The sequence below is a fragment of the Panthera onca genome, chromosome C2, assembly GCF_046562875.1.
Source record: "Panthera onca isolate mPanOnc1 chromosome C2, mPanOnc1 haplotype 2, whole genome shotgun sequence".
Taxonomy (NCBI): domain Eukaryota; kingdom Metazoa; phylum Chordata; class Mammalia; order Carnivora; family Felidae; genus Panthera; species Panthera onca.
In genome coordinates, this window is record NC_138347.1 from 148,401,534 (window position 1) to 148,972,676 (window position 571,143).

The following is a 571,143-nucleotide window of genomic DNA, read 5'->3' on the forward strand; positions in this document are numbered from 1 at the left end:
AGGCAAGGAGAGAATCATGAAAGCAGCAAGGAAAAATAAGTCCCTAACCTACAAGGGAAAACATATCAGGTTTGCAGCAGACCTATCCACAGAAATCGACAGGCCAGAAAGGAGTGGCAGGATATATTCAATGTGCTGAATCAGAAAAATATGCAGCCAAGAATTCTTATCCAGAAAGGCTGTCATTCAAAATAGAAGGAGAGATAAAAAGTTTCCCAGACAAACAAAAATTAAAGGAGTTTGTGACCACTAAACCAGCCCTGCAAGAAATTTTAAGGGGGACTTTCTGAGGGAAGAAAAGATGAAAAAGTATGTATATATAGAGAGAAATAAATAAATAAATAAATACCAAAAGCAACAAAGATTAGAAAGGACCAGAGAACATCACCAGAAACTCCAACTCTGCAAACATCATAATGGCAATAAATTCATATCTTTCAGTAGTCACTCTAAACGTCAATGAACTCAATGCTCCAATCAAAGGACATAGGGTAACAGAATGGATAAGAAAACAAGATCCATCTATATGCTGTTTACAAGAGACCCACTTTAGACCTAAAGACACCTTCAGATTGAAAATAAGGGGATGGAGAACCATCTATCATGCTAATAATGGTCAAAAAAGAACGCCGGAGTAGCCATACTTATATCAGACAATCTAGACTTTAAAATAAAGACTGTATCAAGAGATGCAGAAGGGCATTATTTCATAATCAAGGGGTCTATCCACCAAGAAGACCCAACAATTGTACACATTTATGTGCCAAATGTGGAAGCACCCATATATATAAATCAGTTAATCACAAACATAAAGAAACTCATCGATAGTAATACCATAATAGTAGGAGACTTCAACACCCCACTCACAGCAATGAACAGCTCGTCTAATCAAAAAATCAACAAGGAAACAATGGCTTTGAATGACACACTGGACCAGATGGACTTAACAGATATATTCAGAACATTTCATCCTAAAGCAGCAGAATAAGTCTCCAGTGCACACGGAACGTTCTCCAAAATAGACCATATACTGGGACACAAATCAGCCCTAAGTAAGTACAAAAACGAGATCATACCGTACATATTTTCAGACCACAATGCTATGAAACTCAAAATCAACCGCAAGAAAAAATTTAGAAAAGTAACAAATACTTGGAGACTGAAGAACATCCTACTAAAGAATGAATGGGCTAACCAAGAAGTTAGAGAGGAAATTAAAAAGTATATGGAAGTCAATGAAAATGATAACACCACAACCCAAAACCTCTGGGACGCAGCAAAGGCGGTCATAAGAGGAAACTATATAGCAATCCAGGCCTTCCTAAAGAAGGAAGAAAGATCTCAGATACACAACCTAACCTTATGCCTTAAGGAGCTGGAAAAAGAACAGCAAACAAAACCGAAAGCCAGCAGAAGACAGGAAATAACAAAGATTAGAGCAGAAATTAATGCTATTGAAACGAAAAAAACAGTAGAACAGATCAATGAAACCAGAAGCTTGTTCTTTGAAAGAATTAACAAAATTGATAAACCACTAGCCAGTTTGATCAAAAAGAAAAAGGAAAGGACCCAAATAAATAAAATCAAGAATGCAAGAGGAGAGATCACAACCAACACAGCAGAAATAAAAACAATAATAAGAGAATATTATGAGCAATTATATGCCAATAAAATGGGCAATCTGGAAGCAATGGCCAAATTCCTAGAAACATATACACTACCAAAACTGAAACAGGAAGAAATAGAAAATTTGAACAGACCCATAATCAGTAAGGAAATCAAATTAGTAATCAAAAATCTGCCCAAAAACAAGAGTCCAGGGCCAGATGGCTTTCCAGGGGAATTCTACCAAGCATTTAAGGAAGCGTTAACACCTATTCTCTTAAAGGTGTTCCAAAAAATAGAAATGGAAGGAACACTTCCAAACTCTTTCTATGAAGCCAGCATTACCTTGATTCCAAAACCAGAGACCCCACTAAAAAGGAGAACTATAGACCAATTTCCCTGATGAACATGGATGCAAAAATCCTCAATAAGTTATTAGCCAACCAGATCCAACAATACATTAAAAAAATTATTCATCACGACCAAGTGGGATTTATACCTGGGATGCAGGGCTGGTTCAATATCTGCAAAACAATTAACGTGATTCATCACATCAATAAAATAAAGGACAAGAACCATATGATCCTCTCAATAGATGCAGAAAAAGCATTTGACAAAATACAGCATCCTTTCTTGATAAAAACCCCCAAGAAAGTAGGGATAGAAGAAGCATACCTCGAGATCATAAAAGCCATATATGAATGACCCAACGCTAATATCATTCCTCAATTGGGAAAAACTGAGAGCTTTCCCCCTGAGGTCAGGAACAAGACAGGGATGTCCACTCTCGCCACTGTTATTCAACATAGTATTGAAGTCTTAGCCTCTGCAATTAGACAACACAAAGAAATAAAAGGCCAGGAGGAGGTCAAACTTTTACTCTTCGCAGATGACATGATACTCTATATGGAAAACCCAAAAGATTCCACCAAAAAACTGCTAGAATTGACTCATGAATTCAGCAAAGTTGCAGGATATAAAATCAACATACAGAAATCGGTTGCATTCCTATACACCAACAATGAAGCGACAGAAAGAGAAATCGAGGAATAGATCCTATTTACAGTTGCACAAAAAGCCATAAAATACCTAGGAATAAATCTAACCAAAGAGGTAAAAAATCTATACACTGAAAACTATAGAAAGCTTATGAAAGAAATTGAACAAGACACAAAAAAATGGAAAAAGATTCCATGCTTCTGCATAGGAAGAACAAATATTGTTAAAAATGTTGATACTACCCAAAGCAATCTACATATTCAATGCAATCCCTATCAAAATAATACCAGCATTCTTCACAGAGCTAGAACAAATAATCCTAAAATTTTTATGGAACCAGAAAAGACCCCGAATAGCCAAAGTGATCTTGAAAAAGAAAACCAAAGCAGGAGACATCACAATCCCAGACTTCAAACTATACTACAAAGCTGTAATCATCAAGACAGTATGGCACTGGCACAAGAACACATCAATGGAACAGAATAGAGAACCCAGAAATGGATCCACAAGCGTATGGCCAACTAATCTTTGACAAAGCAGGAAAGAATACCCAATGGAATAAAGACAGTCTCTTCAGCAAGGGGTGCTGGGAAAACTGGACAGTGACACGCAGAGGAATGAACCTGGACCACTTTCTTACACCATACACAAAAACAAACTCAAAATGGATGAAAGACTTCTATGTAAGACAGGAAGCCATCAAAATCCTCAAGGAGAATGCAGGCAAAAACCTCTTTGATCTTGGCCACAGCAACTTCTTACTCAACACATCTCTGGAGGCAAGGGAAGCAAAAGCAAAAATGAACTACTGGGACCTCATCAAAATAAAAACCTTCTGCACAGCGAAGGAAACAATCAGCAAAACTAAAAGGCAACTGATGGAATGGGAGAAGATATTTGCAAATGACATATAAGATAAAGCGTTAGTATCCAAAATTTACAAAGAACTTATCAAACTCAACACCCAAAAAACAAATAATCCAGTGAAGAAATGGGCAAAAGACATGAATAGAACTTCTCCAAAGAAGACATCCAGATGGCCAACCGACACATGAAAAAATGCTCACCATCTCTCATCATCAGGGAAATACAAATCAAAACCACAATGAAATACCACCTCACACCTGTCAGAATGGCTAACATGAACAACTCAGGCAACAACAGATGTTGGCGAGGATGTGGAGAAAGAGGGTCTCTTTTGCATTGTTGGTGGCAATGCAAGCTGGTGCAGCCACTCTGGAAAACAGTATGGAGGTTCCTAAAAAAACTAAAAACAGAAGTACCCTACGACCCAGCAATTGCACTACTAGGCATTTATCCAAGGGATACAAGTGTGCTGTTTCGAAGGGACACATGCACCCCCATGTTTATAGCAGCACTATCAACAATAGCCAAAGTATGAAAAGAGCCCAAATGTCCATCGATGGATGAATGGATAAAGAAAATGTGGTATATGTATATATATATACAATGGAGTATTACTCAGCAATCAAAAAGAATGAAATCTTGCCATTTGCAACTACGTGGATGGAACTGGAGGGTATTATGCTAAGTGAAATTAGTCAGTCAGAGAAAGACAAAAATCATATAACTTTGCTCATATGAGGACTTTAAGAGATAGAACAGATGAACATAAGGGAAGGGAAACAAAAATAATATAAACACAGGGAGGGGGACAAAACAGAAGAGACTGATAAATATGGAGAACAAACTGAGGGTTATGGGAGGGGTTGTGGGAGGGGGGATGGGATAAATGGGTAAGGGGCATTAAGGAATCTACTCCTGAAATCGTTGTTGCAGTATATGCTAATTATTTTGGATATAAATTTTAAAAATTTTAAAATAAAATTAAAAAAAATCCATATTCTTGGGGTGCCTGGGGGGCTCAGTTGGTTGAGCCTCCAACTTCGGCTCAGGTCATGATCTCATAGTTCATGAGTTGGAATCCCGCATCAGGCTCTGTGCTGACAGCTCAGAGCCTGGAGCCTGCTTCAGATTCTGTGTCTCCCCCTCTCTCTCTGCCCCTTCTCTGCTCACACTCTGTCTTTCTCTCTCTCAAAAATAAGTAAACATTAAAAAAATTGTTTTAAATCCATATTCTTGCATCCATCAGCGTGAAGGGACTTCACTTCTCTTGTCTCCTGTGCCTCTCTCCATGAAGTGACTTCTCTCATCGGTTGGACAATACCAGATGTTGCACAGGTTACTCTACCTTTGGCCCCTATACCCACATGCCCTAGCAGGCCCCACTCCCCAAATAAGCATCCCCTGAACAGTGCTAACCAGAACCACAGGTGGGCCCAGAGGTGGGCCAGGGAGGACAGGAGGGCCCGTGAAGCAAAGAGGAGGAGGTGAGGGGCAGGAGGGGAAGAACTCCTTCAGGGTGATGATAAGTAATCCATCCTCCCCACTGGAGAGGCCTTGGGGCAGGGTAGGGGCAGGATCCAGGGGACGAAAGGCCAGGGTCCCTGGAAAGGCAGATTGGAGAGGAAGTCTGGAGCAGAAGAGGAGAGGAAGCCTGGAGAGGAAGCTCCTGGCCCTCAGGTGGCCCAGGAGTGGGGACTGCGGGAAGTGTCTTGTCTGAGCTGGTGGGTGAGCCTCTGGGGTTCAGTGGGGACCGCCCACTCCTCTGAAAGCCCTGGTCCACGGAAAGCCCGGCTTGCAGCGTTCACAGAGATCTCGCCTCCCACATCTCCTTGTGCTGCACCCCCGCCGACTCAGCTCTGACCCCCTCTTGCCCACAGCACTGCCCTCACACTTCCTGTATCCCCGTGACAGGGACCTTGCTTACCGACAGAAAGCCAGGACACCCGCTCTGATGGCCAAATGGCATACATGCAGCCACCACAATGCAGCACACACACTGATTCCTTCCAAATTCTATATTCTGTGTGGGAAATCTCACTAAGATTTCTTGAATGAGTGAATGAATGACAGTAGGAAGGAAGGAAGGAAGGATGCTATAGTGGTGGGGGCAGGGGTTCTGGCGTTAAATGAGCCTGGGTTCAAATCCCAGCCCTACTAGTTACCTGCTCTGTGACCTGGGGCAAATGACTCAAGGTCTCTGAGCCTCAGTTTTCTGTTCTGTCAAATGGGAGCAATAATGCCTACCTTATGGAGTTATTTCGAGGCTTTGTGATGAGGAACACAGTACAGCTCCTCTGCACGGTGCAGACCACCATCCGTATTCACTTCATGCCAGGTAGCGCTCCCCAGGTTCATGGGCAGACGCTGCCACCTCCATCTGTCTGGCCGCGGGCAATGTACTCCCTCCCCAGCTGAGGCTCTTGATCTGTAGAGCAAGGATCATACAGCTGGGAGTGTAAGGCATTCATGAAATCCTCTGTATAAAGCCCCTTAGCACCATGCCTTGTGGGTAACAAATTAGTTACTACGGGTCTGGAACCCCACAACCAAACCCTGGAGGTCAGATGTCATTCAGAATCCTGAATTTTTCAGATATAGAAACATAGTATGTTGCCTGTACCGTGTATTATGCAATATTCTCCGCAGGGTCTGAGGTTACACCCAATAACAACACACTGGTATTTCTGCAAGGCAACACAATGTATGAATATCCACGCTGACCGGGACAGGAGTTCTGGCACCGAACGTATGAAAAGGCTTTTGATTTTCAGAGCTGGGGGATGGTTGGCATTGCATCTAGAGAGCCGTGAACCTGTTATTGTCACCAGCCTCTCCATCGTTTTCCTTGAAACAGACCCTTTAGGATGAAGTACAAAGAAACAGTCGGGCCTGGGGTGAGGCCAGTCAGGCAGCATGGTGGCTGGTGATTGTGGTGGCCTCACCAGACCCTTCAGCTGTCCTCAAAGCCTCTTAAGGTTGATGGGAAGGTCCTAATTCTCCATCCCCAGCTGTTTGCTTTGCTTGGCACATCCTTCTCATTCCAGAAGCAATAGCTGGGGGAGGCTTAGGGCCAGCAGCGCGTGCTGAGGCTGAGAAGGACAGAAAGTGGATGAAGTTTCAAGTTTGCAGAAAAGACACAGTTTGTAGACGGAGAAGACTTTAACAAGCAAAGAGCAATGGGCAGGGAGCCAGATGCACGCGACTGTGCTTGGCTGGGGTCGGACTTTGCTCCTCCACATTCCACAGAATTGGCCCTGCCTCATCATCCGCTCCGAATCCAAAGGGATTCGAGGAAGAGAAGCTCTCGGAGCCACTGGGCAGGGTGGTGGGAGTGCCCTTTAGTGGTGGTCCTGGGCTCAATACACGCTAGCACAACTCCGGCCTGAGTTTGAATTCTGACCCTTCCATCTATGAGCTGGGTGCCCTTGGACAAGTTACCAAACCCCTCTGTGCCTCATCTGTACAACGGAGATGATAATAATCACACCTAATCGGTAAATGGAGCTAATAATCACACCTACCCGTCGAGTCGTGGCGAGGTTAGGTGTGCCTTGATCCACATAAACCACTGTCACGGCGACTGGTACGTAGTCATCACTCAGTAAACGTTACCAGTTACTCTAGCAGGTGCTCAATAAACACTTGTCAGTTGCTAGCCATTAAGTGGCCAAGGCCAGATCTGAACCCAGAGCTCCTGCATTCAAGTCCAGGCCTCTGAAAATCAAAATAAAAAAAAAATTAAGGGTGTTAAGGGTGCATATATTTAACAAGACTTTCTGAGGTGGAAGCTAGGGACTGAAGGGGTATGTGTTGAGGAACAGCACGTCGAGAGGCCTGTGCCCCCCGAGCTGGAGCCATTCTCAGCTGAGGATGGCCCAGGGGCATGGGGCCCAACCCTGGAGTTCTGTGGACTTGGGCAGAGCTGGGCTTGGAGGCTTCCCCCGCCCCCTACCATTCCGGAAGGAGGAAGAGGCCAGTGCTGAGGGGAGGGCTAGGGACAGTGTCTTGCCGAGTGGGCTAAGCTCAGAGAGCTGGGCCCTGTCCTCCGGTGCCAGGGGTGATTGACATGCACTGAGTGAGCTGGGAGGGACCACACAGTGTCTGCTTATGCATCCACTGATCTGTGCTGAGCAGACCTGTTCACATCAGGACACAAAAGTGCTTGCTGGAAGCTTGGGGCCTTGCTTACTGACAAGATTCTGAAGATTCTGGCTTGGTGTTTTCAGCCAGAAACTTCACACACACGTGTGCACACACACACACACACACACACACACAGGCACTCACACGTCCACTCTACATATGCGTGTGGGATGCACAATTTTACAGTATCTGGAGCGGTTCATAGAATGTTCTTGAAAATATTTATTGGTGCAAGGGAGTAAACAGCCAGAGCTGAAAAGACAGAAAGGACTGTGGTAAGATTGAACACCCAACACCCACAACCACCTTCACCATCCCAAGCAGGTGACACATTCTGTGACATTCTGGCTTTTCCCATTTGTCTTCAAGTTGGGGGGAGCCCAAGAGAATGTGGCCAGCAGCGTGGATGCTCATCCACTCGAGTGGTGTTGTGATGCACCCCGCCAGTGAGGCAGGAGCTCTGCCTGGGCAATGCACAAGCTCACGAGTCCTCATCCTGGAAGAGTGTCAGGTTGTGCTTCCAGATGTGTTCCAGCAGCACCTGTCCTCGCCGCTCCAGGGTCTGGAGAACCTGCGTCAGTCCCAGTCTCCCGCCTTGGCTTTGCCAGAACACTGGGTCCATCTGCAGTGACTTGAGCAGCATATTCTGTAGACACCCTGATGCAAGAACCTTCACGACAGACTCAGGAAACCTGGAGGTCAGGTCCCCCGAGCCCCATAACAGAAAGGAAAAGCAAAAGTGATCTCAGAAAATTTCCATGACAGGTGAAGCCAGATGGCCAGAAATCGCACAGCTGGCAAACCCTGGCAAAGTCATCCTGCAAAGTCCCAGGGCCCACCTGCTGTCTCGTTATCAGGGAACCCTCCCGTCTACCTGCTGTGACAGCAGGCAGGGGATAGAGCTTTAGGATGGATCCCACCCCACAGAGAAGCTGGGGGAGTCACCTCTGCTATCCCAGGAGAAATGCCTCCTGCTGTGCTTGGCAAATGCCAGAAAGAGTTCTAAGAAGGCTGAGCTACCTGTCATGAGTGGGCAGGAAAGGTAGGCTGCCCAGGCTAGCTCCTCCTCTGGGGCAAGGGAAGGGCTGGCCTCCCCAGGCCCTAGCAGGCTGCCAGTGTTCCGCTGGGCCAGGAGGCCCTCTGGCTATTAGGGGTGGGGGTACTGCACCAGAAGTTGAAGGGCCTGCTGGCTGTGTCCCCTCAGCTTTCCCAGGGCTCCCCACCCCCTCCTGAGGCTCAGATCCAATAGCCTTTGTCTAAAAGACTGCAGACTTCACAGGAGCCATGATTTAAGGCTCCCCAGTCTACAGCAGGGCCATCAAGCCTCAGTCTCTGAACCCCTGTCCCACCCCGCTGACCCTCACCCATCTATGCCCTCCAGCAGCCGAAAGTTCAGCTTGTCCTCAGGGTGTTGAAGGTTGCCGGCGTTATCGATGTAGACCAGATGGGATGGGTCACTGCTCCGGACCTCAGGGAAGAAGATGGGCAGAGACAGAGGTGGGTAAGGTTGCAGCCTAGCTGGCACCCTTGGGCTCTGTCAGGGTTGAGGGGCTCAGAAGGGGGGGACCCTGAGCTGACAGTCCCACAGTCCACCCTGCTACCTCATGGCCCCCACACGCTGAGCAGTCATCTTGCCATCTCAGTGAACCCTCCCAGCAACCTTAGAAGGGGACGGCTAGCGTTAGCTCTATCTTACAGAGTCAGGGGCACAAAGAAGTAATTTGCACACAGTCACACAGCTGAGAAGCACACACCTGTTTTGGTGGCTGAAGGCGTGAGGCGTGTGGGTGAGAACCGGCAGGTGCAGAGATGGCCTACCCAGTGGGGTTGTGGCTTCAGGGCACATCGCATACGTGCATGCTCACACACGCTCACGCGTCCTGAGCGCCTGCACATTCCCCTGAGCATCACCAAGAACACACAACGCCTTCCATTCCCAGGCAGCATACTCTAGCCCCACAGCAGAAGAGTTTAGGGACTCCTAAACGCTTTTCAAAACTAAAACCGGCCAAAGGGAATTCTTTAACACTTCAAAAACATGGCGTGGCATGTCTTCCACTCCCTACTCCCACCCCTGTGCACACACCCCATTCCTATATATTCTCCAGGATTCCATGGTGTTTTCCCATAATCCTCTCCATTAACCTAGGCTTAACATATGAACTTTTGCCTCCAGGATCCTAGCTTTTCCTCTTCTCTGTCTCTTCTCCCTCCTCACCCCTCTCCACACATCAGGGATCATCTATTTCTTAAAGCCCAATGACTCTTCCCTCCGAAAACTGCTGTCCTAAGGGATATGTGAAATGGCTACCCCCAGGGGTAACTGATGGATATAAAAGCCTTATCTCTCCCAGAGATAACTGCCTTTTACCAGGGAACAGGAGAGAGAGCTCTGAGGGCAGGAGATGGAGAATTCCTACCACCCAGCAGCTTCACGAGACAGCCCTGGCCTCCTGGCTGGTGTGGCCTGCCTGAAGGTAGCCCAGGGCACCGTGCTGACAGCTACTCTCTCCAAAAGCAACTGGCCAAAGTAAGGCATCGTGGATATTCAGCTCACTGGGTGGGGAGAAGGCGGAGGAGCCCTTCCAGAGGGCGGCCCCTCGCTCCTTGGACAGAAGAGACTGCTCTGCCATGGCAGTCCTGTCTCTGATGGCCTCTGCACATCGCTTCCCACCCTGGGCTCTACTTTTAACAGGAGGCAGCGCAGTGTTCCTCTGGCGAGCACCGGCCTGTGAGCTGTTGGGCCCTAGGAGGGAGCCCTGTCACTGCCGCTGACCAGCCATGCGGCCGTGGAAACGCCCTTCCCCGGTCCAGGCCGCAGTTTCCACAGCTGCTGGCACAATGTGGGTGGCTGACTAGACACACAGCCCTCACACCTGCTTCTGGGAGCCCTAGGGGTTCCCTGTGGACTCTCAAGGGGACAGTGGAGTTGATGAAAACCCAGCCCCCACACCATCCCCACCTCAACCACATTTGCAAAGCCCCACTTGGGTCAGTTTTCCATACTGTGGCCTCTTGGAAACACAATTCAAACAAAGGCTTCTGCTAAAAAGAATAGGATTGGGAACCCCCAGTGTCACATGATCTCTGAAACTCATGAACTGAAGGGGGAGACACGAAAACCCGAGTCTGGGTGACAAGGGGACGTACCAGGATGTGGACCAGTCGCAGCTCGCCCGGGTTCCGGCATTTCTCCCGGAGCCCCTCTTCCACGCAGGGGTCTGACGGCTCGGGCTCAAAGCCGCAGCAGTAGCGGTCCAGGCGGTCATGGACCTATGAGGACATCCAGCCTCTGAGGGGGTGTGGCTCGATGCCTGCCTCCACCGGGCCCGGCACTCGGGCCACCTGACCCCTGGGGCCTCACGCTGGGGACAGTCCTCAGTGGCTGTCGGTGCTGGTCAGCTCGTGGCTGGCCTCCAGCTAGGGAGGGAGCTTCTGGTCTGCTCCTCCAGCCAGCTCGTCCTGCTGGCCGTGGGCCTGTCTGCTCACGCCTCAGCCCCGCACGGATTTCCACTGATCCCCACTGCCGAATCTGTGTCGCTGCCCCAAACTCTGGCCTAAGGCCACTGGGCCTCCCAGTGCTGACCATCTGTCAACCAGGGGAAATTCACACACAACTCCACTTTTTCTTTACACGGCAAATGCGACAGCAGGGATTCCTCCCTTCTTTGGAGGTAAAAGCTCAGGCCCTTGTTAGGCCTGAGTCAAAGTCAGGGAAGGAGGAAGGCATTCCCCTTACAGGCTCCTTTTACACTGGAGGCCTCAAGGGGGAATCCTCAGGCATGGTGTGGGGACAGTTCTGAGGAGTTCTGCCTCCCAGCCCCTCCAGACACACATGGAGACACACATGACATTTTAGAGTGTCATAGAATTCGCACAATAATACATCCCACGCACCTGCTTCCAGTAGCTTTCTTCAGAACGAAGGAGTTACAGCCTGCAAGTCAGGAATTAAACAGAAACACGGATACAGCCCAGCCCTGACCTACGTGAGGATGTTATCTACTGTGTGCGTCCAATGCGAGGGGGTCCAGAAGGGAGAAGGCATCAAAACAGAAGTGGCAGAGTCCTCAGGATGGAAGGGCTGGTCTTGCTGTAGGGAGAAAGACAGGAAAGGGATAGGTGGAAGCAGGAGGTGTGTGGAAAAGGTTGGGATGTGCCAGGAAGTGGATTCCAAACAGGGTGAGGTTGGGGGCAGCAGGGGGCGTCACACGGGTCGGGGTCGGCGAGCTGGAGGAGATGCGCCCCTTTTCCTGCCGGGAAGGAAATTTGGTTGGATACAATACCTTGATGAGTGCTAACAACAGAAGGTGAGGTCTCCATAGGACTTGCTGTGCTTGGAACAAGAGGAAAAATCCATTTGTTGCTGCGGAAGGGGGAGGAGAGAGAGGAGGGGAAGAGAGAAGTGAAGCAGGGAGCAGCAGGAGGCTGAGGGTGTGAGATGTGCCCTCCGTGCGAGGTATGTGAAACACGATCAGCTGCCTGGGATTTGTCTAAATCCTGGGAAGGTTACCAGATCCTCCCGGGTTGTGGGACCTGGGGTTTGAGTCCTTGTAAATCCCCAGGTGGTGTCAGGGTCGCAGGAGAGGGAGGGCCCAGGGACCCCTGGGCTCTACCAATCAGGATGGTGACTCACACGGGTGCTAACTCTCAGGATGCAAAGGTAATCTGGTTCCTGAAAGAGCCTTGTGTGCGGCATGGAGACTCAGGCCCCCTTCTGCAGAATGGCTAGACTAATTTAGAAAGCCTGGCAACACCACTGGAGAGGAAAGGTGCCAGCCTGGGAATCTAGAAATCAGCTCCAGGTAACATACTCTGCTTGGGGCAACTGTCCAGACCAAGGCAACAGAAGGGATAGACTCAGCGTGGAGGTGAGTGAAAGTCAGGGCAAGGGAAGCAGAAAGCCAGATGGCACCACGCTGGTGAGGGGCCCCACAGAAAGAGAGGGCCTCCTCCCTCCCTCAGTCCCCGGAAGCCTTCTGTGATTCCTCTCTAGCACACGGTTCAGCTCTGGCAGGATCAGGGCACCTCCCTCCCTGCAGTGGTGATGATGCAGAACAGCCACAGACTTACAGCAAAGGCAGCAGTGGTTTTAGTCTGATAAAGCAACGATGGTGTCTCTCCCTCAGAGATGATGATGATGTGGTGTAATAAGAAATGTATTTGGTCTCTGTGCCCTGATCCTAGCACAGAGCTCCTAAAACCTTTGGAGTTTCCTGAGTGATTTATAATGAGCCCCTTTGAGCACACCTGAGTTTGTGCTAATGAGATGACTCAGGGGAGCCCCAGATAGCTTCAGAATGGGGGTTGGTCACCAGAAGACAAGTGAACAGAGGATAGGACCTTTAGCCCCACCTCTAACCTCCAGGAAGGATAGGAGAGCTAGAGATCGGGTGATAAACACTTGAACAACGAGATTTGGAGCACTTCCTGGTCGGTGAGCACATTCGTGTCAGGAGGGTGGCACACCCCAGCTCCATCGGGACATAAGCTCCTGTGCTTGGGACCCTTCTGGGCCTCACCCCACATACCTCTTCATCTGGCTGTTCATTTGTATCCTTTAAAATAAACCAGTAAATGTAAGTAAAGTGTTTTTCCAAGCTCTGTGAGCCATTCTAGCAAATGATCAAACCTGAGGAGGGAGTCATGAGAACCCTTGGTTTGTAGCCAGTTGGTCAGAAGTGTGGGTAGCCCAGGACTTCTGACTGGCGTCTGAACTGGAACAGTCTTGTAGGACTGAACCCTTTAACTTGTGGGATATGACACTTACTCCAGGCAGATAGAGTCAGAATGGAATTGTGGGACACCCAGTGGGCGGTGGAGAACTGGTGTCCAAACGAAACATCACCGGGGAGCCTGGATGGCTCAGTCGGTTGGGCATCTGACTCTTGGTTTTGGCTCAGGTCATGATCTCACAGTCCGTGGGAGTCCGTGTTGCGCCTTGTACTGATGGCGCGGAGCCTGCTTGGGATTCTCTCTCTCTCTGTCCCTCCCCAGCTCTCTGTCTCTAAACAAACAAACATAAAAAAATAATAAAGTAACCTATTAAAAGCCAAAACACTCAGACGACCACTGCCACTGTCACTGCCACCCACCTCTAGCTCATTCACTCCTCACTGCAGCTTTGCAAGGGAGACACCGTTATCCCACTTTACACAGGGGGACGCTGACCCCAGACACAGCAAGGCCATAAATGTAAAAGTAATATAGATGGGACTTGAACCAGGTTCTGCCTGGCTTGAAGCCCAGCCCTCTGTGTTATCCTGCCCTGCCTCCCTGAAGATCAGGAAGAGTGAGCCAGTTATAGAGGTCAAATGAGGTCTCCATCATTACTTTTCATGGGATTAATTAATTTGGTCTTACCCTTGCTAGAGAACAGCTTTCAAAACTATGAAGCAGGAAGAGGAAGAACGAGGAGACACAGAGCCCACCATCCTCCATGACAACAACTGAGGCAGCAGCAGGCATGGTGGTGTTTGGATGGCCCGTGTCTCTCTTCTGTGGTTCGCTGCTCAGCCAACCAGAGCCAGCACCGCCATCCTGCGTCCCTCTGCCCATGGCAGCCGCCCCTCCCCATAAATGGGGGTAAGTGGGACAATGTCACCTCCAGGATGTAGCACTCGTCGAAGCCACCTCCCAGGCCACCCAGCCCAGCCCAGTGCCGGCCAGTAAAAGGTCCTGTGTGCGGACCTCTGATTATTTCCATATCCCTTTGTAGGAAAATTCACATATATTCTGAAGAAATACAAAATTGATCTCTTTCGACACAAACAAGAAAATAACTATGGTTCGGTAAGCCTCACAAAACCAGATGTCCAGAAACGGGAGTGTTAAACAGTCCCAACCTCTGTCCCAAAACATTGTCTGTTTTGCAATAGTTCAAGATGGAGAAGTTGCATGTCAGACCTAGACCATCGCCCCCAACAGGTTGAGGTCAATTCTGTGAGGCCAGGTTAGGTAGGATTTCCAGGGCCGGCGGGCCAAAGACACCCACAGGCACTACTGAAAGAGACAAGTTTAGCCTAGAGACCAACGCACAAAGCCCTGGTCCAGCTTGGCCAGGGTGAAAACAACCCCCACCCTGTTCGTGAAGTGAGCACATTAACAAGACCCCTGACATGGACCATCACTGCTTTGGCTGCCTGGGCTTTGGATAACAGCAGCCACAAGTAACAGAAACACCTGATTCAAAACGCCTTCAACCGTAAGGCAAGTTAGGATCATCTGTGGCAACAAGTCCCAAGATAGGGCAGGCTGGAGACTTAGCAGCAACTTATTGACATAGTAAGGACTCGGGTTTCTTTCTGCTCTCCACTCACCACCCCCAATATTAACAGCCCAGCATAGTCTTTGGAAGCCTGCAGGTGGCCACTGTGGGTATGTGTTTCCTTGTACGTGTCCAGAGAGAACGAAGAGGGTGGGGGAGAGGACGAATGAGAGCAACAGAGACAGAGAGACAGAGGGGAAATGAACCTCTCCTCCAGCAACCTTCCCTTCAGCCTGACTGGACCAAATCAGGTAACACGCTCACTCCCAGACCAGTGGTGGTCAGTGGAAGATGGTGACGCACTGATGCCCAAGCCCAGGACTGGGTGGGAGGTGAATCACGACAGGGCTCTGTGTGGAAATCTTTAGCTGCAGTGTCCTCACTCCAGCTGTGAGTGAAAGTGTTGATCGGGACAGGGCCGAGGAAGGAGCCCTACAGCTAGCCACCAGAGACCTCTCCGCCTTCCAACTGGTTTTAAACCCACTTGAAGCTTGTATCATGCCCTCTCCTCCACTATGCCCTAGCTATTCGACCTGAGGTAGTTATTTAACCTCGAAACCCCTGAGTTTTCTCGTCAACAAAATGGGGCGGGGATACTCCCATGGGACTGCCCTGAGGCTCACGTAGGGTAACGATACATGTAAAGCAGGGGGTGGTTGTTGTGGAAGAACCTTCTGTTGTGTCTGCCCTGGGAGTGGCAGGCCCAAAGACCCCCAGGAATCTCAGGGGTTCCCCTACCCACACACACACACCAGGAAGCCCCAGCCTCACCCAGTGGCACAGGTCAGAGACCCAGAGTTTGAAATAAAGTGCTAACGATAGGGTAGCCACTCTCGTCTTATGGGCAGGCCTAGTTTCCAGAGTGTGGACATGTCTGTGAGACAGACACCCACCTGCTTGCTTCTCTTTGGCTGGGAGAGTAAATGCCAGGGCAGTGCTGGCAAGACCGAAACATAGTAGGTGCTCTGGATTTCATAACATGCCTGAGGCACAGCCTACCAAACCCCCTTCCTCCTGGCAAACCCTCTCCGACCCCATCTCCAGGCCATTCTGTGCAGATTTTGATGTGTGGCAGTGTATGTTTCCAGAGGAAGCCATGAAGGAATATTGGCCCATACAACATTCCTGGCTTCTCAAACTCTATACTCATTAGAATGTTTAACAGCAAGGGCCTGGTCAGGCCCAGTCGCCAGTTTGACTATTTTGCCACACTGTCTGGTTCTTTTTTTCCACTGAAGAGAAATTCAGTTTAAACAGCAGCAGGCTGGCAGCCACACAAGGCCAAGATTAAGTTCCATTTCCCACATTCCCTCAGGATTTGATTCTTTTTCCCTCTTTTGAAATAATGAGGAGTTCCCAAGAAACAAGGACGAACCTTTGCAGTTGGGTTTTTCTGACCAGCCTAGCAGTGTCACCCAATCATGACGTGGATTGAAGCTTTTGTTCACTTTTACTTGAGCAGTTGTAAAGCCCTTACTTTGTGGCAGGCGCCACTCAGAGCTTGACATGTCACAACTCATTTAGTCCCTCCCACTAGCCAAGAGGTAGATGCCATTATCATCCCCATTTCAAAGATGTGGAAACTGAGTCACAGAGGCTGGGTAACATGCCTAAGACCCCCTAGCAAGGACGTGGTGGTGCTTAGGCTCAGACCGAGCAGTCTGGCTCTGACCAGTGAGTGGGACTGTGTGGCACCAGAGATCCCAAGTCCCTTGATGGCAAAGGTGAAGACATGATTCAGTCCGATCCCCAGCACCCAGCACTTGCTTAGCACAACCGGAGATTTAGTTGAGGTTTTTTTTGAGTGAAAGAATGAGTGAATGAAGTGCCTGGCTGACTGACAGCATGGGACCGTGATGACTTAAAGCCTGCCTATCACACCCTGCCTCCCCGCCCAAGATGCCAACACCAGAAGTTTTCAGGGGGAGGCCTGGCTCTGTGGCCCCTGAACAGGACAAACGGGTGGGACAAGACATGCAGTCTGCCAAGGAGGGACACCAGGTCCAGCTGTGGGAGAGGGCGGGTCTGGGGGGGAGCCAGCATAGGGTATGAAGGGTGGCCAGAGTCCTGTAATGACCTATCAAGCTCCTGAGCCAAGACAGTTTCCTCAGCCAGTGCCTGATCTGGGTCTAATGGAGTCCAGAAGAGCCACCTGCTGTCCTGATGGCCCACGCCCCCTGTTCATGGACCTTCTCCCAAGCTGGGAGTAGTCACAGGCCTGGGTCCTTCCGGGTGGAAAGGGTGGCTCTTGCCTGGGCAGGCTCGCTGCCTGGGGCTCCGACCGCCACAGGATGGCAGCATCTCTCTCCGAGGAGGCCAGTGGTCTGGTCCCACCCTGCCCGGCTGGCTGGTTAGAGAAGTCTTGAGGTTTCTTCAGGGAGGTCGGAGTGGGAGAGGAGTGGGTTAATGGGCACTGCTCCCACTTTTCTCTAAGGACTCACCTTGCAGGTGCTCTCCACGTGTCCTGACAAAGAGCAATCTTCCTGGAGGCTCCGGGGAGGAACATCTGGACGCCACATCTGCCCCAAGCCCGAGGCCAGAAGTTGCAGCACCAGCTTAAGATGCAGGTCAATAGACTGGCTGATGGGCTTTGAGGAGATGCACTGAGGAGAACTAGATCTTATCTAAAAAGACATCAGTGCAAAAAACCACAGCCATCAAAAGATAAATCCACTTACAGCAAATAACGTTTCCAACTGAGAAAGCTAGGAGGAGTCACTGTCAGAACACCTTACACAGAAACCCTCACATAATACGTCAGAAGGGAAATAGTGATCTCTTCCACGGATACTTCAGAGGCATTTCATAAAATTTTGCATCCTTTCCTGACAATAAAAATTCATGTTTTAAAATGTTTATTTACTTTTGAGAGAGAGACAGAGACAGAGCATGATCAGGGGAGGGGCAGAAAGAGAGGGAGACACAGAATTCGAAGCAGTCTCCAGGCTCCGAGCTGTCAGCACAGAGCCCGATGCAGGGCTGGAACCCACGAACTGCGAGATCATGACCTGAGCCGAAGTCGGACGTTCAACTGACTGAGCCACCCAGGCGCCCCTAGAAATTCTTTTTTTTTTTTAATTTTTTTTTTAACGTTTATTATCTTTGAGAGACAGAGAGAGACAGAGCATGAGCGGGGAAGGGGCAGAGAGAGGGAGACAGAATCCGAAGCAGGCTCCAGGCTCCCAGCTGTCAGCACAGAGCCCGACGTGGGGCTCAAACCCATGAACTGAGAGATCATGACCTGAGCCGATGTCGGACGCTCAACCGACTGAGCCACCCAGGCACCCCTAGAAATTCTTAATAAAGCAAGAATAATGAATAGTTCCTCATCATATCTTTAGTGGAAAACTAGGATTATGTTTAATGGTGAAACCCTAGAAGGGGTCCCAGATCTGTAGCAACAACTCATGTCCATCATTCCATGAATATTCACCATTGCCCTGGAAGCACCAGCAAATGTAATGAGGTAAGAGGTAATGAGAAGACAAAGTGCATTCATTACAGATGAAACGCGGGTATACTTGGAAAAGCCAGCGGAGAAGCTGAGCAACCATTAGAAGCAATACAAAGTTAGCGTGTGGCCACTAACCAAACTAATACACAGAAATAATAGCCTTCATGCAGACCTGGGCTCCTGGCCAGAACGTATGATGGAAAAAAAGATCCTATTTTCAAATGGCCACAAGAAGATGAAATGCCCAGGAATAACCCCACATGAGAGTAAAGGAAACATGCAGATGCTTCTGAGGAACATGAATAAATGGAGAGACATATCTGCTGGGGAACGTCATTGAACGTCTGCCTGTTGACTCAAGAGCTGGACCTGGGCACGCACAGGCTCCTTGTCCCCTCCCCTGTCTTTGGAATGTGGGTTCCACTTGCCTCTCCTGCTCCCAGAGGCTGCTCCAGGGACATTGCCTTGAGATGGTGACGTGGTGATGAGAACATCTGCACAGTATACATGACGGAACTCAGGTAAGGCCTCTTTATGAACTTTTAAGATTCAGCAGGTGGACACCGGGATCCACTGTCTTGTTGTTGCCCAAGACAAGCCTTGTCTGTAAGGTCTCTTTGTTTATTAAACCTGCCACCTACCAACCTGGAGTGGCCTGCCTCTTTCTTTGGTCTCTCAGTGCCTTCCACATAGAGGGGCTAGTTTCAGATTCCTGAAACCCGGGAAGGTCCAAAGTGGGTTGCGAACCAACAGTATCCAATTCTTGGCTAGAATGACTCTATATTTTAATATAGATGTAATTTCCCTCTACATTAGTCCACACAAATATAATTTGATCCCAATAAAATCCCAAAAGGACTTGGGAAGGAGGAGTAACAAGCGGACTCTAAATTTCATACGACAGTAGATACCCTGCAAGGATATCAGGAGAATTCTAAGAAAGAGAAATGAGGAAGAGCAATCCCTACTGGTTATCCACACAAAATATAGAGCCCAGCAATTAGAACTGTGATTTTGGCATATAAATGGACAGAACCTTTAGTAGAACAGAACAGAGTCCAGAAATAGACCTACATACATATGGAAATTGGCTATATGGCAAAGGCAACATTTCAGGTTGGGGGGGAAAGGTTGATTATTCGACAAATGTGCTGAGACATTTGGGTTGCTATCTGAAAAAAAAAAAATCGTTGTTTGGCATCTTATCTCTTACTCCAAAATAACTTCCAGATGGATCAAAGAGAGATGAAAACACATGGAAGACTGAAGTTAAAAATAACCCTGAAGTGAGGATGGCCTTTTAAAGCATATACTGACCTAGAAATCACAAAAGAAAAGCTTGATAATTTTAACAACATACATTTTTTAAATTTCTGCACAGCAGACTCTAAATAAAGCTTATGACAACTGAACCTGAGAGAAATGTTACAATATAACAAAAACAAAAGGCTAAATGCCTTCCTCAAGAAAAAGCTCTTGAAATCATTAAGAAAAAGACCAACAATCCAAAAGAAAATGGGGCAAAGAATATGAACAGACAATTAAAGAAAAAACAAGTTAAAAAAATCTGGACAGAGACAGGACTAGGGTGAGGCTGAAGAAACGGAGGGAGGTGCTCGCTGTCCAAGTCACGCAGCACTGGCCCTACACCCAAAATGTCTGTGCCTTGGGCTCATAAATTCATTTTCCACTGCTGCATTACAAACTACCAGGGGCTTAGTGGCTTCGAAGAACCCATTATTATGTCACAGTTCCTGTGGGTCAGGAGTCCATCACATTTTTGCCGGGTTCTCTGCTCAGGTTCTCACCAGGCTGAACTCCAGGTGTCGGCCAGGGGCCATGTCACGTTGTAGCTCAAGGCCATCTCCTAAGCTCCTTCAGGTTGTTGGCAGAAACCATTCTTTGTGGTCGTAGCACTAGGTCCCAGGGATCTCAGGGTCCTCCTAGAGGCCTCCCCTTCCACCAGACAGTTCATAGCATGGCTGTGTACTTTCGGAAATTCTCTAGATGCTTCATCTCCTTTGAAAGGCTCCCCTGATTAGGTCAGACCCACCCAGGATAATGTTCCTTTTGATCAACTCAAGGATAAATGATTGGCAACCTGGTCGTTGGAGTGCTATTCCATCATATTCACAGGTCTCACCCATACTCAAGGAGAGGGGTTAATGCCAGTGGAGTGGGGAGCCTTGGGGACCAATGTAGAATTCTGCCCCTCATACCTCACCCTGATGGAGGTCCTGCTTTTAATATATGTAAGGATCCTCAATGTCACCCTTTACACACCTTCATCCAGGCAGGTGTTTCAGTCCTCCATAGTTGGCTGTGCCATCTGTGAAATGGGGAGGAACATAGCTCCCATCTGTTGGGTCTGTTGTAGGATTTCAATGAACTCATGGGTGTGGTTTGCAGTAGACATTGCCACACAGGTGTAGGCATTTCATAAATGGTAGGTACTATGATATGTCACATCTCTGGTTGGAAGCCTGAACGGTCGGCAGTGATCACAGTTCTGGGATCCTCTCTAACTGACAGAATACCTCATGTCCCAGGAGACTAAGCCAGAGGGGTACACATGAATTGAAGACATAGATTTGGACTCAAAATAAAGAATGCACACAGGATCACAAATAAATGAAAACAGGCTCCTTGGGAAGGAAATGGACCAATAAATATTGAAGAGACTCAATAAATATTTTTTTAGAGCCAGTTCAGTACAGCAAAGAGGGCAAGAACATGCACTCTGTGGCCAGACTGCCCTGGATGAAACAGGTTGTGACTGTGGGCAAGCTCCTTAGCTCTTCTAAACCTCAGTTTCCCCGTCTGTAGAATGAAGCTAAGAATATTTTCTGCCTCTAAGGGCTGTTATGCATGAACACATGCCAAGTGCTGGAACAGTGGTCGAGGACATCAGGCAACGTTACACATTGTCATCTGTTCTGGGAGTGCAAGTTCATTAACAGCCAGAAGGCAAGATCATGGCAAATGTTGTTTTCTACCTCTGTGGTTCTATTCTGGACCCTATAAGAAATGTAGAAAGCTTTGGGCTTCCTTTCCGTCTAAAGGAAGAAGTGGTACTTGAGGAAGAAAAACACAGCAGCACCCAGACTGGAAATCATACAGAGATCTTGGGAGTTCACTCATCACTAATTCATTCATTCATTCGTTCATAGTGCTTATCTATGACCTTGGCTCTGTGCTAGATGCTGATGTGGTGGTGAACAAAACACAGACATATGGTAAATACATGAACAAATAAATAAAATATTTACAAACTGTGCTGGGAATCAGAAAGGGAATCGACAGGATGCCATGAAAGAGAAAGAGAATAATAAGGGGTGGTCAGGAGAGTTGAAACCTGGGGAGGAAGAGTCAGAAGCAAGTCCAAGCAAGAAGCCCTGCACCAGAAGGAGCTGGGTGTGTTTAGAAACTGACCAAGGCTCAGTGCCAAGAGATGCGGCTGGGGACAGATGCTAGGGTCCTTGAAGAACATGGGCCCTTGAAGAACCCGATACCGAGGGCATTGAGAGGCCTTACCTTATTTTAATGGGGAAGTGTGACACAATCTGATTTATGATTGTAAAAGAAGCATGCTTTCTGTGTCTGAACGGTTCTTTATGAACTTCAGAGCTCACCTTCCAAATTCCAGCTGCTGTATAGCTTTGTCTGGGGGCTTTCTCCAGATTCTAGGGAATCCGTATCTCCAGAAGCAGCCTTCAACCAAAGATTGATGGGATATTTGGCTATAAATGCCTTGAGTCCCTCACCTCTTGGTGGGCTAATTCTGAACATGTATTTCATACCATTTCTCAGAAATTTTCTGTGGAACTAAGCCCTCCCTAGTCACTCACAGTGGTGACCTACTTTATATCATGCCCTTTTTTGATTGTCTGTCCTCCCATGTCACTTCCCATCTCCCTATGGGTGTTTCTTGAGATCGTCTCCCAGATAAACTACTGCACTGGAATCCTAGACTCGGGGTCTGCCTGGGGGAGGTTTTCTGTAAGGAGACTGGATTGGAGGGGACATAAGTGAAGGGAGGGAGACAAATCAGGGAGCTGTTGTGTTAGTCCATGTAAGAAAAGATGATGGCCTGGGCCAGGACGGTGGCAGGCAAGGCTTTCTCGGATATCAATTCTTGGGGACGTGAAGACCCTTCATAAGCAGAAGTTGCAGAAAGACTTTTATGAGCCAACATCACCAACTCTCAGTCTGTCTGAGTTTTCCACAACTCGCCCACCATCTAGCCAATCACACGCCCTCTCAGAGGAAGCACAGTGTGAGACGGAGGCCCTTTAAAAAAGAAAAAAAAGAAATGTGCCCAACAACCCAGCACTTCCTACCCTGACTCTGGCCACTGAGTAGAAGGCTCTTTTAGGTCCCAGGCACAACTCCTCTCAGGTTGAATTTGACTTACAGTGAATGTGATGGTCATTAGCTTTTCCTGACCATGCTTGGCTGTTCCATCATCACTGTCCCAGGAGGAGAAGGACTTTCTACCTTTTACCAGACTGAATGCAACTCTGGCTGCAGGTGGCCCCTGACATTAAGCAGAGTTTTGTGAGCCCCACCCACCAAACACACATACACACTCTCCCACCCACTTTGTCCACCTGAGTAGAAGCAGCTTCTCACTGATCTATTCAGAAGTGGTGGGCTCTCTCTTAGTCCTACTTCTTCCTATGACACAGCCCGGGGTGCAGTGGAGGGTACCTACTATTAGTACTGTATCTTTCCTAGAGAGACCAGCTTATAAACTGAGAGCATCCTCCTGGTCATACTGGCCTCCAAAACATGTTCTTGATTTATTCATTAGGAGTAGCAGATGCTGTTAGTATCCCACCCCTACCCCCTGGCACTCACTATTCCTGTACATATCGATGGCTTTCTACGGAAAGTGCCGTGGCTCTCTGCCTTAGCCCCTTTCTGGCTGAAGGATCCTGTTTGTCTGGCCAGCACATGAGCCAGGCTGCTAGTGCCCCTAGGAGGTCAATGCCCTTAGGAGCAGTCTCAACCTCTGACAGTTGGGAGCTAGGGGGTAAATAGCCCAGCTTTGGCCCTTGAGTGAGACAACTCTGGTGCACGTTCTACACACTCGCTCAAAGTTCTCCACAGGATTGAGCCCCACTTGCCTACAGCAGTGTTTGGGCATCATATGGAGTATATGAGGGTGTATGATTCATGTGAATGGTATGCATGTGTGGGTGGCTATGGAATATGTGGGGACATGAGGTTCATTTGTAAGTGTACAATGTATGCGTTTGGGGTATGTGTAACTGATTTCATTTTTGCCCAACAAATATTTGCTCCTCTTTCCCTTCCAGTCTGGGCAGATTGTACTTCCCTTCCCCGACATTGACTTGCTTTGACCAACGGAATACTAGAGGAAGTGACGTTAGTGGAGGCCTTAAATGTGCTTTTGCAATTTGGTTGAACTCTAGGGTTTCTTTGATTTCCCAGGAGAAGGGTTTGCCCCAGGGAACTGGTGCCCCTTCAGCCGGCGCTCCAGAATGAGACACCAAGGGCAGACGTGAATCCACCCCCCACAGCTTACAGCTAAGCTCAGTTGAGCCCAACTGACCCACAGACCCTGGAGAAAGAATTAAAGAGCTGGTATTTTAAGCCATTGATTTTAGAGAAGTTTGTTAGCATTATTTCAGCAATCACTAACTAATGCAAGGTTTTAGATGGGATTTGCAACGCACAGGGCATGATTTGTGGGGAGTATAAAGAATGTGTAGGGGCGCCTGGGTGGCGCAGTCGGTTAAGCGTCCGACTTCAGCCAGGTCACAATCTCGCGGTCCGTGAGTTCGAGCCCCGCGTCAGGCTCTGGGCTGATGGCTCGGAGCCTGGAGCCTGTTTCCGATTCTGTGTCTCCCTCTCTCTCTGCCCCTCCCCCGTTCATGCTCTGTCTCTCTCTGTCCCAAAAATAAATAAAAAACGTTGAAAAAAAAAATTAAAAAAAAAAAAAAAAAAAAAAAAGAATGTGTATGTGTGCAGTGCTTGTGTATTTTGTGTCTGGGTAGATGGTATGTTGTGATACACAGACACAAAAAAGCAAGGGTTTATATTAGATAAAACAAAACAAACAAGCAAACATACCACAGAGTGGACTGTACATGGAGTTTGTGCTCAGTCCCCAGTCAGGAGGCACCTCAGGTTCCTGTGCTGGGAAACCCACATCCTGAAACCTCGCCTCCCTCTGACTTGCCAGTGGCTTCTAGGAAGGCAGCGTCAGCCAGACAGGGGTGTTTGACTTGACTGGTGTTCAGCAAACCAAGGAAGAGGTGGCACAAGGCCAGCCAGGTAGCGTCAGACCACACACCCAACCAGCGTGTGCCTTGGCTGCCAAGACTTCTGTCCCTACAACAGGACCTGGCAGCTGAGGAAGGGTCCCACACCGCAACTCCAGGAGATGGACAGAGGGGCTCTGTGTGGAGCAGAAGACTGCTGCGTGCACTTCGGCTGGGGCTCTGCGAGGAGGCGCCTCCAGTCTCACAGCTCCAAGGCATCCCTGCAAGGGTCCCCTCTTCCTGCCTCATTCGTGGCCAGCTGAATAGTGACTCTGTGATTAAGAAGGTGAGCTCTGGAGGCAGACCATTAGGCAACCATTAGGCTTTGTGTCAACTTCAGCAGCCATGACCTCGGGCAAGTAATTTAACCTCTCGGACCTTAATTTCTCAACTTTAAATAGGAATAAATGTATATCACTTGTAAGGCTGCTATGAGGATTGGATGAGTTAATTCCTATAAAGTGTTGGGGACAGTGCCTGCTTATAATTGTGCATGTGCCACCCTCCGGGCACCGTATTACATGAACCATCTTGCATGCAGAAACCACACAAGGTCAGTGTTATTGTCTGACATGGGCCAGGCTCTCCCAGAGACAGACCTCAAGACAAGGATTCAAGCGATAGCCGTTTTTTGTGTGTGTGAGCTAATCCAGAAACATAAGCAGGGAGCAGAGAAGTAAGACAGAGAGGGTGAACAATGACCACTGCAGGGAACTCTGAGACACTTATAACACACACTGAAGAGCCATCCCAGCCAGGGAGCCAGGGCTTTCTTTATACACTGGCTCCCATCAGTCTAGGCTGCTCCTAGAAGTAGCATGACCAGTCTTCCCTGTTTGCCCCAGGCTATAAGTCCTACGTCTGAGAAATACCTCCTTCCCAACCTGGATGGTTGACCACACTATCTGGACAGCGTTAGTTCCCCAGCACCCAGCCTGTCACATGTCACCCAGAGCAAGCCCACAGATGCAGGTGCTGGCAATTAGAAGCTACCACACATTATAATGATCAGGTCCAAGGGAGTGAGGTCAGGACATCCAGTCCCATTTTAGATGTAAGAAAAGTGATGTCTAAGAGGCAAAGTAATCTGCTCAGTGTCATACAGCAGGAAGGGGTCTGGGAGTGAGGGGTTCAAGCCCAGGTCTATTCATCAGCCCATACTGATCACTGAGCTCCACACTCCTCTTTCCACAAAGCTTAGAGACACAGACTGGAGGAGCCTGAAGTACCTCAGGAGACCAGTTAGCTCGCTGACTGGAAACAAATATCCACTGACTGACAGGTAGCATTCACGGTTCTGGGGAAGGGGCAGGAGGTGGATGTCAGAAAATAAGGAGGTAGGGCCTATGGCCAAAAGGAGAGCATGGCATGACTACTCAGCTCAGGCTGATTACTGCCATATGGGAAGGGAGGCCCAATGTTACTAAACCATCCAATGTTTCAAAGGAAGCTGGATTTTTATGGGAAATCTCCAAAGTATTACATGTTGTCTAAGAATTTTCTGAAAACATATTGTGGACCAACCCTGTGTGGACCAAATACAGCATGACATCCCCTGGCTGCCTGAATCCTGTCCTGTGGCTCATCCACTCACCCCAGTAGGTGAATCTAGGGCTCATGTTGGTGTCTTTTTTCAATAGGCATCGCTACAGAAACGGGGGCTGGCTCAGTCTGCATCTAGAACACATATTCACCCATTTTGAGCTTTTTGTCTTTCCTTTTTGTCTTTATATCCTTCTGGACACATTTCCACACGTATGTCTCAGTTGACATCCAGTGCACAGGCCCCAGAATAGCCATGCTGTTTACAGTTAGTAAATAGCCAATGCCTGCAGTCCCCCAGTTAACTCCTGTGTCCTGACTGCCCAGTCCTTCCCTAGAATCCCCAGAAACTCCAGGGTTAACTTCCGGCAGAGGAAGGACCTCAGTTGACCTTGTGGCTGGAGTCCTTTCTCATTTTTCAGTGCCCAAGTATCATCCCTTTATCTTTCTATGTCTCTCCCTCTCCCCATTACTTCCTTTCTTTTTTAAACTCGGCAACCGTCTTCAATCCTAGTTGATTCAAGGATATGACGTTATCAACAGCGATGTGCAGATAAATGTTTAACAACCAGCTCTTGGAAGTAGTGGGGAGTCCATATTTGTAGCATTTGCTGACTCCCATGGTGTAAATACTCCCACCCTGGCCAATTTCAAGCTACCAACATGACTGAATGTGGAGTTGACAGGAGATGTGCAGTAGCTCACCATCGTACGATATTTACTATATAAATGCAAATAACCTAAAAAGCATAGGTTGTAGTAAAATACAGTGAAATCATTAGGAATTAATGGGTTCTGAGCATTTATTACCTTTTTTTCAACAGTAACTTATCATATTGTTAGTTGATGGAATTTAATGTTTAATAATGCCTGTGTTTCTCAACCAGGTCACAAAATTCCTGAAAATTTTAGCAATCAGCTCTTGTAAGCCCACATGAGCTGGTTCCAGCATACCACTGGATGAATAAATGCAAAAGCAGAAAAATAACGAAAACAGGTGCGTGGTGGTCAAAACACAAAGATTGGAGGGGGAGTCACCAACCATCGTCAAGCGGGCAACTCCAGTGTCTCAGTTCATCCCCAGTCCCCTGCTTCTGCTGCTCTCCAGCCTCACCATGCCCAGCCCCACCTACCTGCAGCAGGAAGTCGAAGAGTGCCAGGCGTGCCCACTCAGCGTGGTGGACGCCCAGGCAGGGGGCCTGGCTTGGCCAGCTGCAGCCGCGTGCCAACAAGGCCTGGTACTGGAGCCAGCCCAAGGACAGAGAGTTCTGGTCATCGTCTGGGTCACCCAGGTGCTGCACATCGGGCGCCCACCAGATGACCGGCCTCGTGCTGCCATCTGTGTATCGGTAGGGCAGCAGGGAGCTCCGGAAGTTCCGGGCCACAGCAGGTAGGCTCCGGTGCAGCCCCAGCACACGGTCCACGTGGAAGGCCAGGACCTCCAGCAGGTCCCCAGGCCTCTTGATCAGGCCGCAGAGCCCCTGGGAGCAGAGATGGCTGAGCCCAGAAGACATGTCCCGAGAGGCACCCGCATTGGAGAAGCCAACCTGCAGCACCTGCCCATGGCCAGGCACCCTGGCTTTGCCCACCACCTCCCCCTGGGCCAACAGCCGGAGCATTTGCACATCATGCTCTGTGAGCCACGGGGGAGCCTGCCCACTGGTCCTCAAGCCGGTCAACAGACCAGGGGTCTCAGCCTCACACCAGACAGATCCTTGCAGCTCCCCAACAGAGCCAGGCCACCGACGAGCCCCTGCAGATGGTGTGGGATGCCCTGTTTGTCGCCCACCAGTCAATCCTGGAAGATTCCTGCCTTCTGCTGGGTGGGACCGGAGGGTCGGTCCAGCGGTAGCTTTCCAAGCCTGTAAAGCCGTCATGCCATGTCCTGTGAGGGGGCCAACCAGGGTGCCAGTTTCATTCTGTGCCTCTCTGATGAGACCATCATGCCAGGGGGGACCCAAGTCTTTGGCTCCTGGACTCCTAACTTCATCCTCCCCCAGGAGCACAATACGCCGGGTACTGAGTCTCAAATCTCCTAGAGGTGCCAAAGTAATGTCCCTTCTGACCCTCCCTGGACGCCTGCTGTCCCCTCCCAGGGACTTCCTGCTTCTGTCCACTGGCCCTCTGTGGCCTTGCTCCCCAGCACACATGGGGCTAGACAAGGCCCAGCCTCTCCAGAGCCCTAGGTCTCTTGCCCGCTGCCTCCAGCCGGAGCTCAGAGCCTGCCGGCTGTGGGGGCCAAGGGCACCCGTTACCTCCTGGGGCTCCATGGGACCAGGCTCTGGGCCAGTAGCAGGATGCTGTGGGGGGAAGCGAGTGACAGCCACTGCAGACAGAGTCATCAAGAGGCAGAATGCCATCACCAGCCGCCTTTTGCCACGCAGCTTTCTCCAGAGCCAAGATGCCTGGGGGACAGGATAGAAAAAGAGAGTCTGAGACCTGGGAAAACATCCGGCCCAACCCACAAAACAATAGGAGCAGTGAATGAACATCTTGGGGGCACAAAGAGGGCAGAGATGGTGGAGTACACCTAGCTGTCTTCGAGGCAGGAATGGGCAACCACAGCCAAGTGCAGTCCTGCTTCAAAGCTGAGCTCTTGCCTTGCCTTCCCCCGGGCGGCCTTTGCTGATGGCTGCAGGCCGCCTTGGGCTCCTCCCCCTTGAATAAAGGGCCGCTATGACACTAAGAACCAAGCACCATAAGCGTCTTTTTTTCACATCTGTCCCTCACCACTGAGTGCTTGGACCCTCTCTCTTCATCTCCATGTGAATCCTAGGACCCACTCCGTAAACCTCTAATCGTCTCCCACAAGCAAGCTTTTCCCTTTTCCCTTTTTAGGGCACAGACTGCCCCACTACAGGCGCCATTGCCCAGCCTCTCCTGCAGCCAGGTGTAACCATGTGACTAAGTCCTTGCCTAGGCACTTCTGCCTGCACCACCTGCTCAAAAGGAAGTCGGATGCCCTGGCCTTTCTTGGCACACCGACGTGGTAGCAACTGCTCCACATGTGCGGGCACGGACACACTCTGGGCAGTGATTTTTTTTCCAGTTTATCTACTTATTTTCATGGTGGGGGCAGGGGAAGAAGAGAGAGAGAGGGAGAGAGAATCCGAAGCAGGCTCTGCACTGTCAGCATGAAGCCTGATGCGGGGCTCAAACTCATGGGATGTGAGATCATGACCTGAACTGAAATCTAGAGTTGGATGCTTAACCGACTGAGTCACCCAGGCACCCCTGGGACAGTGATTTTTAAACACATTGTTCCTGGACCAGTGGCATCAGTATCCCTGGGAAGTTGTCAGAAAAGGAAGTTCTCAGGCCCCACCCCTCTTCTCCAGACTCCAAGGTACCTATACTGCTGTGAGCCAGCAGGTAGGTCTATGTCCCAGGACCATGCAGCCCCAAGGCTGAACACCCTGCTTGAGGCACGACAGGGTGGGGACCAGGAGGCTTAATCGCAGTGGGGAAATCAGATGAAAGCAGGTTTCTGATTTCTCTCCACTCCAGTCAAGGGACACAGGGCAGGGAGACAAAGCCTAGAGAAGATCTTCCTCATAAATGTGGGCTATCAAAACCTGGAGTCCATCTGGAATCTCTCTCCTCTTCAGGGTCTACCATAGGCTAAAGGTTGAGGAGGGGACTTTGTGTGCTCTGTATCTCCCCACCCCCACATATGTACACATATATACACAGACACATACATGCATCCATACACACACACTTCCACCAAAATAGCACTGTGTTCTTTCACCAGGTAGGTTTGGTCCATTTATGTTACTTGATATGCTGTGCATGTTTAGTCTTTGTTTTGTCATAAATGTTTATGGCATATTTTTGTACTTCTAATTTGGAATTCTTTCAGTAGGTTTTCAGTTACCTTTACTTTTGTTTTGTGGTATACACCTTGATGATCGTTTGCCCTTAATCATCTACCTCTTTGAACAGTAGCTCTGAATCCCTACTATGAACAATCATAAAATTAGTACCTGCCCTCTCCTCTGTCCCCTACCACTCTGTTGTTATTCAATATTAATCACTTGCATTATCTATTTTGATGTTTGTCTTTGTACAATGTAATTTCTTACATTTCTACTACGTCTGGTAGCTTTAAATGATATCCCTTGGTTCTCAGCTGTTATTAATGAACAGCATGTTTTTTTCTTTCTGCCATCTTTTCTTGGATTCCCCCTTCCAAATTTGTATATTTGTATTATTTTTAAATTGTTAGAATATAAAACTTGTACCTTCTATCCCACTAGTCCAATACTCATATGTGTTCAGGTCTTAGCTCTTCAGTGAAATACATTCTTTGCATGCTCATTTCTCCTTTGCCCTAGTTTTTCATTATTTCTCGGTTAGCTGAGGCCAAAACTCCACAATTTTCTTAAGCAGTGTGCATGTGAACAAAATTCTCTGAGTTCCTTCATGTTCAAAATTGTTTTTCTATAGCATTCATACCTGAAAGAAATCTTGACTAGAAATAAAATATTTTGTCACAGTTTCTCTGAATGGCTTGTGGGTCCTGCTCCACTGAATAGATGGATGTTATACCCTGCCTAGTTGCCATAAGAATTTTCTTTTTCTCTACATTTTTTCCAGCTTTACTGAAGTATAATTAACAAATAAAACTGTATATATTTAAAGTGTATACTTTGATATACATATACATTATGAAATGATCACCACAGCCAAGTTATTTAGCACACCTGTCACCTCACATAGTTACCTTTGTGTGCGTGTGTTGAGAATGCTTAAGATCTACTCTCCACAAATCTGAAGTGTACAATATGGTATTCTTTTTTTTTTTTTTTTTTTTTTTAAATTTTTTTTTTTTCAACCTTTTTTATTTATTTTTGGGACAGAGAGAGACAGAGCATGAACGGGGGAGGGGCAGAGAGAGGGAGACACAGAATCGGAAACAGGTTCCAGGCTCCGAGCCATCAGCCCAGAGCCTGACGCGGGGCTCGAACTCACGGACCGCGAGATCGTGACCTGGCTGAAGTCGGACGCTTAACCGACTGCGCCACCCAGGCGCCCCTACAATATGGTATTCTTAACTACAGTCACCTGCTGTACATTAGGTCCTCAGAACTCAGCCACCTTATAACTGAAAGTCTCTATATTCTTTGACCAACATCTCCCCATTTCCTCCCTCTCCCAGCCCTGGCAACCATCATTCCACTCTGTTTCTATGAGTTTGACATTTTATTTTTAGGTTCCACATACAAATACCATATAGTATTTGTCTTTCTCTGTCTGGTCTATTTCACTTAGCATAATGCTCATGGTCCACCCATGTTGTCACAAATGGCAGGATTTCCTTCTTTTTTTATGGCTGAATAATATTGTGTTGTGTGTGTGTGTATGTGTGTGTGGTGTGTGTGTGTATATATATATATATATATATATATATATATGTAATATATAATATATAAAATATATAAACATAATATATATTATATATATTTTTTTCTTTATCCGTTCATCTGTCAGTGGACACTTAGGTTGTTTCCTTATCTTGATTATTCTGAATAATGCTGCAATGCGCATAGAAGTGGAGATATCTCTTCAAGACACTGATTTCATTTCCTTCAGATATATACACACAAGTGAGATGCCTGGATTGTCTGATAGTTCCATTTTTTTTTTTTTTGGCTTTTTGAGGAGCCTCCATTCTGTTCTCCACAGTGGTTGCACCAATTTACAATCCCATCACCAGTGCAGAAGGGTTCCCTCTTCTCCACATCCTCCCAGCATTTGTTATCTCTTGTCTTTTTGACAAGAGCCATTCTGACAGGTGTGAGGTGATCTTTTGTTTTCTTTGAGGTCCAATGATGTAACTAGAATATATCTTGGTGTTGACTTTCCTGGGTCCGTTTTTCTTGGTGTGATACACTTTGTTAGAAAAGGTAGATTTAAATAGTTTTTTTCATCAAAGTTTTCTTAGACTAAGTTTGAAGTATGATTTCCATTCCACTATTTTATTTTTATTTTTTTTTCCAGGCTCTTTAATTACATATATGTTGGATCTCCGTTGTCTGTCTTGTGGATCCTTCCATCTTTTCTCTCTAATCCTTTCTAACTATTTTCATTTCAGTTTGTTCATGTTTCTCATGTCTATATTCTGTCTGGCTTATTATGTTTTCTCCTCGGGTACTTTCTCTTTTTTTTTTAAATGTTTTTATTTATTTTTGAAGGAGAGAGAGAGAGAGAGAGAGAGAGAGACAGAGCACGAGCAGGGGAGGAGCAGAGAGAGAGGGAGACACAGAATCCGAAGCAGGCTCCAGGCTCCGAGCTGTCAGCACAGAGCCTGATGCGGGGCTCGAACTCACGTACCACGAGACCATGACCTGAGCCGAAGTCGGACGCCCAACCGACTGAGCCACCCAGGTGCCCCTTCCATGAGTACTTTCTAATTTCTACTTAATTCCAGTTAATTTCTAGTTTTCCCCATTTCTTCCCAGATCATATTTCACCTCTTCCTGCTATCTTACCATTTTTTTCTTGAGTTCTTGCATTTCTCTTTTGTAGTGTTCCTTCAGAGAGGATTTTTTTTTCATTGAGCTTTACAAATTCATAGTGAAGCAATTGCTCGAAATTTTCACCTGTTTCAGGGTAACTGACCTTCATCTGTTCATAAACTTTGCTGTTCATTGTTTCCTTTTTTCCTTACAGTGTCTCCGTATGGATGCCAAACTCTTCTTAGAAGTTGGATGAGTCCATCGAAAGAGGTTCCTATAGACGGGCCTGAGGTGAATCTGAAATCGCGGCCAGGCTGCTTCCTGCAAATCAGCCTTGTGAGCATGGTTCTTCATGTGTCCTCTCCTCTGCCTCTCTCATCTTAATGGTCCAGGTGGAACTGCTGGGCAACCACAGTCACCCTCATCTTCACAGCCTCTTTTGCAGACAAGACGAGATAGAGACCTTGCTTCGCAGCTATATTTGTATCGGTGCTTTCTGGGATCTGCCACCCCTGGGCTCTCTCCTCCCGTCTCTCACGTCTCCCAACACCGCTCTGCATGAAATTGACCGCTTTTTTACACAGCTCCCAAGGATTCTGGTGTCTCCTGAGTTAGCCTTAAAAGGAATTTTCATTTTGTCTTCCATTCTCTTTGTTGCTTTCAAATGGTTTCCAGGAGACAGTGGCAAGTATGCAGTTTATGCAGCCACGTTCATAGTAACAGGCCTTGGTGGCACATTTTTAAGAAGAAAGGAACATGCCCTAACAGAATGCAGTGACTAGGGCAGGCCACAGAACAACCAACTTTTTCCAATGTCTATGGTCAGGAGCCACAGTACCCAGACAGCTCTGGGAAGTCCAAGAGTTTTGCTCCCTCTGTACATTTTCACAAGATCTATTCACTAGCTTTGTGGAAACTGAATGCCTCCTGCAGGTATGCTGACCACTTAGCACCCCCAAGACACCACCCTTAAAGAGTGCCGTGGAACAGGAAGAGAGGTGGCCCACCTCTCACATATTTCTAGGAGTCAGAGAGAGGGGAAGGGATCACTAGGTCAACCAGAAGTTCTCTGCTTTATATAATTTACTCACCATCTCCCCCACCTCTAAACATGTCCCTCCTTCAGTTTCCAACCTGCTGAAAGGTAGCACCATCCACCCAGATATCCAAGCCAGAAATGTGGCCCTGATCTCCACTCCACCCTTGCCTCTGCCTCCTATATCCAAGTCCTGCAAATGTTCCCTCCTAAACATCTCTTGAATCAGTTCAGTTCTCAATGGCCACTCTGTCTCCCTAGGCCCAGACACCCTCTTCTTTGCTAGGATACTTAATTGGTCTCTCCCTCCAGCTCTGCTCCTCTGCAATCCACTCTCCACACCCTGGGTCACATCCTTCAAAGCCTCTTTGGAGAAGGTCTAAGTGCCTGGAGTGGTCGAGCCACACTGAATGTCTTTCATTTCCTAGACAGTGCCAGACCCTCTCTATCTACACTTTACCCATGCTGTTCCATTGCCTGGAACACTCCTCTCCCTCCATTCTCATTATTTAGGTCTCAGTTCAGACACTACCTCCCTGGGAAGCCTTCCACAGAGGCCTCTCAATGGGCTGGATGCCTTAGCTATGTGCTCCCATAATATGCTGCTCCTCCCTGAGCACACCCTTTCATTCTTTACTATATTTGATCATTTAAAGTCTACTGATCCACACAAGTGAGACATTGGCTCATGTGCTGTTGTGTCTTGGGACTATCACAGTGCCTGCCACACAGGAAGCTCTGTATGAAATGGGCCCTCAGACAAGAGGGGTTTTTAGAGAGGGACAAACACCGTTCCCTGGCCTAGGGCACTGCATGCCTGCTGGTGAGAAGGGCTCCTCCAGTTCTGGGGTTCTTCCCTGCTTGGGGCTCCAGGAGCTTTCTCTCTATGGAAGATGCTTTTGTGCCCCATGTTATGGTCCTCTTGGCCGACTGATGACTGATTGCAGCTGCCCCCTACAGTGGACAATCCCCTTGCACACTGCCAGCTTCCCACCTCAAGTGCCTGATTCACTCTCGATGTTCTTGCCTGCTCTCAGGGAGGCACAGGGGAAGTTAAGGCCTTTGGTGACAACCCTCAGCCCAAATGGGACAAAAGTCAGTGGATAAATGCTCAGTCTCCATCATTCAGAGGGACAATTCTGAGAGGCATTCTACGTGGTTCCACAGGATGTCTCCAGTGGAAATGAGCCTTTTTTCCATAAAACAAATGATTCTTGTCACCCCCTAAGATGTCTTTATCTGATAATCCTTTTGACGTGAGATTCTAAATTTTGTCCTGATTAGATATATTTTAATTTGGTCTTTATTACTATTTAAAAGACACACACACACACACACACACACACACACACACAATACATGCATAAATAAACACTGTGAAAAACCCAAGTAATATTAAGACAATCAAACAAAATGTGAACATCTTTTCACCTCCCCAGAGGGGAGCCGCAGTCAACAATCTGGATGTACCATCTTCCCAGGTCTGTTTCTTTTCTTTGCATCGAAACGTGCACATATGTCACGGTGTATTAACTTCCTGTGACTGCCATAATCAACATCCACAGACTTGACGGCTTCAAACACAGAAATGTGTTCAGTATCAGTTTCACGAAGCTGAAATCCAGGTGCCAGCAGAGCCATGCTCCCTGTGGAGGCTCTAGGGGAGAACTCGTCCAGCTTCTGGAGGCCGCTGGCATTCTTCAGCCTGACTGATGCGCCATCACTCTGATTTGTGGCCATTGTGCTCCTCCTTTTCTGTGTGTATCAGATCTCTCTTTGCCTCCCTCTTAAAAGAACACATGTGATGTCACTGGGGGCCTGCTTGGATAATAGGCTCCAGGATAGGCTCCCCATCTCAAGATGCTTAATTGAGATATGCAGAGAGTCTTTTTTTCCAAATAAGGTAACAGTCACAGGTTCCAGGGATTAAGATATGGATGTCTTTTGGGAGATTATTTTTTCGTCCACCATATGTGATAATTATTTTGAGCATAAAAGAGAAGACCGTTCCACAACTTGCCTGTTGACATAACAATATGTCCTGAAGCTTTTTCTGTATCTGTCTATATAGAGTTACTTAACTTGCTGCATAATAGTTCACAGGGAGAAGATGCCATAATTTCTTTAATCGTTCCTCCACAGGGAGAATATTTAGATCATTCCCAATTTTTGTTAGAGCCAAACAGTGCTGCACCGACCACACAGGACATACAGCTCTGGGGAAACTATGAGGATTTCTATAGAGGAGACACCAAGAAATGGAGCCATTGGGTCCCACTTCTTACTGATACTAACTTTTCATTGTGTATCAGTTATTATCTCCTTTAATCCTCATGCAGATGAGGGACATGGGAATCATTTCATTCCTAATTTACAGCTGAGAAAACAGAAAGATCCAGAGTGCTAACATTTGCCCAGGGTCCCACAATTGGCAAGAATACCAATATTTTTAATTAAAACTAAAGAGAGAAATGGGCAGAGAAAAAAGTCTGTTTGGGTTTTTTTTCTCTTCTAAAAAGAAAAATATGTTTTCATGTTGGATTCATAATCTGTATTCTTAAACTTTTGGATGCCGCTAGAGAAAAATAAATCATCTTTTAAAAAATGTTTGAAGAAGGCAGACTGTTTTGATCCTCTTTTCGGCCTTACTTGGCTTCCGACAACCTGGGGAAAGTTGGCAATTGTGCGGTTGTGCACAGAGAAAGTTCAAAACGGCCATGAGCAGATGTCCCCACAGGGCCACCCAAGTAAAGCTTTGGGAAAAGAAAAGCAGCTTTGATCAAACTGAAAAAACTTTCTCTGAAGAGAAATATCCAGCTGAATAACAAAGAGTACGGTAGAGAAGGGGAAGGGGAATGAAGCAAGATATACTAGAAAGTCTGCTGATGGGACCCAACCGACGGATGCCCTTGCTACATACTTGCCAGCTGAGCCCGCCCCCAAGCTCCCCATCCAAAACACACACACACCATCTTTTCTGTTCTGCAGTGATGCTGGCGGCCTGGAAGGAGGAATGGTGTGACCTTCACTGTCTATTTCTACAGCTGCTCTATTTCTCCTCCCCTCCGCAAACCTCCATTCCTCACTCTTTATTCCTTGGAGAAGATGCCCGCTGGCCTGGCAGTCATGTCCACTCACAGTTGCAGAGGAAGAGGACTGAAAAAAGGGGGTAGCTAAACAGGAGGATTTGGGGAAAACACAGCTGAGTTCTAAATCAGTTTCTGCCCTTTTGAGCTGTGTGACAATGGGCAAGTTATACAACCTCTCTGCCCTGTTTCCTCAGTCACAAAATGTCAGAGAATGAGATAATTCCTCTCTCCAAGGATGGCCATGAGAAAGAAATGAGTCAAAATATGTAAAGGGCTTTGGTACATTTATTTTTATTTATTTATTTTTTTAACGTTTATTTATTATTGAGAGACAGAGAGAGACACAGCATGAGAGTGGGAGGGGTAGAGAGAGGGGGAGACACAGAATCTGAAGCAGGCTGCAGGCTCCAGCTGTCAGCACAGAGCCCGACGTGGGGCTCGAACTCTCAAACCATGAGATCATGACCTGAGCTGAAGTCGGACACTTAACTGACAGCCACACAGGCGCCCCTGGTACATTTATTTTTTTAATTTATTTTTAAAAAATGTTTATTTATTTATTTTTAAGAGAGAGAGAACACAAGCGGGAAAGGGCAGAGAGAGAGGGAGACATAGAATCTGAAGTAGGCTCTAGGCTCTGAGCTGTCAGCGCAGAGCCTGACGTGGGGCTCAAACCTATGAACGGTGAGATCATGACCTGAGTTGAAGTCAGATGCTCAACCAACTGAGCCACCCAGGTGCCCCAGCTTAGTACATTTAAATGAGTAGTGGGATCAATGTTTCTCCCTCCACTCTCTGAACACCCTTTACCTTTCTGGGATCTGAAAAATATACCCATCCCTTTTCCTGCACTTGGCATATTGTAATGTCAGAGTAAAAAATGGGATATTTGGGAGCACAGTTCAAGGCAGAGGCTGAAAGAAAAACTCTTTCATCATAAAACTACAAATGTAAGTTAAGAGGAGACCACCTTGGCAATGGGAAAGGTCTTGTCCATCCAAAGATATCAAGGATGGAACAGGAAGGAATTGCTTGGCTTAAAAACACGTTGGAAGGGGCACCTGGGTGACTCAGTCAGTTAAGCGTCCAACTTCGGCTAAGGTCATGATCTCACAGTTCATGGGTTCGAGCCCCACATCAGGCTCTGTGCTGACAGCTCAGAGCCTGGACCCTGCTTTGGATTCTGTGTCTCCCTCTCTCTCTGCTCCTCCCCCACTCACTCTCTGTCTCTCTCTCTCTCAAAAATAAATAAACATTAAAAAAAAAAAAAAACATGTTGGAAGGTGAGGAGAGAAAGGGTAGGAGCCAGAAAGGAAATATGTGGAGGGACTAAAAGGAAAAGACTGAGATTTTGACAAGAGTGGGGTTTGGGTTCCACAGCAACTGTGGGAAGGAAAGCCAGGAGAGTAGAAAAGAGCCCAGGCCACTGAAAGCCAGGAGAGTAGAAAAGAACCCAGGCCACAGGAAAGTGCTGTGCTGGGGACAGGAGCCACTCCCAAACTCCCTATCACTGCCTCCATAGAGGGTGGAAGATAGCCCTTCAACAGGAAAGGCAGTGATATTGGTGATATTTCTTCACTATTCTTCCTTCCTCCTCACCTTGCCATGGTTTCACTGAAAAGAGAATATACCTCCCCACCCACTGTCTTTGACTTTGGCCACATGACTTGCTTTGCCAGTGGAATATTAGTGGACATCACATATGCCACATCCTAATAGATGCTTCGAATGTGCTTGTGTGGTTTGACCTTCCTCCTTGCAAACTTGTCCTCCAGTATGAGAGGCATAGGCCCCAGATGAACCCCATCCCCCGCCTGGAGCTAAACCAGCCATACCCACTGGGCCTAAACTACACATAGACCTTGAACCAAGCTGTAGGTGTATATCGTAAGCCATTGAGATTGTAAGGTTGTTCACAATGCAGAATTATCACAGCAAAACTTAACTAATACAGATTTTTTGGTGGTTTCTGTTGGGCTCCATGTGTGCCCCTGGTCAGATAACAGCAAGGCAGTTTAGTAATGAAGCGCAGTGCCTTTCCCTTGACTAATAAGGGCGTAGTGCTGTCACTACAGATGGACTCAGGCTGTGATGAAGATAACGACAGTACACCCTGGTCACAAACACATCCCAGGAACAAGTTTATTCCATAAGATGGACAGATGGCATTGAGGGAGCCTTCTGTGAAATGGAAACCGGAGAGACCTTTTGAGAAGGACTTTTTTGAAGAATTCCAGTACAAACTGGCGGCCTTTGCACAGAGTCAATTTCAGAAACAAGGACACTAGAGGAAAGGACTCAATTACGGTTTGTACTGTAACAGCCAGCAGGAGACTTTTTCTCATTTCTAAAGGGTCACAGAGAAAGGAATGTTCTACTTTGAGAAAATCCTGTCAGGATTTACTTTTGGGCCCTAGCCCTCTCTACCCCAGACCACTTCCCAGAATTCCCTGCTCTGAACCCTGACGTCCCCCTGTGCTTAACAACTGTGATTCCCACCGGCTGCTGCACGGGAACCAACTGACAGAGACAGAGGCAAAGCCATCTTTTCTCAACTCCCAGATGTCAGAAAAGGACGACAAAACCCTGGTCCTCCACTCAACTGCCACGGGTGATGGAATAACATGCTGAGCAGGAGAGGTGGAGAGAAGACAGAGGTCACAGGTTCCTCTCTCCATCAAAACAGATAAAATTACAAAGTATTTGTAAAGTGTTTCTTGGTGGGAGAACAGGCAGAGGGAAGCCATGTGATTGTGTGTGTGTGTGTGTGTGTGTGTGTGTGCATGTGCGTGTGTATGCACACGCACCCATGCGCACGTTTAATAAAACTCATGTTTGGCCCTGGTTCCGGAATCATTATTAAAGGTGTGAAAGACCCCTCCATCCTGCCCCCCGACCTCTGCTCTCTTCTAAATGAAACGATCCCTACTGGCTGATCACTGATTCATCATCACTCAGGCTCTGAGTTAAGACTGGCAGAGATTTTGAATTTGGAGTTTCTGTTCCATTTTTTAAAGAACAGTTGAATAATTTTCATAACAAAACCATGAGTAGAGTGAAAGGGAATACATAAGCATATTTTCAGAGGGCCGCATTAAAACCACATGTCAGTCCTGTGAGTCATACTGCATGCTAGACCTGGTCAAATTCTGCTTTCCTTGGCTGAACCCAGAGTCAGGCTCCAGGCGGGGGAAATTGATCTGGCATAAGCCTCCAGGGGCAAAGGCGACAGGCACAGCCCATTAGAACTTCTAGGCACACAGCGTCCCTCTCCCAGTAAGATCTGCTAGGTCCTGGGGGCCTGGAGCTCTTTGTACCACTGTGGGCAGAAGCCCAGGTTGCCTGTCTCCTAAGCCACCACCTAGCCAGGCCCCCTTGCTCAGCCTCATTGGAGAGTTGTGATTTTCCTTCCACATCAGCAACTTCAAGGCAAGAAAGCACTTTTGCCCCTGTAATTTTTGGCCCAGCCAATTTCCAGGAAAAAGAAAAAAAAAAAAGCAACGATGACTAACATTTATTCAGTGTTCACTGTGTGCCTGGGCCTTTGTGAGGAACTTTACTTCTCTTAACTCATTTAATCTGTATGCCAGTCTTATAAGATAGGTATTAGTATTACTGTCCCATTTTACAGGTGAGGAAAACAAGGCATAGAGAATCAGGGTGACCCAAAGGTCACAGTGCCAGCAAGGACAGCACCAGGACATGAACCCAGGCAGTCTGGCTCCAGAGCCCCTGACCTAATCACTGTGCCACCCTGGGAAGAGGCTGCCACCTAAAGCCTCTGCTCCAGCCCGGATCGTAAAAGACTGCCTTTGGGTCCCTGGGGCAGGCCCTGCGTTCGAAGGAGGCTCACCCCTTTGAGACTGCTCAGTTCATCTGTGAAATAAGGCTTGTGTGAGATCAAGGGTAGAGTGCAGCCTTTTCGCAATGGGGAAAATTGAGGGAAAATAAAAACATTTCCAGGCTACGTTTACTTTTCTTTCAAAGTGAAAATAACTTTATCTCATGTCCTACTTCATTAAATAAAAGAATATCAGTGAGAGAATGCCACCATTCAACCCACTCAGATCTGTGCATACTTGAGAGGGAACATCAGAAGCAGTTCTCTAATAATTTCTTATTCTCAGGGCACCTGGGTGGCTCAGTTGGCTAAGTATCTGACTCATGATTTCGGCTCAGGTCATGATCCCAGGGTCATGGAATCGAGCCCTGAGTCGAGCTCTGTGCTGAGGGTGGAGTCTGCTTGGGATTCTCTCTTTCTCTCCCTCTACCCCTGCTTGGCACTCTTTCTCTCTCTCTAAAATAAATGTAAAAATAATAAAAAATTTGTTTTCCTTAAATTAGGTCTATGGCTTAATCTCAAAACCAGACAGGTTCTAAGCCTCCTGCTCCTTCCAGAACCAGGTGGTGCCCACGTTTCTTCCAGCTCAAGCTTTCTTAGGAGTGTAGCTAAGAATACACTTGCGGCGAGCATAAGGGATAGACTTGTTGAGGCACAATGGTGTGCACCTGAAACTAACATAACATTGTATGTCAGCTATATCTCAAGTAAAAAAATAAAAGACTATAGCCAGGAAATTGAGCATATCTGACTTGAGAGGTGAATACAGCAGATTCGATTAATAATAGCCACTCCCCACAGTGTATGTACTAATGTGATGATTTTTACAATTATAGAAATTGTACAGAACGGTAGAGAAAGATTTAGAGAAGGACCTTGCTCAAGGTCACAAAGCCGGTCAGTGGCAGACAGGATTTGAATTTTTCCCAAAACCCACGTACTTTTTCACTCTACCACACAATGATGAAGGAAGCCCTGGGAGATAGAGGTGAGTTTAGGGAGGGGATAAGCATGGCAAAGGAACCTGGGATTTTGTGCCCCTTTCAACAACGCCCTTTGGCTTCACACAGTCTTTATTTGCAGCAGTTCGGTGGATGTGAAGTCCAATAAGCCAGCTTAGTCTTGTAAATGGTGGTCTACACAGTGGGTTCTTAAGGACGGAGAAAAGTCCTTCTTAAAAATGAAAATCTCTTTTTATCTCCTCCCACCCTTCCTTAACCTGCCCAGGTAAATGCTCTCCTTGGCACCTTTGAAGAAAAGCATTTTGAACAGGTAAAGGCACCATAGATATTTGACCTTGGGGGGTTTATGGCTGAGATGGGGACTGAAGGTTACTTGGAGGTGACTTGAAGTTCTTGTGAGGCTCGGATTTAAATCTAGTTCGCCCCAGGCAAGTGATTCCATGAATGTCTGGCCAGTTCTGCTGCTTAGCTTCCATAACATAACTTCAGGGATGCAATCCCTTGTGATGTGACAGAAACCTCCTGGTTGCACGAATAACAACAGCTTGTGCTTGGGATGGGAATGAAGACCAAATAAGTTGCAACAAGTGATGGTTCTCAGCTAGGAAAAGAACTGAAACGGAGAAGGGCCCCAGAAAACACAACTTACAAAAAAAGTAAAGAGAAGAATGTTAAATTTAGAAATGGCACACATTAGTCCTCGGTGAAGATATGCTAAGCACTAAAAGACCATCTTGGCAAGCCCAGGAAAAAAGGCCTCCGTCACTCATTCTTTCACCCCCAAACACCTCAAGGCCTGCCAAAACTTCTGCCAGCCATAAGGCCGGTAGGAAAACAACAGATTCAGAATCCAGGCTCCCAGAAGTCAAGTAAATTACGGGACCAAAGCAACAGCTGCCTAGTAGATCCTCAAGAATGAATGAAGGAAGGAAGGAATGAATGAATGAATGAATGAATTGCATATATTCAAAAGAGTCACTAACACAGTGGTGGGATTCAATGTACACTAGGGGGGAAATTACCTCCTTTGGACCAGTAGTCTCAAAACCTTTTGATGATAAACACTTACTAGTAAACATTTTGAGCACATCCCTCTAATACTTCCCACATTAGTTTACCCAATATTTACAAACTGTAAGCAGGTAGTGCTAAATGAATATGTTCATTGTAAAACATGAACAAGAACTGAAAAATTAGAAAAGGATCAGGTAAAACAAATGTAAACAGAAGTTTTAATATTTTTTATACTGTAATCCAGTGAATTATCTAGTGTATCCCTGAGGCGCATAAGCCCCGCCCTGGAGACCTCTAATGTAGAAATAGTCTGTTTCTTCATACAAAAAATGACTCTGGCAAGGAATAATCTGAGTTTGACTACGTTTATCTGTTATTTTTCAAAAATGCATACTTACCCCCCAGTGTACTGAAGGTGATTTGAAGGGGATATGGGACCAAATAAAATAAATATTTTCTTGTGTAAATCAGGCGAATCACCAAGATTGAGGTCAACAATCTAGAGACTCTTGTCAGAAATAAATGAATCAGAGAACAGGTACATTTGAATGAGAAAATCAGAGTCTAATGAACACCTATAGTCCTCAAATGTTCAGAAATGAAAATCAGGGGAAACAAGGTCAGGAAACAAGAGATTGGGAATTGCTGGTTTTGACTATTAAGAATATGAGAACTGGGGCGGTTAAGCATCTGACTCTTGATTTCAGTTCAGGTCATGATCTCACCATAGTGAGTTCCAGCCCTGTGTTAGGCTCCACACTGAACATGGAGACTGCTTAACATTCTCTCTCTCTCCCTCTCCCTCGGCCCCACTTCCCCGCTCACGTACTCTTGTCCTCTCTCTCAAAACGAAAATAATGGAAGAACTGAAGAATGAGATTCTGCTATGAGCCAGTGTTTATTCAATTCAGCACTGTCTAATAAGAATATAATGCTAACTGCATATGGAATTTTAAATTTTCTAGTAGCCACATTTTAAAAAGGGGAGGGACACCTGGGTAGCTCAGGCAGTTAAGCCTCCGACTTCATCTCAGGTCATGATCTTCTGGCTGGGCTCATGAGTTTGAGCCCCGCGTCGGGCTCTGTGCTGACACCTCAGAGCCTGGGGCCTGCTTTGGATTCTGTGTCTCCCTCTCTCTGCCCCTGTCCTACTTGCTCTGTCTCTCTCTCTCTCTCTCTCTCTCTCAAAAATAAACATTAAAAAAAATTTTTTTAATAACTAAATAAAAAGGGGAAAGAGCCAGGTGATATTGACTTTAATAATATTTTTTACTTAGCCAAATACATCCACAATATTATCATTTCAACATTGTATCAATATAAAATTGAGATGTTTTACATTTTTCGTAATACGTCTTTGAAACCCAATGTGTATTTCACACATACTGCACATCACAGTTCAGACCAGCCACATTTCAATATGTGTCTGGTGGCTACAATCCTGAACAGCACAGATCTGAACTGAGGCATAGATCCTTGGAACCCCAGGAGTCTACAGTGTTAGAGAAATGCTACACTAAAGGATAAACAGCACCGTATCACTTAGATCAACACAACTGTAAATCCAAACACAAAGGCAAGCATACAATTTGTAATAGGGTGGCATTCCAATTTCCAGGAAAGTTAGGTTCTAATAGAGCAAATTAGGCAAAAATTAAGTCTTGATCAAAATTACCCTTGAAAATCCCTTAAGAAGGAAACTAATACACATCGGTTTTTCCTTCAACATTAGAACAGATGTTGAGTGTTTTGTCTCGAGTTGGGAAATTCTTGTATCACACTCAGCCTTGAGACACACACCAGACCATCTACAGGGGATTCTGGGAGAGGAAAGTTTGAACACAGACCTACCTCGTTCCATTAACATTTGGAAGGAGATTAGCAATAATTAACGCCAGATTTCTAATCAGCAAAGTTTCTAGTAGTAAAAAGAATCCAAAACAGAAAGGAAGGTGTGTGTAACATGAAAAAAACAGGACAGGGAGCTGCATCGAGAGCGGCAGGAAACAACTCAGGTGGGAGAGAGGGTGGCTGAGGGGAGAGGCAGCAGGCCTGATCCCTGCAGCTTCCAGGGTAAGAGGACCCAAGGTGCGGAAGCCTCCCCAGCTCTCAGAAATTCTTTCTCCAAAGCAAGTTTGACTGCCCTCTCTTCGTCACACAAAATTTAAAGCACATGTATGATTGCCCCAAAGGTCCCCAGTGTCCATGGTCTAATTACACCCCCAGAGGCCCACCTGTTCCCACCTTCGCCCCTACCTTCCTCACCTTCTCTAATTTCTCACTGAGGCTCTTGGAAAAAGTAGGTGTTCCTGGAAGTCAGTAGCTATCCACCACCACCAACCCCTCGCCTCCTGCAACTTGAATCTCAGTTCTTCTCTTGTGAAAGGGATCGGGTCGATCAATGTTTCCCCATCTGCAGCTTTGTGTTCATAAATAAATAAACAACCACTGTATCCCTGCCCATATACTTGCTAAGGGCTATGTGAGCCCTCTGAGCGCAGAGCAGTATTTCGTAACATCTGGCTCCTTTTCCTCTGTTCTGGCCTCCTGCCCTGGTCTGGTGGGGCCAAACCCATTTCGGGCTTGATGTGATGTGACCGCACGCTGTTTGGATTGAGTTGCATCCAGTGTTAGAAGGAATGATCTCTTATCCTGGACTGTGTATCCCCACCAAGTTCCACCAAGAAGAGACACTGGAAAGGTTCTGCTCCTCTCCTGTGTCATGAAGTACAACTTCTCTCTGCATCTGACCCAGGACAGGCTTTCTGGACTGGTCCCACAATGCCAGAGTTCTGGTCAGACAGAGTTCTGTCAACGTGAATATCCAGTGCTGGGCGTTCCCAATACTGGGGCATCTGGAATGGTGTATCTGGCGGGCAGGGGAGGGGCAGAGGTGGAAAGGGGGATGAAGAGCCAAGGAGAGAGCTCTCCCAGGCAGGAAAATGTAGGCTAAACTCCATTTGTCTCCTGTGACAGGCATCTACTGGGTACCTCTACTGGTGCCCCGTGGTGCTGTGGGGTCCAAAAGAATGGAAATTTCCCTGTCTTCAAAAAAAAGTAATATTCAGTTCAGGAAATGGGTCCAGAAGAAGACTTTAAAAAGTAAAACTATGAAACCAAGAGAAAGTAGTCTTCAGTGTCCTCTATGCCCCATTTTGCCTCCCAATACAACTAAAACTAAATTGTCTATAACCCCAGACATCTGTTGGATGATTATACAGTTAATCTCATGAGAGTAGCACTGTAAAACAACAAATGTTAAGAAGGGCAGTGTTTACCAAGTATTAATGTGTTTTTCCTATTTGCATTCCTGAGGACCTGTGTGAAGCTTATCCACTTACCTGGGAGTGTCAGAGCTAGCAGGAAAGCCTCCCTAGCTCTCAGAAATTCATTGTGTTACAGAAGAGATGCAAATGGTCGGACCAAAGTTCACTTTCTGACATGCAAAATAGAATTATGTGGAAATTCATGCACTTGTATGCATAGCTTCTGTCTTGAGAGATTTCCTAGGCTCCTTCACCTCCCTCTTTAGCATCAAAGGCCAAACCTGGAGAATCTAGTTGATTTGGCCCAGGGGCCACCAGTTTGAAACCCCTGGATTATACAAGCTCTAAATTATTTCCACTTCTGAGATTCTGCAGCTCCCTGTATTTCCACAGACCCGAAAAGGAACTTAATTAAAGAGCTATAATCCTAACTCTGGAAGTAGTAGAACACAGCATTTATTTGTTAAATAACGAGTAACTATTGATTTGCCTTGTTTTGGTAGATGGGAGTGGGAAAACATCTGAAGGTCACATTGGTCTCACTTGACCCTCAGGAGCACACAGCCCTAGCCCGACCGCGCAGGACTGGGCCAGTTGATGACAGAGAGTAACTCACGGTCCTCAAAGTGGAGGTTGGATGACTACTGTGGTAAACGTGGTAATGGCCTCCTAAGATATCCAGGACCTAATCCCTTGAAACTGCAGAGTTTGTGTTGAAAGGGGGACTTTGAAGAAAAAGAAAGAAAGAAAAAGGGGCTTTGCAGGTGTGATTGAATTAAGGATCCTGAGATGGAGAGATTATCCTGGATTACTTGGTGGGCCCTAAATAGAACGGCAAGTGTCTTTACAAGAGGGAGGCAGACGTAGATCTCACTACAGAAAAGAAGGCAATGTGATGAGTGAAGCAGATAGGAGTGATGCTATCTGAAGGTAGGGGAAGGGGCCACAAGCCAAAAAATGCAGTGGCTAAGCGAAGCTGGAAACGGCTTCTCCCCTAAAGCCTCCAGAAGGAAGCAGCCCCATCGACACCTTGACTTGAGCCCAGTGACACTGATTTCAGACTTCTGACCAGAACTGTAAGAGAACAAATGGACGCTGTGTTAAGCCGCCAAGTTTGTGGTAATTTGAGACAGGAGCAAGAGGAAATTAATACAACCTCCACACTGTCTGCTGTAGAGATTGGCCATATGGCCTCCCTTAAGATGTCTTCCCACTGCAGAAGTCCCTGGGCAGCCCAGTTCTAAGAAGGCCATGTCCAGCATGCCCACCTTGGGAATCTGTCTCTGTCAGGGTAGGCAGTTGGTGGAGGCAGCCTAGAAGACTCAAAGGACCACCTCCTACCCTACCCCAGATGGAACAGCAGGGAGGTGGCCTTGGCCCTGACAGCTGGTCCAGGTCAGGGGCTCCTGACCACCTTCACCCTGGGGTTGGCTGCAGGTGGGGGGCACTGGCCCGTGGAGAAGCATTAGTGTGCACCAGCTCCGTCCAGAATGCAGAGTAGATGTCAGCAGGGTGGCACAGTGATTTGAAAATGCAACAACAGGCACATTGCCTCCAAAATTGGCCTCATTCCTGGGAAACTAACCCAAGCTCAAGAAGGGGGGAATGGCCATATTAAAATGAGGGGGGAGTTCAATAGACTGTCACCTTGTGGGCTGAAATCCATGTAGTGTCTGGGTCACTATCAGATTTTGTTTTTAAGGAAAGGAAAGGAATAAAAGAGAAAAGAGAGAAAGAAAACATGAGTTAATGTATCTCACAGGGATAAGTATCATTTCAAAAAACCTATGAGTTACACGTATACACACATGTGGAGTCGCAATGCAAAATATATTGCTAAGCACATCAGTAAAAGAAAAGTCTGAAAGCCAATGCGTTCAATGACATAGTTGTGGCAGTCAGGACCCGGTAAGAAACCACAGGTTTTTCCCTGAGTTCATGTCCTAAGAAAGCTGACAATGACGGTAGAGTCCCCCTCCCGAAAATCTGGGCATCATCAATGGCCACAGAGACCAAATCAGGGCCAGTCATGGCCAGAGAGCTGGTATCAGGTGAATTTGCACCAGAAACCCCCAGGTTGGCAAAAAAGTCATGGGGAGGGGGTGGTGAACCAGTAGAGAGGAAGAGCCATCAGTAGGAGTCACCCTACAGAGCCATGCATATCACATTAGCCCTCAGGCCCAGCTGGGGGAGAAGGCCAGGGTGTCCTAGCTCTTCACTTGTTTCTACAACAGTAGAGACAATGGCACCTATCTCCCAGGATTGACGAGGGTGTTTAATGAGCTAATGTGTCTAAAACTCATAAAGAAATCATAGGGACACAGCAACAGTTCAAAAGATGGTAGCTGCCATTATTATTATCCTGTGAAGAATGGACCACGTCAAAGGACAGACTGGGCTGAAGAACTCCCTACAGGTCCAACCTCTAGATGCCATGCAGCAGCCATTACCTCTCTCAGGAGGACTGGTTTCAGAACCATGCCTGTCCTGCTGGCACTGCCCCTCCTCCCCCTCCCCTCCCCTCCCCCTCCCCTCTCCCATCCCCACCTCTTCTCCTACAGCCTCTTCTCATTCTGGGGTTCGGGTCCCCAGGATGGTCCACAGCTGGTCCTTCATCCAACCAACTCCTGAAATTTTGAGTCTTCCAGGCATTCCTTCTACAGAACTGTGCTCACAGCCAGCGCCCTCCCACAGAGATGAACAACCAGGAGATGACCAGGACCACTTAAAGGACTTCAGAAGTGATCAGTAACAGCACAGCAGTTCAGCACAGAGGCTCCGTTATCCCAGCAATACTGCCTACTTGCTGTGTGACCCTGGGCAAGTTACTCACCTTCTTTGCTTCTTACCAGGTCCTGACTGCCACAGCTATGTCATTTACCCGCTGGCTTTCAAACTTTCTTTTTACCAATATGCACAGAAATACATTTGACAGCGTGACCCAAAGTGTGTGTGTGTGTGTGTGTGTATAACTGAAATAAAATCTTCATGAAATGACACCCTTAAGCAATGGAATGACTCATGTTTTCTTTCTCCCTTCTCTTTCCTTCTCTTCCTTTCCCTTCTCTTAAAAAATAATCTGGTAGTGACCCACTAATATGGAACTTGCCATTTTCTCACCTGTAAAATGGGGGAAATAGACATACCTACCTATAGTGGGTGCTATCCGTGCCTTGCCCATATCCCCTCCCACAAGCGGCTTTGACTCTCTGCCTTCAGGCTTGCTTTGGATGCTGGAATATGCCCGCCAGGAAGTTAATACCCCCCAGGATCAGCCGTCAACCCATGACAGACAGGAACTGGTGGGTAAAGTTCCCATCTGCTTCAGTTGTCAGGTAGGACGACTCTGAGGCCTGTTCTACATAGTCCCCCTGAAGTCCCCAGCAGGAACAAGCTCCAGCCCACAGCGGTAACCTGCTCCTTCCAGCACCCTGCATCAGCTGCCTCCTGGTCTCACTCTCCATTCCCCACCCCCTCAGCCTCACCTGCTGCTGTCTTATACTGCCGTCTTCCAGATAAATTACTCACATTGGAATCCTTGTCTCAAGGTCTGCTTTGGGGAGAAGCCAACCTAAGACACAGCCTTATAGGGCAGTTAGGCAAATTCAATGAGACAAATGTCAAATGCATACAAGGATTTCAGGCTCCTAGTAGATGCTCAATAAATGTCAGCTGGGAGGAGGGGGAGGAGTTTTCCCTGGGCAGTGTCACGTGAGGTTCAGCTAGAGAGGGAAGAGTCTGTGCGGTGAGGGTCAGAGCAGCCCATGGACGACAAGCCCGAGGGAGTGTATTTTTGGAAAACAATGTTGTTGCTCAATCTGAAACACTTCTGTGGGTCACACACAAAACTACATTCCTGTGACCCTCTCACAGGCGGTTGCAGTTGTCATCTAAGGTATCGATCTTAGAGGGCGGAGGCTGGACAAGAAGGAAAACTTCTGTGCCTCCTGCCCCAAGCAAAGAACCCTGGCTCACGGAGCTGCCCATCACAGGGGCCCTCAGCCCTGCCCCTGAGGGAACAGGATTCTAGCCCAAGTTCTAACCTCAGCTCTGACTCACTGCTCAGCATATGAAGGAAGCATGCAATGTGCGGTTCTACATAGGGTTGTAACACATGCAGCCGCCAGGTCTCTGCTCCAGGGACAGAGTGACCTATCTGTCATCGGAAAGACAAACAGTCTCTCAGGGTTTGTGCACATTCTCCAGGGACTCCACAAGTCCTCAGGCTCGGTACGGATGGCCCCAGACCACAGGCATAGGCTAAGAAAGGGACTGAGCAGCCCACATCCAAATGGTCCCCGAGACCCGCACTCAGCCCCTAACCGCAGGACCAGCCCCCAGAACAAATGTGCCCACCACAACCTTTCTCGAGTCCCCAAGCTGTTTGACAAGTGTCCTCTGTGGGCCCAGAGGGAGGCAACTGTTTACCAGGCTGGCCTGCCATCACCAGTCCGTTAGTAACACATGGGCTTGGAGCCAGACTGCCTGGATTTTGATTCCAGCTCCACTGTGTCATTGCTGTCACCTTGGGCCTCAAGTTCCTCATCTGTATAATGGCAATAAGAAGAGTACCTCCTTTGTAAGGTGGACTATTCATTAGCTCATTTAGCAGAACCTCCTGAGCCAAGTACTCCTCCAGGCAGAAGAGACAGGCCGTGAAGAAAACAGACAAAAGTCACTACCCTTATGATGGTGACATTCTGGTGGGAAAAGAATGTGACTTCGTAAAAATAAAAACACTCCACTGAGCACCACAAGAGTTATATGAGCTGTTGTAGGCAAAGCATTCAAAACAAAGCCTGACATAAGCTATGTTCGATCAGTGTTAACATTCTTACTATTACTAGTCTCATAATTTTCTAGCAACACCCATGGGGTTACCTCCATGGTAGGGCTTCTGGAATCTGCACGGAGAATGCATGCCCTATAGGTTGGGGTGTAAAGCCTCTGCCCACTCCTGAGTTGAGAGGGAGTTAAGCATAGTCCTTTACCTCTCCCTCCCTGCTCGCCCTTGTTCTGCTGTCTCTACATTGATTATACGATGGGGCCTTTGCAGTCCTGCTGGCCCCAGGAGTCCTCTCTGTATCCATAACTGAATTACCATTTTGTTCCAGCTCACAAGAGCACCAGTGTGGGAAACACCGCAGGCCAGATGGAATTTTGGAGACCCTGTCATTTGTTAGAAATTTTCTCTGGCTGCCCTTGTATTAACTGCCATATATTTTGCTCTCAGGCCCAGGAGTGGAGCTGGGGTGGGAAAGGAGTAGGGATTTCTTTCTTTTTTTTTTTTTTTGAATGTTTATTTTTGAGAGCAAGAGAGACAGAGTGTGAGTGGGTGAGGGGCAGAGACAGAGGGAGACACAGAATCCGAAGCAGATTCCAGGCTCTGAGCTGGCAGCACAGAGCTCGATGCTGGGCTCGAACCCACAGACCGTGAGATCATGACCTGAGCCGAAGTTGGACGCTTAACTGACTGAGCCATCCAGACGCCCCGGGAGTTCTTGCTTAAAAATATACATCAATCTGTGTCTCCCTCTCTCTCTGCCCCTCCCCCGTTCATGCTCTGTCTCTCTCTGTCCCAAAAATAAATAAAAAACGTTGAAAAAAAAAATTAAAAAAAAATATATATATATATACATCAAGTTTTTCTTAGGCCATCCCATTCCAGCCTTCAAGAGTATTCTACTCCCTGGCTGCTCAGAGGACAGGACACAACCTCAAAGAAGGGGCAGAGGTGGGGGGTGGGGGGGAGTCGGTCTTTCAGACACACTTCTCCCCTCTCTGGCCAAACCCATGACGACAGGGGAAACTGAGCCCACAAAGACACTAAGGGAAGACTCCACCTCACTCTTGTCTTAAAGCCAACCCAGTTGTAGCAGGTCAAATGGACGTCTTCAGGATAAGGCATAGAGGAGACTCTGTAAACTGGGACCATGGGCCAAATCTGGCCTACAGATGGGTTTTGCCTGGCCTGAAGTATTTTTACTAAATTCAAACCAATGTTTAAAAACCAGGATATTTCACATAAAAAATCCAGATTTGGGGCTTCCCTTGAAAAGAGGAAGTTCCGGCCACAGCTTGGGCCCATGTTCTCGCACAGATGGAGAAGAGTACGGCTCGCTTTCAACAACATGCTCTCTATAGTTCGTTGCAGGCCCCGCCATTCCCTATTGTCTCCTAACACCGAGGAGGAAAGACCTTTGCCTTTGGGATCTCACTAGCTTTATTGTCTTTCATAGAAGATAAACACTTGTTTGACCGTGGCTCAATAAAACTTGAGAAAACAAAACAGATTGATTTTTTTTCCACTATACCCAGCTTACTTCATTCACTGTGCCAGCAGCCTGGGTTTTATCTGCATATCAGTTTATACTTATTGGTTCAGAGCTGTACCACTCAATATAAGAGCCATTGATCACATGTGACTGTTTACATTTAAATTAATTAAAATTTGAAATCTTCATTCCTGGTCACACTAGTCACATTTCAGGTACTCGATAGCCACCGTGGGTAGTGGCTCCCATGACGGGCAGCACAGAATAGAGGATTTTCATCACCTCCAGAATTTATATTGGACAGCTCTGGAAAGACTTAAATGTGATATATGGGAGGCTACCACCCAACTAAAACACTTGCTGAGCACGTCCTCTGCATCCACACTGGGTGCTGCAGGAGAGCTGCTGTCTTTCCGGGGTTCACAAACTAGGCAGAAAGCCATAGGCAGGGGCAAGAGACAACAGGAAGTGCCCAGGGGTGCCTCAAGGACCCTCTCAGTGCTCCAGAACAGGAGCAAGTCTCACGATCCAAAGAAACACTCTGCTTGCCCATTGCACGTGCTCTTGGTCCAGAAACAGGGATTCCCTGTGTCCTCGTGGAGAGATGCTGCTTAGATGTCGGGGGCTCGGCCCCCCATGTTTTGGAGGCTCCTCAAGCTAAACACACAGAGAGAGTCGAGTTGGGCTTAAGAGCTCCCCCTCAGTGTCTGGGCTCCTTCGCTCAGCACTGGCCTCCCTTATCCCCAACACCCTGCTCTAACACACCTGTGTCTCCTGCCCCCATGCACCATTCCCCAAGGCGGTCCTGCTCCCAGGCCTTCCCAAATCCGCACCCAGCCCACCCTCAGGGCTCTCCTATATTTGAAGACGATATACCTGGGACTCAGATTCTCAGCACAACACTCTCCACAACGAACTAATTTCCAAGGATATTTCCTTTTAACAGAAAATTTCCAAAGACCAGGTATCAAGGTGAAACATCTAAATTGTGAAAATTTTCAGGCTAATCGATTGGAAACAGTGTCGCATCGGTGGTTGGAGGGCCCGCCGTGAAGTCCTTCCTATTGGTAACTGTGTGACCTGGCCATTACTCAGCATCAGTGTTCTCTAAATTACTGTATTACCGATCTCTAAAATGGGTTTAATGACACCAGCCTTAACAGTTGAAGGATTAAGGATTCAATGAGATAATCTATAAGAAAGCCACAAAGCCCAGTGCAAATATATGTTGTTATTAGTACTGAGAGGAAATTATATTTCGACACCCAGGAGAGTGCCTAGTACACACAAGAAGTTTGTTGAAAATTATTTTTTTTTTTTTTAACGTTTATTTATTTTTGAGACAGAGACAGAGCATGAACGGGGGAGGGGCAGAGAGAGAGGGAGACACAGAATCTGAAACAGGCTCCAGGCTCTGAGCGGTCAGCACAGAGCCCGACGCGGGGCTCGAACTCGCATACCGCGAGGTCGTGACCTGAGCCGAAGTCGGACGCTTAACCGACTGAGCCACCCAGGCGCCCCTGAAAATTATTTTTTAAGTGATCCTGGAGTAGAGGCTGAGGGAAGATACTTTTAGGCAAAGGGGGCCGTTAGCACACTGCCAAGATCAGATCACACAGATGAATGCCTACACAGAAGCAGGAGTTCTGAATCTTTTTAGCACCAAAGATGCTTCTAGTCACCTAGTGAAGCCATGGATCCTTCTCAGGATGCTTCCTTTAAATGTACAAAATAAAAGACATAGGGTTCCAAAGGCAATCAATTATATTGAATACATTGTATTGAATATACTATATGCTGAAATAAAGTTAGGACAGTCACCTAAAAAATAAATGTATGGTATAATAATACACGTTCTTCTTTATCAATACATTAAATAACATATCTACCAGCACATCTCGTAACAAGTGCACTTTCAAAGCAGTCAGGAGAAAAGAATATGCTTCAAAGTCCGTGTCTCCACTGTCATGACATAAAATATCCGTGATTCCTCCTGGTGACAAGGTCGCATGTCCTGCTAACACTATTCTGGTTCGTGCCTACATTCCTTATTAAAGAAACACTGCATTTCAGTTAGGGGTTTCCTTAGTAAAAGTAAAGATGTAACTTTTCTTCAGTCAGGTGTAGGGCTCCCCTGAATTCTATGTATGGACTCCAGGTCAAGAACCCTCGAACGCCGTACCCTTTTACTTCTACCACTTGATTCCATCTTTCTCTAGTTCACCACTGTAGGGATGGCTGATATAATGGAATCCCCTTTATAGCATATACCCCCCCCCCCATTCTAGAACCCTTTATGCATTGGAGCTAGGGTCCAAGGCTACTCCCCACTCCTATTCCCCTTGAGGCACTGAGGGATCCTACTAACAGTTGTAGAGGCTCAGGCCTCTGCAGCCCTGTCTGTTGTCTAGGGACACAGCTCTCATTAATTGCACACTTGGTATATGCTGATGACCATGATATGAAATGCTTTTTCCTCATTATAGTGTCAAACACACAATCTCACAAGGGGATGGTATTATGTTCATGGGGAAACTGAGGCTGAGGTTAAAGGTCCAGTGACTTGCCCAAGGTAGTAAGCAAGGTTTGAATTTAATTCTGATTACAAATCACCTCTTGAGGATACAAAAATACAGATTTAAAGGGATACTTGCACCCCGATGTTTATAGCAGCATTATCAAGAGCCAAGCTATGGAGAGAGCCCAAATGTCCATCGTCTGATGAATGGATAAAGATGTGGTATATATAAATACAATGTAATTACTCAGCCATCAACAAGAATGAAATCTTGCCATTTGCAACAACATGGATGGAACTAGAGCATATTGTGCAAAGTGAAATAAGTCAGAGAAAGACAAATACCATATGATTTCTCTCATACATGAAATTTAAGAAACTCAACAGATGGACATATGGAAAGGGGGAAGAAAAGAGAAAGGGAAACAAACCTTGAGAGATATATTTTTTTTGAGAAACAGAGGGCACAAGTGAGAGAGGGGCAGAGAGAGAGAGAGGGAGAGAGAGAGAGATCGAGAACCCCACAAGGGGCAGAGAGAGAGAAGCAGAGCTCACCTGAAGCGGGGCTCAAGCTCACCAGGGGGACTCAAACTCACGAACCATGAAATCATGACCTGAGCGGACATCAGATGCTTAACTGACTGAGCCACCCAGGCATCCCAACCATGAGGCTTAACAATAGAGAACAAACTGAGGATTGGTGGAGGGAGGTGGGTGGGGCGTGGGCTAGATGGGGGATGGGTATTAGGAGGGCACTTGTGATGAGCACTGGGCGTTGCACATAAGTGATGGATCACTGACTTCTACTCCTGAAACCAATATTGCAGTGTATGTTAACCAACTAGAATTTAAATAAAAATCTGAGGGGGAGAAGCACCCTTTGAACCCTTCATGCTTTAAAACCGGATCAAGTAAGGTATTGCGACCATTACAGTTTAAACCCATCCACCCTGGGAGTGAGCGCCACTGCAAGGGGAGTGAGTGCATGTGAACAAAGGGCCAGCAGCCTTTCCCCCCTCTCAGTGAAGTGACTAAACAGAGTGGCATTGCCCAGTCAGCCATCGGCACCCCCCACCCCAAAGGGAAATGATGGGATTTTAACTAGAGTTTCAAGAGAGAATGTTCTGGGGGAAAAAAAGGAATACAATAGCGCCTTTGTAGTTGCAACAGGATCTCTAGAGTGCCAGGCGAAGCGAGGGTAGTAGGGGGAGGAGGGCGAGACAGAACTCGGTGATTGACTGCATGAGCTGACTGGGCCCGGGGCCCTGCAGACAGTGGCTGGTGCACAGGGAGGCCGGCAGGGAGTGCTCAGACTGTCTAGGAGGCCACCCCTGCCGCCAGCCAGTCCCTGAGCCGGGGTCCAGTTCCCCCAGGAGGTACACACTGAGCCTCTGTATGGACAGACAACAGAGCCACTCTGTCCTAGAGAAAGAAGCGTGTGTGCCCTGCCCACCTTCCTCAGAGCACAGGGATGGATGCCCAAATGGCCCATTCACTAGCCATCCCAGCCTCGAGCCCTCACACTGCCTACAGCCTCCACCTCCAGTGCGTCCAGAATCCCAGACAACACAACCCAGAGCCCCACCCCAGCCTGGGCACAGCTTGAGACTTTTGCTCCTCCCTACCTGACCTCCCTCCCCTGCTTCCTTCCATCTGGGTGGTCATCGGTTATCGCGTTTTCCCTGGGGCTGGAATTCGCTCATCTCCTTTGGGGAAAAGAGTGACCACGCTCGGTGCCATGCTTTTTGAAATTATGACCCTCTGATATTGACTATATTTGATTTGGCTATATTTGGGTCTTCTCTTCCCACCTCAAGCATGGCACCAAGCATTTAAAAGTACTAAAGCGATCTTAAAAAGTTTTTAAATTATTGCCCTCAGTTTACAGTCCGGATGGGAAGATGGCCATAGACAACACTGTCCGCCTAAGTACTTAGCTGGATTGTAGAAATTAATGAAGGAGGTATATGCTGCTCGTTTATGTATATGAAGGAGTAGATTCACATGGACAATCTCTTTCCAGGAAATGTGGAAAATGAGATATAAGAGACAGAATGTCTTGACAATTCACCAGTGCCTGATGCATTGGGAATGAATGCCCAGCACTGGTGCAAAACCAGTCTGGACGGAGGCAAGGCCAGCCACTGGATCAGCCGGGTTTGCTCTGCTGTTAACGCCCCCGCCCCCGCCTCCCACAGCAGGAGCACGGGGCTGATACCTGGCATGTGAAGCACGGAGAGAGACGGTGTCAGTGAGACTTCGTCGTCGGCCAGGACAGCGGAAAACATCACTGCTCTGCCAGAGGGCAACACACTGCTGAAAGCAGCCCAAGACACTGTGCCCGCTACAGCCCCAGAGCCCTGCGTCCCCTGAGCGCCAGGATCACAGGCTGTGAGGAACTCTTGCCTGCTCCCCCATGGGGCCAGTTCTTTTTGTCTCTGAGCCTCAGTCCCCTCATCTCACATCCACACGTCTCTGGCGTTGACACTTCTCTTTTTCTCTCCCTTTCTCTCTTCTAGTCCTCTCCCCTCTGATGTCTTCCACCAGTTCTCTGGCTGATAACATTTCTGAAAGAATCCCTATCTGACTTGGCTTTTATACATGGAGCCATGAACCTGTTGCCCGAGCCAAAATGAAAGCATTTGAATTCTCCAGATGGCTCTCTGGAAGAGGCTCTTTGCTCATTGCAAGCAAACACCCTCGAAAGCCAAACAAAAACTGCCCACAAGTAAACAGCATGTGACATAGCCCCTTCCTGCGGCCACTTAGTAGAAACCCAAAGTCAAGCCCGTGGCAGGAGGGGAAGTTGGGGACGGAGAGATGAAGGAGCCACACACTGGCCGGCAGGGAGCACTGGGGACCACAGGCAAGGTGGTGGGGACAACAGAGCCAACACCATACTCATTTATTCTTGCGACTGCCCCTACCCTACTTTGATGATTATAAGGGCAGAACCAATTTAGAAGGTTAAGGGAGAAAAGTCAAACACTTCACTGTGGGTCTTAAGAATATAACATAGTAATCTGTTTTCTAGAATTAAAATGATTGGCATCATTTTTAAGTCAGTTACTTCTACATCATGATTACTTCTGAGTGTGACTAAAGGGCACCATCAGATAAATAAAAATGAAAATGAAGAGAGAGGAAGATGGCAGATAAGAGGCCTGTATACCTACATGCCTGGACAAGAAACAAGTCACTCCTGACCTGCCCAGGCTCCCTATCTGAGGTTACCAAGGACTAGCGGTTCTCCAGCCCAAATATATCCCTCTCACCTGTTCCCTCCCGGCCAGTCACAGGGTCCATCCTCCCTCATGTCTTTCCAGATCACCTTCCTTTCCCAGACACTCCCCTCCACTCCCTGTAGCCTCCCCTCCCTCTGAAACTGCTCTCTAAAATGCAAACCCATCTCACCTCTCCATGCTCAAAATCTCTTCCATTGGCCTCGCTGCCCTCCGCTGCCCTCCGCTGCCCTCGGGATAATTAACACAAATCCACCCATGCCCAAGAGCCAAACTCTGTCTCCAGCCCTATTTCCAGGAGGTTCCCCCTAACTCACTTTCAGCCAACTTTTGACAGCTCACTTTTGCCTCCAGAGCTTTGCACATGCTGTTCCTTCTGCTAGACTGCCTTCCCTTCTTGTTGTTCTGTTATGTTAAGGTACAGTACAACTAAAATCTTTGTGGACAGTTCTAGGAGTTTTCACACACATGTATAGAACCACCACCACAATCAGGAGACAACAGTTCCGTCGCTCCAAAGGCCTTCCTCGTGCCCTGCCTTTGGAGTCACAGCCTCTCCATCCCCAGCCCCTGGCAGCCATCACCTGTTCTCTACCATCTGTGGCTTCATGTCACCCAGAATGTCAGATAAATGGAATCACACAGTAGGTAACCTTTTGAGATGGGTTTCTTCTGCGCAGCAAGTGCCTTTGAGACTCATCCCGTTGTGTGTCGCAGTAGATTGCTGTCTTTACTGCACAGTATGGCTGGATCTCACCCTGTTGGTCCAACCTACAGTTGAGGACATTTGGTTTGCTTCTAGTTCGGGGAAATTATGTACAAAGCTAGTGTACGCATTTGGATCCAGGTGTTTGTGTAGACATATGTTTTTCATTCCTCTGGGGTAAATACGCAGGAAGAGGATTGCTGGGTTCTGTGGGAAGTGCGTATGTAACTGTACAGGGAACTGACAAGCTGTTTTCCGGTGTGGTTCTATCACCGTACATATCCACCTTTAACGTGTGAGCATTCCAGTTACGGCGCATCCTGGCCAGCACTTGAAATTGTTAGGGCGTTTTGCTGTTTAGCTATTCTAATAGATAATCGTGGCTTCTCTTTTCTTCAGCCATCCTTAGACCCTCCCCCTGCCTCCCCACTCCTCAGAAGCGCCCTTCTCTGCCTCCGCATCAGAGCATTTAGCTCACAGGACAGAAACATTTCTTTGTGCCTCCCTCTGCCCTGAACTTACCACCTGCTGTGCCCCACATATACACCCACATGGGCACGCACACACAGACGGCATCACCAGACCACATACTCCCCAGGGACAGGGTCTCTGTCACTCATCTTTGGATTTTCTGCCCTAGCACTATGTCTGGCTTACAGCGGGTATTTTCTGAATGGATGGATGAACGGCACGGCAGCAAAGAGAGAGGGAGAACACAGATACACTCGTAACAGAAGACTGTGAATTCCTCTTTCATGGCCTCCTAGATGTGCCACTTGAGAATTCCAAAGCCACTGGGACAGACTCAAGCCCTGCCTAGAAGAGGCACATGTTCACTGAGAACCAGTCAAGGCCTAGAGAACAGTGTAAGGCTTCTGCTGTTTCCTCACCCTCCACTTCCCCTTCTCCCTCCCTTTCACTCTTAACACCCAGTCACCACTGAATTCACCAGCTGCTGTCATAAGGCACCTTCCAGCTTCCACTCGGTGAGGAGTTCCAGGGCCACCTGGCTGGGCCCCCCGGGGAATACAGCCATATCCCAGGCCACCTCAAAGAATAGGGTCTGTATCTGTAGGTGTGTGTTGGGGGTGGGGGTCCACACAGAGAAGAAGGGCAGCCGGCGGCTCACCCACAAACCACTGTTTTATCCTCACTCTCGGGCCAGATGGCCCTTCAGAGGCAGACTTGTGTAGGCCCATCCAGACAACAGGGGGAGGGGACCCCAAGCTCCCCAGATGGAAACACATCCACAATCACATCAAAAAGGGATCCAAGCAAAGACGGCCCAGGTTTCTCACAGCACCTGGGCCTTGAGGAACCCTGATGCACTCTGTTTCTACACTGGTACCCTGGGTGGGAGGGAGGGCTGGGCCTCCCAAGTCTGTTCTGAGGGGGCTGTCGCCATCTTTGAAGCCTGTTTGAAGCACATTTCCTTCTCTGGCCCTTGAAACAACTAAGGAACTCATCTCTTTGTGAAGCTTATTCCCCACCCCCACTCCCAACCCACTGCTTTGTGAACCAGCCTCTTCTTCAGCTAATTAGGGCCAGTGGATTATTTACAACCCTCTGCTCCCTGGCCAGTCCTGTGCAGAGCCTGGCTCATCTATGCAGCAGGTTACGGGGGTGCCCACAAGAGAAAGGGTATCAAATTCCCCATGGGCTCCAAGGGCTGGAATGTCACTGTTCCCAGTTCTGATTCCAAAATGAGTTTCGCCTGTTTTCTTCAGGTGAGCCTGAGAAACTTGGGCCAGGTGATTGCCTGGAGCACCCCAGCATTAGACCTCAGGGGCCTGTGGCTGAGTGGGGACCGCATGCTCATCCAGTGTTCAGCAAGGAGGCCCAGGGCACGCAAACTGGGCAAACATCTCCTGAAGGCTGGGTATTTCCTGCCTGGTGAGAAGAAAGATTTAAAGGAGCAAGAGAACTGCTTTAGAATAGAATCTGTCTGCATATGATCCATAGTTACAGAAGTGTCCCAGTAGCCCCTCTTTGACTAGTCGTGCACGAAAATGCATCAGCAACTTCCTTACCATTTGTTTTATTTAGGTTCTGACAAAAAGAAAACTATTTTGTGGGTCTTCTGTGAGGCCCTCATTCTTAAAGCACCTTTGGGGCATCAAGCGTTTTACTTTTGTTGATTCCATTTGCTCCTTGTAACAATCCATTATTTTTTTTTAATTTTTTTAACATTTGTTCATTTTTTTTGATAGACAGCGAGTGGAGGAGGGGCAGAGAGAGGGAGACACAGAATCCAAAGCAGGCTCCACGCCCTGAGCTGTCAGCACAGAGCCCGACACGGGGCTCGAACTCACGGACAGCGAGATCATGACCTGAGCCGAAGTCGGACGCTTAACCGACTGAGCCACCCAGGCGCCCCTGTAACAGTCTGTTATTATAAGCCCATGCTACAGAGGGGCCTGCAGCTCAGAGTACTGGAGTGCTTACCCAGGGCCGTGTGGTAGCCTAGTCTGGCACAAACCTCATTCTGATTTTAAACCCTGTGTCCTTTCCTTTGCCACTCCAAGCTGCACCAAATGCCTCAAGTACATGAAGAAGCTATGGAGGACTAGGAGAACTGGGCTCTAACAGAGCTCTGAGTAACCCTGGGAAGGTCATATCCCTTCTCTGATCTCAGCTCCTTCACCTAGAGATTCCCTTCTAAGTCTTAACCATCAGCGATTTTAGCTCTTGGTTCCTTTGAGGAGAACTGACCCATGTGTGAGTTCTCCTGGGACCCTCTTCCCTCCATGGCTACCTGTCTGATGACATAACGCAGTGTAGAGTGAAGACAGACAAGAGGAAATGCCTCCCACACCCACACTCTGGGCCCTTGAAGGTAACTGCAGTAAGATCTTTTCTAAAGAGGCTAAAATAATTTGTTCTTGTGAGCTTGTCTGATTTCCACTTAGCCAGGCACTCAGATCCCCAAGTCCACGGATAATCAGAAGCTGGCCACGCACCACTGAAAACAGCTCCAAAGTGGGAAAAACTTAAAGTCCACAAGCAGAGAGATGATTATCAAAATCACCGTGGTGCTGAGTATTGAAAGTATGGTTATGAGTATTTTTTGGAGATGCAGACATGGAATGTGTTTTGACAAAAAGTGGAGTAAAACAAATCAAACTAAAAAACTGCATGTTTGGTATAATCTCATCTCTTTAAAATAATACTCAGGGGCGCCTGGGTCGCTCAGTTGGTTAAGTATCCAACTTCAGCTCCCGTCATGATCTCAGTGAGTTTGAGCCCCAAGTCCGGCTCTGTGCTGACAGCTCAGAGCCTGCAACCTGCTTTGGATTCTGTGTCTCCGTGTCTCTGTCCACCCCCCCACCACACACACACACCCACACCCCCACCACTCATGCTCTCTTTCTGAAAAATAAATAAACATTTAAAAAATAATAATAATAATCAGAGTAGGAAATATGCCAAAATGATACATGGTTACCTATAGAAATTGGCAGTATGGGCATATATATGATCAGGAAGAAAACAGTTTATTTTTATTTTTTTAATTAAAAATTGTATTTAATGTTTATTTATTTTTGAGAGAGAGAAAGACAGAGCATGAGCAGGAGAGGGGCAGAGAGAGAGGGAGACATAGAACCTGAAGCAGGCTCCAGGCTTCCAGCTATCAGCACAGAGCCCGACGTGGGGCTCAAACTCATGAACCACAAGATCATGCCCTGAGCCAAAGTCGGATGCTTAACTGATTGAGCCACCCAAGCACCCCAGGAAGAAAACATTTTTTAAAGTTGGCAATAATAATCTTAACTTCTTCTATCAATATTTTTCATCCGAGTTCTGAGTCGTGGCACACACCAAGTCACCTGCCATCATTGTAAGGAAAGATAGCAAGTGTCTCCCAATCTTAGACCCACACCCCTTCGGGATGATCAAAAAATACCCTCACAAGTCCTGCAGCTCAGTGTTCACTTTGGCAAAAAGACATCTAAGGACACCAGACTTTCAGCTTTATATTTCTAACCCGGAGTTTCTCGTTTGATGTGCCTTGGATCAGTAATATGACAGTGTTAAGGAATTACTGGATAAAGGCTACCATATTCAAACACGTTGGGGAAGTTCACATCTCGGTTTTAATGACTTACGAGAGGTTTCTCTGTGGAACGATCCTGCAAGAGGGACATATTAGATGTATCATTTGCAGATGAAGTTCACCGACACCTTCTATTTTAGGACTATCTCAAGGGATGGCAGCTCTACAGATTCAGGGATATCTGGGGAAGTGCAGTTCCTATTCCCTCAGCCTTCTAGCCCTGTGCTTTTCAGTCTTGGCTGCACACTAGGGTCACCTGGGCAGCCTTAAAAACAAATCCGTTGGTCTGGGTCTGGTCTGGATTTGGTCTGGGGAGCAGTATGAGCCAGGGCTGAGAACCACTTCTCCCTAGCACCATCATAATTGTACATGCTGAGAAGTCAACATCAGATTGGGATCCAACCTCAAAATGATTCACGTACCATCTACTTTTGAAGCTAAATGGAACTTCAAAGGACATCTACTTCAATCTCTCATTTTACAGAAGAAGAAACTGAAGTTCCCAAAGGATCAGTCCCCCACCTCCTCCAGTGCTTGTTCTGGTCAGTGACGGGCTGTACCTTGGGCCCCCAGCCTCTGGACCACAGGACCCTTCATTCAGAGGTTGAAGCAAAAGAAACCTTCAGATCTCCAAGACCATTTTGCTGCCAGAAGTTGCTTATCAGGCCACCCCCTCTCTCTGGCAGGTGGACCCTGACTCAAATTAAATTCAGACGCAAGTCCTCTTCCTAATTAAGGATGAGAAGCCAGGAGACTATAGGCTCGCAAGGATAGGAAGCCCACACGGGCAGTGGAGCAAACATTGATGCATCCTTAGGCTGCTAGAGCAGACAGCAGGTACTTTCTCTCTCTGCTCACCTCACCTCCATCGCAAACAGCCTGAATGCTGTCATACACACCTTTAAAATCAAGAGACTCCTGCAGACCTGTAACAACCCTCTGAGTTGATGGCTTTGGCCCCTACCCTCTTCTGGCAATACTTTTGCCCCTGAACATGGAATTTTGCGGTAAAAAAATCTCCATACTTTTCAGTTTCACATCCTGTACCTCTGACTACACCCCCATTTCTCGTTTTAAGTTTATTTATTTTGAGAGATAGAGAGTGCACACACGTGAGCTGGGGAGGAGAAGAGAGAGAGGGAGAGAGAGAGAATCCCAAGCGGGCTCCACTATCAGTGCAGACCCCAATGGTGGGATTCGAACTTACGAACCATGAGCTCATGACCTGAGCTGAAATCAAGAGTCAGATGCTTAACCAACTGAGCCACCCAGGTGCCCCAACTCCCCCCTTTCAACCTTAAGATTCCATTATTTCTCTCTCTTTAGCAGCTTGAGAAAGAAACCTATGAGCATTGGAGAGAGTGTAGCCTCCTATTGACCAGCTCTTGGCCTCTGGTCCCCACAACTCCAGGACACCTTTGCATCCAGGGGGCTGTTCCCTCAGAGACCCTCCATCCTACAGAAGAATCTCTAGGCGCCCTTCTAAACACCAGGCCCACAGCTAAGCTCCCTGAGAAGTATCTCCAGTGAGCTCTAATCTGACCTCTGTGTGCTTACGAGCGGGAAGAGGGAGTGAGTCATAGCAGACAGAAGAGCCCTGTGGGTTCCTTCAGAGTTCAAACTCATTCTGGTGTCTGATACCCTCCCCCCCTAGGCAGGTTGGGTGGGGGCTGCAGGTCGCTTCTACCTGGAAGCAGAGCTAAGCAGCAGCCGGTCCTGAGGGAAGCCCCTTTCCTAAGGCTGCACAAGTAGCGTGGGTCTCACGCTCAAAGGGTCTATCTTTTCCGCCTGTTGGTGTCTGTGAGTTTTATCAGTGGAAAGGTAACGGTTCACAAGTTCTTCAACTTCCTGAACAACATCCCAGATCAACCAGCACTCCCACACCTGCCCTGCGGTCCAGGAGATGGCGCCAGGAACTGGACCCTTACCAGGCCCAATCTATTTCTGCGTGGATTAAGGTTCAGCCAGGGTGTACGGGTCCATAATGAAAGCTCCCTTATTACGGGCATCCCGCCTAGGGAAGCAGCAAAGCTAATTGCCCAGCTTCTCGCCGCCCTCCCCACCGCCGCACCCCCCCCCCCCTTCGCCCCCTTCGCTTCCTCCTAGGTGCAGAAATAAGAGCCGTTGCAGCCCCTAAGCCACCTTCCGGAACAATTCCAGCTCCGGGAGGCCACGCAGGCTCCACGCACCCAGAGCTGTGCGCACTGTCCGCGGCAACCTGCCTGGGTGCCCACCCCATCCGCCCACCCGAGGGTCCCCTCTTGAGATTCCTACCATGGCCCCCGCAGTGGCTGGACCCGCTTCTGGGAGCTCTCAGCTGGCTCTCCGGCTCATCCCACCGCCCCGGGGTCGCCACTTGCTCCGTGACTCTCCAGGCTTCCCTAGACGCGGGTTTCCCGGATGGGACGTCCACAGCTTCCCAGCAGCCAAGTGGCCCCGCGACTCCTGGGTGCGCAGCGCGCTCGGGGATGCCCTGCAGGTGGGGTTGTTAGAGGAGCTCCGGGAGAATGCACGCGGAGTCTGCGTGTCATCTGAGGATCTGAGGTTCTGCAGGAGCCGTTCCACAGCCGGGAGCCTCCGCGTTCAACTAGGGGCGTTTGCAGAGTTTGCGAAGTCCCTGCTGTGCGTCCCGGCCCAGCCTCCCCACTTCCCCGAAAGCTAGGGAGGGGGAGCTCCTTTCACAATAAAAGCCCTGACCCGGGCTCTGGCAGCCACAGCTGCCTCGAGCAGGGGCCCAGGTGCTAGGAAGGATTGGGTCCCGCCCGCCCCGCGCTGATCTGAGGCAAGGCGCGCGGAGCAGGGTCTGGCAAGTCGCCTCGATTCCTCCTCCGAGGTGTGAGGGTGCTCCTCGAGCCCGGGCAGTCATGGGAGGGAGGAGGGAAGGAGCGGGGAAAGGGGAGGACGGAGCCGGCCCATCGAGGGTCGCCAAAACTATGCTCTTCCTTGCAAAGCCAAGGGAAGATCAGTCTTTTCACTGGCGTCTCCTAACCTTATTTGGGCTCAGCCCCAAGGGCGTTTTGGAAGGAAATATGGTAGGAAAATCCTTTTATCACTTTGGACGTTTGTCACAATGAACATTTTTCCCCCTTGAGAACTAATCAGTGTTTAAGTCGCTGGAAGTAAGTGGCTGATACCGATCCCTCTGCTATGGATGCATAGAGTGTTTGTGTCCCCTGGGCCACAATCGAAGCAGGACCTAAGGGTCTGGCTAGGCTTGGAGTCCATAGTCCTGGAATTGGGGGGGGGGGGGGGGCGGTCCCTCTGTTAACAGCTGAGTGACATTTAACAGCTGAGTCACCGTTAACTGGTGCCTGGATGTCTTTGAGACCTCTGTCCCTACATAGTCCAACATTTGGATCTCAGAATTCTTAAGAGGGAAGAGTCAGCAGCAGGGTGCACTGACAGAATCTGGGAACCAGCTGGAAAAATTACCCTCTGAGATGGAAACTAACAAGAATCATCACTAGATGGTCTGAAACCAGCTTCCCAGGAGTCACCTGCCATGCTTTGAGGTTGTCACTGATGACAGTGCTTCTAAAGGAGGACAAATATTCAGAGGGTTTCCTTAAATTGTGTATGATGGTCAGGAGACTAATGGAAGGGAAAGGATTTCTTCAGTCCTTTTTATGTTCTGGATGCTTTCCACAGATTATTTCATTTCATCGTTACAAACAGTCCTAAGAGAGAAGATTTATCATCACCATTTTACAAGTGAGGAAACAGGATTAGGGAGCTGAAGTGACTTTCCTGAAGCCAGATAGCGAGTAAGTCGTTTTTCACAAACCAAAAAGCCTATTCCTTAGAGCATGAGAGGAAGAGGAAGAAATTGATAAACCAGGAACAGGAGGCAGGATGCAGTGCTAAAAACTGCAGCATTCTGGGGATTAGGGTGTAAGGGGAGCACAGAAGAACCTGAGCCCTGGATGAGGACAGTGAGGGGGGAGGAAGCAGACCCTGCAGACTGTCTCATGCAGACTGCTGAGGAAATAATGTGGTCTTTTGAGTCTCCTTTTCTGACTGCAGTGTACATTCTAGGGGCGCCTGGGTGGCTCAGTCGGTTTCAACTCAGGTCATGACCTCATGGTTCGTGAGTTCAAGCCCTGCGTCAGGCTCTGCACTGTCAGTACAGAGCCTGCTTGGGATTCTCTCTTGCTCCCTCTCTCTCTGCCCCTCCCCCATGTGCTCTCTTTCTCTCTCTCTCAAAATAAATAAACATTAAAAAGAAAAAGACGTAGATTCTTGGCTGTGACTCTTTACACACATTTATGTATAAATGTCATTAAAACCAAGTTTTATAAAACATTATTACATGTGATGTCCTCTGATGTTTTCTATTCTATCCCATTTTAATTATTTGTAACAGTGGGCTCAAATAATTATGTTAATTTCAATAGTATCCACTAATAAGTACCGTATGAAAAACACTACACTAGGGAGTGGAGCAGACATATTCCTTTAAATTAACGTTTTCAAAGGGTTTTGTGGTATTCTTCAGAATTTATCTGTTATGTATCAAAAGAATTTAAGAGGGAGGGATTCTGTTGGCCAAGTTTGAGAACACTGAGCACAGCTAAACAGACTCTCTCTTTTTGGCAGTAGGACTTGTCAGAGCCTTTAATGCGACTACTATGCATTGAGATTTTCAGAGAAAAGAGGAAAGTGCCCAGTTTTTTCCAGATTTACTGGATGCTAAACTCTTTTTCTGTGGATTCATGGGACACACTTGGGCATAACGGTTCTAGGACCTGGCCTAGCCAGGTGAACTGTCAACATAAGAACAGAGAGTCAAAATCCTGCATTCTGAAGGCAGACTCCCAAGTTCGGCCTTATTTTGTTCACCTGATACTCTGCTCAGCTAAGGAGGCGCCCAGATGGTGAATGTAGGAACTCCATTTGTAAATGAACAACTGCCACTTTTGTAACCCAGACTGAATGGAAGCAGTCAGTAGTCCAGGAAGACCCACAGCCGGGTAAGCAGATAAAACTGAGTTCTGGCCCTGCTGAACTGAGGTCACACCTGGATCTGCAGTGACTCCAGGGGCCCTTCACAGAATCCTGCCTAGAAAAAGCACCTCCCTTTCTTTATTAACTCCTAGTTCCTTCCAGCTCTGAAGTGCTGTAATTCAGACCACTGGTCCACAGTACCTTAGATGTGATCATTTACTTCCGGGATAACGTGCTCCTGCATAGGGCCATGCCCATGGCTGTGATTCTGTGACCCAACATGTCTACATGCTGACAGTCTCTGACATGCACGTTTTTGTTCCCTGTCCCCCCTGCTTCCTCACTCTCCATGCATTATTCGCCGCACACTCTGTGATTGGTGTTAATGTCAAGAACAAGTAAGAGGTACCACTGCATTAGAAAACTGTCTGGCTGTCTACTTACACTGCATATACATGAGCCCTGTGACCCAGCAAATCCTAGACCTTTACCCAACAGAAATGCCTACACATGTGCATCAAAAGCCATGTAAAGGAAAGTTCACAGCAGCATTATTTGCAATGGTCCCAAACAAGAAACAACCCAAATATCCATTAACAGTAGAAACAATATGTAGATTGTGGTGTATTCACACAACAGAGTGCTTTATAGCAATGGCAATTGGTGAACAACAGTCACACACAAACATTCTGTGGAGGGAAAGAAGCCAGCCAGGAAAACAGGCCTACGTAGGCGTTCATTTACATGAAATACACAGACAGGCAATGTTGATATCTGCTGTTAGAAGTCAGGTGACTGGTTACCTAGGGGAAAGTCAGGACTGGGAAGGAGATATGAAGAGGGCCTTTGTGGTGTTGCTAGTGTTTTTTGTTTGTCAATCTGGCTACTAATTTTGGTATCAATTACAAATGAAAATAAATCAAGCTGTAGTACTTAAGATATGTGCATCTTTCTGTATGCACATGAAACAAAAATTAGCACATACTGTCTCTAGCCTCAAAGGACTCACAATCTATCCTAGGAGGCTCCAAACTTTTAATATTATTCATTTCAGTAGCAATAAGTTTTTGAATATATCCCCCAATATGTGCATTACCTACCTACAAGTTACTTAAGTGTACCACTTTGTTTTCTACCTATTATTAAATGTGCGACAACAAAAACAACAACAAAATTTTGAAAGGGTAAGGTTAATATAGCAGAAGTAGAAATCTAAATGTTTCTTTTCACACCTTAAGGGGTCTTTCTATAACATGAATGGGCTGCTCACGTCTCATTCTGAAAACCAGTGGCCAGCCTGATGGGAAAGGACAACAGGTGAATATTTCAGTGCAAGAAAAGGTAAATAGGAGAAGCTATGGAAACTGCAAAGAAGTAAGCCTTCCACCTTCTCCCCCACCTGAGGGGGACTTCCCAGACCTAAGGCCTGCGCTTGGGGACAGGGCTTTCCTGTAGAGCTGCCGGAAGTACAGACAGCATCTCATACCTTGAACTTGAGACTTAAATCAGACTCAGCCTTCTGGGCTTTGAAGATTTGATGACAGCAAAAAATAAATAAATAAATAAATATAAAAGGGTCATTTTAAAGTTCTGAACCAAACTTAGTTTTGTGGGAGGTGGAGATTTATAACTCTGGGTCTAACTATTCTTTTCTGCCAGGAAAACAGGACTTCCCTTAAACTCCACACCCCTCAATCTCAAACACACACACACACACACACACACACACACACACACACACGCTACCCATACATATGTACCAATGGAACTCCTAGTCATGAAGCGCTCTCTGTGAAAGGGTAGCTTTGGCCAATGAGATGTTAAGTAGAAGTGCCATCACTTCTGGCTGGAAGCTATAAAAGCCAGGGCATGACTGGCCATGTTCCTTCTCTTATGCAGTGACTGAAAAGTTTGTGTCAAGGTGGAGCCCCGTCAGCCTGGGTCTCTGGGTGACTATGACAAGCAGAGCCTCCACAAGACCTCGCTGGATATGAGAGTGAGTGAGAAATAAACTTATGCGTTTAACCATTAGACCCACTAAGAGGCAAAAATTGTTGCTATAGTATAACTTAATCCGTCCTGGTCACATGAATAAAATGACTTTGGAGAAGAGTTGCTTGAGAGAACCGTAAATCAGGTTTTGTCTCTCCTCTGCTCAAAACCTCCAGAGACTTACATCTCCCTCAGAGTACAAAAATCCCAGGTCCTACAGGAGCCTGGCAAGTCCTTCCACACTCTGCTTGTCTATCATCACCACCTGCACTCTCTCACTGCCTGTGCCCCAGGAGACACCCTCCTCATTATTGTTTCTAGCATTCTCCAGGCCCTATGCCACCTTATGATCTTTGCACTTGCTCTTCCCTCTGACCAAAATGCCCTGTATTTGCTCCTTCATCTCCTTCAGGTCTTTGCTCATGTAACCTCCTCAGCGAAGCCTTCCCTGGCTGCTGTATTTAAGACTACACATGTTGATCCCCCTTGGGTTTTATCTTGTAATTTTTTTTTCTGAGATAGACAACTTGTTGAGTGCTATGTTGAGAGTTTTTCAATGTAGATAACCAATACACCCCTCCTTTCTAGAAGCAGCACTCCATATATTACTTTCTTTCAGAATGCAAGCTGCCTGGCAGTTGGCCCTTCCCAGGGTGCTGGTAGGGCCTCTGGTTACACAGTGGATCTTGCAAGCAGGAAACATTCAGCTGAGATAGGTTGGTGCTGGTGGGGAATATTTTTACTATTTCTACTAGAGGGCTCTTCCTGCTTCATCAGGAGTGAGTCTATCTTTACCCTCACCAGTTCTAAGGAGTCAGATTTCCAGTTTGCTCTAATGATGTTTTACGGTCCTTATAAATTTGTAACCCAGGCAGCTGCCCAAGGGGTACACTCTTTACTACGGTTCCATGTCTAGCTCCATTCCAGACTTACTAAATCAGAGTTTCCAATGCTTGAGAATCTGTATTTTTTTTTTAAATTCTAAAGCACACTCAGGGCTGAGAACTGCTAAGCTAAGCAATTCTTCTTCCTTGGTTCTCACATCCAAATGGAGAACCTCTCCCTCTCTCTCTCTCTTTTCTCTCTCTCTCTCGAGACACATGTCTGAAGAAGGCTCCAGGCTCTGAGCTGTCAGAGCAGAGCCTGACATGGGGCTCGAACTCACAAGCTGTGAGATCATGACCTGACCTGAAGTCGGAGGCTTCACCACCTTGCGCCACCCAGGTGCCCCCCCAAATGGCCATTCTAAATGACTATGGAATCTCCTTCTGTCCATTCTCACTACCATTTCTTTGGCTCAAACTTTTGTCTCATTCACAATACTCCTGGAGAGACCTCAGAACTAGTGTCCCAGGCTCTGCTTTTACTCCCTCCCATCTATCCTGCACATCACAGCTGAAATGCGGACTTGCCACTGGCTTATTCCCCTGTAATTCTCAGGATTAAATGCAAATTCCTCAGCATGGCTTTCAAAGTCCTTCAAGGTCTGACTCATAATTACTTCTTCAGGGCGCTTACATTTCTAAATCTTCTTAAGTGGTTTTCTCCATCTAAAAGCCTTTTCTCGATACACTCTTATTTCTAACTAACCCTCTCACCCATTCACTTCCACCCTGAATCTTCTCTATCCTGAAGACATGGAACAGCAGGTTCCCTGAGATTACTCTATTGCAAATATGATCTTGTTAGTGTCTCTCATGGACCCTGAACTCCCTAGAGGAAGGGACCATTCTGGGTCTTCATCCTCCATTTGCCTAGCAGCAAGTAGTTACTCAGCAAATGCTTCTGAGTAAAAGAATAAGACAGAAGACTGGGGTTCAATGCTGAATCTACTGCTCACAAAGCATAGGTACTCGGGAGAGCAACTTCTCTCCCACAGGCTTCAAAGTTCCTCATCTGACAAATCAGAACCCTTAACCCTGTCCAGTCCACCTCCTTGGGTTCCTGCAACCATGTAACATGTTCATATAAATTACATCATCAAAACAAGGCCTGTCTTGGGGCGCCTGGGTGGCTCAGTCGGTTGAGCGTCTGACTTTGGCTCAGGTCATGATCTCACCCGGTCTGTGGGATCGAGCCCTGCGTTGGGCTCTGTGCTGGCAGCTCAGAGCCTGAAGCCTGCTTCAGACATGTGTCTCCCTCTCTCTCTGCCCCTCCCCTGCTCATGTTCTGTCTCTCTCTCTCTCTCTCTCTCTGTCAAAAATAAATAAACATTAAAAAAAATAAAAAATAAGAAAATAAAACAAGGCCTGTCTCATATTAAACTTTGAAAAATATTTGTTTAATTCACGAATGAGTGAGAAACTTCTCTCGCAGCAGAGAATTCCAACATCCAATTTACCTTCTCTCTTTTCTTTTCATTCATGGAAACCCTATATTTTAGGGGGGCAGCAGTGTACTCAGCCCCCCAAAATTATGTTTCACTACCTCCTTTGCAAAAAGGGATAGCCAATGAGAAATAAATGGAAGTCATTGAGTGGGGCCCACAGAAAGCTTTTAAAGGAGGTGGGATCCCTTAGGTTACAGCAAATGTTAATTCTCCTTCCTTCTGCTGTGAGCTGAGCACGTATTTTTGCTCCACTGTTGTTAGGCTTGGCCATGGACTCATTTCAACCACTACAATGTAAGCAAACAGAGGTACTGTATATACTATGCAGTATCACATGGCTTTCATTCTGGTGATTCACCATGTAAAGAAGAAGCCTTGGGTAGCCACTAGACTCCAGTCTGAGCCCGAAAGCAAGACATGTGGGATAGAACTAAGCTCAGCTCACTGCCTGGAGCCAAGCCCATTCAACCCACAGGCATGAGAATAAATGCTTATGGTTGGAAGTCACTGAGTTTTGGAGAGCTTTGTTACGAAGCATTATTGTGGCAAAAGTTGAGTGATATAGGTAGGATGGCTAAGCTTTTAGAGAGCCAACCCAGGACAAAAGCGTTGTCAGGCCAAAAAAAGGTATGTTACACCCCCCAAATCCCATAGTAATATGATAGATAACAAATAATTATGTATGTATGTGTTATTACTTCAACATAAAACTATGGAAATCGGTGTTTGTTAAAAATTATGTACTATCTACTTTTGTTTCATAAATGCTATTTTGTTCTGGCATTTACTTAATGTCAGAATATGTCCCTTTTGCATATAACAACACGAAGAGACACCTCTACTTACACAGCCAAAGTCAACTCCTGTCAACAAGCTCTTATAATCAAGAGAGAATTGCTACTGTGTGAAGTTCTTTTAGAATCTGCAGTCAATGTCTTTAACATGGTGAAGAATTTCTTTGCCAAACTCAGGCAGAATAAAAATCTTGGCACTCTGGGCTCGGACAGAGCATCTGTGATGCCTGGCGACACAGCTGGCTTTGTTGCTTTGGTGAAGAAACATGCTCCTCATCTCAACCTGCAGCCGTGTCACCTGGTGACTCTGCCAGCCATCCTGAAAAGATTGTGTCTATTTCTACAAAGTGTTGTCAACCTCCTGAAAGCCAGGACTGCCACACTATTTCAAGAGGTTTTGTCAAGAAATGGGAGCTAAGAGTAAGTTCATGGCTGCAAAAGACGTTAACTAGCTTTCCAGAGGACCTGTCTGAAACATTTGGTTGACTTTCAAATGAAAGTTCTTCCCAAAGAAAACAAAACACTGATTCAAAAAGAGATATATATACATATATATATGTATGTATATATGTATATATATATATGTGTATATATGTGTATATGTATGTATATATGTATATATATGTGTGTATATGTGTATATATATATATATATACGTATATACATATATATATACGTATATATATATATATACACACCCCTATGTTTCCTGCAGCATTATTTATGATAGCCAAGATATGGAAGCAACCCAAGTGTCTATCTGTAGATGAAGGGATAAATAAGATGTGATGTATATACAAACAATGGAATATTACTCTGCCATACAAAAGAATGTAATCTCACCATTTGCAACAACATGGATGAACCTAGACAGTATTATGCTAAGTGAAATAAGTCAGACTAAGAAAGGCAAATATCATATTAGTTCACTCATATGTAGAATTTAAGAAACAACACGAAGAAAAAGGAGACACAAAAACAGACTCTTATGGGTGTCTGGGTGGCTCAGTTGGTTAAGCCTCCAACTCTTGATTTCGGCTCAGGTCCTAATTTCATGGTTCATGGGATCAAGCCCCACATCAGGCTCTGCCTATTCTCAGACTCTTCCTATTCTCTCTCTCCTTCTTTCTTTGCCCCTTCTCCACTCGCTTTTTTTTCCCTCTGTCTCTTTTTCTCAAAATAAATACATAAACTTAAAAAAAAACCCTCTTAAATACAGAGAAGAAACTGGTGGTTTGTTAAAGGGGAGTTGGGTGGAGAATGGGTAAAACAGATAAAGGGGATTAAGAATATACTTATTGCAGCACACCTAGGTGGGTCAGTTGGTTAAGCGTCCAACTTTGGCTCAGGTCATGATCTCATGGTCTGTGAGTTCGAGCCCCGCATCAGGTTCTTGCTGACAGCTCAGAGCTTGGAGTCTGCTTTGGATTCTGTGTCTCCCTCTCTCTCTGCCCCTCCCCCACTCTCTCTCTCTCTGTCTCTCCCAAAATTAAATAAACATTAAAAATTTTATAAAATAAAAATAAAAATTACTGCTCCAGAAAGCAGTAACTATGGGAAAGCCATTTACATTTATTATAAAAGCAAATATGAAATGATGCCTTCCCTCTCTATCCCATAGTCTTTGTGAGAAATGAGAGGAAATAATTTACATAAGACATATTCTTTTTTTTTAATTTTTTAATGTTTTATTTATTTTTAAGACAGAGAGAGACAGAGCATGAGTGGGGATGGGGCAGAGAGAGAGAGGGAGACACAGAATCTGAAACAGGCTCCAAGCTGTCAGCGCAGAGCCCAACGCGGGGCTCGAACTCACAAACTGTGAGATCGTGACCTGAGCCGAAGTCAGACGCTCAATCGACTGAGCCACCCAGGCACCCCTATGTAAGACATATTCTTTAAGCTTATAAGTATTTAGGTAGCCAAGGATCCATACTTAGTTTACTGTTATGAGTAAATGAACAGTGTTAATAATCATATTTATTTAAAAAATTTTTTAATTCCAGCATAATTAACACAGGCGTTATATTAGTTTTAGGTGTACAGTACAGTGACTCAACAATTCTATACATTACTCAGTGCTCATCAGGATAAGTATACTTTTAATTCCTTTCACCTATTTCACCTATCCCCTCACCCACCTCCCCTCTGGTAACCATGTTTGTTCCCTATAATTAAGAGTCTGTTTTTTCGTTTGTCTCTTTCTTTTCTTTAGAAAATATTTGCAAATGATATATCTGATAAGGGGTTAATATCCAAAAAGCATAAAGAACTTATACAACTACACACACACACACACACACACACACACACACACACACACACACTCCAATTTAAAAATGGGCAGAAGACATGAATGGACATTTCTCCAAAGAAGACATATAGATGGCAACAGACAGATGAAAAGATGCTCAACAACACCTATCATCAGGGTAATGTAAATCATAACCACAATGAGATATTACCTCACACATGTCAGAATGACTAAAATAAAAAACACAAGAGAACAAGTGTTGGTGAGTATGTAAAGCAAAAGGAACCCTCTTGCACTGTTGGTGGGAATGCAAACTGGTGCAGCCACTGTGGAAAACAGTATGAAGGTTCCTCAAAAAACTAAAAATAGAATTATGACATGACCTAGTAATTCCACTACTGGTTATCTACCCAAAGAATATGAAAACACTAATTTGAAAAGATATATGCATCCCTAGGTTTATTGCAGTATTATTTACAATAGCCAAGATATGCAAGCAACCAAAGTGTCTGTCCACAGATGAACAGATAAAGAAGATGTGGTATATATATCCAATGGAGTATTACTCAGTCATAAAAAAGAATGTAATCTCACCATTTGCAACAACATGGCTGGACCTAGAGGATATATGCTAACTGAAATAACTTCAATCAGAGAAAGACAAATACCATATGATTGCATTCATATGTGGAATTTAAGAAACAAAACAAAGAAAAAATAATTGTATTTTTCTCTGGAATTCTAACTCTAGTTTTCACTCATAAAACAGTCATAGTACAACCAAGCAGAACATAATCACACTTAAAGGTTAATTCCCTGGACTAACCTAAAGAGTGAAGAACACCAGTATCTTGTTTTTGTACTTATTTATCTAGTGTTCCAAGTGCATGCAACAAGGTAAGTATTGATTATTTCAGTGAATATTAAGGTTTATGATCTTCTCACCATTACACACTTTAGAGACAATGTAATAAAGAGTGTCATTCCATTAATGATGTTTGATTTGCTGATAGCTTTCAAACATGGGGACAGCCCCATCCCTCCCTCTTCTCTTATTGATCCGCAGCTGGACAGGCCTATAAGAAACCCTGCAGGCTCTCTTCCAGATGACAGTGAGAAGTTCAAACTATGCAAGCCCCTGAGGCATAGTAGGACCCCTCACCCCAACTCTACTCCCCACACAAAAAAGAGTATCCAAATGGCCAATAAGCAGATGAAAATGGTATTCAGCCTCATTAGACATTAGGGAAATATAAATTAAAACCACTAAGCTACCTCTGTACTGACACCAGATAGTTACTATTTAAAAAAAAACTAAGTAAAGGGAGAAGGTAGAGAAACAAAGACTCTCAGACATTGCTGGAAGCAATATAAATCATTACAACTATTTTGTAAACTTTTGGCAGTATCTGCTAAAGCTAAACATATGTCCAACTTATGAAGCAACAATTCCACCAATATAGTAATTAATTAGTTAATACAAATTTATATAAATGTAGATAGATAGATAGATAGATAGATAGATAGATAGATAGATAGATGAGCAAATAGTTCAGCCAAAGGCATGTAACATAATGTTCGTAGTAGGTTTATTCACAATAGCACCAAATCTGAAACCACCTAAATATCCATCAACCGGTGGTATAGTCAGTTAATTGAATAGTACTCAGCAATTTTAAAAGCCTCTGTTAACTTCTTACTTGACATGTCTCTGGAGGCAAAGAAAACAAAAGCAAAAATGAACTACCAGGACCTCATGAAGATAAAAATCTGCACAGCGAAGGAAACAATCAGCAAAACTAAAAGGCAACTGATAGAATGGGAGAAGATATTTGCAAATGACATATAAGATAAAGGGTTAGTATCCAAAATATATAAAGAACTTATCAAACTCAACACCCAAAAAACAAATAATCCAGTGAAGAAATGGGCAAAAGACATGAATAGACACTTTTCCAAAGAAGACATCTAGATGGCTAACAGACACGTGAAAAGATGCTCAACAGCACTCAACATCAGGAAAATACAAGTCAAAACCACAATGGGATACCACCTCACACCTGTCAGAATGGCTAAAATTAACAACGCAGACAACAGATGCTGGCGAGGATGCAAAGAAAGAGGAACCCTCTTGTACTGCTGGTGGGAATGCAAACTGGTGCAGCCACTCTGGAAAACAGTATGGAGGTTCCTCAAAAAATTAAAAATATAACTACCCTATGATGCAGCGATTGCACTACTAGGAATTTATCCAGAGAATACAGGAGTGCTGATTCAAAGTGGCACATACATCCCCAATGTACACAGCAGCACTATCAACAACAGGAAAATTGTGGAAAGAGCCCAAATGTCATTCCACTGATGAATGGATAAAGAAGATGTAAGATATATATATATCTGGCTACTGTATAAATGCCATATATGTCCTTTATATGTATATGTATAATGGAATATTACTCAAAAAGGATGGAATCTTGCCATTTGCAACAACGTAGATGGAACTAGAGGTTATTAAGCTAAGCGAAATAAGTCAATCAGAGAAAGATAAATATATGATTTCACTCATATGGGGAACTTAAGAAACAAAACAGATAAACATAGGGAAAGGGTATCAAAAATAAGATAGAAACAGAGAGGGAGACAAACCATAAGAGACTTTCAAATACAGAGAACAAACAGGGTTGCTGCAGAGTGTTGGGGGGAGGGATGGGCTAAATGGACAATGGATATTAAGGAGGGCACTTGTTGAGATGAGCACTGGATGTTATATGTAAGTGATGAATCACTAAATTCTATTCCTGAAATCATTATTACACTACATGTTAACTAACTTGGATTTAAATTTAAAAAGTAAAATTAAAAAAGTAAAAAACAATTAATAAAAAATAAAAGCCTCTGCTATACACAACATGGATAAGCCTCACAGACTAAATGTGGTGAGGGCATTTAAACATTAAAAAGTACATATTAAATGATTTTATTTGTATGTAGAACAGATGACACTAACTTATAATGATAGCAGTAATTAGCATAATTAACCCTTGGGAGGAGGTTGATCAGTAAGAGCCACAAGGAAGCCTTATACCATCTCGATCTGGGTGGTGGGCACAATCCATCTCACTGCCTCCACTGAAGACTACCTTGCTATTCTCAAACCTCCTTTTTCTCACTTAGCAATATATTGTGAGCATTTCCATGTAAATAAAAGTAGCTTTTATCTATTTTAAGTTGCTGTCACCTTTTTTTTTTATTAAACATACTTTTAGGAATCTTATCTCCTTAAGTTAATTATAAATGTTACAGGTGTGGGAGCTTCATCTTGCAAATCACATGAAGAAAAGAGAAGTTGGAGCTGTACAGATAGTCAAACCTAGGTTTAAAACTGAATTTTATCACTTATGGCTGTGTTACCTTGTACAAATAATGTACCCATTCAGCCTCGGTTTCCTCATCTTTAAAATGGGGATAATGTGCACCTTATGAAGTCTGTTACAAAGTCTTAGACAGTGAATGGAAGGAACTTAACCCTAACAGGTGCTCATTGAATGACAGCATTCTTCTCTTCCACACTTGCCAAGGGCTCATAGAGCCCTCAATAATGACTGATTATTGAGTCATTATTGAGTCATATAATGTATATGAGGATTCTCTTTACCTTGCTCTTGTACCCAAATAGAAGTATAGAGGATGAATGAAGAGCAGCATCAACTCAACATGCGTCCTAATGCCAATCACTGCTTATCAAGCTCAGGAGATTGTTTGGCTGACCACATCATTTAAGATCTGAAGATGAATTCTGAGAACTCATAGCAATGGATATCCTGAATTGCTCTTACCAGTCATGGACATCAATCCCCTCAGAATAAATTAAAAGGAGCCAATGCACTGAGCTTCAAGGATGGCAGGCAGGATTGGACAAAGGCTAGTCCCTGAACCAAGAGTAAGAGAGAAATATTTTAAATAATGAGGGTTTGAAGAACTCAAATAGTTTTACTGTGTGATCAATATTCCATGGGGAAAGCTATTATGTCTTGAGTCAGCCTTGGGTTTTTTCTAGCTACTGTAAAATGTCCTGGCTTCACAAGGGTGGAGACAGAACTAAGACAAATTCAGGGCAATGAGTACAGTTGATGTCACAATCTGTTCCTCCCTCAGAAGATCTGTGCCTTTAGGGCCTCCTACCTTCCTAACAGGCTCTAACTCAACAACCCCTTGCCATAGGCATCTCACAAACCTTACCCTGAACAAGCCCATCCCACTGTTTTTTACCACCAGCTGATCTTTCTGTGGGATTCATGAAACTATATTTCCTACCAGAGTCCTTGCTTTACCCCATATACGGTTGCCTATCTTCTTATGGTTTTCCTGAGCAACATGAGGACAGATGCCATGACTAACTTATTCACAGTTGTACTCTTGGCATCAATTGTGATGCATGGTACAGAGAATGAGCTTAATAAATGTTTGCTGAGTGAACCAATGCTAAAGTGATTGAATTGTCCAATATATACCATATCTACTAAGTACAGAAATCACTTCACTCGCTCATTTCTTAATTCAATGTTTATTAAGCATCTGCTATGTGCCAAGATCTGTGTGAGGGGCCAGGGTGACAAAGTTGACTAGAACACAGTCCTCTGCCCACAAGGATCTCCAGATGAGAGAGAGAATGTGTGTGGAAGTGAATAATATGATGATAGCTATCAGGAAGAAGTGACCAGGCTGCTCTTGCCACCCAGAGGAGGAAGAATTAAACCTTCCTGACTAGATGAGCTAAAGCATCTAGGACTTGTGGCCAGTGGAGTGTTTCAGGATGAGTAAAATTTCTCCAAGTGGGCAATAGGGGAAGGGGAGGTATTCTAGTCAAAGGGAACTAAATGTTGTGCATCTGGTTGGATTTGGACTTTGCAGAGCAGAAAACTGGGTTTGAATTGGATTTGAAGGACACAAAAGGCCCATCTGCATATGGGTAGCATTTGGAGGCATGGCAGGAAGTGATAGGGAAAAGAATTTAAAACTCTCTCCAAAAAAGTAATAATTTTTTTCTTGGCAACTGGGAATATTTGAAAACATTGTCAAAATAACATCTTCTTTTCTTCCTCCCTGGCAGTCTTTTGGCAGCTAAGCCTTCCTGATCCTCCCTCTGTTTCTCTGTTTCCTCTATTTTCTAACCAACTTGCAACTTTCCCTTTCACAGTCTCAGAATCCCTGCAAGGGTCAATAGGAAAGTATTGCTGCCCCAAGTTAAGAGGAAAACACACACACACACACACACACACACACACACACACACACACACACACCTGGACTACAGAGGCATGGGGTCTATCCACCCATCCACACATTAATAATGCCTGTCCAGACCCATGAGGTGCTATACACATCTGGAGATATAGTCTCAAAGTTTACTAAGCAAACAAGAGAAGACGGACGAATCCAGAAGCACAGTATGAAATTTTAAAATATACCTCTCAATAACTGGCAAAACAGACAAATATTAGTCAAGGTATAAAATATTTGAAGAATACAAAAACAAAGTTGGCCTAATGGCTCTATGTATAATACTGCAACCACTAATTACAAAATAGATATTCTTTTAAAGTCTGGAATATTTCCCAAAATTGAGTATCCATTGTGCAGTACCAACATATTTCAAAGGACTGAAATCAAACAGAATATATTCTTTGACAACTACTCAACCAAGCTAGCAATCCTCATGTATTCAGAAATTAAGGAATATACTTTTATGTAATTCACAGGTCAAAGAATATATCACAATATAAATTAGAAAAATATTTTGGGGTGACTGGGTGGCTCAGTCGGTTAAGCATCCAACTTCAGCTCAGGTCATGATCTCACGGTTCATGAGTCCGAGCCCTGTGTCAGGCTCTGTGCTGACAGCTCAGAGCTTAGAGCCTGCTTCAGATTCTGTCTCTCTCTCTCTCTCTCTTTCTGCCCCTCCCCCACTCATACTCTGCCTCTGTCTCTCTCAAAAATAAATAAACATTAAAAAACAAACAAAAAAAAGAAAAATATTTTGAACTTAATAAAGATGAAGATAATAAATTTGAAAATGTAGATAAAGAACTGGGAAACTTAGAGCATAAATTCATATACTAGAAAATAAAAGGGTAGAAAGTCCAAGCAGTCAAAAAATTAAAAAAAAAAAGAAGACAAATAACAAAGTGTAGAGGAAGAAAATAGTAAAAATGACAGTAGAAATTAATGAAATATAAAACGAACATACAATAAAGAGTATTAAAGTGAAAAGCTGGTCTTTTGAAAAGACTAATAAAATTGATCAACTTCTAATGAGACTGATAAAAAAATGAGAAGTCACAAATAACCCACATTATGAATAAAAAAGATATCAGTACAGATTATGTAATCATTAAAAAGAAAATAAGAGGATATTATGAACAATTTTATGCCAGCAAATTTGGAATTTTAACAGGAAAAGGGAAGTTTTCAGAAAACTAAAACCTAAGCAAAATGAAAACAAATAAAAAGAAAATCTGAAATAGTCCTACTAAATAGGCTTAATTTGTAATTATGATCTTCCTACAAAGAAATCTCCAGACCCAGACGCCTTTAGTAAGTATTCTACCAAATAGATATGGAAACAAGCAATGTTAATCACACATAAAATCTTGTAGAGAATAGAAGGAAAAGGTTTATTCCAACTCATTGTGTGCGGCTATCATAATCTTGGCAAGAAAACCTGATGAGGACTCTACAAGAGAAAAAATTTACAATCTCGTTTCATTCATAAACATGGATGCTAAAATCCTATATAAAATACTAGTAAATCAGGGGCACCTAGGTGGCTCAGTTGGTTGAGCAACAACTCTTGATTTCGGCTCAGGACATGATCTCACCATTCATGGGATCAAGCCCTGCAAGGAGCTCTGTACTGATAGCACGAAGCATGCTTGGGATTGTCTATCCCTCTCTGTCCTCCCCAGCTCACACACTCTCTCTCTCAAAATAAATAAATTAAAAATTTTTTTAAATACTAGTAAATCAAATATAGCAATATGTAAAAAGAGGGAATGAAGGCTAATATATCATGACAAAAATGAGTTTATTTCAAAAATTTTTTTAATATTTATTTATTTTTGAGAGAGACAGAGTGCATGAAGGGAAGGGTCACTTAGAGAGAGAGAGACACAGAATCCAAAGCAGGCTCCACGCCCTGAGCTGTCAGCACAGAGCCTGATGCAGGGCTCAAACTCACAAACCATGAAACCCTGACCTGAACCAAAGTTGGAGGATTAAACAAATGAGCCACCCAGGTACCCCAAAAATGAGTTTATTTCAGAATGCAAAGTTGATTTAACATAACACATCAATCAATGTAATTAGCACATTAACAGATTAAAGGAGAAAATTCACGACCATCTCAGACTTAGAAACAGCATCTGATAAAATTCAACCTTCTTCTATTTCTTAATTATAAATTATGAAAAACTTGGGGCACCTGGATGGCTCAGTTGGTCAAGCGTCCAACTTCGGCTCAGGTCATGATCTCGTGGTTTGTGAGTTCAAGCCCCACGTCGGGCTCTGTGCTGACAGCTCAGAGACTGGAGCCTGCTTCGGATTCTGTGTCTCCTTCTCTCTCTGCCCCTCCCCCACCTGTGCTCTGTCTCTGTCTATCAAAAATAAATAAATGTATTAAAAAATTAAAAAAAAAAAGAAAAACTTGCCAAAATCAGAAACAAAGATATCTTATACAAAATTATAAATTACAAATATAAATCTACAAATATTTAAAGATCATACTTAATGATGAAATTATTACGATTGGGAATGAGGCAAGAATGCCCACTATAATATTACTGCTATTTAATATGGTACCAGAAGTTAGAACTGAGACTGTTGGGACATAATCAAGTGTACCAAACATGCATCACAAGAGGCCCAGAAGAGAGAAAGGGGCAGAAAAAATATTTGAAGAAATAATGGCTGAAAACTATCTAAGTCTGATGAAAGACATGATCATACACAACCAAAAATCACAAAGAACTACAAGCAGGATAAATTCAAAGAGATCTACAATGAGACACATTACAGTCAAATCATTGAAACCTAAAGACAAAGAGACAATTCTAAAAGCAGCAAGACAGAAGTGATTCATCACACACAGGGGATCTTCACTAAGATTAACAATTGATTTCTCCTCAGAAATATTGGAGGTCAAAGGCAGTGGGAATTCTTGGTTGAACGTTTTTTTTTTTTTTTTAAACCTATATCTTGCAAAACTATCCTTCAAGAATGAAGGAGAAATTAAGACATTTCCAGATAAACAAAAGGTGAGGGAGTTCATTACTCGTAGACCTGCCCTACCAGATTTGCTAAAGGGAGTCCTACAGGCTGAAATGAAAGGACAGCAGACAGTAACTTGAAGCCACAGAAGAAATAAAGAACACTAGTAGAGAACTACGTAGGTAAATATAAAAGCAGTATTGTACTTTTCATTTATAATTCTTTCCTATATAATTTTTAAAAATGCATAAAAATAATTATAAATTTATGTTAAAAGGACACACATGTATAAAGATGTAACCTGTGAAAATAACAATATAAAGGGAGAGAAATGGAGATGTACAGGAGCAGAGCATTTGTAATATATTGAAATTGAGTTGGTATTATTCAAACAAGATTGTTAGATTTAATTATTTTTATTTTTATTATATTTATTTATTTTTTTAGAGAGACAGAGCAAGAAAAAGTAGGGGGAGAGGGGCAGAGGGAGACAGAGAGAACCTAAATAGGGTCCATGCTCAGTGTGAAGCTTAATGTGGGACTCAATCCTACAACACTGGGATCATGAACTGAGCCAAAATCAAGAGTTGGACATTCAACCAACTGAGCTACCCAGGTATGCCTTAACCAGATTGTTATAAGTTCAAGCTGTTAAGTGCAATCCCCTAGGTGACCAATAATATAATAAATAAAAAAATATAAAAGAAAAGAAATAAGGGAATCAAAATAATATATACAAATACATACAAAAAGGCAGCAATGAAGAAATTGAGAAACAACAAAACATATGACACATAGAAAACAAATAGCAAACTAGCAGAAGTAAACCCTTCCTTATTTGTTAGGGGAGATCATTGAGGGGACTTGACTGCCAGTTGACTTGTGAGCCGAACCCCAATGATCAGAAGCTCCCCATCTGCCCATCCTTGGAATGTGCAATAAAAACAGAAAGAAAAATGGAAAACTCACAAATATGTGGAAGTTAAACAATATACACAAACAACCAACATGTCAAAGAAATCACAAGGGAAATAAGAAACTATCGTGAGACAAATGAAAATGAAAACACAATACATCAAAACTTAGGGGTTATAGCAAAAGCCAGGAAAAAAAGAGACTCAAATTTCTAACATCAGAAATGAAGGAGAATCATTAAAAACAAATAAGACATTTAGAAAATAGACATAAGGCTTGAAGAAACACTTCTCCAAAGGAGATATACAAACGGTCGATAAGCACATAAACAGATGCTTGATATTATTAGTCATTAGGGAAATATGAGTCAAAACCACCATGAGATACCACTTCACACGTATTAGGGTGGCTGTTACAAAAAAAAAAAAAAAAGTAAGTGTTTGCCAGGATGTAGAGAAATGATAACCTGCATACATTTCTGGTAGGAATGTAAAATAGTGCAGCTGCTGTGGAATATAGTTTGGCACCTCTCAAAAAGTTAGAATTGCCCTACAACATAGCAATTCTACTCCTAGGTATACACCTAAAGAATTGAAAACAGGGATCCAAATGGATACTTGTACACAAAGGTTCATAGCAGTATTATTCACAATAGCTAAAAGGTAAAAACAACCCAAGTCCCTTCAACAAACAATGAATGAATATATAAAATGTGGTATATACATGCAATGGAATATTATTCAGCCATAAAAACACAATGACCTTCTGATATACCACAACATGGACGAACTTAGAAAACACTATGCTAAGTGACTCACTCTCTAAAGTAGCCCTTCTTCATAGCACTCCCTTTATAACATATTCACAGTTCATTTAAGAGCATATCTTTACTGAAGTATAACAATCTGGGAGATACAAATTACACAGTTCAAATAAAACACAATAACACAATCTTAATCAGCACAGGTCTTATGCAAGAAGAGCTCTTAATGGCTCCAACCATCCCTCTGAAAATTTTACACTACAGCCCAGCTTCTAACTCCTGACCCTCTTGTCCAGTCACTACTTCTTTTCCCAAGGCTTCATAGCATCATAAGAAAACCACAGACCAATATTTCTTAATATAAATGCAAAAACCCTCCAAAAAATGCCAGCAACATATAAGGATTGTATATTACTACCAATCACAATAAGCAAGGAATGCAAGGTTGATTCATCATACAAAAATCAATCAATGCTATATATCACATTAATAGAATAAGGGACAAAAAAACACATGATCACCTATACTAAAGATATAGCAAGAGAAATGAGTGCATGTGTCCACGAAAAGACATATACAAGAACGTTCACTGCATTCTTACTCACAGATTGTTAGTCAAAATCTGGAGACAATCAAAATGTCCAGCTACACTAGAATGAGTAAATAAAATGTAGTATGATCATATAATGAAAACTATTCAGTAAGAGACAAGAACCAAATGCTGCTATATCTGAACAGGGGTGAAATTCAGATATAATGTTGAACAAAAGAAGGCAGATACAAAAGAGTACCTGTTGAATGACTCTGTTTATATGAAGTTCAAGAACAAATGAAACTAATCTAGGGTGACAGAGGTCAGAATAATGGTCAACTTCAGGGTGGGGCATGAAGTAGTCTTTTGAGATACCAATAATATTCTATGTCTTAATATGAGTGATGGTAAGACAAGTATATGTATTTCTAAAAAGTGAGCTATACAGTTCATATTTGTGCCATAAACAAGTTATACCTCAGTGGGAAAGTAAATTTATATATTTTATAAATGCATATATAAAAGTATGTTACATATATTTTTATATATGCATGTATATTTACATATGTAGGTATGTATATATGTATATAACGTACATATGTATATAACTTATATACATGTATATTATATGTATGTTTGTATACGCATACATGAAAGTATACATGCATATATAAATATACATATGTATATATACACGCATATGTGCAGAGGCAGAGGAAACCCCGCTTATCTGGAGCCTGGCTAGTAAGAACACTGCCATCCCCATCTTGGGGAAAAGTCAGTCTCAGGAGTGAAGGTAAAGAAAGAAGCGTTAGTAACAGTAACTCTACTGACCATAACTCCTGTACACAACATCTGACCCACCCCGTTTGAGGCAACCTGAACAATTACTATTCATCAATTACTGCCTTGTATCAGTGGCAATTCTCATCTCACAGTGATAAGACAGCAGGCATAGAGGGAAACACAGAAAAGAAACAGAAATTATCCCAAGAATGTGGACTGAGAAAACTATAATTTTGCTAATCCAGAGAAGACATTGTAGGAAAGAGGACAGAAAAGGAAATTAGGGTAGTCAGCGGATAGAATGTAATGGGCTGAAAAGAAAGCTGGAGCTCCAGTTAAGATCCCTAGAACCCACACAGTACAGTTAGTAATGAGTCATGTACAAGGAATCCATCAAACACCAGAAGACCTCAGGATCTGTTTTTCCCCTTATGTTCTTTAAAATATTAGACAGTTTTGGAGCGCCTGGGTGCCTCAGTCAGTTAAGGGTCCGACTTCAGCTCAGGTCATGATCTCATGGTTCATGGGTTCAAACCCCACATCGGGCTCTGTGCTGACAGCTCAGAGCCTGGAGCCTGCTTTGGATTCTGTGTCTCCCTCTCTCTCTGCTCCACCCCCACTCATGCTCTGTCTCTCTCTCTCTCTCAAAAATAAACATTAAAAAAATTAATAAAATAAAATATTAATTTTATTACATAAGTGATAAGTCAAAACAGAGTTTGAAAATAGCTTATTAGGAATAACTTTATGTCTCCTCACTACTATTTTTTCCTCTAAATAGACTGATTATAAGATCTTCATTCAATTTTATAAGTGTTGGGGGAAGGTGGTGAGAAAAACAACTTCTTCCATCAACTTCATGGCCTATCTCAAATACTCCAAGTTCTAAATATTATAAGAGAAGCAAAGCAATTTCATTCTAAAGTCGTTCCAACTGCATTTCTGGGTCAGTTAACAGTTCATTAAGAAGTAAGCCTTCTGCCATTCAATAGAGTGAATTAGCAAGGTTTACACATTAATGGTAACACCTGAAATACAAATAGCTGCCATCAGGTCAGAAATATTTAACAAGCATAAAAGTGCATGCCCTTGTAGGCAGACCTTAAAAACAACTTGCATTTCAACTCCATATTTGCTGTAAGTCTCAGGATACTACAATAACATCAGACAAAACACTTTATATATTCAGTACACTGCTCCTTCCTCCACTGACCCTTCTTAGTGAATCCAGAAAGCCATCCAGGAAAGTGGAAGCTGAGGCTCTCAGAGAAACAGAGCTGTCAGGAGACACTAAAAACCATGTTTTGGCAGGGGCACCTGGGTGGCTTAGTTGGTTAAGTGTCTGCCTTCGGCTCAGGTCAGAATCTCACAGCTCGTGGGTTTGAGCCCCGCATGGGGCTCTGTGCTGACAGCTCAGAGCCTGGAGCCTGCTTCGGATTCTGTGTCTCCTGCTCTCTCTCTCTCTCTCTCTCTCTCTGCCCCTCCCCTGCTCATATTGTCTCTCTCTGCCTCTCAAAAATGAATAAATAAAATAAATAAATTAAATAATAAATTTTATTATTTATTTATAAAAAATAATATATATATTATTTATTTTTATAATAATTTATAATTTATATTTATTATATATAATATATATTATATATATAATATATAATAAATATAATATATATATTTATATATATTTTATATATAATATAAATAATAAATATATAAATATATTATATATATTATATATATAAATTATATATAATTTATATTTATAATTTATATTTTATAAATTATAAAAAAATTATTTATAAAAAAATAATAAATGAATAAAAAATAAATAAATAAAATTTAAAAAGGGGGGGGAACCACATTTTGGCAATTACAGGGATTACAGTAAGGAAAGAGTAGTTATAAGTGCAGAACGTAAAAGAAAACACAATGCAAACACACACAAATAATGCTGGTAAATTTAAATTCATGGATGGTTTCTGTCCAAGGGTAATGAAAAGCAGTGACTCATACTGAGTAAATGGGTACCCCTGATAGTTGTGTGTTCTAGCTCTCTTAAATCGTACTGTCATCGTATCTTTGTAATAAATGTCCCTTATAGTGGATACTTAATAATATTGACATATTAAACAAAAGGACTGAAGCAGAAAGGCCTGATCTGCACAGTTGACAATCTGTGAAAAGCAAATCCTCTGAAAGTACAACAGCAGCAGAGACCACCCTACGGAACACTCCTTCCTACTTGCCCATGAGAAAAACCAAAACTGTGGACTTGAAGCATAGATAACAAGCTTGGGTTGAGAACAAATCATAAACCAACACACTTCACTAAGGACAGGAACAAAATGTTTAATCTCATTGTTAGGAACCCTAACAATTAGGTTATGACAATGAGTGAAAAGCTAAGAGAATGTAATGAGAAAGTATTTGTAGTGACAAAGGATGTGACACAGGTCAAGAAATCTCTCCATATCTTCAATGTTGTATATATGAAATTATACCTGAAACACTGGACACCCATTAGGTGCTAAGCAGATATGACTCATCACGAGATTTTTAGATTGAACATTCATATGGGCCAATGCAAGTCCAGGGCTCCACATTTTCTAATCGGTGGACTAAGTAAGTAGCCTTCACCCTGGGGGTAAAAAGACTCAACCATTTCATTATTCTCAAAACTTTGCTCTACGGACAATAATAAGCTTCCAGATGGGGGTTACACCAGGCAAGGCAAGTAAAGTAAGTGACCACAGAACTATTTCCTGGGACCACCCAGAAAGCGAGAAAGAGCATTAAGATGTACACAGGCCAAGGGGTAAGACTGAGATCTCCACAGCTGGAGCAAGAGGGGGCTGGAGTGACCGTGAAGTCATGTTCTCTATTGATAGGGTGTCCTGGAGTGAAGACATTTAAAACTTTTTGAGGACCTCAGGGTCAACACTCGAATTTGTGTCAGTACTCAAATCTGAACAGGCCGGGGGCGCCTGGGTGGCGCAGTCGGTTAAGCGTCCGACTTCAGCCAGGTCACGATCTCGCGGTCCGTGAGTTCGAGCCCCGCGTCAGGCTCTGGGCTGATGGCTCGGAGCCTGGAGCCTGTTTCCGATTCTGTGTCTCCCTCTCTCTCTGCCCCTCCCCCGTTCATGCTCTGTCTCTCTCTGTCCCAAAAATAAATAAAAAACGTTGAAAAAAAAAAAAAAAAATCTGAACAGGCCGCAAGCTGTCCTGGGGACGAGAAACCAGCGGGAAGACCCCAAGATCAGCCCAAGGGGTTGGGGGAGGACCCCAGTAGCAGCAGTAGTCGCGCAGATTTCCTGCAGAATCCTTTCTGTCCTCCTCAGGACAAGCCGGACCCGCTCCCGCTCATCGTGGGTTTTGGGCGGCCTCTACGGCTTTCCAGGAACAGGTTTGGGACACAACCACTGTCCTCACAGACCAAATGCTCACACGTTAAAAAAAAAAAAAAAAAAAAAAAAAAAAAGGCTGCACAGGAAGTACGTCATCACACTGAAGTCACACTGCCAACCCACACTCCAGTAAAGTTGGAGGAACCCGTATCTCGGTAGCCCTCCCTTTTAGTTCCCGTGAGACACTCCCAAGAAAAAGGAGGTGGGGCAAGGTATAGTTCCAGCCTCCTTCATGGCCTCGAGGTCTGAATCCAGGGCCCTGCAACCGACCTTCTTCCACTGACCTCCTCTGAAAGGAGGTGGAGCCTATGGCTAAAGCAAGAAGCGGGGTACTCATTCCATTGGCTATCATGTGAAGGGGTGGGGCCTAGCCAGGCCAATGAGCAGTGGAGTCTGCTTAGGTCATCCTTCCCCTTGGCAGCAGGAGACTGTTCCCTGCCCAGATAGGCCAAGCCCTTGCCTGGCAGACTTCCCACCTAGAGGTGAGCCTCTCTAGACCCTGGAACAGCAGTCCCGCTGGAGAAGGATCAGAGGCTCTCAGGCCAAGGGCTGGTCTGGACAGGGTGGGAACCTCAGAACAGAGGAGCCTCCAACATGTTTGCTGAATGAATGAAAGTCGATCTTATTGTATATCCAGAAGACAGGATGTCAAGAAGGCAGTGTTTTTCGGTCCTGCACAGTAGGGAGAGCCACCACAAATAAGTGAGGGAGGGTCAGGAACAGGAAGAAGTAAGTCTAGGCCCCAACTAGGAGCCTAGACTCAATCCTGCGTACCTTTCTTAGACTATCTTGATTGGTTCAGCGAGCTTTATTTGTCCACCACTGCTGGTTGTCCAGTTCCTACCATCCCCACATGTGACTCAAAGTTTACAATTCTTTTATCTCACACTCATGCTCAACCATTGTCTCCCACGAAACCACCACACTGCCAAAAAGGCTGGCTCCAGAGGAACATCCAGCTCTCACCCATAGCCTACTGAAGACAACACTTGCCCAGGATTCGTGAGAACCTTGTGTGGAACCCAGATCACATCCTTTTAAGGTAATTTAATCTCAAGTCCTCAATGGTTTGCATAACCCCAGACCTTTATAAGAGTTCCTCTGATCACTCCCAAAAGACCTTTAAATGAGGGGAAAGGTCAGGATTTCACTCCCTACTCAGAATAAACTGAATCATCACAAGGTACATGGCTGGGTAGATATGCTACGCAAAGGGGCATGTGGGTGGCTCAGTCAGTTAAACCTCTGAATCTTGATTTCAACTCAGATCATGATCTCTCACAATTCCTGGAATCCAGTCACCTTGGGCTCCGTGCTCACAGCACAGAGCCTGCTTGGGATTTCCTCTCTCCCTCTCTCTCTCTGCCCCTCCCCTACTTGCATGCTCAAGCACATGTGCTCTCTCAACATAAATACTTAAAAAAAAAAAAAAAAAAAAAAAAAAGGATATGCCAAGGCAAAATCAAAAGAACCTATTCCATAGTGGTTAGTTTAAGATTCATTTTAGAACAGCAATTTAGTTTCGGCAAAACATCACTGTCCCTAATATTAAATAAATGCAATTTGAATACTAATTTGAATGTTCAGTTGTAATTGTCTAATAGCCTATAAACATGAGGAATTTATATCAAGTTTTAAGAACACACATATCTAAATGCTTTTACATATTTTGCAAATTCTTACCCATCCAATTACTTTAAATACAAGCATATTTTTAGCCATATAGAGATTACCTGCTTTGCATAACCCATGAAACTGCACCTAACATCTGGTAGCCATAGATAAGACAAACTCTATGTCTATAAAAGATCCCAAACCATTGCTTCCCTTCAAAGCTCTCCAACCCAGAGACTCCCACCTTGCTGCTGAGTGACATTGCCTAGACAGGTAAGCCTCCTTTCTAATCTGTCCCCAATTCCCTTACCTGCTGGGTGGTCCCCTTCTGTTAGGGACTTCCCCTCTTTGGCAATCCCAGCGTGGAGCTATCCAGTAAAGCCTGTTGAACAATACTGCCATCTCCTGGTCTTCTTGTCTTTTTCTTTCTTTTTGCTTTGCTTTGCTTTGTCTTTTTCTTGACCAGCCTTGAAATCCTTGAACTCACCACAGTATTGAACAATATAGATCTTTTTGCCTCTTCAGTTCTCTAATACTATTTATTTAATACCAGCTACATCATTACCAATGACATTGCAGCATCATGCCACCCACAAATATTGGCTTCTAATGATATCGTCAAAGTTTGTTACAATGACTGCAAATGTAAGTTTTACAAAGAATATGGAGGAAAATGTGAATTGTAACACAGTTTCTGGCCATGTTAAATCTACCATTTAGAATGTTATAGCATAATCAGTAAATAACATGTTTTACAACCACGACTTCTCTTTTTTGTTGTTGTTGTTCATTTATTTTTGAGAGAGAGATAGAGAGTGCCAGTGGGGTAAGGGCAGAGAGAGGGAGGGAGAGAATTCCAAGCAGAGAGTGCAGAGCTTGATGCAGGGCTCAAACTCACAAACTGTGACATCATGACCTGAGCCAAAATCAGGAGTCAGCTGCTTAGCTGACTGAGCCACCTAGGCACCTCCAACCATGACTTCTCTTGAACTGCTTGTCTTAGTCTATTTGGGCTGCTATAACAAAATACCACAGACTGGGTAATTATAAACAAATCTATTTCCCATTGTCTGGAGGCTGGGAAGTCCAAGATCAAGGGACCAAAATGATTAAATTCTGGTGAGACCCTCTTCCTGGTTCATAGGGTCTCCTCACCGTGTCCTCAACTGGTGGAAGGGGGCTGAGGCGGTCTGTGGGTTCTCTTTTATAAGAACACTAATCCCAGAGAGTTCATCAGAACTCTACCCTCATGCTTAAGCACCTCCCAAAGGCCACCCTCCTAATACTATCACATTGGTATTAGGATTCCAACATTTGAATTTTGAGGGGGACACAACCATTCAGACTACAGCGACTACTGTAATCACTGCATTCTTAGAATGTGTTGTCTTTCAGCGTTGATCACACCTCTCCCTTCCACACACCCCACCAGTGGGGAAGATAACAACGGGCCCATGAACAGAGTGAGAAGAACAGTTCAATTTACCTAAAAAATGTCCATCCCCGTCCAGGATGCTTAAGGCAGACCCAGGACAGCATAGCATCACTGCATCAGTAAAGATGAGAGAGGACGTCTATCCAAAAGCCTGTTGAAAGCCTTCAGAGGAGACAGATGTGGCTACCCCCAGGTGGTGCCAGAGCCTGTGGAGGGGGGACAGTGACCACCCTAGATGCCAGCAAAGGGGGTGTCACAAGACAAAGCACATTTGCTAGACCTCCATTGTCCTTGGGTATTGTAGACATAGGCAGCACTGCAGTAGGAACACAGATGAACAAGGCCCACATGCAGCTCATACCCAAGGATTAGCAGCGGACCTACGGTAGCCCAGAGCCCTGGAGTCAACCTGTGAGTGACATGAGTTGCTGTCAACACCCAAAATCACTGTCACCATCATTCTGATGGCCCAGCCTCATGTGATCTTGCGAAAGAAAAACCATGTCAGCCACCCTCCTGAAACTGCGGCCCAGCCACGAGACCCTGGAACAACCTTATAGGTGTGTACCTGGTCAACTCCACACACTGGGTAAAAGGTCAGAGAGTACCAGGGCTTACACAGGTCACAATCTGTTCTTGGACCCAGCCACCCTCAGGCAGCAGTAGATGACTTAGAAAATGTAAAGGAAGTCCAAAGCGCAAGAACCGCTGCATGCCCTGGGGTGGGATCCTGTTTTCCTTTGTCTAATGGGGGTACTGGACATATATTTAAGTGAATGGCCAGAGAGTCACACGTACCGTTTCGTCACGATGGCCAGAATGTTTGGTCACAACATACCTACAGGAGAAATCAGGAAATTTGATAATTTCTAGAGGAGTAAAGAGAATGGAGACCAGGAGTCTGTACCATGATCATTGTAAGAAAGAATGGAAGATAGACTAGAAAACTGAGTATTTAGCTCCTCCGTACTCTATGGTGAAAGAATGCAACAGAGAAAGGTGCTGGGAATAGCCAGAATAGCCCTTCTGGCACTGCAGTGCCTATTAGGAAAGAGTATCCCCTAAACAGATATAATCTCATGGATGTGGACAGGACAAGGGGAACTAGGGCAGATTTCAACTCCCCAGTTGAAGGCCAGTTACTCTTGCCATGACACAACTATCACAACCATACAGGGCAGACCTGAAAATGGCTCTGAGGTCAGCCAACCAGTAACGTCACACACTCCCATCCCTTGTCAACAATTTGGTGCTCTTTCCATACATTCCCCCTTATTAATACAGTATATTCAAAACATATAGAGGGTCTGATCTCCACCTCCTCCACACAATGAGAAAGGCTCTAACTCTCTGTGCCACTAGGCAAATACTCCAGGGAGAAAGTCTGGGTGAATAGGATGTTCATGTTTTATGCCTCCTCTTTCCCCAAAATCGTCACATTGCACTAGTTGCTACTGAGTATCTGCAAACAGCTGGTTAGTGTTTTGTTTTGGTTTGGTTTTAAGTGTGGTCCACTTTGAAAAAAATCAAGAAATCCACCTCTTCTCAAGAGGCTGAAAACTGAAGAGGATGGCTGTACCCTTACAACAAAAAATAGCTGGATAATCCGAAAATTTCCCTTGAATACATCAGAGAGTTGAAGCCTCAGGGCAAACAATTTACCTAAAATCTAAGGAAAGAAAGTTACATTGATATCACCATTCTTATGTGGATGACATCTGTCTTTTGAAAGATCTTAAGTTCTTTTTAAAAATATTTAAAATTCATGGGGCACCTGGGTGGCTCAGTCGGTTGAGCGTCTGACTTCAGCCCAGGTCATGATCTCACGGTCCGTGAGTTCGAGCCCCGCGTCAGGCTCTGTGCTGACCGCTCAGAGCCTGGAGCCTGTTTCAGATTCTGTGTCTCCCTCTCTCTCTGCCCCTCCCCTGTTCATGTTCTGTCTCTCTCTGTCTCAAAAATAAATAAACGTTTAAAAAATTTAAAAAATATATCTAAAATTCAGCAGATAAAATGGTACCTGGTATTAATTGACACCATAAGAAATATAATTGGTAATCTAACATGAAAACACACACAATCTCACAATTAAAGAAATATTTTTAAAAACATACCCTGGAGCGCCTGGATGGTCCAGTCGGTTAAGCCTCCAACTTCAGCTCAGGTCGTGGTCTCACGGTTCGTGGGTTTGAGCCCTGCATCCGGCTCTGTACTGACAGCTCAGAGCCTGGAGCTTGTTTCCAATTCTGTGTCTCCCTTTCTGCCCCTTCCCTGCTTGTGCTCTGTCTCTCTCTGTCTCCTAAAAATAAATAAACGTCAAAAAAAAAATACCCTGAGATTCCATTTTACGCTTATTAAATTAACCATCTCTAAAATAATTATAATACCCACTGTTGGTTGCAAGCAAAAGCTAACTTGCCAAACTGCTGGAAACAGAACAAATGGGTATGAACTAGCCATTGGTATGGCTATGTTATGATGTTTTCTAAACAAAAATCTTCATACTCCTGGATTCATAGTCTCATTCCTAAAAATTCCTCCCAGGTATATAATACAAAAGAAGGAAAAGAGCTACAATCACCAAGCTGATTATAGCAATATTAATATTAACAGCTAACAAGAATTATCCTAAATGTCCATCAAATAATTTCAAATAACAAGAAGTTACTACCTATAGTGTGTCAGACACTGTGATGGATGTCTTGAATTAAAAAAACAAAAACAAAAAACAAAAAAAAACTAAGACAAAGTCACTGCCCAAAAATTCAATTTAACATTTGATGAGGGGAACAGATAATAAAGATACATCTACTCGCTGACAAATAATAATCATGAAAATCATATGGAAATGGGGGAGAGGGAAGTTGTCCAATATAACAGTCATTAAAATATTAACATTTTGTTATGACTAAGATTATAAAAATTATGTTTATATATGGGACAAGGACTAAAAGTGGACATATAAATATGAAAGTATGATCTCTTGAGAAAGTGAGATTGCAGGAATATTTTGTCTTTATTACTTGTGCAATTCTGTGATAATATTTCCCATTGGTATTTAAGAAAATTCATACTATGTGAACAGTCTCTGAAGGCTAAGTCACATGTCATAGATAAGTAAATCTGAAAGGCAAACACTCATTCAAAGACACACATCAATGGTAAATATTAGTGTAACTTTTAGTGAGTCTAGATGGCCTCTTTTTCCTTCTTTGCGTATATGCCTGGTGATCATTAACTACTTCTTTGTGCATTAAATCCTAATCACACATACTCATTAATGTGCATTTCAATCTCCAATAAGGATCTCTACCCCAGGTTTGTCCCTAGTGACTCTCTCAATGTGAATACAATGTGCTCAGGGCCATAATGGTGCCATCTGTGTACCTGTTCACTGGCTATAGATTACCCATGCCCTAGAGGGTTCTTTCCTGCTTGCCCAGCAAATATAAACTAGCTCTGGCCTGAGCAAATCAGAACTCTTCTGCCATCCAGAGGACTACAGCTATACTTTCCCCAACAAGGTTTGAACCTCAGCCTTGGAAAGAAACCTCCTTTCCAAGTTTGTCCTTCCTTTGGTGTCTCCATCAGCCCTATGATACCATATAGAGCTCTCTTCCACCTTATAGGCTACTTTTTCATCATATTTTGATAATTCTTTTTATTAAACTTCCCTTGTTTAAATCACTGTTGGTTTCTGTCTCCTAATTGGACACAGACTGGTACAATCCTCACTGGTCATTCCATTCATTCATCCCTTTGAGGAACATTACAACTTCCTGAACTGTTCTGCTCTAGAAAAGCTTACAACAGCAGAGTTGGAAATGATATTGAGTCAACTGGAGGGAAAAGAAAAGATAAAAGTATAAAACAACAATAACAAAAACTCAGCATATGAATTTGAAATAGAATAAGTCTTTCTTTAAGAAAACAGAGATGAGGGAGGCTGTAGTTTCAAAAGGTCCTAAGGCTAGCTAGGATCAAAGAAAGGGGAAGAGGTGGGCAGAGGGTACCTGGGGGAGCAGAAAAAGCAAAGGCCCAGAGGTAGTAACTGAAATAGTACGTATTGCAGACAGAGAGCAGAGAGGAATGGCTGGAGCACAGTGAGCATTCTGGGGAGGGGCAAGAAGTATTTGGATTGGGATGATCAGGCCAAAAAGAGGAGGACCTGCTAACTTGCACTTGGGGATACACAGACCAACAATTATATTTAAAAATTTCTCTCCAGAGGCACTTGGGTGGCTCAGTCGTTTAAGCGTCTGACTTTGGCTCAGGTCATGATCTCACAGTTCGTGAGTTCAAAGTCCCACAGCGGGTGAGCCCGGGCCCCACTTCAGGTGAGCATGAGCCCTGATTCTCTCTCTCGCTCTCTCTCTTCTATCCCTCCCTCTCTGCCCCTTGCTCAATTGTGCCCTCTCTCAATAAAAAAATAAAAAATAAAAAATAAAAAATAAATAAATAAATAAATAAATAAATCCCCTCCAGGATGAATTCTCCAATGGTAAATAAAATTTGAGTTCCAAATGAAGATTTCCCACATTCCTTACCTTCATTGTGTTTTTCTCCAACATGGAGCCTCTGGGCCTGCTTCATCCTGAACTATTATTGAAGCCTTCCCACACTCGGTGCACTCATGGGGTTTTGTCTAAGGGTGGATCCACTGATGTTGATTTGAGCTGACTTTGCTTGAAGGCTTTGCTGTAATCCTTGCATTGATAAGTTTTCTCTGGTGCTGGAGGAGATGTGAGTTCTGAGTGAAGCCTTTTCCACACTGCTTGCAAGTTAGAATCTCTCCCCAGCATGCAGTACTTGGTGGTGAATGAGCTCTGAGTTCAAATTAAAATCTTTACCACATCATTACATGCATAGGATTTTTTCCAGTGCATGTCTCAGATGTAGAACAGAGGTAATTGTCTTTTCTTTTCTATTTATTTATTGTTTGTTTGTTTGTTTGTTTGTTTGGAGAGTGAGAGAGACGCAGGGTCAGGGGACGGACAGAGGGAAAGAGAAAATCCCAAGCAGGCTCCGCACTGTCAGCGCTGACAGAACCCGATGTGGGGCTCAATCTAACGAACCCTGAGATCGTGACCTGAGCCAAAACCAAGAGTCAGACACTTAACCGACTGAACCACCCACGCGGCCCTAGAACAGAGGTGATTTTCTGACTGAAGGTCTTGCCTCAGTCCCTGCATCTGAGGGGCTTCCCTCGGGTGTGGACTTGCTGGTGCTGAAGCTAAACGCTTCACTCTTTACACTCAGAGGGCTTCTCCCATTGTGGATTCTCTGGTGTGCAGTGCGGTGGGAGCTGCAGCTAAGAGCCTTGCCATATTCTCTGCACGTGGAGGGCCACTCTCCTGTTGCGGGTCCTCCCAGGGGTTACCCTGCTGGTGAACATGGATGGATGCAGTTCTGCCTTCAGACCCAGTTGCAGAGAAGTGCCTGAACAGAAGTAGGGTTGAAGGCGACAGCTTTGCCCCGATCCTTACTCATAGGACTTTTCTCCAGGGTGGATTCTCAGTGCTGCAAAAAGTCAGAACTGCAATGGAGATGTTTGTTACACATAACACTTATAGGAGATCTCTTCACCTGGAAATTAAAGATGTGTTACGTGATAAGAACTGATTTTTTTTTATGATTTCTTATGTGGATGACATCTATTTTCCATAGGAATTTTCTCATTATTTACTCCCTTCTTTGCTGAATCTCTCTTATTTTTCTTCATTCCACCCCCCATGAGATTTCCTGAATGTCTATCTTGTCCTGATTCATAGGCGACTTAAAAACTAGGTCCCTGAAAAGGTTGCTTAGATGTTCTTCTAAAAGAAGGCCAAAAGCTCAAATTCAGCTATTTCACAACCTGACTAAAAAAAAAAGAAAAAAGTAAACATCACCTCTTAGCAATGTTAGAGAGGGAACCAGGTCATCAAGGATATGATTGTGTCCTATAAATACACAGCTTTTGTATATTTACAAACTGGTTTCACAGAACATAGAGGGTAAAGAAAGACAAGGAAAAGTCCTAGGATTAAAAAAGGAAGGGGCCTTAGTCTGATCCTATGGTCAGAGACACAAAGGAGACAAGAGGGTAGCATTGCTGAGCACAGAAATCTCATATCGAAATGACCTGAGAAGGCTAAAACAGAATGGAAACGTGAAGAAGCTATTACATTGGGCAGGCTGCTGGGGAGGGGGGTACAAATTGAATGCATTAGTAAGGAGATTGACAATTAATAAAAAAGAAAAAAAAGATAAAATTAAGTGAGATTCCTATTATTTAACCAAATATCAAACAAAAAATAAATAAAATAACTTGGATATTCCAAGTTAGGGGTACAGGAACAATGTGTAAACTCAGTGCTATCAGGAAGCTTGCATGTTATCTGGAAACATAATGTGCAAAATTAGAGAAAACCACATTGGGCCAGGAGAACACAGATCAAACCTGCTAGCTACACCAACTAAATAATGGTAATTGTAAGGTAGCAACATTTTGCCATCACAGTTTAGCTCTAGGACATAACAAAATACCACAGACTGGGTGATGTAACAAAAATGTGTTTTCTTATAGTTCTGGAGGCTGGAAGTCCAAGATCAAGGTGTTGGCAGGTTGGATTCCTCTAAGGCCCCTCCTTGGCTTGCAGACAGCCAGCCTCCCATTGCCTCTTCACGTGGTTGTCTCTCTGTACATGTGCACTCCTGGTATGTGTGTCCTAATCTCCTCTTCTTAGAAGGACATCCCTAAGATTAGATTAGGGCCACTCTAACAACCTCATTTTAACTTAATTATATCTTTAAAGACCTCGTCCAAATACAGTCAAATTCTGAGGTACTAGGGGGTTAGGGCTTCAACATAGAAATTTGGGGAAGAATAGATCAACCCACCTCCCATATTCTGAAGCCATCCCACTTTTAAGCAATGTTTCCTTACTGTCTTCCTATTTACACACTCCAGGCATGTTCTCTCCTGCCTCAGGCCCTTAGTGTTTGCTCTCCCCTGTCTGAAATGCTCTGCTCCTCAATACCAGCACATCTCACTCCCTATTTTACTCTGGTCTCTTGCTCAATTGTCCCCTTATTGGAGTCTGTTCCTGATAAGTCTTATCTATCCCTTTTTATACCTTTTCCTGTTTTATTGTTCTTTGTAGCATTTATCATTACTTGGCATAATCATGTATATATTGTGGGTTTTATCCTATGGTTAAAATGTACTCTGGATTAAAAAAAAATCAGGAATGGCAAGGAGACAACTGCATTTGAAGGAAGCTTATTACTTACAATTCCTGAAAAGATGGGGGCATGTCCTACCACACAAGGAAGTACCAAGGTCAGTCAAGACAAGGAGTGAGCAGAAAACAGGCAAAAGCCTTTATTACTATATTGGGGAGAAGCTGTCAGGTGGGGATGGTCTGCTGGGCAGGAAGCAAAACACAGAAGTTGGGTCTGTAGTTGGAGCATTTGTAATATGATTTCTGTACACCCATGAAAGTGAGACAACAGGGGAAATGTAAACAACTTTGGCTATTACTTTGGCCTTGTGATGGATGGATGCCAAACATTACAAAATCTATACATGTTGGTTAAAGTACTCCCACATTGGGGTGCCTGGGTGGCTCAGTTGGTTAAATGGTTAAGCATCCGACTCTTGGTTTTGGCTCAGGTTATGATCTCATGTTCATGAGACTGAGCCCATGTTGGGCTCCGTGTTGAGTGTGGAGCCTGCTTAGGATTCTCTCCCTGCCCCTCCCCACCCCCACCAAAATAAAATAAAATAAAAATACTCCCACATTTTTGGTGTTATGCCAATATATTTAAATGTTGCCTAATAGAATAATAGAATAGAATAAGGGAATGAGTTTCCATAACTTCCTTCAAGTACAGTTGACCATTGAACAACAGGGATTTGAACTTCAAGGGAACATTGATACATGGATTTTTTTTTATATAAATACAGTAAAGTATTGCAAATATATCTTTTCTTCCTTATGATTTTCTTAATAACGTTCTCTTTTCTCTAGCTTACAACTCTGGGACCATGGCCCTGAGACCATGACATGAGCTGAAATCGAGAGTCGGACGCTCAACTAACTGAGCCACCCAGGTGCCCTTGTAACAAGTTTTTAAAGGCTCAAAGAAATGATCAACAAACTTCCAAATGAGATTGGCCTATACAAGATTTTTCATAACAGCAGCACTATTCGCATTTGGTGACAGCTAATCTTTGTTGTGGGGGAATGCCTGTGCGTTGTCGTATATTTAGTAGCCTGCCTCTAACACAAGATGCCAGGAGCAGCCCTCTCATCAACCGTAACAACAAAAAATGTCTCTAAACATTGGCAAATTGTCTGGGAAAAGGAAACAAAGTCAGCTCCCGATGAGAACTACTGATCAATACAGATATATCCCTCCTTCCTTGAAAGAGCAAAACATTGTTCAAAGAAACAAAAAACCCACATGGTTAAACACTAGAAGCAGAGAAATATGGCTATAGTTGAGATCTAAGTTGGAGACTGATGCGGGAATAGAATAAAACCATCAATTAAAGCAAATCAGTAATATAGTTCTGAATATTCACCTAAGGAATTTGGATTTTGTTTTTTAGGCAACAGAAAGTGATTACAGGAGTTTTAGAAAGTGATACAATTAGATTTTCATTTTAAGAACAGCTTCTTGATATTAGAGACAGGATTGAAAAGACAATAGCTATCACAAACTCTGAGATGGTCATTAGGTGAAATAAAGCCAAGGAGGCAGAAGGGAATGAATGGATCATGCCTACCTCTCACGTATGCTTTGAGTTGATTTTCAGTTTCCATATTAACATTGCCATGGGTGGCTTCCCTCAGGTGTGTCTGTTATCTTTTCAGAATACTTTCACTTTATACATCATGGGTTTTTTTGGTCTTTTGTGTTATCTGTTACCAGTTCCCAGCATATTCCACTCCCCTCCTTCTCTATTTCCTCTTCACGCAGACTCTCGCATTTTCCAAAGGAACATCACAGAATCTGACCTGCCACCCCCAGGGCACACATATCAGAGGAGCTTAGTCCCATTTGACTGAGTACCCTTTGAGTCTCCCAGGAAAATAGTAAAATAAACTTGGGGCCTAGTGGTCAGATCCCATGCATTCAGAATTACTATGTTCTCAAAGAGAATGGGGCAGAGTCAAAAGCCTGTGTCAACTTCTCCATAGGGTGCCTTTGGTGGGCAGGAAACACATCTGAAAGGAAGAGCAGCCTATAGTATAGGACATATAGTCGAGGATACAGGCAACAATTGATTGTCTGATAGACAAATCTACATTGTCTTTCTCATTTCTTCTTGTATTATCAACAAAATAAAATGTTATATACTTGAAAATTAGCAACAATTGATTGATAGACAAATCTACATTTTCTTTCTCATTTCTTCTTATATTATTGACAAAATAAAATGTTATATACTTGAAAATTAGCAACAATTGATTGATCAACAAATCTACATTTTCTTTCTCATTTCTTCTTATATTACCAACAAAATAAAATGTTATATACTTGAAAATTAGCAACAATTGATTGATAGACAAATCTACATTGTCTTTCTCATTTCTTCTTATATTACCGACAAAATAAAATGTTATATACTTGAAAATTAGTAACTTTTTATCAACTTTAGTGTGTACAACGTACTAGAGATCAGAATGGAGCTCACTTCTCATTCAGGCCAAGCACACTTGAGTTCAGCCTGGACTAGGTATGCTGGAAATGGGAGTGGAGGCTGAAAAATGCAACGCCTGTATCACTTACACCAGGGAAGTAGTTCTTCTCTTGGGGAAAAAGAAAGTTCAAAGCAAGTCTTTTTGTTTTCTTTTTGCTAAGGTAAGGAAGTAACTTTTCACTTACCTCTCAATCATTCAGCAGAGAGATGACTTTCAATTTCAGAGAATATGCTGTAGGAGACTCTACCTCTCCCTAAGTTTTGGAACACTGTTCAATAAAACAAAGCCTTTGTGGATATGAAAAATATCTGGTCATTTCACAAGAATCTGACGTAAAATATAGGGGACATAGCAAACCCGAATTTCATATACAGCAGGGGAGGGGAGGCTAGAAAATATGTCAGAGACAGGAAGTTATCCACTAGGGAATCTGGAAATGAAAGTATTCTATTCAAATTTGGAAGGTATGCTAAGGTATGACCAAACATTGGTGGTGGTCTGGTGGTGTTCATGAAATTAAGTTTAGGGTATGAGAGGTACCTATTTAGCCATGCAAACTCCAAGTAACTGAGATGAGATACAAATGAACAGCTTGTGTGACTACTGAGGAAGAGAAAATGCGACACTAGGTGCTGTACAAGAAACCGGTGCTTTCAAATACAAGCCTGTATCAGTAGGACGAAGTTGCGAATGACCGAGAACTCAAATCCAACTAGTTTAACAAAAGATGTTTATTGGCTCACATGACTGAAAATTCCAGAGGTGAGTCTATTTCAGGTAAGGCTTGGGCTAATGGCTCAAATGTCACCAGGGACCCAGTTTTTCTCTGCTTTGCCACTCTTTCCTTTGGTATTGACTTCATCCTCAGGCTCCGCGTGCTAACACCAGGAAGCTCCAGACTACCTCCCTCTTAACAGAATAAAAGTGTTGTTGCAGTTCAAGGCCTCATATCTTCCTATATACCATCCACAGGAGGACAGAATATCTCCTTTGGTTGCTCTCGAAGAAAAGCCTCTTTCAGAAGGCCAGGTAAATATCTCCTCAGATCTCATTGGCTCTGTGGCCAAAGTAATAGGGTAAGTTGATGCACCTAGGCTAACCGGGATCCACTTATGAAGTTGGGGGTGGACCCAAACCAGGTGGCTGAGAAAGGATGCTTTCCCAAAGAATATTTGGGTTACTGTTCCCAGACAGAAGAATGGATGCTGGGAACCAACAAAGAGATGAATAGTACAGAGCCCTGATTTGGCCGTGACAAAGACATGCTCAGAATTGCAACCACTGGTTTGCAACAGAGTTGCTTCTGAGACAACTCTGTAGCTACCTCAGAGTTGGAAAACAGGGGGGATTTAATTATTCATTCCCCCAAGAGATTCTGGGCAGGCCAGTTAATTTTCACTATGTGAATGACTCTATACACTGTTTTTATATTTCCTTACTTTCCAATCCTATGTTGGAAAATTTGGAAGATAAAAACTTGCCATAATCAATTCTTGATTTTAATATATTGCTAGTTGGGATTTATCAGAAAGTATCTTATATTTCTAATTTTTTCCTTTAGATTTCTCCAAAATTTAGGAAGTAAGTACTAATCATTCCTCTTCTGACCTCAAGGTGTGTGGAAAGTATTATTACAAATTGGAAAAGCTTCCATGTTATGATTTCTTCATCCCACATTACAGTCTTTGATATAGGCTCAGGACTTCCAAGTGCCTGTCTCTGGGTCTCTGGTAAGGAAAAGACTAGTTAGGAATTTTTTTGACAGGGGCCATCCATTTCTACGTGCTACTTCTTAATCCCTCCGACGTTTGTGTCTTTGCCATATGTGGGCAATTCTTTGTGACACTCCTAAAATTTGTCTTCCCATCCCACCACTCTGCCTACAAACATTTCCATCTTTGAGGGAGAGTTCCTAGGGCTGATCAACTTCCATGGTGCTCCTCCAGAAGTCCAAACTGTTTCTTCTCTTCCAGGTTCCATTTCTGTGGTTTCTGCTTCCTATTTGTTATCTGTCTCTCTCCCATTTTAAGATACTGACGTCATCTAGGATACACATCATCTTCACTCTGGGAGCTTATTAACATTTAGGATTTTAACGATTACCTCCTTTTAGCACTGGTCCAAGCATTCGACCTTATTTCAACTGCTGCCTGTGTAATGTGTCCACTGGTGATATTGCCAGCCTCCCACTGACCTTTTTTAGCCTCTCTTCCAGGCACTTCCTCCTGTCCAACTCCCTAAATATTGAATCAGTGTTTCATAGGACTCTATCCTGGGTCTTCATATTTTGCTATATTCTCTGGAGGCAGTACTGTCCAACACAACTTTTTGAAATGATGGAAATGTTCTATGTCAACATTATCCAATATGGTAGTCAACTCCCACATAGTTATTGTGTGCTTCAAATCTGGCCAGTCTGATAAGAACCTAAAACTTACAATTAATTTAAATACCTACATTTGGCCAGTGGCTGCTGTGTTGGATAATGCAGCTCCAGGAGATTTCCTTCATTTCTTCCCACAGTTTAAAATACCTTTTGCTCATTTGATGACTCCCAAATGCAAAGCTCTAGATATCACTAACCCAGAGCTCAAGCCCATATATACAACCACCACCTGGAATTTCTACTTGTGTATCTCACACATATCTGAAATGTCAATCCAAAACAGACTTCTCGATTTCTCCCTCCCCAAACCTATTCCCATTCCAGTCTTATTCATTCCAGTAAATGGTGTGCTATCTAACTCAGCTGCTCAAACCAGAAACCAATCCCTAATTCCTGTTACTCCTATATCCAATCCTTTAACAGGTCACTGATTTTTTTTCCAAACTGTATCTTAAATATATTTTCTCTCCATTTCTACAACCACCACCCACTCCAAGCCACTATCATCTCCAACCTGGACTGCTAGCAGTCTCCAATATGATCTCTCCTTTCACTTTTGTCCCTTAACAAGCCATTTTCTACACAGCAGCCAGGGATCATCTCAAAATGTGAATCAAACATGTCATTCCTCCACTGAATGTCCTCTAATAGCTTTTCACTTGGGATGGAATTGAATGATCTGAGCCACCTATGTCTACAAACCTAACTTGTGCCCCTCATACCCTTGATCATTATGCTATACCTAAAACCTTTTGGTGTCTTGAACATGCCAAACCCTTCACACATCAGAGTCTGCAGAGCTGTTCCTCTGCCTGCTGTTCTTCCCCCATTCTTCATATATGTGCCTTTTTCTCATTCTGAGATGTTTAATGTTACCTCTTAGGAGAGGTAGGCCTTCCCTGACTATTCATATAGAGGGTTCCTGTCATTCTCTCTCTCTCTGTACCATTCATTTCCTTTATAACACTTAGCAATTTTTAATAAATTACTTGAATTTTTTTTGTTTGGTCTCTCTCGTTAATGTTCCAGAAAGGCAGGAAACCAATCTGACTTACCATTGTTTATACAGCATGAAGCATAGTGCTTTACATGCAAGCAGGTACTCAGTGATTATTTGCTTAATAAACTTCCCCCAAATGCCTGTCCACATCACTCATTTCCATTTCCTGGTTCTGTTTAGTACAAAAGTTTTCCTACTTAGTAGAGGCACCCTACCTAGACTATGCTAGGCCAAGTTCTCCTTACTACTTCAGCAATCAGGGGCTCTAGAATTAATGTTTGTAATTTTCAGGAACCAGAAGTTTAGTCCAAGCCAGCCTCTGGCTTCTCTTCCTTGCTCCTTAGTCAACAATTATATTACCTGGCTAGGAGCTTCTAAAGCAGAATGCCTAATTAGCAGAGAGGCAAACTGCAATCTGAAAATGGCTCTACAGGTGAAGTCTGGAATGTACGTTTCATCTGTTTTGGCCAGCGCTCTTCTCTGAATAGGGCCTTTGTTTCTCTAACCCTTGAAGGTGGTCAATAGCATTCTCTAATAATATAGCTTACTCTGGGATGTGGGCTATCATGGTGATGAGAAGGGATAGGCTGGAAGGGGATTTGGGATAGTAGAGCAATCAGAGAGGTTATAGCTATAATTTTTATGGAAACAAAAATCTCCCACTTGGTTTACATTTTCCTAGTCCCAGATTCCTATCTTATAACACAAGGGCAGTCAGGTCTCCCACAAATGCATAACCCAGACTACTCTCAGTTACTTTGCTTAAGTCATCTTGGTGATCTCAAAGTAGACCACAACTTCTGAGGAAGAGAAAGTTCTGGAGTTGGCAATGTAACTGCACTATCATCTACATCAAATGGTTTTCAGTGAGGTAGACTTTTGAAAGCAGTATTAATAAGTACTTGTATATAGAAAGAATATGCCCAGGAAGACACACAGCCAGTAACAGTGATGGTCTCTAAGGAGGTAGACTGGGAGACAGGAGTGACAAGATTTACTTTTCAATGAACACCTTTTTGAACTATTTCAACTTTTTTTTTATCATAAGCATGTTATATCTAGTAAAAAATAAGTTAAGTTTCAGAATTTGAAAAACATAAAAGAAATAGTGTTGGTCCTCAAAGAGCCATTTAGCTGGACTAACACACATGAGACGTTAGAAAAATATAAGACAGGGGCGCCTGGGTGGCTCAGTCGGTTAAGCGGCCGACTTCGGCTCAGGTCATGATCTCACAGTTCATGGGTTCGAGCCCCACATCAGGCTCTGTGCTGACAGCTCAGAGCCTGGAGCCTGTTTCAGATTCTATGTCTCCCTCGCTCTGACCCTCCCCCGTTCATGCTCTGTCTCTCTCTGTCTCAAAAATAAATAAACGTTAAAAAAAAATTAAAAAAAAGAAAAATATAAGACAGCACATAGTTAAATACCAATTTGGACAGTACTGACTACAAGTAGAAGAGGAACAGGGGTCTGTTCAGTTAAAGGAGCTGGGTCTTAAATGAGGAAGGGAAATTTGTAGCCCAGGGAAACTTGAGCAAATAGAAATGAACAGAAGCAGAAATGTGTACAAATAAAGAACAGAAAACTCTGGAGTCAGATAGGCCTGATTCCAATCTCTATTCTGTAACATATTAGCTGAGTAACCTTGAATGAGTTTTACAACTTCTTTCAACCTCAGACTTCTCATTAGTAAAATGAGGATAAGTACCTACCTTAACAGGATTAAGGAAAACAAAAGAATGTATGTAAAGTGGTTAGCAAGTGCCTGACAGAGCAGATGCTCAACTAAAAGTTGCCTAGCATGAACATGGTTGAACAGTGGGACCATCTTGCTAGAGTACAGGGTATCTGTTCAGAAGGGGCAAGATAATACTATTAGAGTTATAACAAACTGTGGACAGTCACTCGTTTTGTCTCTGGGGCTGCTGTAGCATAAGAATTATAAACAAGCATCACCCTTATGCCTTCTCTAATGTTCAAGAAGGTGAGAGGTGTGATAATTACAGGGTTTCTCTCTAGCATGGCGCCTCTGGTGCTTAATCAAAACAGAATTCTGACTGAAGGCCTTCCCACAGTCATTACATTTATAGGGCCTTTCCCCAGTATGGATTCTCTGATGTCGGATAAGGTGTGCCTTGCAAATGAAGCTTTTCCCACAGTCAGTACATTCATGGGGCTTCTCCCCCGTGTGAACCCTCTGGTGCTGAGCAAGATCTGAGTTCCACATGAAACCTTTTCCACAGTCCTTACATTCATAAGGCTTCTCGCCAGTGTGGATTCTCTGATGTCGAAGCAGGGCTGGGTTCCGAGTAAAGCTTTTCCCACATTCCTTACATGTATATGGTTTTTCCCCAGTATGGATTCGCTGATGTTGTGTAAGGCTTGTGTTCTGACTAAAGCCCTTCCCACATTCCTTACATTCAAAGGGCTTCTCTCCAGTATGTATTCTCTGGTGCCGAATCAGGTTTGACTTCCAAACAAAGGCTTTAGCACATTCTTGACACACATAGGGTTTCACCCCAGTGTGAATTCTCTGATGTGCAAGGCAATGTGATCTAAAACTGAAAGTCTTCCCACATTCCTTACAACCATAGATCTTCTCTCCATTATGAACTCTCTGATGTTGGTCAAAGTCTTCAGTTTGATCAAAACACTTGCCACATTCTTCACATATACAGAATACCTGCTCACTGAGAATCTTCTCATGTATAACAAGGTGAGTATTAACATCAGTATTCTCTGAACCATCTTCTCCTGAGATCATCTCATCTTTGACAATCACTTCTATAACATCATTTGCAGCGTTCTCCACACTCTTCCCATTGGAGTAGTTGCGCCACCTCCCTAACCTGCTTTTTCCCTCCTCACAGGTTTTCCCAAACCAGAATTCCTGGGAACCACACCACCGGGGTCCACTTGATAGCACTATGTGGTCTTTTGCCTCCTCAAAACCTTCCTCCTTCAGAATAAAATCTTCTTTCTCACTCTTCAACACACCCTCTGAAAGAAGAAATCAAAGCTGCAAATGTCATCATTACCCATAATGGGGCAAATAGCATCACCAAGTGGTACTCGTACGTCCATTGCACTTCAAGTGTTACCTCATGTCCCAGTGGCCCTGTCCTAGATGAAAATGGCACCACAGGGCGAACACACTGAAAGGGACCAAAGTTTATGCTACAGAAAGGCAGAAACTAGACAAGGTCCCTGAGGGCTATGATTCCCAAGCACCAGACCAAGCACAGAGGGAGCTCTCCAGGAATAGTTTAATTGAATCTAAGGGAGACAAGTAAGAATTTCTTCTAGGTAGTCCAGTTTATAACATGAGAAACAACATGTTCGGAAATAAAGAATCCTTTGTGGTATACCTGGGGAACCTGAACTTGTCACACACAGTGGGGAGCAATAAGGAGAATCTTCCTCATACTTGTCAACACTAAAAGGAAATGTGGTCTTTTCATTCAATCCAGTCACCAGGTCCACCATGAAAAGGGATTCCCCAAACTACTTTATACACAACTGGGCAAAGACTGCCTCCTCTTTGTTCCCATAGTGTTTTATCCACACTTCTGTTTCAGTATCACACCTTAAAAACTAACAGAATGAATAAAACACAGCATTTTCTTTTAAAATACTGGTTGGCCATAGCGGCCAGTAGGCCATCTGTTCAGTTACAGCCTACGTTCCAACACACCCGAATTTAATTATAATTGATGATGACCAAATGAAAGCTGGAAGCTTAAAGTTTAACTTTTCTCTTATAGTTGACTTGGGGATTTTTAGAGGGTCTTTTATTTATTTATTTATTTATTCATTCATTCATTCATTTATTTATTTATTTATTTAATTTTAGTATATGAAATTTATTGTCAAATTAGTTTCCATGCAACACCCAGTGCTCATCCCAAAAGATGAGAGGGTCTTTTATTTAGAACGTACGTGGTAAAATGGAATTTTAACATTTTACAAAGGAAAGACAGAGGAAAACATGTGCCTGGGAGAAAAGTGTTCATTCCCCTCACTTACCAGTACAGAGTAGGCTTGGACCCTCTCCTTGCAGTTTCAGGTTCAACGGCTCTTCCACCTGTTCAAGATGGGAGATCGCAGCAGGCTTCAGAAATGGATATCCTGCCCGGGTCAAGATATAAATGAGGCTAGCTCAGTGAGAGGAGTGGGGCCCATGAAGAAAGGAGCAGAGATGGAAGTGGTAAGGGAGAATGAAGGTGGGTGGAGAGATCGGTACACAGATGACCTGAAACTGGAGGAGGTTAACAATATAAAGGACAGAAAACAGACCTTCAGGGAAGATGCGATTCCATCAGTTCCCTAAAACATGAAAACGCATCACTCATTTTTAAGTGTCAAGAAAAAATAGGGGACTAAGTTTTCTTCTTCACCTCCCCTAGGAGGTGAACTCCAGTTCACATGGAATAGAATTAGGAAAGGATTGAACTGCAAAGAACTATTCCTGAGGCTATGTTGGGAAGCCTCTAAGCTTAGCTTCCTTCCCGTCTGTCCATCTATTGCCTTCTCTTTCTACAAAGGATCAATGATGGATCTCTCCATGGCATCCACTAGAAATGGCCTCACAGACTTCACTCAGCCATTTCCAGAAGTCACTTCTTATTCTAATGACAGACACCTCAATTGCAAAGGTCCACTCTAATAAACTCTTCTTCAGGCTTAGCTAAGATTGGTCTCTTCATAACTCCCATCCAATGCCTTCTAAGAAACAGATCAATTTTTCATCCTCCAAATGACAATCTTTTATATTGCTGAAGCCAAGGACTGTGTGTCCCCTGAGTATTCTTTTCTTTAAGACACAAATGGACTTTGCATAGGGACATGTCCTCAAAGGAAGTTTGCTGCAGGTCAGGGAGTCAGGGTTTTACTCAAGGAATGACTTAGCTGTTGGTTTTCTGCCTAAAGCAAAGACGAGAAATTCCTTTGGGTGGTGGGAGAGTAAGCACTGAGATCCTGAGAGAGTGCAGAGGACAGTGTAGTTGTCTCTCTACATCCATTCTACCAGCACCACCAACCCCTACCCCTACCCTGCCCATTATGGAGAGCCCTGCCTTTTGGGGGAGAGCGATCCCAACTCCAGTTCCTAGTGTACCCCTTACTGGTCTAAGACAAGCAGGTTAGCCCGCCCTACTCACTACACGAGAGACGGTTTCAGAAATTGGCAGTCTAGGCCAAGACAATCAGTGCATGCTATTTCCCTGGCCATAGTGATTGGTTTAGAGCTGGCATAAGACTTAAGATGGTACATCCCAAAGGCCTGAGGAAGGCCTGCCCTATTTCTCTCCCTAGGTACGAAGAAGCAGAGCCTTGGTTACAACTACCAATCACCTTACAGCCACGAGAGGAGCCAGGCTGTAGGCAAAGCCAGCAGATAAGGAGACAAGAAAGAGCAGAGACTGAAACTGATCAAGCTGTAGCTGCACTCTATCTATGAACTTCCTACTTACATGAAATAGCAAATTCCTTTTTTGTTCAAGCCAGTTTGACCTGGGTTGTTACTTATAATCAAGGATATCCTAAGACTCTGGAAAGACAGCCAGACACAGCAAGGAACTGTGAGAACAAGGAAGTTGAGGGCACAGCTCAAGTTCCACTGTGCCCACAGAAGAGCTCCTGTGGGAAGAAGATGGAATGGTGCGAGGGAGGCAATAAGGGGCATAGCTGTCACCAGCAAATTAGAACAGGAAAGCCCTATGTTCCTAAAGGAATGCCAGGGCTTTGCCCACCAGAAATCCCTGAATTGGAAGTATATGGCTCAGAATTATTGAGACTTCTTGATTTCTAATGATAAAGATGACCATGATAGCCCAAAGGGCAGTCAGAATCTTCTTCTGGAAGATGATAAGCAGGCTGAGAAAGTAGAAAGGCCACCTCAGAGTGTAAACAGAAAAGTCAGGGAGTACAGATAAATGGTGGCCATGATAAGAACAGTGGAAATGAGGAAGAGGCAAAAGAGGTAAATGAAAAGGAGCCAGGGTGAACAGACTCAAGAAGAGGGAAAACCATGGGGACACAGGAAAAAAGGGGCAGGGGGGAGGGGAGGAATCCTACTGGTGTCTATAGCACTAGGTTAAGAGAACACATACCTACTACACTGTAAAGATCAAGACAAGGGAACTGGTCAGATAACTGGCACATGTACCCTCACTCACCTGTGGAGACGCCCCTCGGGCACTCTCCATCCAGAGCTCCCTGAGGAGCCTTGCACCAGGGCGCTTCCCCTCGCTCCAGCTGGGAAATCAGAGCCGGTTTGGGAAATGGAAATGCTGGTTGAGGGGGAGGAAATGGGACAGGCAGGTGAGTGGGGTGACATAGAGCAATCCCAAGGCTCCTCCCAGGCTTTGTCTTCAGGGGCAGGAAGGGAAAGAAGGGAATTAACCAGGGAAAGTGAAAAAAGAAAGTCCAGGGGAAGGACCAGGAGACCCAGGGCAGCAGGGCCAGGAGGCTGACAAAGGTCAGGAATTAGACCCAGAGGTGCTCAACAACAGTTTGAGTGAGCGAACGGATGATTCCACTCGTTGAGAGATTGAGCTTTTTTGTTCTCTCCCTCTCTTAGAGCTCTCAAGTTCAGACATCTGCATCAGGATGCTTGGTATTGGGCTGGGTCTCCCAAACTAAGCGGGTGGGAAACTGAGGGTTTGGTGGGACACCAGGAATCTGCTCTCTTCCTACTGTACCCATTAGCACAGGAGTTGAGAATTAGCTCCCACCCTGGGGCAAGAAAGGCTGATGTGAGGCCCAAATTTACACCAGGACTTCCCACTTGTTAGCAACCGCTGAGGCTGGCTCATTAAGAATTCAAGAGGCTGAAGTTGCCACTCAGGTGAGGCTTATCAAAGACTCCAGAGCTTCTGAGGAAGGAGGAGCCGGGGAACTCTGGAGGGCAGAAGCAGAGTCCAAAAGGAAAGACCCTTACCCAGGGAAGCCACAACCCCATAATTCTCCAGCATCACGTCCCTGTACAGGACCCTCTGAGCAGGGGCCAGGCCGATCCATTCGTTCTCAGAGAAGTAGACGGCCACATCCTCGAAGGTCACTGACTCCTGAAACAACATGTGTTTAAATGCCCTCGGACAATTCCAGACCCAGGCCTACAGTAGGGTAGATGAGGCACCAAGTGGTACTGGAGGGGATGCCCATTGAGTTTCTGCATTCTGAATGTCTAAGGGAACTCTCAGCGGATCTGCGTCTCCTACTTACAAAGATATGAGGGATCAGTCATCAATTTCTCACATCCCTTCATCTTAACTTCACCACATCACCTTTTTCATGAGTCTCTGCAAGCTTCCCCTTTCCATCTTGTGCCCAGAACAACTATGTGTGCCCTAGGTGCCATCCTTTCTCCACAATGTACCCTCCTCCAGAGGTCACCAACCCTTCATAACAAGTACAATCACCATTTACCCATTTGAGCCCATGCCAAGAACTTTACATATATTACTTTGTATGCCTCACAGCCTATGAGGAGGGTATCAGATTCACTTTATAGAAGAGGAAACCGAGGCTCAGAGTTACAGAACTGAGACAGAAGTCAGGCCTGTCTGACTCTCTGGCTCTTACTTACTGTACCACACTGCCTTCTATCCTCACTCCTGCCACCCCTGCTGCCCCTGTGTGAGATTCTTTCTCTTCTCTTCCTTCCTGTCATTGCCACTAGCCAAAGAGGCAGCTAAGGGCACCTGAGAACACTCAGGTTGCTCTGGAGGCTGGACTTCAAAACGCAGATCCAAACTGACTTTGCTCCCTGCACTCTGCCCCTCCAACACACTCTCTAAAACACCCCACCCTACTCTTTCTTCCCCACTTCCCAGTCTTAATGTCCCCTTTTCCTGTATCTCTGGGAGGCCCAACCTTCTGCACCTTCTCTCTCACTTTCCTCCATAAGAAACACAAACAGTGCTAATGGAGAGCCATCAAGACTTACTTATAATTCCCAGCCACTGCCTCATTTAGGATCTCAATCTCCATACTATGGAGGGGCTGACTCTGTTCCATTTCACATCAGTCCTTGCCCTACAAAGTCCCCACAGAGACTTACCCGACACTCCAGGGCTCAGACTGGGGGGCCGGATCACCCTCACCTACCTCAAAATGTCCAAATCCTCCGCACGCGGACCATTCCATTCACTATTCAGAGACCCAGTTTACCTGCCAAAGATCATCTCCTGCACCACCACCCTCATCCCCTATCCTGTCACCATCCTGTTACGAATCCAAACCCTTTCCTTGCCCAAATTGCACCTGCAATCTGTGCCATTGCACCTGCAGCCCCCCTCCCCCCTGCCTGGAGATCCAGTTCCTCCCTCCAGCGCCAGCAACCTCATATTCATCTCAAGACCCACCTCAAACATAACCAGCTCTCTTAACACCAGTGATATGGAAATTCTGGACATTCGTCGCTGCGCACAGCACTCTGTGAACCACCTCCTCCCCAGCACTTGGCTCATGCCTGTGCAGCCGCACGTGTGTTTCCCCGGCTGGCGCAAGTCTGGGGGATGTCGAATTCATTCTGCTCCCTGCCTGTTCCTCCGGACCCTCCACTCTGGGCTGTACCCCGATTTCCCGGCCGCCGCACTGCCCCCTCCGCCCCTTCTCTGGACCTAGAGCACCGGGCAGAGCCGAGCCAGCTTCGTAGCGCCGGCCCCGCACTCACCGGGCGCGCCCGGGCCGGCGCGCGCAGTCCCGGTAGCAGCTCGAGTGGAGGGCCGAAGGGGGCCCCGCCCGCCAGGGCCGCGGCCGCCATGGCCAGGGCCGCCCTCCCGGGAAGCGAGCGCGCGCCAGGCCTTACTGGGGGCTGCCCGGGGTCGGGAAGGGACGCTCCGGACCGGGGCGGGTCTGATACAGCGGCCCAGGAGTCGGGCGCGCAAGCCCCAGGCTCCACGCCCCGGCCAGTCCCACGCTCAGCTCCCCACGCTCCGAGAGGTGGAGGCTGCTGCACTCTTGCCACTCTGGCTTCTCTAGGACGGTGGAGGGCGCCACGTCTCTGTGGTCCTCCCTTCTGGCCCCGCAAAGAAACAGGGAGGGCAGAGCGAGTGCAGCTCTCCCACTGACACCGACTGCCTCAGGGCGCTGCTGTGGCAATGCGGGGAAGCGGGCGTGGGGGGGAGGCTTTCTCTGGGAATCCTTTCCCAGCCCTCTTCTTCCCACTGACCACTCTTCTTCGGTATTGCACTGCACCCTTGTAGGACGGATGCTAATATGAAGCAGCAAATACTTCACATAGCCGCATCCCTTTACTGGGTTCTACATTCCCAGAGAGCAACTAACGTCCTTGATCAACTTTGTGCCTCGAATATTCACCCAATGTCTAGCAACTCTTATGGCCCAGCTTCTTTAAGTGCCAAGGAATATCTGTCGAATAAAGGAATGAATAAATGTTGAAACAATTTTTCAGTTGAAGAAAGTAAGGCCCAAAGAGAGGAGATGGCTTATCTAACATCACATAGCATGTCGGGAAAGTTAAACCTTTAAATGAAATTGTGGAAATAAAAGACCACCAACATGAGAACAAGCAAAGGCTGTTTATTCAGAGCTTGCTCTAAGCAAGGGAGTCAACCACCATCACTTGCATTTGGTAGGCTCTAAGTCAGGCAGAGAAGTGAGAAAGCTTTATAGTTGGGGGTGGGGGGGCGGGCAGGGAAGAGACTTCAGGTATGCTCTGATTGGAGATTGTTGGCCTGGGGGGCTAACCAGAAGCAAAGCATCTTATGTGATTGGTTGGGAGAGGATATTAATCAAATTCTGGCCACGTGGGGCTGACTGCTACAGGGTTTATTTTGGCTTCCCGAACTATTTGCCACAGATACTAGTGTGACTTCCCAGACTGGTAACTACAGATAATGGGTTGGCTTCCTGGACTGGTTGTTACAGACTGCGGGTCAGAGTTATATTTTTCTATATGGTCTGTCCATTTTCCATTTGTACATGTAGTCTCTTGGGATGAACAAATTAGGAAGATGTCTGCTTCACAGAAATTCCAGCCTAGAGGCTCATATTCCTTTTAGGTCCCCAGGTACTGAAAGCTTACAGATACCATACTTGTGAAAAATCACAGAACAAAGGAGACCTCAGATGAGCTCCAAGGTATGTTTATTTGTTTCTAAGAGGATCCAGAAGAAGCTCACAAATGGACACTAGTGAATAGTCCACAAGCACTGAGAAGGAAGCAGTGAGCCTTACCCTAGGACAGATCACTAGGAAAGATGAGCACACAACAAATGCTCCCATGATTTTCTTCGGGAAAAATGGAGAAAACTGCACTGAGTGCGAAACAATTATGGGAGTTTTGGCTCAGAACAAGGAGCCCTCAGATACCTGATTATTAAGTCATGGTCTTAAGGAAGACCATAAGGAAGGTCTCTTATGGCTCTGACCAGTGTTTTGATTCAAAACTAAAGAGGAGAGGGATAGTCTATCATATTTACCCATATATTTTTACTGTTTCTATTGTTCTTCCTGTTAAACACACAGCAGCAGGCAAGGTCAAGGCCATGTCCTAAGTGACTCAGCCAGTAGATACAATAAGCCACTTTCAGATTCATACAATGTATTACTTACACAAACAGCAAAAGGAAGAAAGAGTACCCAAGCATGCCGGTCTCCAGCTCCTTGTCCCATACACCAAACACAATGACACCAAAACAAAAGGGGGCTCAATGACTGCAACATCCGTGGTAAGGAGCCAATTTTAGACTATAGCTAAGCAGTCACAGTATGCAGTTACATCCAGAAAGCCTCATGCCTCTTCAGAATCTTAGAGGCAATGAGAAATTGTCTCATGACAGCCTCCCATAAGAGATAGGGAAGGGAGTGGGAGATGGGCTTGAAGGCCAATAAAGCTCCTCTCATCCTCTCATGTTCTATAAGGATCACAAGGTGATCTGCCATGGCTCAGAGTAGCTGTAGTTCAAGGCTTTGCCTGCATGGACTATATAGATATGTGAAAACTTGCCAGGGCACGACGGTGGAGCCATTCCCCTACAACTAGACCTCTCAACTTTTACACATAAAGATTCTCAGGAACATGAGCCACCATGTAAGTCATCAGATGCTCTAATTAGCTGTAATGCTAAAGGCCTGGATCAAATACATTCCATTTGTCTTAGGCAACATTAGACGAAAGTGACCGTGACAGTGATACACAGTAGTAGAGCCAGGCCCACTAGAGAATGGACCATAGTCAGGCTCCTCATGCAGAGCCAAGCCAGCTAAATGTGTCATTATTCTAAGTGAGGGAAGAGATACTGGCAGTGGCACATACCCCACCTAAACTGGCCAGAAAACAATCCAGGTAGTACCATCTCCATTACCACTCATGCTAGAGAATTTAGAACAATCAGTAGTCTGTGAAAAATGTACAAAAAGTCCAACAATAACAGGATAAGGCTAAAGGGAGGCATTTCAATATCCAGAAAGTTCATCTTATTCTGTTGTTTCTTGCCGAGAGTATTTCTTTCTGGAGTCAGTGGCTGTTGGGAGGATTCTGAGAGTTTTTAAATTAGGATTGTTTGTTGGTCAGTAGTCAAATTGAGGGTGGTGATGGTGGAAGCTTGGGTTAAGTTAGTAAGATATCCTACAGACAAAAGCTAAGAGATTAATGGTCCCTCCCTCTGCCCCTGATTTCCCAGGGTCTAATTCTTACCAACCAGGGTTGTCTCTCTCCTTACACGGCCATATGACCATTATGACTAGTCTCTGCAACAATCACTGCACCTTTCCCCCAATTCTCTCCATATCTAACCCACACCATATGCTTAGACTCATCCCTAGTTAGCTCAGAAGTTCCTTTCTTTTATAATTTAGAACATTCTAGAATATCTCCCACCCCCTGACATGTGGGCCATGCCAAAACACCTTAGTAGTTTTCACCTTATAATTCATGATCATTATGATCATTATCTATAATTGTCCAAATCCAGCAAGCATGGGTGGGGTGAGGGGATACACTAAGTTCCAGTCTCCAAGTCCCCAGCTCTTTTTTCCTACTTTCAAATTCTAGTAGTCCAGTTTTCCAGGGATAGACATAGGAAGGAAAAAATAGAGTTATATGGGTTATTATGTGGTTTGGGTTTCCTGCAGCCAGTTAGGGCTTTCTTCCACTCTTGAACCTCATAATTAGGGACATTATGCTTGAATGGGAGGTACTCTTTTAGGTAACTATCACATTTGGAACCCTAACAGATTATCTTAATTTGTACACCACTAAAAGCTTAGGCTTGATTGTCCAACTATCTTTTTCAGTTTTTCAGAGTTCACTCTCTCTTTTAACAGCACCTGCTTCTTGGGGATGATAAAGGTCATGAAAGGTCCAGCTAATGTCCCAGGGAGTTGTCCACTGTTGTACTTTTATCTATAAAAGTACCACTATTATCTTATTGGGAGTGTTTGGGGAAGCTAAATATGGAACATAGGTCATCTAAGAATCTTTGAATGGTATTGTCCACATATGCCTTGTGGAAAATGGTAGTGCCATACCCTGAAAGGATGTCTACTATAGTCTATGCCCAGCAGTATTCTTCATATGAAGGTAGGGAATCCATTCAGTCTATTTGCCAGGACTTGCCAGGTCCAGTACCCCCACTTATGTGCTTCAGAGTTTTGTTTCCTATTCAACTGTGTGGCTGGCAGTCCAGCCATATTTGTCAAGCTTCTTCTTCTTCTTCTTTTTTTTTTTCCCTCCGAGAGAGAGGGAGAGAGAGAGAATGAGAATGGAGGATAGGGACAGAGGGTGAAAGAGAGAGAATATTAAGCAGGCTCCTGATTCCTGCTTTTACGGTTTCTTTTCTGTTTGTAGAACTTCCTTTAGCCATCACTTTAGGGTAGGTGTGCCAGTGACAATTCTCTTAATTTTCCTTCATTTGAGAATATGCTGATTTTACCTTCCATTCTAAAGGATATTTTTACTGGCATAGAATTCTGAATTAACAGTTCTTTTCTTTCATCAGTTACCTGATAAACTTTGCGCCACTTGCAAATGATTTTCACGGTTTCTGGTAAGAAATCCAAGGTCATCTGAGTTGTTTCTCTATATGTGATATGCTGTTTCTCTCTAGCTGCTTTCAAAACATTTTCCTTGTCTTTAGATTTTTGAAGTTTGATTACATTGTGTCTGGACTTGAATTTCTTTGGGTGTATCCTGTTAGGGGTTTGTACAGCTAATTTTGATGAAATCCAATTTACCTATTTTTTCTTTTGTTGCCTGTGCTTCTGATGTCATCTACATGAAACTGTTGCCAAATCCAATGTCATAAGGATTTTCTTCAATGTTTTCTTCTAAGAGTTTCATGGTTTTAGATCTTGTTTAGGTCTTTGATACACTTTTATTTTTGTATGTGGTGTAATTTCATTCTTTTGCATGTAATATCCAGTTTTCCCAGCACCACTTGTTGAAATGGTGTCCTTTCCCCCTTTGTCTTGGCATCCTTTTGGAAAATCAATTAACCATACACATGAGGGTTTATTTCTGGACTCTATTCTATTCTATTGGTCTATATGTCTGTTCTTATACTGGTACAACAGTGGGTTTTCTTTTTTTACTATAGTTTTGTAGTTTTTCAAAGTCAGGCAAAGTGGATCCTCCAATTTGGTTCTTTTTCAAGATTATTTTGGCTATTTAGAGCCCCTTGCAATACCACATGAATTTGAGGATCAGCTTTTCCATTTCTGCAAAAAAAAAAAAAAAAATGCTATTGGAATCTACAGATCATGTTGTGTTGAATCTATAGATCACTCTGTGTAGTGTTGACTTCTTAACAATGTTATGCCTTCCTCTCCATGAACATGGAATGTCTTTCCATCTTAATTTACAGAGTGCAATTTCTTTCAGCAATGTTTTGTATTTTCAGTATACAAGTCTTTCACCAACTTGGCTAGATTTTTTTCCCTCAGTATTTAATTCTTTTATATGGTATTATAAATGGAACTGTGTTCTTAATTTCCTTTTTCAATTGTTCACTGCTGGTTCATAGAAACACAGCTGATTTTTGTGTTGATCTTGCACCCTGTAACTTTGCTGAATTTATTAATGCTAGTAGTTCTCTTGTAAATTCTTTGGAATTTTCTATAGATAGGTCATGTCATCTGTAAATAGATATAGTTTTTGCTCTCCTTTTCCAATTTGGCTCTTTTTTTATTTTTCTTATCTAATAGCTCTGGCTAGAACTTCCACTATACTGTTGAATAGCAGCAGTGAAAGCGGGTCTCCTTGTCTTGCACCTTCTGATTTTAAAGGGAAATTCTTCAGTCTTTCACCACTGAGTATGATAACAGCTATGGGTTTTTCATAAATAATCTTTATCATATTGAGGAACTTTTCCTCTATTTTTAGTCTTCTAAAATATTTTATCATAAAAGGATGTTCAATTTTATCAATGAATTTTCTGCATTGAGATGATCATGTAGGGTTTTTTTTTCATTCTATTAATATGTTGTATTATATCGATGTTGTGTTCAACCACCCTTTTATTTCTGATATAGACCCCACTTGCTTATGGTGAATCATCCTTTTAATATGCTATTGTATTTGATCTGCTAATATTTTGTTTTGAGGATTTTTGCATCTATGTTCATAAGGGATACTGGCCTGAAATTTTCTTTCATGTGATGTTCTTATCTGATTTTGGAATCATGGTACTACTGGCTTCCCAGAGTAAGTTATAAGGTGTTCTCTCTTAAATTTTTTGTAAAGGTTTGAGGATTGGTGTTAATTCTTCTTTAAGTGTTTGGTAGAGGGGCACCTGGCTGGCTCAGCTGGAGGAGCAACTTGATCTTGGGGTTGTGGATTTGAGCCCCACATAGAGATTACAAAAAAAAAAGCTTAAAAAACAATAAATGTTTGATAGCGTTCACCAGTGAAGCCATCTGGTTTAGGGCTTGTTTTTGTTGGGATGCTTTTAATTAGTGATTTAATCTCTTTACTTGTTATAGGTCTGTTGAGATTTTCTATTTCTTCTTGAGTCGGTTTAGGTTATTTGTATTTCAAGGAATTTGTCCATTTCTTCTAGGTTATCTAATTTGTTGATGTACAATTATTGATAGTGTTGACATAAAATTATTAAAATGCCCTTTTATAACCCTTTCTATCTCTGTAAGGTCAGTAGCTATGTCTCCACTTCCATTTCTGATTTTCATTATGTGTATCTTCTCTCCTTCTTTTCTTAGTGAATCTAGCTAAAGTTTTTTCAATTTTGTTGAACTTTTCAAATAACCACTTTTGGTTTCACTGATTTTCTCTGTTCTCTATTTATCTCTGCTCTAATCTTTATGCTTTCTTTCTGCTAGCTTTGGGTTTAGCTTGTTCTTCTTTTCTAATTCCTTACTGTGTAAACTTAGGTTATTGACTTGAGATATTCTTTTTTAACGTAAGCATTTATAACTATAATTTTACCTCTGAACACTGCTTTCATTATATACCATGATTTTTGGCATGTTGGCTTTAATTTTCATTCATCACAAGGTATTTTGTAATTTCTCTTATGATTTATTCTTTCAAGAAGAAAGCTTTAGGAAGCTTGCATGTGGATTCTTTCAGACTTCTTGTGTATCTTTTTCCCTTATGATCTGGCTATGTATCCTTAGTACACCACTGTAATAAATCTTGGAGTACAACCATATGCCAAGTCCCATTAGTTCTTCTCGGGACTCTCTGAATGTTAGGGTGGTCTTGGAGCTTCCCCATAGGTTGATGAGGATTAGATTGCTTAATACATGTAAAGCATCTAGCATCTTGGCTCATGGTAAATTCTCAAAATAAGAATAGTGATGGTTATAGTCACAATGGGGATGACCAGTACAGAGACATGAACAGGATAGGTGCTCAAGGTCAATCAATCCAATTCCCATCCTATCCCTCCATCTTCTCCCACTATATTCCCTCATCTAAGTCTCTTAGCAAATGCACAGCCCAATATCTTTATAATGGCATCTCACTGCTGGCAAGTACCTCAAGTTTAGCTTCCTGTTTTACACAGCATAATAGCAAGGCCCAGAGAGGTAAACTGAAATGTCCTGGGTCATGTCATGAGTTGGTGACAAAGTTGTAACAAGAACCCAAGTTTGCCCTTTAAGTCCTACATTGACTTCACTGACACTTGGTATATGTGATACAGACTAGGAGTAAAATAATTAACCTGGGGCCAGGCTGTCAAGAACCCAGCTGCTGTCAGGGTATTTCCTTCTCTTCCTAGAAAAATAAGAAACCTTGAAACCTAGGAATTAAGAGAAGCCATAAACAAGTTCAGCCCCAAATCAAATGAGACTACTATTTGATCTAAAGGCAGAGTGAAACAATTTCCCCCCTGCATCTCCATTTCAACAGTACTGTTGTTGACTTCTGGGGGTGAGGTAGTGAGCAGGAGGCAGGAGGCACCGAGGGAGCAGTGAATACCATCAAGCATTGGAACAAAGGGCAAACAAGAGGCAGAGAATAGCCAGTACAGCTGCACTAAATAAAGAACACCCCAAAGAGAATCCCAATATACAAACCACAGCAGGTGAACGCAACCCTCCAATGGGTGCACGATTGCTCAAAATTCTGGGCCGTATATGGAACGAAAAGACATGAGACCAGACTGGACCAGAGACCCTCTCGAGCGCTGTCTAGAGGTCTCAAACCACAGCCCACCACCCCTGCCCACCACAGAATGGGCAAACGAGGTGTGCAAGAAAGGAGCACAAAAAAATGTTGAAGGACAGCCGAAACAATGCTCCTGCCAGGGGCCCGGGGTGAGAAGTCTCAGGAATACGGACCCACGTGGCGGCTACGCTCAGCGAGCTCGTCGGTGGCAGTGAAGGAGGCAGCCCTTGTCCGCACGCCTTCCCCCAGCCCCACGCCCTTACTGACCAGCTCCGCAGACGAACTGACAGCCACACAGCACCTCTACGTGAAGCCCAGCCGACTGACGGATACAGAGCGCCTCCGCGCGGAGGACTGCCCACACACCACCTTACAGACTCCGTCGCAGAGACTGCCAGGGCGGAAGTGCGTCACCGCCCCTCCCGCGCTTGGGCCCGCGCCCGCTCTAGCACGCCCGGAGGCCATCTCTGCGTGTCGTTGGTCCTTCCAGGGCTCTGAGTTCACCTGTGTAACTCTCTGTCCCACCCTCCTGCGGAGCTGCGACCCTATTTGGGAATGGTGAGGCGTGCCGCTGGGCTCCTGGGGCTTGCTCTGGGTAGCTGGCCCCCGGCCACTCGGGAGGGTTGTGAGGGCAGCCGCATAGGCCGATTTCGCTGGGGCCGGCTAGCCTCTGCCCTTGGCAAAGCCGGTGATCGCTGCCCTCCATCAGACCGCCCTTCGGTGGCTATAGGTGGACTGAACCAGCTGGCGTGAGAGGAGTTGAGTGCAGCGCGATAGGTTAAAGCCCAAATTCGCGCTGAGCCTGCCCAGCCTGCACGGTGCTGAAAACTCCTCGGCTTCCACTGAGCCCTCCAGCCACATTGGCCCCGAATGTGTGTGCACCCCGTTCCTTGGAACGGCGCTGCTACAGTACGTTGGGCGGCACACCCCAAAAGCTCTCAGACCTTCACCTGTAGCACCACCACCATACAACACGCATTGACCAGACTTTGCCTTCCTCCAGGCCTCCATTTAATTACCACCTAATCAGTGTGGCCTTCCTGACTCCCCACCCCACTTTCCGCTCTGCTCCTCTCATTTGCTGCCTTTAACACAATTGTAATTACATACTTCTCTGGGCAATGATTTAATATATTTTTCCCTTCCTTAGACAGGTACTAAAGGTATTTGGCGACCGCTCCGTGCAGGGAGACCACCGGATGGATGATACACTCTGCCAGCACCAAATACCTCATGGGGGATGGCTTGAGGACAGGATCTCAACAAAACCATGCTGGACAGACTGTCCTTGGTTATACTGGGGCCCACAGGCCAGAGTCTGGATGCTGGTTGCTTCCACTTCTGCTACAATGTGTTGTTCAAGGCCGGCTACCTGAGCTTCTTTGGCCGTACAAAGAACCAGGAGCAGGACCTGCTACAGGCAGAGGAGTTATTTGTCCAGTTCCGCAAGTTTGATCTCTTGTTCCCCAGGTCTGTTTATTCCTTGCTGGGGCCCTGGGAGGGGCTAGAAGTGGCCCGGCTCCAGCGGCTCTTCCACAGGATGCTCTCTGTGAACCACCACCTGGAGAAGAATGGCATAAGCAACTGGATCTCCTAATGCTTCAGTGTCTGAGGGAGCAGCAGGGGCCACATCTGTCTCATTCGAAGTTGGTTATAGCAGAATTTCTGGCAGTAGGTGCCAAGTAAATATCTGTTGAATGGATATATGGGACTGTTCCAAGGAGGGAGGGAATGAAATGAATCAAGGTAAGAATGAATGTAACATGGTACTGCCATCCATTAAAAACTGGGGAACAATGTTTAGCTTTTGCATGTTGGCCCATAGACAATTTCTGACTGCAGATTCAGGCTGGGGAGAGTGGATGATTCTGAGTACTTGCTGTGGTTTCCCTAAGCAATCAGAGAGGACTTCATGGAGGCAGAGTGTGGACATTTCCAGCTCCCTGCAGAGGGGAATGGCACAAGGCAAAGGGAACTCAAGAGGTCATGTGGAAGTCAGAGGAGACAAAGTCCCTGTTTGCCAATCAATTAGGAAGTTAAAGAGTAACTTTACAGTTACTCAGTGCAGAGCCCAGGACAGGGCTCAAACTCGTGAACCATGAGATCATGACCTGAGCCGAAATCAACAGTCGGACACTTAACTGACTGAGCCACTGAGACACCCCTAAATGTGAAACTTAATAAATGAGTGTTGAATTTATGCTGAGTGAGGTAGTAAACTAATGAATAAATGAATCCTTGAAAAAATACAGGTGTGAATGGTCAGTAAATTGTGGGGATGGGGTGGGATCCATGAGAGCTTTGTAGATACCATTCTGGGGCTGGGTCTGAAAAGATTACAGCAAAGCCTAAAGCTGGTGAGGAGAGGCTTCTTGGGCTTCCTTCTGGTCCCACCCCCTCCTTCCACACGACGAGGTTGCAGCAAGTGCTAAATCTAGGAGAACATTTTGCTCCTAGGTACTGTCTTGCCAGGGATTTTTGGTATAACTTACTGCCACAGGGCAAGGTCCAGGTCCACCCCCAGCTTGTCAAGGCCTCTCAAAAGCTCTCTGGCACTTAGAGAACAGTGTGTCCAGAGCTCAACCTGGAAGAGCATAGCCATGGTGCTCTGGGGTCTGGTGCTGGGAACCCTGCTGGTGGCCATGGTGGGGTGCCTGTGGCTGCTGGGGCTGTTCCGGCAGCGCAGACCCCAGGAGCCCCCTCTGGATAAGGGCTTCATACCCTGGCTGGGCCATGCCATGGCTTTCCGGAAGAATATGTTTGAATTCCTGAAGTATATGCAGGCCAAGCATGGAGATGTGTTCACAGTGCAGCTAGGGGGCCAGTACTTCACCTTTGTCATGGACCCGCTCTCCTTTGGCTCCATCCTCAAGGATGCACAGAGAAAACTCGACTTTGTGAAATATGCAGAAAAACTGGTGTTAAAGGTGTTTGGCTACCGCTCCATGCAGGGAGACCACCGGATGATACACTCTGCCAGCACCAAATACCTCATGGGGGATGGCTTGGAGGATCTCAACAAAACCATGCTGGACAGCCTGTCCTTGGTTATACTGGGGCCCACGGGCCAGAGTCTGGATGCTGGTTGCTGGCACGAAGACGGCCTCTTCCACTTCTGCTACAATGTGTTGTTCAAGGCCGGCTACCTGAGCTTATTTGGCCGTACGAAGAACCAGGAGCAGGACCTGCTACAGGCAGAGGAGTTATTTGTCCAGTTCCGCAAGTTTGATCTCTTGTTCCCCAGGTTTGTTTATTCCTTGCTGGGGCCCTGGGAGTGGCTAGAAGTGGCCCGGCTCCAGCGGCTCTTCCACAGGATGCTCTCCGTGAACCACCACCTGGAGAAGAATGGCATAAGCAACTGGATCTCCTACATGCTTCAGTGTCTGAGGGAGCAGGGAACGGCCCCAGCCATGCAAGACAAGTTCAACTTCATGATGCTCTGGGCCTCTCAGGGGAACACGGGGCCTAATTCTTTCTGGGCCCTTTTGTTCCTCCTAAAGCACCCGGAAGCCATGCGTGCTGTGAGGGAGGAGGCTGCCCAAGTCCTAGGGGAGGCCCAGCTGAAGGCTAGGCAATCCTTTGGCGTTGAGATCAGCGCCCTGCACCACACGCCAGTGCTGGACAGCGTGATGGAGGAGACGCTGAGGCTGGGGACCGCACCCACCCTCCTCAGAGTGGTGCACGGTGACCATACGCTGAAGATGGCCAGTGGACAGGAGTACCTGCTCCGCAGTGGAGACATCGTGGCCCTCTTCCCTTATCTTTCAGTGCACATGGATCCTGACATCCACCCGGAACCCACGGCCTTCAAATACGATCGCTTCCTCAACCCCAACGGTAGTCGCAAAGTGGACTTCTACAAGTCAGGCAAGAAGATCCACCACTATACCATGCCGTGGGGCTCGGGTGTCTCCATCTGCCCTGGGAGGTTCTTGGCCCTCAGTGAGATGAAGCTTTTTGTCCTGCTCATGGTCACATACTTTGACCTGGAACTGGTGGATCCTGATACGCCTGTGCCACCTGTGGACCCCTGGCGCTGGGGCTTTGGCACCACACAGCCGAGCCGTGAGGTGCGGTTCCGCTACCGCCTGCGTCCTGCCCAGTGAGCTCCGCCAAGGGCGCCGCGGGCCTGCCCAGGGAGGCTCCCTTAGGGTCTTGGCCTCCTCTCACCCCTCTGAAGCCCCACCCTCGCCTCCGGTTCTGTGATACCTCCTACCGGTGTCCTGGTCGCCTTCCTTGCTCTCTGGTTTTCCTCTAGCCACCTGATGGGCTTATCTTTCTCTCTTGAAACACCGTCTCTCACCGTGGGTTCCGCAGAACCTTCCTCTCATATGAAGTCCAGGGGAAGGGGGGGAAATCTGGGGGAAACTTAGTTGGGGGAATGATGGCATAGCTTGACGAGTCTTGCCGTACAGAAACCAGTCATCATGAGTAACACAGTGTCCTGCAAATGTTAACCTCCACCCTCCCACCTCACTGTATTATCTTCCTCAATGCTTACTCCACATCCTGTGGAATTCAGGTTCGTCAAAAGCAATACGAGGCAAGCCACATGTGTAATTTTTAATTTCCTAGTTGATACATTTTTTTTTAAAAGGTAAAAAGAAACAGGTGAAGTTAATGTTTATAATATACTTAACGTAGCCCAATAGATCAAAAATATTAGCATTTCAATATGTCAGTATAAGAACATTAGTAAAAATATGTATTTTTTAGTAACATTGGGACAAACTATATATATAAAACATTAGTAAAAAAAAATATATATATATATCTTTTTTTAAATTTCTTTTTGTGTGTGTGTTGCCTTCAAAATCTGGTACGTACTTTTTACCCTTACAGTGTATCTCACTTCAGACTAGCCACATTCTAGTGCTCACCAACCACATGTGGCTAGTGGCTCCTGAATTAGATAGAGCAGATCTGGAGAAACGCTTCCTTTCACATAGGAGTTATTCAAGGCCCCCCCCCCCTCAGTGCCCTTGTCTCCCCTCCACACTCCCACCTCAGGGTGGTCTCAACCCCTCCTGTGGTCTCCACAACCACAGGTGAGTTCAGGGCTCTCTCCTACTACCAGACCCTCAATCTCCCCGCTGGGGTCCCACAGCACCTCTGACTCAGTGTGGCCCACACAGAACTCAGCATCTGTCTCCCCACCTCTGTCCTGAACCACCTCCTTCTCCGGATTACGCCGCCTGCCTCTGCTCAGGACACCACCACCCACCCCATCCCCCAGGACAGATCTGGGAGAAACCTGATCTCCTCCCCACTCTCACCCACATACAATCAGGCCCCAGTTCTGTCAGTTCAACCCTCTGTCGTGCCTCCGAAACTGTCCTCTTTTCCCCAGCCCCACTGCCATTCCTATGACTCAGCACTCTGCACACCAGGCCTGCCTGGCCCTCTGTGCACCCAGCTGCCAGAGACCTTTCGCCAGACCTTTTGCCTGTCACACTTTCACTTTTCTGGTTCCCCGTCGCCTCCGTGCACCTAACATTTAAATTTTGCCACAGTTGATCCCAAATGTTCAATCCAGTGCAATTCAGCCTTGCCAACTTTCTCCAGTGGAACTGTCTGGAAAGTACAGTTGCTTGCTTTTTACTGCCAACCTGGAGGCCTTCCTGGATCTCACCCATTCCAGTCTCTGGCCAGAAATGGGCTTCCTCCCCTGAGGCTCCCCTGACACAGCTTGTGTCCCAGCACATCTGTTACTTGTTGTTGCTCTCTGTTTCCTGCTTTCCTCCTCCTGCCCCCTCCCCCGGACTGCAGCCCACAGGGCTTGGTATCTTATTACTTCATCCCTGACCCCCAATTCCCTAAATGGAGATTAAATGATAGAAAATTGGCTCAGTCTCAGCTACTTTACTTCATGTCCTCAAATCATTTCCTTCCCCTCCCTGGCCTCACTCAGCTTCCTGGCATGTGAAATGGAGACAGTCCCATTGCCAGGCCTGCCTACCAGGGCTGGGAGTGCTGCTACCAGAGCCACAGCTGGCTGATGGCAGGGCCTGGCTGCGGCTGGGGCTGGGACAGGAGGAGCAGTGACTGGGAGCTGGCGTAGGGTCCTGGAGAAGGGAGGCCGGGCAGCAGAGACCCCCCTGCAAGGATGCCTAGTGGGGCTTCTCTCCACTCACCTCTCCCAAATCTGTGACTGGCCTCTTGCATTTTTTTGAGGCTGGCTGTTCTGCCCTGAGTTTTGCCAAGATAACAGGCTATTAGAGTAACTCAGGCAAGGGCTGGGGCTGGGGCTGGGGCTGGAGGCAGGAGTCTGTCCCCACTAGCTATGTGACTGTGGGCCAGAGTCTGCCTTCCTCTGGGTCTAACTGCCCCCAAATGACAACCTCTGTCTAGAGCCTGACAGAGCTCTGACTGCCTTGGAGAAGCCAGGATATCCTAACCTATCCCACAAGGGGCCAGGAGCACAAGAAGAGACACACAGGGAGAACAGGGGAGGGAGAAGGGGACTGAGAGGCTAGAAACCACCATGGATAGCTTATCAATGACCTCCCCACACAGCCAGGCCCTGTGCCAGAGCAGGTATTGGGATACAGGCAAAGATGCAGGGCCTTCACACACCTCCTGGGCACTGCTCAGGTGCCACACACCCTCATTTTCCCTATACCCAAAGAAATCGAGACCAAGGGCCTGGCCTGTCAACAGGCTGGGGGGCAGGACTGAGGGCCCAAATCCATTAAGTCAAGACCAAGAGGTCTCAACTGAGAGTGATCTCCCAGGAACTGCATGTTTGAGGGTATACCTGGGACCAAGGGAAGCCTCAGTGGGTCAGAGGTGTGGGGTGACTACAAGTATACCGTCCCACAGCCCATAACAACAGGCCTCCCAGGAAGCAGTGAGCACCCAGGATTATAGTGTGCATGTAGGGGCCAATGCCCAGCTGCGGGCACAGGAGGGGCCCATGGCACCTGTAGTCCTACGCCCCTTGCATGGGGACTGGACACACTCTCTGCAAGGACCACCCTTCCTTCCCTAGCAAGGACCCTGAGGCAGTAGGAAGATTGAGACCCCCAAGGATACATCTAATCACTACCTGTCCTGACACAACAGTCCTGACCCCCAAATCCTCATTTCTGCACCAAATTTTTTTCTCCCTCAAAGAAAAGCCCACTATGTGTATTCTCTAAGGATAGCCTATCACAAAGTAAGATCAGAGATGGCATGCCAAAGGTGGAACTGCAGGTACCTGGGAAAGAAAAATATTTTTTCCATAAGCAGTAATAGCTGTAAACCCTCAAACCACATTTCACAGGGTAGAGGCAGAGCCATGCCTGTCCCTCTCCCTGGGTCAGCCAGGGGAAGAGTCCATCTTGCCGCAGAGTCTGAGGGCCAAGAGAATCCTGGGAGCTTTCCTGGAAAGGCGTGAGCAGTGTAGCCAGCGAACTAGGCCTTTGGGTGGGCAGACGGAGAGCAGCAGGAGGAACCGAGGTGCGGACTGGGAAGTAAGGTCAGGATGAAGAGGTCTCTGTCCTGGCCTGGGCTGTGAGAGCCCAGCTCCAACTTGCTTCCTGACCAGTGCCTTCTGTGCTGTAGTCAGAGCCCTCGCTATGGTCAGCTGCAGTGCATGGCAACTAGGACAGTGAGAGGGATCGAGGGGTCACTGGTGGCCACCCTTTCCCCTGCCCCTTGGGCACCGGCTTCAGGGCACTTCTTATATACCTGTTGTTTGCAGAGAGCACATACCCACACTTACACAGCTAGAGAAAGACACATAGGAACACACAGACACAAGGCCCAGAGGACACAGTGACACATTCATGTCAGATCCACATAGCTATATGTACTATGTAGAGCCCACACAGCAACACAGACATGTGCACATAGACTACACGTACACACATCTGCCAGTGCTGGGGATAAGCCCTGCTAGGTGTCCCTTGGCTGGCATACCTTATCCCATCTCATCTATGCATCATGGATACGATGTCAGAGACACTCTGGGTACCTAGACCCAGTTGGTACAGCTCAGGCTGTATCTCACCAGTCAGGCTGCTATGTGGGCAGGACTGAGGTCCCTTGTGCACCAGATTTCAGGAGCTCCAAAATAGAACCCCACTCCCCCACATCCTCAAACAAATCACCACCTTCAGATACAGAGCTTCATTTCCCAGGGCACCAATGGAGCTCAGAGTCCTTCCTGACAGTGGGACTCTGGGGCCTTAGGAGAGACAGCTAAAGAACAAGGATGAGGAGACAGCTGGCTGAAAAAATGATCCCTGTTACACAAGAAAGTGGGCAAGCACAAAACATAGAGGTGGGAATGTGTAAGAGACAAGGGGTACCTGGTGTCCAGGAAGTGAAAAGGAATGACGGACTATAAAGGTAAGATGGCGTATGGGATTCTACGTGTGAAAGCTCCAGCCCTGAAGCCAGACAAAAAATTTAGACTTGATTGTGCAGGCCCCAGGGACCCTTGAAGGCTCCAGAGAGGGGCATGGGAAGCACAAGAAGGAAGAGCCTCCTGGACTGCCATGTTCACCTGGCATCCCACCTGCTGACTCTCATGTTCCTGGGAAGTTCCCCAGGTGGGGCACTTCCAGGCCCTCCGGCTTGCCAGACCCTTGGCAGTGCCATCAAAGCTGTGACATTAAACGATACTGCAACAATATTTTCCCAGCTGAGCTACAGGGAAGAGGGCACACTGGTGGGTGGCAAGCCTTGGACTACTCTGAGGAAGACGGCAGTGATGGCTGAGGGTGGGTGATCATGCTGGCTGCTGGGAGCAGATCAGATGACAGGACATAACATGATGATAAGAAGCACAGAGGTCAGTTAGGACACTACTGTAGCGATTCATGCAAGAGAGTATGATTTCCTGGAAGGCAATAAAGAAAGTGAAAGGAAGAGGCAGGAGTAAGTAAATGCTGCTGATGGTTGAGAACTGAGAACTGACCACTGGGTTTGACAACATGGTCCATGAGGCCCTTGAAGAGAGGACTTTGGGCGGATGCCCAACTGAGCTGGGTCCCATCCACTCTCACCAGACTGTGGTATGGCCACTCAGGCTTCATTTTCTCCCGTGTCGTTCATGTCGGGGGAGTGCTCAGCCTGCCTCTCCCCAAGGTCATTCATGCCAGTCATTTCTTCTTGGGCAGTGAGCGTGCTACTCTCGGAACAGCTGGACAGTGGGGCCTGTGCAGGGCGAGGTGCCTGGTTGTGCCGGAGCACAGTGATGAGGAAAGCCTTCAGGTGCCCGCGGAAGTGGCGGCTGGAGAAGGCATAGAGAATGGGAGTGAAGCAGCAGTGAAGGAAGGCAATGCTCTCTGTCACCTGCAGGGCATAGTCCAAGTGCTGGCTAACCTTGCAGTCCCCAAAGACTTGCAGGTCCAGCAGTGAGTGCAGAAACAAGGTGAGGTTGTATGGGAACCACAGCACAAAGAAGGCCACCACAAGGGCTACGACTATCTTCAGAGCCCGGCCCTGGCCTGGGGGCCTCAGCCTGACCAGCACAGAGCCAATGCGGGAGTAGAAGAAGATCATGACAAGGAGTGGAAGGAGAAACCCCAGGAGGTTCTGCTGGAAACGGAGAAAGAGCTTCCAGATGGTTCCATGTCCTCCGAAATCTGCATAGCAGTTCCACACGCCTGTGGGGTTTTCATGTGTCTGCACAAAGACCATGTCAGGGATGGAGACGGCCAGGGCCACGGTCCATACCATGGCAGCCAGGAGCAGACTTTTGGCCCGGGTCCTCAGTCTGTGGTGGGGCTGAGTGTGGACGATCTCCAGGTACTTGTCCAGGCTCATGCAGCTAATGAAGAAGATGCCACTGTAGAAGTTGATGGTATAGAGGGTGCTCACCATCTTGCATAAGAAACTCCCAAAGACCCAATGCCAGGCCACAGAGATGCCCCAGAAAGGCAGTGTCACCACAAACAGGAGGTTGGAGATGGCCAGGTTCAGCAGATAGACCTCAGTCATCCGCCTGCGAGGCATGTACCGGAGCAAGACCACTAGAAGAAAGAGGTTTCCGCCCAAACCCAGCACAAAGATCAGGCTGTAGAAGACTGGCAGGAAGATCCTGCTAAAGGACATCACCTCATCCTTCCGGCAGAGCATGAAGGCCACACTGTCCAGGTAGTACTCGTAGTCATAGAAGGAGCTGCTGTTCTCAGAACTGGCAACCTCAGTGGTAGGCGGCAGAGGGGAGGCGGTGGAGGCCATGTCAGGAGGACACGCCCAGTTCTGGAGCTCTGTGGACCAGACAGAGTACAGTGGGAGAGGAATAAGATGAAACCAGGCACTCTCTACCTCTCTCCAAACCCGCTTTTACTGCTGCTCTGGGAGGCCCAGCAGACTCTTCACATTGACCTCAGTACCTGTAGGTCAGCGAGGAAGAGCACAAGTGTGGGGAACCTGAGCCTACCACTTTAGCCATGCCACCCTGGGTGGGTAGCTTAACCTCAGATGTTCTCACAGGACTCACTTATTTCATTATGGCTTCTCCTCTTTATTTTCCCCTTCATCATTTAAAAGAACTGATACGACCCAGTAATTGCACTACTAGCTATTTATCCAAGGGATACAGGTGTGCTGTTTTGAAGGGGCACATGCACCCCAATGTTTACAGCAGTGCTATCGACAATAGCCAAAGTATGGAAAGAGCCCAACTGTCCATCGACAGATAAAGAAGATGTGATGTATACACACAACGCAATATTACTTGGTGATCAAAAAGAATGAAATCTTGCCATCTGCAATTATGTGGACGGAACTAGAGTATATTATGCTAAGTGAAATTAGAGAAAGACAAATATATGACTTCACTCATAGGTGGAATTTAAGTTACAAAATTGATGAACATAAGGGAAGGGAAGCAAAAACAATATAAAATAGGGAGGGGACAAAACATAAGAGACTTTTAAATACAGAGAACAAACAGTGGGTTGCGAGAGGTGTTGTGGGTGGGGGATGGGATAAATGGGTGATGGGCATTAAGGAAGACACACTGTATTCTACTCCTGAAATCATTATTACACTATATGCTAACTAACTTGGATGTAAATTTAAAAAATAATAAAAATTTTTAAAAAGAACTGATAATATCTTTCAGATTTTTCTTTATTACTTAGAGAATACCAATTCACCTATGTACTGTATCACCATACTTTTCCTCATGTGTGGCTTGTGGTTGTTTTCTTTTTTTTTTAAACAAATGCTTGTCTTCAGTAGGATTTGTTTTATCCATAAATGTCTAGTGTGCCCAGTCTGGCTTTTAATTTTTTTGACCTCTGTCGCCTAAGGATTTCCATTGCTTTTGTTATTTTTAAAATATTTTAAAATATTAAAAATATTTTATTACAAATATTTAGTTTTATATCAATATTTTTATTTATAAGTATTCAATATTTTTAACATATTTTATCCAGTATATCTAGGTTTGTAGCAGAAAGGTGTGAGCCATCATGTTGAGAGGCTCAGAGCCTACTAAACCTTTCCATTCCTCAGTTTCCCCATCTGTAAAATGATAATGATAATAATAATAGTGCCTACTTCATGGGGTTCTTGTGAGGCTTAAAAATTATCATTCACTTCAGAGCATGTCACACTCCATGAAGAGTGCCCAGAACATAGTAGGCCCTCAGTAAATGTTAGCTTAAAATGTTGCTTTGTTGAGAACAGAGTCCATCATCTTTCCGCCAGCCTCTTCTCTCCTGCGTCTACCTAACTGAACGGCACCACTGACTCAGTCACCTAAGACTGAAACATAGGAGACGTCCCAGATTCCTTCCTCACTCCCTCACCACCATCCTGTGAGTCTCTACCTCCTTACTGCTTTTTGAAAATGTCCAACATTTCTAAGACTCATAAAAATACATACATGATATTCTTTTAATAGAATTAAAACAAATGAAACAGAAATACTTTGCAGGAGTTCAAAAAGATGAATGCGAAAGCTTGGGAATGATAGGGACAACATTCAAGATGGTGGCTGCCTGGGCAGAAGCCCAAAGCATGGGATGAGGGCAGGTCAGTGCAGTGGTTTCCCCTCAGAGCAGTGGTTTCCCAGGTTTTAACTGTATTATTAAAAATAATTTTGGGGGTGCCTGGGTGGTTCAGTCGGTTGAGCGACTGACTACAGCTCAGGTCACGATCTCACGGTTTGTGGGTTCGAGCCCCGCGTCAGGCTCTGTACTGACAGCTCAGAACCTGGAGCCTGCTTCAGATTCTGTGTCTCCCTCTCTCTCTGCCCCTCCCCCACTCATGCTCTGTCTCTCTCTGTCTCAGAAATAAATAAACATTAAAAGAAATTTTAAAAAATAATAATAATAATTTTTAAGGGGTGCCTGGTGACTCAGTTGGTTGAGCTCAGGGCACAATCCCAGGGTCATGGGCTCTGAGCTGGGTGTGGACTGCTTAAGATCCTCTCTCTCTCTCTCTCTCTCTCTCTTTCTCTCTCTCTCTCTCTCTCTCCCCCCCCCCCCGCCTCTCCCCTTCTCATATGTGCATACTCTCTCTCTCTCAAAAAAAATAGAATATATAAAAATAATTTTTAAGAGAGACCTTCACATGAACCAGTGATAAGAATTATGCTCAATTCTGTTGTGTGTTCCAGGAGAGAGACTTCAGGTTCAACACATTAGACTGTTCACCAGTGAAGAAGAGGGTTTTGAAGGAGAGAGGTAGGAGATAAAAAAGAATACATGACTCTGGCAGCAATCATGCATGGCCTCCAGAGTGGGGCCTAGAGGCTGGTGACAATGGTTCATAAACCAAGAAATACAAATCAAGCCCACTTTATACCTTTGTGTTTTATTTTTTATTCTTTGATTAAAGCGAGGTGGAACTTTTTAATGTGTTCAGTGCCAGTTTGTATTTCTTTTGTGAATAATTTATTGTTTTAATGGGTGGGATTCTCATTTCATAAGAGGTTTTATATGGTAAGGATTTAGCTTTTTACATATATATGGCAAAAATTTTCCCCAGTCCTTCCTGGAAGTTTTGTCTATTTTTTTTTCCAGGTAGAATTCTGCAGGAAATATTGACTCAGGCCCTCAGCTGACTCTTCTAAGTATCCGCAACATTGGGACCTCACAGCTGATGGAAATATACAATGCTGCTGAGGCAGAACTTCTCCCAGGGAGTCCCTGAAGTCCTCCTACTCATTGAGCCTCTGCACCACCCTTGGGCTCCTGTGAAATGGAATCTGGGCCAGATATTGGGAAAATCACACACATGTCCTGTCCCCATCCAGGAGCTCAGCCTGGGCAGCTTTATATAGGGCTGGGCTCCTGACTGGCCAGAAACTTCACCCTGTGCCTTACTTTCCTGGTTCTCCACTCCCCTCCTGTGCATCTAGGGCCTCCGGTCCCTGAGCCCCTCCCTTTCCTGGGCAGCAGTAAGGACGCCCCTAGCACATGGCTGGTGTCAGGAGTCCATGAGCTGCTGTGGTGGGAGGAGGGAGTACTCTTCTGCGCTTGGGACTGATTAGGGATTATTTTTTTAAATATTTATTTTTATTTTGGGAAGAGTGCAAGTGGGGAAAGGGCAGAGAGAGGGGAACAGAGGATCAGAAGCAGGCTCTGTGCTGACAGGTTGACAGTAGTAAGCCCAGTGTGGAAATTGAACTCACAAACTGTGAGATCATGACCTGAGCTGAAGTCAGACGCTCAACCACTGAGCAACCCAGGTGCCCCTTAGGGATGATTAATCAGAAGTTGTTGATAATTAAATATCGGCTCTTCTGGTCTAGCATTACTGACGTTGATCGTGACCTGGCTTCTCAAAGTCCCTGCTTTAATAAACAACCAAGTCAGATGACTGCTTTGATCAAAGCCAGAGGTCAGGGTCAGCAGGCTCCAGGCTGGCCCAGGCCACCTTTACAAGGCTCCTTCCAACTGAAACACTGTTCCCTTCCCTCTCAGGGCCTCTGGCCTCCTGATCTTTCACTCTGGGAATCTTTCCAGGTCTTCTTGACCTCTGGGAATCTTTCCAGGTCTTCTTGACCTCTGGGACCACCAGCCCCTCCCATAACTCTCACCAATAATGTTAACAACAATGACAGCATCAGGGAACACCCCCATGTGCCTGTGATAATTGGTCAGGCACCTTCACAGCCACTATGACCGGCCTGTAAGGCAAATCAGGAAGGAACTGTCAGTCCCATTTAATCCAGGAGGGGATTACTTTTCCACAATCACATAGCTGAGCTGTATATGAATCCCAGGTTTTAGACACTGGAAACAGTGCCTTGACCCTGGTGCCATCCCATCCCCGTCCTCTGTTTTGCCCTATCCAACAGTCACCAAAAGGGGCCACTTGAGAAATGTGTGATTTGGTCTCAGGAGATTCTGACTGCCCAGGATACTGCCCTCAGTGGCTGGTCTAGCCTCTGTAGACTTCACTATTAATACCCCCAAGGCTTTACTGAACCTCCTTGTGAAACATAGCCTCCCTATGGTCAATGGAATAATGGCCTCTCAATGATACCCACATCCTAATCCCTAAAACCTGTGAATATGTTACCTGATATGTCAAAAGGGACTTTACAGATGTGATTAAGGCAGGCCCAATGTAATCACAAGGGTCATTATAAGAGGGACATAAAAGTGTCCAAATCAGAGAGTGAGGGTGGAAACAGGTCAGAGAGATGCAGTTATAAGACAAAGAATGCAGGCAGCCTCTAGAAACTGGTAGAAGCAAGGAACAGATTCTTGCTGAGCCTCCAGAAGAAACGTAGCCCTGCTGACCCATTTTAGACTTCTGACCTCTAGAACTTTGAGATAATAAATGTGTGTTGTTTTAAGCCACTGAATTTGAGGCGATTTGATACAGTGACAATAGGTAATACACTTCCTGTGACCCTCTCTTTTCCCATCAGTTTCTCAGACTGAGGGAGTGAGTGAGCATCGCATCCACCTCCTTCAACTCACAGGTGGGGAACTTGAGACTCAAAGAAGGGGAACAACTTATACAAAGCATACAGTGAGTGATCAGTGGCCACACTGAAACATGACCACCATGTTCCTGACTGCCCTTCAGGTCTCTGTTAACTGACCCCTACCTGTCCCTCTGGACTCACTTGATTTTTTTCTTTTTTTCTTTTCACTTTTCCTTATTGTACGAATTCATTTGGTGTATCCAGCAATACCTTGAGAGGATTAAATGAGGGTATCAGTTATTCACATCTAGTATGAATTAGCAGTGTGAATTTCTGCAGTGGAACTTTTGGGGGAATCTAGGAACTACCTAGAGAGGGAGGATTTAAAGAGGAGGGACAAGGGCGAGGTGAGCAGAGCTTCCCGTACACTGAGGACAAGGGCACAAAGGCAAACTACGCCTTGTCTCTGGAGCAGTAACATCAACCTCTTTGTGACTTCCTGAGGCTGCTGGCCTGGACTAGCACCAGCTTTGACTCAGAAAGAATGTTTGGCTGGAGAATAATGTCTTCTCCTGAGGATCAAGGGCTCACCTCCCAAGGCCTCTCAGAGAAGTCATAGTTGAGGCAACAAGAGAGAGGATATTGCCATGTCCATCTAGACAAGAAGGCAGCCATGTTAGTTGAGCTCCTTCCATGAGCTGAATACTCAGATGCAATTTTCTCTTTTAATCCTTACCATAGTTCTGGGAAGCAGTACTGTTAGGATTCCCATTTTCCAGATGAGAAAACTGAGGTTTGGAATGGTGGAGTCCAACTGCCCACAGCTTCAGATCAGCAAATGATGGACCCCAGGTTGGATGGCCCCCACAGTACAAGGTAGAACGGGTGACACTTTCCCTCTAGCTCTCCTTTCAACACGGACCAAACCTGAATTTGAAGGATGGGCCTTTGGTAGGGGGACTTCTGACCTTAGCAACCAGTGGCAGAGAAGATTCAAAGTCATTAATGTGCTGAGGCAGCTCCCACAGGCTCATGAGAGCCAGTTATACAACATCTGGGAGGCATCCAACAAACAACCATGAAATTGACCAATTCTTCATTTGGGGATGAGTTGGTAGCTTGAAATTAGTCATGGTGGGAATATGTACACCACGACAAATGCTACGAATTGGAGCTTCCTCTCCTTGCACGTGGCCTCCACCACTACCACTACCACTGAGAACTGGTTATGAAACCTTTACTGGCATACCCCTGATCAGGACCCCATGAAGCCTGACCTAATCCTGCCCATTTCACTATGTCCCTGTCTGTGTCTCCCATCACTTTTTCCCCTCCACCTGCCACATCACCCCATGGCTGCCCTCCTCTCCAGCCAAGAACCCTTGGAGACAGGGCCACCCTGTCCCCTCTCACGTGCCCACGGCACAGCCATGCTGAGTGTGCTGCCCACAGTGCAGCTGTGACTAGCAAACAAATAAACAAAGTCAAATGTGACCCCAAAAAGGCCACACTAGCTTTCAAAATGTAAAACCAAAAATAACATCTGAAATCACTTCTAGCGAACAAAAATTATGCTGGCTTCCTTACAATTTGGAAATCATATCCTTTAAAATGCAACCTAAATTCTTCATTCCCAGAAGCCTGCCCGGGCCACTAGCCTGGTGTAACCCTTGCCCCAGCCCCCAAGCACTCACAGAAGGTCACTCCTCAGCCTTGGTACCTACCTCCTTGAGTACAGTTCCCTTTAGAGAATCGCTCGCCTCCTCTGCTAGACTGGGGACACCCAGGGGTTGGAACTCACCAGTACAGGGCTGGCACTTAGAGGCAGTCAACAAATGACCGTGGACCTCATCAGTACTGTCACCTCTTTTCATCCCTTCTTTTCTCGCCTCATTTGTCCCTTGCCTGGTTTCCTGCCTTCCCTTACTGGTGCCCTGAACACAGCAGAGGCAAGACCCTCCTTCTGTGGGTCATTTTCCCAGCCTGGACCAGCCCTGCCACAGTGGCCTTGGGAGCCCCTGGCCATGCGGCATGTCCAGCCCACTGCTTGCACTCCAGCCATGTTCAAGTGCTATCTCCAGCTGGCACAGCCTCCCTAGACCAGTGTCACAGGATGTGCCCTCTGGCTACCCCCAGCTTCCTCCCTCAGGAGCTCCCCTAACTGCTCTGGGAGGACTGGGATGGAGACAGAGTCCGAAGGCCTGGACTCTACCCTGGCTCAGCTTGGAGTGAGCCCTCTGTGCCTCTAACTATGGTTTTCCCATTCTGCATTCCTGGCCTACCTGTGGCTGGAAAAGTTGAGGCAAGGGGCTATGAAATGACTCACTCTCTGACCACAGGGTCTGGCTGCAGAAAGCGCTCTGGCCTTAGGTTACAGGTAGAAGAAAACTTGCCTTTGGGGGAACTGGTAACAGTGATGGGATCACTCCAGGTTCCTCCTCCATTTGGGAAAACGCCAGATATTAACCTCTACTGTGTAATGACAATTACAACAATAGTAACACATACCCACCACTTACAGAGCACTTACCTTGGGCCAGGCTCTATTCTCAGAACTTGGCACGCATCCATTCATTTCATCCTCGCAATACCACTCAGAGGCAGGTACTATTATTATCTCAATTTTACATGTAAGGAAACATAGCCACAGAGAGGCTAAGGCACTTGCCCAAGGCCACACAGTTAGTTAGTAGCAGAGCTGGGATCTGAATCCAAGCTGAGTCTGGGCTAGCTCATTAAAAGACAGGGGTGAAGGATGGGGACTAGAGATGAAGAAGTGACAGGAGACCAGACTGCCATTGCTCAGGGTGCCTGAATGGAAGACTGGCTGGGGGGTTGATGGTACATGAATGAAAAACAGGCAAAGAACCAAGAGCCACACAAGGAGGACACGAGGAAAAATGTCTAGTGCCTCAGGAATGGCACACAGGAAGAGAAATCATGAATAACCTATGGCGGGCGGGGGGGGGGGGGAGGGGGTTGGGAAACTGGGACTCTGCTTCACCGCGTCATTTGGGATGCCCTTGGACTTAAACTTCAGGCCCTGCCAGCCCTAACATAAAGTCAAGGCTTCCATTCTGGAACCCGTGACTTGCACAAGCCTGTCTTCTCACCCATAAAATAAATAGCGCTTACAGCAAAGAATGTCGCTATGAGTAAATCTCATGCCATCTTTTTTTTTTTTAATGTGTATTTGTTTTTGAGAGGGAGAGAGAGAAGAGCTCAAGCAGTGGAGGGGCAGAGAGAGAGACGGAGACACAGAATCTGAAACAGGCTCCAGGCTCTGAGCTGTCAGCACAGAGCCCAACGTGGGGCTCGAACCCCAGAGCGGGGAGATCATGACCTGAGCTGAAATCGGATGCTTAGCGGACTGAGCTACCCAGGCGTCCCTCGTGCCTTCTTTATAACAGCTAACACCACAGAGCCTTGATGGTGTGCTGGGTGCTGGGGCAAGGAGCTGTACATGTATTAACTTATTTAATTCTCACATTTACCTTACAGAAGTTAAATATTATCATCAGCCCTATTTTCTAGCTGAAAACACTGAGACACAGAGAGATTAGGGAACTGGTCCAATGTCACCTGGCAAGGGAGTAGTAGTAGGTCCAGGAACTGAAATCCAGAGTCCATGCTCTAGAACGCTAAGTTATACTGCCTCTCAAAGAAAATAACAGGCCAGTTGTAGACTCCCTCCTCCAAACTTTCTACGTATTCATGTCCTCACTGCTCACAACAACCTTAGGAGATAAGCACTAATGTTATCTCCATTTTGTAAATGAGGAACTGAGGCTCAGAGAGGGGGAGTTACTTGCCCAAGGATACTCAGCAAGTGTGCTGCAGAGTCAGAAATTGAGTCCCTGCAGTTGGCTCCAGGGCCAGAGCCCTGGACCACACACTGGGAGCTCCACTGCTGTGAGCTCTCGCCTCAGACTCACGGGAAAGGACAGATGCCCTCTTCATGGTCCACTGTGGAAAGCACTGCATTTAAATTCATTGTGATGCACAAAACACTGTGAAAACAATAGTAACCGGTCCTGACGTGTACACGGGGCCCCTTACTTCTCCAGGCGCCTTTATATCCTGGCCCTCCAAGTCCTCCTGGCTCCCTTGTTACAGGCAGCATGTGTCACCTCCCCGGTTTCACAGAAAGCCCAGAGCCACACTCACTACAAGTTAGGCAGAGCTGACCTTAGAGCTCTGAATCTCCGAGCAGTGGACCATTACATGCTCTCCTTCTCTCTTTACTTTTCTAACATGTATTTTTCCTGCTTACAAAAATCATACATGCTCAATGTAAAATGTGGAAATGTAAGAGAAAAATAGAAAAGAGGCTAGCTGCCTCCAGGAATAGTCTCTGGGAATATTTTGGTAAATCTTGTCTGTTTTCATGCCCATGGCTCCAACCGCTGCACTAAACCTCCCCGGATTTGTGGGGAGCCTGGCTGCAAAAGAGTGGCCTTGTCCGGTCCCCTGCAGGGCGTGAGTGCCTTTGAAGTCTCCTGATAGACTCCCCGGCTCCTGGGCCCTGGGATCTGTGAGACCCTCCTGTTCCCCATGCTCCCTGGGACCCCACATGACTCAATGTTTCCTGGCTCTTATCAGGGAATGGGGATGTTGGTGACATTGAGAAACTCACAGGACAACCCCTCCTCCCAGAGCTTACTTCAGTTAATAAAAACTCAGCAAGTTTAGAGCCCTACTCTTTAAAGAGCTGCTGTTGCAGAAGAAGGTATGATTTTCACATGTTTCCCAAATCATTTTTGCATTTCTTTCCTTAGTCTCTCTCACTGTTGCTTGCATTTATATTTCGGCATCATTCTTGGTTCAAAATGAAACACAATCACCACCTCCACTGCCCCCAGGGAGGGTGGTATACTCAGCATGGTGCAGCATGGAATAGACAGAAGAGATTGGTCTACTTCTTAATGGCTGAGTAACCCCGGGCAAATTACTTAGCCTCTCTGAGCCTTAGTTTTCTCACCTGTAAAATATCTCCTTCCTGAAGGTTTTATAATAATTAGGTGAGTGCCTGACATAGAATTATTGGTTCCCTTCCAGGCCCCAAAATGACTCTTAGCTTAGCTTAAGAGGGATAAGAGGATATTCTGAGACTATCTGGGGCAGGAGGGGGCTCAGAACTTGGGTGAGGGGTAACAAGAGAGAGCAAGGGGGCATAAGGAAAGAGTGTTGACATGCAAAGAATAACCTCAGCCCTTGGAGGGGGCCCTTAAAGACCTCCTCATCTGTCTCAGCTGGGGAACCAGAGACCCAGAGACAAAAGGGAATCCCTGAGACCACACAGCCATGTCTGACACCAACTTTCAGGGCCTTACAGAATCCACAAAGCAGATTCTCAGAGCTGGAGCCAAAGAGGGAAGGAACCAGCAAACTGCCGTACTCCCTAGTGCTGAGGCACTTGTTCCGAGAGTTGTCCCAGAGAGAAAGCTCCACACTGACCTGTTAGCACTTCCCTCTCCCCACACCTGTGGCCACTCTCCAAGTCCCTGGATGCAGTCTCTCCCCTCTCCCCTGGGTAGAGTCCACCCCATTCCAGCAGTGGCCATAACCTACCAGAGCCAGACCAACTTGCCTGGGGATGTCCAACCTTATCCAGGAGAGCAGCAGCACCCGGGTCCTTCTTCCTCAGGGAAGTGTAGAGGGAGTGTGAATCTCCTCTCTGGACAGTGCCCTGCACACATCCTGTTCTGAGGCTGGAACAAAGCATCCCCTTTGGGCCTGCCCCTGCCCCGCCTCAGCTGCAGAGCCATAAGCTATTTCCCCTCATTTGAAATGAGTCAAGCTCAAATGACCGCCCCCCCGAAGGAGCAACTCCCCCCACCCAAAGACAGTCTAATGTCTTTGGAAAACATGTGTCTCCAGCCACACTTCTCTGGACCATTTCCCCAGCAGGGGAGCCAAGCAGATGATGAACAGCCGCAGTTCAGAACTCCAGGCCTTTGCTAGGCAGCTTTCCCCAACCTCCAGCTGCATTGATTTCAGACACCTCTCCAGTACCATCATACCCCATCCTGCCCCTCATCTCCTCTGGCCTTAACTCCCAGCAAGCCCTGCTGCATCTGCCCCCCCAAAGCGTCAGCAATATTTTCATTTCCTAGACTTTCCAAACCATCTTCCCTCTCCACCCCCACTCTTCTCCCTCTGCCTACTTACTTGTCTGCTCTCCTACTGGGTCAGGAACTCCCAGGCAGGGACTATACCGAACCCACCAGCCTAAGCCTAGGGCCAGAAAAGAGCAGAAACTGAATGAATATGTGTGTGTGACATTCTGCCACCATATGCTTGCCAAGATGAAGGTACCTCTTTTCTGGGACAGTACCTGTGGCCCAGGGATGATGTCTAGCCACCCTTACCTCCAACCCCCTGCAGCCTGATACACAGCAGGTGCTTGGTGAATGTCTGTTGTCTCTACTTGAATTAAGCAGTAACAGAATAATGCCAGGTGGTCACAGGCACTGGCATTGGGGTCAACACACTGCCCGGCTTGAATCTGGCTCTGTGTGTACCTGCTATGTGATCTAGAGATGGTGTCTTCACCTCTCTGAGCCTTGCCATTCAGATCTGTATTGGGGGTGGGGATGCTGCCTCCCTCAGACAGTAATGATGAGAACTGAATGTCCCCAGAGAGGTGGACATGGCCTTAAACATTTGCCTTTCCCTGGGGTCCACGGGCCACCTAGAGTGGAGGCCAGGCCATGATGGGTTCTCACTCCAACAGAAGGGAGCAGAGGACTTTTCAAGCGGGGGGTCTCCAAGTGTCTCCAGGCTAAGTGCTGGTTACCAATAGGACAATTAGGAGTAGGGAGATGCCCAACAGAAGCCACAGAGCCCTGGTTCCATCCCAGGGATGGATAACCTTTTAAGACTGGCTTGTTTTCATTCCGTATAATTCTCTTGAGAGAATTAGGACAGCTAAGTTCTAGAACCTAGGCTCCTTCCTCATCCTCCCCTTCTCCCAACTTTTTATTTTAAAATAATTTTTCGATTTGCAAACTTAGCGCACAAAATTCTTATATGCCTGTCAGCCAGCTTCCTCTAATGTTAACCACAGAACCATAGTATAATGATCCAAAGCAAGAAACTAACATTGACACAATACTATTCACTAATCTACAGACCTTATTCAAATGTCACCAACTGTCTCACTAATGTCATTTCTCTGGTCCAAGATCCGAAGCAGACTCCCACATTGCTTTTGGTTGTTATGGCTCCTTAGTATCCCCATTTCTAGGGTAGTTCCTCAGTCTTGCTTTGTCTTTCATGACCTTGATAGTTTTGAAGAGAACCGTAGAACATCCCTAACTTTTGGTTTGATGCTTCTTCAAGGGTAAATTATGGCTATGTATTTTAGGCAGGAACACCACAGAAGTGATGTTGTGTCCTTCTCAGTGCATTATACCAGATATGCATGATTTCAATATGTCTCATTACTGGCAACATTAACTGTAATCACCCGGTAAGATAGTGTCTGCAGGGTTTCCACTGTGAAACTACTACTTATTCTTTTGTAATTAAGAAGCATCTTGTAGGGAGGTACTTTGAGACTATGCAAATACCCTTTCTTATCAACTTTTGCCCGCTAATATTAACATTCATTGATGACGCTTTCTGACAATTATTACTGTGTTGTTTCCCAAATGGTGATTTTCTATCTCTATCATTCTGTGTGTGTGTGTGTGTGTGTGTCTGTGTGTGTGTGTGTGCTAGTAAAGTTTATTTATATCACATTTTATCATGTCAGTCACACTGAAGTCCTGGAGATTTGTATGTGCATACAGAATCCAGGACATTCTTGGGAGAATTTTTTTTTTTTTTTTCGAAAACAAAAACAAAACAAGATGCAATTAATGTGACAGTTGGGTAGATTAGTGACCATCATGCTCCTTTGGGGTCTCATCTGGGATTTTATTTTATTTTTTAATGTTTCACTTAGGTTTGAGAGAGAGAGAGTACAAGTGGTGTAGAGGCAAAGAGAGAGGGAGACACAGAACCCAAAACAGGCTCCAGGCTCTGAGCTGTCAGCACAGAGCCCAAAGCGGGGCTCGAACTCAGGAACCACGAGATCATGACCTGAGCTGAAGTCAGACACTGAACCAACTAAGCCATCCAGGTGCCCCTCATTTGGGATTTTAGAGTGAACTGTATCCAAAGGCTGCCAGTGGCAACTCAAGAGAGAGCCATAGGTCCTTACTTTTCACCATAAACTCCTTATTTAACTCTTCAATAGTCAAAAGAAGATTTGGATCTTCCAGTGGGTCTTCATCCTGCCTTTCTGCCAGAGCTGTGATTTCCTTACACACGACCAGAGTTTCAGCTCGGTGTCCAGAGGTCCCATGCACTTCCATCTGCTGCATAACCAGAAAGGGAGTAACCTCTGTGCTATTGCTCAAACCAGTTGCCCGAGTGGTAACCCTGGCAGGTCTGGAACACTGGCTTCACCCTTTGCCAGTACGAGTGATAATTACTTTTGCTGAGCTATGCCAAAACTTGCAAAACTCTCCTGCCCAGCCATTTACCCAGAAACTTTACAAAATGAGGCCAGTTTGAATTTCTGCATTAAAAATTCCAGCTCAGGGGCTAAGACCTCTCACCCTCTCACAACTTCCATCGTTCTTTTTACATTTATTAATTGGATTTTGCTGTAAGAAAGACTTGGCCTTTCTCTCTATTTATTTATATATATCAGTATGGACTCATGAGTATTAATTTTATTCCATTATTATCATTGGTTTTGCTGTTCAAATCACCTCAATTTTTTTTTGAGAGAGAGAGAGAGAGAGCATGAGCTGAGGGAGAAGGACAGAGGAAGAGAAAGAGAATCTTAAGCAGGCTCCACACTAAGTGAGAAGCCCAACGCGGGGTTCAATCCCACGACCCTGGGATCATGACCTGAGCTGAAATCAAGAGTCAGATGCTTAACCTACTGAGCCACCCAGGCACCCCTCTCATCCTCTTTTGAAATACCTCAGCCCATCTGCTTCCTGTTGAGTTGAATTTCCACCCATAGCACCTCAAACACCTATGCTCTGGTATGCAGGGCAGGTTGTGAGGGTTCAGAGCCCTTGCATGGGTAGCCAGGTTTCCCTGGAATTCACTGAGGCATCTTCCGAGCAAGGGCTGGGTCCTCCTGGAATGGGCAGGTTCCAGCTAGAGGAAGTCAGTCATGGTTCTGGGGGCAGGGAATTCCAGGAAGGTCTGAGCCTGGCTAGGTAGACTCTCCCGGAATTCATCCTGCCCTCCATAGACCCACCCCAATCCTGGCCCAGTAGCAGCACCGGCCCACCGCTTGTCCTGCGCTTTTCCTTCTTGACCCCCTCTTCTCTGCCCAGGGATTGTTGCTGAGAAGTGCAGGTGGCAGACAGCTGGGCAGCACTTGCCCAAATTCTCTCCTGCAGAGACAGTGCTCTCCTCCTGGGGTTTAGTTACTAGCTGTTCTCCACCAGCCCCAAAGCAGCCAAAGCAGAGACAGCACCAGTCAAGGACAAAGGGGACATCCCCATATCAAAGTGGGCTGGGGGGAAGAAGTCTCTGAACTCATCTTCTTTGCTCTCTTCAAGAAGTGCAACAATTATCTGCCCTGGGAAGAGTGTGGACCCAGCCCCTGATGACAGGCAGCTGGGATGCACAGGGCATCTCCTACAGGATACAGTGCTGCTTCAACTTCAGAATGGAGACCTTAAAATTCATACTGTCCTGACACACTCCTAAGACACAATTTTAACACACTGGACACATTTACCATTACAGCAAAAAGTGGCATCACATTTTCAAGACATCTGCTTCTATTGCCAGCCAAGGACCAACTGTGAACCTGTGGACATTTTGCCTGCAGCCTGACCCTTCCTGTCCTCTGCCAGCCAACTCTAAGCCCATCTCCTTCCCAGAAGCTTCCTCAAGTCTCTCCAGGCCTCTCCAAACATCCCTAATGCCCTGCTCTGAGCTTCCTGAGTCTGTAAGGGAAATATTGTTCAAGGACAAATCTGTCTCCCTACCAGACCACAAATTCCTCACAGTCAGAGTGGTTCATCTGCACACAGAGTACCTGGTGCTACCCTCACAGAGCAGAAGCTAGACAGCCGGGCAGTTGATTTGCTGACATAACCCAACCAGCACTGGACAAGCTGACGTTTTGACGGACAAGCCCCAATTTGGCCCTGCCTCATCCTCTGCCTCACTCTCGATCTCTTTCTCTCCATTTCTCTGTCTTCCCTGGGCAAACTTCACCCCATTCCGGGCTAAGCCCGTGACAGGGTCAGTCGGACCCTCTCTAGGGTCTTGAAGTTGGAACTCCTAAACAAACTTGCCCCCAAGTTTAGAAGTTCTGGTAAAGCCCATGTTTACTTACTTTGATTAGATGTCAGGCCAGACCAACTTCTTCCTATCATGCTCCATTGACGGCACAACAGGAAGGAAATTTTACTCATCTCACCTCTTCCATTTCCTCTTTCTGTGCTGCCCCCACCGGCTGATCCCTTCCAGCCACCCAGACATGTCTCTCCTTTTGTACATCTGCCCAGCCTGTCATGTTCAGGGCTCTAGGAGGGGGCTGCTTTCAGCTTGGAGGGGGGGGGGGGGGGCATGTGTAACCTTTGTACCACTTACCAGTCCCTTGCTACAAGCTTATTTGTTTGAAATCAATGTATTTGTTCACTTATCAAAATGTCTTCAACCACATATTACATGTTAGCTTTAATATAGCGCTTACGTTACGGCTCAGAGAACCTTGCCCAGAAACACACGGTTGACGAGAAACCACCAGGGTTTTCTGGCTCCCATATCAGTGCTCTCTTGCCTACAATGTACGTGAATATTCTGTTTGATTTTTTTCTCCTTCCTGCTCTCCAACCGTTCCAACTCAGATCTAGTTAGCTGTTCCAGGACAGAAGTTATTTGTCACCCATCTGAGGATCCCTCGCACCATAGTCTGGCCAATGGGATGGACACACCGCAAACACTCAATAAAAGTTTACTGAGGGAACGCATGCTTCTATGTAGAAAGCCTCCCCAAGAATTACCTACTCTTCTCTAAGGCTGGTACTAATGTTTTTTGTACACAGACTCCAGTCCCTGAGGCTTCTTCTGTCTATAGAGGAAGGTCCACACACTGTGAATGGTTGGTTTATATATTGTCTTTTTAAACCTATAGGTTCTTTCTCCACCTCCATCTTTTTGCTTTTCCTCAAAACTTATTGAGGAAACTGGTTGTTCGTCCTGTATGTCAGGTTTCCCATGGTCTAGACTGTGCTGATTGCATCCTTGTGGTGGTGTTGAACGTTTCTCTGCTCTCTTGTTTTCCTGTAAATTGGAAGCTAGAGATCTGATCAGATTCAGCTCTTATACTTCACAGGTGGTGCTATTCATCCATCGGGAGGCATGTGCTGTGTGGTTGTCACTCTTCTTGTGAGCTGAGCAGCCACTGATGCTCAATGCCAATGCCCATTCATTCTTTAGCAGTTGCACAATGGTGGCTGGTTTACCCCTGACGACTTATGGTCTCCTCCTGCAGACTCTGATGCACCCCTGACCTTTCTGTAGCATCATTCTCCTAAACGGCTTCTTAGCTACTGACATTCCTTGGTACTTAGATATAGCACGAGCTTCCTCCAAAACACCCCAGTTAGGGGTCTACTCTTGGAGGACAGAGGTTCAGTGGTCATCACAATGTGTGCCCTGACTCCTCCAACCAAAAGAGGTGAAGTCAAGTGTAGATCAGTGCCAGCTGAGGTCGCCGAATGAAATGGGCTTGCACCTAGCAGGAGGTTGCCTCTGCTAAAACTCCCAGCAGCTTGTGCTATCACAGTCACTTCTAGCTCTGAGTCTTTGCATCCTTGAATGCTCTAGCCCACTCACAGCTCCCTTCTCCCAGCTGTTCCCTGCCCCTGAAGATACAGGTATGGGACTTGGCCCTGAGACTCTGTCTCCTCAGAATCACTCACCACCCCATCGTGAGCATAACAGATGTTCCTTAAGTTTGGGGCCATGGTTGGGTTTAAATTTGTTGTGTGCCTGGGCCCCTCTCTTTCTTCCGGGCCCTTCTCATTCCGACTCTCCTTTCCACAGACACACTCCCCTCATTACAGTGAAGATCAGCTCGGTGACTCACTGTGGTGACAGAGACCACCTGCCTCAGGTTTCCCCCAGCAGCACAGAAGATGTGAGGCTCTGAAATAGCTCCTTCTGTGGTTCCCATTCCAACCCAGTCCCTATGGAGAGAAGGAAATGTGGAGATACATAGTCCTCTTCTCCTTTAGAACTACACTTTTGTGCCAATGGATCCCTGGGATAGTGTAACAAAGCCTTGGACTCTCTCTCAGAATAATGTTTTTAAAAACATAAAGCAAAATATGTTAAAAACCAATTATATGCCTCAGAACTTGAAACAATCCAGTTGTCCTTGTTGGGAAAATGATTAAATAAATTCCATGCCTACCATGGAACACTACTCAAGACCAAACAGATTAGAACAGATTAGTGGATGCCAGGGCTCAAGGAAGGAAGAGCATGGCAATTGTTTGACTATGAAAGAATGGCATGAGGGGCCCTCATGGTGACAGAACTGTTCTCACGGTCACACAAATCTACATGAGATAAAACTGCATGGAACTAAATGCACACATGTGCACACACACCACACACTAGTGCACAGGAAACTGGCCAGACTTGAATAAAGTAGGGGGATTTTATCAATATCAATTTCCCAGACACGACATTGTACTATAGTTTTGCGAGATGTTACAAGGGGAGAAACTGGATGAAACAGGAGCTCTTGGAATTATTTCTTAAATTCATGTCTATAATTTAGATAATTTTATTTTAAAATAAAAAGTTAAAAAAATTCTGGAATATAATTGTTAAAATATTTTCATTTTTTATTCATTTACAAAAAAAGTTTTTTAATGTTTATTCATTTTTGAGAGAGAGAGAGAGACAGAGTGCAAGCGGGGGTGGGGCAGAAAGAGAGCGACACACAGACTCCAAAGCAGGCTCCAGGCTCTGAGCTGTCAGCACAGAGCCCGATGCAGGGCTTGAACCCATGAACCATGAGATCATGATCTGAGGTGAAGTCAGATGCTAAACGGACTGAGCCATTCAGGCATCCCATGTTAAAATATTTTTTAAACACATTTATGATACAAGAATACAGGGGCTTGAGGAAATCAAGCTTCCCTTTCTATCCTATATCAATCTAAAAAATTACTCCCCAGGCCAGGGAGAAGATAAGAGGTCTGAGAGAAGCAAGTCAATGTAGACATTAGAGAGATTCTGTGCTCTGCCTCCCAGCCAGAGTCCTGGGGTTTATGGGGTCCAGAGGCAGAGGGACACGGTAATGGTGAATCCAAGATGAGCAGAGCTACAGGCAGCCCCCATCCCACACCCTCACCTGGCACAGAAGCAGTTGAATGACATATTCAGTGCCCTGCCGGGGCTGAAGGTGCCAGCGGATCAGATTGAGTGTGGATGGGAGGGACTGGTGACCAACAGGAAGGCAGGAAATGACATCTAAGTGAAGACCCCCATGGGCAGATGCCACCAAAGACCAGATGGCACAGTGTTGAACCTTGGCACTGACTGAATCTCATAGAAGTGATGAGGTTCTGGGAAATGGGTGACCCTCACAGTAACTGAGGCTTACTTTTCAATATCCTGTGGATTAGGGTCTCAAAACAGAAAATAAGTTATTATAGAAAACTATGACTGTGTTTTCTTATACACTCGAGTATGTGGCCAAGAGCCAATGGCACTTTGAAAATCCATGGGAATAGCTTCTACAGCAGACACTTTGGTGATTCTCCTATCCTGTGGCCTCACCCGCAGTGGACACTTTGGTGGTCCTCCTATCCCCTGGCCTCACTCTGGCCTCACCTGCTCAATATACACTGCTGATTTCCCACTGGCAGTGCCCACACTACTTCCTCTGAGGGCTTGCTCTGTCTAACGAAGCCTGTTTTGCCCCTGCCCAGCTATATGGTCCCCCCCTCCCCTCAAGACTCCTTAACAAATGACTGGGGTGAGTTGGTACAAAACTACCCCACCAACCTTGCCCCTGAGATGTGTGTTGTATACTACCCTGAGTTTCTCCAGGTTGCAGCTACCCACAGGGTAACAGAGGTAACATAATCTTTATTGGCGTCCTTCCCTCCCCTGCCTCACTTCCCTACTCTCCTGCCTGTGTCCCCTAAATAAACTACTACTTGAACCACATGACCTTGCCAATCGCCGATCTTCTTGGACTTATTAAAACGGCAATTTCATATAGACCAAACTAAAATGTACACTCAACCCTTTGTCTTAGGGTCTGCCAACACAGTTATCTACGTACTCTATCCAAGGATTGCTCCCTCAAATCGCCACCCAGCCACCCTTAGGGAGATCAATGGGAGACAGCGCTAAGCCAAATCGGGGGGCTGAACCCCTTGAGATCTATAGAGGACCCTCTGCCTCCTCTGGTTCCCCAGGATGGCAGGTCCTAGAAGACGTGGGGCAGAACAACACAGAGGCTGCTTCAGGATGAACACATCCTCCACCCAGATATTGTACATTGGAGTGGGAAGTGTGGCCACAAAATGAGGAAACCATAAGAGATAAATGCTGTAACTGGAAATGTGATGGAATGTTTGGAAGCAAAAGACCTGGGTGTGAGCTGAAAATCTGGAAAGAGGAACAACAGGCTGAGATCAGGAAGGTGACAGACATTGAAAAGCTCCAGGGGCCTATTTGGCCTGGTCCCAGTCCTCCCTCCTGGAGAACTCAATCCTTCCAAAATAGAGGGCTCTGGATATAGAGAGAGGCTCAAGGGTTATAGAGAGAGGCTTGGGTTAAGGCAAGGCTGTTTCCACAGAGCAGATGCTTTCCCCTGTAACCCACTGGAGGAAATGTATTTTGCCTGGCGGTCCACAGCATAAGCATCACAAAATAATAATTACCCTAACTACCCACAACATGCTTTGATATTTTCTACTCTGTTCTATTTCATATTTTCTAAATGCTGGACGTGGTCCCTTAACTGATTTCACAACCCGCTTCTGGGTGGTGACCTACGGTTTGAAATGCTGCCCTTGAGTGTATCCAGAAATAAAAGGGTGTGGACCAGGATTGCTGAGCCTTTCCTAAATACCGTGTATTTACGTCAGCCCCTGGTCCCATTCAGGGCTGCAGGGACTGCTGGGCTGAACCAGAAGAACCTCTCAAATTCTGTAAAATGAAAGTGATTCCTATCTCCTAATCCAGTGATTCGAAACAGGATTGCTACCACTTTCACATTTTTCCCACCTTTCAAAAAAATTGTAATGTTTTATTTATTTTGAGAGAGAGGGAGAGGGAGTGTGTGTGAGTGGGGGGGGAGCAGAGAGAGAGAGAGAGAGAGAGAGACAGAGAGAGAGAGAGACAGAGAGAGAGAGAGAGAGAGAGAGAGAGAGAGAGAGAGAGAGAAATCCAAAGCAGGCTCTGCACTGATAGCAGAGAGCCCGATGCGGGGCTCCAACTCACAAACCACAAGATCATGACCTGAGCCAAAGTCAGACAGCCACTTAATCCACTGAACCACCCAGGTGCCCCCTGCCTTTCACATTTTTTGCCACATCCCCGTACCACCTGTACTACGTATTATTGTATGAATATTCTCTCTAAATCAACTCATCACCTTTTTGAAACTTAAATGCTCATACCAGCTCTGTCTCATGGAATACTTTTGATAAAATCAAAGCTTTGATGCTATTCCCTAATGCAAAATAAAACCAAAACACAATTATGAAAATAAAACATGCCTTCTGTGTTCTACCTTATATCATTCAGCCAGTGGCCCTCCCTGGTCTGCTCCTTTCACAAGAAAACAATCTAGGCTCTGCATAGCTCAAGCTGTCCCTGTTCCCAGAAAGGGATCCCATTGGGATCCCCAATGGACCCAGCCTAGTATGCAGGAGATCCAGGTACTTAGATAAGAACACGATTACATCCTTATTTTCACTGACCTCTGATGGAAATTCAACATTTCCTTCAAACAGAATGTGATACATGGCTTGTCACCAGTGAAGTCACTGATAGTTTTATTCACATCACCAGTGTAGCAGACATTTCAAAATATTTACACTCATCACTTTCTGAAAATTGCTTTCAGACCCACTTTGTATTTAAGACATCAATAAAGAAACACATAGATAGCACATGCTATGCCACAAAAATATTGTGGTATATGTGTTTTAATAAGATCACCAGTTCTTGGCAATTTCAATAGGATCGCTAATCTTATGTATTTTTTCCCTCCCCCATTCCCCCTTATGTATTTTATTTTATGATTTTTAAAACAGTATTCTGAGATGGGTCCATAGGCTGCACAGACTTCCAGAGGGAGCCATGGAACAGAAGAGGTTAAGACACTACATAGAGAATCACGGTTTAGGGCTGGGTTTGGAGCTAGACAGACCTGAGTTGAAATCTTAATTCTGCTATTTACATAAGCCAAACTACCTGGGCCTCAGTTCCCTCACTTCTAGAATGGGGATCACTAGATTAGCATATACCTGAGTAAAGCTGAAGTCCAAACCCAGCCCAGACTGCCTCATGGGGCAGATAAAGCCTGGATGGAGATAGGAGGGCTGGGGTAGGGTCCACCTTTCCCTGGGCTTCCTAACTTTCCCTTCAGGGAAGTCATTTGTCCCCCCTCAGCCTGGCTGAGCCCAGATTTCGGTAGCAGGACAGAAATACTGATTTCAGGTCCTACTGACATGCTCTATCCCATTTATGAGCCCAGAATCTTCACCCCACTCCCAAAATTGACTGACACTATGAGGCGTCCAAGAGAGGCCTGTCATGTCCTGCTTTTAAGCATTGACATGCATATCCACATTTGGCCACTGGATGGAGCCAGTTCACATTCTTAATCCTTCAGCCCAAAGGGCCAAGCCAGACCTCGTCCCTCAGAGCTGAGAACATTCCCTCATCCTGCTCCGCTTTTATTTTTTTTCCAAATTGAGCCTGACATTCAAAAAAGCACCCACTTTGTGCTCCTTTCCAGTAACCTACTACTCTAAGAATGGTGGTGACCATCCTGACTTTTAACATAGGTTAACTTTTCCTGCTCTTACCCTTTATTTAAATGCAGTCATAAAGAATATATTAGAAAATGAAGATGACACAAATGGAAGGATATTCCATGCTCATGATTGGAAGAATTAATATTGTTAAAAAGTCCATACTGCACAAAGCAATCTACAGATTTAATATGATTCCCTATCAAAATACCAATAGCATTTTTCACAGAAACTAGAACAAATAATACTAAAATTTGTATGGAACCACAAAAGATCCTGAATAGCCAAAGCAATCTTGAGAAAGCAGAACAAAGCTGAAGGTATCATGATTCCAGATTTCAAGATATACTACAAAGCTACAGTAATCAAAACAGTCTGGCACTGGTACAAAAATAGACACATAGAAAAATAGACAGAATAGAGAGTCCAGAAATAAACCCACAATTAGATGGCTGATTAATCTATGAGAAAGGAGGCAAGAATATACAATGGGGAAAAGACAGTCTCTTCAATAAATGGTCTTGGGAAAACTGGCCAGCTACGTGCAAAAGAATGAAGCTGGACCACTTTCTAACACTAGTCACAAAAATAAACTCAAAATGGAGTAAAGACCTAAATGTGAGACCTGAGACCATAAAAATCCTAGAAGAGAACATAGGCAGTAATTTCTCTGACATTGGCTATCAATAGACACATTTTTCTAGATATGCCTCCTGAGGCAAGGGAAACAAAAACAAAAATAAACTATTGGGAGTACATCAAAATAAAACACTTTGCACAGCAAAGGAAACCATCAACAAAACAAAAAGGCAACCTACTGAATGGCATAAGATATTGCAGATGATAGATCTGATAAAGGGTTAATATCTAAAATATATATTTAAAAAAAAAGTATACAACTTAACACCAAAACAAACAATCCAGTTAAAAAAACAGGTAGAAGACTTGAATAGATATTTTTCCAAAGAAGACATCCAGACAGACAACAGACACTTGACAAGATGCTCAATATCACTCAACATCAGGGCAATGCAAATCAAAACCACAAAGAGGTATCACCCCACACCTGTCAGAATGGCTAACATAAAAAAGACAAGAAATAACAAGTGTTATAAGGATGTGGAGAAAAAGGACCCCTCATGCACTGTTGATGGGAATGTAAATTGGTGCAGCCACTGTGAAAAAGCAGTATGGAGATTCTTAAAAAAAAACTAAAAATAGAAATACCACATGATCCAATAATTCCACTACTGGGTATTTACTCAAAGAAAATGAAAACACTAATTTGAAAAGACACGTGCACTACTATGCACTATGTTTACCGCAGCATTATTTACCATAGACAAAATATGGAAGCACCCTAAGTGTCTACTGATAGATGACTGGATAAGGAAGATGTGGTGTGTGTGTGCATGTAAGTATATACACATACCCATGTTTATGTATGTATACACACAATGAAATATTACGTAGCCATAAAAGAGGATGAGATCTTGCCATTTGTGTCAACATGGATGGACCTAGGGTATTGTGCTAAGTGAAAGCAGTCAGACTGAGAAAGACAAATATCATATGATTTCATTCATATGTGGAATCTAGAAAACAAAACAAATGAATACATAAACAAAAAGCAGAATTAGACCTATAAATACAGAGAACTGATGGTTGCCGGAAAGAAGGGGGATGGGAGATGGGCAAAATGGGTGAGGAGGATGGGGAGATACAGGTTTCCGGTTATGGACTGAATAAGTCGCAGGAGTAAGAGGTACAGCATAGAGAATACAGTCAATGATATTGTAATAACATTGTATGGTGACAGATGGTAGCTATACTTGTGGTGAGCATAGCATAATGTATGGAATCACTATGAATCACTATGTTATACACACGAAAATAGTGAAACATTATGTCAACTACACTCAAATTTTAAAAAATAATAATAAAATAATATATTCTTTTGCATTGGTTCCTTTTATTAAACATTGTAAGATTACAGGAAATAGAGGTTCATTTATTCTTACTGCCCTGTAAGTTCCAGTGGGTGACTATGCAATAATTTATCTGTCCATTTATCTGGTGGCTGGGCATTTGAATAGTTTCTACTTTGGGGTTTGCTTTGTGGTTGCTCCGTGGAGGGTGGTATCCACCCATCCAAAATTGGCTCGGAGCTGGAGATGGTGATTCAATACACTCACCGAGAGGGTCTGAAAGATTCATTCTCACATAGTGAGGCTTTCGGGGCAAGCATGGCCAACACTCAAGCCAGTTTGTTTGGCTGGAGCAGAAGGGGCAAGTGGCTTGGGTTTTTATAGTGACTGGAGGTGGAGGAGGTCCAAAATGAGGACTCCCTCTTCCACAGGCTGGGGTTTGTGTGGCTTGGATTCCCATACACACCAAGGAAACCCGGGTTTTCTTAGCAGCATGTCCAGGTGTGCGACAGGACCGAAAAAGGGAGTGATGCGGCTTGAGGGCTGTCAGCGGTCAAACATCAAAAATGGAGTCAGACTAGGGGTGCCTGGGTGGCTCAGTCGGTTGAGCGTCTGGCTCTTGATTTCGGCTCAGGTCATGATCTTGGGCTTCACACTGATGGCACACGGAGCCTGCTTGGAGTTCTCTCTCCCCTCTCTCTCTGCGCCTCCCCCCCCCCCCAAAAAAAAGTGTGCTCTCGCTCTCTCTCTTTCTGTCAAAATAAATATAGACTTAAAAAAATTTTTTTAAATGGAGTCAGACCCTTTATTACAGGGTTATTACAAGTAGTACTGCTATGGACATTGTAGTATAAGACTACTGGTAAACATATTACACATTTCTATTGGGTCTCTAGATAGCAGTGCAATGGCTGGGGTATATGCTTGACTTTGGTAATCACAGCCAAACAGTTTTTCAAAGTGACTGCACCAAATTACATTCTTTCTAACAACACTTATGGATGTACTAGTTTGTTTATCACTCCACAGCTGAAGGACATTTGGTTTGTTTCCATTTTTTGTAATTACAAATAAAGCTTCTATCAACACTATTGTACAGGTTTTTGTGTGAATATAGGTTTTCATTTCACTTGGGTAAATACTAGGAAAGGAATGGCTGGGTTGTATGGTACGTGCATGTTTAAGAAACCGGGCATTCTGTTTTCCAAAGGTACCTGTACCATTTTGAATTTCCACCAGCAAAATATGAGAGTTTCAATTGGTCTTCATCCTTTTAAGGACTTGGTATGGTCAGTCTTTACTTTTAGCCATTCCAGTAAATGTGAAGTAGTATTTCACTGTGGTTTTAATTTGCATTTCCTTAAGAACATACTTTCATATGCTTACTTACCACCCATTTATCCTCTTTGGTGAAGTGTCTTTTCAAACCTTTTGCCCATTAAAAAAAAATTGGGCTGTCTTCTTACTCTTTGGTATATAGGGCTCTTTATAGATTATGGATACAAGTCCTTTATCAAGTATATGATTTGCAAATATTTTCTTCTAGTTTCCATTGTCTTAATAGTATCCTTTGAAGAGCAGAAGTTCTTAATTTTTGTGACGTCCAAAGAATTTATTTTTTTCTTTTATGTTGTGTGCTTTTTGTGTCTTATCTAAGAAATTTTTGCTTGCCTTAAAGTCACAAAGATTTTCTCTTATGTTTTCTTCCAGAAATTTTGTAATTTTTGGTTTTACACTTAGGCCTATGGTTGATAAACCTATATTAGCAAAGTTCAGAATGCTGTTTACAAGAGGGTTCTGATAATGTACATTTTGAAAGAGGTCAGAGTTTACATCCAGTAAAACCTTTAAGATATATAAGGAGGGTCATAGTTTCTGTGCATGGAGTCAGATGCTAACAATTTATGCTAATTCAGAGTTGATCTTTCAGAATAAATGACATGAAGTTCTGGAGTTGATGGGACCTTTTTTTTGCATCCTCCCTTTGATAGGAGTACATCCACAGTGTATATTTAGTAGGCTATACAGATGTATTTTAACACTATATATAATTTCACATAGTCTTGGCTTTGTTCCTCTGTTCTTCAGAGGCTCATTTGTTTGGTCTTTCAAGAATTAACAGTTGGGAATGAGGCTTACTTAATGTAACATGACAAGCAAACCCTAAGTAGTATAAAAAATACATAAGAGTTCATCTTACAATCAGCATAATTTGTAATAACTTTTTAAAAGTTTGTTTGTTTGTTTATTTACAGAGAGAGAGAGAACAAGGGAGAGGGAGAGAGAGAGGGAGAGAGAGAGAATCCCAAGCAGTCTCCATGCTGCCAGCAGAGTCTCCCACATGGGGCTCAATCTCACAAACTGTGAGATCATGACCTAAGCTGAAATCAAGAGTCAGACGTTCAACCAACTAAGCCACCCAGGCACCCCCAGTAATTAATCACTTTTAATAATTGTCCACCAATGTCCAGGATCTACCCGAACCAACTAATGCACTATTCCTCTCTTATAAAGTAAAGAAACTGGAATACTTCTTCAATTGTAAGGTTATATTTTTCTATCTTCCTTGAATCACAGTTAAAATTCCTGAGCTATTTTAGTCTTCCTTTACAGAGGTAAGAGACAACTCCTTGGTTTGTAGAGCCCCAGTGGCATCCCTAGTTGCATTAGGCCTTTTTCTAGAATCCCCACAGGTTTTACAATGGGTCTAATTCAAAAATCCCAGTTCCAAGGATTAGAGCTAGAAAAAGGATATAAAACCAAATGTCCCTAAAGATGAGGAGCTCTTTATATTCCAAAGCAGCTCACTCACACACACACACACACACACACACACACACACACACACACAATGTCAGGGAGGATCCATGTCTTAGGTAATCTTTAGGTGGCAGAATTTTTATAGTATCTAGCACATTGCATCCCTAGGTGGAATATGCAGCCAAGAACTTTATAGACAACGTTAAGGTCTGTTGTGTACCAACTACTCAGTGGCCATGAATTACCACTGCCAAAGACATTTGAAGGAGAGAGCTATGATGGAAAGGGGCAGGGAAGATGGACCTTCTTGATATGCAGCAGTAAACTATGGTGGTAAGCAAGATGAGGACTTAAGAATCCTGGTTTAGCCCAGTCTCCCATCTCATACACTAGACCTGAGGTTATTTACCTGGTATCTCCATACACCCTACAAAAATTTCTTTGTGGTCTTCACTTAGTCCATCTTGAATGCCACACGGTAATTCCTTTTTTTTTTTTTTTCTAGGATAAAGTTGCCATGAATCGTATCCAGACTTACCTTATTTGCTACAAATTTTGATGTAGTTGTGGCTTGTCACTCTTGTATCCTCAAGGATGGTCTAGAGCCCCATAGAGTCATGGGAATGGTCAAGAGAATGTCATAAGACTACTGCCATCTGGGTTCTTTCTTAAAATTCCTTTTCATATCCTGCTAGAACATATGTGCTGTATGATGTCCAGGGTGACCTGGGCTGCAAAGGAACCCAGGATATAAGTGAGTACTTGACAATAAGGAGGCAACAGACAAGAAGGAAAGCTCTCAAGGTTGGAGTGCCACTATTGGAATACAAGATAGATAATAATATTGACATGGACTGAGTCCCAAGATCTGGTGGATTGTAGAACTGCAGCATTAGAGTTCATCTTGATCCTTAGTAGAGCCTCAGGACACATAAAGCCTGCTTGCTGAAAAGTTTTATATAGTTTTGCTTAGTGCCATAGTTTTGCTTCTGTCTCACCAGTGATTTGGAGGTTGGAAGGGATGTGTGGTTTGTAATTTAGGCACATGTTGGACAACTTGTCCCATAAAATGAGACATCAGTCTGAGTTTAGATAGGAGTCTATCTTTTTCCAGGAAGGAATGCATTTTCGGAGTTCTTCTGACTGTGGTAGCATCTGCCTTCCAGTAGGGGTCGCCTCAAGGCTACCCAAAGAATAAGCATAACAGCTCCGGCCCTGTGGATGCTCCTAATGCTGGGACCATCTCTTCTAAGGTGCTTTCCCACATTACAGTGGCAGAAGAAAGGCAGTGCACACAATGAAAAATCAATATATGGCAAAACCCAGGTGCATACCTAGCATTTTTCATTCTATCATGCTCCTTCATTCAATTGTGTGTTAAGATGCTGGCTGGCTCTGATGAGCAGGGAGGGACTTAGAGATCGTTAAGTCCATAAGTCGCCCATCTTGGTGGAAGCTATAAATACATAGGACAGGCTAGCAACCTGTTAGTGTCCGGGCAGCTTTTCTATATTGCAGCCCCATTTTGTAGGCTCTGTGGTCATTCTAACATTGGAAAGTGACAAGGGGCTAGGGACTGGAAGAGCGTGCTTATAAATGTATTCACATAGTGGACTGCTTCATCTCCAGCATTTCCCTTTACATACTTCAAGTGCTTTAACGTATAATAAGCAAAACTTTCTGGGTAGAAATTCATACTCGTAAATCCAATACCCTAGGTGTATAAATATTAGGAATCCAAAGGTATCTTAGATATTTCAAAATATTAAGAATAATTTAATAAGGTTTCATCTTAAAATAAAAAATCTGTATTGCTCAAACATTCCAAATTAGTTACAAAGCTACCAGTCCAAACCCATCCTCCTGTGACAGACCTATAAAACATCAAATATGCAGGGGCACCTGGGTGGCTCAGTCGGTGAAGCGTCTGCCTCTTGATTTCGGCCCAGGTCATGATCTCGAGGTTCGTGTGATCAAGCCCTGCATCAGGCTCTGTGCTGACAGTACACAGTCTGCTTGGGATTTTTCTCTCTCCCTCTCTCTCTGCCCTTCCCCTGTTCTCTCTTTCTCTGCTTCTCTCAAAATAAATAAAAACTTTTTTTCTTTTGTTTTAATGCTTATTTAGTTTTTTGAAAGATAGAGTGTGAGTGGGGAAGAGGCAGAGAGAGAGGGAGACACAGAATCTGAAGCAGGCTCCAGGTTCTGAGCTGTCAGCGCAGAGCCTGATGCAGGGCTTGAACCCATGAACTGTGAGACCTGAGCCGAAGTTGGACGCTTGGCCACTGAGCCAAGCAGGTGCCCCTAAATAAAAACATTAAAAAAAAAAAAAAAAACCATCAAATATGCAAAGCAGCTTTTTAAAAAAGTTTTATTTATTTGTTTTTGAGAAAGAGAGAGTACACACAGAAGTGGGGGAAGGGCAGAGAGAGAGAGGAGAGGGAGAGAATCCTAAGTAGGCTCTGCACTGTCAGCTCAGAGCCTGATGCCCAGGTTAGAACATATGAACCTTGAGATCATGACCTGTGCCGAAGTCAGACCCTTAACCAACTGAACCACCCAGGTGCCCCAAAGCCACTTTCTTAACACAAAAAAATATTAATACTAATGGTATCTTCTCTTTTATATTTCTATGATTTATTCTAAGGTTAGAAGATGTTTACCCACCTAAAGAAAGCAATTAGCATACCAGTGAACCGAAGCTATTTATTAGCAGATACTTGGGCTGCAAGGTTAAGAATCTTATTTGAGACCCCATCAGCAACCCTAAACTCTATATGTGATTATGTTAATGACTTCATAATGTCATGGGGTAATAACTGGGTGAAAAGATATGATATCTGGGATTTGCTTTAAAATACTGCAGGAAAAAAAAAAAAAGAAAATATATACCTAAATATGTAAATAGAGAGGTGATCACTTAGCCCACTTCCCCTGCTCAAGTTTTTCTCCCTAAGAAGTCTGTAGCTCCTAGTCAAGTTGATTACTTGAGTTTTTTTCTTTTTAATGTATTTATTTTTGAAACAGAGCATTTTGAAACAGGGCAAGAGGGAGACACAGAATCCGAAGCAGGCTCCAGGCTCTGAGCTGTCAGCACAGAGCCTGACACGAGGCTCGAACCTACCAACCATGAGATCATGACCTGAGCCAAAGTCGGACGTTTAACCGACTGAGCCACCCAGGCGCCCCTTGAGTTTTGAAATCTTAAGATATATAAATGTACATATGTTAAGATATGTAAATATCTTTCCATTAAAAAGTAAAGATATGTAGATGTATCTAGAGATACATCTACATAAACCTTAAACTTGAGGTTCCACAGTAATGTCTTTTGAATTTAATTTTAAGACACAAAGACCTGATGAAATTGTGTTCTGTCATATTCATACAATGTAACTCCTAAGGATCTTTAAAATTAGATCCAACTGGATTTTGGATAATTAACATGGCTTCCCCTGACTCAAGGTCAAGTCAAGAACTTACAGTTTCATTCTACTAAGTATGCTTTGAGTCAGAAAATGTCTCCAAACTGCTATTTTTAACAGTTTCTGTAATCTTCATGCTACCAATAAGTGGGTTCAGATCAACAGGATTAACAGGAGTAACAAACTCCACAGTAATGCCCAACAGTGTTCCCAACCTAGATTCTTAATTCTGTAATTGCACTTCCTTTTCTTTTATACTGAAATTCTTGATTCCTAAAGTAATACACATCATCACTACTACATTTATTTGTATCTAACACAAAAAATGGTTTAAAATACAATATTAATAGGTTCAATAAAGCTATAGAATAAAGTCCAATATTTTTCATGCAGTTCCTTTTTTCTTAACTGTGTCCCAAAAAGTCACAACTTAAAGTCGCTCCCGTGACCTCACATGGTGGTCAACCCATATTCAAGAGCTGCACTGTCCAAAAGAGTGGCCACTAGCCATATGTGGCTATTGAGCATTTGAAGGGTGACTAGTCTAGGGTGCCTCAGTGGCTTAGCCAATTAAGCATTCGACTTCAGCTCAGGTCATAATCTCATGGTTCACAAGTTCAAGCCCAGTGTCCAGCTCTGTGCAGACGCCTCAGACTCTGGAGCCTGTTTCAGATTCAGTGTCTCCCTCTCTCTCTGCCCCTCCCCGCTCATGCTCCCTCCCTCTCTCTCTCTCTCTCTCTCTCTCAAAAATAAATAAACATTGAAATGTGACTAGTCTACACTGAGAAGTTTTACAGCATAAAGCACATAACAGGTTTCAAATACTTGGTACATATAAAAGAATGTAAATATCAACAATTTAATGTTAATTATAATTTAATAATGATTATTATCTTGATAATATTTTCACTACTTTGGATTAAATTAAATATATTGGGTTTTTTAAATTTTTTAAATTTTTTTTATGTTTATTTATTTTTGAAAGACACAGAGACACAGAGTGTGAGCAGGAAACAGGCAGAGAGACAGGGAGACACAGAATCTGAAGCAGGCTCCAGGCTCTGAGCTGTCAGCACAGAGCCCAATGCGGGGCTCAAACTCATGAGCCGTGAGATCATGACCTGAGCTAAAGTCAGCCACCCAACTGACTGAGCCACCCAGGCGCCCCTAAATTAAATATATTGTTAAAATTAATTTTACCTGTTTTTCTCTTTTCTTTAATGTGACCATAGAAAATTTTAAATTACATTTGAGGCCTACCATCTATTTCTACTGCACAGCACTGGTCTAGAGTCAGTCATACATGTTGTGTGTGTGGCAATGGAATTTCTTAATCTGATGGACAGATTGGGGAGGGTTTTTTTTTTTTTTTTCCAATTTGAAAGAACTGGATATCTAACATCTTAAAAGATGGAGACTTTCTGCTATTCTGGGTGCTGATGCTACTCAAGGAAAAGGGAGAATCACTCTCTTATTCCAGAAATCTCAGTCTCCAAAATTTTGTTAGAGTTCATTTCACTACCATTAAACCATACAATGATTTAATAACAATTCTAAATATAAAATTCATAGATATGACTTCCAGCTGAATAAAACTCATTCTGACTCATTTTGTATAGTTTCTAGTAATATTAGAACCGATGTATTTTCACATGTTCAATGGATTTTGAATTTATCAAAACCTTGACCTACTAGGGTACCGTCATTTACCAGTAATTGCATTTTCAGCATCAAGGCCAATGAAAGGACATTCGGGAGATAGCAATCACAGTATTTTGAGCAGGGACAGTTTAATATAAAGAATTATTAACTACTTAAAGGGAGCTAACTACTATGAGGGAATAAAAGAGAACTCTAAAGAATACCCTAAGGCAGAGGGAGGGTAACCAAAAGAACCTACTTGGACAGGGTGGGGAGGGGGGAAGCAGGGGCGGGTGGAGCCTCTCCCTAAGGCTGGGACACTGACCTCACTGGAGAGGGTGTGACTGCAGTCACAAGTCATCAGATGACACAGTAGTACACTAGATCGCCCTAGCCAGAGCTGGTACACAGTAGCTGAGGCAGGAAACTGTGGGCATTGGCTGGCAAGCAGGACTCCCCCACAGCTGGGGTACTAGTAAGCAGAAGCCAGAAGGAAGAAACCACTTGCTTATGTAGATGAAATTGGCCTTCCAGCACTCTCTACTGATAAAGCTCAACATTGAGCTGTAAGGAAGAAATGTTCTAGTATCCCAAGCAAAGCAATGAAGGATAGATCTGAAATAAGGAGGTATTAAGTGATAACTGGCACACCTCCTCTAAACGTAGGAGGGCTTGATCTTTTGCTATCAGGGGCTTTGTGCAAGTATATAAAAGACCTTCCAGAAAAGAATTTTTAGAAATATCCTTAATGAGATGTTATAACTTCTAGGTGGCAATTAAGGATTTAGGCTTTTACTTTTTAAGCCTCCTTTTCTCACAGATCTCTGACCCAATCTGGTCATGATGAGAGTTTCCTTTTTTTTTTTTTTTTTTTTTTCCTTAAACATTTCAAGATATTATGGTTCCAGGATCAATCTTGGAAGTTTTGGGTCATCTCTTGTACACTAATCCCTAATTATACATATGAGGAACCAAAGTCTTTGAAATTAATGGATTTGGGGGCACCTGGGTGGCTCAGTAGATTGAGTGTCCAACTTTGGTTCAGGTCATGATCTCATGGTTCATTAGTTCAAGCCCTGAATCAGGCTCTGCACTGGCAGTGCACAGCCAGCTTGGATTCTCTCTCTCTTCTCTCTCTGCCCCTCCTCCACTCGTGCTTTCTATCTCTCAAAATACATAAAACTTTTTTTTAATGTTTATTTATTTTTGAGAGAGAGACAGAGAGAGACAGAGTGTGAGCTGGGGAAGGGGCAAAGAGAGGGAGACACAGAATCCGAAGGAGGCTCCAGGCTCTGAGCTGTCAGTACAAAGCCTGACACGGGGCTCAAACTGCCAGACTGGGAGGTCATCACCTAAGCCAAAGTCAGACACTCAACCAACTGAGCCACCCAGGCACCCCTCAAAATATATAAACTTAAAAAAAAATTAAAGTAACTGATTTGGGGGAAGTTGGAGTTGCCTTCCTGACCCAGACAGGAGCATCTACAGAACACTTACCTATCTAGCCTGAGGAGAAATAGGTACACTTGATTTTGAGGAGTCTGAGGAGTCTGAGACCTGAAAGGTACAACAGAGGCCAGACAGATAGTCAAACAGATACACAGCCAGCTTTAGTTTATGATGCTTACCTGAAACAACAAAGCCTTTCTGAAAAGCCCAGGGTAGGAGTTTAGATGCAGCCTCTCCAGGAGTGGAGGGCTCCCACAGGCCCAGAAGAGAACACAAAAGTAAGAAATTAAGGGGTCTCATTAGCAGGCACTTGCTTCATCCTGCATTACACTTCTGCTCCTCTTGGAGTCTGTGTTGTTCTATACTTCATTGACTAGGCCAAATTTTGGGAGAAGGGGGTACAGAAAAGATTTAAAAGCAAGATGTTTTCGCTTATAGGGACTGTACTGCAAAAGGAAGGAGGGGAGTGCTCATCAGCAGGAGAGATGAGGACTTCCAATTCTTTACATAGGCAAATTGCACACTCCCTTTGATACTGGATTCAACCTAAGGACCCTCCAAGGTTTTTTTGTGCTCACTGGAGGAAGAGAGGCCTTGGGACATTCAGGCAGGAAAGACGACATTCATCAGGGGAGAGAAATATGGATCTTGTTGTAAGATAACAAACTTTTAGAAGTTTAATACAGAGAACAAACAGGTGGTTGCCAGAGGGAGGTGGGGGGGGTTGGTGAAATAGGTGAAGGGGGGTTAACAGTACACTTAATGTGATGAGCACCGAGAAATGTATAGAATTGTTGAATCATTATATTGTACATCTGAAACTAATGTAACATGGTATGTTAGTTATACTTAATAAAAAATTTATTTTAAAAAAGCTACTTAAAAGGGGGGATATTGAAAACAAAAATTTGAAAAGAAATCCCAAAAGAAAAATATTAGAGATTGATGAAAGCATCACAGAGTTCATTAGTTCAGAGTTTACACTTTAGAAATTGTAACCTGAAACTGGATTTTTCTCTTGAGGATAGGGTCATGGAAGGTGAGACTCTGCTCCCAAACTCCTCCTTAGTCTCTATATGTTCCATGGGGCACTTCACAGTTGAGGGATAACCTCTTCAAGTTTCTGCCATGTCTTGTGTCCTTTTTGCCTCTCAGTTGGAACAATGGGGAAAAGACTCAAAGAGGAAAGCCGCATGGTGGAGGACAGAGCGCAAGAGGCTGGTAGTCAAGAGGCGGTCCACTCTCAGCTCTGAAAACAATGTGCTATAGGAATTAGGGCAAATCTCTTCTCCAATCTGGGTCTCAGGAGCCCTATCTATAAAATTAGAGCTGCTCCAGCTCCAGAGCCTTATCAGAAAAATCGAAGAGCTGACAGAGCAAGGATTTGGGGAAAAGGTGAAAAGAATGAGCAGCAGAAGCAAAAGCCCTTGACCTAGTCTCCAGTATTAGCCAGAAGTCAACTGGGGAAGGTGACTCACTCTGGCTCACCTAGAATTGCCCATAATTCCTGGTCCACCACACCCATTTTCCCTCCTTACCTCCTTGGGAAGAGAATTTCTGATAAGTCATAGGTGGACTGCCTTAGTCATCAATTCAGTAGGGGTGATTGCCTGGAGCACAGTCATGTGGATGATTTATTTGCTTCTAGTGAACTAATCTTGTTTGAAAGTTGTAAGAGTCCAGACACACCTAGGTGGACACAGGGGTAGCAGTTTTCCTGTCCCTTGCCTCTACCAAAGCCCAGGTGTGCAACTTTCTGGGTACTTTGCATTGATCAAATCATGTATCTTACACATTCCAACCTCGATGGCCATTTCGCTGACCTTATCTCTTCTTTTTCACCCTGCTCACATCTGTTACCCACCAGGAGACCTGCTCTGTCCCTTCTCTAATTCTCCAACATCAGATGGCTTAGTGTTCCCCTCTCCCTCGGTGGCTGTAAATCAACATGACCATGATGATGGTGATAAAGACACCACACATTTTGTCTACTATTATATACAACCGTGGGCCAGCCCTTGTATTATTCCCTTGTTTTATTTAACTGGCACCACCACAATTGCAGGTATTGTACTTCATATTATAATTTTATTTCCTATTATAAATCTATTTTGAGAAGTTACTAGAGAAGGGTTTTACATTCTGGCTTGAAAACCTTCTTTATCACACTGCATTCCTGATGAGAAATATCTGATTAGCTCCAAAATTATCAGCCTTTATCCTGAATTAGAATAAAATGTCTAACTGGTATATGGAATGAATTCACCTCTCTAAATCTCATACCCTCAGACCTTCCCAGAACATTCACATACACATGGGCTCTGGAAGGATAACTGTCCGCAATAAAATAATTCATTTTGGTCCCCCCAGAAGTGACCCTCTCAGGATGAATTTGATCGGACATTCCTTAGCTAACGTCAGCATGTGAGTATCCATTGACTTACCTCACTGGAATTCAACCTTTTGACTAGAGCTATTTTCCTTTCCTTGCTGACTTTACACACATTTTTTTCAGGCCTGTAGTTTCTTTCAAGGCAAAGATTGAAAGATGCATACATCTAGGCTAAAAAGCAATCTGATTTTCTCTCACTGCCCAAAGTTGGCAAACAACATCATCAAATCCTAAGTGGAGAGTGTTGGGGCTTCTCCCTGTGGGTGAGAGTGTCCAAGTGGAGGCTAGATAACCAGCTGCCAGAGGATTCTACAGTGACTAACAGCTGGAAATCAGGATTCCAACCTTGAAACTCTCTATGGACTCTTTCCCAGGTATGGAGAGAGACAAAGCAGACAAGCCCAAACTCCTAAGGCCCTTGTCTTGGCACCTGGTCAGATCCTGTGATCACGGTTTCTCATGTAGATAAACTGTCATCTTAACTAAGCTACAAGTTCCCCAGAGGCAGAGTATACTGTGTTTCTTCTGCTCTAGTCTCTACAGTACGCGGCCTAGAGCTCAACATTTAAGGGGGGTTCAATAGCCACCAAATTCTTTTATCCTTTCAATAAGAATGCTTTGAAGTTACCATGAGAAGTAAGTTTTCAGGGTGGGGCCAAGATGGTGGAAGAGCACGGAAGTTTTTTCTGTGTCTCACGTCCATGAAATACAGCCAGATCAACATTAAACCATCCTGCACACCTAGAAAACTGATCTGAGGATTAACACAACAATCTGCACAACCTGAAATATAGAACTCAGCAGGTACACAGTGCAGAGAGGTGAACCAGGGGAGAGAGAAGCCTTGGAGGGCAGGGAGCTGTTTTTGCTTGCAAAGAGAGGACAGAGGTGGGGGAGAGTATGGAAAAAGCACCCCCCCCCCAAAAGCACCTGGAAAGAAAGTGGAAAAGTGGAAACAGCTACAGGAACTAAACAAAAAAGGGAGAAAGAAGAAAGGAGAGGGTTTAAATTCCATTAAGACTCTATAAACAGGGGGACCACAGAGTCAAACTCCACAGCTAGATACCTGGTAGTGCTCTGATGGCAAGGGCAAATCCTCAAGAGCAGAGAGTAAGGTCCGGGGGTCCTTGAGAGAGGTGGTTCCCCTGCTGGGAGGACATTTGGTAGAGGCTGTGCAGCCTCCCCACAGCCAAAGGTCCCAGCAGACCCCAGAGAACAACCACATTCACTGGTACTGGAACAAGGACATTAAGGGGGATGCCTGGTGCCAGATGTGTGTTGTGACTTACCATAATCCCTGAAATGCTGCTGCAACACAACTGCGTGAACTTTTTCTGGGGCGGGCTTGCATCAGACCTCAGTCTCTGTGCATCGGCAACAGCAAGGTCCAGCGAACGTTCCTGGGTGTGGCCAGCACTCAGCCATTGCTCGGTGAGACCCTCCATCAGAAGGTCTAAGTGAGTCAAAGCCGCAGTCCCTCAGAAGTGAGAGGTTGGGAAACACCACCGCATCTAAGATAAGACCCAGGAGGGAGGTGCTGCCTCACAACCTGACGGCTTGGTCACAGACAGTATAAAAGCAGCAAGTGGACAGAAACCGGAGACAAAGGATGGGTGCAAGATTGCTGATCAGGGAGAACAGAGTTCCAATACTAGAGACTGGATAGCTGGATTACGCCATTTTCACCCCTCTCACGCACGCGCATACACACCTACAAGCGCCACAACAATCTACCCCAGTAAGCTAAGGAGCGCCATCTCGTGGAGAACAGAGCCATTACACTAAGCCCCACCCAAGTGGACCAACCTCACACTTCAGGAACACCACAAGTCTCTCCACCTCCTTAGTTTACGAACTATAAAATGCTTCGGAGTTTGACTTCTAGGGGAAAATGATGTAATTTCACTTGTATTTCAGTCTGTTTGCAGGTCCATCTATTCAATTTTTTTTCTTTTTCTTGAATACAGAAAGAGAAAAAATTTATTTTTATTTTCAATTTTTATTAAAAATATTTTTACTTAATTTTTTTCTACTATATTTTTTACTTTTTTGTAAATTTTTCAAATTCTATTTTACTTCTATCATTTCATTCTATTTCATTGCATTCATTTTTTTCTAATTTTCAACGTTTTCATTTTTTTTCCTTTCCCCTTTTTTCTTTAATCTATTAAGCTCCTTTCAACAACCAGACCAAAATGTACCTATGATCTAGCATAATTTATTTGATATGTTTTGATTTGTGTTGTTTTTAATTTTATAATTTTATTTTTTTTTTTAGCTTGTTAGTTCCTTTTCTTCCTTCAAAATGATGAAACAAAGGAATTCACCCCAAAAGAAAGAGCAGGAAGAAATGACAGCCAGGGACTTAATCAACACAGATACAAGCAAGATGTCTGAACCAGAATTTAGAATCATGATAATAAGAATACTAGCTGGGGCTGAAAATAGATTAGAATCCCTTTATGCAGAGATAAAAGAAGTAAAACTAGTCAAGATGAAATAAAAAATGATATAACTGAGCTGCAATCTTGAATGGATGTCACGGTGGCAAGAATGGATGAGGCAGACCAGCGAATCAGCAATATAGAGGACAAACTTATGGAGAATAGGACAGAAAAAAGAGGAAGACTAAGGCAAAAGAGCACAATTTAAGAATTAGAGAAATCAGCGACTCATTAAAAAGAACAACATCATGGGGCGCCTGGGTGGTTCAGTCGGTTAAGCGTCCGACTTCAGCCCGGGTCACGATCTCGCAGTCCGTGAGTTCGAGCCCCGCGTCGGGCTCTGGGCTGATGGCTCAGAGCCTGGAGCCTGCTTCCAATTCTGTGTCTCCCTCTCTCTCTCTGCCCCTCCCCCGTTCATGCTCTGTCTCTCCCTGTCTCAAAAATAAATAAATGTTAAAAAAAAAAAAAATTTAAAAAAAAAGAACAACATCAGAATCATAGGGGTCCCAGAAGATGAAGAGAAAGAGAAAGGGGTAGAAGAGTTATGTGAGCAAATCATAGTAGAAAACTTCCCCAACCTGGGGAAAGACATAGACATCAAACTCCAGGAAGCACAGAAGACTCCCATTAGATTCTACAAAAACTGACCATCAACAAGGCATATCATAGTCAAATTCACAAAATACTCAGGCAAGGAAAGAATCAAGAAAGCAGCAAGAGAAAAAAAGTCCTTACCTACAATGCAAGACAGATCAGGTTTGCAGCAGACCTATCCACAGAAACTTGGCAGGCCAGAAAGGAGTGGCAGGATATATTCAATGTACTGAATCGGAAAAAATATGCAGCCAAGAATTCTTGATCCAGCAAGGCTGTCAATTCAAAATAGGAGAGATTAAAAATTTCCCAGACAAAAAAATTAAAGGAGTTTGTGACCACTAAACCAGCCCTGCAAGAAATTTTAAGGGGGACTCTCTGAGGGAAGAAAAGACAAAAACAAACAAACAAACAAACAAACAACCCAAAAGCAACAAGGACGAGGAAGGACCAAAGAACACCACCAGAAACTCCAACTCTACAAGCAACATAATGGCAATAAATTCATATCCTTCAGTACTCACTCTACACATCAATAGACTAAATGCTCCAATCAAAAAACATAGGGCAACAGAATGGATAAGAAAACAAGATCCATCTATATGCTGTTTACAAGAGACCCACTTAACACCTAAAGACACCTTCAGATTGAAAGTAAGGGGATGGAGAACCATCTATCATGCTAATGGTCGACAAAAGAAAGCCGGAGTAGCCACACTTATATCAGACAATCTAGACTTTAAAATAAAGACTGTAACAAGAGATGAAGAAGGCTATTATATCATAATTAAGGGGTCTATCCACCAAGGAGACCTAACAATTGTAAACATTTATGTTCCAAATGTGCAAACACCCAAATATATAAATCAATTAATCACAAACATAAAGAAACTCATTGATAATAATACCATCATTGTAGGGGACTTCAACACCCCACTTACAGAAATGGACAGATCATCTAAACAGAAAATCAATAAGGAAACAATGGCTTTGAATGACACACTGGACCAAATGGACTTAACAGATATATTCAGAACATTTCATCCTAAAGCAGTGGAATACACATTCTTCTCCAGTGCACATGGAATGTTCTCCAGAATACATCATATACTGGGACAAAAATCAGCCCTCAACAAGTACAAAAAGATCAAGATCATACCGTGCATATTTCCAGACCACAAGGCTATGAAACTCAAAATCAACCACAAGAAAAAATTTGGAAAGATAACAAATACTTGGAGACTAAAGAACATCCTACTAAAGAATGAATGGGCTAACCAAGAGTTAAAGAGGAAGTTAAAAAACACATGGAAGCCAATAAAAATGATAACGCCACAGCCCCAAACTTCTGGGATGCAGCAAAGGCAGTCATAAGAGGGAAATATATAGCAATCCAGGCCTTCCTAAAGAAGGAAGAAAGGTCTCAGATACACAACCTAACCTTATGCGTTAAAGAGCTGGAAAAAGAACAGCAAATAAGATCCAAAACCAGCAGAAGACAGAAAATAATAAAGATCAGAGCAGAAATCGTGCTACTGAAACAAAAAAAAAAGTAGAACAGATCAATGAAACCAGAAGCTGGTTCTTTGAAAGAATTAACAAAATTGATAAACCACTAGCCAGTTTGATCAAAAAGAAAAAGGAAGGGACCCAAACAAATAAAATCAAGAATGAAAGAGGAGAGATCACAACCAACACAGCAGAAATACAAACAATAATAAGAGAATATTATGAGCAATTATACACCAATAGAATAGGTAATCTGGAAGAAATGGACAAATTCCTAGAAACATATGAACAACCAAAACTGAAACGGGAAGAAATAGAAAATTTGAACAGACCCATAACCAGTAAAGAAATTGAATTAGTAATCAAAAATCTCCCAAAAAACAAGAGTCCATGGCCAGATGACTTTCCAGGGGAATTCTACCAAACATTTAAAGAAGAGTTAACATGTATTCTCTTGAAGCTGTTCCAAAAAATAAAAATGGAAGGAGAACTTTCAAACTCTTTCTATGAAGCCAGCATTACCTTGATTCCAAAACCAGACAAAGACCCCACTAAAAAGGAGAACTATAGACAAATTTCCCTAAGGAACATGGATGCAAAAATCCTCAACAAGATGTTAGCCAACTGGATCCAACAATACATTAAAAAAATTATTCACCACGCCAAGTGGGATTTATACCTGGGATGCAGAGCTGGTTCAATACCTGCAAATCAATCAGTGTGATACATCACATTAATAAAAGGAAGGACAAGAACCTGAGAGGACATGATCCTCTCAATAGATGCAGAGAAAGTATTTGACAAAATACAGCATCCTTTCTTGATAAAAACCCTCAAGAAAGTAGGGATAGAAGGTTCATACCTCGAGATCATAAAAGCCATATATGAAAGACCCAACGCTAATCTCATCCTCAATGGGGAAAAGCTGAGAGCTTTCCCCCTGAGGTCAGAAACAAGACAGAGATGTCCACTCTCACTACCGTTATTCAACATAGTATTGGAAGTCTTAGCCTCAGCAATCAGACAACACAAAGAAATAAAAGGCATCCAAATCGGCCAGGAGGAGGTCAAGCTTTCACTCTTCTCAGATGACATGATACTCTATATGGAAAACCCAAAAGATTCCACCAAAAAAACCTGCTAGAACTGATCCATGAATTCAGCAAAGTCGCAGGATATAAAATCAATGCACACAAATCAGTTGCATTCCTATACACCAATAATGAAGCAACAGAAAGAGAAATCAAGGAATCAATCCCACTTATAATTGCACAAAAACCATAAAATACCTAGGAATAAATCTAACCAAAGAGGTGAAAAATCTATACACTGACAACTATAGAAAGCTTATGAAAGAAATTGAAGAAGACACACACACACACACACACACACACACACACACACACACAAATGGAAAAAGATTCCATGCTCCTGGATAGGAAGAACAAATATTGTTAAAATGTTGATACTACCCAAAGCAATCTACATATTCAATGCAATCCCTATCAAAATAACACCAGCATTCTTCACAGAGCTAGAACAAACAATCCTGAAATTCGTATGGAACCAGAAAAGACCCCAAATAGCCAAAGCAATCTTGAAAAAGAAAACCAAAGCTGGAGGCATCAAGATCCCGAACTTCAAGCTGTATTACAAAGCTGCAATCATCAAGACAGTATGGTACTGGCACAAAAACACTCAGATCTGTTGCAGGGAGTATGGCCAGAGTCGCAAAAGATGAGTCCACAAACAAAGTGCAGTTAAGTGAAGGTCCTCATACTTGAGTGGGAATGAGGCCCCAACTCCAGAATGAAGCTTCTTTTTATTAGGATAATTGCTAAAGACTATGTGCATAAAATCAGCTAAGCAAGTGTGTTAATCAATCTAATGGTTTAGCTTTTCAAGGTTGAATTTCAAGTTAATTGGGTTCTATAACACTAGGAAGGGTCAGGTGTGAAGGAGGATCTGGCTCTGGACAATGTTAATGGGTCTAGGTGTTCCTTAGGAGCCACAGCCACGTTCAGCTGTGTAAACATGTCCTAAGGCCTTGCATCTTCTCCAGCCCTTCCAATTTGAAGTCTTTTCCTTTGATGCTTCTCTGCTGTATCTCCCACACAGATCAGTGGAGCAGCATAGAGAACCCAGAAATGGACCCACAAACGTATGGCTAACTAATCTTTGACAAAGCAGGAAAGAATATCCAATGGAATAAAGACAGTTTCTTCAGCAAGTGGTGCTGGGAAAACTGGACAGTGACATGCAGAAAAATATAATTGGACCACTTTCTTACACCATACACAAAAATAAACTCAAAATGGATGAAAGCCCTAAATGTAAGACAGGAAGCCATCAAAATACTCGAGAAGAGAGCAGGCAAAAACCTCTTTGACCTTGGCCACAGCAACTTCTTACTAAACACGTCTCCAGAGGCAAGGGAAACAAAAGCAAAAATGAACTATTGGGACCTCATCAAAATAAAACTTCTGCACAGCCAAGGAAACAATCAGCAAAACTAAAAGACAACGGACGGAATGGGAGAAGATACTTGCAACAGACGTATCAGTTAAAGGGTTAGTATCCAAAATCTATAAGGAACTTATCAAACTCAACACCCCAAAACAAATAATCCAGTGAAGAAATGGGTAAGTATCTCCAAGGAAGACAGCCAGATGGCCAACCAACACATGAAAAAAGTCTCAACATAACTCATCATCAGGGAAATACAAGTTAAAACCACAATGAGATATCACCTCACACCTGTCAGAATGGCTAAAATTAACAATTCAGACAACAACAGATGTTGGTGAGGATGCAGAGAAAGAGGATCTCTTTTGTACTGCTGGTGGGAATGCTAGCTAGTGCAGCCACTCTGGGAAACAGTATGGAGGTTCCTCAAAAAATTAAAAATAGAACTATCCTACGACTTAGCAATTGCACTACTAAGTATTTACCCAAGGAATACAGGTATGCTGTTTCAGAGGGGCACCCGCACCCCAATGTTTATAGCAGCACTATCAACAATAGCCAAAGTATGGAAAGAGCCCAATGTCTATCGATGGATGAGTGGATAAAGAAGATGTGGTATATATATATACAATGGAGTATACTCGGCAATCAAAAAGAATGAAATCTTGCTATTTGCAACTATGTGGCTGGAATTAGGGGGTATTATGTTAAACGAAATTAGTCAGTCAGAGAAAGACAAATATATGACTTCACTCAGATGAGGGCTTTAAGATACAAAACACATGAACGTAAGTGATGGGAAGCAAAAATAATATTAAAACAGGGAAAGGGCAAAACATAAGAGACTCTTAAATGTGGAGAACAAACAGAGGGTTACTGGAGGGGTTGTGAGAGGGGGGATGGGCTAAATGGCTAAGGGGCATTAAGGAATCTACTCCTGAAATCAATGTTGCACTATATGCTAACTAACTTGGATGTAAATTTTAAAAAATCAAGAAAAAAAAAAAGAAAAACATCAATCAACTACTGATACCACCTGGTGCTAACCAGGTGATGGATTTTCCTCCCCTGGAAGAGATGAAAAGTTATTTTCAAAGACTTTTTTTCAAGGATATTTTTATGATTTATTGCTTCCGTTTTTTTAGAAGAAAAAAATTTAATTCTTGAAAAAAAAAAAGTTAAGTTTTCAGGGATGTGGAGATAAGAGTTAAGACATGGTCCCTGCACAAAAGAAACCCGTAACATCCGAGTACAGAAAGACTGACTTTTGATGGAATTTATAATACCGTTATGGTGTTGGTCTATCCATATACCACAGTTATGAGTGATGGAAGTTCAAACAAGGAAACTGTATGTTTTAAGTGGTGACCGACTTAAGAAGGCCTGACCGACAAGATCCTTTGGACCTGGAACTCAAAGGATGACCAGTGTTTTATCAGGTGAAAAGTGAGTAACTAGAAACTCAGATAAGTAGAACACTCCACTCAATGACAACAGAATTCACATTCTTCTCAAGTGCCCATGGAGCGTTCTAACATGGACAGACCATGTTAGGCCATACAACAAGCCTCAAGAAATGGAAAAGAAACAAGGTATAGTCCCATCGAGAAACAACTATTAGCTGTCTATCTTGCACTGCACACAGGGAAGGACTGACTGCTGAACTGCCTGTGGTGATACAAATCTCTCTGCCAATAGGAGGATGGATTTAGGACACGTTCCACAAACCTAAGAGTGCCTGTGCCCAGGTAAGCACCTTCCAGAAATGGCACACTTACTTACTGCAGAGGAGCACTTCAATACCAGCCTGCTGTCTCATGAACTGCACTCATTACTAGGGCTGGTCACTTATGTCAATCCAGCCCAACTTCCAGAAGTTGCTGCCATTATGTGTCCCCTCCGCTAAGTAAAGAAAAGGGTAGGCTTGCCTTCAGAGGACACAGGGTATACTGATGGCAGTTGCCAGGGAAACCTGCCGATTTGGCATTCCTCTGCCATCCAACTAGACCCAATGTACTTTGTTTTAAAGTAGGAACTAGACAAAATAGTCACTGGGCAGAGTTGAGGGCATTATGGATTGTGTTGGTGCATGAACCCATGCTCACCAATTTGGCTACTGACAGCTGGGCAGCATGAAAAGGGTTGACAACGTGGGTCCCGCAAAGGCACAAAGGAAGCTGGGCTGTGTGAAATAGAGCCTTGTGGGGAGCAGACCTATGGAAAGATAACTGGGGTGTACGCACTAAACCTGATGCAGCTGTCCAAGTATGGCACGTGTCCACTCACTCCCCACCCACACTGCCAGGCGAGCATGGAGCAGGTGCACTAGCCTGGGCAGGGGCCTTCTGCTGGAGGAAACATGGACTCCATGTGATGCAGTAGAATAGGTCCACTGTAAACCAGGATGCAGAGGTCCCGGAAGTATTTGGGAAATAGTAAAAAGATTGCATTTGCCTTTAAAATATTCTGACCCACGGCTGCTGACAAGGACTGTGCCCAGTGCCACCTCAGGCAAGGGCTATTGGGCCACACCCCAAGGCATACTGGACAGACTGCATGCCCTGTTTCTCACTGGCCAATAGATTACATAGGCCCTTTGTATCAGTCTGGAGGATGTTCTGCTGTTCTACCAAAATATCAAATGGCCAATGCACACATGAAAAGAAACTCAACGTTATTAGCCATCAGGGAAATGCAAATCAAAACCACAATGAGATACCACTTCATATCCACTGGGATAGTTATAATAAAAAGACGGACAATAACACTTTTGTAAAGATGTGGAGAAACTGGAACCCTCATACATTGCTTCTGGAATGTAAAATGATGCAGCTACTTTAGAAAACAATTTGGCAGTTCCTTAAAAAGTTAAACATAGAGTTACCATATGATCCACCAAGGCGTATATACCCCTAAAATTGAAATCATTAGGTCTCGAGAAAAAAAAACATGATTTGTTAAATAAATAAAACTTTATTCATAACAGCCAAAAAGCAGAAACAATCCAAATGTCCATCAATTGATGAATGGCTAAACAAAAATGTGAAATATCCATGCAGCGGAGTATTATCTAGCCATCAAAAATTAATGAAACACATATACATGCTACATGTATGAACCTTGAAAACATTATGCTCAGTGAAAGAAACCAGATACAAAGGTCCATGTCACATGATTCCATTTTTATGAAATGTCCAGAACAGGCAAGTCTATAGAGAAAGAAGGTAGATTGATAGTCACTGGAGGCTTCTGGGGTAGAGAGGGCAAGGGGGAGTGATAGTTAAAGGATGCCAGGGGCACCTGGGTGGCTCAGTCAGCTAAGCATTGGCTCCGGCTCAGGTCATGATCTCATGGTTTGTGAGTTCGAGCCCTGCGTCGGGCTCTGTGCTGACAGCTCTGAGCCTGGAGTCTGCTTTGGACTCTGTGTCTCCCTCTCTCTACCCCTCCCTGAGCTGTGTCTCTCTCTTTCTCCCCCCTTAAAAATAAATGAATAAACATTAAAAAAAAAAAAAAACCACTAAACTGTAAACTTTAAAGGGGTGAATTTTACCGTATATGAATTATATCTCAAGGTTTTAAAACTCAAATAAGTCATGGAGTTAGAATAAGTGTGATATACTTAGTATAGAACAAAGTGGGACTAATCATCTTTATTTGATTGTTTGCTGCAATAATGTTAAGAAAGAAAAGCAGAGCACAAAATTCAATAGATTTCAGTAATTCCTTCTGCAAAAGTTTATGGAGCTCTTACCATCCTATGTTAAGAGCTGCTTCAGAGTGCACAGAGTGTACAAAGTTGACTGGTCCTCAGCTCCTGTCCAAGAAGTTAATGGAGAGGCTTAGAAGAGGACACGGTGGACTGATGACAGCCCAAGCAGGGTTGCTTCTGCTTGTCTACCCAAGCACAGGGCATGTCAAGCGGGCCACCAGGCTTCCAGTTCTGGTTGCTACAGACAGGCCTTCCTGGAAAGGGAATGACTGGTGAGATGAAGGCTAACAAGCCACCCAGCAGAGAGACACTAGAATAAATTATAGAACAAAATCACAGCTCGATCTCCCAGACAAGAGAGTGGTTGTGCACCCTTCCATCTGGGGCCCCTGACTAAGGAGAGGGAAGGATTGGGCCAGATTTCTCTGGCTCCCAACCTAATCTCAGGGCAAGTTCTTCTAGGCAAGGAGGCTGGGAAGGTGATGTATTAAGGAGCCGGAAAACATGAGTCATCGTGCAATAGGTTATATCAGAGATTAAGAAAATGAGGGGAAGGCGAATAACTTTTAAAAGGTACAACCTGGGTGGGAGATGGTCCCACTTCAGCAAAGTGATGAAGGGTAGAGGCACAGTCTAGATGGTGTGAGGCTGATGGAATAATGGGGCCTAGCTTGGTACCAAGTGAAGGAGAGGAGACAGCATCACACACAGAGTGAGCATCATGGCTGACTCAGGTCATAGGAACAGCAATGTGGAAGAGACATGGCCAGGACCACAGGGAGGGGATGAGACCAAAAAGTCTGGGATATAGTGGATACAGCAGGAAGATTCTAGCTTTCCTAATGGAGCAACAGCTATTCTGGTTACCTTTTTTATCATTAGCTGCGCCTCCCGACTCCTTTCCTCTATCAATTTGTGAGACCTGGGGACCTGTGGTTACACAGAATACAAAGCAAAATGCTGGAAATGACCCAAGACAATAAAAGTGCTGGGGAGTGGCGCCTGGGTGGCTCTTGCCGGTTAAGCATCGTACTCTTGATTTCAGTTCAGGTCATGGGCTCACAGTTCATGGGTCTGAGCCCCGCACTGAGTTCTGCGCTGGCAGTTTGGAGCCTGCCTGAGGTTTTCTCTCTCCTCTCTCTCTGCAACTCCCCCTCCCTCTCTCTCTCAAAATAAGTAACTAATCTTACAAAAAAAAGTGCTGGGGAGAGTGTGTTTCAAAAGAGAAAGTAGCATTAGTGTGGAGATCAGGAAAGATTTTACTCACAAAGGTAGTAGCATATGAATTTGAAAGGATGTGAAAGATTTAAAAAACTGTTTCCTGATGACAATAATACTAGTTTGAGAAAGACACAAAAACACAAAGAAAAAATGAAAATCACAAATTATTCTACTACTCAGATAAAACAACCATTAACATTTGAGGGGTATATCTTTCCTCATTTAATGTTATATACATCTATATATCTATTTATATCTGTCTATAAATATCTACATCTATATGGGTATATAGATATAAAAGTACATGTGTTGTGAATATATCATATATGTACATAGAATATATACACACATTTTTATATTTCAAAAAACCCTTGTGATTGATAAGGATTCTGAAAGGGAAACAGAAGAGGAGACAGAGAATAAGCATAGGGAGGGCAAAAAAATGCACTGAACAGCAAGAAAGCATTGCAGAAACAACATGAGCTAAACAGGACTGGGTTCAAATCCTGCCTCTGCCTCAATGGAAACCCATGAAAATTACTTAATTATGTTGATCCCCAGGTTCCTCACGTATAAAATGGGGATAATAATATTTACATGATAGAGCTGCTTTAATGATCAGAGACGTGGATATGTCAAGTGTATGGCAATGTGCCTAGAGAATGGTAGGCAGTGAGCATATGTGTTGGTGTAGCACAGGCTGTTTGGGTAGCTGCATGTGGTTCTGCTTCCTTCTGGTGTAAAATACTTGCAGGTAAGGGGGAGGCCAGAGACAACTCACTCACTGTAGCCCATGGATCTCAAGGATTCCAGATCCCACTGACTGTAAGAACAAATTCACCAGAAGTGGCAATAGATCTTTTAAAACTGTTTAACCGCACCCCCCGCCCCCGCAATTTCTAGAAAAATCACAACCTGTGTAGTACACTTAACACTCAGCCATCTCACTGCAAGGGATTTCCTTCTTATCAGCCATACTGCATTAGGCAACAGGCCAAGGTTACTAGGTCAGTTTTTTAACGGTTATTTTAATATTCTTCATGCTTGAAAAATTCTTTTGACCCTCATAAGCCAAAGTAGCAGAAGGACTATGATGGCTAGAATCTGACTGCTGATTCACTGAGTGAACTTGGGTCAGGTAGATAATCTATTTCTCCTGAAACAGGGCAGGCAAGTTACTGTCCCTGAGCAAAAGCATCAGCATATAGGGACAGTGACTCAGGGCCACCAATTTGAGTGAAGTATCTGCATAATCCATTTTTCTCCAAAGCTATAAAAGTAATTGCCCACCCATCTCTGGCGAAGGAGACTATTATCCTTTCTTCACTGTGATTTGGATCTAATTTAGATATCAGCTATATTTATGAGCCCTCGATTCATTAAGCCATGGAGACAGATGGTACCTTGTAATCAGGATAAGGGCAAAATGACTTGGAGAGCCTGGAGATCAGTCAACACAAACCTATTTGCAGTGCCATTGAGGATGGCAGTATCTCCCAGAAGAGGTACCTCATTCTCAGGGAATGAGCAGACTGTAAAAATGGCCCTAAATCATTGCTGAGAGATATAGAGTAAGGGGAGGAAGAGAAGCAATCACCATCCAAAGCAGTGGGGGAGAAGGGAGGAGGGTTCTGAAAGGGCGACTGTGTAAACGGTGGGTGATCAAGAGAATTAAGAGGCTACAGGAGTCCACAGCCCCCACCTGGATATTGCAGCCCCAGTAGCTGAAATGCAACCTGCGTTACTGAACTGAGGAACTGACCTCTGCAGAGAGACAACAGTGAGTCATTCAGCCAGTATCTACTGGAGGCTTATGTGCAGGACACCACTAGGTTAGCATTGTGGGTGGTACAAAGATACACGTAACAGAGGCTCTCCTGCCAGGGTGCTTGTAACCCAATGTTCACATGTGACCACAGTACTCAACATCATATCGAGTGCCAGGAAGCAGCTAGGGAGCCCACGCAGAAAATTATGTTTATCCCTCCTGGTGGAAAGAGTTGTTTGCCTGGGATAAACAGAAAGCTTTTGCTTCCAGTGATCAATTCTGTTTTTGTATAACCTATTAACATACCTGTGCAAATACAGATCATAAAAATAAGTCAATCTTTTTAGTTATATAGATTATATAAGATTGTAAGTTTTCTAACTTAAAAAATCAAGATATAAAACCGAATATTCTCTACTGAAGGGCATATTTAACAACAAACTATACGGAATATAAAATTATATAAATTTTTTGAAATGTTTATTTATTTATTTTGAGAGAGTGCAAGCACGAGCAAGCAGGGGAGAATCTGAAGAATCACAGAATCTGAAGCAGGCTGCCCCTCCCCCACTCACACTCCAGAGCCTGGAGCCTGCTTTGGGTTCTGTCTCTCTGCCCCTCCCCCCTCTAAAAAATAAATATACATTAAAAATTTTTTTTAAAAAGTTTTCCTGTATAAATAATCCTCTTAACATCACTGCATACAGGAGTCAGGCAAATCTGGGCCAGTTTGGTCAGAGCAGAATACCATGAGAGCAAAGGCAGAGTGCCATCCCTGCCTTAGATCTCCCCACAGAGCTTCATAGGGCTGGCCCCTCGTCGTTCAGTCCTCTGCTCAGATGTCATGGGCTGGATGTGGAGAAAGGAGGAAGTTGTGTCAGGGATTTACCCAGGTTTCATATTTGGTTAATGGGATGCATAGCCTTTCCACCAGCCAAGTCAGGGAATTTAGGAGAAAGTGCAGGCTTATTGGGAGGGGAGTGTCCACAGCAGGGGGAAGGAGGGGAAAGAGATGATTAATCCATTTCACTTATGGACATGTTGTAGAATCTGTGGAATACTGAGGTAGAGATGTCCAACACACAACTGAGTGTAGGGTTCTACAGCTCAGGTAAGAAGTATGGCAGAGAGAGAAGAGAGCATCAGTATACAGACGACAGTAAAAAACCATGAGGGTACATGAGATGATCCCAAGAGGAAAAAAGAGAGTAGATGTTCTTCACTATTGTAGTCTCAGTAGTGACAGTAATAGAGACCTGTGGGTTGAGCAAAGAGTGATATGGAAATAACACACATATTTTTTTTCCTCCTAAACCTGGGAGAGAGAAAATAGAAAAATAACTACAGGAAGGATGAAGGAGCTAGGAAGGGACTTTTTCTATAAGTAGAAGAGTCTTGGGTAGGAAAAGCCCATAACAAGAGAGAGCAAACAAAATTACAGAGAGAGCAAACAATTGATAGATGAGGTGGCAAGAAATGATGGAATCCAGTACAGGAATTGGTGTTCAGTGGGAGGAAGGCACTCAAGACCAGAAGAAATGACTGAGGTGGATGCAGGTAAGTCCAGATGTGGGAGCAAAGGAAGAGGTAAGAGAAGTTCTCAGTGCTCTCAGTGAAAAGGGTTAGTGGGGATATCAGGGGAATGGAAGGTGAGGCTGAGCAAAGATAAATGAAAAGTGTGACTTAATGGCACAGTTCAGGACATTTAGAGGTCTAGAGAAGAAAAGTGATTTAAGGTTGCATTGCTGGCTAGTGCTTAGGAATATGGCAGCAGGAGGAAGGGGACTGAATTAGAGAGGGGAACTATCATGTACGGAGTGTCTGATATATCCTAAGCACTGTTCTTGGTAAATAGGGTTATTTAGATCTAAATAGGGTTATTTAGATCATACAATGCATCCCTCTAAGGAACTTACTAATATCCCCATTTTGTTGATGAAACGTTGAGGTTCCAACAGGCTAAATGACTTGTTTGAGGTCATAATGGTAATAAGCATTCAAGGCAGCATTCAAACCCGTGTCTCTCAACTACATGCATGTAGCAGTCCTGGGGACACAGGCCAGTCCCCCTTCCACTCCACCACATTTTCCCCCCTTGGTACTTCTTAAGAAGAATGTTGCTTCCCAAAATAAAATAAAATAAAATAAAATAAAATAAAATAAAATAAAAAGGGGGGGGGGGTGCCTGGGTGGCTCAGTTGGTTAAGCGTCCGACTTCGGCTCAGGTCATGATCTCGCTGTCCGTGAGTTCGAGCCCCGCATTAGGCTCTGTGCTGACAGCTCAGAGCCTGGAGCCTGTTTCAGATTCTGTGTCTCCCTCTTTCTCTCTCCTCCCTCTCTCCTGCTCTGTCTCTCTCTTCTCAAAAATAAACGTTAAAAAAAAAAATTAAAAGAAGAATGTTGCTGCCCAGAATAATAATAATACCTAGTGCATTGGTGGAAAAATTAATTCAAGACTAAAATGTTTCAAGTATAATATTTTTGTTCACCACAGAAAATATCACTATCTAAACACACAAATCCTACTGCCATACTCGTTACTAATAGAAAAATATTTTACATAGTTGAGTGAAACCAATGATATAAAAGTAGGAGACATTGACTTCCCCCCATGTGGAGAGTTTTGAGATTGCATTTTAGAACTACTCTTCCTAAAGGGCAGAGTGATGGACTAGGTACCTCAGACTTAATGTTCTGGCATATATAACTTGTGAAAAAGAGAAACTATCATACCTGAGCAGAACATGGTGGCCTGATACGATTAGCAGCTGCTCCTTCTGGGAGGAAAAATAGCATTTCTTATAAAACACTTGATAGACTTAAATAAGCAGTCCAGGCAGGGGCCCAATTACCTTTTGCCACAGAATCTTGGTTTATTTAAAAGCTCCTACCTAGTTTTAAACAAAACTTTTGGGGCACTGGGTTGCTCAGTCAGTTAAGCCTCTGACTTTAGCTCAGGCCATGATCTCATGGCTCCTGGGTTCAAGCCCTGCATCGGGCTCCATGCTGACAGCATGGAGCTGGCTTGGGATCCTCTCTCTGCCTCTCCCCCACTCTCTACCAAAATAAATAAATAAATAAACTTTAAAATGTTATTAATGTGCCTGGGAAGTTTACTTTTGTTTAAAACAAACACTTTAAGTACTATTCCATGAATCTACAAAATGTAAAATGTACAGAGCTGTGGCATATTGAGTAGCCCTGCAGGGCAGTCCTCTAACATGGGTTTTAAGATGGTCTGGGTCCCTGACGATTCTGCCTGGGAACTGCTTTGTAAGAACTATCGTTGCTTCAAAATAGTGGTTCTTGTCAAGGAGGTAGAGGGATGAGGCCACTGCATGTGGCAGCCTTCCATATCCTTAAGACCACAGATACGGCTTCAATACAAATAATATAATGAGCTAAACACTGAATTGGTTTTAACTTTCTGATATTCCCTTTCTAACCATTCTACTACACTATCATCTACCTCAAATATATTCTAACTATTCTGGTCAACATCCTACTCCCAAACCTTCAAGGGCCACCTGATAGAATACTGTGCAACTTCTTTAATTAGCATTTAAAGTCCTTCCCAATGTAGCTTAAGCCTACTTCCCATCATTCTGACTCTGCTTTAGTCACAAATTTTGCCATTTCCCCATTCACTGTCCATGCGAGAGCTACAATCCCATAGTCTACTGCTATTCCTCTGCCCACTGTTTTCTCTTTCTGGAATAGTCTCCCCATTTATTTACAAGCTAGTCATTCTTCAAAGCTTACTCACTCAAACCCCAGTCCCAAGAAGCCTTCTCTGAAACTGCTCGCTCACTGTATCTACCTGAGGCTGTGTTGAAACCACTTACCATAGACTGTTTTTAGTGTTTTTCTGTATCTTTTCATTCTACCTAATCAGACTGTAAATCATCTCAGGGAAAGAACTAAGTCTTTAACTTCTAAATCCAGTACAATACCCAACAAAATATACACACCAAGAAATATAATTGCTGAAGGTGACTTTGAATTCTGGTTTTAAAATTTCTGTAGCTATTACCAATTTTCTCAAAATTTTAGAAAAAATTCCATAAAGATCACAAAGTAGTTTTAAGAATATAAAAAAGAGTAGTGTAGCTTTAAACTGGGTCTCAGCTTAAATAGACGTGAGTTTAGAAGCGCATTTCTCCTACAGTAGATACGACTGATCGTGTGTAAACCTCTACTTAGAACATAAGTTACAAAGGCTCTCCAAAGGGCAGAAATTAGCAAATTAGGCAGACACTTCTTGTGCTGTCTTTCCTTCTATAAATTACAAGTAGGTCAGTTTAATGCATGAGAACCCAAATAATTTTTTAAAGTCTTCTGCATCAATTATACTTCTAAATGACAGAGTAAGGAGAATAATACATGATGTACATTTGCTATCAATTAGGTCTGCATGATGAAAGACGTAATGGTTTTTCAGCTGTCACTGCTGTTTTCTTGTAACACAACACGGAAAGAAGTATAACAGAATAACCTCCATTAAAAAATCTTCTGCATTGATTATTTCAGATATTTATCATTATCATTTACCAAGATCTGGCTTCTATATACCAATCAGAAAGAGAGAATTTCTCATACAACTAGGGCAGGGTCTGCCTCTTTCCACACAATGCACACAGCACAGGAACTTTTAAAGTAAGAGTGCACACTTCTCATGCCAGGCACTGTGCTAACACTCTACCTACATTTTCCTCATTAACCGCACCACTGTTACCCCCATTTCACAGATGAAGAAAGTGAAGTTTTGAGAAGTAAAACCCAAGGTCAAGACTACTTTGTGGCTAGCCTGAGGCTGGCACTCAAGTCTCCCACATCCCAAATCTCACTCTCTGGAAATGTGCAAATGAAGCTAACATTCCTTTGATTTGTACAAATCCCCTTCAGGAATGAATACGCTCAGCTCCCTGCTGCTATTAGCCTTTGTATTTCCAGAATCACGGGGCTTAACGACTTCGGGTTTACCTTCATATTCAAGTCCCTCGGGCTCTTTTGTCATTTTAATTATCCTAAATAAGTCTCTGGTTATTCCCCCTTATTTTTGAAGCCCCACAATTACTGCATCACTTATGTCTTCATTTAACATCACTGGGCTCCTACTGAGCTGAGCTCCAAGGCTGTTCCAGGAAATATGGGCGTGAACCAGACCAAGTAGGTGCCTTCAAGTAGCTGAAAGCCATACCATAATAAAACCAAGGTATGACGTTTTCAATTCAGCATATATAACACGAATGTTTCCTACGTGTGTCTTAACTCAATCATGAGACAAAAAGAGTTTCAGAATCCGGAGCTCACGGCACTTGGTTCCTACCTGTGTGATACAACATTGGCAACCTGTCTCACTTCACGGCAACATTAAGAGATTCTAATTTAGTCACAGATATATTCCCTACGGCACAGTTGACGCTTTGCATCAGCTCGCCAGATGCTGGTTATCTATCATACGAACAAACTAGAGGCTCCCTCCCTGGAAGTTCACTGTCACCTCAAGACACTGCCTTCCTCAGAGAAACCTCCCCTGTTCTGGGTCAGACCACCGCTCTAGTGACCCCATGCTTGCAACTAATGGCTGCCCCCCACCAGAGTGCAAGCCCCAAGGGCTCCACGAGAGGCTCCACAGCACGCGTTCGTGGCAGCAGATAACCACTAGACGAGCGGAAAGGATCGAGCGCTCCGTCGCCCCGCCGCCGTCGGCGCCCGTGAAAGCCGGAACGTCCTCCCCCGAGCCTCCCAAGAACTGGCTGCGACCGAAACCCCTCATGCCCGTCCCCGCCAGGCCCGCGCTCGGGATACAGCCTTCGCGGAGTTAGCCGCCGCCGCACGAGGGAAAAAACGCGAGAGAAAACTGAGGTCCCGCCAGCCTAAGAGCCAGGGACGCTGGAGTCCTCGCGTGAACTTCGCACGGCGAACTCTCACCCCTGACGTTATCCCTACGCGAGAGCCGGGGACCCTGAGCCACAGCCGGCGCGCGTCACCCCCAGCCAATCCGGGACCTGCCCCACCCACCGCGCACGCGCACGCCCCTACCGGGACCCTCGCTTGCCGGCCGCTGGTTTCTGATTGGTTAGGATCAGGTGTGGGCGGGACAAAGAGAAGCCGGCTTTACAGCGGGCGTGGGCGAGAGCCTGAAACCGGTTGGAGCTTGACAACCGACTGAAGTTTAAGAGTTCCAGTCATTGCAGGCAAGTGAAGCTTGAGAGAGTCTTGGGAGCGGAGGACTGCTGAACGTGGGGAGGGAAGAAGTGGTGCAGCGCTTGGCTGGGCCGAGAACGCCTTGGGAGTGTTGGGGGCCGCGGGGCTGGGAGGAAGGGGCGATGCCCAGGTTGAACGGGACGAGGTGTACTTGGAGGGTCTCAGGACCGACCTCGTGGTTCAGGGGAAGTTGGGGGTCCCGAGACAAAGCCTGACGGCCTGCCGGGTGAGGGGATACGGAGCCAACGAGAGGATGAAACCAAAGCTTGTGGAGTGAATCGTGGCCGAGAGGGAAGACTCGGGGAGAGGCAGTAGTGAGAGACCCATGGAAAGGCCTGGGGCCGACCTCAGGGAGCCGGTAGCTGGAGCAGGGAGCCTTCTGGAGAGTGGGCCCGCGAGGTGGTGAGGAGGGACTGGGAGGGCGAGCGCTCCGGCCCGCAGAGTCCCGACAAGGTCACGGGAAGAGACAGGGGAGGAGGTTCTAAAGGTTGAGAGCGTAAAACCACACGACCTTACCCTTCTTTACGACCCCGTGTTTCCTCCCACCGTTGGCGATCCTCTCTTACCCTAGGGAGGTAAGAAGGCCTCAGGCCCTGTATAAACATCTGTGAAGGCATTTAAATTTCTTCCTGAAAGTTAAGCCTGCCGGTTAGAGATTAGAAAACAGCGCGGGTTTAGAATTGGGAGCCGCTGAAATGATTCGGCGGTGTTAGTCTCCTTTCTCTTGTTAGTACCGGTGTGGGCAGCAGCTGTTTCCCTGTATGGGGTAATCCCCACCGCAAGAATCTGTGCTTCGGGAAGTACCCAGGCACTTTCGAGTATGACCGGTTTAGTGAAGTGGTACCAGGCCCTAGCAGGACAAACATGTTTGAGTCTTGTATACCAGGGAATCTCTTACTTCCTTGTGCCCCACAATCGCTTGAAGAGGGCTTCTTAAAATGCAGATTCCTTGGGCCCTGCCCCTGACTCAATAAATCAGAATCTCCAGGGTGGGACCTTTGCAGCCATTTTAAATGAGCTGACAGGTGATCGATGAAAAATCAAAATTTGAAGCCCTTGTTAATAGTTCCTGTGACCAAATGACGGGCTGTGAAGATCCTTCAGTCTGTTACATCATCTCCCTGATGTCTTTTCTAGGTTCCCATGCATTTGGAAAGGTCTTTGGTAGTATCTTAGTAAGTTTAGACAGTAGTGTTTTCGAACTGACTTTGACTATCTGGTCATCAATGGCTCTTTTTGTACCTGTTCAGCTTTTTTGACAGATCTGGGTTCATTGCTATGGGCAGATGAGAAAATTAAAATAAAGGAAAATCTAGAAGTGGTGCTAGTGAAAAAAAAAATCTATTCAAAGCACAGTTCAAATTGTTGGAAGAGTCAAGTCACTGGGGAAGGAAGTTCCATTTAATTTTATGCATGACTTGCATATTTTTACAATTCAAAGAAAGAAATGCAAGCTTTTGTTAGGGAATGGATTTTAATATTTTTCAGATTATATTACCAGCATCATAAGATTGATGCTTTGTCAATATATTGTCAATCAGAAGAACTCTGGACTGTGTATCAGGAGATCTGGGTTCTAATTTTACCCTGCCAGAGATGTATTCTTGGTGTTGAGCAGTTCATATAACCCTTCATAACCCTTCTTCTGTCTGTAAAGCTAGGCTTTTGGCATGGATTAATCATCTCGGTGGTTATTCTCAAATTATATCACCCATAGTTATTGATCCTGATACTTTAAAAGTTAGCCATTTTCAATTTATGTGCTGTAAATCATAAATATTTGGGAAACTTTCAGATGAAAATTAGGAAGAGAATTATCAAAATCTTACATGCAAGGAGTGTTATGAATATGTAGTATATTAGAATGTATAAGATGATCTAAAAATGTAATATGAAGTATAGTACAATAAATCTGGTATAAGTGTTGAGTTTTTAATATTCCTCTTTATTTTATCCTCAGATGTGCACACAAGGTGTTCTTGATCAAAGACAGGTTATTAGTCACTTAAAGCAAATAGTGACCAAATTATTCCCCCATACCCGTATTCTTACCCTAGGGATTACTTTCTGAAAACCAGATCAAATGTCCTACCTGTCTATGACCTTCCATCATAGGTGAGGAATGGAGATCAATGGATTTTCTTCTTTTATGTACAGGAGAGAGACTGCCATCCCCTCTCTCCTGAAAGAGGGAGACAGAAAACTTTTGCTCCATTGACCTGTTGAACAATTATAGTGATCCAGGTGTGAGAGATTAGAAGAAAGATTACTGACTTTCTTGCTTTTAGAGATAATTCCCAAATGACTTCTTAGTTTAGGAATAAATAAGGCAAATGGAAAAAAATGAATGTATCTGCAAAAGAAGATGCTAGTTTTTAAAAGTGGATTGTGTTATAGAATAGTTTTATAGAATAGGTTCCTGTGGTTGCAAGGAACCGAGCCCCACTCATGTTATCATTTCTTTAATATAAGAATTAAATAAGCACCTGGGTACATACAGTTTGGCGTTTTTCTTACTGACCAATTAAACTCTACAAATGTGTATAATTGTTACTGCTTTCACTAAATATTCCTAAATAAAATATACCCGAGAATAACTTTAATTGTTGCAGTATATTATTTTTAAATTTATTCAACAAATATTTTGTGGTATGCTTACTATGTGCAAGTGTGTGAGGCAGTGAAGATAGATATAAGCAGGGCAGGACTTCAAGGATTCTAGCAAGAGAAGCAGATACTTCCGAGAAAGTTTTTATAGAGAAAGCATGAGGTCCTATAGGACTGCATAACCGAAGCAATTATCATAAACTCGGAAAGTCGAAGACTTCCAGTGGCCATCAGTTAAGATAAGAACCCGAGGGGAGCCTGGGTGGCTCGGTTGAGCATCTGATTCTTGATTTCAGCTCAGGTTGTGATCTCATGTTTTGTGGAACTGAGCCCCCACATCGGCTCTGCATTGACAGCATGGAGCCTGCTTGGGATTCTCTCTCTGTCCCTCCCTGGCTCATTCTTTCTCTCTCTCAAAATAAATAAACTTTTTTTTTTTAAAGATTAGAACTCGAAAAATGGGAGGAGTTAGCTAGGAAAAATATCTGAAGGAGATGGAAAGGAAGGAAAAGTGTTAGAGAAATCAGCTTGTGCAGAGACACTGAGGTATAGAGAACATCTTTAAGAAATTTAATATGGTTATAATGTGGGATTCCGTTGGCAAGAAAGGTGGAAGGAAGATCTGTGATGAGCTGTTAGGCCTTTCAGAAGCTTTTAGTTAGTTTTGAAAGCAACAAATAAGCGTATACTGGACTAAAATATAATGTTTAATCTCTCCATCTAGTCCATTTATGTAGTTTCTTGAAGGCCAGTTTCAAATATTTCTCTGAAAGTTCCCAAACCTACTTTATTTAAAAGATACCACACTCTAAATTCATTTCTCATTGTCTCTGTTATGCTCTTGGCAAGTAATCATGCTCTTTCGTGTCCCTTAAAAAAAAAAAATCTAATTTTTAACCATTAATTATTTCAATGTTTGTTTTAACTCTTCACATATACAGTGAGCGTCCTGAACTTAGAGCTTGTTGAACCTTGTATATAATAAAAGCTCAGTAAGTAGGGATTTATTCAATTAGCAGGTGATGGAGTACAAAAAAAGAAGAGAAAGTCTAGTTCTAATCTGAGTTTCCTCCTATTTAGCAGTGTGATGCTGCACAACTCTAGATTAAGGTTTTCTTCTCTGTCAGATGACAGAATTGGACTCTTCCCAATGGGGATGAGGGTTTAGAAAGATGATTTCACTTTTCAAACTAAGCACTACGCCCCCCTCTAGAGTTGGATTTTCTTTGAGGGTCTTACCTACTCTTTACACCCCCTGGAATAGCAAAGTGTTGAGTGAGCGTTATTATTGAAGGGAGTATGGTGCACTTGAAAAACCCAGAAATGAAGGTGAGATGTTATATGGGTAGTGGGATGGGCAGTTGACTTTTGACTTTACTGTAAATGACACTAATCAGAGACTTGCATACTATGTTTGACTCCCTTATTTTATCTTGGGTAAAGTTTACAGGCAATTTAAATCAGTTCAGTGAAGAAGGAAGTATATACTGTGACTAAGGTGAAACTGAATTTGTTACTTTCTCATTGTGATGAAACGCCTATTAAATAGCTTCCTGTGTAAAGGGATATGACTGAAAAAGGGAGAATGGAGTCTTTGGTCTCTGTGGTAATGGAAGTGAATCTTTTTTTTCCTGCCCCCCTCCCCTATCCATATAATGATCAGGTTAGTATCTTGCCTTTTTTGGTACCACTTACAGGGGTAATATAAAAGAAGGTAGAAATTTTTAAGAGGGAGGCCCAGGAAATGTAAGGTATGGAAAGGGAAGTAGAACTGAAGCTTAGGAGATATTCATTCATTAAGAAGATGAATTAAGGGGGTCCTGGGTGGCTCATTCCATTAGTCATCAGACTCTTGGTTTCAGCTCAGGTTATGATCTCACAGTTTGTGAGTTCGAGCCCTGCATTGGGCCCTGCACTGACAACATGGAGCCTGCTTGGGATTCTCTCTCCTTCAGTCTCTGCCCCTCCTCGCTTGCTCACTCTCTCAAAATAAATAAACATTAAAAAAAAGATGAATTAAGAACAGCCCTGGGGGCCATTCAGTTTTTGGCCACTGCAGTTATTCATTTGCTGCAGTGATGGTAGAAATGATAACCCTAAGTAGAAAACTAAAAGGCTATATTATGTTCAATTGAACATAAATTATGCTTAAAAAGAGGCATTTCTAGCAGTTGTATTTAAAATAAAAGCTTTGTCCTAAAACAAAAAACAAAAACAAAAAATAAAATAAAAGCTTTGTCCTTAATAATGAGCTAAAGTAGAAATTTTGGTTATTCAGACTGTCATTTTTTCCCAAAACAGCCACCATCAATAATAGAGATTACTGTAATAGGTTGGAAACTATTCAGAGGTGAGAACTGAACCAGGTAGCATGTTGGAGTCAGTAAGTCAGTCTCAGTTGAAAGCAGTGAAAATTACACTTAGAAGTGCTTAGTAGGGTATTCACCATGTTTTGAAGAAGCAGTAAGGAGTATTGGTTTGGTTTGAGTGAAGTTGTTAAGTTGAAGATGATTAAGGGTGAAAATAGCCAGAAAATTAATAGCTACTATTTTAATTGACAAAAGTTATTTCAGTTTAAAAAAAGTTTTCACTGTTATCAGTGACGTGGTGCTAAAAAGGAATTGGTTGTGTTGGATAAACATCAAAACAGTAGGTGGGAATAACTACAGCCCTCCCTAAAGGTAGCTATGAGTTAAAAATACAGTTAGTTTCTAAAAAATCCTTCTTAAACTTCATGTGGATACACACTAGGTTTTTATGTGGAAACTAAGTATTTTAAGTACATCCAGCCATTCAGTGTTCTAGATCCTTTTAATTGCAGAACCTCTGGAAACTCTCTTTCAGATTCTTCAGTCACTATGTCAACCGGCACAGATGTTTCTCTTTCTTCATATGATGAAGATCAGGGATCTAAACTTATCCGAAAAGCTAGGGAGGCACCGTTTGTTCCCATCGGTAAGCTTGTGATGTTCTAATAATCAGTCTGTTGTAAGCTTTAGCGCAGTAGAAATGTGGTCAGTTCATCAAGCATATCCTGAAAGCATTTATTTTCATATATTTTTTCATATGTTGTTGAAATACGTAAGACTGGCCTGATAGAACTCTCTATAAAAAGTTCTTCTGTGTGTATTCAGACTTCTTTTATTGACTCTTTCTTATTTCAACGACTGTTTTGGGGGACCTGAAGATCACCCTCAGTCCAGTGATTTGCTAGAAAGACTCACAAGACTCAAAAAAACCTCTTATACTCACAGTTATGATTTATTACAGTCTCTGCTATATTAACTGATTCCCTTCAGGAAGGGAAATAGGACTGAAAGTAAAAGTTCCCTTGACACTCTTAAAGCATCTACTGGCTCCACAGCCCACATTTTGAAGATGATCTTAACTGTCTGAATCTGCTACTATTTTGCTGCCAATTAAGGAGTTTTGGTTTTGAGGGGGGAAAATTAAAAACTCAATTTGTATGTTAATTAATGATCTCATAAAGCATCCTTATAAAAATAGTCAAAAGTACATTGATTGACAGTAAAGTCATTTTGGTTCCCTGCCCCCTTGCATGACATGCTTGTGACGATTGGTTTTACAGGAATGGCAGGGTTTGCGGCAATCGTTGCGTATGGACTATATAAATTGAAGAGCAGGGGAAATACTAAAATGTCTGTTCATCTGATCCACATGCGCGTGGCAGCCCAAGGCTTTGTTGTGGGAGCAATGACTCTTGGTAGGTTCCTACAGGAAATTTTCAAGTTTGTAATTCCCATTAATAGATTTCTTTGTAAATAAAACAAGGCAGCTTGTAGCTGACTTTGAAGTAGTTTGTAAATGTCACTTATATTTATTTTCACATAAAAATTGGATTAATAAAAATAGTTCCAGTAGTGACCTATTTTTACTGTCTGTAATATATCTTACTAATATTTTAAAGAAAGAAAAGGTAATTCTGTGCATCACGGAAGTTATAATTTCACTGAGGAGTCTAGATATGTATATAGGTTGCCAGTAAGATCCATTATCTGGGAGAGACATATGATTGCTATTTCACTGAATTTTTGACAGTGGGAAAGATTTTTATTAATATAAGTATTACATTCTTTTATTGGCTTTACTTGATGTTACGTAGCAAGAGTGACTCCTTTTAAAGTTGTAAGATAAACACTGATTGTTCTTTAAAACAAGTATTTCAATAGTCCGAGCTACCTGGGAAACTATATAAAAGAATTTTAGAAGTGTAAATAGTTTAAGAAGGCAGGAGTGTAAGCAGTTTAGGGTCTTGTTCCCCTTGTAAATATCGCATGGTAGCAGGATGCTACTTTTAGCTATTTTATGAACTGTTTTCAATTTTCTTAATGTCACGGGAAATATTTAAATGCTTAACTAGCATTCTTTTTCTTTAGGTATGGGCTATTCCATGTATAAGGAATTCTGGGCAAAACCTAAACCTTAGAAGACGAGCAGCTGTCTTGGTTTTGTTGGTGGTGCTTGCTCCAGACATCTCATGTTGAATTTATATGTTTATGTTGAAAATAAATGGTTTGAATGGGTCAGACAATAACATGGTAATTTAAATATTGTTTTCCTTTCTTGCAGGCTCAATTTGCCTGGTAACCAAATTACTAATGACTAGTTAGCTAGGTCATTCCGGAGAGTCAAATTAGCACAAAAGAAACATGTCACTTTTAAATGTACTTGTTAGTGGTAAAACATGCATTTTCTTAAAGCCTTCTGATGAAATGAGTTGTAAAGAGAACTTGGCAATCCTGAAGTCCTCCCAGTTGCAGATTATCACATGCTTTTGATGTTATGTAGGAATCCTGTTTAACTTTTTTCTGCCTGTTTTGCAGACTGGTTGAGTACTTCAGTTTTTAGGGCTGGTTGGCTCTTAGACCCCTTTCAGAGCAGCGCATGGAATATGCTTCCCCACAACTGAACATGTGTGTGTGTGTGTGTTTAAACCAAACCTAAAAAGCTGATAACAGCTGCTTAGAAGTAGTATTTATTTCAGCATCATATGTAAACATGAGAATAATGTATGGGTCCCAGTTTAGCTTTTTTTATAATTGCAGAATTATATTTATGCTGTTGTATTAGAATAATTTTTAAATGTCATCTTGAAATAGAAATGTGTGTTTTAAGTACTAATTCTAAGGTAAATGAAAAATACTTTTTAAATGTATGAAATTGATTTTTCTTTGTAAGAATCATAAATGTAACAAATTACCTATAATCGAAGTGATTAGTGGTTTATCAGCAAGGTGGTTTGGTCAGACATTATACACAAACTTTGGTATACTTTAGAATGCTTTATTGCACTTGTGGAATTTTCTTGTCTAACCTGAATTTACATTCCATGGTGATAACATGGTAAATGTAGTGTTATTAAAGTAAGTGAACACATCAGTCGTCTTGTATTTCTTTCAGTTTGGAAACAATAAATCATTCCTCAAAGTAACACAAGGATCAAGTTCCAAGAAAAGAGAGAATGTCTTATACCTTTGGTAGGAACTGTGGTTAAAAAATATTTACTAAATAGGAATAATGGTTAACATTTATTGAACATTTATTATGTGCTACACACTGCTCTAAGTGCTTTTCATGTATAATGTCATTTAGATTTCCTAACAACCCTAAGAGTTAGGAACTATGATTCTTATTTAACAGGAGGAGACTGAGGCATGAACAGTATAAATATCCAACCCAGGGTCCCATAGCTAGAGAGGATTGTTGGTTTGGGACTAGAACCTGGGCAGTTAAGTGGTGGGTGCCAACAGGTATTACAAAAGTTGGCCTTTGTGAAATCAATGCTGGAGTGGCAGCAGTTATCGTAAATTAATAAAATTAGACAAGAGGTTATAGCATGGTCTTGACTCACCACTGACTGTATAACCTGGATCAAATCTTTTTTGAGTTGTCTCAATCTCAGGTATAAAATAAGAAGTTGAACTAGTTAATGTATATAGTTTTATGTAGCTTATAGGTCATTATATGAGTCTGTGAAAAAGTGCTTTAAAAATAAAAGCTATTACTAGGAACTATTTTCTCAGGTTCCAGTAGACCTTAGATCCTGGTAGGCAATCCTAACAATTGTTTCATGAAGGATAAGCCTTCTGTAGAAGAACACATTTGGAAACAATTTTCAGAAAATTATTGTTCTAATAGATGAGTACATTATTGATTCTGTTAAGCTAAATGCTAACTTGAGAGAAGTTGATCCAGACCAATGCCAGAGGATAGGGCAAATGAGTGAAGTGTGAAATGGTACTGAGCATTATCTAATTGGGTGGGGTTGCTCATCCAAGGAAGAGAGTGATACATTAGCTGGATAAATAGGTTGGCATCAAATAATGGAAGTCCTTAACAGTCGCTAAAATGCATGTGGTATTATGTGTTATTGAATCAGTCCTGGATTCATGGTTCTGCCACCTACTAGCCAAGTAGCCATGGTTTCCTCATCCGTAAAATGGGGACAAGATCAGTGGCCTAGGATTTTTGCGAAGGTTAAATGCAGTGGTGACTAGCATAGCACCTGATGCATCGATATTCCATAAATGACTGCTATTACCTTGTTACTATGATAAGCTTGGGAATGCAGCAGGACAGGAGATTCATGGGCCCTGCCCTCAATTTATAGTCTAGCAGGGAAGGCTGCCATTAAGTGATTACAAAAAGCATGATGAATGCTAGGTATAGGTTGCAGCAGTAACATCGAGCTTGGGGGACCTAACCTGGGGTTGGAGTCAGAAAAAGTATCCTTGAGGAATCAATGTTTTACCTAAAAGAGATGGTATGTTGATTTTTCACTGAGATTCCTTGGCTTAATGTTGCAGGTTACTGGAGAGCTGATGAGTGATTGTTTCCGTGTCTCCTCTAGTCTCTTTGAGGGCACGATGACCTAAAGTACCTGGCATTAGTGCCTGGCTTATATAGGTATTCAGTAAATGTTGAACTAATTGGGATAAGTAGGTTTTGGTTTTATTACATTCATGATCCTGCTGTCCCCTGGAGTTGATCTATTTCTAATGAGCAACAGTGACATCTGGTGGTAAGAGTTGGGACTTACATCTTCAAGGTACACTGATTCTGTATGATAGAGTCAGGATTTTGGAGTAGGGGATTGGTCATGCTGGGCAAACCTCTTGCCTCACAGATGAGTAAATGCTACTTGGAGAGTTTCAGGAGCTTGAAATACAGGCTCTATCCCCATGTAAACCTACAGCCCATTGTAACATACCTACTAGGCCAGAACAAAGCTGAATAAACATAAGGTATTTTAAAGTTCTCTTGTGTCAAATAGAACTGTCAGTTATTTATATACTTGATCCTATTTGAAATAAATAATTTGTTTTTAGCAAGACAAAAGTTAGAAAAGTTTTCTCTAAATTCAGCAGTGATATGATAAATGGTTCTGGGTTAGAGATCAGTGTCCATTTGGTCCCCTCAGAGGAACCCAGGAACAGGTCCTCTCTGTAGTATTCTGAGCTTTTTCTAATGGTGTTTGGTCTTTTTCCTGTCCCCAGTGTAACTCTGAAGTGTCACGGACTAAAATTTTACCATGTGAGGAGGAAATGCCATCGTGCCTTTCAGCTAGAGTGAGGAAAGCTAGAGGCCTTGCATGCCTATCACCTAAACTCAGCCCACACACAGCCATACTCGCGGTCTTCCCCACTGGTGCCCCTTCCTGGCTCACCCATTGCTGTCAGTGATACCCTCCACCTCCCCCTATAACACTCTGGGCTCAAACTCTTAAAAATGTCTTCCCTTCCTCCTGTTCTATCACTATTAAAGCACTCACCAAATCCTGCCAATTTTTCATAAGCAGAGTCTCCCGTCACTCAGATTTGTCCTTTTTCTCCTGTTGTACCACTTTAAACCTAGGCCCTTCAGCTCCTGTTCTGCTACCTCGTCCAGCAGCGCTGAAGCCCTGTGCTCACCACCGCCCCCAACACCTTTGCTCATGCTTTACCTGTTTCCTGAATGTTCCCTTTCCGCAGTCCCAGGCAGTTCAAGTGCACACCATGAAGACCTAACCCAAATTCTATTTTGGGAAAGCTTCTCTGAACTCTCTAGGCCACGGTGGACTTTCCTTTCTCTCACATCTTGCCATGACGAGTTGAAAACACAATGCATGCTCCACTATAATAATACTTTTGTGTACTGCTTTGCGGTGTATTAAATGCTTCAATAGTCTTCTATTAGTTCTTCACAAAAATGCAGAAGTATGTATTATCCTGACTTTACCAACATAGGAAAGGAAAGCTGTAATTTACCCAAGGCCATACAACTAAAAAGTGACAGAACATGACCCAGAACTCAAGAGCCTGGTCACATGGAGAAACTGCATGATGGAAGGGAAGGCAGGTATATAAAGGAATAACTGTTCAATAAATAATTGTTCTTATCTTCATTTCCACTTTCCACCACACACATATACACATTCATTACCCACCTAGGTCTGAGGTCCATTTCCCCCACCAATATTCCGTAGCTGCTTCTTCCTCAGGTTTCTTCATATATGAAAATTCTCAGTATTTGTTTTGGCCTTTATGAGAAGAAAGATGAAGAAATCCCCCCATATAAATGGTCTTTACTGTGAAGGTGGTAAATTAAAAACTAGTAAGTACACAAGGCATTGGGGACCTAAGCAATAGGAAAAAAACGATAATTACTGAGACCAGGTGACTCATTCAAGTGTTTATGAAAGACCATGATATGAGCTAAGAGTGAAATTGAGAAATGTGGGGTAAAATATAAAAATATATTACCAATACATTGTGTTGAAGGCTTGGAGGAGAGCAGGGTAGATCTCATCCATCAGAGAGATCCCTTGGAAGCAAGGACTACTGAATCTTGGCAGAACATTGAGTTTCCTAATAAAATCAGCATATGATGGGTGAGATCACCATACATACAAACACTAAGACTTGAATAGCCAAAATGGTGTTATGCTAAAACAAAAGTGTACTAGGGGGAGTCTATGAGAGGCTGGTAGCCAACAAAGGAAGCCCAAATCCATGGTGAGTTGAAGAGACAGCACCTTCCAGCCAGAAGGATCTTGAACCTGGAGAAAATGAACAATTTTTATGGGGGGGGGGGGGGAGGCTCCTGATTGTGATGAGTGTTAAAAATATCTCAAGGTAGTTTGCTTCTGGTTGCTTTGAATCCATGCTCACAATATCTTTCTGATGACTCGTTTGGTTTCGTGGGTGTCTGATTCTGGGAAGGGAGGGGCCCTGGATATGGGTCACAATTCCCCAACGTAAACTAGTGGCTTAGTGTTCTGGTTTATATGTCAGTCACTTAATACCATGACTGCTGTTAAGTCCAACCCCAAGAGACATTTATGGTATAATGACCAAATCAGATTTTGGATCTGCAAAGCTGAAGTCCATAATTGGAGAAGTCTGAAATGCATAGAGCCTAATGGAGCCTTAGTTTTAAGCTGCAGCAAAGCTTGCTTCCATTTTGAGGCAAAAACAGCTAAATATGTAATAACACACCTGAAGAGTATTTCACAGTTTACAAAGAACATTCATGACCTATTTGATTATCATGGTAATAAACGGTACTATTGTAATTATTTTATAAAGTTTATTTATTTTGAGAGAGCACAGGCAGAGAGGGAGAAAGAGAGAATCCCAAGCAGGCTCCACGTCAACGCGGAGCTGGACTCGGGACTCAAAACCATGAACCATGAGATCATGACCTGAGCCAAAATTAAGAGGCAGCTGCTTAGCCACTCAGGTGCCCCAGTACTGTTGTTATTTCAAGAAGAAAGTTGATGTTTGTGACTTGACTCATGTCAGAGAGTTAGAAACCCAGGTACTTCTGATATTCAATTCAACTTTGCTTCTCATAGTAAGAAGAGGATCACTGCCTGCTTATGCTATATTTACTGATTTGTGGGAGCAAGCATATAATTTCAGTGCAGGAAAATCTATTTGGTGGCCTTATGATTATCTTTTAAAAAATAAATAAGCATAGATAAAGGTCCTACTTTATAGTTGGAGCTATATGGAACTGTGGGAAGGACCTAATTTTTAGGGATTAGAAAAAAGAGTGGTTAGACCCACAGAAATCTGTGCAACTGATTTTTTTTTTTTTTAATTTGTTGTAACATGGGAATGCAAGCTGGTGCAGCCACTCTGGAAAACAGTATGGAGGTTCCTCAAAAAACTAAAAATAGAACTATTCTATGACCCAGCAATTGTACTACTAGGCTTTTATCCATGGGATACATACAGGTGGGCTGTTTGGAAGGGACACATGCACCCCATGTTTATAGCAGCACTATCAACAATAGCCAAAGTATGGAAAGAGCCCAAATGTCCATCAATGGATGAATGGATAAAGAAAATGTGGTATATATATACACAGTGAAATATTACTCGGCCATCAAAAAGAATGAAATCTTGCCATTTGCAACTACGTGGATGGAACTGGAGGGTATTATGCTAAGTGAAATTAGGCAGTCAGAGAAAGACAAAAACCATATGACTTCACTCATATGAGGACTTTAAGAGACAAAACAGATGAACATAAGGGAAGGGAAACAAAAATAATATAAACACAGGGAGGGGGACAAAACAGAAGAGACTCCTAAATATGGAGAACAAACTGAGGGTTACTGGAGGGGTTGTGGGAGGGGGGAGGGGCTAAATGGGTAAGGGGCATTAAGGAATCTACTCCTGGAATCATTGTTTCACTGTATGCTAATTTGGATGTAAATTTTAAAAAATAAAAAATAAAATGAAAAAAGTAAAAAACAATTTGTTGTAACATATACATAACAAAATTTACCATTTTAACAATTTTTAAGTATACAACTCATGGACACTAAGTACACCTAACAATGCTGTGCAGCTATTACCACCATCTGCCTTCAGAACCTTCTCATCATCCCAAACAGAAACTTAATACCCTTCAATAACTCTCATTTCCCTCTTCCCCTCCCCCCTGCCAACATCTCTTCTACTTTCTGTCTCTATGAATTTGCCTATTCTAGGTACCTAAAATAAATGGAATTCTACAATATTTGTTCTTTTATGCCTGGTCCATTTCATGTTAGCATAATGTTCTCAAGGTTCATCCATACTGTAGCAAGTGTCAGAATTTCTTTCCTTTTTATGTCTGAATAATATTCCACTGTATGGATAGACCACATTTTGTTTATCCATTCATCTGTTGATGGACATTTGGGTTGTTTCCACCTTTGGGTTATTCTGAATAGTGCTGCTATGAACATGGGTGTACAAATATCTGTTTGAGTCCCTGCTTTCATATTTTGGGTATATATCCAGAAGTGAAATTCCTGGATTATTTAACTTCTTGAAGAACTGACAAACTTTTCTATAGAGGCCGCACCATTTTATATTCCTTAGCCAAACTGTACATGAAAAATTCATATACAAAACTGTACATGAATGTTTGTATCAGCTTTATTTGTAATGTCCCCAAACTGGAAACAGCCTAGAAGTCTTTCAGTGGGTGAATGGTTAAACTGACATATCCATACCGTAGAAAGCTACTCAGAATAAAAAGGAACAAAGTATTGATACACAAAACAACTTGGATGAATTTCCAAAGAATTATTCTGGGTAAAAAAGTCAGTCCCCAAAAGTTAGATACTGTGTATTTATATAACATTTTTGAAATGACAACATTTTAGAAAAGACAGATCAGTGGTTACCAGGGTTTAGGGACTGGAAGGTGGGAAAGGGATGTGAGTGTGGTTAGAAAAGCCCAAGAGAGGGATCCTTGCAGTGAATGAAGGTTCAATATCCTGACTGTGGTGGTGGATATGCAAACTACCACCAATGTGTAAAATCGAATAGAAGAAAATACACCAGAAACATGAATACAAATAAAACGTGAAAAGATAGATGGATTATATCCTGTCAATATTCTTCTGGTTGATGTTGCAAAAGGTGGTCTGGTGCCACATGTCCATGCAGGTCTCTGAGGGTGAATGCCTCATGGGGGGAGAAAAAGCAAGAAAAGCAACTATGACATGTCTGATGATTTTCAAATTATAAAGGCCTGAATAAATATTTAGAAAGCATCCTTGAATCTTATTTCATATAAATTTGCCTCCCACTTGCATATAGTCCTGAATATAGTAGCGACTTATATTGGGCAGTGACTTAAAAAAAAACAAAAACAAGTGTTTTTCCACGATGAAAATAGACCATGTTCATTATTTTTAACATGCCCAAAGGTGCAAAAATAAAAACAGCATTGTAATTTCACCACCCAAAAATAACCATTTTTAAAAAATATTTCTATATATTCCTCCCAGACTTGTTTGTGTTTGAAAAAAACACAAGTTTATTTAGCAATTACTATTCTGCGTCCCGCTTTTTTCACTACCACAATACAATTTTCCCCCACATTTTTTTCTTTTTTAATGTTTATTTATTTTTGAAAGAGAGAACCAGAGTGTGAGCGGAGAGGGGCAGAGAGAGTGAGAGACACAAAATCCGAAGACACAGGCTCCAGGCTCCCCAAACTGTTAGCACAGAGCCTGATGCGGGGCTGGAAGTCACCAACTGTGAGATCATGACCTGAACCTAAGTCAGACGCTTAACCGACTGGGCCACCCAAGTGCCCCTCCCCAGCATTTTCCAAAGACATTGTGAACGTGTCAAATTTCGTGGTGGGCCATTCACTTTTCAACTCTCCTGCAGGGCTGTGTATCTCTGCGTAGAATGCTTGGCCCACGAAACTTTTAAAACCTACCTTCCAGAATCGGACGACTGAGCCAACTTTAAAGTCTCAGGCACAGGAAGCCTCTTCCCACCCAGCCCACCGCTCTTTTCCCCAAACTGCTTCAACCCGCCCCACCTACGCTTTTCTTCACTTTTCCAGCTCCGGGCGCCCGCTCGGCCTCCGTAGACACGTGGTGACGTCACTCATAGAGCGTTTCTGGTTTCCCTGGTGACGGTTGTCGGGGCAGCGCGTGCAGGCGTCCAGAAGAGACCGAGCCGCTGCGGCCCTAAAAGTGAGGAGCGCAGTGACCGCTGTAAGTGTGGGGAAGGACGGAAGTCCCAGGCAGAAGCCGGGGGAGCCCACAGCCATTGGGGGGTCCGGACCCGCGCCGGAGCGCACGCGCTCGCCCGGGCGCCCTGACCTGCCCCTGGCCTGACCCTCCCTGCACGCGTGGCGGGCGAGGTCTCGCCCCACTTCATTCTGTGAGTCTCCACATACAGCCCTCTTCCCTCTCCAGGCAGACACGTAGTTCCCATGCAGTACAGGGGTTAGTGAGGTTCGGAGGGTGGGTCACCTGCCCGCAGTCACACAGCAGGTGGCATGGTCAGAAGTCCGGCCCAGGTCCGTCTGACCAGCGCACTGTCCTGGTATCTGCTACGGAGCCCTGCCGCACGAGTACCGAGAGGCGGAATGGGAACTACGCGACTTGGTGGCATCCACTTCCAGCATATTCCCGAGTCAGGGCCAGGCCCCCCCACACACACACGGGGGCCGAGCCGACGAGAGAGTCCCCTCAGAGCGGGACTCCCACCCGGGGAACCAGACATTTGCACCCCACCCCACCTCAAACCGATCCCTGCATTGATGCTACCTGAGACAGTCGGTGTCCCAATCTCTTGGGCTTCTCCTCTCCACCCCCAGGACCCTAGGCTGTTGCTAGGAATACACTAGGCTAACATAATAAAGGCGGGGTGGGGGGGTGGGGGGCGAGACGGAGTCTGGTAGGGCCAGAGGAGGCTCATGCCTGGAAGGGGCCTCAGCCCTTCGTCACTGGTCTCTGTCCTCTGGGATCTTTGCTTTGCTACAGAAAGTAGAGTAATGGGTGGGTGCCACTCTCCCCAGCCCTTGGCTCCCAGTCTTTCCTGAGCCAGACTTCCTTCCATGTAGACTTAGCCCTAACTTAAAAACAAAAACAAAAACTAATTAATAGGCTTTATTTCGTAGAGCAGTTTTAGATTTGCAGAAACACTGAACAGAAAATACAGAGAGTTCCTATATACTCCTCCTCCCTTTCCCCACTATTAACATCTTGCATTGGTGTTGCATATTAGTTGTTACCACTGATAAAGCTATCTGTTATTATTAAGTTAAAAAGTCCATGGTTTACATTAATGGGTTGTGTGTGTGTGTGTGTGTGTTGTACAGTTCTATGGATTTTGCCAAATGCATAATATCATGTATCCACCATTAAAGTATCCTACAGAAAAGTTTCACTCCCCCGAAAACCCCTTGTACTCCACTGTTCATCCCTCCTCCCCTCTCCCCAACCCCTGGCAACCACTGATCTTTTTACTTCTCTACAGTTTTGCCTTTTTTAGAATGTCATACAGTTGGAATCATACAGAATGTAGCCTTTCCACACTGGCTTCTTCACTTAGCAATATGCATTTAATTTTCCTTCATGTTTTTTTCATGGCTTGATAACTCATTTCTTTTCATCCCTAAATAGCATTGCCTTGTATAGTTGTACCAGTTTGTTTATTCACATATTGAAGGATATCTTGGTTGCTCTTTATTTTAGGTAATTACGCATAAAGCTACTATAAATATTCACTTACAGGTTTTCGTGTAGACACAAGTTTTCAAATCATTTGGGTAAATAATGATTGTTGGATCATTTGGTACGACATGGTTGGCTTTGCAAGAAACTGCCAAACTGTCTTCCAAAATAGCTGTACCATTTTGTGTTCCCACCAGCAATGCATAAGATTTTCTGCTGCTTCATATCCTTACCAACATTTACTGTTGTCAGTGTTTTGGATTTTAGCCATTCTAATAGATGTGTAGTATCACATTGTTGTTTTAATTTGCAATTCCCTAATGACATATGATACTGATCATCTTTTCATATGCTTATTTGCCATCTATATATCTTCTTTGGTGAAATGTATGTTCAGATCTTTTGCTCCCTTTTTGATTGGGTTGTCATATTGTTGAATTCAAGAGTTCTTTTGTATATTTTGGATACAGTCCCTTATCAGATATGTGTTCTGCAGTCAAAGTTTTTCTTCCAGACTGTGGCTTGTCTTTTCATTCTCTTAACAGCGTCTTTTGCAGAGCAGAAGTTTTTAATTTTTTTTTTTCAGAAGTTTTTAATTTTAATGAAGTCCAACTTATCAGTTTTTTTCTTTCATGGATCGTGCTTTTGGTATCGTATCTTAGAACTCATTGCCAAACCCAAGACCATCTAGATTTTTTTCCTATATGATCTTCTAGTGGTTTTTTAGTTTTACATTTACATTTTACATTTAGGTCTATGACCCATTTTGATGTAATTTTGTGCAAGGTGTAAGGTCTGTGTCTAGATTTATTTTGTTGCACATGATGTCCAGTGGTTCCAACGCCATTTTTTAAAAAGGCTTTTTTCTTTCTTGAATTTCCTTTGCTTCATTTCAAAGATCAGTTGAATCTATTTGTCTGGGTCTATTTCTGGGCTCTCTACGTTCTGTTCCATTGATCTATTTGTGTGTTCTTTCCCCAATACCACACTGTTTTAATTTCTATAGCTTTATAGGAAGTCTTAAAGTTGGGTAGCATTAGTCCTCCAGTTTTGTTCTTCTCCTTCAATATTGTGTTGGCTATTCTAGGCCTTTTCATATAAACTTTAGAGTCACTTTGTTAGTATCCACAAATTAGCTTGCTGGGGTTTTGATTGGGACCTATAGTTGCAACTACAGATCAAGTTGGGAAGAATTGACATTATTAACAGTATTGAGTCTTCCTGTCCATGAACATGGAATATTTATTTAGTTCTTCTTTGATTTCTTTTCATCAGAGTTTTCTAGTTTTCCTCATACAGATTTTTCTTTTCTTTTTTTTTTTTTTTGTTAAAAAAATTTTTTTAACGTTTATTTATTTTTGAGACAGAGAGAGACAGAGCATGAACAGGGGAGGGGCAGAGAGAGAGAGGGAGATACAGAATCTGAAACAGGCTCCAGGCTCTGAGCTGTCAGCACAGAGCCCGACGCGGGGCTCGAACTCACGGACCGTGAGATCATGACCTGGGCTAAAGTCGGACGCATAACCGACCAAGCCACCCAGGCACCCCCAGATTTTTTACATATACTTATATACATATATTTTTTATATACATACATTTATGTACATCTACATATTTACATATACGTGTTAGATGTATACTCAAGTAGCTCCATGGTTTAATGTGAATGTAGATGGTGTTGCATTTAAATTTCAATTTCTAGTTGCTCTTTGCTGGTAGGTAGAAAAACAATCGACTGTTGTATATTAACCTCTGTCCCATGACCTTGCTGTAATTGCTTATTGGTTCCAGGATTTTGTTTTTGTTGTTGATTCTCTGAGATTTTCTACATAACCAATCATGTCATCTGAGAAGAAGACAGTTTTATTTTTTTCTTTCCAATCTTTAATTGTTACTTTTCCTCTTCCGTTGTCAGAAACAGGAGCAGATTTCCCTCTGTTTTTCGTAGTGAGAATCTGGTAGGGTTCCTGGAGATAAAAATCACAAAACTATGAGGGCTGAACCCCGAGGAGTTTTAAAACTGCAACCTAAGCCACACAGGGTCGTCAGCAATTCATCAGTTAGAGATTAGTGTTTCTACCCATATTGACTCTAGCTGCAGGCTTCTGCTCCAGTAAACTGTGATTCTCTGTATTCACCTGACTCTCCAATATTCAGGGCAGTACTTTGCCCTGTGACCTCAATTGTCTAAGGATTCTAAGTTCCACTGATTTCCAGTTGTTGATTTTTAGTTTAGATCTTTTTCTTATCGTGAGGATAGGAATGATAACTTCTAAAACTCTTTACATGTCAGAAGTTTCTGCTCAGCTTTAACTTTTGAAACCCTCCGCACCTTTGCTTCTACTACTCAAGTCCAGAGCAAGTAGCAAGACGACTGGTCATGCCCTCAAAGCACCACATGTAGAAGGCACAAATGTTATTAAGATGGATTTTAAAGAAATGCTTTCTAAACATTTGCTACAATTACATGCGAGTAGCATATTCACAGATACAGCAGCTGGTTACCAAAGATGGTTGGACTAAGGGAGGTCAGATTCATTCATTTGTTCCAGAAATATTTACTGAGTACCTACTGTGTGCTAAATACCGTTACAGGTCTGCAGTACAGTAATGAACAAAATAGATTAAAATGTACACTCTTAGCTTACAAGCTAGTTGGAGAACATAGGTGATAAGTAGGTAAAATGTTCTGTATATCAGATGGTGAGAAGTGTGATGGAGAAAAATAAATCTGGGCAGGGGAGAGGGAGTTCAAGGGGCGGAAGCAAGGGAAGAGAATGCATTATTAGGTAGGGTGGTCAGGGAAGGTCTCCCTGAAAACATCCCCTTTGAGTAGACACCTGTCTACTTGTCTGGCAATGAGGGAGGAAAAGTAACCATTACAGGTTGAAAAGGAAGAAATAAAACTGTCTTGTTCTCAGATGACCTGATTGTCTATGTAGATAATCCCAAAGAATCAACAAAAACAACAAAAATCCTGGAACTAAATGTAAATATCCTGGGAAGAACATTTCAGCAGAGGAACAGCCAGCGTGGAAGTCTGTGAGTTTGATGCATTCTTGATAATGAAAGATGGTTTGCAAGAGGAACCAGATTACACTGGGCCCTGTTTTTATGCTGAGGTGAGCATGGTCCGACTTACCTACTAACAGGGTTTCTCTGGCTGATGTGTTGAGAAAAGACCATGGGGTGGAGGGCAAGGGCAGATGTATGGACATGAATTAGGAGGCTACAGTAAGGATCAAGAGGTGGGAAGTGTTCAGATTCTGGGTATATTCTGAATGTAGACAAAGAGAATTTGCTGATGGATTACCTATGCAGGGGGAGTAGAGGGCACTGATCATTAGAGGCACTGCCATTTTTCATTTTGCCACAGAGCCTTCACACATGCTGTGCCTCTGTCCCAAATGCTCTTCCTCTACTTAACTCCTACTCGTACTTCCGGTCGCAGCTCACTTCCTTGGGATTGCTCTCCTGGATTCCCCCAGGCTACATCAAACTCTCTGATAGAGACTATCAGCACTATGTATCTCCTTCAGAACATCACCATTATCATTTTATGCTTTTTTATGTGATCATTTGATCAATGTCTGTCTCCTCCACCAGACTAGAAACTCCATGAGGAGAGAGCTATTCATATGCCAATAAACATTTGCCGAATGATCTTCTGACCCACATCCTACACGAGCAAAGGAAATCAAGTTGAGTGTCTTTAGTGCTGTTTGCTCTAAAGCCGAAATTGCTGCTGTGGTTCCTTTATTCATTCATGGCATAAATGTTCATTTAGCACCCACTGCATACCCATGCTGGCTTGTGCTGCAGAGACAAGATTCGGAGATGAACATGACAGTTTCTATACCATGAGGGTAGGTGGAAGGTGACAGAAAGTCTTCCAGTCTTTCATCTGGACCCCCCCCCCCCCCCAAATATAAACGGCAGGCATATCTTTGTTCCTGCTTTTAATATACACCAACCACACTGTCATGAAGTAGTCAGGAATCAGGCAGGGCCAACGGGTGTTTTGAAAAACTTAGCTTTAGCATTACTTCTTTTGTTTTTCAAAAGTAAAAGTTTTCCTTTCTGTTTCCTGGGAATCAGCATCCCCTGCTTAGATCCATGTTGTTGGCCAAGGGTCTACCTTGATTTGCAATTAAATTGTTTAGGAAGGGAAAGAAGAATGTGGTCGGGGCCCATCTCAGAAGGTTCCTGGCATCCACCCTTCAGTTGCCCCTGTCTGCAGCTTCCTGCCACCCCAGCCTCCGCCCTGATCAGTCCACCCTGCCTCTTCTTCAGACTCACCCATCTGTTCCCCTCTCTGCCTAGTAATATCTGCTCACCTCTTATCTGCTCCCAGCATCTTTTCTTCCTCCATCTTCCCCTTCTCTCTCCCACCTCCTACCTAGCCTCCTGCTCACCCTTTCCCCATAGTGCTTTGTCCACACCCCAGTCTTGGCCACCTGAGGCCCCAGGTCAGGCTGCCCTTCCGAGCCCCAGGCCCACCCAGCATCTCCATGTGGAAAGCCTAGGGAGTCTCAAACTCAGCAGTGCCTGGCACTGGGCTTGCCAGCAGCTTGGAAAACTCCTCTGCCTGGAATAACCATCTCCCCAGCCACTCAAACCCAAACCTTCTAGACTCCCCTCTCCTTCTCTCCTGCACACTTGCCTCACATTTCTTCCATTTCGGCATCATTCCCGTTCCCCATTCTCCATCCCCACTGCCGCAGCCTTGATTTAGGACCACTTTCCTTCCCGGAAGCATCCTCCCAACTAGGCCCCTTTGTCTCCAGCTTCACAAAATGCAAGTGCGATCCTGTGTGCATCCTCTAAACATCCCCATCATCTTCAGGTTGAAGTTCAGGCTCCTTAGGTGAGCCAGATAAGACCTTCTTTCCAGTCCCTCCCCAAACCTCTGCGCTGCCCTCTGTCCGTCCTGAGCCTTTCTCGGTTCCCCACACTCATCACATTCTCTCTGCAAATGCTCTTCTTTTGACAGGACAGCCCTCTGCCCCCCACCCCTGGCGCCCTCTTCTTCCACTGGAGCCAGATTCTTTAGCACTCAACTTCAGGCTGACTCAGTGCCTCCCTCTCCTGCAGGTTTTCCCAGCCTCTCAGAGCACCTGCCCCCCTTATTCTCAGGCCTCACTCATCATTAGACTCACCTGGGACACTTTAAAAATAGATGCAAAAAAATAAATAAAATTTAAAATATAAATAAAAATAGACAGATGCCCAGGCCACAGCCCAGACCAACGACATCCAAATCCCTGACAGAGCAGATGCTAATGCCCTGGCGGCTGATGTAGACCAAAGGTGCCCCGTCGGTGCAGACGTGCTGTCTGTCTCCCACAGACTTGACTGGGTTGAGGACACCCCATCTCATATGATGAGAAAGATGATAATAGATAAACTGTCAGGAGTGGTCACATGCCAGGCACTGTAATACACACTTTCCATTCATTCTCTCATTTAATCCCCACAGCCACCCTGTGAAGTATATAACGATTATCATCCCATGAGATCATGACCTGAGCCGAAGTCGGATGCTCAACCAACTGAGCCACCCAGGCGCCCCTACAAGTTATTCTTTATTCATTTATTTACTCATTCATTTTTTAAGTTTTTTTATATAAAAAAATTGAAGTAGGGGCACCTGGGTGGCTCAGGTTAAACGTCTGACTTTGGCTCAGGTCATGGTCACATGGTTCATGGGTTTAAGCCCTGCATTGGGCTCTGTGCTGACAGCTCAGAGCCTGGAGCCTGCTTCGGATTCTGTGTTTCCCTCTCTCTCTGCCCCGCCCTTGCTTGTGCTCTGTCTCTCAAAAATAAATAAACATTAAAAAAAATTTTTTTTTAATTGAAGTAGAGTTTACACACAATGTTTCAATAGTTTCAGGTGTACAATATAGTGATTCCACATCTCTATGTTATGCTGTACTCACCACAATGAGGGTAGCCACCGTCTGTCACCTACAGCAATGTTGCAGTACCATTGACTATATTCTCTATGCTGTGCCTTTCATCCTGTGACGTATTCATTCTATAACTAGAAGCCGGTAACTCCCACTCCCGTTCCCCCATTTTACCCGTCTCCCACCCCCTCCTCTTTGGCAACTACCAGTTTGCTCTCTGTATCATTCATCCATTTTTTTTCTTTCGTCTTTGAGCACCTGCTATATTCAGTGACAATTCTAAAATATTAATTGAAGGCCCATTCTGGGAAAGATGCTGAAAATTAGGAAATAAGACCTAAGATCCCTGCCCTTAAGAGTCCTCTTAGTAAAAGGAATAGAAACAAAGCCATAGATAATTATAATACATTAAGGTAAATTTAGTGATCAAGGGATGCCCAAGGGATTCTAGGAGTCTACAGAGTGTCCCCAGGGGAATCTTCAAGCTAAACAGGAGTTTTGGGGAAGGAGGAGAGGCGAGGAGGGAAGAACCTGGGGAGGAAGGCATCCCAGGAAGGTAGAGTGGCTGAAACAAGCCTGTGAGATGCCTCCAGGCTTGAGCACTGGGAGGAGTTACAAAACCAAACATCTGCAAGGACTGATGGGAAATGAAAGTGAGTGAATCCAGCAGGTGTGAGAGAAAGAACAGCATTTACAAGCAACGATACCAGACAGCCGATGTGGATGTGCCGGCTGCAGCATCTGGGAGTGGTAGGGATGGTGTTGAGTGGAAAGAGCATAGCCTGCCCGGAGGGAACTCCTTCTGCTAAGAAGCTGCTGTCCATGTAAGGCTAGGGACCCAGCACGGCCAAACCTGTAAACTTGTCAAAAAGAAGCTGGAAATCTGGATTTACTTGAAATCTACAGATGTTTGAATGTTTTTTATTTTTTTTTTAACGTTTATTTATTTTTGAGACAGAGAGAGACAGAGCATGAATGGGGGAGGGTCAGAGAGAGAGGGAGACACAGAATCTGAAACAGGCTCCAGGCTCTGAGTGGTCAGCACAGAGGGCTCGAACTCACGGACCGCGAGATCATGACCTGAGCCGAAGTCGGACGCTTAACCGACTGAGCCACCCAGGCGCCCCTACAGGTGTTTGAATGTTGACAACAAATTCAAATCCTCACGGAGCATTCTGAGCAAGTTAAAGAAAAATGTGGGGTGGATGCAGCTCTCAGACCAGCCAGAGTGCCCTCCATGAGTCCTGGCCGGGTCTTGGAAAGGCAGGAGCCACTCAGATCTGGTTTAAAAAGATCCCAAATGATCAGGTGCAGTATAGGTTAGAAGTACCCAGACAAGGCCCAGGGAAGGTGGGAGGCAGGCAGCCAGAGAGATGGGGAGGCACCAGGGGAATATTGGGGTGAGCGGGCAGGAGATAAGGTGCAGAGGAGGTGACCTTGTGATGTGAAGGAATGGCTGTGGAGGCTAGAGGGAGCTATGTCATGGGGCTGGGTCACTGTGGGCCCAGTAGCCCGAGAAGGCTTTCTGCTAATGGGTCACAAGAATCACTGTGAGGGCCTGGGAGCCTCTGTATGTGGGGCAAGAGAAGGAGGAAGGGATTCCCCAAGACAGACCACCAGAAAGGGAGAAAAAATAGTATTTTGTTCCTACCACGCATAGCTGACAAAGTACCTTCATGCACCACCACCCAATTTGCATTTGCCCCTTACAGCACATCTATGGTCTCCTTCTCATCTCCTGCTTACTGAAGAGGGATTGAGGCCCAAAGAGGTCTAGAAACTTTCTTTCTTTTTTTTTTAATGTTTATTTATTTTTGAGACAGAGAGAGACAGAGCATGAATGGGGGGAGGGTCAGAGAGAGAGGGAGGCACAGAATCCGAAGCAGGCTCCAGGCTCTGAGCTGTCAGCACAGAGCCCGACACGGGGCTCGAACTCATGGACCATGATCATGACCTGAGCCGAAGTCAGACGCTTAACCAACTGAGCCACCCAGGTGCCCCTAGAAACTTTCTAACTCACACAGCTGGGATAGAGCAAGTTCACCCTGAAACTCAGGTGCTGTCTCAGCTTGGGCCAAGCTACTTGTACGGTAGCCCAGACCAGCAGTGTCCAACATCCAGGCTGTACCCTGACCAATGACATCAGGATCCCTGGGTGGGGGACCCAGGCACCAGTATCTTAAAAGCTCCGGGTGTTTTCAGTGTGTAGCAGGGGTGGGAACCGCTGTTTTATATGCTAGTCACAGCCTCCAAGTTGCTTTTCCAAGTTGCTGTTGACCCAGAATGATTATTAATAGCTCTTCCTTTCACTCTCCAAGGTGACCCAATTTGGAAAATGAAGTATATGATGGTCCCTTATAATCTACAAAAAATAGGGAATCACAGGATAAACTTAGTTTTAAACTCTCCAGTTATATTTTCAAATAATAGGCTCAATAGGGTTTTCTTGAATCTCTAGGCACTTTTTCAGGTGAAATTCCCCTAAATTGCGTTGGCAAACTAAGGCGCACAGTCCAAATCCAGCTCACTGCCTATTTTTGTAATAAAGTTTTATTGGAACACAGCCACACCCACTCATTTCTGTCTTGTCTATTGCTGCTTTCCATTACAACAGCAGAATACTTGTAACAGAAACCATATGGCCCACAAAGCCTAAAATATTTACTATCTGGCCCTTTACAGAAAAAGTCTGATTTTCCCGTTTATATAACATTGAGTCTGATTGTTAAGTTACATTATATCCCTAGGTGTCCCAAAAGATGGGATGGGGAATTGAGTGACTATGGTCAGCTGTGCAGTCAGCCGTGCCTGTGTGACTGAGTCCCCCGTAAAAACACTTTTGCTTGTCTGCTTGTTTAATGAAGTCTGAGCAGAGGCTTATCTATGGCTGTCACACATTCAGCAGAGGTGTCCAGGGGTTCCTGTAGTTTGAGGGTCCCCAAGACTATCCTGAGCTTCCACGATTTGATAGAAGCACTCACAGAACTCAGCAAAGCTGGTATACAGTTAATTCTGATGAAAGAGCACAGATTAAAATCAGCAAAGGAAAAAGGCACATTGGGCAGAGTCCAGGAGACACAAGGCACAAGCTTCCAGTTGTCCTCTCCCAGTGGCATCTCGGGAACAGTGCTTGCTTCTCCCAGCCACAATGCATGATAACATGCATGGAGCATTGCGAGCCAGGGAAACTCACCCAAGCATTGGGGTCCAGGGTTTTACTGGGGGTCAGTCACACACGCATGGCTGACTGCATACATGACTGACCTTAGTCATTCAATTTCCCACCCTTCCAGAGGTAAAGCTGATAGGGCATGGCACAAGGTCTCCATCATAAAATCACATTGTTAGCATAGACCATCTTGAGTGGCCCAAGCGCAGGTAAAGAAAGGCTTTATTGTCAGGCAGGATATACCTAAGACTTAGAGGTTACCTCCTTCAGAGCAGGTCAAGGGCCAAACCTTCCTTTGGAATGTGCAGGGTGTGGACAACCCAGACTTGCTGAGTTAATTCCTCTAACAGGGCAGAGTGATATAGTTATAGTTATAGTTATAGTTATAGTTATAGTTATAGTTATAGTTATAGTTATAGTTATAGTTATATAGTTCCTCTAACAGGGCAGAACGATATAGTTATAGTTATAGTTATAGTTATAGTTATAGTTATAGTTATAGTTATAGTTATAGTTATAGTTATAGTTATATAGTTCCTCTAACAGGGCAGAGCTACCTAGTGAGGAATTCCAAGGTAACACCAGCTCCTCTTTTGCTGTGACAGGCTCAAAGGCCATACCGTGGGCTCAGTTCTCAGCACATCCCAACCACCTGGGCAGCACTAACACAGCCCCATGCCTGGTCTCCACCCCAGACTAGTTAGATCGAATCCTACAGGCCTGGGGCCTGGACATCAGTACTTTTGGATTGTATCCCTGCAGATTCAATATTAAAACAGCTTTAAGAAGCTCTGGGTGTAGGCTCTGGGACCACCCCTGAGGACAGGGTAGGGATAAGTACAGTGGAAAGGTGTTGCTGGAGCAGCTGGGGGTGGCCAGGCAGGGGGCACGTTCTTCCTGGGGGCTCAGGAAAGGATGTGGTGTTTGTGCTGGGCCTGGGAGAACCAGCAAGGTTTAAGTCTAGGGGAGAAGGACATATAGGGACAGAGCAGCAAGGTGAGACTAGAACTGGCCTTAAGAAGGGGAAAGTTGGCTGGAAGAAGAGACAGAGGCTTAATCCCCCAACACCTTTAATGCCTTTGGACTTGGATTTGCAGCTAATGGGCACCTGCTGAAGTTCTCTGGTGCAGGAGTGTGTCAGACTAAGAGCTGTGCTAAGAGCCAGCCAATGCAGGGTAGACTACAAGTAGGAAAAAGGAGAGGGCAGCCAGGGCAGTAAGGACCTGCTTGAACAGTCCTAGGACAGAACCATCTGCCATTTGTTCATCAAATACTCATTTCCTGCCTGCTACACACCAGGCCCTGTTCTAGGCACTGAGGATCCAACAGTGAACATCAGATAGTGCTTGCCATTGTAGGACTGGCAGAGAGGGAGAGAAGCAATCAATAAACATGCAGTGTGTCAGGCGAAGCTAAGTGCTGTGGAGAAAGATACAACAGGGTAAGGGGTGTGGGGAGTGAGAATAAGAAAGTTTTCCACAATGGAATGGTGTAGAGACCTCTCTGATAAAGTGACATTTGAAAGAAGTGAGTAAAGTGGATGTCTGGGGGGAGAGCATTCTAGGGAGAGGGAATGGCAAGTACAAATGCCCTGAGGTGGTCGTGAGCATAATGAGAGTGGGGCTGGAAATACACGGACATTTATGTAAAGACATTTATGGAGGATCAACGAGATTTATCACTACTTGGATGGTGGGTGGATGATGTGACTTCAGTTTGGTTTCAGGCAGGGGTGCTTAGCACCAGACATGAGGAGGCCGTTTAAAAATTCCAGTGTCCGTGCTCTGTTATTCTGTTTACCTGAAGTTCAAAAGTAGACAAAAATACCCAGAATGTATGAGGAACTCTGACCTCTCAATAATAAGCAGACAACGTGATTTAAAAATGGGCAAAAAATATCAATAGACATGTCACAAAAGAAGATATGAAAATGGCCAGTAAGCACAGGAAAAGATGCTCGATATAATTTGATATCAGGGCAATGCAAATTAAAACCACATTGAGATGCTACTTCATAGTCACTAGAGAGACTAAAATTTAGACTGACCATACTAAGTGCTGGCAAGGATATGGAGCAACTGGAACTCTCAAACACTGCCGGTGGGAATGTAAAATGTTACAGCCACTCTAGAAAACAATTTAGCAGTTTCTTATAAAGCTAACATAAATTTACCATATAAGCTGGCATTTCCACTTCTATATATTTGCCCAAGGGAAATAAAAACATATGCTCACACAAAGACTTTCTTGTATATGAATGTTTGTAACAGTTTTTTTTTTTTAATTTTTTTTTTCAACGTTTTTTATTTATTTTTGGGACAGAGAGAGACAGAGCATGAACGGGGGAGGGTCAGAGAGAGAGGGAGACACAGAATCGGAAACAGGCTCCAGGCTCCGAGCCATCAGCCCAGAGCCTGACGCGGGGCTCGAACTCACGGACCGCGAGATCATCGCGGGGCTCGAACTCACGGACCGCGAGATCGTGACCTGGCTGAAGTCGGACGCTTAACCGACTGCGCCACCCAGGCGCCCCAACAGTTTTTATTCATAATAGCTGAAAATGGAAACAGCTCAGGTGTCCAATAACAGGTGAATATATGAACAAACTGTGGTATATCTATGTGATGGGATACTTACCCAACAATAAGCAGGAATGAACTAATGATGCATGCAACAATATTAATAAATCTCCAAAAGGTACTGCTAAGCACACACACACACACACACACACACACACACAAGAACAAAACAAAACAAAAACAAACCACAAAGGCTACCTACTGTATGATTGCAGTTATATGAAATTCTAGGAAAGACAAAATGTAAGGGATCAAAAGCAGATTAGAGTTTGCCTGGGACTGGGACTGGCAGGGAGTTTGTCTGCAGAGGGGCACAAAGGAACCTTTCTGGTGTGATAGAAATGTTCTACAGTGCTGCTGCTGGTGGCTGACACACGTATATGTGTTTGTCAAGACTCATTTGCACACATAAAATGGCATATTTTATTGTCAATGACTTATACTTTGGTAGAATTTAAAGATTAAAAAGAAAACATAAAACTCATCTTCAATGGCAGAGGTCGGAACAGTGGTTTCTTGGGGGGAATGACTGCCTGGAGAGGGCACAAGATAGTCTGCTTGGGGACAGGAAGTACTTATACCTTGATCCAGGTGGTCACCCCAGGGATGTATACTTACGTAATGGTCCATTGAGCTGTACATTCAGGATTTATGTACTTTACCATGTGTAAATTATACTTAGAATTTAAAAAATATGATGTCTGAACCCCGCTCCTGGAAATTGGGATTTAATTGGTTCAAGGATGTGTCCAAGCTTTGTTGTATTTTAGAAGCCCTTAGGAGATTCTAATATCCAGCCAGTGTGGAGAGCCATTGCTTTTAGAGACAGGAAGGAGAGCAGTGTTGAGTCTGAGCGATGGGGAGCAGGCTGGTGGCACATTCAGGGCAGGGGGAGGATGTTCAGCTCAGCCTTGGCTTTCAGGGGATTTGAGGTGAGGCTGGGTCTTCCAGGCTTCCATAGGGATACACACGAGGCTAAGCAGGGTACTGCAGACTTGGAGGCTGTAGACAGAGCTGACTGTGTGCTGAGTACTCTTGGGAAATGTGTGCTTGTTGGGGTTTGCTTCTGCGCAGGCTTCTTTTCCTACTCCTAGGGCAAGATGGCAGCAGATGAAGGTGCACGGGACACCTTGCGGCTCCAGTTCAAGGCCATGCAGGAGATGCAGCACAAAAGGTTGCAGAAGCAGATGGAGAAACAGAGGGAAAAGGAACTGAGCCTCGAAAGCAAAGTTGATGACCAAAAAGAGCCCTTGGAGATCTCGGATGGCCTCAGCCTTCTCCAAGCTGGGGAGCAAAACTCAAAAAACAGCTTCGAGCAGAGGTAAATGCAAACTTGAACCCTCCCAGGAGCACTGGAGGGAGGTAGGGAAGGTGGGCGAGAAATGATTACAGACAACTAGACAATCAGGTTGACTAGATGTGTGTGTATAAGTTGGGCCACAGAGGTTTTGACACAGAGGTTGTTACTGAAGATTTGCCTCTGATAGATCTGTGCTCCCGTGGATATAAGTTGGTATGAAATGTGTATAAAAATTGTTCAAAGTCAGATTGAAAATTTGAAACTCATCAGGGTTTATTCACTTGGATTTTCTTATTCCGTCTCTCTTTCATGAAAACCGTGTTTGGGTTTCTGAGGAGGTGGTTGGCTAACTCTGATGGTTCATAAGTGATGATTGCTGCAAATTCTCATCTGAGATCGTTCTCCTATGCCAATTCCCTTTCCTGACACATAACAACCATAAACATACCTGTCCTAAGAAAGCTCTTGGTGGGTTCCTTGGTTTTTCACAGTTGGTGAAAAGGTTGAAAGTAGTCTGGAATCTTCTCATTTTGTTTTAAATTCAGTGCATGTTGATTTATACTGGTTGTCAAAGCAGAAGTCTATATTGATACAAAATTCTCTGATAGTCAAAAAACAAAAACAAAAACAAAAAAACCAAAACCACACAATAGTTGTTGAGTTGTCTCTTTGCTTCTGGTTTGGCCCAGAATCTATCTTACCCATCCTCAGATGGGTACTTTTTATGGTTTCTCAACTTTCAAATGTTCCACTAAAAAATCTTAATAGGGAAAAACATACAGGTTGTGCAATAATTGGAAAAGTTCCTGTGGCTCCAAGATATTAGCTCTAAGTTAACCCCAGACCTATGTTTCCACATGATCTTTTCCCAAATTGGAGAAACTGGAGTTGGTGGAGGCCTGAGCCACTGGTGGAATAACAGCAGTAATGATTATATCAGCTGTTAACTAATAATAACCGTTCCCTATAACGTCTATAACTTACTCACTTCCCACACAACTGTCCCTAGGGAGCCTGTTCTGTGCCTCACGGTAGAAATGATCACAGACCCATCAATCATGTGGTTCTCGTGTTTTAAAGTGCTGGAGAGAACCTTGCAAGACAACTCATGATGAACAAAACCAACCACCTGCTCTGATTTCTGTCAGGTTTACCTGAAACCTAGAGACCTAGGCTCAACTTAAGGCTTAGACAATTCCTATGTGGTCTTCTAATATGTATGTGTATGTGTATATACACATGCAGTTAAGACTATCAGTGTCTTGGGGCACCTGGGTGGCTCAGTCGGTTAAGCATCTGACTTTGGCTCAGGTCATGATCTCGCGGTTCATGGGCCCAAGCCCTGCCTCGGGCTTGCTGCTCTCAGTGCTAAGCTCGCTTTGGATCCTCTGTCTCCCTCTCTCTCTACCCTTCCCCTGCATTTCACACATTTTTATATATATTGCTACTGCAGTCAGTCTGTTCTAAATGCTTCATGGTACATGCTATGATTTCTTCTCAACCTATAAATAATTTAGAAATGTGTCTTTCTTAAAAAAATATTTTTTTTTGAGAGAGAGAGAGAGAGAGAATGTGAGTGAGGGAAGAGCAGAGAGAGAGGGGGACGGAGGATCTGGAGTGGGCTCTGTGCTGATACCGGTAAGCCCGATGTGAGGTTCAGACTCACAAACCATGAGATCATGACCTGAGCCAAAGTGAGACACTCAACTGACTTGAGTCACCCAGGTTCCCCAGGCGTGTGGTTTGTTGTTGTTTTTTTTAGTCCCAAACGTATGATGGGTTTGGGGGTTTGTTTTTTATTTTATTTTTTTGCTGTCTTTTTAGTATTGATTTCTAATTTTAGTCAATTGCCATTAAACAAAAAGGTCTGTATGATGTCCATTATGTGGAATTTGCTAAGATTGCCTTTGTGGCCTATAAGATGATACATTTTTATCCATGTTCCATGGATGCTTGAACGAGTATGAATTCTTGGAGAGAGGCAGTCAGTTATATAGCCCTTTCTTAAATCCATAGTAAACAATGTAATTCAAACCTTTTTTCTCTTTTCATGTGTGTGCACGTGTGTGTGAGTATGTGTGCATAGTCACTCGGTTTTGAGAACAGTGTGTTAAAATCTGCTCATTGACATTTTCCATTTTGTACAGACGAGTTCTTTTCACCACCTAGTGCCCAACCAGGTACAACAAGCCTGGGCAGTGGAGGCCTGACTCCTGCCCATCGGTCCCTATAATTCTGCCTTTGCCCTTGTAGGATGCTTGAAGAGGAGATCACACACCTTCGAGAGCAGCTCAGGGAGACAGTGGATGAAAATGGGCGATTGTATAAGCTGCTGAAGGAAAGGGACTTTGAAATCAAACATCTCAAAAAGAAAATAGAAGAGGACAGATTTGCCTTCACAGGTAGCTCAACCATTGCTGTGGCAGTGCCTGCCCTGATCTCCAGGTAGCTGGCCGAGCTGCCATGGAGCCCCCTGGGCAGGGCAAAGAGCAGGTTCCAGAGCACACGTGCTCAAGAGAAAGTGCCAAGGGTCAACCATGGTCAAGTTCATGCAGATGAGTCCTGGAAATGAAGGAGAGGTAGAGGAAGAGAGCAGGCCAAGGAGGCCAGTGAGCCAGGAAATGGGAGCACAGGAGCAGCAGGGATAGTCGGCAGGCATTCTGGGCAGTGTTGGTGACCTGGCTAGGACTCATGACAGGGGTTCTCCGTGGATTCTTGCTGCACGTTTGTCGGGCCAGCACGGTCCGTTTTATCTTGGTGCTCTGGCTCAGCCATTGTGTTGTGGATGTGAAAAAACCCCAGTGGAAGCAGGCATTCACTCTACAGCACTTGCTGCTCCAGAAAAGTGGATGAGACAGGGAAGTTAGCTGTTCTGAGGGAATTTCCTGGGACCTAGTAGGGTCTAGAGTGGGCCTTGGCCCTTTCGGTCTGGGCTGGACCTTGGCTGTGTTGGTAGGGACATTGGCCATATGGGTCTGGGCATGACGTTAGTTCTGAGGGTGTGACTGGACATTGGCTCTGTGGTTATGAGCTAGACCTTGGCCCTGCAGATCTGGTGGGGACCTTGGCCCTGATTGTCCTCTGTTCCATGTATACCCGTTGAGCAACTCCCAGGTAGCTGACTAAACCAGAAGGTCAGTGTGACCAACCGCAGATAACAATGGGCCTCACCCGGCATCTGCCAGAGTGTCCCTCCCTGCCTTTTGAGAGCCAGTGTATTTAAGGGTAGGTACATGCAGAGGACCAGTAGTGAATTAACAGCCAATGGGAATTCGGTGTCCTAAAGGCCCTTGGTCACTATTGTGCCTCACTCCATTCTTTGGCCTTTTCTGTCTAAAACAAAAAACAACACTGAAGGGAAGGACTTGTATTGTGAGGAATAGAAAAACACACCCAGCCTGGCTGAGGTTCAGATGTGAAGGGGCAGCTTGCCCTTTGGCAGGGCCATAGAGAAGCTGATGAGTTCCAGGGGGGAAGCAGGAGACGCTTCCCCTCCCCAGGAGCCTGTGGACACAGGGGTGATTCCCTCTCGCCCAGCCTGCCCCGTGCCGTCTCTTTGCTGTCTCTGCCAGCTTGCCCAAGGCCTCGTCTGACTGCCAGCCCCATCTCTTCCTCAGGACTTCTTAAATCCAGTCCATGTTGTGCAGTCACCGTTTCTGATTTCCAGTGTCAAATTTTGAAGAGAAAGGTCTGACTGGCCCAGCATGTGTGCTTAGACCAGGCCTCAAGGGACAGTCTGCTGACAGCCGACAGACTGGTTTTCCTTTGGCTGGATTTTTAGTGATTGCTTTAATTCTGTTTTTTTGTTTTTTTTTTTTTTTTTAAGTTTATTTGAGAGAGAGAGAGAGAGAGAGAGGGAGAGACAGAACATGAGCAGGGGAGGGGCAGAGAGAGAGGGAGACACAGAATCCGAAGCAGGCTCCAGGCTCTGAGCTGTCAGCACAGAGCCCGACGCGGGGCTCGAACTCACAAACTGTGAGACCATGACCTGAGCTGAAGTCGAATGCATAACTGACTGAGCCACCTAGGCTCCCCAATTCTGTTGTTTTTTTTTAACTATACTTCTTTGCATAATTTTTTAGTGATTGCTCGGGCAATCACAAAATACATAACTTGTCACAGTCTACTTAGAATTAATATTTTACTAGTTCAAGTGGAACAAAGAAACTACCACCATATGGGTCCCTTTACCCTCCCCCATAATAGTGCAACTTTTATATGTATTATATCTCTATATATTGAAAATCCCAACAGATAATGTTATAATATTTGCTCTCAATCATTACACATATCTTACAGAGCCTAAGGAGACAAAAATAATCTATTATATTTACCCAGACATTTAGTATTTCTGTCCTTGCTCATTCACTGCTGCTCCCTTATCATGGGATTGCAGCTTCAAGAGTGGGGCTTGGGGGGCGCCTGGGTGGCTCAGTCGGTTGGGCGTCCGGCTTCAGCTCAGGTCATGATCTCACAATCCGTGAGTTCGAGCCCCGCGTCGGGCTCTGTGCTGACAGCACAGAGCCTGGAGCCTGCTTCAGATTCTGTGTCTCCCTCTCTCTCTGCCCCTCCCCTGCTCATGCTCTGCCTCTCTCTGTCTCAAAAATAAATAAAAAACATTAAAAATAGATTTAAAAAAAAAAAAAAAGAGTGGGGCTTGGGAAAGAATAGAAAGAAAAAAAAAAAACAACAGAGGATTTTTCTTGTTTTCTCTGAGTGCCCCTTCCTGCCCCTTAGACCACAAAGGGCTTCTCTTGGACCTCTTCATGACATCTACTTCCAGGATTTATGCTGCTTTTGAGTCCTGGAAGGAAAGCATAACACAGAAAACTCACTGCTGGACCATGTGTCCTTCCATGTCTGGTTTCCATCCCTGTTCTGAGCCCTTTCTCCTGAAGTGTCCCTAGCCTCTGCAGCAGGTAGGAGGAGGCCAGGGGCAGCTGCAGGCCTGGGCTGAGTCAGTTTGAAAACCATCAAGCACCCTTGTATACCTTCCACCAGTTGTCACTCTCAGTCCGTTCTAAGGCACGTGACAGTCGTGTTAAAAAAACAGGCCTAAGAAGGTGTCCCTGCTGGTTACCCACTGCTGGAATGTCGGAAGCATTCAGAGAACTTGCAGACCATCTGACCAGACCTGCGTTGCGCACGTGGACAGGGGACTGTGAGGCTACCCCGTCAGTCAGGAGCTGGGCTGGGCTAGCTCCCATTGCCTGCCATCTGCACGGCCCCATACAGTTCAGATTCCCACATTCACACCCTGCCAGCAGCTTCCTGCCCTTGCCCACTGTGTTCTAGCTACTCCGTCCTGCTCGATGGGCTTCAGATTCTCCAAACATATTCCTGCCCCTGGACCTTTGCACTTGCTGTGCCCTTTTCTTAGAATACCCTTCCTAGTTGGGAACACTCTTCTTGATGGCTTGATCCCTCACTTTTCATTCATCCAGGTCTCTGTTCACACGTATCTCCACAGACAGCCCTTCCTTCCTGACCACTCCGTCTAAAATAGCGTCACCCCCATCCCTCTCATCCCCTTGCCCAGCTTCATAGCAGGCAGTCCTCCCAGGCACTGGAATGCATATTTATTTGTTTTTTATTATCTGTCTCCCCTGCTGGAATGTAAACTCCATAAGTCTGTTTTATTCACTGTTGAATCCCTAGTACCGAGAGTGCCCAACCCTTGGTGAAACTCAATAAATATTTATTAAATGGGTGCATGCCTCTGTGTTGGTTAGGTGTCACCACAAAGCTTTGTGTCAGAAACAACCACATAATCTTGGCGGCATTCGGCAGTAAGCATGTATTGAGCTCAAACATCTGGGGTTAATTGGGGCTCAGCAGATCTAGGTCGGGCTTGACCAGGGTGGGTTAGCTTTATTCCACGTGTCTCTCTTCCTCGTCCTGGGCCCAGCCAGCTGGCCTGGATGTGTTCTTGTGGAGATGGCACGAGTGAAAAAGGGGGGGCTTTAACTGCACAAGTGCTTTTCAAGCCTCTTCCTGTGCCTTATCTGCTAACAACCCATGGCCAAACAAGTCATTGGCTGAGCCCAGAGTCAGGCAGGCATAGGGGTCGAGGGGGGCACACAAGATTTGCCGGAAGGCACAGAGCACAGGGTGTGGGTGTGTAACCGTGTCACTGAGGAGGGCATGGAGAATTGGGGCAATAAACTGATATCCCATAGAATTAAAACTCTGCTTCCGGATTTTGTAATTTCCTGAATGGCTGCCTTTCTACTCATCGGAGTGGGGTTTCAGGGTGCCTACGTGTGCAGTCACTCCCCCGAGCCTCTGCCCTTTCATGAGGGTTTCAGCTTTTCAAACCCCAGGGCTGTTGGTAGTGTGACATGAGTTTGATGTGTGGGCCTGTGTTTTTAATTGACCTCCCAGTTTTCCTTCACTTTAGGGACAGCCGGTCTGGCCGGGGATGTGATCGCCACCAAAATCGTCGAGCTGTCCAAAAAGAACCGGGCGCTGATGGCAGAGTCAGAGGGTGCGAAAACCAGAGCGAAGCAGCTGAACAATCGCATCCGGGAGCTGGAGCGGGAAGTGAGGGGCCTTGGTCACTGCCGCCTCTGGAGGGGACTCCCAGCACCCTGGGCCACTCCTCCAGAGAGGGAGCCACACTTAGATGCTTTGGGTCCCTCTGAAGGGCTTGTGGGTCAGTGTTCGCTAAGAGTTCCTCAGTCTTTGTCACGTCCTGAGAGGGGAAAGTGTGTCAGGAAGCAAGGGGGGCACAGGGCACGGGGAGGCAGGCGGCATGGCGTTTAGGACGCCGACCCGGAGCCTGACCACCTAGAGGTGAATCTTAGCTCCAAAGCTGCCTTACTTTGTGACACTGAGCAGGCTATAAACTCACTGTGTCACATGACAGTAATAAGAGTACTCACCCTAAGGTTTTCTGAAGATTAAGTGTAAAATGCTTTGACCAGTGCCTGGCGGGTAGCAAGTACTAGATAAATGTCTGTTAAATGAATTAACAGGGAACCTTGTGCCAGGGCACTCTACCAGCTGGTCTCACTCTTGCCCATCTTCCTCTTTCTGCTGCCGCCTGCCCTCCCACAGCTAGTCACAGACCCCTCCAGTCTTGCAAGGACACAGCCCAAGCACTTCATGGTCCCTTAGGAGCTGGAATGGAATCCATATGCTAGAGAAAACCTACGTAGCTTCCTTATGTGGCTGAAGAAGCTGGAGCTTAAAGAGGTTAGGGGGCTTTCTCAAGTCATACAGCACGTGGTGGTGCTGCATCGCAAATCCAGTTCTGTTGCCCCCCGAAATTCTCCTCAGTTGTTGTGGTAGGCATTGAATGAGAGCTTCTTTATTCTATAACAATTTGTTTGAGATCCAGCTCAGGTTCTGTGCCAGGCCCTGTGGGGGGAGCAAAATAGGCATGGGCCTTGCCTCCTCAGAGACAGACCCAGCACCGAGGGCCTCGTAGAGGAGTAGGTACACACAGTGAGTCCATGGAGGGTAGGAAGGGGCCGCACTGGGAGAGGGGGGATGGGCCCCCATGCAGAGGGCCCAGCAGATACCAAGACTCTGAGTGGGGAAGAAAGTCTGGGAGGAAACCCATGTGGCCAAGAGTGAAGCAAGATGAGGTCAGAGACCACACCCCAGCCTTGCCAGACAAAGTCTGGTGTTCGTGTGAACAACTGGGAAAGCATTAAAGGGTTAGTTGACTGTATGCAGTGCTGGGCTTGGCTACAGGCCATGAGCCCACGTGGCAGGTTTCTTTGCGTCTCTGACCCTATCTCCTCATCAGTCACATTAAATCCATAGTCCCTTTATGGTACACCTCCCAGACTGTGGACAGAACTCTGGGATACAGACCACGGCTGCAGTATTATTATGTGTTAAGCTGTTAGTGAATCCTGGTGCTACTCTAGTGTGTGGTTGGGCAGTGGGGCCGACAATCGATTAAACCCTCTCTCATCGCAGCAGTTTGTAGAGGAGAGTTCTTCCATTAATGGCCCTAAAGTGAGCTGAAAGGTGAACCACACACCCGTGGCGGCACCGGGGCACTGCACTCAGGCATGGCAGTTGCCAAGCAGAATCCAATATTAAGTGCGAGATTTACTTTTCAGCTGCAGGCGGCCCAGGCCGGGCTACCAGCCAAGGCGGCCACCGACGTGGGAGCCAAGGCGCCGAGGGCTCAGATGGGAGACAGAGCCTTGGTATGAGTTCTCTTCTGTGCTGGGGAGTCTGGGAGGCGGCCGTGGGCCTGGGTCTCCCGTCCTCTGTGTGAGTATAGGCGCCTGTGTCCAGGGTCCACCTCCATTGCTGAGCCAGTGCCCACCATCGTGGCATCCTCAGAGCAGCCATCAGGGAGTGAAGTCCGTGGCTTGAGGCCAAGAATGCCCCAGTGGAGGCCAGGTCTAATTCTGATTCAGTCCCTAGAGAGAAAGAACAGGAGGGGCCTGAAGACCCTGGAACCCTAGAATCTGGGGACCAGCAACGAAGGCCTTGTCCAGCTGGCCTCCCACTCTCAGCCCAGCTGTGTCCTCTACAGCATTCTCACTGGGGAGACATCCAGCCTCTATCTTACCCCAGGGACAGGGAGCTCACTAGTGCCCAGCCCTGTGTGTTGGTGGGGGGGACGTTTCATATTGTGAGAAGTCTTCCCTTTGTACAAAGTAAAAGTGACTATTGGGAATGGCGGCTTGTCCCTCAGATTCCATTTTGCTCAACCAGTGTGTAGGGCATGAAACCCAAGAAACGGAAATTGCAGGCCCATGAAAGGAAGGCAGTCTGACCCTGTGGGTTACCAGGGGGGAGCATGGAGCCCAAGGCAGATAATAAATAGCATCAGAGTCTCAAGAACAACCCAGGAGGCCTCTCCAGGGGTTTTTCTTGGGAAGCCAGACCAGTTGGAGATACAGGGAGCCAAGCCTTAGGACTCCCTGTTCAGTGTTCCTTTTCTAGTCTCACCTCCCTTTTGCCTACAATGCGGAGTAAAGCCACCTCATGCCTTTCTTGAGGAGAATTAAGCCCTCAGTGTATAGTGATAGGGCCCTAGGTTCCAGGAGTAGAACCTAGTAGAGTGAAGTCTTGTATAAACCTGTCTCATTGGTGGGAGGGCTCTGCCCTTGGCAGGGGCTGTGCTTATAGGGCCTTTCCTGGCCCCAAGGGACACTGTTCAGCTGCTCCTGCTTTATCCAGAACACTGAGCACTTCCATGTCCCTGACTAGTCTGCCACTGATGAAGGACTGCTTGATCGGTCACTCGTTGAGCCCTGTGACACAGGGAATCAAAGATACGGCCTCTGTCCACAGGGGAGCCCAAGAGGGGAGATGAGCAGCCATATTGAAGGAAGGAGGGGGACAGGGCCTTCAGAAAGAGTCCCAGGAGCTCAGAGTTCACAAAGAGAACACACCATGCGAGGCAGCTAGGAGGTGGGCTGGAGGAAAGTTCCCGAGGTGGGCCTTGCTGGAGAAGGAGGATAGAGGAGGGCCCTCCAGCAGGAGCTGTGCAATCCGAGGCTGAGAGTCTGAGAACCTGTTCTGTTTGCTAGCTGGGTGTCGGCTGGACAACGTCTGGCTGCAGCCCACAGCCCGAGAGGGGAAAGGGGAATGTCAGCCAAACAAGGCTAGCGTGGGGTCACCCATGGAGGGAGGCCTCGACTGGCAGCTGGAGCAGGAATTTCAGCTTCGCTCCGTGGCCGAGGGGAGCCTTGCGGGCTTCTGATACAAGAGTGGGTGGTGGGCCGCAAGCCTCAGCTCAGCAGTAGCCTGTGCTTTCCAGGGTACCTCTGATCAGAGAGACGACAAAAGCAACACCCCCCTCACTGGACTGTTTGGGGCAGCCCCCGCCTGAACCACACTCCAGAGGCCTGCGTGCTCACTCCTCATTCTGGCCCCCGTGTGCCAAAGCACATTCCAGAGTGGAGCTGAATGCCTTGTCTCCACTTGGCACAGTCAGCATGGGGCTTCAAGGGGCTGTGCCGTGAGCAACATTGGCATTGTCTGTGCCCCTCAGACTACATTTCAGTTATTCCCTCAAAGAAAATAGCCCAGGGAATGGGAGGCTTATACCCATACTCAAGTCCCCCACAAAGCCTGTGGAATTTCACTCTGGGCTGAAGTAGCTCTGAAATGGCAGGGGGCGGGGGTGCAGCTGTCCAGGAGGAGAGGGCTGGGGGGCTTGGCAGAGCAGAGGGGTGAAGGCTGTTATGCATGCGGGCCCAGCCCTCACTAGGACACTATCTAGCCCTCAGCCCCCTTTGCCAGCTGCCCCCTCAAGCCAGGCTAGGCCCCCAGCCCTCACACTGCTCTCTGTCAGAATCTGCCCCAGAAAGCATCCTTTACGTGCATTATCCTATCGACACTCATGGCACCCTGGAGGCTGGTGTTGTTTAGCCCTATTTTACAGATGAGGAAATCAGGCTTGGGGAGGGGTGTCTGTCATTGCCTGGGCTCTAGATCTGGGTCCAGGATGTGTACTCTTTCCATGCTCTGAGCAGGGTCACAGCCATCACGTGGGACACTCATAAATAGAGCTCCTGCACCACCACCAGGGCCAGTGGGGGTCATGGCACCCAAGACCTGACAGGCAGGGGTCACTTGCCAGCCTGGGGCAGATGTAAAACAGCACACGAGCAGGGAGAAAACAAGCACCCAATAGCAGTGAGAAGGGATGGCAAGTAGCCAGACAGGGGGAAGGACACACACACACACACACACACACACACACACACACACAGTTTTTTTAAAGATACGTTTGCGTTCTGTGTAAGTTCCCGGTTTATTCTCTGTTCACATTTGTTACTCTGTTTAGCCTCATGGTGGAGCTGCGAAGAAGCAGGACAAAGAAGTATTTTTATACCCATTCCGCAAACGAGGAAACCAGATGAGGCCAGACTTCTCGGGCTGTGTGTCCAATTCCTGTTTCCTTCACCAGTGGTTTTCACCTGGGCTGTCCAGAAGCTCTGGGGTCCAGGGAACTTCCCAGACCCAACCTGTGTGGCTCTGCCTTCCATGCTAGTGTTCACAGGAGATTTTGTGTGTGGCTGCTGAGGAAAGATCAGAAGTCCACTGCAGCCCCCGCCCTGCTTCCCAGAAGTCCAGCTCACCTGGTCTTTGGGGCAAGAGCAGATGGTCTTGGCATCACTGCCCGATGGGACTTCCAGCCCACTGGTGATGCGTGGGCGCCAGAAACAGCTTCAAGTGGGAGAATCAGCTAGTGCAGGGGAGGGACCAGGCTGCTTCTAAGCTGACTTGTGTCAAACCCAGTCGGCTTTGTGCCCTTGAGCAAGTTACTCCCCCTCTCTGGGCCTCATTTTCACTACTTATGGAAGGGGTTTGGATGGGCTGACCATGGAATCCCTTTAATGCCAAACTTTTTTGAGTCTCAGAAACTTATACTGAAGACAGAGAAATGGGCAGCACATTTTTTTAATAATTTTTTTTAATGTTTGTTTTTGAGAGAGAGAGAGAGAGAGAGAGAGAGAGAGAGAGAGAGAGAGAGAAATAGTGCAAGCCGGGAAGGGGCAGAGAGAGAGAGAGGGAGACAGAATCTGAAGCAGGCTCTAGGCTCTGAGCTGTCAGCACAGAGCCTGAGGCAGGGCCCGAACCCACAAACCGCGAGATCATGACCTGGGCCAAAGTGGGCACTCAACCGACTGAGCCACCCAGGTGCCCCTGGACAACACATTTGAGAAAAATTTACATCCAAATGGTTTAAATCAAACATTACTAAAAAAAATAAATAAAATACATTGCTGAGAGTTCCAGCAGGCAGTTTTCATGGTTGCTGCAGTTCTGCAAGCCACAGAAATGGAGTCTTTGGGGGTCAAACTGGGTCCTTATTTGTTTAGTGAGTTCATTGCCAGGAAAGGGAGCCCCAGGCCCAAGCTGATGGTTCCGGGGGAAGGAGGCCCCGAGTTAGGATGGTCACCGTCCCCCTGCCAAGTTGAGGTTGCCTTCTGTGCATGAACTAGTCCCCTCTTTATTCTGAGTGGAGACGGTTTCGCTGCAATGCCAGTCTTCGGAGCACAGCAGAGAGTGCCCACACCTAGGGGGTGTCTGGGAGGTGTGCGGCCTGCGGGCTTCCTCCAGGGGCTCCCCCCTCCTGTGGTCACCGCCTGTGTCCGTGGACGTGCAGTACTCTGAGCAAAGGGCTTGGTGCCCTGAGTTGGGTTGCCAGGATCCACGTCCACGCTCCACCTTCCCCAACCGGGTCTCCCCGGCCACTTCAGCATCCTCTGCCTGTGCACCTGACAATAGAAGCTGCCTCACAGGGGTGCGCGGGGATTACGTGAGTTGCTCCACGTTGAGCACCCTGCGCGGTGCCTGGCACACACCTGGCTGAATGGAGGCTGTGATTATTGCTACTGTTAGGCAACAAGTGACTACTCTCTCCTCTGTCCTTCCCAACTAGCCGGAGACCCCAGAGGTGAAGGTCTTGCAGGACAGGCTGGCAGCCACAAACCTGAAGATGAGTGAACTCCGCAACCAGATCCAGTCTGTGAAGCAAGAGCTCCGGATGGCCCAGAAGGTATTTCAGAGCCAGCAGTCAGGTCTTCCTGTATGGCTGGGATTGGGAAGAGCATGGCCAGGACAATGGGTTCCATTCAGGGGCAGCAAGTGCTTGGCCCCATGAGCATCATGCTGCTTGCTCTGGGTCAGGTTCCAGGTCCAGTAACTTCCTTCTGTCGGCCCTTGATATTGACCATTGGTGAGTGGGGTTGCTGGCTGCCTGAGGGGCCCTCGTGGTGCCCTCGTGGTGCTCTCCCTGCCCTGGACAGAGAAGGACAGTGCCTTCTACCCAGGGAAAGTGCTACAGACTTTCCTTATGCTACGTGCACCCTAGTAGATCCTGGGTCTCTCCTTAATAAGCCACCTTGGACTTGGAAGCCTGCCAAGACTTGCCTCCTGCCCTCTGCTGTCTGTGATATTAGAATATGAATAGGTTGTTTGTGTATTAAAGGCCCCTTTCAAAGAAAAATACTCAGACTTGGGATGCAGGCCCAGCTGGTTCATTATTTATTTTTATTTACATAGTGAATTCTCTGGCATTTGTCTTCTCTGCTGGAACCACTCAGACTAGCCAAGATTTCCAAAACAGTGTTCTATTGTGGAAACAAACGCCGGAGACCGGGTGCGCTAGATTGGGTTCCCGTGACAGGCTTCAGAGGGGCTCTGGGCACCAGCTGGAGTGTTTTGTGTCCACCTCAAAGCCTTGAGGTAGGGCCTGCACACCACCGTTCAACAGCTACAATGTTGGGCCCTTCTGGAACCAAACACCCCCAACTGACGTTCGGTAGCCCTCCTCCTTGCTGTGCTCAGACACGGCCCCTCGTCGGTGGCTTCTTACAGACGTCAAGGCCCTGTGGCCATGTACTTCCTGTATCTATGCAGAATGATCTCAGTTCTCAGTGACAGGTGAACAAATTGAGGAAGCAGATTTTGGTCAACTTTGCAGTTCACTCATCCCAGAATATGTCAAGAGCAGAGAGGGCCGCCTCTGGGCATTGTTGGCAGTCCCTTGTCGGCTGTAAGCATCGCCAGGAAATGCTGGGGCCGGTGGGATTCCTGCTTTCCCAGGGACAGTGGCTCTGAGAACATGGCCAGCTGGCCCGCGAGGCAGGAGGAAGGTGTGTAGGCGGGGGCCAGGCCCTCTGGGAGCCCCATGCACCCTTGCACTGCTCTTTAGTAGGAAGGTGTGTAGGCTGGGGCCAGGCCCTCTGGGAGCCCCATGCACCCTTGCACTGCTCCTTAGTAGGAAGGTGTGTAGGCGGGGGCCAGGCCCTCTGGGAGCCCCATGCACCCTTGCACTGCTCCTTAGTAGGAAGGTGTGTAGGCTGGGGCCAGGCCCTCTGGGAGCCCCGTGCACCCTGCACTGCTTCTTAGTAGGGCAGCAGTATTAGGGCTCTTGTGGGGCCCTCTCTCTTGGCCTCACTCGAAGGGCCTGCCTTTTTCAGGTTTTGACCAGTGAGGTTGGGGAAGATGTGAATGTCCAGCAGCTCCTGTCCTCTCCTGGGACCTGGAGGGGTCGGGCTCAACAAATTCTCGTTCTGCAAAGCAAGGTGAGTGCGCTTCCTCTGGGCCCGAACAGAGGGCTCAAAATGCCCCAGAAAGGCTGACGCTGACCCACATTAGAGGCACAGAACCCTAAAAAGGCCTTGAGGCACTACAGAGCATGCTTGCAGGGCTGCGTCGTCTTCCATTCTCCCCCACCAGCCTGATTTTAATTTGTTATTTAACGAACAGGCATTTATATAACACTTACCATGTGCCAGGCACTGGCGCTTAACAAATGCCAAAACCTTTGATTTATTTTACCCTAGGCATATTTTCTTCCCTAGTTCATGTAAATTTGCGTGACTGTTATCCTTGCAGGCTTTTTCCAGTTTTGTCCAGATGCTTGAGGACTTTTGAAAGTTTCAGTTACCCAGTAAAGACTTAGCCTTACCCCCCTCTTTATGTTCTAAATATTTTGGAGGCTAAGAGCTGTGGCTCCAGAGCCAGGCTGGCTTGGCTTCAAATCCCAGCTCTTGAGTCACCAGCTGTAATGGCCTTGGGCAAGTTCATTCTTGTCTCTGTGCCTTGGTTTCCTCATCTGTATCCTGTGGATAAGGATAGGAGCCACCCCACAGGCTTGTTGGGAGGACTGAATGAGTCTATATGTGTAAAATGACCAACACAGTGCCTGGCATGGAAGAAACACTGCACAAAGGTTAGCTGTGGCTATTTTCCTTTTTTGCCTTCAAACCAAAAAACACAGGAGTAGGTGTATAACTTCCACTATTTGCCAAGCACATGGCCTGCATCCCCAGGGACTTTCAAGTTCACAGTTCCTGGGTGGCTTTTGTCCTCAGGGCCTCATGGGGATCCTTGAAGCCAATACGAAGGTGGGGAAAGTCTCCAAAACACTGTAATTAATGACCAATGTGTGGCCTTGGGGTTCAAAAGACCCCAGTTTGAGTCTGCCTTCAGTTGCTGGTCTATAGGTTCAGTGACCTTGGGTAAATCACTTCGTCGCTCTGGACCTCTGTCTCCTCACCTGTAAAACGGACGGTGTTGTGGATTAAGTGAAATAACATTTGTAAAGCACCCAGCACAGTGCCTGGCCGTAATAAGCACTCAGCACGTTTGTCGTTACCATTGTTAAGCTGCATAAATAAACGATTAAAAGTTTCATACTGTGTTCTCTAATGCTTAACTGGAATTACCACACATTGCCACACGAGGGCGCTGATGTGTGCTTTCAAAAGCATGCTGTGGAATCCTAGTCAGTTTTGCCCCAGCATAGGTTTACCCAACTGTGTTCCATCATTTATGTATCAACGTGGTTAGAAGGACCCTAGGCATTATTCACTTCAACTCCAGTGCAACAAAGCCACCATTCTGTGGGGTGACCTCTACCTGCCACTGGCCAAGAGCCTATGAGTGCTGGACTGTGAGCTGTGGCCCACCCGGGCCAACTTGGGGTTTCTCGATGTTGCCTAATCCTAAAAATCACCCATAGCAGGTGATTAAAATGCAGGTCCCCAGGTCCTTCCCCTGGAGTTCTGACTTGTTGGTCTGGAGTAGGCCCTAAGATTTGTCATTCTAAGGAGCATCTTGGGGGTTCCCAGGCTCAGACAAGTTCAGGATACTGAATCCTTATAACTTTATACGGGGTGTACCCTTGGGCCCATTTCACAGATGAGGGACGTGAGATTCAGAGAAGTTAAGCAAGCTGTGTACATTCACACAGTTAGTGAGGATCTGAGCTGGTCTCTCAGCTTTTAAACGCCGTCCTCCCTCTGCAACATCTCCTGCAAGTGGCCAGGAACCCGTGGCCTCCCAAGTCTTGGGTGACCTGTCTGTTAGAGAGTTCTTTCTTGTACTGATATCCTCCAACCTCTCTCTCCAAGGTTCCTGGAGCCACTCAGCTGCTTCTTGGTCTCAAATAGCCTCTAAGGGATGGAGTGATTTTTCTCATTGTCCAACTAAATCCCCCTCGCGTCCTCCCCTGTTTTGCTCAAGATGCCGCCTCAGGTTCCTCCCCCACCTCAGTGCCCCTCATATGGAGTTTCTGCGTCCATCAGACCCTCCCCTAGTGGGATTTCCTGTTGCACCGCAGGACAGCCCCTGAGTGGTTGAGTCTGTGGGTGCAGACCCACCGTGGAATGACTAGTTTACCGCTCTCAGGTTCGTGAGCTTGAGAAGCAGTTGGGACAGACCCGGAGCCAGTCTGCAGGAACATCCAGTGATGAGCCGTCTGTCTATCCAGACCCAAGGAAGCTGTCTGCACAGGAGAAAAACCTGCTGAGGATCCGCAGCCTGGAAAGGGAAAAACAGGAGGGCTGGGAGGTAATGATGTCCAGGGAGGAGGTTAGTCGGGCACGTGGCACCGGGAGAACATGGCCACCTCTGCAGGGCTCTGAGGCCCATGCGTTCATGAGTTCTGAGTCACCCCTTACAGGCAGGAGACACCTGGGGTTGGGGGCACCTTAGTGCATGTTCCTCACATCCTGTCAATCCAGCTTGACACCCTCAGCCCATTTCATGAGCTTTAGGTGGCCCCATCCTGGCTGTTCTGGACCTGAAATTGTCACTGTAAAACGAGAGGAGAATGTCACGGCCCAGAGTGACGACCCAGTGACAGCATCAGGTGGGGCTCGGCGGAGGAGAGCTCCAAGCTGTGGGGAGGTGGGCAAGCTGGGACCAGCACCACACACATCTCACTGGCTGTGCTGGGAGTGGCAGAAGCCAAACTCTGTCAGGCTTATGAGACAAAGAATGTATTGGTCCATGTAGATGAACAGTCTAGAGGTGGTCTAGCTTCAGGCACAGATGGATCCGGGGATCTGGGGACTTGGTCTTAACACCACTTTTTCCAGACAAGCTTCATTCTCTCCTGTGGGGACTCCTGGTAGTCCTAGTTTCTATCTTCCAGCCCATCCCCCACAAACAAAGGGCTTCTCCTCCCCAGTAGTTCCAACAAAGTCCCAGAATTAAATGTCGCTCGGCTAGCTTAGGCCATGTCCCCATCCCCGAGCCAGTCACGGCAGTTATGGTACGGGATGCTTTGACCGGCCAGCTTCAGATAGATCCCCTCCCCTGGGTCTGAGAGATGAGTCAGCCTCTCAAAAGTGGGCGTGAAAGTGGCGAGCGGGGCTTTCTCAAAGTAAGTAGAGGAAGAAGCAGGTGCTGGGAGGCTGGGCAGGCCCGCTCCTCGGCACTGGCCACGGGCTTCTTAACAGTGAGGCCTTACCTTTCCATCAGGAGACTTCCATTTATGAGTGCCAACTCTGGGCTAGGCCCTGTGCTAGGAACGTTGTGACCATCGCTACGTCATACCCCCAGCGTCCTAGATCATCAGGTGTGAGGAGGGAACAGTGGGACTGGAGAAGCAGGCAGGGCCAGGTCCTCCCGGACCTTGTGTGCCGGCGGGGGGGTTAGGCTTTCGTCTTGAAGGAGGTGGAAAACCACCAGAGGGTTTTAAGTTGTGGAGGGACGCTGTGCATTTGGGGAAGGTCACGTGGTCAGGTAATAGGGGGCTAGGTTGGAGGAGGTATGGGAGGCAGAAGCAGTCATCCACTTGAGACATGACTGAGGACCTGAGCAAAGGCAGTAAGACTATAGCCAAAGGCCAGACACCTGCAATATTTGAGGGTCGACTTCACAGGGCTCAGTGGCGGGATGGGGGGTGGGAAGCAGAAGGGTCGTGAAGGACTTCCAGTGAATGTCACAGGTGGGTAGAGGAGACAGGGAGGAGATTCAAGGGAGATGGGGAGCTGAGATTTGAAAATGTTGGGTGGGAGGTACACCTAGCTCAGACTTACACATTCACCCAGAGCAGAGTATGTTGTAGTTGTTGAACCAATCACAAACCACGATGCGGGTAGAAGGAATCTGTTCCCCGTGTGCACTTCCTCTGCCAGATGCCCGCTAGAGGTGAGGCAGCAGAGCAACAGGTGAACAGTGGCTGCCTCCTTGCAAAGATCTGAGGCCCATCATCTCCTACTATTTGTCATTTCTGTAAATCACGTCCACAGGGATCTGAAAACACCTTCCCAGTGATAATTAACTCTCAAGACCAAAGCAGATTATGCCACCTAATGCCCAAACCCTCCTCAGTGTCGCAATCTCGGCTCCTGATGGTTTATCTAATCTGGACTCTGTCCCCTCACTCGCTGTGCTCTAGTCACACATGTTCTGCCCCGGGGCCTTTGCTCTTACCCTCATTTCCTCTAGTCTCTGCTCAGACGCCACCTTTTCAGAGAGGCCTTCCTGGACCATGCCATTGTCTCCCCGCCCCCCACCTCTTCCCTTCCCCACTTTTCAATAAGCACTCCGTCACCATTTGACATCTGTCTCCCCAGCTAGGATGTTAGCTCCTTCGGGAGAAAGACTTTGTTTTGTTCTCTGCTGTATCCCCAGCACCTATAGTAATGTTAAATACATAGTAGGCCTGCAGGGAATGTTTGAGAGGGGAGGGGAGGGGAGGGGAGGGGGGAGGGGAGGGAGGGGGGGAAACTCCAAAGGTGTGGGCAGCACTTGAGTTGTCACTTTGTAGCTCATGCGAGTGGGGCGCGGTCCGGGCTGACGGGCGGACGCACACGGACCAGTGGGGCAATGCAGTGGGGCGACACCTACTCATCCAGCTCTCGGTGGGGTGAAGCCACTTCAGTCTGAACCCTGGGCTTGGTGCTGTTCACTAAAGCATGGCTTTTCTCTTTCCTCAGCTCAAGCAGGGAGTGAGAGGCGGGGGCAGCCAGGCTCTCTGGAAGACACAGCCAGAGCTGGCGAGTGTTTCCTCTCCTGTCTGACCCAGGCAGAGCCAGGGCAGCTGCCGGGACACCTGTGTTCTCGGGCTGACGGAGGAGTGCCGTCACCCATTAGCGACATCTGTCACGCACCAGGGCGAGGGCAGGAGGCTCTGGGCCCACCTGACACCCCCGAGAGGCGAGGGCTGGGGGCCAGGGCACCGGCTCTGGGCCTCACCTGTGAGCGAGAGCCAGGGACCAGATGTGGCCGAGGTCCCATTCAGCCCCACTGCCCACGACTGTACTTCCTGATTACAGAAACTTGTGGGGGAGCGGGATGGCCTCCAGAGAGAGCTTGAAGAACTGAAAAAGAAGTTTGAGGGCATGAGGTCCCGGAACAAGGTGCTATCAAGCGAAGTGAAGACGCTGAGGAGTCAGATGGGGACCCTGGTGGAGAAGGGCAGGCATGACGATGAGCTCATCGACGCCCTCATGGTACGGCCCAGCCTCTCGGCCCCGGCGAGAGCCGGGCCAGGTCCCTCAAACACGGCCCCCACCCTGCCCAGAAACCCATGACCCAGCCGCAGCCAGAGTGAGCCCTCTCTTGCCCCAGAATGCCACCTGCGTAACCCGGAAGCCCATCGCCCCCACGTGGGTCCCAGCCCCAAAGCCACGCCCCGGGGACAGGAGCAGCAGAGGCTGCCCGAGCATGTGGACAGGTCGTTTTGCGTGGTGCTGGTGCGGACTGTGGTGTCTGAGCCGGCCCCAGCCGCTGGAGCTGTGGAGCCCAAAGAAGGAGACATGGACAGGGAGGAAGGAGATGGCATGTTACACCCTGGGTGGTTTTTTCAACGAGGAACGGGAGGGGCAACTGAGCGGGGGGCCAAGAAACTCTTATCCATGTGGCAGCATAGAGCCCCTCCCCTTCTGGGCACCCGGGGTGCACGTGGTTCATAATGGTGGGCCGCCAAGTCAGCCCCTAGGGTCGTAGATTATAATCCCATTTCCCACACGGGGAAACTAAGATTCCAGTTAGCAAAGTCTTCCAGGACTATACCCCTGAGTGCAAACCAGGTTGGTCTGACCATAAAGCCTTCCTTGATTAGCAAGGCCGCACTGCTTTCCTGACTCTAACCTGGTCTTTTCTCTCTGGGACAGAGGCACCCAGAGATTTTGGTCTCTTGGCTCTCAAGTTGTGCCCCAGGCCCCTGAGGTGGTCATGCCTGGCTTGGCCGGGGTGCGTGGGGGCACAGGTGCTGCTTAGGCACCACCCTCGTCCATAATAACTTCACCAGGTGGGGTGGTAGGTGGAGCACGGAAGACCTGAGCTCTAGGCCCGCATCTATGGACACTTTGCTGTGTGACCCTGGGTCAGTTGCACCCCCTCTCTGAGCCTCAGCTCCCAGTTTTAAAATAAGGTGTAGAGCTGGATGTCCTCTGAGGTCCCTGTGTGCCACCATATGTTACTGCAGATGGCATGAGGAAAGCTGCAGACAAGCCCAGCCCTGCCGTTCAGGGCAGTGTGCCCTTGGGCTCTCTGGGCCTCGGTTTCCTCCACTCTGAGTTGAGGACAGCGGCCCTTTTCCCCATTCCCCACCACTGACCTGTCCTTTCTGATGGTCTTCGGGTGAAGCCCCCACCCTAGTAGTCTCCTGGGAGCCTCTGCAGGGGACAGGGCCTTGGTCAGGTGTTGAGGGATCCCTGGCGAGGGGTGCAGGTACCACCTTCAAGGTCATCTCCCAGCAGGGGGATAGGGTTTCTTTTTACCCAAGTATCTCCCACACTGGCTGAGGGGCCACCCTCCGAGCTGCTTTCTGTTGTCCTGAGAGCCCCTTGGATGTCCTTGGCCCAATCTCAGAGAAGGAAGTTGAGGACAGGAAAAGGCCATGGTTCCCACCTGCCTGGTTGAGCCCCGCTGAAGGCAGCCAAGGAAGGTGCCTTTCCTTCTTCTCAAGGGAACAGGGAGCATCCCACTACCAGGTTCCTGCAGGAGCAGGGAATGGGTGAGGGGGGCGGTCTTCCCTGCCCGCCTTGCCCAGGGGTCATGGCTAACCCCGTCTGTCATCTTCCCTCCTGCTTGGCCCCCCCAGGACCAGCTGAAGCAGCTGCAGGAGATCCTGGGCAGCCTGAGTCTACAGGAGGAAAAGACACGGGCATCCCAGCTCCGCCTGGACCAGCAGCTCAACAGTGAGGCTCAGCGGAGCAGCAGCCTCGTTGCCCAGCTGCGGGCCATGGTGGCCGAGAGGGAGGCCAAGGTGCAGCAGCTGGAGCTGGAGATTGGGCAACTGGGCGTGCAGGTGAGTAGGGCGCTGGCCTGCCTCGGCCCGCCATCCATTTCCAAGCCCCGGCAAGTCCATCCACCATCCAGAGAAAGCTCAGCAACTGCCACTTTCCACCTGCCTTTCCTCAGGCCTCGCCATGCCCTACCTGGCTCCACTTTGGCCCTCTGCTTCCCTCTGGCTTCCCACCCATTCTCACACACTTTTCCTCTCCTTCCTCTGATGGTCTCCCTTCTCTGCCTAAAACCTGTCTGGGGCTCCGCGTCGCCCTTGGCCTCACTCGATCCTCCAAGGTCCAGGCTCCTGCCAGCTCTCCCTCCCCCTCCCCACCTGTGGCCTTCACCCTCATGATCCAGGATGGCAGCTACAGTGCCAGGCTTTACATTCCCATTCCAGGCAGCAGGATGGCAGAAAGGAAGCCACTCTCCATCCAACTTGCGAGGCCCCACGTGATAAGCTATTGCTGCTACCCTCCTCCTGCATCTTCTCTTTTTTAAAAAAAATTTTTTAATGTTTATTTATTTTTGAGAGAGAGAAAGAGAGACACAGAGGATGAGCAGGGGAGGGGCAGAGAGAGGGAGACACAGAATCCAAAGCACGTTCCAGACTCTGAGCTGTCAGCACAGAGCCTGACGTGGGGCTCGAACTCACGGGCCGTGAGATCATGACCTGAGCCGAAGTCTGACGCTTAACAGACTGAGCCACCCAGGCACCCCCTGAATCTTCTCTTCACCCTTCCCTTCCCCCACACTCTGGCCATGTGGCCACCGTTTAGCTCCTTACGTGGCCCTGCTTTGTCCCCATTCCAGGCTTGTGCACATGCCTGAAGCATATGCCTTCCCTTTCCTCCCCCACTACCACTGCCTGTTCAGTGGTCCCCGGCCTTTAGGCCCTACCCAGTCATGAGCTTCTCCAGGGAGCCCCAAGGCCCACATTCTGTGTTCCATGCCCTTCCTGGGCACTCTCCTAACTCCCCGGGCACCCCCAGGCCAAACCTTTATCACCCTGTGATCATCTTCCTGTTTCCCCCTCTAAACTCCTCCTGAGGGGGCACACACCATGGTACCTCCTTGTCTGGCACAAGACTGAGCCCCCAGTGTGCTTGCCTAATGAGGGGGTTCCTTAGAGTTGCACCTTGGTGGATGCCTTGCTGGCACAGCCTGGGCTGCTAGGGGTCAGGCACCGTGGAACCGGGGACTGTCTGTGACTCCTTCCTGTGGTGGTGGTGCTCAGAGGAGAGGGGAATTGGTGGCCTCTGGGGAAAAGGATTCCATGACGGGCACACAAGTCTCCCCGTGGCAGAGAAGCCTCACAGCCAGGGTGACTGGGACAGCCAAAGGCATGTCACAGAGCAGCCCTGCCTTTCGTTCCCAGGGATCCAGGTCCAATCAAAAGTGTGGGAGCCCACGAGCCCCTCAGCCCCAGCCTCAGTGTGGTGTTGCCTGGGCTTGGTGGTTTGTCTCACAGCCGTCCATCCACAGAGGCCAGGGTGGCCTGGGACCTCAGAAGTGGCTGTGGTAGAAAATGTTGCAGCCCCTGAGGGTGAAGGCAGGGAGCCCAGGGTTGACCAAGGCCTAGGGACAGAGTATGTGTGGCCGTGAGTGGGGGCATTGCCTTTCAGTCCTCACCCCGCTTCCCAGTGGGAAGTGAAGTCTCAAGGAGCATGTGGGAACATTCCAGTATTTTCACTCCACCACTGTCCCGGCTCCAGGCACACAACAGAGAACCAATTCTTACCTCAGAGGTCATCGGCTAATTGGGGGCCACAAGAGAAGTTGGTGCACACATCTCAGGATGGGCAGGGCTGGGGGATGTGCCAGGTTGTCTGGGACTCACCCCAACTATCCACCCCTGATGGCCTGACCTCCTGCTGGGGGTCCTCCAGTGCTCCTTCTTCTGGGCTCACCAGCTATCCAGAAGCCCGAGGTGCCAGGGGGAAAGGGGGCCCGGGAAGCCCAGCCTCCCTCCAAGACTTCTGGCCCTTGCTATGGCCCTGCCACCCTCTATGGCCCCAGGTGTCTGGAAAGTCCAAGCGTCTCCAGCTGACAAAGGCAGCCAGCCTCAGGTCACACGTGGCATTCACCCTGTGTGGGTGGGGCTGCTCAGAGAGGTGGGCCCACTCAAAGACGTCAGCCTCTGATCTGGCCTGAATCAAAGGCCACGCACTTCCCTTTGGGACCTGAATGTAGAACAGCTTCCTGGCCCGGTCACCACCTCGCTCCATGTAGCTCCCTTTCTGAAGAGAGGCATTATTAGATGTCATTATCATGCAACGAGTGCCTTCGCCAAACAGCCTCCCTTTTCTCTCCTGAAAAGAAGCCTCTTTCATATCCCCTAAAAGCCCCGAACTCAAGCCAAGGCCCCCTCCTGCCTTCTCCAGGCTTCTGAGCCAAAGCGCTGAGCGTCGAACCCATGTCTGTTCCTTGCAGTATCTTCGGAATAAAGGAGTGGGCGAGGGGTCCGGTGGGCCTGAGGTCAACCCTGCCTACACTAAGTTCCTGGAGGACCCGGGCCAGACCAAGTCCCCGGCCTCAGCAGGTGATCACGTTGGCAGGCTTGGATCTTCTCGGTAAGAAAAAAAAAGTGGGATAGAGGGGTTGGTAAGTGAATATTAATTATTCAGAAAAAAGGCTGCCTCTGCTGGGAAGCCACGGGTGCAGTTCTGAGATGACTGTGCCATCCGTTGTCCTTCCAATCTGTGGGCCTCTCCTATTCCATTAGCCCTGCGTCTGCAGGGAGGAGCCGGTTAGGCTCCAGGTATTATTCCTGCAAGAACATCTGGTTGCAGCTCCCTGTAATATCCTCTCTGAGCTGGCCTTGAAACGCACCTGCTTCTAGGATTCTCAAACAGACCTGTGTTGGATTGCTCAAGGCTATGATGTCTCCTGGTTCTGTCTCGTCTTGAGCAAGCAAGAGTTCTGGAAAGAAGGGCAGCAAATCCACAGGACTGCCCCGCCAGGCTTGCTGTGAGGACCAGCACCAGTCACCTCCTCGGGCTCCCCAGATCCCGGCCGGCCCCTGCTCTCCTCCCAGGTGGGGCCCAGCCAGCCTTCCCATGGTGATGAGCCCCTTTTGCCTTCACACAGCTCGGTGACCAGCCTGGGACACACGCTGGTGGAATCTGCTCTCACGTGGCCTTCTCTGCCCAGTCCTCATGGGGCCTCAGCCAGGTATGAACTCAGGATCTCAGAGCCCTCACAGTCCTTCCCATCCTTGATTGGTCGGCCAGTTCTGCCATCCCATTATAAGGAGGGGAAACTGAGGCCATGCCAAGTCAAAGGACTCTTCCAAGTTTATATAAGGACATGGAGGGTCAGGGAGGCCCAGTGCCTTAACCAAAGTGGTAGAGCAGGTGGCTTCAGAACTTGAGTCTTGGCCTCTGGCTTGCAGTTCAGTGTCCCTTCCTGCTACCACAGAGTTAACACAAGGACTTCCAGGGCCTGGAGCCCAGCTCCTCTCCTTGTCTTCTCTTCCCCACTGAGACTCAGTCTCTAGGGCGAGAATTTCATGTCATACGGGTTACCACTTTAAGTCACTGATATCCCCTCAGCTCTCTGGCCCTTCTTTGTTGTTAGAATCAAGCCTTGTACTTAAATGGCTCCTTTGTTTTCCTGCCAGCTCACAGACAAATGGTAGCTTTGTCCTGCCTCTGAGCCCTGTCGTGAGCCCTGCCCACTGTCCACTGGAGCCATGCTCCTGGCGTCAGCCCCCGTCTCCGCCCCTTAAGCAGGTCAGCTCGGGTTCCGGGCCAGGCCTCTGAGTGGCCCTAGTCCACATTTGACTTGCTCTATGGCTCCGGGCTTTCCTCCTCTCTGAGATGCTATTTCCTAAGTAGAGCCTGAGACACTTCTAGCCTGACTTTTGGCAGTACAAGGGACCATGGGCCAAGGCCAGCCCTGCAGCGGCCCCACCCATCAGCCTGGGGTCACAAGGGCACTTGGGGGAGAGTGGGCTACTCTGAGTGACAAGATGACTACTTCCAAGTGTGGGAGGCCTCCTGGGGCCACAGGGAGCATGGACAGGCTCCGTCTCTCTGAGGTTTTAGTCACAGTAGTGGGAGTGGGAAGAGGGACAAGATGGCCCTCAAGATCCCTTCCAGGCCTGTGTGGCCGTCACCTTTGCACTCCACAGGGAAGCAGGAGCAGATGTGCTCCTCAGCTGTCCAGACTGCTGACTCTCAAACTTATTTCTTGCACATTACACAAATATTTACTGAACTCAGCCACGTGCAGGCCCTACCCTCATGGAGCACACAGACCTCTTCCCACAGTGACAGGACGAGGAACGTGTCTATCGGGGCTGGCGTGGTGACCGTGATGGGGTATCTGGGAGGAGGGCAGGGGGGACGGGTCAGGCCCCTTTCTCCTGCAGCTCCCTCCTACACACACCCCCTCACAAGAAAATCATGGAGGTGGCTGTGACCAGAGCTTTCTGGACTGCAGTGTGCACGCAGATCAGCTGGGCATTTGCCAGGTTAGATGCAGGTTTTGACTTGGCAGGTCTGGATCCACAGGCACTGATTCAGCGACTATATAGTTTGAGCAGCAAAGCCTTAAAGTATATTTGGGAGTCAGAACATGGAGGAGTCTGCAGTCCTCAGGGCCCATCTCATCCAAGCCCCTCAGCTTTCAGAGGGAGGACCCAGGCCCAGACAGGGTAAGAGACCTGCCCGAGATCACAGGACAAGTTAGCCCCTGGGCCCGCACCCCCCAGCCCAGCTCTCCATGTGTCCTGCGTTGCTAGAAAAGCAAACGGAGGATCACCAGGGCCTCGGGGGGAAAGATGAGAGCAAAGCAGAGAGCAGCTTGGGACTCACAAGTGGGCTCTGGGGAGTTCAGCTGCGGGCAGAGTTCACCTTCCATCTGGGCTCCAGCCAGCAGGTGAGGGGCTAGTAGGCAGGCCCAGTGGCCAGGAGGGGAGCAGTGACGGGCTAGATCAGCACTGAAGCAAACTGACCAAGTCACAAAGTGGGCTGGGCTTGAGGCCAAGCCAGGAGATGCAGGAGGGCCGGGACAGGCTGATAGGGAGACGGAGGCTGGGCATGGTGGCCAGACCACTGGCCACACAGGTGCCCAGGACACCCCAGGCCCTCAAGGGCCAAATTCCATAGCAGCCAGCCTAATTCCAGGCCCCTCCAGGGACTGGATGGACAGAGATACTGATGCAGCTCTAGCCTTAGTGAGATCTGGCTGTGCAGCCAGCTAAGTGAGGTCTAGAGACTTCAGCAGGTACAGGAATAGTGGGCTGAGAAGAAGCTGGAGGAGGAAGACCATCAGGGGCAGGATGGATGGGGTTGGCTTCCTTCTCTGTGGCTATCTCTGAGAATCCCTGAATGTTCTTCCAGTCCCTCCTACCATCAGAGGTAAGTGTATGTCTTCAGATAGCCCCTCAAATGACTTCTGCCCTCTGTACTCACCCTGGTCCCCAGGTTCTCGGACTCCCCAGAACAAAAGGGCTGGCAGGCACAAGTGACAGAGTTCAAGGCCCTCTGGCAGGCTGCTGAGGTGGAGCGCGACCGGCTCACCGAGTTTGTCACTGTCCTACAGAAACGGTAACACATGGCACCCAGGGACATGCTGTCATGGGCCTATGTGGATGGGGGTGTGGACGGCCTGACACAAGGGCATCTTTCTTAGACAGGGGCCAGGCCTCATCTATGACTGGACCCACCTTCCTTGAGAGTTTAGCTCCCACAATGTTGGTCTAGGGCACTCCCAGTCATCACTTGTGTGCTCAACTAAATGCTTCACAGCTTTGGGGCCCTATTGTCATTCTTGTAGTTTGTCCTGTCCTACATGTATCCAATGGGACTGCTATATGCATGTGGACATGTGTTGGGAGTCTCAGGGGAGAGGCTCTCTGGAGTAGGTAAATCAGTCAGATGAATCCACAAATAATTGAAATCTCTGACGAACATGGCACTGTACTTGGCACCATTGGGAAATTTGGTGGCAAGACAGAGGCTAGACTGATGTCTGAATTATAGAGAGCAAGAGGGCCGCTCATAGATGGGAGCTGAAACTTCTCTGGGGAGGAGGGAAGCATGTCACCCAAGGCAGTGGACCAGGAGGTATAGTTTTCTCCAAGGGGTTGTCGACAGACTTCCATTCAGATAAATCAGTGCTCCTTGCTCAAGTGACCCTTTTGGCAAGAATTGCAGGTACTCAGGCCAACACATGGCCCAACCATGTGACCTCCACGGTGGAAAATATAAAGGATAGCACTGACTTCTTACCCTAACAGGGCAGGCAGCCAGGGCTCTTTGGTGACAGACAGTAGAAACCACTTCTGGTAAGTTAAGGGAAAGGCAGATTTTTGGAAGGTGTGGGCAGATTTTAAGGCGGCAGGGCAGGAGAGGAGCCCAAGGAGGGGCTTGAGAATCTTGGTTGGGGAATCTTGGTCGCAGGACCCCTTGGGTGGTATATCCTGGGGCACTGGAACAACACAGGCCCAGTGGCTTCTTATGCCAGCGGGTTGTGGGAGAGAAGGTCTAGATGGCCTGGGTTGCTTTCATGGCCATCCCTAAACACAGGCCAGGCACCTTGCTAGAAGGACCTCCAGGTACTCACAGAATGGAGGAGGGGCAGTTTGCCACAGGGAAAAATCGAGTACCATACCAAAGAAGGAGTGAGCGGTGCTGGGAAGTGGTTGATGAATGGCCATTCCCGAAGTAGTGAGAAGTGACTAGCTATAATTGTTTTCTTTTCATGTAGTACATAGAGAAGATACGAATTTCAGATATACTCAGGGATAAGAGAAAAGTCACATTAATTTCTCTTCTATAATTGAAATATAATGGATAGCACAAGTCTCTAGTCTATCAAATGGAAGAAACATACTCAATTTAGGATTTCTCTCCCATTTCTCTCGGGCTTCACCTGAATTTGGGGGATTTTGTGAACAAAAGTGACTGAGTTATGTATTGCTGTGTAACAAACCATTCCAAAGTTTGTGGCTTTGCACACAATGGTTTATTCTTTCTCGTGGCTCTGTGGGTTACCTAGGTAATTCTGTTCCACATAATGCCAGCCAGGATCACTCATATGACCTTGTTCAGCTGGAAGGTAGACAGAGGTGCCTCAGTTCCCTTTACTGTCCTCTCTTTCCGTGTGGTATTTCATCTGTCAGGGCCTCTCTCCATGCAGAGCAGGGATTAGGGTGAAGTGAGCAAGGTACCCAGAGCACAAAATTTAAGGAGGCACTCACTCTCAGAGTCATGCACATGTGTTTTTCTCTCAGCTGAGACCCCTGACCTTTTTGGGTTCACTCTGCGGCTTTATGTCATTTTAGGGTGTGAGGGAGTTCTCTGTGGCTCTCTCAGGCCTGTTAGCCAAGACACGTGGCCATTTCTACTCTCGGGCATTGCTGTCTCCCTGGGCTGTAACTAGGAAACAGGGCCCAAGCTCCCCCTGCATTCGTATCCCCTCCAAACTTATTTGGATTTCTCACCCCAAAGTACAGGACCTGCCTTTCTCTGAGATCCCCAGTTCTATTCCTTTCTTTATCTGGAGAGTCTGTTCTGGTCTTGCGGGGGGCGTGCGGGGAGGCAGAGTTTCCCCCTCTCATACACGCCCTATCACCTCTAGCTGCCTCAGGCCCCCTGCAATTCCCCAGTCTTGTGTCCGCATCCTGGAGAAACCACTGTGCTCTGCTTGGGATCCCCTCACCCCCTCACCTGGTGCAGGTAGACTGAAGATAAAAATAGAGCTGGTCATCTGTTTCCCTTCTCTCAAATCCTGTGTCCAGTGTTCTGTGTCTCTTGACCTGCTGTCCAGTGTCTGAAAACAGTATGTTTCATACGTTTTAGCCATTTTTCTAGCTGTTTACACAATAGGAGGGGCTAGTCGGCTTAGTCTGCCATGACAGAAGTCACTAAATTTGTCTCCTTTTGAAAAGCATATAGTTGGCTTTGTTTTTAAATTCAATCTGTGAATTTGTGTTTGAGGATGTGATTTTAACCCATTTTTACAATATTTGGAAATATTTTGATCAGCTAAATTAATAGTTTCTATTTGCCATGATTTTTCTTTGCTCCTTTTTCTCCATTCTCCTTCTTTATATTGGCTGGGTCGGGTTTTATTTCCCTCTCTTCTATACAAGTTTGGAAGTTATATATTCTATCTTCTATTTTAGTGGTTACCTGTACTCTTTTAACATAGAGTTTCAGCAAGTCTAAAGCCAGTAGAGGGGCGCCTGGGTGGCTCAGTCAGTTAAGTGGCCAACTTCGGCTCAGGTCATGATCTTGCAGTCCGTGGGTTCAAGCCCCATGTCGGGCTCTGTGCTGACAGCTCAGAGCCTGGAGCCTGTTTCAGATTCTGTGTCTCCCTCTCTCTGACCCTCCCCTGTTCATGCTCTGTCTCTCCCTGTCTCAAAAATAAAACGTTAAAAAAATTAAAAAAAAAATAAAGTCAGTAGAATTCTTTATTATCCCTTTGAGCAATAGGATACATTTAAAGTTTTGCTTTGTTTTGTTTTAGTAATCTCTACCCCCAACGCAGAGCAAATCTCTGCTCAAATTCACAATCCTGAAATCAAGAGTCGCTTGCTCTCCCGACTGAGCCAGCCAGGCACCTCGAATAGTTGAGAATGTTTAATTCTGATTCCCCTTTTTGTGTCTTCCATGTTACTGGACTCTAATATTTGTCTATTACAGCACATTCTTTTTACAAAATCCTCCAAAATTAACCCTCCAAATTCACCTTTTAAAAAATTAGTCAGTATCCCTTTACTTCGGCCAACGAATTTAAAAATGTCTTCCTTCACTGTTCCTTCTCGCATCTCAATCTCCCCTCTGGGCTCCGTTTCCTTCTTACCAAAGTGCGTCCTTTAGTTCAATAAGACTACGTGGATGGTAAACTCCCTGTGTCTTTATTTACTTTGGAATCTTTATTCTGCCTTTCTCTTGAAGGACAATTTCACTAGGCATAGAATTCTTGGTAGCTGGAGGCCATGAAAGCCCATTGTCATTGAGCATCCATTGTTGCCAAAAAGAAATCTGTTATCAGTTTGATTGTGGTTCCTTCCTAGTTATGTCCTTTCTCTCTAGAAGTCTTTTCAGATATTCTCTTTGTCTTTGGTATTTTGAAGTTTCCCTGTGATGTGTCTAGGTATTGTATTTTGCTTTATTTTTCCTACTTAGGAACTGGTATGCCTTTTCTTTCTGAGGACTTCAGTCTATACATTGCCAAGGACTCACTCCACGTGTTGCCTCTCCCCATTGTTTCTGTTCCTTTCGTCTAAAATGCCTCATCGGGAAGCCTGGGTGGCTCAGTGGGTTGAGCAACTGACTCTTGATTTCAGCTCAGGTCTGATCTCAGGGTTCGGTGAGATCGAGCCCCACGTCAGGCTCCCTGCTGAGCACAGACCCTGCTTGGGATTCAGGATTCTCTTTCTCCCTCTCTCTCGGCCCCTCCCCTGCTTGCATATGCTCACTTGCTCTCTCCCTCAAAATAAATAAACTTTAAAAGTAAAATAAAATAAAATGTCTAGTCAGCCTATGTTAGACCTTCTTTCCTCTGCAACTCTTAAAGTTTCTCAATATTTTGGGCTGATAACTGCATAGTTTCTTCAAATCTGCATTCCAGCTCATTAAACTTCTTCAGCTACACTTCATTTGCCATGAAACCTATTTTAACAATTGTAATTTTCATTTCTAGCAGCTCTTTTTTGTGTAAAACCCCCTGTTCTCTTTCTTTTTTTAAAATGTTTATTTATTTATTTTGAGAGAGAGTGAACAGGGAGGGGGGTGGGGGAGAGAGAGAGAGAGAGAGAGAGAGAGAGAATCCCAAGCAGACTCCGCACTGTCAGCTCAAAGCCTGGCATGGGGCTCAAACTCATGAACCACAAGATCATGACCCAAGCTGAAATCAGGAGTTGGATGCTCAACCCACTGACCCAGCCATGCACCCCTCCTGTTCTCTTTCTTATATTATTTGTTCTTTCATTAAGATTTCTTGCTTTTCTCCTTATAATAATATGAAACCTACTTGATCCCTTGAAAGTTACTCTATCATCTTCATTACTTCTTGGGACCCTAAGTAACATCTGTTACCTCCCCCTCACAGTGAATTATTTCTCTATGTGTTTTGTATTTTTGTGTTGTTTCTGTAAGCTTTTCTTCAATGCTATTGTTTTTTCCTTCTTGTGGGAGTTCTTGGGTTATGAAAGTGCTCCTACAGAATGGTTCTGCTTTTGTTTCTGTGGAGCTTTGGGGGTGTCAGTGGTCTCTGAGTGGTACTTTATTGGTTTAGGATTTCCTGAGCACCTGAAGTGCTGGCCTTGTGTTTCAATTTTCTCATGATCGGTGCTTCCCCACCAACACATTTAAGGCCCAGTAGATTGCAAGCTTCCTTACCACTTCCCCAGCTTATAGATGGATTTTGTCTAAGTCTCTTATTGCAAACAAGGCATTCTTTTGAGGCTTCCAGAATTATACAGGGAGCTTCCTTGCAGCTTGCTGCCTTATAGGAGCCCACGTTTACAGCTTCTACACTCAACATTGGCCTCAAAATACCCTGCTTTATGCAGTCCCTGGGTAGCTCAGTCGGTTAAGCATCGGACTCAATCTTGGCTCAGGTCATGATCCCGTCCCGAGTCAGGCTCCACACCGAGTGCAGAGCATGCTTGGGATTCTCTCTCTCCCTCTCTTTCTCTGCTCTTCCCCTGCTCATGCTGTCTCTCTCTCAAAATAAATAAATATTTTTTTAAATCCTTGCTTTATGTGATTGGAAGTTTTGTTAGTTTTTCTATTACAAACATATACTTACTTAGTGTAAAAAGCCTCCTTTTCCAACCTGCCACTCCCCATTTCTCATAGAAAAGAACTGTCAGAACTTCTAAAATGTTTTCTTTGCACATCCAACAATGTATATGCAAATATATGTGTATACATATGTGCACATATATGCACATACATTTTTATTAAAAGATGGACTCACACTAAACACATCTTTACATTTTTGTTAAGAGTATATCACTGTTAGGTTTCTAAATGTGGAATCATTGGGTCATAGAATGTGTACCTTTAGATGTTTACAAATAATGGCAGATTACCATTTTAAAATGAATTCATTTACATTCCCACCAATGATGTGACCTATCCACCATTTCCCCATAGCGTCACGTCTACAAAGTTTTATCAGTGCATAATGTTTTTGCCAAGCTAATTAAGGAACACTATTATCTCATGGTTGTTTTTATCTACTTTGCTCTAACTAAAAGTGGGGATGAGCATATTTTTCACGTTTCCAGCCTTTCACATGTTCTTTTCTGTTAAATATATATTCATACTATTGCACATTTTTAAAAAGTTATGTTTTTTCTTTACATCTGTAAAGAGCTTTTTATGAATTATGTATATAGTATTATGTATGTAATATGTAATATTACATACATTTGTCTCCATAAAGGTCTTGTATCATTTATATTAAATTAGTTCCTGGGCATGGGGACCTCCTCATCTGAGCATCCCCACATTTAAAGTCCTCACGAAAGCAAAATTTTTAACATGAAAACATTCACTAATGACTCGCCTTACTTAACATTGTTCACTTTACGCTGCCATTGGGTCACTTTGGTCAGACTCTTGAAATATAATGAAAATCAATTACAAAGTAAAAAGGCAAATTAACAAAAAATCTGGCATGTCATGAGGTTGATGCCCACGATGTTAGGGAGCTGTTAGAAAGCCATGGCAAACAAGAATCTAGCTGAATTAGCCCAGTAAATGATTAAAGAAGAACAAATCGGTGAGAATGCAGACTGGTCAAAAGAGAATACTCAGAATACCAGTGAGAAGTGTCGAGTAGAAAGTGAAATCTGCAGAGGCCGGAGAAGGAGCAGCCCCAGACCAGGCCACAGGTGGAGGAATGAGAAGGATCTGAGCTTTTGTGTGTGTTTAGAAGAAAAGCTGTGGAGCCTGCTGATAAATTGGAAGCTGAGAGCAGTGAGGAAGAGAGAGAAGGCAAGAATGACGCTCAGGTATTTAGGCCAAGCACCTCTATGGGCAGTGGTGACATTTATCAAGATTCCTCGAGGATGGCACATTTTGGGAGGAGAAACCAAAAGTTTGATCATTCCTAAACGTTGTCAGATTTCATAAAGTGCTTTACCATTTATATGGTGTTTGCTGTTAGTTTCTTACTTCCCCTATCACGAACCTAAACAAAATGCAGACGTTACTGAAATACACGGCAGGAAAATGAAAGCCCCTCACCCACGGACGACAGTCAGTGACTGCTGCAGACCCCTGCTTTCAGCTCACTGGCTGAATTTCGTTAGCACTAGTATCTATTTGGTTTTAAATTTTTAATCTGTTATAAATTTTTTAATTAGGTCATATATTATGCATAATCTTCTGCTACTTATTTCACTCAGTAATAAATCTCAGACATCCTCTTCATATCAGCACACATCCTTTTTATGGTTAAGGAGTTTTTTTACTGCGCGAATCCACTATGATTTATCCTTTATTTACATAAATGGCATTATATTGTATATATTCTTGTGGCACTTGTTTTTTTCTTCACCAGTCCTACAGTCTGGAGATCCGTGTTTATACACGTAGCTCTGCCTCCTTCTTTCTTGTTGCCGGAGGAGTGCTGTCCGTTAGAACTTTCTCTGATGCCGGAGGTGTTCTGCAGCTCGGCTGTCCAATGCAGCGGCCGTTAGCCGCATGTGGCTCTGATCACTTGAAATGTGGCTAGTGTGACTGAAGAACTGAATTTTTTGTTTCATCTTCACTAATTTCAACTTAAACAGCTACATGTGGACATGAGGCTGCACTGTGTTGAACAGGACAATCTGTCATATTCCGTCACATTCCGTGGCATGAATATTTGCCACTTGTTCTGTATTCCCCCTGTTGGTGGGCCTATAGGTTATTTTTTTTTAAATTTTTTTGCTCTTGCAAATTAAGTCTCAAGGAACATGCTTGAACAAGTCATGTTAGTAGCTGTATAACTGTGTTATTGTACAGTTTTGTGTTAGTAGTTGTATACTGTTCATAACTGTCACCATTCTGCTCCTTCTTGACTCTTACCACTTCCCCCAACACTGTAAATTTCCAGGCCTCCACTCCGATTTGGATATGTGTATACAACCCTTTGCTTCGGCTAAATTTCAGGAGTGCTGGCCTTCTAGCTGAACCTTCCATATCACAAAAGTCTGGAATGCCATACCTAGACTCAGGAAAGACCTTAGGCCCAGCCCCAGCGGATTAAACAAATCCTTCAGGTGCAATGGCTGAAGAGCAATATCTTCAAGTCCCAAGAACTCAGGATAGACATACAGAACATAATAATGAGTAATAATAAATAATAATAAACAGAAAGCAATCACTAACCCCAAGGAAAGCAAAAAGTTAAATAAGAAAACGTGATCATTATCGTGCCACATGTCTAAATAATCGCCCTAATGTAACCTGTGGTAGACAGGATTTTGTCCCTGATGCCCTTCGCTTGCTGCTGTTGTGCCTGTGACTACTTTATGATATGTGCAAAAGGGACTTTGCAGATGCAATTACAGTTATGGGCCCTAAAATAGGAAGATTATCCTGGATTACCAGGTGGGCCCAATCTAATCACTTGAGCCCTTAAAAGCAGAGAAATTTCTCCAGCTGGGGTCAGTGAGACAGATGCCGTGGAAGAAGTCAGAGAGAATCAAAGCATGCTAAGGGGTGTCTGGTTGGCTTTGAAGATGGAGAGGGCCAAGTGGCCTCTGAAACATGAAAATCACCCATCCAACAGCCAATGGGAAACAGGGACCTCAGTCCTTCCGTTGGAACTGAATCCCTTCAATAACTGAATGAGCCTGGAAGTGGATTTTCCCCCCAGAACCTCCAGGTAAGAACCCAGGTCAGGCAACACCAGAACCTGGAGCAGAGAAACCAACAGAGCCCGCCGGACCTCTGGCTCACAGAACTGTGAGGTGATAAGTGTGTGTTGCTTTAAACTGCTGAGTTTGTGGTAATTTGTTACAGCAGCAATGGAAAACTAATACACCACCTACTATTAATTCAGCTGGGAAATGGTAATGTAACTACACTGGGAAGCGGAGGGGTAATTCTGTTTGGTAAGGGGAGAAGGCCAAAATAAAACTAAATTCTCATGTTGCACGACAGGAAATTCAAAGATTATATGGAAACCTTAAAAATAGCAGCGTGGGCATCTGTAGAAATATGGCAGTAAATATTCAGAGAAACAGCTAAAAGTGTTCTAAGTGATTGCTTCTGGAGAGCCGGAAACGGGAGTGGGCAGGAGTGCGAGAGGCTGGCGAGCTTTTCATTTTGAGCCTTGGAGAGAAGTATATGGTTTTCAAACGCACGTCCCTCGGTTCCTGCGGTAAAAATAAAGAACCGGTCACGGCACCGCCAGGGCATGATGTGCAAGCCTCTCTGAGGTCCAGAGCAGGTGGGGCGGGGCTGCCCCTGCCTGCCCCCGGGGGATGGACGGCAGCCCCTCCTGTCTCATCACCAGGGTGGAGGAGAGCAACAGCAAGCTTCTGGAATCAGAGAAGAAGCTGCAGGAAGAACGGCAACGCACCGTGGTGCTGGAGCAACACCTGGAGAAGATGCGCCTGGAGCCTGGGAGGACGTCAGTCTGTCAGAGAGCAGCCCCCAGGAGCAAAGCAGGTAGGGGTTGGCCCAGGGCCCCCAGCCCGCAGGGGGTGGCTTTGCCGTTAACGGGAGAGCCCGCCAGCGGCAACCACTTCAGCCCCGTCCAGAAGCATAAGGGAGCGGAGGCCTCCATCGGGACGGAGCTCGGCCTGCCCCTGCTGCTGGGCGTCTTCTTCCCCAGGCCTCCTCTTCAGAGCCAGGAGCCCCAGAAGGCCATCGGCCCACGTGGCTCTGACCCAGCCCACCTGTGAGCCCTCATAAAAGTGGCAGTGCCTCTGCTAAATGCTCTCAGCTGCCACCACCGCTGCCTGTCACCCCCACCCCAGCCCTTAACCCTCTGTCCCCAGCTGACTTTGTTTAGAGTTGGTCATGAGGCAAAGTTGGCCTGCTGAGGAGGCCAGAACAGCAGCAGTGGCTGACCGGGAGAAGAATCCCTCTCTGCTTGCTACAGCAGTAGAGCATAAGCAGGGATGGAGTGGCTTCTCTGCAGGCTTGGGGACCAGGCTTCTCTGTCTTGTGTGCCGTCATGCTCAACATGCAGCTTCCATGGTCTAAGATGGCCGCTTCGGCCTCCCCACCAGCAGCACGAAGGGCAGGAGGGAAGGGACGTCCTGCTCCTTACCTTTTAAGGGCATGGTCCTAAGGTTGCTCGTGTCACTTCTGCCTTCACCCCCTGACCACACCTAGCTGCACAGGGAGATTTTGTTGTCCTAAACTAAAAGATCTAGTGCCGTAACCCAGTCGTTCTCAAGGTGCCGTCCCTGGACCAGCAGCATCGGCATCTTGTGAGGCTGTGGCCAGATGGGGGTGCAGGATGCCAGAACCAGAAGCCAAAGAAGGAAGAATCGTTAGTGTGTAGGGGCTAGGCCTGCCTCCCTCTGATGTCCCCATCCCAGCCTCCTACAGGCTCTGGAGTGAGGTGCTACCCCCACTGCCCTGTCTCTCAACACTCCACTATATCCCCCAGCCGTCCCCTAGCAAGGACACTCAGACCTTTGTCCCCAGCCCAGATGAGATGAGAACATTTCAGAAGGATGTGCCAGAAGTGAGGCACAAAGCAGGAATTGTACCCTTCTCCTTTCTCCAACCAGCAGGGCCCAGGACTCAAGGGGCCTTCCAGGAGCTGCTGAGAATCCAGGCTGGGGAAGGTCCCTGTAACTTAGCCCTGATGACTCTCCTGGGCCCTCAGGAACAGGTCCTCTAGGGAGGTGGTATTTCTAGGCTTTGGGCTTACCTCCTGAGTAACCTAACCAGGGGGTGCTAAGCCATGGCAGGAAAAACCGTTTTGGTTCTGCCCAAATAGCAAGGGGCAGCTGCCTGAGAAAAAGTGTTCATGTGGCCTTTGCCACCTGCTGGCCTGTGACATGGGCAGAGCACCACCCCATCTGTAGAATGAGGAGACCTGATTCTGGAATTTGGTCCCTCCACAGCAGTTCCACTCCAGTGGGGAAGATGGATAATAACCAAACAAGCCACTAAAAGACATGCTAAGTCAGAGGAGGTGATAGGAGGTGCTGAGAGCGGCTGGTTTCCATCAGGGACAGGGGGCTAGTGAAGACCTCGTGGAAGAGTTGACATCTGAGCAGAGACAATGGCAGGGACGGGGATGAGCATACAGATACCCAAGGGAAGACCAGTACAAGGGCACTGTGTGAGAGCTTAGCTGGAGGCTTGAAGGAGCAGCAAGTGAGGCCAGAGTACAGCGAGGGGAGGGGAATATGAGGCAAGGTCAAAGAAGTGACAAGGTGCTAAAGAGGTGGTCAGATCACATAGGTCCTGAGGTATAAATGTGAGTTCACCCGGCCTCACAAAGCTCTAGAGGCAAGAACTATCATCCTCATTTTACAGATGAGAAAAGCAGCTCAGAGAGGTTGATGGTTTACCTGAGGCCACACAGCAAGGGAGTGAAAGCCAAGTCTACTGACTCCAGGTGATTTTCCCTGGGCCACACTAGCCCTGAGAACCACACCGCCTCTGAGGGCCTTTTCAGCACAGGTTTTCTGATGCTGTGATTGTGCTCAAATTCCCTACCAGTTGGCTTTGATTTCCTTTTCTGAGCATTCTGTGGCTTCTGGCCCTGGCCACACTGGATCCCCTGTAGGTATGTAGGGAGCTGCTGGTCAGGGTTGGCTCTGGAGGTGGGGGTCCAGGGGTGTGAGGGCATCAGAGGCAGTGATGGTCTAGACTCAGGCTCAGTGTGCAGGGCAGATCTCAGTCCCAGCTGCCTTCCAGAAACTTGTGAAGTGCAAAGTTGGAGACGATAACGAGAGGAACCACCCTGGTACAAGGCAAGCAGAATCAGGGCCGTAGCAGACAGCACAGCCTGAGTCCAAGGGAACGCAGAGCAGGCATCAGGAGGGCTTCTAGAGGGAGGCAGCCCTCGTGCTGCATCTTAAAAAAAACTTTTTTTTTTTTTTTTTTAAATTGAGGTATAGTTGACGCACAATGTTAGTTTCAGGTGTCCAACATAGTGATTTGACAACTTACATGTTATGCTATGCCTTGTCCTTCATCTTGGAGGACGTATAATGTTTCAGCAAATGGAAAAGCAGGAGATAGGCAGTGGAAGTGGGGAAGGAGGGGAGAAGGAGAGCGTTTACACAGGGCCATGGCGTCATCACAGAAAGTGGCTGCCACTGCCCCACAGGTCTGCCCACCTCCAACACCAGGCACAACCCGAACGGGAGTGAAAGGAAGGACCCCTCCTTCACCCAGCTCTCCAACGTGCCCATGGAATCACAGATGGAGGAGCTGACCACCAGGTGCTCTCTTGCCCCACCTTCCTGAGGGTGGCATTGTCTGGGTGGAGGTGCTTCGATGGGCGGAAGGATCGTGTCCCTCCCCCTTTGACTTCTGTCTGCCCCGAGGTCGCCTGCCTGGGTTCTGGGCCTGCGATTCAGCAACTGGCAGTCAGAGGGCAGAGAGACCCAGCCATATCCCTGATGACTTCAAAGTCCCAAGAGAAGTTTTACCAAGTGTGGGTTGCTAAACCCTCTTTTCTCACTCAGTTAAACTTTTCAGGGTCAGAGACCATGGTATTCAAAGAAGGATGGGGAGGACCTTTACAGAGTAGTCCTCCTCCTTGAGGCAGCCAACATTCGGGGGGATACTGGGTGCCAGGCCCAGGGCTGTGGGTGGGCCCAGAGAACAATCCCACATGGTATTCCCCCAAGGGTCTGTGGGAGGAGGGGATGGGTCCAGGAGAACCCTGAGCCTAAAGAACAACCGTGCCAGCAGCCCTGTTCCCAGCGCCCTTGTACACATGCACGCACCCCCGTGTATGCCCGCATGGCCACGCTAAGCCCTTTCTTCATGTGGCCCAGGCTGGCCATCCAGGCGGAGGAGAATGAGATGCTGAAGGCTGCCCTGGGCAGCGCCCTGCGTGGCAAGGAGGAGGACTTCCGTATGTACCACGAGACCCTGGGCCAGGTGAAAGGGGTCTTCCTGCAGGCCCTGCGGCAGCAGAAGGTGGACAAGCACTAGGACGGTGGCTCAGTGTCAGCCTGGCTGGACGAGGCAGCCTTAGGCTCTGAGACGATGAGGCTCTGTCGACGCCATCTGCTCTGGCAGCCAACCTGGGGCAACCAGCTCAGCCCCTTCTCCCAGAAGAGTTTCCCCGAGGGTGGCCAAAGCCAACATCTCAGACCAGGAGGGCAAAGGAAAAACCCCGGATGAGCCCTGACGGAGACCCTGGACAGGCGTGGATACGGCAGGGGAGGAGGCCCAGCTGCCTGCTCAGCACCGGCGTGAGCTCTTGGACGACAAGCCGGCTGTGAACAGACGGCAGTCCCCTGGGCAGGTGCTCACCACCCTTGTCCTAGGACCTAGCTGGGAGTCCCTGTCTGCCCACATGGCTCCATATGCACAGGCCAGCCCTTCGTGCTCCAGCTGGGAGCGTCCCTCAGGCCCACCAGCCCCCCCCCCCCCACCAGGGCATATACCCCCCATTCTCCCCTCCATGGCTCCATCCGTGGCCACCCCCAACCTTTGCAGCCTTGGGGACATGTGCTCCCAGCCACTTTGTCAGCCTGCTCTTCAGGGGTCTTCCTTAGATGCAGACCCTCAGACTTGTAATAATAATGATTATTTTCATAGTCGCCACAAGTCCTAGTGAGTGAGCATCTGTTGTGGAAACCTGACCCCATCTAGTCCTTTAGTAGCCCAAGGATTTGTCACCCTATTTTGCAAATGAAGAAACTGAGGCTTATAGAAAGAAGCTGGGCTAACATTTAACCCTCCAGTGGAGCAATTAGCCAGGACGGGAGTGCCCCCCCCCTCAGCCAGCTGCTCCGGGGTCGCCTCCGTTTGCTTCCAAAAAGGCTGCCTCTAGTGGATGCTGGTGGTGGAGGGCAGGTGCGGAGCTGGGCAGGAGCTCCAGGCAGGAGGATTCCGAGGCAGCGAGCCCAGGCGAAGGCATGGTGTTCCTCCCTCACGACCACACAGGGGAGCGCTGGGAGGGCTGCGGCAGGAGAGCCCCCAGGTCCCTCTGTAACTGTCACAGGGTCACTCCCTGCTTCACTGCACTTACGGCCATGGGGAGGGGTGGCCCTAAGGAAAGCCATCCACAGCCACACACACCGACCAGACCCCCTGGCCACACCTGTGTGCACACAGGCCCACACAAAGGCACAGATGCACACAAATACCTACACCCGGGAGTACGCAGCCATACGAGAGCGGCGTTCACACCCCCAGACACGGGCTTGTGCTCACACTCCCACACGTGAAGACCAGTCACTAGCACAGTGACTCATAGATGTGGGGGCACATGCCGTGCAAATACCTCCTCCCGAAGGGAAGCCACCTGGGGCCCCTGGGACCCTGTCTGCTCAGGCCCTTCCTCAGGGATGGGGCCATGGAGGTACTCTGTGTTGCCCCACAGTCAGGAAGCCCCGGACCCTGCCTGAAGTGACAGGTCTAGAGGCTCCTCGGCAAGTGAAGGCCAACAGGATGAAGCAGCAGTCCTGATGGGGTCCTAAGGGTCCCTGGAAAGGAAGAGCTCTCCTCCAGTTCCTGGTGGAGGGAAATGGCCAGGCAGCGCCGGAGGGACTGAGAGGGTCTGTGCTGGGAGGGGACGTTGTGTGACCGTGAGGAGTGGGCCCAAGGCAGAGTCAGGACACCAGACCAAGTGTTCAGCACCTTCCCCTACAGGTGTGGGGGAGCCCCCGAGGGTGGTCTGAGTGCCTGTGTGCAGGTTCCAGCCCCTGGGGGAGTCCCTGGGAGGGACAAGCAGGCAGAGGACCAACTACCCTTCCTCAGGGATGGACAGGGTGGTCACGTCGGGGAAGCACAGGGTGGCATAACCCACACTCTAACCACTCAAGGGTGGTTTTGCTGCCCTTCCTGGGTCAAGGGTGCATCTGAGAAAGGAAAGTGCGTCAAGTCACGGGGTCTAAATGGGGGTGGTGCCTGGGGCAGATCTCTCTTCCAATTAACCAGCTGTGTGGCCTTGGGCGAGTTACTTAACCTCCCAGAACCTCCACGTCCTCATCCGTAAAATGGGGGCAGAACTAGAAACCTCCGTCAAGGGCTGTTGAGCTGTCAAAGAACCGCTCAAAGACATTTAACTGATTATTTGGTTGCCATTCACTTCTGTACAAGGCACATGTATCAATAGATTGATTTCATTCCACAAAGACAAAACAGGATTTATACGAGAGAGAGAGAGGCCAGAAAAGACTGCCATCGGGCATAGTAAATCTTGTTTGCTCATTTTGGGGTCAACTGATTAATTGGCATCTTGCAGAGGTCAGTCTGGGCACTCACTCCTTGCTTAGGCCACCTGTGGACATAAAGACAACAGTCTCCATTTACAGATTCTACAGGCAGCCTTGAGAGCTTTGCCGCGGAGCTGTGTGCTGCGGCACCTGCCATCAGCACCCCAGCTTAGTTAGACCAAGTCTGCTCCATCCTCCGTCAGAATCCCTCTTCAGGAGTCGCTGAGTTAAAAAGGGTCGAGTGCTAGAGCAGTGGCTGGCACACAGTAAGTACTTAATAAATGTTAGCCCTTGGTATTACCTGTTACCGCTGTTACCTCTTGAGCCGCCCCACTGCCCCAGGCACGGAGGTGTCGGGTGAGACAGACATGGCCCCTGAGCTCTAGGAAGTGCCCCGCCAGCCAGTGGGGGAGACAGACTCACAGGCCGCCATCTACTCAGCCGGCCGGCCATCAGGTGGGGAGTGCCACCGGCATGCCAGCCTCTTCAGGCCTGTGAGCGGTCCAGAGGTAGATCTGACTTGCTGTTTTCGGGGAGCCCCTGGTCAAGTCAGAGGCATGGCAAATAGGGCTGGGATGGAGTGGGAGGGGGTCGGGTGGGGGTGGGATGCACACAGAATGCAGCCCCTCAGAGCCTCTCACCTTCTCTGCTGAGGCTTCCAGGCTCGTTGTCCAGATCTGGGGTTTGGGGGGGAGGGGGCTGTCCATACTTCCCTGAGGAGTGGGAGGTGGAGGGTGGAAGGGGAAGGCCCAGGAGAGCCTGGGAGCAGGCTTTTTAAGGAAGGGAGGGGTTGTCAAAGGGGCCAAGGACTGGGGCCCTGAGGATCTAATGCAAGTGGGCCAGGTGGGGAGTAGGGCGGCCTGGTCTGTGCAGTTTAGTGACCGTGGCCCCTCCCGAGCAGCACCACCTGCCCCTGGGACCCTGAGGAGGAACTCCTCAGCCCCCAGGCAGGTAGGCAGCCCATGGGCTGGACTTGCCTTTCACAGATGACAACGCTGAGGTCCCTGGCCCGGAGCTGAAAAGTAGTAGGGGGAGGAGAGAGACAGGTGCTTGGAGGGCGGAGGGACAAGGACAAGTGAAGAGGCTGGGTTGGGGAGAGGCCTCACGTGAGGACTCTCCCTGGCCGCACCCCAGGCAGGTGCCGCGAGCCTGGGTGCTCAGGTTTCGGCGCTGACAGGTGAGACCTGGTTGAGCTGTGGGTGTGGCTTGGCCACTGTCCATGTGAAGGCCTCTGGGGCATTACAGCTGAGCTGGACTAGGTTGCAGCCTGGCTCAGGCTGATTCCAACCCCAAATACATTCCATTGCCATGGGGCCCCTCCCCTGCTTTCAGGAGCTCAGGGCAAGGTGGCCTGCAGTGGGGGTCCTCCTCTGCGCCCCCATATGCAGTGGCCAGAACCAGCCTCTTCTCTCCATCTCCATCCCCAGCGAGGCCCAAGCTACCCCACCCCCTCTCCCCAGGCACTGCCTACAGCCCCTGAGCCTTGCATACACACACACACAAAGTACATACGTCACACACTAGATACATAACACACATGCACATGCAAAGTGCACACGGCATACGTATACACACAACAAACACCGCAAACAACATGCAAGGCAACACATACACAGACCCCACATACAACAGACACAAAACACAATTATAGACACACAGGATACTTCCCGCCCATTTGTACTCTGAGTAACAATACACTGGGAAATGAAAGGGGACGCTGGGACTTGAGGGAATTGGCCCCCCTGCCCACTGTATCTTTCCCAGTGTCCCTTGCAGCATTTGGGAAGCTGACCCAGGCCTTTGTCCTGATCTAAGCCCGGTCGACTTCCTGCCCTTGCTTTGTGGACTGGCCACGCCAGGCACCCTCCCTTGCCACCACCCTCATACGGGGTGAGGCTGGCTTTGGACTGTCCGGTGCCACGTCCAAGAGGCCTCTCTAGCCCTCTATCCAGCCTGCCCTCCCCACATGCCAGGCTCCCTGCAGGCCCCGCTGCGCACAGCTCCTGCTGGGTGAGCTCTGCCTCTCTGGGCTTCTGGAGTGAGGGAGCTGTGGCTCTCTTCAAGAGCAATTCAGTGAGCCAGGCCCTTCATGGAGTGAGTCATGGAATCCCCCCAAAGCCCGATAAGGACAGAGCAGGCTCATTTACAAATGGGGATCTGAGGCTCTGAGAAGTGGATCCCACCAGCGAGGCAGATCTTGGGCTCAGGCTCAAGTCAGCTAGCTGAGCCTGTGTTCTGCATGTGCAGCCAAACCACCCATCCGCATCTCTGAGCCATTCTCTTTGAGCCTCGTGAGAACTGGCTGGCATGCCCAGGCTGGTCTCGGCCTGCACCCAGGGTGGGTGAATGGGGTTCTTGCCTCTGCAGAGCGATCAGCTCCAGAAGCTTATGGGGCTGACCTCCTTGGGTATCAGCTTCTTTTTCTATCAACTGGGGGAAATGGTAAAACCTTCCCTAGGGGTTGTGGTGACATTAAAGAGTCCACGTAAAGCCTTAGAACAGTGCCTGGCTACTGGGGTTAACTTACTACCCTTCTAATAACCACTGACTCTACCTCAGGACTCCACTCGGGTGTGCCGCACCCCACCCCTGCCCAGGAAGCCCTCCCTAAGCCCTGAAGTCTGGCTCAGGCATCCATCCCTCCTCCAGTGTGACCCATGATCCCAGCTGCAGCCCTCACCCAGCCCCTATATCGTGCAGTAATCTCCACGTACACTTCTCAGGGCCAGGCACCATGACGAAGGCCACTGTGTCATTCCGTGTGGTGTGTGTGCGGGGGTCTCCTTGCTTCTTCCTCTGGGCCAGTGTGTCTGCCTGGGAGGGAGCTCATTGCCTAAGGGCATTATGGGAGGATAGGGGACTCTCTCTCCCCTTCCCAGACCTTGGTCAGGCTCTGGAAGTTGCCCTGCTAGGGGAGGGGGGAGGAACAGCCCCTTCCTTCCCCATCCTCAGCTGAGCCTGTGGCTGGGGTCCAGAGATCAGCAGGAGCTCCAGGACCTGTCCTGTGATTTGTTTCAGTCACACAGCTCCTTCAACGCCACTCTTCCACCGACCCCAGACCCTCCTCACTGCACATGCCTGGACAGGCCCCCACAGACACGGCACAAGTATATACAGCTCCCTTAGACTCGAGGCTCTCATCCTAAAGGGAGACTAGCAGATGTTCCTGTCCTCTCTGTGGGTTCTTCAGCGTACCCTTCTGCATTGGGAAGGCTGGACTGAGGCCTTGGCTGCCCCTTCTGTGAGTGAGGGCCCTGTCCTGCTGCCCCCAGAGAGCTCCTGGTCGGTTAGGGACACTCAAGAGGATGCCAGCCACTCCACATACATATTTAAGCCTTGCCAAGTGACCCTGCTAGCACCCCTCCACTTGGGCAACTGCCTGTGGGACAGGGCTGAAGTATGGGGCCCCCTCTGCCACATGTCTCATGCCAGTTCCAGCCCTACTAGTTAAGACAGTCCTGCCTCAGGCACTGATGCCTGGCCGGTTAGGACTCTTGGCATGATGAAATGAACCAGGGCAGGGGGCTAGATGGATCTGCCCTGGGACGGCCCTTGGGTGTTCACATGTAAAGGTGCAGGCTAGAGTACCGAGCTGCGCATGAAGTGTGCATGTGTGTATGTGTGTGTGTGTGTGTGTGCGCAGTGAGGGCAGGGCACAAGGCCAGTAGGGGCTGTCCGGAAGGCTTCCTGGAAGAGGGGAGTCCTGGATAGCAGTGAGAGGGAGACACAGGCTCTATAGACCAGAAGAGGCAGGTTGGAGTGAGGCCCAGGTGTCCCTGTTGGAGCCTATGCCACTGGCCACCCCTTCCCCCGCCCTTGCCCCCCCCACAATCCTCCCTGCGGCTCCCTGTGGCCAGCAGCTCTGCAGCGCTCGGCTCTGCTCCACTCTGCTCAGCTCCGCTCCAGGAAGGCCACCTCCTCCCTGCCCTCCTCCACCCTCCTCCTGCTGTCACCACTCACCGCTCATAGCCTTGAGGGGGTGGGGACCCCAGGGCTGGACACACCCCACCGTGGCCCCAGAGCCTAGCTGGTCGGACGGACGCAAGGTCGGACGCAGGACCCCGGAGCCCGAGGTGGGCAGTGTGCCAGGGTCCCTCACAACCTCCTCAAGGTCAGTGCCATCTGGGGATGCAGCCACTCTGGGGTCCTTGAGACCTGTGGAGCCCACCTCAGGCCCCTCATCCCAGACTTCAGGCCCCAAAGCAGTCTTTTACCCCAGGTGTACCTAAGGTAGGCAGGACCAGGGGGCAGGGGCACCCCTGTGTCCACAGGGTAGCCTAGGTTCCAGGGGTCTATCGGAAGAGGTCTGAGGCCGGGGGCCAGCACTGGCCCTGCTCACAGGGGCCTCACTGGAGACACCCTGCACCGGCCATGGGGAGCTAAAATTGGAAAGTAGCAAGTGGGAGGCAGCTGACAAAGCTATTTCGCGGGCTCTTCACTGTGCTCCGGTTTCAAGCTCCTGCTCCAATAACCCGATCCTCCAGGCCTCCCTACCCCCACCTGGCCGATGAGGAGCTGCCTCAGCCCTCAGCCCAACAGTGCAGAAGTCAGGCTGGGAAGCCCCCTTGTATGGGCAGGGGCAGCAATGCTCTTCTCTTATCTGAGATTCCAGACAGCTCACTGAGAACACACAATCCTGTCCCAGGCTCACTGTGTGACCTTGACAGGTCCCCGTCCCGCTCTGGTCCATGACCCCTCTATCTATGTAGTTGGGAGAATGCCAACTCTGGGGGCCCAGGAGAGCTGGTTGTGGTGCTGGTAAGGAAGATTTGGGGGAGGATCAAGGGTGGAAGACAGGGTCATGCCAGCCACCTCTTGCCCCAGCCCAGGCCAAGAAGGTGCCTATACATGTTTCTCCCTTTAATTTGGCCCTGGGTCTGTTAACCAATGCACCCTCGGGAAGGCCCCAGGCCAGGCTGCAGTCTAGGAGGGGATAGGAAGGGATGGCCCAGCAGGACTCCTGAGGATGAACTAGGCCCCGGAAGGAGGGAGTGGCTAGGCTCACCATGAGCCCGATACCAGTCAGCACCTTGGACAGTGGCCAGCACCCTCCCTGGTGCCCGCCTGGCCCTGCCTGGCCCCACACCCACTACCCTGGGGCACCTCTTCAAATAGCACCGCCTCCAGCCAGTATCCAGGGCCTGAATACACAAGTACTGAGAGAGTGGGGCTGGTGTGGCCACGGACACAGGCAGGGACCACGGAAGTGGCAGACTGGGGCTCAGAGGCTGGTTGGGGCAATGGGAGTCAGTGAAAGGCTGGAGGCTGAATGAGAGGTAAGGAAGCTTGATGCTGGCGACAGGACCTTGGGGGTCTTGAGCTCTCAGGGAAGTAAAGGCAGCTCTGGAGGGGCGTGGGAATCAGAGAAGGGGATGTTGAGGTGAGTGGGGCATTGTTAGGAGCTAAAGGAGGCTTACTGAGGGGTGTGGGGACCCTTGGGGCCAGAAACATGATTGAGGTGATATAGGGTTCTTCCACATGAAGGTTATCTGAGGCCCTGGCAGAAGCAGTTTGAGCAAAAGGTGGGGACCGGTCTCCCTGAGAGGTATGAAAGATTAAACGAAGATGAGGCAGACAGGCTGAGAGTGAAGCTTATGTTTTCAAGAGCCTTCAATGGGCAGGGTGGGAGTGGGAGTAGCAGCTAGGAAGGGACACGGGATGTTGGCAGGTGTGGGAGGAATGGGGAGAGGGGAGGGGAGGATAATAGCATGAGATCTCTGAAGGGCAGGAAGGGCAATCTCTCTTCAGAATGTGATCCCCATCACCTTTGTGGGGCACCATGAGATGGGGCTAGGCAGGGCAGGGGGGCAGCAGTGCCCTCACTCGATCTGTCTCCCCCAGCACCATCCAGGCTATGGGCATCAAGACAGCGTTGCCCGCGGCGGAGCTGGGCTTGTACTCCCTGGTGCTGAGTGGGGCTCTGGCCTATGCTGGCCGGGGCCTCCTAGAAGCTTCACAAGGTAACAGCCGGGCTCTGGAGCAGAGGGTGGGAATCTTCTTCCCCTTGGGGCCTCAGGGTTCCACCCAGCAAGGCCAACATATTCCCTAGGCCCAGGGGGTTGGGCTGAGCTAGGCATAGTCACAGGGAGAGACAGATGCAGAGACACTACAGAGACCTGCACACAGAGCCACAGAGAGAGAGAGAGAGACTCAGACACTCAGGGATACAGAGACCTGGCCCCAGACACACAGTGAGACCCAGAGAGAAGCAGAGGCAGAGAGAAAGAGAGACCGACCTAGACCCATTCCCCTTTCTCTAGGGTGGGAGTCAGCCTTGCTGTAGGGGCAGGTGTGAGTGTGTGTGTGTATGTGTGTGTGTGTGGAGTCCTCCCCAGCCCCCACTAAGGCCACATTCTGTTCTCAGATGGGGCCCACCGGAAGGCCTTCCGGGAGTCTGTGCGACCTGGCTGGGAGTATATTGGCCGGAAGATGGTAGGTCCCACGCCCCAGGATCCCTGACTGAGGTCCCTTACCCTTGGCATGTCTCTCCCATCCCAGACCCTTCCTGACTCTCCTATTCCAGATATTCCCATGTAACAGAGGACTCACAGTGGGGAGGGTCTGTGGCTTGAGCTTCAATGCCTTCAGTTTCTCCACTGGCCCATCCTGTGTCCTCCTGGGGCCACATCAAGCCTGACCCAGACACTGTTCGTTTAGCAAATAAATTGAGACATGTTTCAGCAGGGGCCTCCAGAACCACCCTTCCCAGGAACAGTGCAATAATGGTGTAATGGGAGGCAATATGCTGGACAGAAGGGGAGCTTTGAGGGGCAGGGCAGCTCACATGGTGCCCCTCACTCCTCTCTACCTACCTGGCTGGGGAAGGCAAGGGCCTCAGCTATTGCTGTCCTCTACTGCATAAGAATACAGGGGCTGGAGGGGTGCTGGGACTCTGATCAGCCAAAGTGCCAGCCCATCCTGCCCCCTGCCCCTCTTTAACCTGCCCGGGCCTGCCCCAGGACGTGGCTGACTTCGAGTGGGTGATGTGGTTCACCTCCTTCCGCAATGTCATCATCTTCGCCCTCTCTGGACATGTGCTGTTTGCTAAACTCTGCACGATGGTTGCCCCCCAGGTGAGCTGGACTGGGCCACCCTAGCCTCCCCTGCAACTCCCCCTCAGCTACAAGGGTTGGGGTCCCACCTCCATTTGTATGGATAGATAAGCCATTCCTTCTCCCTGTCTACAGCTCCGCTCCTGGATGTATGCCGTGTATGGGGCCCTGGCTGTGCTGGGCACGATGGGTCCTTGGTACCTGCTGCTGCTACTTGGCCACTGTGTCAGCCTCTATGTGGCCTCACTCTTGGGCCAGCCCTGGCTCTGTCTCGGCCTTGGCCTGGCCAGCCTTGCCTCCTTCAAGCTTGATCCTCTAATCTCCTGGCAGGTGTGCAATGGGGAGCAGCAAGGGCGGAGGGTGCAGGAATAGAACCCCAAACTTCTCACTCCATCCAGAGCCCTTACCTCCTGAGTCTCCCCAAGCATTTCCTTCACTTTCCCACCTGTCTCCAAGCCTTTGACTGTGGCATAGACCTGCCCACAAAGTGGCCCCATCCACTGCAGCAGGGACAGGTGGTTTCCTGCTCTGTCCAAGCACTTAACATGAATTAGCCCTCAGTGGCCAGTGTTGACTGACTCTGGGCAAGACAGGAAGGGGCAGGACAAGGCTGGGCCCCTGTGGGAAGCTGGGTGGGCTTCCCAGAGACAGGGGCATCTGGTGAGCTGGCGGCCTATTCTCTCCCATCCAGAGCGGGTTTGTAACAGGCACTTTTGATCTTCAAGAGGTGCTGTTCCACGGGGGCAGCGGTTTCACAGTGCTGCGTTGTACCAGCTTTGCGCTGGAGAGCTGTGCCCACCCCGATCGCCGCTACTCCCTAGCTGACCTGCTCAAGTACAACTTCTACCTGCCTTTCTTCTTCTTCGGGCCCATCATGACCTTTGATCGCTTCCACACCCAGGTGAGAGAACACCCTGTGGGCCCCCAGAGCAGGGCTGGGGCCCGGTCTTCAGAGAGGGGCTCCCATCTCAGATAGGACTCCCAGGGCAGGCTGTGTCCCCATCCTCAGGCATGACCCCAGGATGAAGCCGTAGTGGCCTGCCTCCTCAGACCCCAGCATGGGGCCACATTCCCCCTTCAGACAAGGATCACCCGGTGGAGAAGTGTCTCCACTCCCGGGCAAGGCTGCCAGGATGAAGCCGCGTCTCCCCTCAGCCTCGGATCCCCGGGCAGTTGGTGCCTCCTCATTCAGAAAGGATTCCTCCGGCAAGGCTTGCCTCCCCACTCAGACACTTGGCATCCCCCAGATGAGCCAGGTGGAGCCGGTGAGGCGCGAGGGTGAGCTGTGGCGCATCCGGGCCCAGGCCGGCCTCAGCGTGGTGGCCGTCATGGCCGTGGACATCTTCTTCCACTTCTTCTACATCCTCACCATCCCCAACGACCTCAAGTTTGCCAACCGCCTCCCGGACAGCGCCCTCGGTGGGTGCGCGTCGGGCCAGAACAGGGGCTGGGAAAGACCAAAAGACCCTCTGCGCCCCCATGGCGTCACAGCTGGGGAAGCTGACACCCTGAGAGGGCACAGCACCTATCCAAGGGTGGGGGGACGGGGACTTATTCTTTGAAATGCCGGGGACTTGGAGATCGCTTTGTTCTGCGAGGCCAGAGCGGTTGGGGCTAAAGCCGGCCCCACTGGGCCTTGGGGTTGACTTCCACAACCGGGAAGGGGTCTCCCCGGGGCGGGCCCAGTCCAGCTCCTCCCCCAGGAAGTAGGGACGGGGTCTCTGTGGGGGCTGGCCGGGTGCAAGGACCTCCCCTACGCACTGTGGAGAAAGTCTGTAGGGGAGACCCTGGCTCTGCGCCACCCCCTCCTGGGATTTGGGGATCCGGGGAGCGAAGACCCGCGCGACGCCCCCCAGGCAGTGACGACACCCTGTCCCCAGCTGGCCTAGCCTATTCAAACCTGGTGTACGACTGGGTGAAGGCGGCCGTGCTCTTCGGCGTGGTCAACACCGTGGCTCGCCTTGACCACTTGGACCCGCCGCAGCCTCCCAAGTGCATCACCGCACTCTACGTCTTCGCGGAAACGTAAGTGTGAGATCCCGGGGACACGCCACGGGGATCCCCACTTTCCCGTAGCCTCTTTCCCCCACTCCCCTGGAGCTCTGCTACTGGCTGATGACACCCATCCACTCTTCTCCCTCAGGCACTTCGACCGTGGCATCAACGACTGGCTTTGCAAGTGAGTTGGGGTGGGGTGGGGCAATGGTCACATCAAACTGCCAGGTGTCTGAGCAGGGCAGTGCAGAGACTGGTCCACGTTCTAAAAGATCAGCCCTGGGCCAGAGGAAGCAAGGAGGAGGTCGTCGCAGAGGTCTAGGTGAAAGACAGAGGTTTGGACGTGGATGGGGGCATTGGAGGTGAGAAATGGTTGGAGACACACCAGGGGGAGCCTGGACAGGACTTGGCCATGGATTGAGGGACTGGGAAGGAGAGGGTGATGACTCCCAGATTCCTATCTGGGAGGTGCAGCATCCAGAGAGGGGTTCAGTGTGAGAAATGTCTGGTAAGATCTGGGAGACATCATTGTGGAGGTTCAGAGAGGTGGTTGGGTCTGAGGGTCTGGGGTCCAGAGAAGTCTGGCCAACTGATGCAGCTCTGAGCGTCATGAATGTGGGAGGGTAGTCTTTGGTCCTTGGGAGTGCATTAAGTCTCCAGGAGAGAGAGAGCAAAGAAGAGGAGACTAAGCGTAGCTGAGATTGGAGCTGGAAGGACTCCCATTGGGGGGAAAGGGAGAACCGTAGAAGGGACTGAAAGGCATGGTCAGAGGAGCAGAACGGTCAAGACCACATGACAGCCTGGAAACAAAGGGAGACCAACCAGGCATTGTGGGGGCAGCTGGGTCAGATGCTGCTGGGGAAGCTACTGAGGGGGGAACACAGAGGAGTGACTGAAGGGAGAGGTGAGGTGTCTTCAGACAGCAAACAATGGGACATGCTTGGTTGCTAGAAGGAAGTATAAGCTGGGGAGGCAGAATACAGGGGTGATTGTTAGCGTAAGGTCTCTGGGAGGTGATGGAACCAGAGCTAGGCAGCAGCTTGGCTTTGGGACAGGGAGGAGGAAGAGAAGCCATCATGGAAGCAGAATGGCAGATGAGTGTAGGGAAGTAAGGGATCCACCTGAAGGCTTTGGTTTTCTCCATGAAGTGGGAGGCAAGGTCACCAGCTGAGAGATGCAGAGTTGGGCATGGAGGGAGGCGGCATCTTTGTGTCTGCTTTCCTCCTGCCTAGCTCGCCCACCACACCCATTCAAGTTGTGGGAGAGATAAGGGTGGCATAACCACTGCAGAGCATGGCAGACGAAGCTGACCAGAGAAACCGTGGCATTGAGAGCCCAGGTGGGGTTGAAGGTAGTGGATTTTTGGACACTAATATGTGAAGGTGTGAGATTTTCCTTATTAGGGCTTAGCTTCTTGGGTGCAGGTGAGGAGAAAGTGGGGGATTGGGCTCTCTCAGATGGGTGAGAAGGAAGAAGTGAAGGATACAGGGTTTTAGATTATTTATAATGATGACTCATTGAATTTAAGCCCATTAAAGATGGTGGTAAAGATAGGGTCTTAAGATGAGGAAGGGGCAGAGGGGTCAGTGAAATTGAAGAAGTGGAGGTGGGAGGCCACATCAGGAGGGGCTGGTCGAGAATGGCAATTAGGAAGGAGTGAAATTTCCAGAGGTGACAAAGTTGGAGTTTGTCCATGGGAGTGGGTGGCTGAGTTGATGTGGAGAAGAAGCCATTGGCAATGAAGAGGTCAAGGCATGGTGAGGCCAGTTACTCAAGGGGTCTTCTACTGAATTTGTTTAACAAATATTTATTGAGAACCTACTATGTGCCAGGCACTGTTCTAGGCACTGGGGATACAGCAGTGAACATGGCAAAGACCCTGAACTCATGGAGCTTACAGTCTAGTGGGGAGAAACAGACCATAAACAGGTAAACAAACACATAAATAATTTTAGAGAGTGGTAAGCGTTATGAAAAAAAATAAAACAAGTGTAATGGGATAGAAGCTGGCCACAGGATAGAAGCTTCTACAGTTGTGGTCCGGGCAGGCCTCTGTGAGAAGCTATTTGAATAGAGTATTGAGTGATAAGGAAATCTGAGGAAGAGAAGTCCAGAGAGAAGGAACAAGTGCATAGGCTTGAGGCAGGAACCAGCTGTGTTTGCCTGAGGGACAGGAAAGCCAGTAAGGCAAAAGCATGCATGAATGAGGGGGGAAATGGTGGGTGATGAGGTCAGGGAGGGATCTTCTAGACTTAGTAGAGAGGTGGTTTCTTCTAAATGTAATGGGGAGCCGCTGGGGGAGGGTGGAAGTCATGTGGTCTGACTTACACTCTTAAAAGATGCCTCTAGCTGCTCTAGGGGGAGAATGGACGGTAGGGGGCCAAAGGGAGAAGCAGAGAAATGGCTTAAGAGGCTCTTGCAATAATCTATGTGAGGAGATGATCGGCTGGATGAGGGTGGTAATTGGGGTGGCAGCAGTGGTCAGGACTGGGTGGAGCCTATAGAATTTGCTGGCTTGGACGTGGAGAGGGGACTTGATAGTCCAAAATGGCACCGAGGCTTCTGGGTGCAACTGAATGAATGGAAGTGTCATCATCTGAGATAAGGATGCAGTGGGTTTGGATAGGGATGGGGGAATCAGTCATTCGAGTGAGATGTCTAGTGACAGGGAAATGTATGAATCAAGGGAGCAGGCTAAAGACACAGATTTGGGGCTCATCAGCATAGAGGCAGTGTTCAAAGTCTTGGGTCTGGATGAGATCACTTAGGGAATGGATAGGAGATAGGGAATTCAAAGCTGAGCCTTGCACCTTCTGAAGTTGGGTAGAGGAGAGGCAGCCTCCTCTGGGTAAAATGTGCCCAGGGTGATAGCGTTGAGGAGGGCTGCCCCTGTTGTGTATCCTTTGCCCATCTCCTACTTGCCCTCACCCACACTCTTGCTTGTCCTTTCTCCTGCCTTTCTTGCAGGTATGTGTATGACCACATTGGTGGGGAGCACTCCGAGGTGATCCCGGAGCTGGGGGCCACTGTGGCCACATTTGCCATCACCACTCTGTGGCTTGGACCTTGTGATATTGTTTACCTGTGGTCATTCCTTAACTGCTTTGGCCTCAACTTTGAGCTCTGGGTGCAGAAGCTGGCTGAGTTGGGGCCCCTAGCACAAATTGAGGTGAGTGGGGAAGGTCTGGGGTAGTGGTTGGCTGGGTCATTGGAGGGGGTAGCACTGCTGCTCTCTAGAGTCTTCCAGCCACATGTGGCCCCCCGTCCAGAACTTTCTCAGCACACCCTCCTTGTTGTCAGGGCAGTGGCTCCCCCTTTGGGTATCTAGCACTTCCTTCTATGAGAAGTGGACACCTGCACCAGGCTGTGTTGGGCCAGACTGTCCCCTCTCTCTGGTCATCCGTGTCCTCATCTTTAACACTGAGGGGGAGCTGGGTGCCTGAGTGGCTCAGTTAAGCATCCAACTTCAGCGCAGGTCATGATCTCACAGTTCGTGGGTTTGAGCCCCTCGTCAGGCTCTGTGCTGACAGCTCAGAGCCTGGAGCCTGCTTCAGATTCTGTGTCTCCCTCTCTCTCTCTCTGCCCCTCCCCCGCTCATGCTCTGTCTCTCTCTCAAAAATAAATAAACAAACATCAAAAAAAAAAAAAAAAAAAAAAAAGAGGGAGAGCTGACCTGGGGGCTCTCAGAGACCCAAGCCCATCCCCAGGACCTGGGATGGCCATGTGGGCAAGACCTGTGGCCAACCATGTCTTCTTTCCTCTGGCCCTCTTGCCCCACTGCCAATGCTCTCCTGGACTGGGCAGGCCTCTCTGTCGGAGCAGATGTCTCGCAGGGTCCGGGCCCTCTTTGGGGCCATGAACTTCTGGGCCATCATCATGTACAACCTTGTAAGCCTGAACAGCCTGGAGTTCACAGAGCTGGTTGCCAGGCGCCTGCTACTCACAGGTGAGGGAAAGGGGGGTGTGACTATAAAAAATGCCAGGCAGCAACCTTAAGGACTGTGACCTTCTGGCCCTTCTGAAATGCCCCCACCCCAACCCAACACCCTGGGGACTCAGAGGGAGGGCTAGTCAAGTGGGGACAGGCATGAGAAGAGTCACTGAGGATGGGGTCCTGCTCCTGCGCATTGATGACCTCTTTCCCACACAGGGTTCCCCCAGACCACTCTGGCCATCCTGTTTGTCACCTACTGTGGTGTCCAGCTGGTGAAGGAGCGAGAGCGAACCCTAGCACTAGAGGAGGAGCAGAAGCAGGACAAAGAGAAGCCCGAGTAGGTGGGAGGAGGAAGAGGGGAGAGGGATGGGTTCTGCTCAGCTGTTCCCAGGCGCGGGCCCAGACCAGGCCAGATGGGGCCTGACTGATAGAATAAAAGACTTTTTCTACCACAGTTTGGCTGTTCCCTGTCCCTTCTCCCAGCGGTCTCCTGGCTCCTTGTCCATGCTGGATGAGGGGGTGGAGGTTCTGGGCCCCAGGGAGTGGGGGGCAGGCTCTTGGTACACACAGACTGTGGAGGAGAACCTGTGTGGAGTGCAGAGGCCGCTGACCTGGCCAGCCCAGCAGCTGAACGTTGAAGCCCAGAATCTTCGACCACTTGGTCACTGACTCTTGGAGTACCTGATTCCAGACCCTGAGCTACTTGCTCAGAAGGCACTTTATTCTTCTTAAGGAAGGTGACTTATCCAGGCCGCAGGGTGTGCTTGAGGGGGACACTCCCCATCTGACAGGTAAGGAGATGGCTTCCCGTGGGGAAATTTCCCCACGCACACACACGCAAGCTGGGACTGGGCCAGAATGCTGCCTGGGACACCTCTCTGTGGTTCTGGCTCATGGAACAAGGACACCAAGGATATGGGGAAGCCTATGAGACCTTCAGTTCCTCATCCCTGCCGGAAAGGCTAGGACTGGGCAGCAATCTCCCTCCCCTGCCAAAGCAGCAGCCCGAGCGGCACAACGGGATCCAGGTGGGTTCTGGCCTCTCCCAGCCTCCTCTCGGGAGTCCCCATATGGCGGGCCTGTGTGGCCACAGGACAGGAGGGATGCTAAGTTCAGGCCCTCCGGGCTGGTCACATCTTGGTCAGGCGCAGCACGTTGAGCCGCACAGGTAGGAAGGTGGCACCGGCTGCGTAGGCGATCTCCCGCAGGACGCCCTCCCACTTCTTCTCATCCTCATTATATCTGGGGGTGGAAGGGATTGGGGACAGGAGCGCAGAGCTTGGTCAGCCAAGTGCAGAGTGGGCCCCGGCAGGGAGGGGTGGCTGGGTATGCTAGGCCCACCCCTGGGGACTGTCCCTCCGGCCCCAGGCCCATCTCCAGGAAGGTCTGGTCCTGGAGAATTCTCATGCCCTGGGAAAGGGGGCTGCCACAAGGCCCACCCTTAAAGAACAGCCACCCCACATTCCAGGAAGGGTCACCTCTTAAGGAATGTCACACTCCTCCAGGAAGGCCTGCATCTCCATGGCCCCTCCTCTGGACAATTCTGTATTCAGCACTCCAGAAGCCCCGGTCCCCAAGTTCCACCCACCCCCATGCCGGCAGCAGGTGCCCCAAGCACGGAAACCTCTTCCCTCCACCCCCAGGAAGGGTCAGCATGGAAAGTGATGGTTCTGAGAAGCTGGAGTCCAGCTTCTTCTCAATCCTGGCCCCAGTTCTCCAGGATGGAGCAGGGAAGAAAAGCTTGGCTGCCTCTTCAGGGCCCCCTCTACTCCCTGGGGCCTGTTTCTGTGGGTCTCTGCCCTAAGCTTGGGGTCAACTCCTGACTGAGACACAGCTGATGCTCCACAGTGGGACTTGGTACCCTGTGAGTCAACCCAGACTTTGCCAGCCACACAGAGAGACCGACTCTTGGAGTACCTGATTCCAGGGGCCGAGCAGGGTGTGTCTGCTGCCCCTTCCCCATGGGACTCCCTGGAAGAGGAATCGCCCCACTCCCAAATGAGCTTGCCAGTCCCGCTGTGGGGCATCAGCCTTGCTCAGGCTTCCCCTCACCTCCCTGGGCCAGGCTCACCTCCAGATGTCATTGAGCTCTGTAGGGACCAGCTCTCCAGACTCGGTCTCCAGTGTGGCAAAGCCACCGATGGCATAAAGGGTGCCCGCCAGGCTGACCAGGCTGAGTGAGCTGCGTTCCTGCGGGAAGGCCTCAAAGGGTGCCCACCTGGTGGGGAGAAGGGGGCATGAAGAGGCGCATCACCCAGGGGCCTCAGGAGCCCCAGTGCCCATAGCTTCAGCTGCACCTCTTTGAAACCTGAATCCCAGACACCCATGCTCCCAGCACAACCTCTTGTGTCCTGACCCTCCCAGGACTGCCCACCGGTCTTCCCCTTTCTCCTGCCCCTCCCACTTCCCTTCATGGACCCCTGGTCATTGCATCCAGCCTGTCCCGTGAAATCCACCACAGATCTCCCCAGTGTCCCTCCTTTGCTCCTGAACTAATTCTTGCTTGCTCGCTACCTCAGCGGCCACTGAGCAGTCCTCTCCTGGTGCCCCTGCCCCATCCTTCTTCTCCTTTCACTGCCCAGTTATTCTCAGGGTGTCTTCACTCCCCTCCTCTGGCCCTGAAGTTGGACTTTCATCCCTACCCTCCAAAACAGCACTCAGGTCCCCAGCCACCACAGAGCATAAAATCCAGGCACAGCAGGCATCTCTGCTGATGTGCCTTTCTCACATCCCCCCTGCCTACCCTCTCCTGTCCTCAGGCTCCTTCCTGGATGATGTATCTGCCCTCACCATCCCTTGGGGTTCGGGCCTCGGTTTCTCCTTCTTACACTCTCTCTCCCGAGGGAGCTCGTCCCCTCCATTTTCTGTTGACCCCTGCTCAGCGTTCTCCCTGCCCTGGTGGGCTCCTCCTGGATGCCCCCAGTTCCCTCAAATCCACAGGTCCTAAGTGGACCCTCACGTTTCTGATCTAATGCCAACTGTTCTCCAATAAATGGCCTCCCACCCTGCCTCAAAGGCGTCCACTTCTCCCTCTTATCCCCAACATCCAGTCTCTAAATTCTATTTATTCTGTCTCCTAAACTCTAGCTGCTCAAGGTGTGGCTCGTAGACCAGAAGGGATCAGCATCACCTGGGGGCGGAGGGGGAATTATTACAAAGACACACTCAGGGCCTTCCCCAGGCCTGAGAATTAGAATCTGCATTCTAACATGATCCCTGGGAGATTCGTGTGTGCATTACAGTGGGAGATGCCCTAGCCTACGTCTTTCTCTAGTGCATCCCCTCTGCCCCAGTTCTGCTGTGCCCTCATCTCCAGGCCACCACCCTCCCTTGCTATACAGCTGCACCCCTGCCTCCTGGGAAATCTTTCATCTGTTCTCCGCATCAGCTGTCATCTAATAAAACACGGATGTGAGCCTAAAACCCATCACAGGCGTTTCACCGCCCTCAGGATAAAGTCCCACAGCCCTGCTGCCACCTCTCCAGCCCACCCACCATACCTGAGCCAAGGCCCAACTTGGCACCAACTTCCCTCTGCCTGAGCATCCTTCTCCCACCATCCCTTTCGTGGGCTAAGTCCAAATGGACTTCCAACTCAGTTTTCTCCCGACCTCCCAGGACCAGGCAGCATCCGTTTTGGTCACCGTTGTATCCCTGGCACCAGGCCACTGCCTGGTATGAGTCTCTGAATGAGGAACCTGGCACCTCCCACCCCACTCTTGGGAGCTCTCCCCTGCAGAGCAAGCTGGCCATACCCCTTGCCCCACCTCGTGGGGGAAGCTCGCCTCATTGCTGATCAGGGGAGAGAGGCTATGTCTGTGCTGACGTCCAAGCTCAACAGCAGACGCCCAGGGCAGCAACTATGGGTCCTGCCAGGACAGACACGGAGGGGGCCAACAGGCCCAAAGCCACACAGCCAGGCGGTTACAGTGGGGCCCTTGGTCCCTGGCTGCCCAGCCCAAGGGGGACAGGAAACAGTCGTACTTGTTGTCCGCGATGCTGTATACTTCCGCTGAACTGGTCAGCCCCGTGTCTGTGACCCCAGCGGCTACAAAAATGCGGCCGTCGTGGACGGTGGCCCCGAAGAGGGAGCGGGCAGTCTGCATGGGTGCCAGCTCCTTCCACTCGAACTTCTTAGGGTCATAGACACACATCTTCTTCAGGCACTTCCTGGAAGGTGGGGGACACTGAGTGAGAGGGGAGGAGCCTGAGCACAGCGCCCCTCCTCGGCTTCGGCAGCACAGCGCCCCTCCTCGGCTTCGGCTTCGGCTTCGGTCCCTGCAGCCCGCACCAGCCCCGGAGAACCTGGGGAGGCCGTGCTCCCGCTCTAACCTACAAACCCGCTCGTGCGCTCGCTCCAGGCCCCAGCCTCACCTGTCACTGCCCTTGCCGCCAATGACGTAGACCAGGTCCATATGGGAGAGCACCGCGTGGCCGTACACAGCGTAGGGCAGCGGGTCCGATTCGCCCCATTTGAACGACCTGAAGCGGACGGGAGTAGGGCGAGCGCCGGGGTCAGGCGTGCGCTGGGTCCGCGTCTCTGCAGTCGCCCGCCCACCCGACGCACATTCGGAGCGCACCCCGTGCGTTACCGGCACCCCCCAGGTCCCTCTCGCACCCCGCTGCCGACCGCCCCGCCTCTACCCAGCCCGCCTCCGCCCGCCCGCAGCCCCGGCTCTCGCTCGAGCCCCCGCCGCCGGGCCCCTCAGCGCCGCCCCGCCCCGCCCCCGGCCCGCGCTCACAGCCGGTCGTAGCACATGACCGAGTCCAGGCTGCGCTCGCCGTCCTTGAGCTCCCTGCCGCCGACCACGTAGATGGAGTTGAGAGCCTCTCCCAGGCCGAAGAGGCAGCGCGGCGAGGGCAGCGGTGGCATTCCCAGCCACTCGGAATCCAGGTGGTCAAACTGCGGGGCCGGGCGTCCAGTCAGCCACCGGCCCCCACGTCCCCGGCCCCGCTCCACCCCGCCCAGCCACCCCGGGCCTCCAGGTGGGGCCAGAGCAGCCTGGAGGTCATCCCTGGAGACAGTGCCCTCTCTTCCTGCCAGGCGAAGAACAACTGAGGCCTCCGGAGGTTAGGCGCCCGGAAACCACCATTACAGCGCCAGGATGGGGCACCCCACGCGAAGTCCTGTCCCTTCCCCAGTACAACTCTGCAAGTGAGGCCTGCCTGCCCTGTTTTCCACCACATCCCACTCTACAGGAAACCTCCAAATACAGCTCTGCCACTCATCCCTTAAGATCTACAGTGTAAATCTGTGGCCCCGACCACCTCCACAGTCTTACACGGTGGTATCAGAGGCTCATCTATCTGGAAAGTTTCCGAAGGCTGAGCGGTGTGAGGATGAACGCTTTATCACCATCGAGTAACCTTCAAACAACCTTATCAAGCAGGCAAAATAATATCCCCATTTACAAACGGAGGCCCGGAGAAAATAAACAATGTGCCCGCCGTATGCCTTGGCTGGTAACTGGTGGAGCCGCCCCCGGTCCCCCCACCCTGCCCCCGGTTTAACCCTGGCACCGTGTTGCCCCTCACCCCTCTCACACCTGGTCAGGCCTCGCTGAGCACACCACTGGCTAGGTTCATTCCAGTCTCTGTCCCTTGCTTACCATTCCCCAGGCAGAAACACCCTACCTTCCCCTTCACGCGTCCAAATTCCCCCCAAATAGCAAGACTCAAACCTACATGGCCAGTCACCAGGAAACCGTCCTCTCTGCCCTCCGAGATTCCACACTACACTAGCACTTGGACTGGACACCCCACTCTATTGGCCCTTTACGGGCCTCAATTTTCTCATCTGTACAGTGAAAAGACTAGGCAGGAAAGTCCCTTTGTTTGGGACACTGTTCTATACTCCAGTCCTGGCTTCATGCAAAGGCCCTGGCTCCAGACCCCTACGCTGACCTTGCTCCCCCTTCTCACTGTGTCTGACCTCAACTCCTGGGCAGAGATAGAGCCTCCAACATACCAGACCATCCTGGGGCCAACATCCCCCTGAAACTGAGACATCGGAGTTATGTAACTAATTGTCAATTGCCTATAACTGTCTTCAACCTTCAGGCAAGTGGCTGTCAGTCAACCCCCCCCCCCCCCCCCCGCCCCTGCCCCGGTGTACTTCTCATCCTAGACCCAATGGCCACTGCCAACAAGTAGACACAAGCCTCTCCTGGGCCCCGAGGCTGCCCCTCTCCATTCCCAGGACCCAGCGCTGGCTGCCCCTCCCAGGGCTGGGCAGGCACCTGCAAGAAGTAAGCACTCATGGGGTCCTCTTTGTTGTCCTCGTTGTAGAAGAGGCCCCCGGCCACAAAGACCTGGTTCTCCTTGGTCACAAGGCTGACATGGTTCTTAGGGATCTGGGTGGAGAGGGAAGCACAGTAACACTCGTTGGCTGCTGGATCATAGGCCACAGCTCCCTCCTCGCTGATCATGAAGATGAGGTCCTGCAGGAACATGCCAAAGCGCAGAGTGTCATTGAGGATCCCGGGTATGATACGTTCGTCCTCCTCCACCTGCTCCTCCTGTGCCTTGGCTTCGCCTGTGCCCTTGTCAGCAGCCTTGGACCCGGCTGCCTCCTTCCCCTTGTCCTTCTTCTTCTTGCGCAGCACAGTGAGGCGGCCCTCGTGTGCGTCCTTCACCATCTGCACCTTGCGCAGCAACTCGGGCTGGGCACGCACAAGAGGGTGGTTCTCCACGCGGCTCTCCAGGAAGGCGCGCGGCAGCAGGCGGCAGCGTATGCTCTCGAAGACCGTGGGCAGCGCACGCTGGCGCTCCGCCTGCGCCTTGGCGTCGCCGCTGCCCGCCCACCGCATCACCGCCTCGAACACCGCCTCCTCCTTCTCCACGTTGAGGCCGTCGCTGGAGATGATGGCGATGAGCTCGTCGGCCGAGAGCCCGAGGAAGTCGGCGTCGCGCGCCACCAGTGAGAAGCGCGCGCAGATGAAGTCGCGGGCGGCCACGGCCAGGCGCGCGCAGTCGAGGAGGAGGCCGAGGCGGAAGACGGCCAGGCAGTTGGCAAGGCACAGGCGCTTCTGTAGGAAAGACACGCAGATGGTGAAGATGGACGGGATCTGGAAGCGGTGCGCTGCTGCGAACAAGTCCTGCACGCTCGCCTCGTCCAGCGCGATCTCCGACGTGTACAGGTAGTGCAACACCTGGGCCACCACGTCCGGGGACACCTCCTCCAGGCGCAGCTCGCCGGCCTGCTCGGGCTCGGCCAGGAAGCGCGCCCGGAAGTAGGGGCTGCAGGCGGCCAGCACCAGGCGGTGGCACGGGAACTCGCGCTCGCCTACCCGCACCACACAGTCGAGGAACTTGCCGTGGTCCAGCATGTCCTTGAGCCCGTCCTGCAGGAGCGTCTGCTGGTACAGCCGCTGCTCCTCCGCCTGCTCCAAGCCCAGCGCCATGGTGGGTGGCTTGGGGTGCCGCTGCCCGGCCAGGGGGGCCTCCTTTTTCTGTTCCTCTGCTTTCCTTCTGGGCCGCTCTCAGTCTACGCAGCTGTCTTCACGGAGCTATATATAGAGGTGGACAAGACCCTGTAAGGCGAGCCGCCTGGCTTCCTGCACATGACGCAGAGGGGACAGCTGGGTGGAGGCCCCCTCCCAGGGCAGCCTTGACTCAGCCCCAGGGGCTCATGGGACGGGGGTGGGGTGTCTGGGCCTAGGAGAGCCTCGCTGCCTCATTTCTAAATGGAGCACACCGAGGTTCCGTTGCAATTAAGACTGCATTCCTTGGTCAGGCAATACCCCTGAAGGAAGGGGATGACTCAAGCTCTGCCCCTCGGTCCAGGGAGGAAGCATTGGTATCCCTCTTCCAGGGTCTCCCTTCCTTCATGCCTTCTGGGCCTTTCTGTCTGGGTGCTTCCATCTTCTTCCCTGGAGTATATCTCACCCCAGGCACCCCTGGATTCAGTGTGCTTGGGTTTCCTGCTCAATGAACTTGGGAATGGCATTCACTCACTGGGGACCTTGGTGCCCTACCTTTAAAATGGGAGGACCTTTCCCCCTTTCTGCTCCAGATCTGAGACCCTCCTTAGACTGTGCAAGGAAGCAGGAAGGTCACCATCTTTCTGAAGGGCCTGTACAGGTCACATGGCTCTGTTGAGCCTCAGTCTCCCTTTCTACACAATGAGGCGTTGGAGGAGTTCGATTCTAAGGGCCACAATTAGAGTTCTGCTGAGGCTCAGAAGCACTGAGGTTCTGTGTTCCTGGGAGTACACTATCACAGGGTTTTAACACTGTAAGGCGTCAGACACGCTAGAAAATTAATTTCCTAGGATTTAACTATTCTAGGTATATAAACTCCCAGGGTTTTAGCATTCTAGAGGAGTGACACTGTGGATTCTACTGTTCAAAACGTTAACACTCTTAAGAGTTTAATGTTCTAAGACAGCTGTCTATGCTCACTGTCTTTGGTCCATACTAAGCTTGACCTGAGCCTACGTGGCCTTGGGGCCCTTGTACCCTGTCTACCATTTAGGGGGTCAGAGTAGAGGCCAAGGATAGCCAGTCCTTATGCCCAGCCTTCTCTGACCTCCTTACCACCCTCCCCCCACCCCACCACACACACACACACACACACACACACACACACACACACACACACATCAGCCTCAGCCACCAAGATTAACTTGCTCCCAAAGTGCCAGAGGCTGCAGCTGTGGGTTAAATTTAGCCCCCAGGACACTGGTGTGAACTGTTATGGGGCATTCTCCCATCATTCCTCTGAGTCACTTGTTTATAACCTCAGGCTTGAGGGGCAGAGGGATTGGAGAGGGGACCTCAGGATAGGCCAGGACTGAGTCACCTCTCATTTGGCGATCTCAGAGATGTCACCTCCTGTCCCTCCTGAGCAGAGCATTCAACGATCATTTGCTCACCCCACCGGCAGGTCTTAGAGAGGCACAGCAGCCGGGCACGTCCTGGAGGTGGTCCTGTCCATGTTGCAGAAAGGGCAAAGTCTCACCCCAGGGCTCCCAGCGCGGTCCTGGGCTGCGGGGCATTTCCAACAAGCACCATCAGTGAAGAGACCAGGCTCTGCAAGGCTGAGCAACTTGGCCAAGTTGCTCAGCTGGCAAGTGGCCAGGCCAGGGCTCAAGGCAGATCTGCCCACCTCCAAAGGCTGTGGGAATCCCTCCCCACCAAACTGCCTCCCACCAATTAACAACAACAACAACAACAACAACAAATTAGTGGTAGCTTCATTTTTCAAAGACCAGGACAGAAAGTACATACCAAACAATTAACTTATGTTTATCATATGACTCAATGACGTATTTTTAGATTATGATGAATCCCATAGTGCTCACTGCCTACCAGGCATTCCGCTAGCATATTTATATGTGGCTCATTCATTCATCGAGTACCCACTGTGCACTCTTCTCAGTGTTGAGGATTCAACAGTGAACACATCAGGCAGGAATTCCTGTCTTTATGGAGCTTATGTGCAGCCAAAGTGGGCGGTTGGGGGGAGACAGTAACAAGCAGTTATACAGAATGTCAGATGATAACTGCTAAGTGACAAGTAGCAGAGAAGAGGTCATGGGAAGGGACAGGTGGCGGTGGTAATAATTTTAGTAGATAAGTCAGGGTCGACTCACTGAGAGGACTCCATCTGAGCACGTTCAAGCCATGGGATAGGAGGATTCCAGGCAGGGGTAATAGCTTGAGCAAAGGCCCTGAGGCAGGAGCACACCTGCCATGTTCCAGGAACAGGGAGGAAGCCAGTGAGGCTGAAGCAATGAATGAGGAGGTGAGTAGGAGGAGATAAGGGCAGAGGAGTAAGGTGGGGGCGTCAAGTAGGGCCATGTGGGCCAGTGTTCAGCCTTTGGTTTTTCTCTTTGGTGAAATGGGAAGCCACTGTTTTGTTTTGTTTTGTTTTGTTTTTTTAAAGAGGACTTTTTTTAAAAAGTTTATTTATTTTTGAGAGAGAGACACACAGAGAGAGGGAGAGAGAGAATCCTAAGCAAGCTCCACACTGTCCATGAAGAGCCAATGCGGGGCTCAAACTAACCGCGAGATCACGACCTGAGCCAAAGTTGGGTGCTTAACCGACTGAGGCACCCAGGTGCCCCTATTTCTTAATGAGAATTGTGGGAAATGCAAACTTACCCACAAGTAAAGAGTCTCCCATGCCAGTCTCCCATGTCCCCTTCTCCCCACTTCAGCAACTATTGAGTCACCAACTTGCGGCCAATCCCGTTTCATCTGCCCCAGCCACTCTGCGAGTCACTCAGGGAGAAGTCCGGGGATTGGACGCGAGTACGGGACAGAGTGGGACAAAGCACATGGCTTTCAGCTGAATCAGGGAGGATGTCATCTCCCTTCATCCTTTGAATTTTTACTCATTTAATCTTACCCCAAATTAGGAGGTAGGAATTACCTGCCCCCCCCTTATAGAAGTTGAAATTTAAATGGCCAGCAAACAGGGATCAGTCTTATCATGTTTTTTTTTTTAATTTTTTATGCTTATTTATTTTTGAGAGAGAGAGAGAGAGAGAGAGAATGCAAGTGGGGGAGGGGGCAGAGAGAGAGGACAGAGAATCGTCAAGCGGGCTCTGTGCTGACAGCAGAGAGCCCGATGTGGGACTTGAACTCACAAACCATGAGATATGACCTGAGCCAAAGTTGGATGCTGAACCGACTGAGCCACCCAGGGCCCCCCCCCCCATGTTTTTTTTTTTTTAATGGCTTTGTTGAAGCATAAGTGACATACAATGAACTGCACATATTTAAAGTGTACAATTTGAGAAGTTTTTTTTAAGTTTATTTATTTTTGAGAGAGAGGGAGAGGGAGCCTGAGTGGGGGAGGGGCTGAGAGAGAGGGGAACAGAGAATCTAAAACAGGCTCAGCGCTGACAGCAATGAGCTTGAAGTGGGGCTCGAGCCCACGAACCGTGAGATCATGACCTGAGCCAAAGTCAGATGCGCAAAGGACTGAGCCAACAATTGGTAAGTTTTGATGTGCATATATATACACCCACAAAACCAGCAGCCCAATCAAGTTAGAGAACAGATCTATGTGTCCTTGTGCCCTTCTTTAATCCCTCCCTCATCTCTCCCCACAACACCCCCAGCCTGACAGTCACAGATCTGCTGTCACTATCATTCCTTTGCAGTTTCTAAAGTTTTATAGAAGCAGAATTATGTAGTATGTCCTCTCTCTCTCTCTTCTGACTTCTTTTACTCAGACAACTATTTTGAACTTCATCCAGTTTGTCTACTCATGTCCTGCCTTCATTAGGAATCTTAGCACATCACAAGGGTTATTTAAGAAAAATGCCAAGTGAAAAAAAAATTTTTTTTTTTTTGGCCAAGTGAAAATTCTTGAGAAAATGTACACTCATTTCACCAAGATCAGAGAACAAACCCCTTGCAAATGTGCCAAGAAACCAAACAATGCCTGCAAGCCTCATCATATGAGCAGGCCTCACCCAGATGTAGACTTGGGGCTGTACCTCGGCCGCCGAGTATTTGCTGGAATAGTCGTGCTGTATGACAAGATACTTGTCACGCTCAGTAGTCTCCTCCCATCTCCTAAATGGTCTTTCTATGCGTGGGATAGTCACACATCTATAGTCCTTCCCCAAGGTAGAAGCCAGAACTTATTTTTTAGCCTCACTGACCAGAAGGAAAAAAAAAAAAGATACCAGTAACCGAGGGACCTCAAGGAGACAGTGGACAGTGAGGCCCTCCAGTTCACAAGTCCTTTCACACATGCTGACCGCCATTGGGTTTTTTGGTGCTCCACTTTTTAAAAATTATTGAGAGGCGCCTGGGTGGCTCACTCGGTTGGGCATCCAACTCTTAATTTTGGCTCAGGTTATGATCTCACGGTTCGTGGGTTCAAGACCTGTATTGGGCTCTTTGCTGACAGCACGGAGCCTGCTCGGGATCCTCTCTCTCTACCTCTCTCTGCCCCTCCCCAGCACGCTCTCTCCTGCGTGCTTTTTCTCTCTTCTCTCTCTCTCTCTCTCAACATAAATAAATAAACGTTAAAAAAAAGCTTACAAAAACCCACAGTGCCATTATTACACTAATTTTGTAATTATTGAAAAGATGACTTCTGGCTTAGACAACGTGGGACTCCTTTCTCCCTGCTCTTCCCTGTTAAGTACAATGATAAACCATGGAAATATGCAAGAGGCAATTAGAGAGTAACTCTGAAAAGTGACAGAAGGATGATATACTCCCATCCAACAGAGGATGACCCGGGTAGGCTTACTCCTCTCGCAAATTGCACAGGAGTCCCACTGACACCAGACGAATGCAGCCCCGCCAGCAAGGGGAGTTCATCAGAAGCCCAACAACAACAAGCAGCCGGTGGAGGGCAGTGGAACACTCTCCTTCCACACCTGGCCTGAGACCCACATTCCCTGCCAAGGGACGCTGGGCGACCTGGCCTGGGGAAACTCGTTCTGCTCTCTCTGGCAGCAGCAGCAGGAACAGGTGGGAACCCCAGCAGCACCAGATAGCCCAAGCTGGTGAAAATAACATGGCAAAGTCTCTGAAAATTAAATTGTCATTGGAACCGCAGCCCACAGAAGTAGGCCAGCACCCGCATGCCAAACCTAAACAGGGCAACTGCCCGTTATAAAAAAAGAACCAAATAGAACCCAAAGTCTTCTGACATAAAGCCAAAATGTCCAGGATACAATAAAAAAAAAATCACCTGTCATAATAATAACCAGGAAAATCACTACTTGAATGTGGAAAGAATCAACTGATGCCAACACTGAGATTAATCAGACGTTAAAATTATCTGGCAAGGATTTTAAAGCTTCATAAAATATTTCATAAAAATGCTTCAACAATCAATACAATTCTCTTGAAAATACATTTGAAAAAGAGAAAATCTCAGTAAAGAAATATAAGTTATATAGAAGAGCCAAATGGAAATCATAGACCTGAAAAATACGGAAATAAAATAGATATAAAACAGAAACAAAAAGCCGCTGGATGGCCTCGATAGAAGGGAGAGGACAGAGGATAAAATCAGTCCACTTGAGGGTAGATGAGTAGGATTTACCTAATCGGAAGAACAAAAAGAGAGCAGAGTGAAAAAAATAATAATAATGTCATCTTGGGCCCATTAGACAATAACAAAAGATCCCACATTTGTATCATGATAGTCCCAGAAAGAGTGGAGAAAGAGAGAGGGTTACTGAAATAGTAACTGAAGTAAGAATGGCTAAAAACTTCCAAAACTTGGTGAAAGACACAAACCTGCAAATTCAAAAAACCGAGCAAACCTCAAACAGGGATAAACCCAAAGAAACCCATGCCAAGACACATCATAATTAAACTTCTTAAAACTAAAGACAAAGAAAAAAATTCTTGAAAGCAGCCAGAAAGAAAAAACACATTACCTATAGGGGACACTAATTCAAAGGAGGGTGGGTTTCTCATCAGATACCATGGGGGCCAAAAGAAAGTGTCACATTTTTCAAGAGCTGAAAGGATGGTCAGAGGTAAATTCTATATCCAATGAAACTATCAGGAACGAAAGGTAAATAACTCCAGGGAATCTACAAAAAAAAACCTTCAGGAGCTAATAAATGAGCTCACCAATGCTGGGGGATATAAAATCAACACACCCAAATTAATTGCACTTCTGTCTACTGACAATGAACATGTAGAAATAAAATTTAAAACTTAATACTGTTTATAATAAGTCCAAAGAAATTGAATATTCTTTGTTTAAGTTAATTCATTTTCAGAAAGAGAGAGAGAGAAAACAAGTGGGGAGGGGCACAGAGAGAGAAAGAGAGACAGAATCCCAAGCAGCCTCTGCACCATCAGTGCAGGGCCCAGTGTGGGGCTCGAACCCACGAACTGTGAGATCATGACCTGAACTGAGATCAAGAGTCAGATGCTTAACTGACTGAGCCACCCAGGTGCCCCAGAAATTGAATATTCTTAACAAGACATGCACAGGATCTATGCTGAAAATTACAAAATGCTGACGAAAGAAATCCTAGAAGACCTACATAAATGGAAAAACATACTATGTTCATAAACTGGAAGGCTCAGCACAGTAAAGATGTCAGTTCTCCCCAAATTGAACTATAGATTTAATTCAATGCCTATCAAAATCCTAGAAACATTTTTAATGGGCATAGATAAGCTTATTATAAAATTTATATGGTAAGGCACAGGCCCTAGAATAGTTAAAACCATCTGGACAAGGAAGAATAAAGGGGGAGGAATCATTCTACCTGACGTTAAGGCTTCCTGTTTAGCTCTAGTAATCAGGATTGTGTGGCAAAGAGTCAGACACACAGATCAACGGAACACAATAAAGCATCCAGAAATAGATCCAAATGTGCTGAACTGATTTTTGACAAGGGTCAAAAACAAGTCAATGGAGGACAGAGACTTTTCAACAAATGGTTCTGGAACAATCAGACATCCATAGGCCAAGAAAAAAAAAAAAAGAACTTCAACCTACATCTCATACCTTATACAAAAATTAACTCAAAATGAACTTAAATGTAAAACATCTAAGATAATCTTGATAAAGAAGAACAAAGTTGGAGGTCTCACACAGTTTTATTCCAAAACTTACTACAAACCTACAGTAATCAAAACTGTGTGGTCCTGGCATAAAGACAGACATACAGACTACTGGAACAGCATAGAAAGCCCAGAAATAAACTCTCACATATATGTCAAATGACTTGTGACAAGAGTACCAAAACCATTCAATGAGGAAAGGACAGTCTTCTCAACAGTGTTCAGAGAACTGGATACCCATATCCAAAAGAATGAAGCTAGACATTTATCTCACACCATATAAAAAATAAACTCAAAATATAAGAGTGAAAACCAGAAAGCTTTTAGAAGAAAAGATGGGGTGAAAGCTTCATGATACCGGAACTGACAATTACTTGGATATGACACCAAAAGCACAGGCAACAAAAGAAAAAACAGCTTGGACTACATCAAAATTGAAAACTTCTGTATATCAAAGGACACAACTGACAGAAAAGGCAGCCCCTGGGATAGTAGAAGATATTTGCAAATCATATAAAGGGTTACTATCTGAAAAATATAAAGAACTCCTAAAGTTCAACAGTAACAAAACAAGCTGATTAAAAAATGGCCAAAGCACTTGACATTTTTGCAAAAGGTGTATAAATGGCCAATAAACACATGAAAAGATGTTCAGCATCACTCATCACTAGGGAAATGTAAACCCAAACCACAAGATCCCGCCTCACACCCATTAGAATGGCCGCTATGCAAAAACAAACAAAAAAGCAAACAGGTGTTGGCAAGGATGTGCAGAAATTGGAACTCTGTGTACCACTGGTGGGAATGTAAAATGGTACAGACACTATGAAAAACAGTATGGCGGTTCATCAAAAACTTAAAAATACAATTACCATATGATCTAGTAATCCACTTCTGGTTATATACCCAAAGGTATTAAAAACAAGTACACCCGTGTTCACTGCAGCATCATTCACAATAGCCAGAAGATGCAAACAACCCCAGTGTCAATCTACAGATGAATGGATACATAAAATGTGGTATATACGTACAATGGAACATTATTCAGGCTTAAAACGGAAGGAAATTCTGACACGCGCTGTAACGTGGATGGACCTTGACGACAGTATACTAGGTGAAAAAAGCCAATCACAAAGAGACAAATACTGTATGATTCCACTGAAATGAGGTACCTAGAATAACCAAATTCATAGAGCCAGAAAGGAGAAAGGTGGTTTCCAGGGCTTGGGGTAGGCAGGAGGGCATAGGGAGTTGGTGCCTAGTGGGTCACAGAGTTTCAGTTTTATGAGATTGAAAAGAATTCTATAGATGGATGGTGGTGGTATCCTACAACAATGTGAATGTACTTAATGTCACTAACTGTACACTTACAATTGGTTAAGATGCTAACTTTTATGTTATGTATATTTTACCACAACTTAAAAAAAAAAAGAGAGCTTTGTCAGTCCAAGACTGGACTTGGCTCTTTTTTTTTTTTAATTTTTTTTTACATTTTTATTTATTTTTGAGAGACATAGTGTGAGTGGGGGAGGGCCAGAGAGAGAGGGAGACACAGGATCCAAAGCAGGCCCCAGGCTCTGAGCTGTCAGCACAGAGCCCGACACGGGGCTTGAACCCACGAACTGTGAGATCATGACCTGAAGTTGGACACCCAACCAACTGAGCCACTCAGGCGCCCCTGGACTTGGCTCTTAAAGAACAAAGTAAGTGAGCATCTTTTTAAAAAAATGTGAAACAAAACTATAAAACTTCTAGGGAAAAAAAAATAACAGGAGAGTAGTCTTGGCATTTGGCTAGGGAAAGAGTTATTAGACTCAACATCAAAAGCATGATCCTTAAAAGGAAAATTTGACAAATTAATCCTCATCAAAGTACAGAACTTTTGATTTGCAAAAGCCCATGTGAAGAGGATGGAAAGATATGCTACAGACTGGGAGAAAATATTTGCAACATCTAGACACACAAGGAAATCTCAAAACTCGACAGTAAAAAAAACAAAAAACAAAAAACAAAAAACACCCAACAATCCAACTGGAAAACAGGCAAAAGACCTAAACCGATATGTCATCAAAGATGATGTCAGATGGCAAATCATCTCCTGAAAAGATGTCCAATATAATTACTCATCAGGGAAATATAAGTTAAAAGTACATCACTGCACAGCTATCAGAGTAGCTAAAATAAAAAAATAATGACACCACCAAAATGCTGAAGAGGAGGAGAAACCGCATCCCTCATACATCGCTGGTGGGAACGTAAAGTGGCATAGCCTCATAGATAACACTTGGCAGTTTCTTGTAAAATTAAGCCTGCAGCTATTATGTAACCCAGCAATTGTCCTCTTGGGCATTTATCCCCAAGAAAGTAAAACTTCTGTTCCTACAGAACCGATACGGGAATATTCATGCCAGCTGTGTTAGTAACAGCAAAAAACTGAGAAACAGCACTGTTCTCCCTCAATGAATAAATGTAGTACATACAGGGGCATCTGGGTGGCTCAGTCCGTTAAGTGTCTGACCTTAGTTTATGTCATGATCTCGCTGTTCGTGGGTTCGAGCCCCGTGTAGGGCTCTGAGCTGACAGCTCAGAGCCTGGAGCCTGCTTCGGATTCTGTGTCTCCCTCTCTTTCTTCCCCTCCCCCACTCGTGCTCGCTCTCTCTCTCTCTTTCAAAAATAAACGTTAAAAACAATTTTTTTTAATGTAGTACATACAAACCATGGAATACTACTCAGCAACACAAAAGAGTTAAGTACTGATATACACAGTAACTTGGGTCAATTTCCAGAAGATTAGGCTGAGGGAAAAAAGTCAATCCCAAATGATTACATACCATATACATTAACATAACATTTTGAAATGACAAAAATTTTTAAATGGAGAACAGATTGGTGGCTGCCAGTCATTAGGGACAGAGTGGGTGGTGGCGGGGGGGGGGGGTTCTGTATATTTATAAAAGCGCAAGAGAGGGAACCCTATGGTGGTGGAATGTTCTGTCTCCATTGTGATGGTGGATACGTGAACATACACGTGTGATAAAATTCTATAGAACCAAATATGCACACAAATGAGGACAAGTAAGGTTGGGGAAATCTGGATAAGAGCAGTGGGGTGTCATTTTCAATGCCCTGGTTGTGATATTGTACTAGTTTTGCAAACTAGTATCATTGGGGGAAACTAGGTAAAATGTACAAGTGTTTTCTCTATTATTTCTTAAAGCTGTGTATGAATCTGTAATTATCCCAATAAAAATTTCCACTAAGAAAAAGATCAAAGATTACCCAATATCTAAGGAAAGTCTCACGAGAAACAAATGAAAGGAAGGGAAATTGGAGGAAACAAAGAGAAAAAACATCAGGACGCAGAAAAAATTCAAACATTGCTAGTAATAATGTCCAAAAAATGCTTACATAATAAAGCGGCAAACACTACAAAAAAAATTCCAGAGAAATTAAGAAGAACTTTCGGAAATTAAGAAGTATAATGGCAAAAATATAATACTGGATAGAAGAGTTGGAAAAGAAATTTGAGGAAATCTCAAATTTGAGGAACAAAAAAGATGAGGTAAGAGAATGAGACAAGCAGCCCAGAAGTCCAATATCTAAATAACAGGAGCTTAAGAACGGAGAAAACTTGGAGAGAAAATGGTTTAAAGCCATAATTCAGGAAAGTTTCCCAGACTGACAGAGCTCACCGAGTACCCAGCTCGGTGGGTGAGAAAAATTCACACCAAGTACATCATCGGCTTGAAGGTTCACAAGGCTGGAGGTGAAGCAAAGGGCCTGAAAGCTTCAGAGAGGGAAGAAGCACAACACACATGTAGCACTGGGAGTCAAAACGGGATGGGGAAACACCGGCATCTAAAATTCTGAGGGAAAATGAATTCCCACCCAGAGTTCTGTTACCCAGGCAAGCTCATCCCTACATAAGACTAGAATAAAAATAGTCAAGACCTTCAGAATTTCATTCCCTGAAGTGGTTCTGAAGAGAAGCTACATTTTAGGGTTAGGAAAAAAGTAGTCCACGAAGTCATAAACCTTCTAGAAGTTAGTTTTCTGTAGGAAACTTCAAGGGACACGGTCTCAGCAAAGTGTGACAGGGAACATAGGCCCGGGGATGTTGTTAAGCAGTAAGTGTCCTTATGGGAGATGGCTTCACTTTTGTGCACACCAGGTTGTCTGACACACTGGCCACTTGTTATAATGAGGATGGAGCTTCGTGAAGACGGCCACTAGCTCCACTGCCTCCTGTGTTCCTAGGTCTGGGGAGGACCGATCTGGGGAGGATCACTTTGGGCCTGGCCACAGGTCTCCACGTGCCCAGAAGCCTGTCTGCAGGAAGCCCCCTGTGGATGTGCTTCACCAAATCAAGGAAGCAAATCCAGATAAAGGAAGACAGAGGATTCAGGAAAATGGGAGATCTGTGTAGGAAGTAGCAGAGGGAAATCCTCAGAAGGGTGGGAGATCCCACCATGACAGCTGGGGGAAATCAACCAGCCCAGATTTGAGCGAACGAGGATTCTGGAAACACAGTGCCAAGAGGAAATTGACGGGTGTGCACATATCAGGAGAGTTGCATTTACGGCAGACTTTGGGTACACAGAAGTGATAAATGCCTAGAAACTGAAATAACATTTTAAAAAGTGACAAAAGTAAGAAGTTGTACAAGAAAGGAAATGGAATCATATTCTATGACGTGACTTTGTTGAGGTCGTAATAGTCATAATAATATATACACTGAATGTTAATCTAACCCAAAATAATAATACAACTATACGTGGAGAAAGGGGAAGAGAAGCCGTGTGTAGTGTGTGTGTGTGTGTGTGTGTGTGTGTGTGTGTGTGTTGGGAGTGTTAAAGAAATCAATAAATGATGCCTAACGCTGCGGAGGCGTGATTTTCATAGGCATGAGGGTAAACACCAAAAATACCAATTGAATTGGAAATGGTTGCCCATTGGGAGTTGGAAAGGAAGAGATACAGGCAACTGTAAGCCTTGCTTTTTAGTTTTCTTTTTTTAACGGGTCTTCCAGAAATATTTGGTTTTTTAAATGTCCAGAAAAAATTTAATTATAAAATTTTAATTGAAAAACTTTAATTTCAATTCTGTAAAAAAGGGATTCTACAGAAAACAATGCTGTGTGGTGTTGGGCTGGTGCTCACAGCACACACTGGTCTCACCCAGCGCCCAGGAGCAGCTGATGCTGTGGAGTGGTGACATTGTCTAGGGAAGAATCAATTATGGAGCCAGCACAGAGACTTGCCTTGCCAGGCTGGGGCTTTCCTGTAGGATTCAGTGTCCACTCCAGACCTGTGCCCAGTGTGCATGCGTGGGCCGTGGTTTCTCTCAGGATGGCTGGGTCCCAGGACCAGGAATCGGGATGGGAGAGGGACCCTTTGCGGCCACCCAGCGTGTTTGGACAGCCGTTTTCTGATTGTGAGTCCTACCTGCCTGAAGTCCCAGACATGCTCACCTTCCCAGCCTCCCTTGCAAGTAAGGTATAAATACTCCTGCACTCCAGGACGCAATGTGTTAATGAGCAGTTTGGTCCCAAAGAGCAAAACTGGGGAAGAATGAGTGCTCCAGAGATGCCAGCCATGGTGCCCTCCGCCACCCAACGTCCTCCTCCGAGCCCAGCGTGACTCATGCCTGAGCAGCTCTGGACAGAATGTGAAGTTGGAAATGGTATGAGAATGAGGGGGGTGGCGGTGGGGCCGAAGGAAGAGATGTGCAGAGAGGCATCAGGCACACAGATGGGGAACAAGAGGGGGTGGAGAGCAGAACCAGAGAGGCAGAATACCAAGAGAGCAGGGGAGCAGCCAGGCCCTCATTTTCAGGGCGACCTCATCAGCAAGCCTCATTTTCAGGGCGACCTAAGTGAGCCTGTTCCTTTTGCTCAAAGAAGGAGGGCTGTGCGGAAAGGTACCGGCCCCCAAATTCTGGGACCTGCTCTTCGGACCTGCCCTCGAAGGGGAGGTGCATAAGAACAGGAAACCCACGTCCTGGGACAGGTTTCACCACCAGCTCCCCCACACCCATCTCCAGCCTCTGCCTGTCAGAACCTGCACCTCCTCTCTGGTTCGTGAATTCACCCAGCTGCTCAGGGTCAGACCCCTCCTCCTGTATCCTCAGCCGGTTGCCACAAACACAGGGGCCTTGTTCGCCGTGTAGCCCCAGGGCCTAGAGTTCCACCTGGTGCAGAGCCAGGGCTCTGTATATTACCTGTGCAATGATATTAATAATTCTTAGAGGTCCCCAGAGAAAGCCATCTGCTCCCTCCTTGGAGGCCACCAGCCGTCTTCCTGGTGCCCACGTCAGCATCTCTGACGGCTGGCTCCTTCAAACCACCCTTGCCTGCCAAGTGTTGCGCACATGAGCCGGAGTTGTCCCTGCTGTCCTGGGGCTCACGCAGAACCATACGGCAGGGGGCCTGGCCTCCCGTGGGCACTCCTTTGGGAGCCTCGGCACCAGTTACCCCGAGACCTCTCCTCTCTCCATCCCCTTCTGCATCCAGCTCAAGACCAAACACCAGTTTGGGGGCACATCTCTGCTCTTGCCTCAGCTCCTGACTCTGGGTGTTCGTAAGGCCCAGCCCGCTCTTAAGGGAGAGACACAGGGTCTACAGCTGCTCCAGGGTACGGCTATCCATGCGGTCTGCGGCTGAGCGGCCGGGCTCCGTGCTGCCCTTGCTCTGGTCTAGGTCTTTCCAGCCAGTAGTCATGGCGGGGAACATGTAAAGAAGAGGCTGGGCCAAGGGACAGTTGTACTGACTTTATTCCCCTTCACTCTTGTCCTCACCCTCCTGCTATCCCCCACGCACTTGGGCCCCAGACACCAAGGGTCCACACACACACCCGACACAGCTACCTCTGGGCCCCCAATGAGGAGTGCGGTGGCAGCACCTGCCAAGTTCAGAGGCTGAGGCTCTAACTCCAGCCTGTGGTCAGGGGGCTTGAGGCCCACCTCATCTCTCTGCTTACCTCCAGCTGGCCCAAGACCAGGGAGCCCAGGGGGAGCTGGGGAGGGGGCAGGCCCAGGTTCCGGACCCAAGTTCTGGACAAATGGGCTGAGAAGTCCATCTGGACTGAGGGGCACCCACCCCCACCCCCTCCGCCCTGTACATCTCTAGCGGGATGTGATGATCCCCTGCCCCCTTCCCCACAGGCCCTGGGAAGTGGGTATGACGCCCCAGTCCCCTTACTCCAATATCCAGGTGCTTGTTAATGTCTTAAAAATAAAAAGGAAAAGGAAAAGCTGGTAAAACAAGAACCCCTACCCATACTGGCACTGCTGAGGTTCCATTATTGCTTCAGACCCTTGTGATCTGGCTGGAAAGGAGCTCCCACCCACACTGGCCTGAGGGGAAGAGAGCATTTAGCACCAGGGACCAGGACTCCTGACCCCACTGGGACAGGGGCCTCCCAAGAGAGGGCTTGGCCATGCCCACCCACAGCTACAAGGACCATTTTGACCAGAGCCCAGGCTGCCTGCTGTCTGGATCCCCACCCTCAGAGGAGAGGTGTATGAGAACAGGAAACCCAAATCTTGGGACAGGGTTTCAACACCAGCTCCCCCCACAACAGCCATCTCCAGCCTCTGCTTATCAAAGTGTGGCCTCACGGGGACCTGATCTGGCCAGCCCCCGCATCCCCCCTGCCCTCTCCCCACCCGGCTCACTCACTAAAGCTGTAGTGGGGCTAGCTGGTGACAAGACCACCAGTCCCCATGGGAGACCCTGGTGTCAGCGACAGGGGGTTGGGGGAACCCAAAGGGGTCCAGACCTACAGCACATTGGGGGAGATCAACTTTTTCGGGGAAAACATGAGCCAGCTCTGAAGAGCTGCCAGGCACTGGGACCAGAGGTTAGAAATAGCAAGGAAGAGGAGGAAACAGAGGACGGGGGGGGGGGGGGGGGGGGGGGACCCTGAGGACGTCATGGAAGCCCAGAGATCAAGGGGTAGAGGAGAGGGAGCTATAATAAAGCAGGAGCCCGGAACCCTCAGCCTTGGGGTAAGGGAGCTACACGACTGGGAGCCTGACAGGGAGCCTTCCTCCCTCAGTGAGGGGCCCACCTTCTCTCTCCAGAGGACAGCAGGGGTGTCTGAGGGCATGTCTGTAGGCTCTGGCTTGCACTACTGCCACGGCCTCAAATGCAACTAGGCCAGGGCACTGCCCGCTCTGTGCCCAGAGAACAATCAGGGCTGTGTAGCTTGGATTACGAATCCTCAAATCACTCGGGCTTCTTGGAGCTGCCCACATCTGTACAGAATAAAGTGCTTCGTTTATTGATGATTAAAATGTCCCCAGCCCCCACCCCAGCGCCATGGGCCTCACAAGGAGGTCAGAGGGGTTCCAACCCCCTCAGCCCTTGGGCTGATGGGGCCCACTCCCCCCCTGCCCCCTGCCCCTGTCCCCCTTTGGGCTTACCCACTCCAGCCATGCTTGGGAAGGTGGTGGTGTGGGGGTAGTCGTGGGGGTTTAAGGTGCAGAGTATAACAAACAAAACCGTATAAACACAAAAGGAAAGAGCTTAACTAGGAAACATGTAGCTTATGGAACCTTCCTCCCCATTTTAAAGGCAGGAATAAAGACATTAAATGACAACAAAAAAGGGTGTCCTATTAGTGCCAGCCTCGTGGGGGCAAGCATTGGGCACAGGCTGGGGCTCCCCCAGAACTCCTGCCCCCACCCTGGGCCCTGAATGTGCAGGTTCCTCTCGCCCACAGTGCTACAGGTGCCCTGCCCACACCGCAGAGGCCCAGGGATGCCGGGTTGTGGCCAGACCTAGGAAGATGAGGCCTCTGCCTTCAGAGCAGGGATGGGGACAGACACACACACATCTCTGGTGTGGGAGAGACGACCAGGGCAGCTGGTGAGGGACGGGGTGCTCTGTGAACAGCAGCCCTGCCCCCTGCCCCACTGATAGCACCTTGAAACCTTAAAACATTTTGTCTATGCCTCCTTCTCAGGGCCCTGCCCCTGGTGTTCACCCATTTGCAGGGACTTCGACTGCAGCCCTTGGGATCTGGCACTGCGGGAGCCAGCCCGTCTGCCCACCCAGGGCCTAGCCCCCAGCCCCCTGAGGCCCAGAGGCTTCTGGGGATGTCTTCTCCTGGACTCAGGGACCTCAATGCAGCCTGGTACAGCTCAGGGTCCCTGTGCCTGCTGCCAGGGTGGTGGGCGGGAGAGCAAATGCCTGGGGTCCAGCCCCTGCCTACCCCACTGCACACGGTGCAAAGCTGGGTCTGCAGCCTTCACACTCCGCCACTCCCTCCACAACACGCTCACAGGCATCCAGACTCAAGCTCTGTGCCTCAGTGTCCACAGCCCTCAGACTGGGTCCACGACTCCTTCCGGGGGTGGGGGGTGGCTGGCACTCCAACTCTTCCCCAGACTCCCCAGGATGAGGGGGCAAGTTGGGGTGCACAAGGGCGGCAGAGATGAGCCACCGAAGCTGACCCAGGCTTGGCTTGGCCAACCCCCCTCCGGCTTAGGCATCAGCAGAGTGACCCGTCACACCTGCTCCCCAGCCCCTCCCTCCCTGCTGTACCTGCTGCTCCAGCACCCCCCTCACCTGGAGGGCGGTGCTGGTAATAGTTTCCTCTCTTTTCTTTTTCCTTCACTTCCAAGAAAAAAAAAGTAAAGGCTTCAAGGAGTCACTGAAGGGGGGGCCCTTGGGAGTGAGGTGTCCTTCCCCCACGCTGGGGCCACCAGCCTGCAACACTCCCAGGGCCAGGGGCCTTGAGCAGCGTGTGTCCGGCCGCCTCTGGAGGTGAGGGCGGCAGTGCCAGGCCAGTGCTGCTGCCCTCCCACAGGAAAGACGAGAGGGCGGGGTGGGGGGTCCCTCCCAGAGGCTCCCCCCGGGCTCCAGGCCCCGCGCACGCGCGGTTCGGCAGTCAGTTGTTGGCGCTCATCCTCCCGCCGGAGTTGGCAGTGGTGGGGAAGAGTGGCGGTGGGGGCGGCAGGTGGGGCGGGGGCGGCAGGGTCTGGGGCAGCCCCGGGAGCAGGGGCAGTGCGTGAGTCGGAGGCTGGGTGGGGGACAGGCCTGGGGCAGAAGGGGGGCCGTCGCTGGCCAAGGGGTGACTGACGCGGAAGCATTTCTCCTTGTGGGCCTTGAGCATGTTGGAGAAGCGGAAGCGCTGGCCGCAGACATCGCAGGGGTAAGGCTTCTCGCCGGTGTGCGTGCGCCGGTGCCGCTTCATGTTGGGTCGGCTGGTGAAGCTCTTGCCGCAGATCTCGCAGATGTATGGCTTCTCCCCTAGGCATTGGCGACGGGCACCGGGGAGTCACTGAGGAGTCCCCAGACCCCAGCTCCGCACCAGCCTCCCGCGCCCAGAGAACCATAGCAGGGCCCAGCCCCGGCATCCGCAGGGCCTCCCTACCCTGGGAGGCAGGGAGGACGGCACCGAGCCTCATAGAGAAGGGCAAACTGAGGCCCAGAGTTGAGAAAAGGGGCATGGCTGGGGCCACCCCAGGCCTCCGGAGCAGGACTGCGAAGGGGTCCCTCCCTGGAGGCCGCCATACCTGTATGGGTCTTCATGTGCTCGTCGAAGTACTGCTTCATGTTGAAGTCCTTGCCACACCACTGGCACATGAACTGCTTGTGGCCGATGTGGATGCTCATGTGTGACCGCAGCTGGTACTTGTACTGGAAGCGCTCATTGCAGTTCTGAGGGTGGGGGGGAGGGTGAGGCCCAGGGGCAGAGGAGGGAGCAGCCTTCAGGAAGGGAAGCGCCTGCCTGTGACCGCAGGGCCCAGGGAGGACACACACACCGGGAGGGGGTCCTGGGGTGGGGCAGCACACGGGCAGAAGAGAGGCCAAGGGCAGGCAGGGCCCAGGCGGGAACGGAGGTCAAGAAGTGGAAAAAGGCCACAGAATGGAGGGAGTCCTCATGCTTAAAGCTGAGCTCCCCCGCCCCCCCCCCCCCCCCCCGCCCCTCCGTCCTTCCTCCTTATTGGAAGACCTGCCCCCCTCATCCTTGTCCACAGCCCTGTCTCTGCTCTGAGATGTTCCTCTCTCCACCTCTCCGGAAAGCCCACCCCATGTACCGTTGCGGCCCAAGGAGACTGCCCACCCTGAATGCGTGGCGGTTGCGTTGGAGCTGGGGTGGCAGAGGGTGGGGGCCGGGGGGGGGGGGCAGGCAGGTGGGCATCCAGGTAAAGATGGAGTGGGAGGCAGGGGCCGCAGACACCAGGGTGGGCCCCCCCCTCTTTCTGAATCCCGGACTCCACTCCCCACAACTCCCAGGTTTTTAGGCAGCTGCCGCTCCCGCTCCCTGTCCGTCCAGGTGGCCCCCGGGGCAGGCAGAGGAAGGAGCTCACCTCGCATCTGAAGGGTTTCTCCCCAGAGTGCTGCAGTGAGTGCACTTTGAGAGACATGCTTCGTTTGAAGGACTTCCCGCAGGTCTCACAGGTGAAGGGCATGTCCTTGGTGTGGGCTGTGGGGCAGGCCATTATGTCTCAGGGGGACGGACCCCCATGGCTCCTCCCAGGGGCTCGCTGCCTGACCACCTCCCACACAGGGCCTCCCGGGAGGCCCACCTACTTTAAGGTCTGCTTCAGAGCCTCAGTCCAGGATCTGGGGCTGACTTCAGGGTGAGGGCTCTTCTCTCTGGGCTATGTCTGTCTGTCTGCTCTCAAGTCTGGTCAGACTAGCATGGAGGCCCTCACGTTCTTCAGCCTCTGGCCAAGGCTGCTTCACTCCCAAAGCTTTGGGGAGAGAATGAAGGACTCCCGAGTAGGACTGGCCTCGGCTCAAACCCTGGCCCGCCACTGGCTCCCTGCACAGCCTCTGTGGGCCTCAAGCATGCCCTTCTATAAAGACAGGCTAGGAGTGGTACTGAACCTCAAAGGTGGGCCTTACAGGGGTGACACTGAGCAGTCCAGAGGGAGTTAGCTGTGCTCCCCTAAAACCCTGGAGAGGTGAGGACTTAACGAACTGTTCAAGGAAGATCTGGGGGGAAATAACTGGAGCCAGAGCTCAGAGCTGGGGAACTCGAGCCCAGGAAGACTACCAGTTCTGGGTTGCTCCCCATGCTCCTGGCTGAGACCTCGAGCCTGGGGCCCCAGCTCCCAGGTGGCTGGAGAAAGGGGGGAGGGCCTGGCCAGGGCCATATCTCCCTTGAGCCCCAGGCCCCAACTGGGCAAAGAAAGGAGGGGCACCTGGACACCAGACTTCCAGCCAGGCCCACAGAGGGGAGGGACAGCCATGCCCGAGGCAGAATAACCCAACACACACTTGGGGGGGCCTCCTTACTGTGTCGCATTATCATGGGTTGCATTCAGAGAAGCCCAAAGCCCTGTGAGGGCCGGAAAGAAGGTGATAAAAAAATGGGAGGCACACCTGTCCTGAAACTGAGGGCCTATGTCTGCCCATACGTCACTTTGCGTGATTTAGGAAAAGGCGCTCCTTTCCCTGGTGGCCACAACCCCATGCTGTGGCACATAGTCCGGTTAGCAGTGTGCCAGCTGGATTCTGGTCCCCGTCTGCCATCTTGTCCAGGAACCCTTGTGCAACGTGCAACCTGCCCAACTATACATGGTAGTCCTGACCTCTGCAGTCCTGTCCCGGCCACGTTTGCCACTGCAAGCAGCCTCCCCAGGCTTCACAGCTGAGAGGGGCCTTTTCACGCTTTCACACCGCCCTTGGATGGGAAGTCCTTCCCAGCACAGCCAGCAGCTGGCCGAGCTCTGACCCCGGGCCCCATCCTCTCCCGGCCTACTCACCAACCATGTGCTTGCGCACGTGGGCCATGGTGTAGAACTTCTTCTCGCAGATCTCACAGGAGAACTTCTTCTCCGCATAGCCATGCACGATCTTGTTGTGCTCGTGGAGGGACCAGAGCTTCTTAAAAGCTTTACCACAGGTCACACACTGTGGGGTAAGAGGACTTTAGGCCCCAGGTCCTGAGTCAGGACCGTGTGTGACCTGGGACAAGCTGCCCCTCTCTGGACCTCCGTTCCTTCACCTCACCTGTGCTGGCGAGAGAGCCCCGGATGTCCAGCGACCGGCCAAATCGGATGTTCTGGGAGTTGGGGATGGTAATCCACCCACCCAGGGCTGCAGCCTGGGGCCCTCCCCCATCCTTGAACCGAACAAGGGTCAGGGCCCTCCTACACGAGGAAGCCCCTCCTCGGTGCTCATTTTAACAAAGCATCTCTCTACTGAGGGGCCATGGTAACAGGTCTGGCGGAGCTGGGGCACTACCTTTGCTGCCTCCCCCTGGGGGGACCCAAGCCCTGACCCCGCGGATCCTCGAGGAGATAGGTGCCAAAGGGCCAGGTGGGGGAGACTGTGGGAGGTACCAGGCCCCACGGGGGAACGGAGGGTGGTGGGAACCCTGGGGGCCCCCCTCCTCCTCCTGTCCTACGCATCCCTGCAGGACACTCTTCCAGAGGGCTGGAGTAGGTCAGGCTTGGGCAGAAATGGGTCAGGGCGCCCAGCTCAGAAGAGGCACACGCGTCTTTCCCCTTCAGGAGGAAGGCTCAGGTGTGTGCAGGTGGACAGTCAAAGGGCTGCCCAGCAGGCAGGCACGTGGGAACAGGTGCAGGAGGGTGGGGCAGGAGACCAGGTAACCCCCGGGGAACACTTTCTCCACAGGGCCATGCAATTAGCAATTAGCTCAGGCAATTAGCGCCGGCCTACCTGCTGCCCCATCAATCCCCTCCCACGTCAGAACAAGCCAAAAGCAGCCAGGCTGGCCCTGTGCTGCCCACACCCTGAGAGGCCAGGCTGGCACACAGGCTGACCCGGGGCCTGGCCACCAGCCCAGCTCCCCTGCTTGGCCCCAGCAGCCCCTGCTCTTCCCAAATTTCTCATCCAATCCCTCTTTCCAGGCCCAGGCCAGCTGGCATCTCCAAAGCGCTGACAGCAAGCAGGGGCTTTCTCCTGCTCGGTCACCCCTTGTTCCATTCAGCCTTTGTGGCAAGTGGAAATGGCGCCCTCTCTGGGCAAACCCTGCCCCGCTTTGTCTGTCAAACCATAAATGGTGGTGGACCTGTTGGCCTTCTAGCAGCCCTAGGATTTACTAAAACACGGACTCATCCCTCCTGGCAGCTGGCTATCCGCCAGTCTCAAGTACTCAGACAACTCCCTCCTCTCATCCTCCAAAGCCCATGCTCCCCTTCGCCCCTCTGGCCAAGGGTACTGTTTGTTTCAGTCCTATCTGCACGTGTCTCCACACGCCAAGCCCGGTTCCACACGCCAAGCCCGGTTCCGCCCGCCTCCTCCAGGAAGGCACTGGCATTATCCCCACCACCCTGGGCCTGGGCCAGCTCCAGGGGCCAGGGGTAAGTCCGGCTTCCCCAGCCTGTCTGTCTGGGCGACGCGGGCAGCACGACGCGGGGTGCCTGGCTTCAGTGGCCGTGTGGCGTCAGCGGGCCTGCTGCCCGGCCCTGCCCCACCCCCCCCACGGAGCCGGCGGGGCCCACCTGGATGTTGCGCTCGCAGTCTGTCTGCCGGTGCAGCAGCAGCTCGCTCTCCAGCAGGAAGCGCTTGCCGCACTGGTCGCAGATCTGCATGCGGCTGTGGGTCACGTTCATGTGCTTCTCCAGGTACCAGCGGTTGTTGAAGACGCGAGGGCACTTCTGGCATGGGTGGTGCTGCTTTTCTTCCAGCTTCACCTTGGCCCCCAGCCCGTCAGTGGCCTGTGGCCCTCGGGCCGGCGCAGAGGCTCCCGGCGCGGGCTTGGGCCTCTTCCCACCCTGTGGCCTGGTCTCCTCAGGCTCAGGGGGGCCCCGGCGCCGGGCGTTCTCTCGGGACCGAGTGGCCATGCGACCGTGGGGAGGGGGCTCTGCCCTGCTGCCCCGACGCCCCGCCGGCCCCTGCCTGCCCCCTGCCTCCCCCTCTTCCTCCTCCTCCTCCTCCTCCGAGCTCTCTTGATCCTGTTCACTGTGCCCTTCCTCTTCTTCCTCCTCTTCCTCCTCCTGCTCACTGTGCCCTTCCTCCTCATCTTCCTCCTCTCCCTGACTGCCACCCTCCTCTTCCTCCTCCTCCTCCTCCTCTTCCCCTCCACTGCCACCACCCTCCTCTTCCTCCTCTTCCTCCTCCTCCTCCTCCTCCTCCTCTTCCTCCTCCTCCTCCTCCGAGTGTCTCTGCAGCCCGTCTTCCCGCCCCAGCACCATGGTGGCCGGGCCCGGGGTGGTGCCCGGCTTCCCCTCAGGCCCCGTGGACACGTGCAGAGTCTGGTTGTTGAGGTTCACCTCCACGATGATCTGGGACTGCTCCCGGCGGCTATAGGTGCCAGAACCCCCTAGCTCTTCCTCCAGCCCCTCCCCGCCCTCCAGCTTGCACAGGCTGCCAGGGGGCCCACCGGCCTCTTCGACACCACCCTCCTTCTCCTCCTTGAAGAAGGGCTGGGCTGGCCCGATGGCAGCAGGCACCGTGCCACCCGCGGCCCCTGCCCCGTCCTCGACACGCACAGAGTAGGGGTCAGGGCCCTCGCGGGCATAGATCTTGGGCAGACCTGGGGCGTCTGCCTCCTGCTTGATGTCACAGTAGTAGGGTGGTGCGGCCGGGGCGCAGCCAGTGGCCGGCTGGGCCAGGGCCACGGCGCTGGGGCCCGGGGGGCCTAGGGAGCGGGCATCCAGCAGCTCCTGGCAGGACGCGGCGATGTCAGCCATCTGCAGCAATGAGGCGGCGCTGAGCACCTCGTGGACGTTGGCCGCGTTGACCAGCAGCTTGGATGTATAGATGAAGTTGAGGATCTGCTGCAGGCCGCCGGGCGCCAGCGCCTCCAGGGACAGCTCCACGCGCTGCAGCTGCTTGTTCTGGGTGAAGAGGGAGTGGAAGAACTGGCTGTAGGCAGCCAGCACGCCCTTGTGTGCCGGGAAGACGCTGCGCTGGGGCACCAGCACCAGGTCCACGTCGCAGAGGTCAGGCTGGAAGAGGCGCTGCTCATTCAGGCGGCCCATCAAGCAGGCGAAGTGCAATGCCACGTCCTCCACCAGCGAGAACTCGGCCGCCGGTGAGTCTGTCGTCTTCTCAACCAGCAACTGCGGGGCACAGGGCACAGGTCAGGTCAAGGCCAGCAACCTGGGCAGCACCCACCACCGGGGAGGCAGCCTGCCCATCACTCCTGGCTCCACATTAGGGAGAAAGAGCTGAGGCTCAAGCAAGGATGCGGGGCGGGGCTGGGGGGGGCGGGACCAGGACTCAAGCCCCCCGAGCCAGCTGCCCCTTAGAGCTCAGACTCCAACCATGACCTTCGGCTCCTGGGTTAGTAGGTTAGCTTTTCGGGGCCCCCAGCGCTTCCCTGCAAAATGGGAAGTCATCCTGGACAGGGAAGGGGAAGAGAAGGAAAGAGGAAGTAACAGGGACTAGGGTGACCAACTGTCCAGGAGTGCCTGGGACCTAGCGGTTTCCTGGGACGTGGGGGTTTTCTGTGCTAAAACCAGGGCCGATCTGGGCAAACTGGGGCGAGGTGGTCACCTCAGACACAAGCATTGCTTCAGCATTTCCTGAGCTCCGTGGATTCTCTCCCTCATACTCACTCACATGTAGAAATAAAACCATGCCTGCCCAAGCCCAGACACCTCAAGAACGAAAGTCAGGCTCATTAGCTCACCGCTCAGCCTCTGGCTGCTACTGCACCCTGGGGGTAGCACCTCAGAAACCCCTCACCTCACCAGCGGAAGTCCTCAGGGTCTGGGCCTGAGGCCTTGCAGAGGTGGAAATTCTTGTGAAGAAATCCAGGCCCAGAGCCTGGTCCCACTGTTCTGCTGGAGGAGGCTGGTGGGATCTAGCCAGCCCCTTCTTAACGGGACCAGTCTGCTGCCCATGGCCTCAGGACTGGCTGCCAGCAGCTCCCCCTCACACAGGGGTTCTGTGGGGGTAGAAGGACAGAGCTGTGTTACCTGTCCACTGTGCTTAGAGACAGGAGCCCCCCAAGGCTTGTCCTAGACCCTCTTTCCTCTAGGCCCCCAGACCCCAGGTCCAGTACGGTCCAGGCCCGGAGGCTCTAAGATGGCCCCATCTTGGAAGTCACACTACTCTGAAGCCTCAGAGAGGCCCTCAAAGTCTGATGGGTCAGATTATCAGGTCCTTGGGCCACATCCGGCACCTGTGAATTGTCCAGAATAAGGGGCTGGCTTAATCATCCCTGGCTCTGCCACAGCAGCTTCCCCAAAAGGTAGACCGCACACAGGCAGGCTGCCCAGTCCCGTGCATAGGTCAGGTGCACAGATGTTCAGTTAATATCTGCCGACCACCTGTCTGGCCGGACCAGCTCCACAGGTTCCAGTTCGGGGCCCTCCTCAGGCCCCGTTTAGCTGGGTCAGAGCCGCCTGTATTTGAGGGTTACCTTGCCCCACTGCCGACAAGCCATCAGCTCCTCTCCCCCAATCACCTCCCTGAAAGCCCTGGGATGAAACCTTGGTTCCGTCTATCCAGAGCTCGCCCCAACGCCCCAGGACAGTCCTTCCATTGATAGGGCAGCAGTGGGTGGGCCCAGTCTGGGCTCAGGGGTGGTATCTATGTTCACCTGTGAGAATCTGCCCCAGGCGTCAGGATGAACCTCAAGGAGCCACAGGGGCAACCTGCTTCCAGATCTGTCCTGAGCCCCACCCTGCATATCCAGGGCAGCATCCACCCCATGCTCTCTCAGATCCCAGTCTGGCCAGACTCTTGACCATGGAGACCATCTTCCTCAAGTTCTCCCACGCCTCCTGCCTCCCAGCCAAGAAGCCAACCATCTGCCCCTCTGTCTCGGGACTGCTAGCCTGTCCAGGCCTGGCCAATCTAACAGGGATATGGTGCCAAGTCCCTCCCATCTCCCTCCTCTGACTCATCCTGATTCATCTTCTGGGACCAAACCCTACTGCACGGATGGGGAAACCGAGGCTCAGAATGGAAGGATCCCACAAGTGAACAACAGCAGAGCCCCAGGACTTCCAGCTCCTTGCTGAGGCCACCCCTTCCCTGCTGGATTGGACGCCACTCCATGTGGATGGATTTCTCGGCTTGCAATGACTTAAAGAGCAGTAAGAGGCTTCTGGGGAACCTCAGACTCAGGGGACCAGCTGTGCTTCCCTAGACCCCACCACTACCCTCTGCAACCTGTGGCCTCCTCCCCAGAGCTGCTACCACTTGCAGGTCAGTGAGGGGTCAGGATGCAACTTGGGTTGTAAGAGGGCCCCTAAGGGCCACCAGGGGCCAGACAGTGGCAGAAGTGGCTTGGATAAGGGCTTGTTAAAGCCAGGCCTGTTGAGGGGAGCACATCCTAGGCCACATCCCCCTTCCCATAATGCCCTCCGGTGCCTACCTGGCATTGGGAAAAAGGGCAGTGCCCGACCTTCCCATGCACAGACCTGGTCCCAGGGCCCTCTGGCCTCAGCAGGAAAGGAGGGGCTGGCCTGGAGGGTATTGGTGCCCCTAAAGATGCTATTCCCACAGCAGTACCCACCCCCTCCCAAGCCAGTACCACCCTGCACCCTTGAGGGGCCCGAGAAGCTCACAGTCAGGAACCCTCTCTGGACTTAATTGGCAAGGCACACCCATCCAGCCTGAGTCCATAACCTGTCAACTACCTCGGCAGGGCTCGGCCACCCCCTTGCCTGGCACCTCCCATGCAAGGCCCACAAGCTGCGCCTGCCTCCCCAGCCAGATGTGCCAGTTCCCTGAAACTGCAGACATCCCTCCCCACTGGCTGTGCCAGCTGCAGCCAGGTGCACTCCATCCTCAAGTCCAGACCAGGTCAGCCTATTTAAGATACAAGACCAGGGAAGTGGTCAGGCACTCCTGTTGCCCTCAAACTCTCCCGGCAAGCCAGGCTGGGGATGGGGGGGGGGGGGGGGGAGGAGGGCGGTGGGAAGGAGCCCAGGTGCCAGGGACACCTGCCGAGACTGCTCACCAGGGCCAGAGCCTTCTGCATCTGAGGGATACCCTCTCTCAGCGCCATGAAGCCTCTGGCTCCCTATCCTGACCTCCACGGAGGCCCCGGTATGAAACCTGGGCTTGCATCGGCACCCCCCCCCCCCCACACACACCCCAAACGCCCACGACAATCTTTATTGCCGGGTAACCATAGGTGGGGCCCAGACTGAGCAAGGGGGCACAGGTTCATGACTTCCAGGCTCCTCTTTTTGGAGAGGCGGTGTCTGTGTCAGCCTCTTCTGCGTTCATGGCCCCACTCCTTCCCCAGGAAACAGGCCCAGAGAGGGCAGAGGACTGGCCCAAGGTCACACAGTAGTCTGGACCGGAGCTGCGGACGTCCCGCCCCAACACACCCGGCTTGGCCCGGTCGCCCCAAATCCCCAAACAGGGCGGCTCCAGCGCCCACGTGGCCCGAGGCCCAGGCGGGAATCCGACCTCCCCCCTCCCCCCCATCACCCAGTCGAGGGCGGCGGCGTCCCAGGCTCCGAGAAGCGCCCCCCTCCGCCCGCGCCTAGCAAGACTTCAGCCTTTCGCGCCTGGGCCCCCACCCCAGGAATTTAACCCCCTCCCCGCCGAGGGCCGCGCCGTAGCGCCGCATTCCCGGCCCGCGGGGACCCGGGAGAAGGGGTCGGGGAGACCGGCGAGGGGGAAGACCCCTCCAGCAACTCCACCCTGAGCTGGCGGGCCGTGCGCTCGGGAGGGCAGAGCGGGCAGGTGGGCGGATAAGCGGGGGGACAGGCAGGGCCTTGCGTACCATGGTGCCGTGGCGCTGGGGGCTCACAGGGCCCCGCGGGATCGCGCTGCCCCCGGCGGCCGGGCCGGGGCCGCTCCATGAAGCGCCGCGCTGGGGGCCGCCCCCGCGCAGGGCCCCGCGACCATGGCCCCCGGGGGCGCGGCCGGGCGGGCGGAGGCGCAGGGCCGCGGCGAGTCCAGCAGCCGAGCAGCTGCGGCCCCAGAGCCTCGGGCGCGGCGGGCGGGGGGCGCGGGGCGCCGATTGGAGCCCGCGCGTCAGCTGGGGCCGCCGTCTGGACGCTTAAAGGGCCAGGCCGCCCTGCGTGCCGGCGGGGGGCGCGGACACGCGTGGTGTGCGCGGTCCCGGTGCAGCCTGCTCTGCCTCGGGCCGCAGGGGACCCCAGCCGGGTCCCACTGCTCCCATCCTAGCGGATGGGCCCCGGCCTGACTCTCTCGCGCCGAGCCCCCTTCTTGCCGGGAAGTTCGTCCGAGAGTCTAATCTCGGTGCCTTCCAGCTGCGCCACAGAGGCGGGGTCGGAGTAGGAGGCGGCCCTGAAATGGGGAAGCTGGGCGCGCCCACTCCCCAGCTAGCTGCAGAAATGCTTCCACCTGCTCCCCTGAGCGACCCCAGCTGAGAGACCGAACCCCCGTACCCCAGCCGCGCTCACCACCCCCACCCTCTGGCCTGAGCTGCTTTGATCTGAGGGTGAGTCTAGGATCTCCAGCTAGCCCTGCCCCCCACACCCCCCTTCCCCAGGGCATCCCAGAGCTCTTTTTACTCTGTGCTGGTTGGCCCATACCTACCTGGTGGCCTCCTCTGGATTTCCACAGGGCAGGGGCCCAGGGCAGGAGATGCAAGAACCCGACCCCAGCTGCAGCGACCAAGCCTTTAACGGTGGCCGGCCCAGCACTAGGGAAACGCAAGATGAGAGGAGTGAGGGCCAGAGGCCCAGGCCCCACTGTGCCCCTCAGCCGTGTGACCTGACCACTGCTGAGTAGCCTCCCTGCTCAGTCTCTGCTGGCCTGCGGAATGCTGCTCTGGCACGGACACCAGTGGGGGCAGGGGGCTAGCTGTGCTGGCAGGAGGCTGCAAAGGAACGCTGCCAGGCTGAGCAGGCGGCAGGGTGGGGACCGCAGGGCGCTGGCCTGGCAGGGCCCAGGTGGCGGCTGGGCCACCAGGTGGAGAGGGGGCCTCTGTGGGCCTCTCGTGTGGCCCATGTCATCATTCAGGGGCCTTTCTGTGCCCTCGCCCCACCCCAAGCCGGCTGCTGCCCCGTCTGGGTCACTGTGATAGTGTCCCTGTCCTGGCAATACCCACACCCCTCACACATGTGCCCTCGTGCTTACGCAGCAGCCCCTGCCCAGCTGTCGCAGTATCCCCTGGGTTAGCCATCTTCCTCATGAGTGGGCAGGGTCTCTGGGGCCTGCTCAGATTGACTTGGTTCTGGGTGCCGGGAGAGGGAATGGAACAGAGGCAAAGATCCCAGGGCGACACCGTCAACAAGTCTGATGGTCTTTTGCAAGACCTCCTGCAAGGGCCTCCTGATGCTGGGGCCAGGGAGAAGACATCTCAGGGGCAAAGATGGGGGCGACCAAAGAGTGCCAAGAGGAAGGGGAGGAATGCACATAGCTAGATGCAGCGTGGGAGAGACCCCGAGTGAATGAAGACACGGGAGGAGAGGTGGGGGCACAGCTGGGGACATGCCCCCAGAGGCAGCCACTGCAGACACCCTGCGTTTCTGTGGCCATGGTGGGTGCACAGCCAGCTAGCTCAGCTCCCAGAGGCTTCAGGCTGAGGCCAGGCCAGAGCCGGCCAGCATGTGGGACCAGCTGGTCACCTCAGGGCTGCTTTCTGCCTCTTCCTCGGTTCCAACCCGCTTCCTCATCTGATTCAGTGGGTCCTTGCGCTGACCTGGGAGGGGGCAAGGGATGGATTGTGTACCCATTGCTTGGATTAGGACAGTGAGGCCCAGAGGAGTACAGATAATGCAGCCAGGCACCAGTGTCAGGAGCCAGGGAAAGGGGAGGCTGGGAGAGTGTGGCCTCCCCTCGGGTTGGGAGGATCCTGGCAGAGAGGACTGCACGAGACACCCTCATGGGTCCACTGTCTGCCAAAGCTTGGCAAGGGGTGTGGCCAGCCTAAGTAATGAAGGTGGGGCCCCTGGCCCCTTTGGGATTGGCTTTGGCTGTGGCGGTCAAGCCAAGGAGGGGCTGGAGTTGGGGTGAGGAGAGAGGGAATGGGGGCTCAGTCTCCCTGAAGACCACAGCTGTTTCCCTCTTGCTTCTCTGGCCTACAGCCCATCTACTGGGGAAGCCCGAGGGCGCAGCCAGCTTTGGGAGAGGCTACTGGCACTTGGGTCACATGAGACTGCAGGAAGGGGCTGTTTGAAGAGCCCGGTATGGTGGGCTCAAATGGGGCCACCCAAACTGTGCGAGGGCAGTCCCCAAGCTTTGCTGGGGACACCAGGCCCACCTCTTCTGATCCTGCAGAGAACAAACAGCCCAGAGGTGGTTGGGGGGTTGTGTGCACGCACACTTGCACAGCACAGGACTCAGCCTCCCTGGGGTGCAGGAGGCTGTGTAGCTGCCGTAGCTGGGATGGGGAAGGACAAGAGTGGACAGTGTCAGAAAACCGAAGGGGATAACACAGCGTGAAGTCGGTGGGATGGAAAGGGATGTTCGAGCTACCCACCAGAGGCTGACCCAGGGCCCTACAGGGACATGAGCACAGAGCTCCGAGTGTGGAGTCGGGGGGTGTTGCCCCTGTGTTCTGCCTCCACTGAGCGCCACACTAATAGGCTACAGCTGCCGGGGTGGGGGCCTAATTCAAACCAGCAGGTTGCCTCGTTCCCTCCTGCTGTGTAAACGTCATGGCCTTGGCATGCCTCACCAGTAGCTTCCAGGATCCTCTCCCTCCCTGTTGGTTCAAGGGACTGTGGGCTTCTCATTGGTGACTTGAGCCTGGCCCTCCACGTGAAACCTGTGGGCTCCTACCCTCCTCCTGGAGGCGATCCCAGGGCCCGCGTCCCTGGGCCTTTGATGTATGCTTGGCTCTAAGCATTTAATTCTCCCTACTTCCCAAGAGGGAGGCCTTGGTATCCCAGATTTTCAGATGAGGAGCTGAATTATAAAGGTCAAGCAATCTAACTAGTTAACAAACTAGAGAGTGGCAGAGCAGAACTTGAACCCAGAAAGTCTGGCTCTGGCCCAGACCCCTTACGGACTATACCACAGACTCGTTGCTCACAGAGATCCTTTATCTCTTCAAAATAAAATCAAACTAGGCTGGAGGCATTGACATTAGTGGGGTCTTTGGCAGCCTTTCTCTGGGAATCTGGCCTGCTGGTAGAGAAGTTAGTTGCAGGAGGACCCGGGTAACCTGGGGCTGGGGGAGTGGCAGCCCAGGCCTCCATTCCCTGTAGGCCCTCTGGGAGGCCGACTCCTCTCCAGACGGGTCTGGGAAAAGGATGGGCACCACGGATTCCCAGGCCCGTTGTGCCAGTTGCGCGCACCCTCTCTTAGGGCTTATGAGCCGAGGAATGGGCAATCCACGTCTTCTTGGTGCAGATGAGCCGTCAGAGGCCCAGGAACAGACAGGATGCGGGGGTCTCTCCTGCAGCCTGAGGTCACTTTCTTTACCTTGATTTCCTCAGGGCTCTATGCCGGTTCAGACACAGCAGTCCTCAGGCTGGCCTGGGTCCTGGGGCCGGGCTCTGAAACGCAGTTCAGCCTGCAGAGCTGTGAACGGTGGGCCCAGGGTCTCTAAGGGGTAGAAGTACTTGGCTTGGAGCTCGGCAGAGCCCCACTCCGGCCTTTTGATTCATAGGGAGAAGAGAAAGGGGCAAGGGCACTGCGTCTGCCCTCTACTGAAACCTTTAAAGAAAACAGACCGTTAAAGCCTCCTGCCCCTTTGTGTGTGTGTTGCGGCAGTGTGCTCCCCTGGCCTCACACACACACAGCATCAGGCACTGACTGGAGCTGCCCGGAGTGGGTCCTGAAGACGAGCAGGTGCCCTGTTCTTCCAGGGCACCCCCTCCCTACCCCTGTCCTCAAAGGACTTCTCCCTGCCCAGCAGGATTCCTCTCAGCTTGCTTCCCAGCTCAACCCCTCACAAGTGCTGCATGGGACTTCTTTGTAGAAACCAGCAGAGTCCAGGCTCTTCTAGCATGTGAGGCATGGCTTCCGGGCCTCACCTAGTCAGCTAGTTTGCATCACCTGCGTGGCAAGTTTCTCTCTACACGGACTACGGTTTCCTCTCCCTTCCCAACAGTGGTGTCCAGCCAGTTTTCACTTGTGATAGGGGCATTTTTCTTGAATTCTCTTACCTCCCATTTAACGCCCGGCTAATTCAGAACAGTCAAGGCCAAAATCCTTGACACGTTTCCCCCCAGTGCTGCCCAGCTGATCAAAATGATCACTATCAGAATGTGAACACAATGCTGGAGCTCACTAAAAAGGAACCTCACTTGGGGATTTCCCTACAGTAAAATGACTCTGAAATTTTCTTTAAATTTTAATGCATCCAGATTGGACTATTGTCAGGGATTGCCTGACTTGGGGGGTCTACTGTTAACTCAATTCTGAAAACTGAATCTCTGCAAGTCTTACTGTGAGAAGTTATGAGGTATTCACTAAGAAAATACAAATTCCTCGGAGTCCCGAGGAGAAAAAAGTTAATTGTACTTGCCCTGCAAATTCTCATGTGGACACTAAAAATATCACCATGAATGTTTTCTCTAAGAGCCAGTGCTCTGTGCCTAGTGAACTGGTAGAGAGGGAAGTGTGGAGGCTGTGGGTGGTTTAGTAGGTAAATGTTCTGTCCCCAAGGCAGCAACTCCCAGAGAAGATGGGACATATTCCTTCCTCAGCAAAGACCTCTGTATGCAGGTCACCTCGGCTGAATGACAACAACGGAGCTGGAGGAAACCTGGAGTTTGCAGGGCAAGAGAGACCAAGCACCATCCCGTGTGCTTGGTACATAAAGCACCATCACCGAGCAGGTGCACCATCTGGGCAGGTGAACATCTCTGCCTGCAGTGCCTCTCCGGCCCCACCTCATGCCCCGCCGATACTCAGCCGCCAGATGGAAACGGGCAGCAGAGACGAAGTCTCTTTGCTGCCTGGCTCAGCAAAGAGACTCAACATTTTCTTTTCCATTTCGGAAAGATTACTGGAAGTCTGGACGAGTAAAGAGAGATGACACAGGCACAGATTTAGACTAAGTATATATTTTAATTTCTACAAGGTCCCCCTTTTCAAGTTTTAGGAACATTTAAATGAAGTGTATACAAATTAGACATTGCCAATATGTACAAAAGTATTCTCTACAGTTTTTGAACAATACCAGCTATATCATGTTTCATTTTCAGTAAACGACATTACAAAAACAGTCCAATAATGCATTTTCTATTAAGAAGCACAATACACAACATAATTAAATTTTATTAAAAAATAACTTAAAATACAGAACAATCCCCTCTAGGCAGAAAAGCTGTTTCTGTAGTTCATTCAGTAAACACACAGTTGAATGCTACGGCTGAGGGCTGTTCTTGTCCATGGAAGAAACAAATGAGGCTTCCAGGGCCCACCTTGTTGGGATGAAACTCCAGCGCAATGGGCAGTGATCGTCTGTGGTAGGTGGGATTCTGAATGGCCTGCGCCCCCCCCCCCCCCACTCCATGCCCAAATCCCAGGAACCCACGCCTGTGCAGTCACTCCTATGATTATGTTATGTTCTATGGCAGAACTGACCTTAAAATAGGGAGACTTGATCAGTGGGCTTGATCTAATCACATGAACCTTAAAACAGAGGAAGAAGGCAGAGGGATGGGAGGCGTGAGAACATGGGCCATTGAGAATTTGAAGATGGACGGGAGCACGCGAGAAGGAATGAGAGCAGCCTTCAGGAGCTGAGGCAGAAGCCTTCAGATGACAGCCAGCAAGGAACTGAATGAACTTGGAAGCAGATTCTTCCCCACAGCCTCCATAAAGGAATGCTGCCCTGCTGACCCTTGATTTCAGCCTTGTGAGACCCTGAGCAGAGAATCTAGCCACACTGTGCCAGACTCACAAGCTACAGAACTGTGAGCTAAGAAATAGGCGTTGTCTTCTGCTGCTAAGTTTGGGGTACTTTGTTACACAGCAGCAGAAAACAAATACATCGTCCAAGGGTAACTTTTCTTAACCTAATTAGATTTGGCAGTTTGTTGGGCTTCTGAATGCGTTTTTTTTCCCCCACTGAATATTACAGGCAACTTTTGAAAACCCTTCACATGAATCACACATGGTTTTGTGTTTACTAAGAAGTCCGTTTATTTGACTTGGGTCCTGTTTTCTAACGTACTCTATCAACCTGGCAAACAGCTGACCACTTAACCCTGTTTATGAACCTTTTACGGATGACCATTTTAATATATCCAAGGTCTCCCCTCCACCCATCCGAGGCTGTCAAATCCCTCCAACTGAGGGCTCTTTCCCACTTCCCAGGTACCCCTAGCCAAGGCCTGGGTTGGGTTGGTGCAGAGTTCCACACCCGACATCCAGTAGGATTTTCTTCTGTGTAACTGATTAAACTGGCACTAAGGTGATTAAGTACACTTGGGGGAAAAACTCAAAAGATTTAAAAAAAAAAAAAAAAAAAAATCACACCAGTTTTTACAGGTCAAATCCTTTTTGGAGGAACCACCCCAAACCGAAAATGTGTCATCTGTGCTGTCGTGCACACCCTCTTCCCCTGTGTGATGTCCCGGACTTCCTCGTGTCGTGCGAGGCTTCACTGAGTCAGAGCGGGTCACGGCAGAAAGAGGAAAAACATGCTGGTGCTTAGAACAGTTCAGCTGCTGTTGTGGTATCTCTCTCTCTTACTTGAAAGACTTAAAAGCTCTGCCAAGTGTCTCCAGGATGGTGGCAGTGAGGTTTTGGTGGTACTTTGAAGTCCACTCTTCAATCGACTCTTCCCGAGGCACACATGTCAGTTACGTGCAGCAGCCCTGAGCAGCCACACAACCTTCTGGGTCAGTCCTGCCTGCTCCGGAGGACCCCAGGCCACACCTGAGCTGGAGAGAAGCCCTCCAAATATTTAAAGTGAATACAGCTCAGAAGGAACGTTTGGCGCCAGTGAATTAAAATAATAATAATAATAATCTCTCTTCTAGGAGATTCTAACGTAAAGTACACGTAAAGAGGCACCAAAAGGTACCGAGCACCAAAACATGAACTGGAATAGAATTGTTTCTACAATCTAAACTCGTGATAGTGTTCATTAAAAAGCACATAAAACATTAGGTCCTTAGGGACAGTGCAGGTACACAGTTAAGGCCGATTTATTCTTCTGAACCTCACCTGCCAGCCGGAGTGGGCTGTATGATGACCACTTTTCCCGATCCTCTGAGACAACCAAGAAGTAAGGAAAGAATGAAGAACTCCAGAGCCACTGCCTTATATTCCTGGCTACCATCAAGTATCAATTCTGGGTGGTTTGTTCTTAAGAGCACGTATGTATGAGACTGTGTGATTGGTACATAAATATTTGGCCACCTTTAACAGTTCTTCACAGTTCTATGCTTGGCAGCATATATGCTAAAACCTGAAAAACGGGCAAAAAGAATCTGTATTCTAAGGAATACATGAGATGGAAAGAAATCATCTGTCTAAAATAATATTGCAAATGATACTTAAATTTCATGATTTCTTGATTCAAGAAAATGAAATTCATTTCCATAGTTGGCTACTGTAAAATGTGGCATAAAAATATTTTTAGGAGACATATCTGTATTTTAAATTCTGTGTACATGTAAATGAACGATAACAATTAAGTGCCTATTTTTGAAACTTATCTCTAATATTGAAATAGAACAACAGACTGCCATTAAGTTTCTCCAACTTTTAAGTTACCAGATATTTACAAATAAGATATAATTTGTATAAAAAAAAAGGGGGGGGGGACATTTTCAACTATATGTGCTGCTTTCACTGGGGCTCCGGTGATGAGAGTAACTTCGGTCACTTTCACTGTCAGAGCCATAAGATCTACAACTCCTGTATAACAAAAGAAATATACAGACACCTTTTAACTTCAACCCTTTGAATTCCTCTTGAAGCCTTTTTTTTTTTTTTTTTATATGAGTGGCTTGAAAGCAATACTGATGTGGCAGAGCACAGTGGGTGGATGAGTGGGGTCTTGACTGTGGCAACAGTGTAGACTTTTCAAAGATGTTTTAAATGACAGAATAGTAATATCAACATTAAGATAAAGAAACATCGCATCTTGGGAAATTACTTGAAATCCACTCATGCAAATGAGCAGAATAATTTTCCATGTTACCCAAACTGAACATCAATATTTAATGAGACCGAGGAAGCAAGGGATAAAAAAGGTACACAAATAGTTTCATTAAAAATATGGAAACCAAGGGGCGCCTGGGAAGGCTCAGTCGGTTAAGCATCCAACTCTTGATTTCAGCTCAGGTCATGATCTCATGGTCGTGAGATGGAGCTCTGCATGGGGCAGCTTAAGATTCTCTCCCTCTCCTTCTGCCCCTCCCTCCCTCACTTACCCCTCACTCCAAAAAAATTAAAAAAAAAAAAAAAAAAAAAAAAGGGGAAGCCAAAAAAAAAAAAAAAAAAATGGGGACCCCATGAGGGATGTGGGAGGAAGGTAGGGCAGGTGCATGCAGATAGGACCTCTGGGAAACTAAGTCAAGAGGACCTGGCAATTGTCACCATTCAGTTATTTTGAAAAAAATTCAGGGAGCCAGTCACTTTGCCAAATGCTAGGACATACACAGTAGACCAAGTATAGTTTCCTGGGGCTCAAGGACAGTACAGAATAGTGGACAAGACAAATAGGGCACACGGCAGGGAGGTGGGGGTGGCGTAACTCAGGGTGAACAGTCAGGGCGGGCCTCCTGGGGCAGTGGGTTGCAGCTGAGGCCTGTGGGGTAGGTAGGTGGGAATTGGCCATTTCAAGAGGCGTGTGTATCTCCAGGCAGAAGGAAAGGTTCTAGCACATTAAAGGAGGGAAGACAGAAAAGCCCCAGCTGGAGCTGGTAGGTAGGGAGGCCTTACATGCAATGCTAAAGAGCCTAGACCTGCCCTTCTGGCAGCAGGGAGTCCTTCAAGAGTGTCAAACAAGGGAGGTGTTTAGATTATACCGATATTCAACAAGGATCACTGACAGTAGTTGCAATGAATGGGAGAAGGGTTAAGACCAAAAAAGCACTAGGAAAGGGACACCATAAAAAGTCAACACAAAGACTCTTACAGTACCAGGCAAAATATGTTACATAAAATGTAATATGTGTAAATATCTGTAATATATAAAAATGTTTTTACTAAAAATTGATGGTATAAACCTCAACTCTGCTGTTGAAGCAAATGATGACATTTTAGTATACATTTTTTGATTAAAAAAAATTAATAAATCTGTTTTGCTATTTTTAGCAACTAGCCCTATTTAAAAGAATGGCCCATGGTTTAGGTGACCTTCTCTCTTTACTCCTTGCAAACTATTCAAAGATACGTAAGTATTACAAGATCCATTTTGGATTCACACATGTAACAATACCCAGCAAACCTGACCCGGCAACCCTTAACACAACGGCCACTTTTATTTAGTAGCTGCCTGTGGATTGCTGAAATTCGAGAAGAGAAAAATACTTCTGTCCTCCCAAGATTACGCTTTCTCTTCTATTAGCTGTCTGTCACCTCATGCACCAAGTGCCCACAGTACCGTGCAGTGCCCTAAAGGAGGGGGACCCACCTGGACCGCCTGCTGTAACTTCTGCCTCGGTGGTAACTGTCACTCCTCTGGCTCCTACTTCGACTCCGACTCCTGCTATAGTAGCTATCGTAAGTGTAGGACCTGCTTCAACAGCAACAACACACACTCAATTTTCCCACTCAGATACTTATATGCTTCCATTTCTTTTTATGACCTGATCAGTGTTCTCGAAAACAAGGGCCTAGACGACACTGCGAGGACACAGCTGCACAGCAAGTACTGGAAACACTGAACAATTGCCCCAGTCAGACTTACCATAGTAAAAAGAAAAATGTTCATTTATTTTCTGCATTGAAAAATATCACGAAGTCGACACTGAGTTAAGTTTGAATGAAGGTGGTGGATCTTATTAGGCAATTATATCCGATAAACACCTGCCATTACAACTGGTCATCAATGGTCACTTTTGACACTAGAGTACCATGGGCCAACAGATAAAAGCTGTCAAAAAGACCTCACGTAGATAGGGTAGGATTACATGAGACAAATACAGTATCTACACTTTTCAACAGAATACAGCACTTTTGAAAAGGAAGTGAAGGGTTTTATAAAACAAGGCTTTTCAATCCCGCCCCCACAAATGGTTCCCCACCCCTTCCGTACCTGGACCGACTGTGGGGGTCGTACGAGCTGCTCCTGGATCTGCTCCTGCTGGATGTCCTAATATTAATCACATGAGGGACCATCATCTTGTGGGTCAGGACAGGCTATATAAAAAATCTAGACGTTTCTTTGCCCACCAAGGAAAAAACACAATGAAATCCAGTAGCTGTATTTCATTTGTATATCAAAAGTATGTTGTATTTTTTAAAAGCCAGGTTGGTTATCATTAGAAAGCTCATGTCTTATTCAATTCTTCTATGAGATGCACATAACGAAAGTCTCTGGGGAGGTTCGAACTGGGTGGGGAGGGAAGGGTCTGCACAGGTCAGACGTCTGTAAGTAAAATGAAGCTGCAGCACTGGAAAATGCCTGAGAGGCAAGAGGGTTTCAAGAACGTGGAAGAAATAGAGACCGGGGGTCACCCCCGACACGCTTCATCTTGTGGCCCCTGTTAACAAATCAGTCCTCCTATCCCGATCCCTAGTCCGAGTCAAGAAAGAGGTGACTGCAGAGGTGAACTAAGGTTAAGGAAGATGTACTGGAGGTGGAGGGAGGGGGAGCTGGCGGGCAGGGCCTCTTTTAAATATTTTTACCGCTTCTCTTTCCTCACTCTGATAAGATCACATCCTGAGAAGAGCCAGTGAGAATCTGACAGTTCTTAGAAACAACTGGACGAGCCAACAGGCCTGTCTAGTATTCAACAGTGACAGGATTCTTCTCAACAGCTCCCCCACTCTGCCTGCGCACGCCCTGAAGAGCAGACAGGATGGAGACCACACGGGAGGGCGGGGTTCGAGAGCTCACCTGTGGCTTTTGTAACTGCGGTAGGAGCTGCTCCGGCTTCTTGAGCGGCCTCTGCTGTACCACCCTCTGCTCCGACTTCTAGAGTAGCTTCTTGATCTGCAATTAAGAGTGAAAAGGCACAATTATATGAACTCACCTTGCTGTTCAAGGCCTTACTAGTACAGTGGGAAGGGGAAAACACAACAAAAGGAAAAGTCTTTCATGGAACTCTTCATTGTGGGTGTGCCAGTGGTAGCTTATGAACAGTGTTTAAATTGAACAGAATGGAATAAACCAGAACAGGCTGCCAAAGGTGTGTTCACTGGAACCCTATCTGTAATATCGGAAGAAGAAATAATCCAACTCTCCATTAATGACAGAATGGGGGAAAAAATTAATGCACAGATATACAGCAGAATATTCTAATGTAGGAAAATGACTGAACTACAGCTACATACATCAACAGAGACATCTCCTGGAACTTAATGTTAAGTGAAAAATGCATAAATAGAACACATGACATATGTATGTATAAAGATCTTTTTGAAAACCTACAAAAACAACACTGTATACAAATAGAAACATCTCTGGCAAAACTGAAGAAAAACAACAAAACTATAACAAAAGTTTAGAATAATGTTCAACTTTAGAAGAAAGGAGGATAGGGATATATCAGGTATGTCAAAGCTCTATTTTTTAAACTAGATGACATTTTAAATTATTTATTTATACCTAATCATTTTATTTTTTTGTATCTATTTAATACAACAAGGAACTTAAGTAGCACAATTCTGCCCCCCCCCCAGCCCGCATTCACTTGGCTCCCCACCCTTCTCCCCCAACTTTATACCTGTCATTTAGGACAGAACAATACCCCTATGTCTAGGCTGCTATGTAACATTTTCATAGTTTTTTTTTTTTTTTTTTTTTTTTAATGTTTATTTTTGAGAGAGAGAGAGCATGAGCAGGGGAGGGGCAGAGAGAGGGAGACAGAGGATCCTAAGCAGGCTCTGCACTGACAGTGGAGAGCCCGATGTGGGGCTCGAAATCACAAACCACGAGACGATGACCTGAGCCACAGTTGGACGCTTAACCGACTGAACCATCCAGGCACCCCCTCATAGGTTTTATTTTATTCACTATGTACTTATGTTTTGGAAGACATGATGTGCTTCCAGTTTATCTATAAGAAAATGGAACACACTGTCTTCTAGTAAGACTCCCGTCATTTATTCAACCATTTTTTTTTCAATTACTCAACAAGTATAGAGCAGACTCTGTGAGGTGACTAAAAGATGAGTAGGAAGTAGTTCCCGACTTCAGTGAAGTCACAGTGTGGTTAGGGGAGTCAGGGCCAGGCGAGTAACCAAAACAGGGAGGCTGTCCAGTCTATCAGCTGCATAACCTAAAGCAAATTCCTTAGGCTTTCTAAGCCTGTCTTCGTTTCGAAGATGAAAGGCCAGCCACTCCAAAGGCAGCAGTAAGAAGCTAAGTGAGTGGCCAGCATCAACAAGAGCTCAGAACTGCTGGAGTGTGAATGAGAAGGCAGACGTTGAGCAGACAGGGAGCCAAAGTAGCTCCATAGCTGACCGCACCTGGCCTATGAACCTAGAGAGAACAGGCCAGGATTCACCAGCTCTCCAGGCCTGCTGCGAGTCAGGGCAGGAGGAAGAAGAGCCCACAACACAAGCATGGAACGGTCTGAGAGGGAAGAGGAGGACCACCGGCAGGTGCCAGAAGAACGGAAAGGACTGAAAACATGCCCTGGCACTCATGCGAAGTACCTGAAAATAGCCCGTTAGGGAGAAGCAGGGAGGGACGGCACAGAAGGCAGCCTGCAAGCAACTAAAGAGTAAATGGGGCACTGTTACTACAGACGGCACGTACTGGTTCCTATTTTTAAAGAAATCTGGGTGGGAAAGGGAAGATAAACAACTAGAAAGGGGAAAAAAGTTCTCGAAGATTCTTATGTTTTAAGTTCAAGTGATGAAGACCAAGCACAATAATATATTAATGGATAGGAGTAACTAAGAGACAGTGAGGTAAAACCGTGAACTATTTATAAAGAAAATTTAAAAAGGAATACAAATTACTAACTTCATGCCACCATCACTAATTTTTTAGTTTGTAAAAATTCTCATTCTCTGCACTGTCTATGCTGACCAAAGTTACAGGCAACCTGACCAAAATACATAAATCTAAAGATGATCGGTCTTGCCATGCCCCTCCCCCAATCCTTGAATAAAGATCAACTAGATGCAGGTCTTGGGCGGGTAACTTTGCTTCTCTGGCCCTCACCTTCCACTTGTGTAAAATGAAGAGTTAATGATCTCTAAATCCTACACAGTTCTATATGTTCAGGATTCCCTTCTACGGCATCACAGAGAGGTGGGAGAACAACACACACCTTGAAAGAGAGAGACTTGCCATCTACCACGGCAACTCATCTCTGTTGCCAAAGAGCTTTAGTTGATTAAGCTAATAGTTTTTTTTTTAAGTTTATTTATTTTGAGAGAGACAGAGACAGCGTGAGTGGGGGAGGGGCAGAGAGAGGGAGAGAGAGAATCCCAAGCAGGGTCCGCACTGTCAGCACAGAGCCCGATGTGGGGCTCAAACTCATAAACCGTGAGATCGTGACCTGAACTGAAAGCAAGAGTCGGACGCTTAACGAACTGAGCCACCCAGGCGCCCTGAAAAGCTAATAGTTTTTGACACTGAGCCCAAATTTCTTCCCCTAAAATCTCCACTTCCTATGCTCCCGATCTGCTCTCTGGGTCACACAGCACAAGACTTCCCCTCATTCCCTTCCAGACATTTGGAAATAGTAATCTTGTCCCTAATTCTGATGTTCTTCCAAGCTAAAAATAACAGACTCTCCTTGGGAGGGAAAAAGGAAAGAGAATAAATACAGGGCTCACCGATAAGACGATGTGGAACTTCGTGATCGACTTCTTGAGTGACTGTAGGAGACAGACCTTGTTCTGTGTCTTGATTTGGTTTCAGATTTACTTCGAGATCTGCTTGGACTCCTGGACTGGCTATCCCCATCCCGACTAGGTGTCTGCTCGTCACTTGAACTCTCCTGATTTCTTGGCCTCCGGTTTAAGCGTGCTGTCTTTCTTACTTCATCAAAGAGAGACCCAGGCCGGACTTTATTTTTGCTTTTGATTTCTATCCTCAAGCCTTGTGGCTTCATCTCAGGTGCAGCAGTCAATGCCTTCACTTCCACAGTGCTGGATGTAGTAGCAGCCGGGGCGGCCACGTTCCCCACACCTTGCAGGGGCTTCCATTTATTATCTAAGAGACCGATCTGGCTCTTCTCAGCCACCTCTCTCTTCACAGTGCTTTCTGCAGCACCGGCAATGCCAGTGGGGCCGCCGTCCTGTTTGCCCATGTCCCCCATTGTTTTGCTTTCAGATGTGCTGCTTTCCTGCTTTAGCTCCTCTCCCTCAGGACGCTCCGTGTGCACATCCTGCTTTAAAACAATGTTTATATCTGGGGTGTCGAGCCTTGAGTTTCCTAGAGGGGATGCCTCCTTTGCTGGGGAACTCCTATCAGGAGTGCAAATCTCCATGTTGTCATCTGTCTGAAGCACATCTTCCACTCCACTTGAGACAATTTCTGCAATATGCTGAACGTTTGAGGGAGAAGCAGCTACATTTTCATCAGTATTTAAAGCTCTAGGAGAAATGCTGAGTTTACTATCATCTTTAGTAGGCTGGTCGATATCTGATGGAATCATTACTGTATTACATTTACCTGAAAGGTTGCCCTCTTCACAGGACTTCTCAGTTTGCACAATACTTTCTTTCAAGGTTTCACTGTTTTCAGAAACTTGTTTTTTCTCTTTTGCCTCCTGAGTAACTTGCTTTTCACTAATCTCCTCTTCCTCCTCCTCACCAAATTCTAGTGGAGGCTGCCAATGAAATGCTTGTTTTCGTTTTGGAGCCTTGTGCTTTTTGTCTTTTTTCCCTTTCAATTTCTCTTTTGCTTTTTTGGTCTGTTCCCTTTTAAGATTTTCCTTTAACCCGTGTTTGTGCTTCCGTGCCTTTCTTCTAGCGTTTTCTGAATTGGAATAGGACCCCTCAGAATCAGAGGTTGAAGACCGCTGTTTACTTGACTTCCAAGCACCATTACCATCAGGCAGTGAAGTACTTGCTGAAGACTTTGTTGTGGATTTGGCTTTGATGTGAATTTCACCAAACTCTGACTCAGAATCTGATGTGGCTTCACCTTCCTCCTTATCAGAAGATGGCCGGGAAATATTTTTACTGTTTTTAGTTCCATCTCGTTCGGAGTTTGATTCTGAGTCCCATTTACTTCCCGCATAATTCTTTCTTTTGTGCTTACTGCCATTTCTAAGGTGATCAGAAAGATTCTCTTTCAAGGCTCTTTTTTTTGAACGAGGGCATTCTTGTTCGGGCTTGGATTTCTCTTCATCTCTGTTTCTCTCTTGCTTATTATTCATTTCCTTTTGGACTTGCTTCTCTTTCTCCTGGGCTGACTGTGTAACTTGAACACTTGACTGTTCACTGTCTGAAGAATAATCTAAAGATGACCTGCTTTCGCTATACTTTCTCTGACAAGACTTGTCCCTGCTTTTCATATATTTATGGCGAAGCGTCTTTTCGGAACTGCTGCTGTGCCTTTTACGAGAAGTGTTATTTTTCTTCCCGCTGGATCTGTATTTTCTCTTGGCTCGTCTTCTATCATCACTGCTAACAGAAGAGTACGACGATGATCTACTACACTGTGAATGATCACTGTATTTATTTCGTGAATGAGATCTAGATGAGGGAGACCTAGACCTCGAACGTGAACTAGCTAGACTTCGTGACCTTGTGTATGATCTGGAATAAGATCTACTCCTAGAAGATCTGCTCCTTGACCTTGGTGAGCTTTCTGAACTTCTGTCACTGTATTTTGAATAAGCACTCCGATCACTTTCTGAATTTTTTTCTCTTTTGTGGTAGGATGATGAACTTCCAGTCTCTTTAATATTTGCTAAACTGTAAGTGCTTTGGATGGGCAGCAAGTGGGTTGTTTTAGCTTTCATTTCCTGAATTCGCTCATAAGAGGGCTTCCAGGGCTTCTGTCCAGGCTTCCACCTTGAAGGAGGGGGACTGTCACTCAGTGGTATTACAGGAATATTTTCTGCCACCACCGCTTGTACTATGACATTTTCATTTTGTGGCACTGTTGTTCTTAAAGGTTCTGTTTTAACCGGTTTGTTTTCACTTAACTGAGAGGCTGTTCTTTTTGGTGATTTTGATGCTGTCCTTTGGTGCCCTGACTTGGAACTAGATCTGGACTTTGATCTACTTCGAGAATGTGATGAAGATTTTGATGGAGTCCTTGATCTTGAGCTTCCTCTAGAATAAGACTGTGAGTGAGATTTAGATCTGTAGGAGTCCCTGCTGGAATGGGTTGAAGAGCTCTGGTCATCCTTATCAGATTTAGACCAGTCCCTCTTTGATGAGTGATGAGACGATAACGAGGAAGAACGAGATCTCCTTTCTCTATCACAAGAGGATTTCATTCGTCGGGTGGAAGATTTTGAGGATTCTATGTCAGATGGTACAATAATCCTTCTCTTCTTAGTCTGCTTGTGTCTTCTGCAGTGTTTCTGCTTTTTCGCTTTCTTTTTATGCTTCACCTTTTTCTCTTTTCTGCGTTTTTTATGGTGACCATCGGAGTGTCTTGCCGTACTAAGGTCTGAATAATATCCATTATAGGACCATGATCTGGATCTCTGGGACAAGCTTCTCTCATCCCATCGGCTTGAACAGGGGTCACTTAATCTGTAGAAAATGACCCAACATGCATGCAGTTATTTACAAGCATGTTTCTATATTTTAAGTTTAAAACACGTTTGCTGTCAATACAAATGTATTGACAAAAGCCCAGTGAACAACATAGTACTGACTCTATCCACACTTTGAGTACACGTAGGAAGGATAAATCAGAGGGATAGGCTTCGTGATTTCAGAGACACGCACTAACAACTACTAACAGAGTTACTTACAGAAGGACTTAGTTTAGTTTTTTGTTTCTGTTTCAATTAAGCAAAGGATTTCAAATTTGACAGAAAAATGATTTTGAGAGTCAAACGAAACCAAAGCAATTCATCACAGGAGCGCCGGTCACATCCCGAGTTCCCGCCCAGGATCTGTTCATGACCCTCTGCTTCTGGGAGCAAGTTTTGAGAGAGAGTCCAATTAAGTTCCCAAACAATTCTGTCGATTCCCTGCAGACAGAGGAGAGCTGCCTGAACTTTAAAGAGAAGCGTCTGGAGAAGCTAGCATGGCTTCTGTTTTATTTCAGCTTCACAGAGGTAATCAAGACTCTCTCTTAAGGTTTTGGTTAAATTAGTACAGAAATGGAGGAAAAAGCACATAAAAACAGATGCAAGTTTTACAATCTTAACGGCAACCTGTCACGTCAGGGCCCACAACTCAGAGGCCTCCATACCACTGTGTCTAAATCACTCTCACACAGCAGATGTGCACCTTTTATTCCCTCTTCCAACTTGTAACCATACTACTGGGCACTCAAAGAGGAAAAGAGACTTCTACCGGGAACGATTATAAAGGGTCCTACTGGTATGTTTTTCACTAGCTATTCTGGAGCCAGGCCCATTTCTACAACAGATATTCCACTGTGGGGTGTTACTAAGGGTAAGAGACAGGTACACTGTTGAAGCAGCAACAGTCCCTGGGGTCAGAAGTTAACCAACACGAAAGGTACAGATTTTCTATCTATTCAATCATCAGTGACTAAGAGCCAGTGACCTGACTAGGAAAGAACCTGCTATATAATTTTTAGGTGCTGATTATTTTTAAAATTGTACAGGAAATCTCTGAGAGATTCGGTAGTTTTATAGTTTTATGAGGGAAAACAGAATCTTGATTTAAAAGCACCCTGAAGCCAATCAGCCCTCCTAGTTAATAGCTCTCTTTCTGCCAAGTATTTCCAAATGTATTCTCTTTGGTCACAGTCTAACTTTCAATGTAAGTCTTTAATGAAAAGTCCAGAAGTAAGTCTCTCTCCCCTTAACACTTAAAATATAGCAGACACAGAATTGTGCTTATACTCAAGGCTCTTACTTGTCTCCTTTACTCCATTTTTCTCCACTAGGTGGTCTGTATGCTCTTAATCTCTGCATTTCCTCTTTCCAGTGAGGAGGAGTTTCACTGCTATCATCATCGTCTGATTCAGAACATGATCTTGATCTTGGAGGTGTGTGATAGCGCTTTAAAAACAAAGATAGGAATAACTATTTTTAAAATACCTCTTAATTACAGTCTGCTATAGGACAGAGTTAGGAGTATGACCCAAACTCAGATGCCATTCAAAGGCTATAATGATTAAAGTACCAAAAGGATGGTATGAAGTTATGTCAAACGTAAGAGACTAAAAGAAATGGGATTTTTTCTTTGAAATCCTAACAGCTACCTTCATTAGCCTAGATTACTCAACATACTAAGATTTCTCAACATAATCACTTATTGCTTCTCAGGCCATTTCATACTTAAAAACATAGCAATAAATTTTCATCTAACAGCAGTACGTTCCCATACCTATGGAGAATACAGCTAGTTCCTTGAACAGATGTTGGATTATACCTAAAATTAAGGCTGGGGTTTTGCCTATAGGCAAAAACATACTGCTTAGATAAGTAGTTTGAAAAAAGAAGTCTTAATAAACATACAATTGTACCCCTTCCTTTAATCTTCCGTCCAGATTTTGATACAGATGGTTTCTGATCACTTACAATGGGTGGAACATCAGGAATCTTCCTGGAAAAGAAAACTGAAAATTAAAAATAAGCAAATGCTAGGTGGATTTCTCAATATTTAAATGCAGAATTTATGCTCCTACAAAACAAAATCATTTCATTTAGATCCAACACCTCTGTAAAATGAAGCACTCCCTAGATAATTTTTCTAAGCAAACTCTTCAAATGCCAAAATTTAAAAAGAAAAACAAAAAAAAAGTAATCCAATTGAGTAGAAACATACCATACTATATACCTTTTTAAGCACAGTACTTCTTTTATTTTTAAAAAAAAAAATTTTTTTTTTAACATTTATTTATTTTTGAGACAGAGAGAGACACAGCATGAGCGGGGGAGGGGCAGACAGAGAGGGAGACACAGAATCGGAAGCAGGCTCCAGGCTCTGAGCCATCAGCCCAGAGCCTGACGCGGGGCTCGAACTCACGGACCACGAGATCGTGACCTGAGCTGAAGTCGGACGCTCAACCGACTGAGCCACCCAGGCGCCCCAGCACAGTACTTCTTTTAAACAAAATCCCTTTTTATGTCTCTTGTCAAAAACAGTGATGTTCTGAGGGAATCCTAAGATATTCCTGGTTCTTATGCTTAAGTTGTGTTTTTTATTTACATACATACATACATACATATATACATATACATATATACATATGTATGTACATATATACATATGTACATATGTATACATATGTATATATGTATATATGGAGTTTATTTAATTATTTAGAGAGAGAGAGATGGAGCACGTGCATGAGCAGGGGAGGAGCAGAGAAAGAGAATCCCAACCAGGCTCCACACTGTCAGCACAGAGCCCAATGCAGGGCTCAATCTCACGAACTGCAAGATTATGACCTGAGCCGAAAGCAAGAGCTGGACACTGAACTGGCTGAGCCAACCAGTGCCCCTATTTCAAATGTTTAATAATTCATTTGTCTTCCCGACTCTGAGATAAGCTACCCCTCCTTCAATGCTGCCACCTTATGGTAATGCTAAAAGTATAGTTTTGGGGGCAGCTATCATCCTCCATGCATGAGAAGTCTTCATACCTCAAGTTTGTTTGTTTATTTTGAGAGAGAGGTGGGGGGGAGGGGAAGGGAGGGGGGGGGAGGGGGAGAGGGAGAGGGAGAATCCCAAGCACACTCTGTGCTGTTAGCACAGAACCCAATGCAGGGGCACAATCCCATGAACCATGATATCATGACCTGAGCTGAAACCAAGAGTCAGCTTAACTGACTGAGCCACCAAGGTGCCCCCACCATAAGTTTGTTTTTTATCTGTTATTAACATAATGGCTAGCTTTTATTGAGTACTATGTGTCAGACATTATGTTAATCAACATTTTTAACATTTTTATTGGTAAATTATATGTAACATAAAATTGGACATTTTAAGTTCGCAGTTCAGTGTATTAATTACATTCACAATGTTGTACATCCATCACTACTACCTTTCCAAAACTCAAACCCAAACTCTACCCATTAAGGAATACCTCCCCAGTCCCCCCAACTCCCTCAGCCTCTGGTAACCTCCAATTTATGGCCAAATAACATTCCACCGCATGTACACACCACATTTTGTTTATCCATTCATCTGTTGGTAACTTGGGATCAGTTGTCCTCCTTTTTGCTACTGTGAATATGTTGCAATGAACACTGGCATACAAGTATTGTTTGGTTCTTGATTTTCAATTCTTTTGAAATTGTAGCAATAGAATTGTTCGGTTACATGGTAAATCTCGGTTTAATTTTTTGAGAAACAACCAAACTGTGTTCCACAATGTCTGCATCATTTTAGACTCCTGCCACCAATGTATAAGGATTTCAATTTCTCCATATCGTTGCTGACACTAGTTTTTTTGGTTTTAGTTTTAAATTACAGCCATCCTAGTAAGCGAGTAGTATCTCATTGTGAGTTTGATTTGTATTTCCCTAATGACTAATGATGTTAAGCATTTTTCATGCACTTACTGGCCACTTCTATTCAAGTGCTGTGCCTATTTTTTAAACTGAGTTGTCTTGGGGTACCCGGGTGGCTCAGTCGGTTAAGTGTCCGACTTCAGCTCAGGTCATGATCTCGCAGCTCGTGAGTTCAAGCCCCGCGTCGGGCTCTGTGCTGACAGCTCAGAGCCTGGAGCTTGCTTTGGATTGTGTTTCCTTCTCTCTCTGCCCCTAACCCACTTGCATTCTATCTCTGTCTCTCTCAAAAATAAATAAACATTTAAAAAGAAATTTTTTTAACTGAGTTGTCTTTTTGTGTTACTGTTGTCCATGTTTTTGGTGTCAAATATAAGAATTCATTGTCAAACCCAAGGTCATAACAATTTACTCCTATGTTTTTTAAGAGTTTTATGGTTTTAGCTCTTATATTTAGGTCATGGACTCATTTTAATTCTTGCATATAATGTGAGGTAGGGGTCCAACTTCATTCTGTTGCATGTGGAAGTCCAGTTGTCCCAGCACCATTTATTGAAGAGACAGACTTCTTTCTCCACTGAATGGAATCTGCACCCTTGTCTGAAATCAACTGTCCACATATACTGGTGTGAATTTATTTCTGGAATCTCAAGTCGATCCCATTAGTCTATATATTAATCTTTATGCCAGTACCACTCTATTTTGATACCTATAGCTTTGTGTTAAGTTTTGAAATCAGAAAGTATAAGTGCTACAGGGTGCATGGGTGGCTCAGTTGGTTAAGTGGCTGACTTCGGCTCAGGTCATGATCTCATAGTTCATGGGTTTGCACCCTGCATCAGACTCTGTGCTGATAGCTCAGAGCCTGGAGCCTGCTTCGGATTCTGTATCTCCCTCTCTTTCTGCCCCTCCCCCACTCCTGCTCTGTCTCTCTCTCAAAATTAAATAAACATTAAAAAAAAAGTAGAAGTGTTCCATCTCTGCCCTTCTTTTTCAAGATTGTTTTGGCCATTCAGGGCCCCCTGTGATTCCAAGATTCTGGATATGGACTTTTCCATTTCTGCAAAAAGGCTGCTGAAATTTGATAGGGATTGTACTGAATCCAAAACTTGCTTTGACTAGTACTGACATTTAACAATATTAAGTCTTCCAACCCATGAACGTGCAATGTCCTTCCATTTATTTAGTTCTAAATATTTTGTGATTTTCATTGTACAAGTCCTTTACCCTTTTAATTGAATTTACTCCCATTTTATTCTTTTAATTTTTTTAATGTTTATTTATTTTTGAGAGAGAGAGAGAGAGAGAGAGAGAGAGAGAGAGTGAGGATGAGTGGGGAAGGTGAAGAGAGAGACAGAGACACAGAATCTGAAGCAGGCTCCAGGCTCTGAGTTGTTGGCACAGAGCCCGACGCAGGGCTTGAACTTGGGAACAGCAAGATCGTGACCCGAGCTGAAGTTGGACACTTAACCAACAGAGTGACCCAGGCGCCCCCCCCCCCCCACCTCTTTTATTCTTTTAGATGTTGTTTTAAATGCAACTGCTTTCTTAATTTCCTTTTCAGATTGTTCATTGCTGGTTGTTAATAAGCACTTTAAAGGCATTGGCTCATTTAGACTTCTCTTAACAGCACTATGAGGTAGGCACTATTCACGTCTTCATTTTAAAGAGAGAATTTTAAGAGGTTAAAAGTCTTGCCCAAAGTCACAGAAAGAAATGCAACTTGACTCTTAAAACCAATATACAGGGTTTTCTAAGGGTCCAGATAAACATAAAATGATACTGTAAAAAAAAAAAAGTCAACTACAAAGTATACAACAGTTTATTCAGCCATTTCATGTTCATGACATGACTTAATTCTCACAATGAGAGAAGTAGGTATCTTGGTAGGCAACCATTAACCCCATTTTCCTTGTGAAGAAAAAGCAGTGAACTTGCCTACCGGTGTTCAGCAAGAATTAACATTTACCTAGGAACCTTTTGGTACTGATCCAATTCTGCTACCCTCCCTTCACCTGACTGCTGGTCAATCAGTAAGGTGGCAAGTTCATATGGCTGACAGCCCTTGCTTCTTATCCTTGCCTATGATGAGTTCTTGAAGCACACTTAATTATAACGCCCAAACGACTGATCAAAATCTTAAGGATCCTAATAAAATAGGTCAATGGGCTATCTTAATACAACACAACTAGCAGTCAATCATGATTTAAAATAATTCTGCACAAAATAACTTCCAAAGATGTTATGTGACTAAAGAAGAGTGACGACCAAACAAAATTACCAGCGGTAATCAGTCACAAATGCAATCACTGCTTTAACAACACCAGATAACAGGGGTCAGCAAACTTTTTCTGAAAAGAATCCAAGAGTAAGTATTTTAGGATTTGTAGGCCAAGAAGAAAATTAAGGCTAATATGTAGATACTTACATAACAAGAAAGAAAACAAATTTTAACTAATATTTTATCAATGAAATTTGGAAATATAACTGAGTATCATTTCTTTGTAATAAAGATCTACTAACGAAAGGAATGGAGCCCTTTTAAGGAGGAGAGAGAACATTTCACGTTAATTGGGGTTCACAGTGTTCCCTATCAATATAGTGCTAATGCTGATCTGTAATGAGACTGTACATATTTCATCTTTAAAAAATATCTTTTCACATAGATGGGTTATATGGGTAGCACTTGAAATACTGGAGAGTTCCACCAGCATCACTGTGATGGGCAGTGCACCACGTAGCAGTGTAAGGCAAGAGAACACCACATACAAACTCTGCTACAGCCACTCAAGTCTGCTGTTGTAGCACAGAAACAGCCCTTGCTTATTCTCTTATCATGAACAAATGGATGTGGCCGTGTTCCAGTAAAATTTTATTTATGGACATTGAAATTTGAGTTTCATATAATTTTCACATGTCACAAAATATTACTCTTTTTATTTTTCCTACAAACATTTAAACACAAGAAAACCATTTTTTTTTAGCTCATGGGCTGTACAAAAATAGGCAACAGGCCAAATTTGGTCCATGGACCATAATTTGCTAATACCTGCCATATGACAGAGAAGCTAACCTTTCAAGTTTCCTACTTTCTGAAAGTCAAATAGATTCCATCAATGAACTTGGTATCTTATATTTTAAGAAGAATCCCACTAAAATTTATTAACAGCCAGTTTTTAAAAATGAAAACACCAGCTATTAATTCAAAGATAAATCCCATCTTATAATAGCTTTCTAAAATAAGACAATACTAGGCTTTAAAAATATTTAATGAATTAAACGATAACCTTATGTGGAGACCTGACTGTGAACAGGAACACGTGCATAACCTCTTAACCTTCAATGTAACTCTTCATCGGGCACTTATCAATTACACCAGCCACATTATGACATTTCTGTTCAAACAATATTTCTTTTAATAATTCTAAACTTGAGTTAATACACAAAATATACTATTATACCAAATCTAAAACTACACATTACCTTTTCCAATGCAGAGAAGTTATCACTCTCTGTTAGCAAAAGCACTGTTGCTCTGTTAGCAAGTTAGCAAAAGTCACATATTTATGATACTAAATTATATCCCTAATCAATGCAATTAATTTTACACTATTCAAATTGGAACACGTTTCATCACTCAAGTGGATCCAAAGAGTTCAACTAACCCTCTCTTCTGATAACCAAATCTCACCTCTAATGAAAAGTCAAGGAAAAAAAATTAGTAATGAAATCTTTCCAGACCTCCCGTAAGAACTTCTCCCCTGACCCACTTGACCAACCCCCTTTCCCTATTAGTAGAACGTGAATTCCGAAAGGCACGGTACATGTCATTCATTAGCCTGGCATCTCCCACAGTATTCTTCAAAGATCTTTGCCTATGGGTCATGCTCAACAAATAAGTGTGGAAGTGCCGTGACCTGATGGAATTACCATTCACAGAAAGGAAAACAAAGAGGTTAATCACCCTACTTACGGTTCAGGTTCCACTGTGACAAGAGGCATATCTCTTCTCAGTAAAAATCGGTTCTCTGGAACCGGGGGAATCTCTTCTGGTCGGACCACAGGCTTTTCCCTTTTAGCATTTGAATCAACTGACCTTTTTTCATTGGTATCACTCCTCTCAGAGTAACTTAGAGAGAACAAATCAAGTCACCAATTAAAATATGCAATGTCTGCATTTCACAAGAATATTAAATAATGATATATAACAATTAATAATAAAACAATAGCGGGGTGCCGGGGTGGCTCAGCTGGTTAAGCATCTGACTCTTGATTTTGGTTCAGGTCATGATCTCACGGTTTGTGAGACTGAGCCCCACGTTGGGCTGTGCTGACAGCAAGGAACCTGCTTGAGATTCTCTCTCCCTTCCTCTATCTGCCCCTCCCCTGTTCACGCATGCACGTGCGCTATTTCTCTCTCTCTCAAAATAAATAATAAACTTTAAAAAAATTTTTTTAATTATGAAACAGCAAAACTATTAATATCTCACAAATCTCAAAAGGTGTGTACAATTTTCACAAAGAACATATAAAACATTAACACAGTGAAAAAGCCACAGTACTAAAATTATGGTATGAAACTGTCGAATGATCCTTTGTTCTTTTAAGAGTTTCAGGGATTTTTTTCACCTGCAAACACATAAATCTTTAATATGAAATGTCTGTGCTACCCTTAGATTTGTCAGATTTCAAATTAAAGTTAAAAAAAATGCTATCCTTTTTCAACAATAGGTAATAAAATGAAGTTTACAGAATTGCATATACTTTCCCCATTCCAGAGTGTCTTTGTGTTAGGTTAAGATTACCCTGGCATTTCACACTTACCCTTTTGGGCTCATTATATGTTTATTCCTTGGCTCTTCGGAACTGCTTGCTTCCTTTCGTCTCTTTTTAGAATGCTTAACTTTTGGCCTCCTCTTATGTTTCCTCCTTCTGCTTCTCTCATGTTCAATTTCACTTTCTGAAGAAGATTCTGAAGAGGAAGAGGAATTGGAAGAGGAACCCGAGTCTTCTGAATGAGTTGGTTTCTTCCTTTTTTTCTCAAAAACTTTTAAGAAATATTAACAAAAATATTAGTACTAGATCTTAGTGTCTACCTTTCAGAGTAAAAAATAGTATCATAAAACATGCTTTATAAACAGCAAACTAAAGACAAAATTTAAGTAAACATTTTTTCATGCTGATAACACAATTTGCTGGTGAGATGGTAAGGTAACAAAGCCCTTGCCCTTATGAAGTCTATATTCTAGTTGGATCAGATAAGAAAAGAAGTAAGTAACTGCATACTATGACAAGTGAGAAGTGCTCGAACAGAAATACAAAAAAAGCAGGGCAAAGGGAATAGGGAGAGATGGGCAGTAACTGAAGATAACATTCAAACAGAGACTTGAAGGAAGTGACGTAAGGGGTCATGTAGGTATCTGGATGGAGAGTGTTCCAGAAAGAACAGACACCAGCACAAAATCCCTGTGCTTGGCATGTCTGGGTAAAGGTCAACATGGCTGGGAGGGCAATGAATGAGGGTGAAGAGGTGAGAGACACAGGAGAGAACAGACTGCCTTACAGACCAAGTAAAGACTTTAGTTTGGCTAAGAAGGGAGCCCTTGGAGAAGATCACTCTGGTTGCTATTAACAGACTACAGAGTCAAGAGTACAAGCAAAGAGACCAGTTAGGAATTTACTGCTGCTAAGACGAGATTATAAGAAGGGCAGAGGCAAAGTGAATAGTTATGAGGCTACTGCAATAATCCAAGTCAGAGACAGCAGTGGTTTGGACAAGGCTGGTAACATGGGAAGTAAAAAGAAGTAAGATTTGATAAGATTTGTTGATGGCTTGGATAGAAGGTATGATACAGAGGCATGGGTTACTGCTGTATGTACTACTTGAATGGTTTTTCCACTACTAAAGTTCAGGAGGTATCTTTCAACTATAATCTTCACCGTGTTTTACCAGTATCCTAGCTCCCCTCCACTCCCCCCAAAACCCTTACCATCTTTTGATGATTTTGTGGCAAGCACCCCACAGTCAATTACTCGCACATCTGCATAAGGTCTGCTTGCAGCATCGGTTTTCAGATTTTCAATCTGTTCAATTACTTCAAAACCAGAAATAACCAATCCAAAGACGACATGCACCCTGTCACAATACAAATTCAAGAAAGAATTGGTTTGATGACAATTAAGCCACAATCAGTAATCAAGACAACTGTTATAAATGACATGTCTACAGAACTAAATATAAAAGCAAAGTGTTTGATGAATGAAGCAACTAGAAGGGAATTAGAACTTGACATCTGCTTCATAAAAAGGAAAAAATAAAAACACGACTCAAACCGGGCCTTAGTTTTCTGCTTAAAACAATATTTCTTAACTATTTTACGGTGGAGAATCTGAGAACAGATTGCACTCGATACTCAGAAACCGTCGTTACAGGGTCCCTAGAGATAGCAAGGCTGAGAAGTCTATCCATTGCCCAGATTCAGTGACATGACAATATGAGTTCTCAAGACGGACTAACCTCTGGTCCTTAAGGAGGGGCTTGGCTGTGAGAGGTTAGATCAGGAATCAAGAGCACCCCCCAGAGGTTCATCCATGGTCCAATTTGTAGTAGACTGGCCACCCCACCAACTCCCCAAGGTAATAAAATGTAACTCTTACCCATCCAAGTGTGGAGCAGGTTTGGTAGTACTATGTAAACATCAACACAAAGATGGCAAAAACCAGGTGTTCGGGTGAACAGAGCAGAAGGGCATGTAGAGAACAAAGAGGTAAAGATAAAAAGATGGGAAAAAGTTAAACATGATACACATCTCAACTTAAAAACCTTACAAACAGCCATAGTAGCCATTTTACTGGTTAAAAAAACCCTCAAGATTATAATTACAAAGTTGTATCTATTTCTCCAATATGAAGACTATACCTATACATAACATATGAAACAGGTTTGAAATGTACAGCATAAATATACAATAAAATTAAAGATACTCTCGAATCCAAAATAACAACAAAAGCAAAAATCAACTCAAAATTCATCAAGACAATTAAAGAGAATAAAAAGCACTATCATCTGCCCTAAGGAAAAAAAAGCGTGATCAACACTTGCTTGCCCCCCTCCCCCCCACCTCCCCCTTAAATGAGTTCTTCTATTTGTTACTTCTCATCCTGAGTCAGTCTGCATCTTTTAGGAAGGCAGATGGAGGTAGGCCTCGGGAGTCCTGTTTTCAAAACTTCCTGCCTCTCCCACCTAAGGTGAAGTTCTGCCACTCACACAGCAACTCTGAAAATGCGACAGGGAGCAAACCTCCAATTTGTCAAACTTCTGACAGCCAGCAAGTAATGATGGGTAACGTTATAGACACCTTAAATTTCCATGGCCCAGAAAATGCCCAACCAGCTTCTTCTACAGTCACAAACTGGCAGATAGTCACTCTTAGGAAGCCTATGGGGTATTATCTGGTTAAGAGATGTTGAACCCAAACTGGTTTTCCCATAGCATTCTCACAAATTTTCACACTATGTGAACTGCAGTGAAAAAATTCAAAAGCCACAAAAACCTTAGTTTATAATAATGAGAAATAGAAGAATTTGAGAAAGGACACTGGATATGAGGCTATGTTAAAGAAGTTAACTGTACTAGAAGCTCCCATATCAATTTTTATATTCATTTTAAGGCAATTCTAAGACATGTAAGTCAACAAAACACAATTTGTAACCTTCACAGCAATGTTAAAAATCATTGCAAGGAATGATAGCATTTATACTTACATTAAGAATATTCAGTTCTGAAACAGTACTATGGAATTTTTTTAAGTTGTCAATTTAGGAAGTTCCAGAATTTTAAAAGCAATCTTGAATTTTAAAACCACAAAGTCTCAAATTCTCCTTAGAAGACTGAGAAGTGGTAATTCAAGCCAATATAATAGTAAAAATGAGTAAAAACAGAAGAAAGAAAAAGAGAAAATCTAGCAAGCTGGTGAGGAACTAATGATTAAATAATTAAACCAGAATCCAGAAACTACTCTGGATAATAATGTGCTTCCCACAAATATAAAACTTTAGTAAAGCACACTAATGACAGGAAGAAATTAGTACATATGCTGGACAGTGATTCTATTGTATGAAAGATGTAAGAGGTAAAATTTTTAAAGGTAAAAAATGTTCTTATAGTGTAAGGGATCAAATTCAAATATGTAGCAGTGAAAACAAGGAGTGGTGTATTAATTAGGTATATTCCTCCTCCTTCCTTGATCCTTTCTCTCACAACTCTCAAATCTTTTGGTGCTAGGGAAAAGCCTACAGATTTTCCTAAAACACACAAAACCGAATTCAATTTGCTACGCTGGCTAATAGGGGTCCTGTAAAAACCACATGATGGCAAAACTTTCGAGCAAATGGTGAGATGAAAACAATTCAGCTAGTTGCAGTGATGTAGCAACAGACTACTTGAGACTGGATCTGAAGAGGGAATGGCTACCTTGGTGACAGATTCGACTTTTGCCTTGAATTCACATGAGAACTAAAAAAGTCGGTCCTTTATTCTAACGGGGAGGAAAACAAATGAAGACAAGAACAAATTATCTGAAGGACAAACTTCAGCTGGCCTGCTGTGCCTAAGCTGGTGTGAGTGATTAAGTCCATCACTGGCATCTGCAGTTCAGGATGCAGAAATACAAATTTATACTTTAACTGGGGTAGGCTACATATTAACAACACTAACAGTATCTGAACAAAGAAGCCCTTTGGGGTTCTCAGCCTACATTTCAGGAGTAGAAATAACACTGTGAAGCAGGCATACAGGCACTGGGCTGACAACAGACATGGAAAAACAGAGGGCACTGCCAAACGGGCAGGGAGAAAGGATATGCTCCGTCCATGCTACTCAATCCTACTCAACCGGGCAGAGATCTCATCCCACCACCTCTTAATCGTACTGATCTTTCAAAACTATACGGTTGTCAAGACCCATGCAGTGGGGACGGGACATATGCTCAGTAAGCTCAGACCTTAAAGGCCAGAGATTATCATCAACATGTAAGTTTACACACGCTTATGAAAACATACCTAAAAGAGAAAGAACCACAAAGAACATTTCAAATTATAAAAGCTTTCGATATTTTCACATTTCCATTTTCTCCTGTCACTCGACACTCATTTTTCCAGTTTTATCTACCCCGTGAATATACTTTAAAAATATAAGCATAAGGATTCATTTAAACTTTGTAAATCCTAGAAATCAAAAAGTGTCACTGTTACTCCAAAAAACAATCTACAGTTTTATACCATTATCAAAGAATCTTTTGGCCTTACACAGAAATTAATAGTTCTGTACTGCAATGAAATCTAAACCATTTTATACAATATACCCTCTTCCCCACCCTCCCCCAGAAGAGGTGTGGAAAATGGTGGAAACAAGCCACTGAAATTAAAATACACTTCCCAGGATTAACCATGAACAATAAAACACACTTGTTTTACATGTATTGCTGCCATAAATCAAGCAGAAAGTTTTTCTTAAAATGGTTCAATGCACATAACAATAGGATTAAAGAGATAAAGGCAAAGAAAGAAAAAGAGAGCCTTAGAGGATTGAGACATTACCTTTGGAGCGCACGGTGTAACACTCTTTCTGTAAATTTTACACAAAAATGGCAAGAAATAAATTGTAATACACTTTTAAGACAAGACTGATTCTATGTTTTAATATCAATATAACTTTGAAATTAAGTATTTTCAAGTTTTATGCAAAGCACAAGAGCTTTTTTAAAATGGAGGGCTCTAAATTTTCTTTCACATAGGATATGTACGTAGAGATGAACTATGCTTAAGAAAAACACTGTGGTTAAAATGGGAATCTGCTCAGAGCCTTAATATTGTAACACTAGAGTGTGAATAACAAAGCATTCTATTTCGCTTTGCAAATCCTACAAACTTGCTAAGTCAACCAACATCTTTCGCAAAAAGAGAATAATGTATCCTGAGTATACAAATCTAAAAATCTGAATGCCCAGGAGCAGTTAGTTACTACCAGTGGAAAGCAAAACGTCAATGAAAAGAATTAAGAGAATTCAGCACAAAATTTCAGGGAACTTTTTTCTTTTTCAGTAATTCTCTTCAAGTAGTTGAAGAACCTTTCATGTTTCTACATTTGAAATCTTTTTCATCACACTTCACAACAGACCACTATCGGGAGTAAATGAGCAAAGTTTGGACTGTAGTTTCTGTTCGCTGCCTTTACACACACTTTCGAAGTTAAGTCCCCACAACTAACAATAATAAAATAATAAAGCAGCATAATTAGAATTTTAAGGATCTTCTCAAAGGATAAAAAGGCAAGGGAGATAAAAGTATAAGAGTATGATGTCAAATTTTGGCCATGATACTTGCTTTCCCTGCCTAATCTGACTTTCCCCATTGTAAAAAAAAAATTTTTTCAAAAAGTACGCAGTCTGACTAACTCTGACTCTATTAAACTTTAAACATTATCTACTATTATCAGACCAAAACCCACATTATACACAGTGGACAAAATTCTTTATTAAGGTTTTGGACATATTAAGCCTTAAAATCTTTAAAAATAAGCTTTAGTTTCTTATAAAGGCATTGACACATGAATCGCTGTTAAAAAAGAATATGTTTCAAATAATGTGGTGTTTTCAATGGATGTTTTAAAAAGAAAAAGTGACTCCAGGTGTAAAGTAGTATGGAAGTAAAAATAACCTATTTCTGTCTAGCGTAGCCTCTTACATGCAATTTTCCCCTTCAACTCGCGAAACTACCACACAATCATGGAAGAGGCACCAAATTATACAGAGTGACAAGGGCCACAGAAACTAACCAAGCCGTGTTGCAGAGCTCCTCCTGTGTGTTCCAAAAGTCACCGAACAGCTTTCAAAAGTTCAGCACTCAGGTTCACATAATACACACCAAACACTACCAGACACAAAATCCCTTCCAGGCGGCTGACACATATGTCACATAAACACTAAGTAATAGTAAGACTGGATGTTACAGATGACACTTCATATTCAGAGAACTTGGGTTTCAGGTCAAGTTTCATCAACATCTTTGTTGATGAAAAATCTTACAATTTACACATGAAGATATTACCCCCCAAAAGGCAGGAAAACCAGAACCGCCCGGATTATTAACACTTACTAGCGTTTCTTCTCAAATTCATGAATGTGTGGAGGCAAAAAGCATTTCTGCACAAATTCTCTTTTGCTACCCAAAATCTCCACAGTTTTATAAACCCCTTAACAACAAACCACCCTGAGTACCCCTTGCTCTGCTCTGAAGTGACCAGCACTTCTCTCCTATGGAGGTGAGCAGCCACCTACAAGTCTGGTTAGAACACACCCTGGAACTTCTCTATGTTGCCCTCCTATAGTCCTCTTTATGCCTGTTAAAATATAAGGCTTTTTGTTTCAAGCTTGACTCGCCTACATTATCTTTTCTTCACTTTTTATAATTACCATGACCAATGATAGCGGCCAGTGACAAACACTGTTCTCCAGAGCTCTGTAGGTCTTCCTACTCCACGGCTGTACATAAGGTCCCACACACTAAGCAAAGGGAGACCAGTGTAACCACCACGCCATCGTTCTATCCATAGCTGATGAAGACTGCTGCCTAATTTAGACAAATGAGCCCGAAGTTTCTTTGCAGCACCTTTCAGACTGATGAAAATTAGGCAATTAGCAAACTATCTCCTTGAGGGGCAAGACAATGTTTGCACAGAAATCATTCCACATATTCAAAAACTTAGGATCAACCTACAAACACTTTCTTCCTTTTATGCCCACATTTTCATGCCAAAATGTTTACTTTACCTATGAGAATGGGTAGGTATCTTATAAACCGAAAAGGAAAGATAGAACTAACTCAAGGTGAATAGCAAATAAAACTAGAACCAAGGCCTCCTGATAGCTAGATTAGTGGCTCTAACCCAGAAAAATAGTTATTTAATACAAAGCTATAAACCACCCTAATTAATCTTTTTAATGACTACTTCATACAATACCTTCTTTATCTCTTCAATGAATATATACAAAAACAATGAAAATAAGAGCAGAATTAACAGACTGTTACTAACAGCCAAAGGAAAAGAAAAATGTTTCCCTGTGTGTCATTTCATCTTAGCATTATACATACAAGGAAAATGTTGGTCTAGAGGATCACATCCTTTTCTCCTCTAAGACTTTATAATTCTATAGCTTTTATTATGGTTTCTTTCTAGTGTTTGGCTCCAACAAATAAATAATAAAGGACAAAGTGACTAAATACTGAGTTAACTGGGTTACCACTTTGGTCCCAGGTCTTTGAATTTCTTCAAAAATACTTCAACATGAACAGACCGTTATTTCCTTAGTGATTCATGGGGACAGTGCTATATATCATCTCTTCCATGTTTCTTGAGCAGTATTATTCCAAAAAGAATCAGTTTTATTCTATTTAAACCCTCCAAAGCAAAATCTTTGTGACTAACACAGTAACAGACATAGGCAGTAACTGCAAAAATCACAAATAGTTTTAAAGAAGAAAATGCGAATTTTATCAGATATATAACTGTTCCATCCAAAGGAAGCAATATATGCACAATCATGTTTAACAAAAATGATGTATGCCTTAAGAAGGGGAAGTTTTAAATGCGTAAATAATAAAGACAATAGTTACTGCACAAAGCACAAGAATCTTTGAGGAACATTTTGCAAATACTCACACTAACAGCACCAAATTTACTCCTTAGGAATTACAAAGTAGATTTAAAATATGAGCTACAAATGCAATTTTGCAAGGATGCATTACAAGTTCTTAGTAAGCTTATGAGACTGGAACCATATAGGGAGTCGTTGGCATTTTACCACCATTGTCACACCACCCTTTCTTGTTCAGAATGCAGAAGAGCTGCTCAAGGTGCCAAAGGGCAGAGCTGTGGTGAGAGGGAGGGGTGTAGCTGCCGCCCTTGGGGAGCTGGCAGCTAGCCCTGCTACCACCAACCCTCGCAGCCCCACCTCTTAGAGTGATTGTCTGCGACGGTTTACACAACTTGAAGATAGTAAGTTCTTTTTTTTTTTTTTTTTTTTTTTTTTTTTTTTTTTTTTTTTTTTACTACTTCCAACTCCAAAAGGATTTGGACTTGCAAGACAGATTTTCAAACATTTCTCTTTTACGGACCATTATCTCCATCTTCCCTTTCTATAAAAGCAAGGAAGTGCTTTGTATAGAAAGGTGAATGTTAGTTTTATTTTATCCTTCAACACATGGGGAACTGGCAGTTTTAGCCAGCATAAAAAAAGCACATGCCACAAAAATTTCTTTAAAAAAAAAGATAAGGATCTTTTTTTTGTATGTGCAAAAACACTAAATTTGCTTCCAAGATTGCTTTTAACTGCAAATTCATTTCCATGAGTAAATTTCAAACTAAAAATAGAAAATTTTCTTTCAACACAAATTCACAGTGATTTTACTGCCATCTACAGTTAATTATGAAAAGAAGCTTAAAAATTTTAATCCTAATTCATGGATGTCAAAATTTTCATTTGGCATTCTTTGTCAAAAATAGCAGTCCAATGTAAAATTAAACTAGGTAGAAACAGCAATGGCCTTAATTTTGTTTGATACTAAGCATTCCTAGAAATGACTTAAGGATGTACTGAAGTACATAGAAACAAAATACTCTATATTTTTTTGAAGGGAGAACCTCAGACACTGGATTGTAATTAATGTATGCACCAGTTTTTACATTCTAACTGGTATGTGGCAATGGGAAGAAGCTGGTGCTGCCTGATAAATTTGCATGTACTGATATAAAAAAGGAAATCTAAAAGAAACTTTAGAGCCCTCAGATGGTAGCTTCTTGACCAATGAATCATTAGTTTATCATGTTCACAGTTCAGATAAGCTTAAAAATGGAAAATGGGAAACCTCAATCAAAGAGTAAACAGTTTTATATTAAATTACTATAAAAGAAGGTTTTCAAAATATTTCCAACTGATTTTTTTTTTTTTTTTTTTTTTTTTTGGGCCCTTAAGAAGGTTAAGGATAGAAACATGCTCTAGTAGAGAAGTCTTAATAACTACTGCTCTATGGGATCAAAACATGATCTAGGAACAAATGGTTTTGGTCCTCCTTTCCTGCACAGCTCCGAGCACTGTCATCTTCCATCAGCTTTCCATTTTTAGGACATTCTTAGAAATAGAATGCCCCTTATCTGAACTTTTATCAGATCATGTTGGAAATCTATTTTGCAGACAACTTTAAAATGTGAGATTTATTTTACATGAATAATTTACTCCTTTAAAGACAGGGAAGCGCCATTCACACTCATCCATTCAGAAAGATGACAAAAACTTTCTCTGGTAAACTGTGAATAAAATATTTCTCCAACATAGGTAGCACAACTCTAGAGATTTACTTCCAATCAAAAGCATTGAACTTCATGCTAGTCAATTATCTTTCTTATTTTATATCCTGGGATTATAATAAAAATAGGTTTTAGAGTAGCTTTAGATTAGAATATATAACTACAAGTATGCCAAAGGGCTTTCAGATGAGAAGTAAGTAAGGTTTTGGTTGTGCATGCACATACATGAAAAGTTGTTTATTTTTTTAAAAAGCAAATTCGGCATTCGGAAGTTTCCTGAGTGATAATCTCATAAATTTTGGTCGAAATGACAGCAATATTGGGTTAATTCAATTATGTATAGAGATCTCAGAAGATTTAAGATTTCTACAATGCTGATGCAACAGCAAATCACTCGTCTCTATACAATATCAGAAAATAATGGCACCTCTCTCCAATGAACTCAAAGAGCATCATTAAGAGAAAAAGCCACCATACAATGGTTTACTCAAAGCAACTACTTTCCAGGCCAAGAGGACATCTACTCCTAGGCCATGAACAACTTTTAAATGTTGACCAATAGTTTATGTTCCAATCTAGTTTTAGCAAACTGAGCCCCCAAATTTGCTAAGTAGAAGCCAATTTCTTTTCTTAAGATGACAACATATTTTGAAAATAATGTACATCTTCAAGTTACATCTCGTAAGTACCGTTCTTCAAATGCAGGATATATGCTGAAAGCTGAGGCGGCTGTTAGAGCTTACCAGTTTCTGTAACATTAGAAATTAATAATAAAGCCCAAGTTGACAGAATTCTAGCATTAAACTTGGTTTAACTATACCATCTTTCTCATGAACAGCGCTTCTCTGTTTAAGAAAAGCTCATCTCTGAATTATGCCTACTCACATGAAAAACTGGGAACCATTGGTATGTTTCCCTCGATTTGCCATTGACAAAAGGAACGCTCTGTCATGTTTGAGAATAAAGTTTTCATCTGTTTGAAGAAAACACAAATTCGTCAGTCTCCAATTATAAGCCACTTTTAAAGTGTAATGTTCACAGTAATAAATAGAAAGCAAAGGATGAAATTCCTCTTCTGGTCAGTACAGATACTTGTCTGAATATTTAGAAAAAAATTTTTACAACTAATCAAAAAACAAAAGCATAAAAAGATCAAAGATACTACTTAAAGCCTTGAGGAAAAGAACATATATTTAATACTTTATACAAACAGCCTTAGAACAGTCACTTTTAGTAGTAACGTAGTTTGGCTACATGATATGTGAACTATGACTTTCAGGGAAAACTAGTAAAGAAATTTTAGAAAAATCTCTACAGTAAAGCTCATTTCCTTCAAATTTCCAATTATCCTACTTAATGCACTAAACATGGGAGTTTAATAATCTTATGAACTTAGTTTCTATATGGTAAATTTATTACTCAACTGTACTAAAGCTAGACTACGAGAGCAAAAAACAAAAAATTACAGAACTTAAGTTGTAAGAATATGCCTAAATTAAATCAAGTATATAGATTCCTAACAACAGGATAAAAAATTACCTAAGGAAGAAAATCCTATAAAAACAAAAACTTAAAGGGCGAAACATAGTTTTAAGATACATAAGTATCTGCCGCAGGGAACAATCACATTCAAGCGGCCTACAACATCAGTCTCAAATTGCTACAAGCTGATAGAACCAGCTAATGAGCTGCTTCCTACTGGTTCAAAGGAAAAACTGCCATAAAGATCACTCAGAGAGGATTTTAATTCCAGCAGAAATATCTTGAAAATGAATTTAAATTTCCGTTTAACATTCATACAAACAAACCTTTCTTTAGAACAAACAGAAACATAGAAAACTTTAAAAAATGATTACCTTGGGAACAGGCTTCTGAAAAAGAGTGGTAATCCATTTTCCCCCAAAAGAAATATAAAAGACTATTATAACGCTGAAGCTATCATGGCATTAAAATCTAATCAGATTGGATCCCATTATCAATCTCTGCAACTGACTTTTCTAAGGCTTTTTGGGGCAAATGCAATAGTTAGACTTATGCAAATACTACTACTGTAGGAATAAAATACAATCATATAATTCTAGTACACAAAAGAAAACATACAAACCTTTGAGAAAGTAGGAAATACCAACTTTTATTCAAAGAAATTGTTTGGTTTAGGGGGAAAAAAGCACAACTAGATTTTTTTCCCTGATGTAGAACTAAGAGCCCATTGTGAAAAGAAAAAAAGATACAGATGCACGTATGAAATAGTATACAGAATTTTCCAAGTCTTCAAGCAATATAAGAAATCCAGCCACAACCTGACCCAGGCTGTCCATACACTTATTAGGAAGGGTGCAAGGGAACAGAATTGGAGTTTGTGTTACTGAGCTTCGTTCTCTTACCTTTTCATTTTGCAAAAGACCACATTCTCTATAAACAAAAGAATATGTTGACAGTTTTAGGCAGGAAGATAGGAGTTTTCATGTATATAGTTGCCTAACCTCCATGCTGAAAGTCATGTTTAACCATAAAGTTAGCCTTAATTAATCTTGTCAATTAAAAGTTACATATTACAATATAATTTATCCCCAAGTTCATGCAAATAAAGTCTTTTCATGCAGCATTAGTTTCATGCAAAAAGTGAACTATAAGTAAACCTCTCCTCATTAAAAGTACATGATCAAATTTGCTTTAACATCAGAACTGAAACAAAAGACCATAAAATATTAAGCCTTACCTTTAAAATATCCACCATAAATTGATTCTCCACCTTTTCCATTACCTGCAAATAATGACCTATATTAAGTCATAATGACAATTTAAAATATACTAATACATATAAATTACTTCTTATGCTTTCAATTTACTAAAGAAACTAACAACTTGTAATTGCTATAATCAAAATTCTACAAATCCTCAATTAACCTCATCTTTGAATATAAGTGCAAAAAAGTCCAGTACTGTTATAATAAATATTATTAAAAATTATCTCCAGGGGCACCTGGGTGGCTCAATCAGTTGAGCATCCAACTTTGGCTCAGGTCATGATCTTGTGGTTCACGAGTTCAAGCCCTGCGTCGGGCTCTGGGCTGACAGCTCAGAGCCTAGAGCCTGGAACATGCTTCAGATTCTGTCTCCCTCTCTCTTCCCTTCCCCTGCTCATTGAGCTCTCTTTCTCTCTCTCTCAAAAGCAAATAAAAATAAAAATAAAAAAAATAAACTAGCTCCATAACCCATTTATTTCAAAAAGTAATCATACCAACAAAATTCGGGAAGAATAAAAGTAATCCACAAGTACTTGGTATTCATTGTAAGAGAATTCACCAAAAATCTGTAATATTATTAAAAGTACATAAAAACAAAATAAAGTGGCTTAGTATTTTGCTTTTCATACATTTTTTGCTCTACAACATTCACTCATCCCACATCTATTCACTGACCACTTAATATTTACATCATACTGTGATACAATATTTACAATTAACAGTATGAGACACATAAGAAACCGATTATTAAAAGCGTAACTTTTAGCTCTACCTTCGCTGAAGTCCCCACCCTGAATCATAAAGTTTTTAACCACACGATGGAATGTGGAACCTTTATAACATAACTTCTTCCCAGTTGTTTTCCCAAGGCCTTTCTCTCCTGGAAAACAAAGAAATGACGTTTAGCTACAAATGTATCTGTCCATGGAAATTAGTCCAAATTAGTCCTTTGTGAAATCCCTCCTGTGTGCTGGCACTGTAAGAGACACAAGACACAGGGTGACGACGGAATACACACATGGGTTCCAAAAGTAAGTATCAAGCAGCATATAACTGTTAAATTGTGTGGCAGTGACTCTATATGCTATAGGAGAAAAGCAGATTAGAAATGCTTATCGCTCCTCCAAGAGAGAGCGGTGAAGGAGTTGGTACGAACACTGTATATGTACGTAAGTGTATCCAAGCACACACTTAAAAATCTTAATTTGCTATTTTAAAATAACTTCATAGATGTTTTTCCTATTTTCATTAAAAAATATATATAAACTCAACTATAAATAACAAAGAACAACTGCATTATGTTTTGCCTATCTTCTCAGCCTAAATTTCTTAGAAATCGGGAATGCTAAATTTGTTCAAAATACTGAAATTTAGAATTTTGAACTACAGTGTTTAGAGATGATTTAATTACATGCAGTAGTACTTTCTTTTTCACTTTTGAGACCATTTCTTTGTCCTCTCTTCAAGAAATATTTCCCTGATTTCCTACCAGTGAAAATAGTGTTTTTTAACGTGCTAAACTCATTTTACAGCCCATTACTTTTTAAGGAAAACATCTATTCTGTTAAGCAAGATAAAACTGTAAGTCATGACTTCTCATCAGAAATGATTTAACAATTCATTTACCTGAGCATAGGCAAAGGAAGTTTTTGCATGTTTTTGGACATATGTCTGAGAAGAGCTGAAACATAATGCGACCAACTGAAATAAAACACATTAAAAAAAACAAAGGTAAGCAAGATGATTAAATAGGTCATTTTATTTTATATGGGAGAAAACACAAATAATCAAACTGAATCAACAAACTGAAAAGTCCATTTTTGTAACTTAATTTTTCAAAAGGCTTAACGGGAAAAAATTTAATAGAGCAACACCAACTAACAAGAATTCTACTCTATTTGTTAGCGCTAGAACTCATATGCAGCCCACGTGGCTTCAGCCCGAAAACTGTAGGATTTCAAGTGTTCAAGTGTTGTAAAGGGGCTTCATATTATTAGATCCCTTTTAGTACAGTCTCCTATCTAAACACCATTAGTCTGCTTTAAAATATTCTCAATAATAGTTGTCTAATCTATGCTTGAGCCCCTCTAGTGATGAGAGCACATCATCATAAGACACTCATTCTGGCCCATACTGTTAGAAGAAGGTTCTTCTGCCCTCTGGATCTAGCTTTCTACCTTTATGCAAGAACTACTTAGAACCAACTTCCTGAACTGCCATCTTGGTTATGGTTCCTAAAAAATACCAAAAACACACAAAACAGACAGAAAAAAAAATACAATACACAGGAAATGAGAAGGAACAAGCTTACAAATTTGATTTAACTATACCACAGGGAAGTGCTTCACAAACTATTTAGTCTCAGGACTTCTTCAAACTCTTAAAAATTATTGAGCTTTTACAATGTGGGTTATATCTATTGCTATTTACTATATTATAAATTAAAACTCTGAAATTCTTAAAAGACAAGAATATAAAGCATACATTCCATCAGCTGTCAGAGTGGTGAGATCATTACGTATTGTATATCTGGAAAATTTGACTTGTGAATGAGAGCACAACAGGCAAATTGTATTACTACCAAAGTAGTTTTGCTTTACAGACCTGAAAGGTTCTCAAATAGAGTAAAAAATATTTTGATTTACAATCACTTTCCTGAGTCCCCTTTCCTTTTTATTCTACACAGTCTTTTCCATTATGAATGAACACTTTTATTTAATCAAAGGGATTTACAGAATAAATCAAAATTAACTGTGGACCAAATGTTAAGTTGTCTTCAGCACAGATGCACACTGATTGGAATCACTCTGTACCACTAAGATTTGAATTTATTCCTGGCCATGTCAGTCAGTTTCTCGGAGGACAAAACAAAGCTACAAACTACCTCGTAACAGACACCCTTAAGGGATAAAAAGTCGGATTAATGGCATTACATAAGACTTTCTTGTGTCAACACTCTGCTTATCGCTTCAGTGGAGCCAAATTTTAAAGCAATTTCAAAACGTTCTAGCTCATCTTTACATCTAAAGGAATGAAGAAAAAGATAGGGAATTAGAATTTTTTTAATGCATGTAATATCAGTAATAATACCACTCTTTGTATTTACATGGAAATATTTTGCTAGTGTAATAAAAATATTTTCAATCTTCATAAATCCCTGGGAAATAGCTGACTAGGTTGGTGACAAGTCAGTTCAAAACCATCTAGCTTTGCGGACTAGAACATAGATTTTTGGAATCCCTGTAAGATAGTTACTTTCCAGGATAAAAGATATAATCAAAACATTCAAAAACTTAGCTTTTTCTTTTAGGACTATAGTAACTTCAACATCAAGTTTCTTTTTTTCAAAACCTTTGATGCTTCCAAATGAAAGCCAGTAAAAGTTTCAAATGTTTCTAGTTCCTCCTTTACAGATGATTAAGAGCTATGAACCCTCGAGTGGTATAATACATATGAAAACAGTTAAATGTGATTACATTTCCAGGTCTAATATTCAGAGAGGGATAGCAAACGACAATGATGTTTCTAAAAAACCACTCACCTCTAAATATCTTACCCTCTAACTTGATGAAGAAAAAAAAATTCTATTCACTTCTCAATCTCATGGGACAGGGTCTAAGTTAGAGCTGAAGTTTTGGTTCCTTTATGGCATTATGTTGTTAAGAGTAAATGAAAGGGGTGCCTGGGTGGCTCAGTCGGTTGAGTGTTCGACTCTTGGTTTTGGCTCAGGTCATGATCTCACAGTTTGTGAGTTCAAGCCCTGCATCAGGCTCCACTCTGATGGTGCAGAGCTTGCTTAGAATTCTCTCTCTCTCTCTCTCTCTCTCTCTCTCTCTCTCTCTCTCTCTCTCTCTCCGCCCCTCCCCTGCTCACTATCTCTGTCTCTCTATCAAAATAAATAAATAAATTTAGGGGCACTTGGGTGGCTCAGCTGGTTAAGCATCCAACTTCAGCTCAGGTCATGATCTTGGGGTTCATGAGTTAGAGCCCCATGTCAGGCTCTGTGCTAACAGCTCAGAGCCTGGAGCCTGCTTCATGTTCTGTGTCTCCCTTTCTTTCTGCCCCTCTCCCACTCGTACTCTCTCTCTCTCAGAAATAAACATTAAAAAAAATTTTTTTAATAAATAAACTTAAAAAAAAAGAGTAAAAAAAAATAGAACAAAACCAAATTCTTTTGGGGGTGCCTAGCTGGTTCAGTCAGAGGAGCATATGACTCTTGATCTTGGGGTTGTGAGTTCAAGCTCCACAATGGGTATAGAAATTACTTAAAAATAAATACATAAACTTAAAACCAAACTGTTTTGGCTTCACTACCAGGCTGCCAGGTTAAAAACACTGCCAAACCCAGAAAAATAACTTAAAAATCCACAGAAAGAACAGATTAACCCAATCGGGCATGCAAGACATGAGAAAGGCTATGGACATTCAGTCACACTGGCTGAGACTGCCTTCTTAGTTTAAAATGTCTGCATACGTGGGGCACCTGGGTGGCGTAGCAGTTAAGAATCCGACTCAATTTCTGCTCAGGTCATGATCTCACAGTTCAGGAGTTCGGGCCTCACGGTGAGCTCCATGCTGACAGTGCTGAGCCTGCTTGGGATTCTCTCTCTCCCTCTCTCTCTCTGCCCCTCCCCCAGTCTTTCTCTCAAAATAAATACATAAACTTAAAAAAATAAATAAATAAACACTGGTTACACACAGGAAGGGCCAAGCAAGACACACCTAAGTCATGTTGTAATCCTGATGTGGCCACTAGATGGCAGCAATACAATCAGCAAGTACTTGTAATATGAATATAACAAACCTCACCTTTCAATAATATCATTGTTTCTTGTTCTCAGAAACAGCTGCACTGGAATTACAGGTATAGTAGTGAAAAAGGAGACATATATCATAGACATGAAAGATACAGTAGTTGAAAAAGTGAGCACTGGTTGGGAAAAAATATTTAGCAGATGGTACACTGCACAAGGCAAAGAATATCACATATACAATTACAAGTAAGAGATGAGGATAAGAACAAAGGTATGAACGGGTCGTAGGGGTTAGGCAGAGAGCAAAATCTAAGAGGAAATTAAAGAATGGATATACCACTTCAACAAAATCAGGCCATTTATCCATTTAACTGAGATTCTCCCCAGGTGTCAGGTGGTCCAATAGTAGGTAAGACACAGTGCCTGTTTGGGGGAGCTCTTGTCTTAGCTGGGAATGACAGATACAAATTCTTACACAATGGAGTGAGCCGTCAATAGTATGAACAAAATGCACTTATATCCACCCTAGGCCTGACTGAGGCATGTGAGGGCAGAGGGATAGGGACCAGGTCTGTTTACTCCCCACTTTATCCCCACTGATTTGTACAGAGTCTGGCACAAAATAAGTACACAATAAATACTTGAATAAAAACAATAAAAACACTTGAAACCAAAACTATTCAAAGATAGAACCTAACAAAATATAAATGAACAAACACCTAAATACACAGATAAAAAGTATTCATTACACCAGGAAAAGTTTTTACAAGTGGAACGACATCAAGACATTGCTTAATAAAAGCTATTTTCAGAGATATACAGGAAAAGACTTCTTCTAGCATTCAGGCGGTAGAATCATGTCACCTACAGGGAAGAGAAATGAGGCTGACTGCAGACACTTTACTTTAGAAACTGGAGACAACAGAACACTGCCTACCATCTCACACAGACTAATGGGCTGTGAACACAGAATTCTATACATAGCAAAGGAAATACAATAATTAGATTTCATCCTGAAAAATCTATTTGAAATATAAGCCTAAGATAGGACTCAAAGAACAAATGAGAAAAGGTTAGTGGGAAAAGAGTGATACTGAGCACTAAATCCATTACAACACAGAATCAAACCTAAACAACTATGGTAGGTATGGTTGCAAAATAAAATATAAATGTTTCAGCTATTGGGAAACAAAGTAGGTGTTGGTAAAATTTCTTTTGGCTATTTTTAGGAACCTTCTAAAAATATTTTCTTTTGAATAGGTAATGTTTTTCATGATTCAAAAATCCAACAGTGGAAAAAACATAAAGAATGAGAAATCTTATTCGTACTTCTGTCAACAGGTAATCACTTTCAATATCACGTGTGTGCTTCCAGTGTCTCTCTTCAAACACACAGGCAAATAGTGATATATTCTTATTTTTCTTGTTTGACAAAGTAGCGTAACTGCTGAAAGTAGTCATCTTAAAAGTTCTCACCACAAGAAAAAAAACCTTAACTCTGTGTGGTGATGGATATTAACAAGACTTCCTACAGTGATCATTTCACAATACATACATATATCTAATCACTATGCGTAGACCTGAAACTAAGATGTTAGATATCAATTTTTTTTTAAGTTTATTTATTTTGTGAGAGAAACAGAGAGCAAGCACACATGGGAGAGGCAGACAGAGAGGGAGAGACATGGGAGAGGCAGACAGAGGGAGAGGGAGAATCCCAAGCAGGTTCCACACTGTCAGCATGGAGCCTGATGCGGGGCTTGAACCTATGAACTGTGACATCATGACCTGAGCCCAAATCAAGAGTTGGATGCTTAACCAACTCAGTAACCCAGGCGCCCCTATATGTCAATTATATCTCAATTTTAACATGAATAAAAATGAGCAATTCCTTGGTTAAAAAAATAGGTAGCATGTTATGCATACTGTGCCATACTCTATTTTACTCACTTAATGAATATACCATGAAGATACATTAAACATTTTTCAAGTTACTATGGAGGCGCAATCCACAGTAAAAAGCTATAAACAAAGAAAAGGAAACAGCACGAAAACACAAGATTTCAGATAAAACCAAAAAGCTCTCTAATTTTTTAGGCACATGGAGCTTTTTTCATGACAGGTCAACTAACACCCAGCTAAAAATATCCTAGAGACAGTACCAGCAAAAACTCAAGAGAATTTATTGGCTTGTGTAGTTAGTTGACAAGGATATGGGCTGAGATCAGAGAACCAAAGAACTGTAGGAACCAGGATGTCAGGGAATGAGGCCAGGGAATGGCAGAGTTGCCAGGTTTCAAAAGGCCAAAAAATACTGAATACCACCTCTTTGTCCTGTTCAATGCACACAGCCCTAAATGTTTTCACTAATGATTAGATACATTACTCACTCAAATGAAGAAAGAAAAGTAATAAACAAACCTAACAAAGATTTTTATAAAAGTATAAGAAAAAAATTAATAAATTAGAAAATAAAAATATTAGACATGGGGCACCAGGGTGGCTCAGTTGGTTAGACATCTGACTTCAGCTCAGGTCATGATCTCACAGTCCATCGGTTCGAGCCCCGCATCAGGCTCTGTGCTGACAGCTCAGAGCCTGGAGCCTGTTTCAGATTCTGTGTCTCCCTCTCGCTCTCTGCTCCTCCCCCACTATGCTCTGTCTCTCTCAAAAATAAACAAACATTGGGAATGAAAGCTGGTGCAGCCACTCTGGAAAACAGTATGGAGGTTCCTCAAAACACTAAAAATAGAACTACCCTATGACCCAGCAATTGCACTACTAGGCACGGGATCCACGGGATCCAGGTGTGCTGGTTCAAAGGGACACATGCACCCCCATGTTTATAGCAGCACTATCACAAAAGCCAAAGTATGGAAAGAGCCCAAATATCCATCGATGGATGAATGGATAAAGAAAATGTGGTATGTATGTGTGTGTGTGTGTGTGTGTGTGTGTGTGTGTGTATATACACACACATATATATGGAGTATTACTCGGCAATCAAAAAGAATGAAATCTTGCCATTTGCAACTATGTGGATGGAACTGGAGGGTATTATGCTAAGCGAAATTAGTCAGAGAAAGACAAAAATCATATAACAAAAGTCATATGAAGACTTTAAGAGACAAAACAGATGAACATAAAGGAAGGGAAACAAAAATAATATAAAAACAGGGAGGGGGACAAAACAGAAGAGACTCATAAATATGGAGAACAAACTGAGGGTTACTAGAGCGGTTTTGGGAGGGGGGATGGGCTAAATGGGTAAGGGGCACTAAGGAATCTACTCCTGAAATCACTGTTGCACTATATGCTAACTAATTTGGATGTAAATTTAAAAAAAATAAAAAATAAAATAAAATAAAATAAATAAAATAAAATAAAATTAAGTAAAATAAAAAACTAAGTGGCCCAATGGGAAGACTGGGTGGCTCGGTCCAAAAAAAGAAAAAAAAAAAAGTGTGTATGTGTCTGTTTATATACAAAACTGATATTAAAATAATGTTAAATGTAGGTATTAAATCATATTGGTTATATTTTCTTCTATAAATAATTGTTTCTTGCATTTTAAGAATGAATAAATTTTAGATCAAAATAAAATAAAATCAGTCATTTAACTTATATGTTCACTTTTTCTTTTGCAGAGAGGGTTATTTTATACTCTGTAAATAAATAAACATACATCAATGTTTTCCTCATTAAAAAAAATAAACAAACATTAAAAAAAAGTATTAGACTTGATAAATTCCAAAGCTGGCTCTTTTGGAGGAAAAATAAGGGACACTAAATTGTAGGAAAAAATTGTAAGAAGGTATGGATTACAACTTCATGCTGATGGAGACTAAAAAACAGAGCCAAGAAAGAAACAAAATGCTGGTAAGTATACATCCAAAAGAGTGCTGTTAAATAACTCTTGAGATTAAAATGTAACGCCAACTCAACTGTTTCAGAGCACAGCAAAAGATGAAAAGCTTAACAACCTTTATGAAGCAAATTAAATTGATACCAAAGCCTGAGAAAGATGACATAAACAAACTTGAAAACTCTCTATATATCAATCTCATTTTTTAAAAGGTACTATCCTGAGACAGAAACCAAAAGAGCATTTGATGAAGGTAAAAAAAAAAAAAAAAAAAAAAGTGGGGAGGGGAGAATAAATTTGAGAGAGAGCAAGCAAGCACAAGCAGAGGACAGGAACAGAGGGAGAAAGACTCTTTAGCAGGCTCCACACTCAGCACGGAGCTCGATGGGGGCTCGATCCCACGACCCTGGGATCGTGACCTAAAATCAAGAGTCGGATGTTCAACAGACTGGGCCACCCAGGCACCCTGAACATTCATCCCTTAACATAAGCACAAAAATTCTCAGACACCCTTCAAATCAAGAGACAGCATTATGTTTAGTGGTGGAACATTAGGACAGCACTAATGTCATTAAAGTAAGGGACAAGTCAAAAGTGCTTGTTTGGACTTCAAGCTGTATTACAAAGCTATGATCATCAAGACAGTATGGTGCTGGCAGAAAAACAGACACTCAGATCAGTGGAACCCAGAAATGGACCCACAGACATATGGCCAACTAATCTTTGACAAAGCAGGGAAGAATATCCAATGGAATAAAGACAGTCTCTTCAGCAAGTGGTGCTGGGAAAGCTGGACAGCGACATGGAGAAGAATGAACCTGGACCACTTTCTTAACACTATACACAAAAATAAACTCAAATTGGATGAAGGACCTAAATGTAAGACAGGAAACCATCAAAATCCTCAAGGAGAAAGCAGGCAAAAACCTCTTTGATCTTGGCCGCAACAACTTCTGAACACGTCTCCAGAGGCAAGGGAAACAAAAGCAAAAATGAACTATTGGGACCTCATCAAAATAAAAAGCTTCTGCACAGCAAAGGAAACAATCAGCAAAACTAAAAGGCAATCGATGGAATGGGAAAAGATACTCACAAACGACATATCAGATAAAGGGTTAGTATCCAAAATCTATAAAGAACCTATCAAAAACTCAACACACAAAAAACAAATAATCCAGTGAAGAAATGAGCTAAAGACATGAATAGATACTTCTCCAAAGTAGACGCCCAGATGGCCAACAGACACATGAAACGATGCTCACCATCACTCATCATCAGGGAAATACAAATCAAAACCACAATGAGATATGACCTCACACCTGTCAGAATGGCTAACATTAACAACTCAGACAACAACAGATGTTGGCGAGGATGTGGAGAGAGAGGATCTCTTTTGCATTGTTGGTGGCAATGCAAGCTGGTGCAGCCACTCTGGAAAAAAGTATGGAGGTTCCTCAAAAAACTAAAAATAGAACTACCCTATGACCCAGCAATTGCACTATTAGGCATTTATCCCCAGGATACAGGTGTGCTGTTTTGAAGGGACACATGCACCCCAATGTTTCTAGCAGCTCTATCAACAATAGCCAAAGTATGGAAAGAGCCCAAATGTCCACTGATGGATGAATGGATAAAGAAGATGTGGTATATATATACAATGGAGTATTACTCGGCAATCAAAAAGAATGAAATCTTGCCATTTGCAACTATGTGGATGGAACTGGAGGGTATTATGCTAAGCGAAATTAGTCAGAGAAAGACAAATATTGTATGACTTCACTCATATGAGGACTTTAAGAGACAAAATAGATGAACATAAGGGAAGGGGAACAAAAATAATATAAAAACAGGGAGGGGGACAAAACAGAAGAGACTCATAAATACGGAGAACAGACTGAGGGTGGCTGGAGGGGTTGTGGGAGGGGGGATGGGCTGAATGGGTAAGGGGCATTAAGGAATCTACTCCTGAAATCATTGTTTTACTATATGCTAACTAATTTGGATGTAAATTTTAAAAAATAAAAACTAAAATTAAATTAAAAAGGTGCTTGTTATCATCACTATTGTTTAATGCTGTTCTAGAAATTCTAGGCCATGCAGTAGACAAGAGAACCATATGGGAAGTATACATATCAAAAAGAGCAAATTCATCATTATTTGAAAGACATAGCTGTACATCTAGAAAACCTAAAAGAACCAACTGAAATATTAATGGAGACACTGAAATTGTTAATATTTTTTATGATCAGTAAGAACTAGTAAAAAAGATAACAATTCAAATCATATTCACAACACCAACAAAAAACATTCTAGCTACTTAGCCATAAGAGTGTAGGACCTATAAAAACTACAAACCTCTGAGAAGCATAAAGGCAATCTGAATAAAAGGAGACGTAACTTAGACAGGAAAACTCAAAATTGCAAATGTGTCCAATTTTCCCTAAAGTAAAATATAGTCATTTAATTGCAACCCCCCCAAAGTATTAAGATTTCTGGAGATATTTAACAAAATTATCTGAAGGTTATCTGAATGAACACACAATGCCCTTCTCCCCATCAACTTTTTATTGAAAAAAAATTTTAAATCTATAAAGATGCTTTGCCATGTTAACTTTACTCCTACCACTCTACACATAATTTTCTTGTGGTTCAAACCGAAAATTATAGATGTTGTAATGCTTCAGCCTAATTACTTCGCTATATACTCCCAAAGAACAAAGATATTCTGTACTTTACCCCAATACCATTGTCACAACATGTTAACAGTGATTAACGCTACAGTCTAATAATAGTCAATATTCATATTTACCCAACTGGTTCCACAATGCCCTTTATACCTCTTTTTTAAATCGGGAGTCTAACCAAAGATTATGCATTGATTTGGTTGTCATGCTTTGGTCTCTTTTAATCTAAAACATCTCCCCGCCCCCCCCTTTTTTTTGCATCCCATCAGGAAGCGCATGTCAGTCTGACCCATTATCGGTAATGCTGAAGTATTATATTAGCCAATCTCTCAGCTGTAAATGTACTTCCCCCCATTTTTAAATTAATAAATGGAATGATATTTTGAAACTTATGTGCATACTATGTTCTATAACAACTTTTCACCCAATAGTTTGGCCACTAATGATCCTCTTCCGAACCAATCATACTGAGGGTTGCAAAATGTTTCTTCTAATTCCATCATTTCATTTGTATTTACCCAGCTTGAATTCTTCTGTTAAGAGCTTCACCCATCCACCCAATGTCAAGAGTGACAGAGTAACAAGACAAAGCTTGAGTCCCTGACATCATCAGCCTTGATCTGCTGACTGGCTGGGAGCTGTGTAAGAGAAAATTTGTCTTAAATCTAAGTCACTGTTATTTATCAGCCTTTACGTTTAGCAACCATTGCCATCATATACTCTAACAAATACAGATACTTCCATATGATAGTAAACTATATAACCACTACAAGTGATTACATAAAGCTTAATTTATTGAAGTGGAAAAAAGTTGAGAACATGCTGTTTAACAGAAAAAGGCAGGGCCAGAATAGAATGGAGGTTATACCATTTTTAAAAATTGTGTATGGGGGCGCCTGAGCGTCCGACTTCGGCTCAAGTCATGATCTCACAGTTCGTGAGTTTGAGCCCCACGTCAGGCTCTGTGCTGACAGCTCGGAGCCTGGAGACTGCTTCGGATTCTGTGGCTCCCTCTCTCTCTGCCCCAACCCACTCACATTCTGTCTCTGTCTCTCTCAAAAATAAATAAACATTAAAAAAAAATTAAAAATTATGTATGAACCATTATACAGAATTAAGAGGTTCAGAAAAGGTTAGTTGTGATTATTATCTCTGCATGGCAGGATTTTAAGACAGGTTTAACTTTTTAAATATTATTGGTGTTTTTATAATGAGCATGCACTATTTTTACTAACAGAAAAAACAATGAAGCCCTTTTCAGCTTAAAATGTGCCAAACACATGCAATAAGAGTTCAGTTCACACGGTTTAGAACTTGTGAATTAACTATACTGATTGTAATATTCCTTTCTTTCCCTAATGTGTCATTCATAAACACTGGCAATCTCTATCTTAAATCTTACATGTTTAGAAAATCATCTTCAGGGTGAGAGGGAGGGGAAAGTGGGTGATGGGCACTGAGGAGGGCACCTGTTGGGATGAGCACTGGGTGTTGTATGGAAACCAATTTGACAATAAATTTCATATTAAAATAAATAAACAAAAATAAAAATAAAAAATAAACAATCATCTTCAAATTGGTGGTTAGGAATATGGAAAATGTTTTCTAACAGAAACAATGCTGTAAGTGGCGATTAAGTTCTCAGGACAGCCAAGAAAGCCTACCTGATCCATGATACTGATGCAATCAAGCAAATAACTAACAGTATTAGCTAAAATTCTAGAAAGGGAGGAAAAGGTAAAAGGAGTTTTTCATTCCTTCCAGTATACAATGACAATGGAAGATACAGTTGGGAAATACTTTTGTTTTTTTGTTTAAGAATTCCCTACTGCCATATCTATCTTCCTTCCTATCTTAGGTGCTCCACTCCCCAGCCAACAAATATCCTAATGCTGCCCTACTCAGCACTCTCCTCAAATCTAATCTGCTCCTCCAGGAACTTCATAATACTAAACCCTAGGTTTTACACAGCAGCCATGGTATAATGGGCAAGAAAGAAAACCCAGGCTAGAGCCCTGGCTTTCACAGTTACTAGCTATAGGATCTTGGCTGGATCAATTAGCCCCTCTGAGACACTCCTCATCTCTAAAATGGGTATAAATCTTACATCATAATGCTGTATGGACTAAGACACCTTAAAAATATATGGTATTATTATCATAGCCAAGATTATTACCCTGTTTTCAAACACAGTTGGCTACTAATAATGTAACTTATCGAAGGCCACCTACATAGAAATGAGCAAAGCCAGAACCAGAGCCTGGTCTTCTGAGTCCTCGTCCAATGCTCTTTCCAATACATATACTCAGCTGTCTTCCCTGGCTGTAACATCACCGACTTCCCCTTGCCCCAGACAACTCCCAGAGTGGCTCTCTCATCAAACAATTTAGAAGAAAGCAGTCTTGGGGCACCTGGGAGGCTCGGTCGGTTAAACATCTGACTCTTGACTTCGGCTCAGGTTATAATCTCACGGTTCATGAGACGGTGCCCTGAGTTGGCTCCGCACTGACAGCACATGGCCTGCTTGAGATTCTCTCTCTGCCCCTCCCCCACTCACATGTGCTCCCTCTCTCAAAATAAATAAACACGCATTATAAAAAAGAAGAAGAAAGCAGTCTTGCTGCATAAGTTCAGGTTATGTATAAAAACAAACCTTCCCAGAGATGATAGCATTCTTCAACAGGGGATGCTTATGTACCCAGAACTGCAGTTGGTATGGAAAGGTCATATGGAAACTTTCAGGCTCTCTGGGAAAGGTAACTGTTTTGGGGCAGAAGCTACATACCATCGGTTTATTTCTGCTTTTCACAGTCTCCTTCTTCGACTCCCGGAACTAGACTTCTAAAAAAACATGAAGTTTTTCCGGTGGTGACAACAGCTAGGTAAGACCAGGGAGGCAGAGACAAGAGCAGCAGCTATAGTAGTTCACGCTGTCTGGGTCATTTCCAAACTACCAGTGTCACTGCAGTTCTGTGATGAAAATGTCAGGGTCTTCATATTAATCTACATTACCTATAAGGATCCCTTCCTAGAGCTTAATTTAGGAACGTTAACTCTTACCTTTCCCCCTTCATGTGGGGTACCCAACCTGAATAGAGAGAATCTACCCTTTTTAGCCCCTCTACTCACACATGACTTAAGAATCAAGCTTCGGGGCGCCTGCATGGCTCAGTCGGTTGAGTGTCCGACTCCAGCTCAGGTCATGATCTCACGGTTGGGTTTGTAAGTTCGAGCCCCAGGTCAGGCTCTGTGTTGACAGCTCAGAGGCTGGAGCCTGCTTCGGATTCTGTGTCTCCCTCTCTCTTTGCCCCTCTCTTGCTCACACTCTGTCTCTCAAAAATAAACATTTTTTAAAAATTAAAAAAAAAAAAAAAAAAAGAATCAGCTTCAATGATTTGTACAAGTCTATAAGGACTGGAAACAGAAATTCAAGATCTCACTATATAGCACTCTACTTAAGACATAGTCCCCCTGAAGCACAATGAAACTACAATAGGGTTCTACCTGTGGCAAGGCTTACATAGTAAGGCATTCACAGTAGAGCACAGCAATTTTTGAGATAACTTTGAAAGCATTATCTCAACTCTAGATAATTCTGTTACCTAAGTCTTCCCCTTTTTAGCCTGAGCTTTCTTCCGGCTATCTAAAGAAATCTTTTTAGTTTCCATCTGCTTTTATTCCCAGTAGGATAACTGTTTACTGAACACCTGACCATCTGTGTTAAGTGCTATGTTCTATCAAGGATTCAGGCTGAAAGATATATATTCTGGAAAGCTTTTAAGACTTTATGTAAATGATGTGCAAATCGTAACTGTAAAGAATTGTACTGGACAGCTGGTTCATACCACTAATGTCAGAATTCCCTTTGCAACAACACTGACAGATGAAAACCAACAAAGGTAGAAAAACAACAGAAAAGTACAGGAATTCAATGGGGGGATAGGAGGTGGGAGTTAGACAAGAAACAGCCATCTTATGTTAAAAGTAGAAAAGGGAAAAAAAAAAGTTAGTATATTTCACTTGGGATTTCTGAGGCAGAGAAAGGGGAGGGAAAGGAAGGTGCGAAGAAGTCAACTTACTCCTCTCAAAGTCCCCATGAAAACCCTTACGTGTCTGCCTTCAAAACCATCCAGTCAGGCCTGGATTGGGATTCTCCAGGCCAAATTTCTTAAAAAAATAAATAAAAAATAAACAAACCACACCAAACCCTCTTGCTTACAGAAACCTGAAACAAGCCTTTTCACTACAACGTGAACAAAAAGGCTTAATCTACAAAGATCTGTCTAAACAATACCTCAATATGAAAGCTGTACTTAACTCAGTGCACATGCTCATATTCATGCACGTTATAATTAAAGCAACATAAAAACAGTTATGTCACTGTGCTAGATGCAGATTGAGAGTCTGCTCTGCAAATAACACGACAGAATTTAAAGAAACACTGCATTATCAATAATCGTATATAAAAACAACTGTTTCTATGGGAAAATGAGAGTTGGGGGACAAAGGAATGTGGGGTTGCAGTAAGAATGATTTTTTTTGTTAGAGGAGTATCACTAACAAAGGCATGCTTTTAGCTATAAGGGTTTATTATAAAACTTAAACATCACTGTGGAAATCCTACAAGTGATCACACCTCACTCTCCCCCCTTCTCCCAGCACTATCACTAACATAACTCTTCTTGTGGTCTTTCAGATTAGTCAGGACGGACAAGAATAACTTAGAAGAGCAGTGCTGCCCAACTGCCCTTGCCTCAACACAACTAGTGCCTCACCTTGTTATCTGATCGTTATAAACAAACAGTTGCCTGTGTTCTATTAAAACTAATTAAAACTATGCTCCATAATTAACCAATGCCATCACAATAAACTCATGTTACAAAAACACAATCTGTAAGACAGCTGGTTCTATTATTTTATTAGTCTTCCCAACAACCTTACTACACAGGCACTAATACACTGGAGTCCTATTTAGTTTGTGAGTATATAAAAAGGGAAAAAATCATCTAAACAGTGCAGACCACTGCCTCCAGTCAGTCTATTAATGAGTTTAGGACCAGGGCGAGGTTGACATGGCAGACGCAACCTCCTGTTCCCTCAGTATATACCAGATCCCCACGTGCCCCACTCTCAAAGGAGAAATTCTATTGAGTGTGAGTCTAAAGTTTAAAGGGTAATTCTGAATATAAGCAAGTTTTGCTGTGCTATCTTCAGAATCACATTAAGACAAAACTGATAGTATTTCCATTCTATAAAGAGGTCAAGCGGCTTGTGCAAGATCACAAGTTGTACTCCGTTTTCAGTTCAATTTCTTGAATCCATGTGAATCGTAAGCAATAAAGTAAAAACTCCAACTTCAACTATTTACCCATTTCTTTCTTTTTTTTTTTTTTTTACCAATTTTGATGTATTGCCCAGGTTTTATGATATTGCTCTGAGGCCCACATAAAAATTCCAAAGTTGAACATTCCTCTAAAGAAATACCCTGGTTATCACTTTTGAAAACAAACTTCAGGGGCGCCTGGGTGGCGCAGTCGGTTAAGCGTCCGACTTCAGCCAGGTCACGATCTCGCGGTCCGTGAGTTCGAGCCCCACGTCGGGCTCTGGGCCGATGGCTCGGAGCCTGGAGCCTGTTTCCGATTCTGTGTCTCCCTCTCTCTCTGCCCCTCCCCCGTTCATGCTCTGTCTCTCTCTGTCCCAAAAATAAATAAAAAACGTTGAAAAAAAAATTAAAAAAAAAAAAAGAAAACAAACTTCAAGCCTCTGACAAATAAAAAATGTAATGTTCTACTTAAAAATGAGGGAAGGGCACTGTATTCCTCTAAAATGTCAATGTCACAAAAGAAACAAAAAAGGTATAAAAATGGAGGATAGGGGTGCCTGGGTGGCTCAGTCAGTTAAGTGTCTGACTCTGGATTTCAGCTCAGGTCATGATCTCACAGTTCGTCAGATCAAGCTCCATATCAGACTCTGCGTTGTTGGTGCAGAGCCTGCTTGGGATTCTCTTTGCCTCTTTTCTAATCTCACCCGGGCGCAGGCTCTGTATCAAAAAAGGTAAATAAACATTTTTTTAAAAAGAGAAGGATAAAGTGACATGACAGCTGAATGTAATATGTGATGCTAGATTAGATTTTGTATTGGAAGAGAAAAAATGCTGTAATTGACATTTTAGGCCAAATCACAAAAATGGAAGGAATACATAGATGGCAGATTAAAGTTATCACATCAATGCAAATTTATAAAGTTGATAACTACACTGTGTTAAGAAATATCTCTATTCTTAACAAATATGCTAAATAAAAGAGTAAAGAGCCACAATGTAGGTAACTTACCCTGAGATGGTTCAGAAAAAAATTATATGTGCAGAGGGAGCAAATGGTATAAAATATAACAGGTGATTCTAGGTAAAGGATAAATGGATGATTTTTACAATTTTTATTTTTCAACTTCTTACAAATATGAAGTTATAGCCAAACAAAAAGTTCAAAACATCTCTAGGTAAAGCCCAATGCCTGCATTCCATGAAAGCATGTGTCTAGAACAATAGTTCTCAAACTGTTTGGTCTCAGAACCCCTCTATATTCTTTAAAAAAAAAAATCTTTTTATGTTTATTTATTTTTGAGACAGAGAGAAACAGAGCATGAGTGGGGGAGGGGCAGAGCGAGAGGGAGACATAGAATCAAAAGCAGGCTCCAGGCTCTGAGCGGTCAGCACAAAGCCCAATGCGGAGCTCAAACCCATGAACCATGAGATCATGACCTGAGCTCAAGTCAGATGCTTAACCAACTGAGCCACCCAGGTGCTCCAGACCCCTCTATATTCTTAACAATTATTGAGGACCTTAAAGACTTTTTATATGGGTTTATATTTACTGATATTTACCACATTAGAAAGTAAAATGGAGAAATTTTAAAAAATATTAATCAATTTTCAATAAAATAAACTCATTACATGCTAACACAAATATTTTTAATAATTTATACTTCCAAAAATGAACAAAAAGTTTTCAAGTGTCATGGTTTTACATTTTTGCAAATGTAACTAATGTCTGGTGCGGCAGAAGACAGGTTTTCCTGACTGCTCCTGCATTGCATCTGTTGTGTCATCACGTGTCCCGTAACCTGTGGGAAACCACTGCACACTGACAGGATGCAAGTGAACAAATGGGTGTCTGATACCCCGGAGCTTCATGAAAACATCTTGCAAGCATAAGAGACTCTTAAAAACTGAGAACAAACTGAGGGTTGATGGGGTTGGGAGGGAGGGGGTGGGTGGGTGATGGGTATTGAGGAGGGCACCTTTTGGGAGGAGCACTGGGTGTTGTATGGAAACCAATTTGACAATAAATTTCATATGTTGAAAAAAAAAAGTGAAAACATCTTGCAATTTGAAAACAAATGGCCTACACCATTTTACTACTATGATGTAGTATAACTATAATTTAAGATTTCTTATGTAGACATTGATATAAAGGGATCACAAGTTTTAACCTCACCTTAACCATAAAGAAACACCCTCCAAAGGTGATAATCAAAGGCCAAATCTCAGTCAGAGGTGGCTACTAAAAATACTTTTCCTATCTTTATCTCTCACCAAACAGAGGCCTTAGAATTAGCAACATAAACGTTAGAAATAGGTTTTTATTGGCCATGTTCAGAATTAGTGATATAGAGACTGAATAAAAATATTTGGAGATAATCCATGCCCTTGCATTAACAGGACAAATGAATCTGGAGGGTCACCCTTTGGAGTAGAACCTGAGGCTAGGTCCACCAAAAAAGTCCTGAGTCTAGCCATGAGTTTAGAGTATTGGTGTCTGATAAACATTTGCGTGACAATTTTCAGGAGCAGGAATCTTTCACATAAAGAGTTCTTGGAGCACTGAAAAAAAACAGAATTGGGACTTCATCAAACTTACAGAACTTCTTATGTGTGGGCATACTTGCTTGCTAATGTCTATGCGTTGGCAAAATGTGGCTTTGGGGGTAGCCTGGTAGCAAGATTGTGACAAAGGCAATGTATGGCCTGCACCTAACTCATTGGCAACTCCCCAATATGTACTTTAAAAAAACCCTAATGGCCATTCTTGACTAACCTAGCTTACATCAGTTTACTAATAGATATCTAAAACACAGTTACTTGGGCTCCCAATTTCTTGGTACCGGGATCTGAATAAAAAGGCAAGCTCCTGAGGCACCAAACAAGAAAAAAACAAGATTACTATTTCATGCCCCCCTAGGATGTTCTCACTAACAACCCTAGAGAATTAACATTTAACCAGAGAAGGGTGAGTCTGTCAGAAAAATGAAGTTGTCAATGAGGATTTCATATATATGTATTTCCAAAGTGGGTATCACATTTCATTCAAAAAGCTTATGCCTTCAGAAAACATGAACGTATTTGTAAAGACAATGAAAAATGACTGGCTAATTTCTATTCGTTAACATCTTTAGAAATTTATGAGGAATTCTAGATTCAGACTTCCTTATAAGGAAGTCTGGATGGAACAAATATATTCCACCCTAACTTTCTCACTGAATGCAACTCAACTAAAAAACCTTGGACAGGAAGCATGGAACAGTTACCTAAGCACTAATAAAAATAAATGGAAGCAGACAGACTTGGAAGTAACACAAAAGCCCACCGAATCGGTAATGGATTTTGTTTTCCTACCTTATCTCGTGACCTGGAACCAAAAGAAACCCAGAACTGCACTCTGGGTACAGAAAAGAGCTCTGAGGAAAGCCCTCTATTTCTAGTCTAGGGAGCAGGAAAGAGGACTCCTACAGATCACAGTGAATAGGGGAAATCTCATTTTCCGTCTGTTTTTCCCACTCTGTCCTGTTTTAACTCCTAGGCAATTCCACAGTGATAGTAGCCTAAGAGCAGTGGTGACCAAGCAAGCATATAAAACTTCAAAGGGGTTGGGGTGCCTGGGTGGTTCAGTCGGTTAGGCGGCTGACTTCGGCTCAAGTCATGATCTCACAGTTCATGAGTTCAAGCCCTGAGTCAGGCTCTGTGCTGACAGCTCAAAGCCTGGAGCCTGCTTCAGATTCTGTCTCCATCTCTCTGCCCCTGTCCTGCTCATGCTCTGTCTCTCTCTCTGTCTCTCTCTCTCTCTCAAATATAAGAAAAAAATAAAACATAAAAAAGATTTTAAACTTCAAGGGAGGTAAATCTTGCTGACTAGAGGAACTGTGTTCCCAAAGGATAAGAATCCTTGCTGCTTTTATCTTTTTTTTAAAGCTGATTTCTTTTGAGAGAGAGAGAGCACATGTGGTGGAGGGGCAGAGAGAGAGCGAGAGAGAGATTCCCAAGCAGGCTCCACACCAGCAGTGCAGAGCACGATGCGGGACTCAAACCCAACAACCAAGAGACCATGACCTGAGCTGAAACCAAGAGTTGGACACTTAACCGGCTGATCCATCCAGACTGAGCCACCCAGGTGCCCCTTCGCTGCTTTTACTCTCTATTCTCTTGCCACTTAGCCTCAGAGACAGACACAATCATAAGAAGTACATGGGAGAGTAAGGAAACTAAAACTCGAGCTTTCTGGCCAGATGACCAAAAAAGGGAGTCCTTAAGGGCCAAAACGTGTTGAGGAAATCTCAAAGAGGGAGCTCCCTCAAGAAAACCGTCCCATAAGGTACGAACTCCAGGGCTTATCCATGCATTATGCATGTGTGGAACTGACTCTAAACAGCAGAAGGTGGTTGCAGGCCGACTGCCTACTACAATATCACCATCATCATCACCACCAATAACAACAACAGTGAGCATTCTCCACAAGAATTAAGCTACACTCAGGGCCATGTCCGGGATACAATTCAACATTTATCTACATTTAAAGAACCATGAAAAGTCTCATAACCCATAAGGGAAAAGACAAAAACAGAAACTCCACAATGATACAGATGTTAGAAACCTGTTACACAAAGACTTTAAAGCAGCTATTACAATCATACTACATTAAGTACAAATGAATGGAAAAACAGAAACTCTCAAGCAAAAACAAGGAAAATTTAAAACCAAATACAATTGCCAAATTAAAAATTCACTAGGTGAGTTCAACAGTACAATGGACATGACAGAGGAAAAAGTCAGTGCACTTAAAGACCAATTAATAGAAATTATCCAATCTGAAAAGCAGAGAGAAAAAAATATTGGGGGGGGGGGGAACTGAACAAAGCCTCAGACTTGTGAGGTAACATCAAAACGTTTGATATTTGTGTCATCAAAGTCTTGGAAAGAGGAAAAGAGTGCTAGACAGAAAATAGCTGAAGAAATATTAGCTGAAAATTTCTTAAAGATGGCAAAAGACAAACACAGATTCAAAAGATCAGTAAATCCCAAAGAGAATAAACACAAAGAAATTCACACCCAGACACATCACAATAAAACTGCTAAAATTTAAGAGTAAAAATCTCAAAAGCAGTCAGACAAGAGTAACACATTACATATGAGGCAAAACAATTTGAACGACTATGGATTTCTTATCAGGAACCAAACTGACCAGAAGGCAGTGAACATTTTTCAAGTACTAAAAGAAAGTAACTGTCAACACAGAATTCTATAACTAGTGAAAATATCTTTCAAGAATAATAGCAAAGTAAAATTCTCAGGTTAAAAACAAAACAAAACAAAAAAACAAAGAGAATTTGTTGCCAGAAGATCTGCTCTAAAAGAAATACTTTAAGCCAGTTCTTCAGGTAGAAGGGAATGATACCAAAGGGAACTTGAGACTTCAGGAATGAACACATGTGAGCAACAGAAATAATGACAGAAAGTAATGAGAGTATTTTTTCTCTTCTTAAGCTACTATGTGTGATGTTCGAAAGCAAAGGCTTTCAGTGTTTGTAGATGTAATACACATGACAAATACACTATAAAGTAGGAGGTAAAGTGATATTATATGGTGGGATGGTTTCAACATTTCACCTGAAGTGGTAAAATATTAATTCTAGATACACCATGAAAAGCCAAATATGTATATTGTAATCTGTAGAGTAACCACTAAAACTATGCAGAGAGATTGAATCCATATAATTTGTTGGAGTCACTCTGATCCACCATGTAGATCTGTATTCAGTATCATTTGGATTTGGAAAAGTGTTGATTATATTATTGCTGTATAATAATATTTTTATTAAAACCACATCAAATGAAAACTACGGAGATCATCAAAAATCAATAGAAAAATTAAAAATACTAAAAAATATTCAAATAATCCCAAACACAAGAAAACAGAGGAAGCAAAAACAAATATTAGACAAATCCAAACAATAACTGCATTAAATGTAAATAGTCTAAATATACTGTTTAAAAGATTGTGAGAATGGGTTAAAAAACAAGATCCATCTTTGAATCTCAGTTCTTAATAAGCACTGTGTCCTTGAGCAAGTTACTTATCTGAGATTGTTGCTGATCTGTAAGAGGGATGCAAAAATGCCTACCTCTCAAGGCTGCTGTAAGGATTAACCAACAGTATAACAACAGCCATTCTAAAGTGAATTCTAATCCCCAGAATCACATCGAAAGAAAGAGGTTATTATAAAAAAGCAACAGGTTGCTTTTGATGCAAGTGTTAACTAACTTTACTATGACAATCATTTCACAATATATGTGTATCAGATCTTCATACCGTATGTATGCCTCAAGCTTACACAATGTTATATGCTAATCATATCTTAATAAAACTAGGGAGGGAGAAAAAACAAGATCCAACTATTTACCATCTACAAGAAACCTACTTTAAATAGAAGTTAGAAAATAAAAGGATAGAAAATGACATACCATATAAACACTAACAAAAAAACTGAAGTAGCAGTATTCACATTAGACAAAGCAGGCTTTGAAGCAAGGAAATTAACAAGGGTCATTACATAATGATAAAAGACTCAATTCATTGGGAAGACCTAACAATCCTAAAGGTGTCCGCATCCACCTAACAAGAGAGCCTCAAAGTAAACGAAGCAAAAGCTAACAGAACTGAAAGAAGAAATAAACAAATCCACAATTATATATGGAGACTTCAATACTCCTTTCTTGGTAATCAACAGAACAAGGAGACAAAAAAATCAGCCAGAATACAGAACTGAACAACATTATTAGCCAACTGGTGTCGAAATGACACCCGTAGCCAAACTAATAGAACAACACTATTAGCCAAATGTCAAACTGACATTTATAGAACACTCCACAGAGGGGTGCCTGGGTGATTAGTGAGTTAAGCATCTGGCTCTTGATTCTGGCTCAGGTAATGATCTCACAGTTCATGAGTTCAAGCCCTGCATCAGGCTCTGCTTTGGCAGTGTGGAGCCTGCTTGGGATTCTCTCTCTCCCTCTCTTTCTGTCCCTCCCCACTCGTGTTCTCCCACAAAATAAATAAACATTTTTTAAGAATTTAAAAATGTAGATCCACACAAAAGCAGCAAAACAGACGTTTTTTCAAGTGTACATGAGAAATTCACTAAAATAGAACATATCAAACCTTAATAAACTTAAAAGAACTAAGGTCATACAAAGTATATTCTCTGACCACAATGGAATTAAACTAGAAATCATTAACAGAAAGACAACTGCAAAATATCCAAGTACTGTACTTGGAAATTAAAACACTTCTTTTTTTTTTTTTTAAGTTTATTATTTTGAGAGAGAGAGAGGGTGTGAGCACATCTGTGAGAACAGGGGAGAAGCAGAGAGGGTGAGAGAGGGACAAAGAGAATCCTAAGTGCTGACAGCACAGAGCCCAATGTGGGGCTTGAACCCACAAACTATGAGACCATGACCTGAGCCAAAACCAAGAGTCAGTCACTTAACCAAATGAGACACCCAGGTGCCCCAAAACACTTCTCAATAATTCATGAGCCAAAGATTAAACCTCAAGGGAAATCAGAAAATATTTTGAACTAAAATAAAGCAATATATCAAAATTTGTGGGGTCCTGCATACAGAGGGAAATTTATAGCATTAAATTCTTACATTAGAAAAGAAGGTCTCAAGTCAACAATCCAAGTTTTCACTTTAAAGAAACTAGAAAAAGAGCAAAGTAAGCCAAAGCAAGCATTAGAAAGGACATAAAGAGCAGAAATCATAAAAACTGAAAAACAGTAGTGGAAAAAAATAAACCAAAATCTAGTTCTTTGAAATGATAATATATATGATAATGATAAACCTCTAAGCCAAACAGACCAAGGAAAAAGACCAAGGGCACAGATTATCAATATCAGAAATGAAGGAAGAGCTATCACTACAGATCCCACAGATAAACTCACACAAGAAGAAATACTATGAACAGTTCTGCAACTATTAAAGAAATGAAAATTTTAGTTAAAAACCTTCTGAAAAAAAAATTCCTAAGATATAGTCTGGAATTATTTCAAATAGGAACCATTTTATTGGATTCACAGAGAAAAACTCATACATAAAGACTTCCTAGGGTGCCTGGATGGCTCAGTAGGGCAGACAACCCACTCTTGTTCTCGGCTCAGGTCATCTCATGATTTGTGATATAGAGCCCCAAATCAAGCCCCACAAGCATAGGCCTCTGTGCGGAAAACAAGGAGCCTGCTTGGGATTCACTCTACCCCCCCCCCCGCCCCGCCCCTCCCCTAAAACAGAACCTATCAAACCTTAATAATTTTTAAAAAACTATATTTAAAAGAGTGCACACACTTGCTCACTCTCAAAATAAACTTAAAAAAAGGCACTTTTTTTAATATATACTTGCACTCATTTTGTAGTTTTGTAATTCAAAAGTCTAGTTAACTTGCTATAAAACATACACATCTCCATTGATAGTAATGAAAAATAATACATACTGTGTTGAATTCAACTCAGTTTTTATCAATACTTCTTGATCTCTCATCAATACGGTCAGTATGGCCATTTCTTTTTTTTTTTTTTTTAAATGCTTCTATTTAATTTTGCAAGAGAGAGACAGAGCGTGAGTTTGGTGAGGGGCAGAGAGAGAGAGAGAGGGAGACACAGAATCTGAAGCAGGTTCCAGGCCATGAGCTGTCAGCACAAAGCCCGATGTGCGGCTCAAACCCACGAACTGCAAGACCACGACCTGAGCGGAAGTCGGACACTTACCGACTGAGCCACCCAGGTGCCCCAACAGTATGGCCATTTCTAAACCATCTTTGTTACTACTTTGTATTTACATTAAGCAAATTATTAACAATTCAAGAAATCAAGAATATCACTTGACTAAGTACTCAAATGACATACTAATGGTTAAATCCTATAAGTGGGGTACCTCATTTCAAACAATTGAAGTGATCCTTAAAAGTTGTGTAAAAATCAATTACCTACTACTTAGATAATACACTGAAAAGTGCTAAAAGTATTCTATGTGAGACTGAACCATATAAAATTGCCAATTATCAACTGGGTCAACCTAGAACAGTATAAGCATTCCTTGTTATGTTTCAGTGTTCTCAAGACTGCTAGTCACTTCTGTCAGAATGGTATGGTATTATAATGAATTACCTTGGATGTTGGGGACTGAAATTCACACAACATTTACCAAACATCTTCTATAGATTTTTCATAACAAAGGTTATTTGCAAACCTAGGATATGAATATGTACTAGGAAAGGAGTATTTTATGTATAGAATCTGTTTTGCTTAACACTTTTTATGAGTATGCTATTTTTAATTCTTAAAAAAACATAAGCCCTGTTATCTGAAACATGGATTCACTATGGTGTAAGGATTAAGATCCATCAAGCCTCAAAATATAAAAACTGAGCACCAAAAACCATAAAATACCTAGGAATAAATCTAACCAAAGAGGTGAAAATCTATACACTGACAACTATAGAACGCTTATGAAAGAAATTGAAGAAGACACAAAAAAAATGGAAAAATATTCCATGCTCCTGGACAGGAAGAACAAATATTGTTAAAATGTCAATACTACCCAAAGCTATCTACATGTTCAGTGCAATCCCTATCAAAATAACACCAGCATTCTTCACAGAGCTAGAACAAACAATCCTGAAATTTGTATGGAATCAGAAAAGACCCTGAATAGCCAAAGCAATCTTGAAAAAGAAAACCAAAGCTGGAGGCATCACAATCCCCAACTTCAAGCTGTATTACAAAACTGTAATCATCAAGGCAGTATGGTACTGGCACAAAAACAGACACTCAGATTAATGGAACAGAATAGAGAACCCAGAAATGGACCCACAAACATATGGCCAACTAATCTTTGACAAAGCAGGAAAAGAATATCCAATGGAATAAAAACAGTCTCTTCAGCAAGTGGTGCTGGGAAAACCAGACAGCAACATGCAGAAAAATGAATCTGGAGCACTTTTTTACACCATACACAAAAATAAACTCAAAATAGATGAAAGACCTAAACGTAAGACAGGAAGCCATCAAAATCCTCGAGGAGAAAGCAGGCAAAAACCTCTTTGATCTTGGCCACAGCAACTTCTTACTCAACATGTCTCCAGAGGCAAGAGAAACAAAAGCAAAAATGAACTATTGGGACCTCATCAAAATAAAAAGCTGCTGCACAGCGAAAAGAACAATCAGCAAAACTAAAAGGTAACTGACGGAATAGGAGAAGATATTCACAAACAACATATCAGATAAAGGGTTAGTATCCAAAATCCATAAAGAACTTACCAAACTCAACATCCAAAAAACAAGTAATCCAGTGAAGAAATGGGCTAAAGACATGAATAGACATTTCTCCAAAGAAGACATCCAGATGGCCAACCGACACATGAAAAAGTGCTCAACTCTGGAAAACAGTATGGATGTTCCTCAAAAAATTAAAAATACAACTACCCTATGACCCAGCAACTGCACTACTAGATATTTATCCAAGGGATACAGGTATCTGTTTTGAAGGGACACATGCACCCCCATGTTCATAGCAGTACTATCCACAATAGCCAAAGTATGGAAAGAGCCCAAATGTCCATCGATGGATGAACGGATAAAGAAGATATGGTATACATATACGTATGTATATATATGTGTGTATATATATATATATATATATATATATATATATATATATATGGATGGAACTAGAGGGTATTATGCTAAGCAAAATTAGTCAGAGAAAGACAAATATCATATGACTTCACTCATATGAGGACTTTAAGATACAAAACAGATAAGCATAAGGGAAGGGAAGCAAAAATAATATAAAAACAGGGAGGGGGATGAAACATGAGACTCTTAAATATGGAGAACAAACAGAGGGTTGCTGGAGGGGTTGTGGGGGGGGGGGTGGGCTAAATGGATAAGGGGCATTAAGGATATCTACTCCCAAAATCATTGTTGCACTATATGCTAACTAACTTGGATATAAATTTTAAAAAATGATAAACATGGTTAAAAACAATTTTTTAAAAAGAGATATTTTCACATTGTTCCAAAGGTAAGTCAATAATATTTATGCCACATCCTAAAAAGAGTTTCCTTTTCTTTTGGGTGCTATAAATGTAAATTTGGAAGTACTTTATGTTTATTTCAAAGAGAAAGCAAGTTTTATAATGCATAAAAGATAAAGTAAGTTACATATTGCATTTGTGGAAATGTAATGATAAATGTCACAAGCACTATTTGCTCAATTTGATTTTATGCAACACAGGTAAAAAAAAAAAAAAACAATGCAAATATTTAGGGAATTTTGACACCCATCCATGAGCTTCAACTAAAAATTATCGTCTTTTCCATCTACAACCACCACAAAGAGTGAATGAACTGCTCAACCTAATTATATCAATCTCTTCCCAGTGATATTTCTGTGTCACAGAATGATTGTGGTTATTTTAGGTGATGTTTTTAAACGATAATATTTTGTTAAGATATAATTTTCATACAGCATATTTAATCCTTTCTTCGTGTAAAGTTTTGTGAATATTGACAAATGCATACAGTTCTGTAACTATAACAATCAAAATAAAGGACAATCCATCAACCCCCCAAAATATATATACACATTAAAAACTGAGAATGCAACAAGATTTCTAAGATCATAACATTCCTTTGCTCAAAACCCTTCAATATCTTATCTCAGAGTCAAAGTCCTCACTATGGTCTGCAGCCATTTCCTGCTACTCTCATCGCTCCTCTACTCCACCAGGGGTTTCCAGCAGTTCCTCAAACATGCAAACACACTCCCTCCTCAGGGCCTTTGTACTAACTTCGGTTGCCAGGAATGCTCCTCAAAGGTATCCACAATGGCTCCCCTCCTCATCTCCTCCAGATGCCTGCTTAACTGTCATCTCAGAAAAGGCTTTTTCGGACCAACATATTAAAACAGTACCCCTACTATAAGCCACTGTATTTTTTCCCCTTGTTTATGGTCTGTCTTCCCCCAAACAGAATACAAACTACAAGGAAGAGAGTCCTTTGTTTTATTCCTTGCTGTCCTCAGTCTTGAACAGTTGCAGGATCTCAGTAAGAATCTGCTGAACAAGACGCTGCACAAAGACTTTCCAACTAAAACTTCTGTCCCAGATACGGGGGTGGGGGGGGGGGGTGGGGAAGGCTAACAGTTCGGAATCCTGAAGGGTCTGCTACGTAGCAACTACTCTTCAGAAGAAAACATTTTATTCTCAATAAAATATACTCACGAACGGCTGCTTTCCCTAAAGGCGAAGCATTAATGCTACGTGCATTCGTGCTGCAAGCCTGTTGGTACAGACTGCTTTGGTTTATCGCACAAGACTTTCACAAAGTAATTTTTCCACGAACCAAGACATTCTGGCTAAAGATACTTAAGGAAAAATATTAGTGGGGTTAATCTACTAATGACATATACAAGGCGTAGGAAAGACAATATACGAGTCCAAACCTCAGAGAGAAAAATACCAGAAACAGGAATTGGGAGTGTTTGCCCCTAGAGACACTGAGAGAGAAAAAGTCCGAAGATTGCACCCCCTTTATCTTGGCGCCAGGCATGGTACGAACACTCAGTTCGGGGGCGCCGGGCGTACTGTCCCCGCAAGGGGTCTGGGAGGGCGAGGCCCGGACTCCGAGTAGAATGGGAGTGGTGGATCCGGGCTATAGATTTTCCGTGGAAAATCTCCTTTCCATGGATTTTTCGCTCAGGAGAAAAGGGAGTGCTGGCTGCGTCTACCCGCTCCCAAAATGGCTTGGGGGAGGGTTGATGAGGGCAGACCCCTCTCCTTCCCCAGGGATGGTCCAGGCCCCAGCAGGAGCCCAGTCTCCGGCTCACCCGGCTCCCGGTTGATCTCGATGTCGAAGTGGCACTGCGGCCGGTCCTGCGCCCCCATCGCGACCGAGGCGGCGGCAAGAGCTAGGAGGAAGGGGGAGGAAAGCGGTCAGGGCGGGAGCTAGGGCGGAGGCTGGGGCGGAGCCCGCGCCACGGTCGCCTCGCGCCGGCCTGCCTCGACACCACGGGAGGCTGAGACGGGGTCCCCTCCAGCGCCGGGCCTCCCGCCTCCCAAGTACCGCGCACACACATGCGGGCGAGCTCTTCACCTGGTTAGCCTCCAGCCTGGGCAGCTCCCCGTAAGCAGAGGAGAAAGCAATGCCACCGCGGCGGTCGGAGCCCAACGCCACTAACCGACCACCACCCCCTCCCCGGGGCCCGGCCTCCCAGTGCCACGCTAAACCCCGCGAGAGTCGGGACAAATACCGCGAGAGCACGGTCTCTAAGGGGGTGTTTAACTGAAGGGTGCGCGCGCAGGTGGGCGTGTCTGGGGGGGCTCCAGAGGAGCTTCTGGTCCGAAGCTCCCATACCTGAGCTGGTCCTTTTTTGCCCCGCCCCGGAGTCAGTCGCCCAATCTGGGAGCTGACATCACGCCTGCACTCTCTACTTCCTCTCGCCCTCCTTCTGGAGCCTTGAGCGTCCGCGCTTTTTCCGGTGTCGCGGTGCTTCCGTGTTGTCTACACCTGTGAGCAAGCAGTGAGAAATTAAGTCGTTGACGTCTAGTAAACCGACCGATCTGTTTGCCTGTTTTCCTTTTCGCAAGGGGTGGTTAAGACGCTCTCCTCCTGTTAGACTGTCTCATTTCAAAAGCCTTTTAGGTTGAGATGTGCATTCGTTCCCTCTTTGGCTCCAGCGTCCCTGGAATAGTTTTCTGTTCGTGGCCATTCTATTTCTTTTGTGAAGGGTCAGTTCAAGACCTATCCCGTTTTTTTTTTATCCCATTTCGTCCTATTGAATGCGAGAGTTCTGTGTACAAATGTTTTGTTAAACGAGTGATACGTATATGTTCTAAGTACAAATCTTTTTTTTCATATATAATTGCGAATGTTTTCTCCTCAGCTGGGCCTTTTCATTGTTTAGACGGTGGTTGTGCGAAGCAGTTTTTAATTTTAGTGAAGGCACTTGATCAATTTCTCGTATGGTTTGTGCTCTTTCTGTGCTAAGAAATCTCTGCTTACCCCAAGCTCCTGAAGATTTTCTCCTGTGTTTTCTTCTAGAAGTTTTACAGTCTTAATGTTTACGTGTAAGAATACGATCTATTGGAACTTTTCATTGTGGTGCCAGGTAGAGGTTGAGGTTCATTTGACACCCCCCCCCCATGAAAACAGTAGTTCCACCGTCTTTGTTGAAAAAACTGCGTTTTATCAATTGAATTACCTTTGGTTTTGCGACCACTTATTATTCTTTTTTTTTTTTTTTTTTCAATGTTTTTTATTTATTTTTGGGACAGAGAGAGACAGAGCATGAACGGGGGAGGGGCAGAGAGAGAGAGGGAGACACAGAATCGGAAACAGGCTCCAGGCTCCGAGCCATCAGCCCAGAGCCCGACGCGGGGCTCGAACTCACGGACCGCGAGATCGTGACCTGGCTGAAGTCGGAGGCTTAACCGACTGCGCCACCCAGGCGCCCCAACGACCACTTATTATTCTATTTCTGCACTTACTTTGTTACACTGTTCCATGTACCTATCTTTATGCCTGGGCCACGCTGTTTTGTTTTTGTTTTTTCTTAAAACTAAAATACACATTGCCTAAAATTGTCATTTAACTCAAAATTGGGAGACATTAAGTACATTAACATTGTTGTGCAATCATTACCACCAATCTATCCACAGAACATTTTTCATCTTGGAAAACTGAAACTCTGTATCCAACTGTATTCTCCCCTCTACCCAGCCTCAGGCAACCACTCTTTTTTTTTTTTTTTTTTTTTTACTTTATTATGGTAAGAACACTTAACATGACATCTACCCTCTTTTTTTTCTAATTTTTTTTTTAACATTTATTTATTTTTGAGACAGAGAGAGACAGAGCATGAACGGGGGAGGGTCAGAGAGAGGGAGACACAGAATCTGAAACAGGCTCCAGGCTCTGAGCAGTCAGCACAGAGCCTGACGCTGGGCTCGAACTCACGGACCGCGAGATCATGACCTGGGCCGAAGTCGGCCGCTTAACCGACTGAGCCACCCAGGCGCCCCGACATCTACCCTCTTAACAGACTCTTAAATGTACAATGTGGTATTGTTACCAGTAGACAAAATGCACAGCAAGTTTTTAGAATTTATTCATCTTTCATAGGTCAAATTTTGTAACCCTTGATAGCAACTGCTTTCCCCCTCTTCCCATCCCCTGGCAACAACTATTTTATTCTTTGCTTTGAATAAGTTTGACTCTTAGTTACCACATACAGGTGGAATCATGCAATATGTGTCTTTCTGTGATTGACCTGTTTCACTTAGCATAATGTTCTCAAGTTTCAACCCTGTTACCACATATTGCACGATTTCCTTCTCTTTTTTTTTTTTTTTTTTAAGGCTAAATAATAACTGCATTGTGTGAGTATACCATATTTCCTTTATTCACCAGCAGATGGACACTTGGGTTGCTTCTACCTTTTGGCTATTGTGATAATATGGCTATCAGGAGGAGGGTACAAATATTTCTTTGAGAGCCTACTTTCAATTCCTTTGGGTACATACCCAGAAGTGGGATGGCTAGGTCATAAGCTGATTCTGTTTTTATGAGGAACTGCACTGTTTTACACTCCCATCAGCAATGCACAAGGTTTCAATTTCTCAGCATCCTTCCCAACACTTGTCATTTTCTGTTGCTGTTTTGTTTTAATGATTGCCATCCTGATGAGTGTGAAGTGGCACACTGTTTTGATTACTGTAGCTTTACAGTAAATTTAAAAATCAGGGGGCGCCTGGGTGGCGCAGTCGGTTAAGCGTCCGACTTCAGCCAGGTCACGATCTCGCGGTCCGTGAATTCGAGCCCCGCGTCAGGCTCTGGGCTGATGGCTCGGAGCCTGGAGCCTGTTTCCGATTCTGTGTCTCCCTCTCTCTCTGCCCCTCCCCCGTTCATGCTCTGTCTCTCTCTGTCCCAAAAATAAATAAAAAACGTTGAAAAAAATTTTTAAAAATCAGGGTCACGGGGCGCCTGGGTGGCTCCGTCGGTTGAGCGTCTGGCTTCAGCTCAGGTCATGATCTCGCGGTTCGTGGGTTCGAGCCCCGCGTGGGGCTCTGTGCTGACAGCTCAGAGCCTGGAGCCTGCTTTCGATTCTGTGTCTCCCTCTCTCTCTGCCCTCCCCCACTCATGGTCTGTCTTTCTCAGCCTCTCAAAAATAAAGAAATGTAAAAAAAAAAAATTTTTTTTAATCAGGGTCACTCAGGTGGTTTCTAATTTGTTTTTGCACTTGTGCCACCTTGTAAAGTACAGAGACTTTCTGCATCACAGTGGAAGTGCTGTCTCTGTCAGGTTGCCATTTCCACCTCTCTAAAAGTCCAGTATCTCTATCAAAGCAACAGTCTCCTGGGGTTCACATTTGTAACCTAGGCTGAATTGAGAAGTTAGTGGCCCTGGGTCTGATTTTGCTTACAGTGTTACAGCTGACCATTTATAGGTTTGGAAAAAAGTGAAATGTACATTGCCTACTTTGAGATGAAATGGGTTGGTAAAACTGACTTTCATACAAAGACTTGTGGAAGAAAGAAAAGCATTGCCATAGGGAATAATTTGTAATTACTATGCTTTGGGGCAGCTGACTTCAATGTAACTAGACTTTAGGGCCCTGGAATGTAGTAGTGTACTTAATTTGGGGAGTATTTAAAATGCATTAAATCTCCTGGAATTCGTTTGTATCTTGCCATTCCAGTAAAGTCTCCTTCCTCCCCCCTCCTCCTCCAGTAAAGTCTCCTGATCAAATGATCTGGGGCAAATCACTTTGATCCTGGAGTTCAGTTACTTCATCTGGAAAATAAGCAGGATGAAATACATTCCAAGTTCCCTCCTTGCTCAAAATTCTTTTATTCTGTCCTGTGAATTAAAATTATATTTCACATGATTTGAGCATAAGGTATGCTATTCAGGCTGTGGTTAAGGTGAAGGAACTCTTGGGAGAAGGCAGGCCTAGGGCCAGCATGCACCAAAAGGTGCATACCTCCTCCCTCTTCCTCCAGAGTAGAAAATTCATATCCAAGGAGTTTACAAACTCAGGCTTGATTTGGAGAACCTTAGTAGCAGGAATATTCAGGTATTGATTCTGAGTTTTAAGCCTTTTACAGTGGGATCACACCAGCAGTTGGCACTTTAATGGATAGGACCCTGGCAAAACTAATCAGGAGTGCTGGTCGGGAAATTTAGATGAAACATAATTTTCTAGAAAAGAGAAATTGCCAAAATTGACTCAAAAGAAAAAGAAGGCCGAAATAAACTAGCAACCATTGAAAAAATTGAATTAGTAACCCCTAATCTCTTTCCAAACAACTGTGTAGGACATTTTGACATAGCCAGATGGGAAATTTGATAATGGTCTAGATAGTAGGTGAAAACAAGGAAACACACTTAATTTTGTTAGCCATCTAATAATGAATATTGAACATAAGGATAATGACATTTTGGTTATGCAAGAAAATGTCCTTTGTTTTTTAGATATAATGAGTGAAACAAATGTGGCTTAATCTTGATAATTGTATCTAGGTGAGAGGTATATGGGGATTTTTGAGCAAGCTATGTTCTCTACTTTTATATTTCTTTGAAATGACTCATAATAAAACCATTATGACCAAACATAGTCTTCCTTTCCGAAAAACACAGGTTCCACATTGGTTCATAGGCACATTTTACGAGACCCTTAAGGATCAATAATCTTTTCTCAATCACAATATTTTAGAAAATGGAAAAAGAGGGTGGGAGGGAGGGCAGGGTGGGTGGTGGGTATTGAGGAGGGCACCTTTTGGGATGAGCACTGGGTGTTGTATGGAAACCAATTTGACAGTAAATTTCATATATTAAAAATAAATAAATAAATAAATAAATAAATAAATAAATAAATAAATAAATAAAAGAAAATGGAAAAAGAGAGCTACCTAACTTATCTTGTTATACCAATACCAAAGACAGGGCAAGAAAGTTATAGACCAATCTCATTATAAACATAGATTTAAAAATCAAATAAAATATTAGGAAATAGAATGTAGCAGCATTTAAACCCCTAAATGTTCCTGACCTAGTTGGCTTTAACTCTGGAAGGCAAAGATGGTTCAAGATCAGAGAATCTATTCATATGATCATAATTGATCATATTAACAGAATAAAGAAAAGGCATATGATTATCCCAGTGTATGGTGTACTGGTTATCTATTGCCTCTAAGTTCCTTCAGTATATCCACTATAATACACAGGGATCCCTACCAAAGTAACTTTCATGTTTTTATAATTTAGGGAAAGGAGAAAAAAGGTGAACAAAAGGAGAGAAAAGGAATCCAGTGAGAAGATACAATTCTACCTTATTTGCTTATACCATTTTTTAATTAAAGGATATCCTATATCTTAAATAGGAAATTGTGAGAAAAGAATTAATAGGCCCAAGACTGCTATCTTTAGAAAAGCCTGCCTAAAAGGCTGCTCTGTGGGTGGAATCAGGGAACTTGAATGGTAATCAATTTCCTATGCTTATTGAAAACTTCAGTTGAATGATTAGAATGCTTTATTATGCCTGAACTATTTGAGCAAACAATCTGCTGAACACCTGTTTTCCTTCTGTGGATCTGGAAACTGGGTATGTACTAGGCAGAGTATATATATGTATGTGACCAGCCCCCAGTAAGAACTTTTGGCACTCAGTCTCTAATGAACTTCCCTGGTAGACATTTCTCACATGTTGTTATGATTCATCCCTGGAGGAATTAAGCTTATCCTGTGTGATTCCACTGGGAAAGGGATGTTTGAACGTAGTTTCCTCTGGGTTTCACCCCATGTGCCTTTTCCCTTTGCTGATTTGCTTTGTATTCTTTTGCTATAAAAAGTTATAGGTTCGAGTATATATGCTGAGTCCTGTGAGTCCTCCTAGCCAATCATCAAACCTGAAGGTAACCTTAGGACCTAAACATAGCAAAAGAAGTATTACCAGAATTTGATAACAATATCTATATTGAAATTGTTTAAATACATTTTTTGAAATCCTAGATTTATTCTTTTGTGGAAAACAAGTAGACTTCCATTTTACAAAAAAATGTACATTTTGAGAGAATAACATTCTCATATTAGTCAAGAGCAGATGGGCTTTCCCACGGGAGTCAGGGGACATGGCTGTGGCAGATTCCAGCATATATTCTTATAGCCTGGAAATCTGAAGGGAAGGCACTTTTCCTGCCAGCACCAGTGAGAAAAATCCCAGCGAGAGATCTGTTGAATTGATGAGGTTCATATGTCCATCAGTCTTGATGGTCACAGTAGTGGGCAGATACCGTGACTGATCAGCTTGGGTGGCGCCAATTACCAGGAGAAGCACAGGGGTATGGCAGCACAGAAATGGCCACTGAGGCAATGGCTGCAAACTAAGAAGTCACCTTAATTGTGGATACTACACATCTGTTGGCCTTATAGGCAAGTGGCTTTTTTGCCACTAACTTGCTTTATTTTTTTTATTTTTTTAGTGTTTTTATTTATTTTTGAAGGAGAGAGAGAGACAGAGCATAAGCAGGGGAAGAGCAGAGAGAGAGGGAGACACAGAATTCGAAGCAGGCTCCAGGGTCTGAGCTGTCAGCACAGAGCCCGACGCGGGGCTCGAACTCATAAACTGTGAGATCATGACCTGAGCCGAAGCCAGACGCTCAACAGACTGAGCCACGCAGGCGCCCCGCCACTAACTTGCTTTAAAGCATGATTGTATTTTCACACATGTCTAATGCTTCGTCCTCTTCAGCAGGGAGCTTGGCTCCCATCAAATGCATATGAAAAACTCACGACAACAAGCACTTCTTGTCAGGTAGGTTCCTCACTTTATGTTGATCAACTTGTTCTCTGATTGCAAACTCTAAATTGGTCCTAATGATGCTTTCTCTAGACACTAATGTTTGCAAGTAGACAGGGTTTGGGTAAAAAATTATCTGCTCTGGTGCTAATGGAGGCTATATTTGCTAAGCCAGTCCATCTGGGTCTACCTACCAAGGGTAAGGCATTAAACAACTGGTATCTTGGTTATTTCCTTCAGAAGAAGACTCTGAGATGATGGTTTGAGTGCAAGTTGAGTGCAAGAAGTGGCCCTAGGAAACTCCATTCAGAGGATGGAGAAGTGAAACAAAGAAGATAGGCAGTAAAGCGTGTGCTATTAATAAACCAGCTACCATAGTGGGTGATGAGAACCTAATCCTGATGAGGAACTCTGGCAACTAATACACAAGAAACATCTTGGAATTATCCCTACGGAGGGGTGAGGAAGCTGGGATGTTAATACTCCATCTACTGAGAGTCCTGAGTGGAGAAGCTGTTGCCAGCATGGTAATCCCCAGGTTCTTCTGGTCTAGGATGCCTGGGCAAGGCAGACGTCTAGTTTTAGAAAAAAGTCCTCAGGAATAAAGATACAGATATGGACTGTTGGGAGTTGGTTGCAGCACAATTAAAAGAGTAAATAAAGTTCAAGAAATGAGCGTGGGATGCTGGTAGCTTCTGCTGCAACAGGCAGTTTTTTGTTTGCAGACAAAAGGGTGCTCAGGAATGGAAAAGCATAGACTTTTTCTGTAAGAAGCACTTGCTAGTTTCCACTTGGAATCCGTGCAGCTTCAATATATGGACAATTTCTCAGCATCCTCAGTCCTGCATAGTGCCCTGATCCGTGCCTGGGTGTAGGCCTCTTTTATCTTGTCAGGCTTATTGGGAGCTCCCTCCAGTGCCCTGTCTCCTCTAGTTTCCTCACTGGAGAACCCAGCACAGGCCTGGCCAAACGAGAACTCACGTTCTAATTGAATTGATGACCACATAGGTGAATACTGCTCTATACATGGACGAGAGAGAGAGAGAGAGAGAGAGAGAGAAGAAAAGCCAGTTGGAATGAAAAGTCTTTGCATAGCTCTTGCTTCTGCCTGCACTGCTGGGTCCCTTGATGGTCATGTGTCAGATTCCTTGTTGTTCATATCTCAGCTGCAACGCCACCTCCCTGGGTCATTCCTGACTCCATTACTTAAAGTAGCCACCCAGACACTCTTTAGCACATTACCTTGTTGTAATTCTCTGCACAGCACTTCTTGCCATGTGAAGCTTTCCTTGGTGGTTTATAGTTTGTTGCCTGTCTCCCCCAGAAATACAGGTTATTTATACCGTGTTGCCTTCTTTTTTTTTTTTTTTTAATTTTTTTTAACGTTTATTTATTTTTGAGACAGAGAGAGACACAGCATGAACGGGGGAGGGGCAGAGAGAGAGGGAGACACAGAATCAGAAGCAAGCTCCAGGCTCTGAGCCATCAGCCCAGAGCCCGATGCGGGGCTCGAACTTGCGGACCGCGAGATCGTGACCTGAGCTGAAGTCGGACGCTTAACCGACTGAGCCACCCAGGCGCCCCCCGTGTTGCCTTCTTTATATAAGAATAAAGTTTCCATGAGAGCAATGACATTGTCTGGCTTACTGTAGTACCTTCAGCACACACTAGTGGATCAGTAAGTATTTTTTTTATGAATGAATTTATCACAAACAGAAATGAAAACAAACAACTTCCCTTTGGGCCCTAGACTCTTATTAAAAAGATTTACGATGGGACACCTGGGTGTCTCAGTTGGTTAAGTCTCCGACATTGGCTCAGGTCATGATCTCACAGTTTGTGAGTTCGAGCCCTGCGTCGGGCTCTGTGCTGACAGCTCAGAGCCTGAAGCCTGCTTCCGTTTCTGTGCCTCCTCTCTCTCTGCCCCTCCCCTGCTAGTGCTCTCTCTCTCTCTCTCTCTCAAAAATAAATAAACATTAAAAAATTTTTTTAAAAAATGAAAAGATTTAGGAAGGAAAGAAATGTCCCAGTGACTGAATGGAACGTCTAGATTCCAGAAGAATCTGTGGGATTTTCATTTGGAAAAGAGGTAACAGATAACTTCTTAAAATCGCTTTTATTAAAATAGAATCAAAACAATATATGTGTGAGGTAGAGTAACAACAAAAATGAATATACTATGTGTCCAGCTTAAGAAATATAGTCAGGATCACCTTTAGTAATGGATGTTTATTACAGAGGCTCAAGAGTATATGAGATAGCACTGAACATCATTTCTTCCCAGCCATATTGTTACTTACGGTCCCCAAAAGTCAGACTGTGATGTCAAAAAGCCTCATGAGGAAGTGGGAAAAAATAGCTTAACATTTTGTGGAATAAACCGGACTTCAAATTATCGGCTCTCTTTGTTTTAGCTGCCATATCCTCATCTCGGGAGAAGGTGATAATGACATCAGTCGCCACAGTTGCAAATCCTGGGAAGCAGGCTTGGAAACCCAAGAGAAAGGCCCAGACCCTATGTCGGCTTTTGGGAGATCAGCTTGACCCCGAGAGCTGGAAAAGGGCTGACAGGCAGAGTGGAGGCTTAATCTTGAAGCAGGAGATCCTCTGAGAAAAGCAGTTAATACAGTCTGGTCAGGTTTGGTCTTTACCTTTTTAAATCACCTTTCACAACTATATTGAGTTCTGGGTCCCCTAAGAGGGATGGTAGGTGCTTCCCTCTGAAGCAGACTGGTAGAGACGGGCTGGGGCGTGTACCATAACAGCTAAGTGGCCTGTGCCAACTTCTCCAGTGTGTCTCTCCAGAAAAGGGCCCTCTGGAGAGTCTGGCAATTTTCTGGCATCCGGGTAAACTGTGGTTTAAACAGACTTGGCTGTTTCCAGAGGCCTCTGATTTGCCCTGATTCAGTTGTCTACATGCGGACTGACATATCCTTCCAAGAGACGAAAAGAGGGGAACACAGCAGGTCACCAACTCCTTCCCTCTAAGGGGGAACTGGACTTTGTCTTTACGGCTATTCCCCCTACTACACAGGAAGCTACCCTAAACTGCCATAGGCCACACAGGCTTGCTCAGAACCCATACACTGGAACCTCCAGTGCTCTGTCACAGACCCCTGCCTCCCGTGCCAGTAGTGGACAGTTCCTACAAGGTCAGACTCACATTGTGCTAGCAGAAGCCCATCGGAGGGGCTGCCATGCAGCTTTTTACTTTCTTCCTCCTCTGACATCTAGGGCCCACTTGGCCACAAAGGCTGCTTGTTAGTACAGAGGAGCTAACTCCCCTGGAGGCAACCCCAGCCAGGGTCTCTCAGGCAGACACTTCTGAGACGTTTGTGTGCTTTTAGGTCCATCCTTCTGACCCCTGCCCCAGAATTGAGCCTTTATTGCCTATAGTGGTAACCTTGATAACATACTTGTTTAGCGGGTTTTCCTTCTTCCCTGTCTCATCGTCCTCATGGCCTTATTCCTGTTTCCTGAGATCACCTCCCAAATAAACTATCTGCACCCAAGGCCTTGTCTCAGGCTCTGTTTTAGAGGAGGTCCAAACTGAAACATCAGCTGGCATTTTTATTCCAGCTCGAGCCAAGCCCTATGTGAACAGGTCAAGCTGCCTAGTAAAGGGGGCAACTGCCATCCAACTCCAGCTGATGGTTGCCACTTGGACCTGCAGGCCCAGCACTGCTCGAAATTCAGGCTTAGTGGGAGACCCTCTTTAAATGTTAGCACCTAATTCAAAACTAAAAACATCACATTGTGCCCACCATATCTGCTAAACGGATCAGGCCCATGAGCAGACCACATTGCATAGAGTATGGGCGCCAACCCCATGAACAGTGGGGGATGGAGTCGTTCATTAATGGACTAGAACTCTAAGGATGGAAGAATGGGGGAATGAGGAAACAAAGAACTGGCTTCTTCCCCGATCAGAGAAGGGCCAGAAAGGGCCAAAGCCCTTAGATAACACATCAGAGCTAACACACATTGTTTACTACGTGCCCAGCTCTCAACCACATTACAATCTTACAACCTCAGGAGGCAGATACTGCTTTCATTATCATCATATTATAGGTGAGGAAACAGCTGTCAGAGGTTATGATAGAGTTGGGACTCAAAATGAGGCCTCTCTAGGTTACAACCCTTAACTCCTACAAAAGGAGCCAGGCACTGGAGGTTCTAATTTTGGGTTCACTTAGGAAAATCTCCTCGCTTCATTTTATAGAGAAGTGTCAAAGAGGGAAAGTTCTTTATTGCACAAAGCTAATAAAGGCAGGAGGGATGATAAAATAGAAAATCACCAGTATGCAATCCCTAACGAAATAATAGATCAAAGCTAGGTAGATCATAATTTAAGTCAAAGACTATTGGGCACTTGATGGATAAATCAGGTCGTTCCTGATATAATGCAGAAGCAAGTACCTCTTACCTCCTATGTTGTATACTTGCCAAAATTACTAGAATCTGAGTCTGAATGAGCCTCTAGATCTACCAGTTTACAGGAAAAGTGGGCAATACTGGGACATATTTAATAACATCATAGGGATGCAACTAGGCAAATCCAGAACATGATTAATTTTAGGGCATATCACCTAGTTTTGCCAACAAATGGCAATGAAGACAAGAAGGGGAACTGCTAAGTATTTTTATAGTGATTTAAGGGATGTCAACAAAATGCAGTGTTATGAATCTTGTTTGGACCCAGAGTTAGACAAGTCAACAAAAAGACATTTTGTGATAATTGATGGGGTTCAGGACATGCTATTCCAAAACGTGACACCTTGGTGTACTGAGTATTTTAAGCTGAAGGAATCTGAAAAATGAGATGCTGGAAGGACTTTCTGACCTCCCAAGAAGCAAGGTCATGAGACCCCATGTGAGAAGTGCCCTCCTTATACCCAGAAGAAAGGAGCATCTTTATCTTTTAAAAAGGAGGGACACTGAGATTTTGAATGAAAAGGCCATGCTAAGTTCCCCTAATTTACAACGCTTCACTCATACCCTACTGTTCCACCCACAGTTTTCCACAACTTTCTACTTTTCATCAAATCTAATATAAAAATGTTCAGGTTTAACTGTTTTTTTGGGTCTTCATTTCCTTATGAAGCACTCCCATGTCACATCAAACTTAACTTATATGCTTTTCTTTTGTTAACCTGTCTTTTATTATAGAGGCCCAGCCAAGAACCTTAAAAAGATAGGTGGAAAAAGATATTTTAAAAAAGTATTTTAAAAGATATTAGATGATATTAAATAATAATTAAGAATTACTATTGATTTGGTTAGCAATGATAATGGTGTTGTCACATATACACATATTTTTAAGACATTTATTCATTGTTGGGGGCGGGGGAGGGATAGAGACAGGGAGACACAGGATCCCATGCAGGCTCCAGACTCTGAGCTGTCAGCACAGAGCCCGATGCAGGGCTCGAACTCACAAACCGTGAGTTCATGACCTGAGCCAAAGTCGGACGCTTAACTGACCGAGCCACAGAGGTGTCCCATTGTTACATATATTTTTAAGTCCTTACGGTTTTTCCAGAAGACCAAATGGAACACTTATTATATGAAAACCTCTATACCTCAATAGGAGTCTTTCATGGAAAGGCGAGCTTTATTTCAAAGCAACCTGAAAAAAATGGTCAGGTCCACAACTACAAACTGGTAGGAGGGAGCACACAGTTACACATCCATTCGGCAGGGCCTCAGTTAGGAGTCTTGCCAATTCCTGTTGATTGCCCAACATCTATTCAGTTTCCTCTTCAGGTTGAAACTGAAAAGGTTGAATTGAAGATGCCCATGATATCTTTGTTATCGAAACATCCAAACAGGAAAGAGGACATCTGGAGTCAACTTAATCTGCTTAATTATTAAAATAAGTATTTACGCTGCGAATACAGTTAACTTAGTAGCTTTCTTCACCTTTTCACATTTTTCAAAGAGTCACAGAGGTTTCATTCATGTTTCAAGCAGTTGAGTTGGTAAAGATCCTATCTCTACTTCATAGGAAATGGGTTACACTCAATTACTCCTTATGAGAGCCAGCTGAAAGATTATTCCATTGGTTTTGAAGGGCTGGTGGGGTTGGCATCTGCGATGGTAGCCAAATAAATGAGATTTCTGTGTAACACATGCTGGTACCTATGGGTAAAAAACGGGCCAAAATCAGAGGCTTGTTTTTACCGAACACTAACAAAACACTGGAAAGGAATTTACCCACCCTAGTGGAATGGCTCATCTATTGTTTAGATGATTTAGTATCATCAACCTCCTTATTTAACACCAAGGAAAATATATCCAGCTTCTTACCTGTTTGCACTTATACTTCCATGGCTACCTCTCTGGGCCAAACCACTCCCCTTCTTGCCTAGGCTATTGAATCTGACCAGTCTCATAACTGGTCTCCCTGCTCTACCTTTGACTCCTAAGTAGCAACCTAAGGGATCATGGTACAGTATAAGTCAAGACTTGCAATACCTCTGATTAAAACCCTCCAAAAGCTCCCATCTCATTCTGAGTAAAGCTGAGCTCTTTCAGCCCTTCTGATGGCCTGCAAGGCTATGAGATTGGGGCCTCCAGTTATGTCTCTGATCTCAGCTCCTACTACTTTCCCTTTGCTCACTGAGTTCTGGCTGCAGTGTCCTCCTTGCTGTGATTTGAAGATAACCAGCGTGTCCCAGCCTAGGGGGCTTTTCCACCTGATGCTGACCGTGCCTCACAAATCTATATAGCTGGCTCCCTCACCTCTGGTGTCTGCTCAAATGTCGCATCAGATATACACTGTGTAAAATGGCATCCCTTCTCCCTCACTTACCCTGGTTTATTCTTATTCAAAGCACTTACTACTATGTGCCTAATTGTATGATTTCCTCCTTCCAGCTTCTGGAGTCTAGAATGTAAACTCTGTAAGAGCAGAGAAGGTACCTGATTTGGTAAAAAGCAAAGCTGGTTTTGGTACTGATTCCCCAGTAGCTGAAACAGTGTCTGGTACTCAGTAGTACTTATAGAATGTCTGTTGAACAAACTTAAAGGGACAAAGCACTTCTGTGGTATCAATGTGAGCTTACTATAGTAGTGATTCTCAGTCAGGTGACAGAGTTCTCTACCTAGGAAGGCAAATCAGACTAGGAGGGCAGGAAGCATGGCCTATGCAATGTGAAAAAGGCCACCAGGGAATTTTGATAACTTTCTTATGCATAGGTTGAGAATCGCTACACCAAATGGAATGTTTTGCAACTTCTATATAGAAAAATGAGAGTTTACTATAAACTGTAAAAGAGCAAATTGTCAGATGCCAGAATCAAATGCAAAGACTTACACAAAGATACCTCTACTATTCCATTGAGCTATTCAGTGAGGGATTGTGGGTGATTTTTTTAGGGGGTGGGAAAAGCATGGCTTTCTTAAACATGTCTTCAGTAAGAATGAAATAATGTAACAATAAACGGAGCATAATTCCTAGACTACATTTAGAAAGACTGTTTTCTCTCATTTTGGTATATAACTAGAAAACACATTCAATTACTGTGCTGAATGTGCCTTTGGCTTAACTTGTAAGTCTTTTATGGTCCTTGTGTGCATTACAGACTGCGAGTTAGAAAATGAAAGGGAACTAACTTAACAGTCAAATGGTCTGACCCCCTCAGAAAAAGGATGAGCTGAGGATCCATGATGAGCAAGGGGCCACAGCTCTCATCTCCCTGACTAGTTTTCCACGTGATCTTCTCCCCACCCCTGTTGTCATCAACTGACCTGTCTCCCTGAAGGAAGTTTGCAGTGAGCATAATTCAAATTCAAAGAGGGTGCCACATCTGACTCCAGGCTTCACAATGTGCTGTCTGTGTGGTTTGGAGCAGGTAAGGAACCTCTGAGCCTCATCGGGGATCAGTCACCCAAGACTCCTAGTTCAGGTCAGCTTGCTGTACCACCACACTGGTTTATCCTCCTCTCAAAAGTTGGGAGGAGGGGCGGGTACTTACTGGACGCACTCATTCGCCCGGCCTTTGTTCTGATACTCCACGATACAGCGGATGAGTTGGTCATTCTCCTCCAGGAGCTGAAAGACCAGAGAAAGGGTCAGCGCAGTGCGTCATCGGGACGGCCAGGCACACTGCCCCCTAGTCTCTTCAATGCGGGGCTGTACTGCCCCAGTGTTCTTGCCGACTTCGTTCCGGTCTCACGCCACACCGCTGCAAGCCAACCCCCTACGCAAACCCACCACAAGCCTCAACTGGGATGCTGCTCACTCTAGGAAGCTTCCCGAACCCGAACCCTTTCAAGATCTCAACCAAGGAACTTCTCTCCGCCCTCGTTAGCGCTCACCCGCTGGATCGTCTCCTGATTAACTTCCGCCTTGCCTTTCAGCCAGTCCGGTACGAAGGCCACCGACATCCCGAGAAGCCAGGTTGGAACCCGCTCTCAGGCCCTGAGGACCCCCGTGCATCTAAACCGGAGCCAACCGGCAGCTCCAGGCGCACTACTACTGAAGCAGGGACCCATGTTAGGTGGGGCCTACACTCTCGACGTTGATTGGGTCCTCCCGGTGACTGGGAACAGACGGAACGTCATTTGTGATTGGGCGCGCAAGAGCGATGGTTAGAGCGTCAGCCTCGGTCCCGCCCCCTGGGGCTCAGCGCTGTAGGCGCTCGATTGCATTTGCGCAGTCTGGAGAGCTAGCCTCGGGGGCGGGGCCGGGCGTCAGCTCCTCGCCTTTTAGGGGCTGGGTAGTCTATCTGCAGGAGCACCTTGCGTTGGGTCACACAGGTATTGTGGCTGGAACCCAGATATCTGGCTCCAAGTCCACTCCTCCCTATTTCGACATCACTCTGGTGCCTCCAGATACGCGTCTGGAACGTGAACCCTGGCCATTGCCTCCTGCCAAGCCAAACCCTGCAGGTAGTAGGAAAACACTGCTGTTAGATTTATTCTTTGCTGAGGAAGAAACTTGTATCTACACCTATTTTTCCTTTGGGTAGTAATAAAGCTCACTAGGTTTACGGCCCTAAAAAGAACTATTATTTTCTCCATTTTACAGATGAGAAAACAGGTTAAGTAACCTGCCCAAGATCTCACAGCCACTAAGGGCAGAGCCAATATCTGTACACGGGTAGTATTGCTTTAGAGCCCTCGTTCTTAACTTACTACTCCATACTGCCTATGCACCATACTGCAGAGGTGGCTTGCTGCAAGATGAAAGAAGGAAGCTGGTCCTACCCTCCTGGGCCACATAGTTACTGCTGGCAACCGCTGACACTCTGAAGTGGTTGTCCTCTCTTGTTCAACCCATCCATTACGGACATGGGAACAAGGCTGGATTTCCCTGCAGTACAGGGTGAACAGCAGCCACATCATTTAGGAGGAAGATCTTCGAAGCCTTTACTCAAAAGGGATCTGGGGGGGGGGGGGGGGCGATTCTGCCTCGTAGAGCTTCATTTCCCTGAGTAGTGACCCTGATCCAGAGCAGGTTCATCTACTTTGCTGGGCTCTCCCTCCACAATTCCCTTAGTCAACCCTGTGAGGAGGCAGCTTTCATTCCATTTCACAGAGGAGCAAACCCAGTGAGAAAAGTGGGGCAACATACCTGAACTGGACCAGGACTTCAGGGCTTCCTGGTTCCCAAGTCTGTACTATTAACCCCAGCAAGGCTCTCTCCCTGGGAAAAGTCCCCAAAGGCTCCACAGAAAACAGACAGATGTCTCAATATGAAGAGGAAGTAGAGGTTACCCAGGTGACTGGTACCCAGAGTCTGGACTTTCTCCTAGGAACCATGGAAGCTATAGACAGTTTTAGGCAAAAAAGAAATGAAGTCAGAGATGCATTTTAGAGTTTTTCTTAAAAAATAAGCAAACAAACAAACAACTACAGAGAAGGCTACTTGCTGCAGGTGTGCAGGCCGGAAACGGTGGAGGAGTGAAAAAAATGTGTGCATTTGAAAGATATTCGGAATAGACTTGCCAGGTCTTAGTGAATTAATGGAGGAGGGAGGGAGAAGGAGTAATTAGGGATGACTTCTGGTATCTTGGTTTGAGCACCTGAGAGACTGGTGGTGCCATTTTTGGAGACGGGACAGTGAAGGAGAAGTTGGACTGGAAGTGAGAGAGTGATCAATTCAGCCATGGACACGTGCATGCAAGGTGATGTCAGACGGAGATGTAGAAGTCTATGGCTGGCTATTTGGGTCTGGAACTCAGGGTCAAGGGCTGGGCTGGCGATATAAGCTTTGAGGGGCATCACTTGTGGAAATGGAACCATGCAGTGGATAAGACTGCCCAAGGAGAGTGACTTGGTTTCTCTCATGGCCAAGGAAAAGAGGCTACAGAGGAGCATGGGGGAGGGGTGGGGAGACTAGAGATATAAGAGGAAATCAGGTGGGGGGTGGTCATATAAAAATAAGAGTGACTGAGGAAGCAAGACAGGACAGCAATGACAAATGCTGTTGAAAGGTCAAGCAAGGTAAAGACTAGAACTTTAATGTCTTTAATGAAGGAGGTTTCAGTGATGTGGTGAGGCAGAAGTGAGAATTTCCAGGGACTATGAAATACAGGAAAGATGAAGCAAATGGAGTCTTTAGAGCAGGCCACTGTTTCCAAGAAACCTGGCAATAAAGGGGAAAAAGGAAAGAAGGTGGTAGAGGGACAGAAGTTGGTGGGAACTGAGGGCTATTACTTTAATGGCTGCTCTTTCCTCAGTGAAGGGGGCACCTGGGAGGCTAGGGGGATCTTGAAGAGTGGTAGATCTGGGGAGCATGCAGGAGATTTTGAGGTTGGTGTTGGGGAGAGCTGGAGACAGAGCCAACCCAGCAAACATGGGACTGCCGGGCAGTGTTGAGGACCTGGTGGAGGCTGGCGAGGTACATACATAGCACTGATCTGTATGGTTGTGCGATTTTTTTTTTTTTTTCCAGCAGCACTTCCAGCTCAGGGGCTTATTTAGAGAAGCCAGAAGATTGGATTTTTTTCCTGAGTTGGAGTGCTCCCAGGCAGATGTGACAGAAGAAAAACTGCACAATGGAGGTAAGCATATTGGGAAGAATGTGATGGAAATGATAAACCCTGCACTTTCAGTGGATGGAGAAGGAAATAAAGATTGGAGAAAGGTGATACATACAACAAAGTAGAAGGACGAGTGGACTGGAGGCTTCCGCAGGCCAGGCAACAGTGGGCAGAATTCTGAGAACAGCCAAGGGACGGTCAGAGATCAGGTGTCTGCGTTTACAACTTCAGAGGTGGAGCTCTTCTTCTGCTCTTCTAGGGTGTGAGCCTGGAAGTAGAGGAATGAAGAAGGCTGGAAAAGAAAATCTCTGGAGCCTGGAGTCAAAGTGACCAATGATTGGAGAGGAGGGCTAGGACTCCAGATACCATATCTTACCCCTGTAGCCCAATCCACTATGGTGCCTGAGCCACTCTAGCTGCACCCGTCAGAGAGCACAAAGCCCTATTATAAAGCACTCACATAGCAGGTTTTGAGAGCCTGAGGCTCCACATTCAAAAACTCTTGGTTTTTGTGGGTCTGGCACCAATTTTTCCTTCCCCATTTAAGCCAGAGTTTTGTCTTCATGACCTGTGGTGACAGGAACAGGTCTTCATTCACCTGCGAATACACTTGGAGAGGGAATCCCAGTGGTTCCCTCACATTCAGTGAGGAGGTTTCAATCTCTGTTACCAATCAGATCTCATTGCTTTTATCTTTTGTGCCTTTTATGACCTAGCCTCATGATCACTTGTCACACAGGCCAACCCTGACTCAATGTGGAGGAGACCACGCAAGAGTGTGAATACCAGGAGGTGGGGATCCCTGGAGGGTCATCTGTTTTCATTTTGTAATTTTTCTCTGGCTATGTAAGGCCTGCTTCAGTTTCCACCCCTGTGGTGATGACTTTCAAAAGTTGATGTCTAGCCCAGACCTGTACCTGTACATTCAACTGCCTGCATTGACATCTGGACCAGAAGTCTCTAGGCTACCTCAAATTCAACTTGTCTGAGATAGAACTAGAGATCATTTTTCTTTCCAAAATCAGATCCTCTTCCAGTTTCTCTGTATCTAGGAACCCCGCCACTATCTATGCATTCACTCAAGGCTGAACAGTGGCATTATCCTTGAAGCCACTTTGTTACTCTTTCACATCCAATTCGTCACCACGTCTTGTTGATTTTGTTCCTACATGTCTCTGCAGACTGCCCAGTTCTCCTCCTCTTCACCATCGCTCCAGTCCAAGTCTAAGCGAGCTCCAGCTTCATTGTCTTTTGCCCAGACGACTGCATTGGCTTCCCAGCTGGTCCTACCATAGCTTCTATGAGCCTTTTTCATTTTGATCTTAACTTCAGCAGCCAAAGTGATTTTACACAAGAAATATTTTATCAGTTTCCCACTGTCCTAAACTTTCTAGCATGGCCTACAAAGGTCTTACCTGGTCTTAGCTCTTCTATTCTCTCTAGTGGCTCTCACCCTATTCCTTACTCTCTAAACTCTCAGTTCCTTTTCTTGTCTTTTTTTTTTTTTTTTTTTTTTTTTTGGTGTGGCAAAATATACATAACTTAAAATGTACCATCTTAGCCATTTTTAAATGTTCTGTGACATTTAAAAATTTACATTATTGTGCAGCTATCACCACCATTCATTTCCAGAACTTTTTCATATTCTCCAGCTGAAATTCTGTGCCTGTTAAACACTAACTCCTCATGCACCACCTCTTTCTTTTCATCCGTCTAAAGGAGCCCTGCCGCCTTCTTGTTCTTTATACACAAACCGCCCTCTGTCTGAAACACTCTTTTTTTCCCCTTTGCCTAGTGAGCAACCAGTCAGCTACAGTGTCACGTTCTCAAGGAAGCCTCCTCGGACTCCCAAGTTCAGACCAGAAGCTCCTGTAACTTCTCTCAAAAACCTTGTTCCTCTCGGAAGAGCACACATCTCAGTTTGTATTTCAACACATGTTGTGTAATTGTTTAATTGATGAGTGCTTTCGCTCTGCCTTCTCTTAACATAGTGTTTAGTGTCAGGAGTTCCTCACTGTGTCCCCACCGCCAGGCATAGTGCCTGGCACACAGCAGGTGCTCAAAATTTGTTGGGCGAAAAACAAATGGACGAGTTCCGCTTCCCTGCGTTGGGCCATCCATCCGTGTGACACCTGTGAGTGCCTCCACCCCCAGACTGGGGTGTGTCCCTCCAGGGTCGGACTTCAGCACCTCATCCAGGCTGGCAGGAGGCTGTGCTCTTTGGTTTGCCTATCTCGGACTTCCCGCCCAGCTGCGCAGACTGCAGAACCCACAGCGGGGGCGTGTCGCGGACTTACGCAGAACCTCCCTGTCTCGGCACGTCAGTTCTCTACCCCAGGAGGAATCGAGCTTAGACCCAGAAGTTTCCTCGCACCTCCGGACGTGGGAATTACACGCTTGGACGTCAAACCCAAGCGGGTGAGAGCCAGCGGATGGGAAGAAAGCTGGGAGGAGCGCGCGCCCCTGCCACTCCCCCTGTGCATTTGGGTGGCAGCCCTTTAAGAACTAGCTAATTCGGGACTCCTCCGGGACTGGGCGGGGAAGCCACTCCAGGATTGGCCGGTTCGGGTGCGGGTGTCGCTTAGCAGCTGCAAATAGAGATTCAAGATTCGCGCATGCGCACCATCGCCTACCTGCGCCTGGGCCGCCAGTGACCTGGGCCGGGTCCGCCCGGTGGGCTGAGGTTGCAGAGGAGGCGGCGGGTGGTACGGCGGTGAGGCGGCGCGACGGGCGGGCGCCGACTCCCGGAGGCCGCCGTCGGGGCGAGGTGAGGGCTGGCGGGCGGAGTCGGGTGCCCCGGCCCGTTAGCGGAAAGCAGGCGGGGTCGGGTGTGGCGCAGGGCGGGCCTGGAGGTGGAGGCGGCCCCGGGCCCGCCCCGCCCTCAGGCCCGACTTAGCCCCACCCGGTTTCGTGGGTCTTCCCCGAGTCGCCTGTACCCCCTTTCTTCCCCGGGCGGCTCTCTGGACTCGGGGACAACCGGGGCGCGCCTGCTGGAACCCTAAACTGACTGATGCGCGTGGAGCGCTGCTCCCGGTGGGAAGAGAAGGGGTGTGTCCAAATGAGAGAGGGGACGATTTCCTGGATTATCCTTGATTATCCACGAAGCCCCGGTCTGAGTACTGTTTAATTTTAATAGCAAACTTCCCTTACCATGCCGAAATTATACGACTTGGTTTACCAAATACTGGGTGCACTGGACCAGCTTTTCCGAACATTAGATGTAGGAGGTGATGTACATTTGTGTCCATCACAGGCTTAGCTCTAGACCTCCAGAGAGAGAAGGATAAAGCACTCTGGGAAAAATGAGGTTTTTAGAAATCAAAACCACAAAAGAATTATTCCTAGTGGCGAAAAGTATTTGGTGACATTTGTTACATGGTCAGAACAAAAAAGTAAAGCTCAGACCAATGGATAGGGTAAATCTTAATTAAATTTTACAAAGGAATTAATCCCGATAAAGGTAATTTTAGTAAAATTAAAATGTAAATAATTGAAGGTGGTTTCATATTGGTAAATAGAATTAAATCGATATAATAGACTTTGCTCTGGAAAATACATTGTAGACAATGCGGTTATAGCTCTGTCTTTACAACACAGAAGACATCTTGGAGTCCGAAAGTTTTATTCTCAGAAGGAGCCTCAGAAACAAGCTGCATCCAAAAGGTGATTGAGGGTCAGAGAGGAAAATTGGCTTATTCAAAGTAACACAGCGAGTAAGGAGTAATTGTAACAAGTGTGACCCTAGGCCTCTGCTCCTTCTATTAACAGGTCTCTGATTAGTTGAGTAGTAATGCTCTAGGAGAAAGAGAAAATAGAAATAGGGTAGCTATGATCCCCAAAATTGGATTTAGAGAGGCAGAGTATATTGAAAAGATTGTATAGGCTTTCAGATGTTTTCAGTAAGGAAGTTTGGGTTTGAAACCTGGCTCTCTCGCTTATGTCTTAGTTTTCCTACCTGTCCAGTGTAGATCATGCCTACCTCATAGATAGTTTTGAACAGTAAATAACATTATCAGTTTAAAAGTTCCTAGCACAGTGCCTTGCACGTAATGTTAGTCGCTATCAAGTTCAGTCCCCTACTCTTTTTAACTCATTTCAGAGATATGTGTACCCTCCCTATCCCCACACCATCCCCAAGAAACATGGAACAGAGGATCCTGAGTGATCTACACATTAGGTTACCGGTTCTCAAGTTGAAGATGAATTCAATAAGGGTGACTAACCCAGTTTTGTTTTCTGTATTGTGTATTTGAGGAGTGGGTAATATGCCTCATGGTGAAGACTTGTGTTTGAGTATTTGTGTGCCCAATGAAATTCGTTGTTTGTTTGCATTACCGTTTTGCAAGGCTTGGTCCTGGTCTGGTCGTTTAATGCTGTTTTTCTCTCATGCTTTTTCTTTCCCTCTTTTTTGGAGGAGGAGGGGGAGGAGCATATGTGGTAGGGATTTGGGGGTGGGCTAAGGGTGAGGAAAAAAAAAAAACCAATGGGAACAAGCAAGGGTGGCCTCCAGCTAAGGACAAAGTCTTTGCTGGTAGAATAGGGATAATCTATGACACGAGCAGTTTATAAATAGATGCTGAGAAGAGGATTTAGGAAATGGGGGAGGCAGATTAAAATGTAATTTTTATAAAGCGTGGTAGCAGTGACTTGGGTATGTATATTTGATTACTAATTCAGTTTCTACTTCAGAAAAATTCCATCTGTATAAATGTCTTTTTCTCTCCAAGTAGAAATTTATTGTGGAAAAGTGTTCAAAATACAGATTAGGATATGACAAGATCTGAAAACCCACATTTCTTGTTTCAGTGGGCAAAAATAAGGCAGCTGTTAGGTCATTCATTCGTTTGCTTAACAGTTTTTACTGAAGGCTTCTCATGTGTGCCAGGCATGGTGTTAGGTTAGGAAGCCAGTCTACTGGCTTGTAGAGGGAGCCGGGAAGACCTGGAAGAGACTATTGTCTTTGTGCGAGTACTCTGAGGGTGCTTTTGTCTTTGTATAATCGATAATACATTTTTTTTTTATTATTGTGGCATGATTTTTCAGATTTATACCATTACTTCTTGTTTCTTATTTTTATTTATTAAAAAATATTTTTTTAGGGGCACCTGGGTGGCTCAGTCGGTTGAGCGTCCGGCTTCAGCTCAGGTCACGATCTCGCGGTTTGTGGGTTCGAGCCCCGCATCAGGCTCTGTGATGACCGCTTGCTCAGAGCCTGGAGCCTGCTTCGGATTCTGTGTCTCCTTCTCTCTCTGCCCCTCCCCGGCTCATGCTTTGTCTCACTCTGTTTCTCAAAAATAAATAAAATGTAAAAAAAAAAAATTTTTTTTAATGTTTATTTTTTTTTGAGAGAGACAGACAGACAGATAGATTGTGAGTGGGGGAGAGGCAGAGAGAGAGGGAGACAGAATCTGAAGCAGGCTCCAGGCTCCGAGCTGTCAGTACAGAGCCCGACACAGGGCTGGAACCCACGAATCACAAGATCATGACCTGAGCTGAAGGCAGATAATTAACTGAGCCACCCAGGCGTCCCACTACCTCTTGTTTTTTGAACTGAATACTAGTTAAATGCAGATAGCTTTTATTTTAATTAATTCTGAGATTAGAATACCTTCTAGTTTGGAAATGTCATGTAGTTATGGAGCTGCTCACTATAAAACATGTTTTTCAACATTCAAGCAGCAATCATTGAAACTACAGTTAATTAGCAGAAAAGATTATTGATCTACTTATAGAGATGCTTATTTTATTTTATTTTATTTTTAAAGTTTATTTATTTTGAGAGAAAGAGAAAGCATGAGTGGAGAAGGGACAGAGAGAGAATCCCAAGCAGGCTCCACGCTGTCAGTGCAGATCCCGAGACAGGGCTCAAACCCACAAACCACGAGAGCATGACCTGCGTGGAAGTCAGGCGCTTAACTGACTGAGCCATCCAGAGCCCCTACTTATAGAGATATTTAAAAATGATGCTTACACATAAAAAGCAAGTGGGAGCATAATTTAAGTAAGTGATATAAAGATCTGAAGTTAATACTTTATTCTTCAAAGTTTATTTAAAAATAATTCCAGGGGCGCCTGGGTGGCTCAGTCGGTTCAACATCCGACTTCGGCTCAGGTCACGATCTCGTGGTCCGCGAGTTCGAGCCCCGCGTCGGGCTCTGGGCTGATGGCTCAGAGCCTGGAGCCTGCTTCCGATTCTGTGTCTCCCTCTCTCTCTGCCCCTCCCCCTTTCATGCTCTGTCTCTCTCTGTCTCAAAAATAAATAAAACATAAAAAAAAAATTAAAACAATAAAAAAATAAAAACATAAAAAAAAAAAAAAATAATTCCAGTTTTAGGAAATTGCAAAGATAGTACAGAGTGGTCCCATATGCCCTTTACCCTACTTTCCCCCCCATTGGTTACATCTCACTTAGGTATAGTACAATATCAAATCCAGGAAATCAGCATTGATTTAAAGTATGTATAGCTTCATGCCCATTTTAGCACTTAATGTAGATTCCTATCACCACCGTCGCAAAATACAAAATTATTCCATCACCACAAAGATCTTTTGCTCTCCCTTATAATAATCACAACCATTCCCCTCCTCCCCACCATCTCTAACCCTTAGCAACTACTAGTCATTTCTCCATCTCTGTAATTTTGTCATTTTGGGAATGTTACATGAAAGGATTCCTACGGGGGGCGCCTGGGTGGCTCAGTTGGTTAAGTGTCTGACTTCGGCTCAGGTCACGATCTCGCGGTCCATGGGTTCGAGCCCCACATCGGGCTCTGTGCTGACAGCTCAGAGCCTGGAGCCTGTTTCAGATTCTGTGTCTCCCTCTCTCTGACCCTCCCTCGTTCATGCTCTGTCTCTCTCTGTCTCAAAAATAAATAAACGTTAAAAAAAAAAAAAAAAAAAAAGAAAGGATTTCTATGGTATGTGACCTTTTGAGGTTTGTTTTTTTTTTTTTTTTTCACTCAACACAGTGCTCTTGAGATCCATCCAAATTGTTCTGAATTTCAGTAGTTCATTTCTTATTACTGCTAAGTAGTATTCTGTGGTATGAATCTAATGTTTTATTTAACCATTCAGTATTTGTAGAATTTTTGGTTGATTCCAGTTCTTGGCCATTACAGATAAAGCTGTTATGAACAATTGTACACAGGGTTTTGTGTGGATGTAAATTTTCATTTCTCTGGGATAAATGCCCAGGAGTGTGATTGATAGATCATATGTTAATTTCATGTTTAGTTTTGTTTTTTAAAGTTTATTTATTTTGAGAGAGAGAGAGGGAGAGAAGCACAAGCAAGGGGAGAGGCAGAGAGAGAGAGAGGGGAGAGAGAGAATCCCAAGCAGGCTCTATGCTGTCAGCGCAGAACTTGACATGGGGCTCAATCTCAAAACCTTGAGATGATGACCTGAGCTGAAATCAGGAATCAGATGCTTAACCGACTGAGCCACCCAGGCGCCCTTGCATGTTTAATTTTAAGACACTGCCAAAAAAATAAATAAATAAAAGTAAAGGACACTGCCAAACTATTTTCCAGAGCGACTCTACCATTTTATAGTCTTACCTGTGACGTATGAGAGATCCACTTCCTCTGTGTGCCTTGACAGCATTCACTTTAAAAAAAAATCTTAGGTGTTTTCACAGGTATAGAGCATTATCTTATTGTGATCTTAAGTTACTATCCCTGACTTGTTAGTGATGCTGAACATCTTTTCATGTGCTTATTTGCCATCTGTATATTCTTTTTGGTGAAATGTCTGTTCATGTACTTTGCCCATTTTCTAACTGGATTTTTTTTTACTGTTGAGTTTTGAGAATTCTTTATAAATTCTAGATATACAGAGACCCTTGTCAGATATGTGGCCTACAGATATTTTCTTCCAGTCGCTGGATTGTCCATGTTCTTTCTCCTTTTCACGTGAGCTTTTGCAGATCGAATGTTTCTAATTTGATGAAATCCAATTTACTGATTTTTGTGGATTATGCTTTTGGTGTCATGTCTAAGAACTCATCCCCAAGTCCTGAAGATCTTCTCTTACATTTTCTTCCATTTTTATAGTTTTACTTCTTAGATTTACATTTATGATCCATTTTGAATTGACTTTTATGTAAGGTGTGAGGTTTGGGTCAATAATTTTTTTTTCTATAGCTATCCATTGCTTTGGCACCAAATATTGAAAAAATTGTCCTCCCTCCATTGAATTGCTTTGCACCATTGTTGAAAATAATTTAGCTGTACTACTGTAGATCTATTTCTTTGTTCTCTCTTCTGTTCTATTGATCTGTGTGTCTGTTCCTCTGCCAATACCACACAATCTTGACTACCGTAGCTATATAATAAGTCTTGAAATGGAATGGCATGGTTCCTTCCACTTTATTCCTTTTCAAAGTTGTTTTAGCTATCTTAGTTTCTTTGCCTTCCCATATAAATTTTAGAATACTCTATCTTTACAAACTGTCATTCTGATATTTTTATAGGAATTACATGATACCCTTATGTCAGTGTGATGGAGAATTAACATCTTTACTATGTTGAGTTATCCAATCTGTGAACATGATGTATTTTCTCATTTAAAACTTTTTTGACTTCTTTCAGCAGTGTTTTGTAGTTTTCAGCATAGAAGTCTGTACATGTATTGTTAGATTTATAAGTATTTTATTTTAAAAATTATAGCTTTATTGGGATCTTTTTTTTGGTGTGATTGTAAATGGTATTTTATTTTTAATTTCGGTTTCTATGTGTTCTTGCTAGTTTATAGAAGTACATTGATTTTTGTATGTTGATATTATGTCTTGCAACCTTGTTGAACTCAATAGTTCTAGAAGGTTTTTTTGGTGGGCTCCTCAGGATTTTTCATGTAGATGATTTTGTCATCTGCAAATAGGAGTAGTTTCGTTTCTTCCTTTCCTATCTTTATACCTTTTATTTCTGTTTCTTGCCTTGTTGCACTGAGTAGAACTTCCAGTAATATGTTGAAAAATAGTTGTGAGAGGAGACATCCTTGTTCCTGATTTTAGAGAGAAAGCATTCAGTCTTTAACCATTAAGTATGATGTTAACTGTAGGCTTTTTGTAGATGCTCTTCCTCTAATTGACGAAGTTCACCTCTGGTCCTATTTTGCTGAAATTTTTATCATGAAGCACGGTTGAATTTTGTCAGACACCTTTTCTGCATTAATTGATATCATTTTTTTTGGCCTTTTAATATCATGGATTATAGTGGTTGATTTTACTATGTTAAGCCAGCCTTGCATCCTGGAATAAATCTCATTTGGTTATGATGTCTAATTCTTTTTATTATATTGCTGATTTCTAGTTACTAATATTTTGTTAAGGATTTTCACATATAAATTCATGAGTATTATTGGTCTACAGTTTTCTGGGTTTAATATCAGGGTAATATTAGTTTCATAAAATGAATTTGGAATTATTTCCTCCTCTTTTTTTTTTTTTTTTTTTTTTTTTTTTTCCTCCTCTTTTATTTTTTGAAAGAGATTGTGTGTAATTGGTGTTAATTCCTTTTTACATGTTTGGTAGTATCCTCCAGTGAAACCATCTGGACTTGGAGATTTCAGAGTTTTAAAATTACAAATGAAAATTTCTTAATAGGAAATTTAGTTATAAGATTGTTTAAATTACATGTTTCATATTGGGTTGAATTGTGGTAGTGTTTTTTGAGGAATTGACCATTTTACCTACATTGTCACATTTATGGGTGTAGAGTTGTTTATAGTATTCCATTGTTTATTTTTTTGATGTCCATAGTGTCTATAGTGATATTTCCTATCTGATTCTTGATATTAGTAATATGTCTCTTGTCTAGTTTTTTCTTTGTTGTTTTGGTAGAGATTTGTCAATGTTGTTGATCTTTTGAAAGGACTAAAATTTTATCTCATTGATTTCCTCTATTACTTTTCTGTTCCTAGTTTCATTGATTTCTATTATTTCCTTCCTCCTGTCTGCTTTGGGTTTTTTGATTGTTTGTTTTCAGTTTGTATTTGTTTTTTGCTCTTCTTTTTCTAGTTTCTTGACATGTGAGCTTAAGTTATTATTTTGAGACTTTTCCTCTTTTTTAATGATAGCATTTGGTGCAGTAAATTTCCCTCTTAGCACTACTTTAGCTGTGTCTCACAAATTTTGATAGGTTTTCCTTTTTATTCAGTTCAGTGTATTTTTAAATTTCCTTTGAGACTTCCTTTTTGACTCATTGATTATTTAAGTGTGTTGTTTAATTTTTAAGTGTTTGGAGGTTTTTAGTGCCTCTCTTTGATTAATTTCTATTTTGATTACATTGTGGTCCCAGAACACACTCTGTGTGCATTTTTAAAATTTGTTGAGGTTTGTTTTATGACCCACGTCTATCTTGCTGTATGTTCTGTCAGTGCTTGAAAGGAACTCTGTTGTTGGATGGAGTGTTCTATAAATGTTGATTACCTACTTTTGTAGATAGTGATGTTAAGATCTCCTATATCTTTGCCGGTTTTCCATCAATTGTTAAGAGTGATGTTGAAGTTTTCAACTGTAATTTTGTGGATTTGTCTATTTCTCCTTTCACTTTATCAGTTTTGCTTCACCTATTTTACACCCCTATTATTTAGTGCATATACATTTAGTTTTATGTCTTCTTGGTAGATGTATTCTTTAATCATTATGTAATGTTTTTCTCCGTCTTTGGAAATTTTCTTTGCTTTGAAGTCTGCTTATGATATTAATATAACTTACTCTTTTTTTTGATTAATGTTTGCATGGTATATTTATTCATTTACTTTCAATATACCTATAATTGTTTGTTTTTTAATTTTTTTTAACGTTTTATTTATTTTTGAGACAGGGAGAGACAGAGCATGAACAGGGGAGGGTCAGAGAGAGGGAGACACAGAATCTGAAACAGGCTCCAGGCTCTGAGCTGTCAGCACAGAGCCCGACACAGGGCTCGAACTCACGGACCAAGAGATCATGCATGACCTGAGCTGAAGTCAGCCGCTTAACTGACTGAGCCACCCAGGCGCCCCTATACCTATATTGTTATATTTGGTGTGAATTTCTTGTAGAAAGTAAATAATTGGGTCATGTGTTTTATCCACTTTATCAATTTCTGTCTTTAATTATGTATTTTGACCGTTTACATTTACTGTAATCATTGATATGTTAGGGCTTAATATGGTGTTTTACTTTTTGTTTTCTGTTTATTCTGTTTTCTTTCTTCTTTCTTTCTTTATTTTTTTAAATATGGAACGCTTCACCAATTTGTGACATCCATGCACAGTGGCTACACTAATCTTCTCTGTATCGTTCTAATTTTTAGTATATGTGCTGCCAAAGTGAGCACTAAAATTCTGTTTTCTTTTTTCCTGCATTCCTGTGAATAATTCAGACATCTTTTAGAAGTCCATTTGTATTTACATATGGTGTTTTTGAATGTATCTCTTTGTATAGCTTTTTCAGCGGTTGCTCTAGTATACACCTGTGTACATATGCATACTTATATATGCATGTATGTGCATCTATGTTTGTGCATATTTATGATTTATCAGTTTCCTGGAGACAGGATTTTACCATTTCAAGTGAAGCATTGAAACTTTTCCTGCCTTTACATCTCTGTACCCGCCATTACTAATTGTCTTAAATATTTCCTCTAAATACATTGAGAGTGTCAGAAATGTTCTAGTAACTTCAGTCATCCAACATAACTTACAAAACTCGTGAGAAGTATAGTCTATTGTGTTTTCCCATGTTTTTATTCTCTTTGAGTTTGTTTTTGTTTCCCAAGTTTCCTTGTTTTATCATTTCCTTTTTGTTTAGAGAACTTCCTTTAGCCATTCTCTTAGAGCAAGTGTGCTGACAACAAATTCTTTTAGTCTTCTTCATCTAAATATGTTTTAATTTTCCTTTCCTTTTTGAAGGATATTTTTGCTGAAAATACAGAATTCTGGGTTGGCAGTTCTTTTCTCTTAGCACTTCAAAAGCGTGCTTCCTTTTGGCCTCCATGTTTCTGTGAGAAATTTGCTGTCGTTTGAATTGTTTTCCCCCCTCTGTATTATTTTCTGCTGCTTTCAAGATTTTTTCTGTCTTTAGTTTTCTTAAGTTTGACTGTTACTTTTGTTGGCATGGATTTCCTTAGGTTTATCCTTTCTGGGGTTTATTCTTTTTTTAAAATACATTTTTTAATGTTTTTATTTATTTTTTGAGAGAGAGACAAAGCACACGTAGGGGAGGGTCAGAGAAAGGCACAGAATCCAGAGCAGGCTCCAGACTCTGAGCTGTCAGCACAGAGCCTGACGCGGGGCTCGAACCCATGAGGAGTGAGATCATGACCTGAGCCAAAGTCAGACGCTCAACCAACTGAGCCACCCAGGTGCCCCTGGGATTTGTTCTTTTTGAATCTGTTGCCTTATGTCTTTTGCCAAATTTGGGAAGTTTTCAGACATTTCTTTGAATACTTTTTCACTCCTACCCTCTTTCTCCTCTCCTTAGGACTCCAGTGACAGGTGTGTTAGATAATTTGTTATAATCCCACAGTCCCTGAGGCTCTGTATAATATTTTTCAATCTAACTTCTCTCAGATTGTTTAAATTAAGTAATTTTTATGTTCTGTCTTCATGTTTACTGATTCAATTCCTTCTTCTGTCCCCTCCATTTTGCTGTTGAGCTCATCTATTGAGTTTTTTACTTCAGTTACTGTATTTTTTTACATTCTAAAACTTCCCTTTGGTTTTTTATACCTTCTATTACTTTGCTGAGACTTTTAATTCTTCATTTGTTTCAAGTGTGTTTATATTGCTCATTGAAGCATTTTATGATGGTTTATTTTATTTTTTTATTAAAAATTAAAAAAAAATTTTTTTAATGTTTATTTTTGAGACAGAGAGAGACAGAGCCTGAGTGGGGAAGGGGCAGAGAGAGAGGGAGACACAGAATCCGAGGCAGGTTCCAGGCTCTGAACTGTCAGTACAGAGCCTGATGTGGGGCTTGAACTCACGAACCCTGAATTCATGACCTGAGCCAAAGTCGGACACTTAACTGACTGAGCCACCCAGGCACCCCTATGATGGTTACTTTAAAGTTTATCGTCTTGATGTTGGCATCAGTTGATGGTCTCTTCTTATTCAATTTCAGATTTTCCTGGTTCTTAGTATGACCAGTGGGTTTTTTTTTTTTATTAAAACCTGGACATTTGGGGTATTACGAGACTCTGGGTCTTATTTAGATCTGTTTTAGTTGGCCTTTGTTGACACTGTGTTAGCAGGGGTGGTGGAGGTACTAGCTCATTACTTCCAGGTGGGAGTAAAAGTTCAGGTTTCCCCACTGGGCCTCTTTTGGGTCCCTGCAGAGAAGGGGATTTCTGTTTCCTTAATGATACAATGGGAGAGGCTGCCTCTTTGTTGCCTGTAGCTCCCTACCTGATCTCTGACACTCCAGCAGTGTGGAGAGTTCGTGGGGACACCTCACTACTGCCAAGCAAAAATAGAAGTCTGGGCTCTTGTTTCAGCCTTTGTTGTGGGTATATGATGGCTGCAGTTTTTCTGTGGTGGTTGACTGGAGTAGAATGTTTTTGTCTAAACCTTGACTGTTTTGCTAGGCTGCACGCACCTTTCCTGGTTCTTTGGCTGGAGAGACCAGGCTCTTTTTCATTGTTGGGCTTTTTTTTTTTTTTTTTTTTTTTTTCCTGCCTGCATTCATTGGCATTTCTGGGTTGCCGGTTTCTCCAGCACCAAGACTAGGATATCTGAGGCAAAAAGAAAATTGAGCAAACTCATAACTGTGCCATTCCTCAGGTTCCAAAGTCCCTAGCCAGTCTGCTTTCCTGTCCCCACCTTTCAGATGTTTATTTATGTTTATGTTGTATATAGTGTCCATATTTTTTATACCACTATTAGTGGGAGTAGGAAAAAGCCCTTCAACTCTACCTTTTCAGAAGCAAAAGCCCCCAGTTCATTCTTTTTTGAGCAGTGGTCAGATCTCTTATGAAAGTACAGATCGTCTCATCATAGTTCATAATCTGAATTTGCAAACATCAGCTCCCTACAGTATGCAAAGCTCTTACCAAGCGCTGTGAGGACACAAAGATGAGTCTCTCCCTATTTGTACTAATCTTTTTTTTCATTTTTTAGAATGCAAAGTACATTTTCAAAAAGGGAAAAACAATGTTGTCTCTGCTCTTAGACTCTAACACAGCAGTGTGTAAAATCCCTCCACCTCTCAGGCAGCTGTTGTCCTGTATGTTTACACACTCATATGTATACACAAACACAAGTAACACTTAATATCCCAGTATCCCCTTCATTTAAGCATCAGAAAAAATTTTAAATATCTTAAATGTATGCGGATTTCACTAGTTTCCGGTACTAGTAACTTGGGAGAACTGACCAACAGTTTTATTTATTTTGAATGCTATTGTTTGGTCACCCCAAGGATCAAGTGGGTCAAGCAGAGAATCTAAAGGGACAGTTGTGTCCTTTAGAGAGTGGTAGAACTTGTTCTTAGATTACTATCACTTGTAAAAGTTCACTGTTTTCCTTTCATTGGTTTAACACAATACCTGGCACATGGCAGATGCTCTATAAAAACAGCACTAGAGAGGCTATTTGGGGGTTGACAGTTGGAATACATGTATATTGCTTTTCCTTTAAAGAGCAGAGAATTTACTCAGCCCCCTAAGCAGTGTCTTTCTTATTTTGCCTTGGGGCATTTCTGTCCGGTCTCTGACTCTCTTGGTATCTTGGTATCTCATTAATTCATTGTCTTTCTCGAGTTCTCTCTTTTTTAGGCGTGGTGTGGGCGGGGTGGGGGGGTGGGGCTCAGTGTCTTTATATTGTTCTTTCTTATCTAGTAGTGTTTTTAGAAACATCTTCATTGCAAGTATTCTTTTTTTTTTCTTTAAAGAGAGAGAGTGTGTGTGCGTGAGTGCACACCAGCAGGGGAGGGGGCAGAAGGAGAGGATGAGAGAATCTTAAGGAGGCTCCGTGCCCAGCACAGAGCCCATCTCAGAGCCCTTCTTGGGGGCTTGATCTCCCAACCATGAGATCATGACCTGAGCCAAAATCGAGAGTTGGACGCTGAATTTACTGAGCCACCCGGACACCCCTTAATTACAACTATTCTTAAACACTCCTCTACGTGCCTTGCAGAATAGTTACAACTTGCATGCACTGAAATAACACTGTTCTTAAGGTAGCAAGCAAGTTGTCGTTCTTGTTTTGCTCCTAAGGCCTAGTCTCAAGTTGATCTTATAGTCTTCCCCTGTCTCTATCAGGGCTTTGTGCCTGTAAGTCTTTAAAATTTTGTTTCTAGGGGCGCCTGGGTGGCTCAGTCGGTTAAGCGTCCGACTTCGGCTCAGGTCATGATCTCGTGGTCCATGAATTCGAGCCCCACGTGGCGCTCTGTGCTGACAGCTCAGAGCCTGGAGCCTGCTTCGGCTTCTGTGTCTCCCTCTCTCTCTGCCCCTCCCCTGCTCATGCTCTGTCTCTGTCTGAAAAATAAATAAACATTAAAAAAAATTATTTCTAAATTAAATATTTCAAGCATTCCCGAAAGTATAAGGAGGTCATGAGATTAGCCGCAACACACCCAATCCCTGATGACCTCTTTGGTACCAGAGGCCTCAGCGTTGGCCAAGCAGCTGGGGTGCGGCCCACATGGCCTTCTGGCAGTTGGCAGGGCCTGCCACTGGTGCTGGGAACATAGCAATTTTGTGTGTGGAGGTATTTTTCCTGGGGCTTTTCACATGTTTACTCTTGAATGGAAAGTGTGGGGAGATGGGACAAATGGACTTTGTAGGATCTGTTGGCTAGTAGACCAAGTTTTCTTTTTGCTTTCTTTTGTTTTTATACCACTGCAGTCTCTTCATGGGTAAAATGGGAAGAATTATTCATTTATGCATTCCAGATAGGGTGTTTATTCTTAGAACCTACACTTAGGTAATGGAAATGAAAAATTAGTAAAATAGAGAACAAGGAGATAGGGTCTCTGAGAATTCGGAGGAGGTGGAAGACTTCCAGCCAGACAAGCCTGGGAAGGGGTCATGGAAAGGGTGGCTGCGGATTTGGATATGGGGAGATCAGAGGAGGAACAGACAGAGGAAAAGAATCCGTAGAGGCACAGAGGTGAAGAGAGTAGTGTGCATCATGGGGGTTCCCCTTTCCTACTGCTCGTAGGAGTTGAGAGGCCAAATAAGGTGACGTATTTGGAGTTCTTTGAAAGAAAAGCCCACCAATGTGTATACCTATTCCCATCCTATCAAGTAGAGGACCTCACGAACAAAATCTGTGAAACGGGATGTGTGGGTGCATGGAAAGACCCATTAAAGCTGCGTTCGCCACCTCACTGACCCCTGGTTGTGGGGCTGCCACGGCCTACGTGTGTAGGTTATGGCCTGTGCAAGCACCTGCAGAGTTCGCAGATGGGGCCAAAACCCAGCCAGGCTCTGCCAGGCTCTCTTTTCACCCTGAGAAGCGTTTTGGTCTGATTTGCCAAAGGCACCACGAGGGCTCAAGATCTGATTCCTTTTGTTGCTTAATAGTGCCCACATTTCATGGCCAAATATTGAGTAACTTACTGTAGTATAATTTGCTAAATGATTTCCTTTAGCCATCTGTAGGGACTCAGTCATCATTTTGAAGACTGGCTTGGGATCAAACACTTGGAGAAATTCAGGAGGACATGCTATTCTCCCTCGGTTCCATTTTTACCTTCTGTTCTCCTTGCCACCAACTTCTGGTTGGATGCTCAGAATCCCTCTACTGCAGGTGAGGATAAGACAACAAAACTGCTCAGCACCTACCTGCCTGGGTGACCTGAAACGCATAGGTCACTGGGCCCCATCCCTGCTGCTTCAGTGTCTGGTGTTTCCTGTCCCTTCGGGGCCGTCTTGCTACCTGTGTCCTACTACCCACTGTCATTGCTGCTGCTCCTGAGCCTTTCTGGCACTGCTTCCTTGCTTCTCCATGCCTTTCTCCCTCATCCTAGTTGGTAGACTTCTGGAAAGGGAGAGATTCATTAGAGAGAAGGGAAAGGAGGATTATAAGTGAAGAAGAGACAGGAAGGAAAATGAAGGGATGAAGACAGGCCGTGACCTAGCAGTAGAGGCCAGGGAAGTAATAATAAAGGCAACATTTGCAGTTACAGTGGGGTGAGGGTGAAACAGCCAGAAAGGACGTTTCAAGGGCAGGGGTGTCTCTCTTACCATCATCTGCCTTCAGTAACAAGGTGCCTTTGCTTTCCTCAGGTGTCCTCATGACTTCCCCTGCAGACCATGTCTATGATCCTTTTTGCCTGTGTGGTGAGGGTGAGGGATGGACTGCCCCTCTCGGCCTCCACTGACTTTTACCACACCCAGGATTTTCTGGAATGCAGGAGACGGCTCAAGACTTTAGCCTTGCGACTGACCCAGTACCCAGGTCGAGGTTCTGCAGAAGGACGTGACTTCAGTATACAGTAAGCAAGCATGCTGACTCTTCCATGACATCCGCAAACTTGGGTTTACTTTTAACCATATGTTGGGGTAACATGAGGCCGATCACACTGTGTGTTAAGAGTAGGTCTGCCGTCAGACAGCAGTCTGAGGTTGTGTGCATTTACAGCCATCGGATCAAGGGGGTGTGCTGTTCCCACTCTTGCCCTTCTGTTGGTGGGGTTGCTCTTGAGTGTCGGGAGACCTGGGTTCAATCAGTTTTCATGTCTGTAGTTTGGTAGTTTATTCTGCATTAGATGGAGGGGTGGAAAAGCTGAGGAAGGGGGAGAAGTCTAGGGTATAATGTCAGAGAGGGAAAAGGATGAGAGTAGGAAAGCCAAGAAAATAAAAGACTTCTAATTCTTGCCTTTAGTTTTTTACTTTTTAAATTTTTCGCCTGTTTGGTTTTTAAATTTAAATTAAAAAAATTTTTATTATGTAACAGAGCAGGGGAGTGAATAATGAGCACAGGTAGGTCCCTTTTCTGAGGGAACTTAAAGGCTAAGGAGGGAACAAGAGAAATACCTAACTGAATATCATACAGTAGGGAAAATGCTCCAGTGGAAGTAGGAATCAAGTGGTTACAATAATCCTAGTAAGAATGGCTAGTATTGTTGACTGCTTTCTATATGTCAGGCATTGTTCTAAGTGCTTTATTGGCCTGTGAGGTGGGTGACAGTATCATACGTGTTTTACAGAGGAGAAAACAGGTGAAGTGACTTAGCTGAGGTTGTCCTGTTAGTAAGTGGTAGGGCCCGGATTTGAGTATGGGCAACTGGGCCCCAAGGGCTGCTCCTCATGTGTTCTGTCATTTCTTATTCTAGGACTAAAATGCACGAAGCCATTCTACAGGAGGGCGCAGGGGTTGGCAGGTTTTGAAGTATCACGATGGCTTGTCATAGATTTTACATCATTGTTTTCCATTATTTGGGCCCTCATTTGCCAGGTTTCTCCTGCTCCCTTTGAACACTAAATTTTTAGTTGACCTGATAAGGTAGGGTCCTTTTAGGGGAATTCAGCCTCAGAATCCGAAAAACAAAAGGAAAAGGCCAGGCTTGACTTGGGGCTTGCTGGTGTCGTTGGGCAAGAGGGGGCCTGCCTGAAGGGGGCGCCAGGTAGCAAACACATGTGGCCGTTACCCTGTGGTGTGGGCTCTGGGGGCTCAGGAGCCAAAGCTGAGCTGCCTCTGTCCGCATTTGTGCCTCCTTTCTCTGGGTGCCCAAAACCACTGTCCTTCATGTCCCTCCCTCATTACGCTCTGATTCTCTAACACCTTATGGGATCTTGGTGCTACGCCTCAAACCTTTCTCTGTTAAGAAAACATCTTTGACATCAAATGAAATTATGGGTGCTTCAGTCATTTTTTGAAAACTAGAATATAAAACGTTCTGCTCATTTGTATTTTGAATTAAATATTCACCATTATTTTCACAGATGAAACTGAAGTTTGTGTGTTTTTTTTTTTTGTACAGGTGGGCAGTACTATAGCTTATTTTATAGTTAAGGAGTTGAGTTATGTTCCTACGGTTACCATAACAAATTAAAACAACAGAAATTTATTCTCCCACAGTTCTGGAGCCCAGAAGTCTAGAATCGCGGTGTCTGCAGGGCAGTGCTGTCTTGGAGGTTCTAAGGAAGACTCCTTCCCATGCCTCTCTACTACCTTCTAGTGGTTGCTGGCAGTCTTTGTCATTCCATGTCTTTTAGAAGAGTTACTCCAATCTCTGCCTTCTTGGTTACATGGCCTTCTTCCCCTCTGTCTCTAAAACCAAATTTCACACCCGTCATTGGATGGAGGCCTACCCTAATCCATTATGATCTCATTTCATCTTAATTGTATCTGCAAAGACTGTTTCCAAATAAGGTCATGTTCACGGGTACTGGGAGTTAGGACTTGGGCCTATTTTTTGGGAGATACAAGTCAGCCCACAAATAGGGGCTTCTGGAAAATTCCTTGTATAAGGAGCAGGTTGTCTTTTTTTTTTAATTGACAAAAGTTTTTATATAGAGACTTGCAATTATGAGAAGATGATAGAACAATATAACTGTAAAACTTTTCCAGAAACATTCTGAAATGTGAGTAAATGTATATGAGAAATTATTTTAAATGTGTAGCTGACCTTAAAATAAAGAATTCCCAAGGTGCCAGAAATGATGGGGAACAGAGTATCAGGGTGTGGTAAGTGTGTGAGCTGACATTGAGGCTCTTGGGTAATAAGTCAGTCATGGTAAACTCAGGGCTTGAGTTTCAGTACCCATTAAGGGAGAGGCCTTTGGGCTTGAGGTGTTGTGAGAAGACCCATGGATGAAGAAGGGATTCTTGTGAGGCCACACACAGCCCAGGTGGAATGAAAATAGGTGAGAAATAGCCACCCACCAGTACAGGGTAGCTCATCTCTACCTGGCTTTGAATGGGAAGGAAACACAAAATCTCATCTAAGAAATTGAAACCCAGCTTCTGTGCCTCCTGTAGGATTGGAGTTTGAGTTTATACTCTCCATGGTCTAGGAATTCCTAAACAAGGTTCAGCTCTCAGTTTTGGTTCCAGACTGATGACACTCCTGGAGTAGCTGGCCAGAACAAATGGAAAACCACTCTGGAAGGGACTATACCACCAATGCTGCACATAAAACCACTCTGGAAGAAGTGTGCCACAACTCAGTGCTTGAGAGATTCTTAAAGAAGGAAAAAAAAAAGAAAACAGCTCCACACTGGTCCCCTCACCAAAAGTTACAGAACAGCAGAGAAGATACTCTACAATGAGTGTGAGTCAGTAGACACCACAGACAGGAGAACTCGAGTCCCCAGAACTTCAAATGGTAGCATGACATTCTGAAAAGTGGTAGAAAAAGGAGAGAACCCTGCATTTATTTTATGAAACCAGAATCACCCTAATACCACAACCAGATAAAGAGTGTGCAGGAAAGGAAAATTACAGGCCAATATTACTTTGCATAGACACAAAAATCCTAAATAAAACATTAGCAAACTATATCTAGTAAGTTGTGTGTATGTGCATATGTACAAACTCATAACCTCTTGGCTTTATTTCAGGATGGCAGGATGATTTAACATTAGAAAGCTATTGATGTGGATTAAAGAAAAAAAATATTTTCCTCAGTAGATGCAGAGAAGTCTGAGGCTACTTCTCCCTCATGAAGCATGCATCCTTCGTGCACAAATTAGTAGAGTGATTGCACACTGTCAGTGGCAAATAACTGCTGTCTATTTCAATTTTTTTTTTTACATTTATTTATTTTTGAGAGACAGAGCACAAGTGGGGAGGGACAGAGAGAGAAGGGGACAGAATCTGAAGCAGGCTGCAGGCTCTGAGCTGTCAGCACAGAGCCTGACACGGGGCTCGAACTCAAAAACCGTGAGATCATGACGTGAGCCGAAGTTGGATGCTCAACCGACTGAGCCACCCAGGTGCCCCAACTGCTCTCTATTTTAGAGGAAGGACAAGAGAGTCCCAGGGAGGTCCAGCTGAAGGGACTGTATGCATGCAGCAAACAGCTCCAGGGCTGTTCAAGGCCAAGGAAGAGCAGGGCGGAAGCATCGTTGTATCTGAATATGGGATGGGAATACAGGGGTCTGTTCCCCGGTAATGGAGATGCTGCCCTTTTGTTTCAGTTTCTCTTCGTTGGGGGATGTGGCTTGCATGGCTATCTGCTCCCGCCAGTGTCCAGCGGCCATGGCCTTCTGCTTCCTGGAGACCGTGTGGTGGGAATTCACAGCTTCCTATGACACCACCTGTATTGGCCTAGCCTCCAGGCCATACGCCTTTCTTGAATTTGGTTTGTAACCCTCTTTCTTATTTACTGTTCTCTCACGGCATCGTATGTGTAGAATTAATGGTTTAGATTTGGCTTTGACCATCAGGGAAAACCACTGCAGGGGCTATAACATGTCACTGGAGATCAGTTTTGTACCAAGAGATTTCAGTGAAGGAGTGGCCTGGAGAGCTTCAAGGTTTAACGCTGGCTCTTCATCTCTTCAGAGCCTGAGGCAGGTTGGGGAGTGGTAAAACCACAGCCCTCTGGGACAGGGGTCAGCTCCCCCGCCTCTTTTTTTCTTGTAAATACAGTGGAACCCAGCTACGTTCATTCTTTTCATGGGTCGCCTGTGGCTGCTTTTGACCTTACCCAGCAGAGTTGAGTAGATGTGACAGAGACCATATGGGGCCTAGAAGCCTCAAATATTTGCTACCTGGCAGCTTAAGAAAATTTGCTAACCCCTGCTCTAGAGCAGTGCTACTCAAAGGCTGGTATGGGAATTTGTTCTATCATGAGGGAGGTACAGAAAGTGAGAATAAGTGTCCAGAAACTCATATGGTGATTTGACATTCCTGCGGTATTTTTTATTGCATTTTATCAAAGAATCAGTCTGTAACCATTTGGAAATAAGAAAAACTGCCCCTTTATTCAAAGGTCTGAGAAATACTGCCCTGGAAGAGGATTGTTTTCTCTTAGGCATTGTCAGAGAGGCTCGTAGAGGCTCGGAGGCTTTGGAGCACAGCATGGTAGCTGTAGCCTATGCTCTCTTTTCCTCAGGTGTGAGTCAAGTCATTCTAAGCTCTTGGGGGAACAGGAGTAGAGGTGGGAGTGGGGGGGCATCCTGTGGCCTGTATGTAAACTAGCTGCTGTCTCTGTGATGCCCTTGAATGAGGGGCTGGCAGCAGTCGGTACTAAGGGTCAGGTGCACAGGCGTGTTGGCACGTGTGCTTCCTGGCTGTACTGCCGTAGCCCTCGTACTCCCTCACGTGGTCCACTGGCTGGTGCATTTTGTTGTCACCCAAAGGTGCTGGCAAGCTCCCTGGTACGCAGGCCTCTGCCAGGCAGACCTGTGATGTAGACAGAGTTCTCCCCGGTTCTCCCTGTGAGGCCTCGTCCACCGCTGCTCTCAACCCCACTTCTTCCTACAAAGAGGGCACGCTGGCCCCAGGCAGACCACAGCTGTGGCGGTTGATATGCAGTGTGGACCGTGTTCTGCTCCCCGCTGCTCTGCATGTGCCTTCCTTCTAAAGTGGTGTGCTTGATCAGACAGCAGACCCTGCCCCGGCCTCGTGTTTGCTCATCACTGAGTGAGAGTAGAATATAACGGTGGATACTAGATACCGGCCTTGTGCGTGATTTTGCTTTGCCAACGTGTACGAAACTCCAAGTGCTTATTAAAACTTGGTAATCGATTAATACTAAGGCAAACGAAGCAATTAAAACCGATATCTTTCAAGTATGTGATTTTAGTTTGCACAAATATTCACATTTATTTGTAAGTTTTTTCTCCCGCACCTTTTTTGAGGTAATTCATTCAAGAATAACTGTCTCCCCTTTTTGTTAAGCTTTGCATCATTCTGTGAACGGCCCAGGATTGTACTATCAGCAGTGGCTGAGTAAGACTCCAGCCCCTATCCCTTGACTCCCTCATCACTGAGGTTCCGGGAAGCATTGTTGCCTTCTCTGTGGACAATCGCATTTTAAGTATTATGCACTGAAGAGATTGATGAGACCAGTAATGACACCCAGTGAACATCTGACCTTTAGGTGTATCCAGACACTCCCAGAATCTGGCTGACTTACTAGCTTGCTCAGAAAGGTGAACTTCATTTTGCACATATTGTTCTGTAATATCCATTCTGACGCAACTGCTCAACTTGGGTTGCTCTCTTTTTGCAGATAGCATCATTCAGAAAGTGAAGTGGCATTTTAACTGTGTAAGTTCCGCTCAGATGGAGAGCAGCTTAGAAAAAATTCAGGAGGAGCTTGACTTCCAGCCTCCAGTGGTTCTCACTGTGGAGGACACAGATATAGCGAATGGGATAATGAACGGTCACACACAGATACACTTGGAGCCTGGTAAGTGGTTTGCTCTTCTCTGATGTTGGTGAAGATGAGGTGACATTAGGTATTTCAAACGCAATTGGCTTTTTTTTTTTTTTTTAAACCAGGGAGTTGTTTTTTAGGGGATGGGTGTCTGGAAAATATGGACTGATCCTGTTTCCAGGTGACTGTTAACAAAAAAACTGTCACCATAGTGCGTCGTTCTGGGGAGGGGGCGGTTCAACTCTTGATGAAATTCAGAAGAGTGACTTGTTTTCTCAACCAGGGTGAAGTCTACCCATTTAAATGTAAAGGGAAGTCATTCGGTTTTGCTGGAAGTCACTTACTAAAGTGTACAGATTTGTCTGTTCTCTTTCTCTCTCTTTTTTTTTCTTTTGACAATGAATCCTTATCTCATCTTATCACTTAGTGAAAACATTGCAAATCTCCACTGAGAAACCATGCCCTCCTTGACCTGGGAGGGAAGGGCCTTGGGGATGAGGGTGGGCAGGGCCAGAGCCAGGGCTTCGAATGTTCTCAGTTTGCTTCCCTGCGAGCCCTGTGGATTTCCGAGCTGGGTGCCCTGGCACTCTGTGGCTTAGTCCGCCGTTAACACCACTAGCCACTCAACGCCTAGCACGTAACAAAGCATGATTTTTTTTTATTCCTTGTTTATGATTACACACACAAACTAATTTTTAATTAAAGTAGAGTTTATCTTCTAACCATTCTGTAATGGTTTAAGAGCACATAACAAAGCATGATTTTTCTTTTATTCCTTGTTTATGATTACACACACAAACTAATTTTTAATTAAAGTAGAATTTATCTTCTAACCATTCTGTAATGGTCTAAGAGCACATAACAAAGCATGATTTTTTTTTTATTCCTTGTTTATGATTACACACACAATTAAACCAATTTTTAATTAAAGTAGAATTTATCTTCTAACCATTCTGTAATGGTCTAAGAGCTGAATCCTTCTTTGAAAGATAGAGTTGTCTACACTATAACAGTCTAATTATTTTGTTTTAACAGTTTTTATACTAAACTCACTGCTTGAATTTTAAAAGTGGTGTATTAAAAATGTTCACATTTTGGGGGGCACCTAGGTGGCTCAGTCGGTTAAGCGTCCGACAGCTCAGGTCATGATCTCACGGTTTGTGAATCTGAATCCCCGTATAGGGCTCTGTGCTGACAGTTCGGAGCCTAGAGCCTGCTTCAGATTCTATGTCTCCCTCTCTCTCTGCCCTGACCCCACTCGTGCTCTGTCTCTCTCTCTCTCTCTCTCTCTCTCTCTCTCTCAAAAATAAACATTAAAAAAAATTTTTTTTCCTTAATGTTCACCTTTTTGGCTTAACTTTGTGTTTTGATTTAATCTATTTAAATTTAAACCAAATACATTCCTGGATTGGCTTTTATGCCAATCAGTAACATGTAATTTATACTAGGAATGAACTTAACTTTCGTAGAAGGAAGACTGGGTAATTGAGCTGCAAGCTTCTTCTTTTGCCATATATAAAAATGGGGTGACTCTGTAATGTATTTTGTTTTTCAACCACTTAGACAAGAGGGGTAAAATCCAGAAAACATCAACTTGCTTATCTTTCTAGGACATTTTACTGTGGTTTGACCCACCCTATTGTCCTGAGGCTAGAATCTTTACAGGTAGCATGTTCTGTTCTAACAGGAGCTTTGGTAGCTCAGTGGAAACTCTAACACACTAACACTAGGCATCCCTTGGGTTGTGGCTAGATATTTGTGTGTGTGCATGTGTGTGCGCATGTGTGTGTATGTGGGAAATGTAAGGACCAGAAGGGATGATTTAAAAGATCATACTAAGAGAATGGGGCAGGGTGTCACCATTTAATAGTGTGAACCAGAATCGGTCTTGGTAGTTATCTCTGAAGAGAGAATGATCATTTGGTCTAGAGTTCCAGAAACAGATTGTGGCTCAAATAATCAGTGTTTTTACCTCCTCTTCCCAATTATTTTAGAATTTAAAAAACTGCATTTGCTGCACTTTGCCCCGGAAGCCCATGAGTCCCTGAATACTGTCTTTGTTTAGAAGCTCAGAGTTGATAGAAATGCTGTCAGTTTGGCAATCAATTTACAAATAAAGCCATAAATTGCTTTACATCAGGTTTTCTCAGCCTAAGCCATACTGACATTTTGTACTGGATAATTTTTTGTTGTGAGGGGCTGTCTTGTACATTGTAGGATGCTTAGACACATTCGTGGCCCACTAGATGCCAGTAATACCCTGTTTGCAGTTTTGACAACCCCAAATATCTCTAGGCATTGCCAGTTGCCCACTGAGGGGCTAATCGCCCCTCTCTGAGAACCACTGCTGTAAGTAGAAAGAAAATCAGGCCTTGGAAAACCTGTGCTTAACTCAGAGACAGTCCTCGTGCTGAAAGAAACTCACTTCAGATTCCCAGATCCATTCTGTCCTCCATTTCTTGCCTTTTTGCCGTCTAACAGCAGCTGCTTTTAATTAATATGTTTGTTATTCTGTGTTTAACATAATGAGCCTATCATTAGTGGAGGTCTAGTTAATGTCTTTGTTTATTTTTCTTTCATATAGAAATTATTTTCACTAGACACTTATTTTTTTTAATTGTGAAGCTCCTAATTTCCGAATGGAGCCAGTGACAGCCCTGGGTGTCCTTTCGCTCATTCTCAACATCATGTGTGCTGCTCTGAACCTCATCCGTGGGATTCACCTCGCAGAACATTCTCTACAGGTAACCTTTGTTTTTATAGTTTAAATTGAAGGACCTATGATGGCAGAAACTGATGGGGGAGACACTTTATTTGTAAGGTTATTATGTACAAAGGTTTTAACAATTGTTTAATTAAAATACAATTTTTATTTTAAAGTTTATTCTTTAAGTAAATTGAACAAATATAAAACTTGCTCTTTTGTGTCTGTTGTCCCAAGAAGCCAAAGGGGCCTGTCAGGGGGAATTGGTGAGAAATAGTTTGCTACAGGGACATCCTTGGGGCCCCAGGAGTCACCCCAGGGTCCTGATTGCTCGTCAAGAGCAAATCTGATTCTCAGCCTCTGAGGTTCAGGCTGTTTCTGCCTGTTAAAAAGTTGCCTCCTAGTCTGATTTATATCAAGCAAGATGCCACTTCCCTATGTCTTTGTCAGAGAACTGTATCATTAGGCAGTTGATTTGCCAGGCTGCTTAAATCAAAGCAACTTTCTATGTCAGGGCTCTTAAAATATTTTTTAAAATTTTGAAAAAGCATAGAATCACTGTAGGCATAAACAGATAGATACCTCATTTAAAAATAGAGCCATCGTGCCCACACCATCACTGCGGTAGCTAAAGTCTGAAGCATGGCTGGTGTTGCTCTCAGGAGACTAATGTAGACTGACCTGTGTGGAGAGTGGCAGCAGGCCTGTCCTGTGAGAGTGGTGACCGCCTGTTACTGCATCCTGTCTTTGGCTGATGTGTGCTGTTTCCTACTCTTATTTTTTATGATTATCCATGCCCAGATACTTACCAAGCGTCTGTACGCACTAGAACAGTTACATGGCCGACAAGACAGTTAAGATGGGGCACAAAGTAGAATGTGGTAACATCACTAAGGAGGTGGCAGTACCTGAAGAATGCAGAATTAGGGAAAGCTTAGTGCTGACAAATGAGTGGATTTTGAGAGGCAGTAGTGTTGGGGGGCATTCCAGCCTGGGGGCTTCGTACAGATGCTCGGGGACAGGAGGGCACATGGTGTGTCCAGGCTGTTGGAAACAGTTGCGTGTCAACCCCGGTTCTGGTATAGAAACAGGGCGCTCTGTCCCAGTCAGGGATTTTGCATTATCAACCAAACCAGACCCAATGAGGTGTGAAGAGCTTCATGTCATCATTTTTCCTTTCATCGGAATATTCCTTTTCTCCTGTTTCTTACATTTGTTTTAGGTTGCCCACGAGGAAATTGGAACTATTCTGGCTTTTCTTATTCCTTTTGTAGCCTGTATTTTCCAGGTGGGTGAAACATTGATATTTTGAGTGGGTTGAACCCGTGACCTTATTTTGTTCTTCTGTTGGGACCGTCAACTTATTTCTAGATGTGATTTTGTTCCACCAAGGCCTGTCACGGAATACCAGGCCCTTAGTGGAACCACGCTAGGCCCATCCTGTCCAGTCCTCTCATTTTACAAAGGAATAGCATTAGACTCAAAGGGAAAGCCATTTACCCTAGGCCGCAGAGCCTTTCACGACGGCTGAACAGAAGCCAGGAATTTTGGGACTCACATTTCAAGAAAGGAAAGATGAGAGTGCTGTGGGGATTGGGTTACCTGACTAATGTGAGGCAGGGTGTTGCTTAGTGTCATGGCAGTCCAAGTATAGAAATGTTCTCCTGCAGAAGTAACAGCTGCATGTGCGCGCGTGTGCGTGTGTGTTGTTTAAATACAAGACTAGGTAAAAACTTTTTTTTTTTTAACGTTTATTTATTCTTGAGACAGAGAGAGACAGAGCATGAACGGGGAAGGGTCAGAGAGAGGGAGACACAGAATCTGAAACAGGCTCCAGGCTCTGAGCTGTCAGCACAGAGCCCGACACGGGGCTTGAACTCACAGACCGCGAGATCATGACCTGAGCCGGAGTCGGCCGCTCAACCAACTGAGCCACCCAGGCGCCCAAAAACTTTTTTTTTTAATAGTCATACCATCTGACTCAAATCTGTCGTTAGGAAACGAGGCAAACATTACAACATTAACTAGTGGGTTTTTACTGTTGGTTACTGTTTAGTTACTTTCAGATTTTTAAAAAGATTTATTTGTTTTTGGGAGAGAGAGACAGGGTGTGAGTGGGGAGGGGCAGAGAGAGAGAGAGAGGGAGACACGGAATTTGAAGCAGGCTCCAGGTTCCGAGCTGTTAGCATGGAGCTCAACGCAGAGCTTGAACTCCTGAACCTCGAGATCGTGACCTGAGCTGCTTAACCGACTGAGCCACCCAGGCGCCCCTGGTTACTGTTTAGTTATTTTCAAATAAGCTGCATACTTACAGGGCAGAGTTAAAATGGAGCTTTTGAGCCCCCTGTAGGCAGAGTTAATTCTAGTAAAAACAAACAAACAAACAAACAAAAAAAACCTGTAATTTTCTTTCCCCATCCTCCATAGAGGCTCGGATTTTAGTACCTTGTCTACATTCTTAAGCTTTTTTTTTTCTTTTCCTTTCAATTAAAATTTATTTTCTCAAAGAACACTTCTTCTCTCTTCCACATACATCCCAGAATGGTCTATTTTTTAAGAGTGACATGATTGTGGGAAAAGAAATTTTCAACCCAGGACCAAAAATGCACTCATTTTTTAGAAATCAAGCATCCCAAGCCTCGAGTGTTGCCATTTGAGGCACCGAGAGCCTGTATTCCAGGGCTGCAGGGATCTTGCACTTTGGCCTTCGTTCCCCCAACTGCATTCTTACTTGGGTAGCTCTTTCAGTGGGGAACTCTTTCCCTCCCACTGGAGCTTGAGCCTTTGTCGAACTGCTCTGTGTTTTGAGAATGTGCTTTTTGTTTTTTTTTAAACATTGAACCAAAAAGTTACTTTTAGCTTTTGTAGAACAAGAATGGCCTCTTTTCTGTGTGAATGCCCTACACAAAATGTTAGTCCCCCTCCCTGCTGTGAGACCTTTCCCTGTGTCAGAGATGCTTTTGAAGACACGATAAGGAGGATGTCTAGGGAACATTGGTCCCTGATGTCGTTGGAACTCAGGGAAAACAAATAATAAAAGCATAGCTTCTTTTACTGGCTTTCCTACCTGTCATGACTCCCCGGAAGGAAAAGTCCAGTTGGAGACCAGACGTTCTTGTTGGGGTGTCTTTGGCCTGGCTCTCTTCCCCTTACCTGCACCTCTTCTTTCTCCACAGCCCACAGCCTGGGCATTTCTGTCTGTAGTTCTTAAATGTTTTCAAGAGTGTCATGTTCTAATTCCCCCTGTGACATCTGTTCCACTTTTCTTGTCTCTTCTGGATCTCCACTTTCATCCAGTGATTTGATTAACAGCAGCTCACCTGGCAAGGCCGGGCTCCATTGTCATGATTTCAGTTTAATGAGCTACTATGTGTGAGATGACACTGTGTGAGCAGGTGTAGGAAGTGAGTCCTGCATCGGACCTGTGGCTGTTTTCTCCTCTCTGACTGGACTGCCTCTTATGGTGTCATTTCAGTGTTATTTGTACCTGTTCTACAGTCCAGCCAGGACTGTGAAGGTGGTGCTGATGCTGCTCTTTATCTGCCTGGGCAACATGTACCTGCATGGGCTAAGGAACCTCTGGCAAATCCTTTTCCACATAGGAGTGGCTTTTCTGTCTTCATATCAGATACTGACCAGGCAGCTTCAGGAGAAGCAGTCTGACTATGGAGTATGAAGATGACATCATGTGATGAATGGATCCTTTCGTTTTCTTGTGAGAGTCACCTCTGTTTCCCTTTTTGCTTCTCGACTTCACCTCGAGTTTCCATCCTTGAAGTTCCTTTCGACCAAACCAGAGTGATACCGAAAGTTGGGGATTTTTAACAGGAGCGATGGAAAGCACGAGGTTGCCCCAGCCCCGGTTTTGTGCTGGGCATCATGGCGGAATCTCCAGTTCAGCACATTTACTTAGGACAGCAGAATCTGGGGACTCATTCAGAAGGAGCATTATTAGAAGATCAGAATGGAATTATTTTGGTCTTTTAAATTGAATGATGCAATAAACCACTAGATTCAATAACACTAGCTTTAGTAACTGGCGGTTGTCTCTGAGGAACCACTTTAAAACCCACATCAGCTTTTCAGTCTAAATGGGACTTGGTTAGTTTTTTGTAGAGGGTCAATACAGGGTGAATTAAACATTTTAAAATATGGTTCGTAAGTATAAGCTAGATAAATTTTGTTTACATTTTTTGATAACTTAGGTCTGATACGATACCTTTAGAATATTTAAATGTATTTTGGATATAAATTGAACTTATCTTCATTTGGGGAAAGGACAAACTCTAGCTGAGAAAATGGTTAAGAAAGCCGAGTTTATTTAATTTGTATATAACTTTTTATGGTGGTGGGACCGCGTGGGCGCAGAAAAGTTTTGTATTTGTCTGCAGGGTATATCTGAATATTTAAAAAATTGAGTAACCAGTGCTACTGGATCATAGGCTCGTGAGCGTGAGCTTATGAGCCTGAGAATTTCAGGGTTCTTTGCGGTGGGGCCACAGACAGGTGGCAGTAGGTGCGTCACATGGATTCACACAGTGGCACTTTGCAGATGCAGGTTGTAGTAAGAAAACAAAAAACAAAAAAACCCTTGTCATCAGCCTTGTACATGGCAGCTGAGTGCCTGTCATTTTGATGATGATGAATGCCTGACCCTGTTACCTGTTCCCGGAAGACCTCCTGAGTTAATTACTCCTCTACCCCTCTTCCAGTCATCTTAATTAGATGGGGGGCCTCGTTCTTTATGAACAGGAGTTAAGGAGGTGTTAACTTTTTTCCAAGCTTCATAAGGATATAATAAACCCCATGCCCTGAAAAGTTACTTTTCTTCTCCCTGTTAAAATAGTGATTGATCACAGTTGTCCAAAAAGAGGCTCTGTGTAAGATCCTTTTGGTCTCCAGAAAGTTCAGCCTGGGTTGTCCAGTACATTTAGGAGGCCATTTCAGGAGTTTGCCCTCTGGATTGTTGATTTTTTTTTTTTAATGTTTATTTTATTTTTGGGAGAGACAGAGCGTGAGCAGGAAAGGGGCAGAGAGAGAGGGAGACACAGAATCTGAAGCAGGCTCCAGGCTCTGAGCTGTCAGCACAGAGCCCGACGCGGGGCTTGAACTCATGAGCCGTGAGATCATGACCTGAGCCAAAGTGGGACGCTCAACCGACTGAGCCACCCAGGCACCCCTCTTTGGATTGTTCTTGGTAGAAGTCTAGAATCTGAATAGCTCACTGGCAGTTGCGTGGGATATTTTGGGTTGAATTATGTGGTCTTGATAAATTAAAATAATCCTACTTTGATCTTAAAAGTTGAAAAGCTTCACAAGAATTATTGAGTACGTAGGGAAAGCAAGAATATTATTTTAGGGAACTCAGTTGTACTTGGTTGTTACTGGTAGTGCATTGTTACTGAGCTACCTTGGTATCAGGTTAAGAAAAACAAGTTTATGTGACTGGAAACTGTTGGGAAAATGATGCTACAGTAATTTTCTTATAATACAATTTTCTGTTTTTAATCAAAATATCTTGATATGAAAGTTATATTGGCAACATCCTCAGATGTCAACTGCACAGTTGTCACTCTATCAGTGTTGCATCTTCGTAATTTTCTGCATACCCAGCAGGCGAATCTTCAGGCTCTCTGGGAGATAACTTTGAAGAGATGGTAAAATAGAATGGAAAACCAAGGAGGGAAGAGAAGTCTTTGTACATTAGAAGTACCCCCCAAAAAAAAAAAAAGAAAGAAAAGAAAAAAAAAAGGCTTTAAATGTTGGTAAGCACAGCCTATAAGTGAGTTATTAATATTTTTTGAGCTCATGTGTTATTGCCGTGTAGCCCTATACCCCAGATGCTCTCGGGGGCAGAATCTGTGATCCATATTTGGCAGTAGAGAACTATCCTGAAGAGTAGGCCCTCCTGGTGAATACTTCCTCTACTGGTGGAGATGTTGTCTACACTTGGCTGAATGTGGTTTTCATCAGTTAACATCTACATGGGGTTTCAGATTGGTTTTTGCAAATGAGAGGGAAAAGATGCACTGGACAAATAGTACAAAATAATAACCACATAAGCATTGTTCACCTGGAACCCAGCCAAAAGAAGCCTCATTCACTGGAGGAAGAGACAAATGACAGAGAAGTAGTTCTGGGGATTTTGTCCGAGGGAAATCCCGGCTCAGGGTTGACCCGGTTCAGGCTTGGAGTTTTGTGGCCCCTTGTGTCATCCTTGATGCCAGAAAGGTGGCTCCACGTCGCAGGAGTTATCCTCACTACCCCACGGACTCATTGCTGTTCTCGCACTTTATTTTCCCAATGGTTCAATGCTACCTGCCCAACCAACCTCGCAGGGGTGGATCTGGGAATAGTTGAAATAATGTTGAAAACAAACCTTAAAAGTGCCTTCTGGGATCAGATACTGGAAGATCTTTGAACGTCGGAGTGCATTATTCCCATCTCCCATATCGGGCTGGGAATGTGGCTCAGTGCTCTTGGCCAGGGTTTCCCAACCATGGGGCCAAGGCCCACAGGGTTTTCCCTTCCTCAAGTATGCAGGTGAGAGAAACACGTAGACTCTGGTTTCATTTCCCTAGGGTAGCCTTACTGTGATAAGGATCATCCCTGAGTTTCTTTTTCCTGGGAGGAGACAATCGGGGTGTATTTGGGGGTGGCATTACCTCTCAGTACTAGAGGCCCCTCTGCTGGTGGTGGGAGGAATGTGACTGGAGGCTCCCGGTTTTGCTTCTCAGGCTTGCACCCCTGTGGTCTGTGTGACAGGCATTGTGAAGCAACCTTTTAAAATTCCTTAAGGAGTTGGAAAAAGGGTGTTAGGAGGAGTGCTGAAATTAAAACAATCTCATTTCTGTCCCCTCACCTTGAGCTCCCTGTTATTTTCCTAGGTGCCCCTATTCTCCGGGACCCTTCTGCCTCTTCCCGTGTCTGTCCCACACATGGCAGCCCTGGAAACAGAGGCTGAAACTGGAATCTTTGGAGGGGTGGGGAAAGCAGTCTTTCACTGTAGTTGATAAGGTGGGTACAGGAGCTCAGGGGCGGAGCAGAGTGCGCTGAGGCCCGGCCCTCTTCCTCCGTGCCCCCCGGGAGCTGCAGCACACGCTTGGGAGTCGGGGCTCAGAGGGCAGCAGCACTTTGGCGGTCGGCACTGCCAGGGTCGGCAAAGACGACAGCCAGGAGGGCCGGCTGTTTGGGGTGCAGCAAGCAGGAGACGGGTGAGGAGCAGAGCTGGGGGCCCTCAAGCAGCCGCCCTCAAGCAGTTGGCGTGTTGGGGGCACGTGCTGCACCTTCATCCAGGGCTGCTGTCTGCTTTTCCTTGAAGGAATCGGCCACTCACTGTAACATGCAGGGCAGGTGGCCCTCAGGAGCCCGCTGTTGTGCGTGCACGGGGCGGCGCAAGTGAGGCCCGGCAGGCGTGGGAGTGTTTACAGGGACCAGATGTGCACCCCGCTCTGGTGTTGCTCACATCTCAAACGTTCCTCCGCAGAATCCGGCCCGGGCACAGGGAAGCTCCACTGTGCTCTGTGAGTGTGAACAACGTAGAGGAAGAGAGACCTGACTCTCCTGCTCAGGCCTCCACCACTGTGGGCAGGTTCTGCCCGCAGGGACAGGGTCCTCAGCTGGGAAGCGGTGGTAACCACCTACTCCCCTGGCACGCTGTCATGAGGAGAAAAGCCTAGTGGAGGAGAATGCTGGGTGAATCCCCCGTTCACGTGCAGGAGGAAAAAGGCTTTCACCCGGGGAGAGGAAGTTCACGCTTTACGCAGCACAGTGCAGCCGTGTCTTCCAGGTCTTACAAAGACAGGCCTTTTATGATCCTGCTAGGTAAATGGGCTCAGTCTTCCAGTCTAGAAAGGTGGTGACCTCTCTTTCTCCCCCCCGAACGTGCCTCTTGCCCTCCAGTCACAGAGCTCTTGCTACCATTGGCATTGGGCCCTCCGGCATCCAGGGAGGCCGGTTCTGCTGGTCGAACCAAACCTCAAGTCCATCCCTGAGCCAAATGGGGAGAGCTCTGAGTCTCCCCTCTGGGAGCAGTGATGTCAGACCCCGGTTGCTGGGGAAACGTCTTGGCAGGGAACCTGTGGAAAAGGGCTTGTCGGTAAGACCTGGGAATGGCCGGATATGGAAACATCTGCCCGTGTGTGCTGATGGCAGAGCCGCGGCTCACAAGCGCCTTTTATTTCGGGTCAAATTATCAAATCCATTCTGTTCTTCTAACCTGTGCTTGGTACGTGTGACCTTCTTTAACCCTTCTATGATTCTGGGGTTACTTCGGAAGTATATTTAATGAATTATTTGTACAACTTGACCCCCCCTCCCCCAAATTCTGTTTCATTTAATAGACTTTTCTACTAAGAGCGTAAAAGATTGAGACTGATTTAGCCAGGGCAAAACCATTTCCTTCACATATGCGTTTTGAATGCTTGCTGTCCATGTTGTACAAGCTTCTTACTGTTTTCATGTAATAACAAAGATCTATTTTGAATAAATGATGGGTATGTTTTAACAAACTCTCACACAGTAGTAAAGCCTAAACTCGTGTTAATATATGTAAAGAATATTGTATAGCCATTTATATACTATGTATATATAAATTAACATGGCTTCAGAAGTGAGAGGAGAATAAATCTAAGGTGCTTATTACGTTGCGTGTATTTGTGTAAAAAATTTTGAGTTTTGGGTCCGTTTTCCTAGAGGGTGTGATGTGGGCCTGGCATCATGGAGCGGGGGGTGTTGAAAGAAGTGGAATTCACATCCTCGTCTCCAATGTCTAGACAGGTGCCAGGCCTCAGTCCTTAGCACCAACCCCAGACTCCGGAAAGCGATCCTGGGTCCAGGAAAGACCTTGGAAAAGCCAACATAGCAGTCACAGAGCAGCCCTGGGGGCTGGGAGGCCCGCCTTCTATGCAGGCTCTGCCCTTGCTTATCTGTGTGCCTGTAAGCGGGCACTTGCCCTGCTCTAGGCTCTGAGCTCCTGGCCGTGCTCTGAGGGACCATTGAGTTCCATCTCCCAGGACCAGCCCCACCACAGAATGGCCAGCAGGAGGCGCAGCTGCCAGCCGGTCGTCAGGCTCGGGGCCCGAGGGACTGCACCCTTTTACAGAGGTCCTCCCTGTAAGCAGCTGACGAAGTTCCCAGAATGGAAACAGATGCACCAATTTTCTGCCCATATTTGAGGCGCGGTAGGGAATGCATGGTCCAAGCTTCTCTCCACCGTCCTGATTGGGGGAGGGCAGAGACTTCCCAAGTAGACTCTTAAGTTACCGGGTTCTGGGATTTGGGAGTTGTCAGAGCCTTTGGCCACCACCTGGTTCCACCTCCTTGTTGACAAGGTACTGTGTGCCATCGGCGGCACCACAAAGAGTGAAGGGGGATCTTGGCCCATGAAAGATGCCCTTCCTGCTCCAGGAGGGCCGGGTGCCGGTCAGGCTGCGGAGTTGCCTTCCTTTTTCTTGGGCTCTACCCCCTGACGGGGCCAGGGAGCAGACAACTGCCAAGCATCCTTGAGTAGTGCCAGTGGAGGAGTGAGGCTCAGAGAGGAAGGGGTCTCTGTGGCTGTGCCTGACAGGGAAGTGCTGCCTAATTCTGTGGCGTCGGCTCCAAGAGGTCACTGGGTCGGATGTGCAAGGCAAAAACGATAAAGTTCATTGAAGAACATGAAGGAAAGTATCTTTGTGACCAAGGATGGGAAAGTGCTCTTAAATAAAAATGTTACAGATACAACACTTAAAGCAAAATGATTGATGAATTTGGTTGCATACAAATAAAGATTTCACGGGGAAAATGAGTGGGAGAAGGTACTTAGAATGTCTGAAGCCAATAATGTACAATCAGTTCCCGTAAGTCAGCAAGAAAGACAGCAACCTCAGTAGAACAATGAACAGTTTTCAGAAGAGAAAACCCAAAAAGCTAATAAGCATAGGAAGATGTGTAAAATCATTAGAAATAACAGAAAAGTACCTATTAAAACAACAGTAAGATGTCACCTTGTGCCTATTAGTTTGGTAACACTTAGGAAGCACCGAATGTTGGAGGGAGTGAGTGGTTATAGGACTTCATGCACAGCCAATCTGAAAGGCAGTGCCCCTGTCGTGGGCTGAACAGTGCCCTCCCCGAATGCATACGTTGAAGCCCTAACCCCTACCCCAGTACCTCAACGTGTGTGCATTGGGAGGTACAGAGAAGGCAACCGTCTGCAAGCCAAGGAGAGAAACCTCGGAAGACACCAACCCTACCGCCACCTTGCTCTCCAACCTCCAGCCTCCAGAACGGTGAGGAAATAAATTTCTGTTGTTTAATCCACCCAGTCTGTGGTACTTTGTCACGGCAGCCCTAGAAAACTAATTTGGCTACCTACCCAAATTGAGTGTGCTCAGGCCTCATGATGTGGATGCTTCACTCCTGGTTATATGTCCCTGGGAACTTCTCACACAGATCCTTAAGGGGACCTGTGTGAAGTTAGGTTTTTTTGTGTTTTTTTTTTTTTTTTTTAACATTTTTAAATTTATTTTTGAGACAGAGAGAGACAGAGCATGAACGGGGGAGAGGCAGAGAGAGAGGGAGACACAGAATCGGAAGCAGGCTCCAGGCTCCGAGCCATCAGCCCAGAGCCCGGCGCGGGGCTCGAACCCACGGACCGCGAGATTGTGACCTGAGCTGAAGTCGGACGCTCAACCGACTGAGCCACCCAGGCGCCCCAAGTTAGGTTTTACAGAAGCATGATCTGTACTGGCAGGAAGCAATCCGTGTGTCTTCCACGCACGGACAGGCAAAGTGCGCAGGCTCAGCATGGACACCACACAGCAGGCGGAAGTTCCAGACTTGGTGTGATGTAGCAGCATGGATGGATCTTCAAAACGTAGAACCGAGTAGAAAAATAACATTTATATGATTGGAAATCTACGCACACAAAATGATAAAGTATTTTGTAAGAATGTATTCTAAAAGATCCGTGTTAAATACATCCGCGTGGTGGCCTGAAGGGGCCAGGAGCATGGGAGTTAGGGACAGAGACAATAAGGAATTGAAAGAAAAGAATACTTGCTAGGGTCAGCATCCAGGTCTGAGAGCCCTGGGTGAACCAGGGGGCCTGCATTGCCCCCGGGGATCTTGCCCCCGCTGTGCCCAGCCCTCACTGGACTTGAGGCTGGGAAGGCCTGCCTCTGCGGGGCTCTAGCCCCAAACGCTGGCAGAGTGTTTGAGCTCCCAGGGTTCTCCAGTGGGTGAGGTGGGGGAACTGAAGCCGAGGCCGGGGGCTATAATGGTCAGGGAGCGCTTCTGGAACACATGGCGGGAGGGGAAGGGCAGAAAGCAGAGAGGAGGGGACTCCAGAGGGGAAAGTAGATGGGTGAGCCAGCTCTGGCCACCGGGGACTCTATCCTTCCCAGATTCTCGCCGCCTGACCAGTAGTTTCCTGGCGGAGACTCTTTCCCACATGAGGCATTCAGCTGAAGGACTCTCACGGGGGACTCTCAGGGAAAAAGGAACACAGCTGCAGGAGGGACGGAGGTGCCCCCGGTGGCAAGTCCTTCCTCCCACCCCAGAAATAGTCTGTTCTGGCGACAGCCGAAAGCATGTGCCTGGGGAAGTGAAGGCCGAGGGGGCTGGGGCCGGCAGGGTGAAGCTAACCAGGACCACCATGACCCTGAGGGGTTATTCCAGGCACGTTTTCTGAGGCCCCAGGGGTAAGAGCAGCGGCCAGAAGCGAGGAACACAGGGCTGAGAGTACGGTGAACTTTCTCACAGGGCCGTACAGCAGGGCTCCGGGAGATCGTGAGCGCTCTGCCACGAAGGTGTGCAAACGGAGAGGAGCTGTGTCGGATGGGGCCTCGGCACATGCCGTCCCCGTCTCGGAGACATTGCCTCATCCTGGGTGCTGGTGTCCGCAGGGACATCTGCCTATCTCCCGGGTGCCTCCTGTCGTGTCCATCCCATGGGGTGAGCCAGACGCCAGTCGCAGGAAACGGCCTGTGCCAGCTCCCAGTTGAAGAGTAAATATTAGTCTTTTCAAGAGCTGCCTGTTCTCCGTCACTTGGCACCGCTGAGGACACTGAGCTGGGGCTGGCGGGGTCGGGGGGGAACCTCTTGGTCCCCACACCCAGATGGAGTCTGTGGGCCTAGGTCACTGTTGTAATGGAGGGCCCGAGAAACAAGCCTCCCCATGTCCAGGCGGGCATCCCGTCCTGGTCACTCGGGAAGCAGTGAGCACCCGAGCCCTGGGCTAGGCGGCGAGGCCCAGGCCCCCGGTGCATGCTCTCCTCACATACTATTCAGGCTGCTGCTGCAGAGGCAGGGGACTGCCTGTTTTGACCTGGTCCTTAAGGTCTCGGGCCCTGGCTCTGGTATCTGTGGTTTAAAACCCTCTGATTATCGAGATGGGGTAATGACTTGCTCCTATTCCACTGTTACCCCTTGGGGAGACCTCCTCTGACCATCCTAACTGACAGAGCACCCCTTTAGCCCCTCATCCTGTCTTCTTCCTTCTGTAATTTTCCTCATTTAAAATTTTTTTGTGTGAACATCAATAGGTTATTTTTCTATGTTTTATTATTGGAGTGTAACTGACATACAGTGCTAGTTTCAGGGGTACAACATAGTGGGTTTACAACTCTGTACATTACTCTGCGCTCACCACGATTAGTGTTATCACCATCTGACACCATACATTATCACATTATTGACTATGTTCCCTGCGCTGTCCTTTTTCATCCTCGTGTAATTTTCCCCATTTATGCATCTGACTCCTCCATTAGAGGGTCAGCTCTGTGAAGGCGGGGCCTGTGCCTTGGTCCCTCTGTGCACACAGTAAGGGCTCAGTGACTCTTTGCTGAATGAGTATCATGGCGTTCACACTTTGAAAATATTAGACCAATGTAACTCTCATCTCCCAACCCCTGAGACTAGTAGCCACTCCACCATTATGACCCAGGGGACACTTTCTCGGGAAACTAGAAGGAAGGATGGAGGAGGAGGGTGGAAAGCCCATCTTAAGTTGGTGAATGGCAAGACCGAGAAGGGGAAGAATCTCTCAGACGTGTCATGGTCTCATCCTCTGGGATGAAATCTTGAGAGGGGGGAGAAACCCTAAAAAGCGAAAACAGAGGGGACATGCGTCTGTCCCATTCCGCATTTGGAATCCGTCTCCCAAGCAGCCTGTGCTCCTTAGGTGGCCCTACTAGGTAAAGACGGCCGATGGGTGGATTTGATGGCTAGAAGGCTGTAGTGAGCACCACCAAGCCTCTCTCAGCTCCCAGAGGCCTGGCAGGCCCGCCAGAAGCTCTTGCATGCTCCAAAGAGTATGAGGAAGGTGGCCGAGTTAGAGCTGGTGGGCCTGGCATGTGGCACTGGCATGGTTAATGGTGAGGTAAGGGTGGCTCACACCCAGGGCTGGAGGGAGGCGTGACTGAGGGGCCAGAGTGAGCCAAGGCGGGGCCCGGTTTGCCAGGGCAGGCCCTGGGGCCCCAGCCAAGAGAACGGGCTATGAATACCTTGGCCGCAGTGAGTATCCGTGAAAAGACCCTAGTACAGAGGGTCGCACTGCCGGCAGGAGGCCACGCACTGGACTTGCTGCCTTGTAGCCTATTGACCTACTTTTTCCAGTTCTACAGGAATAACCTGTTCCCCACCTCATCTATCACTTTCTGCCCAGAGCTCCTCCAGAAGCCATGGTGTGGGACACCTGCAGGAACCCATTGGCAACTCATGCGTGGAAGTATGACGATACTGACATGGCAGACCTGGAGTGACAGCTGCTGGGAACCAGCACTTAATCCTGACCCTCAGGAGGACTCTTCTGAGGCGTGTCCTGCCTGTTTCTCATAGAGGGTCCCAGTAGCCACACCGGTGACCAGTGCAATAACTCACCACCATTTTGGCTTTCCCCGTTTCCCTGTTTCACACTTCTCTGTCCCCAGTTCCTATTTCTTGATCACAGACTCTTATCTCGGGCTCTCTTTCTGGTGACACGGGCTACAAGGCCACCTGAGCCTCTGTGCTGCCACCATCCCCGTCTGCCCCTTCCATATTCCTGTGTGTTGCAGGGGCTGGAATGCTGAGGACTACCTTTCCCAGCGCCCCCTTGCTGCTGGGGATCTGGATGCAACCTAGGCCCCACCAGAGGGAAGCACCACAGGAGAGAGCTGGAAGACAGAAAGGAGGCGGAGGCCATTCTTCCCGCAGTGTGGTGGCTGCTGGCTGGGATCTGGCAGACAGGAGTTTTCACAGCAGCAAGACACTGTACCTTCCATTTTCTTGTCACAGCTTAATGGATGTGCAACTAGGATGTTGACAGTAATTTCCTGCAAGGTGGCAGCTGGGGTAGTATGACCTACCACAGGGCAGAAGTGTGCCCTCACTTCCGTGCCTCCAGACCTTTCTACATTTTAATTCCCTACATTCAATATCTTTCTGCACAAAGTACCTAGAGTCTCTTCTGTTTTGTGCACTTATTCTGGACTGATGGGGCTTCCTCACCTCTACATTACACACCTCACACTACTATACCACCAGGCTCAGATGGAGGGATGCTGACAGGCCACAAATTTACCCAGAGAAACATCCAGAAAGAGAGCCAGCAGCCATCTCTCCCTCCTTCCTTATTAGATCAACTTTCCTTCTGGAAGTTGCAGCCAGGCCTTGGGTATGTGACCTGGTCCCGGCCCAGAAGCCTGAGGAAAGTGTGCAGAAGATGGGTTCTGGGATAGTTTATCTTTCTGATAAATGGAGACACACAGGAAACGTTCTCTCTGCCACTGGATGGAGTTCTGTGAGAACATGATGCCTGGGGTAGTGACGGCCATCTGCAATGACGAGGGGGTACGTCTGTGATGAAAGTCAACATACTGAGGGTGGTAGAGGGGACAGACAGAAAATACTAGGTTGAGCCACAGCATTAACCCTGGAGCTGCCTACTTTTACTAGGCATTACCCAGGTGGGACCCTTTCCCTCTGAGCCACATAGAGGCCGGTGCAGAACGTTTCCCTTTCTTCCACATTGACATACTGGGACCTAGGGATACTGGGACTTGTATGAACTGGGCTGGGACCAGGGTGAGGCAAGCAAGGCATTTGCCTCAGATGCAAATTTTAAGGAGGTGGCAAAAAAACTCAGTAATCAGGATAAACAGTTTTTTTAATGCAATACTTCAAAAAAATCAAAGCTGATGTAAAAAATACACAATGAACAAAATATCAATATTTTTGGAAAGAGACTAAAGAATTAGTGTCTCCTGCTAGGTCTGCTCTGCCTGTTTCCACACAGGGCACTCTTGATGAATCTCACCTATGACAGTCCGTATAACAAAGCGGGGCTCTGGGATTTTAAGACCTGGGTTCATGGCCAGGCTCTGCCAGTGACTTGCTGGTGATTCCAAGCAAGTCCCTTCCCTTCTCTGGACTCTGGTTACCCCCATCTGTCCTGCGTGGAGGCTAGGGCATTGCCAGGATGGTCTCCTGACCCATCTTCCTCATCCCCATGGCCTGCCGAGGTTACTGTCCCTCTCCTCGGGAGGCTGTGTCTCCTGGGCCATTGACTCCTGGCTATTAATATCTCCACCATCCCCGGCCTGATCAGGGTGTTTAATGACTGCCAGCTGTGGCTCTGGCCCCCTCCCTTGGGAGAGATAAGAGCAGTTCCTGTTCCCACATAGGGAGAGTTGGGAGGAGGCAGGGTCATTTCTCAGGAAAACAGGCCCTGGGCAAGTGGTGGGAACAGAGGGGCTGACTCTGACTCCTTCTCCTGCCTGGCCCAGCACTGCCAGATGGAGGTGCCTGCAGATACGGACTCCCTGTGCCCCCTGCCCCATGGGGGCTGCCCAGGCCTCCCCACTCCTGCCTGGGCCTTGTCGCTTTCCATCCTGATTTCAGTAGCCTGGGGGCTCTCCCCAGACATCCCACAGACATCACATTCAGCATGTCCCCAACCAGGTCATCTCCCCAAACCCCCTTCTCTTCTTCCTCCCTCACCTGGATGATGGACTGGCAGCTTTTCTTCAGTTTGCCCCTGGGGCCCTTCTCAGGACCCAAGACCACCCTCATCCCCTTGGCCTCATTTAAGAAACCTCCACTGGATTCCTGCGGCTAAGGGCCCACCCCAGGCACCTGCTTACTTGGATTTGGGTGTCCCTGGCACCCATCATGCTCTCTTGGGACCTAGAGACCCCTGCTGTAGTCTTTGGAGAAAACTTGAGGTCTCTTCACCTGGGAGGCTGCTCCCTATCCATTCAGCTGGCACACCGGCCACCCTCCTTGTTCAGCCTGTGCCCCAGAGTGACAGGTACTGTCCACATGGTGGCCTCTGCCACCAAAGTGATGGTGGCCCTCTGCACCAGGTTGGACGGGGCTCCTTGCTCCTCTTTCCAGGAGGTGCCCACCGGAGTTAACTGGACTTTGACCTCAGGACCTGGGGTCAGGGCTCAGTCAAGGGCCAGGGCCTAATCTGTGCCCTAGAGGCCCAACTCTACAGTTGGGACTGGGACAGGAATCACTGTGTGCCACAGAAGTCAGGGGACTGGGTCTAGGGACTGGGCTCTGGGTCTCCCTAATCCCCTAGGCTGTCCCTGGGGTCACCAGTCCTGTGGCCTCACTACATTTTCCCTCTTGTATTTCACTCTGAAATGGAGCTGAGGAGAGAGGCCTGCCCTCTGTGTCACCCGGCCTGCTGCGGAGGGGCCTGAACCCTGTGATGTTTGGGTCCCAAAGGCCAACCTTGGTGAAGTCCTTGAGGTACCCACCAGGTGGCGCTAGAGATGAGCTGGCCTGGCCTGACAAGTGCCTTGCAAGGCAGGAGAGGGACTGGGGAGGTTGGGGGGAAGAAGGTATGCAGGAGAAATTCTGCTCGTGGTTATTCCCATTCCATAGGATACTCCTTCTGAGAGTATTCCCATTCCATAGGATACTCCTTCTGTCCACCCGAGACAGTATTTCAGCTTCTCTCTGTTCCTGAATGCCCAACACTGGACTTTTCACCTACTCTCAGGGCAGGACCTCACCAGTGTTCTCCTTTTTGCTGCCTGTGTCTTGGGTCTCCCCACATTTGCTTCATATGCCACCCTCCTGGCTGATAGATCCGGTCTCCCCTGGCCTCTCTCCTTTACTGTGAAGCTATGACTCACTAATGGTGGGATTTCGGGCACTGTGGTGGATGGGCTGGGTCTAGCTTGGAGGGTGGTCCCTCCTGGCCTTTCCATAGCTCAGGCAGCCTGTGGGCTCACTGATTTGGGAGGCAAGGTCCTGCCCATTCCTCTGCAAATGCCCCACTTCTTGGATCTGTTGACTCCTCCCATTTCTGTTTTCCCTCCTCCCCTTACCCTCTTCCACCAGCCTGAGCTCATCCCTCAGTTCCAGAGAACTGTTCTCGTTCTCCCACAGCCTCCAACCTCTGTGCCTCCCTTGGTCCCCAGTCTGCCTGGGGATCTCCCTCCAGTTGCTGTCCTCCCCTAGCCCAGAGGACACAGCGGGTGGCAGAGGGCTCTGGACAGCCCCTTCCTCATTAGCCACTCATGCCTTAGCCAGGAGCTAAGCCTAGCGATCCATCAGGTGGAAAAACTGAGGCCCAGAGATACAGGGAACTGCTCAAGATCTACAAGAATATCGGAATTCGAATCAGGACTAAAAGAGTAGGGCTGGGTCTTCTGGACCTTACTGGTAGACAACATCTCTGGAACCAGTTTAGAGAAGCACTGAGCTGGGGAGGCAGGGAGGGAAATCAGACAGTAACATGACCCAGCTGGGAGAGAGGAGCATGGCCCTCCCACCTGTTCCCTATCTCTTATCCCCATGCCTTGGAGTAGTAGGGATGGGAGACTCTTGGGGAAGAATAGAACAAGTTCCGGGTGACCCAAATGCCCATGCCCAGCTCTCCACACCCCGTTGGTGGTCACCACCATTGGCCCGGGCAGAGGAAGGGACGGTGAGTGTTGAGAATGCGCTCTCTAGCAGGCCAGAGGGCACCTGAAACCAAAGGTAGGGATATTTCCTCCTCTGTCCTACAGCTGACCATGCACAGGGCAGGCGTGACATGTGACTCTAGACGGAGTTTGCCACTGTCAGACCTGCTGGGCCACTGGCCCAAGGGTATGTGCCTGGGGCTGCCCCTGCCCTGGGTTCACGGTGACTCTGATCCTGGCCTGAGCACCCCTGACTCAGGCCTCCTCAGCATGCTGGTTTGGTTGGGGCTGTCATTGGGTGATGGGTTCTGGGATGGTACTGAGTAGGACAAGGCTTCGAAGGAGGCTTGTAAGCAGATCTGAGGCTTTGCCAGCCTATTCTAGCTTCTTTTTACCAGCTTGACATCCCTCTCCTGCTCCCAAACAAGACCACCCCTCTGCAGGTTTGCAGGAAGTGGAAGCCAAGGGGTCAGGCAATGGCTTTGGAGGGAGACCTCTCTTGCTAACTGAAATCATCTACTTTGCCCTATTGCCTGTGTCTAAACCATTCCACCAGTCGTATTGGCTCTGTCACTCATTTTGGTGACATTTCTGTCCTCTATCTCTTTTTACCTGAACCCTGGGCAGTGTAAACATGGTCAGCTTATACCCCATGCACCCCTGTCTGCAGGAATCACTGTGGCCTGCAACATGCTCCCACTTAACCATTTCTGGGACTGCGGCAGTTCGGTCAGCTGTTCTGTACTAATCCAAGAATAGAATTTCCTTCTCTTGGTTGGATTTAGAAGGTCAGGGGACACAACGAGAACCTAGTATAACTTCCCCACGCTCAGAAGGCATGGGATACCATTCAATGAGACATGGGGTGAAGGCCTTTAGAACTCCGTGCTTCTCCTAGAAGTGTAGGATTCCCATCCAAAGCCAGAAGGGTGGTGACAGCTGGCTTCAGTGATGCTTTCGACCTCCCCTCCTCTGAAAGGGGGAAAATGGCCGTAAGTTGAAAGCTGGTCCCCATTTTAGGTCACGTGGGAACATCAACCACCAGGGAAGCCAAGCCGATTCAACCCAACGTTTATTGTCGCACAGCCCGTTTGCAGTCCTGAGGATATCTTCTGGCTGGAGTGTAGGCAGGAAGCCATGTGGCCACAGGGTGCAGGGTAGGCACAGGATGTTATTGACCACCAGTCTCCTGTCCAGACAATATGTGGGCTAGAGGACTTCTCAGCCACACTCCAGTGTGGCTCGGGTGGGAATGGGATTGCAGGGATGGTAGCAATAATATCAGTGGTGATACAAATAACTAAGAGGATGAAGCTGGTTATGATATATAAAAAGCAGCAGTTAAGAATTTGTGCTTTCATTTTCTCATCTGACGGATCTGAGACCGAACCCTACCTGTGTGACAAGGCGAGGCACCTCTCTGCGAGACTCGGTTTCCTGACCTGTGACATAGGGACAGTAGTTCCCACCTTGTTGGGTTGATGGGAGGATTAAGGGGCGCACGAACGCACATCTCTCAGCCTGGTTCTGATAGTTGGCACATAGGTGGGCGGCCAAGGGAAGCTCCCACTGCCTGTAGGGCTGGCGGCGGTCTCGATCGTTCCAGCCATCCTGGGACCACTGCGCTTCAGCAGGGACTATGGAGATACCTGTGCGCCCCAAACTAAACTCCCTATCAAAACCACACCCGTCTGAGGCAAACTCCTCCACTTGGAAGGGCTGGCAGCTCAGAGGACGACGCTGGGGGAGGCGACCGCCTCTGGGAAGAGATGCCTTAATGGTAACGCTTAACCCAAAGGAACTTGACGCAATGGTGGAACTTCAGGCTCCGTCGAGGTGGTGGTGGCCGGTGATCTTCAGGGCCAAGGTCTTTGTGTCCTCGGCGCACACCACGATCCCGCATTCATTGTCCGAGGACGGGCAGTTGCCTACCTTGGACGGCGCCCGAGAGCCACCAGCGCCGAGTCAGGGGAGAGAGCATGTGGACTTCTTGCCCCTGCTTGGCGGACGAGGACTTTTCCGGGAGGAGTCTGATGGCCGAGCTCCACCCCACGTCTTCTCAGGTGGGAGCCCCCCGGCGCACCTGCTTGCAGAGAAGCGGCTCCCGCATCTGTGCACCCTACTCTCAGACAAGCGCAAGGGCAGAGTTCTTGAGGGGCGTCCGGACAGTGGCCTGGGGACCGGGGCAGCCTCCGAGCCCAGGGCCGGGGCTGGCCTCGCCCGGGCAGGCCTCGGTCCCCGGTGCCGCCCGGGGTGGGTGGTGCGGACGGGAGGAGCCGCCGGGGGCCCCTGGGCGCCTGGCGGTCAGACCAGGGAGACTTCGGCCTGGAAGCTGGAGGAACGGCGCGCGCCCGGGCTGACGCGGGTCAGAATGGAGACCTGCGTGCTGCATGTGGCCCCGTTGCTGCCTCCTGACGGGTGCTGGTATTTAGCGTCCGAGCCCAAGAAGCCCTGCAGGTGCCAGCGCCGCCACTTCCGCCGCAACTCCGCCTGCACCTGGGGAAAGGGAGGTATTCAAGCCCGCCCCCAGGAAGCCTCCTCCACTGCTGATCGGGCTGCTCTGGATTTAGGGTGCCGAGCCAGCCAGTCAAATCCTCCTGGGGAGTCTAAGTTGAGAGACCCGGATGCTACCTAGGCTAGTGCACAGTGGGACCACTGGGGACCCGGGTCAAATCAAGGCCTTGGAGCCAGAGGCGGTAGGAGGCAGAGAGGATCAGAGAAGGCAGTCGGGGAGGGGGAGGGGTACTGCCTGGGGGTGGCTGAATCCCCATTCCCCTGATCGCTGCCCCCCAGCTCACTCGCCCTCATCTGAGTGGATGGATTTCTGTGCTTTGTGACCAGGCTCCACGGTAACTCAGCCTCCACTGGCAGTCCACCCCCTCGCCCCTAATCCCCACTTGCTGGACACAGCCACTTAACCAAACTGATGTGCACACAAATCCCAGGTGTGTGTGTGTGTGTGTGTGTGTGTGTGTGTGTGTGTTAAAATGCAGATTCTAAGTCAGCAGGTCTGGGGGGCAGAGGGCAGAAATCAGCCTTTTTAACCAGGTCCTGGGTATGTGCCATCACCTGTTTTCTAGTCTGAGAACCACACTTGGGGTAGCAAGATTTAACCCATCCTTGCTCTGCACTTATCCCATTAGTGTTTCCGCACCTTGAAACCTGAGTTTCAACCTGAGTGCTATTGCCTGGCCCCCAAGGTCTGGGAGGGGCTTACCTCGCCATTGAGGAAGCAGTACAGGATGGCCACCACAAACCCCTGGGGAGGAAGGGAGTAGGAGAGGTGAGGTGGACAGACCCCAGGAGCCCCCCAGCCCCTGTACCACCCCTGGCCCTGGTCCTTACGTTCCCCTGATTAACCAAAGGGCAAAGCACACAGTAGGTGCTTAATCAGGACTTATTACAGTGGGGAAAAAATGGAATCCAGTGGCAAGGGGCCAAGGCCCCAGGCTGAATTCCCTTAAAGCCCAGAGAAGAATGCAGACTGGTGGATGGTTCATACCTGGAAAGACCCCATGACGAGCTCAAAGACCATTTTCACCTCAGCTGTAAAGTTGCTGGGAAAGAAGGCGAACATGATGTAGTGCACTCCAAACAGGGGGATCAGCAGAAGAGTGGACTTGGCCAGCCTCCTGGGGACAAGGTGGAGGGCAGACAGTGGGTATAGGAGGTAGGGATGATGACCAGGGTGTGTGAGGACGGGCCACTGGCTCCTGGAAGTATTATGTGCACATGTGTTCCTGTTCCATATCTGCAGTGCCTCTACCCTCCACCTCCACCCCCTCTCCAGGTCTCCTAGCCTAAAAGGAAGCATGAAGGAGAAGGAAGCTCTCTTTTCTCACCCTTCTGGAGGAGAGACCATAGGGGAGGTCAGTGCTGAACCCTGAGGATGAGACATAGTATTTCAGGGTCTGTGGCAGCCAAGGGAGAGATGTTCTCAGCTAACAGGAGATCCTGGTTCCCCCTCTCCTGGTCTCAGTTTCCCTAATCTTTACGGTGGGGGTAAATGTATGCTCAATATGATCAAATTACAGAAATGGGCCTCACTGGAAACTCAGAACTACTTTGGGTGTTATAAAGTTATAAAGTTATAAAATCCACAAGAGACTAATTCTCTACTAGGGATGAGGACATTTGGGAAGGAAGATTTTGTAATTGGGGTGCTGATCACATACGCCCAAGGCCACTTGGGAGGATGCTGGGCACTCCAGTTTATGCCTGGTTTAGTCCACCTTTGGCTTCTCTGCCTGTCCACTTCTCTAGAAGTTGCCACCTTTTCTGAGATTGCATCCCTCCCTCCCTGGCTCCCCACACCCATACACACACTCTCAGCAGGCTCTGAAGGACCAGCTCCTCCTTCTCCAGCCTTGTGTGCTTGACAGGGTCGATATTCATTCTAAATGACTCATCCCTCTCCTGTGCAGCAGGGCTCATCCTGGTTCAGGCCTCCCAACCACCTGACCTCAGCCGGTCCAGACAGTGTGAACTCGCGGTTCCCTGGCTGGGAGAGGTCTGAGCGGCTGGGGGTGTCCGCCGTGATCCCTTCTGCCTCGGAAGTCAGTCCAGGGAAACCTAGTCCTGGGCCTGAGGTCCCCCAGCCTTGCCCCTCCTGCTCCTTCCTAGACCCGGGTCCCAGCCACGCCAAGATCCTGAGCACTGCCCACCCCTTTTTGGCCACAAATCTCTCCCGCATGCCCAAGGCTGACAGATGGAGGCTTTCTTTAAATTGAAGGCTTATGGGGAGGTGGAGAGTGGGAGCCGACAGCCCCTCAGCGGGGAGCCCCATCTCCTATTCCCCCCACCCCTCTGCCTGCCGACAGCTGCTCAGTTTCTATCTCACCCACGTGGACCTGGTGATGACCGGCTTCCTTTGCCTCAGATTCAAGCCCTTTGGAGCAGTTGTGCATTGGGGCAAACCGGGCCCCACAGGCAAAGCAGAGGATAAGGATGCCCGGGCCTGATGTACTGCCCCTTGGCAGGCTACAGACCCTGTTCTCAGACTGGAGGGGAAGCTCCTCCTACGCACCCAGCGGGGGAGAATGCCGTCACACCAGGAACGTGAGTCTTAGTCTCATCAGAGAGAATCACAGGATTCCAGAATAGAATCCTAAATCCAGCAGCTCGTGACATTCTAGCTAAGAATCTTAGAACCACAGCACAAGACTCTCCAAAGAGAAGCCAGGCCAAGAACCGTCCAGAATCCCAGGACTGGGCGGCCCTTATGGGATGCTCCAGGGTTGTCCTGTCTCTGCAGCTCTGATAATCAGTCTCTTGTTCCCGTCGGTGGGCATGCAGACCCCTACTCACCTCCTCACAGCCACCCTGTCCTTGTTTCTTTAGTTCTGGCTTCAAGCCCTGTTCTCATGAAAACCTTCCTGTTTCTCCAGTCTTGCCAAGAGCAGAAGACAGCCCTCACACCTTTCTTTCCAAGCAAGGAGCATGACCACTGTCCCAGGGACACTGTACCCTCCCCCCTGCCAGGGCCATGTGCTCCCAAATCCTTGAAGAGGAGGGAGTGAGTGTCAGTTTCCTTACCTGTAAAATGTGGACAGTTTATAGGGGACAGTGTGGATGACATGAGATGATATGTGGAAACCCCTTAGCACACCTGGCATGGAAACTGCTGTTAACTCTTCCTGGGGACTACTTAATCCTATGTGGCTATCTCGTTGTCCAGCTGGGGGCTCCCCCAGGGCATCCATCTACTGTGTACTTACTGTGTCCCTTTTCCGTGCCAGGCCCTTGCCAGGGACTGGGCACCTGGTGTGAATAGGGCACAAGTGATCTGTTGTGTTCTCAAGCTCCCTGGCTTGGCAGTGGATACACACCTGGGGCAGATCGCTTGCTAGGTAAGTGACTGCGGGGGAAGCGGGCACGGGGTTTATGGGCCTGGCAAGGGTAGGGATGGAGCGGGGGACACTTGTGGGCTGAGCCAGGTCATGGGGGGTGGAGGTGGGCGAGAGCAAGGTGGCTTTTTGGTGACTCTGGAGTCACCTGACTTCCTGGAAAACTTCAAAGACACGTGGGCAGATTTGGGGACGGGGGATGGGGACACCAGGGAAGCCAGAGCATACTCACGAGTATGGGCTGCTGTGACTCTTTCCAACATCTGGGGACTGAAGTTTCTGAACCAGGATCCGGATAATGCAAATAAACAGGATAAAGTTCACCTGGTGGATGCGGCCAAGGTTAGTGGTCAGAGAGGGGAGGCTGAGGGGTCCAGCTCCCCGGACTGATGTCCTGGTTTCTTCCCCAGGACCCTGCTGTCTATCCGTCTTCTCTCTTCCCTAGCTTTCCCCACTTTGGGGGGTCATCTGGGAATTCTACTTCACGTCTTGAAGGACTGGCCCTCCCCATCTGGGTTCTTTACCCTAGAGGAGAAACTGATGGGGAAAAGGATGGGGACGACCCTGCCTAGAGTCACTGGGAAGCCTGTGTTTCCGTTCTGATCCTGACACGAATTTCCTGTGTGACCTGAAGTCAGTGGACTACCCAATCTAGGCCTCAGTTTCCCCATCTCTACGTGGTGGGAGGAGGCCTTACCAAGATGGAGGTGAGGATGGGGGCCTTTATGATCCACCAAAATGAGGAGTTGATGGTGTTCCAGCATCTGGATAGGGCATGGTGGGGGAGAATGAGAACGGTTGTCCTCAGCCAGGGTCAGAGGCCCTCCCAGGTGCTCCGGCTCTGCCCCCGAGCCCTTTAGAGACCATAGGCCCAGAGTCTGTGCCTCCCAGCTTCCCTTCATCCCACCTAGGGGATCTGCCCCAGATGATGGCAGCCTGGGGGAGGGGGCGGGGTGGCAGCTCACCCAGTATCCTCAAAATAGAGCCTGATGATTGTCCATACAATGGTGAATATGCTGGGCACCCCTGTCAGGGCCAAAGAAAAGAAAAAGAGAAAAGGGCACAAGAGAGAGATTTAGGAGAGAGAAAGAGAGAGAAAGGGAGGGAGAGAAGAGTGGGTTTCCGGGGCTGCCACCTGCGGTTGCACAGGCCGCTCACTGTGCAAACATGCTTGCTCTACTGAGGGGGTGGAGCGCTATGCCCGAGGGGCTGTGTCCCCCTAAAGGGAGGGTCTTTTTCTCAATTTGACAGGGGCACTTTACAGATTAGCAGTGGCCCTGCGTTTCAAGGGCTGAAGGGGAAATGGATGCTCACGGAAACTGTCTGTCCCACAGATCAGCTCTAGTTTCAGCTGCAGCCTGAGGGCACCTACCCCGGGGTGAGACATTGGGGGGGACTTTTGTCAACTCTTGGCCTAGAGCCTGGTAGGCAGGACCGGCGGCCCAGGGAGACCTACGAGTGCAGGCAGGGTTGGCACCCACCCCCTAGTGAGCTCCCCAGGCCTTGCCCCTTCCGTCCCCAGCCTGGCAGCCCTCCCTGGTACCATACCCCAGCCGATGAGTATGTACCCCCAGAAGTACTTCCGCTCAGAGAAGAAGGAGACAGCCAGCAGGGTGTGCAGGTAGAGGCCCTCCACCAGCAGCCAGAAGAAGTTGGCCATGATACAGTACTGGAATAAGACCATGGCTGCCTTACAGCTCACCTGCAGGGGGAGGAACAGAGAAGGGGCTCACTGGGGTCCCCTGCCTGCCCACATCTCCGTTTGGGGCAACAAACACAGGTGCAGCACGGCCAGCTTAATCTCTTTGTTGTTCTTGCATTGTCCCTTTCGAAATGTACCCGGTGGTTTTCCCATTATCCCTGATTTTAGTTCATCTGAGATTTGGGGATAAGTTTGCAGATTTAATGATCCATCCATCAACTTATCATCTATTCATTTTCCTTCTATATGTCTATCTACCCACCTACCCATCCAACCATCCATCTGCCCACCTGTCCATTTATTTACCCACTAGGTGTCCTACCAGCTCACCCATCTGTCTGTCTAATGCCCATGCATCCACTGATCATTTATTCATCTTCCGTCTATCAGCCCACCCATGCACCTACCTATCTCTCCATTCTTCTGCCTATCCACCTACTAGCCATCCTCTACCAACCCACACACCTAACCAGCTATCCATCCATTCATCCAACCTCCTATCTACTCATCCACCCCTCTACCTGTCATCTACCCAGTTTTTCCTACTTTACCCATCTATCCTTCCACCTGTACAGCCATCCACGCATCTATTTACTCAGCATCCGTCTACCTGCCCATTCACTTAACCCCGCCCCCACCTACTCATTCACCTTATTTCAATTAGGATAGGAGGTAGCTAGAAGAGGTATGAGGAGGATTCTTGCTTGGGTTTGCAAGGGTTCCCTGAATATGTGGGGCTGTAGGCTATGGGCTGTGGAGTGGGGCCCTGATGGAAGTGTTGAGGAGAAGAGGCGAGAGGAGGCAGAAGTAGGGCAACTTGGGGCTCTGGGTGGCCCACCTGGCACAACTGGAGGACCTTCTCTGTCCTCTGTTCTCTCCTAGAAAGTTTTCCATTTCAGATCGAGTCCCAATACCTGTGAGCCAGAACTTAAAGCCCTCCCCCTCCGGGAAGCTCTCTAGATTCCACTCCTTCCTTTCTGTGCCCTTGGCTTCCAGACATCCTCAGTAGTCTGCTCTCCTCTTCCTGTGGCTGCAAGCTCCTTCAGGTCCCACTTCTGTCCTTCCGGCTACAGGCGGGCCTGTGTCCCCCATCCTCCCCCACTTGCCTTGCAACTAGAATAGCTCATCTCTTTAATAGGACAGTTATCTGTGCTTCTTGCCTTAGAAAAGCTTCAGAGAGCTGCTAATGAATCAGAAAGCCAGTCTCCACAATTATCCTTAACAAGTGTGCTGGAGGCTTCCTGGCTTCTCCGGGTCCGTGGCTCATGGGCCCCAGCTCCTGGGTGGGATCCTCTGAGGAGCTCTGGGATTGTCCAGGGTGGCCACCCTGCGTTTCCCTTCCTTCTTGTCTACATGCCTAAGACTCCACCATCATAGGTCCATTCTCTGAGGAGAAGGTATTGCTGACGCCCAAAATAATGCACTGCCCCTGAGGTAGGTCCTCATGAAGCAGAGTCACTGGCCACAGGAATGGGTAGGAGCCAGGGCTGGTCTTGGGCTCTCTGTCTTAGCTCCGGGGCACTCAGGGAGGGGGTCCTGAGCTCACAGTCATTTGGAGATGGACCCCTTAGTGACGGACAATTAATTCCTTAGACACTGTCTTAACTTCCCTTCCTGAGGAAGGTCCAGAACGGACTGATGGCAGGGGAAGAAGGGAAGAGAAGGGCTGTGTGTGTATCTGGACCGAATCCAGGTGGTGGTAGGGGTGGGGGAGTAGGATGGAAGCTTGGAAGTCCTTGCAAGATGGGGAAACTGAGGCAGGGAGTTCCCAAAGATCACTCTGGAAGTTACCAACAGAAGAGGGACGGGGGACTGTGGACTCTGGCTATGAAGTGTCACATTTCCCACCAAGGAGAGGCATCTGTCACGGGCAGGGGCAGGTCTGTGAGCTCCCAGGTGGCTGAGCACCACTTCCTGTGGCTGGGAGGGGGGTGGGATTCAAGGAGCTGCAGACGGGGTTGGGTAGGGGTTTGGCCATTCTTGGGGAGGGAGAGGAGGAAGGAGAAGAGAGGAAGAGGGGAGAAGCAGCAGGCGGAGAGGGACTGAGATTGGAGAAGGTAAAGGTGAAGAGGGAGAGGGAGGTGGGCCTGGGTGGGGTCCTCACCGAACCCTTGGTGCAATAGTCCACGTCCTCGCTGTTGAACAGGATCAAGTCTTTGATGAAGACAGCGGTGGCCCTCAGGATGAAGGATATGAAGAGGTGCATGTGGATGTAGTTCCGCGTGCAGTGGAGCTTCCTGTGCAAGGCGGGCAGAGCTGGGAGGCTGAGGGGGCCTCGGACCCCCCACTGCAACCACACTGTCCAGCGCTCGGAGCAAGGGCAGGGCGGGGGAGCATAGGGCTTCCAAGGGCAGGCCCCGCCCCCGGGCACAACCCTGGTGCAGCCTGGCCTCCGAGTGCCTCAGCCTCCAGAGCCTGCCCCACCCTCTGGCGCCCGATCTCCAGGTGCAGGGCCATCCCATGGGGACTAGGCCGAGACAGGTGGAGCACTTTGAGCAGCCTGCTCTCTCCAGGGGAGGCTGGCCTGGTAGGGGGACAGGGCAGCGACTCTATGCTGCCTGGGGGTGACAGGGAAGGGGGCCAGAGCATGACTGGGCCAGGCTGGGCTCGAGCACAGGAGCGACCTGGCTAGGTCTGCTCTGAGGCTTGTTGCTGCGGCTGGACCTCACCTGAACAGGCTCAAGATGGCTGTAGCGACCAGAAGGGCAGCGAGGGACAGGCTGTGGCCAATGGTGTAGATGGTCTTCACGGAACTGTAGAACATTGACTGCTGCTGCTAGAGGGAAGAGGGTGGCGGGGTTGGGGGTCTTGGGGGGGGTGGGGTGGGCTCACCTAGGGGGTATTGGCAGGGGTGCGTGCCTTACGCACCCTGCCTCCCATCCCTGCCTTGGCAGATGAAGAGACTCCAGGGTCCCAAGAGCAGCTGAGCCGCCCCCTCCAGTCCCCGGACCCCTGACACCCCTCCCCTGGGTTTCCACAGACGGGACAGGACTGCTTCCCGGGGCGGGGCGGGGGTTGACTTGAACCTCCTCTCTCTGCTCTTTCACGAGGGAAATGTCAGTGACGGAAAGAGCAAAGACCTCACGCGTTCCCTGTGCCCGTTTGTTCATCCTGCAGTCATGTGTTCAGCACCCCTTCCGTGCCAGCTTCGGGCACGGCCCCCCGGCGGCCCAACACTGTGCCCTTCAGACTCCACATGAGGACCTCCCGCCATGCAGCGAGAGAGCCACACAGGGAATTAGAATACTAAAGACAACACTGGGACAATTTCCCTTCCGGGGCTCTCAGAGGCAGGGGTCAGCAGGAGGAGGGCAATCTAGCCTTTCTGCAGGGGGACAGGACTAATCTGGAATCCAAAGGCTTCTGGCTGGCTCCTCCAGGAACCCTCCCTAGGGACACGTATGCAGATCCTTGGCCACTGGGTGAGTCCCTTGTTTCTCTCCACGTCCCACACCCTGCTGGAAAACAGGCAAGTGGTTAAGTGGGATTTAGGAGATTTAGATCCTGTCTGGGGACCTGGTGGGCTTTGAAGGCCTCTGAAGACGTTGCCCTTGTGGGAGGAGCAAAAGCTCTGAGAAGGGTGTCTGGGGGTGGGACAAACGTCACAGCAGACGGACACACACACATACCCACGACCCCACACCCAAGCAGTGAGGGGGCTCCTAGCTGAGGACTCCAGTCATACTCTCGCTTCCCATCAGTATCCCCACGTGGCTCTGGGGCCCACATCTGCACAGCAACCATTCATGCTTCACCTGCTCCGGGGCATATGCCTGTCCTGGGACTGAGGACCATGGTCTTGTCCCTGTCCCTGTCCCTGTCCCTGACTGGCTGCTGAGGATCTGCCCCTCAGTTTCCCCTCTGCATGAGATAGGAAGATGATAATCTGCCCTCCCTGCCCCTCTAGGGCTGGAGCAAGGCTTCCATGAGTCAGCGGGGTGGCCCGGCCGGAGGGCCGAGTGCTGTTTCAGCTTTTGCCACTGTGTGTCATCCTCATGAAAGTCCCCTTCCTGTTCCCTGTCAGGGACAGAGAGGGGGATGAGCCCCTGGAAATGCAGGCCTGGCAAGGGAGGAGGCTGGGGAAGGCACACCCCACGAGTCCTGGCTTCAGCATAGACAGCAAGCTCACTCCTTGCTGGGAGAGGGTGGAAGGAGCCTTGCAGGCCAAGGCACTGTGGGAGGGCAGGGGTGGACTGAGGCCCACCTCTTCCAAATCTGATGCCTTGTCATTCAAGCCACAGGCAATGGGGTAGGGACCAGGTTCCAGGTGCGTCCAGCCCTCGTTGGTGCAGCTGCGGCTCACGTTGCGGCCTGGGTGGAGGGGAGAGGGGGAGAGGAGAGAGGTTGAGGCTGGGAGCAGCGTGAGTCCGTGGAGTAGGTATGGGGCTGGGCTGTTTCTGAGCTCAGCCTTTCCCCGGCACCCCCAGTTGTATCAGGCTCCAGCGGCCCTGACCCAGACTCCCAGGGAGCTGCCGGGGCACTTGGGGCAGGGAAAAGCTCTTCCAGGGCTTGGCAACACGAGTAACAGTCAGAGCAGACATTCCTGGGCTCAGCTTTGCCCCTTGTCGTGTCTGAAACTGACCCGGGTGCAAGATAAATAAAGCGATTTTTGTCACGGCCTGAATTCTTGGTATAGAATGACCCATGACCCTTGTCATGAGCTAAATGTTCACTCTTGTCACAGGGCCACAGGAGCCGGTGTGGCAGATGGTTTCTTTGTCCTGTGGGTGCAGATGGCGGCCCTGTGGCTGGGCCGCGGGACTCCTCCTGGGTCAGCTCGCCTGGGCCGATGGGCCTGATTTCCTCCCACACCTGGTGTGGCTCAGGTGTGCTGCTGGAGAGGGACCAAAGGTGAGGCAGGAAGTGGGGGTGGAGGGCACCTGGTTAAGGGTGCAGGTCTGAAATGCTCATGAATGGAGAAGCAGGGAGTCCTGGCAGGGAACCTGCCAGGGCAAAGGCATGTGTGTGCAGGGAATCGAGCAGCACAGCGCTGCAGGAGCTTAAGGCTGAACTTCACCGAGTTCTCCATTGTCCTTGGAGGCCCAAAGCTGTAGCGAAGGGACAGGGCTGATGAGAGTGCCTGTGACCTGAGGGCTACCTTGAGGCTGCCCACGCTCTAGCCCTGGAGAGGAGTTGAATAGAAAATGGGTGAGCCAGGGGCGCCGGAATGTCTCAGTGGGTTAAGCCTCCAACTGTTGATTTTGGCTCAGGTCATGATTCCAGGGTTGTGAGTTTGAGCCCCACATCCGGCTCTGCGCTGACAGTGTGGAGTCTGTTTGGGTTTCTCTCCCTGTCCTGCTTGCTCTCTAGCTCTCTCTCAAAATAAATAAATAAACTGAAAAAAGAAAAAAGAAAAAAGAAGGAAAATGGGTGAGCCAGAGAAGATCCCCCCCCCCCCTCCCTCTATCCCAGGACTCATTAAAGGGGCACTGGAGTCCGGGATGAAAGCTGGCTTATTGGGGAGGGGAAGGGGGAAAGAGGAGGAGAAGGAGGAGGAGGAAAGAGGGAGAGAGGAGGGTGGGGGTGGCAGGAGGAGAGAAGAGGCAGGAGCAGGAGGTAAAGGGATGGAGGAAGAGGGAGGAGGAGGGAGAGCACAGTAGGGAAGGAGGTGAGGTGAAGCTGAGAAAGAAGATGGGTCCTGACGTCCTTGCCCTATAGCTCCTTCCTCACCAGCACCACAGCCACTGTCCCCATCATCACTGGTATCGTCACTGTCACCATCATTAGTACCGCCACCAGCACCACCACGATCGTCACCATCACGGTCACCACCATGGTCCCCATCACCACCACCAGCAGTATCGGCGGCAGCAGCAGCAGCAGCAACAGCTCCATCACAAAGACAAGTTCGAGAACCCTTCATTCATCAGTACTGTACAGAGCAGTGTAGGCTCAGTGTCTCAGTCCCCTCCACCCTCCAGTGAGGAAGGGAAGCCCAGCCCGGTTCACACTTGAGAAGTGAGGCTCCAAGTGGTTGGTCACTTGCCCAAGGCCACACGGAGAGAAGAGGGTAGAGGAGGTGTGACCCCCAGAGTCTTCTCAGCTGCCCCCTTGCCCCCGTCTGCACTGAAGGGACCTGGGGACTTGTGTCAGGTGTCCAGGTGCACAGCTGTTGGAGACGTCGAGCTGTCCTGAGAGCTGGGGGCGGAGAGGGGGGGGGGGTCCAGCGTGCATGTACATCAACTATTTCTAAACTTGGCTGTGTGCTTGGAATATACCAGGTGATTCCCTGTCCGCTATTTCTGTTAATCCTCCTGGCTGCCATTTGAAAGAGGTTCTTAGCACCCTACTTTATATGGCTGAGGAATTGAGGGACAGCTGGGGGGCTGGGGACAGTCAGGGAGGACTAGCCGGGCCTGGGTCTCCTGCCACTGCGAGGTCCTAGAGGAAGCAGGAGGGACTTTGCTGAGGAAGAGGCACTGGGCTGGGCCGGTTCCTGATTCGGCAGCCCTTTCCCGCGCAGGCCTCCCGAAAACACTGCTGCAGGGGGCTCCCAGCACGAGAGAGAGGTCCTCCTGCTGGCCCTGCTCAGCTCCTTAGCTTTCCCCCTTGTGGCCCAGGCAGGCTTCGACCAGACCGTCAGTAAACCGCCGGCCTGCTTCAGCCCCAGATCTAGGGAGCTCACCGTGGGCCCCTCCCAGGATCCGAATCTTGTGTGGACTTCCCCCACCAGCCTGGGGCAAGTAGAGAAAAGGGACAAGGTCAGATCAGCCAGCCTTGAGGTTGGGACACTAATGCCTCAAGTTTTGAGCTCCACTCTCACCAGAAGGACCAGGGCCCCATGGGCCAGGCCCATGACATAGCAGGCACCTGGGACCATGAATTAGGTGCCCCATCTGTGTCTACACAGCAGCTTCTCATGCCTTCTGTAAGGGGGGGGGGGGGAGGGGGCAACAAACGGTACTGTGTTAAAGCTAGTGATTAGGAGCTATTATTAGTTCCACTCAAAGAGGGGGATGCCAAGGCTGAGAGAGGTGACCTGCCCATGGTCACACAGCAAGGAAGCAGCAGGCTTGGGATACAGACCTGGGTTAGCTTGACTGCACCTTTCTGAACTTCCAGAGCGGCTGAAGGGCCACCCTGTCCCCTGGAACCCTGGCCGCCCTGGGTACTGGGGGGAAGGCAGGGGATAGGGGGACATCTTCAAGGTTGGGTGGCCTCTTTGAAGAGCCCTGGGACTGGGGCCCAGGTCTCAAAGGGAACTCTTCCTGAGGAGATCTCAAAGGTGGCCACCATGGGACCCCAAGACGCAGCCCAGTCCGGCCCTGGGAACCAGCAGAACTTGCGTGTGTAGAGGGTGATATACAAGAAGGAGTCTCTTCCTGCTCACCATGTCATGAAAAGAAGTCACAGCCACCCCTCCACTCTTCCCTGGGCCCTCCATGTGAAAAGCACGGCTCAGTGACTAGAGGTAGAAATCGGGCACTCGTTTCCTTCCCACTGCCCTCTTTCCGCGCCCCCCCACCTCACCTCAGCCACGAGTCCTGCCCCAGCCTCCCTTCCTCACCACCACCAGCACCTTATCTCCCCGGAATTAGGTAGGAGCCTCCTGATGGCTCTCCCTGCTTTCCTGTCCCCGCTAACCCACTCCCAACCCGAGAGAGTTGGAGAGATTGTTCTAAATCCTCTATGTGACCGTGGTGCTCTCCTGCTAAAATCCTGTCAGTGGTATCCTGTCCCAGTCAACCGGGGCAAACGTCTTAGGTTGGCATCACAACTCTCTTATCTATGGCTTCACAGTGCAGGTGGTGAGGCGGGGAGAGGAGGTGTCCCGTAGACCCCAGAGACACAGTTAGCAGCCTGTGTTGAATTTTCTCCACCAAATTAGCGATCCTAGTTTTCACTCTTAAAAAATGTCTTTTCAAATATTTAAAGGTAAAAACACCACAGACGAAAGACATACAGACCACGAATTAAAGGATCGGGTCCCCACAAACATTTTGGTCCCTGGATGAGTGATCCCTTGCCTGGCCGGCACTCCTCCCCTGGGATGTTTACCCAGCCCGGGAGATGACTTCTTTCTAACTCTACAGTCTTTATCCTCTTCAGGTGTCTTCAGCCTTCCCTGTAGAACTAGGTCCCTTCCAACCCTTCCAGGGAGGACACTCCTTCCTCAGTCCTGTCACCCAAAGGGACTAGAGTTAGGGGTGGTATTATTCCTGCTTCGGATTTGCCTTTCTCTCAAACTTCCCTCTTTGGAGTTTAAGGTCACTGGCTTACACCTTCTTCCCAGGAAAACACACCTCTTTCCCTTACATTTTCAGCCTCTAACTTAGTCTCCTGTTTCTCTCCATCATTTTCGGAGGCTAAGGCACCAAGTACAGCTGTGCAGGTTGTTCACTGCACAGGGGCATCTGGCTGATAAATGGTGGGGGCTGCAATCTGTTTCATATTCAACTGTCATTAGGTGGGTTCTGGTGACAGGCTGACTCTGCCTGAGGAAGGGCTACCTTTTTCTCATCTGCACAAAGGCACCATGTGGGCCCCATGGAGGCTGGCAGCCTCAGGGTTAGCCAGATGGTGGGCTGCAGTCCAGATTCTTATGTGAAGTTGCTGCCTTGATAATTCCAGCAGGGACAGAAGGAAATGCCGTCAGGAGGAATGCAATTAGCAGAGTGTCAGGGAGGAACACAAGTAGCAGGCACTTCCAGGGAATCTGAGAGAAGGCTGGTTGCAGCCTCTGCCGATTGGACACCTGAGAGCTGCCAGAGGAGCTCCTCGCCTACCTACCCAGGTGCCGGGTTCCGCTGGAGAGCTGGACTAGGTGGGGGCTGGCCTGGAGTACGGCACATCTGTGACTGCTCCCAGACTCCCCAGGGAGGGCACTGACATCTCTCGTTCACTGACTGCCGAGGTCACAACACGGAGCCCTGGGGGGAAAAACCAGCCTGCCCCAAAGAGTCCCTTTGGCCCACCTCCTGTCCCCATTTTACAAACAGGAAAACAGGTCCAGAGAGGGAAAGGCCACCTGACGTAAGAGATGCCCAAGAGTCTTTCTGTTCAGTCTCTGAATTCTTTAAAAGATTTTTTTAAATGCTTATTTAGGAGAGAGAGAGAGAGGAGACAGAGCATGAGCAGGGGAGGGGCACAGAGAGAGGGGGAGAGAGAATCCCAAGCAGGCTCCAGCTGTCGGCACAGAGCCTAATGTAGGGCTCGATCTCACAAACTGTGAGATCATGACCTGAGCTGAAATCAAGAGCTGGAGGCTTAACCAACTGAGCCGCCCAGGCACCCCCTCTGAATTCTACTCTGGGTCCTGCTCTTCATTAATTCTTCTCCCTCCAGACCTGCTCCTCCCTCGGGTCCTCCCCCTCTGGACTTGCTCCTCCAAAGGAGGATCCTCCCCCCTCCAGACCTGCTCCTCCCTGGGATCCTCCCCATTCCGGACTGGCTCCTCCCTGGGATCCTCTCCACTCCAGACCTGCTCCTCCCTTAGTCTTCTTTTTTTTTCCTCCCTTAGTCCTTGGTGAGTGTCTCAGCTCATCAAACTTAAACCCCAGAGGGGCATGCTGGATCTCTCCCTCCCCGCCATGAGCCTGGCACACCCTTCATGGGCAAGTTTCCCACTTCTCTCCTCTGCCACCCACACTCTAAGTCCAAACGATTACCACTTTTCAGCTGCCCTGTGAATGGGTCTTCCCATTGCACTACCAGAATCCCTCCTTCTCATGAAAAATCTGAATTACTGGTTAAAAACCTCAACCTAAATTGGACTATGTCAGTTACTGGCTTCAGGCCTCCAGTGGCTTCTCAGTGAACTTAGGAAAAAATCCCAAGTCCTCAGTCAGTGCTCAGGGCCAGCACGGTCTGGCCTCTGCCACCTGTCTCTTTCCTCTCCTCCCTCCCCTGAGCTCTCTCTGCTCCAGCCGCCCTGGCCTCCACTGCATTGCCTTAGTGCCCATCCCACAGGCTGCTGATTCTCCCTCTCAATGATCCCCCAGCCCAGGATCTTTCCGGCCTCCGGGTCCTCAGACAGAAGCTGCAGTAGCACCCCCTCGGCGAGCCCGTCCATCCGTGAACACCTGCCTTAATGTTGTGCCTTACCCCCTTCTCCCTCCTGGCACTTCTTACCACTTATGACACGTGTTTGTTCTCTTGCTAAATGTCTCTTCAACCAGAACGTTAGGTCCCTGTGGGCAGATAGCATGGCTGTTTTCATGCTGTGTTTGTCTAGCCCATGCTTGTCATGCTAGTAGATGTTTAATAAATATTCACTGAATGAAAGAATGGCTGAATATATGCAGGGAAGGTTCTTTGGTTAATCAGTAACAAGAAAGCCCAGTTCCTAAAGAGGCCCCTCTTCTTTTCTGCCTTCTATGGGAACATTCATTTAAAAATATGATAAGGTGTGGGGCACCTGGGTGGCTCATTCGGTTAAGTGTCAGACTCTTGATTTCAGCTCAGGTCATGGTCTCACAGTTATGGGATCGAGCTCTGTGTCAGGCCCTGTGCTGACAGCACAGAGCCCGCTTGGGATTCTCTCTTCCTTTCTCTGCCCCTCCCCTGCTCACGTTCGCTGTCTCTCAAAATAAAAACAAACAAACAAACAAACAAACAAACAAACAAACAAACATGACAAGGTGTGTAAGCAAAGCCCAAAAGGTCATCGGCTCCAGGCAGTGAGAGACTGAATCATGACCAGCCCAAGACAATGGGGAACATGGGAGCCATAATTAGTCCTGTATCTGTCAGTCAATTGGTTATCAACTGCTGAGCAAATATTTAGCGAGCCCTTCCCACGTGTTTATCTTTTACGTGAAGAGCTAATCAAATCCCACGAATCCTTCAAAGACCTAGTTCTGGCACATCCTCTTCCACACAGCTCCTCCCGCACCCCCAATTGCTCATCCCCTTGACCCCTTCCCGTTTGCCTTCTCACTTCCTTGACAGGTGAGTACCCACTCCAGCTGGCATCACTTGTGCTGCCCTGGCTCCCTTGCTTCCACCCAAGGCTCTTACCTTGAACTGGAGAGAAGAACTTATAAATGAGGGGGCAGTCCAAGACGACCACCTGGCCCGGAGGGGTGGCTGGCCAGCAGGTGAGGTTGTCCCACATCTTGCTGCAGCCTGAGGGGTGAAGGCAGAGGACGCAGAGGTCAGCATGGCCACCAAGTGCCTCCAGGCTTGGGGCCTGAGTCCACAGGCACCCACTCTTCTTCTCCCTCCAGGCTCCCACCTAGAGGAGCCTTCAGTCTGAGAGGGGTGGGTGGCATCACCCTGCCCAGGCTGTAAAGGGCCTGTCCTGACAGGGAGTGGGGAGGAGGCATCACTACAGCTCCACAGTCCTCAGTGAGGGCTGGAGTGCCCCCTGGGGGTGTTTTGAACAGTGGTGGGGTTTTGTTTGTTGCAGAGATTGGAGGCCTCACCTGGCATTTGATGGGTCTGTGCCAGGGAGATATTCTGTAAGCGGAGTATTCTGCAAGACTTTCAGACGAGCCACTGGGCCTTTGTGCAGGTGAAACTCTTTTGTAATGGCCGGAGTCTAGACTCTTCCTCCATCTCACATCTAAACACAAGGCACTTACCGCAGAGGCTTAACATACATGGGGTTTTCCCGAAATGCAACTGAGTAAAGGGAGAGAAGACTGTGCTTTCTCAAATGCTGAACATTATTAAGAGTTGTTCAAGGTTTTGGAAAATCACCAACAGTAATGTTGCCCGTGAACCTGAGTCAGTGAAGCAACTGCTGTATGTATCAATCTACATCTATAGCTACTGCATTCCCAGAGTTTATAGGGACAACCTTCAAACTGTGTCTTCTTATCTTTTAGTGTGATTGTGCCTGAATATGTACATAGTATTTTATTATAAATCACTTTCCTTTTTATGTTCCTTTTACAACCAGAACTTCATTTAAAAAAAAAAAAAATGAAGGCACATGTCCTGAATTTCATTGTATAGGAAAGGAGACATTAGAAAATATTTGTTATAAAAGGAGGTGTTGGGTGTGATGGGACGATGGGTATATTGGGGGTTGGCTAGTTCTTGAGGAGTCTTCATAGAACTCAAAAGCAACATAGATGCCCCTAACTCCGTCAAATTGTGACTTGTGCTGTGGGGTGGTGGTGTCCAGGATGGGAGTTCAAAGAAATCCCTGCACTGCAGGCCGTGTTTTCCACCACGTACGTATTAGCCTCGAGGGCTGGCTAGCGAAGTGTGCACAGTGGAGTCCCTAGGGGGCTGCTTGAATCGGCAGATGCATGGTTTTGCCTGTTCAGGGTCTGGGTGCCCCTGAGGGACTGGAACTCCCCTGGAACCCCTTCCCTGAGGGAGGTTTAATTGTTTCTTTGCAACCCTGCCAGTCCCATAGATTTCCTTGGGAAACCCAACCCCTGAGCCAAAGTCAATGCCAGCTCAGCCAAGCCCAGCCCTGCCCAGGTCCGAAGGTTCCTAAGTTCTCAAGAAGGGGGCCTGGGGAGAGAGAGGAGGTGAAAGGATGTCGCCACGTGGGAAAGAGCCTCGGGACTCTGAGTGCTGGGGTGGGTGGCCCCGGGGAGGGGTACCTTCCGGGGCTGCAGCAGCCAGGTAGCACCTATGGCTGAAGGCTGAGAACACCCAGATCCACTCTGGCCCTGCCAGAGAACACAGCCGCCCTTCCTTGAGGGCCCCAAGCCCTTTTGTCCACTCTGTCATGACGCTTCCATGGCCTTCTTCTGATTCCCGGTCCCTCCCCCGCTCCTGTGCCAGCCTCTCTGGAGGCCATGTAGGGGCTCATCATGCCAGGTAAATCCTGCTAGCGGTTCACGACCCTATTAATAATATCAACAAATACTTATGTAGCCTTTGTATGTGCGAGGCACTGTTCTACCCTCTTTAAATACATAACTTATTTATTTAACCCTCCCATTTTACAGATGAGTAACTGAGGCAGGGAGCAATTCGGTAACTAAGCCCAAGGTCACATTGCTGGTGAATGGTGCAGCCTGTTCACATGTTCATACGCTCCCTCTCCAGCAAACCTCTTGCGCTCCTCTTCTTCTGAAGGGCTCGATGCCCATTTCTTGGGGAATTTTGCTCTGCTGGACTCTGTTCAGCCCTCTCTGACAATGCTGGGCACACCTTGTTTTATAGGCCAGTTATTGTGTCTGTGTCCTCACCAGACTTCGAGCTCTCTGGATCTTGAGCTGCAGCATAGTCAGAGAGCAGTTTCAGAGCTGGGTCTCTGGCCCTGAGCTCTGCTTCACCACAAGTGGCACAGGGAGAGGGAGACTGGGTGTTGCCCTTGGGTGTGGGGCTGCACTTGGCCTCAAGGAATCTCAACACCACCAGGACTGGGCTGCGAACTGTCCTGGGGTGCAGGCCAGTGGACATGGCAGGGAACCCTGGGAAGAAAGTCCATTAGAGGCATGTGGTCAGGGAAGCTTCCTGGAGGAGGCAGCAGGGTCAGGAAGCTGAGAAGGGAGTAACAGCCAAGAAAATGCTAGAGCACTGGGTGGCTCAGTCGGTTAAGCATCCAACTCTTGACATCGGCTCAGGTCACGATCTCACTGTTAGTGAGTTTGGGCCCCAGTCGGGCTCTGCACTGACAGTGTGGATTCTCCCTCTCTCCCTCTTTGTCTGCCCCTCTCCCACTCATGCTCACTTGCTCTCTCTCTCTAATTAAATAAATAAACAAATTGTTTTAAATCAGAAAACAAAATGCTGGCTATCTGGAGAGCCTGTTGTCCTGGGTTGGGCCTCAGGAGTATTCTCTGTGTGCCTGACCTAGAGAGGCCCCACAGGCCCCACCACACGTGTCCCCAGGCCCACAGAGAAACAGGGCTCTTGTTGGCTGTGTGTGTCACCTCCACAAGAAAGGGACTGCCACCTCAACAAGAAAGACAGCCTGGAGACTGGGGCGGGGGTGGCGAGGCAGGGTGGGGGCTTCCACTGTGCCATTTTATAGATATGTGTGCACCGACAGACACACACAGACAAGCACTCCCAGTCACACAGAACCACAGTCATGCGTGCAAATATACACACATGCATGCTTACTTGCACATGGAAGGACAGACCCCAGCAAACAAAGGCACAGAGAGACACGCACAAGTCACAAACACACATGCATAGACATGACTGGGCACACCACAGATATTCACACTCATACACCCGCGATCACACACAGACAACACACAAAGACACTCAGAGTCAGACATAGAGCTTACAGACCCCAGACACAGAGACCGCTCCAGACGGCCGTGGGCCAGGAGCACGCATCTGGATGTGCGCGAACACGCACAGAACCCCACCCACACAAGGTCATGGGCAGACTCACTTGCCCTCCTCTGGATCCCAGGCTGTCTTCCTGGTGACAGGATGCTGGCAGCGGACAGGCACCCTGTGCCAGCAATTACCTCACCTGGATCACGAGGGTGGCTCACCCTTGGGGCCTAGGAGGCAGTGCAATGGGGCCTAGATCCGGGGTCAGGGCCTCTCTGGGCTACGTGCACCCCCAGATCCTACTGTTGGGGTTTGCTGAGGACGGTCCGCGGTGTCTCCTGCCTCTCCCACCTGGAGGGTGGGGAGGGGTGCATAGGCATAGGCAGTGGATGGTCAGTGGATGGTCAGGCCACCCCTCACCCAGGTCTCAGTCTTAAGGCCTCAGGAGACAGGAGTCTGTCCTTCCTCAAGAGCTGGGGAGGCAAAGTCCATCCATGAGGCTGCATGCACTCACTCACGGTGTAGGAAGCAGAGATTCTGGGCACCAGGGCCAAGAAGGAGGGATCCAGGAAGGGTTGCATAACTGTCAGTCTCAGAGAGGTGACAGGAGACGGGGGAGCCTGGGAGATATAAAGACGTTCCCTGCTCCTGAGCAATGCTGTTACATAACTGCAAGTTTGGCCCCAGGGGGGTGACCTGGCAGGGAGGCCCGGAGCAGGCGGCTCCAGCCCTTCTCTGCCCTCAGTGAGCCTCGAGCCACACCCACCCCCAGTCCCCAGGGGAAGTCTGCCTAGGCGCCTCCCACCTTCGCAGCCTCTCGGCTCCTCCACATCCTGCCCACCCTTCAGAATCTGGCCCGAGGGCACCTTGCAAAGGAAGGCCTCTGGAAGCCCTCCCATTCCTTCCCCAGGCTGTTGTGCCAAGTGTGGGGCGCCCGGGCTAGGGAGGCGTCATCTGATGTGATGGCCTTGCTGGCTCTGGGCAGCTGGGCAGCGTCGGCCTGAGGGTGCCTCTGGCACCGCCCTTCACGCCCTCGCACTACCAGGCTGGAGCTCTCCCACACCCCCTGAGCAGGGGGAGCCGGGCCCGCATGTGCTCAGCCTCTGAGTCTGACTGAGACTTGTCTCATCGGCGGCACAATGAGCGGGTGGTTCATCTGGCCTGCTGAAGGCGGGTTGGGATGGGGAGGGACGCGTGTGTGCCTGGGGGCCTGTGTGTGTGCGGTGGCACCTCTGGGTGCAGAGCTTGGGGTTGGGAGGAAGAAGCTGGGCCTCAGAACCCCCCATGTAGTGTGTTCTCCTGGGCTAACAGCAGGACGCTTCCAGACCAGGGGCAGATGATGGGACCAGAGAGGCCTGTTAGGACTTCTCGCTTCCTGGCCCCCCAGCTTCTCTCGGCGTCCTCTCCTCACCCCCAGCAGCTCCGTGGCGCCATTCCCATCTGATGCGTGTGGGAGGCATGTACCCTGGATCTGGGCTCACGGGGTGAGGAGGAGCAGGGCTCCCTGGAGGTCTGCGGCCCTCTCTTCCTGCTGGGCCTCACCTGCCGTGTCATTCTCCAGCTGGGCCTCCTCCAGGCACTGCTTGTGCTGTACCTCGATCAGCTGCAGATAGTAACATTCCTCCTGCTGCAGGATGGTTGCCCGGGTGCCCTGGGGAACACAGACAGGGGGAGGGGGGACCCGTCAGCCTCATCCACGGCCTACCTCTCATCCGCAGACTCCAGGAGCATGAGACCCAACAAGGCCTGTCACTTGACCGACCCAGCTTCCAGATGGAACCCCAGTCCCAACCCCAGACTAAAACCCAACCCTGACCTGGATTGGACCCAGAACTCTTGACCACAGTCCCCAAAGCTGGGTCTGCCTTGAGGGCCCTGTCATGGCTTCCTGGCGGATCCAATAGTGCTGCAGCTGTAACAACTTAGTCTTTTTGTGGGTGGCACCCCTCTGGCACCTCTCTGTAGAGCTCAGAGCCGGCCCTCTGGACTCTGCTCCCCTCCAGCCTGGGTGGGGAGTCCTCAGTGCTTGCCTCAGACTCTGCGGATGAGTGGGGCTCAGCTAGTGCTACCTGGTTATGAGGAGTTGGTCCCTGGAGCCAGGCCTGGGAGGAATCCAGGAGTCTGGCTGCATCTTCCAGCCTCTGCCCTCGTTCCAGGAGCCTGTGCTCGGTCTCCTGGGTCACCAGGCTGGGAAGGGGACACTGGCCCTCTTTACCGACACATCACCTGCCTTCTTCTTAGCTTCTAAACAATTTAAGCCATATCAGATCTAATGAAGGAAGGGAGGTTTCAGGAAATAAGGGAGGCCCCTCTAGGTTGTCTTGCCATCCCACCAAACCTCCTCTGTCCCTACTCCTGCCTCTGGGAGGTGGGGAGAAGTGATGGGAAAGCCCATGCCTCTCCCCTCCCCTTTCCTGCACCCTACGAGGGGATCAGGGATGGAACCAGACCTGTGTGAAGGCATGGGGGGTGGGCAGGCATTGGCATTGGGGCCAACAGGTGAGCAGGGGTGATGGCTGCCCAGGAACAGATAGAAAAAAAAAACAAAACAGGTCTTGGGAACCACTGGGTGGGCAAGGGCAGGTGAAGGCCTCCATGGAGGAACCACTGAGCTGGTAGAAGCTTCCGCTGGTCTGTTTGGCTTTAGGGAAGTGGCTGCAACCCCACATCGGTTTCCTCATCTTTGCCCAGGGAAGAGAATGCCATAGTCCCCAACAGTCTTGTTCAGCAAGGCAGCTCCAGAATCAGAGACTCTCAGTGTCTCTTCCAACTTGTTCCTTCTGGCCTGGGACAAGGTCCTTACGTCCCTCAGTTTCCTTGTAGGCCAAACGGGCCTCTACCAACTCCCCTGCTGACTCAAAGCCTTGTTGCAGTGGGGCTATGGGGGAAAGCATTTCTTTCCTTAAGTGTATCCCCATCTGGCCTGCTACCAAGGGTGTGACTTTGACCATTGTTCTAAATCAGGTGATCCCCCGGAGGGATAAGCATTCCAGGTGCCAGGGAGCTCTCCATTGCTATAGAGGAAGGGGGTCCAAGCTGAAGCTGGACAACTCAGTGCCCAAGAAGCTGTGCAGCTGAGTCCCTTCCACTTAATACTCTCTCATCCCTTGTGGAGGCCTTGGTGGAGCCTCACTGTCACAGAGGTCCTCACCGTCCAACCTTCCCATATGCAGCTAAGCACCACTGCTGGCCTAGCCCAAGGGAGGATGTCCTTGTCCAGGATGCCTTCAGACTCCCTAGCACTTAGACCTCGCTCACCCATGTGCCATGGCCTGGAAGGCCCACCGGGTTCCATCTTGGACCTTTAACTTTATCATCTAATTGGGGTAAAGGCATTAGCTGGTTAAGACTTTAAAGCTTGGCATATGGAGAGTAACAAAGGTCTATTATGTAGCAGGATATATGTTTGTTGTTGTTGTTGTTGTTGTTGTTTGTATAACTGTTTAAAAGAAAATATATGAGACTTTAAGGAAATGTGCAAAGGTCCCTCTTTGGGGGTCCCATGCTTCCCTTCCTGTTCAAAAGCATTACTGAGACTGAAACACTCAAGATGCTCTATCTCAAGAGATCTGTGGCTGGCTCGTGCTGTTCAGGCATGGGAAGAGGGGTGGCCAAAGGACCCCAGGGGTGGCCTCTGGAAGAAGAACCTGGGGATGGGCTCGTGTCCCACTCTCGGGCTGTCTTGCTTGCCTGGAGCATGCTTCTCCCCAAAGTGCCTTCCCAGCTCCAGCAACAGGGTTCGTTCTGCCTTCTGCCCCTTCTCCCCTCTGCTCCCCCCACAACATGAACGCAGGATGGATGGTAGTAAACATTTCTTGTTGCTGCTTTCCTACCATCCTTTACCCTCCTCTGGTGCCACGTCCTCATCTCTATCGGGGAAACCACCTCCTTCCCCACCCCTAGTTCTTGGGGTTCTGATGAACCCTCTGCTAAGAAATCAACATGTGATCAGACTTGAGCCCGTCAGAGCTTTCCTGGCCTTAGTGCCTGGCACATGGCCCCAGTCAGGCTGTTCAGAGCCAGCAGGCTCATTCCTGGGGCTTTGGATTTTGATTTCCCACTAGACTGGAAACCTCAAAGGGTGCAGGGGCTGGAACTATTGTCACCATCTTGTTTTTTCTTGTGTTGTTGTGGAACACAATGATGAAAGCCACACGGGTAAAGCCTGAATAAAGAGATAGAGAAAAACTGGATCCTCTTGACATCATCTGAGTCCCTGGATGCAGCCATGTCTGAAAGTAGCCCTGCTTCCAACAACATGAGTCAATGTCTATCTTTATTTCTAGAATCAGTTGAGTTTTCTATCCCTGTAACCAAGAGAGTCCAGACTAGTGCTCTGAGGACAGGACAATGGATGCCCTCATTTACTGGGTCCTCTTAAGCCAGAACTGTGGCCATGCTGTTTACCAAGAGATAATTCTTCTTCAAAATTACTGAGGGCATCATAGGGTTCCTAGTAGCTTCTGACCTTGGAAGGCTATCGGGTCAGCTTCTCTAGCCAAGTCTGCCTGCACTGCCCATCAGCACAGCCATAAAGCCTTTCCTGAGAGGCAGTTTGCAGAGCAGGGGCAGGAGGCCCTGGGATAACCTAGGAGCCTGGGGTATCTCTGAATAAAGTGAGCATGGTCTGGAAGATGAGCTCTGTCTTTACCACAGCTTAGTTGAATGCTAGAGCCCATCTGAAGAAGGGTAGGGGAAGGAGAGACCCAAAGAGGGATCTGAGGTCACCTAGCAAATGCACATTCCTAGATAGGACCTATATCTCTGACCACTAGTCTGGACTGCATCAATTCCTCTCCATGGCCTTGCTTTGGGCCATCTGGTCTACCATTGCCCTTTGGGGGACAGGGCCAGGGCAGCTCCCTGTAGTCCTTATCATTGAGGAATTCAGGCAGACTTTGAACTTCCTCTTCCACTTATTTCCCTATGCTAAACATCCTCATTATCCCTCTGGACTGCAGACACGCGGAGTTGGAAAATTCCCAGCCAGATACAGCCAAGCCTACTGATTCTAGTACGAAGGTATGAAAATGTCTAATCCATGCAAGGTTGCAAAAGCCTGGGGTGACTGCAGCAAGGGGTCCTGAGGCATCAGGAGACAAGCTGTGGGATACAGGCAGGGGCCAGGTCTCCAGTACCTGCCTGGGCCAGTGTACTAGTTTTCAGCACCACCACCTGCACCTCAGGGTCCCCAAAGCCTAGCAGTCAAAGCCCACACTTCAAAACTGGCATTCAAGTCCCTCCTTATTTCGACTACTGCCTACATTTCCCAACTTGTCTCCTGAGGCCCCGCGTGGAGAGGAGAAAACAGGGCTTTCTCTCAAGCCCTCACCAATTCCTGTGCTGGGCTGAGCTCCAAGTGGGCTTAAAGTCACCTGACCCTGTGGGTGGGTTGAGGTGAGAGTTTCAGGCCCGACCGAGTCCCCAGCACCTTCTCTATCACAGGAGTACCTGAGCCCAGAAGAGGAGACCCAGGCAAGGGTGAGGCAGTCTGTAGCCTCCCTTCATTCCAAGTCCTCTTATGTCCCCTGCCATGGTACTGGCTGCAGGTGGGAGGTGACGGACTGGAAATTGGCAGGAGAATCCTGAGTCTCTGGTTGGGGGCAGGGATTAACCAAGTCTTGCTAATTCCGCCGGCTTACTTGGGTCCCTTTCTCTCTATCTTTCTCTCTATCTCCACCGTGAGGGCTTTCTCCCGCCTGTGGGGCTCACTGAGATCTGGGGTAGGGTGTAGATGCTGGGAGCTGTGGCTGTTAGACGCTAGGGGCTCTGAAAGACAGGGTGGAGGGCTGACTCAGGTTTTGTGGGTGCCATACCCATCCCTCAAGGGAAGCTTGAGCCCACAGCTATTGTCTGGAATCAGAACTCCTGGCCTCATCTGGGGCCGGAGAAATGTGGTGGGAGAAGCCAAGGGAGACAGAAGCAGCATAGTGGGGAAACAGGAGTCCCTCTGAGGGGCAGCTGGTTTCTGAGAGGGGTGAAAAGTGCAGCAGGCGAGATTAGGTAAGACCGGAGAAAGCACTTCCTGCCTGGGAATTACCAAGCCCTAGGAGTCACCGTGAATGGTTCATGTTTCTGAGACTTGTCAAGGAGGGCCCTTCCCCCCCCCCACCCCCCCCCCCCCCCCCGCCAAGTTGTAGGGGACTGGGGAACGGAGAATAAAGAGCTGTGGTGGTCTCACTTACCGTTCCCCCCTCACCATCCCATGATTTATTTAAGCCTCCTCCCCCTATTGAAATAATGGGGCAACAAAGAGTCACAGGAGGAAACTGAGGACCTAGAGAGAAAGCAGTGTGGTCAAAGGCACACAGGACCCCAACCCAGCTTCCCAGGCTGTGCCCTTCATTCTGGCTTTTGTGTTTGAATTGGTAAGGAGATGGAGAGGGTGTATGGGGGCAAAGGGGAGAGGAAGGAGAAGGAGGAGGGGGAGGGGGAGGAGGAAGGGGGGAGGATAAGGAGGAGGGGGAGGAGGAGGAGGAGGAGGAGGGGGAGGGGGAGGAGGGGGAGGGGGAGGAGGGGGAGGAGGAGGAGATAAGGGCAGAGGGGAGGAAGTGGGGGCACAGGAAGGTAAGGTAAGTCATGTGATCCAGAAGTCACAGAAAAGAGGAGAAACCCACTCCCAGCTTCGCAGAGGGCACTCCAAGAAGTTGAAATCAGGCCTTGTCCTATTGGGAAGGGGCTCGAGGGAGACCCCTGGGGTGATGGGGAATGTGGAATAGCTTGATCTGAGCGGTGTCTACACGGGTGAACATATGGGTGACAATTGCCTGAGCCGTCACTTCAGATATGTATGTGACAATTCCCCGGGATGTCACTTCAGATTTGTACATTTTATGAATTGAAAAATGTCTCCTGCGTCCCGGGGCAGCCCGGGGCATGCTACAGCTGCTTGGGAAGAAGCAACGTCTCTTGGTGAGACGGCAGGGCCCAGTTAAGTCCGCAGGTTCCAGAATCAGACTGCCGGCCACTCCCTGGCTGGGAGACCTTGGGTGAGTCTTCCCGCCTCGTCTGTAAAATGGGGACAAATGACAGCACTGTCCACTCCCAGGGCTGTGTCCCGGGTCACACATAAATGGCACTAGGGGACTGCCAACCAAGGTTAGCAGTTGTTGTCAAAGGCCCCGCCAGCCCTACATGCCAGGCCAGCCTTGTGAGGGGACCCCGGCCTCGCCACGGCCTTGACGAGCGCCGCAGAACCCCAGGCAGTCTGATAGACAGACAGCAGCTGTACCCACCAGAAGGCAGGTCTCGAGTTGGGCATTCCCCCCCCCCCACCACTGCAGTCTGATTTCTTCCTCCTCCCTGTATTTAAAAAACTTTTTTAAATCATTTATTTACTTAAAAAAAAATTTCAATGTTTATTTATTTTTGAGAGAGACAGAGTGTAAGTAGGGGAGGGGCAGAGAGAGAAGAGAGGGGGACACAGAATCCAAAGCAGGCTCCAGGCTCCAAGCTGTCAGCACAGAGCCCGGCGCGGGGCTCAAACTCACAAGCTGTGAGATCATGACCTGAGCTGAAGTTGGACACTGAACCACCCAGGCACCCCCATTTTTAAATTTTTTTTTTTAATTTTAGAGAGAGAGAGTGTTTGAGCGGGGGAGAAGGGCAGAGGGAGAGAGAGTATCTTAAGCAGGCTCCCCGCTCAGCTTGGAGTCTGACGGCTCAATCCCATGACTCTGGGATCACAACCTGAGCTGAAATCAAGAGTTGGACACTCAACTGACTGAGCCACCCAGGCACCCCTCCCTCCATGTATTTTTATATCTTTTTTACTGATAGTCTGGAGCCTCCCCTCTAAATATCCAAATTTTGCCACCCATACCTCCTCCTGGGAAAGGCTGAACTCTGGGTGATAGCGCGGGGTGCAGCGGTAAAGACAGAGAGGGAGACACAGGGATGCACGTTTGGGCTTGGGGCAAGAAAGAACTTTCCATATTGCAGGGTGGTCCCAGGACAAGGGCTCTCATTATCAGAATACAAGCAAAGATGTTCGGCCTGTGGTTAAGCCTGGCCTCATCTAAGGGCCCTTCTTGTGAGGTGTACTTAGGGGCACAAAGCCTCTCAGAGTTTCTTTGCAGAGGACCACAGTGGCAATAGCCAGCGAGGCAGGAGCAGCAGGGACTCAGGTTTAAATCTTCTGCCTCTTGGAAGTCATCCTGGGGACTCTTGGAGAAAGAGGACTCAGTTTACACCCGTGGTGTCCGGGGTGGGGGTGGGGCGATATTGGTGTTGGGGCCCCATGCAGAGGGCTGAGCCACGAGGCTGCGAGACTTCCAGAGTCAGTTGGTGACCTCTACCCCTCTTCTGATGACAGATTGTGCAGAAAGCTTGTTTTTCAGATAGCGGGGGCGGGAGGGACTTCCTGAGAGATATGGACCCTCACATCATGAGCCACAAGGAAAGGAGTGCAGATAAAGTCTGGGTCATGTTCCAGTGAAGGGCTGGATGTCCACCCACCCCTCAGCTCGCTGTCCAGGCTCATCACAACCCAGGCAGGAATGCTCCTCGCTATCAGACCCAACCCCTCGATGATACTGGGGTGCTTGACTAAATACTGTTTGGAGATATTTGAACACAAGATATTCAGGAATGCCTGTTCATTTTGTTAGCCGTGGTGGTGGTATTATAGTTACATGGGAAAATGTCCTTCGGTTTTAGAGATGCATCTTAAGACAATTTGCAGCACAAGGTCATCATGTCTGTAATTTACTTTAAGATACTTCAGCCGCGAAAGGGAAATATTGCAAATACGAACTGTCACACCTAGGGGTTGGGGGGACGAGCACGGGCAGTTCCCATCCTGCCATTTTGCTGACATCACTCCAAGGAATGGGTATTTCCATGCTCATGATATTATTCTCCTTTTTAAAATCTATTTGAAAATCTTCACAATAAGGTTTGACTAAAAAGTCTCATCACGTGGTGGAGACATTAAGCTGTGTCTCTATTACTTCTGAAATACATCTAAGGTGTGCGTGAGACTTGGCACATAGTATACATTTGTGGTGGGAAGTCACACTGGGGAGGGCAGAGCGTGGGAGGTTGAGTAGCAAAAGCAGGGAGAAAGGGACAGGGCTTCGTCTAGTCCCCTGGCCCCATTCCTGCATCCGCTGCCGGAGGGGCCGCAGGGAGGGGCCGCAGCGAGGGGTCCCTGCGAGTGGTAGGCTCACACAGGCTGGGTTGCCACCGAGGCTGCCCCCTGTGCGAGGAGGCCCAGTGCCTGCCACCCAGCCTTCCCTGAGACAACTCGTCACCTATTTGGGCCTGGAGCCATAACCCCACATTGCCTGGCTTACCTCATGAGGACCACCCCCGTCCCCAGAGCTCCTGAGCTGGGGCATCAAGAGAAGAAATGGCCTATCTCAGTTCACAAGGCACTTTGTCCTTCAAGCATCCTGGAAGTCCTGACTGGAGGACCAATCCCCTTCCACAGAGTCCTGAGGCTCAGAGGGAAAATTACGCCCCAGTTGCAGGGTGCAGCTGGCCTCCAACCCAGCCCTCTCGCCCCATTTCTCCTATGCCGGGGCCAACGTTCCTACCCTCCCTTTTGTGATGAGCAAACTGAGGCCCTTCCACAGAGATCAGCTTGTTCTCAAGGTCAACTGACCATTGCCACAGAGTAGGGCGAGGACCAGGTCTCATGTGCTCCAGAAACGTCAGGGAAGGCTGAGACTCAGAGCACCAGGACAGGAGGCTGGAAACTTCGAGGAGGAGGTCACTCTTCAGCACAGTCCCCCAGGAGCCCTGGGCGGGCCTGAGGTTGTCACTTTGCTCAAGGAGGAGGCCCTGACCCCACTGTAGCCGTGTTCCCAGAAGCCCACAGGGTGGTCAGCTGGGGGCCAAGGGAGACTGGTCAGCTGTGGACAGCCTCTGGAGAGGCTGGGAGCCGATGGCCAGGGCGGGATGCCTACGGCAGACTCAGCCCTTCAGGAGCAGGTGGCCAGCAACTGCCTCAGAGAGGAATTAGAGGAGCCGAACCTTCCCCAAACCCCTGGGCCATCTCAGCCTCAGAGGGGAACCTGGGACCTTCTTCCTCCTTCTGGGGTCAGGCCCATTGGTCCTGCCAACAGAGGCTCCTTTATAGTCTCTGGTGGAAGGTTGGCCCATGTGGCGAAACTCTTTGGGGCATTGTCTTGCCTCCTCCAGGGAGCCTTCCCTGACTGCTTCTCTCAGCTACTCTTGCCTCAGTTCTGGGAGATGTTCCTCACGCCCCGGGGCCCTCCTCCTGGCTTACTGGCTCTGCTCTCCCTGACCAGCCTGAGAATCTTCCCAGGGAAGGACCTGGGTCTGTTCCTCCTCTGACACCCCTCTCCTTGTCCCTGGGCTGGGCATTGCCCTGTCCAGTTCTGCTACCATTGAGGAGCCCCGTGTCTGCTGTCCAGGGGGTAGGGGCGGTAGAAGGCCTGCCTGACAGGTGGCCTTGGGGCAGACTTCCTCTTCTGAGACACTAGACGTTTTCTTTCCCTTTTTTTGCTTCCCTGTTCAGAGATTTCCCCTTCCCTGACTGAGGTCAGGGCACCATAAATAGGAGCGATAAGGCCTTGGGTCTTTAAACTGAACTTTGCAGCTGCCATTTTATGACTCTGATAACATCAGCCCCCTCAACCCTGAGTCTGGCTGGAGCGGGACTGCCTGGTGTCCATTCAGTGAGGGAGAAAGTGCTGTCTGGTGGGGAGGAGGGTCAAGTGCAGAAGCATGTGGGGAGCCCTTCATCCCAGGCGGCCCTCACCTAGTCCTGGGTGGGTTCCTTGTCCTCCCTCTTCAGACCCAGCCCTGCACTGGGCTGTGGGGGACAGCAAAAATGACAGACCACAGCCCTTGATCCATGGGGGTGGTCAGAAGAGCCCAGGCTGGGAGGTGGGTAGGGCTGAAGAGTGGGGTCAGAGTGGGGGGAGGGCTGAGTGGGCTGGAGCAATCAGGGAAGGCTGTCTGGAAGAGGTGATAGAGTGGGGTATTGAGTGAATAAAATGTGGAAGGACAGGGAACAGTAGGCATTGGAGGAGGCAGGCTTGGACTGCCTCAGGAGGTGGGGGGAGATGTGGCCTAGCACGACAGGAGGCCCTGCTGAAAGTATTCCACCCCTGGGCTGAGAAGCCTCCAAGGATGGGGAGTGAGGTACCAGTGGTGGTCCCAAGAAACCTGGCTCATCCAAGGAGAATTTGAGTGGTCACAGCCCAGTTGGGAGAGCCAGAGGGCTGTTGGCGAGGCCCGGAGGCTCCAGGACACTGAGGGGCTCTAAGTTTGTGCCAGGGCTGTGGAGCTGTGGCCTCAGGGCCAGAAGCAGGTGGGGCTTTGAGTGCTCAGGAGGTGGGTCTCATGTCTCTCGATGGGAGGAGGGGAGGCTCCTACCAATTGTTATTAAGTTCTGCTCCCAGGACAGGCAATGAGCTTCTCGTCCCCAGGATGTACAAGACATTAGCTAGATGGAAACACAGAGATTCCTGATTTGGTGGAGGTGACGGTAAGGGAGGTAATTATGGGCTAGAAGAGAGTAGGTGATCAATATACTCTACGCACCCAGCAGTCAACCTGGAGCTGGTGCCACACCTGGGACCCACTTGGGTTTTAGGCTCTGACTAAGCAGCAACCCCAGATTCCTCAAGCAGCAACCCCGGATTCCCCCAGATTCCTGGGGTAGGGAAAGAGAGAAAATCAACCTCAGTCCTGGTCTGATTAGGGGGGAACAGGTGTCTTTGGGACTTATTTTGCCCATCTGTAAAATGGGCTTAGGTGGATTCAGTGAGTCTTGAGGTCTTCCCTGATCTTAGAGGGAGATGATCCATGCGTCTCCTGCCTGAACCAGGATCTGCCCTGCAGGTGAGCCACCCACACCCACACCCACACACAAGGGCACAGCCACACATCAGAGGCATACACATACCTGTGTGGGGATGAACCAGGAGTGGGAGGAAGAGGATGCCACTGCCTCTTGGCTGTTCACACCTTGCTCAGCTTTCCCCATGCACAAGTCTGGCCCTTCCTCATAAACACCACCCTCAACCCCTCACTGCCCACAACCTTCCACCTCGGGCTCTTACCTTTCAGCTCTGCTCAGTGGGAGGGCACAGGAAGGGCCTGCCAGTCAGCCGCCTTATCCCCAAAGCCCCTTCCCAGCGCTGGGTCTGCTGCTGGGACGTCACTCCTACACGTAACACACAACACCCCGCAGACACCTCCAGCCGGGCACAGCCCATAACGACGACCCTCACAGCCTCCCTCCCTTCCACCCACGGTCTACCGGGCCTTCCGTTCCAATCGACCACAGTCCCCAACCTTGCACCCACTGACTTCCTCTCCCCACGCACGACGCAGCCACGACACCGAAGGCAAGTTTGGGGAGCACGCTTTCTCCTGGCGCCCCTCCACCGGTGTCTCAGATCACCGCGCCGAGCGGGCTCCCAGCGGCGCTGGGAGGGACTAGGCGCGACCGAGATCCCATCCCTCGGGTCTAGATCCAGTCCGAGGCTGAGCTGGGAGGCGAGACCCAGCGCTCCGTGCCCCCATTCCCCTTACACAGACGTGCGCACAGACGGCCCGGCTCCCGCGGTCCCCCCACTCCACCCGCGGCGGCCGGGACTGGGGGGGGGGGGCCCGGCGGACACTCACCGCGGGGCCGAGAGCGCAGGCGAGGACGCCGGCCAGCACGCATAGCCAGCGGGCCGGCGGCGGGCTAGTCGGGCGCATGGTCCGCCCTGAACCCGCGACAGGCGGCCCCGCGCCGGGAATAGGCGGGCGGGCTGCGCACCGCGCGGTCGACGGCGGGGAGCCGGGCCGAGTGGCGCTGCCGCGGTGGCCCCAACGCGAAGAGGCGCAGCTCGGGGCTGGAGGCGGGCCCCGGGGGCTCGTCTGACGGGCGGCGGGTCTAGCCAATGGATCGGCAGGGGCGGGGCCGCCGCTCAGGTGTGGGGCGGGGCTGGGGGCTCCCCCGCCAGTGGGGTGTCCCTGCGATCTCGCCGCGGATCACCCACGTCAGTCCTCCTCAGTCGCCGGGGATTCACAAGCCTTCACCCCTTCGGGCCGCATCCTCGGGAGTGTTGAGACCCCAACACGCCACATCCTCCCCTGCTTAGATCACAACGTTTCCAAGCGCCTGGTTGAGATCTCCCACTCCCACACGCCCCCTCAGCCCCACCCCAGGACGCTCTTCACGTCCACCTTCAGAGCCACCTCCTCCAGGAAGTCTCCCTGCCAGCCTCCCCATTTCCCATTTCTGCGCGTCGGAGGACCGGTGCGGGCGGGCCGGACTATGAGACAGGACAGGTCACTTCTTATCCCCCAGGCTGCGGGCTGCGGCCTGCGTAGGGCCCTAGGTCGTAAGCGACCCGCAGGTGGGGCGCGTGGTTTGGTTCATTTTCAATTGCCCCAACTCATCCCTCGCCGGGACAGGCAGAGCGAGGGGAAACAAGAGCGCGAGTGAGGCCCGACGCTGGGATCCTCGGTGCCACCTCTGAGCCCAGGCGACCTGGCAGGACGCGCTTAGCACCGGCTGGGCTTCCGGGCCCTTCACGACCAGGGAGTGAGGGGGCCGTGCTTTAGGGAGGATGGCACGTCCGCGCCCTCACGCGCCCCTGCCCGGGCACCTCCCGAGGGAGGCTGGGCCGAAGTTCCAGCGCCCCCATGCGGGGAGGGAAGATCTGTCCCCGGTGCTCGCGACCAGGCTGCGCAGCCTACCTAAAACGAAGCTGAAGACCTCCTCCCCCCCCTCCTCCCCCCTCCCCACCTTCCTTGTTTTACCGCCCGGGAAACTGAAGTGCAGAGAAAGGCCTGGATTCGGGCCGCCTGTTTCTGGTGCCTCGCTTCCAAGACCGGGCGAGTCGGCCTCTGGGTGACAACGGATCAGCCTGCGTCCACTGCGCGTCCTCAGGCTCAATTTTACTCATCCCTAGAATGAGGCTCAGGTACACTGGCGCCGCGCCCCGGGAGGTCTTCTTGCAGACCAAGAGCGGGTGGCTGCCTTGTCCTCTTTCCGAGGGCTGGAGACATTGTGATCGAGGCTGGAGGCGTTGGCGGCAGAGATAAGGTGGATGGCGGGTATTGATAAGGGGATGACTGTTCAGTGGAGAGGCAGAGAGGGTTGGTGCGTCCCTGGGCGCCCAGCCCCAGGTGAGGCTGTTTGAAGGAGGCCCAACTCCAGGCGCTGGTCGACTAGCAGGTGCGTCAGAGTTCCCTGCAGACCCAACCAGGCTTCCCTTCTTACAGCGTGGGAAACTCGGCCCCTGGCTTTCTGGGGTGGGGCATGAAGTTATGGGGAGTCAGGGAAAAGCCTGGAAGGGATGAGCTCCCAGGCCCTCCTCGATTTAGGCTTATTTGGGGTGCTAGCATTTGCTTCCCTCCTTCTCTCCCTCTCTCTCTCTCCCTTGCTGTGTGCCAGGCTCTGTGCTGCACACAGAGGTAGATAAGACAGCAGCACCTCCTGATGGAGAGGGATCTGGAGAGCTATTGTACTCCCCACAATTTCTACCTCCTTCCAGATGAGCTTGGACAGCAGCCCTTCCCCAGATACCCGCACTGTGGAGATGTCTCTGACCTGGCTATTCTGGGGTTTGGACCCAGCCTTTCAATGACATGTTTGAAGAATCTCCAGGCTTCTCCTCTGCCATCTCCATTTCTGGGGGCCAGGTTTGGCTCAGGAGCCAGGAGTCCTTGACTCCCCTTGTGACCCTGACAGCACCCTTTCTCAAGTCTCAGTTCTCCAGCAGGACAGTGGAATTGGGTCCCAGTTCTGGGGAGTCACCTCTGCTGGCAGTGTCCTAGGAGTGCCTGATGTGAATGACAAATCCATGGGCTTCGGCTCTCATAAACCTTTGCCCATTCAACACACACACACACACACACACACACACACACACACACACACACCACCTAGCAAACTGCAGGATACTGAAGTCCCACCATTAAAGCTCGTCTCTTGGTCTTTTCAAGTTCTGCTCTCTCTGAGGACAGGAATCTTGGCTACTTGAGAATGCACTGAGAGGAAGGTGGTGAGGACTGGGGAATAGGAGGGAGCCAGACCCCACTTCGCCACCTGACACTCAAGGCTCCCAGCTGGGAATGGGCTTCCTCCCCCCCCCCCCCCCCCCCCCCCCCCCCCCCCCCCCCCGGCTCTGGAGGGTGGTCCACAAGAACCCTCCTCTTTAGCAGCCTGGGCAGGCTTGAGGCATTAAGAGTAATTGGCAGGGCCTCCTCCCCGCTCCTCAGGCTCCCAGGAAGGAAGCAGGTGACTAAGGGAGAATCGTTTCCCTGCAGATTCTTTGCAATGAAAATTACTCCTTTGTTCTTTCAAAATTGTTCCCCCGGGGGACCCACCCTTCCTTACTTGTCAGAAGGCACAAAACAAATTCAGAAGTGGAAGAAGGAGCAGAAAACAGAAAAAAGCAAAGACAAACAAAAACTTTAAAAATTCAGCCAAGGTTAGGTGTGACCGTGTTTTTACTAACTGTTCCTGCTTGTTCAGTTCTGTGTTCTGAGGCACAGGGGGCATCACCTGAGAGTCCTAAAGGATCTTATGGGGAAGCCAGCCTTTCACCTGTCTCCTTATCTGGGAAGGCTGGGAGGGGCGTGGGGGCGGATATCAGAAGTTGAAGGGCAGGAGCAGGCTACCTGAGGGCTTGGGAAGCAGTAACTGGGATCTCTCTTCCCCATCTGGAGGTGGCCTTTGCCTCACCAGTCCAGGCTTGGGGAGTGGGCCACAGCCACCCTCTGCTCCCTGTTCCCCCATGTCCTTTTGGGGGGAACAATTCCTCCCTGGTGTATTCTGTTCTGAGGTGTCCCTTCCTGGATTCCTGGAATCTGTCCCAGTAGTCCCTAGTAGTAGTCTGTAGCCCAATCTTTCCCGCCCCCTCCCCCCTCAGCACCCATCCGGCTGCCGCTGCCGGAAATCACAGGGGTGCAGAAGATGGGGGAAAAGAGAAAGAGGCAGTCACTTGCCTTTCCCCGTGATGACAGGCACGGCAGGAAAGAGTCTGCAGTTACTCATTTGGAGCCTGCCTGGCTTCCTGGCTGCCTGCCTCGTTCCTGCAGTGGGTGCCACCCTGGCCTCCCCCAGTCCTTCTCCATGTCCCTTAGTCGTGCACTCACTGCTTCAAGGCTCCCAGCTCAGGAACCCACTGGTTGTGTGATTCTGCAGCAGAGTGGGAACGGTGCCTGGGGACCAGTTTTGGCCTGCACGGTGGGGGCCAGGCAGGGATCTGGCCTGGGGTGTCACTGCTCCAGGATTGCCCTTCCAGAGCCACCCACATTGCTGTGTGGATGCAGTCTCTCTAGGATTCTTTGGGGCCTTCCTGTGAGAGACACATTTTAACTCCAGACTGTGATTTGGAGGGCGAGAGGGGTCCAGACAGGTATTTAAAGAAGCAATGTGCCTTCCATCCCTTCTCTAACAGCAGGCAGCAAATAGCATCCCTTCATCCCGCATGTATCACCTACCTACACTGGTGCTGGCCAGCGATGGGCCCTGTGGATGTCACAGTGGCTCAGACACAGGCTGCCCCTCCAGGGGAGCCTAGCACTGCTTGAGCCGGGTGCTGGGGAAATTTCTGGTGGTGCTATAGCTGCGCTTAGGAAAAAAAAACAAAGTTCATTGGAGTACAGGTGATGGAGGAGGAATTGTCCTGATTTGACAGGTGGGGAAATGAAGCCTAGGGACTGGTTCTGAAATGGCCTACACCCTCCCATCCCTTCGTCCTGGAGGCCAGGGCTTAGAGGGAACAGAGGGGACGGTGCCACCTTTAGGTGTGTCGATTCGGGTCCTCTTGTGAGCAGATGCTAAGATGGAATGAGGACTGTGGAAGGTTATGGGATGGCAGGGGAAGCCTGTGAAAGACAAAGAGGGAGAGAGCCGGATCAGACAGAGCCTCTGCCAACCTAGCAGGGAGCTCCAGACCAAAGATGGCACACAGATGCCTTAGTAACTTCACTGTGCTCGGTCGATGGCTGGGGGCTATCTGGGAAGAGCGGGCCCTCAGCTCAAACGATCCTGAAGGTGCTACGTCTAGAGGCTGTCAGCTCACTGCATTCCTGACAGCTGAGTGGCAAGTTCTTTCTTGAGGGGAGGTCCAAGTGATGCATGCCTAAGGCTACCACAGAGGGGAAACTGAGGCATGGAAACTGAAGGGAGAGGGAGAGCTCCTGTTCTGGGAGACAGGAAGAGGAGACTTAGGTCTCCTACCCTGGGAGAGGGTCCAGTCTGGGCACAGAAAGGGGAGACTCGAGAAAGGAACTCCTTTCCTCAAAATCCCAATGCTCAGTTGAATCCAGGGGGTCAACAGTCTGTCATCGTGCAACCTGGCTTGCGGGTCATGGTGCAGTGATTCTGGAAGACTCTAGAGGGGAGGACCCCCGTTTACTTTCTAACAGCAGCCACAGTCTCTTGGTCAAATGCCTACTGCAACGTCTTTGTGTGTGTGCGCATGTGAGCGTGTGTCCTTGTGAATGGGCACACCTGCTCCCAGCTGGCATTGGCCAGGTGTGTTGGGAGGCGGAGTTAGGGGCAAGGTTCTGGGTAACTAGGGGCAGAGAGGGAATGAGTCTCAGGGAGGGTGCTTAGGACCACAGGACCAGGCTGTCCCTCCAAGCTCACTCCTGGGGCCCAGGGAGAGCTCAGACTAATGCCACAGATCTAACTTACACACTCGCCTCCCCGCCTTCTGGCCCTGTGTTCCTGTAAATCAGTGTGTAGCTGACCTTGAGCAGAGATTCTGGAAAAGGAAGATAATGTGGGTGGAACAAAACAGACGGGGCTGGGGGGTGGGGGTGGGTAAGTAACATAATCGATAACACAAGAGAATAGTGTGTGTGTTAAAAATTTAAGCGTACAACTGAAAAAAAAAATAGAGCTCTCTATGTAAGTCCTAAGCAGCCAGAGGAAGGAAAAATGAGACAAAGAAAACCCCACCAATTTGGTAAAAGATTGTATACATGGGGGGAGGGGTAGAGACAAGAATACATGGTAAATAAAAACATAGACTCACATATCAGGAATAATTATGAATATTAATCACCATTACCCATGTGAATGAAGGAGAATTAAGATGGAAAATGTAAGATAAATAGTTCATATCATTAGAATTTTCAGTCTATCGAGATGTTTGGGATTATAATAGGAGAATTCTGAAACCTTTAGGGAACAGATGATTTTTATGTAATCAAACTGCTCGACAGCAGCAGAGAAGACAGAATGTTTTCCAAGATATTTTATGAGGTCTCCTAATGCTGATATTAAAACAAAGCATGGATAGCACCAGTGGAGAAGACTGTAATTCCATTTTATAACTTAATGGATATTAATAAATAAGTAATTTTATGAATTATTTTCATACATAATTCAATTTAATGTTTAATTCGTGTTCATACATAAACATAGGAGCAAAAATTGGGACGAGGGAGACAAAGCATGGCTGCTGCGGTGGGGAACGGTTGGGGCAGCTCTGTCGTCGGCCGATGTGCCTCAGACAGGACACTGCTGGCCATTGCCTGCTGAGGTGAGGGCACTTGGGCCCAGCAGGTGTTTCTGCAGAGGCCTGCTCTGTGGGAGCAGGTGGGAGCTGAGACAGGAAGGGAAAACCCTGGCAGGTAACCCGGAGGCTGGTGTTGATAAACCAGGTGTTCCCAGAAAGGGATGGGCCCAAAGCTGGGGTGTCATGGACAGAGAAGATGGAGCACAGACCAGGCCTGGAAAACATCAGGCACAACCATTATCCGGGTCCTTGCAGGGCTGGGGTGAAAGCATCCAGATCCAGCTGACTTCCTTTTCCCCATCAACAGGACCTAGAGTCTGACCTGGGCCCTTTCCAGCAGCCACCGTGTGACTTCCAGACTGAAGTGTGGGCTCCAGGACTGGGGCTGTGGTTGAAGATTGGGCAGACAGAGCAAGGGACCCAGGCTAGGTGGGGAGAGCCTGTCTATTGTCCCTCTTCTGGTCCCCAGCTGGTCCTCAGCCACAGATGTCTAGCCAAGAGGCCCCTGGGATCTTTACGGTCTAACTGTCCCCACAGGCATATGGCCATACTCCTTAAATGCATCTTATTACCATCTTATTACTATGATTATTATCAGACCATCAACCCCAGGCTCTGCCCTCTGATTTCTCTGGGCAGGGCATGTGGGGAGGGGTGGGGGGCTTCCTGTGGAAACAGGCTATTTCCCGGTTCCCAGTACCACGTGAGAGGGGCAGAGACCCTGCCGGCAGTCCACATGCCGGGAAGTAGTCTGCTGCCCAGCCCCCGGGCAGGGACCACGGTCTGCAATCTGCAGTGTGGTGCAGCCAGGCCAGGGCCTCACTGGGGCCAGAAGCCCTCAATTCCCTTCCCTGCCTTCCCTTTCACGTGGGTGGGACTCACAGTTCACAAACTCCCAGGTCCAAAAAATACAGCTTGTCTTTACTGTTTTAGAATTAAAATTAATACTGACTTTATACCCTCACCACATCAGATTGGCAACTGGGAACCACAACTTCCCCCTTTCTTGGGTTCCCGAGTGGCTTGTGCTGGGAAAGCATTAGCAAGTCCCTTCCTTCTCTTCCGGCCTTGGGTCTCATTGATTGATGCCAAGACTCTCGTTAGTCCAGTCTTCATGGTGCTGAGGCTCTGGGGCCTGAGAATCCTGGTGGGGCCAGGGGTCTCATGTCCAGGGTCCAGCCTCTCAGTACAGACACCGTCCCCTTCTCCCTGCGGGTGCAGGCAGGGAGCTCAGTGCTGCTCAAGCAAGGCAGTCCTAGGGAGTCCCAGGGAGGTCTCCCTTTCTCCTCCCCCTGCAGGTCAGCTCCCTCCTAGCTTCAACCCTGCTTGGTGGGGAGAGATCCTGCCCAAGAGAAAACTTCTTTCCAGGGAGGAGAACGGCAAAAACCTTGTCATGGTCTCCTTGCCAAGTTGGGCCCCACTCCACCTCTGCCAGGCGGGGCTAGAACTGCCGAGGGGACCGTTCTGAGGAGGGAGAGTAGCTCTTTCTTCTTCAGAGGAAACCTAGAGAAGGTAGCCCTCAGCATGGGGAGAACAGGCCTGGGAGGCTGCAGCCGGGTGGCGACTGGCAACCCACTGCGGCCATAAACCATAAACCTGCTGGGAGGGACCACCTGCACAGGGCCAGGAACCAGGCCAGGGAGACACTAGCTGGAGAAGGGAGGTGGGAGGAAGAGAGTCGAGGAAGGAGAGATCGGGGGTGAGGAGAGGGGCAGAGGAAGGACATTTGGGAGGGAGAGAGGAAAGGAATGGGCAAGGCGGGAGGGGAAACCAGAGGCAGGAGCCAGGGGGATGTCTCCCCAGGGAAAGTGTCCCTGGCAAGCCCCTCCCTGCTCCGCCCCCACTTCCCGTAGCAGTTTATGTTCATTTCATCCCTCATCTGCTCACAGCAGTAGCTGACTCGGAACCCCTGGCTTCTCCCTGGCCCCCCATTCTCCAATCTCAGCAGCCAGGTTGATGACTATTATCTTTTAATTTATTAAGAAGAGCTACAAAATATACAATGTGGATAAAATAATATAATGAGCTCCCTTTCCCCCCCCATCACTTAGTTCGTTCCCTGTGTCCCACTCCAACCTCGATCATTTGGAAGTGATTTTTTTTTTTTTTTTTTTTTTTATTTATTTATTTTTTTTTTTTGGGACAGAGAGAGACATAGCATGAACGGGGGAGGGGCAGAGAGAGAGGGAGACACAGAATCGGAAACAGGCTCCAGGCTCCGAGCCATCAGCCCAGAGCCTGACGCGGGGCTCGAACTCACGGACCGCGAGATCGTGACCTGGCTGAAGTCGGACGCTTAACCGACTGCGCCACCCAGGCGCCCCTGGAAGTGATTTTTATCTGTAAATATTTCACTACGTATCTCCGAAGGATAAGGAGTCAAAGAAAAAAAATGACCACCGTAGCATTATCACGCCCCATTCCTTAATAGCGTTAAATATTCAGGTTTTAAAATTTTTTCATTCTTTGCCTTATAAATGCTTAAAAAAAAAAAAAACCCAGTTGTTTGTTTAAATCAGCTTCACACACTGGAAGTTAACACAGAGGTGTTCTCCATGTCTCCTCAACCTGCAAACTCTCTTTTGAAGAAACTGGGTTGGTCCTGTGTGTTAGCTTCCCATGATCCAAGTTTCCTGATTGTATCTCTCTGGTGTTATTTAACCTCTCTCTCCAAGACCGATTATTTTAAAACACAAGTGAGATCCTGTCACTCCTCAGTTCAAATCCCTGCGGACCCTGAGTGAGTGGCCCAATGGATCCTTTCCCTCTCGTCTTCTGTCACACTGGCCTCCCTTCCTTTCCAAGAACTCATTGCTGGCCGACTCTTGCTTTCAGGTCTTTGGACTGGCTGTTTCCTCTGCTGGCAATGCTCTTCCCCAGGTATCGGTACTGAATACTGCAAACTGCTCCCCCCACTCCAACTCTTGGGCCCCTCACCCGGTCTACACTTTCCCCCATGCACTTACCACCTTCTCAGCTGCCATGCCCTTTAATTATTTGTGAATCTACTTTATTACATTTTGTTGTCTCTCTCTCCTGCTGGAACAGAAGCTCCATGAGGGCAGGGATTTTCAGGAGCTTTGTTCCCAACGTATCTTAAGTCCCTGAAATGGTGCCTGGCAAACAGTATATCTTCTATTCATATTTGCAGAATGAATGAATGAATGAATGATTCTTCCCAAAACCCATAGCAGTTGCTGCCCTCTGTGTTCCAGTTTCCTTTTTTTTTTTTAAAGTTTATTTATTGTTTTTGAGAGACAGAGAGAGCAAGCAGGGGAGGGGCAGAGAGAGAGAGAGAGAGAGAGAGAGAAAGAGAGAGAGAGAGAGAGAGAGGGAGGCAGAGAATCCCAAGCAGGGTCTGTGCACTGTCAGTGTGGGACCGATGCGGGGCTTGAACCCATGAGCTGTGAAATCACGACCTGAGCCGAAACCAAGAGTCTGACGCTTAACTGACTGAGCCACCCAGGTGCCTCTGTGTCCCAGGTTTCTAATGTGGCCCTCTTACGGCTCTGAGGGAAGCCTCTCTTCCCCCTCCTTAGCCTGGCCTTGGAGTCTGGTCCCATCCCACCCAAACTTTCCAGAACACCATTCTTTTCATGCCTCCATGCCTTTGCCTGGGCTGTTCCTTCTGCCAGGAATGGTTTCCTCCACACATTGCTCAGGGGTGACTTTGTCCTGCTTTTGGACTTGAATTGATGTCAGTCGCCCCCTCTGGGAAGATTTCTGGGGCCTCTGCTTGGGATGATAGGCCCAGGGTGGGTGTCAGTGAAAGTTGGTAAGTAAGAGAAATGGAGCTCCTCTAGGCCTTTCCTGCTTAGACCTGTTCCTGACTCTAGGCCAGATCTGACCCTTGACTACAGGCTGATCCCTAACCACGAACCTGGGCCTCCACCCAGAATTAACCATGACTGCAGACTGATCCCTGACCCCAGTCTGACCTCTCACCTTATCATGGGTCTTGACCCAAACTAACCTTTGATACTGATCATGGGCCCCAGCCCAGAGTGACCCATGACCCCAGGATGATGTCTAACTCTAATTACAGGCCTCAGCTCAACCTAATTTCTGACCCCAGGCTGACCCTTGGCTTTGATTCCAGCCGCAATCCACACTGCTTGCCATGGGGAGTGGGAGTGTGTGGCTGGCTATTGGGAGGCAGACTGTTAGTTTCTGAGTCCACAGGCCCTAGATGAGGGCCCGGGCCTCAAAGCTGGGAGCCTCTACGCCCCTGGGGGCAGTTCTCACATCTGCTTTTCCTCTACCCATCCCTCCTCTCTGTCTCCCAACCCAGGGGGAGCTGCCAAGCATCAGGGAAGGGGAAGAACTGGCCGGACCAGCCCACGCCTCTATTTGCACAGGTCTAGGTAAAAATAGCCTCAGCCACGCAGTCCTCTCTCACTTCCTCCTTATCCTGGATCCAGCCCAGGCCCAAGTCACTTGCCAGTTGTGTCTGCCCCTAGGTCTCTTCTTCTCTGGGATGGGTCAGGAGCCCAGATAGCTTCAGTAACTCTGTTGCAGCCCAAGTAAACACCCACTGCCGCCTCTGGGAAGTCACCCTGGTTTGACTGTTAGCTCTCTTGCTTCGTAGTGCCTCCAGATTATTTGTCTCCCCTTGGGGTAGATGCAATCTGTCTATCCTCTGCCTTGAAAGGAGAGGATCTGGTTGGGGAGAGGAAGCAAGGAGGAGGCCCGGCCCCTGGGAGCTCCCAGGGTAGTTGGGGAGACCAGGATCCTCTGTAGGGATGAGTTAGAGTGTAAGTGGGGGTTGCAGGCTGGGCTTAGGCTCTTAGGGTGCTGCAGACCAGAAGGAGGGGCTCAGTGGGGACCATACACTGAAGGGTATGGAGGACCAGGGAGGGATGGTCTTGGACTGGTGATGGACGAGTGTGTGTGAGTGTGTGTGTGTGTGTGTGTGTGTGTGTGTGTGTGACCCACAGTGGGGGAACAGGAAGGAGCCAGAGAGCAGAGGCCTTGCTGGCTAGAGCCAAGACCCCATTTGAGGATAACTGGGCACCATCTGAGGACCATTAAAGGGCGTTCTGCCCCAGGAAGGTACAGAACTGTGTGCATTAAAGAAATGTCCCACCCCTGGTCCAGGGGAAGTGCCAACTCACTTAATCTGGGGCCAGAATTGGGTTGGGGTCTTGGTCTCCCCTCCACATGGATGGGCTGGCTGTGTTTCACCGTGGCCAAGATGTTCTAGCCTGGCACAGGCTGGCCACTCAGCTATTGGAGTTGTTTCCTCAGTCCTCCTGTCAGTGTGAAACAACATCCACGTAGAACATGGCCATCATCACCCAGTGGCTTGCTGGTAACAGCAAGTGGCTTGATTGCTGGGGTGGAAACCACACCTCCCCTGCTCTTGGCCTATGTGGTGCAGCAGTTGGGTGGGGCTCAACCTCCATTCTGGCTCCAGTGGTGGGTACCTGTCCCAGACTTGGCAATGAGAGCCAAGATGACAGTCACATGGCCCAGGCTGAACCAATGAACATCAGCCCTGACGCCTCTGCCAGAACTTTGGGAAAGAAGGGAGCTTTTTTGCTATCACGCCAGGAAAATATAAGCCTGCCGCTGTTGTAGCCTTATTTACCTTGCTTGAGTTTTGAGCCAGTACATACAAAATCAGATCCAAGAGATGGTGAGGGATAGATTTCTTATGGCATTGTTTGAGTCCCTGGATCCAGCTGTACCTAAAGCCTGTCTCGCCATGGACTTTTCAGTTTTTAAGCTATAACCCTTCTTTACTTAAGCCACGGTATGCTGGCTTTCCGTCACACGAATCAGCAAGAATTCTGGTAGTGCAGCCTCGTCTTCCCCAGTGCCCATGTTGCTCAGGGAGAGCACAGTGCAAAAGCCTGCCTTGGGGAGGAGTGAGAAAGTGCCTGTGGCTTGTTTTAGCTCTGACAGAGAGACGCATTGCCTTTGAATCTTCATATTGGCCTCTGCTCCTGATCTGTGCAGCCTCTCCCGCATCTGGTACGTTTTCTTCTTTGACAGGGAGATGCTGTGCTGCGTCCGCGAGTAGGGTCAGCAGTCCCCAGTGCCTCTCCCTCAGTCCTGCCAGGACTTGTCGCTCTTTCACAGGGAGAGTGGGGAGCTGGCTTTCTGCATCTCCTCCAGCCCAAGCCCACCTGCTCGTCACGTGGAAGAAATGCTGAGAGTCTCCATGTGGAAGGACGGCAGTTTCTACATCGATGATAGTGCAGGTCTCCATTTATTTATTTGGGGGGAATCATTTCCATATGAATGCTGGGGAGAGGGAAGTACATGTGAGGAGGAAGTTTTAGATGCTATATTAGTTAGGATATAGCTTCAGCTGCATGTGGTAGAGACCAGCGGCTTAAATAAGAGAGAAGTTTCTTTCTTCGGTACATAGAAGCCAGAGCTGGTCTGGGGGTCCTCACTGAGATGTGAAGGGCCCGGGATCCTTCCATTCTGCTGCCCTGCTATCCCTTAGCTCTTCCCCGATCAGTCATGGCACTCGTTTGCGAGGCTACTGTAACACAGGACCACAAATTAGATAGTTTTAATAACAAAAACTTATCATCTCACTGATCTGGGAGCGTGAAGCATGAGGTCGAGGTGTCATGGGGGTCAGTGTCTTCTGAGGCTGAAAGAGGGAATCTGTTCCATGTCTTCTGGTGGTAGCTGGCAACCTTTGGCAATGCTTGGCTTGTAGAAGCATCAGCCCAGTCCCTGCCTTTGTCTTCACATGGTGCTCTCCCTGTGTGCCTGTGTGTCTCCAAATTGCCTCTTTTATAAGCATGCCAATCACGTTGGCTTAGGGCCTGCCCCAGTGACCTCATTTTAACTTGATTACCGCTGTAAGGACCCTATCTCCAAATACCATGAGATTCTGAGGTATTGGGGGTGGGTAGGACTTTAACATACAAATTTTGGGGGGTGCGATTCAACCCATAACAGTTAGCTAATGTTTTGTCACAAATTACCCCTCGACTGGCTGGCTTAAGTCAATCATGTATCGTCTCTCGTGGTTTCTGCGGGTCAGGAATTTAGGAGCGACTTGGCTGGACAGCTCTGACGTGAGATGAGTCATGGGGTGGCAGCCAGATGTCAGCCAAGGGCCGCAGTCACCTCTCCCGCAGACCTGTCCACAGGGCTGCTTGAGGGTCCTACGGCACAGAGTCTCACGTCCCCCAGGGTGAGGGGTCCAAGATACCAATGAAGCTACAATGTCTCTTCTAACGAGTCTTGGAAATCACCCCCTGTGTCCCTTTTGCCATACTCTATTGGTCACACGGGCTGCTCCTGATTTAGTGTGGAAGGGGACTACGCGATGGTGTGCGAAAATCCTCGCCCACATGGCCCACGGTGGCTCACCACCACTTCTGCTTTCCAGTTAGTGGGAGGGAGAGGGCGCACCTTCCTAGTGACAGAGTGGCCTGGAGGTAGCACAGGGTATGTCTGCTGGCTTTCTGTGGGATTGTCATTCGCCGAAACTCAGTCATGGTCACATGCAGCTATAGCGCAAAGCTGGGGATTGTGGCCTTGATTGGGGGCAAGCTCGTGCCCAGGTTCAAAATTCTGTTACCGCATGTCTCAGTTTGTGTCTCCTTAAAAGCAGAACCGGGCCCGGCGGATAGAAAAAGGCAGTCTTTACCCACCCCCACCCCCCTCCCCCCGTGAGTAGGGAAAACCCCAGTTCCCCACTCTTTGTGGGACCCCTTCACAACCCACACCGAACACTTCCTTTCTGACACTTCCAGTCACCAGATGTGTGTGGGGTTTTCCCTACCGAGCAATTCTGTGATGCCAACTGCCTGTGCTGCCGTTTAACTCAGTTCTGACATTTTTACCTGGAGACAGCATCAGATCCCACTGGTTGAGGGCTCGGTTCCAATCCGGGTTGTGCTTCTACCGATCGGCTATAAATTCAGAGTTCCCATGGCCCCTCCTTGTGTTGGATTAAATTGATCGAGCGGCTCACAGAACTCAGGGAGACACATTCCCCGGTTTGTTAATGGATAGGACAAAGGACTCAGGTGGACAGAGAGATGAAGAGACGGAGGGTAAGATCTGGGAGGTCCCAAGTGCAAGAGTGAGAGTCCCCGTGTACGTAGATGTCACCCTGCCGGTAAGTGGATGTGTTTGCAAAGCTGGAAGCTGCCCGGACCTTGTACTTTTGGCATTCTTATGGAGACTTCATCACATGGGCATGATTGAGAGATCATTAGCTCCATTTTCAGTGCATCTCCTTCTTAAGAAAATGGTGGGCGAGGCTGAAAATTCCAAGCTTCTAATTATGGCTTGGTCTTTCTGGTGACCAGCCCCCACCCAGGAAACACACAGAAGCCCACCACAGATGCCTCACTAGAACCAAAGTCACTCCTACCACCCAGAAAACCCCAAGACATGTACTACTGTGTCAGGAACTGGGGTCAAAGACCAAAGACTAGAATAAAAGATGCCTCCAGTGCTCCTATCACTTAGAAATTACAAGGGTTTTAGGGACTCTGTGCCAGGAACCAGGGATGAAGACCAAATACACATTTCTTATTATAAATCACAACATCGCAGGCTGAAATGTGGGTGCAGATAGTTTATTTGGCAGGTGATCTTATGTAGCTAGAGGAAGAGGGCAAGGGGTGTGCTATTGAGGCATCTGCTTTAGGAGATAGGGGCTCAGCTCAACAAGGACCCCCCAGAGTGGTCCATGCTGGGGGGTGGGAAGCTGGGGCATTTCTTCGTGGGCCCTACCTGGGAAATAAACTTCCCCACACTTCCTGGCTGTACCCACCCCAATCCCCATGACTTCAGAGACAGCCCTGAGCCAGGTAAAAGGAGACATCCCTGTGCTTTTGAAGGGAGATGCTGAGACCCTGCACAGAACTGTCCATCACAGCTGCGGCTGTGATCAGAGAAAGGACCCCCAAAGCATCTGTTCCACTATAGAAGAAGCAGAGAACAGGTTGGGGGACAACACCGGTATCTCTGACCCAGATAGCTTGCCGATTTTGCCTGCCCCCTACCCACAGTGCCTGAGCACAGGGATCTGGGCTGTGAAGTTTGAAGGCCTGCTTTCAGCCCCTGACTCCTTAGGCCTGGTGCTGTGGGCTCACTCTAGTACCTGTCTGGGGCTTACTTCTTGGCCCTCCCTGTGTCACTAGCCATGAGTGACAGCCAAATGGGCCATCTCCGGGAAACCCCCAGGCTTGGTCATTCCCAGACCCCCAACTGGGAAACTGAGGGCTGCCGTGTGGGCTGCTGGCCATCACCCCAAACCCCAATCCAGGGCACCACAGACTGTTACCCTTCAGGCTCTCACTTTCCTCTCCGTTCAGCTGGAAATCCTCTTCTGCCAAGCTCCCTGCTGGGCATGATGGAAACATTCAGGAATAGAAGTCATAACATAATACAAGTTAAAAATAAGTAGAAGGAAGAGATGGAATAAAGCCCTCTGCTAGTCTGGATGCCCAGCCAACTGTCCCAGAATATTAGTTTCTAGCACTTCCTGGTCCCCGTCCATAAGGGTTGAAAGAGGACCCCTCCTGACTAGAGGTCACCCCTTCCCTCTCCCCTGGGAGTCACTCCATGGCAGTGCTTGGGTCTTTTCATTGCCATGGACTTTCTGATGAAGCCCGTGGACTCTGGTTAGGACGATGTGTTTTTTTTGTTTTTGTTTTGTTTTTAATTTGTTTTTAATGTTCTTATTTATTTTTGGGAGACAGAGAGAGACAGAGCACAAGTTGGCAGGGGGTGGGGGTGGGGAGCAGAGAGAGAGGGAAACGCAGAATCTGAAGCAGGCTCCAGGCTCTGAGATGCCAGCACAGAGCCACATGCAGGGCTTGAACTCACAACCCTCGAGATCATGACCTGAGCCGAAATCAGACACTTAACCAACTGAGCCACCAGATCCCCCGGATGATGTTTTTAAAGCATTAACTATTTTTAATAGTTACCACCCAGGCGCCTGGGTGGCTCAGTTGGTTGAGCGTCCGACTTCAGCTCAGGTCATGGTCTCGCAGTCCGTGAGTTTGAGCCCCGCGTCGGGCTCTGTGCTGACAGCTCAGAGCCTGGAGCCTGTTTCAGATTCTGTGTCTCCCTCTCTCTCTCTGACCCTCCCCCCATTCATGCTCTGTCTCTCTCTGTCTCAAAAATAAATAAAACATTAAAAAAAATTAAAAAAAAAATAAAACGTAAAGGATTGCAAAGGAAATCAATTGAAATGTAGTTATCAAAAGAGTGAAACACATTTATGTCATAGTGATATATTTCTTTTCTTAATGTTTGTTTATTGAGAAAGAGTTTGAGAGAGAGAGAGAGAGAGAGAGAGAGAGAGAGAGAAAGAGAGAATGGAGGAGGGGCAGAGAGAGAATACCAAGCAAGAGAATCCCTGATGTGGGGATCGATGCCATGACTGTGGGATCACGACCTGAGCTAAACTAAAGAGTTGGGAACTCAACCGACCGAGCCACCCAGGTGCCCCTGCTACAGTGACTTTAGAGCAAGGTTGAGAGAAGGTGACATTTTGAGGCCTCTCCACCAGTAGGGATGTGAGATGAAAATATCTGGGATTTCTGCTGCTGACAAAGTCAAAGCTCCTGCTTTGACCACTGTGTTTTGTTGCCTACATTCGTAGTGGAAGAAAATGCTAAACTTCAGTTAAAAGTTAGTGAGAATATGGGGCACCCGGATGGCTCAGTCGGTTAAGCTTCCCACTTCAGCTCAGGTCGTGATCTCGTGGTCTGTGAGTTCAAGTCCCACACTGGGCTCTGTGCTGACAGCTCAGAGCCTGGAGCCTGCTTCAGATTCTGTGTCTCCCTCTCTCTCTGCCCCTCCCCTGCTCACACTTTGTCTCTCTCTGTCCCTTAAAAATGAATAAACATTAAAAAAAAGTTAGTGGGAATAAAGTTGTCATTTTCTCCCACCCAAATATATGGACCCTCTGATTTCTATTTATGTATTCCTTGGGGGTCAATGGACCCAGGGACAAGATGCCCTATTCTGTAGGGAGTCTCACCTGAGATGGGTTGCTTTCTCAGACCTCAGGGACCCTGTTGGAGATTATCTTCCTGCTCAGATTGGTTGCTGTTGAGCCACTGAGGTCAGGGGAAATGCCAGACCCTGGGGACAGGATGGAAACTCTAGCCTCAAGACATCATGACCCTCATGGCTTCTGGGCACGGGCAAAGCTGAGGAGTCAGCCCCAGCCACAGGCAGGGAGTTGGTCAAGGAGGAAAGGACCATGAAGATAGTACTATCATGCAAGGGGAATGCCGTCAGGGTCACGAGAGTGCTGGAGAACCTTAAGTAAAGGAGAGAGCATTTTTGACGGGATTCAGGGAGATGTCCCTGGGATGCTGGCTTGTGAAAGCCAAGTGGTGGTGGAGGATATTCCCCCAGCAGGAGACACAACAAGTTTCTGTGAAGCTGCTGCTGGAGAGTCAGGGAAGGTAGGACAGTAAGAGGGGAGGCACTGCCAGGCACAGGCACAGAGATGAGCAGACAGGCAGGCTGGGCCCCAGCTCCACCAAGCTGAGCCCTCAGGCATTTCCTCCAGTGGACGCCACTGGGAGAGCCGGTCCAGCCACCAGGGCACATATTGGCTTCGGGACAGCTAGACCCAGAAGCGCCAGCTGCCAGGCCCTCCAGCTGGAAGCCACTGCCCTCATTAGCTAGTGTGGGATCAGCTGCTTTGAGGCTGAGTGGTCCAGATGTCTCAGAGGTTTGTAAATCACCAGATTAAAAAACGAATTGCAGCCTTTGCACTAAGCCCGGCTCATTCCCGTCCCTGTCCAATGTTGTTTCATTTCTGGTGGATGCTGTGGAATCTGCAGGGACAGCTCAAGGGGATCCAGGCCCTTGATCAGTAGGCCCATCCAGGGGGTGGGGTCTGTGCCCTGGTGACACTGGTTATGCCAGCACGCCCCTCCCCCCCCCAAGTGCACCCTTGCATGCACTTCCCAGGAGCCCTTGGAGGAGGAGGGAAAGGCATGCCCAGAGACTGGCTAGGGGCTGTGGACAGGAGGCCCAGCCCATCAGCCTCAGCCCCCGAGAGGAGGCGAAACAGGCTATAGGACTACAGAGCAGAAAAGGGGAGGTGACAGGCTCAGGGTCCAACTGGATCACTTCAATCCAGTCCTGAGCCTAGAGATGCTTGCTGGCCTAGGTGGCTTAAAAAAAATTTTTTTTTAATGTGTGTTTATTTTTGAGAGAATGAGACAGAACCTGAGCTGGGGAGGGGCAGATATAGAATCTGAAGCAGGCTCCAGGCTCTGAGCCCAACACGGGGCTCAAACTCAGGAACTGCGAGATCATGCCCTCAGCCGAAGTCGGCCGCGTAACTGACTGAGCCACCTAGGCACCCCTAGCCTGGGTGGCTTTTTGTCAGCACCTTCACTCCGTCTCTTGTCTGCTCTCCAGCCCATCCGCAGGTGCCTGGCTCTGGATGTTCCCTCTGACGCCTCCATCCTCCACAAACTGCCCCAGCCTCCAAGTCTTCCCACGGCCTGCCTCCCCACCCTCCCTGCTGCCCTGACAGAGAAGGCTTTCCAACACATGAAGCAGATTTTGCCACTCCCCTGTCTCCCCAGTCAAGGGCTCCTACTGCCCAAAGAACACAGTTCCTCAGGCTGACATCCGGCTCCCTCACTCTTGAAGTCATGTGGCAAAATGCTTTAAAATGGAGGGTGGGCATGCTCTGGTTTCTCTTCAGATCGCATAAATCTTTTGCCTTTTAAAACGGAGGGTGGGTGGGGGCGACTGGGTGGCTCAGTCGGTTAAGCGTCCGACTTCGGCTCAGGTCACGATCTCGCGGTCCGTGAGTTCGAGCCCCGCGTCGGGCTCCGTGCTCACAGCTCAGAGTCTGGAGCCTGCTTCAGATTCTGTGTCTCCCTCTCTCTCTGACCCTCCCCCATTCATGCTCTGTCTCTCTCTGTCTCAAAAATATATAAACATTAAGAAAAAAAATTAAAAAATAAATAAAATGGAGGGTGGGTATTGGGGCGAAGCAAGGTAGTAAGGCTTCTTGGCTTGAGTTCCAGCTCTACTACTGATCAGGGGTGCGACTTTGGGCAAAGTGCTTAACTTCTCTGTACCTCAGTTTCCTCATCTGTAAAATGGGGACAGTTATAGTCCCTACCTCCTGGAGTGTGTGAGGCTTAAAGGACTTAGCACATGTAAAGCACTTAGCATAGTGCTTGGCACATAGTATGTGCTCAGTAAAAGGTAGCTGTTATCACCTGCTTCACGCTTCCCTCCCCCCACTCCCCTGCTGCTCAATATTTTGTCACGTGCTAGCCGCCCTCAACTATCCCAGTGAACAGAAGTTCTGTCAAGACCTCCCAGCGCAGCCCTCTGTTCCTCGTGTGTTATTGTGTGACAAATGACCACTCACTTAACAGCTGAAAACAACGAACATTTATTACCTCACACTTTCCTGTGGCTCGGGGGTCTACGGCATGGTTCTGCTGGGTCCACGACCTCGCTACCTCAGAGTCTCATGAAGCTGCCACCAAGCTGTCAGCCAAGGCGATGGTCTTATCTGACGCTTAACCAGGGAAGGATTTACTTCTGAGTTCACATAGCTGTTGACAGAGTTAAGGGTCTTGTAGCTTGGGACACCGGGCCTCATTTTCCTGCTTGCTGCTGGGGGCCCTGGCGGGCTGCTCAGTTCCTAGAGGCTGTCTGGGCTCCTTGCCGTGTGGCGTTCCCCAACATGGCCGCTTGCTCCCTCAAAGCCAGGGAGAGAGACACTGCCAAGACGGGCACCACAATCTTACATCACACACTCGCACACCTTCCCTCATCTCTCCTGTATGCTGTCAGTTAGATGCAAGTCACAGGTCCCACCCACACTCAGGGGAGGGGATCACACAAAGTGTCAACCCCAGGAGGCAAGGATCTCGTGGCCCACTTGTCTGCCACAGGCTCTAACTCTCTATCTCCGCTCATGCCGCTTCTTCTGTCTGGAAGGCTCTCTGCATTTCAAGGTCCAGCTTGCTCCCTCCCTCCCAATGTTTCCTGAGCACCTACTCCATGCCAGCATCTGGGCTGGATTCTGGGGGTACCGAAATGACTAAGACGGTCCAGCCCATTGAGTTTTTCCCTGCCTAGAATTCTCAGTTCGTATGTTTAAACTGACACTTGTTCTGTGGCCATGTGTAATGTCGTCGTTGCACATGATTTGTGTAACTACTTCTGTCCTGATGGGCTCAGATTTCTTTTGGGGTCCTGGCCTCTACAAGGTCAGGGCTGAGTCTGGGTCAGGGTTGGGGCTTGGTCTCAGGCCAGGCTTGAGAACAGAGCTCTGAGAACATATTAGAAAGGGGCTGGGTTTTGTTTTGTTTTGTTTTGTTTTGTTTTGTTTTGTTTTGTTTTGTTTTGTTTGCTTGTTTATGTTTAGGCCTAGCAATGAAAATTGATCAGTTCATTTTCAGAAACCAGCACCAATCTTTTCAGAAACAGTGCATCCAAAGCTATTGAGATTGTGTTCCATCTATGAAATATAGTGGCTGCTAAATGTACTGGGGGCCAGAGGTAACCGCTGACAGCAGGGGTTTTTCATACTCAGCAGAGCCTCTCTACTTATCTAGGGGAACTGCAAGTTATTCAGGGACTTTCCCCCTTCTGACTCTCAGAAACAGGTGTGCACAATTCCTGTTGGACCAGGCCTTTGTAGGTAAGGGCTGTGTCTGGGCTTGACCCAGGAATTCCCTGTAAGAAGGGGTCAGCTCGCCCAGTTTGCCCTGTGTCATGAGAATAAGTAGAGGGTGACAGAGCAGGGGCCCTGCTGGGGCAGGGAGCATAACTGAACAGGTGGTAAGGGGAGTCTGGGCCAGGCCCTGGGCTCTTGTATGCTTGTGCCCATTTTATTGGGGAAGAAACTGAGGCTGGGAAGGGGAGGAGTCCTGGGGAGGGTCACATAATGAACCAGGCTGAACATTCCCATAGTCCCTGCTCTCACTCCTGCTATGTGATATCATGGCCCTAAGGCCCTCTTGTGTACTTTGCCTCTTTGTACCATTCTGGGGAATGAGATGTGGCCGAGAGATCTAGGTGGCCCTAGGATTGAGCAGCACGGTTACCTTCTGGGAATTACAAGGTGTCTACGCTTTGGGGATGGCAGGGTGCTTCAGGCCCCAGGAAGACACCTGGTGGTTTGGAGGATGATTCAACCCTCCCAGACCCCACTCTGTGGAGGCAGGGGGCAGAGCAGGGGATGCTTGGGGAGTCAACAGATGGCAGACCTAGTAGAGCCAAGAGGCAGTCCCTAAATGAACAGCCCAAGAGATTGTCTGCCCACCTCCGAGGAAGCCGAAACCCAGAGAGAACTCAGAAGTTCCCCAAGTACACAGAGTGGGCTAGACTAGAATGTGGGGTTCTTTTCCCTCTTCTGGTAGCCTCTCCAGAGGCCCAGGGGCCCAGGAGACACCAAGAAGCCCCTGACTCCCACAAGAATGTTCTCCCTGCTGGCTGCTGAAGTTCTTGGGAATCGAATGTTCTGATTGATGGAGAGCTATCGCTTAAACTATAGGTGAACTCAGAGTCCCACAAAACCTCGCTGCCCTGGAGGATGGCTAAGCCTTTTCTGTGGAGGTGGCCGGGCCCCTCAGCACCTGGAACACCATCACCTTCTGCCCTGGGGAGGTGTGGCCATGTGGCCGGTATGTTGGAGAGGAACCAGCCCCTGTCCTCTCAGGGCTATGGGCTGAGGCCTGGAGTACCCTTACTGAGCAAAGGGCACACATTCTGCCCCCAAGGGTGATGTGCTGATGAGCCCCACCCATTCGCACCCACACAAAGCCTGAAGTTGTATAACTGCTTTTCCTTGGAACCAGAGGGAACTGGCTGGAAGGAGCAGGAGTGACTTAGGTGTGTCACAGGATGAGTTGTTTTCTTGCCGCCAAAGGCCCAATTGGAAGGGAGGAGAGGCAAACCCACCCTCCTAGGAACCTCCTTCCAAGGTCTGGGTGCTCCTTAGTGCCAGGGAGGAGTCAACAGCCTCTTTGTATTCCAGAGTGGGAGGCTGCCTGGGGTGTTGGGCTGCCTTTCAGACACCTCTGAGCACTCTCAGAGGAAACTGGATGAAACTGGATTGTCCAAGAACAGGGAGGGTGGAGACTTTGCTTTGAGAGTCAGGACAGGGAAGTGTTGACTTCCTGGCATCTGAAGCAGTGGGTTGGCCTCAGGGTGGGGCAAGGCCAGTTGGCATCTGTGAAGACCAGAAGTGAACCCCCCTCAGGCTTAAACTTTTACTCCATCCTTGGGAGCTGGAGGTCCCAAGGATCTGGTGATCCGCAGGGGCAGGGGCCTTGGCAGTCAGCTGCCCTGGGTGATGTGGCGCCCAGCCAGGTCCCCTTCATCAGACCCTCCATCGCAGCCTCTGTAAATGTGGTTCTGATGGCTCACAGCCTTCTCTGGAGAATGCCTTACACCAGTGGGAACTACTTTGCTTAGGGAGTTACACATCTCCCACTGCCCCCCAGAGGCTGTTTAGGGCCAAAGACCAACCAGTACAGGGGTTAAAAAAATAGTCTGCTTCCTTGCCTTCAGGGGGGCCGAGTCTGGTGCATTTCTTGCACCAGTGCTCCTGTGGGGTCAGGCAGAGCTTGGGCCTGTCCAAACCATCCATACTCAGCTCCTCCTCTGCCCCATCTTGCTTCACCTGTTCCTCTTCTCCTGAGACCCTCTCTCGATAAACGATGTCTCAGGCTCTGCTTCTGGGGACTCTGGCCTGACCAGTATAAAACTTCTTACCCATCCTATGAGTGGATTTGAGTCAGAAAACTAGTGAGTGTGAATTAAAAACAAAAACAAAACCAAAAAAAGAACTCTGGAATTACCACGGTGATCCAGCTTGTCATGGAGCGATTCATGGCTTTATCAGACTGTGAAAGGGACTTCCCAGCCCTGGAGTAGTCTGGTTGATCATGGAGATGGTGGGTTTTCTTGGGGTAGGAGAGTTGAGATCCTAAAAAGGAGAGTTTCCGGTGTTTGAGAGCACTTCACCCCGGGCATAGAGTGGTGCACTGCAGTCTGGAGGAGCTAGGGAAGCACAGACAATACCCCATAACTCCCCCTGGAGGTGTGGTCTGGTGCTGTGTGGACTGCCGTCCTGTTGGTCACAGTGACCCTCCTCTGGAGTGAGCAGCCCGTTGAAAGCTCGAGCAGTGGAATCCGAGCCAAGATTCCTGCCTCTCACCCCAAAGCAGGGACTCTCCTGAAGTTAGAAAGGTAGGCTGACCCCTGGCTCTCTGGTTATCTTGGCAATGCCATTGGTTCCGCTTCTGTCCCTTCTGGACATCATGGTCCTCACTTGTGAAATGAGGGCATTTAAGGGAAGGAGGGATATGACGGTGGAGGAAGAGAGACTTACAGTGATGGATGGATCTGTTCAGAAGAACCCAAGTCCCTTGAGCTATTTGTTGACTTGGGACTTTGACCTATTGACAGTGTGGGATGGTGGGCATGCCCTTGATAGTCATTGGGGCATATCTGGCTTGGGGCTCACGGCTCTGATGTCCAGTGCATGGAGGAAGGGAAGATGCATGGAGGGTGACGAGAGGCTGTGCTGAAGGCTAGTCTGGAACCACCTCTACTATCTCTGGCTGAATTCTCTGAATGTCTGTTTGAATTCAACTTCTCAAGGACAATCTTACGTTGAATTATCAGGCCTGTGGGCTAATGTGTCCAAACTGGGACCCTTAAAAACATTTTTATTGTGATAAAATACATATAACGTAGATTTTATCATCTTAAGCATTTTTGAATGTACATTTCAGTGATTTTAAACACATTCATGACGGGCCACCTGGGTGGCTCAGTCGGTTAAGTGTCTGACTTCGGCTTAGTCAGTTAAGTGTCTGAACCTCGTGATCTCAAGGTTCGTGAATTCAGGCCTCACATTGGGCTCTATGCTGACAGTGCAGAGCCTGCTTGGGATTCTCTCCCTCTCCCTCTATCTCTGCCCCTTCCTTACTTGCATGTTGTCTGTCTCTCAAAATAAATAAATAAACTTAAAAAAAAATACATTCATGATGTTGTACAACCATCATCACCCTCCATCCCCAGAACTCTTGTCATCTCATAAAACTGAAATTCTGTACCCATGAAACAGTAATTCCCTCATTACCCCTAATCTCCTCGGCCCCCAGCTGCCCCCATTCTACTTTGTTTCTATAGTTCTGACAACTCATATCTCATGTATCTCACATATGTGGGATCACAGAGTATTTGTCTTTTTGTGATCGACTTATTTCACTTAGCATCATGTCCTCTGGGTTCATCCAGTTGCAGCCGTGCCAGAATTTCCTTCCTTTTTTTAGGTTGGATGATATTCCATTGTATGAAAATACCACATTTTGCTTATCGAGTCATACACTGATGGACACATGGGTTGCTTCCATGTTTTAGCTATTTTAAATAACCCTACTATGAACACAGGTGTACAAATCTCTCTTCCAGGCCCTGATGTCAATTCTTTTGGGTATATACCAGAAGTCAAATTGCTGGATCCTGGGGTAATTCTGTTTAAAAAAAATTTTTTTTAATGTTTATTTATTTTTGAGAGAGAGAGAGAGAAAGACAGAGAGAGAGAGAAACAGAGACAGCGTGAGAGTGGGGGAGGGGCAGAGAGCGAGGGAAATAGAGAATCCGAAGCAGGCTCCCAGCTCTGGCTGTCAGCACAGAGTCTGATGTGGGGCTTGAACTCACAGACCCCAAGATCATGACCTGAGCCAAAGTTGGACGCTTAACCAACTGAGCCACCCAGGCACCCCTTTTAATTCTATTTTTAATTTTTTGAGGAACTACCAATACTATTTTCCATGGTAGTTGCCTCATTTTACACTCCTACCAATGGTGCACAAGGGTTCCAATTTCTCCACATCCTCGCCAACATTTGCTATTTTTGTTTTTTTTTTTTTTTTGATAGTAGCCATTCTGACTGGTGTGAGGTGGTATCTCCATGTGGTTTCGATTTGCATTTTCCTAATGATCAGTAGTGTTGAGCATTTTTTTAATGCGTTTTTTGGCCATTTACATAACTTTTCTGGAAAAATTTCTATTCAAGTCCTTTGCCCGTTTTTTTTTTTTTTTTTTTTTTTTTTTGAGTTGAGTTGAGTTTTAGGAATTCTCTATGTATTCTGGATCTTAATCCCTTATCACACACATGATTTGTAAATATTTCCTCCCATTTTTGTGGGTTACCTTTTTACTTGCCAACAGTGTCTTTGATGTACCAAATTTTCAAATTTTCATGCAGTTCAGTTTTTCTATTTTTTCTTTTCTTGCCAGTGCCTCGGGTGTCATGTCCAAATCATTGCAAAATTTGTGAAACTGTGAATGAAGCTTTTTCCCTGTGTTTTCTTCTAGGAGTTTTGTAGTTTTAAGTCTTACATTTTAGTAAACTGGGGCACCTTTGAGACTGAAAGGGAATGCTTTTTTTTTTTTTTTTAATTTTAATTCCAGTATAATTAACATACAGGGTTGTATTAGTTTCTGGTGTACAATATAGTGATTTGAGAATTCTATAGCTCATCGTCATAAGCATACTCTTTAATCCTCTTCACCTTTTTTACCCATCCTCCCACCACTCTCCCCTCTGGTAATCATCAATGTGTTTAAGAGTCTGTTTGTCTCTTCTTTCCTTTGTTCAATTGTTTTGTTTTGTGAATTCCATATACGAATAAAATCATATGGTATTTGTCTTCCTCTGACTGACTTATTTCACTTAGCATGATACACTCTAGGTCCATCCATGTTGTTGCAAATGGCAAGATTTCATTTTTTTTTATGGCATGATATTCCACTGTGTATATACCATACCTTCTTTATCAAAACGGGAGGCTTTAAATAATGATGTATTTAAAAATTATTTTTTTAACTTATTTTTTAATTTACATCCAAGTTAGCATATAGTGCAGCAATGATTTCAGGAGTAGATTCCTTAACACCCCTTACCCATTTAGCCCCCCCTCCCCCCACAACCCCTCCAGTAACCCTCTGTTCTCCATATTTAAGAGTCTTTTATGTTTTGTGCCCCTCCCTGTTTTTATATTATTTTTGCTTCCCTTCCCTTATGTTCATCTATTTTATATCTTAAAGTCCTCATATGAGTGAAGTCATGTGATATCTGTCTTTCTCTGACTAATTTTGCTTAGCATAATACCCTCTAGTTCCATCCACTTAGTTGCAAATGGCAACTTTCATTCTTTTTGATAGCTGAGTAATGTGTATATATATATATATATATATATATATATATATATATATATACCACATTTTCTTTATCCATTCATCCATCGATGGACACTTGGGCTCTTTCCATACTTTGGCTATTGTTGATAGTGCTGCTAGAAACATGGGGGTGCATGTGTCCCTTGAAAACAGCACATCTGTATCCCTTGGATAAATGCCTAGTAGTGCAATTGCTGGGTCGTAGGGTAGTTCTTTCTTTAATTTTTTGAGGAGCCTCCATACTGTTTTCCAGAGTGGCTACACCAGTTTGCATTCCAACCAGCAGTACAAGAGGGTTCCTCTTTCCTTGCATCCTTCCCAGCATCTGTTGTTGCCTGAGTTGTTAATGTTAGCCATTCTGACAAGTGTGAGGTGGTATCCCATGGTGGTTTTGATTTATATTTCCCTGATGATGAGTGATGTTGAGCATTGTTTCATGTGTCGGTTAGCCATCTGGATGTCTTCTTTGGAGAAATGTCTATTCATGTCTTTTGCCCATTTCTTCATAGAAATATTTATTTTTTGGGTGTTGAGTTTGATAAGTTCTTTTTTTTTTTTTAAATTTTTTTTTCAATGGTTTTTATTTATTTTTGGGACAGAGAGAGACAGAGCATGAACGGGGGAGGGGCAGAGAGAGAGAGGGAGACACAGAATTGGAATCAGGCTCCAGGCTCTGAGCCATCAGCCCAGAGCCTGACGCGGGGCTCGAACTCACGGACCGCGAGATCGTGACCTGGCTGAAGTCGGACGCTTAACCGACTGCGCCACCCAGGCGCCCCGAGTTTGATAAGTTCTTTATAGATTTTGGATACTAACCCTTTATCTGATATGTCATTTGCAAATATCTTCCCCATTCCATCGGTTGCCTTTTAATTTTGCTGATTGTTTCCTTTGCTGTGCAGAAGCTTTTTTTTTTTTTTTTTTTTTTTTTTTTGGTGAGGTCCCAATCATTCATTTTTGCTTTTGTTTCCCTTGCCTCTGGAGACGTGTTGAATAAGAAGTTGCTGCAGCCAAGGTCAAAGAGGTTTTTGCCTGCTTTCTCCTCAAGGATTTTGCTGACTTCCTGTCTTACATTGAGGTCTTTCATCCATTCTGAGTTTATTTGTGTGTATGGTGTAAGAAAGTGGTCCAGGTTCATTCTTCTGCATGTCGCTGTCCAGTTTTCCAAGCACCACTTGCTGAAGAGACTGTCTTCATTCCACTGGATATTCTTTCCTGCTTTGTCAAAGATTAGTTGTCCATTTCTGGGTTCTCTATTCTGTCCCATTGATGTGAATGTCTGTTTTTGTGCCAGTACCATACTGTCTTGATGATTACAGCTTTGTAGTATAGCTTGAAGTCTGGGATTGTGATGCCTCCAGCTTTGGTTTTCTTTTTCAAGATTGCTTTGGCTATTCGGGGTCTTTTCTGGTTCTATACAAATTTTAGGATTGCTTGTTATAGCTCTGTGAAGAATGCGGGTGTTATTTTGATAGGGATTGCACTGAACATGTAGATTGCTTTGGGTAGTATTGACATTTTAACAATATTTGTTCTTCCTATTCAGGAGCATGGAATCTTTTTCCATTTCTTTGTGTCTTCTTCAATTTCTTTCATAATTTTTCTATAGTTGTCAGTGTATACATTTTTCACCTCTTTGGTTAGATTTATTCTTAGGTATTTTATGTTTTTTGGTGCAACTGTAAATGGGATCGATTCTTTGATTTCTCTTTCTGTCGCTTCATTGTTGGTGTATAGGAATGCAACTGATTTCTGTGCATTGATTTTATATCCTGCAACTTTGCTGAATTCATGGAACAGTTCTAGAAGTTTTTTGGTGGAATCTTTTGGGTTTTCCATATAAAGTATCATGTCATCTGCAAAGAGTGAAAGTTTGACCTCCTCCTGGACGATTTGGATGTGTTGTTTTTTTATATCTTTGTGTTGTTTGATTGCTGAGGCTAAGACTTCCAATACTATGTTGAATAACAGTGGCAAGAGTGAACATCCCTGTCTCATTCCTGACCTTAGGGAGAAAGCTCTCAGTTTTTCCCCATTGAGGATGATATTAGTGCTGGGTCTTTCATATATGGCTTTTATGATCTTGAGGTATGGTCCTTCTATCCCTACTTTCTTGAGGGTTTTTATCAAGAAAGGATGCTGTATTTTGTCAAATGTTTTCTCTGCATCTATTTAGAAGATCATGTGGCTCTTGTCCTTTCTTTTACTCATGTGATGAATCACATTGATTGTTTTGTGGATATTGAACCAGCCTTGCATCCTAGGTATAAATCCCACTTGGTTGTGATGAATAATTTTTTTAATGTATTGTTGGGTCTGATTGGCTAATATCTTGTTGAGGATTTTTGAATCCATGTTCAACAGGGAAATTGGTCCATAGTTCTCCTTTTTAGTGGGGTCTTTGTCTGGTTTTGGAATCAAGGCAATGCTAGCTTCATAGAAAGAGTTTGGAAGTTTTCCTTCCATTTCTATTTTTTGGGACAGCCATAAGAGAATAGGTGTTAACTCTTCCTTAAATGTTTGGTAGAATTCCCCTGGAAAGCCATCTGGCCTGCACTCTTGATTTTTGGGAGATTTTTGATTACTAATTCAATTTCTTTACTGGTTATGGGTCTATTCAAATTTTCTATTTCTTCCCGTTTCAGTTTTGGTAGTGTATTTGTTTCTAGGAATTTGTCCATTTCTTCCAGATTGCCGATTTTATTGGCATATAATTGCTCATAATATTCTCTAATTGTTGTTTGTATTTCTGCTGTGTTGGTTGTGATCTCTCCTGTTTCATTCTTTATTTTATTTATTTGGGTCCTTTCCTTTTTCTTTTTGATCAAACTGGCTAGTGGTTTATCAATTTTGTTAATTCTTTCAAAGAACCAGCTTCTGGTTTCATTGATCCATTCTACTGTTTTTTGTTTTTTGTTTTTTGTTTTTTTTTTGTTTCAATAGCATTGCTTTCTGCTCTAATCTTTATTATTTCCTGTCTTCTGCTGGTTTTGGGTTTTATTTGCTGTTCTTTTTCCAGCTCTTTAAGGTGTAAGGTTAGGTTGTGTATCTGAGACCTTTCTTCCCTCTTTAGGAAGGCCTGGATTGCTATATACTTCTCTCTTATGACCGTCTTTACTGCATCCTAGAGGTTTGGGCTGTGGTGGTATCATTTTCATTGGCTTCCATGTACTTTTTAATTTCCTCTTTAATTTCTTTGTTAGCCCATTCATTCTTTAGTAGGATGTTATTTAGTCTCCAAGTATTTGTTATCTTTCCAAATGTTTCCTTGTGGTTGATTTCGAGTTTCAACGTGTTGTGGTCTGAAAACACACAGTATGATTTCGATCTTTTTGTACTTACTTAAGGCTGATTTGTGTCCCAATATGTGATTTATTCTGGAGAACGTTCCATGTGCACTGGAGAAGAATGTGTATTCCACTGCTTTAGGATGAAATGTTCTGAATATATCTGTTAAGTCCATCTGGTCCAGTGTGTCATTCAAAGCCATTGTTTCCTTATTGATTTTCTGTTTAGATGATCTGTCCATTTCTGTAAGTGGGATTTTGAAGTCCCCTACTATTATGGTATTATTATCATTGAGTTTCTTTATGTTTGTGATTAATTGATTTATATATTTGGGTGCTTTCACATCTGGAGCATAAATGTTTACAATTGTTGGGTCTTCTTGGTGGATAGACCCCTTAATTATGATATAATGCCCTTCTTCATCTCTTGTTACAGTCTTTATTTTAAAGTCTAGATTGTCTGATATAAGTATGGCTACTTCAGCTTTCTTTTGTTGATGATTAGCATGATAGATGGTTCTCTATTCCCTTACTTTCAATCTGAAGGTGTCTTTAGGTCTAAAGTGGGTCTCTTGTAAACAGCATATAGATGGATCTTGTTTTCTTATCCATTCTGTTACCCTATGTCTTTTGATTGGAGCATTGAGTCCATTGATGTTTAGAGTGAGTACTGAAAGATATGAATTTATTGCCATTATGTTTCTTATAGAGTTGGAGTTTCTGGTGGTGTTCTCTGGTCTTTTCTAGTCTTGTTGCTTTTGGTCTTTTTTTCCCCCATCATTTCTCCCCTCAGAGAGTCCCCCTTAAAATTTCTTGCAGGGCTGGTTTAGTGGTCACAAACTCTTAATTTTTGTTTGTCTGGGAAACTTTTTCTCTCCTTCTATTTTGAATGACAGCCTTGCTGGATCAAGAATTCTTGGCTGTATATTTCTCTGATTCAGCACCTTGAATATATCCTGCCACTCCTTTCTGGCCTGCCAAGTTTCTGTGGATAGGTCTACGGCAAACCTGATCTGTCTTCCCTTGTAGTTTAAGGACTGTTTTTCCCTTGGTGCTTTCATGATCTTTCCTTGCCTTAGCATTTTGTGAATTTGACTATGATATGCCTTGTTGATTATCAGTTTTTTTTTAATCTAATGGGAGTCCTCTGTGTGTCCTAGATTTTGATGTCTGTGTCTTTCCCCAGGTTAGGAAAGTTTTCTGCTATGATTTGCTCACATAACCCTTCTATCCCTTTCTCTCTCTCTCTTCATCTTCTGGGACTCCTATGATTCTGATGTTGTTCCTTTTTAATGAGTCACTGATTTCTCTAATTCTTAAATCATGCTCTTTTGCCTTAGTCTCCCTCTTCTTTCTGCTTCATTATTTACCATATGTTTGTCCCCTATGTCATTGATTTGCTGCTCTGCCTCATCCATCTCTGCTGCCCTGGCATTTATTCGAGATTGCAGCTCAGTTACAACATTTTTTATTTCATCCGTACTAGTTGTTACTTCTTTTATCTACCCAGAAATTGATTCTAATCTACTTTGGACCCCAGCTAATATTCTTATTATCGTGATTCTAAATTCTGGTTCAGACATCTTGCTTGTATCTGTGTTGATTAAGTCCCTGGCTGTCGTTTCTTCCTGCTTTTTCTTGTGGGGTGAATTCCTTCGTTTCTTCATTTTGAAGGAAGAAAAGGAATTAGTAAGGTAAAAAAAAATTAAAAAATTAAAAACAACACATCCACACAAAAAATCAAATAAATCATGCTAGATCCTAGGTGTGTTTTGGTCTGGTTGTTGAAAGGAGCTTGATAGATTAGATTAAAAAGGGGAAAAAGGGAGTGGGGAGAAGAAAACAAAAAAAGAAAAAAGAAAAGGGAAAGAAAAAAAGGAAAACATTTGAAAATTTGAAAAATGAATACATTGAAATAGAATAAAATGAACAAATGATGGAAGTAAAATAGAATTTAAAAATTTTACAAAAAAGTAAAATATATAGTAGAAAAAAATTAAAGACAAATATTTTTAAGAAAAATTGAAAATAAACAGAAATTTTTTCTCTTTCTGTATTCAAGAAAAAGAAACGAAAAAGAAAAAAAATTGAATAGATGGACCAGGGAACAGACTGAAGTACGACTGAAATGACATCGTTTTCCCCTAGAAGTCAAACTATGAAGTGCTTTATAGTCGTAAACTAAGCAGGCGGAGAGACTCATGTTTCTGAAGAGTGAGGTTGGCCCAGTTGGGTAGGGCTTAGTGTAATGGCTCTGTTCTCCACTAGATGGCGCTGTTTAGCTTACAGGGGTGGATTGTTGTGGTGCTTGTAAGTGTGTATGCGCATGTGTGGGAGGGGTGAAAATGGCCTCACCCAGCTATCCAGTCTCTTGTATCAGAACTCTGTTCTCCCTGATCAGCAGTCACGCACCCCTCCTTTGTTTTCAGCTTCCATCCACTCCCTGCTTTTATACTGTCCATGAGCAAGCCATCAGGTTGCCAGGCGGCATTTCCCTCCCTGAGTTTTATCTTAGATGAGGCTGTGTTTCCCAGCCTCTCACTTCTGAGGGACTGCGGCTTTGACCTGCTCAGACCTTCTGAAGGAGGGTCTTACCGAGCAGTGGCCCGAGCTGGCCATACCCAGGAACGTTCGAGGGACCATGCTGCTGCCGATGGCCAGAGACTGTGGCCGAGTGCCAGCCCGCCCCAGAAAAAGTTCACGCGATCGTGTAGCAGCAGCGCCTCAGGGACTATGGAAAATCACAACACATCTGGCACCAGGCTTCACCCCCAGCGACCTTGTTCCAGCACCAGCGGGTGTGGTTGTTCTCTGGGGTCTGCTGACACCTTTGCCTGTGGGAGGGGCCGCACCGCCTCTACCTAACGTCCTCCCAGCAGGGGAACCGCCTCTCCCGTGTGGCCTGATGACTTTGAAGACTTCACTCTCTGCTCCTAGGGATTCACCCTTCCCACCAGAGCACCTCCAGATATCGAGCTGCGGAGTTTCTGACTCTGCGCTCCCCCTGTTTATAGAGTCTTAGTGGAATTTAAACCCTCTCCTTTCTCCTTTCTCCCTTTTTAGTTCAGTCCCTGTAGCCATTTCCACTGTTCCACTTTCTTTCCAGCTGCTTTTGGGGGGATGCTTTTCCCGTACTCCTCCCACCCCACTCCTCTCCATCCTCTCTCTGCATGAGAAAATAGCTCCCTGTCATCTGTGGCTTCTCTTTCCCCTGTTTTACATCTCCACACCACATACCTGCTGAGTTCTGTGGTTCAGGTTGTGCAGATTTGTTGTGTTAATCCTCAAATCAGTTTTCTAGGTGTGCAGGTTGGTTTAGCGTTGATCTGGCTGTATTTCATGGATGTGCGATGCAAAAAAACCTTCCATACTGTTCTGCCATCTTGGCTCTTCCCCCTAAAAATTATTTATATATTGGCAAAGACACCAATTATATTTTATCTGCAGGCCTATGAGGTATTATCATTCATAGATTAATTTCAAATATAAAGTTCTTTCTAAAAAATGAAAGTGACATATGTCCATGTTCATCAGAACAAAAACTTTATATTGATTCTATGAACATTAAAAATGGCAAAAAATAAAAAAAATAAAAAAAAATGGCATCGGGGCTTATGGCTGCCTCAGTCAGTAGAGTATATGACTCTTGATCTCTGGGTTGTGAGTTCGTGCCCACATTAGGCATAGACATTACTTTAGACAGATAGCATACACAGGAACACCCGGGGCTGTCACCACATCCACTGCAGGTGTGGGGGCTGGCCGTTCCCTCAGAGAAGCAACCATCCCCTCATCTCATCATGGTGGATGCGATGGGTGTCACTGCTGGAGATGCTAGTGCTTCCAGCACTTTCCTAATGCAGTGTTCAACGCTGTGTGATAACAGCTTTCCGGTGCTCAAAAGACAACCATGCAAACTAGCAGAGATGTTAACTTCCCAAACTGGAAGGTGGTCCCACCAAGGTGAACCTTGTTGGGATTGACATTTTGACAGGCAGAAATATGAAGACATTTGCCCTTCTACTCCAACATGGATATTCCAAATATCACGAGGCTTGATTTTGAAAGACGCTTAAAAAAAAAAAAACAACCCACACGGGCGCTGGGGTGGCTTAGTCAGTTAAGAGTCTGACTCTTGATTTTGGCTCAGGTCATGATCTCATGGTTCGTGAATTTGGGTTTCGCGTTGGGCTTTGTGCTGACAGTGAGGAGCCTGCTTAGGATTCTCTCTCTCCCTCTCTCTCTGCCCCTCCCCTGCTCACTCTCTCTCTCTCTCAAAATAAATAAATAAAACACTAAAAAAACACACCCCACACAAATTATAAAAAAGGTGCCTTTAGAATAGCAAAACCTGGCAGATATCACCTGATCAAAGTTAACATTACCAGTAATGAGGACAAATTGACATCATTTGCCTCCTGGTGTGATCCTGGAGACATATCATTTATGTAATATTCTTGCCAATAAATGCATTACCTGAATCACGAAGCAACAATCAAACAAGCCCAAACTGAGGGACGTTCTGCACAAACAGTGAACCTGCACTCTTCAAAAATGTCAAAGTCCCAAAAAAACAAAGAGCGAGGATTGCTTACCAACTGGACTAAATAGACATGGCAGTCAAATAAATGGTCCTGAATTGGATTTTAGAGCTGGGAAAGAAATTGCTCTAAACGCCAGTATTTGCCAGTTTTGTAGACAAAGATGAATCTGAGCAGCATTTGTGCAAAGAGGCAGTATTAGAACAAAGAAACTCAGGCCCCAATGTTCTACTTATAAGGAACTTATTACTGCTTTTTAGAATAACTGCAGACAAATGTGAACAAAAGCACCCAGAAACACATTTGCTTCTCGACTCTACCTACTTGTGACACAGGCAGAGGAAGATGACTCAAACTGCATTGGAGAAAACAAATCGTTATAAGTGGAAGCAAGCTCAGTCTCAGAAATGCTTCTCAAAAGTAGCTACTTCTTGTTTGTCAGAAAACAGATACGAATGTCAGCTTTATCTGGGCGAAAAAGCTAAGAAACACATTGTTAACTGATTTTTTTTTTTTTTTTTTAAATTCTGAGTTAGAGCCAGTTCAGAGGAATCTAGCTAGCAATTTTTATTTTGGTATCTGAAAATGTTTTAATTGAGTGTTTTATTTCAAGATAATTACAGATTCACAGGCAGTTGTAAGAAATAATACAGAGAGGTCCGGTGTACCCTTTACTCAGTTTCCTTCCATAGTAACGATATGATACGAAACTAGACCGCCATGTCACGGTCAAGATATTGACGTTGACAGAGTTTGTCCACCACAAGAATCTCTCCAGTTGCCCTTTTATAGCTACACCCACCTTCCTCTCTCTCCCCATCCCGTTCCTGATCCCCATCCCTGGCAACCACAGATCTGTTCTCCATTTCTATAGTTTTGTCATTTCGAGAATGTTATATAAATAGAATCATACAGTAACCTTTGGGATTTTTTTTTTCCTGACTCAGAATAATTCCCTGGAGATTCATCTAAATTGTTGAGCATATCCAAAGGTCATTCTTTTTTTTTTTTTTTTTTTTAATTCATGTTTATTTATTGAAGGTACTAGAGTTTGTTTATTTACCCAAACATTGAAGGACAGGAGGGTTGTTTCCGGTTTGGGGCAGTTATGAATAAGGCTGTCTGAACATTTGCATCTAGGTTTTTCTGCTAATGTCTAATTTCACTTTGCGATAGATGCCCAATATTGCAACCGCTGGGGCTTTCAGCGTTTGCATGTTTAATGTCATAAGAAAGTGCCAACCTGTTTTCCAATGTGGCTCTACCATTTTACATTCCCACCAACACTGTATGAGTGATCCAGTTTCTCTGCTTTTGGTGTTATCACTGGTTTTCATTTTAGTCTTTTTTTTTTTTTTTTTTTTTTTTTTTTTGCGGATGTCCAATTGCTTCAGCATCATTTGTTGAAATAATTTGTCCCTTTCTTCAGTGAATTGCTTTTGTGCCTTTGTAAAAAATCAGTTGGGCATATGTGTGTGGGTCTATTTCTGGATTCTTTACCCTGTTCCTTTGATCTATGTGTCCATCCGTCTCTAATACCACACTGTTTTGATTACCATAGCAAGCCTTGACGTTGAGTAGAGTGATTCCTCCCACTTTATTCTTATTTTTCAAAATTATTTTAGCTATTCTAGGTACTGTGTCTTTCCATACACATTTTAAAATAAACTTGTCTATAAAACACTTGCTGGGAATTTTGACAGGAATTGCATTAAACCTATTTTAATATGTTGAATTTTCCATTTCTGAACATAGTACATCTCTCCACTTATTTAGGTCTTCTTTAATTTCTTTCGTCAGTACTTTAAAATTTTCAGGATGTATCCTGTGCTTGATTTTCTAGAGCTATATCTAAATATCATGTTTTCTTTGGGATGATTGTGACTGGTACTGTATTTTTAATTTCGGTTTCTGCATGACATTGTTGGGATATAGAAATGCAATTATTTTGTTTGTGTGTTTGTTTTGTTTTGTTTATTGATCTCATGTCCTGTGACCTCGCTTAGCTCACTCATTAGTTCAAGGAGTTTGTTTTTCATTTTTTTGTCTTTCGTTTTTAGATCGTTTGGGATTTTCTACATAGACAATCATGTCATTGCAAATAGGAACAGCTTTATTCTTCTTTCCAATCTATATGCTTTTATTCCTTTTTCTTCCCTGTCTGCAGCAGCTACACATTCCAGAACTGCAATAATTGACAGTTGTGAGAGCAGGCATTTTTATCTTGTTCCTGATCTGGAAGGGAAAGCGTTAGTCTTCTACCGTTAAGTAAGATGCTAACTGTAGGCTTTTTATAGATGTTCTTTATCAAGTTAGGAAGTTCTTCTTTATTCCTAATTTTTCTGAGAGTTTTATCATGAGTGGGTGTTGTATTTTGTCAAATGCTTTTTTTTATGTATATTGTTATAATCATTTTTTTTTAACCTGATTGATATGGTGAATTACATTGAGTGATTTTTGAATGGTGAGCCAACCTTTCATACTTGGGATGAATCACACTTGGTTTTGACGCATAATTATTTGTGTACGTTGTTGGATTCAGTTTGCTAACATTTTGTTGAGAATTTATGTGCTTGTGAAAGGTACTGGTTTGCAGTTTTCTTGTGATGTCTTTGGTTTTTATCTCAGGGCATTACCGGCTTCATAAAATGAATTGGTAAGTATTCCTTCCTCTTTGATTTTCTGGAAAAGGTTGTGTAAAATTGGTCCCATTTTGAAAAACTGGTAGGATTCTCCAGTGCAACCGTCTGCATCTGGATATTCCTTCCTCAGGGGCTTCTAAATTACAAATTCTATTTCTTTAGTGGTTATAGGACTATTTGCATTATCTGTTTCACCTTGGTTGAGTGTTGCTAGTTTGTGTTAAAAAAAATTTTTTTTTAACGTTTATTTATTTTTAAGACAGAGAGAGACAGAGCATGAACGGGGGAGGGTCAGAGAGAGGGAGACACAGAACTGGAAGCAGGCTCCAGGCTCTGAGCCATCAGCCCAGAGCCCGATGCGGGGCTTGAACTCGCGGTCCGTGAGATCGTGACCTGAGCTGAAGTCGGACGCTCAACCAACTGAGCCACCCAGGCGCCCCTAGTTTGTGTTTTTAAAGGAATTGGTCCATTTCTTCTAAGTAGTTGAATTTAGGAGCATAAAGTTGCTTTAAGTGTTTAATTTCTGTTACTGTTGCTTGGTGTCTTTATTAGTTTCCTCTCTTTGGCTTCCTCTGGGTTTATTCTGCTCTTTTTAGTTTCTCAGCTGGGTGCTTAAATTATTGATTTGAGCCTTTCTTTCTTCTAATATAAGCCTCTAGTATTCTAAAGTTCCCTCTCATTTCTGTTTTAGCCGAACCTTCCATATTTTGATATGTTGTATTTTCAGTTTAATTCTACTCTCTCTCTTGATATATATATTTAAATTTTTCCTTTGAGGTCTCATTTGACGCCTGGATTATTTAAGAGTGTGTTGTTTACTTTCCAAGTGTTTTGTGAGTTTCCTGTTATCTTTTTGCTATTGATTTCTGGTGTGATTCCATCACGACCAGAGAACATATTTGTCCTGGTTTCAGTTCTTTTAAAATTGTTGAGGTTTGTTCTACGGCCCGGGATATGGTTTATCTTGATGAATGTACCAAGCCTGCTTACAAACAAGGTGTATTTTGCTCTTGTTACGTGGAGTGTTCCGCTCTTATACTTTCAACTTGCTGGTGTCTTTGTGTATGAAGTGTTTCTTGTAGACGGCATATGGTTGTTATCATCTTTTTAATCTACTCTGCCAATCTCTTTTTTACTGGTATATTTACATTAGTTGGTGATTTGCTATGTTACCACGTTTCCTTTTTTTTTTTAATTTTTTAAATGTTTATTTATTTTTGAGAGAGACAGAGACAGAATTTGAGTGGGTTAGGGGCAGAGAGAGGGGGAGACACAGAATCTGAAGCAGGCTCCAGGCTCTGAGCCATCAGCACAGAGCCCGGCGTGGGGCTCAAAATCATGAGCTGTGAGATCATGACCCGAGCTGAAGTCGGACACTCAACCGACTGAGCCACCCAGGCGCCCCAATTATCACATGTTTTCTGTATTTCTTATTCCGTTATCTTTCTTTTCTGGGCTTTCCATGGATAATTTGAACATTTTTAAGGCTTCCATCTTGATTTATTTATAGAGGTTTGAATATATGGCTCTTTATAGTTTTCTTAGTGGTTACTCTAGGTATAGTTTTCTTCCAGTCCTTGAAAAGCTTTGAGTCATTTTCACCTTGTATCTTAGTTTCCCGTGAGAAATTTGCTGTCATTTGAATTGGCGTTCATTCATAAATAATGCATTATTTCCCTCTGGCTGCTTTTAAGATTTTTTTCCCTTTGTCTTTAGCTTTCAGAAGTTTAATTATGACGTGTCTTGGCATATGTTTATTTGGGTTTATCCTGGTTGGAACATGTTGAATCTGTACGTTAATGTCATTTAGTGAATTTAGGGATTTTTCAGCTATTATTTTTTCAAATACTGTTGCAGCCCCTCTCTCCCCCTTCTCTTCTTGGGACTCCAACAGTATGATCTTATGCTTTTCGTTATTGTCCCATAGGTGCCCTTCCTCCCCTTGCCCCCAATCTATTCTCTGTGTTGTTAAGATTGGGTAAACTTGGGGCACCTGGGTGGCTCAGTCTGTTAAGCATCTGACTTCAGCTTGGGTCAGAATCACGCGGTTCATAGGTTTGAGCCCCGCGTCGGGCTCTGTGCTGACAGCTCAGAGCCTGGAGCCTGCTTTGGATTCTGTGTCTCCCTCTCTCTCTGCCCCTCCCCGACTCATTCTCTCTCTCTCTCTCTCTCTCTCTCTCTCTCTCAAAAAATGAATATACTTTTAAAAAATTGCGTAAATTTTAGTGATTCTATTTTCCTTCACCCCTACTACACTATTGAGCCCCCACAGTAATCTTTTTCCAGTTATTGTCTTTTTCAGTTTCATAATTTTCATTTGGTTCTTTAAAACAAACAAAATACCTTTGAAGGGTGCCTGGGAGGCTCAGTGGGTTAAGCATCAGACTCTTGATTTTGGCTCATGGTTGGTGGGATCAAGCCCTGCGCTGACTCCGCCCATGCATGGGCAGCTCTCTCTCTCTCTCAAAATAAATAAATAAACGCACACACAAAAAACCGTTGATTTCTTTGCTGAGATGTTTGCTTTTTCTTTTGTTTCAAGAGAATTCACTTTTTTTTGAGGGGGAGGGGCAGAGAGAGAGGAGAGAGAGAATCCTATGCAGGCTCTACACTATCAGCATGTAGCCAAACAAGGGGCTCAAACCCGTGAACCGTGAGATCATGACCTTAGCCAAGACCAAGAGTCAGACTCTTAACCTACTGAGCCACCCAGGCACCCCCTTGAAGAGAATTCATTAGGGGTGCCTGGGTGGCTCAGTCCGCTAAGCATCCGACTTCGGCTCAGGTCATGATCTCACGGTTCATGGGTTCAAGCCCTGCATCGAGCTCTGTGCTGACAGCTCTGAGCCTGGAGCCTGCTTTGGATTCTGTGTCTCCCCCTCTCTCTCTGCCCCTCCCCTGCTCATGTTCTGTCTCTCAAAAATAAACAAATGTTAAAAAAAATTTTAAAAAGAGAGAATTCATTATTGCATGTTGAACCATTTTTTGATGACGACTACTTTAAAATCCTTGTCAGATAATTCTGATACCTGCTTTGTCTCAGTGTTGGAATCTGTGTATTGTGTTTTCTTATTCATGTTATGATTTGCTTTGTTCTTGGTATGATGGTTGATTTTCAATTGTCTCTTGGATGTTTTGGAAATCATAAGATGCTGGATTCTGTTTAATCTTTTTTTTTTTTTTTTTTTTTTTTTTAAATCAGGGAGTCCCTCTGTTTACATGTAGCACATGGCTGGGAGAGTGTTATGTTCTGCTTCCTACTGGGCCTGGACAACATCCACTGTGGCAAAAGTGGGGCACTGGCTTGTTGCAGAGAGATGGGGTGGGAAGTTCAGTTCTCCCGCAGCCTCAGTGACAGAGAAAAAGTGGGACACCAACTCGCACTGTCCTGTTGCCTCTGAGTGGGGGTTTATGCTCAGCTCCCACTGGGCTGCACAGCTACCAGGAAGTGGAGGAAAGTGGGCGGACCTGTACCACCTTATTGCCACAGGGTGAATGTGGAAGCTCAGCCCCCAGTTGGACCTTGATAGCACTAGGGAAGGTGGGACAGGAGTGCTGACCCGCCCTGCTTTGTACCCCCTCATTCAGTCTCAACGCTGTTGGGTGCACGTGCAAGTACAGCTCGCACCTGGGTCTCCCTGACATCCAGAATGGAAGAAAAGTGGAGGGATGACTAACCCTGCGGTGCCTTGTAGGGTTGCATCAATGCCAGGTGTGGGTGGAGGCTGAGCTCCCTGCTGGACCTGGCTGACGCCACCTTTTGGGGGAATCAGAATGTTGCCTGCTTCTGTCGTGCAGGGAATGGAATATTAACTTCTTGCTCAGACTCACCAACGCTACTGGCAGAAAAATCTGAGACTGCCTTTTACTTCCAGGAGTGAGAAGGTGGGTGAAAGATCAATCCCTTTACTCACCATCTCCCACCCCAACGTGTTTCTGCGCATACTGCCAGGACAGAGTGTGGTTTTTAAAATTGGTGTTTAGGGGTGCCTGGGTGGCTCAGTCGGTTAAGCGTCCGACTTCGGCTCAGGTCATGATCTCACGGTCCGTGGGTTCGAGCCCCGTGTTGGGCTCTGTGCTGACAGCTCAGAGCCTGGAGCCCGTTTCAGATTCTGTGTCTCCCTCTCTCTCTGCCCCTCCCCTGTTCATGCTCTGTCTCTCTCTGTCTCAAAAAATAAATAAACATTAAAAAAAAAAATAAAATAAAATTGGTGTTTGGTGAGAGTAGGGCAAGTATTGCCAAAGTTTTCTGTTGTTACACCAACTTTTGTATGTGTGTGTGTGGGGGGGGGGGTGGTCCTTTGACCAGGGAGAACAGGCTTTTCTTGAAGTTTTTATGTCTGTGCCTGTCTGTGGTTCTGGTTTGGGAGTTTCTGCAGTACTCTGTCCAGAATATAGGGGAGGTAAGGAGGAAACCCAGGGGATTCACCACTGTGTGATTCAAGCCTCTGGATAGTCTGTGTCCTTCTTTCTACCCTTCAGGGTTGCCCTATGCTTGTTTGTTGTGTTATGTCCAGAGATTTTTAGAAGGAGAGGCAGGGAGAGCAGGACAACTCCATCTTGATAGAACTGGAAAACTCTATTGTTTTGAAAGAAGACAGAATTAGTGTAAACAGGTTCAGTCCCAGAAACCCATTTCCAGAGTAACTTCTTACTGCTTGGGCAAGTGATCTGCGAGGGACATAGCATTACATGAGCAAAATCTGAAAATACACATTCCTGTCAACTACACTGATAAATCTCAGCAGTATATGTGAAAACGAGCTCAGAGTTACACATTACTCTAAAAAGGAAACTCTTGTTTTGAGTTAGAACAAACAAGATAAATCCATGCAGTTTTTGTGAAAACTAGCTCCAAGTCACACAGTGTTCTCAAAAGTTTTTATTGAAAGTTAAAACAGGTTAAAGCACATCCAACCAGTATTTGTGCAAACAAGTCCAAAATAAAATTAATCTAAGCAGATTTTAGTATCTGGATGTTAAAACTGGACCTCATAACTGGACCTGTGTGTTGAGCATCATCCTGGTTCTTGTGGACCTTGAGCCTGGATTTGAACCTTTCCTTTGTCATGGGCTTGGATCTTGGATCAGCATCTCCTGTCTTGGCACTCAACCTTAGACCCAGACCTCTGATCTGGATCTTGATCTGGACTTGGATATGGACTTTGGCTCTGTACCTTGAACTTGAGCATGGACTTTGGACTGGACTTCGGACTTAGACTTCTAAACTTGGAGCTGATCTCAGACCTGGACATCATACCTGAACTGACACAAGATTATAGATATGGATATTGGACAAGAACTTCTGACTCAAATGTCAGTCTTGGATCTAGACTTTGGACCTTGCTCCTGAACTTTGGTAATGGAATTTTGACTTTGTTCCTGGACCTCAGTCTTAGACATATTCTTTAGATCTAGGCCTCAAACCTGGACCTGAATGTCAAATGTAAACTTTATACCTTGGAGTTGGACCTAGGACCTGTACCTTTGATGTGAACCAAAACTTGGACAATAGAACTTTAGCCTGGACCTCCAAACTTCGACACGGAACATAATGGATGTGGATGTTGGACTTGGACTTTGGATTTCTGTAATGGATTCTGACCTTGGATCAGTAACTGAGACCTGGACCTGAACTTTGTACTTGAAACATAGACCTAGTCCTCAGACCTAGACCTTGATCTTGGACCAAGATCTTGAAGATGAATTCTAGACAAGGATTTGGTCTTTGGATCATACCTTATACCAGACTTCAACCTTTGAATTGGACCTTGAATTTTAGTTCTTGGTATAGCCCTTAGATATGATTTGGGCCTTAGACCAGACATAAGATCTCAATTTTGGCTTTGAATTTTGGCTTTGGACTTTTCCATGACCTAGAACTATAAATTTTGTCCTTGGTCATAGGCCTGGATTTTGGATTTGAATCTTGGACCATGACATTTGACCTTGATCTTGAAGCTCAGATCTGGATGGACTTGGATATGTTTTTTGACCTTGGAACTTAGACCTGGTACTCAATGCTGGATCAGGGCTGAACCTTGGACCTGGACCTTAGACCTGCACATTGACCTGGCCCTAAATGTTGAACCTGGATTATGAGGTGGATATGAACTGAACTTGGGAACTCAATTAAGACCTCCATTGAAACTGTATCTTGGACCTTAGACCTGGACTCCTAAATTTGGGATGGAGTTCAGACCTGGAATGCAGACTTGGACCTGGAACTAACTAACCTGGGACACTGATTTTGGACCTGGAATTTTGTCATGGATATTTTTCTAGTTTCTGGACTGCTCTTGGATGTGGATCTTGAAACTGGATTTGGATATTACACTTAGATATTAATCTAAACCTAGACCAGGACTTGGACCTTGTCCTTGACCCTCTACTGGTAACCTGCATTTGGGTCTGAGAGCTTGGACCTGGAATTGGACTTGAAACTTGGAAGTCAGCCTTGGATCCTTTAGACTTGGACTTTTAACTTAGATATCAAATCAAGACCCTGAATCTAAACTTTAGATTGCAACCTCAGACTTTAAACTTTATCTGTTTTCAATTTTAATTTAATTTTTATATTTTTACCTGATCTTATACCTAGAAGTTGGATCTGAATCTGGACCTTGGACCTAGATCTTGGACCTTGACATGGATCTCTACCTTAGACTCGGAATTACACTTTGGATCTCTGCCTTGGACTTGCATTTGGATCTGGACCTTCGGCCTGAAATTAGACTCAAGTCTTAAAAGTCAGCTTTAGAGCTTAGACCTAAACTCAGACCTGGACCTTAGAACAGGGCCTTGACCAGGACTTGGATATAGTCCTGAATGTTGCTGTTAGAACTTGGACTTGGATCTAGACCTCACACTTAGAACTTGTACTTGGATGTGCGCCCTGAACCAGGTCTTGGGCTTTGGGCTTATTCATAGATCTGTATATTGGACCTTGACTGGAGTTCAAACTGGACTCTAAACCTTAGAACTTGACCTGGATGTTGTATTTGGACCCTGATGGGAATCAGAACTTGACCTTGGACCTGCATTTGTCTTGTGTCTGGATGTTGGCTTGGACCTCAGACTTTGAAATATAAATTGGACTTTGGACTTTGACTTGGACCTTCAGCCTGGAGTTAGATTTTGACCTCAAACCTGTGTCGTTGATCTCAAACTGTTACTCAGCTTTGAACTTAGAACTTGTATATGCAGTTTTTCTAGACCTTGGAAGTGTACATCGCACCTTGGACCCGAGCTTCTAATCTTGTCATGGATATTGAACCTGGACATTGAAACTTGGTTTTTCTACTTACATGGATATAACCTCAGAGCTGGAACTTGGATGTGGACCTATGTCTTGGATTTTGACCACTAACCTCAGATGTTGACCTGAGGCTTATACCTCCATCATGGACCTGAACTTGACCTTGGATATTGATATGGATGTGGGATCTGGTTGTGAATCTTGGACCTACTCTTTGGAATAGTCTTTGACTAGTTCCTTGGATCTTACCTTAGACCTGGAACTTGTACCAACTGGACATTGGTCTTGGACCTTGGCTCTAAATCTGGCTTTGAACCTGGGGCCTGCAGCATGGACCTCTGCACTGGAACTGGACCTCAATTCTGGAAATTGTATCAGGAACTCTAATCTTAGACCTGGACTTGAGCCTTAGATGTGGTCTTTGGACCTTGTACCTAGACCTTGGCCCTTGATCCTGGATCTTGCTTTATTTAGCTTGGACATTGGGCTAGACCTTAGGCATGGAAATTGGACATGGACCTAGACATTTGCCTTTGATCTTAGACTTGGACTTTCATGTTGGTACTAAGTTCTGACTTTGATTTGAACTTGTTTTCTTTCTCTTTGTGTACTTACTTTCATTTAATTTGCAGTAAGACCATACTTTTGAGAACAGTGTATGAGACTAGTTGTTTACACATTTGGGGAAGTGATTTATTTTCCCATACACTGATCTGATTCATCTTATTGGTTCTAACTTGCCAAAAGAAATTAACTTATTTTTTTAAAGCAATGTGTGACAATGGCTCTTTTACACCAATACTGCTCAGATATAATTTAACTCACTCTAACCTGCAGTAGGAACTTCTGAGAATTCTTGGTCTAAGGTCCATTTCCACTGTCCATGTTTAGGTCCAATATCAAGGTCCACATCTAAGGTCCTGGCAAACTCAGTTCTGAAGGTCAAATTTATGACTATGGATGAGGTCTGAGGTCAGGTCAAAGTACACTCAAGAGCTAATATCCCAAAGAGAAAATTCACAAAAAACTAAAACTGCCTTCTCTGACAACTATATTTTTCTTCTTAAGAGCAGATTACCCTTCTAGCCCACTTTTAGTCAGTTAGCCAATTCAAGGACAAAATATATGACTCCATGTTCCGCAGACTATAGTTTTTGCTTTTACAAAGCCTTTTGTCCTTGTATACATGGTTATTTTCCCTTGGTGACATGTAAACTTTCAGCTGTACTTCAACCAAACATCTCTGAGTTATTCTTTCACAGCTTGGGAAGTAATACTAAGATACTGCCCTCTCTTAGAGCTGAGCAAATGATAAGCCTGATGTATACCTCATTGACTCCTTGAATCCTGCTTCACCCTTCTTTAGCTTCTCTAGTAAGTATGGTAATCAAACTCTTTGGTTCTCAAACATTGAATATGACTCTTGGTCATGTCTGGTTCTATTCTGATTCTGTTTTGCACATGGCCATTCAATTTTGTTTGGTAGTGGCAGCAAAGTGACTTGTTGTTATATTTTTTGACACTTTGCTTTGAGGATTATGATATCTTCCGCATGGAGGGTATTTGTCTATCACTGGGTCACAAAGCTTTGATTTAGATCGTTAGCTGGTCTCAAGCACAGTGCTGAGAAGTCACTCATGCACTTACACATCATAAACAATTTGTCTCTTTGTTGTAGTCTGGGGTTCTCCAAGACCATGCTCAGGTTTGGTAATTCACTAGACAGATCTGCATAACACAGCAAAGCTGTTATATTCATGGTTACAGTTTGCGACAGTGAAAAGGTACAGACTAAAATCAGCCATGGGAACAGGCACAGAAAGCAAGGGTCAGGAGAGACCAGGCATGAAACTTGTCTTCTCTAAGTTGGAATCATGTGGACAATGCTTATTTCTCCCAGCAACAGCGTGTGAAAATATGTGCAGAGTATTGCCCACTTGTAAGACTCACCAGAGCCATGGTGTCCATTGGGGGCTGGCCACATAGACACGGAGGACTGCATGGGTTGCTGGCCTTAGTCTCCAGCCCCCCTCAGAGGTCTAGCTCCCTCCATAAACCACATTGTTAGCACAGGCGATCTGTCTCTGTGTAAACAAGAAAGACACTCTCTTATCAGGTAGGACATTTCAAAGACCTCAGAGGTTGCCTGTGAGGAGCAAGAGGCAAAGGGCCAAACACTTTTTTTGGGCCAGATTAATCCTTCATTAATCCCAACAGTTGATAGCGTCCTGTGTTATTTGCTTGTCCGTGTAGCAGTATGAGCTTAAGTCATTAGCAAATAGAATTTGTGCAAATAGAATTTTGTGCAAAGCAAACATCTGGAAGTGGAGAACAGCCTCAGATCAAGAAATATCACAGCAAGTGCACCTTTGAGATCGTTGGTGTCTTCCTGCCTTTCCTTTGTGGAACTGCTTATGGTGAGTTTATGGTGAGACTCAACAACTTGTTCTCATTTTCAGATCTGATAGACATTATTTATCTGTTAGATATAGTTAGATGTCTTTGTCTTTCACACTTTAGAAGCAGGGACAATGGGCAAGGACCGTCTGCCAGAGGAAGGCTGGCAGACGTGGACTTGGACAGTGAGAGTCTAAAACACTCTGGCTTGGTTGTCTCCTGAGCGAGAGCCTGGCAGACCTGGATGGATACATGGATAGCCATCCCTCAGTGTAGAGCCTCGGGGCCTGGAATATGTCCCTGGATGTGGTGCTACTGTTTGTGTATAAAGATCTATAGTAGCCCCAATAAGGCAAGTAGACTAATTGGCTTACGGGTGTCAGTGATTGTGTTTTTTTTTAATTTTTTAATGTTTATTTATTATTGAGACACAGAGAGAGAGAGAGCATGATCAGGGGAGGGGCTGAGAGAGAGGGAGACACAGAATCCGAAGCAGGTTCCAGGCCCTGAGCTGTCAGCACAGAGCCCGACGCGGGGCTCGAACTCACGAACCGCGAGATCATGACCTGAGCTGAAGTCGGACACTTAACCGACAGAGCCACCTGGGCGTCCCATGTCAGTGATTGTTTTTGACAGATGTTTCAAAAAGGAGACTTCTCAGGGAGACTGAGTGGCTCAGTCGGTTGAGCATCCTACGTCGGCTCAGGTCATGATCTCACGGTTCCTGGGGTTCGAGCCCCACGTCGGGCTCTGTGCTGACAGCTCAGGGCCTGAAGCCTGTTTCGGATTCTGTGTCTCCCTCTCTCTCTCTCTGCTCCTCCCCTGCTCACACCCTGTCTCTCTCTCAGAAATAAATAAAGATTAAAAAAAAAATTTTTTTTAAAGGAGACTTCTCAAATTCCACATATGAGTGAAATCGTATATCTGTCTTTCTCTGACTCACTTAAGGGAAGGAAAAATAAGATAAAAACAGAGAGGGCGGCACACCATAAGAGACTCTTGAATACAGAGAACAAAGTGAGGGTTGCTGGAGGAGAGGTGGGTGGGGGGAATGGGTTAAATGGGTGATGGGCATTAAGGAGGGCACTTTGTGGGATGAGCACTGGGTGTCATATGTAAGAGATGTCCCGAAAGCAAGACTATACTATATGTTACCTAACTTGAATTAAAAACAAAAGAGAGATGGTGCAAACATTCAGAATAAGGCAGTCTATTGCTGGGGGCCACACTTGGCCACTAGGCTATACTGTCATCCTGAAAATTAAAATATGAGTGTTGAACACTCAACATAAAACTGTGGCATTTCAGAGCTGGAAAATAGTCTAGGGAAAGCCTGCTGAAACTCCACATCTTACAGGTGAAGAACTAAGCCCAGGAAGGGGAGGATGGGCCTGGTCTTAGACATGCAGCAATATTGCGAGGCCTCCCTCCTCTTGCCGTGTTTTGGAGGGGTAATGGCGAATAAATTTCATTTACACATTAAAAAAAAAGGGAGACTTCCAGTTGTCTTTGCCTGTACATAACTATTTCCCCCCTTCTTCTGTTTGCATCTGTAGCCACTTCTCTTTCTTGGGGCGGGGGGAGAATTTTAGAGATTAAATGGCCGTAAGAACTTGTCATTTGTGTGCACCATATGTATGTCTAAATCATATGTCTAATTCGTAGAGCCGAACTGCCAGCAAAGGGAGGCAATGTATACAAAGAGTTAACTGAAATTGGTCTCACATGATGGAGAGAACTGGGAGCTGTAGCTTCTAAGCAAGATTACCTGTTTTGTATAAGAACTGTTTAAGTGAGTCTAAATATGTATTTAAAAGTTCAAATCTCAGCTGGAACAGAAATAAAAGGAGGTCGTTGCATTTGGTTCATCTAGACCTTCATGGCTGCCCTCCCTCCCTCCAACCTAAAGCTTCTAAATACATGACGTTTCTCCTTCTCCTTTCTCTTGAATATGAAAACTCAGAGCAAATCAATTACAATATCTTTCCCTTCCTCCAGAGGGAATCAATAAGCTAGGTTATAAAGTCCTTATTTTAAAAAATATAGAAACGAATAAGCGACTGTCAAAATCTAACAGAAATTCACTATTTATTTGGGACTGTAGCCCAAACAACAAACGAAACACTCAAGCTGCAGGGGCTTGACAGACTATAACAGAGTATATTCACTGGGGAGCCAAATAATCAGTCAAATGAGAGAAAGGGACACTTGGTTGTTGGTCAATTGATCTTATTCTCTTGGTGAGGGGTAGGCTGAAGAGGAAACTAGATATGAAGTGGGTGTTACTTTTTTCTTATGGTATTTGCCAGTATCTTTCCTCTTGCCTTACTCTGGATCTCCCGGCACTTAAATGTTACTCTATAGCTGTTACCCCAAGCTGAAATCTATCTGACTACCATTTCAAAAAAAGTAACAGTGGTCCTGCTGGCCTTCTCAGCTACTCAGTGAGCTCAGGCTGACCGAATGCGAGACTGAGAAGTCATAATGAGGGACATGGAGAGACTACCTTCTTACCTAAGATGGAGACACCAGCAGAAAGACACTGGCCACCATGAGAGGCAGGTGTCCTATCTACTCCTGCAGCAGAGCCCTTAGGGCTTCTGAGATACCCCCACAAAGAACTAAACTGTCTTCCCTAACCCTGCCAACCTTCTCAAGGACACACCGCCCTTCCTGAATATTTGTGATCGACCACCCTACCCAAGGACAAAATTCACATGGTCTCCATGACGTTTGCTCTATAAATCCTGCCTTTTCCTTTGTTTAGAGTGACAATTTATACACGGTTGTGAATACATTTCTGGTATATGAATACATTTTCAGCTGTGTACAAACTAAATGACTTTAAGCTATTCTTTGGCACCCTTTATTCATTTGGCTGGCAGGCTTCTATGCTTTTTCAGTTTCCACCCACCCCTATGCATCCTCTTTCTCAGGCTCCCTTGTTAGTTCCCGCTCATCTTGCTGACTTTTTTTTTTTTTTTTTTTTTTTTTTTTTTTTTTAAATTTTTTTTTTCAACGTTTTTTATTTATTTTTGGGACAGAGAGAGACAGAGCATGAACAGGGGAGGGGCAGAGAGAGAGGGAGACACAGAATCGGAAACAGGCTCCAGGCTCCGAGCCATCAGCCCAGAGCCTGACGCGGGGCTCGAACCCACGGACCGCGAGATCGTGACCTGGCTGAAGTCGGACGCTTAACCGACTGCGCCACCCAGGCGCCCCCCATCTTGCTGACTTTTAAACCTGCCAGTGTCCGTGGTCTCAGTATTTGGACCACTTTCCTTCTCCATCAGTCTTGTTAATCTCTTTCAGACCTACAGCCTCAAATAGTTCTGTATATAATTATGACTCCCAAATTTATATCTCCAGCCCAGGCTCTTCCACGAATTCCAAATGTGTCTCAAAAGCAATTCTGAAATTCTACTGGGTAGGTCTTGTGAGTGCCCCTATTGTGGGACTGAGGAATTCTCTTTATTTCTTGTTTCTTCTTTATTATCCTTGGCTAATCTCAGGTGGGGGTTGGGAATATATTCTCTTTGGGGGCTGCATAGATTTCTTAGCTCACTTCCTGCTAAACAAAGGAAAGTTGGGAGTTGAGGGGTCAGTGTAAATCTTGAGGAGTCACAGATTTCTTTTCGTTCAGAACTGTTTCTTTGGCAGTTCAAAAACTTAGCAGATTTATTGTCTATTTGCCCCAGCCAGTTCCATGTCATTGAAACCATAAATATAGTTCTTTCCAAGATCTAGTTCTCAGATCACCATATTTCTTTGCTTGCCTCCCCCTGTGCCACCCCGCCTTGTTCTCACTCTGAAGAGGGGTATTTCTAGGCCATCAGGCTTCCATGGGAAAGCTCTACGGATAGCCTGCTCTTTGCTGAAAGTCTGAGTTTTGGTGGGCTTTCTCAATTTATCTTCTGGTAATTAGGGTCTCCAAACAGTTGGCTTTTTGGTAATGCGAAATGCCCATTTTTAAAAATTCTCTCTATTCAGTTTTGTTTCTCTTTCTTGTATTATCTTGCCAATGAGGTCAATATTACCAGATGCTACTATTGTTTTGATGCCAAACTTCTCTATAGCTACAAATTTATGAGTCACATGAGCTACCTCCCAAATTATTTTTAAAATATTTTTATGTTTTTATTTTATTTTATTTTATTAATTTTATTTTTTATTTTTTAAAATATACATCCAAATTAGTTAGCATATAGTGAAACAATGATTTCAGGAGTAGATTCGTTAATGCCCCTTACCCATTTAGCACATCCCCCCTCCCACAACCCCTCCAGCAACCCTCAGTTTGTTCTCCATATTTATGAGTCTCTTATGTTTTGTCTCCCTCCCTGTTTTTATATTATTTTTGTTTCCCTTTCCTTATGTTCATCTGTTTTGTCTTTTATTTTTATTTTTATTTTTTTAAAATTTTTTTTTTCAACATTTTTTATTTATTTTTGGGACAGAGAGAGACAGAGCATGAATGGGGGAGGGGCAGAGAGAGAGGGAGACACAGAATCGGAAACAGGCTCCAGGCTCCGAACCATCAGCCCAGAGCCTGACGCGGGGCTCGAACTCACGGACCGCGAGATCGTGACCTGGCTGAAGTCAGACGCTTAACCGACTGCGCCACCCAGGCGCCCCTGTTTTGTCTTTTAAAGTCCTCATATGAGTGAAGTCATATGATTTTTGTCTTTCTCTGACTGATTAATTTCGCTTAGCATAATACCCTCCAGTTCCATCCACATAGTTGCAAATGGCAAGATTTCATTCTTTTTGATTGCTGAGTAATACCCCATTGTATATATATACCATGTTTTCTTTATCCATTCATCCATCGATGGGCATTTAGGCTCTTTCCATACTTTGGCTATTGTTGATAGTGCTACTATAAACATGGGGGTGCATATGTCCCTTCAAAACAGCACATCTGTATCCCTTGGATAAATGCCTAGTAGTGCAATTGCTGGGTCATAGGGTACTTCTACTTTTAGTTTTTTGAGGAACCTCCATACTGTTTTCCAGAGTGGCTGCACCAGTTTGCATTCCCACCAGCAATGCAAAAGAGATCCTCTTTCTCCGCATCCTCGCCAACATCTGTTGTTGCCTGAGTTGTTCATGTTAGCCATTCTGACAGGTGTGAGGTCGTATCTCATTGTGGTTTTGATTTGTATTTCCCTGATGATGAGTGATGTTGAGCATCTTTTCATGTGTCTGTTGGCCATCTGGATGTCTCCTTTGGAAAAGTGTCTATTCATGTCTTTTGCCCATTTCTTCACTGGATTATTTGGTTTTTGGGTGTTGAGTTTGATAAGTTCTTTATAGATTTTGGATACTAACCCTTTATCTGATATGTTATTTGCAAATATCTTCTCCCATTCTGTCAGTTGCCTTTTAGTTTTGTTGATTGTTTCCTTTTCTGTGCAGAATCTTTTTACTTTGATGATGAGGTCCCAGTAGTTCATTTTTGCTTTTGTTTCCCTTGCCTCCAGAGACGTGTTGAGTAAGAAGTTGCTGTGGCCAAGATCAAAGAGGTTTTTGCCTGCTTTCTCCTCAAGGATTTTGCTGGCTTCCGGTCTTACATTGAGGTCTTTCATCCATTCTGAGTTTATTTGTGTGTATGGTGTAAGAAAGTGGTCCAGGTTCATTCTTCTGCATGTCACTGTCCAGCTTTCCCAGCACCACTTGCTGAAGAGACTGTCTTTATTCCATTGGATATTCTTTCCTGCTTTGTCAAAGATTAGTTGGCCATATGTTTGTGGGTCCATTTCCGGGTTCTCTATTCTGTTCCATTGATCTGAGTGTCTGCTCTTGTGCCAGTACCATACTGTCTTGATGATTACAGCTTTGTAGTACAGCTTAAAGTCTGGGATTGTGATGCCTCCTGCTTTGGTTTTCTTTTTCAAGATCGTTTTGGCTATTCGGGGTCTTTTCTGGTTCCATACAAATTTTAGGGTTATTTGTTCTAGCTCTGTGAAGAATGCTGGTGTTACTTTGATAGGGATTGCATTGAATATGTAGATTGGTTTGTGTAGTATCGACATTTCAACAATGTTTGTTCTTCCTATCCAGGAGCATGGAATGTTTTCCCATTTTTTGGTGTCTTCTTCAATTTCTTTCTTAAGCTTTCTATAGTTGTCAATGTATAAATTTTTCACCTCATTGGTTAGATTTATTCCTAGGTATTTTATGGTTTTTTGGGCAACTGTAAATGGGATCGATTCCTTGATTTCCCTTTCTGTCGCTTCATTGTTGGTGTATAGGAATACAACCAATTTCTGTGCGTTGATTTTATGTCCTGCAACTTTGCTGAACTCATGAATCAGTTCTAGCAGTTATTTGGTGGAATCTTTTGGGTTTTCCATATAGAGTATCATGTCATCTACGAAGAGTGAAGTTTAACCTCCTCCTGGCCAATTTAGATGACTTTTATTTCTTTGTGTCGTCTGATTGCAGAGGCGAAGCTTTCAATACTATGTTGAATAACAGTGGCAAGAGTGGACATCCCTGTCTTGTTCCTGACCTGAGGGGGAAAGCTCTCAGTTTTTCCCCATTGAGGATGATATTAGCGTTGGGTCGTTCATATATGGCTTTTATGATCTCGAGGTGTGATCCTTCTATCCCTACTTTCTTGAGGGTTTTTATCAAGAAAGTATGCTGTATTTTGTCAAATGCTTTCTCTGCATCTATTGAGAGGATAGTATGGTTCTTGTCCTTTCATTTATTGATGTGATGAATCACGTTAATTGTTTTCAGATATTGAACCAGCCCTGCATCCCAGGTATAAATCCCACTTGGTCATGGTGAATAATTTTTTTTAACCTATTGTTGAATCTGGTTGGCTAATAACTTGTTGAGAATTTTTGCATCCATGTTCATCAGGGAAATTGGTCTATAGTTCTCCTTTTTAGTGGGGTCTCTGTCGGTTTTGGAATCAAGGTAATGCTGACTTCATAGAAAGTTTGGAAGTTTTCCTTCCATTTCTATTTTTTGGAACAGTTTCAAGAGAATATGTGTTAACTCTTCCTTAAATGTTTGGTAGAATTCCCCGGGAAAGCCATCAGGCCCTGGACTCTTGTTTTATGGCAGATTTAAAAAAAAAATTTTTTTTTTAACGTTTATTTATTTTTGAGACATAGAGAGACAGAGCATGAACGGGGGAGGGTCAGAGAGAGGGAGACACAGAATCTGAAACAGGCTCCAGGCTCTGAGCTGTCAGCACAGAGCCCGACGCAGGGCTCGAACTCACGGACTGCGAGATCATGACCTGAGCTGAAGTCGGCCACTTAACCGACTGAGCCACCCAGGCACCCCTTTTTGGCAGATTTTTGATTACTAATTTGATTTCCTTACTGGTTATGGGTCTGTTCAAATTTTCTATTTCTTCCTGTTTCAGGTTTGGTAGTGTATATGTTTCTAGGAATTTGTCCATTTCTTCCAGATTGCCCCTTTTATTGGCATATAATTGCTCATACTATTCTCTCATTGTTGTTTGTATTTCTGTTGTGTTGGTTATGATCTCTCCTCCTTCATTCTTAATTTTATTTATTTGGATCCTTTCCTTTTTCTTTTTGATAAAACTGGCTAGTGGTTTATCAATTTTGTTAATTCTTTCAAAGAACCAGCTTCTGGTTTCATTGATCCATTCTACTGTTGTTTTTTGTTTGTTTGGTTGGTTGTTTTTTTTTTTTTTTTTTTTTTTTTTTGGTTTTGATAGCATTGCTTTCTGCTCTAATCTTTATTATTTCCCGTCTTCTGGTGGTTTGGGTTTTATTTGCTGTTCTTTTTTCAGCTCCTTAAGGCATAAGGTTAGGTTGTGTATCTGACATCTTTCTTCCTTCTTTAGGAAAGCCTGGATTGCTATATACTTTCCTCTTATGACTGCCTTTGCTGTGTCCCAGAGGTTTTGTGTTGTGGTGTTATCATTTTCATTGATTTCCATATACTTTTTAATTTTCTCTTTAACTGCTTGGTTAGCCCATTCATTCTTTAGTAGGATGTTTTTCAGTCTCCAAGTATTTGTGACCTTTCCAAATTTTTTCTTGTGGTTGATTTCAAGTTTCATAGTGTTGTGTGGTCTGAAAATATGTATGGTATGATCTCGATCTTTTTGTATTTAGGACTGATTTGTGTCCCAGTATATGGTCTATTCTGGAGAACGTTCCATGTGCACTGGAGAATAATGTATATTCTGCTGCTTTAGGATGAAATGTTCTGAATATATCTGTTAAGTCAATCTGGTCTAGTGTGTCATTCAAAGCCATTGTTTCCTTTTTGATTTTCTGTTTAGATGATGTGTCCATTGCTGTGAGTGGGGTGTTGAAGTCTCCTACTGTTATGGTATTATTATCAATGGATTTCCTTATGTTGGTGATTAACTGAGTTATATATTTGGGTGCTCTTACATTTGGTGCATAAGTGCTTACAACTGTTAGGTCTTCTTGGTCTATAGACCCCTTGATTATGATATAATGCCTTCCTGCATCCCTTGATACAGTCTTTATTTTAAAGTCTAGATTGTCTGATATAAGTATGGCTACTCTGGTTTTCTTTTATTGACCATTACCATGACAGATGGTTCTCCATCCCCTTACTTTCAATCTGAAGGTGTCTTTAGGTCTAAAGTGGGTCTCTTGTAAACAGCATATAGATGGATCTTGTTTTCTTATCCATTCTGTTACCCTATGCCTTTTGATTGGAGCATTGAGTCCATTGACGTTTAGAGTGACTACTGAAAGATATGAATTTATTGCCATTATGATGCTTGTAGAGTTGGAGTTTCTGGTGATGTTCTCTGGTCCTTTCTAATGTTTTGTTGCTTTCGGTATATATATATATATATAATCTTTTCTCCCCTCAGAAAGCCGCCCTTAAAATTTCTTGCAGGGCTGGTTTAGTGGTCACAAACTCCTTCAATTTTTGTTTGTCTGGGAAACTTTTTATCTCTCCTTCTATTTTGAATGACAGCCTTGCTGGATAAAGACTTCTTGGCTGCATATTTTTTCTGATTCAGCTCATTGAATATATCCTGCCACTCCTTTCTGGCCTGTCGATTTCTGTGGATAGGTCTGCTGCAAACCTGATATGTCTTCCCTTGTAGGTTAGGGACTTATTTGTCCTTGCTGCTTTCATGATTCTCTCCTTGCCTGAGTGGTTTGTGAATTTGACTATGATATGCCTTGTTGATGGTCGGTTTTTGTTGAATCGAATGGGTGTGCTCTGTGCTTCCTGGATTTTGATGTCTGTGTCTTTCCCAGGTCAGGAAAGTTTTCTGCTATGATTTGCTCACATATCCCTTCTACCCCTACTTCTCTCTCTTCCTCTTTTGGGACCCCTATGATTCTGATGTTGTTCCTTTTTAATGAGTCACTGATTTCTCTAATTCTTAAATCATGCTCTTTTGCCTTATTCTCCCTCTTTTTTTTTTCTGCTTTGTTATTCTCTATAAGTTTGTCCTCTGTATCACTGATTCTCTGTTCTGCCTCATCAATCCTGGCCACCACTGCATCCATCTGTGATTGCAGCTCAGTTACAGCACATTTAACTTCATGCTGGCTATTTTTTACTTCTTTTGTCTCTGCAGAAAGGGATTCTAATCTATTTTTGACTCCAGCTAGTATTCTTATTATTGTGATTCTAAATTCTCATTTAGACATCTTGGTTGTATCTGTGTTGGTTAAATCCCTGGCTGTCGTTTCTTTGTGCCCTTTCTTTTGGGGTGAATTCCTTCGTTTTGTCATCTTGAAGGGAGAAAAGGAATTAATGAGGTAGAAAAATTGAAAAAAAATTAAAATTAAAAAAAGTATTGAAATTAAAAATTAAAAACACACACAAATCGAGTAAATGATACTAGATCCTTGTTGTGTTTTGGTCTGGGTGTTGAAAGTGGTTTGACAGATTAGAGAAAAAAAGGGGGGGGAAGAAATCATTTGAGAATTTGAAAAAATGAATACACTGAAGTAGACTAAGATGAGATGATGGGGGTAAAATAGAATTTGAAAAAATATACACCAAAGTAAAGAATGTAGTAGAAAAAAATTAAAGAAAAATATTTTTAATAAAAATTAAAAATAAATATGATTTTTTTCATTTTCTGTATTTAAGAAAAAAGAAAAGAAATGAAAAAGAGAAAAAGAGAAAAAAGAAAAGAAAAAAATTGTTTGAAAATTTCAAAAAGTGAATACACTGTAGTAGACTTAAATAAAATGATGGAAGTAAAATAGAACTTGAAAAAACTTACATAACAGCAAAAAAATATGGTAATAAAAATTAAATAAAAATATTTTTAAAAGAAATTGAAAGTAAAAAGGAACTTTTTCTCTTTCTGCATTGAAGAAAAGGAAAAGAAATGAAAAAGAGGAAAAAAGAAAAAGAAAGAAGAAAAAGGAAATTGTTTGAGAATTTGAAAAGGTGAGTACACTGAAGTATACTAAAATAAAATTATGGAAGTAAAGTAGAATTTGAAAAAATTTACACAAAAGTAAAAAGTATAGTAATAAATTAAAGAAAGATATTTTTAATAAAAATTGAAAATAAAAATGAATTGTTTCTCTTTATTCAAGAAAAAGAAAAGAATTGTAAAAGAGAAAAAGGAAAAAGAAAAAAAAAATAAAGAACATTGAATAGATGAACCTGCTAACAGATTGAAGTAGGACTGAAATTGCTTCGTTTTGCCCTAGAAGTCAGTCTATGTAGTTCTTTATAGTCCATAAATTAAGTCGGCAGTGAGACTTGTGTTCTTGAAGAGCGAATTTGGCCCAGTTGGGCGGGGCTCAGTGTAACAGCTCTGCTCTCCACTAGGTGGCGCTGCTGGCCTACCGGGGCGGAGTGTTGCAGCACTTGTAGGTGCGTATGCGCATGCGGGGGAATGGTGAAAATGGCGTCAGCCAGCCACCCAGTCTGTTCTCCGGGATCAGCAGCGCATCCGTCCTCTGTCTTCAGCTTTCGTCCACTCCCGCTCTTTCACTCTTCGTGACCAGGTCCCAGGTAGCACCTCTCTCCCGAGTTTGTCTCAGATGCAGCTGTTTTGCCCAGCCTCCTAATTTCGAAGGACTGTGACTTTGACCCGTTCCGCCCTTCTGCAGGAGGGTCTCACTGAGCAATGGCCGAATGAGCAATGGCCAAATATCAGCTGCACCCAGGTACGTCCACTGGACCCTGCTGCTGCCGGTGCCCTGAGACTGCAGCCAGGTGCCACCCACCCCAGAAAAAGTTCGCAAGACAGTGTAGCAGCAGGGTTTCAGGGATTATGGAAAATCACAACACACATCTGGCACCAGGCTTCATCCCCAATGACCTTTTCCAGCACCAGTGAATGTGGCCGCCTTCTGGGTTCTGCTGGGACCAGGTGGCTTCAAAAGTCTCTACCAAATGTCCTTCCAGCAGTGGAACTCCTTTTCCCCGTGTGGCCCGAGAACCTCCCGGACTCCACTCTATTCCTGGGGATTCGCCCTTCCCACCAGAGCACCGCCAGGTATGGAGCTGTGGAGTTGCAGCCTTTGCGCTCCCCTTGTTTACAGTCTTAATGGATTTTAAACCCTCTCCTTTTTCCTTTCTCCCTTCTTAGTTTAGTCTCTGCGGCTGTTTCCAATTTTTCACTTTCTTTCCAGCTGCTTTTGGGGAGGGGTGATTTTCCCATATTCTCCCCTGCTCCCCAGTCTCTGTCCTCTCTCTACCCACAAAAGCAGTTCCCTACCTTTCGGGGCTTCTTGCTCCCCAAGTTCAACTCTCTGCGCCACGTACCTGCTGAGTTCTGTGGTTCAGGTTGTGCAGATTGTTGTGTTAATCCCCCAATCAGTTTTCTAGGTGTGTAGGATGGTTCAGTGTTGGTCTGGTTGTATTTTATGGACGCAAGATGCACAAAAAGCTTCCATGCTGTTCCCTGTTTTTATTTTATTTTTGAGAGAGAGAGAGAGAGAGAGAGAGACAGAGACAGAGTGTGAGTGGGGAAGGGGCAGAGAGAGAGAGGGAGACACAGAATCTGAAGCAGGCTCCAGGCTCCGAGCTGTCAGCACAGAGCCCGATGTAGGGCTCCAACCAACGAACCGTGAGATCATGACCTGAGCTGAAGTCAGACGCTTAACCGACTGAGTCACCCAGGCGCCCCTAGCTCCCAAATTATTGCAGGGAATGGTTCTCTCAAATGTTTTGCCCCTACGTAACTTGTAGTGTCATCTTTCCAGCCTTCTCTATCTATTTCCTTGCTATATGTGGTCTGACTGTTAAGTCATTTTTTAGGTTTTTGTTATAGCAGATTTCTTTCTGGTACTGATTTTCTGCATTAGTCACGATTGACTGCTTATGCTGTGGTAACAAACATCTCCCAAATCTCAGTGATGTAACACAACAAAAGCCTGCCACATATTGGTGGGGTGTGCGGGGAGACACGAGACTGCTGCACCGTTGCTCAAGGCCACGGGCTAACTGAAATACCATCATTTTTGTAGCAGCCACATCTGGGACCGGTTGCCAATGGCCAAAGGAAGAGGGGGACTGGAGAATTGTACATGGCGTATGTCTATCCTTTACCTCAGCCAGGAATGTTACATGCCACTACTGTTCACACTCCAAGGTCAGAACTAGTCATATGACCCTCAAATAATTACAAGGAGGCTGAGAATTATAGTCTTTCTTAGACATTATCCACCCCATTGCAACTGTCATTGAGGGTAGCCCTTCAGTCTACCTGAACACAGGTTTGGTTTCTTGGTGATGGTGCTTTTATTTTGTCTTTTGTTTAATGCTGTATCCTTACTTCCTGATACATACTAAGTACTTAATAAATATTTAATGAATGGATGACTGAATAGACTAAGTTTCTCAGTTGAGCATAAAGAGAAGGAAGGAAGGAAGGAAGGAAGGAAGGAAGGAAGGAAGGAAGGAAAGAAAGAAAGATCTCTAGGTCCTTACACCATGGCCAAAGTGGTGAGTTGGAGTTGGAGCTGTGTGATGCCCTAGGAGTGGGTGGATGTGGACAAAATCCACACTTCAGGCATTGGAATGTATAATCCCTACTCAGGGAAAGTTGCTGAGGCCTTTCCTAGATGTGCCAGGGGGCCAAATACGGAGCTGGGATGGTGTTGTTTTCCCTGAGATCTCTAAACAAGAATGAAAGCTCAGCCTGGCAGCCTAGGATCCTGGTCCAGAAATGGTCCCTGGGTGGAAACCAAGTCTTGCATGGGTCACTGGGCCATTGCTGCTTGTGTGTATTCGGCTAATTTCACCTGTGGTCTGGGATCCTTGAGCCAGGAAAACAATTTAAAAACAGATCTGGGTAGCTCAGTAGGTTGAGTGTCTGACTCTTGATTTTGGTTCAGGTTATGATCCCAGGATCATGGGATTGAACCCCACATTGTGCTCCACACTGATCATGGAGACTGCTTAATATATTCTCTCTCTCTCTCTCTCTCTCTGCCCCTCTCCCCTGCTTGGGCTCTCTCTCTCTAAAAACAAACAAACAAACAAACAAACAAACACAGATCTGAGAAGACTTGTATGTGGATGTTCTTAGCATCTTTGTTCATAAACTCCAAACTGGAAACAATCCAAATATTCACAAGAGGAAAATGGATCCACAATTTGTGGTATATATCCCCATTGTATGAATGGAGTCCTACCTAGTGATAAAAAGAACAAACTATAGATATGTACAAAAACAGGGATGAATCCCCAAAATATTATGTTAAATGAAAGAATCCAGGCATTAAAAAGTACATACGATATGATTTCATTTATGAGAATTTCTAGATGAGGCAAACCTAGTCTCTAGTGATACAAACAAGAACAGTGACTGCCTGCTTCTTGGTAGGGGTATGGGACTGATTGGAAAGTTGCACAAAAACACACTTTGGGGTGGGTGGTGGTTACATGGATTTACACATGGGTCAAAACTTATGGAATCATGTATTTTAAATAGATGCATTTCATTGATGTGAATGATATATTTCTAAAAAATGATGACAATATGACAATATACCAATCAATTTAACAAGACAAAAATAAAATGGATTCTAAGTTGGTGAGCTCAGTGGGGAAGAGGCAATTGCAAAACTTGCTGGAGTAGACACAGCTGCTTGTGAACCCACCTGCTTTGTTCAGACCCGCCCCCCTGCATATGGCTGCATCACCAACTCCAGGCATGGCCCAGATGGGCTGAGTGAGAGTTCACTCCTTTGGTGATTGCTTCACAAAAGGACATATTCTGCAATTTGGGTCAAAGAGAAATAAGGAGAAATCTGTTGGGAGTTCCTGTTGGAATAATTTCCGTACTTCTATAAAAGGAAATGTAATGAGATTTTTTTTTTCCTTTCAGTTTCATCTAAGGACCCAAGGCATTCAAATTCTCACACTATCATCTATACATCTATAGATGTATATATCTATATCTATAGATATAGATGATATCTATATATCATCTCACACATCTATAGCTATGTGCCTCAGCCTCCTCATCTTTAAAATGGGGATGAAAGGGCTCCTGGGTGGCTCAGTCAGTTGAGCATCTGACTTCAGCTCAGGTCATGACCTCATGGTTTGTGAGTTTGAGCCCCTAGTTGGCTCTGTGCTGACAGCTCAGAGCCTGGAGCCTGCTTCGGATTCTGTGTCTCCCTCTCTCTCTGCCCTCCCCCATTTGCGCGCGCTCTCTCTCTCTCTCTTTCCCTCTCAAAAATAATAAATAAACTGTAAAAAAATTTAAAAAAATAAAATAGGAATGAAAACAGCAGGTTTGCCTGGCATTGTTGAGATTTATTCATTTAGTTACAAATACGTTTTTGAGCACTTACTATTTGCCAGGGACTGTTCTAAGAACTGTGGTGTATTTTATTCAGTGAACGAGACTGATGACATCTCCACTCTAAATGAAACATTGAAAGTATAACCCATTACCCACTGTGCAGTTTGTGGCAGCCATTATTATCAGAACTAAAGAGACCCCAGTTTTCTGTTAAAGAGCAATTTTCCAAAACTGGTAGAATCATGACTCTCATGCAGGTATAAACACGAACACATGTTAAAGATTTTATTTAGCTTACTAATGAGAAAACTGGTAAAAATTTCACAACTAGAAAGAACAGACCCATTTACGGATGGATTGGGAATATCGAAATGAATGAACAAGTGGATGCAAGACCGGCTTTTCCACAGAAGGGAAGGTCACTCCTCCCTTGCACAGAATTTACTTACGTGTCTCTAGGCAAGAATGATTTTGCATTGCTATCAGTTGTCTATGATTTACAGAGTTGCAGATTCACTCACATGAAATCAGGATTAGATAACTGGAACCAGTATGCTGTAAACAATGCATAGTTTTCCAGTGAAGCACACACTTTTTCAGTTCTCTTGGCCAAGTGGGTTTCCCATATAAACTCAAAGGACTTCTGTAATTGTAAACCAAAGATTTAAGTAGACAGTGTAGACAGTGTTCAAGGGGTTCTGGGTATGATGGAGGCACACACCAGGGGCTGCAGAGTGGCTTATCAGGGCAGGTTTCAAGGAGTTAATTTTGGAGCTGTGTGGAACGATGGGTAGGTATAAGCCAGGCAGACAGCAAGGAAGAGAAGGGCACAGCATGAGGAGGAAACATATCAGTAAAGGCTGAATTCCTTACAAGTAATAGAAACTGACATGAGTTCGTCTAAGCAAGAAGTGGGGATATATTATGTCACAAGGCATCTTATGGGGCCTAAGGGCAGGGATGAAGCGCCCAGGAATGACCGGAAAGTTGGGACTCGAGTGCTAGAAATACTGATTCCCAGCCCCCCTTCCCCCCCACTGCCCATGGGATAGTTGCTTCATTTCTCTTGTCAAGGGTAAAGCTGGACACTGTCTAATGTGGTAAGGATAGACTACTCAGTTGTAACCATTGCGATGGTGGGGAAGATCCAGTGTGAACTGAACTCACCTTTGGTTTGTACAGAGATGACTGGGCACTTTGAAGGAAGAGTTGTGGGGAGCTGGGGCAGAGACTGGGTTTGTTCATCAGTGCTCACCTGGCGGAGAAGCAAACTCACATCTTTGTGTCGGGAGGTAGGGTAAATTAAAGCAAGGTCCCCAAGGACTGGGAGGGTTGGATAGGAGGGAGGTGCGAGTTACCCCCTAAATGTTTCCGTCTCAAAGAGATAGCACTCAGGTCCTTGACAAGGCAGTTCCGGTGGTGGAAGATCCACACGTCAAGGGGGAGAGAAAGGACTCACGATGGCAAGCTTTCTAGAGTAACTGCGCTAAGGGTCGGGGGCTGGGTTTCAGGGACCAGGTTTTGGCTGGAACAAGCCGTGATTCTCCTGGCAGCCTTAGCTCCCTCAGGCGATCACTTTAAGCGGGACATCCTAGGGACGCAGCCTTGAGCTGTTGGAGGCTATGTTAGTGTTGGTTCAAGTCTTTTAGTGTGGGGATGGGTCATTTGTGCTGAGAGTCTGCGGTTTTTATAGGCCAAAGTTGAGACTTCGTCAAAAAACCATCTAAAGTTGGGTTAAGAGGAGAGTCTTTGCTGTTGTGTCCCCTCAGACTGGTCCCCTTTGCTTCTAGTCCGTGTGATAGAACACAGCTGCCTTAGGTGGGTTCCCTAGAAGCAGAAAGACGGCTTCGGGGGGTGTGTTGGGGGTATGTTCTCAAGTGAAGCTGGTAATGCAAGGAAGAAGCATGAACGGGAAGGAGAGGGCTGAGCAGGGTCGGTGGAGGGGACTCTGGGATGCAAATCCACTGCAGAGTTCTTGTGCCTTCAGGCTGGCCTTTTGCATCTCCGTGACTGTCGGCTGGGGAGAGGTGGACTGTCCGTGAGAGCAGACGATCTTCCGGAGAAAAGGTAGCTTTGAGACGTTGGCAGCCTACACAGCACCAGACGGATGGGTGCCCCACCTCGACAAGGGAGAGCTGGTCGGGGCACCGTCACACACAGTTTAGGGCTGTCACACACCCTTCCTTTATTTGACATCCCAGCCAATCTGATGTTAGAATCTCATATCCATTTCATATTTGGGAATGGGAGCTCTCTGACTAGCTCCATTGGATTTTGGAGCCCACACCAGACCCGTCAACTATGGCCTGGAGGTCAGGGCACGGCTGTGAAGATGACTGCCCATCACAATTGCATGGATAGTAGTGGCAGTGGCATTCTGCAGGGTGCGTGAGCCGCCTGAGGCGCCTCCTGTGTTATAATCTGAGCTGTGACCCAGGGATGTCATCCACATAGAACGCAGTGTGGGAGGTACTCTTAGAGTATGTAGTATTGGGGTTTTAGTGCTAGGGGGTTAAGGGGTTCCAGAACATGCCACCCCAAAGTGCACCTCTTTGGCATATGGATTCTTTAAAAAATGTTTATTTGTGTATTTATTTCGAGAGAGAGCGAGAGCGAGCATGAATGAGTGGGGGAAGGGCAGTGAGAGAGAGAGAGAGAGAGAGAGAGAGAGAGAGAGAGAGGGAGAGAATTCCCAGTAGCCTCTGCGCCATCAGCACAGAGCCTGATGTGGGGCACCATCTCTCAAGTGAGATCCTGAGCTGAAATCAAGACTCTGAAGCTTAATCCACCCAGGCGCCCCTGGCATATGGATTATTTTGAGGTCATTAAGAACCAGCGGGTGCAGGAAAAAGCTCTAGAAACAGGGAACAAATTTTCCTTTGGTAAAGTAAATTTATATTTATGATAAAGGAAATTTCTATTTGTAGAGAAGTCTCCCTCTCCTGTACCAGGAAGAGGAGGACTCTTAACTCTTATCAGTGGAGTAGGCACAACTTAAATCTGCATAAAAAACCTAACTGAATAACCCTTGTTGACCATACTTCCATCACCTGCCCAAGACTCGCCTCGCCCACCCAAAAACCCCAAGCCTCTTTTCTTTTAGCTTGAGATGGGACGTAAGCCCTAAACATCCCTGTGAGTTACTCATCTGTAGGTGCCTCCCTGTGTTGCAGGCACGAGAGATGTGTTAATAAACTCCAGTCCATTTTTTTCTCTTGTTAATCTGTCTTTTGTTACAGAGCCTCAGCCAAGAACCTAGACGAAAAGACATTTTCCCCCCTCCTCTACAGGGATGAAGGGAATCTCCCAGAAAGTGGGTGTGCAGGGAGCAGCCCAATTTATAACTCTCCCCTAAGTGTGGAACTGCCCAAGGGTGTGAAATGGGACAGGGGACAGGAGGCTGGACACATCCCGGGATCCAGAGCTCAGAGGGCTTTGTATTCCTCATTAAGAATTTTTACCCACCCTCTTCCACCCAACTTGGGGAGTTAGCAAAAAGCGCCGAGTTCAGTGCCCCCACCCAAATCTGACCTCTTTGGATGAGCATGAGGCCCTTGCTTTAAGCCCGACTTCTGAATTGCGTATTCCCCATCAAACTTTATGGGAGTCCTGTGTGCCATCCCCTGGACCCTTCTGTCTCCTTCGTAAGCCCTAGCTGACGAGGTAAACACCTAAGATGTTGATGTGTTAGTTATCCATAGAAACGTTGGCAAGCATTTACCTGAAGATGCCTCTTCTAGAAGGAGAGATTCTAATCGTGGGAATCCTGAGCCCTCCGGGGACAAAGCTTCCAGAGAGGCTTTGGGAACCTGTTGTATTCTATTGGTCATGCTGCCGTGGAGTGTTCCTTCATCTCCGTCCCCTTGTCTTCATGGGGAGCCCCAGCCACAGGCCATGTGGCCACATCACCACCAGGTGGCAGTGGAATCACGTTCCGGAGCCCTCAGGACACCACTCAGCCCGGTCGGTTTACAAGATGTAAATAAAAAGAGAAGAGGTATAAAGAATGGACCCCAGCTTTGGAGTCACCCAGAGAACATGAGAACTACTGCCCTGCGACTTAGAGACTCCGGGCCTTGGGCAAGGGGCTGGATTTGTGCCTCAGTTTCCTTACTCAGAGCCATAACTAATTGTGCCACTACAGCAGCTTTTAAGGAAAGCCCCAATCTTCCAGAATCATAATTTATTAAGGGCTTATTGTGTTCTAGGCCTGCTCAAAGATCTGTACATAAATTAGCTAATTTACTCCTCAGAAAAGCCTGTGAAGCACGCGTTATTATCATCCTCATTTTCTAGCTGAGAAAACTGAGGCACAGAGACGTTCAGTACTTGTCCAATGTCACACAGCAGAGCTGGGGTTCAATCCCAGCTGGGCTGGCTTCAGAGCCCCTCTCCCCTAACTACTAGGCTATGCCACATCTAACAAATTAAAAACGAGTATTAAAATCTACTCCCAAGTCACTATCCCTAGCCATAGCTTATGGCAGAGACTGTGTTGAGGAGACAGTAAAATCAGAAGAAATACAAAGAGAGAGAGATGTTTCTTGATCAAGTCACCCGAAATCCTTGATGATTTTCCAGACATCCTGAGCTGTGGACCTAAGACTCCCTTGGGAGGGTCTTGCATAAGGCAACGGAATCTTCTGCATCTGGGAGAAACAGCTCCCGACACCTGCACGTTCCTTGTACTCCTGGTCAATGGGGTCCCTGCGAACTGGCTTCTTAGAGCATGTGCGGGTTCCGGAGGGAGGCATTGCTGGCTCTTTTCTGGGGCCATTACTCCTTTTGGTGCCCATCCTGAGTGTTTCAGGCTCATCTCCTACCTCCCCCCCCCCCTCCCCCATATATCCTGCTGTATCCCTGCATTCCTGACAGGCCAGTAGGGACATGGAAGGATGGCAGGAGAGCCCGGAGCATCCTCTGTGAGGGACTTGCCATCTCCACGGTCCCAGGAATATCTTCACCCACGCCGCCCTCACGTGACAGGACCTGTGGGCGTGGCCTCGTGCTCTGGACTTCCTTAGCCCAGCCCTCCCTGTGGTCATCCAGCAGGGGAGACTCTGCCTGGCTTCCGAGGGTAGAGCTTCACCTGGGGATCTTCTCACCAGGCCCTTGAGGTCCAGATGAGGACAATGTGTCACTGCTGGGGCTCCTCCCTGGAAGTCACCTTGTGGAACAACTGGAACACTCGTGCATTGTCTGGGGGTGTAAAATGTTATGACCACCTTGGAAAATTGTTTGGCTATTACGTAGAAAGTTAAATGTCTATCTGTCCTATGACTCAGGTCTATCTGTCCTAATCCTAGGTATTTAACCAACAGCACTCAAGGGCGATGTCCACAAAAAGCCTTGTGCAAGAATACTCACGCGAGATTTATTTATAGTATTTCAAAACTGGAGACAGACCAGATGTCCCTCAACGAGTGAATGGATAAGCAAATGGTGACAATGACACTTAGGGAGCACCACACAGCACTGACACACAGCACAGGAAGGAATCTCAGACAAAAGGCTGGGTGAAAGAGCCCAGGCACAGAAGGCTCATGCTCTGTGATTCTGATTTATATGGAGTTCTAGACAACGCAAAACTAACCCATGGTAATAGGAATCAGAATGGTAGTTGCTTCGAAGAGGGGGTTCAGGGAATGGGGACAGTCCCTGGGGACGTTTCTGTACCCTAGCCTCCAGCCTTGTGAGCTCTTCACAGATGCCTTGAGAAACCACTCACACTGATTTGTTGGCTGTGTCCATGATGGAGCTGAGGGGAGGGGTTTGGCCAAAGGGAAATTTACTAGAGGTGGATAGTTCCGGGGACTGTCACATTTCAGAGACAGGGTAACAGAGACTGCTATTGCTTTTCAGTAGTCATGTTCTCCTTTTATTATCTCCTAATTGTAGCTGGATATGTTGCCAACCAACCCAAAGATAAGTTGCCCCAGACTCTCCTGCAGCAAGATGAGGCCACATCACTAAGAGGTAGTCTGTGTGACATCCTGGAAGAGTTTGAAAGGACAGGGAACTCACCTTTTTCCTTCCTGCCTGCTCTTTGGAACACAGAGGTGATGACTGGGGCTTCAGCAGCCATCTTGGACCATGAGTTTGAAAGTCACCTAGGAGGGCAGAGGGAAGCCTGGGAGAAGCCTTGTGGAGCTGTCACCAGTTTTGGCCTGCCCAATTCTAGACTTGTGTCTAGGTCACTGCTAACTGGGTTTTTCCATAACTTGCTGTTACACCCAAGTCCAAGTGATATGGGTTGTAGAGCATGGAGTTTAAGAGTGTGGGTTCTGGACCCAAACAGCTGACCTCACCCTTGGGTTGTCATTTGCCAGCCAGATGAATCTGAGATGCTTATCTGTCTTCTTTTTCTCTGTTTCCTCATCAGGAAAATGGAGATAAAACTACCTACCTTGTGGTTGTTGCAAAGATTAGAGGAGTGGACAAAGTATAGTGCATTTAGAAAGAGTTAAGCATAAGTTATGTGAAAAGTCCCTGGTACATAGCAAGTGCTCTGTAAGTGTGGGCTTTTATTGTTTTTGCACAGAGGCACACATACAGTGTGTGTGTGTGTGTGTGTGTGTGTGTGAGAGAGAGAGAGAGAGAGAGAGAGAGAGAGAGAGGGAGAGAGAGAGAGAGGGAGGGAGGGGCAGACAGAGAGAGAGAGGGAGAGAGATCTGGTCTGGGTGACACTGTCAGGCCATGCTTGTGCTGTCTGAGTAAGTAGAATGCTTCCTGCAGGTGGCAGCTGTGTCCTCTACATTTGACTTCTGGAACCTTACCCAGAGGCTGGCTCTGGGCCTGCCTTGACTGCGCAGCATTTTCCTTCTGCTACTGGCCATGGGTCGACGATGTTCCCAAGGCTGTTCCAGACCCTGTGCCCTGCAGCCCTACCTTGCCTTGGTCTTCCTTGTCATACCTATGGCCAGGGGGCTTTTTGGGTTCTCCCCCAGGAGGTGAGGAGCCAGAAGGGCTGCCAGATTTAGTAAGTAAAAATACAAGTTGCCTGGTTAAATTTGAATTTCAGGTACACAATGAGTGGGGTTTGTTGTTGTTGTTGTTGTTGTTTTGTTTTTGTTTTTGTTTTTAATATAAATGTGTCCCAAGTATTGCATTTTATCTGGCAACCCTAAGTGTGGGACCCTCTCCCCAGGACTCCCACACCCACCTGAGGTCTCTGTCATATTCTTCAGTCCCCTGCAGGTTCCGATGGGGGGTGGGGGAGCAGATCATCTCCAGGGAACCCCCACCTCCTCCTGCGTCCATCTCCCTTGCTGCCTGCAAGGCTTCCCAAAGGCTCTCTCTCTCCTGCCATCCTGGGAACTTCCTCTCCTCTGGAGCTGGGCAGACTGGTTCTGACCCGTCACATGTCTTCCAAGTTTCTAGATTATCTGTGAATTAAGCTCTGAGTCCTTCAGTTTCTTACAACTCAAAGCTGACTTTTGACATTTAAAAACCAAGCCACAGTTTTGGCTCTGGTTCTTTTTCCTGTCCCCGTGGGAGGTTGTATCTCTTGGGGCTGAGAAAGAACCAGGACATGGGAGGCAGTGCAGCTAATATTTCCAGGTATTCCCCGGCAACCCACAGAGGCTCTCAGTTAAACATCCCAAGGGTCTGTCATTATTCCTGTCCCAACCCTGTCCCAACATGGCCACGGGGGTGGATGTTGTTACAGCTGTCAGGCTATTAAAGGACAGGTGTACCTGGTCCGTTCACGTCCTCCTCCCCTGGCATCTGTCAGAAAATACAGCGATCAGCTCCTGGTGCTGCTTCCCAGAGGGGACTGTCATCGTGTCTGTCCTGTCAGCCGATGCCAGATGCACCGCATGAGAGAATCCCAGCTCATCTGTCTGCCGTGTGCTCAGGACTGAGGAGAGAAGACCGAGGAGGCTTCTGGGACTTTTGGAAACTGAGAAGTGCTTTACTGCAGCCAAGCACATCTTCAGGCAGATACCGTGCCATGTCCCCGTCTCCTCCTAACTGAGCACTGCTGATGAACAAGCTTGGGATGTGCACAGCCTGGTCCCTGCAGACGCGGTCAGGGGACTGAGGGCACCTTCACGGCACAGTGAGCTACAAGGCAAAGGGAAATGGGAATTTAATTCTGGCAGGTGTTTTTCCTCAGCCACCAGGCTAAAAATGTACCCATTTGTGTAAGACACAGGCCTTAGTCACCGAGGAAAGTGAACGTGTGACGGAGAGAAGCGTCCTACACTTGGCAAGCTTGTGGAGAATTCACACTTCCTGAATCAAAGCCCCTGACATTTTCAGAAGAGCCAGATTTAATCAAGGCGTTTTCGAAAGATCCAAACTGAATCAGAAAGACAGGAGGCCCTATTAGCAGCATGAATCTTGACGACTACTTGGAATTGCATTTGCTCGGAAGCTTAGCTTTCACTGGAAGTGATGGGAAATTGAATTTTGTGCGACTTGGGAAGAGGGCCTATTTCAAGCCATGTCATTAGGATAAAATTCGGAAAGAACATTTATGCCAGAAATGTCACGTTGGCCCCAAGATGGAGCTCGGAGTGTCGCGGGGATAAAGTGGGCAGAAGTTTTGCCCTCTTGAGGAGTGGACATTCAAATAAAACCCCGTTTAAAGGCCAGCCATCGAAACCTAACAGCGAGCTGATCTGAGGAGGAGGCCTGGAGGCCCGTCTGAGCCTATCTGGTTTTTGCCATGTCTGACTGTCTGTTTGTGTTATTTCTCCCCACACTGGAATGCGAGCTTCATACATGCAGGATTCTTTTGTGATCTGCTCACTGCTGTATCCCCGGTGCCTTGAACATTGCTGGACACAGGGTAGCCCTGAGTATGTATTCACTGAATGGATAAATGAGCGCAAAGATCTCTGAGGCTTTGTAAGCACACCAGTTATTACCGTTATTGGCAGCACTGTTAGCTTCCGCTTATGGAGTGTATGCTACCCTGTGTAACAGTGTATTAAGCAGTTTGTATTCACGATCTTAATCTCACAATGAGCCTGTGAGTATGTTTTTATGTCCCTACCTTATAGATAAAGAAACAGAGGCGCTAAGACGTTAAATAACTTACCCAAAGCCAGATGGCCAGAAAGTGGTGGAGCTGATATTCACCAGAGGCCTGCTTGGCTCAAAGACTATGAAGTACCCTGCTGGGCTTCTCACTCTTTTTCTCTCTATTAAAAAAAAAACAAACATCATAGCTTTATTGAGCTATAATTTACATGCCATACAATTCACTTATTTAAAATCCACAACCCAGTGGCTTTTGGATAGTCACAGAGTTGTGCAGCCAATCACCACAATCCATTTTAGGACACTTTCTTCACTCCAAAAAAGAAACCGTGTACCTGTTAGTGATCCTTCCCCATTTCTCCCCAAGTGCTCCTAGCCCTAGGACACCACTAATCTGTTTTCTCTCTCTATAGACTTTCCCATTCCGGGCATTCCGCATAAATGGAATCCTACAATATGAGGCCTTTTGTGGCTGGCTTCTTTCACATGTTTTTAAGTTTCATCCCTGTTGTAGCATGAATCACCACTTCATTCCTTTGTACTGCTGAGTAGTATTCCGTGGCATTCCATCCAGTGTGTATGGATAGACCACCTGTTTATCCGTTCATCAGTTGATGAGCATTTGGGTTGTTTTCACCTCTTGGCTAATGTAATATAATAATGCCGCTATGAACCCTCATGTATAAGATTCTGTGTGCACCTGCGTTTTCTTTCTCTTGGGTACATACTTAGGGGGAATTGCTGGGTCATATGATAGCTCTATGCATAGCCTTTTGAGGAAGTGCTAGACGGCTTTTCAAAGCAGTCGTACCACTTTGCATTCTTACAAACAGCAGCGTATGAGGGTTCCAATTTCCCCACCTCTTTGTCAACACTACTGCTTACCTGACTTTGAATCTAGTCATCCTGGTGGGTATGGAGTCGCATCGCATGGTGGTTTTGAGGAGCCTTTTCCCCATGGCCCACTGGCTTCTTACACCCATGCACTCACCATGACTTTGGGCCTCCTGGCATAGTTCTGCCTGGCTGCTTCCCCCCTGGTGTCTCATCAGGGGTGAGCCCCATCCTCGCTGTGGCTCCTCGGCAAAGGCAGAGGGTGTGGATCCTAGTAGCTGGGGACATTTTGTTTGCAAAGTATGAGTACTCAAAATTGGCAGAGTGGGCGGAGTTAAATTTGGCAATGAGTTGGAGCATGTGAGGGAGAGACAAGGGAAATGTAGAGCAGTTGGGGAAAGGTCAGGAGGGAGAGACTGAGCATGGCTGGTGCCCACGAGGAGGTACTGCGCAGGAGCTGTCCAAAGGAGAAGTTTGTGATGAAATGCTGAGTGTCCTACAGTGTGACCTCTCTCTGAACCTGACAGGAGTCTTGTGGAGGAGTGTTCTTTCTGCTGTGTGTGTGTGTGTGTGTGTGTGTGTGTGTAGTGATGGAGGGGAGGATGTGAGACAGTGCTGAATCAGGCATGAGGGTCAGTCAGTGTGGGGTGAAATCAGGGGTTTCGCGGAGAGAGTCTACCTGTGGGTGACAGGTCTGTTGCTCTAGCTGAAAAAGTGCTTCTTGTGTGCTCGATAAATGCTGGTTCCTGGGTCTTGTACTGTTTATTTATTATTTTGAGAGAGAGAGAGAGACAGGATGCGAGCGGGGGCAGGGGCAGAGAGAGAGGGAGACACAGAGTCCGAAGCAGGCTTCAGGCTCTGAGGTGTCAGCACAGCCCCTGACACGGGGCTCAAACCCATGAACCGTGAGATCACGACCTGAGCTGAAGTTGGACGCTTAACCGACTGAGCCACCCAGGTGCCCCGAGGGAAGCAGCATTTTAAAGAGCTACCCAGGTGATTCTTGTGCTTCTAAACTTTGAGAATCTTCAAAGGGACCCCAGGATCTCCCGTGTGCTCATAGTCTGTTCTGCTTCTAGCCCTTCTGTTTCTAGAAGTGAAGGATGAGAGGCTCATGCAACCCCAGGTCTCCCAGACGTTCTTCTCATGAGACTCGTACTTTCCGAGCAGATTGGCTACAGGCCCACCCTGTGGCCTTCTTCAGTTTGGTTTCCTCTGCATGTTTATTGCACATGCTGCTCCACGTTTCTGACCTCTGGTTGGCACCCGGCAGGCTTCCTCTAGTTTCACATTTTTTGGGTTATTTCAGAGGGTGGACAGGAGATGGTCACAACCCTCATCAGGATGCTTCTCCATCCATCAGGGTTTCCATCTCTCCAGGGTCCTTCTTCACACCCCCAGTGACAATACCAGGCACGAATCAACAGATGTGTCAAAGGCCTACAGTCTCTGATAACATGTATGTCCAAATAGTCAGTTTTCCAAAGCTTTTATCCCCCCCCACCCCAACACACACACACTCAGGTATTTGATGTTTCTAAACCCTGCCTGAGGCAGAGCCTTAAACACATCTCAAGTTGTGATCACAGAAGCAATGTGCTCCCCCTGGGGTGGAGGTTCAGCAGGGCATTTCATGATAAATTTATCAAAGCCACAGGAGTCGAAGCTTTATAAATAATTCTGGCATCCTTCATTCCTCATTATTTGCTGTTAGCCCGTTGGGGGCAATTAGTCTCCATAGAAAGGAGAGGCTTCCCATTTACACAGTTGCACTCACAGCACTTTTATTTTTGTGAACATTTCATTTCTCCCAGTCTCCAGATGAATTTTTGCAATGCTGGAAATTTTTGTTCATGAAAACCCTGTGAAACAGCTGTGCTGCAGTGGAAACTGAGGATTTATCCACCCATTTTGGAGTCACCTCCAGACAGATTGCATCCCTCATGTTTGCTGTGCCAAGAAGGGGGTGCAAAGCCCATGCAGACTTGCCCCTTGACATGAGCTGGGGAAATTCACAGAGGTGAAACAGACAATTGGAGTCTGGTGGGAAGAAAGCTGATGCAGAGGCCATGAAAAGCAGATAAAGGATAAGGGGAGGATACCAAGGATGCTTGGGTTTTGAAAGATGTATAGAAGTCGGACAAATACAGAAGGAAGGGTTTTCCAGGCATAGGGAACAGCATGTGTGAAGGCATGTAGGCCAGAACCATCGTGGAGGTCTGAGAGCCAAAAAGATCTTTTCCACTTCTGGAGGATCCTGGGGAGGCAGTAAGATCTTGGAAGAAGAAAGTTTGTGTGGTGCGTTCAGGCAGAAGGGGCTTGTTCCCTGGTGTTTTTGAGGGCAAAACTATATGACCTGATGAGTCAGCCATTTAGAAAATATTAACAGCTTAAAATGCATTTTTGCCAATGATATAATCATAGGGGTAAAATCAAAATTTAAAGAGAAGAGAAGGAGACTGATCTTGAAGAAAATGAGAATCAAAACCATGCCTGGTGGTAAAAGAAAAGTAGCCAGAAGAATAGCTTCTTGAATTAGATTTGGAAGCAGTAATATGTATGTAATATATAATATACAGATACAAAACACGTACAGATGTGCATATCTATTATATACATATAATGCACACATATATGGTATATATGTGTATTTAGAGTGAGTGTACAGTTTCTTTATATACATGTCATATACACATCTATATACATATATATGAGGGTTTTTTTCTTTAATTTTAGAGAGAGAGAGTGCAAGTGGGAGAGAGGAGTAGAGGGAGAGAGAGACAGAATCTTAGGCAGTTTCCATGTTCAGAGCAGAGTCCAATGCAGGGCTCAATCTCACAACCCTGGGATCATGACCTGAGCCAAAATCAAGAGTTGGACAGTCAACCGACTGAGCCACCCAGGCGCCCCATGAGTATTTTTTTTTAACTGCGGTATAAGTTACACAGAGTAAAATTGAAAAATCTTGAGCTTGATGAACTCTTATATTTGCATATACCAAAACACAGAACATTTCCATCGCATGAGAATGTTCTCTCATTGCCTTTTTCTAGCCAGTTTTCCCAGTCCAGAGAGCCCCTCTACCCCACAGATGACTTTTGCCTGCTCTTGAACTTCATAGAAATAGAATAATATAATATATGCTCTTTTGTGTCTTGTTTCTTTTGCTCAACACAATGCTTATGAGGTTCAATTACCTTGTTGCATCCTTTCTTTTTTATTGCTGAGTAGTATTCCATTATATGAGCATACCACAGTCTGCTTATCCATTCTTTTGCTGAAGAACATTTGGGTTGTTTCCAGTTTTGGGCTGTTGTGAATAAATATGCTATGAGCATTTCTGTACATGTTTTCTGGAGGTGCGTGCATTCCTTTTTGGTGTGTGCCTAACTTTGGAGTAGCAGTCTGAAGTCATTATACCAGTTTGCATTTCCACCAGCATTGTATGAGAGTGAATTATATTTTGAAGATAAATAATTCAGAGGTACCTAGGTGGCTCAGTCGGTTGAGTGTCTGGCTTCAGCTCAGGTCACGATCTCACAGTTTGTAGGTTTGAGCCCTGCATGGAGCTCTGTGCTGACAGCTCTGGGCCTGGAGCCTGAATCAGATTCTTCAGATTCCTTCTCTCTCTGGCCCTCCCCCGCTTGTGTGTGAGCACTCTCTCTCTCTCATAAATAAATAAATAGACATTTAAAAAAGATGAATGATTCAACTTCAAATAAACATGGATGGACATTTATATTTTGGGAGATTTGCCAAATGACCACAGGGCTGAAGTCAGAGTCCCGGGGTCAGTTCTCACCCTGCCACACAGCCCTGTGTATTATGCTGATCACCTATTTTCCTGTGTCTTTGTTTTTCTTTGAACAGAAGTGGTTTAGACCCTGATCTCCAAAGTCACTAGAATTCTGTGGGTGGAAGTATAATATTTAAATGTTTTCTCATGTTTCTCTCTGTATTTCCTCCCACAATCTCCCACCACCATGTCACTTTGGCAGCAAGGTCCTTCATCATTCCTTGCCTTCGGGGAAGGGAAGGCACAGCAGAAAGTAGACAAGAAAGTCTGGCTTTTGAGTCCTAAAAGCCAAACCTTTGGCAGGGAGAGGGACATGCTCAGGCCTGAGTAATCTGAAAGACTGCACGACATGTAGAAGTAGAGATTCTAGTTCCCAGCTCTGTATGGTTTCGCCTCTCAACCAGTACAGATTCACTAACGGGGGTAAGAATAGAGATGGAGAAGAATGAAGAAGTCCGTGGTATTGCTGAGACAGGGTAGCAGTAGCTCGACACAACAGTTATTTTATTATATCTCAGTTTCGTGGGCTAGGAATTCAGGCAGGGCTCAGCTGGGCGATTCTTTTGTTCCTTGTGATGTTAACTGGGGTCACTCAGTACTATTCAGCTGGTGGCTGACTGGTCCTGAGGGTCCCAGATGGCTTCACTCACATAGTGGTGCAGCTGGCAAGCTGGGCTCAGCAGGACTGATGACTGGTGTACCTCCATATGGCCTCTCCAGTATAGGGGTCTCAGGGTGGTCGTGCTTCTTACATGGTGGCCCAGGGCTTCCAGAAAGAGTGCTTCAAGAGGTAGGAAACTGCTAGATTCTTAATGTCTGGGCCCAGCTATGGGTAAAGTCACAGTGTTACTTTTGCCGTGATATACTGTTGGAAGCAGTCACAAAGCACACCCACATTTGAGAGTGGGGGACATATATCTTATTTTTTAAGGGGGGAATGTCAAAGAATTGGTAGCCATCTGAAATCTACCATAGAGGGGCTCTGTGTCCTGCTCCCTCTCCCAGGCCAAGCCCAGGGAGGAGGAATGACACAGAAATTTCTAAATAGGTTTGTAGCTCTGAGAACAGATTGGTATCACTTCTGGGGGTGAGCCTGGGGGAATAGCAAGACCTCAAAAAGAGATGGCTGTGTGATGTGCACATAAAGATGGGGCTTTAGAGAGAGTCCCCTGGGTCCCAGCGTGATGTGGGAGCACAGGAGTGGATTCCTTCATGTCCTGGAGCATGGAGGGACACCCATAAAAAGAGTTGGCCCCAAAAGGCTGGTAGAGACCACTGGGGGTTGACTTGGCAGGGAGTAGTGTGAAAAGACATCTGAGGACCAGATGGGATGTTGGGCATCTCAGTGACGCGGTGTAGGCAGATGATAATGAAAGACTGTATCATCATTTCCCCTACCCTCACCTGATGCCTTGAGTTTATGATGACCCCTGGAAATCAGGAATAGCCTGAAGATGGACAAACAGGGCCCTCCACAGGTTGGGTTCCCCGGGCAGAAGATCCTGGGATGGAGACTAGCCTGCAGGATGTTTACTAGGGTGTGCTCTCAGGATCACCTCCTGTGGAGGGAGGGGCTGGAAGCAGGGCTGGGCAAAGAAAGGGAGGAGCTGGGTTGCAATGCAATCCCACTGGAGAGCTCAGCCAACTGCCTGGGCAGCTCTGGAGTTGGGATGGGCCTTTAGAGTTATCCTGAGTTGGGGCAAGGGGGCTGGACCAGTACACCCCTGCGCTGATCAGGCATTGGATGCAGCCACAGGGAAAAGGAGGGTAATCTTGGAGGAAACGGCTCCCTTCAGCCAGGCCAGTCCCCAAAGGGGCTGACGGTGGAGGCCGTCTGCCAGCAGCACGACCAACAGCTGGAAAAAAATGCTTTCTTCATTCCTGAAGGGAGATCTGGAAGGCACATCCCAGCTTCCATCATGGGATTTATCATAGAAATTATCATGATTTATAAAGTGATAAAATTACACTGCTTACCACCTGAATTTGTGTTATTCCATGATTTTAAGAACAAGGGCATATGTACGATGTGTTACTCTGATATAAGACAGATGGTCTTTTTTTTTTTTTTTAACTTTTTTTTGTTTATTTATTTTGAGAGAGAGAGAAAGAGAAAGAGAGAGAGAGCATGAACAGGAGTGGGGCAGAGAGAGAGAATCCCAAGCAGGCTCCACACTGTCAGCACAGAGGCCGACACGGGGCTCAAATCCACGAACCTCGAGATCATGACCTGAGCTGGAACCAAGAGTCAGACGCTTAACTGACCGAGCCACCCGGGCGCCCCAAGACAGATGGTCTTCTATGTGCCTTTTAGAAAGAGTGAAGGCCCCTCATCTTCTTTCCCTACAGACAAGAACATAAAACCAGGACCCACGGAGCTGTTTGCCTGAACACTGCCAATGTCACGTGCAAACCAGGGGCTGTTCTTATTTTGTGTTGCCCACTGGAAGGCTCTAGAGGCCCTTAAAACAAGAACTCCTTATTTCTTGGTTTTCTAAGAGCCACAAATCAGAGCAGGGCTGGAGTCTTTGACAACTGTCTTTGGCAGGAAGTGAGCCCTCTGCCACCTTTTTCTGAGACGTGAGATGTTTATCTGATGCTAGTGGCTGTTTAGAACGAAATGATATGCTGTGTCTTGGGCCATTTTACATCTTCAAAATGGGGGAGACTGGCTGTGGGCAGCCAAGACAGAAAATAAGCTGGGTGTGAGGGTCAGATCAGTTGAATCCAGCCCGTAACATATGGTTGGAATGAAAATTCCTGGATCCCACGGGCAGAGACACTGGAGATCTGTGTGCAGCACGGAAGAGAAAGGATTTCTTCCTGAGGAGGTCACTGATCTCTCAGTGCTTCTCCACAGAGCTTTCTGTGGTGGTGATGATGTTTTGTTCTGCTCTGTGCAATATGGTGGATATTGAAATGTGGCTGGTGTGACTGAGAAAGTGAATTTTGAATTATATTTGATTTGGCTGGTGGCTACTGTGTTGCACGGTGAGGTGCAAAGTCTTGCTCTGGAAGTGTGGTCCGGGGAGCAGCAGCCCCGGCATCCCCTCGGAGTTTGAGACAAGGTGCGGATTTTCAGGTCCAACTCCAGACATGTGACCCAGAATCTGCATTTTGGCAAGATTGCCCTGGGGGGTTTTGTGTCCACTAAAGATTCTCTTTAAAGGACATTCCCCACCCCCGGCCTCCCATTCGATCATCCTGTGATTCAATATTGAGAGAGTGAATAGAGCATTGGAAAATACAGCAAGATCCCAGGCTTCATTCAGAGTGAACAACTGGCCGAGTTTCCCCGAAGGGTGGTTGTGAGGTTTACCACAGGGTGAGCGGGAGCGTTCTGTGAAACGGCCAGCATGAGACTAGGCCCTGTGGGGATTTTGAGGACAGCCTCTGGGAGGGCTGCCTGAAGGTAGCAGCAGACACACTGGACGTGCTCGGCAGGACCGCGGGCTGTGATCAGAATCCTCGGGGATGATCTCCCTCCATTCCTGGGCGTTCTAGATGCCCAAAAGACTTATCTTTTGGGTCTCAGATAATTTCTTTTCTGTTTCCCACCCCATCCCCACTTTCTACTTTAGCTCTAGCTGTCAAGACGGTTGTTTCAACTCATTCCTACTTGTTTCAATTGCTGCATCACATTTTTCTTGAGAAAATTAGAACTTACCGTGCTTTGTCATTACCTCTCCGACTTCCCCACTACATCTGATGCCTTTGGTACATTTGATACATTTGTTGTTTTCAACAAGCTTTTCTAGATTTTGTTCTTTCTCTTGGGGCTTTGTGGTTGTCTCCCTCTCCATTTTTGTTTTCCTCACGTTCCCGTCATTTATCTGTAAGAGCTATTGAATCTGAGGTACTAACACTTCCCATGATGCTCAGCAGTATTGCTCTCTTGTGTTGTCCTTGAGGCTGCCATATATCTTTGAAGAGTGGCCCATGACCAGGTCTCATTTCTCTAGGATCCCTCCATTAGCAAAATGGCAAGGCTTTTTGCTACCCAAGCTGGGAGCTGGGAACAGGGAAAATTGCTGATGGTGCCAGTTGAGCACCCCAAAGTGTGCAATGCAGAGCCACTCGGTATGGGCTTTGGATAAGACATTAAGTACCATCCCGCCTGCTTAGGAAGTGTCCATTGATTTATTCGACATGCAATCTTGACCTCCCTCTTGGGCTGCAAAGAGAGTTGAACCACAGTCTGGATCCCAGAAGCTCACAAATGATTGCAGTATCTCCTGGGTGGGGATGGGGTGGTTGTCAACCAGGCTGTAGGGGCCCGGTGAGGGCAGTCAATTACTACTGTTCTCACAGCAAGCGAGGAACAGTGCAGTGAACCCTGCCCTTGTCCCCAGTCTGCAGATTGAAGAGAAGTCATTGGCCAGAGCGCTCTCCATTCTGGGCTTGCTGTTTGTGGTTTCAAGCTCAGGGCTGGAGGATGGGGTCTGGGAACCAAATATTCCTCTAAGGAAGAATGGCAGAAGGGAAAGGGGGAGGGGAAGCATTGGGGAAGGGAATAAAGGATTGAGCTGATGAGAACAGGAAAATTAGTCAACAGGGGAGGTCCACATAGGACCCCAAGGCCTTGGGAGTATCTCGATGAGAAACTTTAGGAGGCCAAACCCTTGTGCAGTATGAGTGACCAATGTCTGGGGGGTAAAGTGCCCGTTTGGCTATGGAATAAACACACAAGCCGCTTTAATGGAGAACTGTTTAAATCTTCATTAAGGACCAGCGGGAGTTCATTTCAGGGAAAAATAGGTGAGGGGGGATTGAAAACTAAGTCCCTGAAAATTGGTGTATAGCATGACCAGTCTCTGAAAGCTAATTGTTCAGAATATTAATAATAGCAAATCTTTACTGAATGCTTCTCTGGTGCCCGGCACTTTTCTAAGCATCCTGGTAAGTCATTTTATCCTCCCAGCCATCCAAGTTGGTAAGCATTCAAAGCCTCAGCAATGACAATTTCTACCATGTATTAAGCACTGTACCATAAGACAGTGAGCAGCACAGAGAAACATCACTGCCTTCTGGAGGCTATATTCTGGTGGGGGCTCTGAGGGAGATCATAGGCAAGCATAAGAAAAATACATAATAGGTAGTGGTAAGTGCTATGGAGGGAGGTAAGGGGGGGGGGGGGCGGGAGATAAAGATAGGGATTGAGGAACAAGGAGTGAGGGAGGCCTAAGAAGTAGGTGCTATTATTTTGACCATTTTACAAGTGAGGAAAAAGCTGAGCATCAACACAGTCTCTAAATACTGTTCACCAAATGCTTTAAATTAAGAATAGGGAAATTCTGGGGCAGTATCTTACCTCAGAGTCTAACATAGAGTCTGTTTTGTATTTTTAATGGTTTAAAAATGTTTTGGAAGAGAAACATTCCCTGTTATTTATGCTGATCATTAACAATACAATGCATGTAATGTCCTGCCCTCTCGTTCTCAAGAGCAGTGGGTATCACCACTTGGCACTCTGGGGTCCAGCCATTGGTGTGGGTGCTTGTGTCCCAGATGGAGGAAGAGGGGAGGGGAGGAGAGAGAGAGAGAGGGACAGACAGACAGACAGTATGCGCCGTGGGGCTTTATTTTTAAACACTTCCAGATGATTGAGGAGCTGCAGGACTAGACCCTAGCAAAAATAGCCACCATTTGCTGTGGACCAGCGCTTTAATATGGTGGCAGGGTGAACGGAGGCCCCCAGAGCCGGTGGGAGAAATACTGGTGGTCGCTGCTGGGCTGCATGAAAGGCTCTGGCTTTGCTGAGTGGGGTGGAGAAGCCATGATGAAGAGTGAGGTACCCTGCAGCACAGAGGGAGGTGAGGAGGTGGGTTTGGGGAGGCAGTAAAGGGAGGACAGGTGTGGCCAAAGCAACGCAGAGATGTGAGTGAGGCTAGGTGTCTAGTGGGAACATCTGAGTAAGTTTTGCTCTCGCAACCCAACTCTCCATTCTGTTTCTAAATCTTAAATAAAATCTGTATTACTCACCCATGCTTGGGAGATTTTTCAACTTTTAATTATAGGATGTTTCAAATATGTACAGAATCGGAAGAGTACATATTATGAACCCACAAGTACCACATGTTGACTACATTCAACAATGGTCAATATCAATACTCCCCACCCCCATCCCAGATATTTTTGGGGAGTAAATCCCACAGATTTAAAGTTCTTACCCATAACATTTCGCAGTTCATCTAAAAGTGGTAAAGATTTTTTTTATTAAAAAAATTTTTTTTAATGTTTATTTATTTTTGAGAGAGAGAGAAACAGAGCATGAACAGGGGAGGGGCAGAGAGAGAGGGAGACACAGAATCTGAAGCAAGCATGCTCCAGGCTCTGTGCTGACAGCTCAGAGCCTGATGCGGGGCTTGAACCCAAGAACCGCGAGATCATGACCTGAGCCAAAGTCAGACGCTCAACCAACTGAGCCCCCAGGCACCCCTTAAAACATTTTTTTAATGTTTATTTAAAGATTTCTTTTTAAAAACGTAATGCCAGGGCACCTGGGTGACTCAGTCGGTTGAGTGTCCAACTTTGGCTCAGGTCGTGATCGCACGGTTTGTGGGTTCAAGCCCCGCATTGGGCTCCGTGCTAACAGTTTACTCAGAGCCTGGAGCCTGCTTCAGATTCTGTGTCTCCTTCTCTCTATGCCCCTCCCCTGCTTGTGCTCTGACTCTCAAAAATAAAATAAATGTTAACAAAATTAAAAAAATAAAAAATAAATAAAAACGCAACCCCAGTATGTTAACAATTCCTTGTTACCTACAATTAGCATTCAGATTTTTCAATTGCCTGTAATTGATTTTAGAGTTGGTTCATCTCAGTCAAGATCCAAATGAGGTCCATGTGTTCCAATTAGTTGATATATGTCTTTTAATTGTAGGTTCCTCTTCAATTTCTCTATTCTTTTTTGCAGCTCATTTATTGAAGAGACTAGGTTGTTCACCTATAGACCTTCTCATGGTCCAGATTTTGTTGTTTGCTTCTCCATGGTGAAATATAACAGGTTCCTCTGTCCCCTGTTTTTCTTTTTTCTTTTTTTTAATGTTTATGTATTTATCTTGGAGAGAAAGAGAGAATATAAGCCAGGGAGGGACAGAGATAGAGAGAGACACAGAATCTGAAGCAGGCTCTAAGGTCTGAGCTGTCAGTGCAGAGCCCAACACGGGGCTTGACCATATGAACCATGAGCTCATGACCTGAGCCTAAGTTGGACGCTTAAACAACTGAGCCACCCAGGCACCCCTGTCGCCTGTATTTCTTAAAATTTGGTAGTTTGATAGAGGCTTGACTGGCTTTGGGTGCTATGTTTTTGGTGAGGCCACTTCACAGGTGGTGATTTTTCTTTCAGGAAGCCTATAGTATATGGTGCCCTCTGTTTTCGAGGCATGAGCAGTCATTGATGCCCAAATCCACATCCATTAGGTCATTGAGGGTTGTAAACTGTTGATGTTCTAATTCCATCATTCCTTCTTCATTTATTAGCTAAAACTCTTCTATAAAGGAAAATTCCTGCTAAACTGTTTGGTTTCTCTGGGTTATAGTGTGTGCAGAAGAAGCCTGACACATGCTTGATTCTTCCTCTTTATTAATTCTAGTCTGAAAAATGACATGTGTATCCTTGAGACCTAAGCATAATCTTCCTTAAAGTTGTATTTACTCATAGTTACAACATTGAATTGTTTGATTTCAGAATACTTGCATTGTTAAGTAGTTTCCCAAAAGTTGGATCCCAGGCTAGGCTGCTTTCATCACATTTATATATTGGGGTGCCTGGGTGGCTCTCACTTGAGCATCAGCCACTCGTGGTTCATGAGTTCAAGCCCTGCACTAGGCCCTGTGCTGACAGCTCAGAGCCTAGAGCCTGCTTCAGATTCTGTCTCCTTCTCTCTGCCCCTCCTCTGCTTGTGCGCGCGCTCTCTCTCTCTCTCAAAAATAAATTTAAAAAAATTAAAATGTTTTTAAAAATCAGATTTATATATTTATGTGATATCATGATTTGCAATTCTGTGGTACATGATAACATCATTGGTGCATGAAAGTGAAGAAACCTTGTATTAGAAGGGGTTTATTTATAAAAGAGTCTGGGAAAAGCTGAGGATTAACTGTAGGAATAAAGAGATTTACTGAAACTGAAGGGCAACGTTAGGTCATAAAAAGCATTTGTATCGTGACATTATTTAATGTTTAATTGGTAGCTATGTGAAGAATCGTCAAAATAACCAACGAATTAGTGAAGATTATCCATCAGAGGACTTTCAGTTGCATGGGGTGTAAAGTGGGTTAAGCATGAGCTTACAGTATTTGCTGAACCATCCAGGGATAGATCTGACAGGACTTCAGGGCTCAGATGCCAGGACCAGGTTTTTCTTCATTTCTGGGTTCTGCTTCCTTTGTGCTGAGGCCATTCTCACGGAGACTCTCCCCTGTGGTCCCAAGATGGCAACTGTCAGTTTCTTGCTCTTGTGGTACAGCCTTCTTTGTTGCACATCAGTAGGAAAGAGGAGAGGGCCTTCCTTTAATTTTCACTGAGTCTTTTTTTTTTTTAACTCTCCCATTTATCATTTCCATAGAATTGAAAAACTGAATTTATCTAAGACATTAAAATGAATGTATAATCATAGGATACTTCCTGTTACAAATAACAGAAATACCTTGCTCAAATTGACTTAAGAAAGGGAAAATATTGGCTTGGAATACAGCACAGTGAGGGGAATCCGGGCTTCATCTAGGGGCAGGGTCTAATCCAGAATATAATTTTCATTGAGTCTCACTGGTCCTAGACGGGTCTGTGTGTCTATCCCTGAATCAATCACTGTAGTCAGGAAAATGGGGTAGGTTGTAGGTAAAGTTGTGGGTAAAGTTCATGTTTATGCCCATTTTTCAGGGAGATGGTCCACAGCTTTGATTAGATTATCAAAGGCCAACCCAAAGAGTTGGCTCTTCTGAGATAACGTTAGATATTGAACCAGACTGAAGTGCTTTTGTTTGTTTGTTTTACAACTGAGACTTCATATCTGTACTGTCTTTTTGAATGTTTTCAATATAAGGTGTAGACTCCACTTTTTAGCTGCCCTTTATCAAGTGATGGTGAGCCTGTTGGGATTACCAGAGAGAGTAAATACTGATCAGAATTTAGTCTCTATCATTTCTTTAGGTTCTAGATGTTATGACCCCTTTTCCCTCCCAAGAAAACCCTATGTCTGGACCCACAGCAGAGTGGCCCCAAGCTCTGTCACAGAGGGTAAGCCCCAGCCACCACCTGCCCTCCTCAGGCTGGTCCGCCCAGGGATGGAGGCCTGTTCATTCTGGGTGAGGAAAAGCTCTTTGGGAATTATTTCCCGGTAATGATTCCAAGTCCTCATGCAGGATGATATTTTTCTGCTAATCCCAGACCAGCGCCCAGCACGTGCATTGTTGACACCAGATAATGTTAGTTCTCTGGCTGATACCAGAGGCGGATGAGCAAACATCGGGCGGCTGGCAGAATCCCCGACTTCCTGAGCGTCCACAATCGCGAATTCATTGACGTTTAAACACACAGAGACCTATCACCCTTGCCCTTTGCGTTTGCCAGGAGATGAGGTTATCCGTGGGTGATTGTTGTAAATAGCCACCCCTCATTTCCCCCTCCAATTTGCACTTTGGATTTTAATCAGATTCAAAAACCTGCCTTGCACTTGGCTTATTTTCCTCATCCGTACGACTTCCAGGCTAGTCCCGGGATGCTTAGACTTTAATGTGCACACGAATCACCAGGGATCTTGTTCAAAGGCAGAGTCCCATTAGCAGATCTGGGGTGGGGGCCTGAGAGTCTGCATTCCTAACAGGCGTCCAGTGATGCCCATGCCCCTTCAAGGTCCACACATCTAAGAGCAAAGGGCTAGGCCAATGGCTTTCAACCCTGACCGCACATTGGGGTCACTGAGGCAGCTGTTGAAATTCTCATGCCTGGGCCTCCTCTCAGATGTTCGGATTTACCTGGCTTGCGTGCGACTCTCCAGGTGATTCCGATGTGCAGCCGGGGTTGGTTGACCGCCGCTGGCTGAGCCCCCAGCCTTCAGCCTGTCTGTTAGCTCCTCCTCACCACCAGTCTGGCCTCTCACACCACCTCTCACTGTGCTCCTGGGCACTTCCCTCCCTTGTCCTTGGCATCCCAAAAAGCTTATGGTGGACTAGAACTTTCCACACAACCTGATGAGGTCAACACCGCTTCTATCCCCATTTTGCAGGCAGAGAAACTGAGGTGTGGAGAGTGAGGTGTCTTGTCCCAGGTGACACAGCAATTCAGGAGTGGCAGGACCCACTCAGGTCTTCTGTCTCTGGGGCACAAAAGTAGCAGAGTGTGGGTTCGGGGGATGGTCTCTGGAGCCAGAAAGACATAGGACCCACCACTTAATATCAGTGTGACCTTAGGCAGGTTGCCTACATCCTGCCAGTGGCAGGTCCCCACTCCGAAATGGGGGTGATAAGAACACCCACTTCTCAGGACTGTGAGCAACAGAAATGGAGATGACTCTTTTTTTTTTTTAACTTTATTTATTTATTTTGAGGGAGGGAGGGACAGAGAGAGGAGGAAAGAGAGAATCCCAAGCAGGCTCTGCACTGTCAATGCAGAGCCCGATGCAGGGCTTAAACTCACAAAACCATGAGATCGTGAGATTTGAGCCAAAACCGAGAATCGGATGCTTAACAGACTGAGCCACCCAGGTGCCTTGGAGGTGTCTCTTATAAGTTATGCCCCTAAAGCCTGGGCCACAGGAAATGCCACATGCCATCTCCACAGCACTTGCTGTGAGCCCCTCTTCTTTGGCACTGGGCACAGGCTCCTGGATTATAACTCTTCTGTTCTCACACCGACTCTTCAAATAGAAAGTAAGTTCCTTCGAGACAGAAAAAGTACAAGCGTCAAATGTGTGAATGTGGTCTTTTTGATTCATGACCTCAAATGGGTGTCCTTTGCCCCATGGGGCCTAATGGTGGGAGGCGACAGATTTACCAGTGTTTGTCACTTGGTGGAATTTATATGTTGGTCAACGGAAGATAATCATATTGAAAGAGAAACTGTCAGATAAGTATAAATAAGCATACCCTGATGGGGTCATTCATTCATTCATTCATTCAGCCAGCCAGCCATTCATTCATTGCCTTCTGTTCACTCAGACCCTATGGAGTGACTGAACACATCTCATCCTGAGTCACCCAAACCGGGCTGGCTCTGCTGCTCTGTCCCCCGTGGTGCAGGAGGGGTGGTCGAGGAGGTGGGGGCTCAATCTCATGTGAATGTCCTGCATTCAAGAAACTGCTTTTAACAGGCTCCATACCAAGGAGTTTTTTTTTTTTTTAAGTTTATTTATATTTATTTTGAGAGAGAGAGAGAGAGAGAGAGAGAGAGAGGCAGAGAGAAGGAGAGACAGAATCCCTCTGCTGTCAGCGCAGAGCCAGAGGCGGGACTCAAACTCACAAACCAAGAGATCATGACCTGAGCTGAAACCGAGAGTCGAAAGCTTAACCAGCTGAGCCACCCAAGTGCCCCAGGACTTTCCCAGTTTTAACACTGAAAGTCCCACTTTCCTGGAAACCCTTCAGCCCCGGGCAAACGGGGATGACAGTTCACCCCACCACAACCATACGGGTCTGGGGCCATGTCCTTGCCTTTCCCACACCTGACAACGTGTGCCCTTCAGCCTTTTCTTCAGAGAGGGCTCTTTGGTGTGACGTGCTTCCTGCTGGCTTCTCTAATCCCTTTTGTGATGTGGGCCCACAAGCCCTGGAGTCTGGACCAGTGTTGCTGACTCCCAACATGCCTGGACTTGTGGTCGTGATAGGTTCCCTGCCTGCTCCCTGCTTAGCATTTCTCCCTGCACAGCCTGGCGTCTTTCTCCTTCCATTTCAGGGCATTGTGGGTAGCCAGGGAGTCTTTGTCTTGACACGGTCACGAGCGGAGTGTTTATAAAAGCAAAAACCTCCACCTCCCTCCTTTCTCAGGGCTGTGAGCACTCTTTGCTCAGGCAAGAGCTCAATGAGTACACGAAATTGGGGCTGTTTTCTTTCTAATGCCATTTCAGATGAAGCTGAATATTTTTAAACTAAAGCAAGCAACACCACGGCTAAAAATGCTTGGATTTGAAAATAAACGTGTGGCAGATTTACACCAATCCCTTGAATCCGAGAGGGTTTCAGCAGCAAGTCCACTACGTGATTAAAGGGGGCTCACGCAGCAGAGCTTGATTTTCCTGTGTGAGAAGAAGTCTGGAGGTGGGCAGTTGCTGATATTGATTTAGGGATCAGTGATGTCAGGTTCTGATTTGGTACCAATGCCATTGTCTTGGTCCCCTCATGTCAAAAAGTGGCAGCAGCAACTCCAAACATCATGCCGTGGCAGCTGAGCTCAAAGAGGAAGTGGAGTGGAGGCATCTGGGTGGCTCAGTCGGTTAAGCCTCAGCTTGATTTCAGCTCAGGTCACGATCTCACCGTCGTGAGACTGAGCCCTGCATCAGGCTCTGAGCTGGCTGTGGAGCCTGCTGGGTTTCCGTCTCTCCCTCTCCCTCGGCCCCTCCACCGCTCGCACGGATGCATGTGCAGACATGCTCTCTGTCTCTCTCTCAAAAAATTAAATTAAGAAAAAGAGGAAGTAGGGTGGCCACGAACAGGGACTCTCTCCTTTCCTGCCTCTCTCTCCTTGGGGGAAGTAATTCCCAGAAGCTCCTCTCCCCAGGCCCCCTCTCCCTGGCACACTTCCCCTCACATCCTACTGGCCAGCCTGGGTCATACATCCACCCATTGGCCAGGAGCAGGTTCTATCTTCTTTGTGGTTCAGGGGGCTCTGCCCAATGCATGAAACACTATTGGGGTTCTTTTAGGGATGGGTGGCTTTGGCTAGATGACCAAAAATGTATCCTCGGCCTTCTCTCTTGGGTCTCTGAAGCCCTGGGCTCTGGCCACCATTCTGTTTCCATCTTGCTTGGATGTGAATAATATGGTGAACCGGATGCACCTTCCTCAAGCCCTGATAGAGCCCCTATGTGCCGCTTGCAAAGAAGGCAGGGAAGGCAAGCTAAGACTTTACCGGTGGCTCCATGGCAAGAAACAATCTTGAAAACAGATAAACTAGATCATTTTAAAAAGAACTTCTTCCTCGATGTTTCTGAGTGTCTGCAGGACTGGCTGGCCAGCATCTTGTCTACAGGCACTTTTTTTTTTTTTTTTTTTTTTTGTGGACGCTACAGATATAGATGCAGATATTGACAGATACAAATATAATTATAGATTGTGTTATCTGCTGGTGTCTGCAGAGCAGATGGAGACCCATCTGTTGGGGAAGGCTCTGAAGTCCAGCCAGGGCAAATGGAGGGGCCTCGGCCCCAAGAGAGTAAGCGAGACTCAGGGATCCGGGGCTGGCCCCCCATCTCTGAGTGAGAAGTGGCTGAGCCAGGCCCCAATTCAGGGCTCCCTATAAGGGATGTGGGGCTTGAAGCAGACAAATTGATCTCATTATTGGATTATAGTTGACAAACCATCCTTTGAAAAACCAAAGCCATAGCAGAACACCTGGCAGGGTCCCCCTGATGCTCACACATCTCTGCATTTTGGAGCTAAAGGCAGGGTGCATGTATGTTCAGGTGTTCTCCACTTGTGGAAGGAGAGATCCCAGCAGCTTTGCTGGAAGACTTGAGACCAAGGAGGTTAATGACTGGTGTCTTTCCCTGGGGCACCAGGCCTGGGGGATGGAAGATGAGTAGCCAGTGGCTCTACAGCTGACACTAGTCTGTCTCTGATATTTAAAAAAAAATTTTTTTTAACATTTATTCATTTTTGAGAGATGGAGAGAGACAGAGCATGAGTGGGGGACGGGTAGAGAGAGAGGGAGACACAGAATCCGAAGCAGGCTCCAGGCTCCCTGCTGTCAGCACAGAGCCCAATGCGGGGCTCGAACTCACGGACCACGAGATCATGACCTGAGCTGAAGTTGGACGCCCAACCAACTGAGCCACCCAGGCGCCCCTCTCTCTGATATTTTTAAAGAAAAGCTTGGAGTTGGGCAGTCATTGTGGTGGTAATTAAGCGGCATTCATTATTTATGGCTTTGTTTATAACATAGGATATCAGTCAACTTATTCTGAGAGCCGTAGGCAAAACCTTTCCCCAAATCTAGATTGTCCTGCCTAGGGGAAACTCTGCCCCCCTCTCTGGGTGGTGAGCATGCTCCTCTCCTTTTGTTCCTTCCTGGTCAAATTATGTCCCATGGATTTGCTGTGTTGGAACACCAATGATCGGTGAAGGACAAGGAAAGCAATCTGTTCCCTTCCCCTTTTCCTCCTTCTCCTTCCCTCCCTTCATTTCCTCCTGTCCTTCCTCCTCCTCCTCTTTCTCTTTGTTTTCTTCCTCCTCTACTCTTCCCCTTCTCCTGCTTCTTCTCATGTTAATGTTAAAGAGACTACTTGTTGGTCACTACTATGTGCCAGGTACTGTGTTAAGCATTTTACATATATTTATTTCATTAATCCCCCAACAAGGCTATGAGCTGGATTTTATATTACCTTTGTTTTACAGGCAAAGAACTGAAGCAAAAGAAAATAAATTACGTGTTCAAGGTCACAAAGGTAGGAGGTGGCAGGGCCAGGACTATCTGACTTTAGAATCCCAGTTCTTTTTTTTTTTTTTTTTTTTAGCCTCTTAATAAACTAGCCTTATTTTTCTTTTTTTTTTTTTTTTATTTATTTATTTTTTTTTAACGTTTTTTATTTATTTTTGGGACAGAGAGAGACAGAGCATGAACGGGGGAGGGGCAGAGAGAGAGGGAGACACAGAATCGGAAACAGGCTCCAGGCTCCGAGCCATCAGCCCAGAGCCTGACGCGGGGCTCGAACTCACAGACCGCGAGATCGTGAGATCGTGACCTGGCTGAAGTCGGTCGCTTAACCGACTGCGCCACCCAGGCGCCCCTAGCCTTATTTTTCTATTTATAAGTATGATGAGCACCAGTATGCCCCTTGCCGGGCTTTCTGGCTATGAACATCCTGCCACTCCTAGTCACGTGTCTCTCAGACTATACACACTCTTTTGTGTGTGTGTGTGTGTGTGTGTGTGTGTGTGCCAAAGCATCTGGAAGTTGACTGCAGACATAATGGCATTTTACCCCCTAAGTATTTCAGCTTGAGTCTCCCAAGAATGAGGGCAGGTGCTTCCTGCCCTCAAAAGCATTACCACCTCTAAGGAAATCAACCTTATTTCGATGACACCATCCAGTGCTGACTCCATGCTTGAATGGCCTCCGAGGTCCCACAGATGACCTCTATACCTATTTTTTCCCCCTCAATCCAGAATGCAGTCAAGGTTTATAGCCTGCCTTCAGTGATAATGAAACTTTAGTCTCCCCCAGTGAAGTGCAATAGCCTGATTCCTTCATTAGTCTTCAGAACATCCATGTTCAGGAATTTGTCTGTTTCTTCATGATCTTTTATGTCAAATTGTTTCTGGTAAGACCTGCCCCCCCCACCCCGCCCCCAAGGTAATCTTGTGTGGCTCCCCTTGCGTGACAACAGGAGCACATAATGTCAGGCCATCCCACTACTGTCAGCACCAAGCCTGACACTTTGGTTAGAATGGTGTCCTCCAGATTTCTCTCCATTAAGTACATTTCCTCCTCTGTAGCTAACGAAGGCCAGGGAGGGAAGGAAAATGTCAGTCTGGAGTTTTTGGTTGTAAGTGACAGAAAAGCAGTTCACATTGGCTTAAACGTGTCACAGGAGTTTATTGTCTCCAATGAGTAGTAAGTCCAGAGTTTTCTTGCTTCAGGTTTGCTGGGGTCATGTCATCAGCGGTCAGTCTCCTTCTTCCATCTCTTGCTCTGTTTTCCTTGTTTGGCTTTTCCCAGGATGGCAAAAGTGGTTGCAGCTGCAGGCTCACAAACCTTTGTAGTTAGCCATGCCCGGGAGAGAGATCCCCCTTCACAAATGGTTCCAGCCAGAGGCCCTGAGCTGAGCCTCACTGGCTTGGCTGGAGCCTTCTCCCACTTCAGTCACTGACTGGCTAGGCCTGCATCACCTCCCACCCTTGGATCCAGAGTTAGCATCGGTAGCCCATTTTTCTGTCTTCTTTGTGCCTCATCTTACAGAAGGTAGGAGTATCAATAAAGACAGTTGCCTATGTGGCTTGACTTCTTGACATGAAGAGCCCCAGGGAGACCCCTGCCCCTGAGACATCCTTGCCATGAGCAGTGCTGGCACAGACACCTGCTGACCTGGAGCTTAGGGCACCAGGCCCGGTGGGGTGTATGTGTGTGAGGTGGAAGCAAGGGGAGTGCAAAGGTGGTGGGCTCCATGACAGAGGAGATGGACCCCATAACTGCGGAAGGCAGGGTTGGGGCTGGGAGGTTCTAGGCCTGACTCCCCAGGTACATGGCCCTGTGGCCTCTGTATGTGCCATGTTTCCTCATCTATAAAAGGAGAAGACGCATGTGTTGGGCTTTTATTCAGGTCCTCTGTTGTAAGCACCCAAAGATATCATGGACACTCTGTAAACATAAAAAATGTAAAGGTGTTTCAGGCCCGTGAGACACTCATTCCATACTGACATCCAGGGCACAATCTTGTCATCAGTGTGTTCCCAGAACTCTCTCACTCCAATTATTTCAAATATTTCCAATGGTCTAAGAGAGACAACTTTTCTGCAAAGCATTATATGCAAAGCATTAATCAAGCAAGGCAGCAGAGTGGTTGGATATACAACCTCTGGTTTCTTGGAGCTCTGTGACCTCAGGCAAGCCATGGCATCTCCCTGGGTCCCAGTTTCCTTACCTGAAGACTGGGCACCTAATAACCTGTGAGTCTCAGCTCTCTCCTGAGAAGGTTGCTGTGAATATTAAATAAGATAAAGTATATAAAAGGCTCATCCTAAAGTCTACCATACAGTAAGTGTTCAATAGATGCTGGTTATCATTTTTTGTCTGCTGTTTATTTTGTACAGGATAGTAAGATGCTACCTCTTGGGGAGTATGGTGAGCTGGGTAAGCAGATTGAAACTTCTGCTAAACAAAACTAAAAATACTGAATAAAAAATTAATTAAATACATCCATGAGAAGCCAAACCAAAACAGCATACACACAAAAATACTCCTGTTTAAAATTCAGTGGGGGTGAGATCCAGATAGGTAAGTGGAATACTGTAGCCAGCTTTTGCCTTGAGGGCACAGCCTTGGGGGGCTTTGGTGGGGAGGAGAGGTGGGGTCTCAGAGAAGAGCCCCTATAAGGCTGGGGCTCCAAAGAGCTCCACACCCAATGCAGTGAACTAGTCATTCTGACCTGGAGACTGCAAGGAAAATTGCTTGTCTTAAAGCTGGGCATGGAGTGAAGTGGGTAGAAAGAGCCTCTACTTTCTCTGAGAAATCTTTACCACTAGTCAGCTGGAAAGTAAAGATAATAGGATCATACCTTCCCAGATCTCTTTGGAATAATAAGTCCCAGGGTTTTACAAGATGTAAAATAAGTGTGCTTAATATGGTTTCAAGAAAACAAAGGTGAGGTTAAAAACATGACTAAAGAAAAAAAACACACAGATTTGAAAACAAAATCAAATAGAACTTCTACACATGGAATGTTGAATTAGTGAAATGAAAAACTCAATTCTTGGATTTAACAGCATATTCAACATACCTGAAGGGAGATTTAGTGAGCTAGAAAATAGACCTGAAGAAGTTACCCAAAATGCAGCCCCAGAGGTACAGACATGGAAGAAGGAGAGATGAAGAAACATTAAAGGTGGGACCAAGTGATAATGCCTGAAAACTTTTTGGGAATAATGAAATTTATTCATTATCAACAGGTTCAGGGGGCTCAACAGATTTTAAGTGAGATAAACAAATTAGAATAAATCTACATTTGGACACAATGGAGTGAACCCAAAAGACAGAGAGAGAGAGAAGCAGAATGTGCAGAGTACTTCCCTGGGTGGCAGGACAGCAGCGTGCTGAGGGCATGGCTCTGGAATGGAGCCCTTACCCAGCCACTTACCTGCTGGTGGCCTTGGACAGGTCATCCCCAAGCAGCGGCTTTTTCCTCATAAAATGGGCATAATAACCACAATAATATTAACTGTTGGGAAGGTTGCAATGATTAAATGATCTAAATGCTCTAATTAATATTATCCTCAGCCAAGTGCCTAACATATGAGCAGGACTCAAGAAAGGCCAGCTGCTCTTTTCGAGGAGGGGGGTGGTTTCTATCTTTCCGAAGGCACTTGAGCAAGATGGTGCCGGTGGGTAGGGGTTGGAGACAATGAAAGAGGATCAGAAGCATAGCTCAAGCACACTCCACTTTCATCTTGCTGGTGACCTTCTGGCACATCGTCTGAGACTCAGTTTCCACATCTCTTCCTCAGTGCAGCCTTCCTTGTCCCCATCGTACCCTACCCCAGGCAGGTCAGGGCTCTCACACAGAAGCGTGAATGGACTTCTATTATGGCATTTATTAAAATGCTGCTATAATTTTTTTTAACCTGCTTAAGGTACCCCACCATGCTGTGAGCTCTTCTTGGCATCTGCAGCACTTGGCACAGTTTCTATCACATATTGGGATCTCATAAATATTTTAGGTGAATAAACATTGCTCAGAGCCATAAGCTGTTGGTCTAAGAAAGAGAAGATCCCCCCACCCCGCCCCAGTTTACCCAGTGTATTAAATCCCATTGGCAACACAAAACCCATTTCATCCAGTTGCACTCATGATTCACGAAGGGCAAATGGTGGGGCAGCAAACCCTGGTGTCTGTGCCAGAAGTAGCCTTTTGTCAGGGCAGGTTCTTGGTCAATTTTTCTGGCAAGGGCAAATGTGGTCAGATAAAGAAGAAAAGGAAATCCTCTTCCCTGTGGAAATTATGCCTCTGTTGGAGGTTGTGTGATTGCAGTATCAGCCTGACCCACTGATCCTGTACAATCAGTATGGTGACTTGTTAATAGGGAGCCAGAGCAGGTGGCCAATATGTTAAAGGGCCAGATAGATGGTTGCCTAGAGCCTTGAGCCAGGGCAAAAGCACAGAGTTGGGATGTGTCAGTTCTCTACTGCTGTGTAACAACCTCTCCCCTCCCCAAACACAAACTTAGTGGCTTAGAACTAGAGTCATTCATCTATGGGTCAACAGGACAGTTCTGCCTATCTTGACAGGACTTGGTTGGTTTGGGCCATCATCGTCCAAGCATCTTTGGGCTGCTAGAGGCTGGCTAGTCTAGGTGATCTTATTCACATTCTTAGCTAACTAATTGGCTGTCTACTGGGACAACAGGGGTGACGGGTGCCATTCATCTCTCAAAAGATGAGGCCAGGCTTGTTTACATGGTGGTGGTAGGATTCAGAGTGAGCAGAAGCTGCAAAGCTTCTTCAGGCCTGGGATCAATGCTGGCACGGCATCACGTCCACTGCATTCTGTTGGTCAAAGCAAGACACAGGCCAACTGACATAACAAAGAGGCATGGATACAGAGAAGAGTGGAATTGTGGCCTTTTTCTTTTGGCAAACATTCTACTACAGTGGATGAGGGGGACGTTTCTTTTCTGATAATATGCATTTTCAGAGGTAGTTGTTTTTGCAGATGGGATATTTATTGATTAACCTATATTTGTGAAACGCATTTTGGTCCTTGGTCAACCAGTCTCCAGGCCCTGGAGCAATCTTTGAGTGGCCCCTCATCTTGTATTTCACCTATATCTGAGTTCTCTGAAAGGTCTCCAAGGCAAAAGGTGCTGGATCTTGTCAGAAATGAGCCCCAGCCCAGGCTCTCACAGACTCCTGAAAAAGGAAAGGAAAGGACTCTTTCACAATAAGCCAAGGAGATGCCCCTCATCACGTCAGCTATTGACTGATGGCTGCATAGGTGCAAGAGGCAGGCTGGAGCCACAGTAGCACCTTTTCTGGCTGCCCAGAAAGCTGAAAAGACAAAAAGTGGTGTTTAGTGCTCTCTCTCAAGGACCAGCTTAAGGGAGAGGAGCCTGGCAGGCTGGAGAGCCTAAAAACGGGACATGATTCTAGGACTGCAGGAGAGAATATCTCTCAGCAGTGCACATTCTTCAGAACAAGCACATTCCCTTCTTCTTTTTTAAATATAATTTATTGTCAAGTTGGCAAACATACAGTGTATACAGTGTTCTCTTGGCTTTTGGGGTAGGTTCCCATGATTCATCACTTACATACAACACCCAGTGCTCATCCCAACAAGTGCACTTTTCCCCTCTCTCTCCCTCTCATCACCCATTTTCCCCTCTCTCCCGCCCCTCCCCATCAACCCTTAGTTTGTTCTCTGTATTTAAGAGTCTCTTATGGTTTGCCTCCCTCCCTCTCTGTTTGTAACTATTTTTACCCCTTCCCTTCCCCCCTGGTCTTCTGTTAAGTTTCCCGAGTTCCACATATGAGAGAAAACATTTGATATCGGTCTTTCTCTGACTTATTTCACTTAGCATAATACCCTCACTTACCCATTATACCCAGTTCCATCCATGTTGCTGCAAATAGCAGAATTTCATTCTTTCTCATTGCCAAGTAGTATTCCATTGTGTATATAAACCACATCTTCTTTATCCATTCATCAGTGGATGGACATTTAGGCTCTTTCCATAATTTGGCTATTGTTGATAGCACTGCTATAAACATTGGGGTACATGTGCCCCTATGAATCAGCACTCCTGTATCCTTTGGATAGATTCCTAGTAGAAGCACATTCCCTTCTGATCCCAGAACCATATAATGTCTATTCCCAAGGCCACAACTTTCTCTCCTCATGCAAATTCGGGTTACATCATGGCCATTGAGGAATGCATGCCTCCCATTCCTGGGAGAGGGCAGATGACATCAGAGCTTCTGGGGATCACAGGAACGTACCAAGGCCACTCCCCTGGAAAACCAGAGAACACCAGGAATGTGGGTGTTCCATAATAAAAATGAACTGGTGCACTGACAGAGGCTTGTTTGGATAATTCCGAAGGACGTAAATGTCAGTCGGGCCTTGAGATGAATTCTGCGTGTGAGAAGCATCAGGTAAATCAATAGTGATCCAATTACTTTCTATTTTTAGAATAAGGTAAGAAGCCAAACAAGGTGAAAAAGGCCAAAAACAAAGGGTAAATATTGTATGCTTCCACTTATATGAAATACCTACAGTAAGCAAATTCACAGAGACAGAGAGATGAAAGGGGCAGGAGGGAGGCAGCAATGGAGAGTTATTGCTTAATGGGTGCAGAGTTTCTGATTGGGTGATGAAGAATTTTTGGAAATGGCAGTGATGGTTGCCTAACATTGTGCGTGTAATTAATGCTACTGAATTTACACTAGTAAATGGTTAATATAACAAAATTTATGTTGCATGTATTTTACCACAACTTAAAAAAATAGCATAATATTCTTAAACCATCCAAATATATATTCTGAATAGGTTAGTTGTATGGATTAAATTATATTTCAGTAAAGTTATTTTTTATTTTATTTTTTTAAGTTTATTTATTTTGAGAGAGAGAGAGAGAGCATGCACACAAGTTGGGGAGGGGCAGAGAGAAAGAAAGACAGAATCCCAAGCAGGCTTTGCACCATCGGCACAGAGCCCCATGTGGGGCTAAAACTCACCAACTGGGAGATCATGACCTGAGCCGAGACCAAGGGTGGGAGGCACAAGTGATTACACCATCCAGGTGCCCCAATAAAGATGTTTTTTTTTTTTTTTAAATCTTTATTTTTGAGAGAGAGACAGAGTGTGAGCAGGGGAGGAGCAGAGAGAGAGAGAAACACAGAATCTGAAGCAGGCTCCAGGCCCTGAGCTGTCAGCACAGAGCCCGATGTGGGGCTCAAACCCACAAACCGTGAGATCATGACCTGAGCCAAAGTCGGACGGTCAACCAACTGAGCCACCCAGGCGCCCCTAAAGTTGTTTTTTAAAAAGGCAACCAAGGGTATTGTGAATTCCCTAAATGTCAGCTGAAAGAGGAATGAAATCCAATTACTGACACACAGAACAATGAATTTTTACATAAAGATAAACACAGAGAAAGTCCTTGTCTCTCATGAGAGAATTCAGGAAGGAAAGGATAGTTCTGATGGGCTCTGCAACCTGCCAAGCTGGAGAGCCCTGAGCTTTTCTCAAAGAATGAGTGGGTCAGGGCTACTCAACACACAACTCAAATTGGATGAAACCAAGAGGAATGGAAAAGTCCTGAGGTGGACTGGCTTCAGGTACAGCCTGATCCAGAATTCAAACAACGTCACCAGGACTTAGTTTATCTTTGTCTCTTGGCTCTGCTGGCTGTGGAGTTGGCTTCATTCTCTGGCTCCTTATGGTGGCCAGATCAACCCTTATGGTGATGCAATCATTTCAGAAGTTCCCCTCTTCCCCTGGAAGATTCACAGACACTGGGGTACACCTCTTTTCTAGAGGTTTTAAATCAAAATCTTAATCTTCTCTATGATTGGTGCAGCTTAGGTCACTTAATCATTCCTGAACCAATCGCTATGCCCAAAAGAATGTGATATGCTGAATGGCTTAGGCCTGGTCATGTGCTCCACTCTGGAGCCTTGGATGCAGCCATCTGCAGATGATGGGTGAGTGAGGGATGGGTGTGTCCAGGTAGAAAATTGAGTGTGTTCACACTTTGGAGGCAAAGTATGAATCCACCTTACAGAGGTTGGGAGCACTCTTGGGAATGACAGAGGCAGACTTGTCGCCAAGAGATGTAAGTTTATCCCAAAACAAGTGGCAGAACCTCATCCCTTAATATTACAGTTTGGGCTGCCTTGAAGCTGGTTCAGTCCATCTTCTGTGTGCACTAAGCTCTCACTTCTCAGCTCACTACATTTTAATTTTCATGTATGTCCTCCCACTATCCTGGCAGTTCCTTCAAGTTTAAGAGCAGAGAATGTGTCTGGTTCCTCACTGAGCCTACCCTAGACCCAGTACATAGTCTGTGCTTAATAACTGCTCTTCTAACGATTGAATGAGTAAGGAAAGACTGGGGAGTAGGATGCTTTGGTCTGATAGGGTAGGGGAACAGTGTCTGGCTATAGTCGTTGTCTAACTTGGCAGGTCAATTTGTTAGTTGCACAGGTGTAAGCCCTTTTTCCTCATTTTTAAAACAAATCAGTTCTAGAAAGTTCTAATTTCTACCCTACCCTACCCTACCTACCCTAGACCCAGTACATAGTCTGTGCTTAATAACTGCTCTTCTAACGATTGAATGAGTAAGGAAAGACTGGGGAGTAGGATGCTTTGGTCTGATAGGGTAGGGGAACAGTGTCTGGCTATAGTCGTTGTCTAACTTGGCAGGTCAATTTGTTAGTTGCACAGGTGTAAGCCCTTTCTCCTCATTTTTAAAACAAATCGGTTCTAGAAAGTTCTAATTCCATTCATGTGACCAAGTTGCTCAAAACATGTTTGGTAGGGCATGTTTGTGTGTGTGTATGAGTGTGTGAAGCTCCCTGCATGAGAGCAATTATTCAGTCTACTTTCTTCTCTGCCTTTAAAACCTTTTAAATATTTTGTTTATTTTTAATAGGTAATTTATTGACTTGTTTGGAAATAGTGGTCAAATAGGGCAACCTGGGTGGCTCAGTCGGTTGAGCGTCCGACTTCGGCTCAGGTCAGTTCGAGCCCCGCGTCGGGCTCTGTGCTGACAGCTCAGAGCCTGGAGCCTGCTTCAGATTCTGTGTCTCCCTCTCTCTCTGGCCCTCCCCCATTCATGCTCTGTCTCTCTCTGTCTCAAAAATAAATAAACATTAAAAAAAATTTAAAAGAAATAGTGGTCAAATGTAATAAATTTCTTGCATATCTTTCCATATATAGAACAAGCAAATATACATTAATATTACTTCGTTTTGCACTCTGAGATACTGATTTGAGACTCCTTCTCATTTAACATTATTTCATAAGTATCTTCCCATATTAGTATGTGGAGAGTTGCCTGCTTGATTCCAAGGCTGCAAAGAATTCCACTGAATGAAATCACTTCGTAACTTGTGTAATCCACCTCTATTGATGAAAATATAAGTTGTTTCCAATAGTTCCTCATTTTAACCAAATACACGAATGATTGGGGGTGGCTGTTTTCCAACAAAACTATTTATGAGAATAGTCTGCTGGCCAGGTTTGGTCTGTGAGTTGTAGTTTGCCAGGCCCTGCCCTAAACTGTTCCAAGAAATCTTTGCACTAACCCCAATAATAATAGTGGAAGATGCTTTATGTCTTACAAGGCACTCTAGTAAATGCACTAAAGTCTTGCACAGGAATGGAGCTCTGGTCAAACAGCAGTGAAAGCGTGGAGGAGGGAGAGGAGGGCTATTACTAGTCTCACTCTAAAAGACCTCTGCTCCCCTCTCCCAACTCTGGGAGAAGAGACATAATCTCTCTTGACTACAGGTTTTCTGGAAAGCATAAGAATTCAAGATTACGTTTGAAAAACTGCTGAAAAGTACATAGAGTTGCAAAATACTCTACTGATGAGTAGTAGTGGTGGCTTTTGCAAATTAAGTTGAAGAGTTAAAAGGAAATAGAGATATGCCATTAGTACTGATCTGTCAATTATGTGAGTATAAGGCTGTGTCCAACCAATCCAGGACAAATTGGTCATTCCAGCTTAAGTTAATTATCTAAACTTCAAGATGAGTGCTTTGAAAGACTTGAGAAAGGCAAATCATTCTACTAAAAGGATAGTTTTGGGTAATATAACTAAGAAAGTTTAGAAAAAATCTTGAAAATCTAGAAGGGAAATCCAGGTGACGTTGTTTTGCTTTATGTCTTTAAATTCTTTCTTTGCTTTTATGTTTTCAAGCTTTTGATTTACTTAAAGTTATAGAAGTTAGAAATGGAATATGGTACAGTAGGATTTACACAAAAATCTTAAGCAGTGCTCCAGTCCATAACTCATATGTAAGAAATGGCCATCACTAAAGATTATTGAGCCAATGTGGATTTATGAGTTTAGGTCTTGGTGTTTATGGCCTGTTTCTTTTACGATTCTCTATTTTATCACTTTTAATTAATCAACTAATTACCAGTCATAACTGAGTCAGCCATAAGAACTTCAGTGTTTTCAAAAGGCTAGCATTATCCTCAATCATTTCAGCATGTTTTGACTCTTTGGAGCTAGAAGGGATTTTTAAGATAGCCCAATCTGGTGCCCTTATCTCACAAATGAGGTTGCCCAGCTTCCAGAGAGGATGTCCTTGACCATGACCCCATAGTGAGTTGATGAGCAAAATAATGGCTTCTCCCACTGATCCCTACTAGAAGGCAGTTTTGTGGAGGCCTGGAAGAATGCTATGATAGGCAGAATAATGGTCCTCCAAAGATATCCACTCCCTTACACCTGAAACCTCTGAACATGTTAATTACATGGCAAGGACTTTACAGATGTGATTAAGGTAAAGAACCCTGAGATGTGTAGGTTATCTTGGATGTCTGGGTGAGCCAGTCTAATCACATGAGTCTTTATAAGTAAGAGAAGAGGCAGAAAGGTGAGCCAGAGGGACAGCTGGGTGGTTCAGTTGGTTAAGCATCAGACTTTGGCTCAGGTCATGATCTTGTGGTTCACGGGTTTGAGCCCTGCATCGGGCTCTACTGACAGCTCAGAGCCTGGAACCTGCTTCAGATTCTCTGTCCCTGCCCCGCCCCTTCCCTGCTTGCCCTCTTGTTCTCTCTCTCTCTCAAAAATAAATAAACATTAAAAAAAATTAAAAGAAATGGGAGTCAGAGATACAACAACATAAGAAGAGGAAGGAAGGAGTCAAAGCATGAGAGGGTTTTGACCCATCATTGCTGGTTTTGAAGATAGGGGAAGGGAGGTAAAGTCAAGGCATGCAGATGGCCCCTAGAATCTGGGAATGGCCCTCAGCTGACAGCCAGCAAGGAAACGGGGTCTTGGTCCTACAGCTACAAGGATCTTTATTCTTCCAACAACCTGAATGAGCAATGGAATGGGTTCTCCTCTATAGAACTTTAAGATAATAAATTTGTATAGCTTAAGCTGCTAAGTTTGACATAGCTTGGTACAGCAACAATAGAAAACTAATACACCGTGTTGGTGACAGACCCCTCCCTGCTTCAGAATATTCTGGTGCATAGCTACTGATGTCATAGAAAAGATTCTAGAAGAGCACACTATGGAGAAGCACTTGGGTTTAGAAGCTCTTGGGTGGAGGTAAGCGGGTTATCAAGGAAGTGGAATCTGAAAAGCCCAGGGAACCGAGTGCAGGTAGAGCAACTTTTCTGCAATAAAGGTCAAAGCTGCCACAGTGGCTGCTTCTCCCCTCCCGTGAGGAGGCACCAAGGCCTGCAGAAGGACTGGTGAACTGGTAAGCTGGTATAGGATGGGCAGGAACCAGGACAGTTATGATGATACCCAGGTGCAAGAGACACTCAGAAAATCCACTTATTGCTTATATGATGACAATTCTGTTGGGAAGGGTTGGCATTCATTCATTCATTCATTCATTCATTCAACAGAGATTCAGAGCACCTACTATATACTAGGCTCTGTTCTAAGTTCTTTTTTTTAATATATGAAATTTATTGTCAAATTGGTTTCCATACAACACCTAGTGCTCATCCCAACAGGTGCCCTCCTCAATGCCCATCACCCACTTTCCCCTCCCTCCCACCCCCCATCAACTGTCAGTTTACTCTCAGTTTTTGTTGTTTTTTTTTAATTTTTTAATGTTTTTATTTATTTTTGAGACAGAGAGAGACGGTGCATGAATGGGGGAGGGTCAGAGAGAGGGAGACACAGACTCGAAGCAGGCTCCAGGCTCCGAGCTGTCAGCACAGAGCCCGACATGGGGCTCGAACTCACGGACCGTGAGATCATGACCTGAGCCGAAGTTGGACGCTC

The 571,143-nt window shown here is 46.3% G+C and overlaps 15 protein-coding genes, 5 long non-coding RNA genes and 1 other non-coding gene across 70 annotated transcripts in view; 9 read left to right on the forward strand and 12 right to left on the reverse strand.

The window, feature by feature from the left end:
- Positions 1–4,723: 4,723 nt before the first annotated feature.
- On the reverse strand, positions 4,724–94,934 carry GASK1A (golgi associated kinase 1A). Of its 4 annotated transcripts, none has more exons than XR_009611961.3 (7): positions 94,770–94,934; positions 27,301–28,572; positions 10,765–10,887; positions 8,979–9,082; positions 8,156–8,306; positions 6,993–7,185; positions 4,724–5,896 (listed from the first exon to the last, which is right to left on the reverse strand). XR_009611961.3 is itself a non-coding variant. In XM_060638424.3 (5 exons), exons 1-5 carry the CDS (start codon positions 64,906–64,908, stop codon positions 8,096–8,098), a joined length of 1,713 nt encoding a protein of 570 aa, XP_060494407.3. In that variant the 5' UTR covers positions 64,909–65,341; the 3' UTR covers positions 7,817–8,095. The 4 variants fall into 4 exon arrangements, 1 of the variants encoding a protein (XP_060494407.3); XR_009611959.3 differs by lacking the exon at positions 94,770–94,934 and adding an exon at positions 64,906–65,340; XR_009611960.3 differs by lacking the exon at positions 94,770–94,934 and adding an exon at positions 44,836–44,975.
- LOC132682970 (uncharacterized) lies at positions 89,771–102,112 on the forward strand. Its single transcript, XR_009611965.3, has 3 exons — positions 89,771–90,091; positions 90,546–90,651; positions 100,671–102,112. It is a non-coding gene; the product is annotated as an uncharacterized LOC132682970 (long non-coding RNA).
- Positions 102,113–103,063: 951 nt separating this feature from the next.
- On the reverse strand, positions 103,064–122,707 carry ZNF662 (zinc finger protein 662). 5 transcript variants are annotated; one of them, XM_060638432.3, is made up of 5 exons: positions 122,599–122,707; positions 112,675–112,801; positions 111,911–112,024; positions 109,761–109,862; positions 103,064–108,734 (listed from the first exon to the last, which is right to left on the reverse strand). In XM_060638432.3, exons 2-5 carry the CDS (start codon positions 112,706–112,708, stop codon positions 107,704–107,706), a joined length of 1,281 nt encoding a protein of 426 aa, XP_060494415.2. In that variant the 5' UTR covers positions 112,709–112,801; positions 122,599–122,707; the 3' UTR covers positions 103,064–107,703. The 5 variants fall into 5 exon arrangements, with proteins under 5 accessions (XP_060494415.2, XP_060494412.2, XP_060494414.2 ...); XM_060638429.3 differs by lacking the exon at positions 122,599–122,707 and adding an exon at positions 114,412–114,915; XM_060638431.3 differs by lacking the exon at positions 122,599–122,707 and adding an exon at positions 114,547–114,912.
- Positions 122,708–122,774: 67 nt separating this feature from the next.
- On the forward strand, positions 122,775–126,920 carry CYP8B1 (cytochrome P450 family 8 subfamily B member 1). 2 transcript variants are annotated; one of them, XM_060638426.3, is made up of 2 exons: positions 122,775–122,889; positions 123,482–126,920. In XM_060638426.3, exon 2 carries the CDS (start codon positions 124,932–124,934, stop codon positions 126,435–126,437), a length of 1,506 nt encoding a protein of 501 aa, XP_060494409.3. In that variant the 5' UTR covers positions 122,775–122,889; positions 123,482–124,931; the 3' UTR covers positions 126,438–126,920. The 2 variants fall into 2 exon arrangements, with proteins under 2 accessions (XP_060494409.3, XP_060494410.3); XM_060638427.3 differs by having other exon boundaries at positions 122,786–122,889; positions 123,486–126,920.
- Positions 126,921–129,537: 2,617 nt separating this feature from the next.
- ACKR2 (atypical chemokine receptor 2) lies at positions 129,538–142,893 on the reverse strand. 2 transcript variants are annotated; one of them, XM_060638433.3, is made up of 2 exons: positions 142,736–142,893; positions 129,538–132,536 (listed from the first exon to the last, which is right to left on the reverse strand). In XM_060638433.3, the coding sequence occupies exons 1-2, from the start codon at positions 142,887–142,889 to the stop codon at positions 131,347–131,349; spliced, it is 1,344 nt and encodes a 447-aa protein (XP_060494416.1). In that variant the 5' UTR covers positions 142,890–142,893; the 3' UTR covers positions 129,538–131,346. The 2 variants fall into 2 exon arrangements, with proteins under 2 accessions (XP_060494416.1, XP_060494418.1); XM_060638435.3 differs by having other exon boundaries at positions 142,770–142,824.
- Positions 142,894–142,989: 96 nt separating this feature from the next.
- Positions 142,990–187,486, reverse strand: LOC144612800 (uncharacterized). Of its 3 annotated transcripts, XR_013549919.2 has the most exons (5): positions 184,246–187,486; positions 178,566–179,453; positions 165,458–165,517; positions 159,436–159,628; positions 142,990–143,401 (listed from the first exon to the last, which is right to left on the reverse strand). It is a non-coding gene; the product is annotated as an uncharacterized LOC144612800 (long non-coding RNA). The 3 variants fall into 3 exon arrangements; XR_013549920.2 differs by lacking the exons at positions 142,990–143,401; positions 159,436–159,628; positions 165,458–165,517 and adding an exon at positions 177,804–178,023; XR_013549918.2 differs by lacking the exons at positions 142,990–143,401; positions 159,436–159,628; positions 165,458–165,517 and having other exon boundaries at positions 184,246–184,289; positions 187,111–187,486.
- LOC132682967 (putative uncharacterized protein C6orf52) lies at positions 143,823–145,694 on the reverse strand. The gene is given in 5 exon segments (XM_060638436.2): positions 143,823–143,858; positions 145,281–145,365; positions 145,367–145,519; positions 145,521–145,648; positions 145,650–145,694. Coding segments are annotated over 5 exon segments (447 nt in total).
- Positions 187,487–187,594: 108 nt separating the features above from the next.
- Positions 187,595–195,726, forward strand: HIGD1A (HIG1 hypoxia inducible domain family member 1A). Its single transcript, XM_060638438.2, has 4 exons — positions 187,595–187,712; positions 193,174–193,284; positions 193,919–194,053; positions 194,727–195,726. Exons 2-4 carry the CDS (start codon positions 193,188–193,190, stop codon positions 194,774–194,776), a joined length of 282 nt encoding a protein of 93 aa, XP_060494421.1. The 5' UTR covers positions 187,595–187,712; positions 193,174–193,187; the 3' UTR covers positions 194,777–195,726.
- Positions 195,727–203,218: 7,492 nt separating this feature from the next.
- Positions 203,219–259,307, forward strand: CCDC13 (coiled-coil domain containing 13). Of its 6 annotated transcripts, none has more exons than XM_060638393.3 (17): positions 203,219–203,347; positions 207,736–207,936; positions 217,566–217,792; positions 220,025–220,173; positions 224,172–224,314; positions 225,850–225,939; positions 230,142–230,258; positions 231,685–231,789; positions 233,900–234,061; positions 236,779–236,955; positions 238,551–238,757; positions 241,169–241,308; positions 241,826–241,909; positions 244,168–244,290; positions 253,214–253,368; positions 256,001–256,115; positions 259,170–259,307. In XM_060638393.3, exons 2-17 carry the CDS (start codon positions 207,880–207,882, stop codon positions 259,186–259,188), a joined length of 2,070 nt encoding a protein of 689 aa, XP_060494376.1. In that variant the 5' UTR covers positions 203,219–203,347; positions 207,736–207,879; the 3' UTR covers positions 259,189–259,307. The 6 variants fall into 6 exon arrangements, with proteins under 6 accessions (XP_060494376.1, XP_060494373.1, XP_060494370.1 ...); XM_060638387.3 differs by lacking the exon at positions 259,170–259,307 and adding an exon at positions 256,677–259,162 and having other exon boundaries at positions 203,223–203,347; XM_060638388.3 differs by lacking the exon at positions 259,170–259,307 and adding an exon at positions 256,677–259,162 and having other exon boundaries at positions 203,223–203,347; positions 207,757–207,936.
- Positions 259,229–272,505, forward strand: HHATL (hedgehog acyltransferase like). 5 transcript variants are annotated; one of them, XM_060638401.3, is made up of 12 exons: positions 259,229–259,336; positions 264,912–265,030; positions 265,435–265,502; positions 266,030–266,143; positions 266,258–266,452; positions 266,814–267,023; positions 267,370–267,541; positions 268,003–268,147; positions 268,266–268,301; positions 271,085–271,286; positions 271,922–272,063; positions 272,268–272,505. In XM_060638401.3, exons 2-12 carry the CDS (start codon positions 264,925–264,927, stop codon positions 272,390–272,392), a joined length of 1,515 nt encoding a protein of 504 aa, XP_060494384.1. In that variant the 5' UTR covers positions 259,229–259,336; positions 264,912–264,924; the 3' UTR covers positions 272,393–272,505. The 5 variants fall into 5 exon arrangements, with proteins under 5 accessions (XP_060494384.1, XP_060494381.2, XP_060494380.2 ...); XM_060638397.3 differs by lacking the exon at positions 259,229–259,336 and adding an exon at positions 259,824–263,181; XM_060638400.3 differs by lacking the exon at positions 259,229–259,336 and adding an exon at positions 263,037–263,143.
- A 231-nt stretch (positions 272,506–272,736) lies between these two features.
- On the reverse strand, positions 272,737–281,192 carry KLHL40 (kelch like family member 40). 2 transcript variants are annotated; one of them, XM_060638396.3, is made up of 7 exons: positions 280,927–281,192; positions 278,291–279,559; positions 276,794–276,954; positions 276,426–276,533; positions 276,036–276,221; positions 274,123–274,269; positions 272,737–273,293 (listed from the first exon to the last, which is right to left on the reverse strand). In XM_060638396.3, exons 2-7 carry the CDS (start codon positions 279,452–279,454, stop codon positions 273,182–273,184), a joined length of 1,878 nt encoding a protein of 625 aa, XP_060494379.1. In that variant the 5' UTR covers positions 279,455–279,559; positions 280,927–281,192; the 3' UTR covers positions 272,737–273,181. The 2 variants fall into 2 exon arrangements, with proteins under 2 accessions (XP_060494379.1, XP_081646263.1); XM_081790137.1 differs by lacking the exon at positions 280,927–281,192 and having other exon boundaries at positions 278,291–279,604.
- Positions 281,193–293,309: 12,117 nt separating this feature from the next.
- ZBTB47 (zinc finger and BTB domain containing 47) lies at positions 293,310–307,122 on the reverse strand. Of its 2 annotated transcripts, none has more exons than XM_060638386.3 (6): positions 306,966–307,122; positions 300,989–302,551; positions 299,285–299,432; positions 297,881–297,996; positions 297,083–297,227; positions 293,310–296,816 (listed from the first exon to the last, which is right to left on the reverse strand). In XM_060638386.3, exons 2-6 carry the CDS (start codon positions 302,468–302,470, stop codon positions 296,455–296,457), a joined length of 2,253 nt encoding a protein of 750 aa, XP_060494369.2. In that variant the 5' UTR covers positions 302,471–302,551; positions 306,966–307,122; the 3' UTR covers positions 293,310–296,454. The 2 variants fall into 2 exon arrangements, with proteins under 2 accessions (XP_060494369.2, XP_060494367.2); XM_060638384.3 differs by lacking the exon at positions 306,966–307,122 and adding an exon at positions 306,184–306,362.
- Positions 307,123–311,373: 4,251 nt separating this feature from the next.
- On the reverse strand, positions 311,374–374,059 carry NKTR (natural killer cell triggering receptor). Of its 16 annotated transcripts, none has more exons than XM_060638372.3 (17): positions 373,933–374,049; positions 373,667–373,747; positions 345,772–345,846; positions 344,918–345,025; positions 344,118–344,162; positions 342,284–342,371; positions 333,694–333,723; positions 333,027–333,172; positions 331,861–332,083; positions 331,010–331,165; positions 325,040–325,127; positions 324,435–324,580; positions 320,247–323,129; positions 317,350–317,445; positions 316,546–316,602; positions 315,922–316,023; positions 311,374–314,198 (listed from the first exon to the last, which is right to left on the reverse strand). In XM_060638372.3, exons 2-17 carry the CDS (start codon positions 373,722–373,724, stop codon positions 314,111–314,113), a joined length of 4,389 nt encoding a protein of 1,462 aa, XP_060494355.1. In that variant the 5' UTR covers positions 373,725–373,747; positions 373,933–374,049; the 3' UTR covers positions 311,374–314,110. The 16 variants fall into 16 exon arrangements, 13 of the variants coding, with proteins under 13 accessions (XP_060494355.1, XP_060494357.1, XP_060494354.1 ...); XM_060638374.3 differs by having other exon boundaries at positions 311,374–313,746; positions 315,922–316,026; XM_060638371.3 differs by having other exon boundaries at positions 315,922–316,026.
- A 118-nt stretch (positions 374,060–374,177) lies between these two features.
- Positions 374,178–383,160, forward strand: LOC132682958 (uncharacterized). The gene is made up of 3 exons (XR_009611956.3): positions 374,178–374,567; positions 380,588–380,650; positions 383,050–383,160. It is a non-coding gene; the product is annotated as an uncharacterized LOC132682958 (long non-coding RNA).
- Positions 382,733–389,544, reverse strand: SS18L2 (SS18 like 2). Its single transcript, XM_060638414.3, has 3 exons — positions 388,958–389,544; positions 388,615–388,691; positions 382,733–386,776 (listed from the first exon to the last, which is right to left on the reverse strand). Exons 1-3 carry the CDS (start codon positions 389,024–389,026, stop codon positions 386,689–386,691), a joined length of 234 nt encoding a protein of 77 aa, XP_060494397.1. The 5' UTR covers positions 389,027–389,544; the 3' UTR covers positions 382,733–386,688.
- Positions 389,545–390,321: 777 nt separating this feature from the next.
- On the reverse strand, positions 390,322–394,373 carry LOC132682959 (uncharacterized). Its single transcript, XR_009611957.2, has 3 exons — positions 394,260–394,373; positions 391,742–391,894; positions 390,322–390,408 (listed from the first exon to the last, which is right to left on the reverse strand). It is a non-coding gene; the product is annotated as an uncharacterized LOC132682959 (long non-coding RNA).
- Positions 390,404–393,148, forward strand: LOC144612801 (uncharacterized). 2 transcript variants are annotated; one of them, XR_013549923.2, is made up of 3 exons: positions 390,404–390,768; positions 391,542–391,647; positions 392,808–393,148. It is a non-coding gene; the product is annotated as an uncharacterized LOC144612801 (long non-coding RNA). The 2 variants fall into 2 exon arrangements; XR_014135258.1 differs by lacking the exon at positions 390,404–390,768 and having other exon boundaries at positions 391,072–391,647.
- Positions 393,907–426,236, forward strand: SEC22C (SEC22 homolog C, vesicle trafficking protein). 5 transcript variants are annotated; one of them, XM_060638413.3, is made up of 8 exons: positions 394,327–394,393; positions 395,224–395,289; positions 408,843–409,051; positions 412,701–412,864; positions 414,743–414,922; positions 417,515–417,633; positions 418,816–418,881; positions 421,069–426,236. In XM_060638413.3, the coding sequence occupies exons 3-8, from the start codon at positions 408,870–408,872 to the stop codon at positions 421,267–421,269; spliced, it is 912 nt and encodes a 303-aa protein (XP_060494396.1). In that variant the 5' UTR covers positions 394,327–394,393; positions 395,224–395,289; positions 408,843–408,869; the 3' UTR covers positions 421,270–426,236. The 5 variants fall into 5 exon arrangements, with proteins under 5 accessions (XP_060494394.1, XP_060494393.1, XP_078288562.1 ...); XM_060638411.3 differs by lacking the exons at positions 394,327–394,393; positions 395,224–395,289 and adding an exon at positions 393,907–394,044; XM_060638410.3 differs by lacking the exon at positions 395,224–395,289 and having other exon boundaries at positions 394,282–394,393.
- Positions 402,842–402,947, reverse strand: LOC132684434 (U6 spliceosomal RNA). The gene has a single exon (XR_009612656.1). It is a non-coding gene; the product is annotated as a U6 spliceosomal RNA (small nuclear RNA).
- Positions 426,237–436,533: 10,297 nt separating the features above from the next.
- Positions 436,534–469,999, reverse strand: VIPR1 (vasoactive intestinal peptide receptor 1). Of its 6 annotated transcripts, none has more exons than XM_060638403.3 (13): positions 469,775–469,999; positions 458,711–458,819; positions 453,986–454,093; positions 447,231–447,337; positions 445,696–445,799; positions 445,131–445,263; positions 442,873–443,026; positions 442,290–442,350; positions 442,022–442,088; positions 441,557–441,648; positions 438,981–439,110; positions 438,696–438,737; positions 436,534–437,974 (listed from the first exon to the last, which is right to left on the reverse strand). In XM_060638403.3, the coding sequence occupies exons 1-13, from the start codon at positions 469,850–469,852 to the stop codon at positions 437,783–437,785; spliced, it is 1,377 nt and encodes a 458-aa protein (XP_060494386.1). In that variant the 5' UTR covers positions 469,853–469,999; the 3' UTR covers positions 436,534–437,782. The 6 variants fall into 6 exon arrangements, with proteins under 6 accessions (XP_060494386.1, XP_060494385.1, XP_060494390.1 ...); XM_060638402.3 differs by having other exon boundaries at positions 445,696–445,802; positions 469,775–469,998; XM_060638407.3 differs by lacking the exon at positions 469,775–469,999 and adding an exon at positions 469,207–469,416 and having other exon boundaries at positions 445,696–445,802.
- A 100,410-nt stretch (positions 470,000–570,409) lies between these two features.
- Positions 570,410–571,143, forward strand: part of LYZL4 (lysozyme like 4) — a 15,716-nt gene continuing 14,982 nt past the window's right edge. For 2 of the 3 annotated variants that reach the window (XM_060638366.3, XM_060638368.3), the window contains exon 1: positions 570,410–570,607. The gene's annotated coding sequence lies outside the window, so the exon portion shown is untranslated. The remainder of the gene's footprint in view (positions 570,608–571,143) is intronic. The other variant, XM_060638367.3, reaches the window with a different exon arrangement.

What these genes read in the sequence shown, in the direction of transcription:
- ZNF662 (XM_060638428.3), bottom strand. Translation starts at nt 114,205, where the DNA reads ATGAGCCAAGTGCTGGGGAGGAGGTGGTTCACAGAGTGCTGTGCGCAG. An exon ending in GAGAGCTGGTTATGTTTGAG is followed by an intron (nt 112,802 to 114,100) that starts GTGGGTCTTGAG and finishes ATGTTGTTTCAG; the next exon opens with GAGTCAGTGACCTTCGAGGA. An exon ending in CCCGAGGGGCGTCTCCACAG is followed by an intron (nt 109,863 to 111,910) that starts GTGAGTGAGGGT and finishes TGACCCGGGCAG; the next exon opens with GATATCCATTTCTGAAGCCT.
- HIGD1A (XM_060638438.2), top strand. Translation starts at nt 193,188, where the DNA reads ATGTCAACCGGCACAGATGTTTCTCTTTCTTCATATGATGAAGATCAG. An exon ending in GGCACCGTTTGTTCCCATCG is followed by an intron (nt 193,285 to 193,918) that starts GTAAGCTTGTGA and finishes TTGGTTTTACAG; the next exon opens with GAATGGCAGGGTTTGCGGCA. An exon ending in TGTGGGAGCAATGACTCTTG is followed by an intron (nt 194,054 to 194,726) that starts GTAGGTTCCTAC and finishes CTTTTTCTTTAG; the next exon opens with GTATGGGCTATTCCATGTAT.
- CCDC13 (XM_060638387.3), top strand. Translation starts at nt 207,880, where the DNA reads ATGAAAGATGGTTTGCAAGAGGAACCAGATTACACTGGGCCCTGTTTT. An exon ending in AGCTCATCGACGCCCTCATG is followed by an intron (nt 236,956 to 238,550) that starts GTACGGCCCAGC and finishes TGGCCCCCCCAG; the next exon opens with GACCAGCTGAAGCAGCTGCA. An exon ending in GTCACTGTCCTACAGAAACG is followed by an intron (nt 244,291 to 253,213) that starts GTAACACATGGC and finishes TCTCATCACCAG; the next exon opens with GGTGGAGGAGAGCAACAGCA.
- KLHL40 (XM_060638396.3), bottom strand. Translation starts at nt 279,454, where the DNA reads ATGGCGCTGGGCTTGGAGCAGGCGGAGGAGCAGCGGCTGTACCAGCAG. An exon ending in TGAGTGCTTACTTCTTGCAG is followed by an intron (nt 276,955 to 278,290) that starts GTGCCTGCCCAG and finishes CCGGCCCCGCAG; the next exon opens with TTTGACCACCTGGATTCCGA. An exon ending in GTCATGTGCTACGACCGGCT is followed by an intron (nt 276,534 to 276,793) that starts GTGAGCGCGGGC and finishes CGTCCGCTTCAG; the next exon opens with GTCGTTCAAATGGGGCGAAT.
- ACKR2 (XM_060638433.3), bottom strand. Translation starts at nt 142,889, where the DNA reads ATGCTTTGTTCCAGCCTCAGAACAGGATGTGTGCAGGGCACTGTCCAG. An exon ending in GGCAAGTTGGTCTGGCTCTG is followed by an intron (nt 132,537 to 142,735) that starts GTAGGTTATGGC and finishes TCTGGTCCACAG; the next exon opens with AGCTCCAGAACTGGGCGTGT.
- VIPR1 (XM_060638402.3), bottom strand. Translation starts at nt 469,852, where the DNA reads ATGCGCCCGACTAGCCCGCCGCCGGCCCGCTGGCTATGCGTGCTGGCC. An exon ending in CCATCCTCACCTCCATCTTG is followed by an intron (nt 441,649 to 442,021) that starts GTAAGGCCTCCT and finishes CGCATCCACCAG; the next exon opens with GTGAACTTTATCCTGTTTAT. An exon ending in AGTCACAGCAGCCCATACTC is followed by an intron (nt 439,111 to 441,556) that starts GTGAGTATGCTC and finishes CCTTGTCCCCAG; the next exon opens with GAGGCTGGCCAAGTCCACTC.
- GASK1A (XM_060638424.3), bottom strand. An exon ending in TCTTCGACTTCCTGCTGCAG is followed by an intron (nt 10,888 to 27,300) that starts GTAGGTGGGGCT and finishes ATGTCCTCATAG; the next exon opens with GTCCATGACCGCCTGGACCG. An exon ending in CTGCTGGAGGGCATAGATGG is followed by an intron (nt 8,307 to 8,978) that starts GTGAGGGTCAGC and finishes CCTGACCTCCAG; the next exon opens with GTTTCCTGAGTCTGTCGTGA.
- NKTR (XM_060638371.3), bottom strand. Translation starts at nt 373,724, where the DNA reads ATGGGGGCGCAGGACCGGCCGCAGTGCCACTTCGACATCGAGATCAAC. An exon ending in AAATGGAGTAAAGGAGACAA is followed by an intron (nt 323,130 to 324,434) that starts GTAAGAGCCTTG and finishes CATTTTCTACAG; the next exon opens with ATTAAGTGACCCCTGTTCAA. An exon ending in GACCCCCACAGTCGGTCCAG is followed by an intron (nt 316,027 to 316,545) that starts GTACGGAAGGGG and finishes TTGCTGTTGAAG; the next exon opens with CAGGTCCTACACTTACGATA.
- ZBTB47 (XM_060638384.3), bottom strand. An exon ending in AGAAACCCTTCAGATGCGAG is followed by an intron (nt 297,228 to 297,880) that starts GTGAGCTCCTTC and finishes CCCCACCCTCAG; the next exon opens with AACTGCAATGAGCGCTTCCA. An exon ending in GCACATGAAGACCCATACAG is followed by an intron (nt 296,817 to 297,082) that starts GTATGGCGGCCT and finishes GCCAATGCCTAG; the next exon opens with GGGAGAAGCCATACATCTGC.
- HHATL (XM_060638397.3), top strand. Translation starts at nt 262,859, where the DNA reads ATGCCACTGGCCACCCCTTCCCCCGCCCTTGCCCCCCCCACAATCCTC. An exon ending in CTCTACGTCTTCGCGGAAAC is followed by an intron (nt 268,148 to 268,265) that starts GTAAGTGTGAGA and finishes CTTCTCCCTCAG; the next exon opens with GCACTTCGACCGTGGCATCA. An exon ending in CAGGCGCCTGCTACTCACAG is followed by an intron (nt 272,064 to 272,267) that starts GTGAGGGAAAGG and finishes TTTCCCACACAG; the next exon opens with GGTTCCCCCAGACCACTCTG.
- SEC22C (XM_060638411.3), top strand. Translation starts at nt 408,870, where the DNA reads ATGTCTATGATCCTTTTTGCCTGTGTGGTGAGGGTGAGGGATGGACTG. An exon ending in ATACGCCTTTCTTGAATTTG is followed by an intron (nt 412,865 to 414,742) that starts GTTTGTAACCCT and finishes CTCTTTTTGCAG; the next exon opens with ATAGCATCATTCAGAAAGTG. An exon ending in TCGCAGAACATTCTCTACAG is followed by an intron (nt 417,634 to 418,815) that starts GTAACCTTTGTT and finishes CATTTGTTTTAG; the next exon opens with GTTGCCCACGAGGAAATTGG.
- SS18L2 (XM_060638414.3), bottom strand. Translation starts at nt 389,026, where the DNA reads ATGTCGGTGGCCTTCGTACCGGACTGGCTGAAAGGCAAGGCGGAAGTT. An exon ending in ATCAGGAGACGATCCAGCGG is followed by an intron (nt 388,692 to 388,957) that starts GTGAGCGCTAAC and finishes CTGGTCTTTCAG; the next exon opens with CTCCTGGAGGAGAATGACCA. An exon ending in CGGGCGAATGAGTGCGTCCA is followed by an intron (nt 386,777 to 388,614) that starts GTAAGTACCCGC and finishes TTTTACCCATAG; the next exon opens with GTACCAGCATGTGTTACACA.
- CYP8B1 (XM_060638426.3), top strand. Translation starts at nt 124,932, where the DNA reads ATGGTGCTCTGGGGTCTGGTGCTGGGAACCCTGCTGGTGGCCATGGTG.